The following is a 518,032-nucleotide window of genomic DNA, read 5'->3' on the forward strand; positions in this document are numbered from 1 at the left end:
CTTTCCCATGGGGCTAAAAAGGAATGGAGGTGGGTTCTTGAATATTCCCACTATGAAAAGGTTGATAACCAGTGTTCTAGGAACCAATGTTTATTCACATACATTTACAGATCATTCTAATAGATCCATTCTTGTGTGTATTGGTTTCACATTTGCAGCAGGGTTTTCAAAACCAGTAAGTCATGACTTAACTCTGCTCCCAATGAAATCAACGGGAGTTTTACCACGAACTTCACAAGAACAGTTAGGCCAATGCTGAGTGCTTTTAAAAAGCCCACCCTTTATTTCTGCCAGATACACAGAATAGTGCTCAGCACTTATTGAAATCTGCAGATAAAAAAAACATTCTAAGTGCTGTGCAAAAGGTGGGTACATATGATTTTCTCCATTTAACACATGGAGAAACTGAGGCAAAGAAAAATTAAGTGATTTGCCCAAAGTCAGGCACTAGGTCAGGAAGAACTGGGAACAGAGCCCAAGTTTCCTAATTTCAAGTCTACTCTAGCCTCTGGACTACACTGCCTCGTATTGGAAAAAAACAAATTTGTAGATGTGATGCTTTATGTATCTTTTTAAAAATCTGGATTGCAGTTAGATGCTAAAGTGGGCTTGATGCATTTAGGAGCTGGAGTGTATGCATGTACCTTTTGTTAGGTGTTTGGATTTTAAAACAAAGGGTTTTTTTAGCCTACTAAGACTGAAGTCAGTTAATCAATTATGAATCAGATATTAACAAATGGAACTGGGCAGAGACATATTTCATTCCAGCCCCTCTCTCCATATTGTGTCAGAGGCAAGCATAGAGATGGCAGAAAAGAAAGAAGGTTTGAAGAAGAGCCATATTGATTATTCCTTCTACAGGCAACCTGATCCAGAAGATGTCACCCGAACACAAGGTACTCTAGTACTCATAGAATAAAGAACATTAATGGAAAGATTTATAATTAGATAAAAACTGCAAACAGATCATAAAGTAGGTCTGAGAAACTGTTAAATAAAAGCTATTGTTCTTGAGAGCAGATAATAAGCTCTTACAACAGCAAGAATTTTGGTACACTATTAAACCGTTAAAACTGTCAACTGACAGTAAGTTGTCTAAAAAGCTCATGGTGATAAAACGTTTAGAAGAATATTGTTTAAAAAAGTAGGGAACAGACTATTTTTACAGGTTTACTGGGTTCTTGTCTTTCAGTAAGTAATAAAAACACAGGTACAGTAACCAAAGAACTGGTTTATTTATTTTTGTCACCATCGTTAACTTCTCTCACTACTTCAGGCTTCTCTGTTTCCTTCTTGCCATCTGAAATGGAAACTATAATATTCTGGGACCAACATGGCTACAACAATACTGAATAGAAAGTCTGTTTCAGTCATTTCTGCTACTTCGTCCATACCCCACATGACAATAAATTTTTAAGTGAATGAGTGAGACTGGAAAGAGAAACATACAGAATGTTTTGAACTGAAACAGGCACTGGAGATCAGGTGATGGTTGAAGTTATAGGAAGGCTGTACCTGGTAGTTGAGGAAAAAATTCTGCCTGTGGTTACACATACATGTGATTGCAGGTATGTAAACTGAGGCACAAGTTAGCTCTAATTAAGTACCTTTCTACATTTCAAGTTGGGAGGTCAGACTGAATGATAGGTCACTTGCCTTGCCATAGGTCACTTGCACATCCAGGATTTCAGCCACACACAAACTCTTGTCTTGCAAATCGACCAGTCAATGAAGCACAGAGAACGTACACATATATCTATGCCAGAGCTGCTATCCTCTTTTACTCACAAAATCATTTCTCTTTCCCCTTTTCACAGGCTAGGAGACAGCACTAAAACACATTTCTATTTACTCTTAATTACTTTTCAAAAATAAAATGTTGCCCAAACTGCAGTGTCGCTCCTCTTCATCAGCAGTATCAGGCAACACTAAACAAGACAAGGCACTAGAAAATAAACTATAGATAGAGGACAAACCAGCAGGGTGATCAACTAGATCACCTAGAAGATCTTTTCCATTTTCCCATCTTTATTAATTGTTGGTACACATGGACCTCTACAAGCAGAGCATCTGCTGTATACACTGATATCAAAGTTCTATAGTAAGGCTCAACCTCTGCTCTTATCTTTCATTAGATTTCCAATCCCATTCTCAATAGGTGTTACTGCTCCATTTGCTGTTGGACACTGAATATACCATCCTGTTCCATGAATTGCAGATAAGCACAGAACTCTTGAATGATGCATCTCTGAGTAAGGAGTTCTACTGTTTACCTTTTGCTTCGCACAGAGAACATTTCGCTCCTCAATATTTTTGACCAGCTAACCGCCATCCCTGGGTGGTTAAAACACTGTCCTGCTAACAGCACACTCTGTCCAATCCCTGGCCAGCCTGTCAGCTCTCGCTGACACTCTCTGGGAAGGCTCCAGCCACCTGATCAACTCTACCCTTTTCTAAACCCTGGGGTTTCTCAGCTTTGGCACAATAGCTATGTCTCTGGGGTTGGGAAGAAGAGACACCCCTTCATTGCTATAAACCTGACTCCTGCATTTGAAGGATTGCTGGGATGCTCCTTATCTGAGCCATTGCTTTACCTTTCCTGCTTGGTTCTTCTAACAACCCCTTTTGTTTTAATTGCATGACAACCCATCATAAACTGACACAGAGGCATACACCATATTCATACAAAATAATACAGCTATTTCCCAGTTTGTCACAGGTTGAGAGTTTTGTGATGTGGAATCTTCTCCACTAAGAAATAGACTGCACCAGCACCAATTCATCTCACATACATAGTAATGAAGAGGCTTGAGATTTTAATCATGTGCTGTTACATAAATCTTGTCTGGATTTGAATGGGTGACAGACGAATAGTAGTGCATTATAGAGCCTATATCCTGAGTAACCTCAGCTGAGGCATTTTAATTTTCTACAGATAAACTGGATTTCCAGCTATCATGCAGATACTATGGAAGAAAAGAAGCAAATATGCACAATAATTCTGTTGAAGTAGTAAATGCTAGCAGCATTATTTATATTTCTCTCCCCCAATAATTCACTTCATTGATCAACTCTCTCACACAATGCCTTTCTGAATGTTAGTTTAATTTAGGGAAGGTTTTAAAAAGCACAACTGCACTGACATTTAAGCAGTACTATAAAAACATTCAAGCTGTGATGGCAAATCTATATTTTTCCACGTTAGCATTATCTTCACTATAAATACATCTACAAAACATCATGGGACTTTGCTCAATGTTATCTGAAAACATTTTTTTCAGGAATTCATTTAGGGTTGATGTAAAGAAGAATATAGAATAGTCCTAGACCAGTGTGCATTCTCTCATCTTTCCTCTGCTTTTATTATTTAGCTATGTTTTGATTAAGAGAACAGCCACTGACTCCTATATATCCAGTTTATTCCAGAGCCCTCCCATTACTCAGTCTAAATGGAATTAGAGTTTGACCTGCCTCCTGAACAGCTACAATTACTTCTGTGCCATACTCTCCCTCATCCAATATGATTGGAGCGTTCACTGCTTTATCTGCAGACATGATTCCCCCATGTCCATCTGGAAAGATTTCACCAGCTTCCTCTCTCTCTTATTGGGGAAGATGAATTAAATATTAAACAGTACTAAAACACATCAAACTCTCAAGCACCCAGTTTCAGTTTCACCCTTCCCCTGTGCAATGAAATTATGTGAAATAACAGACCATGTGTTTGAAAATCACTGAATTATGATTATGGTAAGCAGACACTGGAGGTTATACTCATTATATTGCTCTAGTTCTGACTACTATATCAGCGCTGGGTAATGTCTACATTTTCTTACATAAATAATTAAATACCAGTATTAAACTTGGAAGGGTTTGTTACAAGCCTCCTTTGTCAAAAGCCTAAATCAAATAACTACTTTTTTTTTTTTAAAAGACACTGATTTTTTAATGAAGAGTTTAAGGTTTGGGTTTTGCTCTTCATTTTCACTACCAGCCCCCAATGAGAGTGAACATAAAGTTACTCATCTGCACTGATAGCCCTTTTCCATTTAGCAAAAAACTATTTTTCCCTTGCATTTTGACCAGAACTAAAATGAACATGGCAGGTTTTAAAACAACAAAAATATAATACCTTATTGTACCAGAATTTTTTTTAAATGAAGTATAGTTTTGGGAACAGAGTTTGTTACTTACTTCTCAAATGACAGAGCAAGGATCACAAAAAATTGCTCCAATGTGCCACGTTTTCTGATGACTGAGTAGAAAATTTAAAATATAACAAATGTTTGAATCCACAGGACTCTGTATGTCAATCCAAACTGAGTCCTGAACTACAGTACATTTTTAAAATGGGATAAAGTAACTAAGGACATACTGCAGCTGTTCAGGTTCTCTGTTTTCCATTAGAATCCATGCAATCCCATTTAAAATATATTAGCAGGTGAAGGCAGTCAATGATGTTTTGAACATTCAGAAAACTACCTTCAATAAAGATAAAGAGTCAGAATAAACCCACAGCTGACATCATTTATAGTAGTCTTGCTATTGGGCTTTGGCTGCCTGCCAGAACTGTTTCAGTGATTAGCAAAACCCACATTGCTGAAATCAGAAATCTGTATAGCCCACCAATTAAGTCTTCAAAGACTTGGGAGTCAGATCTTGTGAGTGCCCAGCTCAGGGACAGACAAGGCATACTATGCATGTGATCTCAAACATTTTTATTATTTTTTACTATGTGGCTTTAACCTTGCAGTATGCTGAGTCTAGAAGAGTCTTTTGTATTAAGCTTGCGATCTGTTCACCTAATCTTACTAGATGTTATGCAAGATCAAGCTGTCTCTTGACAAAATTTGCACTACGAGGAATTCTTACTTTATTTTCTATTCCAAAGGGAGGGGAGGTCTGACCACAAAAATGGGCCTTTGGAATTCCTCAGTTCTAATCTTGCCTCTGACATAGCTCCCTCTGTGACTTTAGGAAAGCAAATAAGGTAATTATGTACTTCAAGGGTATGAGAGAATTAATCAGTTTGATCTCAGCTGTAAGTGACAAACAGAGCCCAGTGTTACACCTCCTCACTGAGAAACAAAATGCCTCCTGCAGCTTCCTGGTGCACAAAAGAGGTGTGCCCGCCTGCTACACCTCTTAAAGCTGGCCAGTGTGGGTAGGTCAGAGCAGTGCCTTTCCCGCCTCCATTGGTGTGGCCTGCACCAAAGAAGGGTACCAGCAGGGAGCCATTCCTGTGCTGGAGGTGTGAGGGGCTCGGGTGAGCATCAAGGCAGCTGAATTGGACTGCCTTTTTCCATGCCTTGGCGCATCTGCATAGAGACCATTCGCAATCTGGCTTCTACTGTTCATCATGAGCCTGGAAAATGAAAAGCACTAGATATGATTTTCATACCCAAAGATTTAAAAAAATAAAAAAAACCCACACAACTGTTTGGCTTGTTAGAGTTAATGAACTGATTGATAGACCTGCAGAGCTCTCTTTTGAAAGAGAGGTTCTGATGTTAACAGTGTAGTGTTGTTTCCCATCATCCATGCTTCAGTCAACAGCCATACCATTCATTGTACCACCCAGTGCTTGACAGATTTGGTCCACTTGGCCTAAGCCAAGACCATCAAACTTCTTTGACTCAGAAGCAGAGTTTAAAACTGCAGATGCAGAACACTGAACTTAAAAATACTCAACTCTGAAGAGATCATTAAACGCAAGATTAAAGTTTTAAAATAAATGCAAAAGCCATCTCTTGCATTATGTGTTTCTCAGTTATGCCATTTTAAATTCTCACATAGTGATAACAAAACAGGCCAAATCTGCATGTCTGCCAGTCTGCATGTTGATATACTAACCTATGCTGAAGCTCAGCAAGTAATTAAAAAAATCTTCTAGACTGGACAATCAGATACCAACATCTAATACTGAGTTGGGAATCAATATTTCCTCCCAAGAAGCTACTACAATAGAACCTTACTAATTTGTAATAATTACTAGTCTCAATCCAGTTTAGCATTTTGGCTCACCCTCCCCCAAAAATATAACCTAGTCTTGTTCTTTATTAATATACGACTATGTACTGGGGGAAGTAAGTGAAGGAAGTGCCCGGGGGACAGCCATTTTAAACTTGATTCGAATGGAGGAATTAGTTGTGAATCGATCGTTGGAGGCAATTCAGGTGGAAGTGATCATGAAATGATTTCACAATTCTAAGGAAAGGAAGAAATGAGAGCAGCAGAATAAGGACAATGGACTTAAAAAAAGCAGACTTTAACAAACTCAGGGCACTGCTACAGCATGTCTGATGAAGAGGCTTTATGCCAACAGGACAGAGCTCTCCCATCGGCATAATAAAATCAGCTCCTCGAGCAGCAGTAGCTATGTCAGTGGGAGAACCTCTTCCACTGACAGTGCAGTGAATTAACAGCAAAACAAGATATTTGCCACCAATGCACAACTGTTGTGAAATATACAGAATGAGAGACAAGTTACTTGACAGTGTCTCCTTTTGTGTCTGAACATCTTTAAACTATAGTTCTCCAGTAGCCCACTGCCTAGTATATCTTATTTTAATTAAAGTTTTAGTGCGGGCACCAGATCACTGATCAAACAGCTGTTATGCTAGGGAGCAGGATTTGTTCACTCACCACCTGGGTAGCAGGGGCTGAAGAAGGCTGCAGAGCCATCTAGCTCAGCTCCCAGGAAAGGGAGAGCTTGATGTCACTATGTTACTCTAGCAATTTTCCCTTTCATGGATTTGTGGAGTAGCAGTGAAAAACTGCAGAGGAAGCTGCATCTTTTTCAACAAGTGGGGTGATAGGCCAAAAAGCCTTTGCTGTTGGGTGTGGTCAACAGTTTAAGACTCCTTTTTTCACCCTCAACCAAAATTTTAAAACAAGACTAGAATCAAAATCTACCCCTCAGAGTATTACCCTTTGTCTTTTAAATCTTCTCTAGTTATGCTCCAAAATCAATGCCAGTGAAGAGTCACACATGAAGAAGCTGTGTTGTACTGTGTGGATCTCTAAATACACAAATAGCAGATATCAAACTGTTCGGTCTGACAGGCCTAAATCATCCCCTCCTGGGTTACAGAGTTAGCTCTCCATACTATACGACACCATAAAGATTCTACAAAATAAAGTGACAACTTAACAGAATGTCACTATAGCTGTGACATTAATGACACAAACTGGGACCGTATAGATCATTGTTGCACCCAAGGTCCTGTAATGGCACCAAATCAGCTATACAATTGATCCATTGAGAGAAGACAGATACACCTTGTGACTCAGCAAGGCACGCAGGGACCTGCCTATGGACAGAACGCTAAGGTTTTTCCATGCCATGTGCTGGGTGGCTTGTGTTTGTGTAAGGGGACTGTTGCCCCCTTACTAACATTCAGTGGGGGTGTTTTGGTTGGCTAGCGCCCAGCACTAAAAGATTGAGAAGAGGCCAATGCTCCAGGTCAGCCTCAGCCTCTGAGCCTGATTGACAGGACGGGCAGGCTAATCAGGACGCCGGGGGGGTCCCATCCTCCGTGTGAGCTGGAATTGCCTGGGTCAGACAGAGTGGGGCCAAGCTAAGGAGAAAGCAGGGGCCCAAGCTGAGCTGGGGAGCAGAGCCGTGCCAGATCCAGAGGAGCCAGAAAAGCAGCTCAGGAAGCAGGTCAGAGTTGGAAGCAGAGCTAGAGACAGCCCAGGGAGAGAGCAGATCCTGTGCTGGGAGCAGAGCTGCAGCCACAGAGCCAGGTGTGGTGAGCAACTGGGGCCAGGCAAGGGGGGGGGACCTTGGGCAAAGGGCCCAGCGCAGAAAGACACCCCCAGCCAAGGGTCCTTGCAGGCCAGACTGGGAGGGGGATCTTAACCCGACGGGGGGCTGACGCTGGGAAGAAGGGTCCCACCACCCAAAGCCCGGAGGTGTGTGGCCACCACCATTGCAAGTGTCCAACCCGCAGCATCCCTGCAGCACAGCCAGGGCCTAAGGAGGAGACCTGGGACCTACAAGGAACTGTGAAGTGCCCTGATGTCCAGAGACACTGTTTGTAATGTTCCCTGCCACACAGCAGGGTGATGTGTTTTCCTTTAACCGTTCCCATTTTTCCTTATTCTTTTTTTAAATTAATTGTTAAACAATTTGTATTTGCTTTAAATTGTATGAAATGATCAGTGGGTCAGGGAGGTGCCCAGTGCAGAGAAAGCACCAAGAGTGGGGACAATTTGCCCGGGCCCAGGGGCCCCCAAGAGAACAGCGGAGGCTCCCGCCTCTCCTGGAGCCTCAGTGCATCAAACGCTGAGTCTCCGCAGCTGCGTGGTGAGGGGCGGGGCTGGGAGCTCCAGGCTGAGCTCAGCGGAGCTCAGACCCCGCCGGCCACACGCTGCGAGGCGCTGAGACTGAGGCTGGGTAATTCACTTCAGTGCGGGAGTCCCCCTGGTGCAGAGAAAGCACCCTGGAGTGGGGACACCCTAGCCTCTGTCCCAGGTGACCACAGCAGGGTTGGGGGTTGAGCCCCCCCAGGAATCCTGGGCCCAGCTTTGTTGGGGTTACGAGGACTCTGCCAAACAGGAGAGTGGAAGGGGAGTCCTTGAGGGCAGGGAGGCCTCTGGGTAAAGGAAGTGGGAGCGAGGACTCAGATCCTTTCGCTAGCCCACTTCACTGGGGTAGTGCAGAAGCCAGGAAAGTTCCCCACAATAGCAGGACCATTCTCCCGCTTACATTTGGAACAAAGGAAGCACAAGCCACATGGCAAAAGGACTATAAAAGGCAGCTGCATCATCTCCATTTTGTCTTCAATCCTGCTCCTTACCTCTGGAGCAACTTTGCTACAAACTGACACTCTGAACAAAGGACTGAATGACCCATCCCAGCTGTGGATGTACTCCAGAGATTTGATTTGAACCTGCAGTTTATTCCATCACTGCTACAAGCCTGAACCAAGAACTTTGCCATTACTGTATGTAATTGATTCCATTTAACCAATTTTAACTCTCATCTATATTTCTTTCTATGAATAAACCTTTAGAATTTAGATTCTAAAGGATTGGTAACAGCGTAATTTGTGGGTAAGATCTGACTTGTATATTGACCTGGGTCTGGGGCTTGGTCCTTTGGGACTGGGAGAACCCTTTTTTCTTTTACTTTGGTATTGGTTTTCATAACCATTCGTCCCCATAAGGAGCAGTACTGGTGGTGTTACAAGGGAACTAGAATATCTGAGGGAATTGCTTGTCTGACTTCTGGTTAGCCAGTGGGGTAAAACCAAAGGCGTCTCTGTTTGGCTGGTTTGGCATGCCTTAATAGTAAAGGAACTCCAGGTTTGGGCTGTAACTGCCCTACTCTAAGCAATTTGTCCTGAATTGATACTCTGTTGTGTCCCACCAAAGGTCGCATCATTACACTGTCATGTCAGAATACAAACAATTTAAAGTCCTAGAGGGCTACATTCCACTTACCATCAGACTACCTACCCAGATTTGTCATTTTAATAAGTGCTTTTTTTCCTTTCTGGTCCAACCACACTATGGGTAGAGCCCATAAAGAAAATCCCTTCTTTAGCAAATCCACAGGTATCTGCTTTATATTCGTGGACCATTTTTGCGGATCGCAGCTCAGATGCAGATACAAATTTTGTATGTGTGCAGGGCTCTGCAGCACACACTGACCTGAATGGAGCAGCTGTCACCCAGCCTGCAGGCTCCAGCTTGGCTCTCTGAATCATGCAGCAAGAGAGATAGCCCGCTGGGCATTCTGGGAGTTGTAGTCCCCGCTTGCTTGGATGGAAGAGGTAAACTACAACTCTCAGAAGGGAGTGAACCAAGCGCTATTTTGAAAGAGGTGTGGTTGTAATTTAAACTAGCAGGCGGCAAAGGCATGTGCTTTGAAGAGAATAGTTATTGACGCTCTCTGCCCGAGCTGGGTCTGCATGCATTACAGCCCCCACAGCTGCTCAGGGGAGTCTGAGTCCACCCCCCACCACTGCCACTGGGAGGGCAATGCTGAACCCGAGGGCTCAGGATTATAGCCTTCCTACCCGGAATGGGGAAGGAGGTACTGTGGGGGCAGAGTACATGGTTGGGAAGGAGGTCTCTAGGGAGAAGTGGGGAGGTGGTTGGGGGTCAGGAGCTTGACACAGCCCTGTGTTACTGCTTCGCAATGACCTGTGAAGCTGTTTAGAGCCCTGCAAATCCACGGATATCTGCAGCCACAGATATCCACAGACAATTTTTACGGATCAGATGTGGATATTTTGATGAACTTCACTGAGAGTTGGGGAGCTCAGCTACTCACAGGACTGTTCAGCAACCATCTCTGGAGCCCTACAGGTCTATTTGTCATCCTTAGAACATGAGGTGCCGTACATTCGTATGGAGAAATTTACACCAGCTCCGGAGGGCATGGGTGAAGAAATCAGCTTTGCTTACGGCTGAACACTCTGCCATTGCTGACTGCTCATGTGTGCATAATTTAAATTGAAGGGATTTTCTTTTTTTAATCTCAAACTCAACACATCTCCTGTCCCTAACATAACTGGCTGTCAACGCAGCAGTTTTCAGCATCTCAAACTTCACAAGGCAAAAATACCAAGGCAGCCAGTGGTATCCAGACTCAAAGCTAACAGCAGTAGCACAACAGTCATAAAAACAAATGAAGCATTCTGCTTATCCGCTGTTTAGATGCTTCTTTCTGTCTGTAATATATTGGATTTTGTTTTACCAAGGTTCTTGACCCCTTTGGCCAATCTTCCATTCAAGTAATGGTCTGTAACACGGAAAAAACAAAACAAAACAAAACAAAACAAAAAAAACAACCCTGATCACAGCCTGTACTTCCCTACCAAGAAACTTTCCATTTGGTGAACGTTATCCACTAAAGACAGATTATCTGCAGATGGCTGGTGCATGTATGAAAGATTCACCAAAAGGTAGGGAAATAGCCACAGCAGTCTGAATTTGCAGTTCTGACAATGCAGTCAGGCCATCTCCTCATGGCCTTATTATTAAAGAGACTGACTTCTGAATGCTAAACTGATACATTGTGCAGCTTCAATATTTTTTTCATTTCACAGCAGAGAGTAATTTTCTGCTAGTACCTTACAATGCATCCAGGAAGTGAGGGGAGGGATTCCTCCCTCCAGTTCTCTGTGAGTTATTCCATCATCATTCCACTCACCAAGGCATACCACCAAGGCATTGTACTTTGCTCCGCTTTCTATTCCCTCCCCAAAATTCTAGCAATTGCCAAATCCTGTTCATTGTTCTTCCTCAACATTGCCAAAATCTGCCTTTCCTTGCCTACACCCAAAAAACGTACCTGTGTCTCGGTCATTTCCCACCTCAGCTACTGAAATCTGCATCCTTCTTGCCTTTAGCTTCTTAATTCACTCCACGCCAGCCCATCCAAAATCCTGCTGGCAAAGCAATCTTCACCACCACTCTGACCACATAGTTCTCCTCATCAAATACCTTCACCCCTTTGCATAAGCTTCTGTATCAAGTTCAAGCATTGTTGGTCTTTTGGGTTGTCCGATCATTCTCTGTGTACCTGTGTTCAAAAACAGACTCCAACGAGAAACTGCTGAACTTGAATTAATATGCAGACTAGATACCATCAATTTAGGCTTGAATAGAGACTGGGAATGGCTGAGCCATTACACACATTGAATCTATTTCCCCATATTAAGTATCCTCATGCCTTCTTGTCAAACTGTCTGAAATGGGCCATCTTGATTATCACTACTAAAGTTTTTTTTCCTCCTGCTGATAATTGCTCATCTTAATTAATTAGCCTCTTACAGTTGTTAGGGCAACTCCCACCTTTTCATGTTCTCTGTGTGCGTGTGTGTCTGTGTGTGTATATCCTTACTATATGTTTCATTCTATGCATCTGATGAAGTGGGCTGTAGCCCAAGAAAGCTTATGCCCAAATAAATTTGTTAGTCTCTAAGGTGCCACAAGTACTCCTGTTCTTTTTGCAGATACAGACTAACATGGCTGCTACTTTGAAACTTGCTAGGAGAACTTGAGAGCAGCAAACAGAGGCAGCTAACAGGAGAGTTTTAGATGGAGTTTGGAAAGGGAGCATGAGAAGCTTTCCTTCCAGGTCCAGCTCTACATTCAACTCCATAATGGCCAGCAATGGAACAATGGTTGAGATCTGCAATGCATGTGCCATGTTTTCTTTCCTGCCTGAGGGCAGAAGGGACTTTCCTGTATATGAAATGCAAGTTAGCGGGTGTGCTGCAAAAAATAAGATTTGTGGATTGGAAAGGCGGGTTAAGATGCTGTAGAGAATCAGAGAAGCTGAGGAGTTCCTAGACAATCAGGGTTTGAGAAACATCAGTACCCCTGGTTCAAGGAAGAATAAAACTGGCCACCAAGGCCTGGTCTACACTAAGAAGGGGGGTCGAACTAGGGTACGCAAATTCAGCTACGTGAATAGCGTAGCTGAATTCGAAGTACCCTAGTTCGACCTACTCACCCGTCCAGACGTGGCGGGGTTGAACTCCGCGGCTCCCCCGTTGACTCCGCCACCGCCGTTTGCAGTGGTGGAGTACCGGAGTCGACCGCAGCGCTTCCGGAGTTCGAACTATCGCGTCTAGATCAGACGCGATAGTTCGAACTCCGAGAAGTCGAACTCACCGCGTCGACCCAGAAGGTAAGTGTAAACCTACCCAAAGAAGTAGGAGAGAGCGGAACTCAGAGAGGAGGCTGGGCAGTTTGTAACCACCAGGTGCAAGAGGTCAAGGAAGAACTCTACATGTCTGGAGACAGATGAAGATAGGCAGGCTGGGGCCTGGAGCTGAGACATGATGCAGCACTCTAAGATTGGATAGGGGATTATTCATATAGGCAATAATGACACTGTGTCATGGAATCTCTCACAGATAATAGACAACTTCTGGGTACTCAGAAGGGTGCTGAAGAAGAACATCCAAGTGAGCTTCTTGGAGATCTTTATGTCCCACAAGCAAAGGAAAACAGAAGGCAGAAGATTCTGGAAGTGAACCCCTGGCTACGTACGTGGTACAAGTTGGTTGATTTGGGTTTTGAGGAATGTTGGTCCACCTTCTATGGGGACAGAGGCTGTATAGTTTGGATGGCCTCCATCTCAGTAAAAGGGAAACAAAACTTCTAGGCGACAGACCAGCTAGCATAGTGAGAAGGGTGTTAAACTAATAACAAAAAAGGAGAGAGTAAAAGAGGGAAGAAATGAGCACTCAGCACAAAAATGTAGGTGTTGAGAATAAAATTAATCAAGAAACCAAATGACACACAGAGAATAAATTCTTTAGGTGCCTAAACACTACTGGTAGAAGCCTGGATAATAAACAAGTGGAATTGGATTTACTCACTTATGAGCATAAATTCAATCTTTTTTATATTACTGAAGGGATAATTCATATGATTGGAATGTTTAAAATTAAAGGTTACAACCTATTTAGCAAGGATCAAGCGGGCAAAAGGGGAAGCGGGGCACTTTATGTAAAAAAAAATGGCCCGTTCCCAAGTCACTGCTAACTTCGAAGAAAATTATCTTGAAAGCTTTATGGATCGTTGTCCTAACTGATAAAGTACCAAGCATTAGCTGGTGTCTGCTACAGGTCACCAAAGAACACAAAGGAACAGGTCTCATGCTGACAGTACTAAAACATCCTTGGATTTTCTAAATATTACAGATAATATAGTCTCAAAAAGCATTACATCCAACAGGGAGGAATCCTATATCCAACCTAATCTTGACAGATAAAGAGGAGCTGATCACAAAAAATTAGTGCTAATTTAGGTGCAAGTGATCATGACTTGATCACATCTGTTATGGGCAAACAGAAGAAAGTTCAAACCAGTCATTATATATACATACACATACACCCCCACACACACTTGGGGCTTTAAAAGGACCAATTTCACAAAGCTGAAAACAATTATAAGCTAAATCAACTGGGAGGAAGCATTTAAATCAGAAAAGTGTGTATTATAATTGAAAATTGTTTAAGAACACTTTACTTGTTGCCCAAAAAGCCACAATTGAGGAAGACGACCATACAGGTTACAAAAAGTGACCTGCTTAGAGGAAAATTAATTGGTATTTGTCCATTACTACATAGAAATGGTGGAATTATCAATAATGATGCAGAAAAGGCAGACGTGTTCAATAAATATTTCAGTTCTGTATTTGGGAGAACAGCCAGATGATGTAGTCATATCATATGAGGAGGATGACACTCTTTCCATTCCACTAGTATCTCAGTAACATGATAAACAACAGCTTCTGAAGTTAGACATTTTTAAATCAGCAAGTGCAGATGACTTGAATCGAAGAGTTTTTAAAGAGCTGTCTGATGAGATCGCTGGACTGTTAGTGTTGATTTTCAATAAGTCTTGGAACACTGAAGAAGTTCCAGAAGACTGGAAGAAAGTTAATGTTATGCCAATATTTTAAAAGGGTAAATGGGATGATGCAGGTAATTACAGGCTCAACTGTCCGACACTGAGCCTGAGCAAGATAATGAAGCGGCTGATACAGGACTCAATAATTATATTACTTTCCTTAAATTCTTTAATGCCAATAAACATGGGTTTATGGAAAATAGATCATATCATACTAACTTGTTATCTTTCCCGCTTTCCCCCCCAGAGATTCCCAAACCAGAAGGGACCACTGTGATCATCTAATGTATCTTGCATAACACAGGCCACAGAACTTCCCCAAAATAATTCCTTTTGAACTAGAGCATCTCTTTTAGAAAATCTTGATTTAAAAATTGTCAGTGATGGAGAAGCCACTACCACCCTTGGTTAATTGTTCCAATGGTTAATTACTCTCACTGTTAAAAATTTACACGTTATTTCCAGTCTGAATTTGTCTAGCTGCAACTTCCAGCTATTGGATTGTTTTATACCTTTCTCTGCTAGATTGAAGAGCCCATTATTAAATATTTATTCCCCGTGCAGGTACTTAGAGACTCTAATCAAGTTATCCTTTAACCTTCTCTTTGTTAAGATAAATAGATTGAGCTCCTTGAGTCTATTACTATAAGTCATGTTTTCTAATCCTTAATCATTCTCATGGCTTGTCTCAGAAACCTCTCCAATTTATCAACAGCCTTCTTGAATTTTTGTGGACACTAGAACTAGGCAGAATTTTCCGGCTGCAGTTACACCACTGCCAAATACAGAGGTAAAATGACCTCTCTGCTCCTACTCCAGATTCCAGTTTATGCACCCAAGGATTATATTAGCCCTTTTGAGCACCACACTGGGAGCTCATATTCAGATGATTATCTACCATGACCCTGAATCTTTTTCAGAATCACTCTTCCAGGATAGAGTCCCCCATGTAAGTATGGCCTACATTGTTTGTTTCTAGATGTATGTTTACAGTTAGCCAGATTAAAATGCATGTTGGTAAGATGGATGCAAGCAATGTGATCCAGATTGCTCTGCATCAATGACCTGTCTTTGTCATTATTTACCACTCTCCAAATTTGAGAGTCATCTGCAAACTTTATGAGTGATTATGTTATGTCTTTTTCCAGGTCTTTGATAAAATGTTAAATAACATAAGGCTCAGAGCAGATCGCTGCAAGACCCATTAGATACACACCCGCTCGATAATGGTTCCCCATTTTACAATTACGTTGAAAGCTGTCAGTTAGCAAGCTTTTAGTCCATTTAATCAGGATTGGATGTTGTTCTGAAAGATCTATTGTAAACAAAAAGGAATTATTTTGGGGAAGTCCTATGACCAGTGTTATGCAGGAGGTCAGACTAGATGATTTCAATGGGCTCTACTGGACTTGGAAACTATGACTCTTGAAAAGCTTTGCACATTTCTGCTCCTGCTTACAGCTCTTCTCTTGTCTTTTTTGCTCCCTTTGCTTTCCCCAAGATCCCTGTCTAACCATTCCCTTTGTATTGTTCTCACACTGTAATCATCCTTCCATACCATCCCCTTTCTCTTCAATCCAGCCCCTATTTACAACTTGTTTCTTCCATGAATTCCTTGGAGAGCACCCTTTGAAGAAGACTTATGATAGATCATAATATTAAAGTGAAAGTTGTTCCATGTTATCTGTGTTCTATGGTAATACTCTACAAACAAAATGGACTAAGTTATCAGTCTAATTTAGATTGTAAATTCCTTAGGGCATATTAATAAATAAAATAATAAGTAACAAAATATGAGAACACTCATATTACTGGGTGCCATAATTTTTATGGCTTATTTATACCAATAGTTAAATTTAAGTAAATTGCTAAACATGGAGAAAATGATTATCAGTAACCAGATATCTATTCAGAAGCACTACTTTTAAGAGATGCTATCCTAGGCTTTAGGGAGACCAGGTGGATGAGGTAATATCTTTTATTGGACCAATTTCTGTTGGTGAATGAGGCATGTTTCCAAACTACACAGAGCTCTTCTTCAGGTCTGGAAAAATCCTAGTCTTTGTCCATTTCACAGTGGACAAGTGTCAACATCACCAAACCACTTCCGTACTACAAATGGCAGACTTGTTGGCAGTGTCAGCAGAAAGGTCAAAGGCCAAATGGTTACAGAGGTTAAACGACCATCTCACCCCTAGCAATGGTACTTCCAGGTCAAGAGTGGCACATGTTGGTGTGACAGGGCTAGGAGAATTGTAAAATGGAACCCTATCCCACCCTGTTACTTCGATGGGACAAGAAGCAACCCATCTCTCCACCCCTGGTTTTACACAGAGGAATAGTTCTCTGCCTGTGGGAAGGGGTGATACGCTAGTAACTCCAGGGGATTTCCTTCCAACAATTTACCTAGGGAGGCTACACCAGCTGCGCCTTGCCTACTGGGTACTCAAAACACACTGGGCTTTGGTGTGAGGCTACAACCCAATTATTCTCCCTCTTGAGGGACCTCACAGATGCTCATGAGACCCTGGGACGGAGACTGAACAGTGGAGACAATGGGGAAGGAGCTTCCAAATCACCTCACCTTCCGCCCCAGTTGCTCCTCTTATCCGCATCAGATCTATCTGTGAGATGGCGTGTTCCCACTCTGTTACTAGCTAGGGGTATGTTATTTATTGAAAATCTAACTATCTTGTTAAACTGTTAAAATGGGCACACACACAAAACACCAGATCAAAGCAAACATTTATCTTTCTGAGGAAGAGCCTGAAAATGGGAGAAAAACTGTTAGCAATTTTGAAAATATACTAAGCAGTTCAAAGGTTTTAAAATATACTAAAACAATCCTTACACTACTTCCTACACCCAGACAAAAAGACACACCAGACTATGTACTCTATTGTACACATACACTCCCCACCACACACACTTTAAACAGTAACAGTCTCTTTTTGGGGGTTGGGGCACTTAGATCTTCAGTTTGGTAGACCCAGAAGAGGTGTGTGATGAGGACAACGCCCCACCCACCAGGTTATGGCGTCACTCAGAGTTCCACACAAGTTACCCCAGCAGTGTCCAGGACACCCCCCACACACACATTTTTCCTCTTTTTGTGAAAGCCCCAAATCTTCTTATACAATAGAGGCAACTGATTTGAAAGGTCCCCAGGTGCTGTTCCCCAGCAGGTTTTAGTGAATGAAGAAGACCCAACTCTCAAGCAGGTGACTGCTCTGGCCGAGTACACCCCATCATTCCACCCCATCCCCCATAGTCAAAGGTTGACTGAAAAGGATTAAAAAAAATCCTCCTCCTCTGAGCTCTCAACTCCCTTGACTGCTGCAAGGTGGAGGCCACTGTTGTCCGGGCTGTGCTCAGCTCATGCAGGTCTTTGCCTCAGGACTGGACTGGAAAAGCCCCCCATAGAACCAGCTGAAGTTACCACACAGGACTTGCTGCTTTCTCCCTGGATTGTGGCTGCCAGGAACTCCGCTGGCTGGTGCTAGTCACGGCTCCCTGCACTGCTGATTTCAGACCAGTATGATAATAGTGGTGGGGGTTACTAGGCTCCTGCAGCTCAGTCCCCACCCAGCTGCACTACTCACTCTCTTTCAGTGGGGTCCCTGTGACTGTTTCTCCCTTCCTTTATCGTGTGTCTGATTCCCCAAGCTGCTCCCTACAGGTTCCCCCCCATCTCTAGTGCTGCTGTTCACACCCCTCCATGGGGCCCTGCCTGGCTGGTTCTGTCACCTTGTTTGCAGAGGGTTCCCGTTCCTCGCACTGATCCTAACCCCACGCACCAACTCTCTGCACGTGTCACTAGGTAGCTCCCTTCTAGCCTCTCACACTGGTCTGCTCTTGCTGGCTTCCAGCCCTGCTCTTTCTGTGTTTCCTTCCCCAGCAAACATGGAGACCAGGACTTGAGCTGAGGCTCCCTGATTAACCTCGCTCTCTGGTCAATCAGATTGACTTGGGTTGCTGTCTACATTTCACTGGCCCTCTGCTTATCCAGACGGCCTGTCAGTCCCAGGATCCTGACTCCTCTTCAGCCCTTCCGCTCGCTCCTGGCATGGGGGCGGGAGAGAAGGGGGGGGCCTCCAACCAACCAACCCCACAAAGTTTTAGTAATGGGACAACCGTCCCTTCACATTGGCAAGGCAGTTTTTACTACCTCTGAGTGCACTGAAGCTTTCACTGCCATTGCTGATTGTGTAATTGTTTTGTGGAGCGAGCATGTCTGTTTTCAGAGCTGCCATTCTGGCAGTTTTCATGTGCACAAAAACAACACCCACATAATTAACTAACATTATATAAAGAAGCCCAGACTGTCCATGTACCTGATGAGCAAGAACAGATAATAAAAGGCTATGCACTTACTTTCTGCCAGCAAAGTCCCTGATAGCAACAGCCACAAACAATGTAAAGCGGCAAAGGGAAATAAACTTCTCCCCCTCTCCCCTGTGAAATGGAGACTCAAACTAGCAGGTAACAGAGCAGGGCAACAGTCCTTCTGCCCTCCAAAGGTGAATTTTACCTACTGTCTGCAACAGCCTGCTTCACTCTGCCACTGCCCAAATTGTATAAAACATGCCCCGATGTACTTGAAAATATGTTTCTAGTAACTTAAAAGTGGAAAACAAACATTGGCCTATTGCACGGTCATAAATCCTTTTCCTCCAAGAAACCACTAAGCGTTCTACCAATGACCCACAGCACCACCGCAAAGTGGTGGAACTACACCCACTGCGCAGAGCGCCAACCAGTCAAACCAGCACACACTAGCTAAAAAGTGGGAGGAGGGGGAAAAGAATTTTTTTAATAAAGCTCTGAAGCAAACCCCTATTGTTACAAAATGGGATTTTAGGTCTTGATTTAGCAGCTCATCCCTATTCAGTAAAAACACTTAGGCACATGCTTGAGCATGTGCTTAAGTGACAAAGACTTTAATGACTTAAGCACATGCTTAAACTTAAGCATGTGCTTAAGTACTTTACTCAACAGGGATGAAATTAAACAATTGCTTAAGTGTTTTGCTGAACTAGGGCATTACTGTCCACACAGTGCAGACAGGACCTCATTTAGAAAAATCTATTCTCAATAATGTAAACACAGTAAACAGGATATACAATTCCATTTATCTACTTTGGAAGGATTAAAGACTGAGTCAACCTTGCTGGAGTTCAAATCTGTGATTCTAGGAAACATTGGTAGGCACTGCAAAGTTATAGCTCAGATCGCTAAGCTACTCCTCCCCATGAGTTGGTTTGTACTTTGGAGGATCATCTTTAAAAGAACAAGGTACTGGACTGTGATGGGATATATAAAACTCACACTGGAACTGAAGGGGTTAAGAAGCAATCCAGGGATCAGGCAGCCCTGTCCATCCCCACCTTCAGACTTTGGGCTAACAGTGAGAAGTAGGAAGTGGCCTAGGGAGGTAGCATTAAGGCACTCCTAGGTGCTTCACATAATTGTTTCTCACAGTGCTTCAGGCTGGAGCCTCACTGAGTGGAAAGGCCTGGCCTCCCCTACCAACCACCTTGATATGGAGGGCACAGAAACCCCCTCTTTTCCAGACTCTCCCTTGGGGAATCCAGAGAGGGTAGAGTCCTTGCAGACTCCACAACTGGAACTAAACACCCACAGGAGTCACTAAACAGATTGAAGGTCCTCCCGCCCTCCACCCCGCCCCCCTTGGGAGGGTGTGGGACTTGATAGCTTCCTTGGGACAGGCAAAAAAAAAAAGGCATTCCAAAGACACCCTCAAAGCCAGCAGGAAGAAGTGCAATATTGACATAAACGCATGGGAAACACAAGCCCTCAACAGACCAAAATGGAAGAGTACATTGTGGTACAGATCCGAGATCCAGCTAAGACAACAGAAAATGGAGAAGTGGGGAAAGGAGGAAAGAACATGCCACAGCCTGACTCAATCCAGATCCACTCCTTCCACCAGGAAATGTCTGCCCCAACTGTGACAAGATCTGTGGGTCCTGGATCGGCCTCATTAGCCACCTGCAGAGCCACCAGCAGTAACTGGCTATCATTTTATGGAAGACAGTCATACTCGAACTCTGAAGGATTGCCGATGGTCTTCCTTGGGACTTCCTTCAGCCTGCACAGACACATAGTGCACTGGTGGTTGTTGTTTTTAAAAGCTGCATGCAGAAGGGGGTCTCGACAAACAGTGTAAAAGGTTTTTAAATCATGTTATGAAAAACTACAAAGATGCTTTACACGTATTTCTTATTGTCAATTTTTCAGCAGCTGAGCAATGGCTCTTCAGAGGACTTGTAGGTTCTGGAAACCGACAGTGCCAAAGGGCAAGCGGATTGGGCCCAATCTGTTTTTGCCCAGATGCAAAACCAGATGCTCAACAGAATGCCAAACCGGAGGGGGATGCTTATTCTATAGGCCTGTACTATCTAAAGTTGAGAGAGAAATTCGGTATTAAGCCTTTGCGAGTTCATAACCATAAAACCATGATGCGTACAATTGTGCAAGCGGCTGTGCACGGAATTATCAAGGACTGCCTGAGAGAGAAATAAAGTGAGGATTGCCCTGGGTGCACCATAGATGCCCCCAGTCAGAGCATCACAACTGCATGTACTGGTCTTTAGAGGAGGTGAACTGTAAAATTAAATAAATTAGCAGTAGTTTGCATATGGAGAGTGTGTTAAATATCATCATCATGCTGGGATACGTGCTGCAGTGCCTCTGTTTAACCCAGGAACATTTAGCTCTAGAGGCAGAATTGGTAGACAAAGTGACAGAGGCCGAGGCCCCAAATAGTGTTTTAGATTAAACCATCAAACCAAAAGTTAAGTGTTAAATGCGAAATGTTGAACATCTTCTTTGTTCAGCAAATTACAAAATCTTGCTAAGAAAAAAAAAAAAGTTAGAGCGTGTTTTGGGAACAAAATAGGGCATGTTGTAAAATAAAATAAAGATGCATGTTTTAAATAAAATGTCAGGTGAAAATAACAGTGTGAAGCGTGTTTTTATGGCGTTGAAGGGGTGTGGGCGTTTGTCAAAAGGGAAGTAGGTTGCCCTTGCAGTATATGTGCAGTTAAGTTACAATTTGTCAACTACAACAAGAGGTATATGAGCGGCCTGTTCCTCTAACAAAAACCCACCCACCCCACCCAACCCTGGCACTTGTGTATGAAGGATATAGGCTGTTGGGGCATCTGGACCATTGCAAAGCAGCACCAGAACCCCTCTTAAATCATAACGTCTTCCGCTTTGGCTGTACCTTTTCATTGTCCTTCTCCCCTCCCCCCACCCGGCCCTCTGCATTAGGACTTAATCATGACACTTCTGATTTCAACAATGTCTCGGGTCTCTCGTCTACTGGTTCTTATTATTTGATGATGTACAGCATCTAGGGTTACAGTTTGCATAAAAGTGTTTTATGAAAACAAAACAAAAAACATTCTCTAGGGGCTTAGATAAGATACTGATAAACAAAACTGTAATTATTGCTTTACAGGCACTGCTACAAAGTTTCTTTAAGTTTGTTTTTGTTAATACAGTAACTCCTCACTTAACATTGTAGTTATGTTCCTGAAAAATGTGACTTTAAGTGAAACGATGTTAAGCAAATCCAATTTCCCCATAAGAATGAATGTAAATGGGGGAAGAGAGGGAGTTAGGTTCCAGGGAATTTTTTTTTCTTGCCATACAGTACAGTACTATAGTTGGAAGATGCCCCCACACAGGCACAGCCCACTGGCAGTGGAGACAATGAGGCAGGCAAGGAGGCTGAAGGTGCTGTAGGCTAGGAGAAGCACATTGCACAGCAGCAGCTTCCCCTACTCTGAGAGCACCTGGGGCAGGGGGCTCAACCCTCGGCCCACCCACACCACCCCTTCCCCCAAACCCCCACCCTTAACCCGCCTCTTCTCCTCGCCCCTCCTCCCCCTTTACTCAGGAATCAGGGGAGGAAGGGGGAGCCTGCATGCTGAGTCCTCACTCCTCCCCCATCCCTCCTGAACGCCACAAGCCCGCTGATTGCTGCGGGCAGGAGGTGGGGGGAGGAGGAGGAAGGTGGTGATCTGTGGGGTCTGCCGGCGGGCTGAAGGCACTGTGGGGGAGGGGTTGTAGGGGAGCTGATGGAGGCTGGCAGCTGTGGACAAAGCAGGCAGCCAAACCACGTTATAGTGAAGCATTGCACAACTTTAAATGGAGCATGTGCTGTAATTGAGCAGGGATGTAAGACTGAAACAACTTTAAGTGCCAGGACGTTAAGTGGGGAGTTACTGTATGTCTGATAGGCCATAGGATGGGGTAGATAATACCTCAAAGTGGGAAAGTGTTTCCAAGTGACAAACGCTTGCCCGTGCTAAAGCATAACAAACTAACACAGAATGGCTGCCTACAACACCGTTTCACTAAAAGTTATCAACATTCCCCCTAAAACTCAGGATAGCTTTCCTACTCCCATGGCCTGATCTCAGTGGCTTTTAAAAAAAAAAGTTTTAAATTCGTTGTAAATTTGTTAGATTTTAAAAAATATTAGAAAAGAAGAGAGTGCGGTGGTGGGGGCAGATTCCTTATCTCTAGTAGAAAAAACCAGCTAACTTTTTTACATAAGCTAATTTTTTCTTGTGCTTTTTGTATAAATCCAAACTTTAAAAAGCAATCTTGTGTATTTTTTTGTTAATTTTGTTTTTTTATTAAAACATATGTAAACTCCCCTCAGTTGCCAGTTTTCATATTCTTATCATTGCTGTTTTGGTACTTTAAAAAACACTATTTTTAAAAGGATAGGCTAGTATCTTAAGCCTTTTTAGTTCACTAAACTTCTACAAAATATCCCTAAGAGTGGCCTTGTTTTGTTACAGCTCAGTCAATACTGTTTTTTCATGTTAAACTTAAAAAAAAACAAAAAACCCCACCACGTAATGCTTCAAATAGGCCTCACTGCATACAGAATATCCTTAAGAAAAGTCATGTTATGTTACATCTCAGTCAATGCTGTATTTTCATGGGTTTTTTTTAATATAATGAAACACTGCATGTTTTGCAAGTGTTAAAAGTATGAGGGAAAAGTCGAGCGGTGGGGGGTGTTCTTCAGATAGGCTATCTCTGAACATCATGCAGTCACAAAGCGATGGTTTTTCATCTTTTACAAATCAGTAAATGGAATAAAATACTTGTTATAACTTTCACAAAGTGTCTTTCAATGTAATCTCACCATTTGTTAAAACTTTAACAGTGTTTAAAAAGTTAGGAAAGAAGTCTGTGTTAAAAAAAAAACCCACAGAAAACTGAAAGGGTGACCCCCTAGAGCAGGAGTTCTCAAACTAGGGGTTGTGACCCTGGGGGGGGGGTCGCAAGGTTATTATGGGGGGGAGGTCACAAGGCCAGCCTCCACCCACAAACCCCATTTCTCCTCCAACATTTATAATAGAGTTAAATATAAAAATGTGTTTTTAAGGTAAGGGGGTGGGGGTCGTCACACTCAGAGGCTTGCTGTCTGAAAAGGGTCATCAATGCAAAAGTTTGAGAACCACTGCCCTAGAGCATTGCTAAGGTAGACTATAGTGCATGGATCACTGGCTAGCCCAGGAATCAGCAACCTTTGGCCTGCAGCCCGCCAGGGTAATCACCCCGAGGGGTTGTGAGCCTTGGGAGCTCTCTCTTTCCCCAGGAATAGTCACAAGGGTAAGATCTCTCTCTCTTTCTGACTCAGCCACATGCTGCCTATCTTTGCGAAGGGCTTTCTAGTCCCTTTTTCTGCCATGCTCTCTTTCTTTATATTGTTCTCTTTTATTTAACTTTTTAAATGCTCTTTTCTTAACCTACCCTTATATTTAATAAACTTTTTAAATTTAATTTTTTTATTGTTTCATAACATGCCAAACTAGGCCTTTAAAACCAACTCTCCTTTCTAAAGTTTCTAAACCTAACCAAAAATCTCTTTGCTTTAATAACTCGCCTTTATTCTTTCAAACTAAGCCTTTAAACACAAAAATCTATATTTTTTCTTTGTTATCTCTTTCTATTCTTTAATAACATAACATTCCAAACTAGTCCTTTAAAATCATCTCTCCTTACTAAACCTAACCACTCTTTCTTGTGTATAATAACCTTTTCTTTTTTCCTCTAAACCTAACCAAATCTTTAAGCTCCTTTCCTTTAAGTACTCTCATTCTATTCTTTCAACCTTTTTCTCTAAACAAATCAACCAAACGTATCAAAGCACAAGCACGCAACATTCCCCTGACAAACCAAAAAATAAAAAATGGCCCACAGTGCCAAACCTCAACACCAACAGAAACAGGAATAGAGGGCGGCATATAAGCCCAAAACAGGGTGTCAAAACCTCTCAAAAATACATGGTGATGAATGCTATCAAGCTATATACTACTAATGTTCAGTAGATACAAAGCTGGGACAAGAAGTGAATGTCTGGAGATGGACGAGTACACCCATGTCCTTGGCTTGACTATTCATAACATCAAGGCTTCCTAAAAAGGAATTTCTGATAGAGAGTCAGATGTGCATTTCACACACACAAATGTAGATGTTCATGAGGCAAAACAAAATAATGATCAGGATTTATTTGTACTACCTGTTGCTAACAACAGGATACAATGCCTCTCACCTCTAGATCCCTACCCAGACTGGTAATGGCAGAAAGTCTTTACCTGTTGATCTTATTCCTAGAAGTGGGCTAAGATTTGAGCCCAGGCTGACACTTATCTAGTCTTATCTCTTATCACATAACTCTCCCATCAACCCCTTTGTTAATGATGGATGTTGCCTGGAAACAACAACTCTTTCTTAGCTTCTCCCACAACAGTCTCTGCATTTTTTTCATTGTTATGCACCTTCCAAATGGAATGTGTTCCCTGAGCTAGTCCACAAAGCCCGGAGTCTCTTCAAGATCCACTGCCTACAAGAAAATACCACAACTAAGGGAATTAAGGATCATCTACTTACATGGGTGGCAAGTTTGTAGAAATTCTGGTGGTGCCCAGAACCCGCCCCCCCAACTCCACCCCCTCAAACTCCGCCCCCACCTGCCTAAGGCTCTGGGAGGTGAGGTCTGGGGTGCAGGTCCTGGGCTGGGGATTAGGGTGCAGGCTTTGGGAGGGAGGCTGGGTGCAGGCTCCGGGCTGGGGCAGGGGGTGGGTGTGCAGGAGGGGGAGAGGGGTGCAGGCTCTGGGATAGAGTTTGGATGCAGGCTCTGGGCTGGGGGCGTAGGAGGGGGTGAGAGGTGCAGGCTCTGAGAGGGAGTTTGGGGGTGGGAAGGGGTGTGTGGGAAGAGGAGGGGGTGCACGCTCTGGGAGGGGGTTTGGGGATAGGAGGGAGTCCACCGGTGAGGGCTGTGGGGCTGAGGCTGAGGGGTTCATGATGCATGGGGGGCTCAGGGCTGGGGCAGAGGATTAGGGTGCGGGGGGATGAGGGCTCTGGCTGGGGATGAGGGGTTTGGGGCATTGGAGAGGCTCAAGGCTAGGGCGGAAGGGCAGGGTAAGGGCAGCCTGCCATGCCATTAGTGAATGGCAGGCACTAGGACAGCAGTTCTGCCAGGAGCCACTCCATGTAGGAATGTGCTACACCGGCAGCACAAGCAGGCAGGGGAGAGGCACCCGCCGCTTTCTTTCAGGCAGGGACGCAGCGGGGAGGGCGGGGGGGACAACGACACGCAGGGGGAGGGGTGGCAGGCAGAGGCCGGGACCCACTCCAGGCAGGGACGTGGCGGGGGGGAATATTCCATGCGGGGGGGGGGGGGGGATATTCCTGGTGCCCGAGCACCACAAACGTATATAACCTGCCACCTATGTCTACTTATCTTTCAAAAAATAAAATAAAAACCCCCAAAAGAGTGGGGGGGGGAGAATCTTGTATTGTGCTGTATCTATGCTGCACCTGTGGCCTCTTGAGAGCACCAATGCTATGATGAAAATGTTTGTTCCAGATTTCCAAAAGCTTTTTAAGGTTTGTTTATATTTTCAAATTCTTTACAAGTTTAAGTAAAGCCATAGCTCTTCTCAGCACCTCAATATACTAAGCCACTTTAAAATGAGCAGAAAAACATATCACAGAAAATCCTACTAGGTATTTAACACTTAGAACTTTAAAACTACTAAACTAATTTCCTTGAACCTTGGGTTGTTCTTTACATCTCTGTGATGTGTACAACAACGCAGGCTTGAACAAAATCCATTCAAGCCATCGCTGAGTTATACAGGGACAAATTCTCTTCTTCGAACAGATCGACCAAGTGTTTGGTTTTGCCTTTGTTTTTACAACCTAGCTTAACTGATTTTGCTGAAACTTTCCAAAACTATCTGGCTCAGACAGGAAACCAAGCATGTGACTGAAAAAGGGGGATGATGGGAGCTGTATTTCAATCATAATGATAGCAATCATCACCATTATAGTACACACAGATGGGTAAACTATCCCCCAACTGGGGACTGGAGATTTTTTTTGTTTTATAGTCTTCTTAGAAATGTCCCAATGCTCTTACAAACCTTGAAAAATCTGTAACAATAGCCAGGGTTAAATGATACCACATGACACTCCACTTTTGCTCCACAATGAGCTGCTTATTGAGGAGGGTCATAAAACTAGCCCCCAAATTACAACTCTTTAACAAATTCAAAATTGAATTTCTAAAGACAATATATTATGTGCTGCGATATGAGCACCAAGGCTGTATTCAAATGAGATACTCATACTAATGAGAAAACTAACAAAATGAACTATTTACACAGGGGCAGATTCTGCCCCCTCCCCTTACTCACACTGAGGAGGCCCTTACTCCACAAGTAGTTCCATCAATCTAGCCGTAAAATATTAAGATTTCTAGTCTCAGTGCATGGAATATGTTGAATCAGTCAGTGGGCCCACTGAAGGCAGATTTTCTGAAGAATTTTGTACATTTTAAGGTCCTAGAGCATTAGTTGAATTGGAGACAAATTTTCTCTTTTGTGCTGTACTAAACATAGGTTACATACCAATCAGGTAGTTAGAAATTATGCCATTAACTGTAACAGGGACAAAACTGGGCCCTAGTATAACAATTTTATCATCCAGGAGTGGCTGTATACATTAAAATGTCATTCCCTAGAACGTGAAAGTGAGATTTACGCTTTGCCTGGGTTTTACAAACTTGGACTCTTCCTGCACTTTTTGTTGTTATAGTTCATTATTGGCAAAGTAATGTGGAACTGCTGACATGGAAGCATAAATATTTTATTAACACATGAAATATGTTGTACATCATGCACACAAGCTAAGACTTACAGCTCACTGCTGACTCCTAATGAGTTTTTGCACATATGCCAGGCGAGGTTTCACAAACAAGGGGGTTCTAATCCGATATGTTAATCATTCACTAATAAATAAAATGACTATAGGAGAGAGCTTCTTAAAGTTCTAATTTTGTAATATGTTTTTACAGATGCAGTCTTGAGATGAACAATAAAAAGTGAACATTAACATAACTCAGTATAATTAACAGCTATAATTTCCATTTTGTATTAATAAAAAGACTATTCCAAACCTAAAATTGCAAACAAGTATCTATGAACCTTTTTGCAAGTCAGTCTTGAAGTAAGACTTAGTAGTAACTGTACCTCACCATTTTTGGATATATTCTATCTTGTGACCTGATCCAACTCCTAGTGAAGTGCAGGAAGAGACTCATCAATTTAATTGTAAATGGAATTGGGCCATTATTGTTGGTGGAGAAAAAAAGTCTTCTAATCCTTTCACATCTTAAGCAAGATCAAAATGTATACTGTAGGCCCATCTACTCTCATTAACATCAGTGGGAGCAGGACTGGGACCTATAAAAGATATATTATGTGACAAAGTTCCTCCTCTATCTTGGTGGGTCCTGCGCTTATTGGCGGATTTGTTCACCTCAGAGATTTAACATGTGGGTCAGGGAACAGCCTAAAGACCATCCCCTCTGGTAGAACCCACAGTCCAGGTCTATTCCTCCTGTGTCTGATCAGGAGTTGGGAGGTTTGGTGGGAACCCAGGCCCACCCTCTACTCCGGGTTCCAGCCCAGGGCCCTGTGGACTGCAGCTGTCTAGAGTGCCTCCTGGAACAGCTACACGACAGTTACAACTCCCTGGGCTACTTCCCCATGGCCTCCTCCCAACATCTTTGTTATCTTCACCACAAGACCTTTCTCCTGGTGTCTGATAATGCTTGTACTCTTCAATCCTCCAGCAATACACCCTCCCACTCAACTCCTAACTCCTCACATGCACGCTACAAACTGAAGTGAGGTCCTTTTTAAACTCAGGTGCCCTGATTAGCCAGCCTATCCTAATTGATTCTAGCAGTTTCTTCTTAATTGGCTCCAGGTGTCCTAATTAGCCTGCCTGCCTTAATTGGTTCCAGAAAGTTCCTGCTTGTTCTGGAACTGCCCCTGTTACCTTACCCAGGGAAAAGGGATCTACTTAATCTGGGTCTAATATATCTGCTTTTTAACACTCTCTTGTAGCCACCTGGCCTGACCCCTTCACAATTAATATAGCTACTTTTTATTACACGAACAGTGCTAAATAGAAATCAAAGACATTAGAGATCAGAAATAACTGATAGATCATCAAAACCATCCATCTAATCAAAGAGTTCATACGGTATTGTTCTTTATGTATATTCTTAAGTACTTTTCCTTGTGTAGGTTTAAACATCTCAAGCAACATGGTTTCTCACACTGCCCGTGAAAAACTATTTTTACAGTTTGATAGATCTCACTCTGAGCAACTTAATATGTAATCTAAAATTTCTTTTCCTCAATTTCATCCCACTACTTCTAATTATATCCCCAACCACTCCTTGGAACTTAAAACTTTCAGATTCTCAGGGAGTTATAATATCCCTCCACAGTTGTAATTTACCCTATCTAAAATTTTAAAATCCTCTCTCATCACAAATCATTTTCCAGTCCCTTACTAACGTTTCCCCTTCCTCTCTGCATTTCCTTCAATTCGTCAACATCTTTCTGGTAGTTAGGGTTGGATTCTACTCTTGATGCAGTTGTACAGAAGCAGAATTTGACCCAGACGGTTTAACTTTATAAAGCATTAAATGCAGACTCTGAGATGACTGAAAGACTTAAAACATGTTGTTGAACCAACACATTTTGTCAGAGTAATGCCTCCCACAAAGAAAAGGGATTTTCATTATTTCTGATGTAATGACATTAAACATATACATTTCACAACCACGTGTGAAGTTATCTGTAATAGAAGTTAAGTGAGTCTGAAGACTGTGTGTGCATGTGTGTAGAATAGCAGTATCAACAGTGTACAGCGAGTTTTCAGACATGATGACCAATATACCTGGTTACATACATAATCAGATATCATAGATAGCAGCACAGGCGTTGGGTCAGAACAGACTGTAAAGGTAGCAGCAAAGAATGATTTGTCAAGTGTTTCAAATGAGAAGGAAGAAACCACAACAGTAATACTAATAGCTACTGATAAATTGTTGGCTTAGGGGATAGAATATATTGCAGAAACTCTAAATCGAGACCAAAGCCTTTGGTAGCCTTTAAGAGACTATGTAAACTATGCATATGGGATAAATTAAGCTTTATTTAATAAACCTGCATTATGGTCATAGGGATATATTAAATAATGTTTATTTGACTGGTATGGGGCATTTACTGAGGTATTTGGCAAGCCACTAGCATTTTGCCAAATAATTCAGAAAGCAAAGTATTCAGAATGGTCTGTGCAGCAATCAGTTTGCACAATTCACAGTATCAAGCACAGCGTACTGGCTTCTGCAGTGGTTCCCAAACTTAGTGATGGAGTCCTCTGTGTGACACACTGGTGGATAAGCAGGCCCCTACTGCTTGCCTTCTATCATCCTGTTACACCACAGTTCTGCTTTTTTCTGTCTACTCTTCCTCTTCTCCATTTCTAGCTCCATCTTTTTTTTTTTTGCTTTGTATTTGCATTCATTTTTATCCTCATCCTTAAGTACTCCCCCACAGAGGCAGATTAAGGTTTTCTGGGGCCCTGGGCCAGAGCAAGTTGGGGGCCTCTCCCCACCCCTTCTGTCTGCGGCCCCACTCCCATTCCACCCCCTCTGCCTGCGTCCCACCCATAGACCCACCCCTTTCTGCCCCCTCCCCAGGTCCCCCAATTCCACCCCCACTGCAGACCCACAACCCCTTTTTGCTCCTTTCTGCCCCCCCCCCCACAGCCCCAAGACCGGAGAAGCTCTGTCCCAGCCATGGGCACAGCCAGGAGTGAGAGCTCCTCCAGTTCCAGGGCTGCAGAGGGGCCTTCCCCTGCCACCCCCTGTGCTTCTCCAAGTGACGAGGGTCAGGCGTGGGGGCTTCCTCTGCCACCCCACGGCTTCTGCCAGGAATGGGGGGTGCTGGGGCTTCCCCCACCCAGGGGCTTCTGCTGGGGATGAGGTCGGAGGCCACTGGGGGGAGGGCTTCTGCCAGGGATAGGGTTGGGCACTGCTGTGGGGGCTTCCCTCACCCAGTCTGCTGCTGCAGAGTGGGGTCAGGGGGGCCTCTGAGGGAAAGGCTTCCCCCCGCCTGGCACTGCTGCCACAGAGCAGGGCCAGGGATAGCTCAGTGGTTTGAGCATTGGCCTACTAAACCTAGGGTTAAGTGTTCAACCCTTGAGAGGGCCATTATACAGATCTGGGGCAAAAATCTATCTGGGGATTGGTCCTGCTTTGAGCAGCGGGTTGGATTAGATGACCTCCTGAGATTCTTTCCTTTCCCTGCCCTGCCCACCCAGCTGCCAGGGCTCTGGGCTTCCACTGGTGGTGGATTTTTTCCAGGGTACCCCACTTGGCTGGGGCCCCTGGGCATGGGCCCTGTTGACCTACTGGCTAATCAGCCCCTGCTCCCCCCGCTCCATTCCCTCACTCAGCAGGCTACATGCTGTTTGAGGTGTGTGGCCATGTTCACATGAGCTGTTCCTGTTGTCAGCTGTATAAGGGACTGCTACGGGGTGGGGGGAAGGAAAGATGTCCTCCGTGAAAAACTAGGCTGAATATGGGCCTGTGCAACTTTCCCCAAGCTGTGCTCTTCTTCCTTGTTTTGCATTTCACTTTTAGTCCACATCACCTCTGGATTAGTCTAATCATGTGCCCCGTCGGCCTGGGAAACGTTAGGCTAATGTGACTGTGTACCATCCACCCCCTATTGGAGGGAATTCTAGGTCTGCCAAAGGGTTATCATTTTGACTCTAGTAACCAGCTTGAAGACGAAGTAAGTTTCACTACTAGTTTTAGTTTGATGAATCGCTGAGTTTTTAAAAAAAAATTCTATGATAGATGCGTAAAGTATACAAGATGGGCATCTTTGTGGTATAACTCAATTTTTTCTTTAGTATGAATGTTTCCATTTAACTGTAAAAGTGTAATAACATAGACTCAAAATTTGGGTTGTATGTTACTAAAATAAAATAGAAAGAATTTTGTTAACCTTTTAAGAGATGCCTGAAAGGAGAGAGCGAATCCAGTGCAGGTTCCTATTTAACTGGTATATTTATTTACATCTGCGGCATAAACACTAGAAACCCCATGTTTCTAACTCTATAACAAGAAAGGTTTAACTACATTTTCAAGAACTGTTGTAAAAGTCTGAAGTGTTCTTACATATTTGAATGTATGAGCTTTTAAAGTCAGCCAGGAAAATTAAAAGGGAAGATCTGTGTTGATCCTCCATCATATCTGCACAGTGATTTGTCAGAGTAGCTCTGGCCATTCATTCCCTGAAGAAAAGATTTGACACGTACATATTTAAGCCTTCCAGTGTATTTCCATTAAAAGCAGTTGTATCTACTGGACACCCAGGCACCCTATTCATAAGCTACTTTAGAATTTAATCCTCTGTTTGAATAATCACAAATGAAAAAAGTTAATCCTGAAATTCAATCACATTCTAAATTTTCACTGCAGTCCACTTTGTTTTAATGGACTGAATATGGGGGGCGGGGACCTACACAGCAAGAAAAGCCCCACAGATGGAGAGAAATTCAGATACAGCAAACAGTTTCGCTCAAACAATTAAATATATAGTTTTGTATGAGTTCTTTAATCTTAAATTCTAACCCTGCACAGATGTTAGATACTTTGGCAAAATGAACTGTATTTTCAAAATGTATTAATCCCCAGACAAAGAATCACCCTGTGAAAACACAAATTACAAACAAACAAAAATCATGGAAAACTATTGTTTGATTCCCATCGTAAGCAAAGCCTCGTCATACCTAATGTGTGGCCCTTAGTAAGAAGTTAGCTTACAGTATGTATCATATTTTATCCTTTGTGACCATCTCTTAATCCATTTGCAACCTCGGATCTTTGCAGATTTTGAACTGTTTATATCTAGTAGTTTACACAGCTCTGACCACAAAGCTGTGATCCTCTGGAGATCCACCTTCCTGATTTTAAAATGAGGACGGTGGGATAGCCAGAGATATGCCGTTCCCAGAAAGTATTTCCTAGGTTTAGCACCTAAGTTCAGTGCATGCTGGAGCAGAACTTAGTCAGTCCTGTGTGAATACTTAATTCATATACATCTCAGCTATCCCTCATGTCAAGGGGCATCCCATGTTTTATTCCATAAGGTAACTATGTGCTACACAATATAAGCGTCCCTTCACTTTTATATTTTAAAAGAATCATGAAACGGAGGTTACAGAAAGTTATTTACACTAAAAAATTACTCTCCCAGCATTTTAATTTTCCTGCATGAACAGTTTTTTGGTGTTCTTCATTTTTGGCCTTTGTCACACATTGTGTCCCTCATTTAGGCCTTAGCAAATTGGGAAGCATGCTCAGAGAGGGAAGACAAAAAAAAAAAAAAGATCAGTTAAAGTCTACACAGGTACTTTATGTAACTCATTATCAAATCTGAGTGCCTTGATTTCAAGGGTTCTCAAACTGGGGGTCGGCACCCCTCAGGGGGTCGCAAGGTTATTACATGGGGGGGGTCACGAGCTGTCAGCCTCCACCTCAAACCCCGCTTTGCCTCCAGCATTTATAATGGTGTTAAATATATAAAAATGTGTTTTTAATTGATATGGGGGGGGGGTCGCACCCAGAGGCTTGCTATGTGAAAGGGGTCACCAGTAAAAAAGTTTGAGAAACACTGATTTAAGGTTTAGGCAAGTAACTTTCTGCTTAAAAAAGGCAAGATGACAAAATTAGTCAATCAAAATTAAGGAATTTTATATCATTTTATAATTAGGGTACAGATGTATATTCCATTTGCAATGGAAGACAAAGTGGCCTGGCTATTTTTCCAGTGCTAATGAAAGCCTTAAAAACATCCTCCCAGGACTACTTCATACCACTCAAATACAGAACACTTTAGTGGCTAGCAGCAGGAAATCTTAGCTGTTGGGGCCAGGTGGGCTAATTAAATATTTTCCAACCAGCAATGAGAGACAAGACTGGAATTGGTCTCTCAAGTGCTATACACCATCATGTCCAAGAACAAGCCTTTTAAGGAGGAGCCATTATGGACTAGGGTGAGCAGCAGCATTTGTTCAGGCCAGTAACACTTCAGTGGATGTGCAGAATATGCTCCATGTCAGAGAGCACCTGAGTATAATGTCCACAGTGAAATTACAAAATTTTACAACTGCAAAGTTTTGGATTCAAAAAACTTTAGGAAGCAAATTACACAGTTTTCAGATACTGGTTTTCCTAACTTCTTTTCCTAACTTTGTTTCTGAAGTGAAATAGTCCTTTGTCAAGAAAATTAGTTATTTGAGCAAGTAGCTCATTTTGAACATATTGGGGAAACAAAAAGAACTCAAACAAAGGCCACCAAGCAGAACGTCCTAGAAACTGGGGAGAAAGCAGCAGAATCCCACTGTGACATCTTCTATAGACAATTGCCAAGCAGGTCTAATTTACCTTGTTCTTCTCTTAAAACACTATAGAGATGGGTGCTATAGAAATATCTAAAATGATTGATTAGATACTTTCTGATTCATGTATTTTATACACCTTGTAAAATACAGATAGAAGTTACCAGCCTTGATGTTTTTCCATCAACATATTCTTTATTCATTCCTTAAATTTTATTTATCATCTCAAAACTGGATAAGAGGAAAGGGATCATCAACCCAATCAGTGTTTGCATATTAGAGTTCCAGAAAAGGTCAAAAACTGCAGCTGTCTGCTGTAAGATAACATTTTATACAGATTGCTCCATATGTACAGGTGCCTAAAGGCATCCTTAAGGGTGAGGGCAGCACAGGAATTATTAAAATCCAAACTGAGACAGACCAGTTAAAGGGAAACATCCAGCTGACAGCTCAAAAGTGCAATGCATCATTTCAAGAATCCTCCTTGTGTATGTATTCTCAGTGGTTACCCTTTCTCTCTAAATGCAAAATCCATTAGGCTGCTCTTATTTTTAAAAATAGGAGCAACAGATATAAACGTGCAAAAGATTCAAGTATCTCTGGTAAAAGCAATTCAATGCTTGCATTTGTTTTACGTAAAAGAATATAAGAATGCCCATACTGGGTCAAACCAGTGGGCCATCTAGCCCAGTGTCCTTTTTTCTGACCGTGGCCAGCCCCAGATGCTGCAAAAGGAATGAACACAACAGGGCAATCAGCAAGTGATCCATCCCGTCATCCAGTCCCAGATTCTGGCAGTTGGAGGTTTAGGGACACTCAGACCACGGGGCTGCATCCCTGACCACCTTAGCTAATAGCTCTTGATGGACCTATCCTCCATGAACCTAACTAACTCCTTTGTGAACCTAATTATACTTTTCGCATTCACAGCATCCCCCAACACTGAGCTCCACAGGATGATTGTGCATTATGTGAAGAAGAAACTCCTTATGTTTGTTTTAAACCTGCTGCTTTTTTATTTCATTGGGTGACCCCCCTGGTTCTTGTATTATGTGAAGGGGTAAATAACACTTCCTTAATTTACTTTCTCCACACCAGTCATGATTTTATAGACCGCTGTGATATCCCTAGCCCCAGTCAACTCTTTTCTAAACTGAGCATTCCTAGTCTTATAAATCTCTCCTCATATAGAAGCTGGTCCATACTTATCACTTTTGTTGCCCTTCTCTGTACCTTCTCCGATTCTCATATTTTTTTTTTAGATGGGGTGACCAGAACTGCACACAGTATTCAGTAGTGTGTTTAAAAATTAATAGCTAGACTATACAAAATGGGGCAAAGGAACCATGTATCTCAAATATTTTCTCACCATTATTTTAAATTCCATTTCTTTAATGGCTTTTAAATGTTGAGTAGTATCAAATATATAAAAATCTTCCACATTATTTATTTATTTATTTTTAGTTGGATATAACATGGGTTAATAGCAATGGAAGATTGTTACCACAGTGGGATGGCTATCCCATAATCACCCCTCTTTCCCCAGAAGTAGCATTGTTGACACTAATTAGCTGTCTCAGAAGACAGCAAGGACTGAGTCGGTCTGGTGTAGGTGTCATCCACAAAATGCAGTGAGCTAACAGCAGGCCTGGGGTAGTTATAAGAAATAAATGTTTTTATATCACTGGGACTAAGCCTATAAATTTAGAAGAGTTGTATAGAATCCAAATTATTTGGTGTGGAGCCCTTCTCTGTTCAAATGCTTGCGATATCAAGTCAATTTTTCAAAACTGACTTAAGCATTTTGTACCCTAAATCCTACTGAGTTTCAGTTAGACCATCAACTATACATTTTGGCAGATTGAAACTCCTTTCTATCCATATTTAATATACCATTATTTGTCAGTATATATCTTGAAAATCAACTTTACACACACAAAGCCTGAGTAGCTATCTTTGACAGAGAACTAAGCTGGGGGGAGGGAGAAGGACTAGGAATTAAACTCTCTACCACGACCCTTGAACAGGCCCAGAGTTGCACACAATTGTAAATTCATTGGGAACTTTGAACAGATGATGCTAAGAAGTGAAAATATTACTATTGCTTCCTTTCAACCAAGAGAAACTACAAAAATGTGCATTTTGTCAGCTGGATGCTAGGGTTTTAAAAGTAGAAACTGCCAAGGAAGACCACCTTGGTGCTCAAAATGGATGGAAATGGTGATACTTCAGCATAGAAATCTCTCTCCATTATACTATTATACTTTTTGTAGTATATGTGGTTATTGTCTGGGTCTTTTTTCTGTACACTACACCTTTACATTTATAAAAATCAGAATACTCAAGCTTTTATTTCTGTTGTTCACAGATAAACACTGTGCAGAGTATGGATGCAAATAGAAACTTTCAATGTTAATAGTCACGATCCTTCCTTTAGTGTACATTCGTATATATTGCAATGTGTGCTTTACTTCCACTTAACCCGATACAGCAAAGGGGAAACAACTTAATCAATGCCGTGTGAATCACATGGATACAGAGATGGAGCTTTTCTAGGGTTGAGAAGCCCGACAACTCCTCAAAAAAAACCAACCCTGCTACTTTGAAGACTTACCTTCCTCACCCTCTTTCCCTTGGCCTATTGCCAGCCAAATAAAAATCAAGTCAGAAAGAGAACATTAAACATGGAGACTGGGAATTACCTCTTCCACAAAATATTGACTGACCAGGTGCAGTTTCATACCTTTTTGAAGATTTTAAAACATTTTCAAACAAAAAAAATGTAAATAACAAAAGTAAGCCTGCCTGTACTATCTGGAACTCTAAACTAGAATAAAATGCCACTTGCAAATCCCCATACAACCCAATCATAGGATCCCAAACTCTCTCACTAATTTCCCATCAAATGATTTTAAAAAGAAAAGTCAATATGCTAGCATCAATATCATGAAACAAACACTAACTCAAAGCAGGTTATTCCTTTCCCTCTAAGCAGGAACACCTCTCTCATGCACAGCGAACATCATCTCTTCAGGGCTGCCCTACAGAATATATTCCCTGACGTCTCCTGTCTAAAAATCAAAGGTTTATATTTGGTGGGCAAGGAATTCAGCATTGGGCTCCAAATGGGGAGTGTTTGGAGCGGGGGATACATTTATTTGTATTATTATTTATTTATTAATCCCCTTTTGGGGCTGAAAACTCTTGCTTTTAATATATATTTATGTAAGCACCCAAAGAGACAGCTTCTGGGGAAAAAAATCATTCACATACTTCTTGCAGTTCATTTTGAATTCCTCTCTGATTTCAGAGATGTAGAACTGAGTACAAATACTGAAAGTTGCATAAACAATTAGGGCTCTGATCCTGCAATCTTATCCAGATGGCCAGATCCTTATACCTCCACCAAGTCCCATTCAGATCAACTGGGAACCTCTTGAGCATAAGGTTCCACTTGCATGGATCACATTGCAGGACTGAGGACTAAGTTAGGTAAGAAAGCATTATATACAGTCAAAGAGTACTGTGTGAAGGACTGAAGTTACAGTGAGAGAGGTCCAGTTCAGGAGAAGTCTGAAGCAATTATAGGACAATGTGTCAAAGATTCGGTATATTAGCTCAGTAGGAGCTAGAGGCAACAACATTATGATGTGAAAGGGCAGGTAACATTACAATGTCATTAGAAGCTGATGGGAATTCTGTTACAATATGAATAAAAGTCTCCACTTTATGAGGTTAATAGAAGTAAATGGAAATTACATTATGATATGAAGGAGACCTGTTACCTTACAATGTCAGGAGTGGAATCAAAGAAAATTGCAATGAAGAAGAACATCCCCCTTACAACAACTATAGAAGTTAAGGCAAAATGTATTTTCTTTCATTTGAGATTAATCCTGTTGAGGGCAATCAGCACCTTGTGTCCATGAACTTCAGAACCTTGTAGGCTATAACTTTGCCTGAAAAGTTTGGGGGCGGGTGCTGGGGACAACTCCCTTCTCCACACAGTATTATAAGGTCCCAATTCCATGAGATGCTGGGTTCCCACTAGCCTATCTCTCTCCTATCTCTGAAACAACCCACATCCTCCCTTCCCTATACTATAAACACCCCTCAATACTTCTCTTCCTCTCCTCCCTGACATCATTCTGTCATTTCCTCTTTTTCTCCCAGAATCCCCTAATTCTCTCATCTTCTTCTCCCAAGCCCATACTCTCCTCCTTCATTCCCTGAAAGGTCCCACATCACCCATTTCTCCCCCAGTGCCCTGTCCCTGTACTTCTCTGCCTCTTCTAATGTCCCTCTACCAGCAAGGTGTCACAGAAACCTAGACCCATGATGTCCCCCCCACTCTGCCCCCAAGATACCACTTATCACTCCAATTACCCCTCTCTTCTTCCCAAGGTCCCCAATTTTCCCTCTCCTAGATTTCCCAGCTCTCCCCTTCAAGTCTCTGGCTCCCTCTCCCTACTCCCTAGCTCCCCCCTCTTCTGTCCCCAAGGTCCCACTCTTGTTGCTCCCTTCACAAGACAGCTGCATGTCCCCAGCTCTCCTTTGCATATGTCCACAAGGTTCCCCTTGTCCTCTCACAGGTGCCTCCTCCCCAAGAATTCCCCTAGAATGGCCTCAGTTTCCAAGAGGCCATCCAGCTCTCTCCTTCCCCCACCTCAAGTTCCCCTTCTCCCCCTACCCCCATACCTGCTCCTCCACCCACAAGGTTCCTAACCCCAGCCCAAGTGCCTCCTCCAGGTGTCCCCTCCCAAGGATCAATCCCCCAAGGCACCCTACCTGTCTGCTAAAAGGTGGGAGGAGAAGCTGCTGCTGGGTGGGCAGCCAGTGGCTTTAACTCCTGCCTGCCCTGCTCTCAAGCCCTGTGAGCCAGGAGGAGAGAGGCCTGGCAAAACAGAGAGAGGCACAGGGCAGCTGTGGAGAGAATCTCTCTGCAGCTTCCTGCAAGCCCAGGGAGGCTTCTGCTCAGCTGGCCTGGTGCATTGCTTCCTGAGCACTCCCTTCCCAAAGCAGCAGCCCCAGCTCGATATCTGTTCTTTCTGGCCCAGCCCTACTCTCCTTATTTGGCCAAAACCAGTGGGAAGAGGGAAAGATATTGTTGTCCCCCCGAAGCTGAAAGCTGGGGAGTGAGAAATGCCCCCTTTCTACATCCCTTATAATTGGGCCTGTGTAGCCTCCCCCTCCCCCCACCATCTACTGGCCCAGTATGAGGTTTTTCAAGATAGAGTAAGGCTGCCTTGTGGGCAAAGGAGACTTTGTATCAAACGACCCCCTAACTCCCACAATAACTAACCCCCAAATAAACAAGCTAGTGTGCTCCTGTGGGGTCATTTAAACCCCTCTCAGGGGGCTCTTGTAACCCTTTTTGGTCCTACCTGCAAAGAAACACAAACAGGATTACAGTCCAGCAGCCTCCTCTCTGCTTGCCTGCCTCATGCTCCCGCTTCAGCCAGTGCTGAACTTCCTGCTGGAAGGGCAGAGAGGAGGACTTCCTTCCTGGCAGGAACCTGGGAGTTCTCCCAGCATGCCGCCATTTGTAGTCCACAACTTGTAGTTCCCATGGCAGCTGTTGAAGCACACTGGACCTTGGGCTAGACACCTGTATTAGTGTCTCAAACTCCCTTTTACATCCTGCCCTGCAGCAGCCCACAGTGCTCCACATAAATTCTGATTGCCCCAATTCTGAAGCTGGAATCAGTTGCAAATCCCCCATTTGTGGCCTATGTGCCTGGTACACAAGCAGAGTACTGTGATTCCTGATCCCGGCATGTCAGGACTGGGGGCCCATTTTTCTGGGTGCTGTACAAACATACCCAAGACTGAAAACCATTTGCATGAGAAGTTTCAAGTAAGTTGCTCAGGCGGCCCACATTAGTAAAGTGGAGGCAGCAGAAAATAAAGTGCTATCAGTGGAAAAGTCAGGAAAAGCAGCATTGTCAAGGGCCTTGAAGTGAGAGCAAGAAGTTTGAACTTGAGGAGGTGAAGCAAAGGGAGCCAGTTTAGGGATTCAAAAGAGGCAGGGGGTGGGGTGATGTGGTCAGTGACACGGACAAAGAAGCAGGTTTTAGCCAGTGTCATTGACTGAGTAGAGGAAGGTACTGTGGGTGTTGGGAAAGAAAACCAGGCAAATCTAAAAAAGCAGCTACCTGATAGCCAAAGAAGTGAAGTGCCAGAAATCCAGTTGTTAGAGGGCTGGATCATAGACCACTATTTTCTTCCGGTTTATAGAAAGCCATATTTCCTTTTGTTACGTGCTGCATGCAACCTAAACCTCAGGAATAAAGCTAGAGAGAGAAAAGTTGTTCATTGAAAGATTTTTTGTGTGTGCCTTTGTTGGCTGGGGTGGCCGGTCCAGTTGCATGCCTGTTGTCCCATCACCAGTGTGAGCCCCAATTGGAACATATGTCTGCCAACATCTCTAGGTCGCTATGTGAAAGCAAGGAGCTTTGCTCTTTCAAGGCACCTCATCAGCTTGACCATTAATTGAATCCTAAATGCAGAGTGAAGTATGGTAAATCTGAATTTTAACATAGGCTTAACTGACTAAAGTTGTCATCCTGTTTTGTGAGGCTTCTGTTAATTTTAATTTTTAATTAAAAAGAAAAGAGAAGTTGTCTTGGGGACATGCAAGAGTTACGAAATCCATCCAACCAGTTGCATGTGCATATATGTGTGACAGATCTATTTAGCGTCTAAAAATCTATTTAATGCCAAAAACTAAGCTAGAGAATTCACACAAAAGCTCATGGGGAGCCATGTAATAAGATTGCTTTGATTATTCTTGTGATTAGTCCATTCTCCCTCAGGACTTTCATTTAGAAAAGTAGTCATTTTAAGAATATGCAAATTTGGATTGCTAGTTTGCTGTGAAACTGGCACGAGGCCAGCCTTCTATGAAACTATCCGAGGAAACAACTAGCTGAGTTAAATATGTGCAGTTCAGCATGATTTTGATCCAGTGCCATAGATTTCCAGTCATTCTACATGTATAATATCCAATCCCATCTACTACCAGGTTAGTTATTCTGGATGTGAAGTGTTTCTAATATAATGTAATGATCCCATAGATTAGTGGTTCTCAAACTGTGGCTCGGGATCCCAAAGTGGGTCATGACCCTGTTTTAATGGGGTCACCAGAGCTGGTGTTAAGACTTCCTGGGGCCGAAGCTGAAGCCTGAGACCCACCGCCCAGGGCTGTAGCCGAAGCCCAAGGGCTTTAGCCCTGGGTGGCGGGGCTCAGGTTATAGGCCCCTGCCTGGGGCTGAAGCCCTTGGGTTTCAGCTTTGTGCCCCCCCCCAACCCTCCCTTGTGGGGCAATTGGGATCAGGCTCAGGCTTTGGCGCATCAGGGCTCAGGTGGGCTCAGACTTCGGTCTCCCCCTCCTGGGGTCATGTAGTAATTTTTGTTGTCAGAAGGGGGTTTCTGTGCAATGACAACTCCTGCCATAGATCTTGAAGCTGGGTCCACAGGGTTCCCACTCAGCTGTTAGCCTCCACATTCACACCCAGCAGCTTGCTACTAATCACCCAAGCAGGAGAGATCTTGTAACCTGAAGTAACATCAGGAAGAGCTTCCCTGGGCCTGATTGGAGGAACACCCTGAAGTCTGATTGGTCAGGGCTTCCTATTTAAACCCCACGAGAATCTGCCCAACTGAGTTTCACTGGGTTGCTACATTGAACCCTGCTTTCCTTTCTGATGCCTGAACCCTGCCATGCTCCTCATCCTTGCCCCTGGTCTCTGAATCTGGCTCTGACCCTTGCACTGACTCCTCACTATGACTCTGGCTCCAACCACTACACCTGTTCACCTATGTCCCAATCCTGACAGATTGTAATTAAATTACTTACCACTTTAGTGCTCAGTGATCTTGTAGACTCAAGTAGATTTCCATTACCCTTCACCCACTCTATTTTGGCAAGGGCTTGAGTAGAAGTCAATGTGTTATCCATGGAAAAGCCAGTATTTTGTCCCTGACAAGTGTACACATCCTTCAAATGAAGAATGGAAAATGGCCTTGTACTGACAGCAGCATGACATTTATATTAAAATTGCACGAGCCTACTCTGACCAAGAATGTGGGAAATAAAAAGCAATATTTTGTATAAATGTATTTGACAGTAAAGTATTAATTGATGTTGGTAGCAATAGCCAGTTGCCTGAGGGACACTGCACATAATCAGTTGCCACTAAAATGTTGACTATATCTCAAGGTTGTGGGGTGAAATCATAAAATACACTATTCTGAAAAAATGACATGAACATTTTTTGAATCTAAAAAAATGTTAGCCTATACACAAAGGGCCAGATTCTGAGCTCATTTATGCTAGGGGAAACCCAGAGTAATGCCATACTATTTTTTTTTTCATTTAGAAACTAACTCTAAGGGAATACTGATACTGTTAAGATGAGAAAAAAGTAAATAAAGTATTGGAAAGAAAATGATAGCACTACCTTAGAGTATTAAAACTAAATGCAGTTTAAAAATTAGATTAAAAAAGAGAATGCATTTTAAAAATGGGCCTGATTCTTTCAGTCTTTCCGTTTCACCCAGATTTTGGCTCCTGTTCTGACTACTTGACACCACGGAGGATTCCCCATTACGTGAGGGGAAGCTCCAGGTGGCATAGAGCAGCCATAGAATCTATGCTACTCCGCTCCTAACCTCTGGCCGAGGGGATGTTTCCAGGGGAAGAGGGCATGGCTAGAATGCCTCTATACGCTAGCCATCCCACACTGCTGGCATGAACCCCTTGGGGCCATGGGCAGCCAGACATAGATTAAAAAATGCTTTTAGGCTGTTTTATCTTATGCCAGCAATTGTACTCTTCCCCAGCCAGCTCCAGGAGCCACAAAAGCATCATAAAGTTTTCTCTGCCTGCCTTCAGCTCCCCAATCTGATCTTGTGCCAAGCACAGGTTGGCTGGACCAAAGAATTTGGACCTTGCACAGTCACTTTATAATTGTGTAAACTGCATTGAAAGTGGGTGTAAAACATGACCATTCTGCTTTGTTAGCATTTTATACCCATTTTGCACTCACTATCCACAGTTATAAATAGCTACATTACACAGAGGAGAATCAAGCCTTTTGGTTACTTTTTTTGCATTTCTTTAAGCTTAAACAGTGAAACTAGGATGGTCTACTTAGTTGCCCTTTCTATTTGCCTTTAATATCACTTCCTGATTCTCATGCATTGGCACCTTTCTATTAAGCAGTTGGCTTTGGATTTCTGCCATTGTAGGGTGGTGTTGAAATAAAAACAATACAAACAAACCTGTTTTCCCTGAGAAAAGTGATACTAATGAAAATGTTTCTTGCCATTAGATGTTGACTAAATTTTTAAATAAAACATTATCTAATGTTACTTAACAGCGTTCCTTTCATACTGAAGCATGTGTGATATCATTCATGTGAAAATATTTCCAAGTAAACAGTTATTTATAGAGTAATTCCAAGCAATCACTATTATTAGGATTCATACAGGCAGAGGTCAAGTTCCAGCCAGAAGATAACAAGAGATTTTTTAATGTGGTGGAGGCAGGGATGTGCAGGATTGGAGGAAAATATACAGCAATTATTAGCACAATCAAACCACACACACTTACTCATTACTTAAAGACACGATAACATGCACAAATTTACACTTGCTAATCTGGCACTGAATAAAAGCATGCATTAGCTCAGAATCTCTGTCTGTGGAACTCCATCCAGCTGCAATTGGGCTGATGTGAGAAGAGGGTATGAAATGGCATCAGGTCACCAGTTGCCAGCCATTTGCATTCCCCGCACTGGGGCAGGAGATGGGGGAAATCTGGTGGTGGATTTTCTTACAGGAATGTCATGCAAATAAAACTGGGCAGACACACATCTTGACAAGTATCCTTGAATGTCAATACCTACACTCCACTGAATGCATTGACTGCACACTCTAGGGTTTCTTCTCTTCCATCTTCTCAGTCTGCTCTGAAGTAGGGTGACCAGACAGCAAGTGTGAAAAATTGGGATGGGGGTGGGGGGTAATAGGAGCCTATATAAGAAAAAAAACCCAAAATCAGGACTGTCCCTATAAAATCAGGACATCTGGTCACCTTACTCTGAAGTATCTCCAGTCTTATCTCTCCCCCTCTGCCTTCTGGTCCCCTCACCCCCACCCCAGTCCCTTTTCCCCTCTGATGTCTAATTTCCTTCACCTTTTTTCCTTTCTCCCATCTCAGGAGCCTTCCTGAAAGAGGGCTGCAGTGTCTAAGGCTATGGGGTCGGTGAATGTAGAAACTGGAAGCAGAGCACCAAAGAAGGAAGCCAGGAGAGATGGTTGCAGCTGCCTAGCAACAGAAGCCACAGGAGCCCCTGACGCAGGAATACTACTGCTCCTAATGAAGTCTGGCTAGTTGTAAGTGATTTCATGAAGATGGCTAAAGTCAGGCTTGTGTAAACGTGGCTGTGTAGCAAAGAATGCTGCCTACACTTGAAAATCATCCAGTGATTTTAATTTTACAGTGCCCCCTGCTAAATATTCATATGTCAAGAAAGTCATGTCAGGTTATTCCACAGGAAAGGAACCAGGCAAAGAAACTAATAACCCTGCTTTCAGAAAGCATTTATTTTTTATTTGAAAACATTATACAGGCATTACATTGTCAAAGCCAGTCCATATAGGAGCATGCAAATATCAAAACAGAGAAAAGTTTGTTCAGCTTGGTGCAGGAGTTTGGGGTTGGAGTGTTTTTGTTTGGTTGGTTTTGGTTCATATTTCCATTTGCAGTGCCAAGATTAGTGTGCTTAATTATGACATTTAACAATAAAATCCTACCCATGGGGTAAAATTTATATTTGTAGCTAGCTTGGGAATACTAATTTTTTTTAAAAGGGAAAGAAAACAATACAACACGCTTGTCAAAATGTTAATAGCACACGTTAGCAATATCTAAACTATACATTGAAACTTTTCCATATGACACATTGGTGCAAAATTTTCAATTGCTTTGTCTATTGTTGTTGTGTATTTAAAAAGTTTATAGCTGGGAAAAAAAGACAAGTTCTGACTCCCAGTGCAGGTCTCCATCCAGTAGCAGAAAATCACATCAGCCTTGCTAAGGGCCACTCACCGCCAATGGGTAGTAGAGGTTCAGTTTTTTCCAAGGAAAAGATACACACAAAGCGGGTGAAGTCCTAATTCAACCAGTAGAGTCGCTGCCCGTTGGATAGCTGAACCTTGCCGGTGTCCACTGAGTTCTGGAATTGCAGGAAATGAAACATCTAGAAATAATAAGTTTTCCCTGCTGGACCTCAGCTTTCATTCAGAGTATTTGTAAAGCTATACGACTATTCTCCTTTGAGATCCATCCATTACTGGCAAATTGGAACTATTCAACACATCCTCTTTAGCTGGAGCCCATTAAACAAAATAAAACTAAAATAAAAAATAATAATAAAACAACCCCATACGAAGTTATCCCAGTGACATGAACCTCTTCATGTGCAAGAACACATGGGATGGTTGTTGAGTGCACAGTGCATATGTGAACAGTTGCAATTTATTTCCATACAATTAAGTCATTTAAGATATCCGATAACAGTTGTCTCAGATGGCACCTCTTAGCCATCAGTTGATTTCAAACCCTTATATGTATAAACTCCTGGGTCAGTGAGCTGACCTGGATATGCCTTCGATCCAGTTGTTCCTAGTAAGACTTTATTAAACATCTACAAATTATTGTAATAAAAATGAGAGAAGGGAGAGAAAAAGACTACAGACATTTGGCTTAGAAAATAAATACTAAGAATGAAGTAAACCAAAACAATTATGCAAAATGAAGGAATGTAAACATGAAACAAACATGCACACATACACTCCCAGTCTTCAAAGGTCTCAAGACTAACATGGGAATAATGCTCAGAGAAAGGTATTTAATTGGTATAAAAGGTAGCAAAAAGACTGGGAGATGACAGGTGCCCACCAATGCTCTTCAGGGTACCTGAGAGAACAATGACAGTTGTGACGAGAACATACTGCAGGGGCTTGAACTGTACAGTGACTACACAAAGCCTATGCACCAGTTAAGCCCTGATTTGAGGATTTGTGCTTGTGCTGGCCCTCTGCACAAGAGTGAATTGACTGGTCACCTAAGTCCCACTTAAAACCTATTTTGAGGTCTTAACTGGGAATGGAGAGGTCCAACAAATAGGGATGAATGTGAAAAATCTCAGTGTTGCCAACTCTTGTAATTTTAGAGTGTGAATCTCACAATATTTGCAGTTTTTCTTAAATCCCTAGATCCTGGAGTCACGTTATATGAAAACCTCAGCTTTTGTTTGTTTGTTTGTTTGTTTAAGTTTTCAGCTCTAATGGTTGCAGGGGAAAGCTTGAAAACATGACCACTAAAAGTTCCCAACCAGAAGTAAAAAAATAAAAAGAACCCAGCATTTGTGTGTGTGTGTGTGAGGGGGGTTGAAAATATTACACTCCCCTCTTTTTCAACGGACTGTGTCTCTCTTCCTCATCAACAGGAAGAATGAGATTAAACAAATAGTCAATAATTTATTAGCATATTGGCACATCACCATTTTTATACTTGTATGCAAGCTTTCCTCCGGCTGCTTCAGAGAAGTCCTTTTTATAGCTTTGCAGAACAGGACTATAAGACAATACTTCAGCAGAAATCCGTCCTGCATGGTTGATTTGCATGGCCTTTTCCAATCTCAAGAGTGTGCAGTTTCTTTTTCTCATAGAAATAGGTGAGTTGTATTTTTTTTTACATAAACCCCTACATTTTCATTTAAAACTGACTTCTTCAGAATAATGTAATTCAACTAAAATACATTTCATATGCCCACCAGCAGAAAATGCAGCAATTTACCACAACCTGGCTGCATACCCTGTTTTCCAATAAAATGAATATATAAAAGCTATTATAATAATATGTCCTGCTTCCTCGGCTCCTTTTTTCTGAAGATCTTAAAGCACTTTAAAAAAATTTAGTCCCACAATCCTCCTGTGAGGGAGGTAAAGAATTACTATCCCTGTATATACAGATTAGGAAACTAAGCCACACAGAGGTTAAGATCACACAAGAGGTCTGTGGCAGATCTGTGAATTAAACCGAGTTCTCTTAAATCTATATCCTATTCTTTAAACACAAGACTATCCTTCCTTTCCTTAATTTTAAGAGGCAACTGGACTGAGGATGTATGAAGCAATGTCTTTTGTCTTTCACTGTGCTCTTAAAAGGGAAAAAAAATCAAGACAGGCTACAGATGTGCAGGGTTCTGCTTCAGATTCAATAGAAGTGTTTTAAATACTCCACATTTCTGATGAGTTTCCTGCAGCAGAAGTACAGCTTAGAGCACATCCTTATTTCAGAGGGACTGTCACATTCCCTGGTGAATATCAGAAAACTGCTAAATTCTTTTACTTTTGTAGATAAATGAAAAATAATTGGCTACACCTCTCTGGCATGAATACCATCATGCTGCTGCAGTACCACCAGCAGATGGGTCAGTCTTATTCTTAATATTCATGAGGTCATTGCATTATCATACTAATATTTATGATTATGGAACAAGAAGGTTCTAATGAAAAATGTACATATTTCCAGATTAGCATGGTTAGGAAAAGGAACGCAAAGCCTCCTGTACCACAGGACTGACAGAACTGGAATAGTAGAAGGCTCCTGAATATGCACTGAGCATTGAAAATAAGTGCCTTGGTCTGACTGATATATCATTACCAATGAGAGCTACAATATGTAGGAAAATAGAAAATGAAAATTAGTTACAGATTTAATTTTAAAAGTAAGAAATTTGTTCTGTTTCTGCAGGTTAGACACAGCCACAGAAATGTAATTCCCCTGTCACCTGGTGCAGAACCTCAGCCACCAGGAAATCCTCCATGAAACATAAAAAGGTCAATGCTTCAATAATTCACTTCTGTAAATATAGAAAGGCTAAAATGCTCATTTTACACCTATTCCTAGAATAGAGACTGATATTGTAAGTTGTCCCTCCCCTGCACTCATAGCAGAGATTACATATAAAGTGGGCTACCAGATAGATAGTACAGCTGAACTCACTAATCCTTTCTCCCAAAAGATACAGGTGCTACCAAAAATGCATCAGGGTGTAGCCACCAGAAATATCCCACCTATTTGTGCAAAACAAACACATTTTAAAAAGAGAGAAAATAACAGTGACTGTACAAGTGGACTTGCTGTAAAAATGTGGCTTTTCCACAACTCTGTGTGGCCTTGGCAAAGTATCACACAGTAGGTGCAAAAATACCCTTTTGATTTCTATGTAATTTCAGCTTGTATTTTGAATATCTTCACAGATCGTTTGATAGTGAGCGATTCACACAGAGCATTCTGTTGAGACCAGCATACTGCTAACACCCTAAATAAGGGACTGGCACCTCTTTGCAATGTACACCCAGTGACAATTAGTTTGTAACTTTTACAAGCTTTCCCTATTGCTACCTTGAAGCTCACCTGTGTAACTGTACCCAGTAAATACCTTTCTCTATGTACAATACAGGGACCATGGATATACAAACTCCACTGAAATCATCAGTGGGAGACAAGTGCCTGGGTTTAGGCAACTCTGACGTGAGGCTCCTCTTCGGTCTCCTGGCCTAGACTGGTATACGTTACTGAAGGTTCCAGCTGTCCGGTTGCTGGCAAGTCTACAACGGGTCCTGAAGGGTTTCGAAACTGCTTATACACCCGTGGATCCTGGGCTACGTATGTGGAGGTGGAGGAGTACAGCACCAGCCCAACAAGGATTGTGAAGAATGACAGCAGATAAAGTCCTGAAAACTAAACATAAATAAGAGTTAAGTCATTAGAAAGTTGCACTGGTTATTCTGTGCTCACAAGTGGAAAATTGCAGGCACAGATCCTTGTTTTTATATGCAGAGCATAGAGCACTGTTAGTCGTTCCTTGTTTGACTGTAGATTTTGAGGAGATACTGGAAGTTTGTTTCCATTACTCGTGCCATCTATTTTATCAAAAATATGAGTACAATTCTCCTACAGCTCTAGCAATAGGTAAATATGAGTTTGTTAACTGGGACTCAGGAGATCTGGGTTTTGTTCTCAGCTCTGACACTTATCTGTTATATGACTTTGCCCAAGTCACTTCCTCTTTCTGGAGTTCAGTTTCTCCCTCCGCAAAATTGCGATAATGCTATTTCCCAATAGTTGTAAAATGTTTTGAGGTCTATGGATGAAAGGTGCAGTATAAGTATGAGGTTTCATTGATTTAAAACCACGTGTCCTTAAAGTATAACACACACAGTCAGTGCTATATAAATAGCAATGATACCATGAATTTTAAAAAGGCATTTAAAAAGTACCCTTAGAAAATATATTTTTAGTAAAGGCTCTTTTGACATTTACCTAACCATATATTGGTGCCGGTGGGTACATCAGTATTTATTCACCTACATGAAAGCCCAAGGTAGTTCACTTGCAGCAATAAATATTTTGTGTGTAAGCTGAATTCAGAAAGCAGCTAATAGGGCTGCACATGCTTTAATGTGATTTCAGAAGAGTCAGAGACTTTAGCTTTAAGAAGCCCTGGGCTGACTTCAAAAGGTTGAAATGTACACACAGAAGATCAGATATTTATCCAAAGCTTGAGTCTGCATAATCTGATAGGCAATTTCACAAGACCAGAACTTCTCTTGAGTTTTCTGATATCACCTTTTTCAGATTGGGCTGGAAATATCACACAAATAGCCTTTCTGGCAATATTTTAGCACTTTAGAGGCAGGAACCCAGAAGCCCATAGGAATTAGAAATAAAGTATTTGATCCTTAGTCTCCTGTAAGGTCACTGTATCCTGCTGGAACAGCACAAAGTGACTGTAAAGCTGCCCTAAAGGGGCAGCTGAGGCTTTCCTCAGCAATGGATGAAAGTTTGGATGGTGGAAAGACGGCATCAACCGTTTTATGTTGTCTGCTTCTCCCACATCAGCAGAAGGAATGTGAATTATACTGGTGCTGAAACACAATGTACTCCACTAATTTCTAGCCAGTGGAATGGTCCCTAATGGGCCATTCTAGTTGGCATAAGTCAGAGCAGCCATATGGCCACTCCAGCTTGTCGAGGATCAAAAGAGAAGTAAGTGGGGCTTAAAGTCACCTTTACGCTCACTACAAGCTGTACCAACCCTGAACCCAAAAAAGGAAGAAAAATTAACTTTCAGAATCTTTAAACAGTACGTTGTAGAAATGGGCAAAGATGTGATGTGAAGGTACATGTGCACCCCTAATCAACTCCCCCAAAGCAATCAAAAGTGATCTGAATTCAAGACTCACCAGAGGACAAACTGCATGGAGCAACTTGGTAGGTCAAAGGACACAGAACTGATTTTGTATTTAGCAAGAATTCTAAAAGTGCAAGTGTTCAGCTGTGATCAGGAATACAAGAATGAATGAAAATGCCAACAGCTAACTGCAATCGTAACCAATTACAGGCTACCTCATGAGGTGGATATATTATTCTGAACAAAAGGTTGATGCAAATCTGTTTTCTAATCCTAGCTGACTATGGGACTACGACAGGTGCCAAATGTGTTTCTCATGGTTCATTTAGATGCAGTGCTAGAAGGCCAGACTAAGTTAAATTATTCAAGCAAGAGTTTCAGCAGTTCTGCCCCACTTCTTTAGGCTTGTAAGGAAATAATTTTGTCAAATGCAAATTCTCTTTAAAGGTGCAAACTTTTTCCTGTTATTAATTTGCTATCACAGCACTGAGCTACAGAGTTTGTGTCCAACATTCCTACTCGTGGTTAATCCTGCTGCATTTGGCATTTTTCAGAAATAACCCCTCTGAAGAGCTTTTGAAAATGCTAGAAGCATAACCCCTGATAAGTCTGTATCTGCCATCATTTTCCACAGCGAGAGTGTAATAAATACACTTCAGAAGGGAATGCACCATAATGGGGAAAGTTTAAAGCATGTCAGGTCTGTAGCTGGAAAGAAGGCAGGGCTCTGCTTTTCGTCAGTCATTAAATGCCTTTTTCCAAGCATGTCACCAGGTCTTCACGTGTCATCTGGCAGTGTGATCTGATGTAATCACCCAGCCAAAAACACAATGCAGAATGCGAGAGCTAGTCTGCTGAAAGATTCCTTCCATGTGTCACAAGCCTGAAAGGAGTGGTTGGGCAGAGATCTCCCCCCTGTGGTAATCAAACCTCAAGTCAATCGATCCATTGTCTTTTTCCTCTCTGTTTCATTTTAATTTTCACTCCCTGTGGATGTCTCAATTCTCTCCTTTTCTCCTCATACATAAATTTTGGCACCTCTTGGCTGTAGCAGAGGGTCTGCTTTTCAGTGGACCCTTCTGTCTACAAATAAGCCCAAACTAAAATCCCAGGCACAAACTTTCCCAAAAGGTTTTAGAGTGGGAGGAAGAGTTTCAAGAATCTGAGCCCTGATCCAACAATCCGAATGTCATGGCTAGTCTCTATTGTGGTATTAGGCTGAACGAAAACCCAAGGTCCAATTACCATCCAGACTTCAGGAGTTTTACACTGGGTTGGCAGTTGAATTTCATTTGTATTGCTGCCTGCTAGGTCAAGACACCCCTGAGCACCAGAAACTGAAGAAGGGAAGCAGTGGGGAGGACAGACATGTATGCCCCCAATCTCATATTCGGCAAAGGTCTATAAGTCCCCTACCCACTGCCAGATGCCTGGCTCCTTCACTGAGTTGCCAGTGCAATTGCCAGTCACAGGGATAGTGGGGAAAAGCAGCTCAAGGAGCAACAGCATCATACAGATTGCAGTAGCCTTAAAAAAATGGAGCTGAGCACAAAACTGTCTTGGGGTGAGGATCCTACACTATGGAAGCTGTGGGGTACAGATATCCAGGAGTAAGGAGGGAGAAACAAAGAGGATGAGGGGAGAGGTGAGAGAGAGAGAAGACAGCCAGGGGTGGAGGTAGGAAAGGAAAGGTAACAAGGGAAAGGGGAGAGAACATAAATATTTACAAAAATAAAGCCTATTTTGACTGCACTCCTCCCCCCACTTTCACATTGTTGGCTGGGGACAGGATGAGGGAAACAAACTAACAAGATATGCCTCTCCTCACAGGCCTGGTCTACACTACGTGTTTAAACCGATTTTAAGAGCGTTAAACCGATTTAATGCCGCACCCGTCCACACTAAGAGGCCCTTTATATCGATATAAAGGGCTCTTTAAACCGGTTTCTGTACTCCTCCCCAACGAGAGGAGTAGCGCTAATATCGATATTACCATATCGGATTAGGGTTAGTGTGGCCGCAAATCGACGGTATTGGCCTCCGGGCGGTATCCCACAGTGCACCACTGTGACCGCTCTGGACAGCAATCTGAACTCGGATGCAGTGGCCAGGTAGACAGGAAAAGCCCCGCGAACTTTTGAATATCATTTCCTGCTTGCCCAGCGTGAAGCTCCGATCAGCACGTGTGGCGATGCAGTCCCAAATCCAAAAAGAGCTCCAGCATGGACCGTACGGATGTGATCGCTGTATGGGCAGACAAATCTGTTCTATCAGAGCTCTGTTACAGAAGATGAAATTCCAAAGCATTTAAAAAAAATCTCCAGACAGAGGCCACAGCAGGGACTCAGCACACTGCTGCGTGACAAGCGTAACGGAAAGCCAAAGAATCAAATGGACGCTCATGGAGGGAGGGAGGGGGGACTGAGGACTCAAGCTATCCCACAGTTCCTGCAGTCTCCGAAAAGTATTTGCATTCTTGGCTGAGCTCCCAATGCCTGTAGGGTCAAACACATTGTCCGGGGTGGTTCAGGGCATAGCTCGTCAATTTACCCCCCCACTCCCAGAAGGAAAAGGGAAAAAAATAGTCTTGTGACTCTTTTAAATGTCACCCTATGTCTACTGAATGCTGCTGGTAGACGCGATGCTGCGGCAGTGAACTGCAGCATCCTTGCCCCCCGCTCCTTGGTGGCTGATGGTACAATATGACTGCTATCCATCGTCATCATCAGCCTGGTGGCAGATGGTACAGTACAGAAGGACTGGTATCCGTCCTCATCATCAGCCCATGAGTGCTCCTGGCTGGCCTCCCAGTCATTCCCAGTAGATGGTACAGAACGGCTGGTAACCGTCTTCATCATAGCAACAGGGGGCTGAGCTCCATCAGCCCCCGCCCTTCATGTGTAAAGAAAAGATTCTGTACTGCCTGGACTATCATAGCAGTGGGATGCTGGGCTCCTCTCCCCCACACTGCTTAATGTCCTGTGTGGACTATCATAGCAGCTGGAGGCTGCCTTCCCCTCATTTTATCTCACTAACAAGTCACTGTTTCTTATTCCTGCATTCTTTATTACTTCATCACACAAATGGGGGGGACACTGCAACGGACACTGGTAGCCCAGGAAGGCTGGGGGAGGAGGGAAGCAACAGGTGGGGTTGTTGCAGGGGCACCCCCTGTGAATGGCATGCAGCTCATCATTTCTGTGGGATCTGACATGGAGTGGCTGTGCTCTCTGGTTCTCTGATACAGTGGTTCTCTAGTACACTTGCCCCATATTCTAGGCAGGACTGATTCTATTTTTAGATACCATAAAGGAGGAATTGACTCGGGGAGTCATTCCCATTTTTGTCTTTTGCGCCCCCGGCCGACCTCAGCCAGGGGCACCCATGACAGCAGCAGACAGTACAGTACAGAAGGACTGGTAACCGTCATCTCATTGCCTATTTACAATGGCAGCAGATGGTACAGAACAGCTGATAACCATCTCTGCTATCATGCAAAAGCAAATGAATGCTGCTGTGTAGCTCTGCTGAATCGCCTCTGTCAGCGGCATCTAGTACACATACAGTGACAGTGACAAAAGGCAAAACAGGCTCCATGGTTGCCATGCTATGGCGTCTGCCAGGGCAATCCAGGGAAAAAGGGCGCGAAATGATTGTTTGCCGTTGCTTTCTCAGAGGAAGGAATGACTGACGACATTTACCCAGAACCACCCGCGACAATGATTTTTGCCCCATCAGGCACTGGAATCTCAACCCAGAATTCCAAGGGGCGGGGGAGGCTGCGGGAACTATGGGATAGCTACGGAATAGCTACCCACAGTGCAACGCTCCAGAAATCGATGCTAGCCTCGGACCGTGGACGCACACCACTGAATTAATGTGCTTAGTGTGGCCACGTGCACTCGACTTTATACAATCTGTTTTACTAAACCGGTTTATGTAAAATCGGAATAATCCCGTAGTGTAGACGTACCCTCAGGATACTTATATGCTGTTATCCTCTCCCCCCGCCCTTTGTCTGCTTTTGTCATTTGAAAATGGCAAGCTCTCCGGGGCCAGGTTATTGCTGGGGCTATGTTTGCACTGTGCCACAGCATGGACTATAGGGGTATGAATTGCGGAGCGCATCAAGTGTTGCGCACTAACTTCTCCATGAGGACACTGCTGGTTCAAACGAAAAGGTGCCTCATTCACGTTAACACAGTCCTGATGAAAGAGGGTTATGTTAACATGAACCAAGTACCTTGTAGGTCACACCAGCAGCGCTGACACGGGACAGTTAGCACTCAACACTTTGGTGTGCGCTGCAATTCAGAGCCCTGTAGCCAGGGCTGCCCGGGGTGTGTGTGTGTGTGTAGGAGGGGGGCAAGTGGGACAATTTGCCCCAGGCCCTGCAGGGGCCCCTACAAGAACACAGTATTCTATAGTATTGCAACTTTTTTTACGCAAGGAGCCCCCTAAATTGCTTTGCCCCAGGCCCCCTGAATCCTCTGGGCGGCCCTACCTATAGCCCACACTGTGGCAGAGCGTACAAAGCTCTGAATGTCTAGATTATTTAGCGCCATGAGGCCCTACAACAACAAAATATAATAAGAATTGTTAATACTTTCCTGGTTAGAAACAAGAAGTTACAGGTTGGAGCTGCATTTGTTTATTTTCTCTCTTTTCTATCATAATCACTCTCTTAGAAGTTTAGTCACTGGCTCTCTGCAGTGCTAAGGTGATAAAAGTTGTTAATAGCATTGTTGGGGTTTCAGCCTATTTCATTCAACGGAGGTAAAGCAACTACGGTATATATTGCAGGCTAGTGAGGGAGAGCAATCATTGATTATTGGATAATTTTTCCAGCAGCTTTTGGGTCTCATCCAAAGCCCACTAAAATCAATGGGAATCTTTCAATTGATTTCATGGGCTTTGAAATCAGCATTCTGAAGAGATGAAGACAGACTATGTTAATCAAATGGAAATTGACTACAAATGCTATTCACCGTGCAGAGTTTGTTAGATTCCCCAAATGAAATCTTTGTTTTACTGAAACTTGTATTCACTGAACTGCTCTACTGCTGGGTCTGTGTAAGGAATTTTTATCTTGACCTGCAAACCTCATTTCCTTTAGATTCAGTGTTAATAGATGGTAAAAGAAACAACTTCTAAAATAGCTGTTCCATAAACTATTCTAAGAAATGGAGTTTGAGTACATCATTTTGTATTGCTACCCTGCATATAACTGAACTACTGAACTAGAGCTCTCAGAGGTTGTGTAATTCCTCTTTTTGGGTGACCATTGCTTGGAAAAGATATTGCTCTTCATTTTTCTAACTTATCTCTCATTTTCTCTCATATATGTCTCATAAGCCTAGCAAAAAATATAAAAATTAGGGCTGTTGATTAATCAGAGTTAACTCACATGATTAACTAAAAAAAAATTAATCACAGTTAATCACACTGTTAAACAATAGAATACCCATTGAAATTTATTAAATATTTGTAGATGTTTTTCTGCATTTTCAAATATATTGATTTCTATTACAACACAGAATACAAACTGTACAGTGATCACTTTATATTATTTTTATTACAAATATTTGCACTGTAAAAATGATAAAACAAAAGAAATAGTATTTTTCAATTCACCTCCTACAAGTACTGTAGTGCAATCCCTTTATTGTGGAGGTGTAACTTAAAAATGTAGATTTTTTTGGTACATAACTGCACTCAAAAACAAAGTCCACTCAGTCTTGCTTCTTGTTCAGCCAATTGCTAAGACAAACAAGTTTATTTGCATTTACAGGAGATACTGTTGTCTGCTTCTTATTTACAATGTCACCTGAAAGTGAAAACAGGCATTTGCATGGCACTTTTGTAGCCGGCCTTGCAAGGTATTTATGTGCCAGATATGCTAAACATTCATATGCCCATTCACACTTTGGCCAGAGGACATGCTTCTATGCTGATGATGCTCATTAAAAAAAAAGTGTTAATTAAATTTGTGACTGAACTCCTTGGGGGAGAACTCTATGTCTCCTGTTCTGTTTTACCCACATTTCATGTTATAGCAGTCTTGGATGATGACCCAGCACATGTTCGTTTTAAGAACACTTTCACAGCAGATTTGACAAAACACAAAGAAGGTACCAATGTGAGATTTCTAAAAGTAGCAACAGCACTCGACCCAAGGTTTAAGAATCTGAAGTGCCATCCAAAAGTTGAGAGGGATGAGGTATGGGTCATGCTTTCAGAAATCTTAAAAGAGGAATACTCCCATGCGGAAACTACAGAACGTGAACCACCAGAAAAGAAAATCAACCTACTGCTGGTGGCATCTAACTCAGATGATGAAAATGAACATGCGTCGATCCGCTCTGCTTTGGATCATTATCGAGCAGAACCCGTCATCAGCATGAATGCATGTCCTCTGGAATGGTGGTTGAAGAATGAAGGGACATATGAATCTTTAGCATATCTGGCACAGAAATATCTTGCGACACCGGCTACAACCGTGCCATGTGAATGCCTGTTCTCACTTTCGGGTGACATTGCAAACAAGAAGTGGGCAGCATTATCTCCTGCAAATTGTAACCAAACTTATTTGTCTGAGTCATTGGCTGAACAAGAAGTAGGACTGAGTGGACTTGTAGGCTCTGAAGTTCTACATTGTTTTATTTTTGAATGCAGTTATTTTTTTGGACATAATTCTACATTTGTAAGTTCAACTTTCATGATAAAGAGATTGCACTATAGTATTTGCATTAGGTGGATTTAAAAATACTATTTCTTTTGTTTTTTACAGTGCAAATACTTGTAATAAAAATAAATATAAAGTGAGCACTTTACACTTTGTATTCTGTGTTGTAATTGAAATCAATATATCTGAAAATGTAGAATAGACCCAAAAATATTTAAATAAATGGTATTCTATTAGTTTAACAGCATGATTAATCATGCAATTAATCACAATTATTTTTAATCATGTGATTAAGCATGATTCATTTTTTTAATTGCTTGACAGCCCTAATAAAAATACTCCAGACTTATAGCTCTCACTGAGACCCACTTCCATCCATGCTAAACAGGATAAAAATAGAACTTAAAAATGGAATATGGCAAGAAATTCTGTAGTTCTAGTTAGTTAAATATTTATAAGTGGCACCCCCAGAACCTTGGAAACTGGACGCCAGACAGCAATGAACACAAAATTCACACAAATTAATATAACCAGTGGCAACATCATCTCATGGAGAGAAAGGATAATCTGCCATAGCTCTTGGATGACCAAATCACTTAATATTTCTGTGCCTGAGTTCCTGATCAGTAAAAGAGGAACAATAATACGTACCTTCTCCCACCATCTGTCCGCCGTCTGTGTTTGGATTGCAAGGTCTATGGAGCAGGGACTGCATCTTAATGTGTTTGTATAGGATTTAGCACAGCGTGGCCCTGTTCTAAGTAGGGGCCTTTTAGGAGCAAAATAAACATGAACAACAATTAAGTCAAGGAAGCAACTAAGCCTTGTCCTGCCTTCTAGAGCTTCCTAAATCTGGGTTTTAAGGGACAAGAGGGAGTAAGTTAGAAAGGAGGAAGCTCTCTACCAAGAACACCCTGCCACTGATCCTGCAATGTTCAAGCAGAAGAACAGCACGTGACCCAGTCATTCATAACTGCGGTGATGGGCCAGCGAGAGGGAGACAATCCCCCAGTTAGCTCTTCAATCACATTATTTCTTTTAAGCAGGTACGTCACAACTGGCATTCTGCCCTTCCACAGGGAAGCATTAGCAATCTCTGTCAATAATGAGCTCAAAACTTCTCTGCTGTCCTTGACCACTGCAAAGGTCTATCTCACTGGTGGTGGACCACAATTGCCCTTCAACAGTGGTTCTCAGCCCTTTTCATACTGCCCCCCCTTCCATTTAGCAAATGTGAGAAGAGCCGGGATAACCCCTAGGTTGAGAACACTTGCCTTAGTTGACCTAAGACCACACTTAACAAAAAACAGAATGAAACTCAGCAAAAGAAGGTCGTATATTTATAATCTTCCTCCCTGATACTGAATCCACAGCACTGGCCAAATCAGTCAGGAGAAGCCAGCTGTTTTTCAGTGCAGTAGATGGAAATTTCCTTACAGTGAGAAAAGGAACTCTGAAATAGAGCTAAAGGCAGTTGGAATCACCACGCTGCCTATTTTTGCTAGGGGGACCTTGCTGATACTATGGCAGTTAAATAATGGAGGATTAAAATGAACTTCTCTGTGTATTTGTGTAGATAGGTCAGAACCCTCCGTGGGGTTAATGATAATTACATGGATGAGGGTAGCACCCAGAGATCTCAACCAAGCCAGGCTCCATCCATTATGCTGGGAGCTACATATACACACACATGAAAAAGAGACAGTTCCTGTCCTGAAGAGTTTGATTTCCAGGCTGAACTGGAGCGGTAAATGCTGTAATGTAGTCTGGTTGAATGGATGCATCATGTTGCTCAGTATCGACCACTTCTACCAATTAATGAGCAGTGCTGGTGGGTTTCTAAGGACTTGCATCCAGACTTCTTTAATCAGAAAAAGGATGATGGGCACAGCATGGGCCTTGATGACATAAAGAAATGGAAACAGAGACATCCTCCTGGATCTAATAATGATGCAGAGATCTCTTCTATAGAGAAAGAAAATAAATACCTCTGTTATAGTTAACTTCGTGCTCTTATCATAATGGACATTTATGACATTCCCCAAAACATGTGAACTAGTCAACACTAAGTCAGTCTACACATCACAGCCTGCCTGCTGTGCTTGAACGAAGTTATGAGAGGATCTATCTAAAGGCAAAGGTGGTGGATTAGCATTGTATATCAATGATGAGGTAGACTGTAAAGAAATAAGAAGTGATAGAATGGATAAGACAGAGTCTCTTTGGGCAAAAATCACATTGGGGAAGAAAAGTACTAGAGTTTCCCCTGGGATAGTGCTTGGGGTGTGCTATAGCCCGCTGGAGGACAAGTGCTAATAATAATAATAGGGCTCAGATTTTCCTGGATGTGATAGTTGATGGATTCCTTCACCAAGTAGTTGCTGTACCAACAAGAGGGGATGCCATTTTAGATTTGGTTTTCATGAATAGTGAAGACCTCATGGAAGAAATGGTTGGAGGGGACAACCTTGGTTTGAGCGATCATGAGCTAATTCAGTTCAAACTAAATGGAAGGATAAACAAAAATAGATCTGTGACTAGGGTTTTTTATTTCAAAAGGGCTAACTTTAAAAAAATAAGGAAATTAGTTAGGGAAGTGGATTGGACTGAAGAACTTGTGGATCTAAAGGTAGGAGGAGGCCTGGAATTACTTCAAGTTAAAGTTGCAGAAACTATTAGAAGCCTGCATCCCAAGAAAGGGGAAAAAATTCATAGGCAGGAATTGTAGACCAAGCTGGATGAGCAAGCATCTCAGAGAGGTGATTAAGAAAAAGCAGAAAGCCTACAAGGAGTGGAAGATGGGAGGGATCAGCAAGGAAAGCTACCTTATTGAGGTCAGAAAATGTAGGGATAAATTGAGAAAGGCCAAAAGCCATGTAGAGTTGGACCTTGCAAAGGGAATTAAAACCAATAGTAAAAGGTTCTATGGCCATATGAATAAGAAGAAAACAAAGAAAGAAGAAGTGGGACCGCTAAATACTGAGCCTGGAGTGGAGGTTAAGGATAATCTAGGCATGGCCCAAGATTTAAATAAATACTTTGCCTTAGTCTTTAATGAGGCTAAAGAGGAGCTTAGGGATAATGACAGGATGACAAATGGGAATGAGGATATGGAGGTAGATATTACCACATCCAAGGTAGAAGCCAAACTCGAACAGCTTAATGGGACTAAATCAGGGGGCCCAGATAATCTTCATCCAAGAATATTAAAGGAACTGGCACATGAAATTGCAAGCCCATTAGCAAGAATTTGTAATGAATCTGTAAACTCAGGGGTTGTACTGTATGACTGGAGGATTGCTAACATAGTTCCCATTTTTAAGAAAGGGAAAAAAGTGATTCGGGTAACTACAGGACTGTTAGTTTGACATCTGTAGTATGCAAGGTCTTGGAAAAAATTTTGAAGGAGAAAGTAGCTAAGGACATTGAGGTCAATGGTAATTGGGACAAAATACAGCATGGTTTTACAAAAGGTAGATCATGCCAAACCAACCTGATTTCCTTCTTTGAGAAGGTAACAGATTTTTTAGACAAAGGAAATGCAGTGGATCTAATTTAACTCAATTTCAATAAGGCTTTTGACATGGTTCCACATGGAGAATTATTAGTTAAATTGGAAAAGATAGGGATCAATATGAAAATTGAAAGGTGGATAAGGAACTGGTTAAAAGCGAGACTACAACGGGTCGTACTGAAAGGTGAATTGTCAGGCTGGAGGGAGGTTACTAGTGGAGTTCCTCAGGGATCGATTTTGGAACCAATCTTATTTAATCTTTTTATTACTGTCCGTGGCACAAAAAGTGGGAATATGCTAATAAAGTTTGTGGATGACACAAAGCTGGGAGGTATTGCCAATACAGAGAAGGACTGGGATATCATACAGGAAGATCTGGATGACCTTGTAAACTGGAGTAATAGTAATAGGATGAAATTTAATAGTGAAAAGTGCAAGGTCATGCATTTAGGGATTAATAACAAGAATTTTTGTTATAAACTGGGGACGCATCACTTGGAAGTAACAGAGGAGGAGAAGGACCTAGGAGTATTGGTTGATCACAGGATGACTATGAGCTGCTGTAACGGGGCGAGACTCACCCCTGCCGCGCCTCCTGTCATTCGTCCTGGGATTTAGCTCTTTTGACCCAGAGCGCCCACTTGCCCTCGTGTCCCTCCCAGACCCGGTGCCCCTTGTCCTTGGGTGCTGCCCCCGGCAGTACACTCGCTCTCAGGGTCTCCCCACCCACTATCCCCACCTCACCTCAGTCTTGGGCTACTGCCAGTCACCATCTAGTCCCCGCTCACTGGGGCAGACTGCAGTGTAAAAGTCACTCATCATAGACAAGGGTGGTTTGGACCGGCTGCCTCTGCCTACCCTGGGCTGCACCCTAGCACGCTAGTACCTTTCTGGCCTTTGACAAGGCCGTAGCCTGGGGCTTTTCCGGGTGGGAGCTCCCCAGCTCCCTTGCCCTGTTCCCCAGCCCTGCCCCACTCAGGTACCCTGTTCAGCTTCCCAGCAGCCAGGCCCTTCTCCCTCTAGAGATAGAGAGAAACTGACTCTGAACCTGGCCCACTGCCCTCTTATAAGGGCCAGCTGAGCCCTGATTGGGGCGTGGCCACAGCTGAGCCTGCTTCCCCAATCAGCCTGTGAACTGCTTGCTCCCAGCCACAGCGCTCTGCTGGGCTGTTTTAAGCCCTTTAAGGCCGGAGTGGGTGACCACCCCGCTGCAGCCGCCAATATGATATCGCCATGAAAAAAGCTAGTGCAGTCTTGGGATGCATCAGGTGAGGTACTTCCAGTAGAGATAAGGAGGTGTTAGTACTGTTACACAAGGCACTGGTGAGACCTCATCTGGAATACTGTGTGCAGTTCTGGTCTCCCAGGTTAAAGAAAGATTAATTCAAACTGGAACCGGTACCGAGAAGGGCTACTAAGATGATCCGAGGAATGGAAAACCTATCTTATGAAAGGAGACTCAAAGAGCTTGGCTTGTTTAGCCTAACCAAAAGAAGGCTGAGGGGAGATATGATTGCTCTCTATAAATATATTATAGGGATAAATACCAGGGAGGGGGAGGAATTATTTAAGCTCAGTACCAATGTGGACACAAGAACAAATGACAGATTTCAGAGTAGCAGCCGTGTTAGTCTGTATCCGCAAAAAGAACAGGAGTACTTGTGGCACCTTAGAGATTAACAAATTTATTTCAGCATAAGCTTTCGTGGGCTACAGCTCACTTCTTCAGATGCATAGAACTGGATATAAACTGGCCATCAGGAAGTTTAGACTTGAAATTAGATGAAGGTTTCTAAGCATCAGAGGAGTGAAGTTCTGGAACAGCCTTCCAAGGGGAGAAGTGGGGGCAAAAGATATATCTGGCTTCAAGATTAATCTTGATAAGTTTATGGAGGGGATGGTATGATTGGAAAGCCTAATTTTGGCAATTAATTGATCTTTGACTATTAGCAGTAAATATGCCCAATGGCCTGTGATGGGATGTTAGATGGGTTACTACAGAGAATCCTTTCCTGGGTGTCTGGCTGGTGAGTCTTGCCCACATGCTCAGGGTTTAGCTGATCACCATATTTGGGGTTGGGAAGGAATTTTTCCTCCAGGGCAGATTGGCAGAGGCCCTGGGTTTTTTTTTTGCCTTCCTCTGCAGCGTGGGGCATGGGTCACTTGCTGGAGGATTCTCTGCACTTGAAATCTTTAAACCATGATTTGAGGACTTCAACAGCTCAGACATAGGTTAGGGGTTTATTATAGGAGTGGGTGGGTGAGATTCTGTAGTCTGCGTTGTGCAGGTCAGACTAGACAATCATAATGGTCCCTTCTGACCTTAAAGTCTATGAGTCTAAATCTCAGCCTAATCCAAGCCCTCAGTATAGATTACTGATGCTACTGAAATTTGCAAAATATTAGGAAGCCATAAAGATTACTTCTCCTCACCTTATTTAAATACCTGCAGTGAAAATAAAAACTATATAACTAACACTTTTAAATTTTTGATTTATAAAAAGTGTATTTTATGTGCTTGTCAAATTGAAGATAATCATACAAAACAAGGCCTAGATAACATGTATGACATGACATGCTCGGTATATGCAGCAAACCTACCGATTTTGAGTGGTTGGATGGGGAATTGATGCCAGAATACATCCACCCAGTCAGGGTTAGTGGAAAAGATAACATAATCTGATTTAGCTTCATGACTTGGGGTTCAAGGCAATAGTTCTGATGTGTGGTTACTATAGGCTCCTGCCAGGAAACTGGTGAAGCACTATGATCTAGTGATCAAAGAAGACAAGTGGTCGAGCCCATTCAAGTTTCTGCTATAGGTGGGTGAACCAGTTCACATAAATTAAGAAAAGACCAGAACCATTTTGCAGATTGACCAAAAAGGTTTGGTTATTTTTAAAAACAGCATTACACATCTCTAGTTATGGCTGGAAATGAAAGTTCCGAAAAACTGTGAAAGTCTGTTCTTGCAATATATCTTTCCCATCTGGATCCACGAAACTAGACATTTTGTGGAAAAGCCTGATAGTGCAAGGTTTTCAAACTAAATGAGGTTTGGATGAATGCATCTGAAGTTCTGGGTGCTTATCCAGAATGAACCTTTAAACCTTTCAAAGTTTGTTCTTATCCGTATTTGAGATCCTTGTGCCTCAAAATGGTGTTTCTCAACCCTTTTGATACAAGGGGTCAGCTTGCGACCTTCCTAAACTGTGTCAGGAAGATCTCAGGGACTGGCACTGGTTCACACAGACCAGTCATTGAGAAACACTGCCTCAAAATAATCTAGTTGAGAAACTGGGTGCAAAGGTGGGTCCTTGCTGAGGAGCAAATAGTGCTTTGGATTTCATCTTTCCTGAATAACTACAAAGAAATTAGATGAAAATAAAAGGAAAAAACTATAAAAAGGGAGGAAAATACATTTCTGGGTCTGACAAGAGCAAGTCATTCTTCGTATATCATGAACTTAAATGGGAAATCAGAACAAAAGGAAATAAAAGTGTGTTTTCAGCTAAGGGGTATTTCTGCTGCAAGAGGGAATTTGCAGACAAGTGCTTCTGCCCGTCACTGCTGAACAGAGCCACATTATTGCTGGCACTGGGGCAAAACACTAGTGTGAATGACAAAGACAGCCAGATGTGCTTCTGCAGAACAGCCCACACAAACAAAGACACTCAGTGATTTGCTAATTTTGGTTTTGCACTAAACCATCATGATAATGATCATGACCATTATTTTTATGGTTATGAAAATGCAAATTTTCTTTTATCCGGCCCATTGAACTGGAAATAGCCTGCAAGAGCAGTGCAGATTCTTCCGCTGGGGTTCTCCAATTACAATTTTATTTCATAAGAAGAGCAGCAGCCTCTTGGGGGCTGATATGAAACATCAGACTACCTGCTGATGGCAACCTAACTGCGTTTCTTAAGTCTTGAGATGAGAAAATGTCTATTAGATGACTAGTTGAAGTCAGAAAACTTGGAGACATTATCTGCCTCATACTACATGATAAGCATCTGAAATGTAAGAACCACTTGGGAAACGGTGGAGAAGCAAATCATCGACAAGAATTAACGAACAAACCAGGCTAATTAATCCATGAAATGTTAACCCTTTTAGAGAAGTAACTTTCCTGAGAACATGCTCACAAAGAGCGACAAAATCTACACAAAACCTTTCACTGGAGCACAGTTCATTTCATTCCATATTCCTCTTTACATTCTTGATGCTGTGAGGAGTGGCAGTCCCCAGCAGTGCGTTATTCTAATCAGCAATCCTGTGTAGTTTGGTGAGCCCTCTGTTTTCAAAACTAATTCATTTTGCAGCATAATCTGCACAGCCGATCAAATCAGAGGCCAATGAGGGTTCCTTTACAGACTCGTATCCTCCCCCCTTGGGTAATTTCACACATGAGTACATGAACTGACTGAGCTAACAGAACTAAAAATGAATTTCTCTCATTATCTTTTATATGGCAGACAGACATTTCCACTTGGGTTGATGAATTGATCGAGAGTCTGAGCTTGTTTGCACACTGCTTTCTATTTTCACCTACAATATACAGCAAATGAACTGCACTATAACAAAATCCAGAAGTTGCATGGAATGAGTGAGTTTTCTCTGTGGGATGCAAGTCTAATCAGCCAGAATACTTGTTACAGCCGAAGGTTCAGATATCTGGAGATTTTTCATAAATGACCTAATGCCCTAATTTGCATATCTGAGTATTATGCATTACCTTATTTACATGAATGACAGCAAATGTCCTAATTAACAGCATTTAAGTGTGACAAGGCTGCAGCTTGGAATGAGCTCTAGGAACATAGCAGTGCTCAGTTCCTGGCTTTCTCTGGCATCTCCCTGGGTTCCTGTTCAGCTCCTTGAGGCTCTGCCCTGGCTGTCCCTTGCCCTGGACTGGGTGGAGGGCTGTGGTTGCATGGCTATCCCCCAGTGCTGGCTGCTGCCGCTCTGGCCTGGGAGGAGGATCTGGCTGCTTCTAGTCATTGGCTGAGGTTGCTCTGGATGGGCTTCTGGTCCCTAGCCGCCCCTTGCCAGGGGAAAAATTTTTTTGTCCCTGCCTGCTGTTCCCTGATTTGGGAGGTGGGAAGCTATGGCTGTGGCCCCGAGCTGTGGCAGGCTCTGGTTCCTAATGTCTGGTAACTGGTCACAGACTAGAGAGTTGTTATAACCCGAGCACTCCCCAGTGTCACTCTAGCCATACCTCCAAGTCTATGACTGAGAGTTGGGTAGGGGAACATAAGAACGGCCATACTGGGTCAGACCAAAGGTCCATCTAGCCCAATATCCTGTCTTCTGACAGTGGCCGATGCCAGGTGCCCCAGATGGAATGAACAGAACAGGTAATCTCAAGTGATCCATCCCCTGTGGCCCATTCCCAGTTTCTGGCAAACACACGCTAGGGACACTATCCCTGTCCATCCTGGCTAATAGCCATTGATGGACCTGTCCTCCATGAACTTATCTAGTTCTTTTTTGAACGCTGTTATAGTCTTGGCCTTCACAACATCCTCTGGCAAGGAGATATACAGGTTGACTGTACATTGTGTGACAAAATACTTCCTTTTGTGTGTTTTAAACCTGCTCCTATTAATTTCATTTGGTGACCTCTAGTTCTTGTATTATGAGAAGGAGTAAATAACACTTTCTTATTTACTTTCTCCAAACCAGTCGTGATTTTATAGACCTCCATCATATCCTCACTTAGTCGTCTCTTTTCCAAGCTGAAAAGTCCCAGTCTTATTAATTTCTCCTCATATGGCAGCTGTTCCATACCCCTAATCATTAGTGTTGTCCTTTTCTGAAGCTTTTCCAGTATATCTTTTTTGAGATGGGGCGACCACATCTGCACACAGTATTCAAGATGTGAGGATCCCATGTATTTATTAGAGGCAATATGTGGGCATACCATGGATTTATATAAAGGCAGTATGTATTTTCTATCTTATCTATCCCTTTCTTAATGATTCCCAACATTCAGTTTGCTTTTTTGACTGCCGCTGCACATTGAGTGGATGTTTTCAGAGAACTATCCAGAATGACTCCAAGATCTTTTTCTTGAGTGGTAACAGCTAATTTAGACCCCACCATTTTATATGTATTTAAAATGGACTAAGTTCTAGGCTGTGTCACAATCGAGAATCATCCCACTTGAGGCTTTATGTGTCCTCCTATGTCCTCTATGACTTTAATCATTGATATCCTGCCCAAACCAGAGAGATGCAGCCGGGAGTGTCCCCTCAACTCTGCAAGTCAGATCTCAGATTTCACAGATGATGTAATTACGAAGAGCCTACTGTGCACTTTCCTTCCCAAATACTTACCTGCTAGGACTGTGTGTTTATGTGAGAAAGCTCCACTCTCATCCTATCTTCTCTTCTTTCCTTCTTCCTTTCCTGGCAGCTGAGTAGGGGATACGGTTAAGAAGACAACTTTCTCTATTCTGCCCCTTCTTCCACCACATCACAGGAATGGAGAGAAATGAGTCTGTGGTCAATACATCTGAGGTGGCCACCACACTGTCTAATTCAAATACATCAGGCAGAAGGCTCCTGAAAACAGTGTTTTTACTCATACTGTCTATAGGGTTGTCTGCACAGGAGAGATTTTTTCTGTAAAACCTAAGATATGGTATAGCTAAGCCAGTATAATTCCCTGAGCGGACACTCTTACTTCAGTATATGAGGGCCCTTTTCTGGTATAGCTTATGTTACTTGGGAAGGGTTTTAAGATTAATTTGAAAAAGCCACTCTTATACCAGAACTAGTGTTCACAGAGGGAAGATGTATATCTATACACACACCCACCCACCCACACCTGTATAACAAAAATTGGCAAAACTTTTCCAATGTAGACAAGGCCTAAGACCAGGCAGAGTGCTCTGAATGGTTCACAGCCATTAGACACAACAGGGAAAGCTCTTGTAAAGTTTTCTTCATTTCTTAGCAAGTGGAGTGCTGATCCATGGGACCATGTGGTAGGGAAGCAGAACTCTCAGAATCAGAAGAAAAGCAGGAGGATCACCTGAATGAGCTCTAGAGATCTTAGTGTGAAAACAACTTACCGTGTAGCTAGAATACAATTTTACTGTAATATATCAAGATACCTGTAGGTGTGCAAACTCTTTTACACTGATAAGAATGGGAAAGGTACTTGCATATGTAACCCATGCTTGTCACTGTTTCTTTTAATCAGTAGTAGTCAGAGCATATTTATTTTTGCCAGAAGAGTGGATCAACTGTCGATGGACTTCAGCTAATCTGGCCCTTGCAGCATGCTCAGTAGGGTATCTCCAAGGGTGGGGGCCATTTCCACTCCCAAGTGTAAAGAAAAAAAAGGCACCCAACTCTTCAGTTGTTTCAACCAGACCCAGAGTGAGACAGCCATATCACAGGGGAGGTGAAGATCTCTGTCCTGAGGGCTGATGCTTATAGGGCTGCTTTCACTAACTGCAGCAGGAAGACAACCACAAGGAGAAGGATACCAGCCAAGTCAAAGAAATGGATTTTTGCTGCCTGTTCGGCTCAGGATGGTGTAGGGACATTAATACCAAATCAGGGGTGCGTGTTTTAAATGCATAGGGTTTGTGTATGTTTTGGTACTGAAGAAATCTATAGGTTTGATACTAATTTTTTTATTTGCACATATTTGCTGTATTGATGTAATAAAATTGCATTTAGATTCACGAGGAGTCATAGTTAACCCTCAGAATTGACCTCTTATAAACTTGAAGATTTTTTTTAAAGTCTGAGTAGCTCTACTACATGCATTGTGGTGTTTTTGTTCCAAACTGGAGCAACTCAGGGTATGGGCATCCACGACTGTTCAAATTTGCATATTTATCTTATGGGTTATTACCCACAGGTAGAAGTTCTACTGTCAAAACAGACTGAACCAGCTCATTATTCCTACAGTAAAATGGACTTATAGTGACTACTTGTGTAATCAAAGGCTAGTTGGTTACATATAAGCTCCAGGTACCTACAGTACTGACCTTCTGAGACAAAGCCCACTGAATTAAATTAGCACACACTGAAAATAAAATAGATATTTAAATGCTCATAATACTATAGGAATAAGCACCATAGAAATGCTTATGAATAACATATACTTCCCTCTCCCTACCTGTTATTTTGTAATATTCTCTAGTGATTCATTTTATCAGCTGTCAGTTGTCATGAGTGCTTTTTGTTTGTGTGCCTAAGAATTTAATAAAGCACCAGCTGCCTGCAGTAATCAATTCTATATTGCTGTATTTGAGGATAATGGTGTTCAAAAGCAAGGTTACTGCAATTGATTCTTCTTGGGGCCTTTGTTTATACGTTTTCTGCTGAGTGTTACAATACGTGCATACAGCATAGCTTCATTAGAATGGCATTCTTTATCTCACCAGTACAACTGGAGAACATTCCCACACTGACACAAAGAATCTGCAGCTGCAATTCATTACCTTCAATGTAAGTTACTGTAAATCACCTGGGGGGTGGGAGGGGAGAATACAATGCCATGCTTTCTCATTAGGATTCTAAGAGTTTGGTGTGTTTGCTCCTGAGAACATGACTGGAAATGTCAAACCCTCCCATAGCCTTGAACTCAAACATATTCGGCCACTCTTGCTTGTTCCCTCTTCTTTTCTTGCCCTGAATCCTTTCCGCACCATCAAATCTCTCTTAGGGCACAAATGAGGATCTGCCACCCCTATCATAGACTACTCTTTGCATGTCCTTATGTTGTTAAGTCCCATAAATTCCCCCTCTCTGAATACTGTTTGACAGAGGAATTCTTTCAGTTAGCCCTGTTTGTGTGTTCCTCAAGCTGCCCGATGAAATGCCTGCCAGGGCAAATGCTTTGGCTTCATTCTTAATGCACATCCCAGATATTTCCATCTTCTATTCTGGATAACTTTACTGATCCAAGGGTATTGAATTCTCTGATGAATCTCAGCATTTTTGACAAATTCCATAAAAAAATACTGAATATTTTCCTAAGGTGTTTGCTTTCAAACGCATTTAGACATCAGTCTATACCCTTTGTGTATTTGCAGCTTTCACATCCATATAATAAGGCTGAAAGAACATTGAGTTGAAGAGTCATAGTTTGGTCTTTAACTGATAGATTTTTTGATGACCAAATCTTGTTTAAGCTGGTGAATGCAGCTGCCTCTTGGCCAATTTGTGACATTATTTCCTTCTGGATATTCCCACTGGCTTGCATGTTAATACCAAGGGGTGAGAAGTGACCCACCTTTCGTATCCCTTTGCCTTCTAATGTACTGTTAAGTCATGCAATGTTTTTGTTGTATCCGTCTACACTTTCTCTCATGAAGTCAATGGCAATGCCAAACAGGAGAGGTGAGAGACTGCATCTTTGGTTACATAGACACTGGTGACAAACATTCTCATGCATTGCTGTTTGAAATTTAGTTGACCTGCTTTCCAGAAATTGATGCAAATCTTTTTCTTTGTTTCTATTTGCATGTATTTGCATTAGCCCAACCCCTAAAATTTCCCAAATAAATCTGAAAACAAACTGAAATTGAGCAAAAAAAGTCTACTAAGCTTTGCCTGGTTGTGAGTGGAAATTGCTGAATTTCAAATGGCTTCTATCCAAAAACTGGCCCATGTATACTGGAAATTCAGCTCATGTTTACTGACACTTTTACAAACCCCACCCAGTTCCATCTGCAAGAATTAATTACTCTGAATAGGTCAAGATCCATATAAGTGAGATGGATCTAGAAAATGCAGACAAATAGCAATGGACTTAAATTACACCAAGGGAGGTTTAGGTTGTAACTTAGGGGGAAAAAAAGTTTAGGAAAAAAACTTCCTAACTGTCATGGTGGTTAAGCACTGGAATAAATTGCCTAGGAAGGTTGTGGAATCTCTATCATTGGAGATTTTTAAGAGCAGGTTTGACAAACACCTGCCAGGAATGGTCTAGATAATACTTAGTTCTGCCATGAGTGCAGGGGACTGGATTAGATAACCTCTTGAGGTCCCTTCCAGTCCTATGATTCTATGATGCCAGCTAATAGCTGCATTTTCACATTCAGTAGAAACCATGAGCTGCTCTTCTCCACTTTCTACTTGACTCTTCACTTCAGTTTTCAAAATGCAGCTCATCCATTGCAATATTTCCTGGAGAATGGAAAAAGGACTGACCTTGCCTACTTCATAGTTTGTCCTTGTAATGGGGTCGGCACTCGCCTCTCCTGGACACCCCCTTTCTCTGACCGATATGCCTGTAATCACAGTCTTTTTTCAGAATGGCACCCACTTTTCATGGACAGCCCCCTTTTGGTTGGTTGGGTATGAGCCTGTTTTTGATTTTAGTTCTTTCAATGGGGTGGCACCTGTCTCTTGTGGGCACCCACCAGTCGATGGTTTTCTCAGCGGGTCTTCAGCCAAGCTGCATATGCTGTTCCCCTCTTCTGAGGTATACAGTCCCGAGTTCTCTTCCTGGTATGGGGCTATAGCCCTAAGGCTTCTTCACAGAAGCACTACCTTCTTCAACAACCCAACTGGAGCCCATCTTGGTACCCTAGGCTGGTGTCTTTTCAGCAGCCCTCCCTAGGCTCAGTCTTTAACCAGACCAGCAGGGCCCATCTCGGTACCCTCGCCTGGTCTGGCTGGGTCCTGGTTTCAGTCCCCTGGGCTCAGCCTGCCCACACTGACCTTTTCATGGTCCTGCTACTCTTCTATCCAGCCAGCCAGACACGAGGTCTTTGGTAGCCTTCCCTGGACTCAGTTCTGCCTCCAGTGAGCTTTCTGCAGTGAGCTATCCACGATCCTGCTGCTCAGTCAGCCAGCCAGGCACCTGGTCCTCCCTCTTTGCACTCCAGACAGGAAATGAAGTCTCTGCTCTGCTACTTGCCTTTTATCTGCCCCTTCTGGCCACTTATTGGTTGCTCTCGCAGCCCCTCTGATTGGCCGCTCCTCTGCAGCTACTTGAGGCTCTATTCTGGGGGAGGGTGACGCAGAGCCACAAGGCCTCCAGCAGGGGGCTTCCAGACCTAGTGCACCCTGCCACAGCCCTACAGCAATTTTAATGGAGCATTGACCAACTCAGTGGATGAATTTTCTTATATCCAAGCACAAAACTGTCCAACAAAACAGAGAACTAGAAGGCTGTCATACAGATGGACTCCAAGCCACTATGGCCAATTTTACATTTTTAATGTTAATGTTAAAAATGTAAAAATGTTAATAATATTTTTAAAAAGTGAGATGTCTTTCCAAATAACTGACTGATGGTTGCACAATTGCCAACCCTAAGTTACACAGCATGGATTTTTTTTCATTAGTTCACTAAACATACTTCTCCATTTCTTGCCCCTTCTTATTGTATGCAGAGGTCCTAGTGATGATGGTCTGAATATTCTGCAGGTTGTCCAACCTTGAAGTTCCATGATCCTGATGTAATGTGTTGAGTCACCTTCCCAAGATAATTCAGATATACCTCTTCTTTTATTCATCCATATCTAAATTCATCCTCCAAAGAACTAATTTGCATGAACTAGGAACAATTTTACATGCATAATCCAAATCCTCTTGAAGTCAAAGGAAAGATTCTCATTGACTTCAATGGGTTTTGGACAAGGTTGTAGAACTGTAAAAACAATTAGTGCTTCAAACTTCAGTCTGTGAGGGCAGCAGACCCTCCTGTAAATACCAGCCTATACATCTGATTTTTGGAAAGTCTATACAAAGTCTATATTTTGCAAATATCAAAAATCTAAATATTCATTAAAAAGTGACTGATATCGGATAGTACACTAGTTTCCATACATTAGAACAGAATTGGGTTTTATTTATATAGTGTCTTTCACCTCAAGGTAATTTACAAAGCAGTGAGTTGAATTCTGGTGGTACAGTGCCAGATCATCTTCATTGATATACATGGGAAGCAGACTCTCATCGGATAGAACTCCACACCTCTTTGGAAGGATGGGGTGTGCCACTTCTGCAAAGAACTCCAGTGTATGGTCCTATATGGGTGCTCTACATAGTCTGGGGAAGATGCTGGAGCAGGAGGATTTGCTGCAGGGATTGGTTGTCCCTGAAGAATGTCTAGATTTCCCATGGAAATCTGTCTGGATGTTAATACAGCTTGGATTCTTGGGTTTCTGGGTCTTCTATGAAGCTGAAAGGGACATAGCCACATGGTGCTAGGGGAGGAATGGGCAGTGGATCTGTATGGAGGTTCATTCAGCCTTGCTGATAGCTTCTATTTCAGTGGAATTGAGGAGTCCTTTCTTGGTGGATCCTCAGGTCTGCAGAGTGAGGGGCTTTACTCTTTCCCACCTCCACACCACACCAAATCCCTTCTGCTTTAGGTGATAGTTTACAGCTAAATCTGTAAGATCAACCTCATGGAGTTTTGCTTCAGTTCTGTCTCATTTCTCCAGGCTTCTTCCTAGGATTAGGTAATTGAATGCACAGTCAAATAGAAGTAAGGTAAGTATGTAAGGTAAGAAGTAAGGTAACCTAAACTGTGAAAACCTGTTTTATGTAGAGAAAAAAATATTGGCTATGATCTGGGGTTCATCTTTGTATCTTTTAAATAAATTCCATAAGACCAATAGGTTCTATTAGGACACTCGCAACCTTGGTTCAAAATTTCACCGGAAATCAGCACCTCTTGGACTACAAAGCACATGATTTTGGCAATGTACCTTCTTTCCCAGAAGATAATTGTTTTGAGAATGTAAATCTTTCAGTTCAAGTAAATCTGTGCAAACATTTGGACAATGGACAACATAGCTTATTTAGATTTTTTCCTCTTCCCAAACAGACTGATTTTTACATTTGTTTGCTACTTGTACCTCTTCAATTCACGTTCACTGCAAGTATTCTTTTGAAGCAGTCAATATCTGCAACGTGATATTTGAGCTGTCTGACTGTTCAGATAAGTCACATGCTATTGCTTCTTTATCCTGACTGGATAGATTCACCTTCAAACTATTTCTGCTTCAATCTAAAATTAATGTTGTTTCACTACAAATTTCATTTATGATTAAATGAATTTAGGTTAATCAAAATTCCCTTTCTGTAAATATCTGTATGAACAAAACCGCACTTGAACAAATGATCATGAAAAGTGTTTATTTTAAAAGGAGTGCAAATGTATTTAGGTTGAACTATTTACTATTCTCCCATCTTTCAGATAATCCACAGTCTTGCTTAAAAATTAAAATGACTAAATTACACAAGTTGGACTCACCAAATAGCACTTCAGCATCTCTGGCGCCATTATATTCTCTACAGTACCCTTTTGGGATAAACGCAGTTAAAGAATTCCTTCTGGTGATGGGGATATGCAGTTCAACACACACACACACACTCTACTTCAACAAGGCAGTACTACCTCGGCAGTGTGTAGGACCAGGGCATAATAAGGTTTTGTGTCCATTTTTTACATGTTGGAGAAGCAGCATCTTTCTCTCTTTCAGAGGACAGCAGGTTACAAAAAGTTACTCTGGCCAATGATCTACTGATTCTCAAATGTAAGGCCCATAGTAGAGACATCACTACAATTTGATATACAACTTTGGAGTACTGAAGTCCAGAACACTGCTGTCATCCTTAGTCTTTATCAATCATACGCTCAACCTAGAATAATAAAAGGTCTAAATCATGGAGTCAACATACCATTAATCTTGTATCAGAAAAAAGGCAGCTATAGTATTCTGACAAGGAAGTAGATGCAATCACAGGCTTGGTGTTGTGTTACACTAATTGTGAACAGTGTTTTTAAAACTAAAATCCCAAAATCCAAATTGAAACAATTCATTAAAACATTATTTTATCCTATGGCAATTGATGTTTGTGAAGTAACAGCATCTGAAAAAGTGATTTATTGGAATGGAAACCTCCATATTACCTCTGTGTTACAGTTGCAGCCTGTTATGCAGTACATTTTGATGGCCAGAAAATGGCAGTTATAAATTATTTCACAATTCATTGGTTTATGATTTATGAATAATAAATTTAAATACAAGATAGCATGCAAAAGAAGGAGCAGTCCCTTGATAATGCAAGTTTCTCAGAGAACTAGCATCTCAGTGTGAAGTTGCGAACAATCTACTGTCAGACTATGAAATGTCTCGTTAGGGAGCATGTTATTTTCCGTTTTGCGCCCTCCTCTGAAGTTCACTTTAGAATTTTATACTATGAGTTAGTGCTCTACAGAGTCATACCAGAGGATAACCTGGGTATGGTCCTACCAAAACTAGCTCCTGTTTCTTCCAATGAAGAGAGAGCAAAGAATGACAAGGGGCTCTCATTGCAACTAAAAACATCTCTAACTCTCTTGAATTGCAAGCCAGTTTTTCAAGATTGGAAGTCTGATTTTTCTCTAGAATTGGTCTCTAATTGATTAAAAAAACCTCAGGCATTGATTTGGAACTCTGTCTGCTCAGATGGAAGGCACATAACCAGCACAATTTCACCGTGTTGCTTAATAATAACTGCATTATTGAGGGTGAGTTACAGTAAGAGGGATTTCATAGGTTGGAAGAGAAAGTAAAAGTAAAATAAACTATCAGGTTGCTATATATCATCAATAGCTTGAATCACTAATAATGGTATTTGTCATTAGCATAATTATTATGAAATATTTGTAGTGGTAGTGTCCAGAGGCCCTTATTAGGATAGGGGCCCAATTGTTTTAGATTCTGTTCAAGCTCGTAGACAGACATTGTCTCTAGCTCAAAGAGCTTGCAGTATAAAGTTATCTTTAGAGAAAATATCCTGAAATACAGGTTCTTGACATTTGAAAAATTGGTGGATAACTGTAAACAAATGTTTTGAGTTATAATAATTCAGCCGGGCTAGAAAAGGAATTGTGAACGCTTGCCTGTTCTCAAGCAAAAGCAGCCAGCAGTAGTAACATCTGACCCGCACACCTGTATTCATTTATAATCCCATTTCTTGTCACTGCTGGCCCTTATCCCTTGCACTATCTGCTTAGCCTTCCCTGACTCCCACTCAACCTACAATAATGGAGCAGCGGCAGAGCACCTGTCAGATCCATTGGCAATTGAAGGGAATGGAAAGACTCCCATTGACTTAAATCAGCCTTGGTCCAGGCCCTTAGTGCAGCAGAAGAAAAAGCAACATGTATATTGGTTCAAACCTTTTCTCCTACTCTGGTTTACAAAGAAAACCCCCCAGAAGCAACACCTTTTTCTGAAATTGTTCGATAACTCTCAGATGTTTAGGACATTCTTTCAAATGATCAATTTGACTGACTATTGCTAGGGGAAAAAATAGACAAAATAACCATCTTTTGTGAACAGAAGAAAAAGGGCTGTTTGAACTCTTTGTTGTAAAGTACTTTGAGGTTTCTTAGTAAAAAGTGAAGGCTGAAGAATTCATGTTTTTAACCATGCAGGTGCCTAACTGCTTCATTTATATTCTTCCTATGTTAAAATGGAACATATGGGGGGGGGGTGTCATAAGGCAGCCTTCTATAGTCCTTAAGCTATCAAGTACTTTTAGATTTCTTTCTCAAGTATCAGATTTTGCCAATTTAGGATGTGACTCGAAGTCCACTGAAGTCAGCTGAAAGACTCTTACTGACTTCATGGGCCTTGGCTCAGATATTTAGAGACTTTCTTTTTAACCAAAGCTCCTAATTCTTCTGCTGCAATTCTATGGGGTTTTTTTCTTTTGTTTTGTTTTTTTAAATAGCTTCTTACTCAGGGCCAGATTGCTCAGTTAAGCCTATGTATATCCAAAGCTCATTGGGGTTACTTTGGATTGACACTGGCATAAATGAGATCAGAATCTAGCACTCTGTACTTTTTTATCATGTTAGAAAAACAGCTTTTCATTGTGTTAGGTTTCTTGAACTCTCTATGAAATACCTGTCCACAGTCTTCAAAGGAGAAACTCTGATATTAGAGCTAATATGAAATATGTCCTCTTCTGAACCTATAACATTTACAAGACTCTAATACTAAAAGGGTTTTGAATTGTACATTGTATTTGTACATTCTTGATTCCTTTGTAATCCCTATTTTATTAGCTTTTACAGCAGGATTTGTGATTTTTTTGGTTATCCATGTAATAGCCAAATTGTCCTGATTAATAAATTGTTGCTATGTCCAGAATATCTGAATTTTCATGGCTAAATCTTGGATAAAACAGAATATAATTTGTTGTGTTTGGTTTGCTAGGTAATGATATAATATAGTGTGACTGGGCCTGCTGATGCAGAACATAATCAGCATGCATGGTCTAGCTAGTGGAAAATGTAAAATAAACTGCTTAGATTACTTAGTGAGAATACAATTTACTTAAAATAACTAAAGTACAACATATGCTTGAAAATGAAGAGCATGAAATTTTAAAAGCTGACATTAACATTAAGTTAAGGCTGAGACAAAAAAAAATCCCAAACAATAAAAAGCCAAACAAAAAACCAAGAGAAATAATAAACCCAGGGATATCATACATTAATTTCCTGGCATTGATGGTCCTGGTGCATCAGTAACAGCCAGAGAATACTGTATTCTACAATCGGGAAATTAATGGTTTGATGGAAATAGCCCTTGTCTAATAAAACTGATTTAATCCTTTGAGGAGATTACTAATTTTGTTGATAAAGGTAACTGTGTAGATCAGGGGTGGGCAAACTATGGCCCGTGGGCTGGATCCAGCCTGTGAGCTCTTTTAAGATGGCCCAGGAGCTCCCGCTGGGGAGCAGGCTCTGGGGCTTGCTGGCACTCCAGCTGGGGCACAGGGTTGGGGGGCCGCATCACATGGCTCCTGGAAGCAGCCGCATGTCCCCACTCCAGTGCTCCAGCTGGGGCGCAGGGTCGGGGGCTGCACCATGTGGCTCCTGGAAGCTGCTGCATGGCCTTGCTCCATCAATCCAGCCTGTGTGCAGAGTCGGGAGCTGCACCATGTGGTTCCCGAAAGCCGCAGCCTAGCAGCGCTCCAGCTCCTACACATTCCAATGGCCCCCTGTGGTGCTCCAGTGGGTGGTGCCTGCGGATGGGGCAATGTGCAGAACCAGCTGGCCACGCTGCTGTGTAGGAGCCGGAGAAGGGACATGCCGCTGCTACCGGGAGCCACTTGAGATAAGCGCCACTCGGAGTCTGCACCCCTGAGCCTCTCCCTGCACCCCAACGCCCTACCCCAGAACCAACATGTAATTTCTAGTGGAGTTCCACAGGAACCTGGTGCTGTTCAACATTTTCATCAGTGAGCTGGAAGTAAATATAAAATCACTGATGATAAAATTTGCAGATGACACAAAGACTAGTGGAATGGTAAAAAATGATAAGAACAGAGCAGTCACATAGAGCAATCCAGATTGCTTGGTAGTCTGGGCCTATTCAAACAAAACACATTTTAATAGAGCCAAACGCAGTCATACATCTATGAACATGAAATGCAGGCCATACCTACCAAATGGGGGACTGTATCCTGGAAAGCAATAACTCTGAAAAGGATTTAGGAGTTATAGTGTACAAACAACTCTCAACGTGAGCTCCCAGTGCGATACTGTAGAAAAAGGGCTAATGCAACTCTTGGATGAAGGGCCGGCTCCAGCGTTTTTGCTGCCCCAAGCGGCCGGGAGAAAAAAAGAAAAGAAAAGAAAACCCATGATCGGCGGCACTTCGGCAGCAGCTCTACCGCTGCTGCTTCATTTTTTGGTGGCACTTCGGTGGCTGGTCTTTCCCTCCGAGAGGGACCGAGGGACCCGTCGCCGAATTGCTGCCAAAAGACCCTGTTTTGATATGGTGTGGTTGAAGGGGAGGTGCAGCCTAGCCTGCCCTCTACTGGAAGTTCCAGCTTGGGACCTGAAGAGGAAGCAGGCACCCACTCCAAGCATCAAGCCTTCTCTGCTTCCTGACTCAGGCCACTTAGTTCCACTGCTTCCCTCTCTTCCTTGGGGTGTATGTATGTTACCCAGTCTTCACGACTCTCTATATCTGGCTCTCCAGTCAAATGAAGCCACCCCTACTTGGGGGACCATCCCACAGTACAACTGTCCACTTAGGCCAGATTGAGCTGTTCACTCACTGAAAGAGGTCAAGTAAGCCAGGGTCATGTAACAAAAAAATCAAAAGAAACAAAGTCCAAACAAACTGCCTCCTCAGTCTCTCACCCAGGGGACTCCTCAGACTAGAGGAGAGAGGCAGGCTGTTTCCCCGCACACTCCCAAGTTGCTACCTCTTCCTGCTTAAGTATGTATTCTGATGTGCAAGCTGAGTAAAATCCACAGGTTATAATAGGACCTCTGCCTGGCTCTGTTTGGTGGGAATTAACCCTTTCCCTGGCTGGGCTAGCGTGGAATTTGCCCACCACATCACATCCCGTATAGAACTCATTTTCCCTGCCACCACAAATGTATTTCACAGAAGCTAAAAAACAAGAGAGAGACCTAGACAGAGATTGGGAGAGTGTGTGGCCTGATTCAATATGATAGAAATAAGAAAACCAAACAACTCTTTTAACTCCTTATCTTATTTCAGTTTTAGGATCCTGATGGTCCTTATTTTTCAAGTAGGGAGATAGCTAGATCACTCTTGAGAGACAGGTCAAAGGGTTGTACCTGGGCCAGAAGGTTCAGAAGGCAGGGGGATAAATGAAAATGTGTAATGTGGTGCTTACGCTGTTAATTCAGTAATGAGAATTATGCAGCTACTGGACAGGGCGTTGATAAACATCTTTCTCTTACAAGCAGAACATTTGGACTCAGTTACTGATTTTAAAAAAATGACTGCATTAGTTGGCAGAATTCAAATAATTTGATTAGTTTTTAAAAAAAGAACTGCAATTTGCATACTCAGTTAGAAAACTATCTCAATATATAAAATTCACTTATTACATTATTAATCCTCCATTAAAGTTGACTCTGAGATACATGCTATATTTTTGGTTTACTATATAATATAATATAATATAATATAGTATAGTACAGTATTGTGGACTGGCCAATATAATACAGAGACACTAGCATATGGGGTGCATATAATACATATAGATTTTGGTTTATTTATAAGCATACTGTCCTGTATATCAAGATAGCATGAGTCCTTGTTGTAAGAAGCTGAAATATTAACAAATCAAAACACTTCAAATATAATCTCTTCTTCAGTTTGGTTTCTGAGGCTGTCAGCCCAGTAAAACTCATTTCCTGTATTTTCCATAGATTTTCATAGATTTACTGCTGTAGGTGCAATAAAGCTGTCAGGTGATAAAAGTAGTGGCACAGGGAAAAATCATAACTGTTTCTTGAAAGCCTCATAAAATTATATTCTGTAAGGGGCACTAAACCACTCAGATGATTCTAATTTAGCATAAAGCCATTTGCTGTGAAGTGGGGCTTCACCCATTGGTCAGCACAGCAATAAATAGAAAGAACAGTGCATCAGAAGAAGAGGTATAGCTGGGCTGGGAACAGAACAGCTTTTCTGAAACTAGAAAACATGCCATCCTAGAAGGGGAATTAATTTAGGTCATTTAATGCATATGTATTAGACTTCATTATTTCATCCAAGGAGCCCACTTTATAGCTCTTCTTCATATAAAAATCATAACTGATAGTAAACCAGAGAAAAAGATTAGATTAAGGATCAGAACAAGAGAAATTAATTTGATATATAAAAATGTTCAGACAGCTAGAGCCGGAATTTTAATCCAGCTCTTTTACCAACACCTTTTCCTCTTTTTAAATTTTTCTCCCCAGCGACCATGAAGATTGTGAAAGGAGACAGATTGACAGCACTGAGATTGGTACTGCATTGGTGTAGAGACAGGGCAAGCTTCTTCACACTTCCCAACTGGGCTTCCAACTGGAGGGATCATGATACTATTGTTATTAATTATATCTCTCATGGTAGCAATCACCATCTCTGAGTGGAGACCAAGGCCCCATTGTGCTAGGCACTGCACACATGCATATAACAGAAAATTCATGCCCACAAGAGCTTATGAATGTGGGTCAATCTTCATGATAATTCAGTCCTCATGGGCTGGGACTCCTGGCAATGGTATCAACTGATTATTTTTTTAAAATATATTTTATAGAAATGAAACAAAACTGGAACCATTTATCCATCCCCTGTACTTTAGGGTTCAGGTAAAACTGGACTAAGATCCAGCACCAGGGTTTGTTTTGCAAAACCAAAATCTCACATCTTGTTGTCCATCTCTATCTGGAGCATACATGGACCAAAACTAAAATCACGTATCCAATTCTTGCTACCCTCCAGAATTATGATGATTTGGAGAAAATGGGACCTGGATCTGACTCTCCTGTTGTGGAATATGGACGGCTTTGTTAAGGCAAAATGACCAATGACATTGCGAAACCAAATCCACCCTGGGTTTGCCCATTTCTGTTTTTTGTGATGTGGCCACTTGTCTACAAGAAACTGGACTGACACCACTAAGCACATTTCACTATAAGACTCCAAGCAGCCATCAGAAAGTAACACATTTCCGTCACTAGTGATTTGAACTGGTGATCTAGAAGTCAGGGATTCCATATCCCTTAATCAGTCCCATGGTCCAGCAAGTGCCCTCTCCAGTGTGTTTTTATATCAGTTTTGGATTCCATATGCATCTTTATTTGGTATCTGCAATGCCCCTGAAGAGTCATTAGCATGAAATAATAGGCAAATAAGAATTTTTGTTCTTGGGTTGGGCCCTGAAGTTTTGCATGTGGACATTTCCTCACCATTCAGATACATTAAACCCTGACTCTGGATTGTTTGCCAGGTCGGCATCATCATTTTTCATTTTCCTCCACTAGTTTCCAGGCCACCATTTCCCCCATTAAGTCACCTTCCTTTTCTGAATAAATCATGTCTACATAGCAATCACCTCCAAGAGCATCATGCCGTTTTTAAGATGGCCATCCAGGGAGGGTTGTGAATAGTGTGACATAATCCTTTGCAACTGGAGGCCTGGAGTGTGGCCTATGCCATGTTCTAAATATCAGATGGCTTGAGAGCTAGAGGTTTGACTTTAACATAAGTTTCCTTCACATTCTGATACACTAACAGGACATTTTTGCAGCTATATTTTGGACAGCCAAGAGGCATTATGCAAAAATAATTCAACGTTAAAACTATTTCAGATACAGTGTGAAACACAAAACAAGCTCATCACCTTGCAAAAATATGGTAAGGGATTTATTAATGGTTTATAAATTGACTTTCCTCTCATACACCAGTTTGGATCTGGTCAAGGACGGGGGTGAGGGATCAAGTAGGCATGGAGACTGAATTAGGTTCTCCCTCAGAGGTGGTAATTTCAGAGCAAGGGAGAAGCACACAAAACGTGGTTTACATTGGGGGAAAGGAGAGTATGGGGAAGACTGCACTTTTAATAAGTAATAACAGATACATCAAAAGTTCGCCACTTCACTGCATAGAGCCATCAAAAAAACAGCAGTTCTCGTTCTGGTCCTTAGACTGATTCATTTCTCTGCATTGACACTACTTCAGAAAGAGTCATCATTCAAATACATAATCTATTCAATTTACCTTGTAGTTAAAGAGGAATAATCCACAGAATAGGCTGTACAGGTCTGCTGTGAGCAGGGAGAGGTTGACTGCAGTAGCACTGGTTTTCTTAATGACCACTGGCATGAAGCTGTAGAGGCCAAACATACAGGCACTAAAGCCAACATACAGCAACCCTGGGGGAAGAGGAACAAGATAAAATGATCTACCACAGATAATCCATAGGTCCCATATTGCCTGAATTTGTGTTGTGAGAAAGAAGAAAAAGCCACACTGTTTAAAAAATAATTAAGAATATTTTTTTCATAGAGCATTTATTTAAATTATTAACCTGTGTATATATTTATAGACATACTTGGAGAATTAATAGAAATATGTACTATACAGTGGAAATGTAAAATCCTCTAATAAATCACATAATCACTACGAATGTCTAAATCACACAGGACCAGATCCCCAGCTGATGTAAGCTGTTACGGCTCCATTGAAGTCAGTGAGCTACATCAATTTAAATCAACTGCGAATATGGCTGATTAAATATAAGAAATGTGTACCGAAACCTGTGTACTAATAACCATTTTGCAGATATCTTGCCTGGTGTGGTATAAATAGTGTAAGTGATGGGACCCGGCAGACTACAGGTTTGTCATTCATTAATCACACAATCAATGGAATCACACAATCAATAGAACTTGGTGTCTAATTCATAATGAATTATCTATCGAACAAATTACACCTGTTCTGTTTTTGAATTGTCTGTGAGCTCATCACAATTTATTCAAATGTGCTGGATATTCAAAATTATTCAAATAATAAATTCTGTGAATAATTTTTGGCCTGTAGCTTGTTTGACAGGGGTTTGCTGTGAATATTCTAAATTAGACATTCATGCTGTTTTGACTGGGCACATAGTTTGTATGCTGCCCGCTGGGTGCCCGTGTTTTTGTGCCCTGACTGGATGAATGCAATTCTTCAATGCTGCTTCACCTTGACATCAGATGCTATGGTTGGATAGTCCATCTGGATTGTTGTCAGGCAGTCTGCATTGAGACACTGAAGTTTCTCCATGACATTTAGAGTATCAGTCACTCAGGCAGGTTTTCATCAAAACTCTCTTTACTCATTCAGAAGATCACCAGGTGACTGTGTGTGGCTGGCTTCATTTTTACATGATAGAATATTTTCATCCCCTCTTAGACATATTAAGCAGCTATGCTGTGAGTCTTGCAGATGCTCCTGCCGTCGAGCAGGAAGCAAGCTAACTACCCATGCCTGTGCAAATATTGCCTTTTCAACAGTTTTGGACTAGTCCAATAACACAAAGTGTTCTGTACTTCCCATGAGAATAGCTTTACTATTAAAACCGTATCTTCTATTAATTGTGAATTCCTCTTAATGGGAAATGAAACAGTGTTCTGGGGCATCCTCCAAACTGGACCTAATCCTCTAAGTATCAGAGGGGTAGCCGTGTTAGTCTGGTTCTGTAGAAGCAGCAAAGAATCCTGTGGCACCTTATAGACTAACAGATGCATCCGACGAAGTGGGTATTCACCCACGAAAGCTCATGCTGCAAAACATCTGTTAGTCTATAAGGTGCCACAGGATTCTTTGCTGCTTCTAATCCTCTAAGGTTCTGAACATGCTCAGTTCCCACTGAATTCAACAGGGGTTGAGGGCACTCAGCACATTGCAGGATTAGGCCCATAAAATGGACTATACTGCACTTGCAGATGAAGTACTGTCCATGGACAGGGCACTGGACTGGGAACAAAGAGATCCCAAGTCTGTTCCTGGCTCTGCCACTGATCTTTCATGTGACCTTGGGGAAATCACTGTACGTCTCTGTGCCTCTATTTACTCTCCCATCCTTCGTCTGACTTGTCTATTTAAATTGCATGCTTTTCAGGACAAGGACTGTCTTTTACTATGTGTCTGTACAGTTCCTAACACAGTGGGACATCTAGGCACTGATGTAATATAAATAATACATTCTATTAAAAAAGTAATTTCACTTAAAAAAAAACTATCTGAAGCTCTACCAGGGAAGAATTCACAGCAGTAATTATTTCGTGGTAAATCCCAAAGCAAGTTTAAAAAACAAAACAAAAAAAAAACACTCAACTTCTCCACTCATCTGCACTCAAGCAAATGATAATTCCCCTGCTACTGGATGTTGCGATGTGTGCATGAACTAAATTTAGACTCATGCTAGCCCTTCAGAGGCATTAACTTAAAACTGCAGAGAATCTGATACCCAGAGACTTGAAAGTACAAAATAGGGAATTAACTGATAATAACAATGAATAAAGTCCTGCTGATTTTGTATCTTTTTTTTTTTAAAAAGGCTACCCAGCAGACAAATACTGCCATTATACTCCTGGTTTGGATCTCATAGAAGCAGTTCAACAGAAGTATAGCTTTGTATAAAACATATATAGTGGTCATCCTGAGAGATCAGCAAATGCCCATAGTTACCACACACTGATATCACAGTTTCAATCTAGACTTAGAATATGAAATCACTGTTGTGAATGTTGTATCTGTTAGCAAATAGTGACATTTTAATGGTTAGCACTATACATGGGTATTCATGGGATTCTCCCACATACGGTACTAAAAGGAGTGCTTTATGCCAGCTCTGCCATTCTGTGTTGGGACATTGATTCCACAAAAGGGAGTATAATTTGGTCTAATGACAAATTTTCAGCATATTGCACTACTTCAGCTTCTTTCTTCCTGGCTTCAGACCAGTTCAGGTAAAGAAGTTATTCCAGCCTTTAGGTGAGCAGTTCTCAAACAGCAGTCATCACATCAATGGTGCTTCATGAAACACTCTGCAAACCACCAGAGAGCTGGTAGGGCACAGGTGCAAATACTCATTGCAAAGAGCAGTCTGAATGCCTGTAACAGCAACTGGAAATGAAGAATTTATCACCGAGCTGTCTTCAATGGGATTTAAGTACATGCTTAAAGTTAAGTGCTTTGATGAATTGGGGTCTCTATGAACAATAGCATTTTACATTATTTTCTTCATATTAAGATACTCTGTCAGGGAATTAACTGTATTTTCACAGAGTCACTTTTTCAAACTATGCTCTGGTTCCAGCAGAAGAATGCTTACACTGTGGTTGTACTCTGAAGGTTGAGTGTAAAAAATGGCATCTTATTTGCCCCTTAACTATACCTATAATCCACCTCAGTTGGGTGACAGTTCTTGGTGACTGTGTGTGAGCCATTTGACTTTCACAGCCCAAGTTACAAGGCTAGCAGCTCCAGAAAAAAATATGCTTATTTTACTTGTAAACTGATCAAATTTGATCTGGAAGTGACTGAGAGACCATAAAGTTGGAACCCCCAATGTGATTCTTACAAAGAGTCAGTTTTCAGAGTAGAAATGCCTCAGCATGTTAGATGGCTCTTATCAGCTTGTTTTAGCCTTGACCATTGTACTAGGAAATCCAGAGTTCCACTGGTATTTGACAGTCAGAGACCATTTCACACAAAGATTTCTTAAACTTGCTTCTTAGAACAAACAACAAAGGATGCTAGAGAAAAAAATCATACCTCTCATTGCGAGGGATGTGCCTCTTTGAGACCCAAATTTACTTCTGTCTCACATCAAATTACTGTTTTCATGTTTGTTACTGTTTCATTATTCACCTCACAAATGAATTATAGTGCTCCACTTGATTCGTACAGTCAAATCCTTTCCTTTTGGGGAAGATCTTCAGCTGATAGAAGTTGGCATAGCTCCACTGATTAAAATGGAGCTACACTGGTTTAAAGCAGTTGAGGATTTGGTCCTGTGTGCGAAGGAACCTTGCAGGAGAAGAACTAAATAGCTAAGAGGGCTACATCTATGTTAAATGTGTTATATGCTAGGATGGATTTGGACCTTCCTAACACAAAAGCATTTCCATTTTACATCAGCTGAATGTTAGTTCCTACATTCTTAATGACATAATTATGGTAGATGGCAAGAGGCCATCTTTAGTTATTTATTAGGTTGCCTGCTATGACTTTATCACTACCATTCAAAGGGCTGAAGATTTAACCGTGCTAGGCCACAGGTTTAAATCTGCTGCACAGGATAACTATTTAGGACAAGCAAGGTTGTGGCCTCCTTGATGTAGACTTGTCAATCACTACTTGACAAACTTACAATGCTGCCAACGCAATGGGAAATGCACCAAGTACAGTGGAAGCCAGGGAAGAATTCAAAACTATACAACATTATCATCATTTTATCCATATTCTTTGGCAACTCAACCACATTTCAAATTATTGCACTCACAAAACAAGTACAGCTGTACACCATTCTTGGCAGGTTGATTTCCTCCTCCTACTCTTATAAATTGTGACTAACTTGGGAAGACATTTTCATGGCAGTGGAGACCACCGAGTGTGACTTTATTTTAAGGGCACATTTAACGAATCCTGAATTACAACAGAATTCTTGTGGAACTACAAATGACATCCAAATAACTAGGAGATGAATTCACTATGATGACTTCTAGTACCATCAGTACCAAATTGATTCATGATCATAGGCTTCTTAACATGAAATGTTACCAAGCTCTGTTAGAGCTTTGTTAAGGATCTCAGATGAATGAAGGCAAATGAATCTACAATCTGCAGCAGGGTTTGTTCCTCAGCTGATACTTTAACTGATTTGTCATTTAGTTTTCAATCTCGTGTAAAATTTCCAAGACTTGTAGTGACGATGCTTCATGACAGATGCATTGCTCTATTACGGTTTAGGATAATTAGAGGAAATAGTGAATAAAGTGGTAAACAAAGCAACAAACTACTGTGTTACTTATCACTTCACGTCACAGAGATTCCCTGTAAAGCCAGCTGATTTCCATATTTCTAAGGTGATACCTTGATGCTCATTTTGAAACTAGGATAACAAGAGGCTGTCGCCAGGGGGAGGGATAGCTCAGTGGTTTGAGCATTAGCCTGCTAAACTCAGGGTTGTGAGTTCAATCCTTTAGGGGATCATTTAGAAATCTGGGGTAAAAATCTGCCAGGGGATTGGTCCTGCTTTGAGCAAGGGGTTAGACCAGATGACCTCCTGAGATCCCTTCCAAACTCATGATTCTATGGGAAAAGAAAATCCATAATCAAAGCCCAACCTCCTGCTCAGTATTTCAAATTCTTGCATAGAATACAGTATTGTGTGTTATCAGCATTTGATTAAATGCTTCTATTGTCACAGATGCCAACCATGATGTTTTAGGAACTATCTGTCCCTAAATGTTGATTTTTTTAAAGAGGGGAAATAATTTGCTTGAGTTATCAGAACAGAATCTTAGACTCAAAATCATTTTCCAGCTTGAAAAGGGAATAAGCCACTCAGTGTGTAAAGTGAATCACTGTACAAATTTTACCATCCAGCTATGCTGGAAGGACAGGAGGCACTGGATGTGATTTAATTAGGTCACAACTTTATTCTTAACTGTCTGGGAGTAGTTGGCAGATAAATGTATACGGTGTAGGTTGTCATATATACCTGGGGGGGCTTCCAACAGCCCTCCCCCTTACCCATCTTGGACCTCAGCCAACCTGCTGTTGGGACCTTGCCATCCCTCCTCCTCGAATGAGGGTTGGATGGGTCTACAAAGGAGGGGGAGTTGGCTCCCTGCTGTGCAGTCATAAGAGCCCTGAACCCCCCATTTTTCTGCTCCTTTAACAAATACCTCCTTTAAATCCTTTACAAATCCATTTTATCTGGTCCAAATAAAAGAGGGTTTTTTCTGACTGGCATGGACCTCTATAGTACCCCTTCTCTTCTGGTCACCTGTGGGGAGGGATGGGTCAGTGTTCCCACACTGACCTGCTCCGCAGCATCTGTAAAAGTCGCCCCATGACTCTCTAGCCCTTTAATGAGGTATATGCCTTCCTCCAACAAGCCAGACAATGGTGTCCCCACCCCCCGCTTAATATGCAGTATAGTCATTGTGCATGATGCTACCAAAAACTTACTTGAAGTACATATCTGCTATAACCCACCAAGTTCACTTGGAGAGCAATTAACTATTTGCATGCAGAAATGCTCCCCTCAGAAAAGGTTTTATGGACCTGCAAAATCCAGTGCAGGCAATTTTCTTTTATAGTTTTTTGTTAAGTTCTGTTTTCTTTCCTTTGCACTGAGTGTAAAATGCTGGTTTTTAACAACCACTCTGGTTATTTGTCTCAGTGCTGCACTGAATCTTGCAACGAGAAGCCTGTTATTGGTTAAGTCACTCTGCTGCCAGAATGATCTACTCATGACATTCACATTCTTCTTCTCTGCCTAACCTAATCGTGCAGGGAATATATAAAATGGCAGTAGGAGGAGTGGAGGCATAGATCATTTCAAAAGGTTCTGAGGCATGCAGTTCCAACCTTTGACAGTAGCATGCATGAACATAGCAAACCTTGCCTCCTATAACCCTCCCACACTCCTCCCTAAGCATTATTCCTCTTGTTGCTTTCTTTAGCAACAGACTTCAATGAAGTGAATTATCTTCTTACCTATTTGCCAATCCCAGGGAACTTTTAATAACTCCTTGTGTTCCATTATTGCACTGGAAAAGAAAAGAAGGCAAAGTTTGATGGGAAGGAACAGAACTTAAATTACTTCCACTCATGCAATTCATATGGTGGACAACACAAAGTGAATAGCCTTATAACAACAGACTCTGGAAACAGCTATACAGACCAAATGCAGTCAGACCTAGTTAACCCACTTTGGTTTTATCCCTATATCTGTGTGTTGGAAAGATCTTTGGTGCAGTAATCAGATTTGATAGCATGTGATTTGCCCCGGTTTATCTTCAGATCTCTGGCTGTTAATCCAGAGCTGCCCACCCCCCTCACTTTCATACTGGCCTGCCCTTTGGGACTTAATATTCCTAAAGCTCTTGAACTTTAAGGATTGATAATGTATCTGCATGAGTTATACACCCTTCAAAGCTCCTCTGCACTGTAGAATAAATACAATGATGAGTAAATCACAGATTTGAGGTGGCAGATTTCATAGCATAGTCTTGGGGAAAACATCCAGCGCTACGATTTGTCAAACATTAAGAGAGAAACCAAGTAATCATAGCAATAAAACTCAAGAAACAAAACTAAGGGTGGGCCAAACTGAAAGAGTCCAGTTCAGGATTTAGTTTCAAGGTTAACTGAATGTTAAAAGCCCATTAACACTAAGACCCTTATTGTTTGTGTTATTGTAGTGCATAGGAGTCCCTGCTATGGACCAAGACCCCATTGTGCTTGGCGCAAACACGGAACAAAAAAGCAGTCCCTGCCCCAAACAACTTATAAAGTCAAAAGACAAGAGATGGATACGGACAGATGGGGGAGTATAAGGAAACAGTGAGGTGCCAATAAGGCCCCCCAGGCTCTAAGGATGGGATCCTACAGGTCAGGATTCCTCCTAGCTAGTTCTCCATTCAACTAGCCTTCTCTGGTCTGTGATTTGGGGATAAAACACTGCTGTGCAGGGCTCTTATGAGTTTGTGCCTCTTAAAGTGAAGATCCCCCTTTCCTGTCATTTACAGAGAGACTTAAAATAATTCTGAAACAATTTTCAAAAAGCATAATATGCTGCTACCACTTTTCTTTATTATTATTATTAGTTTCCAGCTGCACCCACCAGGCACAAGACAAAAGGACGCACAGTTCCTGTCCCAAAGAACTTGCACTCCAAAAAATACAAAACAAATAGAGAGATGCATGGGAAAGGAAAGGGGACCCACAGACAAATGACAGGACACACTATGTATGCTTCAGAGTTTTCATGACAATACTTTTGCTTAGCTTTTTAATATATAAATATTTAAGAATATAAGAATGCCCATACTGGGTCAGACCAATTGTGCATCTAGCCCAGTGTCCTATCTTCTGATAGTGGCCAATGCCAGATTCTTCAAGAAGGCATGAACAGAATCGGGCAATTTTGGGTGATCCATTCCCTGTCATCCAGTCCCAGTTTCTGGCAGTTGGAGGTTGCGTCTCTGACCATCTTGGCTAATCGGCATTGTTGGACCTATCCTCCATGAACTTATTTATTTTTTTAACCCAACTATACTTTTGGCCTTCAGAACATCCCCTGGAAATGAGGTCTACAGGACGACTGTGCGTTGTGTGAAGACGTATTTCTCTTTGTTTGTTTTAAAACTGCTGACTATTAATTTCATTGGGTGACCCCTAGTTCTTGTGTTACATGAAGGGGTAAATAACATTCTTTCTATACCATTCATGATTTTATACACCTCATCAGACCTCCCTTAGTTGTCTCTTTGTTAAGCTGAACAGTTCCACTCTTTTTAACCTCTCCTTGTATGGAAGGTGTGGGGGTACCATGGATTTATATAGTGGAATTAAGTTATTTTCTGACTTATTATCTAGGCTTTCCCTAATGGTTCCTAACATTCTGTTTTTTGTTGGTTTTGTTTTGTTTTTTACTGCTGCTGCACACTGAACAGATGTTTTCAGAGAACTATTCACATTAACTCCAAAATCTTTCTTGAGTGGTAACAGTAAATTTAGACCCCGTCATTTTGTAGGTATAGTTGGGATTTATGTTTTCCAACGTGCATAACTTTACACTTATCAACAGTGAATTTCATCTGCCACTTTGTTGCCCAGTTTAGTGAGATCCCTTTGTAACTCTTCACAGTCACCTTCAAACTTAACTACTGTATCTTGAGTAATTTTGTATTGCCTGCAAATTTTGCCACCTCATTGTTAACCCACTTTCCCAGATCATTTATGAATATGGTGAACAGTTCAGATCCTTGGGATCTATTTATTTACCTCCATCTGAAAACTGACCATTTATTTTTATCCTTTGTTTCCCATCTTTTAACCAGTTACTAATCCATGACAGGACCTTACCTCTTATCCCATGACTGCTTAGTTTTCTTAAGAGCCTTTGGTGAGGTACCTTGTCAAAGGCTTTCTGAAAGTCCAAGTTCACTATATCTACTGGATCACCCTGGTCCACATATTTGTTGATACCCACAAAGAATTCTAATAGATTGGTGAAGCATGATTTCTCTTTTTAAAAGCTGTGTTGGCTCCACCCCAACATATGTTTATCTATGTGTTTGATAATTTTGTTCTTTACTATTATATCAGCCACTTTCCCTAGTACTGAAGTTAGGCTTACTGGCCAGAATCACCTCTGGAAGCTTTTTAAAAAATGGGTGTTACATTAGCTACCCTCCAATCATTCACAAAGGCTGATTTAAGTTAGTAGTTCTGCAATTTCGTATTTGAGTTTCTTCAGAACTCTTGGGTGAATACCAGCTGGTCCTGGTGACACACTACTGTTTAATTTATCAGTTTGTGCCAAAACCTCCTCTACTGACACCTCAATGTGGGACAGTCCCTCACATTTGTCACCTGCCCCCCCCCAAAATAAAAAAAAACAGCTAAAGTGCAGGAATTTCTCTCATCCTCTGCAGTGAAGACTGATGCAAAGAATTTGCTTAGTTTCTCCTCAATGGCCTTGTCTTCCTTGAGTGCTCCATTAGCAGCATCTCGATAGTCCAATGGGCCCACAGACTGTTTGGCAGCTTCCTGCTTCTTATGTACTTAAAAAAATTGCTGTTAGTTTTTGTGTCTTTTGGTATTTGCTCTTTCAAATTCTTTCTTGGTCTGGTTTATTACACTTTTATACCTGACATGCCAGAGTTATTATGGTGTTTTTACAGAGTTTCCGTGCAGTTTGCAGGCATTTCACTCTTGTGACTGTTGCTTTTACTTTCTGTTTAGCTAGCTTCCTCATTTTTGCACAATTCTCCTTTTTAAAGTTAAATGCTACAGTGGTGTGTGTCTTTTGCATTCCCCCCCCCGCAAGGATATTCAATTTAATTACACCATGGTCGCTATTATTGAACCATTCAGCTATATTCACCTCTTGGATCAAATCGTGTGCTCCGCTCAGGACTAAATCAAAAATTGCCTCTCCCATTGTGGGTTCCAGGACAAGCTGCTCCAAGAAGCAGTCATTAATTTTGTCCAAAAGTTTTATCTCTACATCCCTTCCTGAGGTGACATATACCCAGCCAATATGAGGATAGTTGAAATCCATCATTATTATTGTGTTTTCTGTCTGTAATCTCCTTGAGCATTTCACAATTACTGTCACCAACCTGGTCAGGTGGTCAGTAGTATATTCCTACTGCAATAGCCTTATTGTTTAAGTATGGAATTTCTATCCACAGAGATTCTATAGTACGGTTTGAGTCATTTATGATTTTTACTTTATTTGACTCCATGCTTTCTTTCACATACAGTGCCACTCCCTCACCAGTGCAACCTACTCTATCACTCCTATATATTTTGATCCCTGATATTACCATATCCTGTTGATTATCATCATTCTAACAAGTTTCTGCGGTGCCTTATTATATTAATATCCTCATTTAATGCCAGGCACTACTGTTCATCCATCTTCGTATTTAGACTTCTAGCATTTGTATATAAACACTTGCATGTTTTGCCAGTAATCAGTTGCTTGCCTTTGTGTGTTATATTTAAATGGAACTCCTATGTTTGACTGTTCCTCACTAGTTCCTACCAGTATTTTATCCAAGGGCGGCTTTATCAACTTCTTTCTTATCCTCTTTAATAGGATATAGAGTTTCCCCTTTAATAAACTCTTCCCTAAGGGATGTCTCCACCTGAATTGTGTGCTCCATCATACCTGTGAGCTTTTTACCAGCCCTTAATTTTTAAAAGCCTTCTACAATCATTTTATTTTACATGCCAACAGGCTAGTTCTATTTTGGTTTAGGTGGAGCCCATCTTTCCTGTATAGGCTCCCACTTTCCCAAAAGGTTCCCCAGTTCCTAATAAACCTAAACCCTCCTCTCAACACAATTATATCATCCACACTTTGAGACTCCGCAGTTCCACCTGTCTTTTTGGCCCTGTGCATGGAACTGGAGTATTCCAGAGAACACTACCATGGAGGTCTTAGATTTTAATCTCTAACCTAGCAGCCTAAATTTGGCCTCCAGGAGCTCTCTTTTACTTTTCCGTATGTCACTGGTACTTACATGTACCATGACCATCAGCTACTCCCCAGCACTGCACATAAATATGCCTAGATGCCTCATGAGATCTGCAACCTTTGCATTCAGAAGGCAATTCACCATGCGGTTCTCCTGATCATCATAAACCCAACTATCTATATTTCTAATAAGCAAATCTCCCATCATTATTACCAGGCTCTTCCTAATAACTGGGGTTCCCTCCCCAGAAGGAAATCATGATGTCCTCTAGAAGGACATTCCAACTATAGAATCATTTCCCTATGCTCCAGTTTGATGTTCTCCCTTTCCTGAGATTTTCATCCTCCTCAACAGCACAGACGCTATCAAACTGGGGATGGGATGCTCTACTGTGTTTCCTGAAAGTCCCTTCTATGTACCCCTCTGTCTCCCTTAGCTCCTTCAGTTCCGCCACTCTAGCCTCAAGAGCTCATACTGTCTCTCTTTGGCCATGAATTTCTTGCATCAAATGCACATACACACCACCTGCAATAAACTGGAGAACCCCCACCCTGCATTCTTTTTACTTTTGCAGGAGTGATTTGGGGTTTTTATTTTTGGTTTTTTTAGGGTGGAGTTATTGGCCTAAGTTTAGAGTATGTTTGCTAGGTGCCATCCCACCCCCCTTCTCTCATACTCATTCCCCTTTCCCCCTTACCTCCCGTGTGTTTTTTTTTCCTAGAGGGCTTTTCTGGCGCTCTTTAGTAGTTATGTTATAGCCACCTCTCCCTGCTGCTGAACTCTGTCTTATGCTCTCTCACTCTGTCATGGAACTCTCTCTGCTTGAGAGCTGGACCTGGAAGGAATGTCTTTCAAACTCCCTCACAAAACTTCCCTGTTCGCTAGCTTCTCTGGTTGCTGTGGAGGTGGCTTTTTAAACCCTTGTTCTATGTAAATTAGCCCTGTCCCCTAGTCAAGGCATCCTAAAGAGGTTAGGCATCAAGAGATCACAGGCTAGAGCCTCATTAGTAAGCTCTCAGCCTAGCCTAGCAAGCCACTTGGCTCAGCACAGAGCCCCCCAAAACAGACCATATTATAATCTTCAAGCAAGCAAGCAATATGTAAAGAAAGAGAGACAAATTATTCTACTTTTAGCCACTGCAGTAGAGGTGTGTCTCCAGGAGAGGTTTCAATAAGGAGAAGACTGTGGTTTTGTGGACTAGCTCAGGAAGGGCATCCCATGTACAGAGGGCAGCATACATAGAATAAGGCAAGCTAATGATTGTTGAAGAAGCAAACGGTGCCTCAAAGCCGCAGAGCAAACAAGGAGGTGAGGGTAGGGAGACAAGAGGCTAAGTTGTCCAGTACTCTGGAAGTTGAAGTGTAGAGGATGAGGGTGGGAGACAATGAAGAGAGGAAGAGGGAGAGCTAGGTGTCAAAATCAGAAGAGGAAGTTAGCTGGTGAGGAGAGGACTGTTCATGATCTATAACAACTACATGGTAAATGAGGGGGACATACAACATAATGGAGTGCTGTTCCACAGAACATAATTTACTGTCATATACTTCTTCTGTATTGCCTTTTCCTGACCTGGGGCCTTGCAGCAAAGTTCTTATATTTAACTTCATTTAACATTTTGCTCAGCAGGGTAACCTCATGAACTGCAACATTTTGTTTTCAAGACAATCCTGGGGGACAGCCCATAAACAGAGACATAAGTCTCATGCATATAAAGGCACATATAATTCCATTATTTTACAGACAAAATGATCTCATTATTTTATGCACAGCATTAGATTTATAATATATCAACAGCAAACAAATACAATTTCTTCCTCCTTCCCCTGCCCCCCTCCTCAGGATGCAACTCTCCAGACAAGAGTAAGCTAAAAGATAATGAAATATTGCAGTTTTACTATCAAACTCATTCTTCCTCACACTAGGTTTTGTAGTAGATGCTTCATTTTTCAATCTATGTTTTATGGTTCCTGACTATAATGCCCAGATTAGCACCCATTAATTTCTATCCCAGCACCCATGAATGCCACCAAAATAGGTGCTGCTGCTGACATGCTGGGCAACTGTCTGATTTCCAAGACAGATTCCTTCTCCAGACTGTTCCCATCTATTTTAGATCCTCATTGCACTGAAATAGCTAATAATCACCCACAGCTTTTCAAGCTATGCTTCTATAAATTCAGTGCAGAAAACTCAAATGGTAAATTGTATTATTATTTTAATATAATATATAGTGTTTTTCATCCATAGGTTTTAAAGCAATTTATAAAGGCCACAGTATCAGTACCCCCATTTTACAAATGGGAAAACTGAGGTACAGGTGTAAAGTGAGCTCCCAAAGGCCAGCAGCAGAGCTGGGAATAGAACCCTACTCTCCTGAGTCACAGCCCTGTACTGTCTCCTTCAGGCAACACCGCCTCCTAGATGTGTCTAAGCTGACATACATTTAGTAAGACTCCACAATGACTGTCTTCTGTATCATTACCTATTGTTGACCACGTATACCTATACCAAGGCAATAAAAATGATTCTCCCCAAGCAAATCAGACAGTTTTACCAGTTCTTATTTCCTTTAAGCAGTTTACTTGTGCAGCGAGCAGTTAATTTAAAACACTTAAGTCATGTGCCCAGACGTCACAACAATGGGTATACAAAAATAATAAACTAGTCTACTAAATAAATGTAGTGGGTTCAGTGGGACTCAATAGAGATTTATTGCTGATCATTCTCCATTCTTGGAGGCTGAGCAGATCAGCTGTGCAGATAAACCACCAGTTTTGATTACTAATTACAAGTTATTTTGGGCACCACAATAATCAGATCTGCATAAAATTTAGCACTATTACCTAATGATGGTTTGGAATGGTATTTTCCTTTACCAGCCACATTTTCAAAGGCTGGAGCCTATTCTCCCGCTACAAAGCCTGCCTCTGGAGTGCAAAATGGACACTTGCGCACCTCACTACCCATTTGTGTGGCTTTATGGGTGCAATGGGTGTGCCTGCAATTCATGAGCCAAGCTTTTGAACCTTTAGCCCTTTCCGTGTTATCACTGCAAAGTAACTGTTTCCATGTTTTCTTTCATATCTTTCTAAATATCATAAACTATTTACATGGAGTAAAACTATTAATGAAAAACCTTCTGGCAGAGTCAGTGTTTCCATCTGCTTATAAATTCTAGGTGACTTTTTATAAACATGAATCACGATTAGAGATAGGTCTGGCCTGTATCATTCCTAATACAGCTCAAGATGTTAAACTGCCATTTGTCCTGAAAGAGCAAATAGGTGGACACAATTTTACATCTATCAGTCTACGTTTGGTACTTATAGAACACAATCCACTGTTGTGTCTCAGTGCAAATTTAGGTAATTATTTAGATCATTGCTGAAATGTTACTGACCTGATAGGAAATATTAAAACTGACCAAGTAAAGACTTAAAACACAAGAATTTAAACAGTCTACTCTCCACAGAAAATGTCTGGCTAAGAAGAAAGGAGAACGAAACCAAGAAAAAGCTAACTGGTGAATTAGTTACAATGGGCTCAAACCGCAAACCCTCTCACTTACAGCTGAATTCCACTGAAGAAGGAGCCAAACAGCCCAATCATGCCCAAGAACTCCACCCGACTCATGTTTCGGACAATGTACTCCTCACAAACATTGGAGATGCCGTAGAGTGTTGCTCCACCTAGTACTAAGAGATCCCCTATCAGCTTATTTTCACCTAGGAATAAATGGAGAAAAAACACAGGAGGCTTCAAAATAGTGATCATTTGCCTAGAACTATTGCAAGCCCTTCCCCACAGACTCGAGACCTAGCAAAATAGCCCATGTTTTTGTAAATAACCTGCATGCAAATATACTGTTGCTTGCCTATTTCCATTCAAAATGTAAAGCAAACTTAGCAGAGACAGAGGGAGAGATTTAATTGTTTTGTGAAGGAGATAAACTGGAGAAGATGACTTTGTAAAGCCCAGAAAAAAATAGCAAATTCCAGAGACTAACCTTTTTTGTATTTTGGTGTGAAGTATAGAGCAGTGATGATTGAGATTTTTACACTGTATTTAATGACTGTAGTGCTGTCTAATGTACCAGACACAGGGAAAAACATACCTGCCTGATGTGCATTGCCACTGAAGTACCGGCAGTCTCAAAGAGCGTTCAAAACCTCCTTAAATCTTGGAAGCTTTTATTGTTATTTTAGCAGAGAGCTTTCAGGTAGGTTTATTCAAGTTCCAACTATTCCAGAAAACTTAGGCACTGATCCTGCAAAGACTTATGAGTGCGATTAACTTTAAGCATGTGACTAATCCCAGTTATTTCATTAGGACTATTGACTAGACCAAGTTGAAGAGATTTCAAAAGAACCGTGTTCCATGAAAATATCCAGTTCTGTCAACAATTAAATGCTTTGCAAAATAGGGTAGATTTTGCCAGAATTTCATTTTGGAAGAAAATGGAGAGGCAAACAGTTCCAACAATGTCAAAACATCCCATTTCCAAACTTTTTGGAACACCACATTTTGATTTTTCATTTGGAATGACTTTTCATTTTGAAATATTTTTAATTAGTATTATATTATGAAAGAGCACTATGCTATAGTGCACTAAGGAACTTCTAGTACATGCCAGCAGAGTCTATATGGACCAACTGACATGCAACACTTAGAACGCTTTAGAAATCACACATCTGTAGAGTGCATTACCCCACCATGAAGACAAGCCCTTAGGCACCTGGGTAACTTTACTCACGTGAGTTCAATGACCCAGAAGTGCCTAAGTCTTTTTAGGATCAAGCCCTATGTTGTTATATACACAATTTCTCATTCAGCTGATGCCTAGCACATTTTGGGGGACTGTTAACATAATAAATAATATCTTTATGAGAGACTATGCTACAGTGATATCAGGTATGTCCTGTAAATGTATAAGTTCACTGCCCTTGAACATAAACAGTTTGTGCACAGGAGGAGAAGGGATTTATTGAGAAATAATAAAAGTGTACTTGTTTCTGATTCAGACCCTTCTTATGTTAGCCTAGCCAGGGAAAATATCGTATAAACAGTGCAGCACTTTTTAATGAAGAGCCTCCTGAAGCCTTTTATTTCACCGCCAGCATTTATTTATTTATTTATTTAGAGTCCGTCTTGACCGCATTACATAAATAGAACCAGCTCAGACATTTTACTTCATTAAAGGGGACATGTAACATAAACGTCATTCCCTGAATTTTAATAAAGTCATTTTACAATTTTAAAAGAGCTGTGATACTTGGCATGAAAGGCAGATGCTTGTGGTTGACTCTCTTCTCCTTGCATACCAATAAACACAGATACAGACAGTCCTTCAGGTCCAGGTCTACATTAAAAGCAGTGGTGGCTCCAGGCACCAGCGCTCCAAGCGCGTGCCTGGGGTGGCAAGCTGCGGGGGGCGCCCTGTCAGTCCCTGCGAGGGCAGCAGTCAGGCAGCCTTCCACGGCTTGCCTGTGGGAGGTCCCCGGTCCCACGGATTCGGCCGCAATTCGGTGGTGGGTACGCTGAAGCTGCGGCACCGGGGACCTCCCGCAGGCAAGCTGCCGAATCTGCAGGACCAGGGACCTCCCGCAGGCGCACCGCTGAATGCTGCCTGACTGCTGTGCTTGGGGCAGCAAAAAGGCAAGAGCCAACCCTGATTAGAAGCGGTAATGTGGGTACAGAATGTTCTGGGATCAAAATACCTAGTAGCCTTATCTGTATAGTACCAATGAATATGACAAATACTACTTGCTTCTTGCCAGTAAACTGCCAAGTGATTACCTCAATCTAATGACTTACTCTAGTTAGTATGAGATTGTCTCTTAACTTTTTCTTTCCCTAAATAGAACAAGTGAAGTCAAGTGAACTAATTAAAGTTGCTAGGGAGGAAGGGCACATGATGGATTCCACACAAATCTAGTTTCAATTTCCAAGTTTCCTCACATTCCTCCAGGCTTCTGTCTCCAAGTTTCCTGAAGAGCAATCTCTATAGCTGTACACTTGCTAAGGAGCAAAGGATAGAACCTCCTGGTCCCTGGCTCCTTTACCTAAGAGGCAGATCTTTTAGTACATTCCTAAGTGGCTTAGAACTTCACTGGACAGACTCCTTTTGTGTATGGTTCTCCCTCCTCCCCACCATTTCTCACAGCTGCTTCACTGGCTCCTGAATCTCTGCATGCCCTCCGCACCCTGATCCACAGCCCTGCAAGTTCCTAGTGAGCCACAGTGCATCCACCCAGTGAGGAGCAGGTGAATTGGTAGCCAGGATGTTTCCTTTGGTGCCTGAGGGTGAAATCCTGACCTTGCTGATGTCAGCGGGTGTCTTGCCATAGACTTCAATGGGTCCGGGATTGCATCCCAAAGTGTACAGCAGCTGAGGACTAACTCTTGAGAAATTTTTAAGGAGCACAGAGGGGAGCCCTGCTCTGGTGCATCTGAGCCAAAATATTTAAATCATTAATGAAAACTGCTTAAGTAAAAGGAATGGAAAAAATTGCAAGACACTATAGGTGTTTCTGTAAGGCTGTAGAAGCACTGTATGATATTGTATTGTATTAACTGAGAAACAGGCTATGATCTTGTAACTAAAATTACAATGCATTACACACATGCCCATGCAACCTTAACTTTGGCCTTTCCTGACTTTTGAGTGTAGGCAATGCTGCTGTTTTCTGAATGTAGCTTTATTTTTTGTGTAGACTTTTTCTTAATGCAGCTCTGATTTGCTGATTCATGGGACAGAGCAGATCTTCTCCTTTGTAACTGGAACAGAGTTGCTTCTTGGGTAGGGAGATGAAGTGAAAGTCTTCAGGACAGGAAAAGAGAAAGTGATGGGACAACACAGGCAGATCTGCTCTCTATAAACCCGCTCAGTTTTTGTTCTGTAGCATCTTGGCAAGTGCAGTTTTCTCTGCACTTACATTTGTATTCAGAACACTGACTTTAAAATCCCAGTGCATTATGCTCAACTCAAAATTCAATACTTATAATTTAGAATGAAAACGGCATCCAACTGCCAATTTTTGAAAAGAACTTGTTCTCTTCCCACATCAGTTGGGCTGGCACTAGAAAAATCAATGTGACAGAAGGTATTGATTGATGAAATGTAGCCCCTTCCATACTGCCCATCAGTGTGCTGTAATTGTGGCTAAACACACATTATTCATATAAGCCAAAAAAAGCATGTTTTACATATAAACAAGTTATTTCAGGTGTGATGCAGGCATCTCCACAATTAACCTTTATTTCAGATTTGGTGCAGCACACGATGGAGATTGTTAATTTGTGGGTTGGATGTGTCTGAGTATGCGACCAGTGAAGTAGACTGTGTGCAGAAAGTGAGCAAAAGGGAACAGAAGTGAGAAAACAGACTGGAGGGGCTGAGAGAGAATAGGGGGCTCAAAGATGCAGCCAAAAGCGGAGCAAGATTGCTGCTGAGGCTTGAAGTAAAAGGGTTTCAAGTCATCTCCCTAAGTGGCACTGACCCTCATTACTTGGGGTCATTTTATTCTATGGCTCCTTCCCTCAATGAATGGATGTTGAGGCATGGAGATGGTTGAAAACTCAGGAACACATTTAAACCCACAAATGATCTCCTGGGGCCTTTCCCTTCTTTGCCCCCTTCCTACCCTCTTGGATCACCTCAGAGTTACATAGCTTTCCCCAAATGAAATCACACAAATGTATCCAAAGACTCACCTGCTCCTTGTTGTCTCCCGACAAGGACATCTGCTCCTGCCATACAGCCCATGCCCAGAATGCAGACCACAATTCCAATGAAATGAACTGCCTTGTATCGGACCAGCAGGAAGAACCAGGACAGTAATATCACCACTGGGATAACAAAACAATCTAGGAGCTGTCAAGGAGGAGGAGAACAACAACAAAAAAGCATTGCTGCACAGGTTACTCTAAAAACACTGACCTAGTAACAATTAAAGGAGCAGAACAGAGGACTATTTACTGATAGTTTTCCTTACCAGAAACAGTGTGACCTAGTGGTTAAAACACAAGACAGGGAGCCAGGAATTCTGCATTTGATTCCTGGCTGTGCCACTGACTCACCATGTGACCTTGGTTAGATCATCCAAGGCCAGATTGTCGGTAGTGTTCATCATCCACAATTTGGGCCACATTTTGAAAATCTGGGCACAAGTGTCACAATGAGAGCTGAGCACTTTTGAAAATCTGACCCTTATTATGGATGATGAGCACTTGAAAAATCAAGCTCTGAGCTCATCTAAAGAAAAAAAAATCAGACCATTAATGCATTTCAATTTTCTCATCCATAAAATCTGGATAGTACCTCTTTCAAAGGGGTCTTGTAAGAATTAATCACGAATTGGCCTGATTTTCAGAGAGACCCACCAGCTAAGAAAATCAGATCAAATATTTGTAAAAGAGCTACCAGCATGCCACTGAAAGCCAAAGACTTTGAGCAAAATATTTGAAAGTGCCTAAGTAACTTAGAAGCCTAAGTCCCATTTCAAGGGCCAGATCCTCAAAGGGACTCAGGTGCTTAACTCCCATTGAAAATAATGGGAGTTATGTATCCAAATCCCTTTGAGAATCTGGGCCTTAGTCATTTAGAAGCTTAAATGCCATTAATTTACTCCTTTATGCTCAAGTAACTTTTGAAATTGGGACTTAAGCTCCTAAGTCACTTAGCTGCTTTTGAATATTTTTAGGAGAAAGTATAATGGACTTTACATGAAACTGGTTGTCTGACTTACATGATGGGTTTTCTGCTTCCATAAAACCAGTGGTTCACAGTACAGTTAATCAGTAAAACGAAAAGGTAAAAGGTATGTCTACACTATGGAGACCATACCAGCATAGCTATGCCAGCACAGTTCCATAGTGTAGACTTAGTCTACACTAACAGAAGTTACCCGGCCCCCATCAGAGGAACACCATCCCTGAACAATGTTCGCTATGTTGATGGAAGCATTCTTTCAGTGACCTGGCTGTGTCTGCACTTTGGGTTGAGGTGGGATCTGTTGGCATTGCAACGTTGATGCAGGGTATGGTTTTAACCCATACCTCACCAACATAGCAATGCAGATCCAACTTTCAAGTGTCAGCAAAACCAAACATTTTGAAAGACATGAAGTGAAGTTTGGCACCCATGTGCCATTAAACTTCAGTGGGAGCTGGTGCTGAATCCCACTTTGTGCCTTTCAGAATCTCTCCCTGAGTGTTTAATTGCAAGTTATATGGCTAGTAAGGCAAGGTATTTCACTATCTTGCTTATCCTTAAAGAAATTTATTACTTAGGGCTCCAGTGTATGCAGACTGTCTGTAAAACACTGGGAAGTTTTATTCTGTGTATTTCTCTGGATGTTATTCCCTTAATTTTTGAAATTTTGGGGGATGCAGGGTGGCTTTTTTTTCCATTGGAGCAATGGCCTAGCATCTGTATGTGTCTGCACTCTATTCTCTCAGTGTTGGTAACCATTATACTTAGAAAATATTACTGAATAATGACTATATCTCATTAAACTTGTGCTTACACACGTCTATTACAAATGTATATTAGGTGTAATACACAGCTACAACTGGATCAATTAAGGTCAGAATTTCAGCCTAAAAACATTGACTAAAAAGCAAAATAAAATGCCAAGATGTGTTTCCATTGCTCGGCCGCACTTGCTATTTGTATTATGCTTCTGAATTCAAGTAATAGGATGAATAGTAGCACAAGCACAAGCTTAACAATTCAAAATGGTATGTGAATATGACACTGGTGGATTTTATTGATCTCCTTACTTACAGTTTCAAAATGGAAAGTAAGCTTAAGAGAACATGCGGCTGTTTCTCTAAGTACCATGTGCCATCAGGATTCAGATTTACACAAGAGAACAGGCATTTCCTCATCTGTCACATTAGAAAGGACCAAAGGGGAACTGCCAATTAGAAGAGGAGAGGTGGGGGCAGAGAAATCCCTCTCCACATTCTACAGTACCTCAGGGCCAGTCACTGACAGGTGGCAGCTGTGAGGGGAAGCTCTCACCACACGATTTGCTTGAGGGCAGTGCTAATGAGGAGCCCTAACACAAGGAAGGGGAGTGTGTAATTGGAAGAAAATTCAATGAATGTTTGGAAAGGAAGAATCAGCTCAGCTGTTTCTTGCTGTTCTCCACTGGGAGTTTGCTGACCAGCACTTTTTCCTTTTGATATTGATACAGATCAGCAATTACTCCTGCACATTAGTGACCTTATTTCTAAAGCTCTCTCTCTCCCCTTTTCCAGAGACTTACGATACATTCCAGTTACATCCTTGCATGCACACTCTGTTTGCACAGATCGGAGAACAGATGTCACTGTCAGCAAGAGGGTACATGTTTGCAAATCACAAATATGATAAAACATAGTAATTGTTAAAAATGTTAACACCAGTGGGGGAAAAAAAATCTCTCAGATGTCTGTTATCAACCCTGGCTCAGAGGCAGTGCAATGTCTTTTAATTATCAACCACCTAGAGAAGTTTTGTCTGGCATATTAACATAAGAATATAAGAATTGCCACACCAGGACAGATCAGTGGATTGGTTAGTCTCATACCCTGTCTCCCAAAATGATTTAAATCAGAATTGTCACTAGAGGAATCCACAGAAGGGGATAGCAGGATATAGGTAAATTGAACCCACCCTCTACCTCAGCATCACGTGCAAGAAATGTTTAAATTGTGTATGACGACAAGTTTACCATCTTCCCATGACAAAAAGAGAGAATTTATCTGATGACGTCTGACCTGATTCTACCCTGGGTTTGGGTAGAATCAGGTCACTTTAACTTGGAAATATGGTATGTACAGGAACTTCTTTATAACATTTTAAATTAATTTTCCCATTGTATGCGCATTTAAAAATAATAAAAAATCAATTGCATCCTGGAAATGGAAAAATTAGCATGACAAGATACATGCTTGTCAAATATCAACTCAGGACCAACTTCACATATTTCACGATAATCGTTTGTTTAAAAAAAGCATACGGTGATTAGAACTTCCTGAAGATAATGACAATAATGTGTCCCTTTGGATTAATTTTGATCATGTAGAGACATTTCACTGGCAACAAAGAGACAAAATGTAGAAATTATACCAAATGGGATATACTGTAGTCAGTCAAATTGCTGTCTCATGACTGACTCTTCTTTACTAAATAATAAGTTAAATACCAGAACTGAAACATGAGTGAGGCATAAGTCATCTTATCACAATAAATACTTCACATTCAGGAAAGCAACAATTCTGCTTTTATAGATACACAATTTTCTTAATGATTGGAGTAAACAACTATTCTGCTCTGTAAATCAATCATAATGATTTATTTTATAGTGACAAATCTTGATATTGAAAGAAAGGGAGATTTTAGGGAAGTATGATGACTGGGTGAGAACTATTCAGTATAATCAACATAATTTGTGCGTTCTCTTTTGCATGACAGTTAATTGAACAACAAAAAGAGCCAGGCAGCAAGCAATGCACAGCTTCACAGTGTATTTTATCTGCAGGAATCGGGAATTATGTTCATTTTTCTCTTCTACCAAATAGGGAAAAAGGACAGAGAAAGTGCCATTAGCACTCCCTTCCCTATGTAAAAATAAACCTGAACAACATGCACTAATCGCATGCTAAATTAATTAATCGCGATCTGTTCTGCCCTCTAATGACAGATGTAAAATCAGCATAATTCATGGAAAAAATATGCAATGTAAGGAATATTACATGCATTGACTATGTGCTGACTGATGCTGCTGTACTGTAATTAAGACTGCTGGGTTGCACTGTTCTAGTTAATAATTTATGGGTCCGATCCTGAACTACTGATGTCAGAGTTTTGCTATTGATTTCAGTGGCATCAGTATCAGACTTTATGGGTGAGATCCATCAACAGACTTAGGCACTGCAAGACAGAGCCTTGGTCTACACTGGGGGGGATCGATAAGATATGCAACTTCAGCTATGCTATTCGCGCAGCTGAAGTCAAAGTATCTTAGTTCGACTTACCTGGCCATCTTCACAGCGGCAAGTCGACCGCTGCAGCTCCCCCGTCGACTCTGCTTACTCCTCCTGCTGAGGTGGAGTACGGGCATTGATTCGGGGATCGATTTATCGCGTCTAGACGAGACGTGATAAATCGATCCCCGATAGATTGATTACTACCCAACGATCCGGCAGGTAGTGTAGACGTGGCCACAGAGCTTAACTTTTTGGTGCCTGGAAGAATTGCAGAAACAAAACTGCGATCCACAAAGCCGAGTTAGGCATTTAGATTCCTTATACAATGAATGTGGAGAGAGAGGTGTCTAAGAGTGTGATCTACAAAAGCCAGCATGCTAGGCAGGGAGCCACCTAACCTAGCCTATGGGAGATGCTGAGGAGAGCAGCGTCCTAAACCCTGCCCCTCTTTTGGAGATAGATGCCTAAGTCAGGGCTGCAGGGAGGCACCTATCTCTGCTTAGTGAGTCACAAATGGGAACTACAGAGTAATTCCTTCTCTCTCGCCCTATGACTGTTCCACTGTGGATAAATACTTACATAGTCATTGGGCCAGAGAAAGAGAAAAAGAATGATTCTGTAGTCCAGTGGTTAGGGCACCCACCTGGGAGGTGGGAGACCCCAGGTATTATACCCCTGCTCCAATGACTCTTTATTTATACACAGTGGAACAGCTTCACCAGGAGAGACTGAGGGAGCCCACAACAGAATATCTCAAAGCTCAGTAATTGGAGGACTCTCATGAGACCTCCTATTCAAATCCTTTCTTCCCCTCTGCTAGAGATAGGGGGATTGAACCTGGGAACCCACATCCCAGGTGAGTGCTCTCACCAATGGGCTAAAAGTTATAAGGTGTGCACCACCTGCTCCTCTGGCCACATTTTTTGAATGGGAACCAATCTAGTAGGTGTGCGCAGAGGCTATGGGATTGGACTCTGCACACGAGATAAGCGGACAAATGCCCATAATCTCCTGGTTCATGATTCATTCTGGGGCTTGGGAAGCAGTTAGGCATCCAGAAGCATGATCAGGGGCAGAAACATAGACACAGAGGGAGCTTAGGCACCGAGTAGGATGACCAGATAGCAAGTGTGAAAAATCGGGACGGGGGTGGAGGGTAATAGGTGCCTATATAAGAAAAAGCCCCAAATATCGGGACTGTCCCTATAAAATTGGGACATCTGGTCACCCTAACACCGAGTAAGTTTAGGCCCTACAGGGTTAGGCAGAAATTTTGTGGGTTACAGAGGAGCCAAAACAGGGACATAGGTGTGTATACCCAAGACGTAGACCCCTAAGGTTTAGGCATCTAAACACCTTTGTGGATCCTACCCTATGTGCCGACTGTAATGTAACAAGAGTCTATCCTGTTTCTACTGTTTTAACACTGAAAGGAGGCATATGTTGTACACAACAGCACAGACATGCTTAAATATATACAGAATTTCAGCCTAAAAAGTGGCTTGTTATGCTTTTCATTACCATCTCCACTTCAGTTTGCACATCTCTCCTCATAAGAACACATATACTCAATTTAACTATATATCACACACACACAAATGGATAATGAAAGCATCTCTTAAGAAATTACGACTGTGTCCCGTCCTCCTCTTCCTCCCACCCCCGCCTCAAGCAGAACCATCAGCACTTCACATTGGATTGAATTGGGAAGAGATCTGCATCCATGTAGTCCAAGGTAAGACAAATCTTTTGAAGTACCTCATTGTTCAGCTCCCACTTGTGTTCCTGGTTAGAAGTGTCTTCTCAGAGAATCTGCTACTTTGTGCTGCAATTCTGGTAGGTAATCCACTGAGATCTCTATGTGTGAGATATGCACCAATTCCATAGTTGTATGGATTCTGCACATAAGGTCATAGAATCATAGGGTTAGAAGGGACCGCAAGGGTCATCTAGTATAACCCCCTACCAAGATGCAGGATTTATTCTGTCTAAACCATCCAGGACAGGTGGCTATCCAGCCTCCTTTTGAAAACTTCCAGTGAAGGAGCTTCCACAACCTCCCCAGGCAGTCTGTTGCATTGTCCTGCTGTTCTTACAGTTAGGATGTTTTTCCTGAGATTTAATCTAAAATCTGCTGCGATGTAGTTTGAACCTATTGCCTCTCGCCCTGCCTCTGAGGCAAGAGAGAACAACTTTTCTCCATCTTATTCCTCCTTGATGATTTATATAATACATTGCTGCAGCTGTTGTTCAGCATTGCTCTGATCAAGTGGCCCCGATGTGGGGTAAGAAATGATGGCAGGCATAATGGATTGCCCTGATATGGAGGGTGGTCTCATGTTGGGTCCATTTGCCTTGAGCTCTGAAGTCCTGAAAATGTGCACCCCAGCCTAGCAGGAAGGCATTTTTCACAGAAGAGTGGAGATGCAGGAATGGAAGTCCCACATAGACCTTTTGGGGATTCTTCTACCAATTGAAACAGTTGAGGACCCTTTGAGGTATTGACACCTGCTTGGATAGACTTTGTTTGTTGGATGCCTAGACTGTTCTCAGCCAAGTTTGAAGATAGCAGGACTGTAGTCTTGCCAAAAATAAATTACAAACATATAGGCTGCCATGTGGTCCAGGAGTTGAAGGCGAGCTGTCACTGTGGCTTGTTGTCTCTACTGTATTGTGGAAATCAAGGCTGGACATTATAGCAAACCTGTGTGTGGGTAAGTATGCTCTGGTGGTGGTGAAGGCCACAGTAGGCCCAGTTAAGGTAATTCGTTGTGTAAGTGTGAGAGCTGACATTTCCAAGCTGAAGCTGAGGCCCAAGTAGAAGAATAGGGGTAGGATCTTGTTGTTTGCTGAGAACTGAGTGACCCTTTACAAGCCAGTCATCCGGATAGGGAAATATAATTATTTCCATCTGGCAGAGATGGGCTGCTGTGGCTGAGAGGATCTTGGTAAAGATCCTGGGGTAGTGGAGAGACCTAAAAGTAGGACACCGTATTGGTAGTGGTCTCTGATGATGACGAAGCATAGAAAATGTCTGTGGGACAGGTGTATGGCTATAAAAAACAAACCAGGCATCCTGAACATAAAGGGAGACAAACCAATCTCCAATGAGGAAAGTATCTCTGGTAGGGTTACCATTCTGAACTGTTGAGAGAGGATGAAAGTGTTCAAACTCCTGGGGTCCAGAATTGGTCTCCAACTCCAGGACACAGCCCCAAGATCAGAGCTGCCAGACCTCCACACCCTGCCAATGACACTGTGCAGAAGATGGAGTCCCCCACATGACCTGATCCTGACTATCCATCAAGAAAAGTTCATCTGCCTTATTGGCAGTGGTGAGCATTGTATGCTTAGCGTGTGCATTCTGTTTTGGTGATTGTTAATAAATAGAGGTTAAGTAGGATATTACTGTGTAAGGCTCTCTCATTGGTAAAAGATCCGTAAACCTGCAAAAGATTAAGCCTTCAGTCCACAGGGAATGGGTGTTTGCTCTGAGCCCATGGAGGAGCAGTGCCCAGAGCCCACAGAGGGGTAAAATTAGGTGCCTTTTGCCTGGAGCCCTACAAACTGGGAAAGGGTGGAGGGTGCCTAAATCAGCTGGGTTATGCCTTGAGCCCTAGGAACTGGGTAGAGGTGGGATGTCCTAAGCCTGGTCTACACTAGGCGTTTAAACCGGTTTTAGGAGCGTAAAACCGATTTAACGCCACACCCGTCCACACAAGGAGGCACCTTATATCGATTTTAATGGCTCTTTAAATCGGTTTCTGTACTCCTCCCCGATGAGAGGAGTAGCGCTAATATCAGGATTAACATATTGGAATAGGTTTAGTGTGGCCACAAATCGACGGTATTGGCCTCCGGGCGGTATCCCACAGTGCACCACTGACCGCTCTGGACAGCATTCTGAACTCGGATGCACTGGCCAGGTAGACAGGAAAAGCCCCGTGAACTTTTGAAATTCATTTCCTGCTTCCCCAGCGTGGAGAGCTCATCAGCACAGGTGACCACGCACAGCTCATCTGCACAGGTAACAATGCAGTCTCCTGAGAATCGAAAAAGAGCTCCAGCATGGACTGCACGGGAGGTACTGGATCTGATCGCTATATGGGGAGAGGATTCAGTGCTAACAGAACTGCGTTCCAAAAGACGAAATGAAAAAGTATTTGAAAGAATTTCTAAGGCTATGACGGATAAAGGCCACAGCAGGGACTCAGTGCAGTGCAGAGTGAAAGTTAAGGAGCTCAGACAAGCCTACCAGAAAACCAAAGAAGCAAACGGAAGGTCTGGGGCAGGTCGAAAAACATGCCGCTTCTATGCTGAGCTGCATGCAATTTTAGGGGGCTGCGCCACAACTACCCCACCCCTGACCGTGGATTCCGAGGTGGGGGTTGTAATCTCTGCCATGTCTGAGGATTATGCAGACGGGGAAGATGAAGATGAAGAAGAGGAGGACGACCTAGCAGAGAGCACACAGCACTCCGTGAGCCCCAGCAGCCAGGAGCTTTTTCTGACCCTGACGGAATTACCCTCCTCCCAAGCAACTATCCCAGACAATGACGCCATGGAAGGGACCTCTGGTGAGTGTACCTTTGCAAATAGCAAACATTGTTTTTTAAGCAAGCGTTTTTTAATGATTGATTTGCCCTGAGGACTTGGGATGCATTCGCAGACAGTATAGTTACTTAGAAAAGTTTGTTAACATGTCCGGGGATTGAGAGGAAATTCTCCAGGGACATCTCGATGAAGCGCTCCTGTAGGTACTCCAGAAGTGTTTGCAGAAGGTTTCTGGGCAAGGCAGCCTTGTTCCACCCACCATGGTAGGACACTTTACCACGCCATGCATGTAGCAAGTAATCAAGTATCATAGCATGGCAAAGCATAACAGCGTATGGTCCCGGTGATTGCTGGCATTCAAGAAGCATCCATTCTTTATCTCGCTGTGTGATCCTCAGCAAAGTGATATCGTTCAGGATAACCTGGTTAAAAATCAGGAATTTAAGTAAGGGGGATGGCCATTTTCCTACTGGGTTCGTGGACTGCAGCAGCTTAAAAAAAAACCTTTCCTGCATGTAGCCAAGCGGGGGGAGGGGAGGAGTGAAATGCCGACGATCTTTTTTGTGTTTGGTCACTGGCGATCTTCCCCAAGCTACCAGCCATGCAGTGGGTGGGAGGGTGGGTGGGAAGGGTGTTGATTAGCAGGGAGCTAGCGTGGTATTAGCCATGCATTGGGGGGAGGGGTAAATCACTGCAGAAGCTGAAAGACAGTGGCTTACCATGGCCGCATGCAAGTTGAATTCTGATGCCTGGACCTGTGTCTGTGAGATCTGTAACTCCAGAGCTGCAGGCACTCACTATTAAGATGAAAAATGCGACCTTGTGGGGAAATCACATGTGCTATGTAAGGTGAATAGTGCTGTTCACTGTGAAAGAGTATAACCATTGTTCTGTAAAATGTATCTTTTTAAATATTTCTCTCCCTCATGCAGCTGCAAATATTTCAAGCGTCCCTCCTCCATCCCAAAGGCTAGCACAGATAAGGCGGAGGAAAAAGAAGACGAGAGATGAAATGTTCTCGGATATTATGGAAGTTACATGCAATGAAAGAGCTCATCTGAATGAGTGGAAGGACGTGGTATCAAATTACAGGAAAGATGCCAGTGAACGTGAGGACAGGAGAGACACCCGAGATGAGAGGTGGCGGCAGGAAGACCGTCAGGAAAATCAGAGGTGGCGGCAGGAAGATCAGCGGTGGCGGGATGCAACTCTGGGGCTGCTGCGTGATCAAACTGACATGCTCCGGCGTCTGGTGGAGCTTCAGGAACGGCAGCAGGATCACAGAGTGCCGCTGCAGCCCCTGTATAACCACCCTCAACCCTCACCATGTTCCATATCCTCCTCACCCAGACGTGTAAGAACGCGTGGGGGGAGGCTCCGTGCACCCGCCCACTCCACCCCCGTGGACAGCCCAACCAGAAGGCTGTCGTTAATGTGAAATTTTTTTAACGGCCTTCTCCATCCTTCCTATCCTCCTCCCAAACCACACCCTTCATTCTCTCCCTCTTTTTTATAATGAATTAATAAAGAATTCATGCTTTCTAAACGAGAGTGACTTTATTTGCATAAGTAAGCTGTACTCGAAGGGGGAGGGTGAGTTGCTTACAGGGAATGAGTCAATCAAGGGGGTTGGGTGTTCATCAACAAACACAGCAGTCACACTGTACCCTGGCCATTGATGAAGCTCGTTTTCAAAGCTTCTCTGATGCTCACCGCTTCCTGGTGTGCTCTTCTAATCTCCCTGGTGTCTGGCTGCGCGTAATCAGCGGCCAGGTGATTTGCCTCAGCCTCCCACCCCGCCATAAAGGTCTCCCCCTTACTCTCACAGAGATTGTGGAGAATACAGCAAGCAGCAATAACATAGGGGACATTGGTTTGGCTGAGGTCTGAGCGAGTCAGTAATGTCCACCAGCGCGCCTTTAAACGGCCAAATGCACATTCCACCACCATTCTGCACTTGCTCAGCCTGTAATTGAACAGATCCTGACCACTGTCCAGGCTGCCTGTGTATGGCTTCATGAGCCATGGCATCAAGGGGTAGGCTGGGTCCCCCAGGATAACGACAGGCATTTCAACATCCCCAACTGTTATTTTCTGGTCTGGAAAGTAATTCCCTTGCTGCAGCCGTTTAAACAGAGTAGTGCTTCTGAATACGCGAGCGTCATGAACCCTCCCTGGCCATCCCACGTGGATGTTGGTGAAACGTCCCTTGTGATCCACCAGTGCTTGCAGCACCATTGAAAAGTACCCCTTCCGGTTTACGTACTGGGTGCCCTGGCGCTGCGGTGCCAAGATAGGGATATGGGTTCCATCTATCGCCCCCCCCCACAGTTAGGGAATCCCAGTGCAGCAAAGCCATCCACTATGGCCTGCACGTTTCCCAGAGTCACAATCTTTCGTAGCAGCAGCTTAGTGATTGCTTTGGCTACTTGCATCACAGCAGCCCCCACAGTAGATTTTCCAACTCCAAATTGATTCCTGACTGACCGGCAGCTGTCTGGCGTTGCAAGCTTCCACAGGGCTATCGCCACTCGCTTCTCTACTGTGAGGGCTGCTCTCATCTTGGTATTATGGCGTTTCAGGGCAGGGGCAAGCAAGTCACAAAGTTCCATGAAAGTGCCCTTACGCATGCGAAAGTTTCGCAGCCACTGGGAATCATCCCACACCTGCAACACAATGCGGTCCCACCAGTCAGTGCTTGTTTCCCGGGCCCAAAATCAGCGTTCAATGGATAGAATCTGCCCCATTACCATCAGGATCTGCAACGCTCCGGGGCCCGCGGTTTGAGAGAATTCTGTGTCTACATCCTCATCACTGTCATCGCCGCGCTGCCGTATCCGCCTCCTCCTCGCCTCGGTTTGAAGGTCCTGGTTCACCATATACTGCACGAGAGTGCGCGAGGTGTTTAAAACATCCACGATTGCGGTATTGAGCTGAGCAGGGTCCATGCTTGCTGTGCTATGGCGTCTGCACAGTTCACCAAGCAAAAAAGGCGCGAAACGGTTGTGTGCTGCTTTCAGGGAGGGAGGGGTAAGGCTGTACCCAGAACCACCCGCGACAATGATTTTTGCCCCATCAGGCACTGGGATCTCAACCCGGAAATGCCAAGGGGCGGGGGAGGCTGCGGGAACTATGGGATAGCTACGGGATAGCTACCCACAGTGCAACGCTCCAGAAATCGACGCTAGCCTCGGACCATGGACGCACACCACCGATTTAATGTGTTTAGTGTGGCCGCGCGCACTCGATTTTATACAATCTGTTTTGCAAAACCGGTTTATGTAAATTCGGAATAATCCCGTAGTGTAGATGTACCCCTCGAGTGTGTGGGCAACAAATTTAGGTTAAAACTGAGTGCCTTAGAGTGTGTGTAACAGAGAATTTTGTGTGGGTAACACTTCAGAGGCACTGAGCCTGGTACTGACATTAATACTACTTGAGGTTGCTTACTAGAAGGCTTCTCAGTATGTGGCATGGTCTTTTTAGTCAGTGCCGGATCTCGGTAGTAGAGGAGATAGAAGCATCAGTGGTACACATGCCAGGTTGTTTAGTTTCCTTGGTTCCAGTTTGAGAGGTGACTTAGCTCTTCTCTTGGTTTCTTCCTCTGGAGAACTGGGTCTCTTTTTCAAAATGTCTGGACAACTCTGAAGGATCCCCAGGGTCTTTGCTTACCAGAGCAAAAATATTCACAAATATTCACTGCACTAGGCAGTGAAGCCAAAATGTGGGGGTGGAGAGATTTGGACCCTGTGGGTCTCAGAAAATGCTCTATAAGATGGAATTTTAGTCGGTCCTCCCTCCATTTTCTGCATCTGCTTTTGAATCTAGAGCAGACCTTACATTTGGAAGGGATGTGAGTCTCTCTGAGGCAGTGGAGGCAGATAGAATGCCTGTTGCTGCAGGGCAAATACCTGAGGCAGGTGTGACAGGGTTTGAAGCCCAGACTTTTGGGCATAACATTTTAGGAAGGCTAGAGGAGGATGAATCAGAATACTGGTCCCAACAAGGCAAAAAAAGGAGGAAAGGGGGATCCGCCCCCAACCCCCCCCCCCACATTTTTGCTAAATAACCAAAAATAAAGAAAAGTTAAAGAAAAAAGAAAGAGAACAATTAAGAGAAGAAAACAGCAAGCTGCATTGATAGCTAAAATGGACATCGTGACATTCCATATCAAGCCACAAGAAATTGAGAAGGAATGGGAGCCACAGTGCGCCTGCCCTTCCTGTATTTGTATCCTCGCTCTGGAGCACAAGAATGTGCAGGGCACAGTGGCAGACTAATAGACACTGCTGACAAAATCTCTGACCAACAATGCATGGAGGCACGCACATCCTGAAGTGGAAGCGACTACAGGGAAAATAACTCAAAGAACATACTTTTATTGTTGGTCTCCAGATGTCTATAAATCCGAGGTTTTACTATCTTCGTTTTTATCATGCCAGTCAAAGGCTTGAGTGCCCAAGGAATAAATTACCAGATAAATCACCATTTAGAAAAATGGCTCTCCCTTCTGCAATGGTCTTTTTTGGTGGCTCCGTATGCATACACTATAGTACTGTGGCAGAGAGCTTTGAAGAAGCAGCCTAAAGAGTTGTTTGATGTAGAATAAGGAAAACAATTAATACCAGATAATACAACAGAACAGCATATACTGCACTGCATGTAGCTAAGACTCAGGGATTAATTAGGGCTGGCCTAAGTGATGAGATGGTGTTTGGCTGCTGTGCTGAAGACCTGGATTTTGGAAATGAATGTGAGATTCTCAGTCTTTAGACATTTGGGACCAGATTTTCAAAAGAGCTCAAAGCCAGACTTTCAAATGTTCAGCACCCATGTATTCAAAGTTTGTTTCCTGCCAGCATCATGAAGCACATAAATATTTAAAGAGATTGAATGATCTACCATCTTGGAGAAAGATAGGGTGTTATTATGAGGCCAATCAGATTGGAAAGGGTATTTCATCTAATGAAACAGAGCCAGATCCCTTACTCATGATGAACTACACCAAACTCTGAAAGCAATCTCATTGAAATGAATGGGACTGCTTGCTGGGGAAAAAAGCACTACTGAATGTGAGTAAACGGGGCGAGGGAGCAGAATCTGTCTCATAATGCTGTATGATAAAATGGGGAAGAAGTGAGCTGGAAGGCAAGTTAGATATGTTTGTATCACACACAATATGTTTAACAGAAAACTTTATAACACTGGTAAGATGAGCATGATGTAATATCTTGTAAATACAGTACCAGGAAACTGAAGTTCAAAAAATATACTTTATGTGAATACTGAGTCTAGACCTAAACAACAAAGAAATTCAGAACTTCTTATTACCTTGGGGAAAGGAGTTTTATCTGAGGTGGAAAGTGGTATCTTAAAACATCTCTTGAATAGTTACTAAACCTTCCATAGAACTACACCAGGGACATGTAAAAACAGCAAAGATAAATAGGGAAAGCAATACTTCATACAGTCCTAGAAGTTAACTGTATAATCTTAAAGTCAGCCCTAAGGGAGCTGGTTTGAATGTACACAGGACTATTAGATATGCTCTATACACCCGATACAGCTGAAATGCGAGAGGACTGCATCACTCAATGCAGGTTAGGTTAATTTATCACAAAATAGATAGGCAAAATAGAAAATATTTTACAAGTTCATAGCCATTTGGGGATCAGGACTCAGCTGTCTGAGACAATTAAATGTGATCTGCCTATAGACTATAGTGCATTGGTGCATCCTGAAATGGCCAGTTTCTGGTGTGTTCAAATTTATCTACTGGGTGAATTACTCTGCTCCAAACCATACTGCCCTTTCTCTTGGTTCGCTGCAGGAATTTTTAAATGAAAGAACATGTTATGAGACATATCAGCTGGGAAGGAACGGCTTTTCTATAAGGTAGCATCTGCTGCCCTCAGGCCATTCCTCAGTGGCCATGATGTAGATGCACAAAGGACAGACTGAAACCATAAGAGGGCCAGACTGATTTTATGACCATTATGCCACAGTGCCAAGATGCCAGATGCACAATGGAAATACTGCATTATACTACAGTAACTGCCATATTGGGTGAGTCCAATGGTCATTCTAGTCCCGTATCCTTTGCTCTAATCTTGGCCAATACCAGATGTTTAAAGGAAGATAGAAATGGAAAATTACATAATAATCTGCCCTGGTGGAAATTTCTTCCTAACTCCAGGCAGTTAGTGATTGGCTTATACCCTGACATGTAAAATATGAAATTCAGAGTGGCTTTAAACCAAACTGTTATACACAACCTACTCTACAGTATGAGTCTCCTGACTTTTATATTATTAAAAAAGAGAGAATATTGTGGTACTAGACATAACACTGCTTTGTTTTCATCTCACAATGGTGAATCCAGGAGCCAATTGAACTGAACAACTCACTGTCAGACAGTGACTGTGGAAGAACTTTGAAATATTTAATCAGAAACACATCCAGAAGTTAATGATATGGCCCAAATTCTGCTCTCATTTATGCCAGTGTAACCCCATTAGCTTGAACAACTGGCAGTTTTGAACAGATATTATGAAACGTATATGAAAAACTCACTAGAAACCCCTTTCTATTCTAGCCCAAAGGACCAAAGTCTATAAGGGGATGTTTTAGGGGATGTGTGGGCGTTGGGCAGCGGGAAAAGAGGGGTGGCATTTTATGTCTTTCTCACAGACTGTGGGATAACATGCATAGAAACAAGATTGAGTTCCTGTTTACACTGGAAAATCTGACAATCCTAAAAAGCATAATGCTGTTTGGCAAACACTACCACAGCGGGTTTGGAGTTGTAAACTGAAACTAAAACAGCAAATCGGTTTTATTAAAAGTTTAATTTTCTAATTAAACTTTGGATTTTTGCTGGGAGCTGCGTAATGTTTCTTTCCTAAAAGCACCCCAAGCTCAGTACATTTACACGTTAGTTTTGCATGATGTAGCAGAGACTCCATGTGATAAAGGGTGTATGTTGTAAAGCTGATTTTCTACTGAAATGGTCCATATACCACTGCTATAAAAATAGTGAAAGATTTCTCATTCATTGAAGTGTCATTGTTAAGCTGTTAAAGAAGTGCAACAATATACTTATTCTCCGCATGTCAGAGAAGACTGAGTGTAAAATCTGTCCAGAATAAGATTCTTATTAAACACAGTCAAAGGGCTAGATTCTCTGCTGCTGCACATCAGCATAGTTCTCATGAAGCTGTAACGATTTACACTGAAAGTCTGACCCAAGGTTTCTTAGGGCCATTTCTGAAAAGGATTGAATGCCTCCCACTCTGTGTTGATGGCATGCAGCATCTTATAGGAGATGCTCTGAAGAGAATAGTCCTGTTCCCTTTCTAATAAATGAGTTCCTTGGAACAGCTTGATTTCATCAATCTTTTTACCAACTTCCCTTCTTCCATCTTCTTTCCCTGTCAGCAACCCGGGAACTTTTGTTCAAGCTTAATGATGCACTATTTTTATGATATTTCCTGGGTATAGTAAAACTTGGGTCACAATTCATGAAATGTGTTATTTGGTTCATTCCTCATCTCAACCCATTGATTTATGCTCATCTCAGTCTGCCTGCTTTTAGGGCTCAGCTACACTTGAAAGTTAATTTGGATTAAGTTAGGGTGTGAATTTAAAGCACAAATCAATATTTCTGAATAACTCCATGTTTGGACAAGCCCTAAGACAATCCAGGACAGCTATGGGAATGGGAGACACTACAGTCTCATTTTCTTGGCAAAAGGCCTCATGGCATTTGAACTTCCAGCTCTTCTCTCCTCCAAGCCGTGTGGGAAGGAGAATAGAACCCCTTTACCACCTCTGTGTGCAAGAGGACTAAAGGGCCAGCAGTATCTCTCCTATGGCATTTCTCCTATTTCCACCTTCACCACCTGCCTCAGGATGGACAGAGTGAGGATCCTAGCTCTACCCTCTTTCTCTGTTCTCCATAGGGGTAAGATCCATCATGGCAGAAATTAAGTGTTAATGAAACTACAGTAGCTTAATGAAATGCATAGATGAGACCTTCTTGTGAGGAACTGTGAACACCAGTGAGGATAAATGATGCAAAGGGGCATAGAGAAACTAGAAATATGGGCAATAAACAACAAAAGAAGATTCAGTTTAGGAAAATGCAAGCTCAAAAATATTCAGTGAGACGTACAAATGTGGAAATGTTGGGATCTCAGTAGGCAGCAAATTGGATGGGAGATCACAATGCAATGTGGCAGCAAAAAATAAGCTTTTACAAAAATTGATTGTATCACTAAATCTATCACAGAGCTGGTCAAATAATTCCATCAAGTATTTAATTTGACAACGTTCACGATATTTCAATTAATTATTTTAGTTACTTACCCAGTTTTTAGAACTGGCCAAATAATTCACAAACCAGGCTGCTGAAGCACATTTATATGGGTGAATGAGAAAGGCAGATACATAGACAGATACAAAGACCTATAAAGACCAAGTACAGGGGGTTGTGTGCCCGTATAAGTAGTGTAGAACCTTGCTCAGGGAGATCTATACAAAAATAGTAGTATTGATTTTGGTTTTATGATGATAGATTTTTCCATTCCACTAGGTATAAAATAACAGAGTTATTTGTGTGTTGTGGGGGGGGTAGGATTGTTATTAAGTTCTCAATAATTTCCTTTGAAAAGGTGCTACAGGTAATTTTAAATATGTATTTGTGTTTCAAAGAAGTCTGAAAGCCAAATTCTGGAAGCAGAAGCACTTATAGTTGCTCACATTGATTTGAAATGTTTCATATAATCCTTACAACTGCAAAGTTTCCCCTCATTCTTGCATCTTATTCAGGCACAATTCGTTTTTTAGTACCAACACTGCTCACTCAAGCATGGAAGAGATATGTTCTTAATTATCTCTGCTTTTTCAGGACATTAACTGCTGCTTATTTATTTTACTGGCTTTATAGCAAGTTTCAAGCAAGTAAGGTATAAATACGATCAGACTATCTAAGGGTGCCATGCTATTTAGACATTATATAGAGTGGAAATGTTTTATTTCAGAATGATCAACATCAATTTGTGTAGCTATGTCCAGAGATATACATTTTCCATTATGAATTTCTATTACTTTTTCTCCGTTACAATGGAAAAAACCTAAGTCTTTAAAATTTACAGGCTATACCTTTAAATAGACTGTTCCTATTGTGTTTGTGTGTTGGGGGAGGAGGGTTATGGGGTTCTGTTTTGGGAGTTTTTGTTGATTTTTGGAGAGGGCAAACTGTGCCTGAAATAAATGCATGTGATTACTTGATTTAGGACAGTGAAAAATGTGGTTGTAATTTTCCAATTACAAACTGAGTCTACACAAATGGGTGTTTACTCTTTAAAATATATTATTAAAGGACCAAGCCAAGTAGCTTAGCCCCAAACATCTGAGAGTGAGTAATTTACACAACATTTTCTTTTTCTACAGATTGCAGAATGGTCAGCATTAAAATTAGCAAAAGATGAAAACAAACAAAAAAAAAGACATAATTTTATGAGTGTGAGACATCATAAAGAGGAAGACAAAGAAGGAATTGGGTTTCTGATCCTGCCCTGTTGAAGTGAATGGGGACTTTACCATTGACTTGGTGCAGAATCAAACCCTGAGAGAGGAAATCATCTGAGTACTTACCTGTACACTAGTAAGAGTGGTGTATTGGTAAGCTTTGACTACCAGGTAATTGGCTTCTATATCTATTATCCCCAGGATCATGTACTTCCACCATCTCCGTTTCAAAATTGCCAACAAGTTTTCTTCTCCTGTGTTGGTAGATAAAAACAAACATACAATTACATATAAAGAGTCAGAAACACACCCACAAACTATGTCTCATGAGAGATTATACTATAGAATCTTATGCAATCCAATTAGTGGATAGATTCAATTGAACATAAATCCAGATTGTGACTTAAATATAGTTAAAACTGAAATATTTACAAGGTATTTTAGGTAGGTAAAAACTAACACCTTATTTGTCTTTCAATTCAACACCACAAAGCAAGCTGGTTGTCTGGGTTTTCAGTTCACTTGGGTTTTAAAAACTTGCCATGAAAAATGATTTGAACTTAAACAATTTTTGGTAATATTTCCTAAGAATATTTTGTTGTTCAGTTTATGTATGTCCTGACTACAGAATAATAAATATGATGTAAAACATGATGCAAAAGGTTCTCATTTAAAGTAGGACAGCAACAGTATGTAAGGGTATCAGAGTAACCAAGCAGAACAGTAACAGAATAATCAGGCTTATTATAAAGTTTAAAGGAAAGTTATTGTGATCTTAGGTGCAGATTCAAAACTGTAGGACTAGTTTAGAGAAAGGTTGCACAGAGACAAACAGATCTTGCATGACTGGTAGCTCTGCTTCCAGAGTCAATTGTTGAGCAACTAGATTTGTTCTTCAATGCCCTGGCAATGGAATCCTGCCAGTCACACAATACTTAATTTCTACTACATGAAGACTGTCAGCACAACATGGCTTGCAGATCAAATCCATAACTTCGGAAAGGTCAGACAGTTCTAATTCTGGGCCAAGATTATTACTGTTCTCAGTTCAAAGGAAACCAAACACGCATTCACCAGGGACAGATAACCCTATTATTTATGTGCATTGTGGTAGCACCTGCAGGGCCCCAATCCTTGTGTGAGGAGTTGTACAAACCCATCGTAAGTGACAGCCACTGCCCTAAAGAGCTTATAGTCTAAATATGGACATTAGAGCTGACCTGAACCACTGTAATAAAGCTTGAACTGAATGGAAACCATTTGGGAAGTTAGAAAAAGTTCCATCAATTTAATATTTTTGTGTGTCTCCACAAATCCTTTTAGTGTCAGCTGTAACCACAATTACCAATGGGCAAAATAGGATAAAAAAATAAACTGAACATTATTCCAAATAGACACCAAAACCTTTAAAAGGTTTGAAAAAATTTCATCGGCTTTCCCAACTGCACCCCTATTATTCTTCATTGTCATGTGAGCCCATGTATTTCTAGGTTCCAGCTGAAATGGGTAACAGATGTGCTACCATCTCCTAGGAAAAGGTGGCCTCTTGGCATTTCTGGAACAACCTGGAGGAGGACTGTCTGAAATCTCATGAGAATTCTAACCTACTGGTGCAGATGAAAGCAGCAAATACTTCAGATACTTGTCCAAGAGCTTGGACGTGAAAAACTGGCTTAAGTGGAATATATAGGAGTGGTGCCATTGACTTCAATGGGGCCAGGATTTAATCCTGAGCATTTTCCCCAACCAAAACTGTGATTCATAGGACATTTGTTCATTAAGAAATACACTCACATGCACTTTTTGCAATGGGGGTATCATGAGGCAGCATCCTAATTATTTGCTGTACTGGCAGTGACATTGAGAATATAACTTTTGGTAGGTTAAGACCAGACTTTGTTTACTTGCAGAAAGAAGCACAGAAACAGCAGGAGTCAGGAATGTGATTACTTTGCTCAGATGACATCCAATAAGTAATTTAAGAATCTGGATTCGAATGAGTTGGTCCCTTCTACCACATCAGACATTTCCATTAACCTTTATGCTTTAAGTGATTTTGGCTGCAAAAACACTCTGGTTTATGATGTTGCACAGCACAATATATTTGAAACATGCTATAACTTTATGCCTCTGTGTTGATTTGAGGATGCAAAACAGAGAAACTTTTTCCTTTGAGTCTGCTTATTTTTTGAACATGAAAGTGATGAATTTTCAAAGCAGCACTTGGGGATTTAGCCACGTGATTAACATCAGTGCAAGTCACACAGGTAAATCCTTTCCCGGGATTTTGAAAATGTATCCCAAAAAGTTACAGTGCCAAAATGATTTGACATACCCTTAAAACACCGCATTGAAAAGTGCCAGTGTAATGAAAAGGCATATTAAAGCTTTGAAGTGATATTTTTCCTTACTTTTAAAGAGAGATTAAAAATAATGAAATCAAGTTCTGGAACATTGCAGGGTTCATTGAGTCATATAGTGTGCTACAGTATTAGTGGGGGAATTAATGCTGATACTTGTCAATATTAAAGTTCTGTTTCAGCAAAGCACTTAAGCACCTGCAAGGCCAACCCCAGATTTGGTACTCCTGGAAGTTGGCACCCAGGACAACCATCCTCCTTTGCCTGCTCTTAAGGGTGTCCCTGAACACCTGCTTAAATCCATGCCTATTCAAGGGAGCACATAAGCATGAAGTTAACTTTGAGAAGCTGTTGAAATCTCATTGCACATGCTTCAACTGTTTTCTGAATTGGGGCTTAATTCCTGTGCTCCAGAGATATGGGGTGCTTGGAATAGAATGAAAGAAAAGACCAAGGTGGAAAAAAAGTGGTGTTGATTGAAAGATCAAGACTCTCTTAAAATATGAAGTGCTTAAGTAACTTTAGATTGCTAAATTCAGAGCAAAGTTATTTACAATTACATTAGGGCCCTCTTTCTGTTTTATAAATAGTACTATTGGGAAGTGAGTTGAGCATCAGTGGAGTTGAAGGGGTCTATTGCCTTATAAATGCAGTGGGGAGGAAAATTTACACAGCTGAGTACTATCAATGCTACTGGGAGTTCAGTCATAGATCTCCCCGCACCAACTGGGAGAACTTGTGAAATTAATGGAAAATTACAATAAAGGCTGAAATAAAGAATCTTAAGAAATAAAAAAAGCATTAGCTTGCACTGGTAAGTCATGAAGAGCAAATCATTTGCTCTGAAACAAACCAAAGTGGGGCAGGTATGGTGAAATAGATTACCATGGCTTTAAATAATTACATTTACATATCAGATAAAATGGATGCACATAATCTGACCAGGATGGCTTAAATTACAGTACAACACAATATAGAGTGTCTTTACCAAATTGACCCCCAATGGACCAATGGTAACATGTTTTCTCCTTTCTCCTTTCTTCTTTTTTTTTTTTTTTGGATGTAATGTGTATTGTCTTGATTTAGTATCACAAACTGAGAAGAGGAAGTTAAACAGAGGATAATCTATAATACAAGATTTTGTATCTATAATCCTGCATGTAACATATACAATCATTTTGAAAAAAAGGAAACACATTAAGGAAACAATGAAAGAATAGCAAAGGTCACCACAGAACCCAAGTTCAAGAAAAGCAGAAATAAGACAGACGATTAAATGAGTAAATAGACTAGAAATAGCTACACCATTGCTGGGTAACAAAAGGTATAGTTCAACAATACTGTAAACTATATTTCATATTACTTGTGTAACCCTTCTGCCCCTCTGAGTTGGCAGCAACAAGGGCTGGGTTCAGTATCCAGGGGTTCCATTTCAATAACGCAATGCAAAACCGGCTTGAGCCCCCACCCAGAAGACCGAAACATTTTGCAAAGGACTTCAGTAACACAGATAGACTTCATAACCAATTATGAGATGGGCAGATTGATTAAATAATGGAGTGGTAGATCCATAGCCCAAGATGAATAGATATATCCATCCTCTGTTTGTAACCAAACACATAATTTTTGATCAAGTTGGCATTGACTGAAGAAATGCTTGTCATGCCCAGAATCAGCTGCATCAATTGCTAAAGACATGTGTTTGCAATTATAAGAATGTCCAAGACCAATTACTAGGTTTTCTTCATGGAATATTGATCATTGAGAATCAGCAGCACAGAATCTTTCATCATGTCTAAAGACTTTATAAATGGACTAGAGACATCGCTTAAGGAATCCCCTTGCCAGCGAGGCTTTGGTGATGTGTTTGTTACCAGCTTCAGCTTCCAACCATAAATCACTCTGTCTGTGGTGCTCAATCAAACCTAGCCAGAGTACGTTCCCTTTAAAAACAGATCTACTGACATGACATCTGACTGAACAGCATACAGACAAAGCAATGTTTGGATGGAAATGAAACCAGCTACACTTCAGCTGATATTCTCAGTTGTTGTGTATTCTCTCTGTTTCTTTTGCTTTTACATCCTTTCTGGACTAATGACAAAACTTAACACAAAAGAAAACAAAAGAAAAATGCGTATTTTGAGAGTGGTGTTTAACGTCAAATACAAGCTCTGTCTTTTCCTGAGATATTCCAAACTGCAAAACACCAGGTTCAAAAGGGAAGGCTCTGAGCAGTGAACAGCAGTAACGAAAGGAATTTATGAAGCAAGTGTACAGCAGGGCTGGAGCTTGGTTTGGATTCACTGTGGGTGTCAGTCTCACCCCTGGCAACCTGGGCAGTGTACACAGATTCAGCAGGACTGAAATACTGAATTTATTCCTGACAAAAATCTCCTGATTAAACCGCATTTTCCTTCTTGCAACACTTTTTTGCTTTCATTCACATGCTGCATTTCCTGCTATTTGGTTTGCCAGATTGGACTGTGTTCAGATCATGGAAACCACTTGGCATGCAATAATTATTTATTATACACAATATACATACTAAGGCAGTCAAATTTAGCATTTGTCTTAATTTCATGATTTTTGTTTAATTTCCCCTGCACTCCAGTATGATCATCTATTTTACTAACATTTCCTTGATGCGCTAGTTCTTTACACGTTTACCTATCTAAATTGATCACCAAGAAAGAAATCTTCTCTCAGTATATGTGAGAGAACTATTTTCTACAAGTATTTTCATGAGATAGCACCTGAGCTGGCCAAGCACATGGGGTGGTGAGCTGCATCCCCTGATGGAGTGTAGCAGCATGCCTGCTTCCCCCTCTGCTGCCCCTTCCATGCATGCCAAGGAGTGCCAGGAGGAATGGGGGGTGAATTCAATTCTACATGCACCCTAGTGAGGGCCCGTGTATCAGTGGTACTGTGACAGGCACTAATAGTAGCACCCTGGTCACTGATGTGGCTGCAGCCTGCGGAAGGCTGCAGGCTCAGCTATAACCAATTAAACACTTTCTGTTGGGAGATTATGAGAACCTGGGTGGTAATCACTGGTCTAATGATGTAATTGGGAGGATATAAGTGGAAAGAACTGGAAGCTAGGGGGAGTTTAGAAGGTGAAACTGGCTGAGGAGTGAAGGCTGTGGGGAAAGCACCTCTTGCTGTAATCTGGCAGTACACTATTATACTTTGCAAGGAAGAAATAAATACACACACACACACACACACAATGAGCAGGGTAACAACTGGATGTGTGTTTGTGACCATGAGACCACATGAACTGGCTAGACAGTGAAATAGTGACCAAGGGGCCCTGTGACACATTGGGGCTTATCCGGGATCATTAACTATCTCAGCTGAGAGAAGGAGACTTGAGGGGTGACCTGCACGAAGGCAGGGGTTCCGGGCACAATGGGCGAGATGCTGCGCTGGCTAGTGGAACAACAAAAGGAGATGCAGCTGGCGGAGAGGCAAACACTTCTAGGTTGGCAGGCAGAGCAGCAATGAACATTACAAGAATTCATCAAGGAGCAGGCCCAGGTACAGCAACAGCCCCTGCAGAGGCTGATGAGTTCCAGTTAGGGGACTGGAAATCTAACAGTGGGCCTGGGGTCGGTGGCCATTAGCACTGGATGGGACAAGGGTGCATGGGCACTTTGACTAGCCTCTTATCTGGCCGGTGAAGCTCAGGTGCTTTCTATGCTGTGAGTGAGCACCAGGCCAAGGGTTATTATACACTGAGGGCCACTATCTTACATAGGGTGGACCTGTCAGCAAAGAAATACCACCAAAAGTTCAGAGCAGCCAGATGGAACTGCAGGATACATCCCAGGGTCTTTGCACAGAAGTTGTCTGACTGGGCCACTCGATGGTTACAGCCAGATAGATAGGACATTGAGTCCCTAATGGACTCTGTTATTCTGTAACAGTTTACACATAGCCTCCCCAAGATTACAAGGGTCTAGGTTCGGAGGCATCAGCCAGAATCATTAGAGGCAGAGGTAATGTTAACAGGAGTATGCAGAGGCAGACTTTCCATGGAAAGAGCTCCATAGCCCTACAACCTAGGACAGGGGAAAGAAGGTTGAAGAACTTCATGCAGTGAAGTAAGGAAGCAGATGCAAGGGGCAAACAAGGGTGCGCCAGCTGCCCACACACCAGCTTGCTATCAGTGCAGGGGAAAAGGGCACATGAAGAGAGACTGCCCCTACATGGACTGCGGGTTTTCAGAGTTCTGTGGGTGGACAGGCATAAAACGGCAGTGGGAAAGGCTGGGATAAGGACGATCCCTGTCAAAGTCGAACAAAGAATGACAGTGGCATTGTAGATTCAGCAGCAGCATGTTCCCTCATGCAGAGCAACCTGGTTAGGCTGCAGAGGTGACAAGAGGGGGCAAAAGAAACTATGCATACTGTGACAAAGTTCCTCCTCTACTTTGGTGGGTCCCTGCACTTACTGGCAGATTTGCTCACCTCAGTGATCTTCCCCTCTGGTGGAACCCACAGTCTGAGTCAACTCCTCCTGTGTCTGATCAGGAGTTGGGAGGTTTGGGGGGAACCCGGGCCCGCCCTCTACTCCGGGTTCCAGCGCAGGGCCCTGCGGATTGCAGCTGTCTATAGTGCCTCTTGTAACAGCTGCATGACAGCTACAACTCCCTGGGCTACTTCCCCATGGCCTCCTCCAAACACCTTCTTTATCCTCACCACAGGACCTTCCTCCTGGTGTCTGATAATGCTTGTACTCCTTAGTCCTCCAGCAGCACTCCCTCTCAGCTCCTTGCGCCTCTTGCTCCCAGCTCCTCACATGCACACCACAAACTGAAGTGAGCTCCTTTTTAAACCCAGGTGCCCTGATTAGCCTGCCTTGATTGGCTGCAGGTATTCTAATCAGCCTGTCTGCCTTAATTGGTTCTAGCAGGTTCCTGATTACTCTAGTGCAGCCCCTGCTCTGGTCACTCAGGGAACAGAAAACTCTTTCTCCAGTGGCCAGAAGACCTCCTTTCTGCTCCTCTGCTGTAGAGGGTTGGAGGGAGAGGGCTGCTGCTGCTGTTCCTGCTGGGCCCTCACTGCTGCTACTGCTCTGGCTCCGGCTGCTCCCCTGGCTGGGCTAGACACCACCACCCACCCCCTTTCTCTGCTATCTGCTTGCTGGCTGGCTAGTAGATTTCCCCCCCACCACCCAGTTGCTGCTGTTGCTCCACCCACAGCCCCTTTGGGGGGGGGGCTGCTGGCCCGCTCCCCAGAGGAGGGGAGTGAGGGACCCCAGCTCCAGGCCTTGTTGCTGAGGAAGCCACCACCACCATCTTCTGGGCGGGGTTCCTCCTGCCTAGCCACCAGACCGCCACCTGGAGCTGCTGGAGCTGCTGCGTTAGCTGCTGGGGAGCTGCTGGAGCCCCGAGGAGAAGGAGAGTGCTGCCTGCTGCTGCTGGAGGACCTCGTAGAGACTCTGAAGGCCACCGTGGAGGGGGCACCTAAGGACTGAGTATTTTTCGGACTGTGCTCTTGTGGTGGGGGCTTGGACTGTGTCTGTTGGGACACTGGGGGTGTGGCGTGGAGCCTGCCCCCGGTCCATCTGTGTCCCCCTTCGCCCCCACCACCGTCGTTGCCCCCTCCACCACCCCCGCTGGCGTTTTTCCATCTGCCTCCTTCTCCTGCCTCTGGGACTGAGCTGCTCACCTGGCTTGCCGCGCCCACCTCCACCATTTGGGCCTGCAGCAGCAGCCAGCTGCATTGACTTTTTGCACAAGTGCCCCCCACCCCCACCCCCTTGGCCTGGCCCCCTCTCCTTTGCCACATTTGTCTGCCCCGCCCATTTCCTCTGTGGCCCTGACTGTCCTGCCCCAGCCCTGCAGCTAGCCCCGTGGTCCCACTGCCCTGTTCCTAGTTTGATTTCCCCCCCCCAGCCCTGTGATCCCCCAGCCCTGATTGGCCCCTCCCCTCGTGCGCCCATGCCCCCTCCCATGCGCTTGTGCCCTTCCCCCATTTGAGTTTGCCCTTGTTCACTGCACCCCCCCCTATGCTGTTAGCCCCCCTGATCCCCTAGTGCAACTAGAGGAGCCGAATTCCCTCTGGGTCGGTGGCCTGCCACCCTCCCGCCCCTGGGTCCTTGCTTGCTCCCACGCCCCTTTAGCCTTCCCTTTCTGGCACCCTCCTCCCTGCCTGCAGCCTAGCGGGAGGGGTGGTCGCCTCCTTTCCCTCCTCCCTCGCTGTTTGTCCCCTTCCCGCCTCGTTATGGCGGGGACGCGCGGGGAGACCTCGCGATGCTCCCACCGCCTCCTCCCGAAACCCCATGTCCAATCCCCAAGCCTCTACCTCGACCGCTGCCGGTTTACCTGCCACTGCCCCGCTGGCACCGCAACGGCGAGTATCGGGGAGACGTCCGCTGCTGCCACGTCCTTCGCCCCTTCCGATTCGGAGGGAGCCCCCAGCCGGTCGGAAAGGTCGGGGTGGGAAGAAGGGTAAGGGCCCAGCTATAAAGACCAGGCCCTCCATGGCGGGGACTACCCCCGCTGCCGTGGTCCCGGTACCGGCCGCGGCATCCCTCCCCGCTGTTCCCTCTACCAGCTCCGCAGGTGTCCCTCCCCCGGCCCCCAGGGCATATGCCCAGGTGGCGGCGGCCCCCCCGCCTGCCGCTACTCCTCCGCCTGCCGCTTCCACTACCATCTCTAGCGGCCGGGGCCCCTTTCCCACCTTGACTAGGAAGCACGGCGTCCGTTGCCTCCTGGTGCCCGCCGCCCCACGCCGAAACCTATGTGAGGGCGTTGGCGAGGGTAGTGGGGCCCACGGCCATTGTGGCGGCCTCCAAAATGTACGGGAAGGTGGTCTTCTTCCTGGCGTCGGAGGCCGCCGCCCAGGAAGCGGTAGAGACGGGTCTGGCGGTGGGGGGCGTGTTTGTGCCCCTGGAGCCCTTGGAAGACCTGGGAGTCCGCTTGGTCCTGACCTCCGTCCCTCCCTTCCTGCCCAATGCCGCCCTGCTGCCCGCCCTTTCTGCCCTGGGGCACCCTCTTTCTGTCATCAGCCCTCTCCCATTGGGCTGCAAGGACCCCGCCCTCCGTCACGTCCTCTCGTTCCGCCGGCAAGTGCAGCTTCAACTGCCGCCGGCGGCACGTGACGGAGAGGCGCTCGAGGGGTCCTTTGTGGTCCCCTACCAGGGAGCCCGCTACCGGGTGCATTATTCAACGGGGGAGGCCCGGTGCTACCTCTGCCGGGCGATGGGGCACGTCCGGAGGGACTGCCCCTTGGCCCGGCACGGAGGAGCGTCCGGGACCCCCGAGCCCCGGTATGGCGCCGGCCCCGTCACCGCCTGTGCCCCTAGCTGCCCAGCACCTGAAGCTGCCCCTCCTCCTTCTCAGTCCACTGCTGTGGAGGAGGGTGCGGCGGCGATAACGCCGAGCGTGGGAGAGGGCCCGCCCCAGGGAGACTCCTCCCTCGTTCCTGTTGCCCCTCCGTTGCCTCCCCGAGTCCCTAAGCCGCTGCCCTTGCCCCCAGACCTGACCCCTGTTAGCCAGCCCCTGGATGATGCCATGGAGGGCTGGTCTTTAGTGCAGGGGAAGCGGGGCAAGCGGAAGGCTCCGGTCCCATTACCTCTTTCAGATTCAGAGGCCCCCCGGAAGAGCAGGAAGGGGGTCTCTGATGACGAGCCTTCTGCCTTGCCCCCCGACGACGCCCGTTTTGTGGTGCCGGCTGGGCGCGACGTGGCAGCACCGGACGGTGATGCTGCCCCTCCTCCAGGGTCCCTTCCTGAGGAAGCCCTCGAGGGAGCCCCCCTTGCTCGCTTGCCATCCGCAGCCTCCGCGAGGACTGAGGTGGGCGTCGTTTCGGGTGTTGGCGGGGAGGGCCCCGGGGTGGCGGCCGGCAATCTCCCCTCCATCTACGAGGAGATCGAGGCCCTGGGTCTGACCCCGGTTACGCAGGGGGAGGATGACCCTTTACTAGCGGGCCTCGATCTGAGTGACCTCACCTCGGTCCCCCTGTCCCCGGTTTCCCCTCCCCTGACTGCCGCTTCTGCTCCTGCCTCTGAGGGTCCCCTGGGATCCTCCATCATCCCGGCTGCGGGTGGCACCCCGCTGACGGCCGCCGAGCCCGTCGAGGCGACGGCCGATGCCCCGCTGCCCGGACCCGATTCCCAGGGGGTGTCCCTCTTGGGTGTGGGCCAACCGACCCCTTGCCCTACTCTTGTCCCCTCCACTTCCCGTGATGCCATTGCCGCCCCTCGGGATACTCCCCAGGGTGCGGCCTTAGTTGTTTTTCCCTGCTCTGACCAATCGGGGGCTGCTGCTCTCCTTCCGCCGCCCCCTGTTGAACTGGGGAGCGGGGCGGGCCGCGTGGCGTCGGCCCATCGGACGCCACGTCGAGGGTCTGCCCCCTGCCTGCCTGCCTTGGTGGGCCACGGGGCTGTGACGGGGGCCCCGCTGGGGGACGGTCATCGGTCCGTTACCCCGCCCCCCCATGCGCTGCGGGAGGAGCTGCGGGCGTTCCTTGAGGACGTCCGTGGCTCCCGTAACAAAGTCCAACTCGCGCTCCAGCGGTGGGGGGATTTCCATCTAATCCTCCGGGCCGCAAAGGCCCTCATAGGGGAGGGTAAGGGGACCGGGAAGCAGGCCGCCGCGACCTACCGGCGGGTCTGCCTCTTCCGTGACTCTCTCCTCACCCACGGGTTTGGTCACGGATTGCTGCGCGGCCCGACGGAGGCCGTGGGCGTGTCTGCCAGCGAGGATCCCCCCCAGCACTCCTCATGGCGACGATCATCTTTGCCACTTTGAACGCCCGGGGCTGTAGGATGGGTCTCCGCAGGAGCCAGGTGCTCTCCTTCCTTCGGGTCGGGGGGTACTCTGTGGTTTTCCTGCAGGAGACCCATACGGATCCGGCCGCTGAAGCTAGCTGGCGGCTGGAGTGGGGGGACAGGGTCTACTTTAGCCACCTCTCGGTTCGCTCAGCGGGAGTGGCGACCCTGTTCTCCCCCGACCTACGGCCCGAGGTGCTGGGGGTCGCCGAGGCTGTGCCGGGCCGCCTGCTGCACCTCCGGTCCGCATGGCGGGCTTGTGGTTAATCTCGTCCAACGTCTATGCCCGACATCGGGCCCGGAGAGGTTGCGTTTTATCGGCAGGCGTCCGCCTTCGGCTCCCTGGATCCTCGTGAGTGCCTGGTCCTGGGCGGGACTTTAACACCACCTCGAGGAACGGGACCGCTGGGACCGAGCAGTGCCCGCCGCAGCGGACGCCCTCCGGGAGATCGCCGAACGCCACTCCCTGGTGGACGTCTGGCGCGACCACCACCCGGACGACGTCTCGACTTTCACCTTCGTCCGGTGGAGGCCCATCGGTCGCGCCACCCGGCTGGACCGCATTTATCTGTCACGTTTCCACCTTTCACGAGCCCACTCCTCCAGCGTTCGGCCGGCCCTTTCTGATCACCACCTTGCCACCGTGACGGCCTCTCTCTGCGCGGAGAGGCCGGGGCCGGCCTACTGGCATTTTAATAATAGTTTGCTGGAGGACGTGGGCTTCGTGGCGTCCTTCCGGGAGTTCTGGCTGGCCTGGCGAGGGCAGAGACGCGCCTTTCCTCGGCGCGCGCGATGGTGGGACCTGGGAAGGTGCGCGCCGGCTCTTCTGCCGCGACTACACCCGGGCGCCAGCCGACGGAGGGATGCGGCGATAGAGCAGTTGGAACGGAGGTTTTGAAGCTGGAGAGGCGTCTGGCCGCCAGCCCGAGGATCCATCCTCTGCGGAGCGTGCCGGGAGAAGCGGAGGAGCTCCGGGCCCTCGAGGATCATCGAGCCCGGGTGCCTTTGTTCGATCCGCATCCGCCTCCTTCGGGAGATGGATCGGCTCCCGCTTCTTCTATGCCCTGGAGAAAGGAGGGGGGCCAAAAAAGCACGTCACCTGCCTCCTGGCGGAGGACGGCACCCCCCTCACGGATCCGGCGGAGATCTGCGGGAGGGCCAGGGCCTTCTACGCGGCTCTTTTCTCCCCGGATCCGACCGATCCTAACGCTTGCAAAGTGCTCTGGGACGGACTCCCGACGGTCAGCGCGGGCGACCGGGACCGGCTAGAGCTGCCTCTCACTCTGGCCGAGTTCTCGGAAGCCCTCCGTCGCATGCCCACCAATAAATCTCCGGGCATGGACGGGCTGACCGTGGAGTTCTACCGCGTGTTCTGGGACGTCCTCGGCCCAGACCTAGTCACCGTCTGGGCCGAGTCTTTGCGAGCGGGTCCTCCTCTTTCGTGCAGGCGAGCCGTGTATTGCCGAAGAGGGGGGACCTCCGCGATTTACGGAATTGGCGTCCCATCTCGCTCCTCAGCACGGACTATAAAATCGTTGCGAAGGCCATTTCGATTCGGCTAGGGTCCGTGCTGGCGGACGTGGTCCACCCGGACCAGACCTACACCGTCCCGGGCCGCACGATCTTTGATAACTTGTATCTGGTCCGGGACCTTCTGGAATTAGGGTGTAGGGATGGTCTGTCGCTCGCCCTCCTGTCCCTGGATCAGGAGAAGGCGTTCGACAGGGTGGATCACGGTATCTCCTGGGCACTCTGCAAGCGTTAGGCTTCGGACCCCAGTTTGTGGGTTTTCTCCAGGTGCTGTACGCTCGCGGAGTGTCTGGTCAGGCTCAACTGGACCCTGACCGAGCCGGTCAGCTTCGGGCGAGGAGTACGGCAGGGGTGTCCCCTCTCGGGTCAGCTGTACGCTCTGGCGATCGAGCCCTTCCTCTGTCTCCTCCGTCGGAGGTTGACGGGGTTGGTGCTCCGGGAGCCGGAGCTGCGGCTGGTCCTGTCGGCGTACGCCGACGATGTGCTCCTCGTGGTCCAGGACCCGGGTGACTTGGCGCGGGTGGAGGCTTGCCAGGCCATTTATTCGGCGGCCTCCTCCGCCCGGGTCAACTGGGTCAAGAGCTCTGGCCTGGTGGTAGGGGACGGGTGGCAGGCGAGCTCCCTCCCACCCGCGCTTCAGGCCATCCGGTGGAGCGCGGGTCCGCTGCTCTATCTCGGCGTTTACCTTTCTGCCACGCATCCGTCTCCGCCGGAGAACTGGCATGGTTTAGAGGGCGGGGTGAGGCGCGGCTCGGAAATGGACAGGACTACCCGGTGCCTCTCTCTTCGGGAGGGCGCTGGTGCTGAATCAATTAGTCCTGTCCATGCTCTGGTACCGCTCAACACCCTGGTCCCGCCCCGGATTTCCTGGCCAACCTCCGGACGGCGGTTCTGGAGTTCTTCTGGCCAGGAACGCACTGGGTCTCTGCAGGGGTCCTCCACCTGCCCCTGGAGGAGGGGGGGCAGGGCCTGAAGTGCCTGCGCACTCAGGTCCACGTCTTCCGCCTCCAGGCCCTGCAGAGGCTCCTGTACGGTGTGGGTAGTCCGGCGTGGAGCGTATTGGCACACACCTTCCTCCGCCGCTTCCGAGGGCTCCGATACGACCGGCAGCTCTTTTCTCTCCATCCGAGAGGTCTTCCGCGAGACCTCTCTGGGCTGCCGGTCTTCTACCAAGACCTCCTCCGGACCTGGAAGCTCTTTTCAACGACCAGGTCCGTGGCGGCCACCGTGGGGGTCGATCTCCTCGCGGAGCCCCTGCTACACAACCCCCAGCTCCGTGTGCAGGTGGCGGAGTCCCCCGCGGTGCGCCAGAGGCTGGTCTTGGCAGGAGTCACCAGGGTCGGAGACCTCCTGGACTACGACCGGGGAGACTGGCTGGATCCCTGACGCCGCTCAGCGCATGGGGCTCTCCAGCCTACCCCCGGCGCGTACTTCAGGAGGTGAAGGCCGCTTACTGCCCGCTGCTCGGGTTTACCTCGACCGGGTCCTGCGAGAGGCACGCCCGCCCACCTTCCACCCGGGCCCTGTGGATCTTTTATCGGGCCCCTGCCCGTGGCCCCACTCACCCCCCTCGCCCTTTCACTGCAAGCCGGCTGCCCGATCTGCAGCCGGTTTTGTTCCAGACCGCGCCAAGGAAACATCTGTACACGCTCGTGCTCCACACGCTTCACTACCTCACCCTCGCGTCCCGCCCCGATACGAAATGGCGGGACCTCCTGCCACCTCTCGAGGGTGAGGAGCCCCGGTGGGCCAGCCTGTATTCTGCCCTGGTCCCGAGGCCCGCCGGGGATGTCAGCTGGCGGCTCCTTCATGGGGCCGTGAGCACGGGCGTGTACTTGGCGCGGTTTACCCCTGTCCCCAACACCTGCCCCTTTTGCGGCATGAAGGAGACCCTGGCGCATGTTTATTTAGAGTGCGCCAGGTTGCAGCCCCTGTTCCGGCTCCTCTTGGATCTCCTATTGCGTTTTTGGTTGCACTTTTCCCCTCACCTGTTTGTCTATGCACTTTATCCGTGGCCCCACGAAGTCGCGGGATCTCCTTGTCAACCTCCTCTTAGTCCTGGCCAAACTGGCCATCTATAAAACCAGGGAGAGGAGGTTGGCCAATGGGATTTCCTGCGACTGTGGGGCCTATTTCCGCTCCTCCGTCCGTTCACGCATCCGGGCGGAGTTCCTCTGGGCGGCGTCCACTGGCTCCATTGACGCCTTCGAGGAGCAGTGGGCGTTGTCCGGGGTTCTCTGCTCGGTGTCCCCATCTGGTTCCCTTCGTTTAGCCCTGTGACCTCACTCCCGCTCCTGTTTTTTTTTCATTAGTTGTCCCACGTACTTAGTTGGTGTCCCGGACCTGTGGATCCTCTCCTTAGGCTGGGGGGAGGTCCTTTAGTAGTGGGCGGGCTTCGCCCGCCCACTTCCTGGATACTAATAGGACCAGACTCCTGTACCCCACTGGTCTGGGTCTGTCACAATACATGGGGAAAAGTGCATTTATCCAGTGGCATTTATCCCCTTGGCAGTTGAAGAAAAGTTTAGATGGCCTGGAGTAGGGATAATAAAGTCATTGCCTTACTTGGTAATGTTAGGAACAGACTGGCCCTCATTCCCCTTATGTAAAAAGGGCAGACAACGGGGGAAAAGTATCCTAACTGGTGGGTCCACCTAAAAGCTTCACAAGTGTAGAACCTACAGGGTGTCCTCCAGGCCCAGTGTGTGATGCCCCTAGACATATGGCAACAAGCTCAGAAAAATGCAACACACTGGAGGACTTTTGGGGGTGTGGGGGAGGAAACCCGAGAAGAGCGCGGTGACACAGGAAGTATTAGCTCAGGGACATCTAGAGGAGAAGGCGGGCAGAGACTGGGCTGACTCCCAGAAGGAGCAAGCCTGGGGCAAGGCACAGGATGAAGAACAAGCCAAAGAGAGATGGGGGGAGGGTCCTGACAAGGAAGCCTTGGTGGGTGAACTTACACCACTAGTTTTGAACCAGGGCAAGGTAAATCGGGGAAGAGAGATCCCAAGACGGTGGCTCAAGAGAGACAATTCATGTGGGTAGATATAGGCCTGGAGCCAAGTAAACTGGAGGAAAGGTCTGTGGGATGTGATTGGTGCGATGACCAGTGGACTGAGAAGGAGCTCTCAGGGAAATCTCCACCCTTTCAGTGTACCTTTTGTGGGTGGAAGGCAGGAGACCCTCACTGGTGGTCTGAGGGCCATCCCCACAGGAACCCACAGTAGAATCCCAATTCTGTAAAGAGGGTGTGGCATGGACAGCAAAGACTACCTCTTTGGGAGGCAAGAAAAGGCTTTGGGTGCAATAAGGTGGGGGGAGGTGTGTCACAGGGCACAAATAGTAGCACCCTGATAGCTGATATAGCTACAGCATGAGGAAGGCTGCAGGCTCAGCTATGACTAATTAAACACTTTCTGTTGGGGGATTATGAGCACCTGGGTGGTAATCACTGGGCTAATGATGTAATTGGGAGGCTATAAGTGGATGGAACAGGAAGCAAGGAGGAGCTCAGAAGGAAAGCTCAGAGGGTGAGACTGGGCTGATGAGTGAAGGCCGGTGGGAAACCCCCTCTTGGCATGAGCCTGCATTATGCTGTTATACTTTGCAAAGAAGGAATAAATACACACATGGTGAATAGGATAACAACCACATATGCATTTGTGACTGAGAGACCACATGAACTGGCCAGGCAGTGAAGAACACTGGATAGCAACCGAGGTGCCCTTTGACAGGTACCGCTAAGTCCTAATTAAGAAATGAAGTGATTTTTGACAAAGTGTGCTTAAAATGTTGTGTTGGGTTTTGTTAGCAGCTATTTAATGCAAATGTTTTGTAAACAGATGTAAGAAAATGTATTCTTATTAATGATTCAACAACACCACTCCTAAGGATGCAGACAGCTCCCAATCCACTTTTCTGGACCTACAACAGAAACAGGGAAGGTAAGACATTGTGATGTTTCCAGGTAAAACAAAGAAGAAAAAAATTGGTTGCTTCTTTGCGGGGTGGGGATGTTTCATGCTCTCTATTCAATATAAACAAAAAAAAGAGGCACAAATCTACTTTGTTCCTATGCCTGTTGCCTTTAGAATGAAAATCTAGAATTTCATTATATAAATATATTTAGATTGTATGATCTTGGGTGGGGGCCCATCTGTTTTTTGTTCTGTGTCCGTACAGCACCTACGACTACTGGGTCCTGGTCCATGACTAGGGGTCCTAGGTACAAATAATAATAATTTGAAAACCAGAAGATGCAAAGTCTAGTTTGATAAGAGCAACATTTTCAAAGACTCCATGGGACACGCAGTGGTTCTTGTGAGGATGTACTTGTGTGAGAGCACAGAATAATGCCTACTTTTGCACGCTCTTGGGGGGACCACCTATTCCCCCCTCCTCTTTTCATAAGTGATTTACCTACAGTTTTTCAGTGTTCCCCAGACACATACTCTGAGGCCTGTATGCAGAAGATCTCCTAGAGTATGAAAGCTGCACTCTTGCCACTGCTGGCTTCAATTCAACAAGTAGGCTGCTTTGTAAGAGAAATGATTTTTACATCACAAAGAAGGATTCACCCCCAGGAGATTACAAAATTAAGAACGAGAAAAAGAAAATTAAGAGGCCTTATCTGTGCAATGCCTACCAAAAGCACATGTAGAAACCTTCTCACATTCATTTCCACAGCTGCAGAGGAGCCTTTGACAAAAAACAGATTTAATTCTTTGTGCATGGATTTGGTATCTGGGTAGAATAATGGATCTGATAGGCTTCAGAGTTTAAACATATTGCCCTTCCTCTTCTCATCTGCCATAGCCATCCAATTTATTTCACTGCAATCTGGATAACAGCTTGCTATTTAAGTGAAGGTCACCAGAAGCCCTATGCTGCCCTTTTGCTATACAGCATGGAATACAGCAGAAGGGACCTCAATGCACAGAAGAGGATTGATTGGAGGAGTATGGCTACATAATGAGTCTCCCCTGTCCCCACCTGCTGCGTGGGAGCTGAGCATCATGTGGATGAGAGAGTGGCCACAGGAGATGGTGGTTGGAACCAGGATCATCCAGTCAAAATGGCAGGTTTCTTTATAAGGCAATCTCAGTCACAGGGTACTATCACTCAGAGTAGTGACTTTCTTTCAATTGCTTTCACATATTTCAGAGAGTTTGGACACATACCTGTCTGGGGATTTAGCCAACCATAGAATAACAACTTTGTTAGCTAAGCTGCAATTCCAGCTGGTGGGGAGATGAGGGAGGGACAGTGTAGCAGCTATGTGGAACTTCACCCCCATATTATAACCTGAACTCTAAAAGGTCTGGGTCATTTCTGTGTATTCCTGTGGCTATCGTACATGAAAAAAATGCTGGCGTGGTTCCTGCCAGCCCACTGGACCCAACGGGATGATGCAGCAGGCTTGTAGCTCTTCAAAAGCTGCACAGCTATGGAGGTCTGCGGTCTTATTCTGAGAGGTTTTTTAATATGGTCCCATGATGCTTGTTTACTCCTTCATACTTATATGTATTATTGATGGGTCAACAACAACTTTTTTTTTATTGGACTAAAGATAACACACTGTCACCAAATTATTCATGCTCATAGAGGACAAATTCATCTCCTTACAGGGCTGTTCTGTTCTTGCTTGTGTATTCAGTTTAATGTATTCATGAGGTTTTTTTGTGTGTGGGTTTTTTTTTTTTAATTCTGTTCTGCTTTCATTATGTACCACACTTTCTTTAAGCCTTTTGGGAGAGCAGAGAACTTCTCAACTTGTTTTCACATTTCACTTGCTGCCTCCACTGCAGAAACAAGGTAGACTTAGGTTGAACTTTTGTGTGTGTGGCTTTTCTCAGTTATTGTGACACACACACACACACACACACACACACACACACACACACACACACACACACGTTATGTATTGCACAATGAAATTTGTTTTTCTGCAATATCATGCTCCTGAAGCCAAGGTTTTTACAGTATACAAACCTAGCTCTGGGAAAGGGCTACATACTGGGGATGTATTCTGAAATCCTTGTTTATCGGTTATCAAAGCAGGTTTTTTTCAGTGTTTGGGGGATTTTGGTGTCTTTCTAGTATCAGAGGGGTAGCCGTGTTAGTCTGGATCTGTAAAAGCAACAAAGAATCCTGTGGCACCTTATAGACTAACAGACGTTTTGCAGCATGAGCTTTCGTGAGTGAATACCCACTTCTTCGGATGCAAGTGGTGGAAATTTTCAGGGGCAGGTTTATATATGCAAGCAAGAAGCAAGCTAGAGATAACGAGGTTAGTTCAATCAGGGAGGATGAGGCCCTGTTCTAGCAGTTGAGGTGTGAAAACCAAGGGAGGAGAAACTGGTTCTGTAATTGGCAAGCCATTCACAGTCTTTGTTTAATCCTGAGCTGATGGTGTCAAATTCGCAGATGAACTGGAGCTCAGCAGTTTCTCTTTGAAGTCTGGTCCTGAAGTTTTTTTGCTGCAGGATGGCCACCTTAAGATCTGCTATTGTGTGGCCAGGGAGGTTGAAGTGTATTTCTAATAATTGATACTGTTTATGATTCTTGCATCCAGAATTCTTATCCTATTTAGTGTCTAGCCAGGTAACAATGCCTGCTTCAACTCTTCGGAATTTCAATAACTAAATGTACCTAACTATTCCCACTAACTCTTAAGTATTCATTTAGCTAGCAGTTTAGGAAATGCTAGTTCATATAGCCCTTGATCTACTGACATCAGGAGGAGTTATTCACAAAACAAAAATGGTATGTACCCTTTGCATCCGTTACCTCTAACTTAGTCTCATTCTTCTCTACAACGTTCATAGTCCAGTATGTGTGAAATCCTTTGTTACTAAACTGAAAGTCATCTCAAATATTCAGATCAGCTATTCCCTCCTAAAATGTGATGAGGAGTTGTTCTCATGATGTTTTGCTGCCTCAGAAACAGACCTAGAAAACTGATCCTTTGTTAGGGCTTTGAACCAGAAATACAAGAGATGACATCAGATCTGGGAATTTAAATCTGACTCTTCCCAAAATATAAAGGGTTCAATCTCTGAGGCTTTGGTTTTGGTCCATCACAAAGTCTGTTGCTGGAACCAGCAACCGTTTTCAGATTGTAAACTCTTCAGAACAGGGACCATCTACTAATCTAGTTGTGTACAGTGCCTAGCACAATGGGGCCCAATTCTTGGTTGGCCCTTAAGCAATACCATAAAAGACATGATTAACAACCTTTAGACACCATCTTGTTTCTAGAGACTGCTGATCATGTCTTTTTTTAAAGTACAAATATGACTACTACCATAAAATGGTCAAGGATTTGCTGATGACAAGTTCTCATCAGGACTTTCTATCTAGTGACATCCATCTTTTTTCCTTGGTGGCAGACAGTGCTATGTGTTATTGCTATGTGCTATCTCAGGGAACAGCCAGTGACAAGAACTGTATGAAATTTGCTTGATATTAACCCTTTCGAATTATTAGAATTTGGTTTTTTTAAAAAATCTCCAAACTCACCTTTAAAGTTCTAGTGTAAATAACTTTCTGAAGTTCTTCTAGTCCAACAGGTTTTCCATGTAAACGGTTTGTCTTAGAAAGTCAATGTGAATAATGATAGTTACCTACCATTTGTACAGTGCTTTGAGATCTTCAGACAAAAGGCACAGTACAAATGCACAGTATCATTATTTATTAATCAGAAGCAGCTCAAGCAGATCCAACAAATTATTCATTGTTATTGGAAAGTGTTGGCATGAAATATCAGGCAAGGAGTGTATATGACATGCATTCAGAACCAACAGATAAACTATGAAACAGAAAAGATACTTCTGGTAGAAAACAAGTCTGGTTGGTAACAGGTACAAGGTAGAGAGTGCTATTTTTTTTCTACAGCAGCAGCAGCTCCTGGGGCTATGTCCACATAAGTACTTAGATGCCTACCAGCACCAGGTTAGGGCCTGAATCCACCAATGACATTCTCAAACCTACTGCTCAGCTGCTGCCTACAGTCCTCAAGGCATCTAGGTTTCTACTGGTGGGCACATGTAAAACTGCTTAAGGACTGACACTGCCCCACAGCTAATGAGCTGCTCATAGCCTTAAGCCCTGGTGACCATACTGGTCATACTAGGTGACCGCCTGCCTATCTCCCTAGCAGGCCCCAATCACATTGGCAAGCATTGAGCATCCCTATTGGATTGGACCTGGCACAAAAGACAGCCAGTGATGAGCAGGCTGGGAATTTTGCAGGCTTGGATGGGCATGAGTGGGGATGTTCCCAGAATACACAGTAGCCTAGCAGTTAATACATTCACCTGGCATGTGGGAGACCTAGATTCAAACCTCTTCTCTGCCTAATTTGGAGCAGGGATTGTACCCAGGTTTCTTACATTGCAGGTGATATTTTGGGGTGGTTCTCTCAGTGTCTTCAGCGGAGGCTGCTCCATTTAGTATAAATAAATATTTCCTGGAACAGAGACTGTGATCTGACTCTCTCACATCCCAGTGGGTACCCTGGCCACTAGGCTATACAGTCTTTTTCTCTCTGGCCTGATTAGTACTTATAAAGTGGAACAGCTCCAGTGGGAGAGAGCCCCATCCCAGGTTACCATATAGCCTGGTGGGTAGATTCAACCCCCTTCTCTGTCAGAGATTTGAACCCAGGTCTCCCACAACCTAGCTGAGTGCCCCAACCAGTCTACAGGCTATAATTGGGGACACACAGACACAGACACACCTTACCTACCTACCTCTCTCCCACCCGGCTTAGGCATCTAATTTCGGACGGAAGTTCAAGGCTGAGAATCCTGAACGGAAATGGGTGTGTCCCTCTAGCTTGTCAGGTGCCTAAGGCTCAGATCAGTGTGGGTTAGGAACGTATGGCCCCACCCCTGCCCCTTTCCTATGCATTTTTACTCCTGGCTACCTTAGGCAGCTCCCTATTCCACTTGCTGGCTTCTGAGGAGTCTTTCCTTAGGCATCTAACTCTTCCCATTCATTAGGTGTCCAGGCTGTCCATATAACTTGGGGCTGAAGATTCCACAGATGGCAGGGCATCCAGGAATTAGGCATTGCAATGCCCAAGCCCCTTTATGGATCTAGCCCCTGGTGCCTAAATAAAAATAGGCTGTTTGGAGTCTGAAGAATAAGCAGAAGGGATATATATATATATATATATATATATATATACACCGGTATTGTGATTGTTCTTGCTAGTTTGACAATAGTGTCAGAGCAGAATGTTTCAGAGGAGAAAGAAAAGCAGCAGGTTTATGTCAGAGAGAAAGTGGCAGAAATAAAGATGTTTCTGGAGTCTACCAAAAGTGTAGGGAAAATAAGCTGAAAATGCACAGGATGCTAATAGCTGCACTATGTCCTGTTATGGTCCCAGGCAACCTGGGTGGTAAACCAATGTAGAATACCTAAGTACCGGATTGCTTCAGGATGCCTACATCTGCACAGAAGCTGTAACTATATGTAGACTTGTTCAGTTATCCATCTATGTTAAAAGGTTGCACTCAGCTCTGCTGGAAATGCCTGCTTGAAGGATCATTGGGAGCAGGGACAGCAGAAGAATGCTTGATCCAGGGGCGTTCTATGAAAAGCTAGTTCTCCTTCATGCTAGTGACATTGCCAGTGAAAATTAGGGAAGACACTGAAATGGGCTCTACTAAAGCCACATAAAATATTAGGCTCTGCTGCATTGCAGAGGGTACGCAGATCCCCAGGAAACATGCTTGTGTCATTATTATGGGCTAAAGCAGGGATTGGTAACCTTTGGCATGCAGCCCGCCAGGGTAAGTACCCTAGTGGGCCGGGCCAGTTTGTTTACCTGCTGCATCCGCAGGTTCAGCCGATCACGGCTCCCATTGGCCGCGGTTCGCCGCTCCAGGCCAATGGGGGCTGCAGGAAGCAACGTGGGCCGAGGGATGTACTGGCTGCTGCTTCCTGCCACCTCCATTGGCCTGGAGTAGCGAACCGTGGCCAGTGGGAGCCGCGATCGGCTGAACCTGCAGATGCGGCAGATAAACAAACCGGCCCAGCCCGCCAGTGGGCTTACTCTGGCGGGCCGCAGGCCAAAGGTTGCCGATCCCTGGGCTAAAGGTTCACCAAGGGCAGTATCAGGTACACATTAGGATCAGCCCAAGTTACTTTAGATGTAAAAAAAAACAAGTGCTCAGTGGTAAGGTTGTCAAAAGAAGGAAAGTCCTGTGTATGAATTTAGCTCTGCACATCCACTGTCGCAAATGTTCCTTTAGATACTTGTGGACCACAAGATGTCATTAACCTTGATGGTAGTTTATGCATGAGCATAAAAAGCCTGATAAAGTCATAGTACAGGCATACCCACATACAAGCTGCTGGAAGAGTAGCACTCAACGACATCCATTTAAAGATGGCCAAAGGGACTCCAAAAATCATGCTTTCTATGTGAAGAGTGAACACAGTCAGACAGACGTGAGGTGCCAAAAGCATACCGTCTCACTCAGCTATGAAGAAAACAGCTATAAAGCTTATCAAAATATCATAGCGCAGCACACAGCTACCTGGCCCACTAGGGGTGCATATGTAATGCAAAAGTACTTATCTAACGTGGATTATTACAACTACCTCATAGACTTTAAGGCCCAAAGGACCATTGTGATAATCTAGTCTGACCTCCTGCACATTGTAGGTCACAGAACCTCACCCACCCACTCCTGAAATAAACTCTATACTCCGGCTGAGTTACTGAAGTCCTCAAATTATGATTTAAAGATTTCAAGTTACAGAGAATTCACCATTTACTTTAGTTTAAACCTGCAAGTGACCCAGGACCCATGCTGCAGAGCAAGGATTGGCAACCTTTGGCACGCGGCTTGCCCGGGTAAGCCCCCTGGTGGGCCGGGCTGGTTTGTTTACCTGCCATGTCCACAGGTTCGGCCGATTGCGGCTCCCACTGGCCGCGGTTCGCTGCTCCAGGCCAATGGGGGTGGCGGGAAGTGACGGCCAGCACATCCCTCGGCCCGCGCCGCTTCCCACAGCCCCCATTGGCTTGGGACGGTGAACCGTGGCCAGTGGGAGCTGCGATTGGCTGAACCTGCGGACGTGGCAGGTAAACAAACTGACCCGGCCCTCCAGGGTGCTTACCCTGGTGGGCTGCGTGCCAAAGGTTACCGATCCCTGCTCTGCAGAGGAAGGCAAAAAAAAAAATACAAAACCCCCCCAAACAAACCCCCCAATTCTGCCAATCTGACCAGGGGAAAATTCCTTCCTGACCCTAAATATGGTGATCAGTTGGACCCTTAGCATGTGGGCAAGACCACCCAGCCAAACACTGGGAAATAATTCTCTGTAGTAACTCAGCTCTCCCCATCCAGTGTCTTGTCTTCAGCCGTTGGGGATATTTGCTACTAGCACTTGCAGAGCAGCTACATGCCATTGTAGGCAGTCTCATCACACCATCCTCTCCATAAACTTACTAAGATCAGTCTTGAAGCCAGTTAGGTTTTTTTTGCCTCCACTGCTCCCTTTAGATGGTTAGAAACCATCATCTAATTTCAAATCTAAACTTGTTGAGGGTCAGTTTATACCTGAGTGCCAAATGCCCACTTTTGCTGCCTAGGCACATATATTGTCTCCTAGCTCTGTCTTAGTGCTTCCTCCAGATCACCCTTCTCTGACTGCATTGCAATGTTGTTGGGTGTTTTTTGTTTTTTTTTTGGTTATGTAGCATGCAGGCACATGTATGCACATCCTCTATGCCTTCCCCAGGAACATTAATACAGTGCCGCCTTAATTATGCAGGTACTAAAAGTGCATTTTTAAGGTGCTACAAGTACACTTTATGGTTCTTCCTGCGGGCATTATTGTACGCCACTTCTGTGGAAGAATCTGGCCACCTACGTGGCATGAGAAGGTATTGAAGAAATGAATTATCCGGAATGGACTATAAGAAAGACTGTAGGCCAGATGCTTTTTAGACTTTAATGACAGAAATGTACTTGTAGTGCACTTAAAAAATAGAGCCCATATCTTGATTGGGACCTCTGGAAGTTACAGTAATATTAGTATTAAATAACCAGATAGCAGCAGCAGCCTCCCCCCTGCATATGTTCATCATGGGGAAGCACAACTTGGGCAACAGGGGACTGGCCTTCCACTACCTTCTATCCTAGGTAGTCATGTACACCTGTGCAGCGTGGTTGTAAAATGCTCCTGTCATAAACGGATAGTTAAGGGTTAATGCCTCTTTTACCTGTAAAGGGTTAAGAAATTCCCCTAGCCTAGCTGACACCTGACCAGAGGAACCAATGGGGGAACAAGATGTTTCAAAAGGAAGGAGGGAAGTTTCCTTTGTTTAGTCAGTTTTCAGTTTCAGCGGGAGTGAAAAAGATCAAGGAACCAGCCTCTTAGCAGAGTAGTAAGTTTTAGAAAGGAATAAATAGGTTTATGTTTATTTTCTTTTGTAACTTGTCTTGGTGCAATTAGGGGAATTATCAAATTGGGTATTCTTGTGTGTATTAAGGGTTTTGACCAGGGGAACATCCTGTGTTTTCTATCTATTGTCTGTGAAATTAGCTGGTATGCTGTCTCCCAGGGTTTTTTTTTCTTTTACCTTTCTTTTCTTTAATTACTTTTTTAATTTACTTTTTCTTTTCTTTTTAAGAACCTGATTGATTTTTTCCTTGTTTTGGAGATCCAAGGGAATTGGATCTGGACTCACCAGGGAATTGGTGGAGGAGTCTTTCAAGGCTACCCAGGCAGGGGAAGGTTTTTGGGGGAAAGAGAGGTTAAAAAAAAATGGTACAGGGCAGGCTGGGGCTGGCTCTGACCCCCCCATCCCCGCCCCTTACGCCTGAGGCCCTGCCCCTTCCAGGGGCCAGAGCCAGCCCCAACCCAGCTGCCTACCAGTAAGTCCCTATTTCTACTTTCACCCCTGGCTCCTTGTACAATGTGGGAAATCGAATTAAATACTCAGTGTGGATTAGCTTAATTTTATTACATTGGTAAAACCAGCTTGGTACTAGGGACTGACACATGCCTTGCCTACCTCTAGCAACCTACAGCAAGAATTCCTGTAACTGGTATAGTGACACATGTCTTCTCTTGCCTGTAGAAGGTTTTGCTATCTTCCTAGATCTTGTCTGCAGGCTGGGTGCAAGCAGATCACAAAGAACTATTAAGATTCATCTTCCAATCCTGAAATAGTCAATACACTAAGTATCTGTCATCTCCAAAAACCTAAAATGTCTTCTGTAAATTCTCACAATGAATGTGATACTGCAGCTGTACCATGTCACCTTGCATAGGGGGGGCACAAGGATATAAAGTATTTCCCATCCCCACTACAAGAATCAAGAAAGCACGAGTCTTAACATACATAACATCTAGGGACACCTAGAAGTAGAATCTTTTCAAAGGTAAAGCACATTTATACCTTCCCCTTTTCCACCTAGTCTCCATGAGACCTAAAAATAAGGGGCCACAAATAAGCAGTGATACTAGCAGTGAGCAACCTCATTAAAAAAAAAAACGTAGTTAAAAGAAACTTGCAGGATGCCTCCTTGTTGTTTATCATATCATGTTTTCTGTTTCTCAACAGGAATTAACCACAGTATCCTTTCCACGATGCTGATGATTTCTCACTTACTTAGAAATATACACCAACCCTTATAAGAACAGAAAATACAGCGCCATTACAAAATCTATTTGACTGACAACTGCAGTAGAAAGCCCTATGATTTGGAACTGTAGAGTTAGAGTAGTAGGAGTTCACATCATGTAACGAAGATGAAAGAAAGCGCAGGTCCGCTACTTAGCAGGGAAGGCGAGCTAATAACAGATGACACCAAGAAGGCTGAGGTGTTTAACGTATATTTTGCTCCAGTCTTTACTAAAAAGGTTAATTGTGACCACATGGTTAACACAATATTAACAAGGGGGAAATAATATGTTAACAAATATTTAAATAAGTTAGATGTATTCAAGTTGTCAGGACCTGATTAAATTCACCATAGGGTACTTAAGGAACTAGCTTTGTAAACACCTAGAGGACAGCAGTGATAAGCAATAACCAACATGGATTTCTCAAGAATAAATCGTCAAATCAACCTAATTTCCTTCTTTGCCTCGTGGGTAGTAGTTATCAATGTTTCACTGTCAAATTAGGAGGAGGTATCTTGTGGAGTTCTGCAGGAGTCTGTCCTGAATCAGGTACTATTCAATATTTTCATTAATGACTTGGATAATTGAGAGTATGCTTATAAAATTTGCAGATGACACCAAGTTGGGAGAGGATGAAAGTACTTTGAAGGACAGAATTAGAATTCAAAATGACCTTGACAAATTGGATCAACAAGGTAAAATTCAATAAAGGCAAGTGCAAAGTATTACACTTAAGAAGGAAAAAAATTAAAGGCACAGCTACAAAATAGGGACTAATTGGCTACATGGTAATACTACTGAAAAGGATCTGGGGATCTTAATGGATCGCAAATTGAATATGAGTTCACAATGAGATGCAGCTGCTAAAAAAGGGTAATATTCTGGAGTGTATTAACAAGAGTGTCATATGTAAGACACAGGCAGTAATTGTCCTGCTCTGCTCGACCCTGGTGAGGCATCACCTGGAATACTGTGTCCAGATCTGGGCGTCACACTCAGGAATGATGTGGAAAATTGGAGAGAGTCCAGAAGAGAACAATAATTATCAAAGGTTTAGAAAACCTGACCTATGAGGAAAGGTTAAAAAAACTAGGCATGTTTACTCTTGAGACAAGAAGACTAAATGGAGACCTGTAAACAGTCTCCAAATATGTTAAGGGTTGTTATAAAGAGTACAGTGATCAATTGTTCTCTATGTCCACTGAAGGTGGCATAGCTGGGACAGAGGGATGCTCAGGCATAATCTGTATAACTACTACACCCCCCTGCTTCCTGCACCTCAGCTTAACTCTTTGCTGAAGCACAGGTCAGAATTCTGTCTTTTCAGAAAACAATACACAGTGTTAAACCTTGGCTATGGTATGTAAATACCTGATGTTAATAGTTCCCAGTCAGTTTCAGCGACAGAGTTCCATAGACTTTCACAGTAAAAACCAACAAACAATGCACACAGAACATATTGTAAAAAGTATAAAACATTGTAAGCAGTACTGGGAATACAATGAATAAACTTTAGACGGTAAATCTTCTGGTGTTCCTTATACAGACTTTCCCTCCTTTTGTTTCTGTTTTAAGTATTCAAATATGAGGTTTCAATATAACATTTTCTGTACTTTAGCACATGCATCAAAACACATTCCCCTCTGATACTCTGAGATGACTTTCAGTCTTTACAGTCTGACCGTAGAATGCAGTGGGTGTCACCTGGACTCTTCAGAGCTTGTGGAATGGCAGCATCTTAAGGTATGTTTACATTGTAGCTGGGAGTGAGCCTCGCAGCCCAGGTAGACAGACTCCTGCTAGCTTGGCTCGAGCTAGCACTAAAAATAGAATTGTGGACAGTATGACTCTGGTGGAGGTTTGGGCTACCCACCCAAGCTCAGACCCAGGGGTTGGGTGCCCAAGCTGCAGCAACGTCTATACTGCTATTTTTAGTGTATTAGCTCAAGCCAAGCTATCAGGAGTCTGTCTACCTGGGCTGCGAGGCTCACTCCCAGCTGCAGTTCAGCAAACAGTCTGGGACTCTCCACAACTAGCAGCTTTCCAGTCCTTGGGTTAATGATTGACTGGTCCTCCCTGTAGCTGGTGAAATAGAAACTTGTAGCCTGTGTCCAGAGTGGTACAGGGAATGGGACCCAGCCCTTACAGCAGTAACTAATCTTGGTTCTGCGTCTATCAGTTGCTGACTGGGTCCACAGGGTTCTTCTGAACTCTACTTAAAACCTTTCCCACCCCTTGCTCTCTGATTTGTTCAGCACTTAAAAGGTGATGAGCAAATGATCTACCAGGTGGGTTGCCCAGAATTAGGGTGACCAGACAGCAAATATGAAAAATTGGGACAGAGGGTGAGAGGTAATAGTCTATATAAGAAAAAGACCCAAAAATCGGTACTGTCCCTATAAAATCGGGACATCTGGTCACCCTACCCAGAATGGAAACATCCTATGTAGTTTTAGAACAGCTACTTAAAATATCTAGCAATTACCGTACTCTGTTCTGTAAGTTTCTGGGTCTTTTTGAGTTGCCCTGTTCTGCTCTTTGCACATGTGTGAAGACAGTATCCAGCTAAGATCTATGTCTCCTCCCCTGAAGAAATAAAGTCAAATAATGCAGTATAAGGTATGTGGGTTTATATTAGGACAAGAAGTCATAGGCCTAATCTGCAGCAATGGAGGTTTAGGTTATAGTTAGAAAGTTGTTTTCTAACATCTAAGGACACTTAAGCTCTGGAATAGACTTCCAAGGGAGGTTGTGGAATCCCCATCAGGGGAGATTTTTAAGAACAGTTTATACGAAAGCCTGTCATCAGGGATGATCTATGTTTATTTGATCCTGCCTAAGCGAGGGGGATGAACTAGATGATATGTCGAGGTCCCTTCCAACCCTACATTTCTATCATTCTGTGGGCACTTCAATATTAAAAGAGTAGAGATCAATCATCTGATGAGGTAGTCAAGCATTATTTAGTGAATTATAAGCATACACAATCATTACAGGCTCCCCTTTTAAGCATCCAGATTGCCCTGGTTACTCTAGCATCACCAACAAAGACTTTACTGTTTAACCATCCATCAGTTTGCTCAGTAGAACATTTTGTTATGGTCACTAACATATGTCCAGTTCAGTCACTGCAAAGATTTCATAATTGTTTCATTATTTCACTCAATAGTCACACCTGCAAATTTATCCTCATCTGCTTACCCATCTATATCATGGTCAAAGCCTTGAATTAGATCAGTCATGCACCCATTTCTCAGCAAATAAAAAACACAGTGCACTTTCCTTTAACATGCAGCTGCTAAAAGGGACGGATATTAAGTAGACTAAAAAAAAAGGACAGAGCATTTTCATTATCTTATAAAGCAGGTAGTTATATTGGTATGTCTCGCTCTGAGCACCACTTCAATACAATGCCTAAGGCAACTGAAAGCCATTCTAGATGATCCAATAGAATCCACCCTGCCCATTTCAGTAAAGCAGGGTACACCTTGCTTACACAAGCCAACTCATCAACAGAGCAGAGTCTCAGGCAGAGTGAAGCTACATCATGCAGGATCAGGCAGTAAAAAAAATAAGGATGCTGTTGACCTCTCACAGAGGAGGCATCATCTCAATTTGAGTGCTGAGGAATCAATCGTCATAGTAGACACAGTGCTGGAGAATTGTGAAATCCTGTTTGCCAAGGACAATAAAGCAGCCCCACAGGCTGTGAGCTGAACTATTAGGAATGCAGTAGAGACCATTTCCATAGATCACTGCATGACATTTAACATCACTGCAGGAAAAAAAGCTTCCTGATGTGAAGGAAAACTAGGTGGCAATTATATGGCTGCGAAAGCCCAGATGATGAACCTCCACGTGAATTGATGCTCCCTTGATGGGAGGAGATGGCAACAGATGTTGACCATAGTACTATCCAGGGGAAAGCCCAAGGAACTGAAATCCCATCTAATAAGTATTGAGGTACAGTTGTATATTCAGTGTTTGTTCATGTTCTTGTATCTGCTATAGAAAACCTCACTTATACTTTTAAAACATCTCATCATGTTTCTCTGCTGCCTTGCACCCTGTGAATGCAAACTGGGTGTAAAACTATCAGGTCTGAATGGCAGAGATTGATATCTGCTTTGCACATGTGTGAACAATTACACAAGGTGCAAGTCAGAGGAGACTCAAGCCTTCTGTGGTCATTTAGTGACATGGCCAATACTAGACCAGGCCTCCCCACATCACTTTGCATCTTTAAGAGTAGATTTTTAACATGAAGTATCCACCTGCTGCAAAGGCTCAGCACCTTCAGCCAACTTTTATTACCACTGACAGTAAGACAAGTACTGCAGTGTGCATACAAACCACAGTTGGACCCAGGTCTGCTTGGAAGTCCATTCAAACAATACCAGCAGCACAATCCTGACCTGTATCAGCGGCTGAATAAATGATTGTGGTTAGCACTTTTATAATCTTCACTCTCACCCTTCAAACTATTTAAAGTACCTGGGTATTTATCTCAATAGCAGTATGAGTAGTGGGTGGGTTTTCAATTCCAAGCATCTGCTTAGGCTTTTGTGTCTCTCAACTTGGGTTCAGTGTGAAAGTCACTGTGCTGAAATGGAATCTGATCATTGCACTGCTCATCTGTGGTGTGGTCAGAAGCCATCTGGATAAGTAATTATTACTGGAGCCATATTCCATCCAGCACCATCACTATTCTGCTCACGCCTTCTCATCTCCCCCGCACCTAGGGAACAGCATACATTCACCAGTTTAAGCCCCAAAGCAATGATAGATATATTATTTCAATGGTGGGACTGTGTTTCTCTCCACCTGCTAAGAGTGGCACTTAGTTTAGGCAAAAGCTAAAAGCCAGAGTATGCTGTTCTGTGAACTTATGAGATTAACAGAACTCCCAGCATGATCTAAACTACCTAGAGCAGTGGTTCTCAAAGCCGGTCTGCCGCTTGTTCAGGGAAAGCCCCTGGCAGGCCGGGCCAGTTTGTTTACCTGCTGCGTCTGCAGGTTCGGCCGATCACAGCTCCCACTGGCTGCGGTTTGCTGCTCCAGGCCAATGGGAGCTGCGGGAAGTGGCGCGGGCTGAGGGATGTGCTGGCCACCTCTTCTTGCCTCCCACATTGGCCTGGAGCGGTGAATCCACGGCCAATGGGAGCCGCGATCAGACGAACTTGCAGACACAGCAGGTAAACAAACTGGCCCGGACTGCCAGGGGTTTTCCCTGAACAAGTGTCGGACCGGCTTTGAGAACCACTGAATTAGAGATCAACAGGGGAGGTGACTGTAAACGAATTACAGCCACAGACAGACGTGTGGGAGAGTCAATAAACTCTTTCCCTGCAATCATTACATGATTCTATTTTTCTTTCCCTGTCCCACAGCCTTTTTGTGGAATGGCCTAGTGGTCCTTCCGTGGCCTTGACACATCCCCTCAAATTGCATAACCACAGCCCCCTTTCTACATGAAGCAGTAGCTGTCCTGTATCACGTACACTTCTTCTGCACGTACACTTCTTCTTACCTTGGAAACATGCAGCATTAGTACTTCTTTATACTTTGCTCCTGAGGGCTTGTCTACACTGCAAAGTTGTCAACAAAACTTTTGTCTTTCACGGGTACTTAAAAAAGCCCCCCCATGAAAGACAAAAGTTTTGCTGATGCAAGTTACAGTGTGAACGTGGCTTTATCAGCAGGAGCGCTCTCCTGCCAACAAAGCTAACGCCGCTCAGGGGGCTGGAAGTACCAACAAAAGTGCTGACAAAGTACCGAAAAAGAGCATTTACACACACTGACTTTTAGTGACAAGGTTGTGTCGACACAGCCTTGTCACTAAAAGCTGTGTGGTGTAGACAAGCCCTGAGTGAATTCTGAGTCCCCTCACTTTCTACACTATGTTTTACTTGGAATGATCTGGTCCTTAATTATGAGTTTAATAATTAATTTATTCCATTTTGAGGTAAATAAGGGTTTCTTTGAAGGCAGGAATAAGTAACAAATTGTTCTTAGTTCAAGAAAAGGGACCCACCAGTTCTGAACCTCATGTTGTGACAGCACATGAATGCAGTGCTATCATGATAACCTCCTCTTCTATTTTTCTGTCCTTGTTACACCTTGGTCTGTTTTATGTAACTGATGTGGAATTTGTAATATTTATGCATAAAAACATACAAAACCTCCCAGAGGATATGAAATATTACCTCAGATGGACTGTCATAATGTGGTTACTTACCTCTAAGGCCTTGATCTCAAACAAAGATACATGTATGATATTTACCTTGCTCCCCTCCCCCATTATGGAGTTTATGCCAGCGAAACAGGAAAAAGAATGTGTTGGACTAGAGAGGGAATCCATGATGGTAAGTAGGCTCTCAACAAATCAATGTTAGAAGTGGAGTAGCCCCTGCCACACTGAGCAGCCAGCTTATGCACTGGAAGTGATATACAAATGGTCTGCTAACATGTTATTTTATTTACTATTACTAGTACAGTTTCAATTTATATGCATGGTGATACATGTATTGCAAGTGGAGGTAACTTGCATGGAGGGGCTTCAGAACATCAGCAGGTAGAGTCCATCATAGGCAGACAGTTTAGTTCACCCATGAGGTGAGCAGTCATTCTCCTTACGCAGTTACAAACTCAGGGCATGTAACATTCCTGACTTCAAACTGAAGGAGATAATAGTCAAACCATTAGGTATAAACTTCACTACCTCAGTTGCCAACCCAGTGCAATACAAGATGCAAACAGTGTCCATTCACAAGTACTGAGTGAGAAAACAACTGGGATAGGTCCATGGTTGCCATTGTGGCCATAAAATCTTTGGAAAACACTGAGAAACTATCATCCGCAAGGATGCTGAATTGACCTAAAATAAGAAGCCCAGGTAAGGATTAGGGCAGGTCTACACTAAGGGCGGGGGTCGAACTAGGATACGCAAGTTCAGCTACGTGAATAGCGTAGCTGAATTCGAAGTACCCTAGTTCGAACTACTCACCCATCGAGACGCCGCGGAATCAAAGTCCGCGGCTCCAAGGTCGACTCTGCCACCGCCTTTTGCAGTGGTGGAGTACCGGAGTCGACCGCGGCGCTTCCGGAGTTCGAACTATCGCGTCCAGATTAGACGCGATAGTTCGAACTCCGAGAAGTCGAACTCACCGCGTCGACCCGGCTGACATCTAAGTGTAGACTAGCCCTTAGATTAGGGAAAAATGTGGTGGCACTATTTCAAGCTCCACCCACAAATAAGAGCTTGTCTACATAAGGAGTTATTCTGGAATAGCTGTTCCTGATAATCTACACATGAAAATTAATCTTGAATAAGGTAGAGTATGCATTTAAAGCGGATTAACTATTCTTAATTCTATGTGTAGACACGTTTCTGTGTTCGTTTAATCCACTTCCAAAATGGACTACAATAATTCAGAATAAGGCACTCATTCTCGAATAAGAGCATCTGCACAGAGACTTAATCAGGAATAGTTAATTTGCTTTAAAATTCACACCCTACTTTATTTCAGATTACATTTTCATGTGGGATGGAGATTAAAGATAATCTAGGCATGGCTCAACACCTAAAGAAATACTTTGCCTCAGTTTTTAATAGGGATAATGAGGATCATAGGGGTAGTGGCAGGGTGGCTAATGGAAATGCAGATATAGAAATAGAAATGACCACATCAGAGGAAATCAAACACACACAGTTCAATGGGACTAAATCAGGGGACCTGGATAATCTCCATCCAAGAATATTAAAGGAACTAATATATGAAATTGCAAGCCCAATAGCAAGGATTTTTAATGAATCTGTAAACTCAGGGGTCATACCCTATGAATGGAGAATTGCTAAAATAGCTCCTATTTTAAAGAAAGGGGGGAAAAGTGACCTGGGAAACTACAGGCCTGTTAGTTTGACCTCAATTGTATGCAAAGTCTTGGAAAGAGAAAGTTAAAGACTTAGAGGTAAATGGTAATTGGGATAAAATACAATATGGTTTTACAAACGGTAGATCATGCCAGACCAACCTGATCTCCTTCTTTGAGAAGATAAATAATTTTGTAGACTAAGGAAATGCAGTAGATCTAATCTATCTGGATTTCAGTAAGGCATTTGATACAGTTCCACATGGGAAATGATTAGTTAAATTGAAGAAGATAGGGCTTAATATGAGAATTGAAAAATGGATAAGGAACTGGTTAAAGGGGAGACTACAATGGATCATAATGAAAGGTGAACTGTCAGGCTGGAGGGAGGTTACCAATGGAGTTCCTCAAGGATCGGTCTTCGGACCAATCTTATTTAACATTTTTATTAAAGACCATGGCACATAAAGTGGAAGTGTGCTAATAAAATTTCTGGATGACACAAAGTTGGGAGATATTACCAATATGGAGGAGGACCGGAATATCATACAAGATGACATTGTAAACTGGAGTAATAGAAATGGGATGAAATTTAATAGTGCAAAGTGCAAGATCATGCACTTAAAGACTGACAAGAATTTTTGCTATAAATTGGGGATGTATCAGTTGGAAGTGACAGAGGAGGAGAAAGACCTGGGTATATTGGTGATCGCAGGATGACTATGAGCTGCCAATGTGATGTGGCTGTGAAAAAGGCTAATACATCCTAGAATGCATCAGGTAACGTATTTCCAATGGAGATAGAGAAGTGTTAGTACTATTATACAAGGAACTGGTGAAACCTCATCTGGAATACTGTGTGCAATTCTGGTGTCCCATGTTTAAGAAAGATGAATTCAAAGTGGAAGAGGTGCAGAGAAGGGCTGCTAGGATAATCAGAGGAAAGGAAAAAAGTACCTTCCAAGCGAAGACTCCAAGAGCTTGGCTTGTTTAGCCTAACAAAAGAAGGCTGAGGGGAGATATGATTGCGCTCTATAAATACATCTGAGGGATAAATACCAGGGAAGAAGAGGTGTTATTTAAGCTAAGTAACAATGTGGACACAAGAACAATGGATATAAACTGACCATCAACAAGTTTAGGCTTGAAATTAGATGAAGGTTTCTAACCATCAGAGGAGTGAACTTCTGAAACAGCCTTCCAACAGGATCAGTGGGGGCACAAAACATAACTGGCTTCAAAACAGATTCTGATAAGTTTATGGAGGGGATGGTATGATGAGACTGCCTACACTGGCCGGTGATGGGACACTAGATGGGGAGGGCTTTGAGTTACTACAGAGAATTCTTTCCCACGTGTTTCACTGGTATGTCTTGCCCACATGCTCAGGGTCTAACTGGGGGCAGGAAGGAATTTTCCCCTAGGTCAGATTGGCAGCATGGGGCACAGGTCACTTGCAAGTTTAAACTAATGTAAATGGTGGATTCTCTGTAACTTGAAGTCTTTAAATCATGATTTGAGGACTTCAGTAACTCACCCAGAGGTTATAGGTCTATTACAGGAGTGGGAGGGTGAGGTTCTGTGGCCTGCAATGTGCAGGTCAGGCTAGATGATCATGATGGTACCTTCTGACCATACAATCTATGAGTGAGAGACTGATCTGGTGGCAATTCCTATGGCACTGGGTTTTAAAATGCATGAGATCTTTAATGCTCATGCAGATTAGGCATAATGTGAGATTTGAAAGTCTTCTCTGAAAGATATGTACACACAGTAAACTGCACAGAAACAGTTTATCTACCTTGAAAATAGGAAGGATTGAAACAATCCTAGTAGAACTCAAGCCTCTGGTTATAGGGAGTAGGTGGATTAAACGAAACCTGATGCCTACACCACCATGGTGTTCCTTAGTATGTGCTATAGTTTTTTTTTACAGTGTTATTTTCTGATACTTATTTTGTGCTGTTGCACAAGCTGTTATGATAGGTAAAATTTGAGCCAAGATATCAGAAAAGATTCTGTTGTCCTTCATCCCAGGTTTGGTGCAGACAGGGAACTGATCCCAATAGATGCTCAACCGCTCTTTGGATTAGGACATGAATAGATTAGCCCCTTGGAACTTGAAAATATACATGCACATCTTCCCAAGTGTCAATTTGGCTGGCAGTACGGAAAATGCCAGTATTTAAATAGTTAAACACAGTTGCTGTAGTACATAGAAGGGGGGAAAAATCAACAGCTATAAACAAAACACTCTGTTCCATTTGCATTTCCTTTCTATGGTACAGTGCAGCTCAGCCTTGTCTGACTAACCTGTTGTGCTGGGTGTGACTTACGGGTAGGTACTAAGATGGATGCCCTGTGTCAGGCCTTGGGGTCAGCCTGCAGCAATTCAGGATGGGACCTTTTGTCATACCTTTGACTGTGCTCATCAAGTGGTAAGAGTCCTGAGGCAATCCTTAACTAATGACACAAAATATATCGCCCAGCTCTGTGCTCAAACTCACAACATTGACATATTCATCTGCTGCAGTCAGGAAACATCAGGTCCAATTACTGGCAACTTCTGAGCGACAAGCACAGTCACTCCTCACTTATATGGGAGGGAAAAGAGGCAATTGTTCTATGTCATTAAAAAGAACAAATACAATTTTCTCCAGGCTAGTTTACCCTATACAGAGAGAAAGTTTAATACAGTACAAATATATTTTTCTTTCTACTCCCCTTTAAACCATTTTGAATCAGACTGTTTTGCCCTTAACTTAGCAAATTATAGCTGTAAATAGCAATTATGCTGTAAATAGCTGTAAATAGCAATTATGCTGTAAATAGGTTGATATTAATGATATCACCAAATTTGATTAGTTTTTTTTGTCCATTTCACCCTACACAGACACATTCAAAGTAATACACCCACACATACATACAAACAAAATAATCATATCCTGCTCCTTTTCACCACTCTGCTGTGATCCTAGTTGGATTTAGATGGTACAATCCATACCTTTTCTCATTCTATCTATTCTATCAAGGTATTTGTAATACTGCAGTCTCCTCCCAGGCAGGCCTGGTATTCCTCCTCTTAGGGCTTGTTTAAATGAACAAATGCATAGTGCGCTTTTGAACTACCTTGCTTTGAAACGGGAGTAGATTAAAGGGCACAAGGCTTCAGCAGATTTACTCTGGATGTATACCTGTGTATACGGGATTGGGCCATTATTCTTTCCCCACTGAGTGTGTGTTTCTCTTTCCCTACAGGAAGAAAATCTAAGATAACAAAGAAATCACAGGATTTTCAGTTCATAGCTGGGACTGGTGTGTCCAACAGTCAAGAGAATAAAGGATTCCTGTACTAAACCAAAAGAGAATTCAAACTCTAATCCACTGAGCTGCCGTTAACATTTTTCTCCTTCACATTTTTACTTTAGGGAAAGAAAAAGACCTTTTTTTTCACTTGACTACTCTGTTTCAAAGACTGGCTTGTAATCCTGGAAAATAGTTTGGTTTCAGGTCTGAATTTTATTGAGATGGCAGTGACTGGGGGTGAAGGATAACACCAGAAATCTGAAAGGTGCTTGGAGTGAGGCTTACTCATTATGCTGATGGTAGAGACAGGTATCTCCCACTACACAGAGAAACAACATTTCAAACTGCTTTGCATATTAACACTTTGCTTTGAGAGCCTCAGCTGAAAGGCCCTAAGCACGTGACAAACTTTATCTATGAAAGGATGAATTCATTAATTATCCCCATTTCACAGATGGGGAAACTAAGACAACAGGGTCTTGCCCAAGGTCATCCATCAGACACTTGGAAAGCCAGAAATTGTGACTTCCAGGTTTGTGTCCTAACCCCTAAGACCCTTCTCTTTTGGTAAACTTTTGGATATCAACATGTGAATGGCCAGTCCCCACTAAAAGGAAATGCACATTGTCAAGTCTCCCTTAACAGTGAGTTACACTGTGGTCACCTGAGAGTGTTATATATGAATAAACTCATTATAGTTGTTTCCGAGCCCTGGACTGACTGTGTGTTCATTTCCATTCTGACACAACAGCTGCCCTTGTGGAAATCTATCCCTACCACGCATAAAGGAAAAGTGGTTGGTGCAAAAACATCAACCTAGAGTCTCAATCATGTAAGGTTTGCTAGTTAATGTGATAGGCAGAATTCTGACACAAGATTGCCAACAGGTTCTTAACATGAGAAGAATGTATTCAGAAAGTCTCTCACTATTCCTCTTTCATGGCCCACTACTGCCTGTATGTCTTTGTTGCCTAGCAATATGCCTCATCTTTGCTGTGCAAGTAAATAACCTTTCATGTGTATTCTCTCTGGTGTTTTTATTATTACAAATTCAAAAAATGCCCGTTTCTCATATGCATGTTTAATTTCTCCCTCTTTGAGACATTCCAGACAGCCCAGTAACATTCAGATTGCTGTATTCTGAGCTTTCATACCTCATCTACCTCAATGATAGGCAGTCCAGCAAAATATAGATAGCCTAGAAAGGGAACAAGTGCTTTGCCAAATAATGCATTGCCTCCTTTAATTTTATTTTAACTTTAATTGACCACTTCTGACCATCAACCTGTGCCTCAAAGCACAGTTTTGATACATTGTTGGCACTTACATACTACTTCCCAGTATCACTTAGCTACTTGTGAAAGAAAGAACGACGAACGAACAAAACAGCCAGCTGTAACCATAGGATCAAAGTCATACTTACAAGAGGAAGAAGGGAAAGATTATGATGAATGTTAGCTGGCAAAGGGGTCTTTTCTAAATAACTGTAAACATTGTGAATATTGATCTTACAGAAACAGTGTTTTGGACTTCTAAATTCTCACCAAGGATATTACTGAACAGGTGTGTTTGCAAAGTTCAGTAGTTCATAGTATGTCTAATTCTCTTTCAAAGTGGAAGGAAAAAGTATTTAATAAGGGATCATCCACTGCTACTTTGCTTTTGACTCAGTACTTTTACGAGGGGCCTACATCTTCATAACAGTATAGAATTTTTTTCTCAATTGCCTTTTTTCCTTCAGTGCACAGCAGCAATGATATGTGCAACTATTGTAGCTGTAAAAACATTGATCTTCTTTAAGATATTAGACTATCTGCTCCAGCTGTCTTGACCAATCATCTACCCATCCACAGACAGCATGAAAGCTGCTGCAAATGTGCATAACATACTGGATCCCAGTCATCAACAGCATTTTAATATTTGGTCCATTATATCCTCATGTGAAAGTGTGCGCTTCTGCAGACATCTGGCAGCTGGGCTGGAATACAACTCTTGGTGATGTTTTCCCACTGGGATTGACACCCATGTTTGGTTTATCAGCACAGACCTCAGAGTTATACATAAAAAGAACAGGAGTACTTGTGGCACCTTATTTGAGCATAAGCTTTCATGGGCTAAAACCCACTTCATCAGATCCACGCAGTGGAAAATACAGTAGGAAGGTATATATACCCAGAGGACATGAAAAAATGGGTCTTGCCATACTAACTATAACAAGACTAATCAGTTAAGGTGGGCTATTAACAGCTGAAATCTTGGAAACATTCATGATCTGCTTGCTGCCTACCAGCAGCCAGGACAATGCAGGGGGCTCAAGCTTCCCGCAGTAGTGTTCATTGGTACTGAGGACAGTTGTTTAAGCAGTGCAAATTAAATCAGTAGGAGAGGACCACTTTGTAGACAGATGCTTGATGTTTGCCTCCCCACCCAAGAGAAATAATCGGATACTACGCTGAAGATAATTAACAGCTTCACTTTGAGTTTTATGGAAAACAAATTAATCTTGTGAAATTATTACAAAAGCACACACTTTAATATTTGTAATGAAGATCGAGTGAAGAACATGGGACATTTATCTAGTTAATTTGAGAGAATTAGCTGCCAGATTGTAATAAATATGTACACAAACACTGAGCTCAAGTTTCCCTGGGTAGTGTGAATTTATTATTACTACTACTAGTCTACAATGGCATGTGTGTGATTGGCAGGGATTTCCAACCTTTTTGGGCAGTTTATATGACTAGCTTGGCAATGCTAGCTACAGGGGCGGCTCTAGAGATTTCGCCGCCCCAAGCACGGCGTCATGCCTCCAGGGGTGCTCTGCCGGTCGCCGGTCTTGCGGCTCCGGTGGACCTCCTGCAGGTGTGCCTGCGGAGGGTCTGCTGGTCCCGTGGCTTCAGTGGAGCCGCGGGACCAGCGGACCCTCCGCAGCCACGCCTGTGGGAGGTCCACCGAAGCCGCGGGACCAGCAGACCCTCCGCAGGCATGTCGCCTGCCTGCCACCCCCCCAGCGGCCAGCAGAGCGCCCCCGCGACATGCCGCCCCAAGCACGCGCTTGGTGTGCTGGGGCCTGGAGCCGCCCCTGGCTAGCTAGTGCCCACCCTCATTTCTTTCAGCAGTGAGAGCTCTAATCTCCATTGGTGTTTGGAGCAAGCCACACTGCTCTGTAGATTAAGGCACATGCATCTGATAGGAAGGCCAGTAGTTGCAGTGCAATATGATTTAACAGAGGCTCATCATGAAGAAAAGCGTGGGGGCGATCAAGTGACAACCAGTCACATATTCTCAAATATCAGTATAGCTACACATATAAATGGCTGGAAGCCACATACTAGAGAATATACTAAATTAACTATAATAGTGTCATCTCAGGACCCTACAAACTGAAGAGTGGTGCCTGTCTTCCACATTACAGCACCTTTTACAAACTAGCTTTCCCAATACTCTTAGCAATTATCACAAAGCATTGAATTAGTGGTACTTATGCCATTATAAAAATACTTCTAAAAATGTATTTAGGCAGAAATGGTACCTTTCTTAAAGAGCTATTTACACTGATGTCATACAAGAGAATTTGGCTCTCAACAAAGTAGACACAAACCCTTTAAAGCACAGTAGGGTGCTTGAATGTGCAGCACTATGGCAATGTGTATTACACAACAGTGTGTGATAACCTTGATTAACTTCTAATTACCACCCTGAATTTACTATAGCATTTGTAAAAATCCTGCCTTTATCTGGCTGTACTGCTTTGGGGCTGGGAATGGTGCCATTGAGTGCTGGGTCCCAGAACAATATGCTAGTGTAGCACAAGATAACTCAGGGCTTCCTGGAGAACAGGGGTGGAACATGCAGTAGGATGCACTTTACTACTGCTCTGGTAAGGATAATCATGTACCCTGGACTAACACACAGTAACATACATGTTGGGGGTCTGATCATACCCCCTGACCAATGAACGCCACCTTATGGATGTTGTGTGGTTCCAAGGAAGCCCCCGCCCCTTCGTACATTCAACTGCTAGATTAAAATCCTGCCTTGTGCTGCATAAGACTCCAGGCACACCCTTCATTCCACCCCTTCTAAGCACTCACATGCACAAATCAGGAACTGACCCTATGCTGGACCCATACTAGGAATTAAGTAAACTGAAACATGAAAAATGTATCTGATGATTTGTCTGTGAATTTCATTACTACTGTCAGGAGTTTTTAAATCTTTTCTATTTTTTCACATTTAAAAAGGGAGGCAAATATGTCAAACTTTTTACATCTATCAGGGCAAACTCTCCTTTCCACAAAACTAACAACCTGGCTGCCAGGTTTCTCACAGAAGGCAAAACATATGTTAAACTCCCACCCAGCAGTCACTCACTTCTGCGGCATCTGAATGGCTAAATCCCTAGAACTGCCTTTTTGCCAGATTTTGGTACTGTCCTGCTGCTTCTCTCCTTTAGGAAAATGCAGAGGTTGTCTAGCTGCTAGTGCAACTATGGCCCCTCTTTAGACCTTATCTGGCCAAATCTCAACATGAAAAGTTTTATAGCTGATTTATTTCCAAAGGACAAGTAAGAAAAAGATCAAATAAAACAAAAAGAAAGACAGAGGTACAGAATATGGGTTATTTCAAGGAAACAAAAACGCAACTGGCTCCTTGTTTATTTTTGATTTGCTTCTTCACAGTTTGCATTTCCAGGTCTGCAGGATGCTCAACAAACTGCAGCGCACTAAAGCATCATGAACTTCTCCCACGTATAATTAATTACTCCGGCTAATAAAAACTGAAGTTCTGAGGAACGCCCAACAGATTGGTAATGGATACAGTGTTTTTCATCTACGCCACAAGTTCATAGCTAGCCCAGGTGAATAGTGATAAAAATATAATTACCATCTGTCAGGTTTTCAGTAGCCCTGTATGGAATGAGTTTCAGTTCAGTTCTTAGCAGGACTGGGGTCCACCTCAGAAAAAAAACTATCACCACCACCACAGGCAGCAAGTAAAGCTGGTCTCATATTTAAGACACTGAAGAGGGACTCAAGAGATGAGAGTTCATTTCCTGGCTTTACCACAAACTCCATGTGGGACTTTGGACAAGTCTTAATCTCGCCGTACCTCAGTTCCCCATCTATAAAAACAGGGATAATTCTTCCTTGCTTTCATCTTTTGCATGTCTTGTCTCTTCGGACTGAGACAGATAGTGTCCCTTATACTGTGTATGTATAGCTTCTAGGCAGTTGGGGTCTCCAGATGCCACTATAATACAAATAATTATTAATAATAAATAGTTTCAGGATGCCCAAGAATGAATGGAATGGGAATTAAACTGTCCACCAACCCCTCCAGATGGTCTCTCCAAATCAGGATTGAGGCATATTTGTTAGGTGGGGAGATGTCAGTGTAAGGAATCTGTGTCAACCTGGCACCTTTCACTTGCACTGAAGTCACTTAAGAAAGAAAATGTATTTATCCTCACAGCACTTCTGTGAGGTAGGGAAGTGTTATACTTGATTTTCAGATAGGGAACTGTGTCACAAAGAGACTAAAAGACTTTCCCAAAGTCACACAAAAAATATGTGGTGGATCAGGGACTTAAACCTGGGTCTCTCAAGTCCTAACCATTGAACCATCTTTCCTCAATGATTAGGAGCTAAGCAGTGGTTATTGGAGTGTAATGTAAATTTTTACATAGTGTGCACTCAAACGCCTAGTGCATATGAACTTCTGGATCCAGTCCTGGTCCATCAAAATCACTGCGTCTCATTGACTCTAATAGTGCAGGATCAGGACCCTTATGAAATATATTTTAAATAAACTAAAAATAAAATAATCGTATGCTTCTGCGAGTCCTGGCTTTGGCTGGGGTACACAGTGAAAATGTCATGAAGCAGAGTGCTTTAGTAATTTTGGTGGTGACCTGATTGAATGCAGACAATCCTAGAAGTCTTGAAAGAAAATCTGTTATCTCAGAGAGCCACTTCCATCCCCAAGAGAGTTATTTCAGATCTGAACTCAACCACCATAGATGTGCAACTCTTGGTCATGCTGCTTTTTATACTACTGCATTGTCAGGCTTATAGCTGGGAATTCCAATACTTATAGAAAATATTCCTTTCCAGCCTTGAATAGGTACTTAAGGATTGGATCCTCAGAGCTGGTGAAGTCTCTCTCTTTCTTTCACACAGTATCATACACAAAATCTATTTCAAGTAGATATGACTGAGCTGATCATAAAATTTTCAAATGAAAAAAGTTTGCTTGGGATGGTCAGGGAGAAAGTCTTTTCAGCCTAATTATTTGCAAATAAAAAGGAGGAAAACCTGAACCAGATCTCACTGTAAATTGGCAATGGATTCTTGCTGTATCCCTGTTACCGTGATTTTTTATCAACTACAAGCCTGGATTCTGTAACACCAGGCAGTGTTTAGAGCGAAACCTTTCTGCAATGTTTCACACATCTTGGTTTAACTTACTTTCCAGTCTAGTTGTCTTGTCATTACCAGATACTGCAGCCTGTCAATATAAGGCCTTACAATCCAAGATTTATGCCAACAATGTTATTGGTATAATGATTCAAATTGCCTCAGGAGCTGTCTTGTTGGTGATCAATATGAAAAGATGTGTCATCTTTTGTGAGTGAACTCATCTGGGAAAGGCACATCAGAAAAAGGCCAGTTGTGTGTTGCTATAAAGACCTATAGCTATTTATTCTCATCCAATCCTACCAGTCCCATATCTTCGTGCATTGGTTTGGTGCACATTTTGGGTGTTGAACAAAGTGTTGGCAGCTACAGCATGTCACTTCTTGCAGATAAGGTAATACATGCAAATTATGCATAGGAAAACAGCTTAAACATTGTGAGGTGCTCAGATACTATGGTAATGGGGAACACAAAAACCTTGGTTAGACTTGTGATGAAAGAAGTGCCTTAGAATTTGAACTTGCTGCACAGCTAAGCCAATGGCTCTCAAGCCTGATTTGTATACCCCAACTACTCAACTCTCAGCCTGTTTCTGGACCAAGTCCTGTAGACCTTACTCAGGTAAAGCTCCCAACCAGCAGTGTAGAATTTGGTCCTGTAGTAGTTTTATGTTGTGTCCCCATTTTGCCAATGAGCAGATATGGGCACAGAGAGGTTACACAACTTGCCAAACAAAACAGACATTTAGATATTGTGGTAGTGATGGAGGGGGCATGTAAACACCTCAATAGAGACAAGGGGGCCATGTAAACACCTCGACAGAGACAATGGCAAATCTTCAGGATTTCACCCAATAAGTTTGTGTTTCCCTTTTTATGGGTCTTGTGCTTTAACCATAAGTCTGTCCCTTCTTCCACTGTTGAAGTAATAAGTTAGAGAAGAAACAAAATAATCCAGAAGTGAAAAATGATAAAACTCTACAATTGTTTATCTTACATAAATCTCAGGAAGGATGATCTCAGATCATGTAAAATTTGCTGAGTAAGGGACTCGTCCTTCAAATAGTTTCTCCAAGCCTATTATTCAGTGGAAATATACACAGTATTAGGTGTGTGCATCAGAGTAACTCTCACCAAGACTGGGCCATTAGCTAATGAAACTGAACAGTTATTAAATGAATGCCTGTACAATCCCTATAATTATAATTATGACTGCATCACCTGGCCTTGTCTGTTCTAGGCCCTGAACATTAATACAGGGATTCTAATTAAGAGTTAAGTGAACAAAATGGCTCAGAACTGATAAGCAATACAATTCCGGGAAAAGGACTGGTGCACCCCATATGAACATCTGAACAAAAAGAACTCTTCACTCTATCTGTTTAACTTAATCAAATTATCTCTCTTTTTTAAGATCCTTGTCAGAGGAGCCAATTTGAAATAATTAATTCTGGACTGACTTCAAGACAATAGATAATGTAAGTATATAGTCATCTGCACATGAACAGAAAGAAGAGAGGCTCAAAATAGTGAAGAAGAGGAAAATGGGCTATTGGGTAAAAGTTAATAAGGACAATAGGAAAGGGTTACACAAACTGAGGACAATAGAAATAGAAGTAAAAAAAGGAAAACCAGGAAATGCTTAATAAAAAAGGCTATATGGTCCAATTCAGGATTGGGATCTTAGTTTTCAAACTTGTAGTGTGTAGGTGGACTGTTCCACATGCCACACAACATAGGATCGGAGACCCTGGTTGTAGTTTGTTTGGGGCACGGACTTTGTTTTCTTGTGTGTACATAGCCTATTGCCTAGTAGGTAAATAATCATAATAAATCTAAGATATAATAAGAATCTGCAAGATACCAAAGATGGAGCAGTTCCTTTTTACAATTGATGGAAGGTCTCCCATGCATTTTCAAACAGCAAAGTGAAGCATTCAGCAAGACATTTTTATTATAATCCTGACTTTGTCTCTGTTTTAAATACACCTCTGACCTGATATAACATGAATTCGGATATAACACGGTAAAGCAGCGCTCCGGGGGGGTCGGGGCTGCGCACTCCGGTGGATCAAAGCAAGTTCGATATAACGCAGTTTCACCTATAACGCAGTAAGATTTTTTGGCTCCCGAGGACAGCACTATATCGAGGTAGAGGTGTACTTAGAAATAAACAAAACCAGACGATACTCTAAGGAAAAAGCATTGAGCAGATATGAGCTAATAGTACATCTTTTCCAGCTCTAAATGATCTTATTCTATTATTAGATGAAAAATAAGCTTTTCTTTACTCCACTGGCCATCACATACAGTCCCCAGCTAAAGCCCCTCCAACACATCGTCAGGGATCTACAACCCATCCTGGACAATGATCCCACACTTTCACAGGCCTTGGGTGGCAGGCCAGTCCTCGCCCACAGACAACCTGCCAACCTGAAGCATATTCTCACCAGTAACTGCACACCGCACCATAGTAACTCTAGCTCAGGAACCAATCTATGCAACAAACCTCGATGCCAACTCTGCCCACATATCTACACCAGCAACACTATCACAGGACCTAATCAGATCAGCCATACCATCATCGGTTCATTCACCTGCACATCCACCAATGTAATATATGCCATCATATGCCAGCAATGCCCCTCTGCTATGTACATCGGCCAAACTGGGCAGTCTCTAAGGAAAAGGATAAATGGACACAAATCAGATATCAGGAATGGCAATATACAAAAACTTGTAGGAGAACACTTCAACCTTCCTGGCCACACAATAGCAGATCTTAAGGTGGCCATCTTACAGCAAAAAAACGTCAGGACCAGACTTCTAAGAGAAACTGCTGAGCTTCAGTTCATTTGCAAATTTAACACCATCAGTTTAGGATTAAACAAAGACTGTGAATGGCTTGCCAATTACAGAACCAGTTTCTCCTCCCTTGGTTTTCACACCTCAACTGCTAGAACAGGGCCTCTTCCTCCCTGATTGATCTAACCTCGTTATCTCTAGCTTGCTTCTTGCTTGCTTATATTTACCTGCCCCTGGACATTTCCACTCTTGCATCCGACGAAGTGGGCATTCACCCACGAAAGCTCATGCTGCAAAACGTCTGTTAGTCTATAAGGTGCCACAGGATTCTTTGCTGCTTTTACAGAACCAGACTAACACGGCTACCTCTCTGAAGCTTTTCTTTACATTTGCTAACAGATAAACCATTCTGAGTTTATTTGCAGTTTCCTATTCAATATTTACTCCCTTTTTAAGATTGCTTTAGTTCTGCTGGCAGGTTCTGTGTATTTGTTACACTGTATGCTATCGGGCTGGTAGTTGAATAACTCCCTCCCGGGGATGGTGATTGACACAAATCAAGAGGCAGAGGGGAAGGTCAGCCTGCAGTAGAAACCATAGACACAAAAAACCTCCATGGTGGGAAGCGACAGAGCTGCCCAGGAGGAGGAGAACTCACACAAATGGACTTCCTGTTGCACAATAACAATGGCTGTTCGGGAGATATTTATAGGTCTCTGGGAGAAAGAGAGATCGTGTGCTTTCTAAGATTTTGTGAGCTCATGGTGCATTCTAAGGCATAAATTATACGGGGAAGACCTGTACTAGGAAGGAATGGGAACAGTGGGCTCTGCTGATAGGTTGTCAAGTCTTTCTTTGGCCTAGGCAACCCAGTTGACCCCTCAAATGGAGACTTAATACTGAATAGGCATAAATGAACTGCCCTCTGCAGATACAATAAGGACCAACTTTGCATCCCTTCTGGACTTCATAAATCCACACATAGGAGTCTAAAGTAATGAAGAATTACATCATCTTCTTTAACATGAGCAGTTCAATGGCTAATTATTTTCTAATGTCTGTTATCATAACCGTCACATTCCACAATAATTACAACACTCTGCAGTTCTTCAGCGGATCTCAAAAACTTAACACACAATTTAAGCCTCACAACAATTATGATTTCAATTTTCTCCTCTGAGGAGCAGAGAGGTTAAAGGCAAAATTCTCAGAAGTGGCCACAGATTTCAGGTGTCTCTATTTTTCAGTGCCTGGGAGTAAGCATGAATATGTTCAGGTAAATAGGAGGAATTTTTTGACATAACTATGAGGGGTTGAAACTGAGGCTTAGAATGGGACCTTGATGTAAACATTAACTATGGAACCACTACTAAGTAACTCAATAAGATACAGGGTCAGATTGTGCCTGCTGCTCAGGGGGCTAGGCCAGGCAGTCACTGCAAGTGCCTCATGCCTGAGGAGGAAACTGTTTTCTCTTGAGTAGTACTGGGTGGTATGTAGGAAGGACACCCTTCTCCTAAGCTGCAGCTCTTTGGAGAGCAACTAGGAAGAGGAGTTAGCTGTGACATACTCAGGGTACGAACCAGACTAACATGTAGCTGTGCCACCCCGCCCTCTTACCTGGGGTTTTCTTTACAGTGCTTTGTTGCTGTAACCTCCAGCCTGGACTGCTCATAAACAGCCTCCAGCATGCAAGTCACTCCCAGCTCTGTGTGTGTTTGTGTCTGTGCGTGTACGCTAAAGCCAGTCAGCCACACCTTGGCTCTTACCAGCCTTGGTTATACTGCATAGTGACCCCCAAAACACTCCCAGTCTTAGATTTTACTCCAGAAATGTATATCCTGTCCTGCCCAGCTCTATCCTGGTCAAGAGCAGTTCATATAAAGCCTGTATTTCTTTAACCTGGGAATGGGCGACAGGGGCTGGATCACTTCATGATGTTATTTTCATTCCCTCTCAAGCAGCTGGCATTGGCCAGTGTTGGAAGACAGGATACTGGGCAGATGGACCATTGGTCTGACCCAATATGGCGGTTCGTATGTAATAAAAATAATATGAACACATCTTGTTACCCCAAATGGAGTTTCACAGACTTTTCAATTTAAACACACTGGATTAGATAAAACAAGTAACAACTACAAAAGGGATAGATTCTAAGTGAGTACAAGTCATGAGGTATAGAAATCAGAAATGGTTACAAAGACAAATAAAGATGAAATGTAACTGGTGCCTAATTTAACAAGCTATATTAAATTCAAACCAAAGTTTTTCTTATCACATCCTCTCAGAAGTGTTACTGACCAAATTTCTTCAGCCAAGATCCCTTCTCCAGTTCAATAGCTGCTTCCTTTGTCCCTTTTAGTGCACTGAATCGATGGACAGAGAGAGAGGGAGGAGGGGGTGCCTTGGAGTGTTTGTCCCTCTTTTTTATAGCGTCAGTCCCCCTCTTGGAAAACATTTCCAGCTAAGATTCTGGAGACAAAAAGTCTATGGAGAAGGATGTTCCCTTCTGCTTTTCATCACCCGTTTGATGTTTCTTTGCCTACCCTTCCTGCTTGATGACCCTGTTTACTGCTTAAATGCAAATAAAGCAGAGCACACATTCCTTTGTTTGAGACAGACCTATTAATATAACCATACAGTGGAGTCATATAACTTCACATACAACATTGCCACACATATTTTATCAGGACAATATTGACCAGCAAATTATGAGTTTACAAATGATACCTTACAAGGCATACTTTGTACAAAGATTATTACAACAGTTTTTAGGCTGTGGACCTGGGTACATTCTGTCACTAGTATATTCTGTCATTAGTATAAATAGCCCTGTTTCAGAGCTCCAGTAAGCGTCCATGCTGATTCTACTACATCTATCAGTGGCTGGAAGGTAGTGCTGGGGAAGAGTAAACAGGGAGCAACTCCTCTAAAGTTAATGGAGTTAGATCAGTGAGATCAGAATTGGTCCGATATTTCTACAATTGACAATGCTCCTATCCACAGCTCAGGTTGCTTATTAGATGCATTTACGCATACTGATCTAGTCTTTCAGCTATCACTGTAGGTCCTACAAGGTTACGTCAATTAAATAAAATTCTCTTTATGATGAATGACAGGCTTCTCTCTGCTCACATTATGATAATGAAAACATGAGGCAATATAATCAAACTGCAGGAGGATTTCTCCACAAAGAGTGACCTGCTCTACCCAATCTGTTATTCCAGACAAACAAACAGACCCAGAAACTGTTTTCATGACTAATGCAATTACTCTGTGGGATCTGTTGTTTGTGTAGTGTAACGGTTCTTTCATCTGTATTAAAAATAAATTACCAGTACTCTTGGTCCGCATTCTGCCAAGTCAGTAATGACAATGTATCATCAATTCTCTTATCATGCAATGAGACAAAACTGTTTGGAATTAGAGACCACATTAGAAACATAGTTCATTAAAAAACAAGCATGAGACGATTCTCTTTCAGTATTTCCTTTCATCTTCTCCTTACCATCCCAATCGCCTTCTGTTTATGGACAAAATGCAAACTGGAACACTATGAATGGCAATAATAGAGTTGAAGTCTCATGTGTGGCCATCAAAATTTAATTTGGAATGCTGCTGATTTCTTTGAGTTTGTTTTGTCAGGGTACAAAGTCCCAGTTGAACACATGCCTCCTCTGAGTGAGCCAGAAAGAAAGTTTTGCCAGGCCAAGTACAATAGCCTTAATCAGCCAGATGCATACTATTCAAAGGGATATTTTCCCTGCACAGCCAGGTGGGAATCTGACTGGCATTCAGACTTTGCAGCACCTCACAGTGGGAGAGAGGTCTTCTGCAGTCATTACTCTGCTATGGTGTCTGTTACTGACAGCACTTTCTACTGGCTCTGGTATTGAATCAAAATGTCTCTCTCGGTAGCATCATTCACTTCCCCCTTTGCTGCACATGGTTTCTGTTCTTCATCCAATGCACATGTGCCATCAACACAAAGCAATCATGCAGAGGATTGCTAAAAGTTAGTGGCCTCTTCTAGGGTTACCAGACAGCAAGTGTGAAAAATCAGGATAGGAGGTGGGGGGTAATAGGAGTCTATATAACAAAAAGACCCCAAAATCGGGACTGTCCCTATAAAATCGGGACATCTGGTTACCCTTGCCTCTTCTGAATATGCAATAGATGTTCAGAGTGTTGGTTTTACTTTGTTGCCATGGAATAGGGGAGGGAAGTGGCTCAGTGAAACACTGGCTTGATCAGCATTTTGCTCATGAAAGGCTTGTGATCTGTTAGTCCACAGATGGTCAACTTCTGACTGGCATATAGAACTGATATTTAGTCACATGAGTGATTTTGATAGCAGAGAATTAAAACTAATGAGACACTGCTGCTCAAATAATGTGCACCTGCGCTTAGCTTGAGATAATGACTGAGTATCTTCCAATCCAAGGTGCACTATAGTATTTAGCTCACGTGTAATGGAGTTAAATGTTATCCATCACATTTTTAGAGTTTAACCCTTTCAGGTATGTCAGTTGTGATTTCTCATGGCTGAGGTGCTCCAAACACCAGCTGAGGGCATCCTGGAGATCCAGATTTCTGGCATTAGGAGGCAAATATTTTGGATGTTTTGTTTTTGAGTACAGTTATGTAAGAAAATAATAATTCTACATTTGTAAGTTGCACTTCCATGATAAAGAGATTGCAGTACAGTACTTGTATGAGGGGAATTTAAAAATACTATTTCTTTTGTTTCTTTTTTACAGTGCAAATATTTGTAATAAAAAATAATATAAAGTGAGCACAGTACACTTTATATTCTGTGCTACAATTGAAATCTATTTGAAAATGTAGAAAATATCCAAAATTTATAATAAATTCAAATTGATATTCTATTATTGTTTAACAGTGCAATTAAAACTCTGAATAATCATGACTTTTTTTTAAGTCGTTAATTTATTTTGCATTAATCACATGCATTAACGGCAATTCATTGACAGCCTTAGAAAATACCACATATCACAAGACTCGTGATAACAGTCTGAGAGTTGGCAACACTGCAGGATATGGATGGAGAACACAGATCGGTTATGGCCCCTTGTGTGCTCTTGTGCATGGTGGTGCATGGGTTTGGGATGAAGAATGGGTGATGCCAATGGATCTGCTTTTACATACATCTCCCAACCATTATCCTCTGCGTAGGTGCCACTGGAGCTACTGTAGGGAGGATTCTTTTCTCCACTAGCCCTACAAAGACCTGAATAAACAATGCAATAACCTGGGCTATGTGTTTGGGGAAGGATTTGCTTCTAGGGTGTAAGATCACAGATAAAAACTCAATGAGTAGCAGACCATATTTTATAAGGAAGCCAACATGCCAGTTAAATATTTGAGAAGATGATATTTTCATATTCAAGAATCATGCTGTCTTCCTTCTTGTGGGGGTCTAGTGGCTTCTGACCTCATTTTTATACTTTCATTTATCCCTACATATTTTTAGGGGCATTCACATGTTTTATTAGGTAGCTCTCATTTATATACACATTTTGCTTAACAAATACACATTCTTTGTTGACCACCAGTCTTTTAGCTGTTCTGTCTCCAGGAGTATTTTCAGAACACTACAATCGTCATCATCATCATGTGCCTCGGATAAGCAGCACTATGAAGACTTCACTCAACCTTTTGGAATTGTGCTGCTGATGACATGAAACATGAAGCTTTAAACACTAAGGTCCAGGTTCTCAACTGGTGTAAATCAATCAATGTAGCTCTAATGAAGTTCCCGGGGCTATGCTGATTTATGCTAACTAACTATCTGGTCCTAAAATCATAAATATGAATTCTTCTATAATCTTCCAGAATAACAGAAAACTACCACATTGTGCAAGCCTTCAGAAGCCTTCAAAAATTATCCATGTTTCCATTACAACTTGCAGGTAGTTATTGCTGAATCAGGACCTCAGAGCTTTTGTAAAGACGGTGCATTAAAACTGAATAAGACTGGCAAAGCAAATCATAGCACAAAGGGGTAAAGCTAGAGAGTATGATGCTGGGGCAGCACTTAGCAGAGGCTTGCAGGGGCTCGGTGGGAGAGGCTCTGTTGAGGAAAGGAAAGAGAAAGAGGAAAGGATAGTGGTGCCTGGGACAGATATAGTGTATGAATGGTTTATGTATCACTGCGGGCTAGGGATTGTATGTAACTTCAGGGGGCAGGGAGTGGTGCCATACCTCTGGCAGGAACTAAGAACAGTGGGAGGTGGTACAGGTGAATCACTCAGGTTGTAAACGCCTCCAACAGGTACCCCTCCTGGGGAGGCTTGTACATAGAGGTTCAAACTGGATTTTTCCAGAGACCAACAGACAAAAAGTGTATTTAGCATAAAAAGGCTATGTTTAAACTGACTCACAGTCACCCTTTTGATTCAGCAAATGGACAGGAACTCTAGAGCATAGGTCACTTGCAGGTTTAAACTAGTGTAAATGGTGGATTCTCTGTAACTTGGAGTATTTAAATCAGGATTTGAGGACTTCAGTAACTCAGCCAGAGGTTAGGGGTCTATTACAGGAGTCAGTGGTGAGGTTCTGTGGCTGCAATATGCAGGAGGTCAGACTAGATTATCATGATGGCCCCTTCTGATCTTAAGATCTATGAATCTATGACCTCTGTCCAAGGCGCCCCAACCCTTGCAGAAGGGTAGGAAAATATTTGGCCTTCTAGGGCCCCGTAAGACTGGTGGGTGACATCTGATAAGCTTTCAACATGTATACAGAAACTTTAATTGGATTTTTTACATGTTTTCTCTATAACGTGTTATCTTTAAGAATAAAGGTGCTTGCTTAGAAAGAACTGTGTGGTGACTTGTAACTTCTGGCCAGACACTGGTCATAACCTTCTGAGAGAAAGCAAAATACTGGTGCTGGCTGTTAGGCAAACTGGCTTGCTATGATATCACAGCATAAGACAGAGAGCAGTGCAGCCTTAATACCCCAGTCAGGAGAGAGATGCAAGTCTCTGCCCAAGCAGAGCCGTCCTTAGGATTTATGGGGTTGTTGAGTCTGAACTCTTTATGAACTGAAACTTAACTCAGACTACATGTCTCTGTCTGAAACTTTTAATCAAAAGCTCTCCCAAGTAAAGTCAAGTAGTCTCTTATGTCTTCTTCTCAATTTACATTTTAACCTTTTTATCTGTAGAATCTTTGATTGATTATGCATGACCATTATGATCTATTAATCACTTTGTTTACTTCTGTGTATAAATATTGATATTGTATAAAGTTATGAATGAAGGAAAAACCCAGTACAGACAGGAATGTCTAGGAGGAAGTTGTACACACTGTGACCAGTTATGTGTTACTGGTTTTGTTGGGACACAGCAGCACAGCAGAGCTGTGAAAATTTTAAAATGGCCAGTCAGTCATTTTTTCTTCCGAGGAGGAACCCTCCATTTTATTGAAGATGAAGGGGTAAACCACGGCGTTTTTAACTTGTCAGTTGGTCCCCACTGCCACCCCAGCCCGCCCAGCCTGCCTGCCTCACCTCTCTCAAGGGCAACAGCAGCAGCTGCAGCAGCCACTCAGCCTCTTCAATGACGGGGGGCAAAACAATGTGATGGGTGATGGTCTTATTTGGTCTTAATCTCTCTTCGCTCTTTCTCTCACTTTCTCCCCTCAGCAGAGCCTCATCTAAACCTTCAGTCCAGGGACTGCCTGTCTGTTTCCTCTCATTGATACTGCTACTTTTCTCTCTTTTAAATCATGCCCCCCCTCCTCCCTCCCCTGAGGTTGAAAAACTGCACTGGGGTGGGAAGGCAATCACAGTCTCTGGGGACTACTTTGCCTCTAAATGTTATTTATGCTGATAAATGTTTTTTCGTCAGCAGAGGCCGAAAACTAAGACACTAATCTAATTTTTAAAGGTGTGGGCCCCTTAATCCAGCTACCTTGCTTCCTGCCTGCCAGTCCTCCAGGATCAGCACAACTGTGTAAAGTAGTTTTAGGTAGCATCTTACAAGAACAAAAAAACTGTTTGACGTGCCACTGGACAACCCTGATTGCCCTCTCGGATGGAAGGGAAGCTCTATATTGATGGCAAGCAAGCACCACGGGTTATGCAGTCACCTCTGAATGGATTCAAGAAGAGCGCCTCACTGCCAGGCAACTGGTGAACGTCGTGAGAGAGCCACTCCCACTCTGGTCAAGGGCCTGGCTTGCCCGGATGGCATGCGAGCCTGCCTCCTCGCCACATACCCGTGGCAGTTCTCTGGCACCATACACCTCTTTCGCGGTATGCCCATGCTCCAGGCATTCAACCTGTCTGTAGAATCAGCATGCAGCATGCAGCACATGAATGGACCTACCCGCCTCTTAACAAAATTAAGGGTGGAAGAAAGCACGCGCTGCTGCCCCATTTCAACATCTTCAAATTGACTTTGCAGATATGCCAAAGCTTTGGAAACAGCACCTCCTTGTTTTGGTTTGCCCTCTGACTTCATGGGTCTGCTGCCACATTCCTTAGAGAGATTGTTGTATTTTTTGGCATCATCCCTCATACTGATTCAGATCCGCGACCCCACACTTACTGGTATGTCCTTGGCCATTTAGACAAGGACACGGCATTTCACACCATACACCCTACCACTACCCCCCCAGTAGAAAGGGAGAAAGTTGGGAATGAATGAGGAGCTTGCTTACACATTAATACTGTCAGGAAGAAGGTTAAGTTGGCTCAGGTACTTCCCTTGGTCCTGTTTCACCTTGGATCCACCACCACCCCCCGTCCAGCAGCGTAGTGGACCAGACGAGTGACGGACCAGCAGCTCACACCACCACTAAGACACCTGCCTCCAGGACCAGGACTTACCTCTTTCAGACATCAGACTTAAAAAAAATCGGAAAAAAAAAGAGGACCTTTTATTCTGACAACTGTATGTTTTTTTTATGCCTTTTTTTTTTTTTTTTTCTGCTTGAGATAATGCTTTTTATTAGATATTTCCACGAGGTTAAAACTCATGTGGGTCAGTTTATTCTTTTTCTTCAGCCATGTAGCTTAGTGTTCCCAAACAAATGGAGGAATGAATGAGTCTTTGTGAACTTGAACTGAAACTTAAACTTAACTACATGTCTCTGTCTCTCTCTCAAAAAACTTTTAATCAAGCTCTCCTCCTGACGAACTACTCCTCCTCCTCCCAAAGTAGCCAGTAGTAGTCATCTCTCTCTTCTCTCTTCTCCAATTTACATTTTAACCTGTTTTTTTATCTGTAGAATCTTGATTGATATGCATGACCATTATTGATCTGTTAATCACTTTTTACTTCTGTGTATAAATATTGATGCCTCTCCCCTAATAAACTTGCCACACTACTCCAAGCTTTTCTGTAAGCTAAGGATGGTGCTCTCTCTCTGACATCTCTGAGCCCTATACCAACTCCGCACAAACTCGGGTGCTGGAGAGGTGAGTAGGACTTGCTTTTTACCTAACAGGGTCCTATGAAGTATTAATAAACTGGTGCCCCGGGCATATTTATATTAATAAATATGCCCGACGGCAGTCCAAGCTCGCATGTGTATTTTAGATAGGGGTGGTCTTTTGAAGGATTTATTTAAAAAACTATATGTCTGAAGCATTTAAGACTAAAGACTCAGATTGCGTATCTAAAAATCTATGCAAGGATTTTTTAGAGAGGTGATTTTATACTCTTCAGCAACATACTAATGAAATATTTTTAAAGCAAATTTTAAACTAAAGTCCAGTAGACATGTTCTGAGTAAATATTACAGTAATGCACAACTGTTTTTGTCAGTAAATTCAGAAACTGACAGTATATACCTGGTATCAGAGGGGTAGCCGTGTTAGTCTGGTTCTGTAGAAGCAGCAAAGAATCCTGTTAGTCTATAAGGTGCCACAGGATTCTTTGCTGCTAGTATATACCTGGGGGTTGGCAAATGCCTGTTAAATGGCTTCATTATCACTTGGATGGCTCTTTAACAGTTTCAGTGTTGTGCTAATAGGTCTGGAAGGCTTTTTCAGTTTTAAGTACTGGATCCCCTCTGGAGGAAGCCTCACCAGGCTGCAGCAGCCAGCTGTGGTGGGAGCCTGCAGGAAGGGTTAAAACAGGGTTAGGAAGAGGTAGAAAGGTGGACACTAAGACCCAGGGCTGCCCCAAATTTTTGGGTGCCCTACGCAGCTGTGTATGCCTAAGGACAGCCCTGTGCCCAGGAGAGGTGATGTTGGCTAGGAGCCAGAAACCTTAAGTGTGTGGTCCCTTGAGGGCACTTAGGAGGAACACAGGTGCAGTTACCTTGTGAGAGTGCCCACATTCTCTCCTGCTCACTTTTGTGCAAGCCTCCTCCTGCAAGGCCACCTGGGCAGTGATGTCTGAGTGTGTCAGGGAATGAGAGCAGAGGCAGCGAGAAGCAGTGAGATTTTAGAGGGTCAGACAGCTATAAGCCATCTGGCCATCAACCCACCAACAGTTTCTTCCTGCCTCTCCTGATTAATTGTACCCAACCTATGAAGAGGGCAGTAGGGGGTGAAGGGGAAGGACACTCAGCCACAGATCCCATGCTCTTGGCCCCCTTGGAAGAAAAAAGGACTTGCCCCTCTAATTCTGTACCTCCACACCCAGATAAGAGAAAGTGTTTCACTACTGATGACTCTGATCCAGGCCGTGGGAGAAGGCAGAAAGTGATTTGCTTCTATACCACCCCTGCTTTGGGCCTCGGGAGAAGAAAAATTCCCTGCTGCAAACCCTTCCTTCCCCACATTGCTGTGTGAAGGAGAGAGAATCATTGTTTAGAATACCTGGGACAGCCTAGTTTGTGAGAGGACTAGGTTTAGGAGGTGGGGCCGTAGAGAAGCCTGCAAGGCAGAAATTGGGAGTTGCTGGGGAGGACAGTGTTTTGAAGGGCAAGTCCCTCCATTGCAAAATGTCAGGTCAGCGACAGTCTACTAATACAGTCAATCACCAACAACTATAGGTCAAATTTTGAAACATGGCCTCTAATACTCCCCCTACAAAATGAAATGGCTACTTGAAATGGCTAAAACTGCATTTGTCAGGACAGCAGATGCAGATAAGCTCAGTATTAGAAGCTATTGTTGAAAGACACTGGAGTTTTGGGGTGAGGGAACCAAAACAAATAAATACAGACTTTGTAGACTGTTCATAGAACTCCTGTAAGTTCATCCAAATAGGAATATTGAGAAAAATCTTAAACTTTTAATAGAGTTCTGAGTACATTTTAAGCATTACAAATTATACTGGCTTAGAAACTGTTGTGACATTATAGTCATGTTCCATTTTTTATTTTGCTTTGTATTGGCACTTGTTTGTTAGTTCTGAATTCTGTAAGCAATCACTGAGACATGAGAAAGAATGAAATAATGCATGCCTCAGTGCATTATTAGACATGAGATTGAAAAGTAAGTGATGTCACAATATGCATGATTATAGAGCACACAGTATGAAGATGTAGGCTTGCAATTTATGATTAGTTAAAATAAACATATTACAATGAAATAAAAACTTTTAAAACAATTATTTCCCTCTGACACACTTTACTGCACTTAGGGTTGCCACCTCTGGAGGTATAAAAAACGCAGGATATCCAGGATGATTCTGAGCCCATAAATTTGTACTGAGCATCCTCACTGACTTTCCAGGATAGCTATCTAAAAAGAATGATCCTAGGAAAACCTGGCCAGGTGGCAACCCTAATTGCAGTGCTGCCAACTCTTGCGATTTTGTCATAAGTCTTGTGATACAAATATTCCTCTTAAAGCCCCAGTTCATGGAGTCAAGTGATTACATGAAAATCTCAGCTTTCATTTAAAAAACAAGTCCTCAAGGTTGTGGAGAAAAGCTAAAAACTAAAACGCAAAACCAGAGGCAACCAAAATAACTATTTACTTTGGAAAATGGAGGACTTGTTGTTTCTAAACTACAACAGAGGTTTGGAACAGATGCTAAGGCCTGGTCTACACTGGGGGCAGGGGGAATCGATCTAAGTTACACAACTTCAGCTATGTGAATAATGTAGCTGAAATCGACGTACTTAGATCTACTTACCGTGGTGTCTTCACTGCGGTAAGTTGATGGCTGACACTCTCCCGTCGATTCCGCCTGTGCCTCTCTCGCGCCAGTGGAGTACTGGAGTCAATGGGAGAGTGCTTGGTGGTCAATTTATCATGTCTAGACTAGTTAAGACTAGATAAGTTGACCCTCGCTGGATCAATCGCTGCCCATTGATCCAGTGTGTAATGTAGACAAGCCCTCAGTTAGGCTTGTTGGTCTATGAACAACATGGCCAAAACTCAGCTTAAGTACGTTCACTTTTTATATCTTATAAATACTATCTATAGCTGGTGATGGTATGGCAGTTCTGACCTCCTTGTTGTTCTTGTACACTTCAAGCAGCTCTATTGAAAATAGTAAATAACCAAAAACATACTAGCAAAGGAACCACTTGACCAGATAAAACTTGATAGCTACTGAAGCAGCCGGATAACACAAAAGGATAGTCATTTAAATAATCAGTTTACACAGGCATTATTAAAGCTAATGTGGTTCCCTTCCCCAGTTTACAGCTCCAATATGTTATTTCAAGCCAGATCAATCCTAATTCCATCTTTATTGTTTTAAATAAAAGGTGCTGGTTGACTGTGATCTGGAAATGGATAAATTGCTGCTTTGAGGGCACCAGGGAAGACTCTTGTGTATAGTTCCTTTGATCCAGTAGCAAATATTGATGAAATTAACAAGGCCTCAGTTTCCACTTCTTATTGTCATCTAGGAGATAAGTAAAATACTCATAATAACCCCTTATATGGTATTTTTCCACCTGTAAACCTCAGAGTACTTTACACAGGTAGATAAACATTATTAACCCTATTTTACTGTTGCAGAAATTGAAGCAAAGAGAAGGTATGTGAATTGTCCAAGGTCGAACAGCAGCCTAATAGCAGCCCTGGGGATAGAACCTAGACTTGATTCTCAGTCAGTGCCCTGTCTGCTGAACCGTGCTGGCTTCCACAAGGAAAGACACATAGTCTCTTTTATTCATGGCCCTAATGGCCCTGTTTTTTGGTAACAAGCAAGTGGAGAAAATTCTTCCCCAAGCCGTAGGGGAGGTTTGAAAAAATTTCATTCCCAATTGGTGTTTATGTTGTCATCGCTGGCTCTCTTTAGTTTTAAACATCCAATAATATTGATGTAATTTTCTGGTTTTTGTTTAGTTAAGTGACCATCACTTTCTTTCATCTGGCGTGTTCCTTGCCATTGGGAGTTCACATACATTGCTCTCCTAGCATATGTTTTATGAGAGCATGTTTCATAGCAACTGCCTTTGGGATGCCTCCTCCATAAATTCCTTCTTTTCAAAGAAATATTTGTGGGGATCATCAAAAATTTGAGACAGAACTAGAAAAGATTAAGTGCTTTAAGCCAGAACCACAATCTACAGTGCCTTCTTCATCAGCAAAGAAAAGTCCTGTCAATACAGGACAATAGCAGTATTTCTTTACATTTCTGTAATTCATCACAAAGCTTCCAATCTCAAGAATCTAAGGCAATCAAGAATGCAGTCTATCTAATTAACTGACCAATTCAAAGACTGGTTAGCTTGGAAGAAAAAAAAAACGTATCCTAGGAAGCTTATTATACCTAGCTGGGAAAAAGAAGCCAAATGAGCCACTGGACTGAGGAACAGAAAACATGGTTTCATGGTACCAGTCTAATAGGACCTTCCCCTATTTAGGCCTGCCAAGCATTAGTAGTTGCATTAACTAGTTATTTTGGACTCCAAAAAGAATGGGCAGAGTGTAAACTCAAGAGTTTGGCAGCAGAAGTTCTCAGATTTTTTCCACAGTGTGGGCCACATCTTTATGGAGATTGTCTTATGGAACATTGCCCTTCACATTTGCAATTGGGAGCATCTCTCTTTCCAGTCATGATTGCATCACATCCCTGTGTCAACTGCAGTAATTGCTTCCACAGGAAAGTAATTGTGTATTGTTAGTTGCCTGTAATGAGATGGGCATTTTGTAATTTTTGACTAAAAAGAAGTTAATCATATTGTCCAGTTTTGCTCTTCATTTCACCTCCTCTGCTTGATCTGTTCAATTCCTCTCAGCCGCATAGAGGAGTGCTTATACCATGTGACCAGCCAACTCTCCACAGACTGCAGTTTGTTGACCTCTGTACTAGAGGACATGAAGAATCTCTGCCAGAACTGGCTGAAAACACTGAACAATTAGGACGTCAGCTAAGTCAAGAGGCCCCTGAGGAACTACATGGTAGCTTAATGTAAGACCAATTTATAAATGCTTAACTTTGTAATGAACCATAAATTGAAGATAAAACAAATCTAGTATATTTCCTAAAGAACAAAGTAGTTAATATTGAAAAAACTTGTTTCACCAAGAACTCTATAAATTGTTATAGAATTAATTGTTGCCATTGTGAGCAAGAAAGTCACTAATCAGGACGAGAACAAAGCACTTCATCTCCATTCAAGAACAACCAGCATTTCACTAAGGCAGAAGACTCTAATCAACTAAGTTTGAGGAGCATAGTTTAGTGGTTTTGGTGGCTCCAACTGCATAACAAAAATTTGTAAAATCTACAACATTGAAGGAACCTCAACTGGAGATTGTAAAACAGAAGCTATACAATGCACTTCTATAGGTGGAGACAGGAACGAACATCAAGCAAATATGTTTAAACCAAAAGATTTCTGTTTCACTCATACGAGCTATTAAAAAAATTAAATACTGAAGAAACTACTTTACTGTTATGATAGAAACTGATTGTGATGTTTGGGTGGCCAATATCATATGGATCAATGTATTTTGGAATTTTACTTTCTATTTGTGTGATACAAGTAGCAACTCATGATCTGAAGAGATGTACTTCCAACAAATACTAGTTTTAGTTCTGCATATCCAAGCGATGGATGTTGTTGGCGGTTCACATCTATAGGAGTCAAAAAGAGAAGCAATACTATCAGTAGAATTTGTTACACAAACTACATTACAGGAGAATCAGGGAACCCTGGAACCTCTTCAAGAACCAAATATTAGTAGATGGAATCTGTTTGTAAAGAGCATTAGTAAAATTAAAATAATAACTGTTACCCAGCGCATCATGAATCTAACAGAAAGATGAACACCTATTGAGTTCCCTGATCTTAAAATGTATCACCATCATATGCAAAGCCCTGTAACAAATGGTCGTTAAAATGTAATAGAAGTTGAGCTTCAGCATAGATCTCTCTATGCACTGGATCTAATATTTTTAGAGAAGATTTAAAAGTAACCCAAAGGGCCTATGGCAGAGACTGTTAAATGAGTGGCTCTATATAAAAGACTGCTTGCTTGTTTCTTCAGAGATCTACACTTGTCTAAACTTCCTTTAAATAAGACTTTCTTAATAGTTTTTGCCTTTGCAGTTTCCAGTTGAGCTAATAAGAACAGTTGAGAAGTTCAGTGACAATATTCAAATGCACTTTTAGCTTTAAATAGATTAAACAGAGAAAATAATTAGAGACCATTCACATTTTCAAGACAGTATGCTCAAACAGAGATAAAATTAGGTCTTCAAGGTAACCTGATTTGTTGAATAAATTTGAGTTCTGTATGAAATATTGTCTTACCCCAAGTTTTTAGTTAAAAACAGTAAAATAACCTGGTTGTTTAGAGAGTTCTGAATGAGATTGTGATCTCTCTCCGGGATATTTTTTACATTTTCAACCAGAGGAAAGCCCAGAATGGACTACGCTGTGCCTTGTAAACACAGCTCTGAGTTGGGGGCAATTCAAAGGCAGTGAGCTCCCTTATGCACAGTAAAGAATGCAAACTGATACCGCCTTTTAAAGCATGCAACATATGCCACGATGGCCACTAGCTGCACTCTTCAGTGCATAGGGTGGCAATGGAGCTATCACTCCACCTACTCTTTTCCCTTTGATGTCCCCTTTAGGATGATGGCTTCCTTGGAGAATTAATGAGAGCAGTCCCTTGAGCACAGGGACTGCTATTCTGCCCAGCCCTTAACTAAACTATGCAAGGGAAAGCTCCTTACTTCCTAACCCTCACTGCTCCCCATCAGTGTGTATCTGCAGAACGGCATGGCAGAATCCAGCCTCCATAAGACCTTTATATAAAATGGGCCTTTTAATTTTCCTCTTAAATGGAAACTGTCAGCTTAAAAAACACATTTAAAAAAATTCCTTACCTGTTCTACAAATCGTACTTTAAATTATTAACACAGAAAGAATGTTTAAAATTGATTTACAGTTCTACTCTGTGCTATTTGTTTAATTATCACATTTTACATTCTGGTTGGTCAATGAAAATACATTAGTCAGTATCACCATTTATAATTAGCTTCTAGTCTATTACACCGCTCTCAAGTTTTCATGCACTAGTACAGTGCTGCAGCTTTAGGTTACTCCAAGAATATATATTTTAAAAACAAACCCAAGCCACCAATTGGTAAACCTGTGTTCCAAGGTTAATTGGACTGTACTTTCTCAAACCTAAGTGCATGGCACTTCTCTACAGTCACAAGATACTATACATGAAAAAACAAAACAACACACACCCCAAAACAAAAAGACCCCCCCCAAGACCCATAAGAAAAACAAAACAAAAAAACCAACCAAATTGAAACTTCTCTCCCTCAATACTTAAAGACTAATAATAATTCCATCAACAGCATGAAAATACAAGGCAAGATTATAATCTGAATAACCTCCCATACAGAATACCATAAAACTTGTACGGACACACACACACCCCCCTTTGAATTTCAGAAACAGATGACAGAATAACATTTCTAAAAACATACTGGGCTTAGTTCTCCTCTTGCAAATTCTGGTATAAACCAGAAATAACAGCACTGAAATAAATGGATTTGCACAGATGTAAGACTGATGTAAGCAAAAGAAGAATCAGACCTGATCTTTTTTTCTGTTAGGAAAAAATCAGTAAGGAAAGCAACTAAGTAAGTGTCACCCACAGGAGCGTGTGTGTGTGGGAGGGGGGCTCCAAGGCCCCCTGCTTTTCTCCACAGGGAGTCTGCTTAAGCTCTAGCTCAACTGACTGAAATACCTTGGCTTACAGGGTGCCCTTAAGCATTATTACTGATGTCATTTGTGTGATTACAAGCTGTGTTCACAGCAATAAAATAAAGCTAAGCTTGGGTAGTATTAACGGCCCTACTAATTACACTGCTATAAAAGGTTTATGGGTGATATAAATTTCAATATTATTACTATCACACTATGGTACTGGCTTTAACTATAGGAAAACTGCTACAAAGCTGATCTCCATTTGCTCTCTCCATTTGCACTAATCCACAGGACTGAATGAAGACTAAGTGGAGGGAGTGGATGGCAGTTGTAACTCTGCAGCAGTAGATCATGTACCATAGTGATGTCTCAATAGTAGGGGATAATCTTGGCTAGCTGGGAGGGCAAGACAGCCCACCTCACTTCTCAGTGGACCAGTAGGCAAACTATGATGCCTGAGTTAGTCACCACTGAGATGGGCTTAGTCAGCAGCATTAGTCAAACTGCTATTTCCCGGAGTCTGCCACCACTTTCTCCTGTTCCACTAGGGCCAGGTAAAGCACATTTCCCCTTCTTTGGAGCAGCAACAAGGCAAGCTGCTGGGCACATTGATCCTCTATGCCATCCTATTCTCAATATAGCTGCTGAGCAGATTGATCTTCTATGTCCTCCTACTCACTATTGCCACCCATAAACATTGAAAAATCAGGAATCAGACCTCAAAATTCACGAGAAATTCACGAGATTAGTTTAAAAATCATGAGTGCTAAAAATACTAACATTTCAGATTCTTTTTATTTGCCTTTGGCATTTGAGCCTTTAGGTTTCATGTTTACAAGCTTTTCTCTACAACCATGCCAGAAATATACTTCTTTTTAAAATAAATGAAAGCTGAGATCCTCACATGACTTCAAGATCTGGGACTTTAAAAAAAAACACCAAATATAATAAGATGCATGATAAAACTGTAGATTTGGAAATGCTGTGCTCTACACCAGTAGATAATTCCTTGGCCCTAGTCTTCACCATGCCTGCTCTGTTCTCCCAGTTGCCCAGGATAGAAGATACAGATGAAAAATTTGTGCTAAATGACTTGTCCAGTGTTACAAGTGAGTTGGCAACAGAGAATAGTAGCCTTGGGATCTGAAATGTGCTACTTTATAAATTAGAACATACAAAGTCTAAACAGGATGCCAGATAAAGGACTATAAACAGGATCCTAAGGACTCCCTTGCCTTCAGATGAAAAGGCCTGGAAATGCACTCAGCTACCATGAGGGGGATGCATACTTGTGACGTAACTTGCTGTCAGTATGGAACTCTCATTCTACAACACTGAAACCAAAATCTGTGAGAAAGTCTTTACCAGAACTTCCTATCCACAAGAGGTTATTCTTTCAAAGAAAAAAGTATCGGCTTTGTTTCCATGGCACCAGCCAGGAAAATGTTATCCCACCTGGAGAAACTATACCAGTGTTCAAGGTGAAATATTTAATGCATCAAAGCTATATATATTATTATTTCCTTACTTATATTTTAATTCCAAAGGATGAGCTATAACTTCCATTTGCTTTGGTAGAGCACAAGGACTCAAAAGCGAATCATAATTTTCCACATTAATGAATTTCCTGACTGAAAAAGGGTATTTTCCCCTCAAACTTTACCTATATGAAATTCTTATTATAGCTTATGCATAAATCAAAGCTTGTGCTGCTGGAATAATTTCATTTGTGATACAGAGATCACTTCTTGCTGATGCAGTGAAAAGGCAATTTCATAACAGAAATAATGCACTCGTCTAAAATACAGCACAGCATTCTTTCTCTCTCTCGCTCCCTTCTCACCCTCCTGCTCAAGACAAATATTTGACCCCAGTCCTGATGTTCTTAGTCAGGCAAAACTCCAACTAATTCATTCAGTCAAAGGATGAAGTGACAACATCAGGATTGGGCATTATGGCACTATTGCTGTTAGTTTACAAAAGTTCTCTGGTGTGGTGCTGTCCTTCACCATGTCATTCCTTCCAGAGGATTTTAACTGTTCCTCCTAGAAATAAAAAGCAAACTGGGGGGTGGGGTGGGGTTGAGGGGGTTATTACAATGCACATTTTTGCTGACATGGCAGAGGTGGAACAAATAGGGAAGGAACTATGGTCTAACTCAAAAGCAGAAGCAGCACTTGAGGAAGGATTCAAAAGGACCATCGCTCTGGTCAGGTAGGAAGGGTTTCCATAGGGGACTGCATGGAAGAAAGTGCACAGATAGTTATGGATAAAACAGTCAAACATGAGGTTGAAGCTGACATTACTGGAGGGTCAGAGGGAAAGGGGTCTGAGTAAGAAACAAAACCAGAGAAGTAGGAACGGGCAGAGTTGTGAAGGGTCTTGGCAGTGAGGACAAGAAGCATAAACTTGAAGTGATGGAAACAAGTAGAGTCAGTGGAGGGATTCATTGATCCTAGATTTAAATTAACACCTTAAAATTAAGCAGGCGGGGAAAGGAGAGCTGTGATATGATCATGCTGCTAGCTTGTTCAGTATTTTACCTATTTGATGGTCCAGTTTCCACATCACACTGAGAACCGTAGCTTTGCTCCAGCTGACGTTGAGGTCTTAGTCTCACTTGCTATTGCTCCTAGTCTCAATTTATTATTCTTTACTTTATTTGTTCTGTTTGTCTGTCTGTCCATGCAAACCAGCTCAATGGGTTTAGGGAGGAAAAGCCTTAATTAGTGTGCCTGCAAAGTTATGCAGTGGGGACAGCGCAAATCACATTCTAATATGTACCACTGATTGACACGAGTACAAAAAATGAAATAATTTTCAGTTCCACTTCACTTTTTGGAAGATATACTCAATTTAAAGCACAATTCTAAATTCCTTCAACATACCAGGCCACTTTTGTGTGCCCCTTAATTAGAATGGAAAGACACTTGTGCCTACATTTCCACCATGTCCTCAGATAAGAGTAGATACTGCCAGTGCAGGAGGAAGCTCAGTTTCTCTGCTGAGTAGAAAGATGTCTTAGTGGCGAGGGAGGTAATACTACAGTAGTTCTCTGAAGGAGAAGACATAAGCCTTGTCTTTAAGATGTGTTACAGAGGTAGTACATCACATATTTGTGATATTGCTAGGGACAATCTGCCTTTATAATAATGGTGAAGCCACACTACATACCCAGCAACCATGCAAGTATCTAGATTCTATGTCTTCTACAAGCCCAGACCTCTTGAGAACGAAGGAGTCAAGATATATCCCTAGCTGGTTTGCCAATGCGTCTGTGATTAGGTGATTTTGCATCATGGACAACCTGCAGATTGATGGAATGGAACCCCTTCTTGTTCCTGTAGGCCACTGTGATGGTATACATCTCTGTATTCACACCCTGCGCACCACTGTAATAATCTGTGTACAAAGTATGCCATGTAAGGTATCATTTCAAAACTCTTAATTTGCTGGTCAGTATTGTCCTGGTAAAATATGTGTGGTTACACTGTATATGAAGTTGTAAGATTCCCCTGTCTGAGGTTATTAACACATGTTTAAAACCTCACAGCCCTGCCCAGGCAGAAGTCAGGTCTGTCCTAAACAAAGGTAGGAATGTGTGCTTGCCTTAACTTGCATTTAAGCAGTAAGCAGAGTCATAAAGCAGGAAGACAAAACAAAGGAAGTTCAAACAGGTGAAGGAAAAAGCAGCAGGGAATATCCTTCCACATAAACTGTCTCCTGGGTCTCAGCTGGAAATATTTTTCAGGAGGGGGACTAAAATTACATAAAGAAGGGACAAACACCCCAAGGCACCCTCCTTTCTCTCTCTGTCTGTCTCTGGCATTGCACCTAAAAAGACAAAGGAAAACTGCTATTTGACTTTTAGGGTGGGGAGGGTTTCCTTACCTGAGAGTTTGGTTAGTAATCTGCAGAAACATGTGGTAAGAAAAATTTTGCTCGATTCTTATATAGTTTGTTAAATTAGGCACTAGTAAGCATTTTATCTTTATTTTTCTTGTAACCATTTCTAACTTTTATGCCTCATTAGTTGTACTCATTTAAAATCTCTCTTTGCAGTTAATAAACTTGTTTTACTGTTTTATCTAATTCAGCTTGTTTAAATTGGAGTATCTGGGTACTCTATTTAACATAAACTGGCATATTATTCCTTTAAAGGAATAGCAGACTTAATATATTTGTACTGTCCAGGAAAAGGCTGAGTAGTACAGGACATACAGTGGGGGGCGGGGGGAAATCTGGTACTGAAGGTGTGTTGGGGTCACTCTGCGGCATAACCAAAGCTGCCAAGAGCCAAGGTGTTGCTGGCAGTTACGCACAGACACTCTGGGTGTGATTTGCATGCTGGAAGGCTGTTTGTAAGCAGCCCAGGTGGGAGCTAGTACAGCAAGGCATTGTCAAGCATTCAGTGTTGCAGGGCTTGGGTAACAGCTCCCCACTAGTCTGGACTGTGCCCCAGTATGTCACAGCCACCTCATTGCCTGGGGAGACTGGCCTGAAGGGAACAAATGCACTTCGTAGCACTCAGAACTGGACATGAGAATTATATGGAGTCATGAAACTCTCTCATGACCTTGATGCTGTCCAGACTCAGAGGAAGTTATTAAAATAAACCCTCCTGAGAATGGCACTCAGAAAGAACAGAAGTAGCCGACTGGCTTTCTGAGTTTTCCCCAATGATTACCTACTTATGTGAGCTACTTTGAGAATTTATTTGCAGGATCATTTTCTGGCCATGCCCTCCAGAAGTTTCCCTTCCCAGACTTAACATTTTGGGCCCACATTCTAATTATACTTAGGGCTTTCTTGGACATAACCTCTTTTCAGTCCTCTGATCTCCATCTGGGTGGATTTTTAAAATATGAACAAATGTCCATGATTTTTCCTTGCTCATCCTTTTTCCCTCTCCTCCCCCCCAACATCGATTCTTGTAGAACTTCAATTCCCAGTGTTCCCTAATAGCAGTGTGCATGTTTATTGGATTTGCCATCTTACTTCTGCGCTGCTGCTGGTGGCGCTGCCTTCAGAGCTGGGTGGCTGGAGAGTGGCAGCTGCTGGCTGGGTGCCCAGCTCTGAAAGCAGCACCACCGCTGCCAGCAGCAGCACAGAAATAAGGGTGGCATGGCATGGTATTGCCATGGAAACTGTAATCCCCTCCCCCTCCCTCTGGCAGTGTCCTCTATTTGGGAACTTGAAATATGGTAGCCCTAAATATACCCAACTGGCACCTTCCTTTGAAAAAGTGATATGGGTACAAACACCACTTGTTCCTGGTTACTGCTATTGCAATGGTTCAATTTGGTAGCACAATGTTTGAAAGTTGAGCTCAAAAGGTCTTCTTAATTTCTATGATAGTACAATTGTCCCAATCATAAGCAATTCAGGAAGAGGAAATCCTTTCTCAGTTCTCAGTCATTTGAGGCACTGAAGTGTACACTATTAAGAAATGTATAATCTCTACTTTTAAAAGGACAATATTAATACATAACAGAAATAATTCTTACTGAAGGAATTAATTTAGCATGTTCCTTACATGGAAATAGTATATTCAAAAATACAAATTTTCTGTTTTCCTGCTCATACTGGATGAGTTTTCATTTCAAAATTTACAATCAATATCCAGCTTAAAAGCCTGCAATAAAGACGCTCGGTTTAGTTTCCATAGCTAGACAATTCTACCCTAACAAATGTGAAGACCACTAAGCAAAACGCACTGCAGATATCTAGAACCTGCTACTTCAGATATGGTTTCCTCACAAGTAGTCAATACAGTTTGATGCTGGTTTGTTCTTCCTATGGAGTGATGACTGCAGAGAAGTAGTATTGTAACTTAGTGCACCACATAACAACATTGCTTTTTCATCTTATTGATCTGGTAGAGACAATATGCAGGTAATTATTTCTGTTGTTTTGCAATTCCACACCTTTCTAGTGGTACCAATCACTCCTCTCCTTGTTCCCAATTTTTGATTGAAAACAACTTTCTTTGTGGCTTCTCAAACTGCTGTTTTCTTGTGTATCCATGATTCTAACAATCCCACTAAACAATGCTCAGTCCACCACAGGCTAATCCCTGAAAAACTAGCATGCAGCATTCAGAGAAGCCAAGAACAAAAACAAAAGTAATACATTGCTGCAGAGTCTGTCAGAGAAGCTTCACTCTAGGAGACTACCTTTCAACAGTGAAATTCACAGGACACAAGCAGTCCCTCAAACACACAACTTGTGATCACAAAGTGGAAATAGAAACAGAGAGACACAGGGAAACACAAGGCACATTGAAAATCCAGAGAGAAATTACTCTAATGAATGTGACAGAAGAGACTGAAAATGAATAATTATTTCTACTTCACTGTTCAAAATATTAAGAAATATGGAAAAGACACTTCCTCAGATTACTGATAAAATGAAATCTATTAAAAAGTATGAAAGAAAAGCTGAGCATTTTGAGAGAAGTGAGAGACAGCCGATAGAGTATTACTGAGCCAGAACCATTAATGTAAGCCTTTCTGTGTTCACTATAATTTTAAAAACAGCACCATTTACTTCTTAGAGTTCTATGCCTATTTCCACCTTGAGGATTACCCCGACTTCCCTTACAGAAATAAGACACAGTTATCCTGATAATTGGTGGTGATTCATTGTTTTTTAATCTAGAGAATACTGATTCTCAAATAATTCCATCACAAAAAGACAACACTTTCTATACAGACTTGCACACGGGCACAATCCCCATAAAACAAAACTGAAAGATACATAGGCATTAAAGTACAACATATGTTATCTAAGTCAGTCTACCTGGCATGTATTTCTGTGGTCAAAGCTAAGTGATTCTTCTATAGGGTCTATGGGAGCCATTTTCTCCTTTACAATTACAGACTATTTCTATTGATGTTAATGGGAACAGTGGTGCACACCATGGAAAAGTTGTGGATAAGCACTCTAACTTTTGGAGATTCAACTAAGCCTAACTGTTAGCATCATGATGCTGTAATGTGGAAAGCACCCGATAAGTGAGATCTCTTTTTTGAAAGAAAAATAATCATTCATTGGCAAAAATACTATAGTTCATGCCATGGTTATCTGTGTATCTTTGAGAATGCTGAAGGCGATATTGTTCTGAGAGCCTGACTTGAATTCTTATCTTGAAACAATCATACATTATTTTTCTTTGGTGTGTCATTTTCCTTTAAAGAATCATGTATGTGCTAGTTTCTTTTTCTCTGTCAGTTTTGTCTTACTCCACTGTCATACAGTAGAGAAATCTCCTGATAAGTACAGATCACTGTTTTCTAGAAATAAAAATAAAACTCCAAACCCATAGCTATACAAAATCCCCACTAAATCAACCATGACTAGATTCCAATTTTTTTTTTATTTGCAATTAAAAAATGTCAAATACAAGGGGGGAAAAGTAGGCATTTCTCAGAGTGCTGATGATCTCAGCCCATCACATGCTGCCTGTCAATATCCATGCACAAGTATTGCCAGTCACATAAAGGAAGCACACAGTAACCATTGACATTTTAGCAAGTCTGATGCTGCAGCTGTAATGTCGGGCAGGAAGTTTTCTAATGCTGCTTTTGTTTAGTTACTTTCAGTCAGACATATAGCTGGCCTCACTGCAGATAATGGCAAAACTCCCATAGGTTTCAGTGAGGTCAGGATTTTACTCAGACTGAACAATTATCACTTTGGGATAGGTAAAGAGTACCACTCTCAAAAACTGTACATAAGTACTTGGTTTTCTATAATTATCAAAAGCAACGCAATTACATTAGTAATGGTAAAAACCATTACTGCTCGTAGTATAGTTTTTTTTTCCTTGCCACTAAAAAATATTTATCAAAATACAACAAACTGATGCAAGGAGAAAAGGTGTGACTCACATCCCAGTGGGACAAGGCGGCTATTGTGATTGCAAGCCACCTTTCTGCCCTTCAGCTCACGGGCTGCTCCAGGGATCGGAGAGGCCCTTGGCATAACTTAAACCGGCTCCCAGGACTTTTAGGGCAGCCTGGGGAGGCAGCTCTAACTTAAAGCTGCAGCACTGCCTGGAGTCTCAGTAGGGCTGCATGCTACAGCCCTGTCCTTGGCGTGCTCTGCCCACGCCCCACTCCACCCCCAGCTAGCCCTTTACCAGGACTTGCGAAGGGCTCCTCAGAGGGCAGCTTTATGGCTGTCTCCTACTGAGCCTCCTTGCTTGGTGAATCCTCCCCTAGCCAAAAATGGGGGCCCGTTATGTCACTCCTGTCCTTTTACCTGGTGTAAAGGGGTGGGAGTGGATGGGAGGATCTCACCCAAAAGGTCTTTGGGGCAAAAACCTGTCTCCTAGTATGTGCTTATACAGGGCCTAGCACAATAGACTATTATGTCTATTGGGGTTTCTAGGTGCTACAGTAACACATATTAATAATAAATACTACTAATACTTATTTACTGAAGTTACCTATGCATCAAGGGAAAGCATCCTAGGGCCAGATCCTCCGCTGTGGTAAACCACTGTAGCTCCACTGAAATAAACAGAGTTACACCAATTTACACCAGCTAAGTATCTGGCCTCTATGTTAAGGAAGGAAATATTCAGAACATCCCATTCTTTATATTTGCTCATTTTCTCTCTAGCTAGCCACGAAGAATGACAGCGTTGCACATTCTGTCATTTCAAGCCATGGAGAATGAGCAGTCTAACCCATACTGTGACACTCAAGCAAAAAAGAACCAAACACCAATGAAAAACAAATAAACAAAAGAAACACACACTGTCCTACACACACAGATACACCAGCGGAGGCTGAATAAGTCACTAGAGCTATGCCAATATACATCTACTGGGGGTCTGGCTCTGATTTTAAAATCTCCCTTAAAAACAGATCATCAGTTTGTTAGATGAAGAATCATCAACACATGCACCACTTTTATTTTGTAAAAATTCTATTACCTCACCTAGATCATTAGGTTGAACAATATTTCCTATTTAACTTTAAAATAGTACCACTGTAGTTTGATTTCAACCTCTATTTGCTGTATTACTGGAATCAGTACCAAAAATGCATCTCGGACAAGTGATGGTCACCTGCATTAGGTGTGGAAAAGCTAAGGACCCAGTTGTTTCCCCTAGATTTGCACAAATTCTCCCTCTCCTGCATTGCCATGGGGTGCTAAGGCCCTCACCTGGGTTCTTCTCTTCCCCATGGAGGGCTCTCCACTGGTCTGTGGATCCCTGCACAGGGACAAATAGGCTGGGGAGAGAGGGGGATTTGCATGGTACTTCTGCTGGCCCTGTCATGCTAAGGCTGGAAAGATAATACACTGCTAGAGTCTGTATTACTTTTCTTTGGTCTCTTCTCCGTTGCTGGGAACCCACCTCCCCCACAGTAGGGATCTTGGGGGTAGTTGCTAGAAGCAGAAGCCTTGACAATTATGGATTCACACTACAGAGACCCGGGCTGGCACAGAGCATCCACACTGAGGGTCCTACCTCCTCCCCTGTCAATATATACTAGGATCTGCATGGATCCCAAGGGATCTATGAAGTTTGTGAAAACAGCCCGCGTGCTGTTTGACAGGGCAATCCCATCACCCAACAGAACAAGTTGGGAGAAATCTTTGAGAGAACACTCTTTTTCCTCTTCAGCTTCCTACCACAGGTCTTCCTACAGACTATCACTTCAGAATTATGAGATAAAATCAGTTGTCTTGCATAACCCTACTGGATAAAACCACACCACCTTTTTCTTTATGAGTCTGATCCAGCTCTCATTGAAGTCAATGGAAGGACTCCACTTGACTGCAGTGATCAGGCCCTACAAGAAAAGCTAGATGTGAGCAAAGAGCTAGGCCCTAATCGCCTAATTGCCAAAATTGGGATAATAGTTATTTATTTCACTCACAGGTATTTTGTAAGTATGAGGCTTAAATGTTTATAAACATTTTAAAGATGAAAAGCTTAATTATTATCATAGCACTGGCATCCAGAAATGTGACAGGAATATAAAGGAATCACGCTTTAATGGCTCACAGAAAAGCAAAAAAAGAAAGGAAGAAAAATAAATGTCTTCTCTATAAAAAGACTGAAAAACTCTTAACCCACCAATTGACAGAATATTTGTAAGTTTCTGCCCTGAAGATGCATTTACTGTATAATTGTTGTTACAAGATCACGCTGATAATAATGCAGTTAAAGGAGGAGGAAATTGCCATTGTGTTATTGCTTGGCAGAAAATGTGTCATTACAATAAATGGGAAATTATGAAATAAATCTAAGCCCTTATCAGCTGCCACAGCTTTCTCTTCCCTTGTTTCATATAATGTTTTATGGTCCTTTTTCTAGATGAGAGGGTAAAGTACTTTGGTTTGCATTGAGCAAAGTTGCTACCAGTAGCACCACAAGTAGTCTTTATACCACTAGAATCTTGTCAACAGAAGCCAATGAAATAATAAGAAGAAAAGAGGCAAGTAGGCTGTTTCCCATGTAAGATAAACATATTGCACTTCCAAGCCTGCACAAAAAAATATGATCTGCATAGGGGCTCTACTGTGGGTCTTGTGTACTGCCTGCAACTGGGTTCTGCAAAACTGGATGCTGCTGAGTCTTTGATTTAATGAAAACGTAGGGAGGCAATTCAATTCACTGCGGGGACCGCTTTGTTCTTTCATTATGATTCTTTTTTAATGAGAAAGACGATTGTAAAGATAAACTCTATTCCTCTGAATTTTTACACTAATTATATACAAAGCACCATTCTGGCAGAGCGGGACTTATCTCCTTCAGGCAATACAGTTATCATCTTGTAACCACACTTCAAATCTCCCGTATGAACACTAAAGCTACGTGCAGGGAATGTGCATTGCACTATACTTGCTAGCAGCTTGAATTGATGAATATTTAAATATTTCCATAAATCGCAGGCAAAGACTGATGCTGGATAAAATGGGAGGCAACCATGGCCTTGCATTTAGCTTGCAGCAATAGAATCAGAGGTGCATTATTTTAGCAAAACCATTAAGTATCCTCAATAGGGTGGGAAAGGATGGTCTGTGCTGTAAACAACAGCACTTGAAATGTTTATGTAGCAGAAGAAAAAGAGATGGAGTCATATACTAACTCTATAAAGGACAGTTATCCTTTAATTGCCAAGGAGACATACTGTGTGGAGTTGTACTATATTTGTGATTGAGCCTCCACCTCTAATAAACAAACAGTTTATTGTAGGATACAGTAGGGCAGTCTTGCAAAGCTAGTGAACCACTTTATCCTCAAATGGAATCAGAGAGAGCCACAAAATCATCTCAGCACAATTTTCTATTCTGTTCATGTCCTTATACTGTACCCATCAACGGGGTACCCAGGTTTTTTCCACACATGCCTTAGGTGACAAGCATCTGGCTTGTAGCATTTTCAAAAGTGTGGCCTCTTTGACCTGCAAAATCTGTGACTACCTGCCTGAGACCATAAATCCTGTAGTTAGTGGCACAAGCGTTCAGACTGCACCCACAATGTGAACTGCAGGCTCAGTCTAACCACTGAGGATGTGTGTCCTCAACCAGGTTCTCACTGAGGATTTGTGACCTCAATCAGGCAGTCACGGATGCAAGTATTGAGATTTTCCCCACAATTCAAAGGCTGGCACATTTTACAGGTTGGCTGAAAACCTGGGCCTATCTGATCATGTTTGCATCATGATGTAGCACCGTCATCACAAGTTGAGCTAGCATCAGGACAAAAACATGACAGCACAGTGTTATGCTGGGATTATATTTTGGTTCTCTGCAACTCCATCAGACACATTAGAATCTCCCCCTTCCTCCTAACTTACATCAATAGATGGCAGAGGCAAGTGGGAGGGTGTGTTAGTCCTTCCCCCCCCCACTCCTCTTCTTTTCCTGACTGCTGAGATGGAAGGATGGACCTTGGTAGTGCCTCTCCACTTGTTCAGCTCTTTCCTACAGCCTCCCTTGCATCAGACAGTGCTCCTTTCAGCTGCATTCCACTCACCCTGACAGAGATCAAGTGAAACAAGAGCTCTGTTCTCCATGTGACCTATATGCAGGACCTCACAGAAAAAGCGTCACTGACGCAGGGAAAACACCAGCATGGTCAGATCTCGGCTCTATTTCTTGGGGATCAACATGGGTATTTGAGCATTTGTACCATTATTGCATGGCACACAGCATTCAGACATACTTAACTGTTCATACTTAACTGCTGCCACCAGAATCAAAGAGGAGGAGTCCTTTCAATATTTACTACTATCTGTGTCACATGATGTTTGTTACACCAATGATTTACTCGAATAATATGATGCAACAGGATGGAAATGCTATGGTGTTCCACCATCTCTAGGATCAAAAGGAAAAAACACGTTTTTTAAAAAAAAGATAGGATGCAGGCCATGGATTTAGACAGTAGGTGTGTGTAAGCTAAGACTCAGGGGCAGGGCCGGCTTACTGTTTTTGCCGCCGCGGATGGCGGGGACAGTCCGTGTGCTATTAGGGCAGCACGCGCGTTTCTGCGGCGGTGGCAATTCAGCGGCAGCTTCTGTCTTCAGCTGGAAAACAGAAGCTGCTCTGCCGCAGACAGCTGAACATAGAAGCTGCCACTGAATTGCCGCCGCTGCAGAAATGCGCGTGCCGCCCTAATGGCGCACGGACTGCCCCCTCTGTCTGCGGCGGCAATTTGGTATGCTGCTTGGGGGCAAAAACACACGGACTGCAGCCCCTTGCAGATTGCTGCCCCAAGCACCTGCTTGGGAAGCTGGTGCCTGGAGCCGGCCCTGCTCGGGGGACACCACCTTCAAATCAAAGTGATAAAAAGAAGGTAGGTAAAGCAGCTCAAAATCATCAACACCTAGGTCTAATGTCTAGGGCCAGTATTCATCTCTGTAAGTGCATATTTATAATCTACTAAATCTGCTAGCAAAGCAAAAGGCACCTGATGAAAACTGACTCGAGCCCTAAGATGTTTGGTCCCTCGTGTGGGTGGAAAGGATGCAGAGGCCTATGTAGTCCTAGTTTGTGTATCGTGGTGGAATAAAGGCAGCTGACAAATGACAAGCCCTCAGGGTAAAAGAAAACTCCCAACTGAGAGGAGGCAAAAATAAAAGACACTCAAAAAACCAACCAGTCAAAATAAAACAGGAGAAAGGTCAGGGCTAATGTTTTTACCCGCTCCTCTCACATATGGTGTGGAATAAATCTTGTTCCATTGAAATCACATCAGCTTCAGTCTATGGCTGAAGAAAATAAATAAAAGATATCTTTCCATTTATGGGAAGGGAAATTTTCTACGGTAATTAGAAAAGTATCTCAAATGAATAGAATCTGCAAGTCCTTTACAAATTATACATACAGGAATCATTTCATCTACCACTGAACTGCAGCCACTGCTTGAGGGGAACAGAATTTTTTTATACAACACACAGCAACATTATCCAACAACTTAAGGTGGGAAATGAAAGAAAAAGTACCTTATTCAATTGAAACTACAGGGAAAATTTAAGCAGGCACAATGCAATTATCCAAATTGGATTGGATAGGAAACTGGATCTATTATTACTATTGTTTAGATTGCAGAAGTGCTTACAGCATTCCAAACAGACAAAGACAGTTCTTGTCCCCCCAAAAGTGTATAAACTAAAATGACAACTCTGACTCCTGGCAAAATGATCCATGGAACTTTAAACTACAAGTTGTCAGGAATCAGAATTGCAGTTTTATTTCTCATCCACTAACTGAATTTTATCTGAATAAGATCAGGGATCTTCAACTTACAGCCAAAGAGACTGCCAACTGGAAGACTGGATAAATGTATCCCATACAATTTGGCATTCATGGTTGAAAGACTAGTGAAGTTAAAGGAAGTGCACTATCCACTGACAGCTACAAAGTAACACACAGTAGGGGGAACATGAAATATTATTATGAGAATTCCAAATGCTAAAATGTCATTTTGGTGCTGACCACAAGTGGTAATGCATGCATAGGCTGTTTATTTTTCAAAATAAAGGGCTAGACTGTGATTTTAAGCACATAGCCCTGCATTGGGGTAGGTGGAAGGGACTCTCTGCAGTGGGAGCTCCAGAAAGAATCCTGGGCCTCGAGGACAGTGCTTGGTGCCATGGGAGCTCTGCCGACCTTTAAAAAGTCTGCAACATGTTCTGCTGGCCTGTGTGAGATCTGGGTCATGGCTCCACCCTCCCCTCCCCCTCAGGGAGGTCAATACTGTTACTCTCACAGGTAGAGTTGTTTGGAGAACCAAAACTCCATTTTGTAACAACTTTTGAGGTTTCATAATTCATTTGCCTTCTGCGCTGGAATCAAATCAATACCTTTAGAATATTTTGTGCAAAATCGACGTGCATTGAAACCAGGGCTGGCTCTAGGTTTTTTGCCGCCCCAAGCAAAAAAGCAAAAACAAAAACCAAACAAACAAACAAACAAAACCTTCACTGGAATGCCGCCCCTGGAACTGTGCCGCCTCAAGCATGTGCTTGGTTTGCTGGGGCCTAAAGCCAGTCCTGACTGAAACATTCGTTTCCCAACTGAAAACCAGACTTCTTCAATTTGGATCTCTCCCTCTCTCCCTTCAGAAGTGACTAGAATGTCCTGGACTGAAGAAACTTTCCCATTGAAAACTTTAGCCAAATCAACATGCCTCCGCAAAATGTTTTGGCTTTGACAAAAACAGCCTATTTAAACAAAACCACATTTTATTGAAAATGTTCCTGCATGTCCCAGCCACATTATTATGTGTGACCCAAACACAGAGGTGCCAATTGTGGGGAAAGCTCCTTGGGTATCTAGTGGGGTAGCCTGTGCGATCTGAGCTATAGGATCTGGCCCTTCATTAATGAAAAGATCAATGCAGTATTACTACTAGAATGAAATCGACCAACAGAAGACATAAGTTGTTTTGACTGCTCACCAAAGGGCAGATGTGCAGTGCAGTGAAATAGAGCAAATCCTGCAGAGGTTGTCTTTTCATTCAAACACACTGTTTGTTCAAGTGGAAGAACCCATTTGAGTAGCAGGTAAATTAGGAATGCACATATTAAGATACTGAGGTAATAGGTCTAATCCAAGAAGGAAATTGATGCTAAATAAATCTTCCAACAACATGTGGCACGACTTCAGCTGCTAATAGTCTCACAGGAGGTTATAACTCATCTTTCATGGCACAGGTCAAATCTGGTTATATGCCAAATCTAAGACATTACAGTGACTCTAGGAAGAATTATATTTCCATTGACGTTTGGCATGACCTCATCACTTAGCGCTGTAGAAGGAGGATTCATCCAGCTTTATGTACATTCATACAACCCTTCTGAATCAGCAAGTTATTGCCCTGATTCTGCCACCACTATGTATGCTAGGGAGGACATACTGAGCAAGTTGTCTTATTTAAAGCATCGCAGAGTAAGGCGCTACACAATATGAGTAAAGGCAGAATCTGGCCCCCTGGGATTATGATTTTTTTCCCTTCTGTTCAAAATAGATACCTACTATTCTCTCATCCCTTAATTATTTTACAGTGTTAGTATATGTGCTTTATTCACTTATAACATACTTGGTGGCTTTTAGAAAGGATTAATTTTTGCCTATAAGCTGCTGATGCTTCCACCACAATGTTGACTGCTGACAATTAACACCTCTGGGGCCACTATGGACAGTTTCCCATTTATTGCTTTTTCATGTGCTAAAACGGATCTCCCCAGGTTTCTTTTCCATAACTCCACTTCACTGACAGAAGGATGATTAAATCTCTCTTGTCCTCATTATGTAATCACCTCTAACACAAATGAGTAGCCACAAGTGTCATGACAGGATCCCTCTAAGAAGAATCTTTTGCAGATTAGGGGGCAGAGTTGTGATAAAATGAGGTACAATCTTTTTCCTAAACACAGGACAAAAAATAGGTTTTGGCACAACAGTGAACAAAATAAAAATGGGCATGATAGCAAGTTACCTTGGAAGGAAGTGCTACATGCTGTAGATTTCATTAATATTTATCACAGTTTGGGAAAAATCAGTTAGATTATACATAATGATATTCAGTCATTTTATGATATTGCATTAACAACATTTACTGTTAAAACATTGATTTAGCTACATGCACACAGAAATTGAAAGGAAAATTTAGAACTTAATACTTCAATATTGGTACTTCAGTAAGTGTGTGCTAATGTTAGCTGTAGTGTGTGTGCATTCTAAGTAACTAATAAGCTTAAAGTTGGCCTCTTGTGGAAAATGGAAGGCTAACTTGTATGACTTTGTGGAAAAAAGATACCTAAGTGAACAAAAAATCCCCCAAACAAAATAATTGAGCTAGTCCGGAATTTTCCCATCAGAATGATATTCTGATGGAAAATGCAGTTTCTGCAGAATTGAAATTTTCCATAGAAAGCTCTTGATTTTACTGAAAATATTTGATTTTCCTTATAGAAAAATCAAAATGAAATATTTCATTTTGGGACACTGATCCAAATCAGAATATTTCATTTTGTCAAACTGACCCAAATTATTTTGTTTCAAAGCATTTCAACAAAAAATTAAACTGCCTTTCCGTATCAGGGTATTGCCTTATAGGAGTTGTAGCCATGAGTCTACTCACATAGTCAAAGTTAAACAGATGCTTAAAGTGCTTTGCTGGACTGGGGCCTGAGTATTCAGCATCTTGTAGGATTAGGCCCATAAGAAGTTTGAAGGAGGATCTCTAAGCCTGAGCAGCCCATACCCAGTGATGGAAAGAACAGTCTCAGATAAATTATACTTTAAGCAAATTTGAAATACTGCATTTGGTACCCAGATATGAAGGCGCTAGACATCCTATAAAGACCTAAGACAGACAGACAGACAGCTAGAACATGTCCAGAAGGAGAGTGGAGGAGCCCAGGCCTTTTCCTTCTACAGGAAACGAGTATTTTCCCTTTTTCTAGATCGATGCAGATATCTAGCATTTCTAGAAAATACAATTCTAACTGTTCATGCTAACTGCTGTTGTGAAAATGTAGGGTCATGGGAGCATGAGGACACATTTATGGTGTTGTTTTGCTGTGTAGAATACAGTAGTAGTGACAGATTTTCAGCTGGCATAAGTTGGTGTAGCTCCATTGTCTTCAATATAGCTATGCTGATTTACACAAGGTGAGGATCTAGCTCTGAGTATTTTGCACAAAGGTAAAATAGGCAACACAGTGGAGCTATTTATTGTGGCTAAACTAGCAGCGCCACTCTAACAGGTAAGAGGGAACAGGAGGACTGACCTGTAAAGATGTGGGGAGGGAAGGAAGTGAACACAGGGGCTAGCAAGACTGGAGATAGAAGTGGATTATTCAATATGGCAGGGGGAATTTTTCCCTTTACTGGAAAGATGGTGGACAGTCAGAGAAGGCCAGTCCACAGGGGATTCAGGATAAATCTAGATTTGGAAGAGCTCAGTAAAGAAAGGGGAGTCCCACGCAGGGAAGTTAAGGATGCCCCCAAAGAAGTTATTGGAAGCAAGTGTTGCAGTTGCACAGTTAAATTCTGTTTAGCGTCTCAAGTGAATGCCTCCATATTCAAAATATATGCCTATATAGTCCTCCCAATCCATTTATCCATTCAGAAAGCAAACAAAAGAAAAAATGAGGATGATGTTATTTTTAACTTCTACAGTCGTTTTCATGGTTTGATTTCTGAAATAGAAAGATGGGGTCATTTAAGAAATCTTAAATTTTGTATATGAAATAGAAGAAGCTAAGCTAGAAAGAAGTTTTCTGATGTGCCCAGCATTCAGAACTGAATCAGTCTGTACAAAATTAATGTAATTACTATGTGGTTTTCATCTGTTAATGATACCATACAATCAGAGCTGCTAGAAAAACTGTTCTAGTCTAACACCCAAAAATAAAGAATTTAAATAAATACACAAGCAAAAAACCCAATGTGGGGCTTGTTGAGAGCAAAGCCATATTTTCGCCTGCCAGAAGCCTGCTGTGGATTTTAAGAGTCTGTTCTGATCATGTTTAACAGCATAAGTATAAGCAGAACTGTGTATGTGTAAGAAATTCCTGAGTATGTGAGAAGAAAAGAAACTAACTAAAAAAAACTAGAAAAGACTGGATTGAACTAACACTATACCTGTATTGGTAGGGGAGGAGAGATAACATGGAATGAGAGACTAATACATATGTCTAAAATAAGATGACAAAAAAATTATTTATAAGCTTGTGTAACAAAGGGAGGTTGAAGCTGTACTGTCCAGTGCAGGAGGTGACTGTGATGAGTTTGTCCTAATGAGCTTCCCACTTGTAAGTAATTGATCACTACTTGCTGAGTGTTTTGCCTTAATAGATATTTGTTAGACCCATCTGCTGAGTAAGTGAATCCCAATAAAACAGGGTTTGTCACATGGCAATATTAGATGGACAATAAATGAAATGGCCCTGTGCTGTTGTAGTGCTCTGTAGAAATTTTATGGAATATGCTTGGATTACCACTCTCCCTGCCTCTGTGTCCATTTCTTGTCCAGGATTTTTCTGGGCATCCTGCCAATTCCAGACATTCCTTCCTGGTAGCCCCTGCTCCAGGCTATTCAGTGGGTGCTCTCCAACTCTTGCTGTCATTCTTCTCTGGCCCAACTTTAAACAGCAGTCCGATTTAAACACCTTCCATGACTACTGTCCCTATGGGTCATCCTCTCTCAACACCTATGCCCTTCCTTCTAGAATAATTGTGCACATGGCACCAAGTCCTACCCACTCCCAACTTACTTCATGAAGGCTCTTCCCACTGGCACCAAACACAGCTAAGTGAAGGAAATGAGGATGCATTCAAATCCCACTACATCAGGACTTGAAAGGTTTGGCTTAACTCCCCAGCTCTGCTACAGATTTCCAATGTTACCTTGGGCAAGTAACTTAACCTTTCTGTGCCTCAGTTGCTCATCAGGAAATATTATCATCCCCATTTTACATTCTCCCAGCCTTTGTCTATCTTGTTTATTCAGCCTGTTAGCCCTTCAGGGCAGGGACAGTCTCCTACTGGATGATCATTCCTGGCCGTGGTGCATTAAATGTTGGTTTGTGTCCCAGCAGTTTAATCCACAAAGTTAAACCTTCTTTCTTTCATTTTAAACTTGATACCTGTCCATCTGAGGATGAGCCAATTACCAAACTGTCATACCTCAGGCAAAACCAAACGTTTTTGGCACATAATTTTCAGACTGTGTTAGGATCTTCTGGGGAATTATTAAGTATTAAGTATTAAGTATTGCTCTTGATAGAAAGTTTTAAACAGTTTCAAAACTCAGTGTATGATAGATACGATAATAATGTTCTAAATCTAAATGTGGAATGGCATCACAGGATATGTCCCAACATAAGGTAACATTTAAAATAAAAAAGATATCACCTCACCCATCTTGTCTCCCCAGTATTTGGTAACATTTTCAAAAACACTTATGTGACTTGAGAGCCCAAATCTCATTGAAAGTCCTTACTCACTTAGCACCTGAGTCCCAAGTTACTTTTGAAAATGAGACTTTTGGGCTATAACAATTCTGTAAACTGTTCGGTAACAGTTATGCAAGATCTACACTCGCGCTTTCCAGCAAGAGCTATGTTTAACCACAGTTTTCCAAAGAGCCTTTGATGATGTTCCCACAACCTAAACTGAACTGGGAAGGCAAAGAAAGGCTGAGCAGCAACTTCCTAGAGAGACTTCCTAAGGATTGACATGCCCAGAGATCAACATTCAGCAGTTCTGAACATTTTTAATAGATACCAGGTTTTAGAACACTCCAAAACTTTCCAACTCGCAATCTAGACCTAAATGGGTGTATATGAAACAGGAAGAAAGGAGCAAGGAGAATGTTCACATGGGAATATTCAGGCAGAAAGGATACAGATTTTTCTTTCACACAACACTACTGTATTGGTTATTTATTAAAATAGTCCTTTCTAATGAAAGTTGCTTTTTCCTTTCATCCAGAAAGTATATAATTTTTAATGTGTTGTGGAAAAAAGGATCAGTTAATACACACAGAAATGTCATTAGATGCTTTTGGAAATGTTACACTTTAGCCATTCAAGAGCCTAAGTTCCATTTTTAGGAGCCCAAATGCTCATTTAAAAAAAGGATTTAGGCTGAAAATAGCTTTGGGCTCCTAAATCATTTAGATGTTGCAATACTAAACACAGCAGTGCCTAATACCTTTAAAAAAATCTGGGCCTAAGTTGAATTGAATGAAAGGCAATGGAACTTAGGCTCTTGAGTGACTTAGATGCTTTTAATAAACAAGATTTGAGTGCTTTGGAAAATTTTGTCCATAGTGACTAGATCAGAGGTCCCCAACCTGTAGGGTGCGCCCCCCGAGAGGGGCATGGAGGAATGTTTGGTAGGGCACGGCTGGGGCCCAGGCCAGCCCCATGGGGGGGTAGGGAGGGAGTGCCACCCAGCTCTGCTCCTGGCCCTGGCCCCCCGGGGCACCAGCAGCCAGCTCCAGCCCCCAGGGGAGGCTCCGCTTCTGCCCCCACCTCCAGCTATGGCCCTAACCTTGGCCACCTTACCTCTGTCTGTGTCCCTATCTCCCAGAGCTGTGGCCCCGCTTCTGGCTCCAGGGAGCAGGGCTGAGGGGGGGAGGTAAAAAGTTTGGGGACCACTGGACTATATTCTACAAAATAGCTTACAGAAGCTGCCTCCCTTGCAAAGAATGGTACTTACCTTGTCTGACAGCTAGTGTAGTGGTGTAGACCAAAAACAGGAGGATGTAATTGAGGAAGCTCTGAAAAACAGGAGTGTTGGCATGGAAATCCTCTGACAAATACTTGCTGGTCAGGCCAATACCACAGATAAGAAGGGACAAAACCTGGCCAAGAGCCACAGACAGCAAGAGCTCCCTAAAAGAAACAAGAAAAAACACAGAACATAAAACACTCAACCTCTCAGCCAACAAGGAAATTCTTATCCTCCTCTGAGGAGCATAAATCCAAATGAAAGTGTTAAAACATGGGAAGAAACATGATGGCCTTGATCTCTAATGTACCTGGTAGGAGTTGTCCAATAAGTATTACCATCTCTTTCCTCAGCATTTACTGAAATACTTCCCAAACACTTCCCTGCCCCACAGGGTGACTGGGCTGAAAAACACCCTGTGGGAGAAGTCAACACTCCGGTGTTGAAAAACAAAACGAAAGCCAAACCTCCGGGTTCGCAGCAAACTGCCCTCCATTGCATTGAGAATTGCGGGGTTCTTTTGAACTACCACCTACACCAACCATGTCACTCCAGGATTGGAGGCGGCAGTCGCTTTTCGAATGTAAAGATCTGGAACCGGGAGACTCCAGACCTTGAAAAGATCAGCCTTAGACACTGTTGCTTAAGAAAGTTCTGATGAACACCGTTCCATAAGATTCTTTCCCTCGTGCGATGTCTTTCTTTATTTTCCTACTATTCTTTTCCACTCTATCTACCCTCCCTTATTCACGGGATTCTTGTAATGATTATATTACTCATGCTCGACGTCACCTGAGTTAACAGATCCAGACTAACACGGCTACCTCTCTGATACTTCCCAAACACACTGGCTTTTGTTCATGTATTATAAAAACCTCTGATTATGAAAAGAACAACAGTGACATGTCACACACACCACACAAGGGAAAGATTTGGTGGATATGGGCCCATTTAGCCTTAAGACTTCTTCACCCCTTCCCCCAGTTTGCTTGTGTGTGTCTCAAAGGAGAGACCCAGGAGTATAAATTCACATTTTCAATACAATGAAAGTGTATAGCTGTCCCAGTATTTCGTATGTGTCTCTCTGTATACACGACCAAATAGAGGGAAAAAAATCATGCGATTTTGTCATGTTTCTAGATCTACATTTTTATAAAATAAAATGTATGAATGTACTGTCTCCCTTCATTTGTTCTCTCATCTCATTTCCATTTTGCTTTCATTTCTTTCCTTCTACTGTGTATCTTTTCTTTAATCTTTTTGACCATCTTGTTTCTCTCCTCCACTCTTTAGTGCAGAGGTGGGCAAACTACGGCCCATGGGCCACTTCCGGCCCATGGGACTGTCCTGCCGGTCCCCCGAGCTCCTGGCCCGGGAGGCTGGCTCCCGGCCCCTCCCCTGTTGTCCCCCCTCCCCCTCAGCCTCAGCTCGCTCGCTCTGTCGCTGGCGCAATGCTCTGGATGGCGGGGCTGTGAGCTCCTGGGGCAGCAGAGCTGCAGAATCCGGCCTGACCCAGTCTCTGTGCTGCATGGTGGTGGCAGAGGTGGCATGGCCCATCTCCAGCTGGGAGGCGCAGCTGTACCACCGCCAGCCACCGGTGCTCCAGACAGTACAGAAAGGCAGCAGGGAGTGGGGGTCAGGGGGGTTGGATAGAGGGCAGGGGAGTTCGGGATGGTGGTCAGGGGGCAGGGGTGTGTATAGAGGTCAGGGCAGTCGGGGGAGGAACAGGGTGTTGAATGGGGGCAGAGGAAGGAGGGGGTTTGGATGGAGTGGCAGGGGGCAGTCAGGGGCAGGGGTTCTGGGGGCAGTCAGGGGACAGGGAGAAGGGATGGTTGGATGGGGCAGGGGTTCCAGAGGGGCCATCAGGAATGAAAGGAGGGGTTGGATGGGGGTGGTGGGGGTCTGGGGACTGTCAGGGGACAGGGAGCGGGTGTGTGTGTGTGTAGATGGGGCAGGGGTTCTGGGGGGGCCATCAGGGAACAGAGGGGGTTGGATGGGGCAGGAGTCCCGGGGAGGTGGGGGTTGGGCCACGACACCTTCCCCTAACCAGCCCTCTATACAATTTACGAAACCCAATGTGGCTCTCAGGCCAAAAAGTTTGCCCGCCCCTACTTTAGTGGATTTTTTCTCTTTGAAAACTTTCTTTTCATCACTCCTTTTACTCCAAGAAACTTCCTTATCTGAACTGGCCTCTTGCTTCAGTTTATCTTTCCGTTCCTCATCCCTACCCCCCACCATTTGACTTTTTCTTCCTCCATGTTCCTTCTTTCTTCTGCCTCTCCAATACTCTTGCTCTCTTTCCCTGCCCCCACCCCCCATATTCTCCCTCAGCATCCTCATCATTTTCTCCTTCCTGCCCATCCAGTCCTGGTTCGTTGTTATCTCTTTGCATCACAGTTCACTTCAACCCAGATAAAGAACATTCAAGTGTTACTTGCTCATGCTTCCAGCTTTGTTACAAGATAATCTACACGTGCAACATAGACATCATTTTTTGAAAAATTTACCCTCGAGATGACTTTACTGAAAACATACCCAGACACTATTTTGTCTCTACGGTTGTGCTGATGCCAAGTCTATTCCATGTCTGTGTCCTGCTTCAGGGGAGCGGAGGACACAGGGAAGGCAGCATGTCAGTGTGGAACACTGTTCAGCTAGGATGAAAATCTTTTTTATACACAACCATCTCCAAATATTAAAAATCTTTCAATGTTGCTTCCCTCTTCCTGCCATATCTCCCTCAAAGTGGCTGAATATTTGGCAGCTGTGAAGATCTAGGCTACAAATACCCCTTTCTTAGTAACCTCGGGTGTCAGATTTGTTTCCCCCTTTCTCAAGCAATCCTCCTCCTACTGTGTCCTGGTGCCAGCCATGGTATGAAACAACCAAACAGGTCCAGGGAAGCATAAGCTGTTGTATAACACCTTCTCCCCCTTTCCCCTGCTCACCTCCCCCTCCCAACCCCCCCCCCAACAACAAAAAAACCCAAACCAAAACAAGCAGTCTGACAGAGAGAGAACAACCTTCACTGTGCTAGATCCTGCATGCTTACAGGAGGTTTTTGGATTAGTGGAATCTAAGATCTTGTTGTGCCGTTGCACTCCATATGCTTTATGAAAATATGCTTATGAATGTGAATACGATGCAACTGGAATATGCTTTATGTAAGGTATCATTACAAAGCTTATAATCTACTAGGTGTGTTCATCCTATTTGTTTGCATATATTATTTCTATGTCCGGAGTTAGGAGAATAAGATATAAACTTGTATCACTGATGTAAACATATTAAGTGGAGGCCATTAAGGGTGCTCCAGAAACAATCAGTCGTAAATGGCCTTAGTTACTTGAAAGTCTTCCTGTGTATATGTGGGCCTGCCCATGGGGAATGGAGACTAGGGGGTCTTACAGTGACATGTGACCATGTCACCTGATAATGAAATCCATCTTAAATCTAGTACTTTTCCATTTAGAAGGACGAGTGGGGACTCAGAGAGACAAAGGATTTTCGCCTTGTGCCAAAGCTATAAAAGGGGGTGAAGCAGGACAAAGGGGGCTGCCAGTCATGAGAAAACCCCTTCTTACCACCTGAGAGATCTGCTGGAACTAACAAGGACTGTAGCAGGGAAAGGATTGGGCACAGACTAGGAAGGCATCTAGTCTGTAAAAGAAGCTTATTGGAACATCTCTGAGGATGAGATATTTCCCGTAATCAGTTTCTTAATGTATTAGGCTTAGACTTGCATGTTTTGTTTTATTTTGCTTTGTGACTTACTTTGTTCTGTCTGTTATTACTTGAAACCACTTTTTATACTTAATAAAATCACTTCTGTTTATTAATAAACCCAGAGTAAGTGATTAATACCTGGGGGGAGCAAACAGCTGTGCATATCTCTATCAGTGTTATAGAGGGTGGACAATTTATGAATTTACCCTGTATAAGCCTTACACAGAGTAAAACGGATTTATTTGGGGTTTGGATCCCATTGGGAACTGGGGTGTCTGGGTGCTGGAGCGGTAACCTGCTGAGCTGTTTTTGGTTAAAGTCTGTAGCTTTGGGGACATGGCCCAGACCCTGAGTCTGTGTTGCAGCAGGCTAGCATGTCTGGCTCAACAAGGCAGGGTTCTGGAGTCCCAAGCTGGCGAGGAAAACGGGCTCAGAGGTAATTTCAGCACGTCAGGTGACAGGCCCAAGGGGGTGTCTGTGACCAAACCTGTCACACATGTAACCACTCCTTCCACCCTTAAATCTTTCACTGAGATACAAAACATGCCTCTGTGAAATAAAGATATCCAACTGGGATGGTTTCACAGGATGGCTGGGCCCTGTGATTAGAAACAGATCCAGCTCCCCTGTTCTAGAGCAGGTGCTCACAGTTGAGCCAGTTAAGGGGACAGGGCTGCATCTGGACTATAGCAGTCAGAGAGGGCTCATTGAAGACAGAGCTACAAGGAACTGTGCAGTAAAGATGCAGGGAGAGAGAGTCTCTGAAGACGGGACTGGGGCTGGTTAAGAAGACCCAGATGGAAGGTGTGTTTATCCTTTGGAGAAGGCAGGCCGGGCTTTGCATCTTCTCCAGCTGCTTACACAGCAGAAAGAGACAGTTTCTTGGGGGCTTTTCCCAGTTTAAGACTGGGTTGAAGATTTTTTTGTTAAGGTTTTTTTATTAATACAAAACTCCAGACCCAAGAATGGTTGCAAGTGGATGAGCAAAACTGCAGGCAGTTCCATTTAAGGAGCCCTGAAGAAGGGGAAACTGAGGCAGACACTGTAGAGGCACTCCTGGCCATGAGAGAGTGCTTGGGTGGTGGCCACCATGTTAAAGATGGCAACAGAAGAGACTAACATTAGTGCTAAAGGAACCACATATCTATAATTCTTGCCACGGCTGCCCATTGATGAGATACTGTAAAAATTGAAGTCTCACCGAAATTTAGGAAGATCCATCTCCTAGACACTTGTAGTCCTTTTTTATCCATTTAGATGCGGCTTCAATTACTGTCTTTTCTCTAAAATGGAGGTTCATGCAGTAGCATCCTCTCGCTACTCTATGCTAGTGGCCTTTATAGGTGGTGCTTGAATTCAGGTCTGCATGCATATGTACTTGGTTGATTTCACACAGGCTATGGAATGGTTACTTGCCTTCTCTAACCTTGAAATATTCCATATATGACCATCAGCAAACATCACATAGATACATAACACATCTACAATAGAACTATTGTGGAGGCAAGTGCCTCAGTTTTTATTCTCATACTCAGAAAAGTGGACACACTAATTTTATCACTCATGGAAGGAGGTTAGCAACAGTGGTTTTTGCTCCACATGGTGGGCCACTGCTGGACACCACTAATTTTGGCAGATCCTTCTTTTAGTGTGAGGCATGATGATGTGGCCCTCATGAGCAGCGTGTGCATAAACTCAGACCTTCGTTTTCTACCTCTCCAATCTATGTCACCTTGGATTGACAGGCTATCCCAAATCTCACATAGAAAGTAACTGGTTAATTTGGCAGGGCTTTATGTCAGCATCATTGCCATCCACAGGATAAGCTTCAGTTCTGCCAACAGTCATTTCTGTCTATGTAGAAGTGAAATATTTTCCAACAGCTGGTTCATTAACATTTCATCCTGCATGATACCAAATTCACAAGTGAGAATTCTTCTCTTAAGACACCTCTACAACTGCCTACAGTCCTATTTATAGGATGTCCTCTACTTCTGAATATAACGTTCGGTAACAATATTAATGGCTACTTTGCAGTTCTGCTGATGTTTTCAGTGCAACTGCACATTCTGTGTTGGTCTTTGTAGCTACAGATGGGTCAGTGTTCAGTTAATTCTTTGTCCTCAGCCCCTAGGTGATGCAGTAGAATAGCTTTTCATCTCTGCTAAGTAGTCAACTCTTGCATTTGCTATTAATAGGGTTGCCAACCCTCCAGGATTGGCCGGGAGTCTCCAGGAATTACAGATTAATCTTTAATTAAAGATTGTCATGTGATGAAATCTCCAGAAATACATCTAACCAAAATTGGCAACCCTTGCTATTAAACATCCTTAAATCAACTCTTACTATTGCCTCCACCGCATAGCTGGAATTCCCATTGGAGACAGAAAAGCAGTTACAAGTGCAATGGAAGGGGCAAGAATCAAGACTCCTCCTCTGAAAGTACACAAACTTTGGGAACAGTTTGGATGTGGATCAGAATATTATCTCTAAACAGAATTTACCTTTTGAATATAACCAATGTAAATAAAACCCGTGTACCTAGAGTCACTGAATCCCTTAAAGCACTTTAACAAAAAAGTCTGTTATAATTAGGGCTATAGAGCAACAGGAAGTTCTTCTCTAACCTAGGAAATGAAGACTAAAATCATATAGCCATACCCTGCTGCAATATATCATGCACTCAGAAACAACATGGTCAAGCCCTACTGTTTTTGCTTCCCTCTCCCCTGGCATATTCCACCTCCAAAGTAAGAGTACTACTAAGTAGGGTGGTTCAAGGGAGAAAGGCTGAAGTCTGTTAGCCTCCTACTTGCCATTGATCCTCTTTATAGTCCAGCTTCCTTTTTTGCTTCCCACCTTTCTTTTGTATGAGTCTTGCTTCTGAGCCTGACCACACAGCTTTCTGACTATACAGTACTGCACTGGTTGGAAGGTGGGGGAAGGTGTCCTACAAGGTCTTTTCCATCTCTCATTTCTATTATTTTCTATTTAGAGTGTCAGCTTTTCTGTGCAGGGACTCTCTTCTACAGTAATGAACATAGTGTTAACATTTAACAAAGTATTATTAATCATTAAATGGTCATGCCTTTATTGAACATAGAAGAAAAATCATGTAGCCCTTAAATTGCATCAGCACTCAAAATACTGGATTGTACAAACAAGATTGAAGGGTTACGGATAGCTAGTCTCTCCATGACTTCCATATCCACTTTGTCTTCTTAATTGCTAGTGCTGCAAACTCAAGCTGGGATTAGAAAGTTATATTGTGTTCTTCCTCCAATCAGAACTTGGTTTATCATTTTGTGGATGGCATGTGAGGCAGAATAGAACTCAGCCTGCTCTTTGATAGCTGCTCTGGCTCTGCAGCATAAACATTAATCAATACTTGTATTTAATAATGTGCAGAAATGGCTCAAATGAACACGGAATGCAGATCTCCTGAGTAGGGAGGGCCATTCTAGTAACTGTAGTTTCTTCTAAGACTGTTCACCACTCTTCAAAATCTCTTACCTCAAATACAGAAATGTCTGCTTGAATCATAAGTGGAAGGCTTTACCAGTTCCACTCCTCACCAGTGAATCACCAATGAACCCTGACAGAGGGCTGGTTGCAGGGAGCGAACTGAATAAGAGAAATTAAAAGTGTGAACAACATAACAGGCTGCTGGCATGGTGAACGCCTTCAAATGAAGATGTGTTATTCTGTTTGTTTGGCTGGGCAAGCATATGGAAACTTTTCCTGACCCTTTAACACAGGGACTACACAAATCTCTTTTTTTTTTTAATTGGTGGAAATGTCAGCCACTATCCAGAAGCAACACAACACACAATGATATGGAATGATGCACAGATTGGTTGGCCCCAGTAGCAAAGTTAAACACCTTCATTGTGCAGAAAATGCTTTATGGGACAACTTTTCCAATTCATTTTTATTCTTCCTACCAACAGCGATTTAATACAAAGTACTTAGCTCCAGGATTTTGACAGACTCAGTAACCTCTCTTTCAGTTTTAGGGTAATACTTAAACTGTGGAAAACTGGGAAATATTTTTATAAATGTCATATGCCCCTCAGTGTGTGTGTGATATTATCTTGCCTGAAAGCATAATTAGATCAATAATTAGATTTGCCAGAAGCTGGGAATGGGCGACAGGAGATGGATCACTTGATGATTACCTGTTCTGTTCACTCCCTCTGGGGCACCTGGCATTGGCCACTGTCAGAAGACAGGATACTGGGCTGGATGGACCTTTGGTCTGACCCAGTATGGCCGTTCCTATATTCTAAAAAGGTTAAAGAAACCAGGCAGAAAAGGTAAAAGCACAGTGACCTAGATAAGGCGTGTCCCCTCAAACACAATAGCCAGGTTTACACCTGTGAGGAGTCCTCAGCCCCAACCCTGGCAACAGGGCTGTTTGCCAAGGCTGAGAATCTGAAGAGATCAAAAGACACTGGTCACTGAAAGGACCCACCCCACAGAAAAGGAGGAAGTTGTCTCTGGCTGCAGACTGACACAGAAACACTGACTGTGAATTAGAGGTTTGCAGTGGGGAAGCTGTAACTGGCCACCAAGAGAAAGGCGTAAACAAAGGCTAAGTCAGCCTGACCCAGGGGCCTGAAGGGGGCACCAAGTGTAGGAAACCATTTGTATTTATTTTACATCCATTTACTGAGGGCTGTGTACTTTCTGCATATAAATCATCAGGGCCGGCTCCAGGCCCCAGCGCGTCAAGTGCGTGCTTGGGGCGGCATGCCGCGGGGGGAGCTCTGCCTGTTGCCGGGAGGGCGGCAGGTGGCTCCGGTGGACCTCCCGCAGGCATCCCTGTGGAGGGTCCGCTGGTCCCGCGGCTTCGTTGGAGCATCCGCAGGCACGTCTGCGGGAGGTCCACCGGAGCCGCGGGACCGGCGACCGCCAGAGCGCCCCCCGCGGCGTGCCGCCCTGCTTGGGGCAGCGAAATTCCTAGAGCCGCCCCTGTAAATCATACTCTGTTTTGAAGAATCTGCTTCTGTGCTCCTTCATACTGTTACTGTCCACGGGTTCCTGAAGGGAACTCATGCAGGTGCCAAGTCCATTGGGCCTGCTGGATCACATGGTTGGCAACTAGTGTGGCGTAACCAAATGTCCAGCTGGATCACAGGGTCAAAGAGAAGTAGAAGCATGGGCCTGCCACTTGGAAGGGACTGAAAAGTGTCTCTGAAGGGGCAGCCTACCCAAAGACTGTGGCACAACCATTGAAAAGAAATTAGTTCTTTGTCAGTGGAAAACCTACTGCTTTCTTTAGAAAAAGCACCACCAAACAAATCCAACAATTACTTAGTACGTTCTCTGGGTACTGTGATATGCAATATTTCAGAACCCCTGTGTTTTAACTGCAATATTTTTCGAAGTTCATTTTGATGCTTCCAGCCATACATACAGAGTATGTCACAAAGAGAACAGCTTCTTCTGTTAGCCGTCAGTAGTATACATCCATTAAGCAAGTGCTACTCATTCATAAGATGAAGAAAAGTAGTAGGTTTTGATTGGGGGGTGGGCTCAGTATGCAGCATCAGAGACTCACTACAAAAACATTAAAGAAGGAAAGGGAGCTTTAGGTGTGTTTCCCCAGTTTTGGAGCCTACTCTTACTATTCGTGTATTCTAGTTCTCTACCCATTATCCCATTTAAAAGTCGTAATAGAGCAAATCACCATAAGCTCTTTCCCTCTTCCCACTCAGGCAAAGGGGGGCACCTCATTCTCCACTGGTCCACATTAAGACTTTAGAATTTAAAATAATTTGAAGATTTTCTACTCTCCCGCTGAATAGCTCACACTGATGATTCTCCTCCAATGATGCTTGGAAGAGGCAAGTTAGGACCTACTTCTTTGATATCTTGCTGCCAATTGAATTCAGTGCTGTATTATAATCATAACTCCCTCTAGAAACAGCATAAATCCATTTCAATCTAACCAACACTGGCAATTTATTGGTACCAGTTTTACTCATGAGATGGCAGCAATATCTTGAATAGTGGGATAGAAAGCCAGAATCACACCCAAGCCATCTAGTGGAGGCAGCTACCCATAAATATGCTGAGTTTGATTTATGGTGTTTTGAAGGAGATACAAGCAAAAAAATTCTTTATAAACTCTATCCTCTTCCCAGGATAATCTCAATATCCTGCCATTCTGCAATTTTAGTACAATCACAGCTCAGCATCGTCTCATCCTCTAAACTCTAAGCACTGCACTACCATTTGGAAAGCTTAAAAAGCCACACACTGTGTTAGAACTCCCAGAAGAAGATGAAAGCTGTGAGACAATATCAGAATGGCTTATAAATTAGAATAATTCACAAGGGGCCTGATTCTGATCTCATTTACACCAGTGTAAAGGAGTTAATGCTACTAAAGTTAAGGGAGTTACATCAGTGTAAAACCAGTGAGAGAGGCGAAGGCAGCCCAAGCCTGGCACAGGAAGCCATTTTATTCTGCTTAAAACTTCTGTGCTTGCAGTTGGTATGCACTGTTTTTTTTTTCTTTGCTACTTTGACATACTGGTGTTTCTATAATTGTTCCTCCTCCTCCTACCCCCCAGTTATCAGTCATGTGGACATTGGAAACCCTAAAGGCAGAAATTCCAATATCAAACCTCTCTAAGGTTAGCTTCTCAGCCCCTGGCACGTACATCCATACATGACATATAGCTGTTAGATTTCCTCAGGTTCTCATGCAATTCAAATTTTCATAGTCTTACAGTTTCCCAGTTTATTCTGCTTTGTGTGGCTTGTTTGGCAGAAGAATTCTGCAGCAGTGCATTTGGGGTGCCAGCCCTTGTGCCCTGTAGCTGCGGTACCCCACAGGCAAGACAATAGATGGACAACCCACATCAGTGACTGGATTCCCAGAGACCACAAGCAACTGCTCGGCAGAACAAAAACACGTTGGGCTGATCCCATGACAAAACTTTGGCCAGAAATGGAAAGAACATGCTCGCAACAAAACGGAATGGTGTTGTGTTGACTTGCGTTCGTGGAGGGACAGATGAGGACAAGCCAGACAAAGGTGACAAAGGTGATATCGTTACAGCATTCAGTTTGAACAGCAGACCAGTACAACTCTTCTCCATAACAGTCAAATGCCTTTTATGACCCAACATCAAAGTGGGATTACATTCTGAACTGCTTATAGGGGCAGCATACTGTGCTAGTGATATCTGACCCTTTTTTGCTGAACCAATGTCCTACAAAAGTGGCTGAAGGGTTTGAATACTCAACCCTGATTATTTGTTTTGTGAAATGTTTACTTCCATTGAGTTATTGACAATTCTATTTTGAGAACCATCCAGGTCAATTTCCTTCTTAACAGATTCCCCCCTTCTCTTTTTCACTTGGTCCCATTTGATTGCTAGGTCCCCAGTGCATCCCTTAGAGCATACCTTAGAAGGTGAAAACTCCTGGTACTTTTAATCTCCAGAGATTTGAAAAGTACCAGTCCCTCAACATAACTCAATATCTGCTAGCCAGGGTCTGAGCCTGGCAGATTCTCTCCTGACCTGAGTCTTTACCAGGTTAGCAGCAGTCTATATAATAGTTTCATAGTATGGTGGAAGAACAGGCATTGAGGTAGTAATATACTTCAGAGACTGAGTTATTTATCAAAATATTATAAGGATGTATTTTGAAAGGAAAGAAGGATCTCATTTGGAGACTGGTTACTGTTAACACAGATTAAAATTGATGAGGGCATGTATTTCATTTGAGTGCAAGGTTTTATCAAACTGCTTTACTTGAGGGCACTTTAATGTATTAATATAAACAGCAGAAGAAAAGAGACCACTATCTTAAAAATTCTAGTCTGAGTTCATTAGGAATTTCATGTTCTCCTGTGACTATCAGACCAGCTTTATTTGAAGTGTTTGAATATGGACGTAGCACCCTAACTTTAGGCACCCATCTTTAATTTTGACTTTTCTGTCACTCTGTCACAGAAAGAAAGGGAAAGTAGTATGGTTTGAAAACCCAAATGTCAACATGAAAATAGGATGCTGCTGCTGCAGTATGGAAGAGCTCTTAGGTCCCAGTGTTACACCAGACCTAAATAGGGACAGATCAGGAAAATAGACATTTCTACAACATATTGCCACATTCACCTTATATGCATATGCGGCACCTGAGAAGTTTAATTAATAGGATGCTTCTAAAACCTTCTTTATGCCAACTAAAGCAACTGGCCAGTTATCTTTGAAAGCTGGGGCTACAGATTTCTAATAATTTTCAGTCTGGCACACATGAAAGCCTCTCAGCTGTTCTGTTTGATTTGATACTGGCTATACCTAAAGGGAGAAAGAGAGAGAGAGATTTTGCATCTATTTAGTAAGTGTTTTCCCCTATACATTCTTACTTTTACCCCATTCTTATGTGTGCACTACACAGGGGAGAAATCCTGCAAGATGGCACATACAAGCCTCTCAACCTCCACATCTCTCCCAGCAACACAAATTTTATAGCAGAAATCTTCTGTTAATACATTAAAGCATCTGTATCAGCTTATGATAATTTACATAAGTGATCACGACTTCCAAGAATAAAACATTGAAAGCAATGAAGAGCAAGCAGATTTATGTGTGTAAGTGCTGTTAACAGTTAATGGAGTTGGCACCTATAATATATTTATTATATTAATCAACTATTCTCATCATGTTAATTCTCAATGATTACATTAGGCAATACCCTGTGTAACTGTAACTGTTATAAGGTTAATATTTAAAGGCCTCTTTTACTTCTGACAGTGGCACAAATAAACCTTTCAGAGCTGCAGAATCATAGGTAATAGCCATCACTGGACAGTGAAATAGCAAAGCTTGGATCCTACCTAACACCGTAAGAATTTTACTCAAATATTTACATAAAACTCAATGAGTGAAGTTCACCTCTGAGGAGAAGGTCAATACAAGCCTCTCTATCACTTAAGTCCTAACTGAATCCTTATTTTGAGGTCTACAATGTTATACTTATAAGAAGCACATGGGATCTTTATAGGGGAGAAGGCAAAAAAGCCGAACTTATTGAGAATACAACAGTTAGAATATGCTTTTCAATCACACACCATGCACACAGTCCTGCCAGCTGATGCTTATAGTTACCAGTCCAGAGTCTGGATCAATCTAGTGGCCAGCCAGATTGGTTGCAGAGGGAAGCCAGGCTCTGTCGGTCACGATCCGATGCGCCTGGAGTAGTGGCAAGACAAACCCGAAGTACCATGGCAAAGCACCCTGTTCTTATAATCTTTTTTCTCTGTTGAAGTCTATGGATTTTGCTATGTCAGTTTCTGACTGGTTACTTGTGTAATCTTTTGATGTAAACATTCCAATACACCTCCGAGAGGGTCATCCTGTCCTGGAATGGAGAATCTTGTAGGAGAACCCTTCAATCTCCCTGGACACACAATAGCAGATTTAAAGGTAGCCATCCTGCAACAAAAAAACTTCAGGACCAGACTCCAAAGAGAAACTGCTGAGCTACAGTTCATCTGCAAATTTGACACCATCAGCTCAGGATTAAACAAAGACTGTGAATGGCTAGCCAACTACAAAAGCAGTTTCTCCTCCCTTGGTGTTCACACCTCAACTGCTAGAAGAGGGCCTCATCCTCCCTGATTGAGCTAATCTTGTTATCTCCAGCCTGATTCTTGCTTGCATATATATACCTGCCTCTGGAAATTTCCACTACAGGCATCCGACGAAGTGGGTTTTCACCCACAAAAGCTCATGCTCCAATACATCTGTTAGTCTATAAGGTGCCACAGGACTCTTTGCTGTTCTGGCACTTTGATCACCAAGATGACCTGAAAAACTTTAGGCCTTGAATCACAGACTAAAGTTTAAGGAAAAGCAACAAAGTCACAGTGGGAAATTGCTATTAGAATAAAGCATTAGCCAAGAGGTTTTAGTCTTCTGTTTTCTACTGTTATCTAAATTAGGAAGGACTTTTTCCAAATGGTTTGAGCTCTTCTGTGAAGGTCAGAGGTGGGTCAGCAATTTCCTTTTCATTGCACTGGTTGTTCTGTCCCCTCCTGCCACTACTTTCTCCAAGTCATCCTCTTCTCCTTCCTGTCACCTTAGCTTTGGACAATGAGAACTGAGTCTTAGAAACACTTCATTCCTTCATCAGTGCACTGAAACCTATCTTTAATGGCCACCGAAGGGGCTGACAAAAAAAAATTAACTGCTTAACAGAGGTGACCTTGTAATGGAGATGGAACAGAAATGTGTACTTCAATATGCTTGGGGAATCTTTAGGACAATCTCTGAAGACAGGAGATTTCCTAAATGTTTCCTTTCTCTTGTATGTTTCACTGTGCTGTAATTCTTATAAATGGACTTCCACTAGTGAGCTTGTATCTAAACAAGTTTGTGTTTTTTCTCTCTTTCACACACACAAGTAAATGGTGTAAGGCTGTTCCCTGAAAACATAGATCTTTCTCCTCCCCTTACATACAGTTGCAGTGCATTTCCATGGCACTGGAGAATCTGCTGCTATGACTGCAAACACAAACAGCACTTTTCATCATTATGTTTTTTTAAACAAGAAGCATGTTGAAAAACAGTAAAAGAAAGTGCAAGGAGAAGCCCGTAGGGCTCTTATTTAGAGTGCCCCTGAATTCAGTCTATTCTAGGCAGAATCAGACATTTTTTGAAGTAACTTGTCAACAGACATCCTACCAAGGAGCTCTTCACGGGAAAAGGTAGGTTATTCCTAAAATCCATAATACTTTCAGTTTTAAAATTGACAGTTGTCTGTCAACTCGAGACTTTCTGTAGATTAGGCTATCTAGAGACCAGAGCAGGACTATTTCCAAAGCCTGTGATTTAGTGGAGGTTATTTACATATGGTTCTTATAGGGTGACCAGATCAGGGCAGTCCTGATTTTGGGGTCTTTTTCTTATCTAGGCTCCAATTACCCTCAACCCCCTGTCCCGATTTTTTACATTTGCTGTCTGGTCACCCTAGGTTCTTGGTAGTTTATCTGGTAGTGCATGATGCAAAGTCGTAGACCCTTTGTCCAGCACAATGATAATTTTCTTTTTTGGAGGTCAATTAGTCTCCTAGATCTAAATGTAACTCAAAAATCTATGGTTCAGCCTTCAACTGTCCTTGTAGTATTGATGTAGAAGTCTGTCCCATTGAAACTATAGATTCCACATCAAAATCTCCATCTTAATGGGAATAACTAACATTATCATTTGCTTTTCCAGTCATGGATCTTGAAATGCTTTCTAATCAGTAAAGAACACATATTTGAAATAGGTAACATTCATTTTACAGATGGGTCAGCAGAGGGATGGAAAGGTTACATGACTTCCCTAATTTGTAGTTTCTCCATTCTGAAGATGAGAGCAGCTGAAATTTTATCAAAAATAGGTACACCCTTGGGCTTCAGACAATACACTACCAGCCCCCTTAGATGGGCAAAGTTTAAGCACCCCGGTATTACAATTAAAAAAAGAAAGCACACAGACTTATGTGAGGTTGTTAACATCAGCTTTTACTCTATTGTAAATGAACTAGTTTGAGCTGTTAGCTCTGAAAGGAAAATAGCGTGTAAAGTAACTGATGGCTATCTGCCTCTTAGAGGAAATAAAGCTCTGTCATTTTCCATTGGTTCATCTCACTGCCAGCAACTTTTATGCCTGAAGCTCAGGACATTATAAATACAGCAAAGTGGTAAAACTGGATTCCACTAAGTGATGAATGTCTTTGGATAAAATGAGCAATAGTTTAAAAAGTTTCCAATCAGCTAAGATCAACAGCTACCATTTTTCTAGAAGGTATACAGCATGTAGTAACAAGTGTGGGTAATTCCCAGAGGTGGGGTGGGGGGAAGCTCACCAGTGCCCTTACAAATACATCTCTTGCGAGTTCCCCTTTGCCACAACTGCATAATGGGCTAGTGCAGTTTAAAATTGTGGAGGAGCAGGTCCACAGATTTATTCCTACAAATATTAAGGGACAGCAAATAGTGAAGAAGGCAAGCAGCATCACAGCTACTGAGACACTCATCACCTATAAAAACATTTCCAATTTAGGACTCAGATGGGAAGCAAGCTGAAATGTGACTGATTCATCAGGCAGAGAAGGTACATGTGACCTAATTTATTGTGGTCCCAGCTACCAGCTGTGGTCCTGGAAAATTACATAGAAAAAGAATACTCCTGCTGGAATTCTGCGCCATTGTGCAATGCAGAATTTGTGCAGAATTAATGTATCCTGCAAAATTTTATTTTTTCAGACAGAATTTGTGATTTCCACCAAAATGCTCACTTTTCCGGTTTTGCATGTTTCAAATGTAATAGTTATGTATACACGCAATGTCTTTGCCCACACATGAGCCTGAACCCACCCTCTGCCCTTCGCTCCCACCCCAGCACTCCCATCCACACCTGGCAAGGGGCATGCATGCCACCTCTGGAGATGGAGGGGTGTTGACTGGCGAACCATGTACATGACCCAACCTCCCCTCCCCCCTCACATACTTACCCAAACACATAGTACGCTGGATCTCCCTTCCTCATGCTAAGCACCCTCTATCCTACAACTAAACTACCACTAACCCTCACCAACCCTCCTCCCTCTACAATGGCGTGACCTAAAAATCTTACAATACACACAGAAGTTTGAACAAGACATGACAGATAGACACAAAAGTAACCTTAAGAATGCTACTGCCCTTTTAGGCTAGGTTGTTACAATACTTTTATATAACATGACTTTGTTTAAATGAAATATTTAATGTCACTGAAACAGAAGATAACTGTAAACAAAGATACATCAAGTTCTGTGTTAATATGCCTAGAAAGGAATCTCGTGTCAAAAAACATTTCCTGAATCTTTATTGTCTGTATTGTTAGACATACATATTTTGAAATATATTACAAAATCATTGAAACTGGTGTGATTATATTGTGTTATTTTGACAAATAAAATACACAGAATTTTAAAATATTATGCACAAAATTTTAATTTTTTTTGGCACAGAATTCTACCCCCCCCCACACACACACAGTAAAAGAAACATCACAGTGATTATGTGTAATTTCAGATCTCAATAAAAAAGTTTTGTAGTGACTCTTCCCAGCTCTAAGAACTATCTTTCACATCTCCCCAAATACTTCCCCAAATATGAGTGAGTCAGAATATTTTGACCTTACACATACCATTCTCTCATAAATTAAAAGAAATAGGAGATGTCACCCTCTCAGAAAGGGAAAAGATCAAAAGCACTGCAAGGAGGTGTGTGTATATGCCAAGGAGAAAGAAATTACATTAAGTAGCTAGTCATGGAACCGAGAGAAAATTTCACTTAATTACATAAGCTGCATACCAACATAGTGAAGGAAATTTTCAGATGTGCTGAGCCCTGGTCACAATCTTTGCTGGTGCAACTTGCAGTTGCAAATGTTGTGCTTGAATTTTCTTAAAATGTAAAATTTATTGCATGCATAACTCTAAGTACAAGCACTTCAAATGACCTGACGCTTACCCACAACCAAGTAGCTGAAGGGGCATGTAAAGGACTGGGGTCTATTTTACAGCACCCTCTTCCATTCCTGTTGGACCCAGGTTTGCTCTTGCTGAGCCAGCTCCCTCACTGGGGAAATTCTGTCTGGAGCCCTCTCACAGAATCCAGGGATCCATTAATTCCTCCTCCCTTTTATTTCAAGCCTTCTTAGGAAAACAAGATCAAAGCTTCACAGACTTTTCCCTCATTGTCTGTACAGGGTAAGCAATCCCTTCCCCAAATCTGTCCTCCACCCCTCTAAGACATCAACCCAAAATTTCCTGGCTCTTGCCTCAGAGCCTTAGTAATAACAAGACTTCCCCCAGCCTCCCTTCTGCCCATTTGTTTCTTGGAGCAGTTCCTTGTTATGATTGCTCTAGCCACAGCCCTTTGGGCCCACAGCTTTCTAGCAGGTATTCCAACTCCCCCCTCTGTTTCCCGCTGCCTTCTTTTATGAGGATCAGCCAATTAAGTTGCAGGTCTTTTTCCCAGGTGCAGTTGCAGGGCTCATCAGCCAGCCAGCTGCTGGCCTCTGACCCCAGAGGAATGGTATCCTTTATACCTTCCCAGGGCTACTGCTCAGATTATTGTGTGGGACAAAGCCACAGGTTCAAAAAGTGACAGATACAAATTGTATAGATGCAAGTTTTCACTTAATAAAGAAGTGGCTGATTTTTAGAAAATTAGAGCTAATAAGTACATTAAAAAAGAGGGATTTTTATATGAACAAATACACTGTGTTTGGTGTTTTTGTTATTAATTATTATTTTATTATTAGTTTGCAGTAAAATAGCACCAAAGGACCACTGAGCTGGAAGGTATAATTTCCTGCTTAAGGATAGGGCTGGCTCCAGGCACCAGCGAAGAAAGTAGGTGCTTGGGGCGGCCAATGGAAAGGGGCGGCATGTCCAGGTCTTCGGCGGCTATTCGGTGGCGGGTACCTCAGTCCCTCTCTTCCTCTTTGAGCTGCCGCTGAAGAGGAAGAGAGGGAGCAAAGGACCCGCCACCGAATTGCCGAAAAAGAATGAAGTGGCGTGACTGAGCTGCCGCCGAAGGGCCGCTGATCGGCTTTATCTTTTTTTTTTCCCGCTTCACCGCTTAGGGTGGCAAAAAAGCTGGAGCCGGCCCTGCTTAAGGAAACATGCCTGTGGTAGCTCTGATGAGCTGTAGCACCAAAAATAGAAGTGTAGCTGTGGTGGGAGGGGCCAGCGGCCTCAAATCTGATCCCATCCAAGACACTAGGTATGTACTTTGGGTGGCTATCCTCTCCTGCTGGTCCTTCCGCCCTGTAGCTATACTATTTTTAGCATGGTAGCTCAATCAGAGCTAGCATGAGTATGTCTATTCACGCTAGAATTTATACCTTCCAGCTCCAGTACAGACATACCCTAAGAGATTATTCTTGCCCCAAAGAGTTCACAATCTAAATAGACAAAAGAACATAAGGAATAGGGGGAAGGATATAATGTATAAGTAGAGTGACCAGTATGATGGTTTGCAAATATCCATCTAATTTAATGATCTGATTGTTGTTACATCTAAGTCTTTTGCCTGACTAGTGGAAAGTATTTTTAGTGTTTATGATAATTATTACACTCTTTTGGGAAGTTACTGATAGTGTTTTTATTTATATTTATTTGAAATCAGTACCCAATGGAGTCAAAATCCAAGATAGGCATATGCAATTTACACTGGCTTCAAACTTCTTTCCAGCAGATTTCTGCCACCAGCCATATGCAAAAAATAGGTAAAAACCTGGGGGGCGGAAATCCTTAAATTGCACCCTGAAAGTTTGTCCTTTAGCTATACCACTGCACACTGAAAAACCTAAGAGGTTTACCATTTCACTGAAGTCTGGTCTACAGAGGGTCCCAGTTTGGTAATAAGCAGCTTTTGCTACTATATCTTTCCCCAGTCAGTAATCACTTCAAAGGAGATATTTGTATGCCTGTGGCTAATTCTGACCTAGCCTCTTCAGGGCCCTGCTTCCATGTCTCCCTTCACGATTTTCTACTTTTGGCTGCTATTCCAGAAGGTTCATTTCTCTGCAGCCTCTCAGAAGGGAATAATCCTCAAAGTTGTTGCCTCATGAAGCTTGTGGGGAACACAAGATATCAAGTGTAGATTGATTACAACTTTCAGATGTTTGGATGCCTAAAGTGTATCCAAATGATCTGAATCTTTAAGGCCTGTTACTGCTCAGGTTTGTTCCCTGGGGGAAATTTTTGTTTCTCAGGGTCTTCTTGGATCTCCTGCTGTTCTGAACACTCAGATGACAGAAGTGGCCAACAGTCTATCTGCACTGGGCAAGAAAGACATATCTTTCCCTTTCAGATGGGAACCTCACCAGTTACTCCTACCCTTTTCACATCAAGACTGGATTACTACAACCTGAAAACACCTGAAGACAAATTAAAAACCTCAGCTAGTACCGAACATGGCTTCTTGCTTTGCCTAGTGGTGTTTCTCTCAGGGAGCACATTACGCTTAAGCTTTTAAATCTGTACTGGCTTTGAGTTTGTTTTCATGTGCAATTCAATGATTTTCATGATTTTGATAATGGAACCCCTAAATGGTTTGGGTCTCTGTTACCTTAGAGACCTCAGCCAACGTTTAAAAATAATGACTAGTGATTTTGGGTTTCCAAATTGAGGCACCGTAAAGGAGCCTTATTTTCACAGAATGGGTGCCCAGCCCCTTCAAAGTGGTCTCAAGTTGGGCACACAAAATCACTAGCTGCTGTGGAAAATCGTGGTCGTCCTTTCTGCTTCTCTGACACTGTGCATAGTGAGCCTTCAAGTGCAGCATATAAACGGATCCTATGTTTCTAAAAAAAGGACTGCTAGACTACATGTTTTTACTGTTTGCACCACAGGATCAGCATGTCCTTTCCTCACAACACATACTAAAGATAGTCATTTTATTGCAGAAACCATTAACGAGAGTATAATAACGGGAAGTCCACAGTCAGGATTTTGTGTTTAAATTCCTATTTTATGCAAAAATTGAAAAAAGTATCGTGAGCAGGAACCAAAATTATAGATAATTTGTCTATTACTAAAAATAAGTTCTGCTCTCTTAGTAAGGAGAGACCTTCAATTTTAGGTACAAGTTAAGAATGAAACAGGTCTGGGTTTATTGCTTTCCCCTTCAGCGCCAAGATAAATCTCTCCCTTCCTCCCTGCCTTTCAATAAAGTGAGACAGCATGACACCTTCTGACAGCTTTGAAAATGTATTACAGACTTGACACACGTTGATGGAACACACATTAAAAAAAATTAGGGCACTGATCTCATTTTGCTGCTTTTAATAGAGTTTAAAATTGCAATGTGTCTAAAAGGGTTTATTCTTAGTATACACACAAAGTTTAAGGGTGACAGAGGAAGGTGTCAGCTGCAGATTTCTGGAGAGTCAACTCAGGGTAACTCCTGGCCTGTGGGACAGTGCTGTGGTGATAATCACACCAAAGAACTTGATGACCCAAGAGATGATCATGATGACTCACTTAAAGTAAAATGAAACCGCTGAAGAAATAAGATGTATATGGTCTTCATGTAGGAGATAAATCAAGTCTGACCTTCTGATAGAGTATTTATTTATCTACATTCACTACTTTCCAGCTGGTTTTACTGCAATTCCTCCACAATCTCAGGATCTACATTTTGGTTGCAACAACTTGAGTTGTTGTCAATCATGTAATGACGACTTATTGAGAACAGAAGTCCTCCCTCCTGGGACACTGGAGTGACACAAAATGTGCTTTAAAGTGGCAGCCAAGGATTCCCCCAGGTGGATGAATCTTTGAGTTGTGTAAAAATGCTTTACATTTCTCACTTCCTCTGTGGTGTAGATGGCATGATGAGGATGGGTGGTGGGCCAGAGGCCAATATCCTCTTAGGATCCTGGAACAGTAGAATGGATCATAAAGAAGATGCTTCTATTGGTGTAAATTTGAACAGCCCTTAGGCTGCACTAATTTATCATGGGAGCTGAATCAGGCTCATGGTGATCCTGGGATTATGGTGGACAGAGAGGTGCCATTACACCATCTTTGCTTCCTTACACTTCAGATGTGCCAACCTCCACTATAGAAAACCTGAGGATTGAGTGTATATATTGTCCAGGCCCCACTGTGACAGTATATAGGCACTTCACAAACCCAGAGGTAGACATGGCCCTGCCCAAAGAGTTTACAAAGCCTTCGTCTGTGGTGTCTGAGCGTGGGCCAGTGGTATAAATCAGAGTAATATAAAGAATTATCTTAAATTCCACTACAAGACACCTATTTTAAATTGCTCAAAATTGTTTGTGGTACATCTCCAAAACCTAATAAAAGCTCACTGAAAAACAGAGATGTGTCCTGGTCACTAAACACATTTCTCTCAAGCAAAGCTTCTTTTGCCTCTGTCACACACACAGACACATACAGATGCTTTCATTAGCATCAGCATCATCTGAGTAGTTTGCTTTTTCCCTCCTAGCTTCTCATACTGAGCCCGAATCCATGTTCTGTGGTGGAGAGAGCAGAAGGAAGGCACGTTAGTCCAGCAACAGCAGAGCAGGTTGTCAGCTGGAAAGAGGAGAAAATGGGAGGAAAGAAATGGAGGTGAAATTGGGGAGTGCAAGCAAGGGGAAAAGGGAGAAAATGCCCCTAACATCACCATTTTCCTTGTATGTTGCTTGTCTATGGGTGGTTGTATGTCTTGCCTATTTAGACTGTAAGCTCTTCCGGGTAGGGACTGTGTCATCAGCTGTGTTTGTACAGTGCCTAGCACACTTTAGTCACCAGCATAACAAAATAATAATAATTATTATCACTGTTATTATTATTATAGCATCAACACTCTGTAATACCTATGGGTAGTATCTTTTTAAAAAGAAACAGGAACTCAATATTATTCAATAGTGTTTACCCTGCATTCAAGGACATTTGCAAGAGGGACTTGAAAACTTTTAACACTGACACTGCAGCAAGCAACAGGACACACCGGAGGGCTGCATTGCAGGAGTCGAAGAGGCTGAAGGGAGGTGGTTGAGAGAGAGGAAATGAAGAGAGCAAAGAGGAAAGTGCAGCAGGCCTCAAGTACTAGTAGTGTGCTGGCTTCATCCTCTGGCCCTTCACCTTACGCCTGTGGCAAAGGCTGTCACTCAGGAATTTGAGAGAGAACATGGGTGAGATAATATCTTTTATTGGATCAACTTCTGTTGTTGTTCTTTTGAGCCACACAGAGCTCTTCTTCAGGTCTGCAAGATGAACTGGACTTTTTTAGCTACTCATGAATGACACACAGTAACTGAACCGCTTTGGCCCTTACACCATCATCTTTCAAGACGAACGTCTGCCATTATTATCCTGCAGGACAGGAATTTAAAGGCTCTACTTATAACCAAAGGATGGAACTTCTGCCTTAACTCTGAATTTCCTTGCCTGAGTTTGTCAGACCACTAAATGTGATTTGAATATTATATGTTTAGTTTCCTATTGATTTAATCTTTCATAGTTTAAGAGAGACAAGAAAATAAAGAAGGGAAGAAACACTCCTCTGAGAGGTGAGAGAATTAAATGATATCACTTATCATGTGCAGCACACACATGCTTAAGAGATTATGTTCAATAGGTTATATTTGCTATGTGTTGGTATGCACCCTACATTTTGTTCTTTACTCCAATAGATTGGTTAGTTAATGCTTGAAATAGATTATCTTGGAATGAGCATACAGGGCTGTAGAACAACTTAATTGCTTTTTATAAAATCGGTGAAGCACATTAGCTTTGCATATTGTGCCATGGTTTACTTGTGAATTATGCTGATATTTAATTGAACTGTAATTAAATTACTCTACCACAAATAGTTTTGTTCAAGTTTTGAGACAAACTTTTGTTCAATCAGTTTTGTCTGGCTCAGTCTTCTTGTACAGATTTTTTTGGGGGAAGGCAGGGGAGCAGAGGGAGAAGGAGGGTTAAGCAAGAGGGTTTGCAGATGCAACTCAGATATGAAAACCATCTGACATGGCAAAAGTGAGATCCAAATAAATCAAATGTTTAGTTTTTTCAAGACACAAGTGCAACATAACCTTTTTCCAGTTTTGTCAGTAGTGACAGGTTTTCCCCCTATAGACCTCTCTCCTTTGGGTCAAATTCTCTTCTTTTCACCTGTGCAACCCCGTTAATGCCAGTAGGGTTGCATAGGGGTAAGGATCTGATCCAAAGCTGCCTGAAGTTGGTGGGCATCTTTTGTTATCTTTGAACATCAGATCAGACCCTAATTGAGAAGTGAATTTCCACTGTGTCTCCTTTTTGGAACACAAAAGATTATACAGTATATAAAGTGTGTGTATATTTCTATATATACACATCATGCACAGGACTGAGCATGTGAAAATGGAAGTCAAGTTGACGCCTGGATAAAAATTGGACCCTAAATATTATAAGACAGGTTAGTTGATTTCTATTACATATTCAAGGGAAATATCAGACTTCACCAAAGTGGGCAATAGAATCATCTGATGTGCAGAATATGATCAGTGCTGTGTTATGGTACTTAAAAATGTTTACTTCTTTTGCTAATACTTGTTATGTACATTCAAGGATGTTTGAGAGATATCAACAGAGGAGATGAGAGACATTAATCTTATAACTAACTGTGTGCTTGTGTTTAATTTATAAGATTTTATTATTTAATATCTATGTCAATCACTTAATTTGCCTGCAAATCATTTTCTCATACAATTTTAATGAAAGATGCTATAGAGAAATTCATCAAATTATTGAAATTAGAGCTGGGAAAGACCCATTTTATCATCTATTCCATACTCTAGTAGTTTAAAATAGATTCCACCACTTCCCTAAAGAGATTGTCCCAGCATGCTCGTCTAGAGAGAATAGGGCACTACACTGGGAAGCAGGAGACCTCTGGATAGATCCTCAGCTGATGTACATTGTCATAGCCGAGGATCTGCCCCTGCATTCTATTTCCACCTCCGCCACTAACCTTATGTGTGACCTCAGACTACCTCAGCTCTCTGTGCCCCTCTTTACTCTCCAGTCTCTGGCTGTTTTGTCTATTTAGCCTGTAAACTATTTGAGGCAGGAACCATCTTATTATGTGTCTGTGTAATACTTTGTATGTTGGGGCTTCTAGGCATGAATCTGATACATATAATGCTAAAACTCACTGTCCAGAAACCTCTCCTGATATTTAGTCTACATTTTCTTTTGTAATTTAACTTTATGTACTCTCTCAGTTATCACTTAGCTTCATTTTGTGTTTAGGATTATTTTTCTTCACATATAATTGCTGATGTTTTCGCCAAGAGAAATCTAACTTTCTTATTTCCCATCTGTATTCCTAATCTTTCATGGTCCTTTTGCAATATTTCGGTGTCCTGCCAACACGTGCCACCACAAATATTATTAATTTATATGTAAATTACACAACTAGAGCTGGGTAAAGCCCTTACTTAAGGCATGTGATTTGGGATGCCATGCTAAAAGAACATACAGGCTACATTCTATTTTAACCCTCTTATGTTCCTAATAAAGGATCATCTTGTTCCCTCTACCTCTGCAGATGTAGTGACAGGAAAAGCAATTTGATCCAGGGCCTGGGGGAACAGACAGGGGAAGCACTTTTATTACAAAAAGACAAAAATCTCAGAACAACCAAAAGGTTAATTGAAAGTGGAAGGAGTAGAAGGGAAAGTTAAAAGAAATGGCTTTAATAAATTAAGGAAAATCATCACAATGCAAAGTATATGTCCTTACACAGAAGGAGGAGGGGAGAGGAGAGAGAGAGAGAGAGAGAAACTATAACTATTCTTTCATAAGAGGGTAAGAGGGGGTTTCCCCTTTCACTCATAGTGGTAGCGGGGACTCAGCCACCAAAAGCAGTGAATGCCAGAGTTGTTCATGCAGAGACCTTCTACATCTACCTTGCCTGCCAGTCACCACACTGCCTTGGGAGCTGTGTAGTTTGGGGTCCGCCGTTGCCAACCAGTGCCCATGGAATTCTCTCTCAGGAGGCATTTCACAGTAATTGCTGGGCAGCCAATTACAATGAGAGTTCTCCTATCCCACTAGGGTTGCCAACTCTGACTGAAGATATTCTGGGAGATTTTTTCCTCAACATGATGTAATGTCATTTTCTTAAAATATCCTATTAAAATCTCCTGGATTGCTTTCAATGCTGATTCTGGGAGACTCCAGGCCAATCCTGGAGGGTTGGCAACCCTATATCCCACTGCTGTGCCTCCAGCCCTACCCTCTTTCTACCCCCAAAATCTGATCCCCACGGAGGGGCTTCTGCCACTTCCATTGCCCGGATTTTCAGTTTGATACAACTTTGTGCTTTCTCTCTTTTAAGGCTTCACAGGCACAGCTTATGCCAAGCCTCACACTCCATTCTCTCTGCTGCTGACTGAGAAAACAACTGTAATGGGATACGATCTCATCAGGCATTTGAAAATTATGTCCATTTATCATAGATCTCTTCCTTTTGGTCCATTCTTTTCAGCTTTCCAACCCTCCTTCTGGCCTTTCAGGCAAATTCCTGAATATCCTTCAGAAAATGTGTGTTAAAAAAAAACATTCACTTTAATAAACTTGTCCTGCAGATACAGTTATGTGGCTATAGTTGTGATCTATCTGCATGGGGCTTTCCCAGTATTATTAATATACACATGAACCCCTAGGTCCTCAGATCAAAATATACCACACAGGACAAATTTACATTACAAGAAATCAATGGAGTTGTGCCTAATTATGGCACCAGTGAAACTGACCCTATGTCTCCATTTCCAAACACTGTCACCAGCCAACTGAAAGGGCTCTGACTGAATAATAACATAGGACAAAAATGGACCAGGATTTTTTTTTAAAATGAATTCTATGCTAAGGACTTCATGTGATGGAGAACCCATACATTCCTAGGTAAGTTATTCCAATGGTTAATTAATTTTCTTGTTAAAAGTTTGCACCTTATTTCTAGTCTGAACATGTGTAATGTCAACTTCTAGTCATTGGACCTTTTTCTGCCTTTGTCAACTAGATTAAAAGGCCCTCTATTATTTAGAAGAAAAAAAAGAAAAAGAAAGAAAAATCCCTTTATTAACTTGCAGAATAACCGGAAAAATGAAAAAAAGCAGTTCACAGTTACCATGCAAGGAAATCGGCTTTTCACTAAAACTCATAATCCACTGAGGATATGTAGCCTGATGACACCATAACAAATTGTGCTCAGTGATATCTGGAGACAGCTTAACAAGAATGCCAATCAGGAAAGCACTCAGAAAACCTCTTTGCTGAAAGAGGTTTTTCCTGTGAAGCTGTATGTTAACACTATAGCTAACATATAGTAAAAGAAAATGGAAGTGAAAAGAATCACTCTAAGTACTTATTCTAATTTTTTTTTCTTTGAACTAGTTTGTGCTCCTTGGCATTTCAATTAAGAAAGCATAGATCCATAGATTATATAAAACCAGAATGGACCACTGCAATCATTTTGTCTGATGTCCTGTACAACACGTCATAGGATGTCCCTGAATTAATTCCTGTTTGAAATGGAGCATATCTTTTAGAAAAGCATCTAATCTTGCTTTACAAATTTCCTGGTATGGAGAATTTACCACAACCTTTGGTAAGTTGTTGCAATGCATAATTACCCTCACTGTTATATAATTTTACCTTATTTCTACTTTGAATTTGTTTAGCTTTAACCTCAAGCCATTAGATCTTGTTATACCTTTGTCTGCTAATTGAAGAGCCTTTGATTATCAGATTTCTATTCCCCATGTAGGTACTTACAGATTGTGATCAAGTCAGCACTTAATGTTTTCTTTGTTAAACTAAACAGATATAAGCTCCTCCTGGGTTTCACTGCAAGGTATGTTTTCCAATCCTTAATCATTCTTGTGGCTCTTCTCTGTGCCCTCTCCAATTTATCAACATCCTTATTCAATTGTGGACACCAGAACTGGACACAGTATTCCAGTGGCCAGATACAGTGTCTTAATATAACCTTTCTATTCCTACTCAATAGTCACCAGTTTATGCATCCAAGGATTGCATTAGCCCTTCTGACCACGATGTCGCACTGGGAGCTCATGTTCAGCTGATTGTCCACCATGATCCCCAGGTTCTTTTTAGAGGCCTGCAATCTTTGTTCCTAGATGTATAACTTAACATTTGGCCATATTAAAAGGCATATTATTTGTTTGTGCCCAGCTCACCAAATGCTCAGTATCAGTGACCTGTCCTCTTCATTATTTACCACTCCCCCAATCTTTGTGTCCTCTGCAAACTTTATCAGTAATGTTTTCTACCAGGTCATTGATAAAAATACTAAACAGTGTAGGGCCAAGGAGTAATCCCTGTGGGACCACAGCAGAAACACACTAGCTCAGTGATAATGCCCTGTTTACATTTACATTTTGAGACCTATCAGAGTTAGCCAGCTTTTAGTCCATTAAATGTGAACCATGTTGATTTTGATTAAAAATCTAGAAAGATACAAAATATCATGTGGCACCAAGTCAAATGTCTTACAAAAATCTAAGTATATCCCATCAACTCTATAAACTTTGTCAACCAAACTTGCAATCTCATTAAAAAAGATATCAAATTAGTATGACAGGATCTGTTTTAAAAAAATATGTGAGTGGCATCATTTATATTATTCTTCTTTAACTCTTTATTAATTAAGTCCCTAATCAGTTGTTTCATTATTTTGGCTGGGATCGATGTCAAGCTGACAGGCCTATAATTATCCAGGTTTACCCTTTTTAAATATTGACACAACGTTAGCTTTCTTCCAGTCCTCTGGAATTTCCACAGTGTTCCATGACTTACAGAAAATCGTCATTAATGGTTGAGAGAGCTCCTCAACCAGCTCTTTTAAAACTCTTGGATGCAAGTTATCTGGACCTGCTGATTTTAAAATGTCTATCTACAGTAGTTGTTGTTTATCATCATCCTTAGTTACCGTTAGCATGGAAAGTATTCCATCATCATAATATAACTATATATGGCTTTCCCCCAACAAAACAGAAATTTGTATTGAACTCGTCAGCGTTTTCTGCATTATTATTGACAGTTTTACCATATCCATCTAGTAATATGCCAATACCGTTGTTAGTGTTACTTTTGTTCCTAATATACTTGAAAAAAATCCTTCTTATTACCCATAACTCTTCTGGCCACTGATTTCTTCTTGTGTCTTTTTGTTTCCCTTATCAATTTTCTACAATTCTTAGTCTCTGCTTTATATTCATCACTATCAACTTCTCCTTTTGTTTCCATTTGTTACAAATGGTCAAACTTTGAGGCTCTTTTCTAATACACAAGTCTTGAAAACATGGCTGACTGCAAGGTAGAAAATTTTAGGTGTTCTTCTGGAAATGTTAAGAAACCTCTTTTTAAGAAATCATATTGTTAAATACCAAAAAGAGAAACTCACCAGTGTGCCAGAGAAATGTGCAAATAACATTTAAGCTTAATGCAGTGAACTCCACTGAAGATGAAAAAATGTTGGGATCTACATTATTTCTTCAAATGTCAGTAAACTTCCATTCCTAAGGAGATATGGCTTTCCGACAGAATAATGGAACTTTGGTTTTACTGTTATCTGCCTGTAGTGATCTTTCAGCTATGTGGAGCAAATATTGCTTTCCAAAAGTCAATTCTCATGTGTGGTGATGCTTTGCTTATATTGATCGGTAGGGATTTTGCTTCTCAGATTGGAAATTTATATTTTCATTGTTTTCCAAGATAGGAAAGAATATCACATCACATTTTTAATGCTTCTTGATTGCAGGTTAAGAATGTTACCAATGTATGAAAGTTTATTAGAGATACAGATAATCTGATAATCCTGCCTTTGAAATTAAATACCTGAATGCTCGAGATGCTCATTCTCTTATTAATCTGTTACATATGATGAAATTCACCACTAATCAGAGGGCCAGCATAATACACCACTTAAAATCCTATTTAAAACACCAGAATAGGGTTTAATTGGAAATTAATTACTGTGCAGGGCCTTCGCATCACAGGTTAAATAAAGCATGGCTCCACTGAAATGACCTGGAGTTTTGTCACTAACTTCAATGGGGCCAGGATTACACTCATTACTATGATTCTCTGACCACAACATCTCTTTACTATGGCCCACATTCCAATTCGAATTTCCCTTGTGGTAACCACGGAATCTCCAGCCTTTAGATCTTGGTATAAAAACTGACCTGAAGTTACAATTAAATTGTTCTTTAGTGACTTTATGGAATAAACCCCTTCCCCATTTCTTAAAAGGACATCATTAATCAATTAGAATCAAAACATGTTTTTTTTCCACATATCATGGCTATTAGCCTTTATCCTTGAGAAAGAAAATGTCAAAGAAAAGAAAAGGATCCATTATACATCCTTACAGGGCAAGTTCTACAGCTACCTTTCATGCTGTCTGCCTCTCATTTCCACTCAGCCCATGGTTAGACAGAGAGATGTGAAGAGAACTATAGCAGTACTCTCACTTGTATTCTAACGCAATGATCCCGTGAGGCACTGCTTGGCATCTCCTCTAATACACTAAGTTCCCTCAACTTCCATTGAAGTCAATGTGAGTTAAAAGCACTCAACAACTGGCAGGAGATGCTCAGCGCCTTTCAGAATTGGTTCCTACATGCCTTCTCCTGAATCAGCAGTATGTGTTTAGCATGAATAATGTCACTGAATCCATGTTTCTTTCTTACTACAGTATATATTGACTAGTCCCATTGCCCCATCCCTCAGGATGATCTGTCAGAGTTTGACCCAAGTCAAGATTATTTTGAGGATAAGACACAAAACTGGGATCAAAATTTTTGTTTCAAATGGTCTCAAAGAGTTGTTGAAGCATCAGTATATTATACTATTTCATTAGACACCAGGGCAGAAGGTTATAGGTATTTCACCTTTTGCAATGTAGGTGTGAATAGTTCAGAGTACGTAAGCACGTGGGTCAGTCACATCCTACTTGCTTTAATCATGCAAGTAAACTCCTTGATTTAGGTGAGTAAAATTAGGAGTATTTAGACCTTATACTATATATATATAGAGAGAGAGAGAGAGAGAGAGTAGCTTTTGTTTAAGGTTATCTTGGTGCCTAGTGCTAAGGAAAACAAATGGTATGCACAGTCTAAAGAAAATGCACAGTCTAAAGAAAGAAGACATCAGTAGAATTCTATCTGACTATCCCAATGAAAAGAAGGAGAATGACTCTTCTCAATTTCCACTTCTGCTTCCTTTATGAACTAAATCTGCTGCAAGGCTGTAAGAGACCAGCAGTCAGGAGGGAGAAAAACAATCTAGTCACTGACCCAGAGTGCCCCTGTTCACATCTTGTTGTGTTATATTTTAAGATGTAATTAGAATTATTTCAATTCCCGATTTCACAGCCCCAGGAGAAGCATTTCCCTTCTTGACACTGTCAGCATTTTGAGAGGACAGACACGTATACAGCAAATCCAGTCTTCTCAGTCCAGGTCTCTGTCACGTCTACCTTGTTGCCTTGACTAACCACCTGCTGCTAAATTTCTCTCATTTTCAAATAAACATGTTTCTTCTGATACTCCACAAAATCTAGCACCAAAGCCAGAGATAGCAAAGCAACCAAGTGAAGTGTGAAAATCTTAATATACTTTACAAATGGGTGTTGAAAGGCAATGTAACAAGTGTTATAAAAGAACACAAAAAAGAATGTGAAAAGAGGTCATATTATATAATCTCTGCTCCATAACTCACTAGAGCTATATAACTAGGAAGGGGTGAAGTGAGTTGGAGGAATACAATAAAGTCTAATTCCAGTTTTCCACTATCCCTATAGACTGAACTGTTCCAAAACATTTTTCGTTTCGATACATCCCTTTGATTTACTCATCCAACTATGAAAGTGAACATAGTCCCTTTTTCTAAACAACCATCCAAACTGTCCCTGTTTTCCCTTACTATCCTGAGATTATACATGTCTGTAAAAGTAGATACTGAGTGATTTATCAGAGATGTTGGAAAGAGGAGCTGATTAATTAAGGTCTATATTAGTTCATCAGTATCAATGGATAAAATCCATGCCTGTGACCCATTTAAAATCATCAGTATAGATGCTTCACAGAAAGGTGGAAGAAACCCACCTGAGGCAGCTGGGATGTAATTCCCAGCAAGGTCTCATCCTTAATCCTCAATTCCTAATAGTTATAGACTGGTTTAAATCCTGAAGTATAAGGTTTACCTTATCCCTTCCATATTCTTTGTTTCCCTTAACTGTTACAACTCTGGATATTCTTATTCTTTATATAAATGTCCAATCCTTTTGTGAATCTCACTAAATTCTTGGCCTTGGTGACATCATATAGGTTATAAAACCAGAAGGGACTATTATGATCATCTAGTCTGACCTCCTGTAGAACATAGGCCATAGGATTTCCCTGAATTATTTCCTATTTGAACTAGAACATATGTTAGAAAAACATTGAATCTTAACTTTAAAATTGCCAGTGAAGGTAAATCCACCACAGCCCATGGTAAATTGTGCCAATGATTAATTACCCTCACTGTTAACAATTTGTGTCTTTTTTCTAATCTGAATTAGTTAACTTCAACTTCCAACAATTGGACCTTATTATACCTTTGTCTGCTAACTTGAAGAGCCCTCTAGAGCCCTCAAATTTCTGTTTCCCATCCCTATGTAAATACTTACAGACTGTGTCAATTCAAAACAGATTGAGCTCGAGTCCATCACTATAAGGCATGTTTTCTAATTCTTTAATCATTCTTGTGGCTCTTCTCTGAACCCTCTGTAATTAATCAACATCCTTCTTGAATTCTGGAACTAGAATCGGACAAACTATTCCAGCAGTAATCTGTGGAAATGTGGCAAAGAGTAACCCAGTCTAATTATGCATTGAGTTAAAAAATATTCCTTTTATCAGTTTTGAATTTGCTACCTTTCAATTTCGTTATGTTGTGCAATGGAGAACAGAAGCTCCTGATCTTACTTCTCAATAGCATTCATTATTTTATATATTATCATGCCCAGTCTTATCCATTTCCTTTCTAAACTGTCATAGCACCATAACTTTTACAGTAATGTCACTGCAACTTTAAAACTCCAAATTTTTGGCTTTCAAGAATAGCACTTTTATCCCAAATGATCACAGAAATGCTTTACAAACAATATCTGATGGACAAATAAATAGGTATTAATCACATCATCAATTATAATGCAGCTCCCTCTAGGGCAAAATATGGCAGCTATTTAACAGCACCTGAGAGCACTACAAAACAATTTAGGACTGGAAATGATAAAAGCACATTCCACTAAAACTACATGAGAATTTAGCAAGGTAGAATGAAGTTAATAACTCTCGTTTCTTAGTTTAATCTCTGTGCGATATTTAGGGATAGTGGAGCTTGTGCAATGCTTCAAACTGGGACACATAAAATGTCTGCCTGTATGTTGCAGATGTTCTTTCATGACCATCTTTACATTATATTGAATCTTTTTATACCACTATGTATAGCACAATCAGCTACTGGGAATGAAGCTGTCTTGTTGTTTTAATATTCACCACAGCTGAGTTATACCGGTACCAGCTAACAATAACAGTTTACATTCTAATAGTGTCATACTTCAATTTTCTGTATATGAAAGTAAAAATAAATGAGGAAACTGGTGGAAAATTGCACTTACCAAATAAATTTAACATACTACATTATTTTTTATAATACACTGTTGCAGAATAATTTCCTCTCAAATGTAACACCAAATAAAATATCACTGTGTGGCATTCTATAAGGAAAAGTAGGAGTTCATTTTATCGGCTTCATATTTCCTTAGGGTATTTCCACTGTGAAAAGCCTACTTTGAAATGGAATCTTTCTCTTCCTCACAAGTTCTGATGGAAACAGTACATCAGTTTTACAGAAGTGTAAGTTGAATTCCCAAAGGCCTTGGAGTCAGCTCAGGATATGCTACAGGGTACAATAGCATATTTTAAAAAAGTTCTTAAAATACTGATTGTGGCAGGCATCCAACAGTAAATACCACACACACTCTCTCCAAAACTGCCATCACAATATGAGCACATTAAATAACAGGAAGGAAAACAACGAAATGCAAAAGTGGAATGAGCATTGCCAACAGAGCAAAGATTTAGACCCAATGTCCACACTGAATGGAGACTTTTGATATTTCACATAACTGTGGAACTATTATTTCAAAATATTTACGCTTAAATTAGTCAGGGCCAGATTCTGATTGCTTACTTATTGTGATAGCACCATTAGTCCCATTGATGTCAGTTTTGATACCCTTATTCTTTCTTGACTACTTTTGGACTAGGGCACTACTTGACATGAATAACGCTATCCAAATTTGACCATCAATTAATTTGAAGGAATAAGGTTTCTTCTCAGTGGTTTGTGGGTTTTATTTGATAGGCTGGTTTTCATAAATGTATTTTCATCACAACTATGGAAAATTATTAATAAACAAGGTCATTTAGACCACATTTGTTAAGTACCATTAGTCTGTGGGCTAAGTATATGTCTTCTGCCAGGATCTGTACTGATGATTTTAAATGACCTGTCTTTGGTTTCTGACTATGGAAACATAGGCATACTTTGACTTCTATATTTCAGGAGGCAGCTCCAGTCAGGCCAAAGGGGCCACGTGTGTGTTTGGGGGGAACAAATTCCATGCCTAATAATTTCTCATGTGGAACTGTATCAAATGCCTTACTGACATCCAGATAGATTAGATCTACTGCATTTCCTTTGTCTAAAAAATCAGTTATCTTCTCAAAGAAAGATATTAGTAATTTTGTTACCACCTCCTAAATACAACAACAGAAACAATTGTAGAAAAATCTACAATAACTTTTCTATCATTTAGGCTACTTACTTTTTGCAGTTCACCAAGCTTGGAACAGATCATTTAACTTTAGGCAACATTCTAACAGCCCTTTCTCATCCTAACCACCTGTTAATCACTGTGTTGATAAACAAAATTCTGAATACCCTGCTTCAGGTGAGCAAACTCCTGTCTACTCTGCAGAACGCATTGCACTGCACACTCAGGCCGCCTTCCCCTGAGGCTTGCAGTTTGGGGTGCTATGCCCTCCCTTGTCCTCCTCAAACTCTGCCTATGTATGGAAACTAGGATACTGGGTATGTGTTATATCCTCCTTACTGTTTAATAACATGTTACCTTCTCTATGGTCCACTCAGGACATTTTGGAAATGGATTTCACTGGACAGTAAAGATGCATTCATATCAGTGGTTAGCAGTCTTCCTAAATACCAGGCTTTTCTTTCACAATTCAAGAGGTAAAACATGGGAGGCCAGATTGTTAAATTTCAGATTATTCAGTGTGTGTAAGTGAACCACTCCATTAGTTGGATTATCTCAACTTCAACCAACTTGAAAATTACACTTTCCTACTTTAGTTGACACAATAATTGGCCTTGAGAGATATTACTTATACTATGGGTTCAGAAAAGATAAATATAATTATATATTTGCCTTTCATATAAAACAGGATGCATGTGTGTGTGTTCTGAAGAACTGGTAGGTTGTACTAGACTTCTAGCCTCTTTGTCACCAGGGTATATTTCTTTTGCCCACTGTTGGCATCTTACTTAAAGGTCAGAGACCCCAAATCAAATTTCCACTTGATAACAATGATAAGCATTCACCTTATGTGCCTTTGGTGTAAAGAGTTCATGATTTAAAATGGAAAGACTCTAAGAAATTAATGTTATGCCTCTTTTTCTCTTATAATAGCATGGCAAGGTTTTCCTGATGGCCCACCCTCTTAGCAGGTGGTTGGAACCTTGCATTAAACTACAGAAGTTCTGCAGACTCATTGTGGCATAACTGCACCCTTGACATAAGAAAGGTAGCATGGGTGCTGCGTATAATAGGACAGGGGACGCTCTGCCTCCCCTGGTGCTGCTGAGGCTGTAAGATCCCTGGTTTTGGGGGAAGTTTTTTATTTACTATGATGCATGCAGGTTCCGGGGTGGTTGAGGAGGCGGTATGTGCTATTCAGTTTCCTGGACTCCAGCAAAGTAGCAAATACTGAGTAGCAAATACTGCCTCCTCAGCTTCCCCGGAACCTGCATGGGGTATAGCAAAAGCTTCTTCCGGACCAGAGACGCTTTTCCCTGGGTGGCTTGGGGTCTTCGGAGGGGAGGTGCGGTGTGGCTGCAGCTGGTCCGGGACTTCTCTGGCCGATGGGGGGTGCTTGGGACTCTGGCCATAGGCAGGGTGAGGGCAGAAGGGGCAGAGCTGGGACTAGCCTCCCCAAAGGGGGGCTCTTCCCACTGCCCATGGAAGGTAGGGGTGACACCCTTAGGAGAGGCAGCTAGGAGGTCTTGAATAAAACTTCTATGGACTGCCAAGTTCCAGGAGAACCACACAACAAGAGCTTAAGAACTTCGTGGTCTGATAAGAATAGTATTTGTTCACAATCTCTTTGCCTCGTGCCACTTACATTTACCTGTGTCTGGGTACTGAAGGTGAGATGAGAGAAGCATCAGAGGCTTCTGGAAGTTTCTTCTACTTATCTACATTTCAATATATGGCAAAAGACACACACCCAATCTTTTTTACTAAGAAGTTTTACTGGGCTTCTTGTGAAACACTTTACTTCCTTGGAAACATGCCTTGACCCACTTGTCATAACAATGGCATGCATATAATATCCCTATCACCAGGTTGCTGAAACTCAACCTCTCCACAGAGGTGCAGCACAACCTCAAGACATAGTAGCACCCTGTCAGCTCACTCTGCTTCTGGGACTACAATAAGACTCTGTTTTCCCTCCCTCTTCCTGAATATATATCTCAATCTGACTCACCTTCCAGCAACTGGAGCACACTCTGTCCCCTGACTCTCCAGCTTGCCTCCCACTTCCAATGGCAACAACTGTGTTTCCTTTTCACTTCTCAGCTTTCCACCCCACTTCCAATGAAGCTCAGAGTTGAAGTGCTGGTATATGGGAAGAACTTGCTAAATACCCTGAGCAGCAGGGGAACTTGAATTTCGGCCAGTGTAGCTGGTACATTATGCAGCACTGAAGCAATTAATCAGATTTGGAGACCCAGGGTAAAATAATTAGCTCTGTGAATGACATGTACAGCCAGTCTGGAATATAAAAGTAGGAGAGGCGAGAAGGAAGATTTCATCTAATTAATCCAGCACTTTGACACTTCTATACAGTAGACTTGTTTAGTTAACTTTTTAATTGACAATTTTTTCTAATCTATGCTCCTTTGTTTGTTTGTTTGTTTGTTTGTTTGTGTATTTTCTGAGAATGTCTAGTTTGGCTAAGTTGAAGCTGAGCACCAAAAGTTCATTTTATATCTAACCTTATATTGATTTAAATCAAAGACTAATTCTGCTTCCATTATGTTACTTCTTCTGGAAGGTCTTCCACAGATATATAATTAAGCATTGAGACATAGCAGGGAGTATACATATCACACCACAGATTATATTACAAAATATTAAATTTTAACCACCCAAAGAGTGCACTAATTGCCCAGAGATGCTGTCTATGATGTCTTTTGCTATTACTGTGAAATGGAAATTACAATATACTGAAAAAAATTAGGAAGACTATTAGACGTGTATTTATTGGTAACTGTAGACTGGACCTGTATTTTCCAAATAACTACTAGTGATTTTTGGTGGCCCCATTTTTGGGTACCCAAATTAAGATACCCACCCTCTGAAAATCAGGTTCCTGAAAGTTATGTCAAGTCAGGTACCAAAAAATTGAAGCACTTAAAATCACCAGTCACAATATTTGAAAATTTAGGCCATGAACTGTGGATACAGTATTAATGATGGCCAATAAGAAAACTTCAGTTTTGTCCAGAATTCTGCTTTGCTTTGGCCATACAGTACACCTCTACCCCGATATAACGCTGTCCTCGGGAGCCAAAAAATCTTACCGCGTTATAGGTGAAACCGCGTTATATCGAACTTGCTTTGATCCACCGGAGTGTGCAACCCCGCCGCCCTGGAGCACTGCTTTACCGCGTTATATCCAAATTCGTGTTATATTAGGTCACGTTATATCGGGGTAGAGGTGTACTTGGTTTATACCTCTTGCGTATTCTGTTATGTTAGCATTCCAGCTTCAGGTTTGGAGAATGCTGCTGATTTAGCAGCAATGCAGAATTAATAGTGCTCTGAATTATGGTAAGATAGCTGACTAGTGAAAGCAGAGAGTTCACAAGAAGCTGAAAATTAGGTCCAATTAAGGGAACCAGAGAAGAGCTCCTGACTGGGCTGAAATCTCTTAACAATAGAAACTATTTAGCAAAAACTAAACAAGGAAGAAAAACTGCACCTTGACCAGTGCACAGAGGCCACAGCTGACTGCTGACAGTCAGCCCAAGGTTTTTTTTATTTGTTTTTTTAAAAGACAATCCTTTTTACAAAGCCCTTTATATGGCGGCAATAATGATATTATAAAGGCCAGTGTGTGCCACATTCTGTTCTATTTGTACAGGAGAGTTTCCATTTCCACTTTTGAAATTGTTCATATTCTCACACCCACAGTGTGGCAACACAATTAATGAGCAATCCTAAGACATGCTGTCTCACGAGAGGCCTGTGAGAGCAGACAAGCAGTGTGTAGGCACTCAATTGTCACAGGTGCTAGACTAACAGATTTTTTTTACAAGGCAAAGAAAGGATTTTAATTTAATAACTTCACCTAATGTGGAAACAGAGTCACTAAGTCATCGCAGACCAAATTCTAGCATGTTTCTTCTCTCACAAGACTCCTGAGCAATACAACACACCCTTGGCCCAGGCGCGTTCTTTTACTGGTACATTTGCTCTTGTTCCTTGATAGAGATTCGTTTCCAGTTATAGTTTTGGATTTCATCTGCGCTTTACTGACGTTTTAATGTACTAAATGTTTAATATCCTGAATCAAAAATTTTCCAGATCTTCCAAGTTCTTCCATACCATACATGTTGAGACCCATACACATTCCTGCTATGTAGAACAGGCTTTAAAAATGGTCTATTATTGTATATCTACTTCAACAGTTGTGTAGCTGAGCAACTGCAGGCTGATTCATTCCCTTCCACCACCTGGTGGGCTATGGTTGCAACTGCAGCAGCATTCAAACTTGTACCTCAATATGACAACCTGATCTATTTATTGTGACATGCTGAATTCCCTCTCAGCATCCCCAAAAGAAAATCTTGCAACAGCATAGAAGATTGCACTTGTCAACACTAAGATAAAGTATCCTGATGATCAGCCGGTATGGCACTCGGGCATTTAGAAATTCGCTGTAGAGAAACCAAGCGCTATTCCTTTCCAGCTTCTCCCAGTAGAAGCTGCAGCAGTCAACATTGCAGAAATGCCTACTTAGGAGAGCTGGGTCAAATGGAAACCCTGATTCTAAACAAAATGAAGTAAATAAACAATGAATACAATTTAACACTATCAGAAGCTTAATTTTCACAGGGTGAGACAAAATAACATTCTGTTATAACGTAAAACACAAAAATCCTTCTTCCAACTACAGTAGGGGTTTGCTAAGAATACACAGAATAATACTGGAACGTAAAACTAAACTGGCAACTTTCAGCCTGTGGATTAAAAAGCATAGTGTAAGCAAGCAGCTAAAGATAAAAAGCAACACTGATAATTGCAGTCAAACTATTGACTGCTTTAGCAGAGTCCTTCAAAAGCCACTTTCCAGCCTTCCATAATATACCTGAGATGTCATAATACATATGCCAAAACATGTGAAATGAATGAATAATTTCTCACCTGTAATTTTGGCTTCTCCTAGCTGTTCTATGACAGCATACATAATGGGTATAAGTGCTCCCATCAGCAAATGGATATGGGGAAAAAAGCAAAGTTGTGGTCCCCCTAATAAAAGGGATGGCTAGCTTGGTCAGACTCACAAAGCAATAACTTTCCATTCATTCTAAATTATATGTAAAGAACAATTTTTCAGAGACAACAGCTGCAAATCCATTACTACCATGAAAAACAAGGTAAAAGGACTAGGCTTGTATAGAGGAACTCAGACAACCAATACAAGAGATGGACAGGTATGAGATTAGCATTCTCCACTGTCCCTCTGCAGCAGCCTAGGAAGTTGCAACTTTAACAGCAGTACCCACCTTGAGAGCAGAAGAGAGTAGGTGATTTAGAAAATATCTGAGAGTTTAATGGTTAAAGCAGGCAGGACTCCTGCCAATGGTAGCATCTACATATATTGTCATGTCATGTTTGTAATGCTGTGACAAGTAAGGTATGAAAAGATGCCAAGTTGCTGCCTTAAACAGTATGGCTGAGGTTCAGGAAAGGCAGCATGAGCATAGACCGCTGCTATAGCCCCTGTGTAACCAACCGCCCTCCTCCCCAAGTTCCATAACCTCCTCACCCAGATGCCCAGGAACACGGTGGGAGGGCCTCCAGGCACCCAACCACTCCACCTCAGAGGACTGCCCAAGCAACAGAAAGCTGGCATTCAATAAGTTTTAAAGTGCAGTGTGGTTTTGTCCTTCCCTCCTCCCCCAACCCACCTGGTGCTTCCATCCTCTCCCACCCCTCCAGGGCTACCTAGGCAGTTATCCCCCTATTTGTGTGATGAATTAATAAAGAATGCATGAATGTGAAACAATAATGGTGGGCTATGGTTGCAAGGAGAACACCGTAGCTTAGCAGTTGTGATCTCTCTACTGAACCTAGCCTTCAGGAGTGCAGGGCACATGACACAGTACTGCCGACATAACAAATACGAGAGGTACTCCAACAGCGGTGTCTTTACTCTGTCCTAGTGCACTATCAAAACTGAATAAAGTAAAGCTGCCCTGGGCTGCTGCACTCTTTGCTCTCCTAGCATCTTTTCACAATTTTCTTTTCCTGGAGGAGCCTGTGGGGCAGCTGAGTTTCTTCTGGCCATGCTTCCTCCTTAATTAAATCATGTTCATATAAAGCCTTTCCACACGTGTTACCAGATTCTCTACTCACTTTATGGCACTTTTACATTGCTCAGGTGGTGTAAAGCAGTGGTTCCCAATGTGGTGCCTCTTGACGTTGCCGCTTCTCAGAGGAATTTCGGCGGATGCTTGTCCACTAGCCACGGTCCTCGGTGGCTCGTTGTCCAGCGCCTGCCACCCAGAAAAGGTTGGGGACCACTGGTGTAAAGGATCTAATCTGGCTGTAAAATTCCCCTCATCAAATTCCCTTGGCATAAAGGAACTCTCTGTTCAGCATGTGTGTGCCAGTTCTGAGGCTGTGCTTTTGCCTCTATCTCCCTTCAGTGTAACACAGTCCTTTAAGAGCCATTTACCCTGATTCTCCACTTCCTTACATTGGTTTCACACTGATATAATTCTATCGACTTCAATAGAGTTACTTCAGATCTGCAAAAAGGTAAGTCAGAGGGGAATCATAGATTATTAGGGTTGGAAGGGACCTCAGGAGATCATCTAATCCAACCCCCTGCTCAAAGCAGGACCAATCCCCAAATCCCTAAATGGCCCCCTCAAGGATTGAACTCACAACCCTGGGTTTAGCAGGCCAATGCTCAAACACTTTTAATAAAAACCCATTACTTACTCCTGCAGGAATTCTGCACCAAAAAATTAAAAATTCTGCACACAATATTTTAATATTCTGCAAAATTCTGAATATTTTATTTGTGAAAATAATACACTATAATCATGCCAATTTCAATTATTTTGGTAATTTATTTCAAAATACCTGCCAGCAACTATGTCTGTAAGAATACAGACACACACAAAAATTCCCTCAGGAGTAGAGAGTTAAAGAAACAACTATGACAACCCAGTTCCTGTTGCTCTGCCCTTTCCCCTCAGAGGTCAGCTGCAGGCCCCCTCCCTGGCCCAGACACCTGCACCTCCTCCCCAACCAGAGCCCAGCTGCAGGGCCTTCCAAGCCCAGAAACCCGTACCCCTACCCCCAGAGTCCAGAGATCCAGAGTGAGAAACAGCCTGATGCTGGGTCCAGGGCTGGTATGGAGTTTCCTGCATGCTGCCTTCTTCCTTCAGGGTGTACCAGGAACTGCAGCTGCTGGGAACCCTCCAGCTCCATCCCCCTCCCCACGGCAGTGTTTTCTATTTGTGAGCTGGGCTCTGCTGAGTCCAACAGCCCCTAGTGGCAGCCAGAAGCTCTGCAGCCCATTTCTGCAAAGTTAAAAGGAAATTCTGCACAAATTCTGCATAGCACAGTGGTGCAGAATTTCCCCAGGAGTAATTACTGACCAAATTATCTGCTGACGTAAACTCCACCAATGTCAACGGCGCTACACCCAATTACACTAGCAGTGAATCTGGCCCTATATAGCTGAAAATTTTAATTAAACATTTAGTCTGACTTTAATAGGCTTTGGATCAGGTTCTTTCAGCACTGAACAACACTGATCCAGTCTGCAATCTTCTTACCACTTCAAATATAGTGAACTTCTAATTTTCTAGCTGCCAGAAAAGCCCACAGACACTGGAGATAAATTTCTCAAGAATCAGAGAAATGTTCCTTCTGAACGATCCTGTCTCATACTTTTTCTTGTATTCAGACAGCCATTTAATTTGCCTTAATATCCCCCTTGCTTTTGTGCTTTAAAAATTTGGGGGGTGGGGTGAAGAAGGTGGTTAAAATAGCAGCGTAAGTGGGCATTACAAAACAAATGTGGAAGTCATTAAATAGTGTACATTCAACAGCATGGTACAATTCCTGCAGTCTTACTGAGAAAGAAAACCAAAATACATAAATAAAAACAATACCTTGTCTTCCCCCTCAGAATCCCCTGTCAATAATGGCTGACAACTTGCCTTCCTTGTTAGGAGTGGTTGGTATTTTCACAGATCAGTGGGCACATTCTAGAGTTTAGTTCTGCCTGGGATTTTTTTCTTCTCATGATGCTTGTACTACAAGGAAATCTAACATCTGTCATTCTTGGATTCTCTTGTGGCTTAAGATGGATGGAATCAGAATGACCACAATCAGACTCAGTGCTGTACTTCTGACTTACTGAAATGATGAGAAGATAGCAGCTCCCTCATGCGTGATTGTGTGTGTTTTTAGCAAGTAATAGATTCCATCTTTAATGAAGAAAACAGGGCTAAACCTCGCTTTGCAAGAAATAAATATTTCTACATTTGTCACAAGAACCAGAAAAGTGGCAGAATGCTTGAATGCTGCAGCCTATGTAGCGTTTGCAGTTGCTTGCAAAAACAGGAAGAAAAACCTGCTTGCACATATTGAGAAGGGGACTCAGAACTTAGTGTTTTTTCTTTCTCGTCTTAATTAACTGAAGTCAACAATACAGAGCAAACCAGGTAGAATCACCCTTCTGCCTAGTTCACTCTGCCTCTGTGTTAACATTTCAGGTGCAGGCATTTGTAGGTGCAATGGTAAGAGAGATAACCATGAGGTGAAATTGTGCAGAAAGTGAAAAGAATTCAGCAAGAAAGTGATGATGATGAGATCTTGCAGTACAGCTGTGGCCATTATTCTGTATGTGAGGCTGGATCTGATTCAGGACTTTTTAAAAAAATATCATGCTTCACTGCACAAATATCTATCTTTTGAAATCTGTGTATTTCTGCCAGCGTGTGTTACACTCCCAACCAGGAACAATTTTCTAACTGGAGTTTAATTAAACTTAGCATAAAACCAAACAAACACAGCTTGCACAAGAAGCCTCCTTGCTGCTCAGTCCAATCAGAGCACACAGAACTCTGCAGCTGCAACTAGAATTTCCCCTTTAACTCCCTTAGAAGAGCTAGTATCAGAGGGGTAGCCGTGTTAGTCTGGATCTGTAAAAGCAGCAAAGAATCCTGTGGCACCTTATAGACTAACAGACATTTTGCAGCATGAGCTTTCGTGGGTGAATACTCACTTCGTCGGATGCAAGTCTTGCATCCGACGAAGTGAGTATTCACCCACGAAAGCTCATGCTGCAAAACGTCTGTTAGTCTATAAGGTGCCACAGGATTCTTTGCTGCTTTTAGAAGACCTACTATCCTTAAGGGGACAGGGCACAAGTAAATGCAACCTGACATTCCCTTATGAGTAAAACACTCTGTCCTCATATATGTAATATCATCCTGACATTTCTATTAACAAATTATAACATTCAGTCCATTCATTTGACTTATTAGCAGTAGCCCATGAGTTCCACAAACTCATAACTCATTCTCAACTGAGTCTTTAGATTTCTCTTATTTCTCAAGTTCTGGTACTGATGGTGGAAAATTCTGTCTCTCTCTTCAGTTTATTTCACATTAAACTGGAGGAAGTTCTGTGACAATTTTAGTTCTTCTATCCAACAGAATAGCCATTTCTGAGCAGCTTAAATTTCCAAAGATATTCCTGTCTTATGAAATAACAATTCCTATATGATCAGTGGTATAACCATGTAACTCCAAATCACTGAGCACATGGCAAGCTATTTAGGAAAGCATCTATTAAATTAACATAATAATAGAACTATTAAACACGTTATTCGAACAATATCCATACCATAAGTCAATATCACATCATTACGAATATTACTTCAGTCTTGGATAGAATGCAGGATAAAGTATAGGAATAGGTACTTGGTATTACATGTTACAACATGGGGACAACCCCATAGTGCATTCACCAGTCCAACAGTTGGATTTAGACACTGATAAGCATGCCTAACTATTCATAGATCACTATCTGTGGGGCTCTTTTCTCTCTAGTCGGGCAACCTCATGTGTTAGTGGATTGTTCTAGTGATCTGTCCTCTTGTGCGCTACTGATTTCAAGTTCCATGGCTTTCATGTCTTTCAACAGCTGGTGTGAATGTCACATCAATCTCATCAGCAGTTTCCAAGTTTTACAGGATCTGGAACATGCTCGTTTTCCAGATACGGACAGAATGTTTCTGCCTTTGGATTCAGAGTCTTTGTGCCATGGACAGCATCCAGTAACATCCCATCATGTAATTCATCTTTACTCTCACCATCAGATCACTGGGGTCCAAATTCTTATCTTCGTTCTGATCTCTTATTGTGCTAGTTTGCCTTGTTTTCTATGTCTTCCACTGTGACGGTTTAGAGGGGGGTTTTATATCTAGTAGTAACAAGTCACAAGGAAGTAAAAGATTGTCTGCCAAATGATTCAGTGAGATATAGCTAAATAATCCTGGCAAGTGGTCCACATCCATACACCGCAGAGAATGGTGAAAAACCCCAAGGTCACTGCCAGTCTGACCTGAGGGAAAAGTCCTTCCCATGGGGTGATCAGTTGGATGCTGATCTAAGCAGCCAGACAAGCACCTGAGATAGAATGCATGGTACCACCTCACAGACCTTGCCCACCCTACCCAATGTCCCATTCTCCAGCCGTGGCCATTCCTGGTGCTTCAGAGAATGGAGATTAAAAACAACTCTCCCAGAATACATTGGGGAGAACATCTTCCTGACTCCAGGATGTGGGTGGCTGAAATGCTGAAGCATGAGCATTTAGGAATGTAAGACATACACTGGAAGTGAGCCCCAGGGCTGTTGAGTCCCGCCCCCCTACCATCACAAGTAATCTCATCATACAAGCACAGTCATAAATTTGTCCAGCTCTCTTCAAACTAATTAAGTTATTTGCCCCACAATTTCTCTCCTCTCAGGCCACACTCACATAGAAACTCTGCTGCTATCTGTTAGCTGTTCATTCTGCTCCTAAATGTCCCATCTCTTCATGTAGTTCTTGATATGCCTGCCTTTCGTAATTTTCACGTAGTAACAGTTGATTTCATAACTTGGTTTTCAATAAAGTATTCCATCTGTACCCAAATGCAACCGATACCATTCATACATAAGGGTGGTGATCTTACACATCCTTCTAAGTTCTCTTGGTTATTCGGTTTGTGCCCCAAGAACTTATAATGAAAAATTATATAAAATCGCTGGATCTTCCTTCTTAGCTGCCAAAATGTTTCCCCATGTAATAGGCTTTATGGTGTATTTAATGTTCATAGAGAAGTCTTCTACAGCCAAAGAATTTGCAATTATAGCTGCTAACCAAGACACCTTGACATTTCTTCATACACCCAGTGACTGTAAGGCAGCATTAACAACATCTTTGGTTGTCTCTTCTGTGCACTCTGTCATATATTTTTCAATATCAATGGGGCATTCCAGATAGAGCACCTGCCTCCATATTAGATTTCCCTGGATGATCTCTAATTTTGCAGTAAGAGTCATCTAATTCTGGTGTACACGAGTGGGCAGTGGTGTTCAGCATGGCAGAGGTGAATACCCGTCAGCGGGTTATCACTGTAAACCATAAAGGATTGTGCATAGCAGAGGGAGTCACAATTTTTGTCAGTTACAGCCCATATCAAAGCTAGAAACTTCAGCTTTCTTAAGTTAAGATCATTCTTCTGAGATCCAGTTAGTGCCCTTGACCCATAATCAATAACTCTTTGTTTACCTTCCTAACATTGCTACAAGACCTAGTCCCTTATTGAAAGCATTTACATGAAGGATAAAAGGTAAGGCAAAATCAGAATAGACTATTATTGATGACTTTGATGTTGCTCAAGCCAGGTAACTGGCCATTTGGAAAACATCTGTCCAGATCCCTTTTCTTGCCCTTTGTCATCTTCTTTTTCCAAGTCCACTTTTGATGGTGTTGTGGGTCAGATTCTATTGTCAACAAATCATAGAAGAGCTTTGCTATCTGCAAAATGTTTTGAATATACCTTTGATAGTAGGTGAGGAACCCAGCAGCTTGTGAAGTTACCCCTGTGGTGGTTGCTGGTTTCTCTGTAAGAGCACAAATTGCCAAGATGACAGTAGGATCCATCTTGTAACATTCAGCAAGGTAATGATCCTCTCTCTTAAAGAGGTCATGTTTAGAAGCGTTCAGCTTCATTCCATGCTTTGGTAACTGTTGCATTATTCTCTTTACATTTGCCATGAGTTCTTTATAAATGCCACTGTAAACAAGAACATCATCCAGGTATGAAGTATACTCCTCATTCCTAAATTCCACAAAGAAATCTTCCAAACCCTGCTGGAAGGCAGCAGGTGCATTTGTTAAACCAAATGGAATTGTAACTCATTTTATATAGGCCCAAGGAGTAATGTGAGGTGACAGCTTTGTCTAGCTATGGAACCCTGAGGGTAGGCCTCCCTTGATCTAAGATAGAAAACCAACCTTTAAGTCATTCAGAACATCTTGGAGTCCAGGGATGGACTGTCTGTCTCGTTTTGTTTTACTATTCAATTCCTGATAATCTACACAGAGTCTTACATGACAATGCCTTTTCTGGACATGTACCACTGGTGATGAATAGGATGACTTTGATTTTGTGATCCACACCCTGATTAGGAAATCTTTCAGTTATTCCTTTACTTTTTTATACAGTCGATAAAGTACTTAGATGAAAGTCTTCTGTACATGTTTGCTGGTTGTTGATATGCATCTGCAGACCAGGGATCTGTCCCATATCACCATCATGTCAGGAGAAAGCTTTAAAATCCTCCTTCAGTATTTGCTGGACCATTTTCCTTTTCATCTCTTTATGGCTCAGGTTCACTGCCACTTCATACAGATCTCAATCAGCCCCTCTATCTAGAGGCAGTTCTCACTTTGTTGGTTAGTCCTTGATCCTTGGTATTACCATTTCTCTCTTTCCATACACTTGCCACCTGTAAGGCTTTTATCTGTTGAGCATCCACTGGAATTTCAGATTTAATCTGCTGTTAATTTCCAAGCACAATTAATCCTTTCACAATGATGTCATATTTTGACGGGTTACTCACAGAGATATTTATCTGGTAAAATAATTCTCTTAGGTATTTTGACTAGTGTTTCTTTTCTATCCAAATCCTCAGGCCACTGAGCAGCAACATCTGGCTCAAACATTGCTGTTAAACTTTCAATATCCAGGCCTGGGTGAATCCAGCATATTACAGTAGTGGTTTATCCTTTGGGGATAATTACATCCCTCCTACCCACTTTTAAGCATGCACAGATTTTCTGAATTTTGCTTCTGATGGAGTTCTCAAGAGCTTCCACTTTTTCCAGGCCATCATGAGGAAATACTGGGGCCTCATCAGGTGAATTGTAGTAGTGGTGTTGGACTATCTCCTCAATAATATTGTAGGCAATGATCAAAGCCTCTAATTTGTGTGGACTCACCAGCACAACAACAGTCAAGTTGTCATCATCTTTGCTTAATCAGAACTAGATTACAATCTATCCTTTATAAGGGACTTTTGCTCCATTGGCAGCTTTAAAATCAAGCCCATCCTCTATCTCCAGTAATTCTTCAAGGTCCTTATGGTGTGTCCCTGAGAGATTATTTTCCACCCACTGAATTGAGACAATGCACACCTGTGCCCCAGTATCCCATAGCACTTGAGTTTGTACTTTATTGAGAAAACACCATGCCACACATCTCTTTCCAACTCAATTAGCTACTCTGATTTGCTGCTTGGGTGTTAGATGGCAAAAGTAGACTGCTCCTGGTGAACCAGATTCAATGTAAGTGTTGTCCTGGCTCTCTGATGATTTACTGGCACCAGGGCCGGCTCCAGGGGTTTTGCCGCTCCAAGCAGCCAAAAAAAAAAAGCTGCTATCACGATCTGCAGCAATTCAGCGGGAGGTCCTTCGCTCCGAGCATGAGCGAGGGACCCTCCGCCAAATTGCCGCCGAATACTTGAAAGTGCCGCCCCGCTCCGGAGTGGCCGCCCCAAGCACCTGCTTGATAAGCTGGTGCCTGGAGCCGGCCCTGACTGGCACAGCATCCTGAATGGTAGTGTTCTTTACTGGCCTCTGCCAGATTGCTTGCAGCTACCACATCCTCTTCCCTCGGGTTGCCTGTCTGCATGTTTGCGCCTACCATTGTAGGCACTTTTGATACACTCCTAAACGGCTTCTTTAATGTTAATTTCAGCATTCACATCTTTGAATTCATCAATAGTGGCAGTAGTTCCCTTGTCTCATTCATCAATGAGTCACCTTTGGAGTCTTCTTTTCCCTTCAGAGAAGGTGCTGCTTTACTCTTTGACCTGTGTTCTTTGTAAGGTGACTGCACAGAATTACACGCTACTGCCTTAGCATGTAGTCCCTCCCCAGCTTCTGATGTGTCTGTACCTCATCACTTACAACAGCATGCAGCTTCTCAAACAAGTTCTCATCTGCAACTCCGGTTATCTTTTTAATAAGGTCGTATCACAGACAGAATATTGTTATTCTGCAGTCCTGTTGGGACTGAATGGAAGAACGTGGTTTGTACGAGGACAAGGTCATATCTCAGGTCAGAGTCAGCTTGTTGTGAGGCAAACAATACTTTTGTCTCAAATCAAGTGCTTGGTCTAGAAAATCCTCAGGTGTCTCTTCTGGCTCTTGTGCTGCTCTTGAGAGCTGCAGGTAACATTCAGTTGTACCTTTTTCCTGCTAGGACCTTAAGATGACCTTAGTTTTAGAAGGCTCAGATTAGTACCCCTCCACCCCCACCCAAGAAAGTCCGGAGGCAAACTTCCCTAATCACAACTTCCATTATCTCTTCCTCGGTATACCTCTTTCAAATCTCACTTTCAATGTAATAAACCAAACTCTTTAGGCTTAATTTAAAGAGACAGGGTGGGTGAGATAATATTTTTTATTGGACCAACTTTTATGGGTGAAAGAAACAAGCTTTTGAGCTACACAAAACTATTCTTCAGGTTGAGGAAAGGTCCTCAACACGTCACAGCTAATAAGGTGGAACAAATTGTTTAGAATAATTTGTTACATATTTCAGGAGGAGGGATAGCTCAGTGGTTTGAGCATTGGCCTGCTAAACCCAGAGTTGTGAGTTCAATCCTTGAGGGGGTCACTTAGGAATCTGGGGCAAAAATTGGTTCCCCCTAGTGAAGGCAGGGGGCTGGACTCAATGACCTTTCAAGGTCCCTTCCAGCTCTAAGAGATTAGTATATCTCCAATTATTACCTTAAGGGACCATTGAAGGTGAAGTGGCCCATTAACACTCCTGTAGTCATAGGACAAAAGAACATGGGGTGAGTGGGTTACAAATTATTGTAATAGGCCATAAATGCAGTGTCTTTATTAAAACCATGATTTTTAGTCTATAGCAAATTCATGAATTTAAGATCACAGGTTCATCTTTTGAAGGTGTTGCACAAGATTCCTTTGGAGACTTAACTTGTCCTTTTGGTAGGACTCCCAATTTGTCCTGTTATTTTAAAGCCTTTCTTTAAAATTGGTTCTGCTTTCTGGGGTAGGGGTGACAGATTTTCCATAGTGGCATAGCTTTTAATTTCTTTCAAGATTTTCTGAAATTGTATTCCAAGTCATTTTAATTTTTCAGAATACTGTTTCTGAATGGTCTCTACTTCAGTTGTTTCAGTTTGCTCCTCTTTTGATGTAGCAGTGAGGTGTAAAATCTTATCTTTTAATGCCAGCAATGTAGACAGTCCCTGATCTTCCAAATCTTCCTTCGCATTTATGTGGCTTCTTATGTGTTTGAATAAAACAAAACAGCTTTTTGTTGCACTTTCACTGCAACTTGCCCCAGAAATGCTCAGAGAGACACAAACTTCTCTTAAATGCTCATCCTTTAGCTGATATAAAAATTCTTCTATCTCCTTGTGAAGGTCCTCTGATTCTCTCCCAGCCATAGTGCTTGCAAACAATTAAATCTTCCCAGGCAATTCTTCTGGAACAATCTATAGCAGCTTCCAGGTAGGTTCATCTCTCAGAGAGGTCAGATCATTACAATTCAGTCTCTCCTGCCTGGCTTGCCAAACATTACACTCCCAGACCAGGGAGAGTTTTAAAACTGAAGTTAGATTAAAACTAGTATTAAACAAACAAACAAACAAACAAACACAGCTCGCACAAACCTCATTGCTATTCAATCCTTTCAAATCATACCTACAATTCTGCTGCTGTCAAAGCTGTCCTCTGCGAACCCTTCTGTAGATTTTCAGCCCTTAAAGGGACACTGGCATCCAGATGCTTCTTCATTTGTGCATCAAGTATCATCAAAAATATTTTCCTATGTTTCACATGTAAAGACTTTTAGGAGCTGTTATTGTAATCAGGATTCTGATAACAGCTGAAGGGCCTGTAAAGACCTCAAAGGGATCAATCAGTCACCATAAAAATCCCATCAACCATACTCCATATAAAAACAGAAGAAACAACATACCAGTGTCAACCATCCCTTTTGCTTCAGCAGCAAGAGATGCTATTCAAGTAGATCTCACATAGGCTGTGTGGAAGGGGGAAGTACTTCCTGCACAGCATTGTGTCCTCTTTTACAACCCAGCAGACGCCCCACTATGAGGGCTCCAGAAGGATCTGATTTGTAGAGAGGGGACATGGAGGGATGACAACAATCCTCTTCATGGTCGTCTCGCACCTACTTCGGTATCAGTGCCTAAGCTAATATTTATTTGAAGGAACATTCAGCCTAGGCTCCTCTCCTGTACTCATTTCAGAGACAGAAGGTTTCTGCAGGCTTGAGGTCACTGACTGAGGGAAGAGAGGCTGGAGGAACAGTGTGGAGAGACCAGCTCTCTGCAGATGAGGACTCACAGGCTTCCAATGCCAGGATCCACAGGATTTGGAGCTTCACCCACTACTTCATTTGAAGCTAACAGTATTCCCTCCCCACTGTGTACGAGTGCTAACACAGAGGAAATGGAGAGGAGCATGGGTGAGAGCAATCATGTACACTGTCTATTTAGGAGGACCACTGCTTCCTTTAGCTTAAGAACAAGATCTGTAAAACAACTCCACAGGGTCAAGCGCCTGGAGTTTCCTGGCCCAATTATGCCTTTTCTGTCTGTATTTCCAGAGGACATGTTTGGCCAATAAACAATGAAGAGAAATCATTCAGACTGAAACATTCTGGGTCAAATCCTGCTCAGACTGAAGTTAATGTCAGAACTGCCACTGACTTCAGTAAGAGCAATGTCAGGCCTTCTGTGAATGTAAACACATGTTGCCAAGGTAAGTTGTTTCCCTGTGATTTCTGTGCTCATCTTGGACATGCTGAGTAAATATTTTAATATTTGAGCAAACCTTCAAACAACAGAAACAATCAGAATTTGATAATAATGTGATGCAACATGCTCTTAGTACAATATGCAAATATTGGTTCATAGTGTTCCTATTTGCACAGCAGCTTCCCTATTAAAAATGATTATGTGAGCTCCCTCCATGGGTAAGCACACCACGATACCCATCAGGATTACTTTATCATGCGAGCCTTACCTCTTTCAATGCGTGGCAATTCACAATGTATTTGAATTTGACTAAGCACTGAAATAACAAATGGAGCAAGAGACTTTCATTTGCACCTTAGGTGGATTCCTCAAATTTCCTGTTACCGTTCCCACCATTTTTTAGCTGACCCCATGTCTGAGAATGCTAATCTAAGGTCCTGTAGTTAGGCAGCTCTCTCTCCCCTTCATCAGTTCAAATACTATTTGCACTCCTTACATGTAGGAAAGAAGGATGGAGAGTAGCAATGCAGAGGATTGGAGTCAGGAAGTTGAGGTCAGATTCTGAGCTGCATCAGAGTGGTACTCAGTGCAGTTCAGCATGAGGAAGGGCAAGCTCAGCTTTTTCACACCTCAGAGGCCTTAGGATTCTGGGGGTAGTATGGCCTGGCCCACCATAAATTAAAGCAGTCCTGTCTTACACTTTGCTCCACATGCCAAGGGGCTGTTCTGGCAGGCAGGAATACTTGGAATACAGAGTCACTCCAGCTACACTCCCTCTTCCCAGCTGTGCTAGACCACAGGAAGGGGGTGACTGAGAGCTCCTATGTTGGGAATTCCCAGGTGGCAGTTCTGGGCACAGTTGGAGACAATGGGTCACAAAATATCCTTCTTATCCTGACTGTCAGCAAGGTTGAAACTCTTTGTCCATCTGGAATGGAGCTGCAAGCTACAAATTGTTCAAAATGGTTGAGTTACACTGAATGTTCGAGGTATGATTCGTGGTTTTAATCCAATGCAACAACACTGCCCAAAAACGTTATGATTTTTCTGCTCTCCTAATAGAATTCATCCCTCTCTCGAATGTCTTCTCTGCCAACAGCTATGAATGTGCCTCAGAACCAGGGACTATGGCCATTACCAGTAAAAACATCTTCCCCGTACCCACTGTGAACATGACCATTTCAAACCTACACTGTTTTGTATTCACTCCACTGCGTGAACTCATTTCCACATCCTGTCATTGCAGCAGATTTTACTGACTCCCAGTAATTGAACAAATAAAATAAAATACTTAAACAGCAGCAGATTTTATCCCTATCTAGACCTCTTCTCACAGGCGCCAGCTCCTAATTTTCCCCGGGGGATAGGGGTTCAACTCCCACTCAGCCCCATGTTCTGCCCCTACTCCACCTCTTCCCCCCAAGCCCCTACCCCGCCCCACCTCTTCCCACCCCCCTACTCCACCCCACCCCTACCCCCAAACCCCCACCACGCCTCTTCCCGCTCCCACTCCACCCCCACCCCGCCTCTTCCCACCCAGTTCCACCCCCTCCCCCAAGTGCGCCCTGTCCCTGCTCCTCCCCTCCCCTCAGTGCCTCCTGCATGACATGGAACAGCTGATCACATCGGGCAGGAAGCACTGGGAGGGAGGGGGAGGAGTTGATCAGTGGGGCTGCCGCTGGGCGGGAGGGCTGTGGGGGTGCTAAGCACCGACTAATTTTTTTCTGTGGGTGCGCCAGCCCTGGAGCTCTCAATTAATCAGAAAGTCTACCAGAACTACACCTAAGGCCATATCTACACTACAGATTTCTGCCAGCATACCGATGCCAATCAGAGGTGTGATTTCTGTGCTGGCAGAAGCCCCTCATGTGGATGCAGCTATATCAGCAAAACTGCACTTTACAGGTATAGCTTGTTTCCCTCCGAGGGATAGGGAAGAAGGAGGTGGAGGAATAACCTATACCCGTAAAAGCACAGTTTTGCTAGTGTAAGCTGAGTCCACACTAGGAGTACTTTGCCAGTACAGAGTGCTAGTTCCTATACTGGTAAAGTGCTCCTAGTGTAGACATGGCCTCAGTTATGAAGGCTTCAGCAGTGATCGATGTCTATATCTGAGCTCCTTCTCACGCGGTGAGTTGGGAGTTCAAGAGAATTCTAACAAATTGGTAATTTCAAGTCCTATTTTTCATTGCCACTTGCCAATTTAAAACCCTAGAGCAGGGGTAGGCAACCTATGGCATGCGTGCCGAAGGCGGCACGTGAGCTGATTTTCAGTGGCACTCACAAAGTCCGGGTCCTGGCCACCAGTCCGGGGGGCTCTGCATTTTAATTTAATTTTAAACGAAGTTTCTTAAACATTTTAAAAACCTTATTTACTTTACATATAACAATGGTTATTATATATTCTAGACGTATAGAAAGAGACCTTCTAAAAACGTTAAAATGTATTACTGGCACGCAAAACCTTGAATTAGAGTGAATAAATGAAGACTTGGCACACCACTTCTGAAAGGTTGCTGACCCCTGCCCTAGATGTTTCTTGAGTGAATTTTAAAATGAACTTTACCCTGGCTACTAGGAGTCTCTACTACTTTGGGCCTGTCATTGCTATACACCTAGCAAAATGCCTCCTCCTCCATTGGATAACATGTATCTCCTTCCCTAGTACATTTTTCTTGGTGTCAGAGTTTTCCCCTTGAAGCTTGTACACAGTTTGCATTAATTGCATGGAACAAAGGTAGAATGTGACCCATAGAGAATGAGGTTTTATACAACAGCAGTTTTTAAGAACTACTTTTGAAAAAGTTACCGCAACTGGAAAAGGAGAAGTTTTATTTTGGCTGACTTGGGTCTGGCCTCAGATAAGAATTAGCAATGCCTAGACATCAGAAACCAGCTTGGATTAGCTGTGTTTCAATGTGCACTCTGGAATAATTACTGTGTAGTTGGTAATTGTTTTGGATTGTTATTAAAGCTTTCAGCTGAATGTTACTTGTTTGTTTTATGGATTAGTTTGTTTTGTTTAATTGGTGTAAAGAATTATTGTTGTGGCGTTATCAGCTACTGCTGCTGCTAGCTGAAAAATTCTCCTAACGATATTTGTGATTTGAACATCTCTCCCACACAAGTAAATCTATGTACAAAAAAGTCACTATTAAAGCCAGCCCAAGATAGGTAGGTAGTCTACACATGCATGTTATGTTTGATATTCAGGCCATCAATGGTTCTTGCCTCCAAACGGAAGTTTGCAAGAGAGCTGAGGCACAGCAGTGGAGAATGTGTGTCCCGTTTCTTTAAATCAATAGTAGAACACAGGGTAGGAGGAGGGCTGGGGAAGTTTCGAGGCAGAAGGAGAGAACAAGTAACTTTAGGAACAATACTGTTTTCCTTATTGTGATCTTTTCTGTGATTCTTTCCCATTATCACATGAGAAAGCTGTCATGCACCAGGTACCTTCTAAAAGGGTGGCAGGGAGTGAAACAAAATAGTTGGAAAGTAAGTTTTGCTTCCTTGATACCGTCACTTAAAAGGACATGATCAATTAGAAACCTAATCAAGTACAAACAATGAGTTCAATGTGATTTCAGGCCCCGCTGCCACCTGCTAATGTTTGGTTACAATCACATTTCCAATTTAAAAAATAAAAACCTCTTCCCTGCTGTTGTGTGAAATACCGACACAAACAAAAGGGGTTACTAACTATACGGTATAGTGAAAGCAACTACACGCAAGTGGGTGAAATTCACCCTGTGATGTTACACCCCATATATTTCATAGAAATAGTGTTGTGATATGAATATGGCATAACTAAGATATGTTTTATGCAAGATGGGTCATGTGAGATATCACTGGAAAGGTTATAATTTGCTCAATGTGATTATCCAATTTGTATGCATGTATCATTTCTGTATATGAGGTTAGGACTATTGTCTATGTAACAATTACAACTTTGTGTGTACTTGGGAAATGCCCACCAGACAGTAAGCAATCAGCCTTCATGGGCCATTATGAAAAAACAATGAATCTTTGAAGATGTGGATCTCCCCTCTTCCCTGGAGTTCCTTCCTGTGGACACTGCAAATAAACCTGGTTTCATGGTTGCTTTGAGACTGCAAGGTCAGGTGATAAAGTGACCTGGTACAAAATACCACCTTGGACCCTGCTGGTACTTGTCCACTGGAAACAAAGGCTTCCAGCCTTATGTACATTCTATTTAAGGCCGGGAAGGAAGGCTTTCAGGGCTCTCCATTTGCCTCCCCACCTGAGAAGGGAGACTGCGGAAAGCTCCTGAAGAACCTAAGGAACTAAGCTAAGGGAAGGCAAGGGCTGAGTCCAGGCTGAGAACAGGGGTCTAGCTTGTCAATAGACATAACTGGAACTCTGAGCTGCAGAAACTCTACAACCTGCCTAAGCAACATTTAGGGCAGGGGTCCCCAACGCGGTGCCCACGGGCGCCATGGCACCCGCGGGGGCATCTAAATGCGCCCATGTCCTGGCCGGCGGTGGAGCATCCGCTGAAATGCCGCCAAATTTCTGCGGCATTTCGTCGGCGATGCCTCTCGATGACACTGCTTGCCGCCGACAAGTGACGTAATTGAGAGGCGTCGCCGCCGAAATGCCGCAGAAATTCAGTGGCATTTCGGCGGGTGCTCCACCGCCGCCACGGTCCTTCGTCTGGTGCCTGCCAGACGAAAAGGTTGGGGACCACTGATTTCGGGTGAGAAATTACTACGTGTAACCTGCTTTTTAGGTGTATTAAGCTTAGTTTGTGTGTTTTGTTTTATTTGCTCAGTAATCTGTTTTGTTCTGTTTGCTATCCCTTATAATCACTTAAAATTTATCTTTTGTAGTTAATAAATTTATTTCTTGTTTATAATATAACCCATTTTGTGCAATTCATATCATGCAGTGGGGGAGCAAGAAGCTGTGCATATCTCTCTCCACATTGAGGGAGAGGGCGAATTTTTATGATCTTACACTGTGCAGATCTTTTTATACAGCAAAAGAAAATATTATTTTGGGTTTACTCCCCAAAGGGAGTACTGTGTGACTCCCTGAGCTGATTCCTCCCGCACAGAGATGATCTCAGTGTCTCTGTGCCCATTTGCAGCTGATTGTGTCCCTACCTGTGTGTGTGTGTGTGCTGGAGAAGGCTTGAGGGCCTGGCACAGCTAGGACAGGGTGAGGAAACCCAGGCTGGTGGAATGGGTGGAACCAACAGGACCCCAGCACATCAGGAGGCATCCTAGACAGGGAGTCCAATCCATCACACCCTCCTCAAAACAAGAGGTTACAGTAAGTACTCCTACCAGAACATGCAGAACTGCATATTGCCCAACATGTCCCACTTATAGATACAGGTGCTGAGTGATGGCTTTGTCATTTGTCATTTCTAAATGTTTATTTTTATATTTCTAATCAAATTGAAAAGCTGTCTGCTAGAACAATTCTGCTAAAATAAGGAACTAAACTGACATGAACAGAGCAGAAGAGGAAAGCAGTAGCATGCTTTAGGAGGCTCAAAGAATGTGCAACTAACAAAGCTGCTGTTGATATCAATAAATCCTGGTAGACTTTGGGGAGAAATGTAAAAGACATGGTGCTGTCTATCATTGGCAGATCTATCACTAAAACATGACAGTCAATTTTCAGTAGACATAACCTTTTCATAAAATGCCTTCTTCAGAGAATCAGGGCTAACCCCACATTTCCCGTACAATCTGTTCCCAATGATATCTGCTGTCAGAAGCTTCCCTTTGCCCTTCCATGCACATTGGTTTTGATTTTTTTTTAAATAAATGACATACTACAAAGAAATAGCAATAACAACACAGAATTCTTGAATTAATAACACCACAGAAGTACTGCTGTAGGCACCAATTCATCAAAGCATTTGAGCACGCACTGAATTCATCTCTTTACCACATATTTAACTTTAAGCATGTACTCAAGTCCCACTGAATAAGAGCATGCCTAAAGCTAAGCACATGCTTAAGTGCTCTGCTGAATGCGTGCCTTTTAATATGTGCAAATCACAACCCAAAAGTTGCACATAAAAATGAATTGTACAGTTACCGCTGAGCAATATGATAAACAAATAGTGAGTGGATCCTGTACTGCTCCTAATGAGTGGAGAACTCTACTAACATCTCATCACTTACAGACATCTGTCTGCTTTCATATTTAGCTTTGTGAGGAACGTAGTACAATCACACGAAATATATCTATTCATTCATGCACACATTACCAGAAATGAAAGAGAGGGTGTGTGTGTGTGTGTGTGTGTGTTTGTGTATGTGTGTGTTTAAAAGGACCCATTATTGGCCACACCGCCCAATCTTTTGGACATCCAAGCATCATTCCCATTTCAACAGCACACTAGCACCATTCTCTGTGTGGGTAAAGGATAGAGCTATGTGATTTACAGCATAGGGATAGTACAGTGCCAGTATATGCAAATCTAATGTTTCAGAGCCAACCTATGGCTGTCTCTGGAGAGATGAACACAGGAGAAGAAGGTACAAGAAGTCCTATTTTGTAGCACCCTATTTCATAGAACAATCTCAGCCCTCATGCTTCCTATGTGCAAGGATTAAAAGAGCTCAGAGTTTGCGGTGGCAGTGTATGGATAGGACTCTTACCATATGGCCTGTAAAAGTGACTAACTTTTACATAAGGCTACCATCATGTTTTCCTGCATTGTACCCTTTTCTTTCAACGTATCTTCCCCCTAAGTGCCCATGGCAGCAGTTTTTTCCCCACATTTGGTATGCAAGGGTGGGGTGGCGCAGCTGCTGCACATAAGTCTTTCATTTATTCCAGGCTACAGTGCATTTCAGACATGCAGCCACCAGGAGTCAAAGCAAATCAGAGCAGTCTCTACCATCTTCTCAATCACCATTTCAATCAACTCCAGCAAGCACCAGCATATGTTGCAAGCATTTTCATCCCATTTCAAACCTGGCTCAGCCTCTAATAGCTCAATTAAGGACCAGAAAAGCCATTAAAAGTCAATAATCACATAAAATACCACCATGGACTTCAACAGCACCCTCCAGCAGGCAGCCAATTTACTGTACTTTGGATCGCTCACATTTTGTAACACAGTTAGAGCATGGAGGCTAGAGGGGGAAAGCCATACATAATACAAGCTTGCAATGCAAATAGAAAAATCATATTGCCTTCAGAATCATGTCCATATCTCTGCATTTGCTTTCAGAGCATGAGTACCAGAATGGCTATGAGAGAGATGCAAAAAAGTAAGTGTGATCCTCTTATGTGACACATCTGTGGTGGCTATGTGACAGGACTACCATAATTCACTGCAGCCATCACTGTACAGTTTCTTTCTTTCTTTCTTTCTTTCTTTCTTTCTTTCTTTCTTTCTTTCGCTACTTTGTTGTTGCTTCTGTATAGATGCTCATTTTCAAATCTGCAGTCAATTACAAAGGTTCAAATATGGTTTTCAAAATGCAACCAACAACTCTGATAATTCCTTGCTCTTCGTTGTAATTTCATTCATCGATCAATCCATTTACAGAGTCTAGACTTATCTTTCTGAAGGCTGTTTGTAGCATGGTTTCTGAGGGCAGATTTTAGTATGATTTCTGACCTCTCATTGAGTATACTGTAGTTCTCTCCTTTTGTGGTTGTTTAAATGAACATACCTAAAGAATAAGACTTTAGTTGCTGGCCTTAGAGGGGTTTTGATGCATAACCATTTTATTTATATAAAAACTGACAACTTTTAAGATATCAGTGAAGCCTAACTAAGCATTTTAGAATAATTGTTTTTGCCTGAGAGTCTTCTGTAGGGCTTCATTTAAACAAGGAACCCTTTTTTTCACTGCCCATCACATTGCACTGGCCAAATTTAAACTCACTATCAACCATAACTTTAGGTATGCTGCCAAGAGAAATTTAATAAGCTAGAAAATTAAAATGTAGTCAAACTTCATGATAAATGGTTTGAAGTAATATATTTATTGACTGAGAACAAAGTTATTATGAGTTTGACTTCTGTCAAATGTAATGTGAATATGTTTTCCATAAGTAACTCTTGCAAAGATTTGTATATAAGCATTCAGCTCCCAACTCAGCAAAATAGTTAAACGTGCCTACCTTAAAATATGTGAATGGCTCCATTGAAATGAAAGGGATCACACCAAACTTAACTGGGGCTTCAATGTACACACAAGGCCTTTCAGTTTTTTTCTGAGCTATTATAACAATCAGTGCAGACAACACCTCCACCAACAGATGGTGCTGTATCTTTATTTTAGTGTTAAATTGTGATCTTGTATGTTATGATATTGCTGATCTGACATGGAGGGTTAGCAGGAAGTTCAGTTCGTCTGTGTGTGCTAGAATTGGTACTTGCAGTGTTCCAATAAACATGCATCCGACGAAGTGGGTATTCACCCACGAAAGCTCATGCTCCAAAATGTCTGTTAGTCTATAAGGTGCCACAAGACTCTTTGCTGCTTTTACAGATCCAGACTAACACGGCTACCCCTCTGATACAATAAATCCTTGCGATTCTATAAGCACATATTACAACTGGTGGCAGTGGCTGCCAGATGAAGAAAATTGGCAGTGGCTGCCTGAGAAGAAAATTACTGGTCATGTAGATGACACTAGAATCTGTGAGTACTTGACAGACTTTGAGCTGTTGCTCTGTGAGGAGTGGACTGATGAGAAAACAGCACAGTACTTAGCAATGTTCTTGGATGGCAATGACAAAGCATTTTATCAGTAACATCCCAGTGCAGATCATGGTTCTTATAGACTGTTACATAAACACTTATGCAAGTGCTATGAGATGGGGCTGCCCTTTTTGTAACACCAGCAGAAATGGAAGCCAGGAGGCAGAAGGGATCTTAGTTATTTGTGTGCACTGCAGTGACTGACTGATGGAGGTTTCCCTGCACCACCCTGGCTGGGAGATGTCCTTACAAAGTAGAACTTACTGTGCTGAATCTGGAACTGATCATTAGGGCCCTACCAAACGCTGGTCCATTTTGGTCCATTTCAGGTCATAGGATTTTAAAAATTGTAAATTTCATGATTTCAGATATTTAAATCTGAAATTTCACAGTGTTGTAATTGTAGGGGTCCTGATCCAAAAAGGAGTTGTGGGAAGAGGTGGCAAGGTTAATGTGTTGCGGTGCTGTTACCCTTACTTCTGCACTGCTGCTGGCACTGGTGCTGCCATCAGAGCTGGGCGGCCAGAGAGTGGCAGCTGCTGGCCGGGAGCCCAGCTCTGCAGGCAGAGCCGCCGCCAGTAGCAGTGCAGAAGTAAGGATGGCATAGTATGGTATTGCCTTTTGCCTCCAGTTCTTGAGCTACAGATAACCCATCAACAGCAAATGAATCCCACAAGCCCTGACAGAGTACGCTTACAGAGTTTCGGGATCACTATAAGTCCATGGTTCAAAGTACAACAGCTTAGCCAATGCTAGTGCATAGTGAATAGCTATGGACTGCAGACCACTCAACACTGTAAATGACAGAGGGCTAAGAGATGCTATTCAAATTTCATCTTCCAATCAGTCATACATTGTCCTCTCCTGAGGAACCATTGCATCACAAATACATGACCTATATCACCAAGTGGAGCTTCTAAAAAATGCACTAGCTGTTGCTTTTACTGGTGACCACTGGTCATGCTTGAGCAATCACAGGACTTGAGAACTGCATTCCAGAAGGTGGAGGTACAGATGAACTGGAAGTGAGCATGTTAGTCACAAGATACCAGGAAAATGGAAAATTATGGCCCATCCAGGAAGGAGAGAAGGTTTGGGGTACAACCGGAAAATTCAGCCTGGAAAAAATCCCCGACTTACTCATTTTTTGATGGGACCTTACACTGTAGTTAAAAAAATAACTAAACAACTTATACTTGTTGATACACAAAGCAAGAGCTTAATTTTTTTTGTAGTGCACTGAGAACTGCTTGGATTCATTGAAAGAAAAGAGATGGCAAACATTGAGGATGCTCAACAACCATCCCAGAGAAATGCAGAGGAGGATTTAGAGGTACCCTGGTAGGTGACTTGTAATGGAAGACTGACTGTTGGAGGAGGAATCACCAGTGTGTCCTTGGGACCTCAACACACTTCAGTCTTCAGGAGATAGTCTGTCCATAATGAACCTTTCTAACCTAGAGGACATGAATGCTGTACTTAATGATAATCTAGATCAGGGGTCAGCAACCCCTGGCACACATGCCAAAGGCGGAACGTGAGCTCATTTTCAGTGGCATTCTGCTGCCAGCCTGGGGTTCCATCCGCCAGCCCCGCTCAGCCCGCTGCCGACCTGGGGTACCGGCCGCCGGCCCAGGGCTCTGCTCCTGGTCTCAGCCTGGCGCTCTGCAGCCGTCCCCAGCTGTGGCCCACTGTCCCCAGCCTGGGGCAGTGAGGGGAGCAGACAGGGGCAAGAGGGGGCACAGCTCAGCACCCCCACCTTAAAAATTCCCACCTTATTGTCCTGATCTGCTGTTTATACCACGCCACGTGGAACAGCACACTGCATTTGATGTTGTGCGTGTTGTCTGTCACGATTTTTTTTCTGCTGAGTTGAGGGGTACATTTGACAAAATGTCAGCTCCTAGGAAAGGAAAGTTAGATGTCCATTCATTTCAGCCTTTTTGGACAGACACATTTGGATTTATTCAAAAGAAGGACCATACTGTTTGTGTTTCTGTTGTGAAAGTGTTGTTTGTCGCACATCAAGTGTTCGACGACATTTTGAAATTAAGCACGAAAAAACCTTTCTTGACAAAGCAGACAAGACTGAATTGATCAAAAAGGCAGTAGTAGGATATGAAAAGCAAAGCAGTGTTTTTAAATGCTTAAGTGTAAGTAAAAATCAAGCTACAGAAGGAAGTTACAAGATTGCACAGTGCACTGCAAAAAACAGAAAGCTGTTTACAGATGGGGAATAAATAAAAGAAGTTTTTCTTAGCAGTTTGAAGATTTTGTTCAATGATTTGCCAAATAAAGATATGATCATACCTAGAATAAAAGAACTGCCTGTCTCTGCCAGAACAGTTGAGAGACGCATAAGCAAAATGGCAGAAAACATTAACAAAAAGCAGACGACTGCATTAAAAGACACAGCAGTGTTTAGTGCTGCAGTTGATGAGAGTGTGGATATAAACGATATTCCACATTTGGCAGTTATTGCAAGATATTGTGCAGGGTTTCTCAAACAGGGGTTGCCGCTTCTGTAGGGAAAGCCCCTGGCAGGCCGGGCCGGTGTGTTTACCTGCCCCGTCCGCAGGTCCGGCAGATCGCGGCTCCCACTGGCCACAGATCGCTGCTCAGGGCCAATGGGAGTTGCTGGAAGCGGCAGCCAGTAAGTCCCTCAACCCGCGCTGCTTTCAAAATGCAGCTAATTCAGTTAAAAAGCTCAGAATTGTGGGCATCAAAGTTTGGAGATCCAGGGCACAGGCCAGGGGCAGGGGCCCAAGGGGGGCCCCAGGCCCCCAGGCCCCCAGGGGCTCCGCCTCCAGCTCCTCCCCCGAGCCCCCGCTGCAGCGCCCGCTCAGCGAGCTGAGGCCCGCCAGCCCCTGAGCCGCCCCGGAGAGCGTGGGGGGTGGGCGCTGGCTCGGCTGGCCTCACCTCGGCCTGCCCCTCACCACGGAGCTGAGCGCGGGCGGGCTCGCGGGGCCGCGGCTCGACGATGCTGCTGAGGCTGCTGGAGCTGGCTGGCTGGGGGCTGGGGGGGAGGGGGGGGGGGCGCGGCGCGCGCGGGACCCGCCGCCGCCGGCCCGCGGGCGGGGGCCCGGGCGGCCTTTCCTTTTCCACCCAAGCCCCGCGCGGCCCCCGAAGGCCCCCCCGCCCGGCCGCCCGAAAGCCCGCCGGCTGCGGCCTGCGCCGGGGGGCTGCCGTGGCTGGGTGGGCTGGGCCTTTGGCGCCGGCCGAACGGAAGGGGCCCCCGCGCCCCGACCCCGGGCCCCTGGAATCCTCTGGGCGGCCCTGTGGAGATCTGCAGACTGCACTTGAAGCTACTGAGAGAGATCATGGAGTCTCTATTCTGACCTGCTGGACATCCCTGCCAGTGAAATTTAACTGTTTGAAGAAAATTGTGTTTGTAATGCTTTCAGCATTTGGATCCACATACCTGTGTGAACAGGTATTTTCACATATGAAATCTGTCCTCTGTCCCTCTCAGAGCCGGTTAACAACTGATCACTCAGAAGCCTGTGTGCAGCTTAAAGTATCCAAATATGTGCCAGACATTGGAAAACTCATCAAGGAAAAGCAAGGGCAAGGATCACACTGAACTGATGAGATCTGCATTTTAATTTAATTTTAAATGAAGCTTCTTAAACATTTTACAAACCTTATTTACTTTATATGCAACAATAGTTTAGTTATAGAACAGACCGTCTAAAAACATTAAAATGTACTACTGGCACGCGAAACCTTAAATTACAGTGAATAAATGAAGACTTGGCACAGCACTTCTGAAAGGTTGCCGACCCCTGATCTAGATCCAACTACAAGTGATGTCTTATGACTCAGGCAGGCAGACCCATAGAGAAACCAGCATGCATGAAACACTATCTGGATCCCTAGGAGTCATTGTTATATGTTCTTATTTAACAAGAGGGGGAAGTTGTAATGATCAGTGCAGGCAGCATCTCCACCAGTAAGTGCTGTATCTTTATTTTAATGTTAAGTTGGGTCTTGCATGGTATTATGTTGTTGTGTCTGATCTGGAGGGTTTAGCAGGAAGTTAGGTCTTCCCTGTGTGTGCTGGAGTTAGTACTTGTGGTTTTACAATAAAATTCTATAATTTTAAAAGTGACTATAAAACTCTCCATAGCTGAATCACTTGATTGGGCAAATCCTATTCCAGAACAAAACATGACTTATGACCACACGAGGTAAAGGAATTTTAAAGCAAGGTGGGATTCTTTGTGTGGTCAATTGCATATTAAATACCCAGCGTGCTCTGTGGTGTCCAAGGTAATTGTGTAGCAATTTAAATCAAACTGTTAAGACTTAATAGTGAGGTACATAAACTATGGGTTTTTGTTGATCACGTCTTCAATGTATGAGTATTCACACAGGATCCTGGGTGCAAAATAATGTTATTTTCAACAATATCCTGGGGGAACAATGGGGGGGGGCCCTGGGAGGAACAGGGGCAATCCCCGGGGAAGGGGAAGAAAGAGGTAGGGCCATGGGTAGGGCCACAGGCAGAAGGGGTGGAACGGGGCAGGACCTCAGGTGGAAGGGGTGGGGAGAAGTCCCCCACTTACTCTGGCCTAGGGCCCCAGAAAACCTTAATCTATCTCTGATGGCGTCATAAGAGTAATACAGATCTACCCCGGTGCTTCCAATCACACAAAAAGTCAAAACTACAGAGTGCTGCAGTGAATTCCAAGGCTGGCTTTGCTATGGTGATGGCTCCTTCTAAAGGAGCAATCTATTCTCACAGCAATAACAAAAAAGCCAGAAGAATCGTATTAGGAAAATAATGCTTTCAATTCTTCAGAAATACATCAGGCAAACGTGTTTTGTATTTCTTCCGTAGTTCCTATTATCATCTGGTGGATCTAAGAAACATTTTATGACAGTGCAACCTTGTCTATGCTATCCAAAGTTTAGTTTCTTGCATAATCCAGGAAAGGCCATGACTGTTTCGTAAACTGAGGATGCTTTTTATTGTTTTTTCCCTTAAGGGATGTCTACAGAGTGCAGCTGGGAGCATGTTTCTCCATGTGAGTAGATGGGCATATGCTAGCTCTGCTCAACCTAGCATGCTAAACCTATCAGTGCAGCTTGGTGCAGCGTGGTCTGCACTCCAGGCTAGCCACCTGAGTACAATCCCACCCAAAGTCCCTGGGTACATACTGGCTGGCCAGCCTGAGATACTGCCCATGCTACCCCCAACCACACTGCTATTTTTGCTCTAGCAGAGGTAATGCACATCTGTCTACCCATGCTGGGAAGCAGCCCTGACTTGGAGGGATTCCTCTCCTCCCCCTTGGCATTCTGCTTGGCCTCTGCAACCCCTGACTCTTCCATCTCAATCACTCTACACATCCCAGCCTGTGTCCAATTTTTGCCACTTTTTTCTACATAACACCTCTAAAATCCATCCTGTTCTCTCTGTCCATATATCTTCTGCTCCCATCCAGGCTGCCTTCTTCTCCCACCTTGATTACTGTAACTGCCACTTCCCTGGCCACGTCAATTTATTAAAAATTTTTATATATATAAAAATGTATGCACTCAGATCACCTTCCTTGCCCATTGCTCTGATCTCACTTTGAATCCTTCCACTAACTCCCTTCTCCACCACATCAAGCTCAAACTTTTTGTCCTTGTATTAAAAGTAGGCTTGGCAGAATTCAATTTTTTAAAATAATTTCATGTTTATTTTTAAGCATTTCTTCAATATTTTAGATTTAAAATGTTAACAATTGAGGAAAATTATGGGGCAAGGTCAGACAATTATTTAATGGCAGCAGATGTTGAGATTCAAAAGGTTAAAAGCTTTATAACCATTAACACACAATTTGTCAACATCACATGTCAATATATACAAAGTAAAGAGCCTTAACATAAACTCTAATAAGTTCTCAAGCAGCACTTTTCTTACTTTGCCTATCTGTGAACTTCAATTATTATTGATGGAAATATTTTTAGTCGTGTATGTGTATGGTGAAATTGATGTTTAACATTTACTGGTAAAAATCTAATCCTTCCAAGCCTACTTAAAAGGCCTTGCATAACATAAATAGAATATACCCCTTTAAATGTCCTTTTTTGCTAGATCCTTTAGCTTCCTGTCAGAGAGCAATGACTGCTTTAGCAGTCTTTGTTCTCTCCTCATCCTGCACTTCAGCCAATTTTTGTGTTCTGCACAAGTCGCTTTAAGACAATATCTGTTTTCTCTTAGGAATGCACAACCTCCATCTCTTCCAATGTATGCAAAATCTACAAGACAGGCAAATCAATCGTATTGCTCTAGCTTCTCCCACACACCCTCCAATAATAAAAAGTTTCCTTTCATTAAGTACAATAATTGGTTGTGTCACAGACACTGTTATCTGTGCTTCTGTCTTCATTTCCTCATCCCCCACTCCAGGGTTTAGCTCATTAAGATATCCTCAGACACTAAGATTCTGTGCCTAAAAGACCTATTTCATGGCCAGTAATATTGCTTTGTAACTACAACTGCTGTTGTGCAGTATTTGATTAAAATAATTGTAGACACAAGCCTTCACCACAAATTCAAATTGAACCAGTTTGGGGGATTAAAGAAGTTTATTTAACCTCTCCCTCCACACTAAGCACAACTGAACCAAAACTATGTACCCTTGAAGTTCACCCATCACTAAATTCAGTTCATTTTCTCGTTCCAGCTATTAGGATGGATAACATTTATTTTGGTATCACCCTCTCTCAGGTGTATATCTGACTTCCTTATTTTATTTACTGTTAACGTCAGTTGATGCAGCTGGAGAAGAATTCCAAAGAGGTGTTAGAAGATTAAAATGAATATAGAAAAAATTATTCCTACAAGCAACTTTGCAGAGGTTTTACTTATTTCAGCACCATTTCTAAGTATCCATCCAAGAAATAGCACATGATTTCTCACCCATTCCATACTTACATTGTCCTAATAGCTTTTCATACAGTTATTATGTGACTTCTTCCAACCTTGCACACTGTATGTGATGACTTGCAGGTGTATTTGATGGATTAGAGTGATTTTTTAAACTTTTGCTTTTATACATATAATTCATGTTGGTACTGTATTTACAATCTGGGCACCTTTGAGTTACTAATCACATCAATTTATTACAATTTTATGGCCCAATCCAACACCTATTGGGACCCAATCGTGTAAAAATATAAAAATGACTTTACTGAAACGACTAATTTAATTAAATTATAAATAAAATAAAATAAATAAAATTACCCACTCATGTAAGTGTTTACATGATAGGGCCCTTAGGAGATACAACAGTAATGCTCTGAAATTTATGATAAAATATCAAGGTTTCTCCAAACAAAAGAAGGATCTGAAATTTACAGAAAAAAAACAAAAAAGAAAATATCCTGAAAATAAAGATTGATAAGAATAATTTCTATACCCCTCCGCCCCTGCCTTGAGATTGTGGGTATTTTTCTTGATTTAACCTAGGGGGTTGGTTGGTTTGTTTTTTGTGCCCTAAAATTCTTCCTCATTAAAGGGTCCTCAGTGCATTTCAATAGTTTGCAACTCTTATCCCTGTCCTAGAAGAGAAGGCCCTACTTGGGACACATACTCCAGATGATCAGATAATATTCTGAAGGTCTCAACTTTGTTTTAAATCCTTCAAAACTCTGTCCTTCTTCAGTGTGCTACAATTCTTCCTTGTTGTACAAGACCAATGTCAATGTCATTCTGAAACTGGCATGAAAGAGATGCTTGAGTATCGACCAAATGTACTTCCTTAAAGCTAGCCTAAGACACAAGAGTTACCGTCAGATTCTAATTGGAATTTTTCCTCTGATTTTAATCCAGTGAGTTTTGGATTACTCTCTTAATTCACCAATGGGCAAGAGCGGGGGAAGGAAGGGAGAAGGCCTTTGTCATTCCTGATAGGTACAATCAAATATCTGCTCAAGAAAAAAGACATTGAAGTTAAACTAAATGTGTAGCCAACCTGATTCAACAGATATATTGTCTTGCTTCATATTTTCTTCATTGAGAAATTAACATTTTTATATCTGAATGGAAGAGAATCCCTCAGGCACTAGAGAAATTAACTATTGTTCATTTTTATTAAGTTATAAAAAGAAATTTAAAGGTTCTTTGCAGCTAATTCAAGATACTACAGACATGCTGTAAAGCAAAAGGTCCCTTGAGCTATTTCTTTGTCGAAGAGATCATTGGCTCGATGTACTACTTTTCTTCACAGTGTGGCATGTGTGTGACAAATGTGGAAATGTTGGTAAAATTTTTATGATTCCTGTGCTCAAGTTAGTTTCCCTCTGTGCTTTGTATTGCTATACACTGAGCATGAAGGGAAAGGACAAGATGTTTGATTCACAAAGCAGCTTGATGGGAAACCAAAGTCATTAACAAACTGAATAAAGCATATACATGTGAGTGGAGGGTTTGGAAGAGAAAATGGAATTCCCAATGGCCAGCACGTTCACACCTACTGACCAACAGCCAAGTGGAGATTTCCCCCCACCTGTCTGCAGGGAAGCAGAGTTCAGGCCCCGAGCCAGGGAAATAAAGAGAAAGATGTCAGGTGGCTCTAGTAAGAGCCAAGCTCAAAGGGCTCTCAAGTAGGTGTAAGAGTTTGTCTACACTTACAGTGCTGCAGTGGAGCAACTGCACCATAGCACTTAGTGAAGACACTACCTAGGCCGACAGGAAATTTTCTCCCATCAGCATAGGTACTCCACCTCCCCAAGAGGCGGTAGCTATGTCGGCGGGAGAAGCTCTCCTATCGACATACCACTGTCTACCCCAAGGGTTAGGTCTTTATAACGATGTTGCTCAGGAGTGTGGAAAATCCTGAGTGATGTAGTTATACTGACATACGTCGGTAGCATAGACCAAGCTTAAGACAAAGGACCAGAGTCAGTGGAAGGAAGCAGAGATGGTTCCTACAGCAGCATGACTCAAGGGAGCCCTGGCTTTATCCAGAACAGACTATCTCCTAGTCATTGCGTCTCTATGATAACTTAACAGCTTTCTGGTGCTGTATTCCTGGTGACTAATAAACTTACTTTTTTTAAAAGGCTGCCTCCTGTCACTGCAGATACTTTCTCAGAACGCTGTGCCCTGAAGCCTCCCACAGGAATCTGGCTTGGATGGACTTGGTGCAGGAAGCCAGCACAGTTGCCACCAGTCCAGGTTTTCCCAGGATTTTCCCTTTTTTGAGGTAGCTGTCCCGGGAAATCTATAAGAGTGCTTGGTACACACGGCCAGTCGTCCAGTTTTGTGGATTCAGGATATCTCAGATGTCCTGTTTTTTGTACCGAAGAGGTGGAAACCCTAGTAGCCACAGAGAGACTAAGATTCTGCTGGCACTCAAAACCCCAGTTTTGGAGTCATGAAGACCACAGCCCTGGCCCTGTGCAACTGTGTGGATCCTTAGAGTCTGGCACACTAAAGTGATCCTCCCAAAGGACTGGTTACAGGCTGGGGCATAGACCAGACCCTGTGAATCCATGACAACATGGACCTCAGATCCCTATTAATACTTCTTATCTAAACAATAATGCTGTCTCTCCCTCCCAACAGAGCCACTGGAAGGATAAAATCACTGCAGAAAGTAAGTGATAATTATCTACCAGTTTAGTTATATTTTTTATGCTGACTCAAATTCTACTCCCCAAACACCCCTCTCCCACCTGCCACACACACGTTTCTGCTATAACATCAGACAGTTGTAATGTCCCTTAGAGATCCTGCAAAAATTGCAAGCAATGGGAGAGTGTTTGCAAACTTTATAGGTACAATGAGAGTAAGCCCTGTTCTACACTATGGGGTTAGGTCGAATTTAGCCGTGTTAGGTTGATTTCAAAATGAATGCGTCTACACAACTAACCCAGTTCTGTCAACCTAAAGGGCTCTTAAAATCGACTTCTGTACTCCTCCCTGGTGAGGGCAGTAGTGCTAAAATTGACCTTGCTGGGTCGAATTTGGAGTAGTGCAGACGCAATTCGACATTATTGACCTCCGGGAACTATCCCAGCGTGCTCCAATGTGACCGCTCTGGACAGCACTTTCAATTCTGATGCACTAGCCAGGTACACAGGAAAAGCCCCGGGAAATTTTGAATTTCATTTCCTGTTTGGTCAGTGTGGTGAGCTCAGCAGCACAGGTGACCGTGCAGTCCCCCCTGAATCGCAAACAAGCTCCAGCACGGGGCAAAGGGAGACACTGGATCTGATTGCTGTATGGGGAGAAGAATCTGTGCAGGCAGAACTCTGATCAAAAAGAAAATATGCTAATAAATATGCCAAAATCACACAGGGTATGATGGACAGAGGCTACAACAGGGACACACAGCAGTGCCGTGTGAAAGTTAAGGGAGCTCAGGCGAGCCTACCAAAAGAAAAAGGAGGCAAATGGTCGCTCTGGGTCAGAGCCCCATACTTGTTGCTTCTACGATCAGCTGCATGGCATTCTAGGGGGGGGACCCTACCATTACCCCACCACTGTCCATGGACACTTGCCAGGGGGGAGTCTCACGCAACAGGGAGGAGGATTTTGTGGATGAGGAAGAAGAGGAGGAGGAGAATGCGCAGCAGACAAGCAGTGAATCTGTTCTCCCCAGCAGCCAGGACCTTTTCATCACCCTGGAACCAATACCATCCGAAGGCGGCCAGTACAGCTACTGGAAAAGTCTGTTAACGTGTCTGGGGATGGAGCAGGAATCCTCCAGGGACATCTCCATGAAGCTCTCCTGGAGGTAATCTGAAAGCCACTGCAGAAGGTTTCTGGGGAGGGCTGCCTTATTTTGTCCTCCATGGTAGGACACTTTACCACGCCAAGCCAGGAGCAAGTATTCTGGAATCATTGCAGAACAAAGCATGGCAGTGAGTGGTCCTGGATTTTGGTCACATTCAAGCAACATTCGGTCTATATCGTTCTGTGTTAGCCTCAGGAGAGTGATATTATTCATGGTCACCTGGTTGAAATAGGGGAATTTTTGTAAGGGAACAGTAAAAGGACCCCAGTCATGCTGGGCTGTTTGCACTTGGCTGAGAATAGCCATGCGGTGGGGTGGGGGGAGGTGTGTGCTGCACATCCACCCGAAAACCGCAGCCCATCCTTTTAAATGGCAAACCTCCAGCGCTTCCATTAGGCGACCCTAGGCGGTCACCTAGGGCGCCAGGATTTGGGGGACGGCATTTTGTGCGCTCCCCACTGGGCGCATGGGAGCTTCTGGTTCCGCTCCCATCGCGCCGCTGAAGAAGGACCATCTGCTGACATGCCACGGAAAACAGCAGCAGGCAATTGGGCAGCTCAATGACTGCCGCTGTCACCTGTGGCATTTTGGCGGAGGGTCCTTCTTGGGCAGCGCAACGGGAGTGGAACCGGAAGCTCCTGTGTGCCCCGTGGGGAGCGCACAAAATGCCGCCCCCCGAATTCTGCCTAGGGTGCCAGAAACTCTGGCGCTGCTCCTGGAGGGCATTGCAGTTTGAAACCATTCCCAATTGTTATGAAGGCCTTAGAAGCCAACCCCACATACCCTTTGGCTTACCATGGCTGCTTGGAAACCATATGATGTGTTGCCATACTGGCAGGCGCTCAATATAAAAGGCAAAATGTGAACTTGTACCTAAAGCACATGTGCTGTCTGCTGTGAATTGCTTCATTCACTGTGAAAGAGTCTCCCTTTTGTTCTTAGAAATGTATCATCTTAAATTTTACTCTCCATTTTTATCCCCCCGCAGGTGCAAATGATTCTATGCTCCCCCTATCATCTCCGTCCCTGAGGTTATCGCAGATTAGGTGAAAAAAACCGCACTTGTGATGACATGTTTTCCAAGCTCATGCAGTCCTCCCGCACTGATAGAGCACAACTGAATGCATGGAGGTATTCAGTGGCAGAGTCCAGGAAAGCATTAAGTGAGAGCGATGAGAAGAAGCAGGATAAGATGCTGAGGCTAATCGGGGAGCAAATGGACATAGGCATCTGGTGGAGCTGCAGGAAAGCCAACAAGAACACAGACCCCCGCTGCATCCACTGTATAACCACCTCCCCTCCTCCCCAAGTTCCATACCCTCCTCACCCAAGAACGCGGGGTGGGGAGGCTCCGGGCACCCAGCCACTCCACTCCAGAGGATGGCCCAAGCCACAGAAGGCTGTCATTCAAACAGTTTTGATTTGTAATGTGGCTACAACAAGCAATGTGGCCTTGTCCTTCCCTCCTCCCCTACCCCACCCAGGCTACCTGATCAGTTATCTCACTTTTTTTAAATTAATAAAGAAAGAACGCATGGTTTCAAAACAATAGTTACTTTATTTCGAAGGGGGGAGGGTGGTTGGCTTACAGGGAATTAAAATGAACAAAGGGAGCGGGTTTGCATCAAGGACTTCTAGTACAACAAACAATTTCAAATCTCAATTCGCATGAAACCATGGACTTCAGATTCCACAGCAAACATGTCAACCATCATGGGACGTAATGACAATGCATAATTAGCATGAACATGAAAGGTATTGCTATTCTTACAATATTTACAACAACAACAACAATAATATAATCCTAAATTAACTAACAACATTACAAACAATAACAATCCCATAGGAATAATATAATGGGGCTGTTGTACAATTGCGAACACAAAGCACAAAACATCATACCTAGTACATAAAATAAACACTCTATAAGCTGTATGATAGGCATTCCTTCCATCTTGATATATATTCTAAAGCATGGGCACAACTCTCAGACGGTAGCCTGGCCAGTCATGAGACTGGTTTTCAAAGCCTCCCTGATGCACAGTGCGCCTAGCTGTGCTCTTCTAAATTGCCCTGGTGTCTGGCTGCTCAAAATCAGCCGCTAGGCGATTTGCCTCAACCTCCCACCCCTCCATAAATGTCTCCCGCTTACTCTCACAGATATTATAGAACACACAGCAAGCAGCAATAACAATGGGAATATTGCTTGTGCTGAGGTCTAACTGTGGTCACCTCAGGGGTGGCTCCAGGCACTAGCGCAGTAAGCGCGTGCCTGGGGTGACAAGCCACGGGGGGAGAGCCACTGGTCGCTGTGAGAGCGGCAGTCAGTCAGCCTTTGGCGGCGTTTCTGTGGGAGGTCTGCCGGTCCCACGGTTTCGGCGGTAATTTGGCAGCGGGTATGCCAAAGGCGCGGGACCGGCAGACCTCCCGCAGAACCGCCGCCGAATCCACATGATTGGAGCGGACCTCCTGCAGAAATGCCGCCGAAGGCTGCCTGACTGCTGTGCTTGGGGTGGCAAAAAACATAGAGCCGCCCCTGGGTCACCTGCTCCGGCCCTGGAAGGGTCAAAGCCAGCCCTGGGATAGGGCTGAGACTGCGAAGCAAAGCCTGGGCTGATTGGGGAAGGCAGTAACAGCTGGGGCCATGCCCAGTCAGGCCCAGCTGGCCCCTATAAGAGGCTGTGAGCCAGGATCCCAGACACTCTCTCTGGATGCTGAGAGAGGAGGGCTTGGTTGCTGGGAGCTGAGCAGGGTACCTGAGTGGAGCAGGGCTGGGGAAAGTCCAAGGGTAGGCAGAGGCAGCAGGTCCAAACCCTCCTTGCTGAGGATGAGTGGCACTTATACTGCAGTCCTCCCCAGTGAGCAGGGACTAGATGGTGACTGGCAGTAGCCAAGACTGAGGCGAGGTGCGGATAGGGGGTTGGGGGGAAGGGAGACCCTGCGAGACTGCGGGGTACTGCAGGGGGCAGAACCCTGAAAGAAGGGGCACCGGGATCCAGGAGGGACACAGGGGCCAGTGGCAAGGCAGGACACTGGCCTGCAGAGGGCACTCCGGAGGCTAGTGAGCTAATTCCCTGGACGACCAGCAGGAGGCGCCGCACTGGTGAGTCGTCACCTCGCCACACTAACCTAGTCAGCAAACAGCACCAGCAAGTTTTTAAATGTCCAAAGGCACATTCTACCACCATTCTGCACTTGCTCAGCCTATAGTTGAACTGCTCCTTACTACTGTCCAGGCTGCCTGTGTATGGCTTCATGAGCCATGGAAGCAAGGGGTAGGCTGGGTCTTCAAGGATAACTATTGGCATTTCAACATCCCCCACAGTAATTTTGTGGTCTGGGAAGTAAGTTCCTTCTTGCAGCTGTTCAAACAGCCTAGAGTTCTTAAAGATGCAAATGTCATGCACCTTTCCCGGCCATCCCATGTTGATGTCGATGAATCATCCATTGTGATCCACCAGTGCTTGTAGCACCATTGAGAAGTACCCCTTGCCGTTTACGTACTGGTTGGCAAGGTGCTCCGGTGCCAAGATAGGGATATGCGTACCGTCTATCGCCCCACCAATTAGGGAACCCCATTGCAGCAAAGCCATTCACTATGTCCTGCACATTTCCCAGAGTCACTGCCCTTGATAGCAGAACGTCAGTGATTGCACTGGCTACTTGAATCACAGCAGTCCCCACAGTAGATTTGCCCACTCCAAATTGATTCCCAACTGACCAGTAGCAGTTAGACGTTGTAAGCTTCCACAGGGCTATTGCCACTCGCTTCTCAACTGTCAGGGCAGCTCTCATCTTGGTATTCCTGCGCTTCAGGGCGGGGGAAAGCAACCCATACCTACAACACTATGCGGTCCCACCAGTCTCTGCTTGTTTGCCGAGCCCAGAATCGGTGTTCCACTGTATCAACCAGCCCCACTGCTGCCATGATGTCCTGATTGCCACATCTCATGCTTTCAGGAACATCTGTGTCCATGTCCTCCTCACAATCGCCCTCGTGCTGCCATCTCTTAGCCAGGTTCTGCCCATACTGCAGGATAATGCGTGAGGTGTTTACACTGCTCATAACAGCAGCGGTGAGCTGAGCGGGCTCCATGCTTGCTGTGCTATGGCGTCTGCATGGGTAACCCAGGAAAAAAGGCATGAAATGATTGTCTGCAGTTGCTTTCATGGAGGGAGGGAGAGACAGAGGGAGGGAGACTGATGATATGTACCCCAAATCACCCGCGATAATGTTTTTGCCCCATCAGGCATTGGGAGCTTAACCCAGAATTCCAATGGGCAGTGGAGACTGCGGGAACTATGGGATAGCTGCCCACAGTGCACCGCTTCATGAGTCGATGCTAGCCATGGTACTGAGGATGCACTCCACCGACCTAATGCGCTTAGTGGGGACATACACAATCGACTGTATAAAATCGATTTCTAAAGATCAACTTCTATAAAATCAACATAATTTCATAGTGTAGACATATCCTAAGAGGTAGTATAAAATGAGAGTAAGACTATAGCAACATAGAAATGTAGGACTGGAAAGGACCTTTAGATGTCATCTAGTCCAGCCCCCCTGTGCTGAGGCCAGAACAAGTAAATCTAAACCCGACAGGTGTTTGTCTAACCTGTTCTTAAAACCCCCAGTGACTGGGATTCCACAACCTCCCTTGGAAGCCTATTCCAGTGCTTTACTATCCTTATAGTTGGAAACTGTTTCCTGATATCTAACCTAAATCTCCCTTGCTGCAGATTAAGCCCATTACTTCTTATCCCACCTTCACTAGATACTAGTAGTATGGTACCACACTCTAAAATTACTATTTCAGCAGTAGGTCGAAGCACACTACAGAACTCTTTGTGTCCGATAGCAGGATCCACACAGCCAGTTAATGTGTGGCAGGCTAGTGCACTGTAGACTTACACTCCAGCTTGCTGCACACTAAGCCGCCATGTGGACAAGCTCTAAGGTGTTTCAAGTTGGACACCCCATATCAGTGGCCACTTTTGAAAATTTGTCTTATGAGATTTGACCATGGTGGCAGAGTGAGTCACTGACCATTAGGAATGCAACCCTGGTCTCATGATGTCCCATTCTCTGCTCAATCCACCAGACTAGACTATGTCTGTCTCAGCAGACATTGGTGTGGAAGTCACTTCAGTACAGCTTGCTCCAATTTTATCTTATTTGAAATTCCAAAGGAAGATGCCACTTGTGACTAAAAGAAAAACTGGCTACTGGCTAAAATATTTTATTTCTGCTATTTGTGCTATTGTAAATGTTCACGCATATGCAAATTCCCTACATGATTCTTGGTTTTATAATCTACTAATGGTACTTAAAAACTAAAAGGCTTGAACAGAAGACCCTTTACCAGCTTTGAACTAGAAAATGAATTCAGACAAACCTGCTGAGAGTTCACATGAGTGTGTGGTAGATTGGAGACTATCCAAAAGGTTTTCTTTTACCCATTGTAGATATTTCTCATTCAACCTTCACAATCATGCAAAAAACACCATCATACCTACATAATGTAACAGCCAACAATCATGAAATACATTATACCAATCAGCCATCAACAACCTCATAAGACTGTTTTTTCCCCGTGTTACATGATCCAATATCTGAGCATAATAATACAGGCAGCAGCAACAAACATTACTTTCCACACATCTTACCCTGTCTCAGTCTACAATGATTATCTGATCAGAAAGGGTTCATTTATTAGTCAAAACAAAAATAGATCTGAGTAGCTGGGGTGGGAGAGGAGGGTGAGGAAAGAACAATGTCCTAACTGTGAAACACTGCGCCAACTTTTACACAAGACTTCATTTGTGAAACAAAGATGTCTTTTGTCACCAGACATTTAAGCTTAAAAAGCAAAGCCTTTGTAACTAATGTCATTTCCTATTGGGGGACAATATACTTCTGAGTTTTGGGAGCAACTAGGGACTGGTCTACACATAGTTTTTTAACTGGTATAACTATTTTGGTTGGAGGGGTGATTTTTTTTTTTACACCCAAATGGTTATACTGGAACAATTGCTTGTATGCACACAGTTATATTGGTATAAAGGTGCCTTAGACAAGTGTAGCTTATCTCATCTGGTAATAGCTATGCCAGTATAAAATATCTTTATACCGATACGGATACAACTGCACAAGGAGGATTGTATTATTTTAGCTGTACCAATAGAATATAGATTTACTGTTATGATTTTAGTGTCATAACTTCAATAATCAGGAATGAAACTATATCAGTAAAGTTAAAGCAATACAACTGTTTACTCCTGGGGGAATTCTGTGCCAAAAAAAATAAAAAATTCTGCACACAATACTTTAAAATTTTGCATATTTTATTTGTCAAAATAACACAATACAATCATGCCAGTTTCAATTATTCTGGTAATTTATTTAAAAATACCTGTCAGCAAGATTCAGGAAATGTTTTTTGACAAATAGTTTCTTTACTGAGCATATTCATAGAGAATGTTGAGTAATAATTCATTTAAAGAACAGCACAGAAACATATTTCCTGCACCCTTCAGAAGCAGTGGAAAGGCTTGGTGGAGTCAGGGGTAATGGAGGAGCAAAGGGACAAGCCTTGAAGGAGCCAGGAGTAACAGAGGAGCTGAGTGGCAGGGAAGTAATTGCTGGGAAGGAGCCTGGGAAGGAGCCTGGAGGGTTGTTGTGTGTGTGTGGGGGGAGATGTATGGAACAGATTTGGGGGTGGGGAGAGGGATTGTTAGGGATTTGGGGAGCCTCCCCCATGAAAATCCTGGCTGACCCCTAGCCTCCCTCATTCAATCAGGCACATCTGCTCCTCTCCCCAGGTGTCCCAGCACCCCCACTTAGCCACTCCTCCTCCCCGTGTGATCCTGTGCCCTGACTCAGCCACTCCTTCTTTCAATGCACTCGCCTCTCTCCTGTCCCCAGGTGTCCTTGCACCACTCTCCTTCCTGTCCCAAAGTGGCCCTGCACACCCTCCCATTCAGCCCCTGACTTAATGCTGTCACCCCACTAGCTCTTATGCCCCCACCCCAGTCTGTCCCCCCACTAGTGCTTTTGAATCCCAGTCTATGTGACCCCCCCAGCAGCCCCATGTGCCCCACTCTGTCTATCCCCCCCCATAACTTTTGCCTCTTCCCCTGGCCTCTGCCCCCTCCATCTCCAGGGCTGGCTGCTCCAGCCTGTGAGCCACTGCCCTCTCTTCTGACACCACAGCAGCCTCAGTTGGACAAAAGATGCAATTGCAGCACCTCTCTGGAAAAAATCTGCAGGAGATATGGATTCCGTGCATGCACAGTAAGGCAGAATTCCCCAGGAGTAACAACTCAGTGCGTAGACAAGGCCTGGGTGTCTGCACTGAAGATCTGACAAATACAATTAGAGCACTATCCTGAAGGAGCCACTTTCTGACAAAATTATTATCTGTAATAACTTGGCTCCCTATGTACATGTTTTTAGAAGGATGTGAGTGGGAGGCGATGTATTACCATGGCTTCCAAAATTGGTTAACCTTATATATTTCAGAGCCAAGTGAAAACCAATTAGCTGGACAGAACAATTCCGAAGTAAATGAAACAACAAACACCCCTGCTTATTTCCCTTTGTAATTCAGAGGAGATTTAACCCCATTGACCCACACAACTGTTTTGGGATGGTATAAAGAGTAGATATCCATATAAGGAACTGCATTCAATGTCCATATGGGACAGGACTTTAAACAGAAAGTCCTACTCTTTTCTCTCAAGTTTTCTGTACATCAAAAAGTTTTCTGTGGTAACAAAATATCTGGCACTATGAATACACTCTGTAATATGGTAACACCTGTTCGAGAGATTTGATGATTTTATTATATACAGTGTTTATCTAAACAAAAAAAAATAAACTCACTGCTGTAACGATTATCATTTTATTTCTGATATTTACATGGCAGCGCTTTGTAAACCCACTAAAACTTCCTAAATAAATAAATAGTTATTTTTAAAAAAATAAAAGAAAGATAACTCATTCAAGAGAGGAAACTTCTAAGATCGCTGTGTTACCTTAAATTCCAGCTTTCAGCAAAATTTTAGATTTATTATGATTTTAGCTTCCCAACTGCAATAATCAGGAATGAAATGAGCCAATATTCGACAAAAAAGCTATTGGCTCCAGTTTGCTCTGCTTGCCTCCATTTACTGAACCAACAAGCAAGCGTTTCCTTCAGAAAACTAAAACCAATAAGAAAAAAACAGTTTATTTAAAAAACAAACAGGTTGTGAATCTATTCCCTTAAAAATAATAAACAGAAGGTCTGTCAAAATGTCTGAGCTAGCAGCTTCCCTTCATTACACCTAATTGCTATGCAGTGGCACTTTCAATTGATGCATGCAAAGAAAAGTAATTTCATGTTGATGATGTGAGCCTCCAGCCAGTCTAGAGTAGAAGGCTGATTCTCCTTCATCTATTTACACTCTGCTTTGGAATGTAAAAACTGTTAGTTGATAACATCAGCTTCCTAGTATAACTTAGACTGAATTCCATACTAGTGGCAAATGAATATAACTTCCCTATGTGCTTTGAATTATAAAAGGTAAGCATTCTTTGCTGATACTTGGCCAAGTCCAGCATTTTGGGTACATCTAGACTACCCGCTGATCTAGATGCGATATTTCGATCCCTGAACGCGTTCCCATCAACTCCGGAACTCCACCAGAGCAAGCAGAGGTAGCGGAGTCGACGGGGGAGCCGCGGCTGTCAATCCCACACCGTGAGGACGTGAGTTAAGTCAAAATAAGATACGTCAACTTCAGCTATGGTATTCCCGGAGCTGAAGTTGCGTATCTTACATTGACCACTCCTCCCCCCCTGTGTAGACCAGGCCTTTGAGATCTTCTACCAGCTGCTGGTTGACGGTTCACACACTGATCAGGTAGATTAGACAGAACTTCTTTTATTTAAATATAGATCTTTGAAAGCATCAGCGTGCTTTACAGAATACATGTACTGCATATTCCCAGAGAAAAGTTAACTGTTAGCATAGAAATATGCTGTTCTTTAAAACAATGCTAATATAATTACATATTACATATACATATTATATATTACATATATATAAGGGAGCCTTAAAGTTGCACTAATGAGCACTAAAAAGTCAGGAAATGCTGAAGTTGTAATTTTAATTCTGCATACTTCATCATACAAATTATGACATAGCCCCTATTTCAGGAAAGTACCTCAGCATGTGCTTACATCCTATTGAAGGTAATGGGAAGTAAGCACATGCTTATACTTATAAGTGCCACAGTATAATCTTAACTGTGTGGTTATATATTACGCCTCAGTTATCATCATAAATGGTTATTACAAGCTGATACACATCTTTTAGTAGTGTGCATTGTTCCGTGTAAGCAAGATAAACATAATTCACAAAAGGAACCTCTATGAAAAGTACACAGTAAACTGAACTTCCACAACATACTGCAGATGAATGAAAACAAAAAGTATTACTGAAATTTGGCTGCTATATATAGCCCGCTAACGTTAACTTCATCTCATAAATTTCACTTAAGGAGGCTGTGGTGATTCTATCTAAATCTATACGTGGCCATCACTGTAGTATTTGAGTGACTCAGAATCTTTAATGAATTTTATCCTCAGAACACCCCCATGAGGTAAAGAATTATACCAATTTTACAGATGGGGATCGGGGGTGCTGGTAGATTAAGGGTTTGTCTACACTAGAAAGTTTTACCACCTAATCTGTCAGCATTCACTGTGAGCCCTGAGCAGCAGAGTTCAAACATTTGACCAGAGCGGTTGCTGCCATGGGGACAGGCATTGGGGGCGTGGTGTTGGTGGACTGCTTATGCCAGTACGGGTATTTCAGCATCCACACAGGTCTTGTGTCAGTAGAACAGCCCCAGTTAGGGGCTTATGTTGCCTGGGGAACTGGTTTAATTTCACTGGTAAAAGTTCAAGGTTTTTATGGCAAGCCTAAAGATTAAGAGTTGATAAATGGAAGGTTGGCCAACAGCAAGCAAGTTTCGCTGGCAAAACATTGTGTTGTAGATCAGGCTTAACTGCCTTGTGCAAAAGCACAAAGACAGATGCCATATGAGTCAAGAATTGAGCCCAGCTCCCAGCTCTCTTGAGTCTCGGTTGGGGAGGTGGGGCGGAGAGAGAGGAGGGTCATCCTTCCTACCCTTCTGAAAAGAAACTAGACAGCATACAGATTACGTAATAATTATTGTTAACATTATAAAAGGAAAAAAGTTATCACACTAGAAGTCTAAATATTCAAGATGATCAGGACAATTCATGGAAGTATAAAAAATAAGAAATATTAGGGCACTATGCATTAGCATTTCCATAAGATTGTACAAAATATTGTTAGATTGTCTGAGAAATAATATCTTGTCATACCACTAAATAATGTATCATTACGCACAAAGGGGAGAGTTCACATTTTTTGTATATTTCTTGATTTACGAATGCTTAACTGTGCAACCTTAGGCCCTGACCCAGCAATTTGCTACAGGTGGAAACACACTTGCATGAGTCTGGAATGAGCTGCAAGAGCAAAGCCATTCTCTGCAGATTTTTTTACAATGTAATTTCCTTTGGGGTTATTTGGGGTGAGGATTGAGGGATGGGGTGGTTAAGAAAACAGAACACCCCCACCCTAACCCACATCACATGCATTTTATAGGTAGAACTGACAGAAATATGGTAGGTGGGAAAGGAGAGGGGGTTGCAAAATTTTGGAAAACTTTGAAAGCAGTTTTAGTTCAAAGGAATCTTCTGTGGAAATGTTTGTTTTAAATTATACATTTTCCAAAACAATCCTACCATGTGACTAAATTGAATGATCAAAATTGGCAGTACAAACTTATGAAATAATAAAACAAAAACAAATCTTGATTTTGCACAAACTTGTTTATTTAAAATTTCATGACAATTTTGGAAAAAAGGGAACATTTTGAAAATTAAATTATTTTTGAAAAATTCTGTTTTCAGATAAATAAAAAATTGGACTGGCTTTACTTATCTTTATCTTTCAAATGGAGACCCTTAAGTCTGGACTCCCAATTATATGAATGACAATAATATAGTTTTTCATAGTATAATGAAATGATCTACACTTTTCCTACTAACAGGTGAGTTTCTATTATGTATGAGCAGGTACCTGGCAAATCCTTTCATTGTTGTGAACTGGGTTCCATGCTGGGAAGAGTCCTCAAATTTGTCTGCAGGTTAATGCACAACTGATTAGTGCTGGACCACTGTTACTGTCATTCCAACAAATCGGACTCAGGCTATGTCTACACTGCCTCTCAGCTCAGACTACAGGAGTGTGAATAGCAGTGCACACCAAAGTGCTACGCTGTAACTCCCCCACGTGGACACTGTGGGCATGAACTAAAAGGTTCCTAGCTCACATTAATACAGTTCTGTTTGAAGAGAACTAAGTTAACGCAAATTAGGAACCTTTCGGTTCATGCCCGCAGTGTCCATATAGGGAAGGTACAATGCAGCACTTTAGTGCACACTGGTAGTCACACCCCTGTAGTCTGAGCTCAGGGAGCAGTGTAGACAACCCTGCAGACTGAGTGGGCAGAGGAGCCACCTAAAATTGTACTGTGTGTCAAAGTGCCACTGCCTTGGGAAGAGATGTCACCACCTGTTCCTCATCAGAAGGAGCAGAGCAGCATATGAAAAATTTGTCATTGGCTGCTCTGTGCAAAGAGAAATGGTGAAGATTCCAACTGTATTTTCCATGGAGGGGCTAAAGTTTCTACCCATCTCATGCCCTCGTATGTATATGTGTGTTGACTCCATGAGGAGAAACACGGATGCATTCACTCATTGCTGTTTTTCCAGGGAAAATGTCAATATAAGGCTGCTTCTGAGACAAATGGTAACGTGGAGATTGGATTTCTCACACCCAGGGGCTTGGAGGTGAAGGGAGGTACTTTCCCATCCTCTTGTCAAGGGAGAATGGCACATCTCCCTCATGCCCCATTGGTCTTGGTGAACACAGTGCTTCCAGGACACGTGCTATAAGCAGGTGATCATCAATTGTTTTCTTTTTTTTATTCCTATCACAAGAAGCCAGTAACTCAGCTGTACATCTCTTCTGAAGGACAGCACCTCCGGAAGCACAATGTATCAAAACTTCAGTTTGGTGAAGCAGTTTGACACTGACAGGAAGAGTGCTACTTAATCATCATCCCTACTTCCTGAAGCAACCTAGCCAATAAAAGTTGGGCCAGTAAAAGACATTACCTCACCCACTTTACCTCTCTAATGTCCTGGAACTGAGATGGCTACAGCTATACTCCATTCACCTCAGTCAGGTGTTAACTATTAAGCCTAACAATAGGAATTAAAATGTCAACATTAGCTACACTTCTGAACCTTTTAGAAGCTTTAAGCACTGATTAATGCTGGATTCTCTATAACTTGAAGTCTTTAAATCATGATTTGAGGACTTCAGTAACTCAGCCAGAGGTTAGGGGGTTTATTACAGAAGTGAGGTTCTGTGGCCTGCAATGTGCAGGAGGTCAGAATAGGTGATCATGATGGTCCCTTCTGACCTTAAAGTCTATGAGTCTATGAGCTACTCTTGGAGTGCAGGAAGAGCTTGGAATTATGTGTAGACAGCTTCTCCCCTCCCTCCCAATCAGACTATGGAACAGTGCCAAGAACAGTTCTAATCTGCGGCTGTTCTTTCTTATTCTGCATTCATGTGTGAATGAGAACTGAACACAAAGAATGCATTTATTGGCTTTATTTCAGGATGCCGTAGTCTCTCTTTTGCCCCCTTATAAATTATTCTTCCCAAACAACCACCTCACCACAGTTAACACAGTAATGCAACATATTACAAAATGAATATTTAAAAAGCTCCAAAAATAAATTCTGTGGGAACTGAAACTGTCTGTTTGAGTCCAAGGCTCAATAATAGACAAGCTAAAATTGGACAGAGAACATAATAAATCAGTGACACTAATAATGACAATCCCCCAAACCGCAATATCATGGCAATGGAAATCAACAGAAGCTCTAGGTAAGGCTCCAGTTTTTGGCAGATACCCTGAAAATCAGAAAGTGGAAATTTGTTTCCTGAACTGAGCTCACAAAAAGAAGGGAACTGGACTTGATGATTAGATATCTCTAAACAGCACTTATGGCCTGATCCAAAATTCACTGAAATCAATGGGAGTCTTTACGAGATTTGGATTAAGATCACCGCGATTTCAACAGCTTCCACCCCACCATCAACCTCAGCCTGGACCAATCTACATGGGAGGTCCACTTCCTAGACACCACGGTGCAAATGAGTGATGGTCACATTAATACCACCCTATACCGAAAACCTACCGACCGCTATGCCTACCTTCATGCCTCCAGCTTCCATTCCAGGCACACCACAAGATCCATTGTCTACAGCCAAGCACTGAGGTACAACCGCATCTGCTCTAACCCCGCAGACAGAGACCAACACCTACAAAATCTCCACCAAGCATTCTCAAAACTACAGTACCCGCACGAGGAAATAAGGAAACAGATCAACAGAGCCAGACGTGTACCCAGAAGCCTCCTACTGCAAGACAAACCCAAGAAAGAAACCAACAGGACTCCACTGGCCATCACATACAGTCCCCAGCTCAAACCCCTCCAACGCATCATCAGGGATCTACAACCCATCCTGGACAATGATCCCACACTTTCACAGGCCTTGGGTGGCAGGCCAGTCCTCGCCCACAGACAACCTGCCAACCTGAAGCATATTCTCACCAGTAACTGCACACCGCACCACAGTAACTCTAGCTCAGGAACCAATGCATGCAACAAACCTCGATGCCAACTCTGCCCACATATCTACACCAGCGACACCATCACAGGACCTAACCAGATCAGCCACACCATCACTGGTTCATTCACCTGCATGTCCACCAATGTAATATACGCCATCATATGCCAGCAATGCCCCTCTGCTATGTACATCGGCCAAACTGGACAGTCTCTAAGGAAAAGGATAAATGGACACAAATCAGATATCAGGAATGGCAATATACAAAAACCTGTAGGAGAACACTTCAACCTCCCTGGCCACACAATAGCAGATCTTAAGGTGGCCATTCTGCAGCAAAAAAACTTCAGGACCAGACTTCAAAGAGAAACTGCTGAGCTTCAGTTCATCTGCAAATTTGACACCATCAGCTCAGGATTAAACAAAGACTGTGAATGGCTTGCCAACTACAGAACCAGTTTCTCCTCCCTTGGTTTTCACACCTCAACTGCTAGAAAAGGGCCTCATCCTCCCTGATTGAACTAACCTCATTATCTCTAGCTTGCTTCTTGCTTGCATATATATATACCTGCCCCTGGAAATTTCCACTACTTGCATCCGATGAAGTGGGTATTCACCCACGAAAGCTCATGCTGCAAAACATCTGTTAGTCTATAAGGTGCCACAGGATTCTTTGCTGCTTTTACAGATCCAGACTAACACGGCTACCCCTCTGATACTGATAGAATGGTTATAAGAAGTGAAAGGTATTGATATCACTTAAAGTCAATGGGACCTGTAAGTGCTCAGTACATCTGAAAATCAGATATTATGTCTAAAGTTGGACATCCAAAAATGGAAGCACTCAAAAATCAGAGAGATCGCATTTTAAAAACTGGGCCACTACATATCATTCCCAAGAACTGTACTATGTTATATGGCATAAATAAATACACCACTTAACTTTTACACTTGCAGACCAATTGGTCTATATTGTTATTTCAAAAGGCTGAATATGACTTCTATATGTTGACAATGAATTTCCATGAATTGCATAATCTGCAGTTCAGACTTTCATTATCTTTTCATTGCACTGAAATTATATTAAAACTGATCAAATGATAGCTAAGGATTACATTCTATTTTAAGAGGCTGCTCTGTCACTTAGAGCTACAATGCAACATTGCCAGAGACTGGCAGAAAAATAGCTAAGCAAGAACATGATTAAAAGGAAAGCATGATTGCAAACACAAATGGCACATTTTGTAAGTCAGTCATTAAAGGTATGTATAGTCTTTACAAAGTAAAACACTGATGTATTGAAAAGGTGTTTTCCAGCCAGCCTAGTGGGTTGACAAAATATACTAATGCTGTTAAAGTGGCAGAACCTCTCTTCTGTAGGTATGGAATTTACAGAGGGGCTTTGTACTGTACATGGCTGTCAATCAATCGAGACAGGGATACAATCATAAAATGGTAGCCCCAGTTGAGAAGTCAGATGCCACTCATCTTCCCACTTAACTCCCCATCTTAATTCCACTTGGGTTGGCCTAAATCTTGAGTCCTCACTTCTGTGATGTGATCTACTGTGCATGTACTGTCATCACTCTGCTGAGTATTTGCATATTTTAAGGGTCATCATTGCAGCTAAACGTTTTAGGTAACTAAATATTTTTTGTATCAATATTTCTTATAGTAAGTACAGGGAAAGCAATGGAATATTGCAGATAATGAAGTAATTTTATCTAAGTATCTTAAGTAGAACTGGCACCGAATATGTTTTATTTCTATAACTGTGCAAAACATTTTTTGTAACACACAAAACCCTGGGAAGCTCAGCTAGTTCTAGATTTCATGTCCAGTGCAAAACTCAGCCCAGGTTCATCAGAAGATTAGCTAAGGGTCACTGACTTTTTGAGCAAACCTGGGCTGATTTATAGTTTTGTGGCAAAACATAAGAACTCAGCGATTTATGTGGCTAGAATGCAAAGTCCAGTCATAATTACGGTTTTGACTCAGTTTTACTTTGAACTATGGTTCCATTTAAACCTGAAGCTCAAAATGACTGTCAAGTTCCTTTCTCCCACCCTTTTCTTTATCTGTGTGGGCCCTAATTCCACAAGTTACTTGAACATATCCTTAAACTTAAGCACATGAGTAATCTATTTTAAGTGAATGGGTGAAATCCTGGCCCTAGTGAAGTCAATAGGAATTTTGCCATTGACTTCAATGAGGCTAGGATTTCTCCCACTGAGACCTCTACAATGGAACTACACACATGCTCACCATTAGGGCCATGCTTAAATACCTGGCTGAACTGGAGCCTCAGACAGTAAGTTCTTTAGGGTAGGGATTGTCTCTTACTATGTGCTTGGGCCTGATCACATTTGGAGCTTGTAGGTATTACTATAATACTACCACTTCTGTGAAGGTGTAAACCTATATTTGCTGAAACTAACGTGAAAATAGATTTTTACACAACTCCACACATCACATTTATTTTTTAGTTCAGTGGACTCTACTTCCCAGTATCTTTCCTAAATCCTTTGAACATATCTTTGCTGATTAAGCACATGGTCCTTCTTCCATGCCCTCCTGGCATCTGTTTCTCAAACTTCCTTTCCATTTTTTAAATAATCAAAATATAGGTACAGTTATATTATTTGTTTGCTCAAGGGCTGTTTGACCAACAGGAATGTACTTCATACAATGAAATAATAAGAGATAATTTTACACTACCTTTCCTGGATGATCTTAATAGGTTTTACATAGAGTAATAAGATAAGCCTCAAAACAACATTTAAAGGTGGCACTGTAAATATTTTTAATTTCTCCTTTCAAAAAATGAGGAAACTGAGGCATAGAGTATTGCCCAAGTTCACACTGAATCAGAACCAGGTACAGAACCAGGAATAGAACCCAGTTCATCTGGCTCCCACTGCTGCAATTTAGCCACAACAATATCAGTTATTACAATAAAGAAAAGCTATTTAACTGACTTTAGCTCTGTGTGCCATTACATAGAATCATAGAAACAGAGGGCTGGAATAGACTTCGACAAGTCATCAAGTCCAGCCTCCTGAGCTATGGCAGGACCAAGTAAACCTAGACCGTCCCTGACAGGCATTTCTCCAACATGTTTCTAAAAACCTTCAATGATGGGGATTCCACAACCTCCCTTGGAAGCCTATTTCAGAGCTTAACTACCATTCTTATAGTTAGAAAGTTTTCCTAATTGCTAATGTGAACTTTTTTTCTAATTTAAATTGAATTTAGTTATTTTGTATCAGCCTACTATGAGTTCAGCTCTTGTTGCTACAGTTTCAAGCTGAACACAGTGAAAAACACCTCTGGTGCTTTTTTCAAAATTAGAGACTCTAGGAACATACAAAGACCTAAGATAATGACCACAGACACAATCACAAGTACAAAGTCTTATCTGTAGTTTTAGTAAAGCAATAACTGAGGTTACAATTATCCATGCGTATATAAATCCTACAACAACCCATGCAGTGACTAAGACTGTAGTCATACATCCTCAAAGATATTCTAGGGTTTGATGGATCTCTCAGCAGATGATCATTGATAGAGGGATGGTTCCTGTTGAGATTTCTCATGGGGTTTTCCCACTTTTACCCAAACAGGCAACTGCTTTTATATTGTTGTTCTGACTATGCCTAACATAAGCATGAGGGTTTCAACTGTCTTTTCTTTATCTGTACTTCCATACTCCAGGAATTTTGGGGTGGGGTTCAGTTTTTCATACGTTGTTTCTTAGTTCTCCTTATTCTCATTAGCATATATACATAATAAAATGTCCATGCTAACCTGCAGTGAAATCAGAACATTCCATGATATTACCATCGGGTGTTTCATCGACTTGGACAATACATTGCGGTCTACTGCAGTCAATTCTTCCATATCACCTACTGGCACATCTTTTATAGTAATCTTATAAATTTACTGTCATAGGGTTATTCCTAGGTCACTCACTCATGTCAAGCATTTTTAAGCCTAGGCCCTAATATAACTAAGCTAAAATCTTACAGGGCTAAGATTGTAGGCCTTGTATTCCAGCCATGGTTTACTTATATATCCGATACACACTCATCACTCCTAAATACTTGTCAATCTAATATTTCTGTAATCCTACAATTTAAATCTATTTAGCATGCATTGATTATATATGAAATAGCATATGAGTTGACTATAACACCAAATAACAAGTAACAATGGATGATAAAATGAACTAATTGGCTACTCTAACCTAAATCTTCCTTGCTGCAGATTTTTGTCATATCTTCAGTTGACATGGAGCACAATTGATCACCATCGTCTTTATAACAGCCCTTCCCATATTTGAAGACTGTTCTCAGGTCCCCCCTCAATCTTCTTTTCTCAAGACTAAACATGCCCAGTTTTTTTAACCTCTCCTCAGAAGTCAGGTTTTCTAAGCCTTTTATAATTTTTGTTGCTCTCCTCTGGACTTTCTCTAATTTGTCCACATTTTTTCTAAAGTGTGGCACCCAAAACAGGACACAATCCTCCAGCTGAGGCCTCATCAGTTCTGAGTAGAGCAGGACAATTATCTCCAGTGCCTCCTTAATACACCCCAGAATGCTATTATCCTTTTTTGCAGCTGCATTGTTAACTCATATTCAATTTGTGATCCACTATAATCCCCAGATTCTTTTCAGCAGTATTATAGCATAGCCTGTTATTCCACTTTTTGTAGTTGTGCATTTGATTTTTCTTTCCTAAGTGAAGTACTCTGCACTTCTCTTTATTGAATTTCATCTTGTTGAATTCAGACCACTTCTCCAATACGTCAAGGTCATTTTGAATTCTAATCCTGTCCTCCAAAATGCTTCCAAGCCCTCCCAGCTTGATGTCATCTGCAAATTTTATAAGTATACTCTCCACCCCATTATCCAAGTCATTAATGAAAATATTGAATAGTAATGGACCCAGGACTGACCCCACTAGATAGCCCTTCAAGTTTGACAGCAAACCATTGATAACTACTCTTTGAGTACAGTCTTTCAACCAGTTGTGCAACCACCTTATAGGAATTTCATCTAGATCATATTTCCCTAGCTTGTTTATGAGAATGTCATGTAGAACTGTGCCAAAAGCCCTACTAAAATCAAAATATATCACATCTATTGTTTCTCCCCATCCAGTAGACTAGTAACCCCATCAAAGAAGGAAATTAGGTTGGTTTAGCATGATTTGTTCTTGACAAATCCATATTGACTATTCCTTATAATCCTATTGTCCTCCTGGTGCTTATAAATGAATTGTTTAATAATTTGTTCCAGTATTCTTACAGATATCGAAGTTAGGCTGACTGGTCTATAACTCCCTGGGTCCTCTTTTTAAAGATAAGTACTAGGTTTGTCCTTCTACAGTCTTTTGGGACCTCATCTATTCTCCAGGAGTTCTCAAAGATAATTGCTAATGGTTCTGAGATTGCTTTGGCTAATTCTTTAAATAACCTAGGATTAATTTAATCAGGGCCCTACTAACTTGAATACATTTATATTATCTAAATATGCTTTAACCTGTTCTGTCCTTATTTTCACTTGCATTTCTTTCCTCTTGATGATAATATTAATCATGTTGAGTATCTGGTCACCATTAACTGTTTAGCAAAATAGGCATTAAGCATGGCAGCATTCCTGATGTCCTCAGTTATTAGCTCTCCTTTGCTGCTAAAAAGAGGACCTGCACTTTCCTTCATCTTTTCCTAAGAACCTCTTGTTATTGCCTTTTATGTCCCTTGCTGGGTTTAACTCGTTTTGGGCCTCAGCCTTTCTAATTTTGTTCCTACATGCTTGTGCTATTCTTTTGTACTCCTTCTTAGCAATTTGTCCATGTTTCCACCTTTTGTAGGATTTGTTTTTCGGGTAATTAAAGAGCTCCTGATGGAGCCATATTGCCCTCTTATTATTCTTCCCATCTTTCCTTCACATCAAGATAATTTGCAGTTGTGCCTTTAATACTGTCGTCTTGAGAAACTGCCAGCTGTCTTGAACTCCTTTCCCCCTAAATTTTCTTCCCATTAGAACCTTACCTAACAGTTCTCTGAGATTGTTAGTCTGCTTTTTTGAATTCCATTGTCTTTATTCTGTTGCTCTCACTCCTTCCTTTCCTTAGGATCATGAAATCTATCATTTCATGACCACTTTCATCCAAACGGCCTTCCACCTTCAGATTCACTACCAATTCCTCCATTTTGGTCAGAATCATATCTAAAATGCCTGTCCTCCTTGTTAATTCTTCCACTTTCTGGAACAAAAAGTTGTCCCAATTACATTCCAAGAACTTAGTGGAAATTTTGTGTTTTGCCATATTACTTTTCCAGCAGATGTCTGGGTAGTCAAAATCCTCCATTATTACCAGGTTAGTATTTTAGATATTTTTCATTCTAGAAATGCTTCATCCACCTCCCCATCTTGATTTGGTGGCCTCTAGTAGATCCCCTACCATGACATCACCCCTATTTTTTACCCCTTTTATCTTTACCCATGGCCTCTCAGCTGGTTTGCCTGCCACCTCCTTTCTGGACCTCAGAACAAGTGTATATATTTGTTATGTATTACACCTTACTCTGCCTTTGCATACACTCACACAACTCATGTCTGTGTATATATGCAAAACTACCCACATACACTCTACGCCATGCAACCTCCCCAGTAGTTTTATTACACGATCAGGCCCAGGTGTAGGAAAATGATTACATCAACTGCTTATTTATCCCAATTGTAAATTTCCTTTATTGCATGCCCAACTGGCACTCTTCACCTAATGTCACCAGGGCTGTTTGTTTGTTTGTTTGCTTGGTAAGTGAATTAAGTGCTTTTGAAAGATGCCAGGTTTACAGTCCTGGAAAACAAAGTCATCTGTTTATCCAGAGACCAGGCACCAAGGCCAGCAGCAATGCAAGCTTTCCCACACCACATCACCAGTGTGCCTTAGCCTTGAGCTGAAGCGGCTCAAGGAGGGATGAAACAGGCCTCTCTAAACAATCCCCCAACAAGAGTGCTAATGAGTACCAATTGTGATGGTGGTTTTTGTCATTTGGACAACTGTTCACTAGGAATTGGACTGAAACCCACTCACTTAACACAGACCACCAAACAGCAGCCCAATAATAATGACTTGTGCTTACCACTAGACTAGGTTGGATTTGAACTAGTAACCTAAAGATTAAAAGATCCATATTAAATTACTAGTCCTCTGAGGCAGTCTGCTTTCACATAATATTGTCAAAAACTTATGAGGAATAATAGAGAGCAGAATTGTAAACCTCTCTATAGGTTTCTGTTTAGGTAGCTTTGAATGCTAATGATAACTAATTTAATTACTTAACTTCATTTGTCTCTGCCAATGGGCCATGTGATAGGATCACTTTGGAAGACAGTGCTCTTGGATATTGTGGATCTTATATATTACAAGAATGCAATGTTAATCACTAAAAAATGCAATTACAACACTATTGCTAAATCCATACATATGAAAGGAATTGAACTCCAGCACTGGGAAGATGTGAAATATTTGACTCCTTGAATAATGTTAGGAACTTATATTTAATCCCCTTAAAACCATTCCTAATTAATTTTTAGTATGTCCTGTGAGCTTTACAAGAGGATTATTTTTCTGATGCAAAACAATTTTTAATGTTGTGCTGAAAATATTTTACCATTAATTTTGCTTCTGACATCCTGTCTCTACTGAGGTCAATGGGAGTTTTGCCATTAATGTCAATGAAGTCAATACTTCCTCCTTGGTTTTTAAAGGAATGTGTAAATCTGCTATATGTGAAAACTCTTCCTGTGACTGGTCAACAGAGTGTAGTATAAGAACTGAAAGTGACCCCAACACACCCCCAATCCCAGATTTCCCCCCAGAAATGTGCATCTTGTCCTGCCCAGCCCTCTCTTGGACAATACAAGCTTATGTAAAGTCTGTCATTTATTTAACAGAAATGATATGCACACATCCTGTTACCCCAAATGGAGTTTCCTGGACACTTCAATTCAAATACACTGAATTAGATAAAATAATAAAACAAGTTTATTAACTACAAAGATAGATTTTAAGTGAGTACAAGTAATGAGGCATAAAGGTCAGAAATGGTTACCAAAAAAAAAAAGATAAAATGCAACTAATGCCTAACTTAACAAACTACATTACATTCAAAGTAAAGTTTTTCTCGCTGCATGCGCTCAACAGTCTTACTGGCCAGACTTCTTAGGCCAGGATACATTCTTCTGCTTAGCGGCTGCTTCCTTTGTTCTTTCTGGTGCAGTGAATTGAAGGACAGAGAGAGAGAGGAAGGAGAAGGTGGTGTCCTTGGGGATCTCCCCTTTCTTTTTATAGTCCTCCTTTGACAAGCATCTCCAGCTGGGAGCATGGCGACAGGCAGATTGTGTGGAGGGGAATTCCATGCTGTTTCTTTGCTCAGATGTACATTTATTGCCCATGCCCCTCTTCTCTGCCAATGAATAGCCATTTAACAGGTAATGGCCTACTGACTTTGTTTACACCTGACTGAGGCATCAGCTTTCCCTTTGTCTTTGAGGAACTGGTTTGGCCACTCCCCAGACTTGGGACATAATTTAGAAACACCATACAGTGGAATCTTATAACTTTACATACATTGTTGCCACACATATTTTACCATGACAATAATGACCAGCAAATTATGAGATTTGAAATGATACCTCGCACGGCATACTTTGTACAATGGTGTGCAAGGCGTGAATACAGGGGTACACTCTGTCACAATAATACATTTATTTTGAGTGGGAATGTGATTCCAAAGCTAATGCACATAATTAAGGAGTTAGAACACAGACCCTGATCCAAATCCCTTTGAACTCCATGAGATTCTTCTCATTGACTCCAATGGGCTGTGGTTCAGGCCCATTGGATTGTATTTGTAGAGGTGTAGAGCATTCAAAAATTCAAATAAAATGAATCTTAGCTATAGGTGCTCAGAACCTCTGAAAATCAAACCCATAAAGATTTGCATGTGGTTGCATGTGTCTCTTCATTTACTTCTGAAAATAAAGACGTTTTTGCATGTTTTCATATGTAAAGGTGCATGTTACTATTACAGTTCTGATTTCATTGTACTTAAACTTTACTGTTCCAAGGAGCATCCCTGCCTCTCAGTTCTGAGTTCCTCCATTTTGGCTGTCAGTTTCAATTAATGAAGTCTGCTGTTACAGAGAACATCATGACCAGTGTGCCCTCTCATGGAAGCTTAACATTTGTTCTTGCTTGTTTTATGATGTCCCTCAGTCTAAGATTATGTTAATTCAGAATGAAAGTATATGATTTATTCTCATGTGTTTGGAAAACATAACTTCCTAGCATGCCTAACTTCCTATGTCTGCACTCTTTGGATCTCATCTTCATATTCATTTTCATGTAACAGATGTTAACAATAATAGTAATGCTTCACCCCCATAGTGCAATACTTGTCCACTGCTCTACAAACATTAACTAATTATCAAAACAACCCCGTGAGGAAGTGAAGTAAATCTTCATATCTTCATTTTACAGATGGAGAAATTGAGGCAGAGAAGTGAAGTGACTTACCCAAGGCCACCGAGGGAACGGATATCAGAACCAGGATTATAGCTCAGCACGTCTTGAGCCCCAGCCCTGCACTTATTCTTCTGCATGATGCTGCCTTCTTTTTGCTTGTCAAAGCATCATATTCAAAGTGTCAAACTGCCCAGGGTCAAAGCACTAAATCAATGGTTAATTGCATGCTTCTGTTGCTGAGGGCTCATCTACACTGGATGTGCTGCTTTAACAATACCAGGAGAGTTAAAGTGGCAAATTTCTCCTATTGTAGACACAGTTATACCTATACAAAAGTGACTATACTGGTAAATTCTAGTTCAGGAAGTGGAATAAGCTATACAGGTAAAACTGCATCCACAGCAGGGCTTATATTGCTATAGCTATATTAGTAAATATATACATCTTACACTGACATCGTTATACTGATAACTTTCCCAGTTCATATCAGTACTTAGTTGGAATCACTTATTATTCAAGAGCCAAAAAATAGGACATGCATTTAGACTAATCCATGAGACAAAAAGAGAAGCAACCTAGCTGCTTCATTAAATAAAGATTGTGACTCGAAAACAAAATTGACTGTTCTCCATCATGCAGCCAATTGCCATTCGCCTAGCACCCAAAAGGCTAACTTAGCAGACATCAGGAACTCGAGCAGTCTTCATCCTTTACTAATCGGGGTACTGCTTCAGAGGCTCGGTGGGAGTCAGAGGTAATCTAAATGTAATAGACTGCTGGAGATGTAGGACAATATTCAAATTTAGTGCTCATAAATGTGATGGAAATAAATCTATAGCTTTTTCTTTTCTCAGTTTCATAAGGACACATAGTCTGGAGAACACATCCACTGCACAAAGAGACAAGCAGATAAAATACTGCAAGGATGTTACTTTGTGATATCTGGCTAGCTAAGAAGATTCTGAAAAAGAGTTTTCTGCCAATATGTCACCAGCAACCACTTTAATCAAGAGCAAACCGACTGCAACATTTAGCCTGGATTAAAAACTGCTCGTCTTCCTTAAATATGCAATCAATCAAGGTGACACGTTAACCTGGCCATATTAAAACACTCAGTGATTTGCAGTTCAAACACAGACAACTCAGGAAACACGATTACCTTTTTAATATTCAGAAACAAAGCAAAATGCTTCTGCATGCTTAATAAATCTTCAGGCCCTGAAAAGTTAACATCCACTAATAACCACTGTCTTACTGGTTTTGCTTCCAGTTTTCAGATGTACCAATTTGTCTCTTCAAAGAGAAAAAACTGACAGAATCCAAGGGAGTACGCTGCTTTGCCAACTCTGTAGCACTTATTACTGCATATAGTGGATGCTGCAATTGGTTCAGGTGGAAACACTTGGGTCAAATAGTGTCATAATGTGCAACACTTACTGTACAAACTACAGGATAAATCCTTAAGCCCTACTCAGATCTTACATGGGCAAAACTCCCATATGACTTCAGTGTAGGCTTTGCTCAGGTAAGGACTGGGCAAAGACTTCAGGATTTGTCCCGACTCAATTCACACCCAGCAATATGGCATATTAACTGGATTATTTTCCAGGGATATTGTCATGTGTGGTGGCAGAAATGAGATAAATTTTATGAGTCAAAATATTAAGATGAAACAACAGTCATCACACATGTGTCTCATACACTTGAGAGATTATTCAACAGTTATATTATTGAAATATATGATTCCTAAAAGACAGTTCTCCTTTCTGGAGCAGAGTCATGGAAATCTACAACAGAACTTGGTAAGATCAACTCATTCCAAACAAATGCCTACAGAAGATTTTCAGAGTCCATTGGAATGAGTTTCTCGCAATGTCAGAAATTCTAAATAGAGCACACCAACCTAAAGCATCAACTATGGTAAGAAAACATGATGGACATATTCGGAACACAACTTCCATATCAAGTGATAATATGAACATCACCTGGAAAGAGAAAAAGAGGGCGACCTAAAAAAACATCATGCACAGCAGAGAAAAGCCAAATCCTTCAACATGACACTCAGAAGCCTGAACTGACCAGCACAAGACCAAAACAAATGGCAGAAACTGGTGCCTGCCTTATGCACCTGAGGGTTCAGGAGAATAAGGAAACAGAAAAGACAGTCACTAAGGTTGCTACATTATCTGATTGTTCAAAATACAGTATACATGTATATTGATCACTTCTACCCACAAAGATTTTGTGAACTGAAATCAAGAGCAAACAAAAACTCCAACACAGACATTCTGAAATTCTCAACATTGGTCATAACTGTAAATAGCTGTGAGTGGGGGAAAAGTGGTATCTGCTCCGCCTCTGCATAGTAATTAATAAAATGTTCTCTATCAACCAGAACTGAAAACACAATCTTGCAGGCTTCTAATACGCGCCAATGATGAGTGTGACAGATATGGCAATTTCCTGCAATATCCTTAAGAGACCTTATGGTATTAACTTTCTATATTATTTGGGGCTGGGATTGTATGTAAACTCTGGAGGAGGAAGGAGGAAGTTCAAAACACTATACTGAAATTGCGTCAGACAAGTATGGACTTTTGGGACAATAATGTTAAGTGAATTTCCTGGGGAATCCCTATGGAGAGGTTAATGCATATTCCTCAACTCTGGTTATGCAAAACATCAGGGAACTGATGGGCGGGATCACCTGGGAGAATAACATGAGGGGCAAAGATGTCCAGGAGAGCTGGCTGTATTTTAAAGAATCCTTATTGAGGTTGCAGGAACAAACCATCCCGATGTATAGAAAGAATAATAAATATGACAGGCAACCAGCTTGGCTTAACAGTGAAATACTTGCTGATCTTAAACACAAAAAAGAAGCTTACAAGAAGTGGAAGATTGGACAAATAACCAGGGAGGAGTATAAAAATATTGTTCAGGCATGCAGGAATGGAATCAGGAAGGCCAAATCACACTTGGAGTTGTAGCTAGCAAGAGATGTTAAGAGCAACAAGAAGGGTTTCTTCAGGTATGTTAGCAACAAGAAGAAAGTCAAGGAAAGTGTGGGCCCCTTACTGAATGAAGGAGGCAACCTAGTGACAGAGGATGTGGAAAAAGCTAATGTACTCAATACTTTTTTTGCCTTTGTCTTCATGAACAAAGTCAGCAATCAGACTACTACATGAGGCAGCACAGCATGGAGAGGAGGTGACCAACCCTCTGTGGAGAAAGAAGTGGTTCGGGAATATTTAGAAAAGCTGGATGAGCACAAATCCATGGGGCTGGATGCACTGCATCCGAGGGAGCTAAAGGAGTTGGTGGATGTGATTGCAGAGTCATTGGCCATTATCTTTGAAAAATCATGGCAATCGGGGGAGGTCCTGGGTGACTTGAAAAAGTCTAATATAGTGTCCATCTTTAAAAAAGGGAAAGAGGAGGATACGGGGAATTACAGGCCAGTCAGACTCACCTCAGTCCCTGGAAAAATCATGGAGCAGGTCCTCAAGGAATCAATTCTGAAGCACTTAGAGAAGAGGAAAGTGATCAGGAACAGTCAGCATGGATTTACCAAGGGCAAGTCATGCCTGACTAACCTAATTGCCTTCTATGAGGAGATAACTGGCTCTGTGGATGAGGGGAAAGCAGTGGATGTGTTATTCCTTGACTTTAGCAAAGCTTTTGATACGGTCTCCCACGGTATTCTTGCCAGCAAGTTAAAGAAGTATGGGCTGGATGAATGGACTATAAGGTGGATAGAAAGCTGGCTAGATCATCGAGCTCAATCGGTAGTGATCGATGGCTCCATGTCTAGTTGGCAGCCGGTATCAAGTGGAGTGCCCCAAGGGTCGGTCCTGGGGCTGGTTTTGTTCAATATCTTCATTAATGATCTGGAGGATGGTGTGGACTCCACTCTCAGCAAGTTTGCAGATGACACTAAACTGGGAGGACTGGTAGACACACTGGAGAGTAGGGATAGGATACAGAGAGACATAGACAAATTAGAGGATTGGACCAAAAAAAACCTGATGAGGTTCAAAAAGGACAAGTGCAGAGTCCTTGCTCCTTCTCCCTCCCTCCCCTGCCTCCTGCCCACGGCAATCAGCGGCGTTCAGGAGGCAGGGGAGGGAGGGGGAGCCCTAGCACCGAGTCCTCACTCCTCCCCCTCCCTCCTGAACACTGCAAGCCAGCTGATTGCCATGGGCAGGAGACGGGGGGAGATGGGGAAGTCGCTGATCCGTGGAGTCTGCCAGCGGGTGGGAGGCACTGTGGGGAGGGCATAGGGGAGCTGTTAGAGGGGCTGCCAGCTGTGACAAGGCAGGCAGCCAAATGATGTTATAGCGAAGCATTGCACAACTTTAAATGGAGCATGTTCTGCAATTGAGCAGGGACGTAAGATTGAAACAATGTTAAGTGAGAGGACATTAAGTGGGGAATTACTGTAATTAGTTGCTGCTTAGTGCTGCAGAAGAAAGGACTGTGTGCCTGGCTGGAAGAGCAGCAGGACCACGGACAGCTCATTGTCGGCAGGGTCTGGGGGAGCAAGAGCGCTCCTGGTTGGCTGCTGGGACTGAGTAAGGACTGAGCCCAGGGAAAGCTGCAAGAAGATAATGCCTCCAGGGAGGAAGCCCTGGGGATACGTCCCCATACCAGGACCAAAATTACTTAAAGACTGAGCCCAGGCAAGGCTAGAGAGACACCACCAGAGGGGTACTAAGATAATCCCTAGTGGACTGTATACCCCAGAAGGGGTCTGCTCTGATTCACATGCAGCCAGTGTGTGAGACTTGGCCAGAGGGCTGAGTCACTGAAAAAACCGCTTGAGAACCACTGAGAGGGGTCACCAGAGCTGAAATAATGCAGACACACCCAACCAGAGGTGGGTGCTGACATGGGTCCATTTCTGTAGTACTTTTCCTTTAAGAATAAATGTGCTTGCTTAGAAGGAGCTGCGTGGTAACTTATCTATAGGCAATATGCTGGTCATAGTCCCTGGAGAGAAAGTAAACTGCAGGTGCTGGCCTGTTTAGGCAGTCTGGCTTGCTGGGGACATCACGGTGCAGGCAGGAAGCTGTGCAGCCTTAAAATCCATGGTCAGGAGGGAGTGAGACACAGGCCTCTACCCAAGAAAGTTGATGGGTGGAGTTGGAAGCCAAAAGTAGGTGAATTTAGTGGACCACAAAGGGGGAATACAGGTGCAGTTGCCCTGAAACTGTGACAGTGAGATCCAACTGTAGTGAGATCACTAAACACAATATAAATGTTAACTTCACTTGAGCTTCACAAACCATATATCACTGTCACAGAAAGACAACTAGTTTACAAGCTGCAGTGTAGAGAATAATGAAGCAAAAGTTATTAGTATCTGATATGGGTCTCAGCTGGGAAATAGAGGTCCTACATCAGAAGTAAGGTTTTAACTGACAGCCTTTTGATAAAACACATTTTCAATGTTGTAGAAATTTCCACTTTACTGAAACAAAGTAATAGAAGAGTTGGGATGAGCTGAATATGTGTCTGTGTCTGTAATGGAAGACTGTGTTTCTACAGTAACAACAGTCCTAGAGGATGAGGTATCACAGAGTGTCAGTGGCATTTCCTGAGGACACAGTTTACAGTACATTCTTTCTTGGAGGAGAGACTATTTCTCATATGAATTTTGTCCATTATGAAGTCTCCCTTCATTATAGTCAGTGGTGAGCTGCAGCCGGTTCGCACTGGATCGCGCAAATCAGTTGTTAAATTTAGAAGCCCCCTTTAGAACCGGTTGTTCCTGGAGGGACAACTAGTTCCAAAAGAGCTTTTAAATTTAACTAAAACTCTAGCAGCTCCCTGCCCTTCCCCCAGCCCCAGCTCACCTCACTCCCCTCCTCTTCTGAAGCTCCTCTGGCTTCTCCTCCCCCTCCCCAGCTTCCCGCGAATCAGCTGTTTGCGTGGGAAGCCTGGGAGGGCTGAGAAGAAGCAGCGCTTCCACCAGGTGAGCTGGGGTGGCGGTGCCAGCAGGAGGAGGGCTCCAGGCGGCGGTTCCGGCGAGACTCTGGGGTCAGGTGGTGCGGCTCCTGCCCCCAGGGTCCAGCTGCGACCTCGGCCGGGCGGCGGGGTTCCTGCCCAGCCGCCGCCGGGTCCAGGCGGGCGGGCAGCGCGGCTCCTGCCGCCGGGTCCGGGCGGGCGGGCGGGCGGCGCAGCTCCTGCTGTCGGGGCCGGGCAGGCGGGCGGCGCAGCTCCTGCTGCCGGCTCCTGCCGCCGGTCCGGGCGGGCGGGCGCGGCTGCTGCCGCCGGGTCCGGGCGGGCGGGCCGGGCTGCAGCTCCGGCAGCATGGGTCCAGGCGCGGTGACAGGCCGGGCTGCAGCTCCGGCAGCACGGGTCGGGGCGCGGCAGCAGGTTTTTACACACCTGACTGTAAAGTCAGGTGTGTGTGTTTAAAAAAAAAAAGGGGGGGGCCGTCAAGGAACATGGGGGGTGGGCCATGATCCCTCCTGGGGTGAGGAGGGAACCGGTTGTTATGATTTTGGTAGCTCATCACTGATTATAGTGTTATCTTTAAAGTGCCAGATGTCAAGGTAAGCACCGGGTCTGCAAGCAATACCAAGCAATCAACTCAATAGGAAGACTGGTGAACTACGTGGGTGTTTTGGTTATCTGCACCACACAATTCTTTAGTAAAAATGCAAAACTACTAATAATACAGAATTCATCTTCAGCTGGTGCCAGCTTTAGCAGATGTGAAAGGAGGAAGGGAATCTTGGCTGTAGATGAAAGTGAATCAATTATATCCCTCCATCCTGCTGAGCTAAGATGATATCTGTTTTACGTCAAAAGGTTCCGCTTAGTCACTAGGCTGACTATACACAGCAGCAATGCTATGACATTGCTTCCATCATGGTGCTACAGCTGAAGCAGTAGGATGAGAAAGGCTTAGTGTTGGGATGTAGATTAAACCAACAAATTGTGAAGTTATTTATCAAACACAAAACATCAGCAAATGTCTGAATGAGTGTAGGGGTGAGGGGGGAATCTAAAAAACACAGGGATCTATTTATCTCTTCTCTACTCTGTGCGCACATACGTTAACTTTCATTAACAACAAGGGAAATTTCATATTTTTACATGAAAAATAAATCCACAAGGTTGCATTGTCAAAGCCATATTTTATTACTTCTCCCCTCCTTTATGAGCATCCTTCTAAACTTTCATTCTAAAACATATTTTTTATTTTTCATTTTATTGAATAAAATTTATTGTATTGAACAACATATTGAACTACTTCATACTGAATTTAATGCAAGGCAGCAAACAATACAAGCTCTCATATATTCACAAAAGCACTGGAAATAATTTTAATCAGGAAAGGAAAACAGAAGAAATTGCCTAAAAACAAAACTTTGGGTTTGATTGTATCTCTAAAACATGGACCTGTCTCAATGGTAGCTCTGCTGGCTGATGTGGAAAAAGAAATAGGGATATAAGTCGTCTTTCTGTTCCCTTTATGGTAGTCCTCCACTCTCATTTAAACCCAAATGGGTGGCTGTGGTCTTGTGACTAGGGCACTACCCAGGGAGTCAGGAGTTTTGGGTTTTAGTCCAGCTTCTGCCATGGACATGCTATGGACATTAGGCAAGTCACTTCTGTATGCCTCTGTTTTCTCTTCCACCTTTTGTTTTGACTATTTAAATTGTAAGCTTCTTAGGGTGAGGACTATGTCTCACTATGCATTTGCACAACGTCAAGCATGTTGGGGCTTCTAGCCACAACTGTAATACAAATAATAGATAATAATGAAAGTGAAGCCACTTAAATTCTACAAAAGATACATATCCAGTATGTGCAGAGAGCCTGTACAAAACACAATGCACTACTTAAATCTTGTGGCGCCTAAATGGCAGCAGAAGAGGTATACAGGTTTTCGGCCTATTTTCTATATGAAAAGATAGGCTCATCCAACAAAAAGGATTAGTTATCTACTGAGCCCTTACATAGACACACTCTATAGCAAGATTACTTTATACCCGCTGTTCCAACCACACACATACTATAAAGCACAATAATCCTGTCCTTTCCCAATCTCATCAAAGGCTCTAACCATTTAATTGTAACATTTTAATTAATGGTTTGAGAGATACTTTATTGGTTAACAAATATAGTGACAGTTATAGTATACTCCTCTACCCTGCTATAACGCGACCCGATATAACACGGGTTCGCGTATAGCGTGGTAGCAGCGGGGCTCCGGTGGTGCTTTAAAGGGTCCGGGGCTCCAGCTCCTGCGGGGAGCCCTGGGCCCTTTAAATCACCACCGGAGCCCTGCTGCCCCTACCCCAATATAACAGGGTTTCAGCTATGACATGGTAGGGATTTTTGGCTCCCCACGACCGCGTTATAGCAGGGTAGAGATGTATATCCCAAATCATAAAGCATCCAATGAACATTAAACAAGACTTAAGAAGAGAAGTTACAATATCATTATGAGACTAAATATCTGGGACCTGACTCAGTTTTTGTATTAACTCTTTTATACCAGAACCAAAACAAAGCAAGTAAGCATTCCACATCCCCAGCATACTCACTTCATATGTCAGTATATCTATAAAGAACTATCTCCCTACACTTATTAGCCCTTTCAGTTCCCATCACTATCCTTCAGCATATAATCCAATCCCAAAAGATCTCAAAAAACAGTATTTCAGAGTCAATTATAGGAGCACTTCCACAACCATTTGTCCACAACTTTCTCCTGTTCTACTTGGAAGTGAATTCCCTCATATACACACAAAAATCTTTTACGTCATTTTATCCACTACCTCCCACAAGAGCAGAGTGTTAGCCAGATACAAGAGATTTAGCAACCTAGATTTCCAGTGAGAAGATGGAAGAGAGATTTTTCTATGTCCAGCAGCCTCCCGCACAGAGCTGGCCATGCATTGCTGTCCTGCACTTCTTCCTTCATAGAATAGTTTGACCAGGCACTCAGATACTACAATGATAGGTGCTAGTACAAACCCCCAAAATAGATACTAGAGCTGGTCAAAAGTGAAAAGTCATTTTTATGAAAATGTCATCCTTTTATTACCAAATTTGAAATCTCAATGTGGAATTTTACTAAAAATGTCTAATTCCAAAAATTTTCAGCTAACTCTATAGCTGGCTGAAAAACAGGATGAAATGTTCATGGATTTGCCTCGTTTTTTACTGAGATTCAAAATGTTCATGAAAAGCTTGGCAGGAAATGGAATTTTAGAAAATTTCAACCAGCTGTAATTGACACATAATAAATAAAATTTCTGTTCACAAAGAGACCCAAATTCATGTCCTCTCTTTCTGCAGGTGAACAATTTCATTAACTGAATCACTCAGCAACACTAAGAATGGGAAATTATTGCACAGTTATTTTAGAGGTGACTAAAGCAATTATTCAATTCTAAAATAACTTAGACCCAAAACCTGTTGACAGTACAATCATCCCTTCTTCCCCCCCTTCTTGTATTTTTATTTTTACAGCAAACAGCCCAGCAACCAACCTACTAAGGATGAGTAAGATATATATATTATATAGCTATTTTGTTTATGAGTCTTTGTTGGGATTTGGGGATTTGTTTTTTTTCTTCCTGTTTTTACACAGATACATCAGAGATTAGATCAGAAAACCCAACAAAAAACAAAACAAAAAAAAAAAAAAGAAACCAAAAAAAACCAACTCTCTCTCTCTCTGCACTCTATGGATGCTCCTCTCTGCTCCTCTGTGGCTCTCGGTAGTGGGGGACCAGAGCAGGAAAGGTGGTGTCTCCTGCTGTGGTGAGGATTTATACTGATCAGCTATGCTTTGACTATAAACCAAAAGTGTTTATTGCATAACTTCTGAGATGTTTATCAGAGTTTATGACTCTCAGACTTAATGATCAGCAGTTAGAAAGAATGAAGAGAAAGGAAAGTGGAAACAATAGGAAAAAAATTGATTTTCCATCCTTTCACACAGACTTCCTTCAATATAACAATTCCTTTTGTCCAGACTAAGCCACGTTCTTTACTCCATAGGATAGTCTCCTCTGACCTTTCCTCCTGATGAGTGATAGTTAAAATACCTAATTGCTCTCTTCTTGCTATTAAGCGTCTTTTCTATCAAGTGTAGTTTCAATAACTTTAGGTGACCTGAATAAGCACACAAAATAATAGGATTTCTACTGCTTTTCAGAGATCACCATTAAAGCCACCTGACCACCATGGTAATAGCAAAGACACGTAATTTTGACTGGTTGTTCTCTGCTGATTATTTCGGGGAAATAAGCACTGCAATCAATGTTAGTTATTAGCTGAACTATCAACATAGGGAATTTAATCTAAAACCTTTTATCCAAAATTAAGCAATGGTTTTGAAAGATTTTTAGGCTGAAAGAATAAAGACTATATAATACTGGAATATTAACCAAACAATAAGGCTTAAAAAGGAGAAGGCCTCTTAAAGGGTAATATGATCAAGAATTGTCACCAACCACTTTCCAAGATTCCTTGATACTGTGTCCTTTTAGCACTTGCCACTGTGATACAGCCCAAAGTCCTATGTGCCAAACATTTTGCTAAGTTGAGGACCTATGGAAAAAACAGCCTGCCTGCCTGTTATCATTCATATAAAGAAAATCTGCAAGACATCACATCTGAAAAGCGGTTCTATATTGGATGTGATGGGAAATGCAGTGAAATGTCTCAATGAACAAGAAAAACAAGATATAAGAAATTTGTAAAGCTGCATGTAAAACTCGAAACATAACAGTCATCTCAAAGTCATATGATATGAGGCTCTTTTTTTTCCCCTGGAAAATGTTTAGAATTACAGTAGATTTTATCTAGACCAGGGGTCGGCAACCTTTCAGAAGTGCTGTGCCGAGTCTTCATTCATTCACTGTAATTTAAGGTTTCGCGTGCCAGTAATACATTTTAACGTTCTTAGAAGGTCTCTTTCTACAAGTCTATAATATATAACTAAACTATTGTTGTATGTAAAGTAAATAAGGTTTTTAAAATGTTTAAGAAGCTTCATTTAAAATTAAATAAAATGCAGAGCCCTCCAGCCCAGTGGCCAGGATCCAGACAGCATGAGTGCCACTGAAAATCAGTACTCATTACAGTTTCCATCCAAGTTTTCCTTTGGGTTTCCTTCCTCTCAATAAAGTCTCAATATTGATTTTCCTGTATTTACGTTACTTTTCATTTTAGACTGTTTGCATCTATATCCTAGATCTTAAATTTAACTCTCTTTCTGGAACATTTACTGAAACCTGTTTATGTGTCCTGGTAAAATATTCCCAAGACATTCCAACAAGAGAATAAAGCATGTACTCCACCATGTCAGAGTTTCTTATTCACAGACCAAATTCTCCACCAAGATATATATGTTCAGCCATCCTTTACTATAAAGTGAGCCTAGTGCATGTATCCAAAGGAGAAACAATGGCTGTTCCTTCTCCTTCTCCTTTGTCTTAGCACATCTTGTATTTTGGTGGACAGTCTGCCTTATTAACTTGATCCACTATTTCTGGAATATTATTCCATGGTGGCCATAGAAAAAAGCCCTTTAACATAAGAGATTATTTTAATGGTTTGTTTATATCCAACATTGTTCAATATGAAAAATACATATTTTAAACTGTGTCCTATGAACCTATTAATTCATGGATGTTAAAAAAACATGGATTTTTACCCTTTCATTTTTGTTCTATAGTGAGAGTACCACTTAGAGCGGTTTTAAGATATATGTTATTGATCTGTGAGAACAAATAGCCTCTGCAGAAAGTTCTTTAGTTTATTAGGTAAAGTAGATCTGAAAAACTATATTAAAAGAACTTTAGGATGGCAAATTCAAGTACTCAAACATCAGGAAATACCAGAATTAAATGTTGCCCATTAAACCTTAATTTGTCCCCCTTGTGTGTATGCACTATGATATGGTCTTTAATTCCATGAGTGCACACTTTTTTCCCATGGGATCCATATCTCATTCCGTGCATAGATGGAAGCACTCCAATAATGAGCAGTTATTCCATGTTTTGTTTTCTTCTCAATGTTCAGTGTTTGGTATTAGGCCATATTTACTTCACTCTAGTCAAACCCTGCTCTGAAGACAGAACTATTAATTCTTTCCTGAGTTTTCCTATGGGACTCATCACTGCAACATTTGAGTGCTTCACAAATATTAACAAATTTATGGGGTGGTATTATCGCCATTTTACAGATGGAAAACTGCACAGAGACAATGTCAAAAGTGTCCGCTAATTTTGAGTACCTAATCTGTGATGCCTATGGCCTTATTTTTCAAAGACCATTTCATTTGTTTACAGAACAGCTCCCACTGACTTCAGCTGCCATTGTGAGCGCTCAACTCTACTGCAAATCCGACCACAGATGTCTCAGGTTGGGCCTCCTGAGAATGAGGAACACACAATTAGTGACCATTTGTCAAAAGTTTAGTTTAAGTAACTTGCTCAGCATCACACAGGAACTCTGTGGCAAAGGCAGGAATAAAATGCAGTTCTCCAGAATCGTATTCTACTGCTTTAACCATGAGATCCTCCTTTCTCTTCCTACAATCTCAGGCCTCATTCACTTTCCAACTTCTGCAAGAAATGAGGCCAAGGGTCCTTCCGATTTCTTCACTACACAATTAGGATAAGAAAAATATTGAATAGCTCCCCATTCAGTGAGCACTGTCTATCTCATGCACTGAATAAGGTAAGAGTTATGCAGAAAAAATGGTTTATGATCATGTTCTTAAAGACTACCATAATGCATACACACAAGGGGGCTAAATTAAGGTTGCACTAACAACCTTGAATTCTGACATTTTCTAACTCCTGAGTGGTTGAATTTGCAACCTTAACATTCTTTTAATGCATTTGTGGTTGCAATTTCCTAAGTTTAACAACCCCTTCCCCCGAAATTCCATTTGTAGAATCATATTGATTCCCACAGGGCTCATCAGCTGGGGTGGAACCTTTAGATCAGTGGTGGGCAACCTGTGGGCCGTGGGCCCCATGCGGCCCATCAGGGTAATCTGCTGGCGGGCCGCGAGACAGTGTTTACATTGACCGTCTGCAGGCACGGCCACCCGTAGGTCCCAGTGGCTGCGGTTCGCCATTCCCGGCCAATGGGAGCTGCGGGAAGCGGCATGGGATGCAGTGATATGCTGGCCGCCATTTCCCGCAGTTCCCATTGGCCAGAAATGGGACCTACGGCAGCCACTGGGAACTGCGGGCAGCTGTGAACACATATTTTCAGCGGAGACACATATTTTACCAGATGGTTTCACAGATATTTGCTGACAGAGGACTGTTGAGACTTGGGAATCCTGGGTTCTCTTCCAGGCTCTGGAGTGGAGTGTGCTCTAGTGCAGTGGTTCTCAACATTTCCAGACTACTGTACCCCTTTCAAGAGTGTGATTTGACTTGTGTACCACCAATTTTACCTCACTTAAAAACTTACAAAATCAGACATAAAAATACAAAAGTGTCACAGCGCACTATTACTGAAAAATTGCTTCCTTTCTCATTTTACCATATAATTATAAAATAAATCAATTGAAATATAAATATTATATTACATCTCAGTGTATAGTATATAGAGCAGTATAAACAAATAATTGTCTGTATGAAATTTTAGTTTGTACTGACTTTGCTAGTGCTTTTTATGTAGCCTGTTGCAAAACTGGGCAAATATCTAGATGAGTTGATGTACCCCCTGGAAGACCTCTGTGTGAGGGGTATGTGTACCACTGGGCTAGTGAGCACAAACTCTTCTGCCCCTTTCCCCACATGTCTGAACCCTTTTGCCCTGGCCTCTCTAGCCTGTCCTTGTCTTAGTCCTGGTCCCCCAACCCCCATACTCCCTCATCTCCTTGTTCCAGTCCCAGGCTTCCCCCTGTGCCCTCTTGGCTCCATCTCCCAGTCTCACCCGTCCCCTTGGGCTCCTGAATCCAATCCCAGTCCCTCCTGGATTTTCATCTCAGTCTTCCCCCCCCCCCCACACACACACTCCACTCCTGGAGGCCCAGCTTTTCTCTGCATTCAACTCAAGCTCATACTTGCTTACTGCCTGGGCACCAGGAGAGGGAACACTGACAGCACTGGAGAGGCAGTCTCTGCTCTCAATTCCTGTGTCCAGCACCACAGAAGCCTCGGTAGCCAGGAGGAGTAATTGTAGAGAAAACTTTGCTCACGCTCTGCAGCCCCAGGCTCAAGCTCAGTGCAGCAGAACCTTTGGAGAATTTAGCTGTCACACTCTACAGAGAACAAGCAAACTAAGATTTTCAGAGGCTCAGAACTTGTCTGATTTTTTGCAGATTTTCTCAAGGATGGCTAAAGGTAAACCCCTACCAAATTTCAAGATTCTAGTGCAAAGCATGCAGGCACTAGAGTTTCTCAACATAAAGGTTGTAAGAATTTTTTTAACATAGGCAAAACAATGTATTTTCCCCTAACCTCAAATGGCTGCCCTATTTTTGTTGAAATACGGCAAAAAAATCTCAGCCTGAGTCAGATACCCAGTATGGGAAATTTTAGCCCAAATGGTAACAGTTGAGAAAGTCATAAGCAACTGAAAACAGGGGTCTTATAATGAAAAGTGTTGAGCAACCTTAACTGTAGGTGTTGCTACTTGTGCTGCCTATAAAACATAGGACACCAGATCCTCAGCTGAGGTAAGGTAGCATAAATGCCAGTAACTTCAGTGGAGCTACTTTGATTTATGTGAGCTGATGATCTGACTGTATTTAGCAAAAATGTAAAGTATTATTTATCCAATATTCCATGCATTTTTGTAGCCATTATAGACTGTCATATTAGGCAATTATCACAAGGTATATTGGAGTGCATAATAAAAATCCTTATGAAAATGTGATAATTGCACATGAGCTACCATTTTGCAAAGTTAAGCAACTTGTCCATTTGCATTTCCCTCATTCCCCCATAATAACAAAATGTCTAAATTATTATAGGTTTATTCTTCCCTCAGTGCAAGCACATAAACAGAAATTACACACAAGTGTCAAAGAGAGACTAAATCAATTAATGTGGTGAAACCACCTTTCCCATTGGACTCACTTAATTCAAAGAGTCAACATCTAAGACAACAAGAAATTAGGTAAAAAAAAAAAGTCTGAGGCCTCAAATTACTTGGGATTTTGTCCATGACTCCTAACCACACCTCAAAAAGGCAGTATTTTAGTCACTGTTTCTTCATGTTCCTGTTTATCTTCCAGATTACTATCTGTGCAGCAAATTCAAGAGGCAGATGGGAATTGTTTATTCCCATAATTTGGGGGGGTTTACCAGTGTTTTCTGCTTAACACTAACACAGGGAGTGGTTGGAGGGTTTTTTTGTTTTGGTTTGGTGTTTTTTTTTCCTTCTGGAGCTGTATGCTAGGAATCCTCTGCAGGGCAGTAACATTTTCAGGTGACATGGACCGTATCGGAAAGATGATCAAAGTCTTAAAACACCAGACTGTGTTTAAGTATTTTGTTTTAAAGCATGGGTGTGCTCCATGCTCTCTCTTTTGTATAGTAGGAAGTATTAGTGCTCATTAAAAACACAATAGGCATCAGTTCTAGAGAAGAGAACCTGACATTTAATCCGTCCAATAAAATCCTGCTAGTTCGCAGCATTTAGGGCAACGAGGTGAACCAATAAAGAGTCCTTTTTTTGTCCTTCATGGTCTGTAATTACTGCATACCTGTCAAGACCATGAAGCACAAATCTTGCTCTGCACACACAATGGAGCAAATGGAGAAGGACTCAGTAAAGAAGACCTGGTTTAAAAGCAATCATTGAGATGGCGGCTGAAGGGAAAACAATTTATTGTAAGAGATCAGCAAAAGAGTAATGCATTTGTTATTACACTGAACTACTTTGGTGCAGATCTTCATGGGCACTGATTCAAAGCTTTACTAAAACTAGTTGCTAGATAGCACCTTCTACTAGAGAGAGAGACAGACAGACATACAGACCCTGCAGTAGCACATTATTATATTTTTACAGGTGTGATACATCATGTACTAAATGGTTGCCAGTTCTGCTTCTTTAAGCATGGAATTTTTTAGAGAGGTACAGTACAGTTTCTTCAGATTTTTTCACTGTACAATGCTGACTACAGAGCTGAGCTTCCTATGGGAATCACAATCAGTACTAGACAGGCAAGATTTAAAATAAGAATGCTGACAGTGACTGAGCATAGAAAATAAACTAAAACCACTGAATGGCATCATTTAAAAACCCTAGCAATATCCTCAATCTGCTACTGTACAGGGAAACAAAATATGCAATACTACAAACTGTGGGGAGGGGTGCTTGGGAGGGGGATGTCACCTTTGAATATAGGCAAGGGCTATTACTTGTTTTGATAATACACATTTAAAAGATGGTGTCAACTTCTGACACTGCCATCAGTTTTGTTAAAGTGCAGCTTATTCTCTTTGTGCCTGAACACAAAAATGCTAATATAATCTATTGCAACCTAGAGAAAGAAAGTGGGTTAGTGTCATCTCTTTGTAAATCCCAGTGATTAATAGAAATTAAATTTATAGCTGTGTGAACAAGGGTTTTCAATGTCCTAATGAGGGAATAACACTCATCCTGTTCAATATCATTGCGCTTTGCTCACATAGACACAACAGGTATCCAGAAATCTGAATCTGACATATACAGGTCTATGATTCACCCTTGCAACTCAAAGGCCCTCAAGGTCTAGACCTATCACAAGGTATTCTGAACTGGATTAATTAACAGGCAGGATATTGACTCAGATACAAAACGTTACAACAATCTTTACAACTGTTTTCATTATCTGAAAGTATTTAAAACCCTTACTCCCTGATTCTAAGAAGTTAGAAGCCAGTGATAGGCTTTGCAGTTAGATGAGCCATCCGGTCATTTGGTAATAACTAAGGTTGAGATTTTAATGTGGAAGCTACTTGAAACTAAACAGAAGTCAATGTTACTGAAAAACTCCCACTAAATAAAAATAAATGTGCAGTACATAGGTGCCTGAAAAAGACACCACATAAGTAAGTGTTTGAAGAAGCCTCAAGTCTCAGCCAGTGTTACTGTAGCCAAAATTTCAGTAAAAAAATCTATACAGGTGGAATTACACCAGCAAATATTCAAATACCAGCTGACAGTCCTTCAATGACCATCCTATCGCTAGTAATGTAACAAAAGTCCAGTTCATATTACTATGGCAGGAGTCACCAGGTGGCACTATTACACATAGTCTTCCAAGTCCTTTTTCTTAGGCCTGGTCTACACTGGGGGGGGGTGTCGAACTAAGGTACGCAAGTTCAGCTACGCGAATAGCGTAGCTGAACTCGAACTACCTTAGTTCGAACTACTCACCCGTCCAGATGTCGCGGGATCGAAGTCCTCAGCTCCCCCGTCGACTCCGCCACCGCCGTTCGCGGTGGTGGAGTTCCGGAGTCGACGGGAGCGCGTTCGGAGTTCAAACTATCGCGTCTAGACGCGATAGTTCAAACTCCGAGAAGTCGAACTCTACGCGTCGACCCGGCAGGTAAGTATAGACCTACCCTTAGTGTTAAAGCAAGTTTTGAGTCTAGGGAAGATGTATGGTGTTGTTAGTAGGGCTGGCCAGAAAACAAGTATTCCATTTTAGGAAATATTTTAAGGTTTTGAAATTAGTTTCATTCCACACTGGAATGAAACCAAGATCTTTTGAAATTCTTTGCGAAAAAACTAGAGAGGAGGACCCCAGACCTCAGAACAGCCAGCAACCTGGCGGGAAGTGTGCTGTCTGGAGATATGAGAGACCCAGGTTCTGCTCCCTGCTATACCTGATTGGGAGCAGTAACCAAACTATAGAGTCATTCTCTCTCTCTCTCTCCCCAGTCCAATGAATGTTTAATTATTCATATAAATAAGAACAAGCTCCAACAGGAGAGACTGGCTCTATAGCCCAGTGGACCAGACAGAACAGGGATTTGAAGTTCTGGGTCTCCCACATTCCACACGAGTCCCCTAACCAATGAGCTTTGATAATTCTGGGATGAGTATTTCTCTCTCTCTCTCTCTCTCTCTCTCCTCCCTGCTTCCCAAACCTAGAAATTCCATCCTCAACCTGACATAAAAAAGGCCTCATCTAAAAATTCCCAACCAGCTTTAGTTGTTAGGCTTTGCATTGCACACAGTGTGTAGAAACAGGTTCAGTACAGAGGAGCTGGGTGATCAGCAGGAGTATTATTTTTAAAGAGTGCCATTCACAGTCCTGGCAAGATACAGTATTATCTAGACCCATGCTTATATCTTTATTTAACATTTAGTGCACCAAGATTATTATATAGAGAAATCAAGTTCCAAATTAGTTTCATGCAAAAGCTTGTAAATATAGAATCATATAAAGTTTTATTTTCCCCTCAACTTAAATTTATTAATTAGCAGATTACTGATGGGAGCCTAGAACTTCTCCCAACCTTAGATGTGATTGGCACACTAAGCACCCCTATATTCACACCCTACACCCTATTATAAAAAGGGGTGGAGCCAAACCTCATATTAAGACAGCAGGGAGCCAGCATGGCATCTACAGTCAGCAGGAAAGAGAAGTTTGGTCTGGGTTTTACTTTTCGAAGATGCATTGCAAATGTTTCTCGGTCTAGGGGGTGAGAAGTCTGAGCAACTGAATCAACTGACTGTATACAACAGTACTGTATTATTGAAGTGTATAAAGTGAAGTCTTTTCTGAAAGTTAAAGATACAGGGGTGATTAATATCATTGTGATTTATATGTATCAACACTATATAAGGAATTATGCATACTCATTGATATTAGGCTGTACAGTCTGCCCAGTCAGGAGAGAATGTTACAGCTATCTGTCTCCTATGTAATTAAGCATGGTGAAATGAAACAATGGATGTCCCATTTACATAGAAATCATATGGAGGATGAGAAGTCCACAGGAAGATAAGAATGCATGGGGTCATCCTGCCTCTTGAAATAAAGTCGTTGAACTTTGGAAGATCAAAGCAAAGATAGATGCCATCTTTGGCATCCATCACTAGACAGACGCAAGGGAACAGAGCTCTTGTGAGCTGAGAAAGATGGGTCCTTCAGCCAAGAAGGGGGCTGAAATCTCTGGAACTGAATACAGATGAGAAACTTGCTTAGGCAAAGATCTTTCACCTAGAAGACAAGGGAAACCAGACCCATGTGCTTTTGTGGAAGGTCCTGACTGAGAAAAAGTCTGCCATGGCTGAGAAGAAGGAAGGTTAGTAAGAGAAACCATCTTGAACAAAGTCTGTCTCTTTCTAGATTAAGTTTTAGATTTTTAGATGCGTGTTTTCACTTTTATTTGTTTGTAACCCTTTCTAACTATGTTTTATACCTGAATTCACTTAAAGTACTGTCTTCTTTTGTTAATAAACTTGTTTTACTATTAATTGAAACCAGCAGTGTTGTGTTTGAATTAAAGTGAATGTTAACTCTAGTTAATGTGGCAAGATGGTGGGTTGTATGTCTTTAGAGGAACAAATGACCTTTACTATTTCTCTGACCTGTCCAGGAGAGAGCTGGACATTGCAGAGTGCACAATTTTGGGAAAATTCAGGACTGAGGGTCACACTGCAAGTAGTAACCATGGCTGATAGAAGCCAGAGTGGGGCTGTAGACAAGCTGCTGGGGTCAGAGCTGCTGAACCAGGGTTGTCTAGCACAGAGACACTTCAGGGTGTGACCTGCATGCTTGTACGATGGTTGTTAGCATCCCAGGTTGGGAGCTGCAGCAGCAAAGCATTGTGAGGCACCCAGAGTTACAGTGCAAGTGGTGACACAACCCCCGACTGGTTTGGACTGCAACAGCAAAGACCCTCACAGTGAGGAACAACTTTTTTGCTCATTACTGATTCTTCTACATTTCATGACTAGCCCCTCAAAATAATGAAAACAACAACTACTTAGGTCCTATTTCTAAAAACATCCTACCACTCTGAAGTTGCCGTGTCTGCCTACCCACCAGCCTCCACTCATCACCCTAAATGTGAGAGGCAGCAGCAATCGATCACGCTGCAAATTTTGGAGCCTCTCTTTCTGTTCTGTCCCACTTCTCTAACAGCTCTCATAGGAGCAATGAACCAGGGCATTACAAATAAAAGAACATACTCAAGTCAAAGAAATTCCCTGGCCCAAAGTACAAACTACAAAGTGGTTCCAGATTGGTGTTCCTGAGTGATGCAGAAGAAACATCATTCACAGATAACACACTCTTTATATGGGTCAGGCTACACCATTGTGCTTGCAGCAGGAGGAATGGTCGAATCTTGGTCATTCCTTAATGCTGAAACGTGGGAAACTTTGCTGATGATGTAAAATCACGGTGGCTGTGCTCACTTCTAAGCAAAGAATTTGGGCAAGAACTTAAACACAGTTTTAGTGTTGTTCAAACTATTAGAGCAGGGACCACTGAGCCTTCAGGAACACCTCCAACAACAGCCCTGGGAAGAAGAGCATATAACATCAGGTTAAACAAATAAGTCCTGGCACCAGAGCCATGTGACTCAAGGTCTGCTGGTAGACAAGCCTTCCAAAGGCTATGAGCAGCAAGGATTTTCACTTGAAGTACTGCTTGTCTTTCTCCTCTGTGGTCTTTTCATCACCGATAGATTAGACAACAACATACACTGAAATTCAGAGCAGGAGCATTTACAGCTGTCTTCCTGCAGGAGCACAGTAAGTACTTGGGACTGACAGCAGGAACTTAGAGGAGTCCTCAAGATGTCAAGGAATCTGGACGTTAAATGCCTACTTTTACTCTCCGTCTTAATAAACATAGTACAACCCATCAATGGCTCTTAAGGTTATGGGAAACTAACCTAAATGTCACCTGAATCTTCTCTTACAAGTGAAGGGGCTCCATTTATTGAGATTTTGGGGGGCCAAATTAGCCTCTCGAGTCTTCAAACAATTTTAGATTCTGATTGCATGCAGAAATAAAGATGTGAATGTGTCATCCAGAATTCCACGGAAGTGAGAATTAATAGCTTCAGGAACTTTTCCATCCACAATTTTAAGTGAAAGAAAGATTGCAAGGTGGGGAGGGAAGGGAGAGAGGGGAACAAAGATGACCTGAGACTGTCTCTTTGAGTTTTCTCAGATCAAATCAAAATTCTTGTTTTATGCTCATGCATTATTCGTGAGAAAATTTGTTTGAACTTTTAACTACCTCCTGGGTAACAACTCAGACTGAACTCCCTGTGCAGGTTTTCCATCAGGTTTCTGAGCATTTCTCTTTGAATTTTTTTCCCTCTAGTTAGCAACATGGGTGGCAAGAACTGCAATAAGGCTCTTAATGCATCTATAATTTGATTTCTGCTTAGTCATCCATCAACTACCTGTTTTGCAAAAAACCCTAAAAAACCAGCTGCATTAATCCATTTCTGTGGCTCCTCATGCTGAACAGCTCAGTGTGGGCCCCGAGACAGCTCCCAGTTCTCTTCGCTGAATTCTATCAAACACAGAATTTTAAGGATGCCTCCCTGAAATTTACCAGTCCAAAAATGTGATAAATTGAGAGTCAGTCCCAATACAGTAATGAGGATAAAATAATTTCAGGTAAGTTTTACTCAGGACCTTCAGGACGATGCTGATTTTGAAAAATTATTTTAAAACATCCATAAGATGGGCAGTGGATTTATAATATGTTAAGAGTTAATCAGGGCATATAGTAACTGTCATCAGAAAGTACACACTTTTACTCCAAGGAGAAGGTAAATTTCTTTAAAATACAGCATATGAAGAAAAAAGTAACATATGGGTAGGCACCAGGAGACAGAAAGAGAAAAAGATGGAGACAGAGATCTAGCATGAGTGTTGTAGTGCTGCCCATGGAGTATAACACGAACTGGAATTAATTTGCAGTTTTCCTGTTTAATTAAAGAAGGGTGAAAAGCTGACAGTTCAAGATGAGTAGCAACACATTCACATATATCACTGTATCTTTATTATTCAGTAAAATAACTCTGCACTGATTACAATTACAGACAGAGTACACTGTAAAGGTTGTAACCTAACACATATATTATGAGAGGCAGATTAGGGGTTTGTTGGGCCCTGGGCCAGAGCAGAGTGGGGGCTCTCCCCCACCCTGCAGTCCCCGCTGGCACTCCTGCCATGGAAAAGGGGTTGGGACGTGGGGGCCATGCAATTGGCCAGGACCCCGGACACGGGCCTCATTGGCCCAGTGGCTAATCTGCCACTGTATATTATCGCTTTTATCTGATTCCACACAGAAAGCTATGTTAAAAGAGTAAGGTTCCAAAGAGAAGCAATCAAAAATCAGAAAATGTCAAAAGTTAATTTCAAATTTAGAAGCTTTATATATGTGCAATTTTAACACTTGGCATTTCCTGGCTTTTGATTGCTTCAGTGGAGAAGCACATCATTCTCTTAATGTAGGGGTTTTTTAATTGAAATTTCTTAGGGCTTTTCTTTCTTTAAAGATGGCCATGAGTATTCAGAGTGTATAAAGTCTTTGCAGGATCAGGCCCTTACTTTCTATTCAACTCTGAAATCATTGTTCTATTAACAACTCTCTTGAGCTGAAAGAATAAATATGTAAGTGGTCAGGCACACAGTCCCTTCTTCTAGCTATAAATGGACCCTTCTTGGATTAAGATCCAACAATTTGGGCAGATAAATTCTATTTCCATCATTACTCTGCCCTCTGTTTCAGCCGCTAGGATGGTTTTATCTGGTAGATCAGAGAAAATTGAATTTATATTCCTTTTTATATAAAGAAATGACTGGCAAGCTTCCTGAATATTTGTCAATTTATTTTATTTTAACAAAGGGAAAGAAGGAAACCTGAGAAACAACAATCTCTGTCAGTACAGAAAAAGCTTGTGAGTTGAAAATTGCTATTTCATGTGTTGTGCCATCTGAGTGGAGCAGTCTTCCATTAAACATGCTTTGCTTTATTTTTATTCTTTGACTTATTGAATTTCAGGACAGCTCACCACAAATAGATTGTAATGAATGCAATAGTGAATGTTGTTATTTTAGGAGGCATGAAGTTTACAAAATAATTTCCATTATAACCTCCCATTTTCATATATTAACTTTAAAAAAAAATCAAGTTTCAGGTTGAAATTTCCTGTGCTTGTTCTCTGAAAAGATTTTGCCCAAACTTTCAAAAATCAACTTTGGGCAAAATCTCTTCAATCACTTTTGAGTTCTGAAGATGAGGATAAAACAAACATACATAAGGCCCCCATTACCACCACCTCCACGTTTCACTTATTTTAAAAAATTGCCACATTTTCACACAGCAACTCAAAATGGTCTGAATTTTGAAACTTGGCATTTGAAGCTGAGGGCTAAATCAGGATCCTTGCTGCATGCTTACAGCTGAGCCATCACAGAGGGAGAGGTAAGACGCATCAAGAAAAAGTTCATGTATCATGGAAAATTTTAAGGCAGGGAACTTGTACTTAGCGCTATAAAGTTCATACTTAGTGCTGCTCTGAATTCAGAGTGGCTGCAACAGCCTTCAAGGGTCGTTTGGCAGACCCTTCTTCTTACCCACACTAACACTTCCTGTACCAGGATTATGCTGCCTCTACACCACCTGGTGGTTTCTCTATGGCAAAGGAATCCTCAACCTCTTGGTTACGTTGGCTTTATGCATACTTTACACTGATGAGGAAGTGCAAGGCACATGCAACAGGAAGCTGGTATCAGGTCTAAGCTTACACAAACGAATAAAGTGCCTCAATTCTAAATTCACCCAACAGTTCAAATGTTTATGCCCCTTGGCTTATGCTACCCCATATTTTTAACATTATTTTAAAGCTACATCATCTGAAGGCCACGAGGTGACTTGCATTTTAAGGATTTACTGTGCCTCTATATGCAACGTCACAGTAAGGATTTCAGGCAATTTTAGCTCTTGTACCTCCATATGAACTTATGCCCGGTCAAAATATTCATATTGTTAAAGAGATTCCCCACCCGCCACTTAACATTTTAGTCATTTTAACAAAGAATTTTTAAAATTTGGAAATTAAATAGAAAAAGTTAAATTAATGCAACATCAAGTTTGCATAGTTAAAATCAGCAAATGTCAGTGAATTCAAGTTAATTTTCCACAAGCACTGTTAACTCAGCCTCATTACACATATATTTAGTATTTTCTAATCCTGGTTTTCTGGTTGATTATGTAGCTTAATGTGTTACTATTTTATGCCATCAAACATATACTGTAATATATGCATGATGTTCAATGTGAGAGTGTTAAGATTCTTGCTGGAAACTTTATGTTCTGATTTGTGGTGACTTTGCCTATACAGCCTCTTTGTTGCATTAACACTTTTTTATATTGCTACTGTTCTGGGACTTCTCCGCTCCAGCAGCTGTCTTTGGTAGGCTTAAAAAAGAACCCTCTTTTTGCTGGTCCATAGAAGCAAAAATCTGTGTTAAATTTAGCAGCTTGAAAAAAAGTGGAAAATGAACACTCAAGAAAGAACCCTCATTGTCAGCTGCAAAATTACAAGTTCTTTCTTCAGATGCACATGTGCAGCTCCCTTTTTGACCATTAGGAGCCAACCTTATGAAGCGCTGAGTACTTCATGAAAGATGACTTCCATGGGAGTTAAGAGTGCTTGGCATCTGGTACGATGGAGCCTTTCTAAAGCCAGATCTTGATGTTGCAAATTTAACTTTTAGTCCTGACCTACAATGGGATTACTCAAAAACGTAAGCACATATTTGCAAGACCAAGGCCCAAAAGGTAGTCTCAACTTTAAAAAATATGTGAATTTTTAAATGAATTTTTAAGTGCAGTTTGTGTTTTCATTGGGGGAAAAAAAACAAAAACAAAAAAACCCCACCAGAATATGTTGTCCAAAATCAAACCATCATTCAAGAATTTCCAAAAGATTCTTCACAGATTGTTTTTGTTTCCAATGTGCCTATAAAAGTGATTTTTTTTAAAAAAGTGTTTACGTTCAAAAGTAATCACTATAAAACAATACCAGGGATGATTTTGGAAGTCTAATAAAGCAACAAAAATAAAATCAGAGCTATCTGAGCATCGGAGATGGAGGGGTTACATTTAAAAATATCATTAGTAAATGCGAATGTGCTATTATTGGAATAACATGAAATGTAAAATGTTCACATATCTGAAATATGGAGTACTACACTATTTTCCAAGGATAACAAAAGAAGCATAAACATAAAGCAAATGCATGTGTTGCTGATACATAATAATATGGGGCAAATCGAAAAAACAATCTGTTAAGAAAAAATGGCCAGATAAAGTATTTCCTATATCTGTCATCTTCAAAAATGGAAATGAAACATTACAGTCTATTAATAAACATTCCAGTTTATCATTCAATGTGTGTATCCAGCCTTCAGGATTAATTAAAATTATTATAAAAAACTTTCTTAACAGTGTATTTCAGAAATTGGGTTCAGTTCTAACTCTCCTATAGTGTTATCCAGTTTGATAAACATATATCTGCCTTTTATTTTAAAAGCATCTGCTAAGACATGGAAAAGGGAACTTACACAGTCTATTCCTAACCCATTAAACTTTATGGTGGCTGTGTTGCAAAGTCATTTCTTAAAGTTTTAGAAGCTTAAACTCTTCTCCAATATTTAATCCACTAACCGCAACAAGATGGCTGATCCTGGAACTGATCCAAAGCCCACTGAAGTCAATGGGAGTCTTCACTGGGCTTTGATTCCAGCCTGTTGTTGATATTGTGGCAGTGTCAAAAAGTAAAGATAGAACAAACAAAAAAACCTTTCTACAGCCAGGTAGATATACAGTCGCTCAGTACAGGGATGCAGTTCTGAGAGCAATAAACGGAGCACAAGATATTTCAGGTCCTGACAGAGCGCGATCATCTTGAGAGTACTACATTATCTTTATTAAGAAAAAAAAAACCTAAACAAAAGGAAAAGACATGTCAAAAAGTCAACAACTTTGGAGAAAAACTTAAAACAAATAATGGTGTCCACTAATTAACTGTGAAAATGAACCCTCTGTAGTCCCAAACAACATTGTAATGAAAATGGCTAACAGGAAAAGGGACTGCAAAAGCATGAAACACATTTATAGCTATACAAATATTAGAGTCCTCGGCAGTCCTAAAATCACTGATCAATTTCTTACATTAAAAACTTTATATAGCCAGCCCTGAAAATTAATTTAAAAGAAAATTTTTAAATCTACAGGCATTCAGTGTGAAATATAGATAAGAACTCTAGCAGAAAAGCAACTGTGATGGTTAATGTTTCAAATCTGAGGGGCATGGATTAAATCCTGTAGGCAGCATGAGCCAAATAAAAAAATCAAGTGCGAATGGAAGCAAAATACACTTGTTTTCTTCACCAGTACTCAGATTACTCTGGCTGGTTTGTACCCAAGACAAGCGGCAGAGTCTGTTTGGGAAAAAGGGGCCCTCACGATCCAGTTATCTCCACATTCCAGCTTTCCTTTTGAAGGGAGGCAACATCTGCCTGGAAGGTGAGAGGCTAGGACCCAGAGCAATTCCCTCAAGAGCTCAAGGACAGGAAGCAGGACAGCTGTACCTTATTTTCAAAAAGCACATATAGAAAAGCTCCTGAAAAGGGTGCTGCTTCTGCTGCTGCTGCTAAGAAAATAAGCTACTCTCTATTCTGTTAGAGGTTGCTACAAACACATTGATTTCTATTTGCTCATTTTGCATTGTGAATCTTGTTTGAATATACATTTGGAGGAACTAAGCAACTTTATGAAGGGACTTCACTTTGTGTTTGTGCTAAAATATATAGCACACTATTTCTGTTACAAGAAGGGATTTGGGGGAAACTTTGGAAATGGGCTCAGACAGAAAACTTCCTAGGTGAGTTTACTGAGTCAATCACTCCTATCCCCACTCATGCTTCAGGTAACTTGCCAAGAGAAAATCTGTTTTCTAATACTACACTTAAGAATATCAGTTATTAGAAACCTACAGAGCTGCCCAGTAACGTGAGGATTTTGATGAAGAGGAAGATTCTAATTTTTTGATCCAAATACAGCTATTTTACTTGTCAACTACTGAGAAATACAAAAGAGCTATCATCGATGGCTGGATTTATAAATCCCTTTTGTCCACCAGTATTCCCATTGGCCTCAGACCAACAAACTCATCCCCAAGAACTGAGATCAGACTAAAGTTACAGTGTAAAACAACTCTTGCCTTCCATTTTATTAAAAGCACTCCAGTCCCACAGTGCTTCAACCAGCAGCACTACAGGGCTTCTTGCTAATCCACCACCTTGCAGCTAGTCATATGGTAGAACTGCTTTCATGGGCATTCTGTGCTAGCTGCAGGGGGCATGTAATGGAACTCTTGTGATTATAGTCACTACCTCTTTTTAAAATTACAATTTGCAGATCCATATGTTGGGACCCATTGAAAATTTGCTAAGATATTATTGATGTTAATGAAACTAGAAAAGCTGCACAGTAATAATTTTAAATGTTACATTTGAGACCTAATTATCCTCTCAACGTTAGGGCAGATGAACACCTGCCTAAAAATGGAAAGCCAATAAAAACAACTTTTAATAAAGCCTCTATAGCTTATGGGGAGTCTCATCATTGGTATCAATCTTATCTGAAGGAATAGCTAAATTTGCAGTGTCTGTGTAACCCACACACCTTCGGGGGTGTGGTGTTCTGTCCCATCTAGTGGCACCGAGAACACTTAGCGAAAGAGATAAAATGAGTCAGCTCTACAGCCTTAGCTAACAGCGAGTTGGCTTTTAGCTCATGTGGTAGAGGTCCCTGGTTCTATCCTGTCTGCCAATGACCTGGGTCTGTCGGCGTTACATCTGCGCTGTAACTGAGGAGTAACAGCTCTCTCTGACCTCTTTTCTCTATCTAGTTTTTCTGAGGTGCCTGTCATGGTAAGATCCAAGTGTATCTGAGAAAGTACATGGTCACATCAATAGAAATGCATATTGTTGAGTATAGTTTATACATAAGTGACACTAATTTGAACAGTTTGACCAACAGAAGGCACAGCAGAGTCTTTAAAGATCACCTGGAAAATATCTTTTAAAAATAGAGAAGAAAGAAGGAAAAGAAAGAAGCTACGATATATACAGACTACCCAAAAAGAAACTTTTGTTATAAAGGGGTTTATTTATTCTTGTTTTTTATTTCTCCTTAGGATCATTCAATCTGGTCTTCTCTGATTTTACATGGCAGACATGTTAGGGGGAATTTTGGAGAATATATTGTTTACGCTCACCCACTATTTGCAGGAGAGGGGTTAGTTGCTCATCTTTTACAATTTGGAGAAACAATATTTAGATGTGAGAGCTCAACAAGCTCTCCAGAAAACCTATGGAATATTAGAGTTGACATTCCTTAGATTTTTTTTAAAAATGGGAAAAGGGTTTGGGAAATGTTCACCACTTCTTTATACACTATAAAACAATATAAAAAAGATATAATCCTATTATTTTCCCCTTGAAAGTCATCTTTAAGGCCAAATCCTCATACCATTCGAGACAATGGAAGCATTACCATGGACTTCAAAGACATCAGCATTTGGACATTAATGAAGTTCTCTGATATAGTTGGAAAATTAAAGCAGTTTCTCAATATAAACTGAGAAAAGAAGTTTAGTGAATCCTGGAGCCAAATGTTTTATTTGGCAGAAGTATGCTCTTCCCTTTTAGCCAACACAAATTATACTGCATGTGGGAATCTAAATAAACTGTGCACATCTTTCTAATGAATGGGTGGGGGAAAGCCTTAATGGTTTGAAATAGAGCATAAATTAACTTTAAAGTAGTTTACGTTGTAAAATTAAAAAGCTGGATCCTTAACATCATGCCTCCTAAAAGCAATATTCAGCTCATGACATCATCTTAATTTGCTTGCTTCATGTCTGTTTTAAAAGTCTCTCAGTCTCCAAATTTCCCATTACCACTGCTTTACAAGCATCCTGTATAAATACGTAACAAAACAAAATGCTTTAATAGCTATATTTACTAAACTCATCAGATCACAAGCACATCAGCAGAAATACTGGGCCAAATTATGGCTTTAAGCCACTGGTCATGATGGGAGTGGGAAGAGGATTGAGAAAGTGCTGCATAGAAGCTAGAGTCTTCAAAAGCATTCTGGTAGATTTAGCCAGAATTTCTCTGGGGTAGTACACAGAGTGGGAACTCTATGACCTCGTACACAGTGCAGGGTCACTTCCCTGGCCCTAACACCAGCTGTTGTGGGGGATGGAACAAAAGCTCTTCTCTAACCCTCCCTGTCTCTTTCTCCCTCATCACCATGATTGTGGTTGGCCCCCACATTGGGGGGAAGAAACTGGAAATAGTGTATGTGTGTTGAGTGTGTGTTTGTCCATTTGTGCACCTGTGTAGGGCTGATCACAATCTGAATTAAAATATGTTTATTAGAGTTGGCCACAACTCGGGATTTTTGCTTTGTGAGAAAATGTTAAGATCTCAAGAATTTTGTTTCATTATGAATTTGGTGAAAGCCAAATTTTAAAAAATTTCTCGTGAGCCAGAAATCCCCTCAAAAAGATTTGATTCAGAACCAGATGCATGGTATTTCCAAAATGAAATACGTTCCCCAGGACCAGCAGCCACTGACTAAAATTGACATTCTACTCAGTGTCACCACTGTACTGCATGGCGAGCAGCTCTGGAGCTGTGGACCTTGGAAGCCCTGTAGTTCCTGGGCCCAGGGCAGTCCCCATGGTGAGGCTGGCCTGGAGCCATGGAACCTGGAAACCTAGGCTCCACAGTGGCCCACCAGGTGATCTGGCAGGGTACTAGGCAAGTTTCCAGGGTTCCATCAAACCCCTGCTTCTGATCTGATAAACATTTGAACCCAGCTCACTGTCACACGACATTTTGGGTTCACTGAATCAGCATTTTCCAACCTAACACTTTCATTGGAAAATGCCTGACCACCTCTAATGTTTATAATGTTTATATAGTGGACCAATGTGCAGAAAGGCAAATCTGCTGAACTCTCACATTTGTTGGTTTATCCCCTACAGTAAATATTCAAAGAATCTGATGCTGGGCAGCAGGTTCAAGTATTTCCATGCACCTGCAAGAATGTTCCTCTGCCTTGACATGTGTTAGAGTGTGTTTGTGCTGACTGCTGTAGTTGTACTGCATTCAGAGCAAGAAATACAGCTGCCGGGGGAACCAGAGTTCTCAAGTGAACAGTATTCGGCATTTTGAAGTGTGATCCCCTGCAGCACACTAGGGTTGCCAATCCCCCAGGATTGTCCTGGAGTCTCCAGGAATTAAAGATTAATCTTTGATTAAAGAGTAAGCTATTTAATAGGGAACTTCAGGAAGCTTTAGTATTATGTTAGAGGGACAATGATGAAAAGAAATCAGGTACGTCAAGTGCCACCAGATACACCATTCATTCCGTAGTAGGACAAAATAAAGGAAGATATCAGCTGTTCAACTCATGGGTAAGCTTAAGCCTTGGTAACAGCTGTGTATTCAGGACCCGCATGCCTTTATAATGGCTGCAATGAAATAAGCCTTATTACCATGACTATCTGGGTTTGCCGAAGTTATTCTTCTCCAGATGGTATAATGCAATTTTTAGCTACTGAAGGACAATTAGAAGTTGAACTACATTATTATGTCATGCAGCACCTATTTGGAGACACTGTCACATTTAATTTAAGGAAAATTATCCTACAAAAATCATACACGCTCAAAGCTACTTCAGAGTTAATTAAAATTCTACAACTGCTCCTTTTACCTAACTCTAGTGTGTTTTACTCCATTATTCATGGGCATCAATGTTCACTTTAAATGTTCTATTAATTGAATGTCCAAGTATTCATTAAGGAAACTGTAATTTTGATTTATGTGTTGTGGGAAGTCACCAGATTTAATTCCAACAATGGTTCCAGCAGCAGAATAGACATGCTCCTTCATAAAGGTTTCTTGCTGTAAAAAAACCTGGAGTTTTGTTTTTGCAAAAAGAATAAGCTGATTTTAAAGACAGAGGAAGTTGCAAAGGCAAAGCTGCAAAAACAGCCTCTCTATGAAAGAAAAGCAGCATTTGAGAAAAGTGCTTCTAGATTTGCACCATAAGATTAACAATCTGCAGTGAACTTTACTGCCATAACGATCATATAACTGAATCTGTGATGTATGACTTCAGGCAAAGGAAGACCAGCACTTCTACTTAAGCATGCACAGCTGAATGCCCAAGGCCATTGTTTAAACAATGCATAGTGCGCCTTTTTTACCCAGAGTGTTTACTAGGGATGCTTAGACATATTATTCCATTTCCCCTCTCCACTCCTCCAGTCTTTTGGAAAAGGAGAAACAATATCCGTGGTAACTGGATTCTACATAGACATTAAAGCAGGGTTTCTCAAACAGGGGTTGCCACTTGTGTAGGGAAAGCCCCTGGCGGGCCGGGCCGGTTTGTTTACCTGTCTCATCCACAGGTCAGGCCAATCGTGGCTCCCACTGACCGTGGTTCGCTGCTCCGGGCCATGGGAGCTGCTGGAAGCGGTGGCCAGTAAGTCCCTCGGCCTGCGCCACTTCCTGCAGCTCCCATTGTCCAGGAGCAACGATCCGCGGCCAGTGTGATACCTGCGGACGGGGCAGGTAAACAAACCGGCCCGGCCCGCCATAGGCTTTCCCTACACAAGCGGCGACCCCTTTTTGAGAAACCCTGCATTAAAGCTTGTAACCATGAATCAGTCTGTATAATGACTAATTACATTAAAGCTTCTATCAAAGAAAAGCAAACATTATAACCTAATCTTAAGGCTGCCTTAAGCAGACACTGCCTTCCTTGAGTGCCATATCAAATATATAACCAGAATCGTATCTGGATCAATGTGGTCACTAATCAGTAGTGCATTCCTAAATTTCTCTTCTCTAGCAATGGAGTGTCTCTGAGCCTCATTCCTGCTGCAAAAAGGGCCTCCTTGCTTCTGCTCTGTCAAGTGCAATAGGTGCATTGGGATCTCAGATATGCTCAAGAACCCGGTGTGCTAGTTCCTTTGAAGCATTACTGCAAACAATGTAAAGGATTCTGGGCCATCTTTAGGAACTAAAAGTGCCCACTATACAGAGAGAAACACGCCAAAGAGAAACAAGCCGGCTGTTTGAAGGAAGAGCAGAACATGGCAACAGCAGAAATTCACCACGGTCTCAACTTTAATGTCATGGATTTCCATGCATACATGGGCCAAAAGAGAAAAAGAATCAAGTGATGCAGTTTAGCAAAGCTGGTTGAAAATTCAGATGGACAAATTCTGCTCTCAGTTACATTGATGTGAATCCAGAATAATTTCATTCAACTCAGTGATGTTAATCCGGATTTACACCAGTATTGCAGGGTAGATTGAGTTAAAGCTTTCAAAAATTCTTTACTTTTAATTTTTTTTTCTTCTGTCTTAAAATCCTTTCTAGGCGGGGTTAATGAAATGCTGCCTGGCACTTCTGACAATTTAGACAGCTGCCACTAGGGGTCTTCAGACATGCACAGGAGTCATGGCAGTGAAAACAGGGGAGCAGCAGCTCTTGTTCTAATGTATGAGAGGCAACCCAATTCTCCCCCCACATCAGTAACCCAGCTCAGAACTGAGAGGGAAAGAGATGCAGGATAGAGATAAAGAAAAAAGGGGCCCCCATTTGACGATATGGAGCACACTGTTCAGGAACATTGTAAGAATTTGCAGGCCTGGAACCTGGGAGATTCTGGACTGCTGATACCTCTGCAGGGCCTTGTGAGGCTGCTGGGCTTGGCAGGAAATATGCCCAGCAGGCAGGGGCAGCTCTAGGAATTCTGCCGCCCCAAGCACGGCAGGCAGGCTGCCTTCCGCAACTTGCCTGCGGACGGTCCGCTGGTCCCGCGGCTTCGGCGGACAGGGGCGGCTCTAGAAATTCCGCCGCCCCAAGCAGGGCAGCGCGGCCGCTCGCGCCGCCCTTCCCCGGTCCCGCGGCTGGGGCAGAAGTGCCTGTGGACGGTCCCGTGGTCGCGGGACCAGCGCACCCGCCGCAGTCATGCCTGCGGGAGCTCAAGAGGAGCCATGGGAAGAGGGGACCCTCCGCAGTCATGCCTGCAGCAGGTCCGCTCGTCCCGGGGCTCCGGTGGACCTCCCGCAGGCATAACTGTGGAAGGTCCGCTGGAGCCAAATGCCGCCCTGACAGGACAATGCCGCCCCACGCACCTGCTTGGCGTACTGGGGTCTGGAGCCGGCCCTGTCGGCGGACCTCCCGCAGGCATGGAGGTCTGCCAAAGCCGCGGGACCAGCGGACCCTCCGGAGGCAAGCCACCGAGGGCAGCCTGCTTGCCGCCCTCGCGGCACCGGCAGAGCGCCCCCTGCAGCTTGCCGCCCCAAGTACGCGCTTGGCGTGCTGGGGCCTGGAGCCGCCCCTGCCAGCAGGCCTGAGTGCCAGCTCCTCACGACCCATTTGTACCAGTACTTACACAAGGAAGCCACGAAATGGAGCTGTCAGAGCAACAGTGCAGACTGTCTGTCTCTGCTCCAGACTCCGGATTGCGATTAACCCTAGACTCTGTCTTCTGACCCTGGTTTGTCCTTGACTTTGCTCTTTGATTGCTGTCTGTAACCTGGCACCTGACCCTGATAACCTGATCCTGATCCTGCCTCCAGACACCTGAACCCCGGTCTGCCCACTGGCCTATCTCAGACTTTGACCTCCCAGTGCTCAACTCCTGCTCTAACCACCTTTGTCCTGGTTGTGACGCACACTTCGGTAACAATGGATAGGCATGCACTGGTGGCCTGTTGCAAGGATTGGGTGGGTTTTTTAGGATGCTGAACTTTTAAGTCACCTATTTAATTTTTACAGAGCTGGTCAGAAAATGGGGTGAGGAAGCCATAAACTTTGTTTTAAAAACATTCAATTCTGCTTTTTGAAGAAATTTCATTTTTAGTGAATGTTTTCAGCTCTACCTTTTTTTAAAAAAACTGTCTCATAAAACTGAGTTTGGGTTTCCCTTGATGAACACAGCCAATTATCAACCACAAAAAGAAAAGTATTCGTCCTTTCTATTTTCATAGGGTTTTTTATGTGATAAATCTTTGCTTGGCAGTCCCTCAGATGGTATTAAATGGGGGAAAAGAGAGTCAGAATTAGAAGGTAGTTCTTAAGCTTTGTTAAAGTCTGATCCTGTTAAGACAAACTCAGGCAAAGGAGTGACTAAAGGGAAAAACCAGCAAAACATGAAAATGCAGTTTCTGCTTCTGATGCTTGTTGTTCAGCTGCTAGAAAATCACAGCCATTGTACAAGATCCAGTTTCCCACTCTAGGATGCCAGCTTTGCTTCCCTAGCTTGGGAAAACATTTGGCTAGATTTTTCTTATTTTCCTTTGGCCATTTTTTTTAAATAAACAGAGATTGGTCTGTTCATATCCAATTTTAGCTTGCCAGACTGGTACTACAAAGCATTCGTTGCAAGGCTAAATTTGTCCTGCTTGGCTGAGTTGCACTCTTATAAGACAGAAGGCAAAATGAGAAAGGTAGGAGGAATAAGGTGAGAGTGTAAATTGTCACACAGAGACATTAGCAGGGATATTCGGTTCACATGGCAAGATTAGCTCAGAACGGACACACAGAGACGGAAATTTATCCAGTTGCTTCTCCTTTGATCTATTCAGAACATCTTTCAAGATTATGAGAAAGAAGGGCCAACGACCCTGAGTGGTGTAATTTTCTAAGTGTTCCCCAGAAAAGAAATGTCTATGAAGAGTGGCAAATTTGCATAATCAAATGTGACCAAAAATTTCCAATAGCCTTCTGATTTTAAGGATATTTTGGCCTGTTATATAAAACAATGTTGTAATCTCACCAGAAGCATGAAAAACTAACCAACAGATCTTTTAGTTCAAACAAACCCAGTTCACACCATTTCTTTGACAGGTCAGTGCTTTCTTTCAGCAATGGTACAAACCAGGATTGCAGGTTAAAATCACTTTCCAGCTACTTTTCACATACTTTGGGCAATTTATACCAGAGTATTGTTCAGCATGTGTAACACACACTTAAAGGCAATGGGAGGACCATAGTAAATTGGAAACATCTAGGGGGGAAATATTAGGGGGAAAGGGAAGAAGGGTGCTGTAGGCTGAGTGGGTGGAAGATGCAATTAATTAGGGGTGATATCGATAGGCAGGAGGTGGACAATGAACACACACACAAAGGGTAGAAGTCTGAAGGTGCCCCTACCCTTATCTAAACAGGCTCCCATGGGAGAAACCCTACATCAGGGTTTCTCAACCTGTGGTTCGGGACCCAGAATTGGGATACCAGAATGTTTCAAAGGGTCCCATGGCAGTTCCTGTGGTTCCTGTTCCATGGGGCTGGCTGGGCTCGCCTCCCTGCTCCAGGCACTGCAAACTCTGGGGTCCCAGCACCACTCAGGTTTAGCCCAGCTGTCATGATGATGGGAGTCTGGGTAGGACAAATTTGAGTGAGTGGCTCTGCAACCCCATGAGCCAGGTCACAACTCCACTCACACAAATTCGGTCCAGTCATGGGGGTGGGGCCAAATCTGAGTGGTGCTGCAACCCCAGAGGTTGCAATGCCTGGCGTGGAGAGCCAAACCCAGCCAGCTGCATAGCACAGGAGCTGCAGGAGTGAGTGCCAGGCAAGATCCAACCCCCTGGGGAGCATGATCTGATCAAAAATGCCCCAGGGCCTCTATCCCCAGACTATTTACTGGGTCGAGACATTCCAGGCTGGATCTGGCCCATAAGGGTTTTCAATCCGGCCCATCGGATTGCCAGCCCTGTGGCACAGTCGAGGTAAGGCAGGATCCCTTCCTGCCCTGGCCCTGCGCCGCTCCCAGAAGCGGCCGGCACCACATCCCTGCAGCCCCTGGGAGAAGGAGGGGCAGAGGATTCCGTGTGCTGCCTTCGCCTGCAGGCACCGTCCCTTGCAGCTCCCATTGGCCGGGAACAGGGAACTGCGGCCAATGGGAGCTCCAGGAGTGGTACCCGCAGGTGAGGGCAGCATGCAATGGAGCTGCCTGCCCCACCCCGCCCCCAGGAGCAACTGCTGGACATTCTGGACACTTCCGGGAGCGGTACGGGGCCAGGGCAGGCAGGGAGCCTGCCTTAGCCCTGCTACGCGCTGCTGCCACCCTGGAGTCCCTCGAGGTAAGCAGCGTTAAGCTGAAGCTCACACCCCGAACTCCTCCTGCACCCGCACCCCAACTCCCTGCCCTGAGTCCCTTAATCCCCTGCCTTGTGCCCCAACACACCCCTCTTGCACCCCAACCCCCTTCCCTGAGTCCCTTAACCCCCTGCCTTGTGCCCCGACACACCCCTCTTGCACCCCAACCCCCTGCCCTGAACCCTCCTGCATGCCACACCCCCTCCTGCACCCCTGCCTTGAGCCCCCTGCTGCACCCCATACCCCTCCTGCACCCCAACCCCTCGCCAAGCCCCTTCCCACACACCGCATTCCTTCCCAGACCCCAACCCCCTGTCCCAGCCCTAAATTCATGGCCCTGAATACAATTTCCCCACCCAGATGTGGCCCTGAAGCCAAAAGTTTGCCTACCTCTGTTTTAGAAACAGAATATCACAGAGCCTCTTGGGACATATTTTGCTCCATAGATTCAGAGGAGTGTACAAATTCCTGATGTTTATCCAAACCCCAAAGCTTCCGAGTCCTGGGATATGGATATTAAAACAACCTAGAATTCACCACACCTTGCCCTTTTGTGGCAGGGGACTCTTGGGTCCCAGATTATCTTGAGACCTGTACCTAGAAAAAGTATTCAGCTGTCAGCAATCATGGTCTTCTACACACTGAGGTCTTTCTCTGCTGCTTTGCAATTTGATTCCTTTCCCTCCCTCCCTCTCTCCCAAAACACATGATCAGAGAGGGGAGCCAAGCACCCACCCCATCCTTGCTCTGACCATGTTTCAGACAGTATGTGGTGCACACATAAACAGACCAGCAGCATTCATAGAATCATACAATATCAGGCTTGGAAGGGACCTCAGAAGATCATTTAGTCCAAACCTGCTGCTCAAAGCAGGACAAATTCCTCAACAATCTTTTTTCCCCCCAGTTCTCTAAATGGCCCCCTCAAGAACTGAACTCACAACCCTGCGTTTAGCAGATCAATACTCAAACCACTGAGCTATCCCTGCCCCTAGATACAGCATGGAGGGAGGGAGGTGAGGCATAAGGGAGCTAGGGAGAGCTAACAAAGGAAAAAAAGCATGGAAAGGGAGGGAGAAAGTACAGTAGGAGAAACAAATTTCAGGTTTCCTCTGTTCCTGAGCAAGCACCAGCTAGCACTGTATACATTTCCCTTTTCTTCTGGTAGCTGGGCAATTACTTCAGAATTGTACACATCTCATCAAAATCTATATATCTGAATAACCATGTAAGTGCACCACTAACTCCAGCAGATATGGCATGAACCCTCTTTTTTTAAATATTCTCTCCACCCTCCAATAAAAATAATTTCTGCCCCCGCCTATCCCAAACCTCAGCATCTACTTCTCAACCTCAGTAACCATGAAATATATGCAATACTGTGGAAGTAAATGGTCATACCAAACATTGTTATATTCTGCACTCTCTGAAATTGCTCAGACTCTTAAAGAAACATTTATATCTTTCAGACCATGTTGAATCATCTCAGGATTACACACAGAAAAGCAGGCCAGAAATGCCAAAGGCATTTACAAAGTATTTTCTATGAGTCATAAAACAACACACTTTGCATGCATGCTAATGTAGCCTACTACTGTGCAGGTACTTTATCTGAGCAGCCGTGCCATTTTGTTTCTATTTTCACTACTCATGGGCCAAATATTGAGGTCCTTATTGTGATGGGGTCGCTGCCCGACTCAGGGAAGAAGGGTTAAAGCAGGCCAGAGGGAGCCTGCACAGAACCTTCCAATCAGAGGAGGGCTAAGTAAGCCAATTGGGAGGTGGCTTGTTGCAGCGGCCAATCAGGGCCAGCAGGGGCCATATATAAAGGGCTGCTCAAGGGACTAGAGGGAGTCTTTCTCTGGCCTGTTAGGGAGAAGGACTGTTGGTCTAGGACAGGGGTCACAAACATGCGGCCCGCGGAGCTCTTCCCTGCGGCCCGCGGAGCTCCCCAGGGCCGCCCAGAGGGGGGGGCAAAAGGGGCAATTTGCCCCGGGCCCCGGGCTCCGCAGGGGCCCCCAAGAGAAAAGCGGAGGCTCCCGCCTCCGCCCCTCTCCTGGAGCCTCAGCGCATCAAGCGCCGAGTCTCCGCCGGGGCCTCTGAGCCCCGCTCCGCTCAGAGCCGCGTGGGGAGGGGGCGGGGCTGGGAGCTCCAACGGGGCCTGAGCCCCGCCCCGCTCAGAGTCGCGTGGTGAGGGGGCGGGGCTGGGAGCTCCAACGGGGCCTGAGCCCCGCCCCGCTCAGAGTCGCGTGGGGAGGGGGCGGGGCTGGGAGCTCAGGGGCCTGAGCCCGCTCCGCTCAGAGTCGCGTGGTGAGGGGGCAGGGCTGGGAGCTCCAATGGGGCCTGAGCCCCGCCCCGCTCAGAGTCGCATGGTGAGGGGCCGGGGCAGCTGCCTCCGCTCGGCGTGGAGCTCACAGCCCCGCCCCCTCACCACGCGGCTCTGAGCGGGACGAAGCTCAGGCCTCGCCGGAGACGCGCTCGGGTAAGGGGGGGGGGAAGCGGGAGCCGCCGGGGCCGGGCCGGGGCCTGGGTGGGAAGCGGGACCCGCCGGGGCCGGGGCCGGGGCCGGGCCGTGGGGGGGGGGACGGGAAGCGAGACCCCCCGGGCCGGGCCGGGGGTGGGGAGGAAGCGGGACCCGCCGGGCCGGGCCGGGGAAGGAGCGAGACCCGCCGGGCCGGGCCGGGCCGGGCCCGGGGGTGGGGGCGGGACGCGAGACCCGCCGGGCCGGGTGGGAAGCGGGACCGGCCGGGGTGGGGAAAAGAGGGACCCGCCGCCCGAGCGCAGCCCGGTTCGGGCGGCGGGGCCCCTTCCGTTCGGGACCCGCCGCCTAAGTGCCCCAAAAACCCGCGGCGGGACCCCGCCGCAGGTCTTCGGGCACTTTGGTGGCGGGTCCCGAACGGAAGGGGCCCCTGCCGCCAAGACCCCGGGCCCCGCAATCCTCTGGGCGGCCCTGGAGCTCCCCCAGTTACTTCCTGTCACCGCCAAACTCCCCTCACCCCCGCCCCCCTCCCCGAGTTATTTTCTGTTACTAAGCTCCCCGCGCGCTGCTCCCCAATGTTTGGGGCCGGGTCTCTCCCCTGGCCCCACCTGCCACCCCCACGCACCTCCCCCCAGCGTCTCCCGGCCCCCACTTGCTGCCCCCTCACTGCCCGGGAGCCTGCCCGGGAGCTCACGCTGACTCCACTCCTCTGCTATGCCAGCTTCCGGCATCACCTGCTGCCGCAGGGTTCTAGAGCCCCCCTTCACTAGGGCCAGGGCAGGCTGCCCTTCCCCTGCCCTTCTGCCCTAGTCCTGAGACAGAGACAGGGCAGGGGCGGGGCCTCATGGAAGGGGTGGATTGGGGGTGGGGCCAGGGGCAGCAAGGGGGCGTGTCAGTGATGCGGCCCTCGGGCCAATGCACTAGTCCTCATGCGGCCCTCGGGGTCATTTGAGTTTGAGACCCCTGGTCTAGGAGCACCATAGCTCAAGCAGTGCTGGGCAGGGTAGCAGAGCAGAAGGAGCTTCTGGCTGGCCACTGCCAGACTGAGGCCCTGGAGGAAGGGCAGATAAGGTGCTAGGGCTCTGTGTTGTGTTTCCCTTCCCCCACCCCACACACACACTTGCCCGGAGGGAAGTGGCCAACACAGACTGCAGTTTGCCCCCCAGAGCGAGGGACTAGACTGGTGATTGCAGCAGGCTACTGAAGCCTGGTCTACACTACGCGTTTAAACCGGTTTTAGGAGTGTAAAACCGATTTAACGCCACACCCGTCCACACTAAGAGGCCCTTTATATCGGTATAAAGGGCTCTTTAAACCGGTTTCTGTACTCCTCCCTAACGAGAGGAGTAGCGCTAATATCGGTATTAACATATCGGATTGGGGTTAGTGTGGCCGCAGATCGACGGTATTGGCCTCCGGGCGGTATCCCACAGTGCACCACTGACCGCTCTGGACAGCAATCTGAACTCGGATGCAGTGGCCAGGTAGACAGGAAAAGCCCCACGAACTTTTGAATATTTCCTGTTTGCCCAGCGTGGAGCTCCGATCAGCACGGGTGGTGATGCAGTTAAAAATCAAAATAAAGAAAGAGCTCCAGCATGGACGATGCAGACGTGATCGCTGTAAGGGCAGGCAAATCTGTTCTATCAGCGCTCCCTTACAGAAGACAAAATTCAAAATCATTTTTTAAATATCTCCAGACAGATGCCACAGCAGGGACTCAGCGCACTGCTGCGTGGCAAGCGTAACGGAAAGCCAAATAATCAAATGGACGCTCATGGACTGGAGGACTCAAGCTATCCCACAGTTCCTGCAGTCTCTGAAAAGCATTTGCATTCTTGGCTGAGCTCCAAATGCTTCTAGGGTCAAAAACAGTGTCCGCGGTGGGTCAGGGCATAGCTAGGCAATTTACGCACCCCCCCACCCACCCCCAGAAGTGAAAGGGAAAACAATCCTGTCTTGACTCTTTTACATGTCACCCTATTTACTGAATGCTGCAGATAGACGCGATGGTGCCGCACTCAACACCAACATCCTTGCTCCCCCCCCGCCATGGGTGGCTGATGGTACAATAAGACTGATACCCATCGTCATCATCAGCCTATTGGCACATGGGGCAGTGCAAAAGGACTGGTAACCATGCGTGCTAGCATCCGTCAGGTCGATCAAGGGCGCCTGGCCCTAATTTTTCCTGGTAGATGGTACAATATGGCTGATAACCATCATCATCATAGCAACAGGGGGCTGAGCTTCATCAGCCCCCACCCTTCATGTGTAAAGAAAAGATTAAATTGCCCCTGGACTAGCAGCAGGATGCTGGGCTCCTCTCCTCCACACTCCTTAATGTCCTATGTGGACTATCATAGCAACTGGAGGCTGCCTTCCACTCATTTCTCACTAACAAGTATTCCTGCATTCTTTATTACTTCATCACACAAGTGGGGGGACAATGCTATGGTAGCCCAGGAAGGCTGGGGAAGAATGGAATGAACAGGTGGGGTTGTTGCAGGAGCACCCCCTGTGAATAGCATACAGCTCATAATCTATGCAGGATCTGACACAGAGCAGCTGTGCTCTCTGGTTCTCTGATACAGTGGTTCTCTAGTACACTTGCCCATATTCTAGGCAGGACTGATTCTATTTTTAGATACCAAAAAGGAAGGATTGACTCAGGGAGTCATTCCCAATTTTGGCTTTTGCGCCCCTGGCTAAGAGCAGCCAGGGGCACTTATGACAGCAGCAAATGGTGCAGTGCAAAAGGACTGGTAGCCATGCCCATCTTATTACCAATTTATGGTATGGTAGATGGTACAATATGGCTGATAACCATCTCTGCTAAAATGCAAAAGCAAAAGCATGCAGCTGTGTAGCACTGCTGAATCGCCTCTGTGAGCGGCATCTAGTACACATACGGTGACAGGCACAAAAGGCGAAACAGGCTCCATGATTGCCATGCTATGGCATCTTCCAGGGCAATGCAGGGAAAAAAAGGCATGAAATGCTTGTCTGCCGTTGCTTTCCCAGCGGAAGGAGTGACTGACGACATTTACCCAGAACCACCCGCGACAATGATTTTTGCCGCATCAGGCACTGGGATCTCAACCCGGAAATTCAAAGGGGGGGGGAGGCTGCGGGAACTATGGGATAGCTACGGAATAGCTACCCACAGTGCAATGCTCCAGAAATCGATGCTAGCCTCGGACCATGGACGCACACCACTGATTTAATGTGTTTAGTGTGGCCGCGCACACTCGATTTTATACAATCTGTTTTGTTAAACCGGTTTATGTAAATTCGGAATAATCCCGTAGTGTAGACGTACCCTGAGGCGAGTGGCTGGACTATAGACTGCCGGTTCCCCCAAAACGGGGGAGACAGTAGAGCGGGGCACAGCCAGAGGTCTGCGCAGCGATGCGGGTCCCACAGTGGTGGAGACAGCAAAGCAGGAGTAACGGCGAGTGAGACACCACCGGAGGAGGGCGCCCTGTGGAAGGACTTGAGCTAATTCCAGAATGGCCAGCAGGAGGAACCATGGTAGAGAATCTCGCACTGCTACACTGCCTCATTCTGAATTTAGGCAAAGGTCCCATTGACTTATGAGTTAGGACTAAATAGTTTGGCCCTATGTCAGCATTTTTTTTTGCCATGGTTATTGCTGACTTTACAGTCAGAAATGAAGTGCATTATAAACAACCCCTCCACCCTGAAAAATCAACCAAACAAATCTTGTCAAACTGAGTGAGCGGATCAATGATCCAAGCATGAATGTTTCTGCTGGAATTACCTCTTCAGTGCTACTTGCTCCAATTCAAACAAGTCTAATTTTACTCAAGTGCTGGTGCCAAGGGGCACCAGAACTTAGTCAAGCAATGAAGTATAGAAAATTAGCTGTATTAACATGTACTGTATCCACAAATTTAAAGTGATCCTTTACAAACTAAGGATAAAAGGGCACTAGAGCTTTAATGGCATGGTGTGACCTGACATATACAATTAAAAAATGAGAAGCTGTTTTAAGAATTAAAATATTCCACAGCTGATTATTGCACTAAAACAGCAAAAGGGAGAGGTGCAAATAGCATGAGTTTTCTGTGAGGTAAGAACAAAAGATTATTTTCATATGCCCTCAATTTGTGCAAGGCCTGGAAAATGTCTATTAAGGTCAAACAATCGATATGAGTATTGACTGCACTGTCCTGTAAATTCAATGATAGCACTGTACAAACAGTAAAACAGTGGCACACAACCATCTAAACTTTTCAATCTTAGCAATTTACTACTGCTGGTGGAAAATAATGTTTATTAAAAAAATACTACCATTTTCTATAATACTGGCCCAAATTACCACAATGTATAGAAGAATGCTGCTGTAGCATTCTGCATCATTACTGTGGGATACTATAATTTTGCTATGAAGGGGCCACATACAGTAATAGCAGGTACAATGGATCAAGTTCGGAGATGATGTAACTCACATGTTGTTCAGTGGCTGTTAAGATTTCTAATGGTTTAGAGCCCCATGCACTATGCTATTGTGAATTCATGGAATTGTCCAAGGAATCTGGCATTCTGCCAAACTGCCAGGGAATTCCATTTTGGGGGCTCTGGAATCTGACATTTTACCATAGCCAGGGGCCAACATTTGGACCTGGCTGCAACTTCCACTCTTTGCTGCCTTCACCACAAGGAGAATTGCAGGACAGAAAGCAAGACTTTGCCCCTGCCCATAAAAGAAGGAGCTAGAAAAGAGGACAACAACTCTTCTGGCTCATCAGAGGGACTGAACTGAGGAGCCATGGACAAGAGACAGAGCTCTGTGGGGCTGTTCGTAAATTACATAACACCTTTTTTGTTGTGATTTTTTTTCAAGACACTCCCACCCTCTTATAACACTGAAACTAACTGACACTTAAGGAATGTCCCCCCTCACACACCCTAATGTTATGTAATTTATAGACAGCCCTTATGCCTCTTGGGATGCAATGTGTGCAGGGCTAGGTTAAGGCAATCTAGGGCCTGAAGCGCACCAGGATCTGACACTTCAACTTTCAGGAAGTCTAAACTGGCACAATTTACATATGGAGGCACTGGGAGAGGGGGTGCAGCAATTGAAATAACTAACACAAATGTATAAGTTAAAGTAGCTCTCTCCCTGCAATTTTAAACGACACCTTCTACATACTCCTGCAGCCTTGTGGTGTGTATATCACACCAGGTCAGATACATAGGGTTCAATTCTGGCATCACTTACAGTTGTGTACTTAGGGGCAGCCCTAAACCCTTTACAGCATAACTTTCATGCTCCCTCAGAGAGGGATGCTCCCAGAATTTTTTTCCATGGTGCACACTGTCATTCCCCATGGAGCTATCCCCTCTGCAGCTGCTGGCCCCAGCTGAATTCGCATCATGCTCAGCCCATGTTCCAGCTTGGACCTGCCCAGGTGCAGTGTCACTCCCCATTCCTGGGCCCTGGTCTGCACTACAGAATTACTTCAGTATAATGATGTCATTCGGGTGTGAATAACCTGCACCCCTAGGTGAGGTAGTTATACATACCTAAGCACTGCTGCAGACAGCACTATGTCAGTGGGACAGCTTCTTCTGCCGACATAGCTACTTCCTCTCACGAAAGTGGATTAACTAAGATGACGAGAGCTCTCTCCCATCCAGCTTAGAGTGTCTTCACTGAAGTGCTACAGTGGCACAGTTGTGCCAATGCAGCATATTAACTGTAGACCTGTCCTGGGAGGGAACACAGGCTGCTGAAAGCCGGGCAAGGCGCGGGGTGGCAGCCCTGGTGCAGGAACCTGCCCCATGGCTGTGGCAAGGAGGAGCAGTCAGGGGCGGCTCCAGGCCCCAGCATGCCAAGTGCATGCTTGGGGCAGCATGCCGCGGGGGGCGCTCTGCCGGTCGCCGGGAGGGCGGCAGGCCGCTCCGGTGGACCTCGCGCAGGCGTCCCTGCGGAGGGTCCGCTGGTCCCACGGCTTCGGTGGAGCATCCGCAGGCACGTCTGCGGGAGGTCCACTGGAGCCGCAGGACCGGCGACCGGCAGAGTGCCCCCCGCGGCGTGCCGCCGTGCTTGGGGCGGCGAAATGGCTAGAGCCACCCCTGGGAGCAGTGCTGGCCAGTCCAATGCCTGGTGTGCCCACTCAGGTTTGGCCCTGCAGCCCCTCAGCCTCAGTTAGCCTACTTATGCTCACTTACTGACCTGTAATTTACATCACTTTAACTATAAACCTCTGAATCTGTCCCACTACCTTATCTATTTCTGTATTTAATTGAGCTTGGCCTTGAACCTCACAATGCAACTAGCCACTTGTTTCTTGCCGTGGCTCATATCCCTCTCATTTCTTCCCAGACTACAATGGCTTTAGCAAAACAACATAAAAAGGGCTTGATTTCAAGCACTTTAGTCAATGAGTACATTTACAGAAGTGCACTGAAATAATACCCAAAGGCTATTTCACATTAAGAGTAATACAAAAGCCTATTGTGGATGAATGATAGAAACATAATTAGCAAGAGTTCCCATCGTTCCCAAGTTGCTATTATTTAGAAGAGCCCTCTCTACTTGGAGTTAGGCTTTTGACCTACTCTGAATTTCAGAGTCAGTAGTAACTGAGGAATGAGTGCATGAGAAGAGCAAACAGGCATAGTATGAAATCACAGCGATTTCATTAGTTGATAACATAGGCAGGCCCTACTGCTGCTAAGAGATTTGGCAGCCAGCAAGCTATGTTTATGACCTGAAGCACTGTAATGAAGGGGAGGAGGAGAGTTTCACAGAAAGATCACTCTGATTTTTGCTCACGTTTAAAAGTACTGCTAAAGAAATCGCTCTGCACCTTGAAAAACACAGGCTATTATTACTCCAGGGGATTCTGTGTCAAATGTCCACCATCACCTGCTGAGACTAAGCATAGCAGCACATCTCCAGAACCAATATGGAGATTACCAATACTACACAATTTCATGGTTTACTGGCCACCATGGCAAATGAGTAACCCCTTCAATAATATACACTGAGGGTGACAATGATAAAAATCTTCCCAAGAAGTAGTGGGGTTGAGAAGCAGGGTTAGACTAGAACTGCAGAGATACTGTTCGTATGGGTGGCGATAGCATGGGACCTTGGAAAACACTGGCTTGCAGGTTTACTCCAATTGACTTCCAACACAGGCAAAAAAGTTCATTACAGACATTGCAAGCAGCTCATGATGCTGTTTCACTAACCACATATCTTTGCTAATTAAACACAAATCATAACTCAAACACAGCATTACTAATGATTAGCCACCCAACTTCAAAATGAAGGGAAACAAACAATACATTCCTTAGTCATGATTTCTCTGCTTCAGTAATTTACATGGCCATACTGAATGTTCCCTACCTTTCCAATATTAACTCTCAAGGCCCAATCCTGCAGTGAGCGCCATGTGAGCTCTAGGCTTCATCCATACGCAGATCAGCGCAGAATCCAGACCTAATATCACTTCTCACCACTCAACAAGTTTACCAAAGAATCTTCTTTACAATCTGGGGGATGGAGTCAGAGACCTCTTCAAATGGGACCTGACCCAGAGTCAATTGAAATCAATGAAAAAAACTCTCAATTTGACTTCAATGGGTTTTGGATCAGACCTAAGATGAAGAATATTTTGGTTTAGCACAATTCAATTTATATATATATATATATATATATATATATATATATATATATATATATATAAATTGAATTGTGCTAAACCAAAATATTCTATATATATATATATATATATATATATATATATATATATATATATATATATATATATATAAAATTGTAATGGATAATATCAGTTCATTTTAAGCATTTTTTCTCTTTAAATTTTCATCATTGTGGGACACTACAGGGGGGTGTCATACATTATTTAATGACAGTAGATAGTGTGGTTCAAAAAGTTAAAGCTTTATAATCATTAACACAAATTGTCAAGATCATCCTTAAATCATAGTCTAAGTTCCCAAACAGCATTTTTTCATTGTCTATCTGCAAATTTCAGTTATTAATGAATGGAAATATTTTTGTCAGTTTGTGTGGACAGTGAAATTGATGTTTACTGATATTTACCAATAAAAATCTAATCCAAACCTAAGCATATATTGTAAAGCATGCATTCCCAGGAGACTCTAAATCTCTTCCAAAATAAATTTAGTTTCCATCAGCTTGGGGAGACAGCCACACACCCACACAAAGTTGTTTTTCAGACCAGGGCCTTCATTTTCAAACTGGTATGGTAAGCTGGATGCCTAAATCATGCATTTAACCTCACAGAGAAATATTTAGGTGCTTAAATACCACTTTTAGGAATTTATATGCCAATATGAGCACCAAGATATGTGATTCCCAAGTTAGGTGTCCCATGTTTTCTGTCTGGCTGTAGAAAGTGGTGCCAATAAGCTTAGGAATTAGAAAACCAGACTAAGTACTATGAGAAAACACTCAGTTGTTCCACTGGGCTAAAAAATTAGGCCTATCTTTAGAATGATTTTCTTCCTATACCACGGTACGCCAGATGACATCTGTGGCATCCTTCCAGGTGAGAACAAAGACATCTTTATTTCCTGGTTGGCTTACCTGGGGTGATGGCAGGAATGGGGTTGGGAATTTGTTCTTATGGCAGTTCTACAATCTGTCTGATTCTCGGAATATATTGCAGTTTTGAAATTCTGGGTTTTATCTATACTTTTGTTAAAATGTCCAGGGGTCTTCAGGTATGAATGCCTTATCAATTACATTTTTATCAGAAGTTTTCTTTTGATGGTTTCCCTCCTGCTCACCCTCTCTGAAAAATTGCTCTAGGGTACTGGGTCAGTCTCTCATGAACTGGGCCTGCTTTCTTTCTCCTAAAAAAAAGAGAGTTGTATTTTAAATCTGTAGCTGTTCCATGTAGGCTGGAATTTTATAGTGTTTTGCACTTTGAATAAAGTTAAGGTAACATATATTTTATTTGGCGTATCTGAATAAAGGCTAATTCTTCTTTCCCTAACACTTGTGTAAATCAGAAGTGGTCTTATTAAAGTAAATGTATTTATACTGAGGTTAACCCCTGCAAGTGAGATCAGAATCAAGTCCAATACATTTTAATGCTTTTTTACAAGCATTATACAGAATAAAAAAGTTCAATGCTTTAAAAGTCTGTCCCTGGCAACTCCTGCTCTGTTGTGTTTTCTCCCTTTTCTAAGGCTTAAAAAGTATTCTGAACATTTTCTCTTTGTTCTTCAGGAGTTCATTTTCTATTCTCTGCAGTGTCTTTTATTTCATAACATAAAAGATCTTATGAATAACCTCCTGAGGGGATAAACAAAAACCAGGTGTCCCATGCTGTTTCTTTTAGATCTGTCAGCAGCCTTTGATACTGTTGCCTATGAAATTTCCACATACCTGTGGACGCTGGTAGTGACAGACAGGACTGCACTGGAGTGATTCTGTTATTTTTCTCTCCACAAGGACCTTTAATATTGGGGAACTGCTCAACTGAGAGGACTCTCTTATGAAGGATACAAGAAGGATCTAGCTTTTCAACCCTCTTATTTGATGAGTACACAAGGCCACTAGAGAGCTGGTTTGGGTGAAGTATCATTAGTACACCGGCGGTAATGAAAACTGGGAGGGAACTGAGCCCTTTCAATGTTTTAGACAAAAAAACAGAGTAACCAATACCTCAGGGGTCAGGGCACTCACATGGAAGGTGTAAGACCCAAGTCCCTGCTCTGAATCCTGCAGAGCAAGGAGTTGGGTCTCCCGTCTTGCATGTAAGTGCCCTGACCACCTAGCTACTGGCTATTCTCGGCTCTCTCTCTCTTTCTTTCTCTCTCAAAACCATCCTGGACCCGAGAAAGCTTTGTCGAAATTAGTACAATCCCATGAAAAGTTTCCATTTTGACAAATCAATGTCTTCCAACAAAAAACAGTTTAATCAAAAAATTCCCAACCAGCTCTCAGGATAACACTTATTAGCATTATGTTTATTTCATCAGATCTTGCTAACTGACTTTCCCAGTATCTGGTTAAGGAACAGGCTCAGGTAAAAGTAGCTGTCTGAAGTATCTGTCATTCCAGATAAGACAGAGATAATGCTGGTAGACTGGAAAAGGCAACTTGAAGTAGTTGCAGTAATGTCAAACTGCACAATTGAGCAGGCATGTCTGCCTTGCACTATCAAGTTTTGAATTCTGGGAGTCCTGCTGAATCCCAGGATACTTCTAAGATCTCTACACTACAGAGGCAGCCATTAATTATTTTTTTCCATCTTCATTTGGCTAGGATTTTTGTCTTCAAATAGATTGCTGCAACACATTTTACTTGATACCTGAAGACAACTTACAGCTAAACTACTGCAGAATTTAGCTACTTTTGGTGTTTTGCAAAGAGTACGCATTACCCAGTTCTTCAAGATGGTATTAGGTTCCAATTTCTAACTGGGTGCAATTCAAGATATTTTGGTTCTCTGGTTAAATTTTGTGGTTTGGGTTATGGGTGTCTGTGAGACCTTGCCTCAGTGCTTTTCCCCAACAGTGAAATAACCCCGAGGTTCCAGATCTGGGCATTAAGGAGTCCTCAATTCTGGAATTTGCTCCCCCTAGTGGCTGGTAGAGACCAAGCCCACTGACTTTTGGGGAATATTACAGGGCTCAACTATAGTTCAAAGGTGTATGCAGAAAACATTCTTACCTTTGAACCACTAGGTAAACAAACCTGCTGTAGCCAGTGCTTTACCTGTACATATAATGGTTGATATTGCAAGAACTGGTAATATCTTAACTTAACACAAGAACTAGGGGCCACCAAATGAAATTAATAGGCAGCAGGTTTAAAACAAAGAAAATATTTTTTCACACAATGTACAGTCAACCTGTGGAACTCTTTGCCAGAGGATGTTGTGAAGGCCAAGACTATAACAGGGTTCAAAAAAGAACTAGATAAGTTCATGGAGGATAGGTTCATCAATGGCTATTACTCAGGATGGACAGGGATGGTGCTCCTAGCCTCTGTTTGCCAGAAGCTGGGAATGGACAACAGGGGATATATGACTTGATGATTACCTGTTTGTTCATTCTCTCTGGGGCACCTGGCAGTGGCCACTGTCAGAGACAGGATACTGAGCTAGATGGACCTTTGTCTGACCCAGTATAGCCATTCTTATGTTATGATCTTTTAACACAACAGCTAGATCTCACGCTTTTGTTTGTAGGATACTAGTGAAGTGGGTTGTACCTAATCTTTTAATTTGTAGCTGTGTTAAAGGCATTTATTGTCCTGCTTTTGATAAATTATATATTTTATTAAAAAATATTGCTGAGTTCACAGTACGAGCAGCCCAAAACAGCCAGTGAGTGCCGCTCCTTCACCCTACTGCTCTGTTACATGAGTGGTCATATGTGTACGGGAATGACACAACTTCACAGCATTTCATGCCAGGACCTTCCTGAGAAGAAAACAAAATCCCAGAGTAGGAACAAGGAGGATGTGTGCTGTGGAAAAGTTGGCAGAAACCTTTAATCTGAAATACACTGATTCTTGGTATATGTTTATGCCAGTAAAAACTGAAGCAATTTTGCAATTAAAAACCCTTGATTTTTTTTGGTTTTACTATATTGTGATAGGCTTCTTTTTTCTAAATTAGAATGTGATTGTCTTAGCTTTGTTAAAGATTACATTATTGGGATGGGGTGGGGGTTGCAGAGGGAAATAGTATGCAAAATGTCATAATTACCATCTCACCCCATATGACCTTGGGATTCAAATGCCATGAATCAATATTTAATGCCCTGTTCAACATTTTATAAAGTTTTCCCTGGTATGTGACATATGCAAAAGCTGGCACCTGGACCAGCATCAAAGTCTCCCAAATTGGGGCTAGGGTGAGCTCATCACATCATGGTAAAAACTAGTCTTTGTTCTCACTGTGACATCTTGCATTAATAGGAGATCATTTTCTCACAATCACCACCATTCATCCTGAGTGCAATGGGGTCTGCACCGAACAACTCCTCATTGAGCTGCAGAAAACAGGGAAATAACTGCCGAGTTTTCCCGGTTACGCTATTGATATTTAAGTGCTGTTCTCTGTGGGGACATAACAGCTTAACTCCAAAAGGGCTGTGACCTATTTTCATGATTACTGCTGCATTAATGAACAAGTTGTTTCAAAAAAAGGCATGCTACCAAAGTCTCAAGAAAGATAGAGGCTACTGCAAGAGCAGGCTGGAATAGATAAAATATCTAGCTCATATACAGCTAGCTGCTGCAATCATGGGCTGAGCAACAACATAGGCATGTGTGTACAAATCCACAAGCATATACAGGTTCACACACTGCCTCTGTATTCTAGTTCGGAATTCTTTTATCCTCATGCCCAACTGTATTGTGGGAGCAGAGAATGATACAAGTCAGCAGCACTAAAATACACATTTTATTTGAGTTAGTTTGTTTTTTTTATTTTTTCTTCAGGCAAGCACAGATCAAGACAATATCTGGTTGTCATTAGGGTTCTCCATTTTTTACCTGTTATTTGGCAACAAGTTTGGCTGAGATACCAATTTATTTAGTACTTGGGTATCCACTGGCTCTTCAGGCCCCAACCTCACTGTATCTCCCTCCTTAGAGACACTCTGTCCCTCCCGGAGTGTGCTAACGCTGCCAAACAGCTGTTTAGCGGTGGCTGGGGGGAAAGCACTGGGAGGTAGGCAGAGGAGTGGGGATGTGGTGTGCTAAGGGGAGGAGGAGGTGGGGCAGGGGGTGAAGGGAGCTTGGTTGCCAGTGGGTGCAGAGCACCCACTAATTTTTCCCTGGAAAACATTTTTTCCTCCAGCCCTGGAGCACCCACGGATTCAGTGCCTATGGGACTGGTCCAGGTTTAAGGGGAAAACCTGTATATTAAGGACTGCAATATCCAGCGGGGTGAGAAAAACTGCTTAATCGAGATGTTGCCCAATCTAATAGGGTTGAGAGTTTAGAATCTGTGCTTATATTTTATTCTATTTTGGTAACTATTCTGACTTTTTGCTTACCACTTATAGTCACTTAAAATCTATCTTTTTAAGTCAATAAATTTGTTTAACTGTTTAACTTTACCAGTGAGTTTGCCTGAAATGTGTGCTAAATCTATTCAGGCTTGCAAAGGCTGGTGTATGTCCACTTTCCATTGATGAAGTGGTGAACCAATTAATAATTTGCACTGCTCGTCTTTTGCAGTGAAAGAAGGTATATTCCTGAGGTACAGTGCGGGGAGCTGGGGGGATTTGGCTGGTTCCTTTCTCTGGGTGATTCATGGATGGCTCTGGGAGCATTCATGCAATCTAGCTGGGTGCGGGGCTTCACATGTGCTTATGCTGAGTGATAACAGCGCCTGGAGGGGTTTGCTGCTTGGCACTAGCAAAACATTGTAGGAGACAGCTCAGGCGGGAGAGTTTAAGGGGGCACAGTGGTCCCACAGTCCCAGGCTGTACCCTGGGGAGCCTGTCACAGTCTATTGCCACAGTGTTCCAGGGACATGCCAGTCAGAGCTGGGTAGGAAGCTTGCCTGCCCCACCAACCCTTGCCCCCCCGGGACCCCAGCAGGGGTCCAGGGCTGCACGCTGCCTCCTGACCTCACCACTTCCCGTGCAGTCCAGGACTGCACGACGACGCCTGCCCCTGCACCCAGCACCCACAGTCCCTCAGCCCAAGTTTTACTTAGGAGTATATAGTAAAAGTCATGGACAGGTCACGGGCTGTGAAATTTGTTTACTGCCCGTGACCTGTCCATGACTTTTACTAAAAATACCTGTGACTAAAACATAGCTTTAGTTATTGGGCATCTTGTCTGATAATTAAACATAATTTGCCATGTGCCCTACCTCCTTATGACAATTTTCTGACCTCGTTTATAGTATTTTTCAGTTCAAGAGGGTGACTGATCAAAAAGCTCTTAAAGCCAGAAGAAATGCAGAGGGGTTTATAGTGTTTTCACATCTAATCTTGCTTAAAACAGTATGCTTCCCATTGTTACTCACGCTTACCCATGTAGCCTGGATTTGCAACACACACACACACACACTCTCTCTCTCTTGACATAATAAATTGCTGGACAATAGTGATGCCTCACGATGTATCAGAATCTCATGCAACTGTAATCTCTTTAATCTGTATCTGACCCCATTTTCCTGTTTGCTGTGAATTATCATGCTGGAAGTGACATTTGGGCTCAGAACTAACGGAGATAATGGCCTCAGTTTTCAAGAATGAGCAGTGATTTTGGGAGCCCAATTTGAGATACTGTAAAAGGGCCTGATTTTTAGAGGTGTGAGGACCTGACCTCTGAAAATCTGTTTAAAGGTGTCTTAAAACTGAGACGCACAAAATCACTAGTCACTTTTGAAAACTAAGGCCATTAAGTACCTTAGCCTCTGAAAGCTGGCATATGACATAAAGAAGTCTGTTCCTTGTTCTCTTCAGGCCCAATCCCAGTAGGTGCTGACTTTGGTGAGATGTAAGGATGCTCAGCACCTCAGAGGAACAGGATTTCATTGCCCATTTGTTAAGAAATGATGGAGAAATGCAATTTTAAATCTATTAATTTTGCTGCCAACATAATGAAAGAATCATCATGTTGATTCAGTACAACCAGGGAAGTTGTACTCAAAATATAAGCATGTTGTGCTCTCCCTCATCCTCATAAAACCTACCTGCCTCTCCAACTTCCTTCTTCTGTTCACCTCTTAACTGAATTTGCCATTAACCAACATTGCCCTGCGTTGCCAATTTCATCTGCTATTCCCTGCAATCTGGCACCATTCTCACCAAGCTCTAACAATTTCTTCATAGTCAAATCTCAGATCTCTATTCAATATACACCCTCCTTGGCACCTCTATTGCTATTGACAGTTGATCACACCTCCTTTTCAAAATATTGTACTACATGGGCTTACAAATCTTTGTCCTCTACCACAGTGGTTCTCAAAGCCAGTCCACCGCTTGTTCAGCGAAAGCCCCTGGCGGGCCGGGCCGGTTTGTTTACCTGCCGCATCCACAGGTTCGACCAATCGCGGCTCCCACTGGCCACGGTTTTCTGCTTCAGGCCAATGGGGGCTGCGGGAAGCGGCGCAGGCTGAGGGATGTGCTGGCTGCCCAGGGCCGGCTCTGGTTTTTTTGCCGCCCCAAGCAAAAAAAAAAAAAGGGGGAGGAGGGTGGCCGGAGTGGCAAAGCAGGGCGGGGGGAATGGCGGAGCCAGAGCAGCAAAGCAGGGAGAAAAAACAAAACAAAACAAAATAACCTGCGGCCTGGCCAGAGCCAGGGTTCAGGGGGACTCCTTGCGCTGCAGATGTGCCCCGGCTAGCAGAAGGGAGAGGGAGGCAGTAGGGGGGAGAGAGAGAGAAGAGGAGCGGCCAGGGCTTCAGTGGGGCACTTGCCATGTGGCCCCGACTGCCGCGCTGTCTGCTGGGAGGGCTCTGCGCTGCTCCAGTCGGCCGAGAGGGAAGGACGCGGGCTGCCCTGCCGAGTTTGCTGCAGGGCACTCCCCTCCTCCGCGCCTCTGCCCCCTACAGGGCGACCGGATCGGCGAACCAAAAAAAAAAAAAAAAAAACGGCCGTGCGGCCCTAGGATTGGGCGGAATGCCGCCTCGTAGAATCTGCCACCCCGTAGAATCTGCCGCCCCAAGCACGAGCTTGCTCAGCTGGTGCTGTGGCCGGTCCTGTGGCCACGCTTCCCACAGCCCCATTGGCCTGGAGCAGCGAACTGTGGCCAGTGGGAGCTGCGATCGGCCAAACCTGTAGACACGGCAGGTAAACAAACTGGCCCGGCCTGCCAGAGGCTTTCCCTGAACAAGCGGCAGACAGGCTTTGAGAACCACTGCTCTACTGCTTTTTCTCCTACCTCACTTCCAGAATCTCTTCCCCTCTCTATCAATGTTCAGAGTCCCTGTGGTCCCCTCCACTCGATTTCTTCCTTTACACCCAATCTCTGAGTGACCTCATCGGCTCACATAGCTTCACCTATCATCTTTACACCTGTGAATCACAAGTCTGCCTTTCTGCACCTGATATTCCTTCCTTGAGCCAATCCCATGTCTGAGCCTGTCTCTGCCAATATTTCCTGGGTGTCTCATCATTAATTTATTCTTTGCATGGCCAAAACTAAATTCTTTTCTCTTTCCCACCAAGCCCACCATTCTCTGGCACCACTGACCTCCACTTTAAAATCCTTCCACAAGACCCACTTCTTCCATTACACTTCAAATAACCTAGCTGACTAATAATGGCTAGGTAGAGGGGTAGATAGAGATGGCTGATTATATATAATATTATAGATATCATAATATGGTTTATCCATCTCCCACCACACTTTGTATATTACTTTTTGGGGCAGAAGTTGTGTCTTCCATTATGTATGGACAGCATCTAGCACATTGTAGGCACTACTGAAATACAAAAGAATAACAGCAATTAATAATAGTTGTCGTGTAGAATCTACTGCTTTTTCAGGGTACCATGGCTCACTTCTTCTTACCTCCAAATCAGGCTAGGCATTCACAAGCACAGTGAGAGTGACATTTTGCACTTTGGCTCATCAGATTAATGCATAGGTGCTGAAGTAGGAGTAGTACTTCTGGCTTGAAGTGGTTTCCATCATATACAGAGTTTACAGTTTGGCTCAAAGGCTCTCAGCACCCTTTCATTAATGAGGTGTGGGCTGTTGCCTCTTGTAGCAGCAAAACTTCTGAAGCTGTCTGAGGAAAGAGAGTAATTCTTGCAGACCCAGTGTGATAAACAAGGAACTTCGCTTTCTTTGCATGAGTGGATTCATTATGTGCAGATGTTTGGTGCAGTTCTACAAATTTTTATGGATGAACAAGTCACATCATTATTGTGTTATTTGACCAGAAATGAAGCATGGCCTAATGCCATCTGCAAAAATTCATGTCTTTTTTTATTTAGAACCTCAGGCAAAGCACAGAGACAAAATGAATTAGAATATACCTGGAGATGCCAGATGACTCCTGCAATGAGTAACAATTAATCTGAAAATGAAAAAATGAATTCTTCATTACATTGGCTCTTTTGAATCCTTTAATCTGTTCTGGCAGTTTTTCAACAGCATCCAAAAAAGCCCTTGAACGGTACCTCCAATAGATGCTTTCAAAGAACAAGAAAAATAAGCCAAGCACAAAATATTTCACTGTACCGTGAAAAAAAAAAAGTACAAAAGCCACGGTAACTTGTGAATTCTGTTTATGCCTTGGATTAAAAAATGACACAACACATACTTATATGGGAAACTAGAGAAAAGGGCTACAGTGCAATTATTAACTGACACCCATTTTTTCCCAATTATGTCACAAAAAGTTCCTTAATTTTCAAATCTTATGTAGCTAGAATACAAAATCCTCTTTCAATGCTACTAGAACCTGGATAAGTTAGACAAAATATTGACTCTGAATCATCCCCATGCACTATAGGGAGTGCAAACCAACACTGGGACATAAGCCCCAGGCTGGCTAATTTCAACAAGATACAGTCTAAACTGGAAAAATCTTATTCAAGCCCAGAGAAATCTCCAGTGCGGAAGAAGCAATTCTAGAGTGAAGTACTTGGGGAAGCACAGTCAGGCCTGAATAGCTGGTTAGTCAATATACTTTTGTTAGTAAAGAGATGCATCATCATCAGGAAAAGAAAGCAGCACTTCCTCTTTCCCTTGCCCTTACTGAGACTGACTGATAGACCCAAATAACATGGTTCCTCGAAACAGAAAACCTCACATACATGTGAGATGAATTGGGCCAAATGCATCCTTGGTGTAACTCAGCTGACTTCATCTGGAGTTAAAGCAGGGACAAATTTTGCTCCCACTATCTTCTATAATGGGTATTAATCAAAATATTTGCTAGAGCCAGTGGAATTTTTTAACACTTTATGCTCTAACAGCATTTGTTTCCAACAAAGAAACTCTGTAATAAACCATATCATGCTTCAAAATCTCAGACCTGTATACCTTCCCAATTTTGATATCTCTGCCTTTATTTTGAATACACACTTTGTTCAACAAAGATGGACTGCTCACCTGAGGACAGCTAAGATTTTGCTATTAATGAGACAGCCATCCTTGAACACTTTGTTGAACCATGTTCTGGGTAAAGAATCCATGGATATTATCCTCAAGGTCATTTCCATCCTTCATAATATTAAATTCCTTTCACTTACATTTGTGAGTCAATTTTTTTTCTGTAAACTGGCCAACCCGATTTTGCAAAGGGAGAGTTTTGAACAAGGCAACCATAAATCATGTGATAATAAAAGTTACAGGGTCTCTTTGTTTAAGCTGCATAATTCACTTATGCCCCAATCTGGGAAAGTGTTAAGCATGTACATAATTTTATGCACTTGAGTAACTCCATTGAAGGCAACTGATCTGATCAGACCACTTTTGTGCTTAAAGTTAAGAACATGTTTTAATGCTTTCCTGAACTGGGCTCTTAGATATTAAAGTCATAAGTAAGAAGAGATAGATAGATAGAGCATAACAGAAACCGCATATATTTTAGCACAGAATATTTCTATAAAACACCAGTGCTCTCTAAACAAGGTACAAGTAATAGCAATGACACCATCTCTATGAAGCAATATTTCCATCATGTAACTAGCTTGAAACTAAAGTGTTTATTCAAACACCAGCACTTCAGTACTTGATACACATCTCTTCCACAAGCAGAGAGGTTTTATTTATATTTCATGTATTACTACCCCGTGAACTTTTAAGATTGTGCCAGTCTAATACCAGCTATAAAATACATTATTCTACAGTTGCTGAAAAAATTACATTAAGCTCCTCTTGATGGTATGTTAGGATATAAACACAGACTTTCTGAATATGAGGAGGTTGGGAGCAGGTTTAAACTCTTACTCAGTTTTTATTCAGTCCTCATTCATGTAAAAAATTCCCACTGAAATCAAAGAGAATTTGGCTGAGTAAGGACTGAGTGAAAAAAAAAACCCTCCAAAAATCAGAACCTCAGGATTTAGTTCTTTCTGTGCAGTGAGCTATGATCAGCTATGATCCAATACAGGTAAATGGAGCATTATCAGAGACTCATTTCTCAGTTTATGTTACTGCCATCAAAGCCATTTGGCTCAAGGATCTGTTTGGGGTTTTTTGGTCAATAATATACCTCTACCTTGATATAACGCTGTCCTCAGGAGCCAAAAAATCTTACCATGTTATAGGTGAAACTGTGTTATATTGAACTTGCTTTGATCCGCCGGAGTGCACAGCCCTGCCCCCCCTCCAGAGCACTGCTTTACTGCATTATATCCGAATTCGTGTTATATTGGGTCGCGTTATATTGAGGTAGAGGTGTATTTGGAGAATTAAAGGCTTATCAACCTGCACATGAATTGTGCGGGGTGGGGGGAAGTAACAGGAGAAGTTTACTAAGGAGGAAAAAGGGAGAGAAAAATGGAGGAACAGGGGCAGGATGAACATGGCTTATTTACCTCCAATATCATCAATATCATCATCCCACTGAGGAGGGAAGAGAAGGGTTGAGAGATGAGGAAGAAAGGAGGGATGATAATAGGCTGAGCTTCTTATGACATGAAAATCCGATCAGGAAGAATACCACATCCCATCATCCAACACTGAATTGTTTATGAAGGAGAATGGATGGAAATGAGGGGGGGGGGAAAGTTGAGTGAAGAGAAGAGGAGATGGGAGAATGTGTGGCAAAGCAGCAATGAAGTACTGACCATGCTTATCTTGAGTTGGGCTGCTAGTATGGTGTCTTTTCCACAGGACTTTAACCCCTAGTTACTAAGAAGCCAGGACTTTCCTATTGCAACTTACAGTCTTCATTATGGACTTGATGTAGGAACCACCTGGTGAAATTCAATGGTCTGTGTTATGTAGCTCAGACTACATGATCATAATGGTCTCTTCTGACTTTTAATGTCTATGAACTTCTATAAAATCAATAATGCTATAATATACTGACTGTCTTTTCCTTTACAACTTGTGTTGAATGTAGGTGCATATTCTTACACGTATAATTAACTAGAATACGATGGCCACTGAAGCAGCAAGATGGAAATATGAGAAATTAATTTTAATGATGTGTAGGCATAACACAATCTAACCAGATTTTTACAGGTAGCGATAACTAATTAAATAAATGTGACTGTCTACAAGAACATTTTGTTAACAGAAAACTGTGTGTGTGAGAGAGACACACACACACACACACACACACAAACTCAATTAACAGGCCTCAGTTAAACATGTTTACACTGTGCTGCAAGCTCTGTAAAAATACAGTTCCAAACCCTGTTTGGAATGTGGTGGTGGAAAGGGCTGAAGTTGGGGAGAATGGACTGACTGTACAGGAAAATGATTTACCGTAATCTCTTTGGTAAATGAGTTCTTCTGGACAGAAAGACACACTAATAAATAATTACTGTTACTGATGTTACTTCAGATAAACTGTGTTTAACAATATGATACTATGAAGCTGGATGATTAACTTCTATTGAGGCGCACATATTGACCTGAGAGGAAACATAGACTGAGATGAAGTAGAGGTCAATATTAACCTTGACACACACTAAGGTACCTTTGGCCTGTTCCTCCAAGCCTCACATGCATAGAACTCATCCTGTGGGAGTTCCAGACATGGAGAGCTTAAAAGATCAGACCATTGGTGTTTGCCAAAACATTTTCAAAGGAGCATAAGGAAGTTAGGAGCCCACTGAATTTAAAAGAGAGTTGGGCACCTAACTCCCTTATGTGCCTTTGCAAATCCCAGCCAAAAACTTTATATATCTCATTACACACACATTCTGAATGTCTTCATTGGAAATATGTGGAAATCTTACCAGTGTGGGTATGAATATCTTAAATGTTCAATGAAACCCCTGACATTCTAGAGATAATATGATATCAGAGGGCTGGATACCTGTTATTGACGGCACTCAAGACAATGAAGAAGTTGATGTGTATAATCTCACTGGCTATCACATCAGTTTAGGATAAACTATCATGATCTACTGAATAGTCTTCAGAATGTAACTTTTATGTATGCTGTCTGATTGTTTAACACTTGCTGATCTCAGAATTATTGACCCCCTGAGGAGGAAAACACAAACTTCCTGACATGACATATAAAAAAGCAAATGAGCTAGTTGTATGTAACAATAATATATTTTATCAGAATGTCACACTTGTAACAGTTAGTGATATAGGAGAGGGAAATGGGGTCATTGTGACACAGAGAACCATTGATAGTTCACTGCTCTGTGTCAGCAATTTTTGTCAGGCCTGACATACTCATTACACCTAACATACTGTTGCCATTATATGTACCCATAAAGTAGCATACAATATATTGTTGGAAAACTAATAACTCATTCATCATTAATATTTTTGTGTGATGTATGTGTTGTGTACAAAGAGTTATGTCTGTGTGCTAGAATTATGTTCTTAATATGAGTTTTGCAAGCAATGCAAAAGCACAGTCTGTCTTAGACAAAGGAAAGTGTATTTGCTTGCCTGACAAGTCTGGAGGTCCAGTAGAGACAATGAAGGTATGTTTACATGAAGGATAAACAAACTAGTGAGTGGGGGAGATAGCTTTTTTACTATAAAGACCGGAGGTCTGAATCTCAAATGATAAGCAATTGAATTGACTGACTGTATACAATATTACAATATTAAAGAAGTGTATTGAGTAAGCTCTTTTATGAAAGCCTGTGTCACACTGGTAATTAATATCATTGTGAGAACATATGCATTAAACACTGATGAGGTTAAAACACGTGTTATGCTCTTGGTCTTGTCAAGAGAGTGTACTCATTGGAGAGCAAGAGACCAATCCAATTGAGGAAGATTTTAAGGACATCTTCCAGAGCTACTGCTTAGGATGAGACCCTGAAGAGAGTCATGCATGTACATGCATCCGACGAAGTGGGTATTCACCCACGAAAGCTCATGCTCCAATACGTCTATTAGTCTATAAGGTGCCACAGGACTCTTTGCTGCTTTTAATTAACCTATAGTAACCCTCCCTAGTCTACAGGGAACCACGCCTTAATTAGCCTAGGGTTTATATATTTCCCCTCTACCACTGCTCCCTGGCCCTCCTGTATCACAAATCATAGAATATTAGGGTTGGAAGAGACCTCAGGAGGTCATCTAGTCCAATCCCCTGCTCAAAGCAGGACCAACACCAACTAAATCATCCCAGCCAAGGCTTTGTCAAGCCGGGCCTTAAAAACCTCTGAGGATGGACATTCCGCCACCTCCCTAGGTAACCCATTCCAGTGCTTCACCACCTTCTTAGTGAAGTAGTGTTTCCTAATATCCAACCTGGACCACCCTCACTGCAACTTGAGACCATTGCTTCTTGTTCTGTCATCTGCCACCTCTGAGAACAACTTAGCTCCATCCTCTTTTGAACCCCCCTTCAGGTAGTTGAAAGCTGCTATCAAATACCCCCTCACTCTTCTCTTCTACAGACTAAATAACCCCAGTTCCCTCAGCCTCTCCTCGCAAGCCATGTGCCCAAGCCCCCTAATCATTTTCCCTGCCCTCTGTTGGACTCTCTCCAATTTGTCCACATCCTTCTGCAGTGGGGGGACAAACTGGATGAAATACTCCAGGTGTGGCCTCACCAGTGTCGAATAGAGGGGAATAATCACTTTCCTCGATCTGCTGGTAATTCTCCTACTAATACAGCCCAATATGCCATTTGCCTTCTTGGCAACAAGGGCACACTGCTGACTCATAACCAGCTTCTTGTCCACTATAATCCCCGGGTCCTTTTCTGTAGAACGGCTGCTTAGCCAGTCAGTCCCCAGCCTGTAGCAGTGCATGGGATTCTTCCTTCCTAAATGCAGGACTCTGCACTTGTCCTTGTTGAACCTCATCAGATTTCTTTTGGCCCAATCCTCCAATTTGCCTAGGTCACTCTGAACGCTATCCCTACCCTCCATCGTATCTACCTCTCCCCTCAGCTTAGTGTCATCTGCGAACTTGCTGAGGGTGCAATTAATCCCCATCTTCCAGATCATTAATAAAGATGTTGAACAAAACCATCCCCAGGATGGACCCCTGGGGCACTCCACTTGATACCGGCTGCCAACTAGACGTTGAGCCATTGATCATTACCCATTGAGCCCAACAATCTAGCCAGCTTTCTATCCATCTTATAGTCCATTCATCCAATGCATACTTCTTTAACTTGCTGGCAAGAATACTGTGGGACACTTAATCCTATGTCCTTTTTATTAAATTTGTTTTACTTTTATTATAAACCAATTCAGTGCTGTGATTGAAATAAGACTGTCAAACCCCAGTTAAATTAATGAGCAGCTCATACCGTCTCTTTAAAGGAGCAGCAAACTTATTAACATCTATGAGTGTTCCAGGAGAGAGGGATACCACATGGAGAAGTCTCTGGGGAAGTGAGGAGTTGAGGTTTATTGTTCTTTACCTACAAGGGAACCCCAACAGATTGTCACACTGGGAGATGATTCTAGGGAAATTTGGTGCTGCAAGGGCACTGGGGTCACTTTGCAAAAAAGAAAGTGGGTGGTGAAAGCCAGGGTGTCATCTGCTGGCTGTTGAGCTGCAGCAGCATAGCATTGAAAGCACCCAGAGTTGTGGGGCAGCCAGTGAAACCACCCCTTACTGGTCTGGGTTAAACCCCAAAACATCACAGTCATAAGAGCAAAATATCAATGCAGCATAGAAAATAATAAGAAGAGGCTAGTCAGGTAGGGATCTCATTTCAATCTTATCCCTTTTAAGCCAATAAAGGGGGCCAAATGTTAGCTGCCATTTTGGCTTAGCTTAGGACATTCTTTGTGCCTAAATCTAAGTGCTTCCACTGTCATACCTTGAAATATGAATCAGAGCTGAATTCTGAAGGGAAGAAACAGCTTAGGACAGCAGGGCCTATACAAAATGGGATAACGATAGTTCCTTTTCAGTCACAATATCACTTAGAAACCCAAGGCTCCATGAGTTAAAAGGATATAATGCGTTCACTCTGCACAGCTGGCCAGGTGAATTATTTCATAACAAAGCAAAATAAAATAATGCATTAAATGTTATTATTACCACCACCAATTATTAATCAATTCAACATCCTGGACTGATTTCAGTCTGGGTTTGGTCTGGTTGTAGCCATAAAGCTGTTAAAAGCCACCTCCTCTCTGTCGCTAGCAATCTACCTCTCAGTGTTAAAAGTATAAATTATTAATGATCATTACTGCTAAGTCAGACTGGGATCTAGCACAGACCCCTTGGGGTTTTCATAAGCAGTGCAAGAGAATCTTTAACTATCACAAGCAGGCCTAACCTCAGTTTTACGTCTCATCTGAAAGATGGATAATATAAGATGCCCTCTTATAACAAGTATGCTATCACTCTGTTATGGAAAGCCCACAACAGAATCACCGACAGGACCAGCGAAGGTGTGTTTCTCTGTGTCACAAAGAAACAAACCCTTGTAAAGCAAGTGAAAACTACAAACTTACAAAATGTAAAACTTACAATTGTTAAAATCTGAACTTTTCAAAAAGATTTTGTTTGTTATTAATAAATATTTAGGACCCAATTCTAACAACCTTACATTGAGTGGACCTGACTTTGTAAAGACTTTGTAAAGAGCCATGTCAGGTATTTTGAAGTACGAATAAGTGTGGCTGAACTGGGCCCCTTATAACAGTAGCACTATAAATGTGCATTGTATTTTACCAAATATAGATAAGGTACGGTATGCTCCTTGGACTGCAGAGGTTAAAATCCAAAGGCCAGTTTCTGAACCCCTTATTCAGATTGGTGAACAGCTTCACAGGATAGTCCTACTGACATCAGTGGAACTACTCATGAGAGTAACTGCTCACCAGTGTGAGAAATGGGTTCAAAAGATGGCACTAAAAGGACAAGAAAAATAAACACAAAAGAAAGCACAAAGACTACTGTGTTCAGGAAAGAGACAATGGGAGGATCACTGATGAGGAGGGATTGTTTGAAGAGGAGGGATTTGAAAGAGAGAGATGGTGGTTGGCAGGTAAGAGTCCACTCAGTGTTATGAAATTAGTACTTTAATTCTTTTTTTTTTTTAAATCTATTTCTAACCAATTGAAATTCTTCAATAGAATAACACTAATCACCAGGTCTCTCTGTCAACTACATATCCCCTGCACTATCGGCAGGCAGGTATCTAGTTTTTGCCTCTTTGTGTCACCAATGTTTTCTTTACCAACAGCACAGAAATAAATAGAGAAGATGAAAAAGAACTGTGTATTTGCAAATACCCTCTCAGCCACTAACAAAGATGTGGAAAATTCTGCACTCTGCTTTTATCAACCATCTGCCATTCTCTGAACCACCCAACAGTTACTGTATGCAATTCTAGGTCACAACAATGGAAGTTTGTATGGCTCTGAATATTGTGGTCACCAGTGAGACTCAGAATTTTTTTAATTTCAGGCAGTTTAGAGAATAGAAAGATAAAGAGAGTCAGCAAAGAAAAAGTAACAAACAATCTCCTATCATGGTCAATGCATAGAGTTTTCTTACATATAGAGATATTACATTAAGGCAGAGAACTAACAAGAGATGGTTTTTAAAATGCTCCTCCCCCCCCTCATTTAAACAAAAAAGGGATAATGAGCAAAACCCAGCAACACTCTCCCTTTATATTCAGTATCAAGAAGGCCCACAGTTCATTAAGGAAAACATCCAGGGGACTGGAGACTAGGCACTCATACAATGGAGATAAATGAATAGGAGATAGAGGCTAATAATTAGAAAGGATAAGGAATAATTTTACCTTTCTCTGTGCACATCATATGCAAATTTTCTAATGTTTGTTTGTGGCAATGTATTGGTTACTGCTAAAAGGAAAGAGGAAGTTAAAGGGTTTTAATTATTGCTTATTTTAAAGGCCAAGTCATACACATAACATTCAAAGCATTTATTTTCACTCTGCTTATTATTCTGCTGTGACTGAATTCACACTAGGATGTTTGCACAGTGCTTAATATAGAAAGATCAACTCAGTAAATACTGCACTGCATTTTAAGTGATATTTAGAGATCACTTTATTTGTCACAGTGGTAGCTGGCATAGGGCTCATCTACATGTGAAAAACTACCAAAACAGCTATACGAGAATAATTATTCTAGAATACTTCCCCATAAGGACATGCTTAGTCTGGAATAAAAGTGCCTTATTTTAATTTAGCTTAATTACTAACATGGGAAATTATTCCAGATAATTCTGGAATAATTATTTAGGTAAATTTCCATGTGTAGACAATCGCATTTAGGCCCCATAATAAGTGGCTAGATATTCAAAAGAACTCAGAGTCTCTAATGTATTGAACAGTTTTGCAAATCTGTCTCTGAAGGCCACAGTGGGTGGGTTGGGATTTGAGAACTTGAAATGTCCCTTATTTTGACACCTAAATAAGAGCTGAGCTCTTTTGAAAATCTGGCCTCAACCATGGATCCTAAGCGCTTGAATTCTGGCCATAGATAAATGGATATAAACAAAAGTCCTACTATATACAGACAGACAGGATATGTCTACATGGCAATAAAATACCCACAGCACAGCCATGGTTGGCCTCGGGCTCATAGAGCTTGGGCTGCAGGACTATAAAATAGCAATGTAGACATTTGGGCTTGGGCTTGAGCCTGGGTTCCAGCCCAAGGTTGAAAGTCCACACTGCTATTTTATAACCCTGCAGGCTGAGCCCCGTAAGCCCAAATGTTAATTGCAGTGTAGATGTACCCAGAGAGTCATTATTAGTGAGGAAATCAGCATAAAGTGGCTTTGTGAAAAAAATTAGTTTGGAAGAGATATTTGAATGAGGAGGAAAAAAGTATTTGGCTCAGAGGAACTTGGAGGTTGCTTAGAGAAGGTATCTCAAACAAACAAACAAATAAACAAACAAAAAAGAATGTTTTTCTAGATGGCAAAATACCACTGAAAACTTTAGGATGAGACTGGTTTCCTTGAAATATGTTCTTAAACATGGTGTGGATATTGCTGAAATCAGCTCAAATGAAACATTAAAATAAAATAATGAGGAATCTATGGAGGACACAAAATCTACAAAAGATGCAAAGGCACATGACGTGAAATTTTGTGTTCCATTACTTGCCCCACGGAACAGCTGAAGCCCCATCACCCACCAGTGCACCCCCTCCTCTATTCCCCCACCAGTGGTCCCAGGGGAGACCCAGTGTGCCCGCTGCCCCATGGGGGACTGCACCTCACCCCCCCCAGGGACAGCCCTGTACACAAGAGAAATGAACCCTACAGCATTTTAAGTTTTCTGTGTGAATTACTTTGTGTGCCCTACATTTTGGCTTTTTGTCACAAATCATCATCATCTTCGTATTCCCATTATGCCTCTGGCATTTAGGGCAGTGACGAAGCTCCTCCACTCCTGTTTGTTTCTGGCAAGTCTTTCAATGGTTCCACAGCTGTGCCCAGGTTTTTCAGGTCAGCTTTCACAACTCTTTGCCATCTTGTTTTCGGGCAGCCTCGTTTTCGCTTGCCTTCAGACGTCCATCTTATTGCTACTCTGGTGATGGAATCAGTTTCCATCCGAAGCACATGACCAATTCATGTCCAACGCCTCCTGGCAATGATGGTGCTCAGATCCTCTTGGCTGCACTGTGTCGATCTTGGTTTGAGATTGTTCTGGGCCAAAAGATACGGAGGATTTTTCTGAGGCAGGTTGTATGGAATGAAGACAGTTTGGACATGTCAGACTTTCTCATTCTGCACTATAAAGTAATGTTGAAAGTGCGCAGCTCTGATAAATCTTGAGTTTGATTTTAGTGTTGTATTTTGATGATTTCCAGACTGTATTTAGCTCCTGAAGGTGTTCCTGGCTTTACTGATTTTGTTCTGGATGTCCAAAGTGCAAATGTGCAAATGTGAGATGCAGAGGAATGGCTTCAGATAGCTGGATCCAAAGCCACTCCTCCTGCTGCAAAGTGAAAAAGCAGCCCAGAAGGATTTACAAAAAATCAAACCTGCCTCCACTTTTGCCCCTCTAGACAGGGCCCAAAACTTTGGTGGTTCAGATCAAATGGACCTGGGATATGAACAGCCCTGGTTTTGGACTTGCAAAGTAAAAACTCAGTTGTGAAAGTTTTACCAAATATAAGCAATCACCAATTTTGGTTTTACTAATAACAAGTAGATACTGATATTTTATTATTCTCTTTTCTGAAAAATTGAAGTAAGAATTCAAAAGAATGATTTCTTTACTAGCATCTGTTCTTTAGATACATGAGAGATTTTCAAAGGCATGATACCTCATTTCCAGTGAAAGTATCTAAATTGTTATTTATGCTAATTTCTAATGAAAACGGAGGGCCTGATCATGTCAAGTTAGAGCACCTCATATTCCTAACTGACTTCAGTGGGAGCTAGGGAATGCAGCACTTGCAGGATCAGGCCTTTAAACTCTATCAGTGCAAAAAGAGCAAACCAAGAAATTGTCATACCATGAAGAGGAAAATGTTCTGTCACATAGGAGTCAATTCCTTACATGGAAATTTAGTTATTGTGACTCAAAGTAGTAACACTCCCTCTCTGGTCAGAGAAATTCTCCTACTCTCCCAGAATCAAGCACACTAACTGCAAGATACTATTTACTGACTGTAAAGTATGTCACCTGCCACTCAATAGAAATTGCATTATACATGGGCGTTCCTAGCAGTTAACAATGAGGCTCATAGTGATTCATCCTGTGATGGTTCCAAAACTATATTAAAAGGAAAAAGGAATGTATTTCTGAACTCTGTTTTCAACCCTTGCTCTCTCTCTCATTGCATGCAAACAAAAATAGCCAGCATTAGACCTTTGTCACTTCTTTTCTTTTTCTGACATCCTAAGACACAATCTCATTGATTATGCTCTTGCACTAACATGCAGCCAAAAGGGCCAGCTCTGAACCACATTCAATAGGCAGGCAGGCAACTCTAAAGTCCATGCACCAACCAATTTGGGATGCATGAACTCCTGGCAGCAAAATAATTATTTCCTCAGAGGTTCTTGTTGTCTTCAGCATGCCATGAATTCTGTGCAAGTTAAATGTCAATTTATCATTCTCCAGTACTTGCAGCAGCTGACAGCCTGGGTGCAATTGTTAAAGGTGATGTAAATTATTTCTGCCCTTGTACTTTCAGATTTTTTTCCTCCTAAACAAGTGTAATGTAGGAGAGATGGGAGAGAGCTTTGAACTTTCTGAAATCACAAAGAGCATCTTTGGTGAAAAAGTGATATAATTCTTCAACAAACCTCTCAACTTGTCAAGGCCATGATGTAGGGCAAAGACCAAAAGTGAAGGACACAGAAAAATTATTAATAAAGGAAACTTAATAGACTTAAAATACTATTTGATTCACTCCTTTATGGTAAATAACTATCTGTGGGCTCAGTTCTGCAAAGTGCTGAGCTTCCTAGTCATGATCCTGCAAAACACAACAGGACATCACATGTGTTTAAAGTTAAACACATGCTTAAGTGCTTTGCTGGATAAGGACCAGAGTTTTCGGCATCTGGCAAGATTCAGCCCACTAATCTCAGTTTCATGATTCTTTTTTATTTCCGATTAAATAATTTTCAACAATAGATGCAACTTTGGGCCTAAAATAAGGGACTTCCCTCCAAATGAGGGACAGTTTATAAAGCATGTTCCCTAGTGTCACTACAAATTATTTCAATATATTTCACGACCACATCTGTTAACTTTTTTAGATAAAAATCAACTGAAAGCCACCACGTCAATAAAAGGAACAAACACTTTGTGAAGAGTGGTCAAAATGACTAAACAAGTCCAACTAAACTGAAAATCCAGTTCAGTGAGTGGAAATCTATTGAAACTGGTGCCAGGGCACAAGCACATTCTCACAGCAATGAAGGGATTAAAATAAGGAGTAGAGCTGTGCAGAGAAAGGCAATTCCATTTCACAGAGATTTCTAAATTTGGGTTTGTTCTGATTTAGGAACAAAAACCAAAAATTTAAAAATTCTCCATGAAAGGAAATGGAGTGCAGGCTCCAGGGCAGTCTGCTTGGTGGGGCTGCCCAAGAGCCACAGACCCTGGAAATCCTGGGGTCCCCTGCTCCAAGGAAGTCTGCCTGTCGGGTTGTCCCAGAGCTGCAGATACTGGAAACCTGGGCTGGTGAGGAGCCAAGTGGGCGAGCTGTCAGGAAATCTGGGTTCCATGAGAACTTCAGTGAAAAGTTAATATTTCACCTACTCTAAAAATGTTTCATCAGAATTTTTCCAGCCTTCTATGGTAAGGAGACTAAAAACAATCACTGAACTTAAATTACCATTTGCATTGACTCCCACCATCTGCCAATATAACTTCTACATGCCCTAGCCCAAATGTTTATGGGACAGTACAGTGCCCAATGCATTAGGGCCTCAGTCCTGACTGAAGGCTTCCAAGGGGTACATTAGTGAAAATCAATTTTATTGGATTATTATAATATTTTTATTTATTTTGTAACAGCAACTAACAACCTCTGTCAATGGTGTTAAATTAACCTATTGAATTCTGTCGCAGAGATGTAATTCACTATTAAATTATATTGGTTGATATAAAACTTTGAATAGAAAGACTTTCACTCCGTGAAAGTCTATATATTTACAGAGCACTTGCTATAGAAACGTATTTAGTTTCTACAGAGCGCTAATGATTTTAACCTCTGAACACTGACTAGCACTTTGGCATAAAGCAGTGATTCCTAAACTAGGGGTCAGGCCACGACATCAGAAGGTTGGGTTGTGATCCCGACTGACAGGTCCAACTCGCGACCTTCAGTCTAATCCAGCCAAAGAGATGATTCCATCTGGTCTCCAAACGCATCCAGACCTTCTCTACAAAATGGTGTCCTACAAACAGTGTGACCCCACACATACAACGAGCACCATCCAATGGCTGTGCAAGCATCCAGTTGAGACCTGAACCAACATCCTTATCTTCTGTGTGCAGCAGTCTTATCAAGAGAGCATCCTCTCTGCTAGAGATGGTTGAAGCCTGTGTTAGGCTTTTCTGAGATGGGAATATGCAATGACTTGTAAGCTCCTTAAAGTCAGGGACTAGGTTTTAGTGTTTCATGTGTATGGCATCATGAGCACCCTGTTGGGCTGACACTCAAAGAATTATTGCAAGTCACTGACTCTTTGCATTGGGAAGCATATGGCTATTCAGAAAGGTTTTGATGAATTCAGTCTTTAAGACTGCATAATTTGATGGTGAGTTCTTTCTTCTGGCCTCTGGTCCTCAAGTAACCAAGAGTGTTTTTCTTGGTGTCCAGTTAGCAATGGGCAAGAACCAATCTGGAAAGAATAAAAGCCCTCATGTCATGTGTCTCATGATCAAGAAGAGACAGGACTGGGATGTAGTGAATATGAATGGGATTCTTTATTGAGGCTGCAGGATACAGACAGACCTTGTTGTTCTCTCTGGCTCCCAGACTGATTAACATAGCCGGTGTAGCCTAGTGTTACCACACAGAGCCTTCCTAAGTTCTGGCTTCATTTGCTTATCAGTGAGTGTGCTAATTTTTACCGAGTTATTATCATAAATTCTTCATTCTGATTTGTAATAAGAGGCACAATGGACTCATTTTTACACAAAGCATCTGGTTCAACCTCCGGTAGTGAGTTTAGTGATATACTATGAATGAAAAACAAGAGTGCAAAAAACATGCTTGCAAATATAATGAGGTTTCCCTTGAGCATGACTTCACCAGTGTTTTTGTCAATAATAAAAAAAAAGGTCAAAATGCCTGCTGTATCATACAGAGATATCTTGTGAAAGCATGAAGCCTAATAAACAAACAATACTTGAAAACCCTTCACAAGGAACACACAGGGAAAACAAGATCATTTTTCCATTTCTGGAAAGAAGAACTTTTGTGTCAATTGATCTTTGATTATCAGCAGGTAAGTATGCCCAGTGGTCTGTGATGGGATGTTAGATGGGATGGGATCTGAGTTACTGCAGATAATTCTTTCCTGGGTGCTGGCGGATGAGTCTTGCCCACATGCTCAGGGTTTAACTGATCGCCATATTTGGGGCCGGGAAGGAATTTTCCTCTGGAGCAGATTGGCAGAGACCCTGGAGGTTTTTCACTTTTCTCTGCAGCATGGGGCATGGATCACTTGCTGGAGGATTCTCTGCAGCTTGAGGTCTTCAAACCACAATTTGAAGACTTCAGTAACTCAGACATAGGTTAGGGGTTTGTTATAGAAGTGGATGGGTAAGATTCTGTGGCCTGCTTTGTGCAGGAGGTCAGACTAGATGATCATAATGGTCCCTTCTGACCTTAAAGTCTATGAGTCTATAACAGGTGCAATGCAAGAGTGCCATGTCCATCTCTGTGTAGGGGCAGGATTTTATAATTGTACTATGAGAATAAATGTATGATTTGATTTAATCTTGCCAGCCATTCTTTTTTTGAATAGCAGAAAGGAATGACCCTCTGGGACACTGGTAGAAATGCATCTGACAGACTGCCAGTGTATGTACTGACCCTAGGCAGGGACAGACCGGAACAGTCCTTATCGCTGATTATGGTTACCTTTTTGTTTTAGGATAAGATTTCGTTACAGTATTAGCTATAAGGTCTTGCTTCTTGTATGCATTGCAAACTAAGTTTGGGTAAGATTCTTTTGTAATCTCTTTAGTAACCATATAATCCTTTTCAAAATGTTATCCTATCTGAGGCCTCTGTAAAAGACTGTGTGAATGAGGAATGTATGCATCAGGAAAAGATACAGTGTGATGGCCATTGTTATAGCCAGATGGTCAAGGAAGAAGGAGTGAGAGAACCATCAACGCACATCCATAATGAAGGAAGCGCAGATTGACGACCCCGAGGTGAAGGCTATCACCCCTAAGGACAGGACAATTGATCGGGGAGAAGATAACACAAGTAACCAGTCAGAAACTGACACAACAAAATCCATAGACTTCTACAGAGAAAAAAGACTATAAGAACTGGGTGCGTGGCCATGAGACTTGGGGTTCGTCTTGCCACACTCCAGGAGCATCGGATCACGATCGACAGAGCCCAGCTCCCCTCTGCAACCAATCTGGCTGGCCATTAGATGGATCCAGACTCTGGACTGGTAACTATAAACATCAAGTGGCAGGACTGGGTACATGGTGTGTATGTGTATGTGTGTGTGTTTGAAAAGCATATGCTAACTGCTGTATTCTCAATAAATGCGGCATTTTTGTCTTCTCCCCTATAAAGATCCCGTGTGCTTCTTATAAGTATAACAGCTGACCAAGCTCAGAAGGCATCATTTGAGGTGAGTTATTACATTGCACAGGCCAAGAAGCCTCACACAATTGAAAAGACTTTGATTATGCCCACTGCAATCAATATGGTGAAGATAATGTGTGGGGAAACTGAGAAAACAAATTCAAAACCATACCACTCTCCAACAATACAGTGAAGTAAACGGATTGAGGCAATAGCAGCATATCAGGAAAACATGCTGTTGGAGTGTCTGAAAAACATGGATGATTTTGCTTTTTAAGTTGACGTGAGCCCTGAAGGTCATGATGTACATTTCTCCCCTTTTGCACAACACATATGGGATGGTGCAATTCCCAAAAACATTCTGTTCTGTCTCTCTCTTCCCAGACAGAAGACAGCACAAAGAATATTTGACGTGCTACATGGCTCCATGCATGAAAAAAATATCCTGTGGGATTCCAGATGGAACTCTGTCTGTGGCAGGCCACAAAGCAGGTCTGCATGCCTTTGTCAAGAAAGGTGCTCTGTCTACTGAGTAGAATCACTGCATAATGCATGGAGATCAACTGGCATCTAAAGATCTGAGTCCAGAGCTATGTGAAGTCTTGCAGCAGGTCTCATCCACTGAAAACTATATTAAGCCTCAGCCTGTTCACACAATTGTTTGCAAAACTGTGTGAAGACACATGGTCCGCTCATGACATGTGGTTGTTCCACATTGAAGCTTGTTGGCTCTCAAGAGGAAAAGTACTAGGATGATTCTTTGAACTGAGAGACAAGCTGCGTGCCTAAGCAATGGACAGTAAAAATAATGAATTTGTTGATTTTCAATGTGACCAAAAGAAGCTGTGCTTTCTTGTCTCTGTCACAGACATCTTTGGGAAACTGAATAAATTGAATGCAAGTCTGCAAGGAAAGAACACCCACATTTTTCAGCTGAGTGATTGAATCACAGGATTCATGAAGAAAATTGTTTTCTGGCAGAATAATCTGTTCCAGACAAACTACGGATCCTTTTCCTGCAGCTTTGCAGGTTCATGGCTGACAATGAAATTATTCAGATGAGGGCTGAACATCTCAGCCAGCTGGAGGAACAGTTTGCATCCTTTTTCCCTGACTGGGACGTGATAACGTAAGATTTGGTGCAATACTCCTTGCAGTGCAAGCCTGATGCCATGGATTTGCCAGTAGCTGAAATCAAATAGCTCATTGAAATTTCCCGGAGTTCTGGTTCAGTGTCAATGTAGGGTTATTAAAGAAGGTACTAACAATGATTCCCCCAAGTGACAGTGACCCCCCAGTTTCACCAAGTACAAAAATCTTTTAGTTCTTCTGTTAAAACTTGTAAGCGCCTGTCTGCAGAAAACATTGATTGTATCTGTCCTGTGAAAGATACTCTATTACTATGTAAAACTTACAAACAAGTTAATTGAATTTGTTCTTGAAGTGGACACTATGTTACCACCCCTGCTGTGAGCCTTAAGCCGTTAATTGACTCTGCCTAAGATATGGAATGTATGTTGACGAATGCTTAATGTACATGAATGGTTAGGGAGGTGCCAGCCTAGAAAGGATCCATCGGCCGAAGAATGTGTCAAGTGGACCACCAGACAACCCCCGGAGGGTAAACTGGGATCCACCCCAAACACCTGGAAGGAACGTGCCACTTTAGACAGTGTGGAGCTACCAGGAATGTGCCATCTGCTGATTGAGCTGATGAAACGGTTCTCATAGACTAACAGGAATTAATTCCTATAAGAATGAACTCCAAAAACTGAGGACTTTGAGTCTCTGGTTCTGCTGCCAACCTCCAGGCACATCAGGTGCATCTGACACAGACTCGGCTCCATCCTCATGATCAAGATACCTGGCCAGTAACTTGGCATGAGCAATTTCTAGGCTGGTAACTATAACACCTATACAGAACTTGAATGAATGATTGTGTGAATGATTGTGTGTGTGTGTGTGTGTGTGTGTGTGTGTGTGTGTGTGTGTGTGTGTGTGTGTGGAATAAGTAGTAATAGGAATTAGTCAAACAACGCTGTTTACTTTTGTCTTTTGCTTTATTATTATATTTACAATAAATGTGGCATCTTTGCCTTATCCCTCTTAATAAGATCCTGCTGGTTTTTATTATATTAGTATAACATCAAGAACAAATTTCCTGCCCTCTCAACACCTATCTTGAATTGATGGTGCCATTCGAGAACATGTCCATCAAGTCTCGGTATTGATCTAACATTGATGTCACATCAGAGATTAGATGTGCAATTTCTATCACAAAGCTGGACTTCAAGAAGCTGTGTTGCAACATGCAAACCCATGTCTCACATTAGAGATGGTGAGTTAACTAAACAATGTACTTAATGTGTAATTCTTTGAATTCGTTGGTCACTATGTTGCGGTCTGGGGTCATGGGAATCAATAAGTCTCAAAAAGAGGTCATGTAGGCAAAAAAATGTGGGAACCTCTGCCCCAAAGGATGTCATAATAGAGTGAGGTAACTACCAAAGAAGTACCGGTACATCATTAATCCTTTTGATCTGAGCGGTTAGTCAACGTTCAGGGCTTTGGGGATGTTCCAGTTTGGAGTAGAAACTGACAATGGGGTCTGGTATTTTTGTTGATGCAGCCTTATTTACAAATAATGTAAAAATCCAGTTTCTCTGAACATACAAGGAACCAAACAGGACAGTGTCCTTTGCTCACACCACCCAAAACACACTTTTCAGCCAACCCCCCAAAAGCTCTCTCTCTCTAGACTTTTTCCAGGGTAGTTCCCAGCTACTTGTTCAATGTCTCTCTTTCTTGTCTTTGACTAAAGGTGTATGTATAGGAGAGACAAGATGAAGCAAACAATGCCCAGTAGAACCCTCCACCCACATGGTGCAAATTTTGGGCAGACTCACATACCCCTTTGTCTGAGGTGGAAGCTCGTGATTAACTTATTTTAAATTCAGGGTGGCAGGTATGCTTGTAATAATATGAAAAGTATAGATTTTTTTTAAAAAAACCACATTTAAAAAATAATATTGCTACACTGTGGCAAACTTGAATCCTGTTTTTAATCATCAAATTCTCATTTGTTTTTTATTTTCTTCCTTATCATGGCTTACAGCTGCCTCACACTTTTTGTTAACAGAAACCACCCCCTTTTCAGTCTGTGACTCTTATCAGATACTGTCGGTAATAATGATTATGTGTTTGTGACGTTAGTCTCATTCACTGAGATAACTGGACACTGGAATGATGATTACAGGGAATGAATCAGGCTAAAGGAGCAGTCATCTTGTAAGGGAAGAAAGTGGCTATATGCTCTGGTGATATTTGTCCAGATAGTCTGGAGAGACCACATGAAGAATAACAGATTCAGATTTGAACACCCACATACAAGAAAGAGGTAGATAATGGTGGGTATTCAGAGAACAGAGTATGCAAGGATTAGAGGCTTTTGACCCAAAGCACCCTTGTATTCACACCTTACACACTATTATAATAATCTTTGTACAAAATATACCTTGAGAGGTTTTATTTGAAAACTAATAATTTGCTGGTCAATGATATCATGGTGACATGTATGTAGCAACATTATATGTGAAGTTATGAATTCCCCCATATGATGTTGTTAGCACATGATCATGCCCCACTCAGCACTGACTAGGCAAAAGTTGTTAAACAGATTGAATTTAAACAAAGGAATGTATGTTTACCTCAATTTACATATACGTAGGAAAGAGAGTCCTTGAGACAGACAGAGGGAAAAATGTTAGGAGACAAGGCAAATTGACATTTCAGCATACACAGGGCAGAAGAAAGAGCAAGAAGCCACATTCACCGCCAGCCTCCATGTCACTTTCTTTACTGTTTGAATAAACTTTGATGTAAGGGATAATCCTCAGAAGAATCCACTTCAAAGGGTGACTGGACTATAAAAGTGAGGTGCAAAAACCCTGCAGTGGATCTCTCCCTATTTCTGTCTTTCACCTAAAAAACCCCAAAGTTTTACTCCTGGGGGAATTCTGAACCACTGCTCAAAGCAGAATTTGCACAGAATTCGGTTTCCCCCACAGAATTGGAGCTGCAGATTTGCTGGCCACCACTAGAGGCTGCTGGACTCTTCAGAGCCCAGCTCACAGTGAGTGGAGTAGCCAGCCCAGCGAGGATAGAGGCTGCATGCTGTTGGCTTGATCCTCATTCTCCCAGGGATGGGAGAGGGCAGGAGACCCAGCTCTGGCAAACAGTGAGGAAGGGCAGGGCCACACCACTCTGCATCCCCCAGCAGGACAGTAAAGAAGTTGTGGGGAATACAAGTGTCTTGATGGAGGGTGCCCCATAGCTGGCCTCTGAGGGAAGGGGAGTGCTGGTGTATGGGTCAGGGGGTGCTCAGGAGAGAGCTGGACAGTGCAGAACACACATGTTCTGGGGAAAATTCAGCACTGGGAGTGTGTTGGGTTATCCTGCAAGCAGTAACCAAGGCTGGTAGAAGTTAGCATGGGGTGGAGTGTTGCTGACAAAGTGCTGGGTTCAGAGCTGCTGGACCAGGGCTGTAGCTATACACAGACACTCCGAATGTGACATGCATACTGGTAGGTTGTTTATGAGAGGCCCATGTTGAGAGCTACAACAGCAAAGCATTGTGAGGCACCCAGGGTTATGGGGCAGGTGTGACACAATCTTTCATTGGTTTGCATTGCACCTCAGAATGTGACAGGGCTGGAAAGATTAGCTGTAAGGAAAGGTTGAAATTGTTCAATAGGCACTCCTTAGATAAGATATGACTCTGGGCCCAGTTCTCTCACCCTTCCGTCTCAATGACTCAAGTAGCACCTTACTAGTCAAGAAGTCCCCTTGGTAATTTTTTTCAATTATACTAGGGTTAATTGAGGACTAATTTGCATATTTTATTTAAGAAGAGCTACTTGGAATGTTTTTTCCTACCTATGTACTACTAAAAGGCTATGCTTCTGTACTACTGTATATTACATGCACAAAAACTACATTAAAATAACATTGTTAAGGCTGCAACGTCAACCCCTCAACTGTTATGAAATGCCAGAATTAATGTTGCATTCTGAGTGCTGGATGAGGTAAGGGTCCTGTAGAAAAACTAGTATGTTATCATGTAATTAAAGACTGTCATAGAGGCAAACTTAATTCTAATATTTCCTAACTTTTGATGCTTCACTGTGCAACCTCTGTAATATTCTTTTGAGTTAATTTTTTGTGTATAATTTCCTAGATTTTTAAAAAAGCAAACTGAAAATTTCAGTACATGGTGTCACATTGACACCACATGCATGATCAGCTGAGTTGGAACTTTTAGATCCACTGCACAGCTAACAGAATACTGATAACAGCACTAAGTTGCTACCCTATGGACCAGCACTTGAGGAGGACAGGACACTTTGCCAGTGGGTTTGCCAGAGATATTTGCTGACAGCAGAAATATGGTGAGGCTCAGGAATCTTGGGTTCCATCCCAAATTCTGGAGAGGAGCATGCTCTAGTGGACAGCGACACTTCTGCCCATTCCCTCTGTGTGTGACCCCTTCTGCCCCATTCCTCCAATCTGTCTCTGTCCCAGTCTGCCTTGTCTGTGCCTGGCTCCTCATACCAGTCTCAGTCCCTTCACATAGCTAGTCCCAGTTTCGATGCCTCAAGGCTTCTTGTCCCAGTCTCAGTCTCCTTTCCAGCCAGTCCCAGTTTCCCCCTTCTGACTCCTCATCTGATCTGTCTCTCTCCTTTACCTATTTCCTTATTATGGTCAGGGCTCCATGTATTCCACAATTCCTGAGCTGCAGTATTTGCCTTGCCACAGAATTGTGCTCAAGAATTTAGGCTTTCATTTTTTAAAATAAATGACAGTTATGCATTAATACTATGGCCTACTGAAAATGAGGGGACAAAATAAAAAAATATTGATTTAAATTCAAAATAAACACTGTAGTAATTGTATTATTCATTTTCATGTTAAACTAAACCCCTTTCATTTTTCAGTTTAAATTAAAGTTCTGCAGATTTTCCTTTCTACCTCACAATCCAGGGACCTTGCCTCAGCATTTAGGTCCAGCTTGCCACAAAATTATGGTCAGGATCTGGATCTGTAGGAAATGACCACAACAAACTAAATTTACTTTTAGAGGGGTTGACTTGGAGATACATATTTTGAAAGGATTTTGCATTCCAAACAAAACTGAAATTAAAAATAGATCAGTACTCTTTTGGGCTTGATCTAATCTAGGACTTTAAAAAGTAAATAAAGGCAGTGTAATGCAAAAAGAGAGAAAAGACAAAAACTGTACAAATCTGTTCTTCACCGAAGATTGATTTTTATATCTTTCCCCATATATACTGCACTTCTCAAGCCTTTTTCTTCCACACAAGGCTATAAAATACATGAAGAAAAATAAAATACAATGCATGCAATAAATCCATAAAACAATATATAAAATATATACTCTTGCAAAATCTATTGCTTCTCTTCTACAACAGCTGTTGTCAGAAAGTTTGAAATGCTTCTGGTGCCTTTTTGAAGTATTTTATTAGTAACTTGCTCAGTCTGAAAAATTGCACACTAAATGAAAACACACTGAGATCATTTATCTAATATTATTTTTTATTTTAACCTAAAAGGTGTGTGTGTGTGTGTGTCCGTGTCCAGAACCAGCATTAACAATGCAAACTGGCTCCTCTTGATGGATCTGTTCATGCCTTAGTCCATTACTTCAATGAATATAGCAAGCTCTGGTCAGTATGGGAAAAACAAAGTAATTATGTTTACAGCACAACTTAAAAGAGTTCTCAGATTAAAGAAGTTGGGTCTTTTTGATGTTTTGTTTTCCAAAATATATATATCATAAAATGGGGGGAAATAATAGCACAGAACATACTGAATACAAAGAAAATTTCAGCCTGCATGGGTGTCTCAATGGCTAAAAGTACAAGCATTGTTCTAGGCAGGATTGTGTGACAGCTGGCTACACCAATTTCCATCATCCGTGTTGCAGATAAAATGAAAAACCAAAATCCTGATTACTTACAATTAGGGTTGCCAGGTGTCCGGTTTTTGACCAAAACATCCAGTCAAAAAGGGACCCTGGCAGCTCCAGTCAGCACTGCTGACTAGGATGGTAAAAGTCCGGTTGACATGAGTCTGGCAGGCTCCCTACCTGACTCTGCATGGCTCCCAGGAAGTGACCACGTGTTCCCCCGGCTCCTAAGCATAGCAGTGGCCACAGGGGCTCCACGCACTGCACCTGTCCCTAGCGCTGGCTCTGCAACTACCATTGTCCAGGAACCCTGGGCAATGGGAGCTGCGGGAGCAGCACCTGATGGTGGGAGCAGCATGCAGAGCCCCTGTGGCTGCCCCTATGCCTAGGAGCCAGAGGGAGATGTTGCCGCTTCTCCGGAGCTGAGGTCAGTGCTGCCCGGAGCCTGCACCCCTCACCCTCTCCTGCACCCAAACCCACTGCCCCAACTCGGAACCCCCTCCCACACTCAAAATCTCTGCTGGAGCCTGCACTCCAATACCCTGCCCGCCCACAGCCCCCTCCCATGACCCAACACCCTGCACCAGTCCTGAGCCCCCTCCTGTACTTCAAAATCCTCAGCCCCAGACTGGAATCCCCTCCTGCACCCCAACCCCCCCCTCTGAGCCCCCTCCCACACCCAGACTCCCTGAAGGAGCCTACACCCTGTCCCGCACCCTAACCTCTTGCCACAGCTCTGAGCCCCCTCCCACATCCCGCACTGCCTCCTGCACCCCAACCCCTTCCCCCAGCTCGGAACCCCCTCCCACAACCTGAATCCCTCATCCCCAGCCCCACCCCAGAGCCCGCACCCCCCAAAAAACCCCTCCTAATCCCCTCTCCCAGCCAGGTGAAAATGAGTGAGTGAGGGTGGGGGAGAGCGAGCGATGGAGCGGGGGGGGGAGGGCCTCGGAGCCTTAGGGCAGGGGGCAAGGGTGTTCGGTTTTCTGTGATTAAAACGTTGGCAACCCTACTTATGATTGTTAAAGATACCACATAATTTTTTGTTTAAACAGGGGGTTGGCCTGGTCTTCTGGCCAAATTCCAATTTCAGTAATTACTTTGAGGCACATCCTGTTGCCCTTAAGTGGCTTTGGGCAATTCTAACTTGCTTCCACTTTGCTCCTTGCGATCTCAGATAAGCTGGTGTAATTGTTTTATTGTGGTATAGCTCTCAAAAGCTCCAAATCAGAATTGAAGCCCATTGTATGGAAAGACAGTCCCTGCTGCACAAACTGTACAATCTAATCTATAAAGCAATAAAATCTGGAGTAATCCCACCAAATAACTACATTTAAAAAGATAATCAGTCTTACTTAATATGACAGACAATCATGTAGTCGTGACCAACCTCTCAATAGACTATGGAGGTGAAGCCAAATCCATCTGATAGCCCCGGAATAATCTCAAATGGATTTGAATTATTTTTCCTAACCAGGAAAATGAAAAATAAGTAGTTCTCTCACATGCAACAACAGAAGCTCCATGCTTCAAATTTCAAAACACACCATCAGAACAAACACTTTTAAACACATATTGGTGGTATCTGAAATGCATTGCAAGTCTGGGTTCATAATTAGCCAGGATACTTGTCTCATTATTTGTTTTACAGATCCCCAAAATGAGACAGACACTTTACAGAGCATATAGAAGACACAGTCCCTTTCTGAAAGAGGTTAACAAGCTAGATAAAGACATGACATAACAAATGGATGCAGGATGAACAAAGATATCGGGGAGCGGGGGGGGGGGTGTGAAAACCAATGGTTACATTGACACAGGGCTATAAACAAGGCTGGGAGAGTGGGACAGCCATCTAGGATGCAAAGCCATGGGGCAGAAAATGGGGTGCCATGAGGGGCATGCAGGGTCAAGTGCCTCCCCAGATTTCTGCCTTCCATTTATCACAGAGGTTTTTAATCTGTGGGACGCACCCCCCACACCCATGTAGTCCTGGCTCTGCTGTCGCTTTGCAGTGGCAAGGGAGTGCCTTGGGGAGCATCTCATGGCACCTGCAAGCAGGGTCTGGCTCCAGGGAGAGTTGCTGGCAGGTGCTGTGCTCCTTCAGGGGAGATGCAATAGTGCATCAGGGGCACAGCATGGAGCTGTGATGTCCGCCCTGCCTGGGGAGCACCTGGCTGTGCAGAAGTGGGTCAGCTCAGAAAGCAGGGAAAGGAGGGCTGATGGACAGCCAGCCAGCACCCCAGCTCCCACAGCACAAAGAGCCAGGGGCCTGAGCAGGTGGGGCGGGGCAGCTCCCACCAGCTTCCAAAACACCAATTCCTGGCAGGAGGTGATGGTTTTCAAACTGTGGGGTGTGCCTCCAAACCTCTGTGCTAAATGGAAGGCAGAAATCTTGGGGGGGACCCTGAACATATGCTTGCTTGCCCCAAGCACTAAAACACCTCATTAGGGCTCTGCATTGACAGGCTATTTTTTATATCTGTTTAACCACTTAGATTTTCTTTGTTGATGGTCATACTCAGTGAGGTCAAGTGGGGCTAAGGGATGATGGAAAGTACAGTGGTGTGTAAGAGTATGAGGGAAAAGTGAGTTAAAGGGAGAGGGAAACTGAAGGGGAGGAAGGAAGGAAGGGGAGGGGAAGAGGGCAAGAAGCATAGTGGGCAGGGAGAGTGAGAATGGGGAAATCAAGTTACACCGGTAGGAAAAGAACAGGATGAAGATGGCTAACAATCAAGTCCAGGACTTCACAAAGTGAGGGACACAAGGCTACTGTGCCTTGACAATAAAACACAGGCTGAACATGATGGTCCAGACTGAGGCGGGGGAATAGAGGAGAACCTACTGCACTCACTGCATTGTCCACAAATTGCCCCATCAGAAGGTAGGGTTCCCTTCACACTTCAGTATGCAGATTTTAAGGCCCCAAGGGACCATCATGATTATTTAGTCTGACCACCTATATAACATAGGCCAGAGAAATCCACCAAGTGATTGCTATATCAAACTCATAACTACTGGTTGAGCTAGAACATCAGTCATAGGAAGTTCTTTTCTCAAACCGTGAGAATCTTTTGAGGGATTTGCCAGAGACACAAGACCATCAGTACAGAGACGCTGTGCCTCCGTACCGGCTTCTATGCCCCCAGAATTCCTCTGAGCTATTCTCACTATAGCTTTACGGGAGCTGCACTGCCAGGGTAACCCCTCCCCTGCCAAGTTTCCTCTAAATGGGCTCTCCAGCAATGATGAGGCTCCATGGAGAAGCTCTTTCAGAGCTCAGTAGCAAAACATTTGACAGTTTTTCCATTGCAAATAAATAGAATTGTGATATTGATTTTAGGTTTCTAAAATTCTATTTTTCACACAGCTTAAATCCTGCACTGCCAGAGGGAAGGAAAAGCTGGTCCTCTCAGCCTCTAATACCTAGGAGTCTACTCTTCCTATTCTAGAGTATAGAACACTTGAGTATTAATTCATTCAGCATTTGACCCAAAGCCCACTGAAGTTAATAGAAAAACTGCCATAGACTTCAGTAGGCTGTGTATCAGGTCCACAATATGTACTCTCCAGTTACTCTCTTAAAAAAAACAAACAAATCCTGCTTCTCTCACAGAATACATACACCTCCATTCCGATATAACGCTGTCCTCGGGAGCCAAAAAAATCTTACTGCGTTATAGGTGAAACTGTGTTATATCAAACTTGCTTTGATCCACCGGACTGCGCAGCCCTCCCCTTCCTCTCCCCCCCCCCGCCCCGCAGTTCTGCTTTACCACGTTATATCCGAATTCATGTTATATCGGGGTCGAGGTGTACCAGTAATTGGTTAATGAGAACTGGGTTCCTTTTTTTGGTTACTTCATGCATGGAAACTAGTCATACTGCTTTTTTAATCTCTTTGGGTGTTTAAGTTGAAAGATGTTTAGGTATTTTTACCTCAAACAAAAAGGAGATACAAAAGCCCTTTTAAATTCACTCTGCTTTGAAACAGAACCACAGGCACTGTATAATTATCCAGAGAGCAAATGCTGCTGTATACAGAGGCAAACAGATTTTTATGACAAGGGCAACAATTCCAACGAAAAGGGCAATAATAAACCACCCCTTTGTCTTTGCTCAGGCCAGTGTTCAGGATGCCTCAAAGTTTTGAAGTAATGCTAGGGCCTGATCCAGCAAGGAGCTGAGCAAACTCAATTCTCAGTGACACTAACACAAGTTGATGAGGGAACTTAGCACTGCACTGTGTGTAACCCCTTTAGAAAGGGGGCTCCTGAAATACCACACTGAGGGTACGTCTACACTACGGGACTATTCCGAATTTGCATAAACCGGTTTTGTAAAACAGATTTTATAAAATCGAGTGTGCGCGGCCACACTAAACACATTAAATCGGTGGTGTGCGTCCACGGTCCGAGGCTAGCGTCGATTTCTGGAGCATTGCACTGTGGGTAGCTACTCCGTAGCTATCCCATAGTTCCCGCAGCCTCCCCCGCCTCCCCCGCCCCTTTGAATTTCCGGGTTGAGAAATTCATTGTCGCGGGTGGTTCTGGGTAAATGTCGTCAGTCACTCCTTCCGCTGGGAAAGCAACGGCAGACAAGCATTTCATGCCTTTTTTCCCTGGATTGCCCTGGCAGATGCCATAGCATGGCAATCATGGAGCCTGTTTAGCCTTTTGTGACTGTCACCGTATGTGGACTAGATGCCGCTCACAGAGGCGATTCAGCAGCGCTACACAGCAGCATGCTTTTGCTTTTGCATGATAGCAGGGATGGTTATCAGCCATATTGCACCATCTACCATACCATAAATTGGTAATAAGATGATTGTGGTTAAAGAGTCAAGAGAGGATTGTTTTCCCTTTCACTTCTGGGGTGGGTGGGGGGGGTGCGTAAATTGCCGAGCTATGCCCTGACCCACCGCGGACACTGTGTTTGACCCTAGAAGCATTTGGAGCTCAGCCAAGAATGCAAATACTTTTCGGAGACTGCAGGAACTGTGGGATAGCTTGAGTCCTCCAGTCCATGAGCGTCCATTTGATTCTTGGGCTTTCCGTTACGTTTGTCACGCAGCAGTGCGCTGAGCCCCTGCTATGGCGTCTGTCTGGAGATTTTTTAAAAATGATTTTGAATTTCGTCTTCTGTAACGGAGCGCTGATAGAACAGATTTGCCTGCCCTTACAGCGATCACATCCGCATGGTCCATGCGGGAGCTCTTTCTTTATTTTGATTTTTAACTGCATCGCCACCCGTGCTGATCGGAGCTCCATGCTGGGCAAACAGGAAATATTCAAAAGTTCGCGGGGCTTTTCCTGTCTACCTGGCCACTGCATCAGAGCTCAGATTGCTGTCCAGAGCGGTCAGTGGTGCACTGTGGGATAGCTCCCGGAGGCCAATACCGTCGATCAGCGTCCACACTAACCCTAATCCGATATGTTAATACCGATATTAGCGTTACTCCTCTCGTTAGGGAGGAGTACAGAAACCGGTTTAAAGAGCCATTAAAATCGATATATGGTGCCTCCTAGTGTGGACGGTTGTGGCGTTAAATCGGTTTTACGCTCCTAAAACCGGTTTAAACGCCTAGTGTAGACCAGGCTTGAGCCACTATTCACCCCTAGACTACAGCAGCAAGGGCTCAGAAATCTGTTTCCCAGATTGCATCTGGTCCAAGGAAGTGATAGAACTGGTTAGCAGCACTACCAGAACCAATCATAAACCAAAACTCAAGGACAATGGGGTTGGTTTTACTTTCACTTTCAACTGTGTTTTAAAATGTGTGTGGCAGGAAAAGAAGAATCACAGCCATGAAGGCCCCTTCTGTCCTCCATTCCTAGCCACAGGAAGAGTCCTATGGGGATTTCTGGAACAATGAACAGTATCATCTCAGCAGAGACCAGAAACCCAGGAGGCTGAGGAGAGTCAAGGTTTAGGCTACCAAGAGCCAACCTAACTGCTCTTTGGAATCAAGACCAGATAGCACAAGGATAATCTGTCCATCCTCGACATGGACACTTTGTCAGAACAGCCTTGCCTATTGATTTTGCTGTTTTGTTTTAAGCCGGCCACCAACTTCACTGCTGCACCACTCATCCAAGAGTGAGCCTAACTCACTATGTGCCTAGGCAGGTTCTGGGAGGGAGCACAAGGGAGTTGGTAGTGGTGCAGTGTTAAACGTTCAGAGGAGTAGAGTTTGTGTAATGTTTTTGTCTTTTATTATCCTAATCTCCTTTTCCACCATCCCTTACCCTGAGCTCCCCATACATAATAAAGCCCCAGTTATGGTTTTATTACTCTAAGAATTGTGATAGCTATTTTATTGTGTGTGTTCTGGCTGACACTCCTCTGTAACAGATTGTGCATTAAGTATTTTTGCAAGGGACAAGCCCTCTTTGTTCCTGCACTAAGAGGGGTTTCCTTGGGTGGAGGCACTGGGGGCCTTTATAGATGAACCCTTGACCCAGACCCCTGAGGAGAAAAGGGAGAAGGCTCCAGTCACACCTCAAGGCTAGGTTACAACTAGATAAGGCATATAGTTGGGTACAGTGTGGCTTCAGGGAGCATTCAGTATACTGTGGGTCACAGGCACTGACTCAGTGCTCCCAGTCTCAAAAACCCACAGGAAAAAAAGGAGGGTGCTCAGCATCCACCAGCCACAGCTGTTCACAGTGCCACGATCAGCTGTTTGGCAGCTGGGGGAGAGACTTGAGGGAGGGTGAAGAGCAGTGAGTGGCAGGTGAGTGGAGGCCTCAGGGAGGGGGCGGAGCAGGGGCAGGAAGAGGCAGAGTGAGGGCAGGGCCTCAGGGAAGGGGAGGAGCAAGGGTGGGGCCTCAGGGGAGGGAGGCAGAAAGAGGCAGACCCAAGGGCAGGGCCTTGGGGGAAGGGGTGGAGTGGGGGAAGGTCCTCAGGGTTGAGCAGGGTGGAGCACCCCAGGGGGGAAAATTTAAAAAAAGTCACTGCCTATGCTGGGGGCTCCTGATTCATAATACTTTCTTCTGAACTATTATTAGTTCTAGTAGTGCCTAAAATGTGCTAAGCTCTTTCCAAACACAGAAGCCATGGTCCCTCCACTGAGAAGCTCAAATCTGTTCTGCAACAGATATGTCTTCTCCTAATAAGTATATAAAAAACCCAAAAATGTACATAATGTGAATTAAGCTGGGGGAAAAAATGAGTAATGCATTGCAAATTACTACATTCCATTGGCAGTGCTGGGGAGGTGGGTGTTTTATGTATTACGTATTAATTAACAGAGCCAGAGACATGGTGACTCTATGATGTCATCAAAGACTCCACAAACACAGAGTGAACAGTACTTATAGATAGAATGTATGTATAATACAGAATTTACAGCGCATATATACATTCACATTGCATACTATATGTATAGTAGTTCTTTTGGAAGTACTGTATTTGTCTTTCTTTAACATCAATGCATATATTTATTTCATTCTGTTTTCCTCCCCCTCACACGGGAAGAAAGCAGTATTTCCTGTTTCCCACTGGAAAATATTAATTCTTTAAAACAGAAAAGCTCATTTTCCCACTTCATATGATGCTACTGCTGTTCAAACTCTTCTTGAGGAGCACTTCCTGTCTTTGAGCTCTGTATGCTGTCTCTCTCTTCCATGCCAAGAAACCTGCTACAATGCCAGGGGACAGAATTACTTCCTCTTTCTGTCCAATTCACAAAAAATTCAGCTGGAAACTACCGGTACTTCTCTGCTATTTGTGGGTAACCACTTGGAAAGTGATAAAAATGGGTGAAAGCTTCAATGGAAGGATTCTTTCCATTCCTGCCCAGCACTTTGAGGCTAAACAGCTGAAGCAACATTATTTTTATTTCTAAGACTATATCCATTTCAGAGCTTAATAAGCAATGTCACAACTCTTTATTACTAAACTCAGAGGATCTGGATGGACAGTTCTTTGTATGCTCTCAGCTGGGTATGCGGCTCTTAACATCTTTACATGATACTCACACACTGTCTCTTGGCTGCCTCCACTCATGTCAATCTATCTGGATGGCACGATGCCAATTTATACAAGTTGGCCAAACTCCTGCCCTCCACCATAGGTGCCAGACAGTGAGGCATCCTGAACAGCACTGTGGATACCATTTAATTTGCAGGAATTCAATCCCATATGCCAGCACTGAAGCCTGGTAACACATGCCTCCTTATGCATGATCCACCTGTTGTTTCACAAATGCCAAAAAAGAATACATCAACAGAGAGAGAAAAAATCAGAGTTCAAAGGCACATCTGCTTGCCGCTTGGCTGGTCTATAGTACAGAAGGTGTCCTGAAACATGGGAACAGAGATTTATAACTTTTAGAAATTGCCAATGTGATTTCATGTTGTTTTACAGAATAAACCCTCTAGGGGATGTCTACCTCCAAAGTGATATTCTGGATTACTTATGTTTGCTTGTGACATTTAGAGTACAACAATATGTGTATTTATGTGCATAGAGATGTGTCCACACATTTCCCTAGGTTCTCTACATGCCAGGCAGCTGTGATGCATCAGTATTTCATGCAGAGGGAGTATCTTTTCATTTCAACAAACTATAAGGCGGCATACCATATTTTGGGGCTAAGCTAAAAAAAAACAAAAACACTTTTTCCCCCATATCACAGCTCTTCATCTGGAAATCCATTGAGCCCAGTCAATGCAAATGCAGCGTGCAGGCTGTGAAAATTCCTGTTAGGATTTATGAAAGCATCTAGAGAATTTCTGTACAGCAACTGAGAAGCCATTTCTGATTCTTACCTCTGATCAGCCCTGCAGATCAAATATCAAAATGGAGTATTTCTAGAGTGGAATACTCTTCGCTCTGAACATGTCCATATTGCACTTATGTTAAAACAGCCACACCAAGAAACAGCTCCAAAACTATCTGTCTGATAGGCAAAGAAGAGGGTATTACTCAATTGTCCACCATTGCAACAACCCAGAAAAGTCAATGGAAAACCACCAGAGACAAATGATAATCAAAACCATTTGGCAATGAACAGGAACAATAGGACAACAAGGGGATCACCCTGTCTGTGAATAAAGACAAAGGACTGATTCAGTATATCACACAGTGGAGAAAGACACTCTGGATCCATTCACTGAGGAGGTACCTTGACGAGCGTGGGTGCTCTATAAAAGACTGGGTCTTGGCTCCTTGGAGCTAGCAAGCATTGCAAAAGACCGAACTCTGGGGTGAGAATCTACTTTATTATGTGTAGGCTCTATGTGTGTTTTATTATTTTGTTTTATATGTAACCATTTGATTCCATCACTCACACTTGTGTCTATTTGAATCTTTATTTTCTCTCCAATAAGTTTCCTTTTGCATTACTATAATTGAACTCAAGTGCTGCATGTGACAGAAGAGCAGTGGACTCAGGTAAAACTGGGGTACCCTGTTCCTCTGGGAACAGAGGATCTGTGATTTCTGTAGGTATCTAGTGATCAGGGCCTGGAAACCACAGGGGGACACTTGGAAGAGACTTGGGGGCTGGGGTGCATCTATCAACCGGCATAGCCCAGAGGGGAGTGCTTGAGTGGCTGACAGGCTGGCTGTGTTAGGAAGCTAACAACCAGCTGGCATAGGCAAGGCTTCCTCACGCTGGAGTCAGGTGGCAACAAGGTGGCTCACAGCACTGTGGGCACCCAAAAGAATCACAGGCACCTCATTTTTATTTCTTGTAAGAACATTAAACTATTAGAAAAATCTTTTACTGAATTTATTTGATGAGATCACAAAACCTGATTAGAATTAGCTAAATTATAGCTGGCTTAAGAGACAAGGCAGAGGCTCTTTTCCCCAAATTTATAGTTTGATAATTGGGTATGTCAATTAAGATTTAGCCAAGATTTGGCAGGTGGCATCCCAGCATAATTATTGCAACATCATGAGGTAAAGATATGTGCCTTGGTTTCTCCAGAAGCACTTATTCATTTTAACCTTTCTAAACAGTCATTTTGTACATCAGCTATCTGTCTTCTTTGTATGACTTTGCTGTTTAGTTGCAAGGGAAGGTACTTTAAATCAGCTGGGACTACGGCAGCGCTCTCACAGCTTCATCGTGTTATGGGAAATCTGAATTTCCTTCATGATAAAAGCTGTTGTACTGATAGGCAGTTTCCTTGTTTGGTCTTGATGATGCACATGATGAGGACATTGATGGTGATGCTGTATAACTTTCTGGAAATTCACTTCCACATAATACAATGCCCAGCCTGCAATTTATCTAAAATTTACAGACAGCTTCTGAAGTTCTTGGTAGAATATAAACTTCTGAGATTTACAGAGATTGTTCCTATAGCATATTTATCCAGTGCCTTGGCCCATCTAGTTTTAAAATGTCACAAATGATGGCAAAGGAATAGACAATATGGCCCAACTGGTTTCATTCGCACTTTTAGTGCTGCACCAGTCCAAGTTCCCTTTCAAATGACAAACTAAATTTCCAGTTGGAATCAAACAATTATTTTTATCTTAATCAGAAAATATTTTCTTAAAATTAACACTAACACATAAATAAAGGCCCAATCCTGGAAAATGTTGAATGCCCCTTACCTCCCAATGACTTCAGTGGGAGCTGAGTGTGCACAACACCTCTCAGGAAGCACTCAGCGTCTCACAGGATTACCTGCCAAGTGTCTGCAAATATCAGTGATGACAAGGTGGATTACAGATATGAGATTTGTGGGTTATGAAGGGCATAGAATTAGCCACCCTGGTTAGAAAGTGAGTCTAGGACTCAAGATCTCCCAGGCCCCAGCATAGTGTATCTCTAGGAGAGGAAGACCAATTCTGTCTATGCCCTGTCTAGAGGGTCCATGTTGTATATAAAGTACTGAAGTAAGAGGATGGGGTGGAGCATGTGCAATAATAATGGAATGTTGATGGAGTTTGGTGTGGGTGCCAAACACAAGCTGTGTTGTATGAAACACACAGGCAGGAGTGATTTTCAACAGCTTATATAACGCAGCCAAATACAAACAGGTTTTTATAAAGGAAGCAAAAAAGACACCTCCCTGACCCCAAAACTATATTCCTGCCAAATTTCAAACTCCTACTGCAAACCATGGAGCTGTAAAGTGCTAAAAAAAAGTTGCAAGTATTATTTTTAGAATGGAAAGTGTTGGCTAACTCCCTTTAATACACACACACTTAATGAAAAATTATAGCTACTATATGGTGGAGATATTCCCAATGATGATCAGATTCCCACATTTTCTATAATTCTTCACTCACTGATTTTGCTACAGAATTACCCCCCACTCCACTTGCCTCAAAAGTGGAACTTTCCTCTGTTGACCCCAAATAAGAGCCAACCACTGGATTCTTTTTGCAGCTCTTCAGGTCAGCAAGTTTATATCAGCTGCACCACAATCTACCAGTCAGATAACACCACATTAGCATACAGGGTCAAGATATGAAGTATAACTAAGTAGAGTGGAGGGGAAGTTGATGGCTATTTAAAACAGTTTAATTGATATAGCTATAATAGGCAGCATTATCATTTAAAAACCTTTCAAAGAGCTGTCTCCTTTCCTTATAAATTGTCAGTGCTGAGCACATTATTTATCAAAAGGCTTTTAAATGCTGCTGTTAAGAAAAGCAACATATTAAAATCAATTAAAAGTCTTTTATAAAAGCACCAATCTTCTCTCCCTTCTTATGCCTCTGCCACCTCACACCACCCATTGAAAAGCAACACGTTTAGGACCCACTCATGCTGCCACAGAAGAAAATGGGAATTGTGCCACTGACTTCAGTGGGACAAAGGCAAGGGACTATACTCTAGTGCTTAGAGCACAACTCCAGGAATCCTCTCCTGGGTTCTATTTTTGGCATTGTGACAGAGGTGTTGTGTGCCTTCATGTTATCTCACTGTACCCACGTGTAAAATGGGTGTTTACCTATATTACAGGGGGGTTCTGAGTCTTGCTCAATTGAAGTTTGAAAAGCATTTTGAGATCCTCAGAAAAAAATTGAAATGCATTTTAATTATTAACCATATTAATAAGAAATATATTTTTTATCAAATTTAATCAAATGAATGTCCATGAGGCCTGGCATATGCGAGCAACACTTTAAGACAACTCAAGATGAGGAATAATTTTTTCAAAAGCATCTAAGCGACACAGAAGTAGAGCCAGACAAAAATTTTCAACTGAAACTCTGAGGGGGAGGGGCAAAAAAGGCAGATTCATCTCAACTGAAACATTTCACAAATTCATGTTGCTTTTAGGTAACCATTTTGGCTTAAAAAATCTTTAAAAATTCTGAAAAACTCAAAATATTTTGTTTCTATGTTTTCAGATTTTTTTACTTGAAATGAGTTTTGGTTTTGAAATTAAATTTCTTTTCCTTTCTTTCTTTTTTTTAATAAGTTTTAAAACATTTTAAAAGTGCTCAAAAAATAGAAACAAAATGTTTTGTTTGACCTGAAACAAAAAAAACTGACATTCTGATTTGTCAAAAAATTTCATCTTTTTGGACTTCCCAACAAACTGAAAAATCTGTTATTCACACAGATCTACTTAGGAGCCTAAATCCCATTTTCAAAAGAGACTTAGGGGACTACGTGCCATTGAAAGATAATGAGACTTAGGAACCCAGTTGGCTAAATCACTTTTGAAAATATTAGCCTGGAATTCCAGAACTCAAAGAGGTATAGAAAGGAGGCATCTATGATTTCACCATTAGCCAGGTATATTTTTAAAATTCAGGAAATATCCTGGGCTACAGTTTCAAAAATATGCACCTAAGTTGTGAGGGAAATTGTGTGGACAATTTGCAATTTTTCTTAGTGAATAATTCATTTCTTAGCGATTTCCTGTTCTGCATGAGTAACTTAGTCTCATGATTTGAAAATGTTGTCGTTGTAAACAGTTCACAGAATCTATGTTCTGCACTGAAAAATGGCCATAATAAGGATCAGGTCGGTGCATAGGATCGTGGTGCAGTGCTTTAACTAAGAATAATAAAAACTGCTGGCCTTGTTGGTCCCAACCCACAGATCCCGCAGAATGGAAGTAGAAGATTCCCTATGACCTTCCATGGAGGGAGTTGTAGGGAGAGAGCAGCTGAACTGAAAGCAAAGCATCAGAGAAGCAGGGAGGCATTTAGACTTTTTCACCCTCAGCCCCAACCGTGAATCTATTTCTGAGGAGTAGGCAGGGTGGAAGAAGAAAATATTGAGTTAGCAATGGCGCAGCACAGTGGCTGAGACACGTGGATAGACCATTGGAAAGGGGCAGAAATGGTTTTGATTATTATTTTTTTGGTTTTTAGGGTAACTAACAAGATTTATGGATTCACGCCTTTTTGGCTTGCAATACAAAAGCTCAAAGACTTGGAGCTCTCCCCCAGAGATCGATGGTGAGCAAGGTGGAAGGACACTAATGCCCTGTACAAACACCTCATTAAGGATCCAAACAAACAACCCAATGGCTTTTCACTCAGAAAATATGGTCTGTTTTGAACCACATCTGCACATCACATGGCAGATGCGCCTACCTGCTTCATAACTGAGACACAATCCAATCTATGACTACAGAAACAGACTTCACACTCTGGATCACCTCAGCAACAAATGTCTCAAACAATCATATCCTGGTGGTAACTCTGCCATCCACACCACGTGACCTGAAACAATCAATTTGATTGCCAACCTAGACTTGGATATCTAACATTGCTATTTTTAACCTATATGGAAGAAGAAAAAAAGTATTTTGTTTATATGTTATCTGTTGATTACTGTTTATCTTTTTTTCAATTTAGACTGTAAGCTCTTCAGGGCAGGGACCATGTCTTCTTATCTGTTTGTTCTGCACCTAGTGTAAGAGTGTCCTGATTCTGATTGGGGCCTTTGAGCACTACCACAACACAAAAATTAAATCCCCAGAGTAAAACTACAGTAAACTGCATATATATCAATAAATTAAAGATAAAACAATTATGTTGTAATTATCCCCAAAACAAATATTTACTTTAGGAAAGATAGTGGCCCCCTTCATTACTGGAGGCCACCAAGCTCCTGGAGAGTAGCTTAGTTTCATTCCAATTGAAACAGGATGCAATGGCAGTTTAGAAAGAGGCCATCTTTGCAAAGGGCTGTATTATAGCCTGACTCCCACTGAGAACAATATATGGCAGTGTCACGGGGCCACTCACCACACTGGTGCCTCCTGCTGGCCGTTTCAGGAATTAGCTTTGGTCAGCAGGTGTGCCCTCCGGTGGTGGTGGCTCTCCCGTCCTCTGCTTGCAGACCCACTGCAGTTTGAGTCTCACTGCCTCTGCTTCGTGGCACAGCCCTCCGGCCATGTCACAATCTGGGTTCCCCCCTTCCGTGGGACTCCTTCAACAACAGTCTAGCCACTCCTCACAGTGGCTTGGCAGTCCATAGCCTGTCCGCTTCTTCAGCGTCAAGGGCAGGGGGTAGAGACAACCCAGGCCCACCCACTGCTCTGGGTCCCAGCCCAGGAACCCTGCAAACAACAGCTTCCCACTGCCCCTCCTTTCTTTTTCCACCAGTCTGTCTCAATTCCCTGGGCCACTTCCCTAAAGCCCGAGCCCCTTCGGCTCCTGCCTCTGGCTCCTTTACCCTCTTCCCAGGGCCTCGGGCCTGCAAGCACTAGCAGCCCTGTTCATGGTGTTAGGATCTGAAGCCCTCTAGGAAGCCAGTCTGCTCCCTTGGGCTTCCTGAAGCACGCGCCCTTGCTCTGCCCTGCAGATACCTTTTATAGGGGCCGACTGGGCCCTGATTGGCTGGTCCAGCCACCCCCATAATTGGCTGCAGCCACTGCCCTAACTGGCTGTTTCCTTGCAGCCCTCCACGTTGGGTTTTAACCCTATCAGAGCCAGTGCTGGGCAGACGCCCCGTCACAGGCAGCCATTTGAAGGAGGGTAGTTCTTTGTGGAATTCCCAGGACAAATTATTCATCAGCACCTGCTGAAGAAGAAAGAAACTGTCATTTATAAATAATAATAGCAAAATATTATCATGTCTATCATTTCTTCAGATGTAGCCAATGCACAAGATTTCAGTGAGTTTTATATATAAGGAAAGTTTTAAGTCTACATTATTCTGCTACTAAGATCTTTCGTGAGAAAAAAGGGGGGTCAGTGTTAAATTTTGTAAATGACTCGTTTTTAAATTAATTTTAAGTAATAAACTAACTGATTTACTTGTAAATTCTCAGATAATGCAGTCTGTACTGAAAGTGCTGTAAATTTTGGGAAGATATTATGTAACTCTCCATACATAAAAAAGTGATTAAATCCCTGCCTTAAGAAAAATACTCCACTCAGCCTTAATGAAAAAAACTTTGACTAGCTCTTCTTTTATAAATAATAACTATGGAGCAAACACAGAGCTGGTGGAAGCCAGAGGAACTACACTAAATCTATGGAAGTTCACTCATTTACTCTAGGTCTGAATTTGGACCTCAATCAGCAGACAGAGAACAGAGGTATATACCTTGTTTTGCTAAGAGTAGGGAGCTGTTGGATCAGATTCCTATGGAAATTTAAGTTATTTATGCTTTAAGAATAGCATATATAATGCTGCTTCCCTCTCCTCTAAGTAGCACCCCTCCAATGGCATTGATCTCAGCAATGGTTTCAAATGCTAAAGTTCTATGAAAAATTGTATACACACTCTATATTAGTAACACAACATGAGCCAAGGTCATGTGGCTTAAATAATATTTTGTGATCATGAAAATGTTAAATAAAATCTTAGAAACCTCAGTGTAGGCTGTGAAAACTGACTTTCCAATGGCTCAGATTAGGCAATGGCTGAATCAGATGGCAGAGTTTGGCAGTAGCCCATTAAAAAGGCCTGGATGCACTTACACAAAGAAATAATCATGCTTTCAGGCTCGAGTTTTATCAATGAACTGACCAGATTCCAGGCACTGTTCCCCCGTTGCCTAGTAAAGGGGCACTCATTGAGGATTTAATCACAGTTTACGTGCCACAAAGGAGGGAACCGGAATACTTCACCACACAATGCAGCTGAACAGCACATCAAAGAAAATAAAGCCATAGTTCTGCCCAAACTCATATATGTTCTCTTTTCTGTCTAAAGCAGGCAAAAAGAACAGTGCTGCTCTTCTCATGGGAAATACATAGGCACTCTTCGCCACCGTGAGCAGCCATTCTGGAAAGATGCAGCACTCATTCCAGTCACTAGTTTGAAATGAAGGACTTGGGGTGCTCTACACTGTTAACATTGGAGCCCTGCTGTTCAGAATCTAATACCTGCTTGTGAACAGGGATGAAGTGTATTATAAATTATACCTCTATCTTGAATAAAACAATTAGAAAGTGGCATGTCATAATGATGTAACAAGACAGGGATCTGATTTTAAATCCATCATCCCTGTCTTTAATAACCCTGAAATTATAGCTTTGGTGAAGGGCTCAGAACCTTAGAAATTAGAGATGATAAAAACTTCAGAGCATCTTTTCTCTCCCACTGCCACTACCAAGTTGCTCCCTCCATATATATGTTCTGAAGGTTCTTTTTGCAGTCTAGTTTTAGATGATTCCACTTCTTTCTAAGGGAGATTAGTCCGAAGTATCAAATCTCACCATCAGGCTATTTTCCTATATCCAGCTTTAATTTTGTTTATTTATCCCATTGTTCCTAGTTATATCCTTTTGAACTACCCCAAACATTTCCGGCTATAAATGGGGAGGCCAATCTGTGCAGGAACTAAGCCAATACTTTTAGATTAAAAACTAACAGTAGATAGATTCTCTCTCAGATATTTAGAAAGGTAGGGTTCTAGAGAATCACATTTCATAGGCCATTCTGTTTCAGTTATTCAGTCTTATTAAAACCCTTCAAGGGCAATCTACCCTAAATGAAAATAATCCCTCTTTTAAGAACATGTTGCAAAAGAAGATGGTGCTAGGAGTTAAGAGAGATGGATTTTAAGAATGATATTGCAGAAACTCCCAGGCAGGATAGCTAGGAGACAACTTTAGTGAGTGACTATGGAATAAATTCATCTTTGATGTACTGTAAGCAGATGCAATTCCCACTGAAAGCACATTAGTGCTGAATCCGACCCTATATCACCTTTGCAAAATCCTACTCACCCACCCTGCCTAAGTAATTTTTTTGATGAGTAAGTTAAATATGATTACTAGTTTTTGGACTGTTATCATTATGGTAAAAGGTTAGCAAACAGGTTTTTTGTCTGAGCTGGTAAATTTCCGTTTATCAGTTCAGGCAAAATTAAGCGAGGTTCCCCTATATGGATATGAAAACATTTAAAGATAAAATTCTCACTTGATTTTGTCACATCCCTTAGTAATTTCACAGGATGGGCCTTTGATCTCTCCTATTTCTGTAGGTCCAAACTCTAGTCCTTACTTGGGAAAATTTCCTTTTATGATACACATTGCATTGACTTATTTTCTATATACTGAAGATAATCTGTTTCAAATAATTAGTCCCAAATTGGTAAATTAATATGCTTTATTAATGATAAGCTGTCAACAGTTTACATTTTCTAGAAGCTATTATGTCTGCCCCCAGAATTCCATACATCTATCTCTGAATTCTCTGCTATTCTGAATTACTTAGGGTCATGTCCCTTGGTCATTACTATTTGTCTGTTTTATTATGCATGATTCATATACAAGTATATCAAGACATGCCCCTGCTATTGCATTTATAGAATGTTAACATACCAGTGAAATGAGGGGAACTTGTGCTCTGCTTTTAAACAAACTTTAAAAATTATTGATGACCCCAAGCCACAACCCTCTGATACGGATCAGAACTTTCCCAAAGTTTGCAGATAATTGTGTAACCCATATGTTGTATAGTTTACACTGCAGCATTTGATTTTGTTTGGCCCAAAGAAAGTCAGAGAAGCAGTGGGGAGGAGACATGGGTTTTAGTTTAGTATGCTGCAGAATGCCGGGCAGGGTGACTCAGATAGAAAGGTCCAGAAAATCTGGAAATAGGGTGTGGCAGTTATTGGACATGCTCAATAATTGATTCTGAAGCTGTATAGGATGTTTTCATGGTAGGCCAGTGGTCCCCAGCCTTTTTCGTCTGGCAGGTGCCAGACGAAGGACTGTGGCGGCGGTCGAGTATCCACCGAAATGCTGCCGAAATTCAGCGCCGCTGGCCAGGACATGGGAGCATTTAGATGCCTGTGGGCACCGCGTTGGGGACTCCTGTGGTAGGCAATCCATAAATAGGAGTTAAAAGCCCTGTGGGGCCAAGAGATGTGTCTGCTCTGAGATGTGTCTGCTCTGGACCAAGAGAGGTGTCTGCTCTGAGGGCTGGGTCCCAATCCCACTTTGGATACAGGCTCCAGATTTCTGTTTCACCAGCAACACAGAGAACAAATCAGCTATTAACCCAAAGGTTGGAAGCTGTGGAGATCCCCAGATTCTTTAATTGATGACAGGGTTCTGAAGTGTATGAAAGGACTGAAATGATGCAATTCTCCTCAAGCTCTGAGGAGTCCAGGTTACACATACACACTACATACTATAGTCACACTTTAAAGACTGAAAATCATCTCTGAGAGAAGGTTAGAGGGCAGTGTGTTTATGTGTGTGCTAAAGTATAGAGATGTAAACTGTGACTGACATGGCAGCATCCTGCCATATCCCTGGGAGACCTCACTGAATTAAGCTTAAGTATCTTTGGGGGTCCATTGTATTAAATAAAAGATTTATGTGTTATTGTGAGCTGGGATTGTATATAACCTCTCTGGGGGAATGCGGGGAGATATGATGTGAAGCTTGGGAGTTCAAAGGACTATAGTGAAAATGTGCTAGACAAGAATGGAGGACAATAAGCCTGAAGTGGATTTCCTGGGGAATCTCTAGGGAGAGGTTAATGCAAATGCCCCAACTCAATTTATGCAAAACACCTCCTTTTGAAGCTATGCTCTGAGGAGAGGGTCATTGTCTGATGATTTCCTGTTCCAGGAGGCTAGAGATCAATGGCCTAATTGATACAAAGAAACAGCTGTACTGCCAAGCCTGGGTTCTGGTTCTGAATCTGAGAAAGTAATGAACTTGTAACCATGAGGAAAATCCAATTGTGGGTTTTGCAGGACTGATACCTACCTGAGCCCAAGGTTGAAGGGAGGTGGGGGAGATGAGCTCTTTAACATGTGTGTAGGTTCATTTATTGTTTTTAGTGTTTTTTCTGTAATGCTTTTACCTGGAGAATAAATGTGCTTGCTCAGAAAGCGCTGTGTGGTAACTTTTAATGGTGAGCAGTACACTGCTCATAGCCTTGAGAAAGACAGAAAAGTGCAGGTACTGGCCTGTTGAGGCAGTCTGGCTTGCTGGGGATATCACAATGTAATTCAGGGAGCTGTGCAGCCTTAAAACTCTGGTCAGGAGGGAGAGAGACAAGGGTCTTCGCCCAAGAGAGGTGAAACTGACAGAGACATTATGTTGAACTGTTATATGTGAATATGTGTAATGACAACAAGGGAGGCTGATGGGGGAAGAGTCTGCATAAGGAACACCAGTAGATTTATTGTCTAATAGCTTTTGTGGAAAAGTTATTCACAGTATTCTGGATGCTGCTTTACAATGTTGTATGTGTGCATTAAATGTTTATTCAGTAAGAAACTGTTTAGCAATCTCGCTCTGCAGTTGACTATTAACGCCTTATCAGGATTTTACATACAATAGCTCTGAAGTTTAACTCTGTAATGCTTTCTGAAAAGTCCTGAAAAGACAGAACTCTGGCCTGTGCTTCTGCAAAAAGTTATGTTGAAGTACAGGAATAAGAAGAGTGTTCGAGGTATGCATAATATAGCCTTAGCATTTCCTATATAGATACTCTTGGATCTGGGGTTCTGGTTCAGTATGGCAGAGATATACCCTAGCTATGAAGATTGTATCCAGATTTAGAACCAAGCTTCCCCCAAACATCATGGGTACTGGATGCAGACCAAGTTCTTTAAAAAATAAAGAGATTCAAAGAAATTTCAGACTAATAATATACTCTGCTGCCGCTAAACTCTGCCTTTCAATATAGACAGAAAATCTATGTAGGAGCCCATTCTTGTCATAACAGGCTACAATTTATTTACTGTAGAAAAATTGAAGAGGAACAGAGAATGGTGTCATTAATAGGATTGTTTTTCCCAGTTTTTTTGTTAGTAAGTGCGTGTAGTTGGTTAATGCAAGCAACACATTTAATCCCAGGTATGCCTGGAACACCTACGGCACCTTCCTCTCTCTCTCTGCAGCAACAGTCCTGACAGCTAAAGATGACAGAACAGAACTATATTTAGATCCTGTCAAAATTACTCCTTAGTCAGGGTAACTGTTGGGACACATGAGACCATCCCTCTTCACGAGTGCTGAGAGATCCACCTCTACAGCTCCATGAGCGCGAGATGGAACCTCACATCAAACCTCCCTGCATGGCAGCAGAGACTACTGTCAGAAAGGCAACATTTCTGAGCAAGGCCTATTTTCAAACAGCATTATCCTAATCACAAAACCAAGCCTGTTCTAGTTATTTATATTTGTAATTAGACACTCTCCTGAAGAGAGACATGTTAACAAATTGGATCACCACTACAGGGAAACAGAACTTGCTTGTGGCTGTTTCTCAAAGTTCCACCAACTCATGCGTGCAACTTTATATACAGCCAAATGTCTTCTAAACTGCAGCACAAAGTCTGTGGAAAGGGTAGAGGCCAGTGATTCCTCACAGCAGGCACCAAGAAACAGTCGGGTTGTTTCAGACACAAAGAACTGAACTACTTCACCCAACAGGTTTGCCTGTTCTGCCCCGAACTAAGTACACTTTCCTCTTGAGAGAGAGGCCGCAGTCTGCTTGGGAAGAGAGAAAAGAAAGCCATAGGGTAGAGAGGGCAAAAGGAATGGCACTACTTGCATTCATGGGGAACAGAGGAAAAAGGATAACTGACCATTACTTAACAAAACGGAACATACAAAAAAAATTGTTCACAAACTCTGGCCCAACCCCCACCCCACACAAGCAACAGAGAGAGTGTGTGTGTCCATTGGAATGTAGATCACATCTCAGAAGCTATTGTTCTGTCCAAAAAAGAGAGCGAGAGATTCATTCATTAAAGCTGCAGCAGATGGCTGTGCGGCAGACAGGGAGCAGCATGAAGTAGGGCCACCAGCTGGCAGCAACCACACGGGCAACATTCAGTCGCAGCTGCACTTTTACTGTTCCTTTCAATCGTTCTGCATTCCTGAGAGAGATACTTAGCGGGGGATCCCTTGCTTTTAATAGGCACATTTAGGGATGGTCCAGTCGGCAAGTGAGACTGAGTTCCTTCCACTCCCGCTATCATCACCCCCATCAACACGGTTCAGCAAGGAGACATTAGTGTGGGGTTCCCAGTTCACTAACACAAAATCCCAATAGATTTACCCTCTCCCCCACATCTTCTCTAAAAGCTGGATGTGGTGTGGCATTTTTATTCCCCATAACATACAATAACCCCCTTGCAGAGTAGACTGGTTTAAAGAAACAATGTCTCCATCCACAACCATGATTTCAAGTAACCAATGCATTCAAAACTGGCACATCTCTCTTCAGGTCCAAGACCTCTAGGACAGCCTGGGACTTCTCATTTAGGTTTTGTTGTTTTTGCTCTTCCTCCGTTCCACCTACTGTCTCCTGCAACTTCCCATCACTGTGAGATGACATTGACATTTCTGGTAGCTGCATTAGGAAAGCAGCTGGGAATTACCAGGCCAGCTGACAGGACTGGAAAGTACTGTATCTGTAGCTCTCAAACAGCTTTGCAAGAGCAAGTTTCTTTTTGCCTCTGCTGGCAATACAACAAGCCCTACCTACGTTCTGCCGTTGCAGAACAGATGTACAGCAACAAGGAGAACAAAAAATTCTCAGGACTTTGGCAGGAATATGGGATGACTGACGACTAAGATGTGACAAACAATACAGAACACATACAGTCTTACTGGCAAGCTCAAGACAAATACAACTATTGTACCTAGAGTGGTCACAACATCTTTGATTAAATGAAATGTTGATGAAATATGCTGATTCATCATCAAAGCCAAAAACATTTTGCAAAGATGTATCCATTTTAGTGATGTTTTCACTGGGAACGGGGCTGGGGTTTTGGTGGGGGGTGGCTTTGAGAGAGAATTTCTCTCCATAGTCTATAGCCTAGTGATTAGGGCACTGACCTGAGATGTGGGAGAGCAAGATTCAAGTCCCTGCTCTGCCTAATTCAGAGTGATCTAGGATAAAAAACACTCTGCTCTGAATCAGGCAAGGCCTTGAACATACTTCCCTTCTATCCCTCACAGGAATGCTTCCTGACCTTGGATCCCTATTCAGTGTCCTTTAAGGGGAATCCCACTGTGGAGGGGACTTCCTGAGAAAGGTAATACAGGTACAGATTTTCCCAGGTAATAGCCATGGGGCAGTTGGGAGGAAGAGGTGTGCTCCCCAACACACTTCTCCATCTAATTTGGGGCCAAACATTTGCCCCCACCCCAATCTGACTGATCCTAACCTTGTAGAGAGCTTGCTGCAGGGTCTGGGAGACAAAGAAGTGAAAGGGGTAGGGAAAGTGGAAATGATGGTGTCCCAGAGTTGACAGTCCCTTCTTCTGCATGGAAAATCTACTTCTGCAAGGTTCCCTCCTGCACTTGATCGTGGAGGCACATTCTAACTGAATAAGATCTGTCCATCTTGTTCTAAAACAGAGATCTTAGACGCATGTTCAGTTTGAGGCTCTATTCCTCTGCAGTGATTTTGAAATTGAGTGCTCACTTGTAGGAATAGTGGCAAAATGCCATCTTATTACCTTCTTACAACAAAACCTCTGATATGAAAAATGCTGAGCTTTGTAAAAACAAAACAAAACAAAAAAATCACCTGACTTCAGGTCCAAGCACAGTGGCTTGGGCCCATCTTCCATATAGGAAGGATTTGCAATGCACAGGTTGGAATAAGGACTCTAGGTTCATCTTCTTTGGTTATCAAACTTTAGCAGTCAGCAATAATACCTGACATTTCTGAGGAAAGTAAAAACAAACTTAGCAATATAGCTAGCCAATTGTGCAGTATTATATATACGCTGAAGAAAATATTGGCACTACTAGTGATTGGCTTATGACGTGAAGTATGACATTTAGCATGCATTCTTAGTGTGCATTGCTACCATACCAATGCTATTGATAGTCATAAAGTTACCCAGTCCTTTATTAAAATCCAATCATGTATTTGACTCAGTGACCTACCATGTCAATGAATTCCAATTTATGAAAAATTATACATCTCATCTAATGTCTATAATAATAGCAAATGGAGAAAAGATATTAAGAGCAATAGGCAAGAGAGAGGAAGGAGGGGGAGCAGAGGGATGGGAAGAGAGAGAGATTTGGAAGAAACTAGTGATATAACAAAACTACTACCACCAATTCTGAGTTCTAATTCTCAAAAGCAGCTTCTAAAAATAGTGGGCACAGTTTTGTGTGCACAAGTTTTTCCCTATACAAATACTTGGTGTAAATCTATGCCCACAAAATTGCAGGCATGTAGAATTGTGCCTACTCATTTAAAGGGACAGATTGAGGTCTCTGATAATTTGACCCTCCAAGTCTAAAATGTAGGATTTATTTTTTCTTTTTCTGAAGACTATTATTAAAACTAAAAAGATAGTATGTTTTACACTTCTTAATGCTCCAAGAAATGCAGAGTGGACCCTAATGCCCTAAAGAAGCTGTCAAAGTTATGGATAGATTTGCAATCAATTTTAACAAGGCATGGATGAAAACAGAACTGCTTTTAAAATGGATAGATAACAATAGGCCTTAACCCTCCAGTGAATGTGTTAAGATGACTTCCATTCTTATCACAAAATTACTACTGGTCATCACTCTTTAGATTTACGAGTTCATAACTGCATAGTCAGTCTCCCCTACTTCTCTCCCATTGCCCCTATCTGCACGTAACGACACAAACATTGAATGCAGTTTTGCTGTAATTGGTTTCCATTCTATTGTAAAACCTAGACGAAAAAATCTCAGCAAATCATTTTGTGAACCAAGCTTGTTTCATTTCTAAGGTATGCACCATTTCATATTTGCAAGGATAGAGAATAAACACAAGTATGGAACCCACCAAGTCCCAGTATATTTTGTAATTTGTTACTCACAAAAGTCCCCTTTGTCTGTATACAATGCCTAGCTAGTCTCTGCCACACCCCCAAGAGGAGGAAGGACAAAAAAGGGATAAAGCTAGTCAAACACAGTACAAACCAAGTATATTTCATCCCTTTCCTTAAGAAAAAAAACTTCCATCCTCCTATCTTTTTGGATAAAATCAAAAACAAAGGTGCCTAGAGGGCAGCTCTAACTAGTGTTCAGAGTAATTTACATGGATTTGTATTCTATACTATTCCTTAAAAGGGATGATTAATCACTATGGTAACCCCTGTATCACATGTAACACACTTGCTCTGAAATACAGTGAATATAGTTTACCCTCTTACTGAAACACGCATGTCAAAAGGGTAACACGAACTTCTCAAGGGTTCACACTGTTGGTTGGGGAGGGGGGGAGAAATTAATCCTTTATAATAGACCCTCTTCATTTGGGGTAGGGGATTAATTCCATAGCCCACTTCCTAAAAAAAATTCTTGCAATTAAATTGGGGATCAGATGACTGCTGGTTGAAAGGAAATAGAATGCATTGTATGGTTCGGTCCTAGTCTGTGCAATGACTATATTTAGTTTTACTGGCACTTTATGGTTCTTCCATAGAAATGGGTCTGTCATGCTCTACACAGTATGCAGGTGTGCATCACCATCACTTGGATTATAAAATCAGCTAAAATGCTTGCCATGAAACCACACATGCACAGTGGCTAATTTAACAAGATACACAGAAATGGCTGCCAACCTATTACAATTAGAACTGAACCATAATAATTACACACACATTACACAAAAGGCAAGAGAACAGGTTTTCCCTTCCTGACAATCTATTCACATGCCACAGCAGCTTATTTTGGTTTCATTCCATCTATGAGCGCATATTTGAACACAGAGACAAAAATAGATGAAGACTTATTGTATCGCACCTCTCCACTCCCAATATATATAATTCAAACATGTAAGAAAGATCTGCTATGGAAGCTTCTTCCCTTCCCTGCTTTTGACAGTTAATCCAGGATAGATACAGCAGAAACTGTACATTTTCTTATAGAACCTGCACATAGAAGAGACAGTTGCTTCAACCTTCCCAGTTTGAAAATGATACTTCAACATGCCTATGTAATGTGATGCACAGAAAATCTTCTTGCCAATCATATGCCAATCTGGGCGGTACCCATTCGCAAACTGTTAAAGCTTTAGCCTGGGGCAGATGTGCCAAGGAATCGTTGGTTCTAGATCAGGAGAGCCCAAACTTTTCCCAACCACAGTCAACATTATCGAACTGCTAGGAGCCTATGACGTCAACAAGTACTAATGTGCAATGCTTCCTCTTGATCGGAGTGTGTAGATCACATCAAAATCACGTATCATCACTCTCAGAGGCCTACGGGCCAAGACTTTTTTTTAAAAAAGGAGCCCAAAGTTTGCCATTATTTAGGTTCCTAACTTAGTGGCATAATTTTGAAAAGTGCTGGAGTATCCAACAGCTCCAGTTGAAGTCACTGGGGGATGCTGGGTGTGCAGCACTGTATTTGACAGTACTCAGAACATTAGATGACCATCTGTTTTGCAGGCACCAGGCTGGGAAATAACCTGACCAGTCAGTCTCAACACATGTATAATTTCATTGGGGTGACGACAAAGAAAAAAGGAAATTTGTCCATGTTCCTTCTGCCTATATGTGGAAAGCATATCTGATGGTAAAATCAGAGATAACAGGTTATTTGTCTCCCAGACACAGCAGTCACACATGATTAGTTGTAGATCAGCACAAAAATTCCAGCCATATTGAGCTGGAGCCTGGCAACAACTGTGTTTTATTTTTTTAAAAACTGCATTGTCAGAACTTCCCCCTAGTCTGTACAGTATGTGATTGTCATAGATCTCATTGATAATATCCAGGATGATACAGTTTATGGTGGCTATGTTCCATATACAAGCCCATGGGGAAGTCTGAGTTTGTGGCCTACAATAATCCTAGGATTGGAAGGAAAATGAACCAAATGGAGCAAACTGCAACAGCACAATATTTAATACAATGATGCAACCCAAAGATCTATAAGTCCCATTACATAATATTCCACTTGGAATAATAGGGATCCAAATAAAACACTACATATTGAGGCCTGTAGTCCTGATGCACTTGTTAGTCCATATTCAGAGTCCATATTTCTGATCAAGGTAGCTGTAGGCCACCTAGACACACTCAGTAGGTCACACTTTTGGCACTTCATGCTGTAAGTGGCATGTATCTTCAGTTCAATATGTTTGTTGTGTGCAATTACCTCCACTTGCCTCCTATTCAGCCTGCCTATGCTTTCATCAGAAACACCACTGATTTTACTTACTGTTGGGTTTGAGAAGAGTGGTCTTCTGAATAGATATATAGCAATGAGTGATCAGCCCTTTCATTGCTAATAAGTATTGGCAACTGAGATTAAAACAGAATGCTTTGGGAACATAGGATTGATTCAGAAAGCCAGAAGTAACACTTGTACAAGCTCTGTATAATAATATATATATAAATGCAACCTATGAATCTAGGCACCTAGAAGGAGCTCCTATGTGACCAATTCAATGGATGATCAATACTCTTTCCGCAATTCAAGTTATGGCTCTGCTGATCAGAGCACTCCTTCAAAGTGCTGGCTTTGGAAAATGAAAGTACATGAACATTTGCTCTTGGGAAAATCAAAAAGGGAAAAAAAGGCCAAGAAATTACCATGGGACTCAAAAAAAAGCCAAACCATCTGCCCAGTAAAAATAGCCATTCACAAAGCAAGGGAACAGTCTGAAAATAGTGTCTGATGTCATAATTAATGTGATGAATCAATTCAGCAGCCATTGATCAATTTCTTTCCTAATCGGTATAACAGAAATTACTACACAACTCTTTAGAGACACAGGAATGATTCATAATGCACAGAGTGCCACTTGCACAAACGACATACAATAATTCAAACATCCTCAAATAACTCTCATATATAAGTAATTGTAAAAATAAAATCTGTATAGGATAAGGCCCCTGCTCTGTTTCTGAGCAAAGACCAAATGCACAGATTGTTTATACAAGATTTTACTTAACGTCAGTGCCTATTGAAATGAGGGAATTAAATAGTGCTAGCTAAAAATAGGTATAATAGGGTGTTCTGTCCAGGCTTCCCCGGGTAGCTCAGTAATGCACTTCAGATAACACCTACAACATCCTTGTTATGTGCTATGTGCCAGAGTTACAGGGCTAGCTGTGCCCATCGCCTCTCTGAATGTACCCCCTCAGATGTCAGGCCTCATACCTTTCTCTCTCCTGGGGTGTAATCACATGATTTTTCCACTTGGACCAGACCCTGGACTACAGTATTGTGTGTTTCAACCAGGCCTTCCCAGCAGGTCTGACACCTGCAGTTCTTTCATTTGGGAGTCTGTGAGCAGTTTCATACTGTAATCACACAGCCTTCTTAAAACCAAAGTATTGATTAATTTTAACAGTAGGAACAAAGCATTAAGAGAAAAAGGATTTTAAAATAACAGAGTCTATGCATGTCTGTCTTATGGGGTTACCATCCCCTGATGGTAAACTAGGCCGGCCAAACATCTTCAGACACCCCACTGGGTACAGGCTCAGTTTGGTTTCCTAGACCAGCTCCTCAATTACCTGCCCTTTTGAGAGAGAATCTTTGAGGGAGAGAGAATCCAGTCAGAGTTCCATTGTTTTTGTCAGCTCTCAAGCTTTATCCTGGCTTGTATGAACCAATTCTTGTATGCAGTGTCGTCGTAGCCGTGTTGGTCCCAGGATATTAGAGAGACAAGGTGTGTGAGGTAATATCTTTTACTGCAGTGGCTCTCAACATTTTCAGACTACTGTGCCCCTTTCAGGAGTCTGATTTGTCTTGCATACCCCAAGTCTCACCTCACTTAAAAATTACTTGCTTTCAAAATCAGACACAAAAATATAAAAGTGTCATAGCGCACTTTTGCTGAAAAATTGCTTACTATAGCATTTTACCATATAATTATAAAATAAGTCAATTGGAACATAAATATTGTACTTACATTTCAGTTTATAGTATATAGAGCAGTATAAACAACTCATTCTCTGTACGAAATTTTAGTTTGTACTGCGCTATATACTATAAACTGAAATGTAAGTACAATATTTATTAACAGTTAATAGTTCAGGTATTGTCTCTTAAAAACCCTTGAGTGTTTACCCAGGAGTGGCTCATTTTGAGTCATTGTTTCCTTCCTACCTGCTTTTTCTTTCCACCTCCTATTAAACTAAACCAATATATTCATACAGTAAACATCCCAGTAACCAGGTCTCCATACAGTATTCATAAACAACAGGGCAGCTCCAAATCTATAAATTAGACTGTGTTGTTCCTTTGCCCCTGTGACAGAGTGTTCACCCCACACTCATCCCAAAGGGATTAATGGAGGCCAGATGGACCAATTAACCTATTAGGCTCAAGCTGGGAGAACAAAGGCTGAGAGGAAAGTCCTAAATTAGGGGAAGCTCGCCTGTGCAGGAACAGGTAGGGCTTCTATAAAGCCCAGAAGCGGAGAGCAGCTAGGGGCTTCAGGGTAGTAATCTACAGTTACTCCCTGTGAGATGTGTTTGGAGTTACAAAGACAAGTGCCTTACAGTTACTCCCTAGGAGGATGGAGTTGTGAGACCTGCAAACCCAGAGAGATGGGGAGAGTCAGAAGGTAAGAAAATGGCTCAGGGAAAAGCAGTTAGCTCTGGAAGGGAACAGACCTTAGCTGCTGAATAGGGGGGTCCCTAAGATGACCTGGGGGTAGAGGGATGGTCCATGTTCCTCTACCAGCCACTGTGGAAGTGGCACCACAGGGGCAATGAATGGGAAGACAGTTGGTAAAAAGAGACTTAGATACCCTAGAAGGTGGGAAGTATGCATAGTGACCTGGCTGGTCAAGTTGTGAAAAAGGAGCACCTGGAATTGCAGAGGTGGGTGGAAAGACTGTCAGAGGAGGGCACAACACCTGGAAGGAGCTAATCCCCAGAGCAGCCAGGAGGAGGTGTACCTACTAGTGAGCAGTCCCCATAATTGCCCTTATGAGTGAACACTGACAGACCACCACAAAGCATGTGGCAGCTTTCTGATAGGAATGATTAGTATTCTGGCAACTGTAGCCTTAGCAGCAGGTATAGCTTTCTGATAGGAAACCAGAACTGCAACGTTGTGGTTTTAATCTACCACACACATTACCCTGGTAAACTAAGCACAATTTGTCTTCAGTAAGACAGAAGAAAGTTAGAATGTTTCTCCTGTCATGTTAGCTCCTGTCATGCTCTCACCCCCTGAAAGTGGGATTTTCAAAAAAGTGTCCAACATTGGCCTAGCTCAGCTTCCACTGATTTTAATACTAGACCAATACTGAGACATGGATGGCAGCACAGACTAGCCACCCAAGTATGAGCCTGCCTGACTCCCTGGGGACATCCTCGGGTGGCTAAACCATGCTGCAATGTCCACACTGCTATTTCTACCATGCTAGCTAGAGCAGAGCTAGATGCATTTGTCTCCCCAGGCTGGGAGCTGTAGATATACCCAAAGAGGTTAAAGGACTGGCCTAACGCCACAAACCATGACAATGGCTGATCAAGGATTCTAAATACAGAGCTAGACCATAAACCCCTTAGCTATAAGACCTCCCTCCCAAAAACAACCCTGCTGTAATCATTTGCTGAGCTGTGATTTGTCCATAAAAGAGGTGATCCCAACAACATATAAAACCACCCCCATAAACTATTTTAGCCAAGCACAATCAAAATGACACACATACTATATTTTTCATATTAATCTAATATCCCAAAACTTCACCATTAAAGTACTCCCCACTTTGCCTGGTCCTCTTCGATGCTTGTTTCTAAAACACATCTATACAGTTGGATTTCTTTCCCCTTTAATACACATGTCACCTGGTTGCTCTTTCTAGCTTGAAGATGTTTATTCCAATAGAGTAATTAGTATTCTGGCACTTGTAGCCTTAGCAGCAGGTACAGCAACTGTATGCAGTAATATATACCATAAGCACAAAGTACACCCTGATTAGCTTAGCAGTACAGTGTGCTGAATGGCTATGACAACTTTCACTAGGAAAGAACAAAGAAACCTGGTGCGGGAGGGAAATGTTCAAAGCAGCCTCATCTTCCCTTAAAACACACAGGTTGAAATAGTATCTCCTAGCATTCTTTTTCCCCTTGAGATCTCACTTTAGAAAACTTTAGTATGCTCTTTCCTTGGATTGGATTTTAAAGCTAGACAGAGGTCAGTTTGTTTCCATAATTCCCTTCCCTGAGGTTACAGAACACTTCTAGTGCATCCAAATGAAGGGGGGATAATGTATCTAACTGCACTGTTATTGCGATCATTATACAAATAAGGTCAGACCAGTATAAGGATTAACGTGTAATTACAACCTGCCCTATGCACCAGATATTATTATGAACTGGCAAGGAATGGACTAGAAGACCTAAGAGTCTCTATCACCCCTAACTGTTATGTCTCTCTGCCTCTCTCACGTCACTAAATCCCAATGGGTAACAGCTGAGGGTTGTATGTGGAAAAAAAAATCCTACCCATATCATGCAGTTATCTATTTTTGGCAAGTTTTTTTCCACATATACACCTGCTTCTCAAATATTCTCTGCACATATGTACTTAGTAGATTTGGGAAGTAACTTAGTTCTAAGTTAAATCTGTATCTTTGTTCCCCTTCTTGCCCTTGAACTCTGCCACACAAAGCCAGCCAGAATATAGCTCTGACTAGATATGATCCCATAACTCCAACCCTGCAAAACACTTAGCACACTGGTAATCCCAATGTGATCAGTGGAATGATATTGAACTGCCTGAAGTTAAGAATATGCCCAAGTGTGTTGCTAGATTGACACCCACACGTCTGAAAAGAATGCTCTAATGCCAAAAGACAGGCAATGTAAGAAGAACTAGACAGTTTATATATTCTATAATAAATCACTATGGAATAATATCAAATATAAGTATGCTTTGTTGGATACATTAAGATCATTCATAAAGATCATCTTCCACCAACTTTTATTCTTTAATTGGACTGACCTTTAGAGCTCCCCTCTTAAACATTTTTTATTTTTTTCCAGGTGCTAAAAAGAAAGAACAAGTGGTGCAATGCCAGCTAGTTTTTGCCAAGGCTCAATCAGTGATGGACTCAGAATAATAATTATCCTGGGAGAGATTCTTCCCTGCATGTTAGGGATGGGAAGGGAAGGCACATTACTGACAGTCAGTCAGAATTCCAGCTAGGGATTCCTGGGATGTCCACACTAAAGCAGTAGCTCTACCACTCTTAGAGAAGGTGCAGTATGCTCCCTGATCTGAACATCTGCAAGGGCTATACCAAGGAGTATGGACTGCACACCCTAAGAACACTAGTTTCTCCTTGTACAGGGCACAAAGAGGTGGAGAAGTGTAACACACACACCTCCTGGGTGTGGTGTTCTGTCTCATCTAGTGGCATGGAGACCACTTAGAGAGAGAGTAAAATGAGTCTGGACTACAGCCTTAGCTACGAGCCAGCTGTCTTTTAGCTCATGCAGCAGGGGCTCATACACTAAGCTCCAGAGCTCCCCAGTTCGATCCCGCCCACTGAGATCTGTCAGTGTTACAGAAGTTCCAGGGCCGGCGCTTCCATTAGGCAACCCTAGGCAGTCACCTAGGGTGCCAGGATTTGGGGGGGCGGCATTTTGTGCGCTCCCCATGGGGCGCACGGGAGCTTCCGGTTACGCTCCCGTCGCGCCGCCGAAGAAGAACCTTCTGCCGACGTGCTGCGGAAAACAGCGGCAGGCAATTGAGCAGCTCAATGACTGCCACTGTCGCCTGCGGCATTTCGGCGGAGGGTCCTTCTTCAGCAGCACGATGGGACCAGAACCGGAAGCTCCCATGCGCCCCGTGGGGAGCGCACAAAAGGCCGCCCCCCGTATTCTGCCTAGGGCTCCAGAAACCCTGGCACCGCTCCTGAGAAGTTCTCTGCAACCTACCTACAACTTGGACAGTTATATAAAGATCTGTCAGAATTTGGATTTCTGTTGTGAGGATTCAGTAGCCTCACTAGTTGTTAATGCAATGGGAAAGATCCTCAGTTGATATAAGCAGCATAATTCCATTGAGTCTGAGCTATACCAGTTTACACCAGATGAGAATCTGGCCCAATATTTTAAAACTACTCTTAATCTCACCTATCCTGTTTCTCTGTTGCATCTCACCACACAAGTCTGTGCCTGGCTTTCCCCTTAAGACCCTAAAAGATGGTGACACCACTGTGGTTTCATTTTCTACTCTACACTTTCCCTGAAACCTTCACTACACCTTTAACTCATTCAAAAGGAATACTGTAAGACACATCAGGTCCAAGTGCTATGATAGTGCATGGCAAGAGGAGGGCAGAAGTGGTTTAAGACAGTCAGTGCAGGCTCTGGCATTGATTAGAGCAGCATATTAGGGTGTTGCTCTAGCAGCTAACAGCCTCCAAAAGGCTGCCTATGTGTTGTGTGGCAACCCAAAATCTCCATTTTGCTATGTTCTATGGAGATACCTCCTCTCATCCACAGCATGTCTCCTATTCTGAGGCTCATGAGAGGAGCAGTGTAGTGTGCTGGCAGTAGGGCAATTTTCCCCTGATGCTTTGTGGCACCTCTCTGGTCCCTATATGTTGTCAGAAGGGTGTATATGGGCCAGGTGAGGGGAGAGGACTATCTCCCGTTATATTTTATTAAAATGTCCACACTTTTCTTACTTTGCAGTCTCCACTCAGAGCATCTGGCAACTTCTTCCCCCTGAACCCTTTAATAAAACCCAGTTAGGAAACTATGTGCATGTCTCCCTTTTTGCCTTTAGATAAACTAATCACTAACTCTAGTGGTTCTACAATCTAGTGGTTAGAGCAAAGAACTGGAGACCAGGAGGATACTGGATTCTAGTCCAAGCTGAACTACTGATCTGCTATTACAGCTAACAATATAACTTTAAAATGCAGTGTGCCTTTTCGCTGCATGGCTCATTGTTACATAAAAGCCATTATAAAATGTGAACAAAACAATAATTTTCAGAGCCCCTATAAAACTCCTCTATCATTCCAAAATTTATCTGTCTTTCATAAAAGCTACTAGGGGAGGGTGTGAAATTCTGATATCTTTCTTTCCAAAAAGCAAGGTGGAAAAGAGCTGCCATCAAATAGCTCCTTAATCTACTTTCTAGTAAATGAAGAAAAATGTCAAGTCACACAAATATTTTCCAGCTAGGACAAAGTAATGAAAAAGAATCCAACTCATAAAACAGCATCATTTTTTAAAATCAATGTAGCTTAATAAAATATGGTCAAGCAGGCTTTTGGACATACACATGCCATTTTCTTTGACAAATGAACATCAGAGCTCAGCAATCAAATGGCCATAGCTATAAATGTTATGCTTTCTTCCATCACCAACTAAAATTGGCTTACAGGTCACAATTAACTTTGGAGCTGGGGAGGCAATAATTATGGTCTTGTTACTGGACACAAATTAGCACATTTATCAGCATTAGAGCTGCAGCAATCTATTTGCCTCAGAGTAGCATGCTCTGGCAAATGAGCTCCACAAAGCCTGCAATGCTTATTATCTTGTGAGCGTAATGCCATTTGCTCATCAGTTCAATGTTTTATTTTGAGGCTGAATGTGGCCACTAAAGGCTGCTGATGGAAGAGGGAGCCTAAGAAGAAAACTGATCACCAAGCCAGCAGGAAACTGAAATCAAGCATGGGAGTGAATGGATCTGCTACAACAAGAAGCGGAGTTCAGAAGTAATAATTACTGAAGGTTACAATGTAATTTTGAAAGTAGTGGATACACCCTTGTGTTTGGATGCAGGAATATCCTTTCCCAGGAAACGATTTGGATAATACTTACCATAGGGTGCAATGTAGTATGTCCCAAAAGTCAAAAACTTTCTTTAGAAGTATAACGGGGAAGCAATAATACAAGTCATTGCAGCAGGGATGGTTCAGCAGCATCCAGACTGGGTGTGGGAAATTAACTCCCCAGGTGGGGAACACCACTAGTCCTCACCACCCATCACTCAGGTTCAAACAGTTCTGAGGATCTGATTTATACCTGTCAAACTCATGGCAGAATTGGCTGGCATCCAAGATAGAGGAAGATGTTTTCCCCGTATCATCATAATCATATATTGAGCAGTGTGAAGGGGTGTTTACCCCACACACAGGTGGTGAAAGGATTAATGTGGACTGGAGAGGCTAATTAACCTGGTTGCACCTGAAGGGCGGGCCAGGCCCACTTAAAGATGAATCCTAGCTGGGGAGGATCTGGGTGGTTTCAATAAAAGGATGGCCAACTCCTGAGATGAAAAACAACTGTAGGCCAGAGCTGCTATCAGCAGAGACAGGGCTAGATAACAGAAGAGCTGTCATACCTAGCTACAAGGGGGCTCCCTAGGAGTGGTTGTTCTCTTCCCCAAACTTCAAAATGCTGAATGTACTTTCTTCAGTCATGAGAGAGACCGAGAGGGAAAGCAGAAAGCCTGAGCCTCAAAAGGAGCACTTTTTTCAATGAAAAAGGAAATGGGGTAACAGAACTGAGCACATGGAACTTAAATTGTTCACATAACTAATTCTACAGCCACAAATACCTGTATCTTTCATATTTTAGTCATTATGTTTTATGAGCCCCCATATAGCTAAGTTTATCATTTTTTATTTATTTATTTGCCTCCAGTGACTTTAGCTGAGCATGAACTCAACTCACAAGCCTGACAAACCTGAAGAATAGTTTTAAGCTTCTTCACCAGGCACTTTCCCCAAACTCTCATGGTGATTGTCCCTAATCAGCATTCAGGTGTTGATTTGTAAGGCTAGATTTAAAGGAAGGGAACACCTCACTAATAGCCCCAGTGTTTATCCCTGCCTGCAGCAGCAGCAATGAGAAGGACAGAGACTCCAGCCATCTCAGAAGACACAGCATCACAAAGAACTCCTCTCATCCCGGCTGGCATCTGGGCTTCCCCTCATTAGCACATTAAAGCGACTCTGTCCATTTGATCAGAGCCACTCTGTGCAATCCACCAGAGTTCTCTATGGAGCCATTTACACTGCTACTCTTTTGAAACCGTGCCTCTCCTCCCCCAGTTCAAGAGGCACTAACCTCTTCCCAAAGCCTGAGTTACAACCTGTGTCAAAATTTCTTTCTTACCACAGGTACCCAGTAAGTACAGACTTTCTGAATGTCACAGTTCAACTGCAGAAACACACATAATTTGTCTTTCAAATTACTCCATCTAAGAATAGCTTTTTTCCAATCAAGTATGTGATATTTTTGTATTTTAGAATGCAGGGCACTGGGCAGGCTTCTGCCCTAGTACATCACCACCCTTTGAACAATTCCTATTTCAGAATATGACTCCCAAGGCATACTTAATGTATGGTGCAAATTCTCAGGAAAAGAGAAAGACAAGGGCAACAGAGCATTAGGACATTAAGTCTAAAAGGGCTCAGAGCCTAGTGAGGGATGTGTTTTGTTGGCTCCCATGATGGGGAGAGGGGAAAAATGACAGGACAGGCTGTGTCCCACGAGATTTCCAGCTCCCACAGGACTTCCGGAGTAGGCTTGAGGTCCTGCAGGATTTGGTCAATGGTTTGGAGCCACCACCTCTTGCAGGGTTTGACATGAGATTTGGAACCGTGATAAGATACGTGCTCAGAGCCACTTCCTGTTTGCTGGTTTCCAGCAGTCAGCCCACCCTCTGTCCCTTATGTAGGTTGCTGCAAGCTGTCTAGTCACCATTTTGGGGCTGGGAAAGAATTTTTCCCCGTACCACCAGATTGGTTGAGGCTGGGCCATCTCTAGGATAAAAAAAAAATCCTGGGAGCACAACTGCAGAAGCGGGGGTGGGGGGGAAGATGTCTGGAATGCCGCCCCTGAAATTGTGAGACCCCAAGCACATGCTTGGTTTGCTAGTGCCTAGAGCTGGCCCTGGGTTGAAGCTGGTTGGGTTTTTTTGTCTTCCTTCAGCAAAACCTAGGGGTTGGGTTTTGGGCAATCAGAGGGCTGGAAATTCTCCCCCTCCCAGAGGGCACAGTTTGGATCTACGTGACAGTCATTTAGTTATTGCAACTTTTGTTAGGCGCCCAGTGCAGGAACTCCCTGATTTAGGCTCCAGAGCCCAAAAGGTGTAACAGTGGGCATCCCGAGTGCATCTTCTTATGAAATGGGGCATCATGTCTAGCCCCCAGGGGGCAAGTGCTAACCAGGAGCTGGGATGCTACTCGGTGGGACTGCCCTGTCAACGTGCTTAATGGCGGTACTGGCTGGAGGTTGAGGTCCCCTCTCACTTCAACCTCCAAAAGAGGGAGGGATGCTAGTGGGTGAGTGGAGGAACCCAGAATCCCTCCTAATGTGATGATAGGGGGGGCACGCACACACACGCACACACACACACAGAGTTCTGCATGTTGAGAGATATCAGGCTGCATTCCCAATAAACAGACATACTGAACTACCCTGTGGGGAGTGGGTGGGGGGGAAGATACTAATATTATAATACTAACAGCCACATATTTCTCTTCAACACAAATCGCTGGGAACTGTATCTTACCCAAGGGTGTGATTTGCTTTCAGAATGATGACTACATGTAAAATATTGGGAATAGGGTACAGTAGAGAATTTCTGATCAGATATGTTTTGCATTGGTCCGCTTTCTAAGATCTAACTATTTTTTTTCCAGTCACAACATCTGGGTAGTGGAAGACGATAGCACAAGCCCAAGATATAAAACTAACATAGCCAAAGATTGTTTTTAAAAATGGTCAGTCTCAAACACTAAATCAGGAACTGCTGTTTCAATAGCAAGCATTCCCCAAACAACACACCCACGGAGATATACAGAACACACACTCTGTAATGGTCAGATGCAAGTGTCTTCCCTGAAGAGCAAAATAATTTTAAAAAAGGCTACAAAAGAACAAGTGTTTGCTTTATCTATGATCCAAAATGTGCATTTTCTTTGACTGCATGGAAATTTTGAATATTTTTTCTAAAGGTGAGGCAAAAGCTATGTGAAAAGGCCTCAGATCTATTGTTTTTCACCTGCCCTTATTCGAGGAGATCTTTAATAGCTGTTTGAATGTTTTAGAAATAAAAATGCCAAAGAAAGCTCATTCTTTTGTTTTGAACAAAAAAGCTTAGTTCTTTAGGGTATTCCAAAGGGGACTATATTTGATCTTCAAGTTGCTTTCATTAAAGCAGAAATGCCATAAATTATTTGGATTGTTGTTTGTGTCTCAAATCAGTCAACTGAATGATGTTATTGCTTTGGGGCAGTGAAATAAATTGCCTTGGTTTTATTATTTCTAAATACATAAATATATACATACATATCTAATTTATCATAAGAATATGCATTGTTAGAAGATTATTTTTCTGGGATTATAGTTTTTGTGGGTTGCAATGTAGTTGTAGGGGCACATAATATTTCATGCTCTTATTTCAAGAGCCCATAGCCTTGGCATACAGTCCAGGTTCAAAGTTATTGTGCAGTATTGGGCCAAATTCTTCCTTGACTCTAAAACTAGTAATAAATTCAGTCCATTATATACTGAAAGAAGCAGGGATTTGCTCAGACTGTACCCAGACAGCTGTATTCCTTAAGAAGAAGCATCAAAACAGACCTTATGTACAGACTATGTATTTATTTTGGCAATAAAATTAGTTATTTTCTAGCCTACATGAATTATCTTGTTTAATACAATTTCATTTTCTCTTTTTGTAATAAAGGTCACGGTTTCTTCTGTAAGCATGAAATGCACCCAGGTGCAGACAGACAGCACAAGTCCTACCTCACCACTGTAAAGATACAACAAATGACACCGGATTCAGGGGCTGGTGGAAGGCCTAAACTACTCTCAACCCAATTTTTTGTTTCAATTTTATAGTTTCTCTTTAACCTTTAAAAATGATTTTTAGGAACTTTCAAAACCACAAAAGTACCATTCACAAAGAAACAGAGATCCTTGAAACAGAAATATAAACTGTTGCTAGATTCTGCAACAAGTATTCATTTGTGAAAGTACTAGGAGGTGGAGGAGAGTAAAACAAGAAGCATTATGTACAATACAGATCTAGTTTGATGAGAAAGTCTTATATAATATTGAAAATGTATCTGGAGTATCTTGCAGTGTTGTTATATACCAGGACAATTTTTTGTTTACTGAACTTCAACAGAAGATTGTAAAAATAATAAATAACAAGACACTCAAAAGAGAGACAAGGTGGGTGAGGTAATATCTTTTATTGGATCAAAGTCTGTTGGTGGAAGGGACGAGCTTTTGAACTTCACAGAGTTCTTCCTTAGGGACCTCAGAGCTCTGTGAAGCTCAAAAGCATGTTCATTCCATGACTAGAAGTCAGTCCAATAAAAGATATTATCTCACCCATCTTGTCTCACTCTGGAGTATTTTGTTATTTATTATTTTTACTATCTCCTGGTTAAGTTCTATAAAAACATTACTATATGCCTCAATTAAAAATGGAGATGAATAAAAATAAGCTTCACCGGTTAGAACAAACCCGGAAGTAAGAGGAGGAAATATATTAAGCCTTAAAAGTAAATAAGTTTTTAGTAATTTCCTTCTCAGTCGAAAATGTAACATCATCAAACAATACCCACCAGAGTGGCGCTTGGATATCACTCTGGAGTGCAGAGTGTTTTGGTCTTACGATTGTACTTTATGTTGCCCTGAATGACTTTGTTTACTTGAATGAAATACCACTGGTTAAACGTAAGAACATAAGAGCTGCCATACTGGGTCAGGCCACGTTCCATCTTGTTCCCAACAGTGGCCCGTACCAGAGCTTCAGAGGGAGTGTACAGAACAGGGCAACTATGAAGTGGTCCACACATCTTTCACTCCCAGCTTCTGGGAGTCAGGGATTTAGGATCATCCTGAGCATGGGGTTGCATCCCTGACCATTTTGGCTAACAGCCATTGATGGACCTATTCTCCATCAACTTATCCAGTTATTTTTTTGGCCATCTCAACTTCCCACAGCAATGACTTTCAAAGGTTATGAATGCATTGTGTGAAAAATACATCCTCCTGTTTATATTAAACCTACTGCCTTATTAATTTCATCAGGTGACCCCTGGTTTTGTATTGTGTGAAAGTGTAAACAATACTTCTCTGTTCGCTTTTCTCACACCATTCATGATTCTATAGACCTTTATCATAACCCACATATTAATTCTTTTTTCAATATGTCCAACTTTCACCCAATCATTTGGTTCTGCATCAGAATAGCAAGGCCTAGGGTAATTCACTTTATGATCCTCATTTCAGTAAATACTTGGTCTGAATCCTCTAAGGGGACAACCAAACAATAACTGCCCTCCATCTTTCAGCAATGTTTATCCTTTTTTCAGCTCCTTTAAGGCGGTGGTGTTCCCCCTTTTCAGCCTGAGGCTGAAACACATTTCAAAAAGATCAAAGAACACCAATCAATACTTCCAAGGTGATTCTTTGCCCTGCTGTGCTCCCTTTATACCACTCAGATGACAAAGGGAGTGGTGACCCACATGTCCCATGTCAAAGGACTATATACACTTGGTGAAAGTTACAGGACCCCCAGGCTAGGATTACCACATGTCCAGGTTTTTTCAGGAGCATCCATTTGTTGAGGTAGCTGTGCTGGGAAATCTGTACAGGTATCAGTACACACTGCCAGTTGTTTAGTCTTATGGTTTCAACCCTATCCCAGACAGCTCTAAACTGCACCAGGGCCAACCAGAGGATCAGGATACCACTACTGGTTGTTGATTCTCATCTTAGATAGATAGATTCCAAGGCCAGAAAGTATCATTGTGATCATCTAGTGCAGTGGTCCCCAATCTTTTCCAGGTGACGGGTGCCGGACAACGAGCCACCGAGGACTGTGGCTGGCAGACAAGCATCTGCCGAAATGCTGTCGGAGGCATCACCGCCGAAATGCCGCCGCAGTAGTGTCATCAAGAGGCATCACCGCCGAAATGCTGCCGAAAATCAGCGGCATTTTGGCGGTGGCGCCTCTTGGTGATGCCTGCCGATCGCAGCTCCCACTGGCCGTGGTTCGCCGTCCCAGGCCAATGGGGGCTTCAGGAAGCAGCATGGGCCAAGGGATGTGCTGGCTGCCACTTCCCGCCACCCTCATTGGCCTAGAGCTGCGATTGGCCGAACCTGCGGATGCAGCAGGTAAACAAACCGGCCTGTCCTGTCAGGGAGCTTACCCTGGCAAGCCGCGTGCCAAAGGTTGCCGATCCCTGTGTTATACCTTTCTCTGCTAGATTGTAGAGTCCATTATCAAACATTTGTTCCCCATGGAGGTATTTATAGGCTGTAATAAAGTCACCTCTTAACCTTCTCTTTTCCTTCTCTTAACCTGAAATAGACTGAGCTCCTTGAGTCTATCACTATAAGCCATGTTTTCCAATCTTTTAATCATTCCCGTGGCTCTCCTCTGAATCCTCTCCTATTTTTCAACATCCTTCTTGAATGGTGGGTATCAGAAACTTTCCTCCTCCTCTCCTGTGCTGCCCTGTTTGGCTGTAGGAGAGGGGAGCCATTGTTTACTAAGTGGTCCTCTAGGATCAGACATTGCCAGTTGAGTTCCAGTCCTGGATCCCACATCCCAGGGGGAAAGGAAGCAATGGAACGGCTAGAACTACTCTCCTCCCTCAACTGCAAAGCACCACATGGTCAGTAGGGGACTGCTGAGCAGTGGTAGCAGGAAAGGAACAGCAGCTGCTCAGAGCTCTCTCAGCTCACATGAAAACCCCTCTTAGGGCTGCAGGGCAAGCATGGAAGATAGTGGAGGATGGAATACCCCCTCTTCCTCCTCATCATAACAATGGGCCCAGTTCAAACACTTCAGTTTAAAATTTGCAGGACATGAGTCAGGAACGCATTTTCAGTTCAGGATCAAATGCAATTTTCAACTCTTAACACTATTGTCTTGAAAGCCACTCTCTCTGGATACCACGGTTTTAAAAATAACAGGGAGTTTGTTCAAAATATGGTAGATCATTTTCACCAGTAATGTACCAGGTCACCAGGTCAGAATTTATGTTCAAAATAATTTCAGTAAACCCCACCTTCCATTACTTGTTTCAATCCCGCTATCCCTCTTTGATGCTGAGCACCCTCCAATTTTTAATTGTATACTTTGGTTTTCTGCTATTGCCCACCTTACAGTAAGAAAGGCACTCTTAGTGATCACTGAAATAGATTTTTAAAGCCATCCACTCCCATTTTCAATACATCTCTTTCCTCTGTAACCATTTGGAGATTTTCTTCCACAGTGTCCACATTGCCTTCTAATCTTAGAACTTACTGGGGGAATGTTTCAACTTCACCTTTCAACCTTTCCTCCATATGCTTTCACAGCTTGTAAAGCAATTTTAAGAGAAATCTTGGAAGACAATTTCGGATTCACCAGGTGACTGAATTACTCTCTCTCTCTCTCTCTCTTTCTCTCTGTGTGAGAGAGAGTTCACAACTGCTAAGAGTGCCCTTCCCTTGCGGGCAGTTTCCTCCCCAACCAGGCCAATTCCAAACTGCAAATAAGTTTTTGGCAAACTCTGCCTGGTGCCAGCCTGTTATTTTGTTTGTTTTAGGAGACTTCTCTAAGCAGGAAAGAGAAGTCCAGCCCAAGTAAGTTCAAATAAATAACATTTCACAAATGTCCCAAACAAATGGTAGATAAGAGTCACAGATAAAATACAATGGGCACCACTTTTCCATCAGAGGAAAATGTATTGATGCAGAGCAATTAGTACTGGCTTCTGGTTTTGATATTTCTATTCTATCCTTCCCCTTCTATATTTGCATTTTACCTTTCATAGCACATGAAAGCACGAATGCTTTGTTAGGTTTCATGTAGAGATATTTGCAGGAGTGCCATGACATTATACAGGACTGAGCTATTAGATTTTTCCCATTTAAACAGTGTCTAAAACTCAGGTAAAATTTCCATTGATATTTACTGCAGAATGGAGCTACAGGTTATTCTAACCTAAGAAAAGGCTATTTTTGACCTCCACAGAGATAACAACCCTTAATTTTTTTTTGTATGGACTGTGTTTTAAAATAATTTGTCAGAAGTGCTAGAGCTTGGGATACTGTCATTTTATTTAGGTATAAATTAAAATAAATAAAATATCGATTTGGCCCTTGATAAATGCACTAATGGACAAGATTCACATATACAAAGCCCACATGTTAGCAGAAGAACTACATGGTCTGGAAGAACCAATCTAGTACCTCACGGTCACAGGCAGGGTACAGTCCACTTGGAAGACCCCGTTGTAGTCACTATTCCTGTCCATAGGCTGGAGTAGGGGTGCATGTGGCCTGTGTATCTGACTCACTGGTCACTTGGGCTGGTCAGAAAACAACAATTCAATTTTTTGAAAAACATCAAGATTTCAAAATCTGTTCATATTGCTGATTACAATGAAAAAGAAACCTTTTGAAATTTTCCATGAAAAAACAAGAGCTGCCCCTCATATCCAAATAGCATAGTGGTTAGGTAACTCCATGGGGATGTGGGAAACTTAGGTTCAAGACTTGCTCAGAGTTTATGTTCAGAGTAATTCCAGTAAACCCTCTCTTCCAGGTGAGTGCCTGACTACCAAGCTATTGGTTGGCCTGAAGGCTTATTCTCAATCTCTCCTGCTGGAGCTGTCCAATTTTATATAAATAATTAAATATTCATTGGGTCTGAGAGAGAGACTGAATCTATACTGTAGTGGTATAGCACCTAGCCTGGAATATGGAAGACCCAGGTTCAAGTCCCTGTTCCAAATCAGGTGATTACCCTAGCTACTAGATTATTGGCTATTCAGGGGGGGTTCTCTCTCCTTCATACATATCCTGGCCTTGAGTTTGTTTGTTTGTTTTTGAGGAAAAAGGTTTTCCCCTGGCCACACACACACACACCTCCACCGCTTCCCTCCCCTCACAAATTCCCATCTGCAATGGTTTATGCAGAGTTACCAAAGAGCCCATCTCTATGAAGAAGGGGTGCAGAGTTCTGTGTGCCAATGCCCATACAGCAAAACCATCATGGTTCAGTTGGATTGAGGCATCTGGAGAATGTGGCATTGAGTCTCCAAGTCTGTGCAGATAATTCTATTTGTTTCAACTATTCTTCAATCTTCTACATTCTTGAATAACTAAGTACAAATATATTTTCTCCTTAAGAAATGCTTTTAAGATCCTCCTAGAATTATCAGAATTCATTAATCAAAAGTAACGGCAGGGTTCCCTGAGGAATCAGACAAATACCTTCAGAATTGATGGTAACAATCATTGCTTTCAAATTTTTAAAAGCTTGGAAGAGTAAAGGCACTCTGTCTCCAAAAGCGATACATTCAGAAGAGGGTGTTGGGCTTTTTCTTAGCTGTTTACCCATGCTGCCCTTGTGTGAAACTAATGTGAGTGTAATGTGAGATGTGAACATTCATACACACCTTCCCCCCAGGTGTCAGCAGTGCTGCAGTTGCCCAGTAGGGCAAGTAAAGCTATGCATACACAAAAGTGATAGCTTCAGATGGCCTGCTAGAAATGAGATGGTATGCTGCTGAATTATTTATCTCCCATTCTTATGGGGAAATTTAATCACAGCCATTGTTTTGGATTCTTTAAATATTAGATATGTTAGTATCCAAGGTAGAAGAAACAAGTAATTTGCAAAGGGAAAACACAAAAATTAAATACATTGATCTAATGTTTCACTGGATTCATTCTTCTTTTGCTGCATCATCTAACACATTCTTCTTATAGCCATAATATCTTAGCATGCACAATTCTGAACCACATGCATAGGCAAATCTGCCCATTAGAATCTCACCAACACTTCACTTTTGATGCCAGGGCACATATTTTGACAATTCAAACTGGCTTAAGTAACCAGAAATCAGGCAACAACGAATCCAGACCTATTTAAAATCTCCTGAGGCATTAGACTTTGTTTGTTTTGGATATTATATGTACGCACGCACACACAGTAAACCCCCACATAAATAATGACTAGCCAGATCACCTCAGCTATGACAATTTTACAGCTGTGTTTCTACATCCTCCCACTTCAAGCTCTTAGCTCCACTCAGCTAAACTGGCATAATTTCTTAGGGATTTCTCCATTAAAAATCAAAACTGCAGACTGTATACCATGGAGTCTACTGTTAGTTCTTGGTGACTGTGCTCTGTGAATATGAGATTAACTAGAAAAAATTAAGCATTTGGAGGCTTATTCTATGGAGTTCTCCCTCTGATGGAGTCACTAGGCATGTAATAATTAGCGTCTTCCAGCTCTGAAAGGAGGGAGGGAGTGGGAAAAGGGAGCCCACAGTTAGACAGTACATGGTGCAAAGTCCCTTTCCAACAGTCAGCAGAGCGGTCCTGTGTTGAGAGGAGCAGTCGGGTCCTTAACCCCCGTCCTTTCAGCTCGAAGCCCTGGCAGCTAAGGGCACTTCCACCGGCTTCTCTCTCTTCTTAACACTTTCGTGCCTCTTTGGGGCACCCTTTGCCTCGATCCCTCCCTCCTCCCTGGTGTTGCTGCAGGACCACTCGGGCTGGCTGTGAGCCCCAGACATGTGGCATCTGCCCTCCTACGCCGGGGTCAGCAGCACCATCCCCCGCCCGCACCAGGACGGGCCGGGCCGCTCTGCTGTTTAAAAAGCCCGAGGGCACAAAGCGCTCTGCCCACCCCCCAGCAAGGGGCAAAGCTGGGGAGCACATGCTACCCGCTGCTCTGAGGGCCGGTGGGGGGCAGTGAGCTGGGCACCCCTGCCCTCCCCCCGTCCCCCCAAGCGGCTCCTCGCCGGGGCTCCCAGCCCGCCGCTGCCCGGCCCTGCTCTCCCCGCGCCGCCCGGGGCCGGCCCCTCTCCTCACCTGTTCAGCACTTTCCGGAGCCGCTGGCGCACGCCGGGGGAGGAGGAGATGCTGCTCCTGCCGCTGCCGCCGGCGCCGCCCTCCGCCGGCAGGTTCTCGATGGTGGCGACAACATGGTTGGGCTGCGGCGGCTGCTCGGGGGAGATCATCGCGGCGGGGCTGGGCATCAGAAGGCAGCAGCCGGGCGCATGCTGCGCCGCGCGGCCGGCCGGGCGACACTTCCGCGCGGGCGGCGGCTCGCTCGCTTCTTCTCCGCGCAGCGCCAGCTCCAGAGCCGCGGCCACTGTGCCCCGCTCCTGCTCACTGCGCGGCCATGGAGCGAGGGGCGGGCTGCTGCTGCTGCTGCCCCCACCGAGCCGAGCCTCCTTCCCAGCAGCAAGGGCTGGTCACAGCCCACGAAGTGGCCGCAGTTTGGAGCCCCCCCTTCCCTTCCCTTCCCTTCCCAGCGAGTGTCTGGTCCTCTGTGGCTCAGAGGAAGCCGCTGCCGAGCTGGACTGAGCCGCTTTGTGTCCCCCTCGCGCTGCCCCTCCGGCTCCCTCACACACACACACAGAGCGTGCGGCGCTCAGGTGCAGCCCGCGGCTCCGCGCCGGGCTCAGTCCGCGGCCGTGTGTGCGGTGCCTGCCTCCCTCCGTGCGGGGGGCTGGCTGGGAGCGAGAGCGAGTCAGAGGCAGGGAATGAACGCGAGTGTAGCAGTGGGAGTCGAGACGGAGCCAGTGGGCAACAGCCCTCCCGTCCCCGCCCCGGCTATTCACACCCACCAGAGGGAGCACATGCAGCACCGAGAGCCCCCCAGCCGCCTGACCCCTCCCGGACTGGTCTGCCTGCCGGGAGTTGTAGTTTCCACCCTCAGGGGTGTCACACACACCCCCACCACCTTCAGTACCAGCCACCCGCGGACAGCGGCAGGCGGCTGCCAAAAGTCCTAGGAAGTTTAAAGCCGCTGAGGTGAGACATGGGGAGTCATCACAACTAAGGCAGGCCGGAGACCCGCAATCCCAGCTGCCAGCAAATGTTAGGGTGTCCTTCGGCCTCAGAACAAAAACAAGATGAACAGTTTTTCACCAAAAAAGCAGCCACCCCCAAAATGCAGCCAACCACTCAAAGGCCAGGGTGCCCCCCAAAACAACCAACTCCTGATGTACAGGGCACCCCCCCAAAAGCAGCCAACCACTCAATAACCAGGGCACCCTGTGACATACTGGGATGCAATCCAGACCAGTAAGGTCCGTGTCACCCTTGCCCTGCAACCTGGGGTGCCTTGCATTGCCTTACTCTAGCAGTTCCCAACCTGGACCTCTCTCACACAGCCACCAGCATGCAGGTCACTCCCAGATATGTTTGTGTAACTGCAGCCCATCAGTGACATCCTGGATCTCACCAGCCTTGGTTATATTACAAGGTGCTGGTAACACACTCCCAGTCCCAGATTTTCCCCCAGAAATGTATGTCTTGTACTGCCCAGCCCTCTCCTGGACAGCCCAAATATATTAAGTCTGTATGCTTTTAAGGGAATAATATACACACAATTTGCCACCCTATGGAGTTACCAGAGATTTCAAATTGAACACACTGGATTAGATTAAATAAAGCAAGTTGATTAGCTACAAAGAGATAGGTTTTAAGTGAGTATAAGTAATGAGGCATAAAAGTAAGAAATGGTTACAAGAAAATAAACATAAAAATGCTTTCTAGTGCCTAGCTTAACAAATTATATTAGATTCAAATAAAGTTTCTGACCACATGCTTCCAACAGCACTACTGACCAAACTCTTCAGGTCAGGACCTGCCCCCCTTGCTCCCAGAGTCTAATGACTCTTTTCCTTTGTTTTCTCAGCTGCAGAGAATGAGATGGGTAGGGAGAGAGAGAGGAGGTCTTGGGATGCTTTCCCCCCCCCCTTTTTTTATAGTATCAGTCCCTCTTGAAAAGCATTTCCAGCTCAGAGCTAAGAGATAGGGGAGGAAGGACTCCTCATGCTGTTTCTTTGCTAAGATGCAGATCTATCTATGTCCCTGCCCCCCTTTCTTGCCAAAGAATGGCCATTTGATAGGTGATGGCCCATCAACTTTGTTGACACCTGGTTGGGGTATCAGCTTGCCTTTTGAGAAACTGGTTTAGTCACTCCCCAGACTTATCTGGGAAACACACTATAGTCATGATTTCAGCTTATGTTCATAACTTTACATATAATGTTGCTACATACATTTTACCATATTACTCATCAGCAAGTTATGTGTTTTCAAATGATACCTCACAAGGCATGACCTGTACAAAAATTATTACAATAACGTGAAATGTGTGAATACAGGCCTCAAAACTGCCCACTGCCCAGTGGCAAAGGTAACCGCCCCAAAAAATCAGGTACCACTGGTGGCCAGGGCACCTTCTCCAAAACAGCCAACTGCCTGGTGGCCAGAATGCTCCCCAAAACAGCCAATTGCCCAGTGTCCAGGGTACCCCCCACAAAAACAGCCAACCACTGGTTGCTAGAGCACCTCCCCCAAAACCGCCAACCGCCCGATGACTAGGGCATTCATCTGGGATATGGGAGAGTGTGTTGGTCTCTCTTTCTCGCTCTCTCTCTCTCTTCATTCCACCCTTGACCTGAGAAACCTTACAGATGGAAATTTTTGTCAGAACAGATATGTTTCTGCCAAAAGTTTTAGTTTAAAAAAATAAATCAGAATGGTCTGATAGTAACGCCAATCAGTTTTGTCAAAAATTTCCCACTCGCTCTAACAAAAACTACCAACACCAGACCTGACACAAAGGGCAACTCTAGACAAGGACTGATGAAAGGGGGCTCTTGGGAGTGGTAGGAAGTTTCAGACACTGGATCAAATGTGAGATGGAATGAACAAAAAAAAAAGGCTTCACCCACAAAATAATTAATTTTTGCTAATTCTGCTACCATCAGCATCTGCATAACAAATGCTAATAACAATAATACTTTACCTCAATAGAGAACTTTTCCGAGGAAGAGCACAATGTCCTTTAGAAAGAGCACAACACTAATATGCACAATATCCCAGTGTGGTGTCATCCCTATTTTATGGGTAGGCAAATTAAGAAATTCCATATAGTTGTATAAATAGAAGAATTTACATAACAAAGGAAGAAAAACACACAAGAAAACCATCAAAAGAAACAGAGACATTAACCACAAAACTTTACTTTATGTATGATTCTTCCTGCACCAAGCTAAGGAACTCCCCCAAGCAGTTCAGAGGCAGTCACTGTCAGAAGGCTAGAGCCCTGGCAACAAAGAGGAGCTGTCATGGGGTTGCAGGAAGCCAGAGAGATGGGCAGTAGCACAGAGTCCAGTTGCACAAAAGGTGTTTGCCTCTTGACATTTGCTAACAGCTGCACCTTTAAGAAGTGAATCTCCTAACCTTCAGGGAAGGCCAACCCTTTTCACCCAAATCCAGTGCCCTCATCCTTCTCCCTACCCCATGGAAAAATTCAAAGGAAACTGCACATTGAAGCCAAAAAACTCCATTCCCCTATATGGAAATGGTCCTCATAAAAGAGAACAGAGATATTCCGCAGAATGAAACATCCTTGATATTGTTGTCCCTTCTTCCAACATCAGTATCCTATTCTGACACTAGCGCTGCCCTTCTGCCAAGCATTTACTGATGTCTGGGGCCTTAGAGATAGATTTTTCTAGTGGAGGAGAAATCAGTGATGCCAAGGCTGACTATATTCTAAGTGTAAATTGATTTTTTTACATAATATACACAAGTCCTAGAATATAGGTAGGCAAAAAGCATGTGGGCCAATCCCTTCTATCAGGAATCTCATCCCAACACCAATGTTCAATTCCCAGAGACCAACTCTGCCTCAAGAATTAACTGTAAACAGAGACTAATTCAGAGAGAAAACTCTCCTCCAGCTCTCACATAGTGCCCTCTAAGTACTACTAAGAGTACCAACACTACAGCATGTCTTCCCAAGACTGAACACTTGCTTGCGCAGTAAGGAAAAAGAACATGTGTAACAGTGCCATCTGGTGACACGTGCCGTAGCAATATTTTATAATTGTGTTTGTTAGATGTTGCTTTAAATGTGGGGAATACACTAAACTAATTAAACCAAGTTTCTCACTCTTCCCTGTGAGGAAAATATTTATACAACTATCACATACCATTGTGTCATAGAGACCAAGTGGCTGAGTCATCTTGTGAAGAAAATGAGTTATCCAGTCTAAACAGGGTAAAAGAAAATATAATTATTAGATTCTCTCTCACCTTAAGGAAAAACAAATACATAATAAAGATTACTGTAAATAACAGCATAAGGAATTTAGCTCACAATAATATGATGCTTATTAGCCAGCTCAGAATCTGAACTTCCTAGCCTAGTTCAATGTTTCCTGAAGAGTCTCTCTCTCTCTCTTGTTTTAAAATCTCATTTCCTGTGCTTCTGTCTTTTGCCAACCATTGTTGTCTGATGGGTTTGACTAATCTGTCTATCGCAGTCATTCGTAGCTCTGCAACTGCCATTAGCTTTTCCATGGGTGTGTACATTTGCCTATTTGTCCTTTCCTAGATCTGAGAAGAATGAATGAAGGAATGCTGCAGAGATTAATAAAACAAGAAAAAAAAAACCACCACAGGAATGTACTACCTTCCACACGTCATTCATAGCACAGTTGCTCACACACTCATCCCACTCAAAACACAAAAACCTGGGACAGGAAAGAGAACTGAATCTCAAAAGATGGGGTGAGAGACAAGAAAGCTTGCAGCCAATTACAGAGAGAGACATGCCATAGTCTCACACATTGAAATTTAGTGCAAAAATGCCAATGGGAAGGACTACTCTAACCTGCTGAAATAGAAAATACTGAACACTGAATAGTTGTATGGTGGTGTCTTTGCTCAGCACAGTAACAATTTCAATCTTCATGCTCTTTTTAGTAATCCACATTACAATTACTCTTACTTTGTTTTATTGCACATTTCCTCTCCTTCCTCATTACATAATTAAATGTCAGCCTGAAGTACTTTTTAATTTAAAGGTGTCTCTACTTGTCCAGAATTAATAAGTTTAAAAAAAATGTTTTCCATGGAGCAATAATAACCCTTCCCAACCTGCTACTGTTCAGTAATCAGTGAGTGTACAGATAACAAATAAAATACAGTCATCTTGGAATGAAGGAACAAGGCTTGAGAAGTCCTGTAAATTTTTCAGAAAGAATTTTAATTTGTGTCATTTTAATATTGTTCAGAATTTACCTTTACTGTACACACAGAGAGTACTCAGTCTTGCAAACCATTTTCATTCAAGTTACCCTTATTTATACAATTAATCCCATTGACATTAATGGAACTACTTGTGTAAGCCACTGTTCAGCGTGCGGTATGAGCTTAGAAGAGCAGGATGAAGAGGAGCAGCCTTTTAACTAGAAGTTTTTTCTACCATTCCAATTTCATCATACAATTCTGCCCTTAAAAGGCCTTTTTATTCTCTTATTGTCCAGAGCCTCTCTAGATAACGAAGTATATAACATCAAACATTGCAGCATATACAAAGCTAGGGAGGCAGTGAAAAATAGATCTTAAAGTTTGAAGAAACAATGCATTTAGTTTAAATACATATCTTTAAAATACTTTTCAATATTGGGACGTGGATGGGTAACAAATAGCATGAAAGAACAGCAACTTGTTACCATCTTCAAAACCCATCCCAACTGCCAAAACCTTTTCCTATGCTTTGGTGAGTGTGATGGAAGTGGAGGAGAGATGTAAGAATATTATGAATCCTGTTGGAGCTGCTAGATAATCTAAGAATGAGTTGTAACAATATTATGAACACTCTGATCTGGTAAGTGAGAGGCAGTTATTGTATACTGGGCTATAAGATTTTCTTGTATGAATGGGTGTATAGTCTGGTTTATTGTTTTTAAGATGTTTCCTCTTAAATACTTTTGTTCTAATAAATAATAATTTGCTTGAAGAAGGCTGTATTGTCTCCATTGTCATTGCTGTCAGAAGGAAAAGAACTGCAGGGTCTGAGCCTAAATCAGACCTGCTGAGATAATCATGGTTAGTCTGCAGCCCTGAGTCTGGTCAGAGAGTGGGGGAATAGCATGATTCCACCCCAGTGAGAGGCGAAGGCTTGAGGCCTGTAAGTAGGATGCACACAGCGAGACCAGGCGGGGTCAGAGTCACTATGACAGTGATCTCCTGACTGGACTATCAGTTGCCTCCTCTTTGGCTTACCTTCACATCTCCAGCTGCCTAAAATCCTGACATCAAACTCATCTTTCACTCCTGCCACTGTGACCACATCAACCCCTCACTAGTTTTGCCTATAATTCCACATTGAATTCAAATTCCTCATGTCCTTGCTTTCCAGGTTTTACACCCCCCCCCTTCCCTTGCCTGCATCTTGTTTCTTCTCGTACTGCTCCCAGCATCTTTGCATCCTTCTTCCAGAAGTGTTGCTACACATTCGTCCCACACCTGAAATATCACCCCTCATCCTGTACAGCCCACAGCCTCCCTCCTTCAGACACACTGCTTTGCCCTGTCTCTCCAGTCCAGATCCATACTTCCATGACAACGTAGGAAATTTAAATTAGTTTTAAAAGTGGGGGAGGGGAAACTAATACAATTTGTAACCACTGAAACAAAAATCTTCATAAACTTATTTTATGTAAGTCTCCCTCCTTCTTGCTTGATGGAATCTCTCATTTCATCTTTTTATGTCATGTCTGACCTAGATTGTAAGCTGTTGGGTCAGGGATCTGCTCTGGCTAAGCGGCACTCTGTGTAAGACCAAAGGGTGGGACAGTAAAGATGGCTTTACCCTGTCTTTATGACTCCCTAATCCTGGGGTCAACTGGGAGCCCTGCTGTTCTCATCAAATTTACAGTCATTCAGCCCATTGGGATACAGGCTCTAGCCATACCCCTTTTTTCCCAGCTGCAGCCCATCTGCTGGGAGCCTAGGAGAAAATGTGGCATAAAGTTGATATGCCAGCTCTACCATCCAGGGAAATCCTCAGGAGGCTATGTAAAATGGCTTTACAGAACAACACAAAGGGGCTGTACCCTGGCTGAGAGTCTGTAGTGACCTGCACACATGCATCATTATATAGAAGTGCACAATAAAACAGAAGCAAAGAAAGTAACAAAATACTTGTCCAGGATGCATTCTGAATTTCTCTATTCCTGAAATTGGCAGAGATATTGCCCTTTCTATAATCTTGCTAACTTCATGTTCAGTAGCTGCTAGGCTCATTTGCTCAATCAAGACTCAAGTACATCAGATTTCTTTGTCATCAGACAAACTATCAGTTCAAATCATATATATATGTAACAGTAAAAAAAAGGCAAAAAACTCAGGATGTTTAAATTGACTGCAGCACACCAGCTTTATTATTGAGATCCTTAAGTAAATGCCCCGCCAGTCCTTTCACATTCAATACACTTGAAATGTTTTAATCTTTTTTCAACGAGGATTGGTCACCAAAAATTAGCAAGCTCTCTTTGTCAAAGCATCAAGACCCTTTTCATGTTATTTTTAATTGTGATGCTGCTCCGCAGACATCATAGGCAGGAAAAGAAACATAATTGTATACCTGAGTGACTACAGAGAGGAATGCCTGATTCAGGCAGAGCCATGCTGGAAGATTGACTTTCCAAAAAAAAAAAAAGATGAACTAAATTTGTGTGGTAAGAAAAACACATCTGTGAATTCTAGGAATCCACTCTGGAAATAATTTGACCTTTTTTGTGGGGAAAAAGTCAGGTTCAAGGCTTTTATTTCTTAATAGTTCTTAATTATTAAAATCTTAGCAGCAGACATGATTAATAAGGACAATCAGGTTTTGGAACGGATCATCTAGAGAAGTCATTATGTCACCATCATTAGTGGCGTTCAAGATAATGCTAGATAAATAGAGTGTAATTAGTTTAGTATTTTATCCTTCTTGATGCCAGGGGTTACACTTGATGATCTGAGAAGTTATTTCCCAGCATATCATCTACATTACTTTTACAGTCTAAGAATATTCTAATGGTAAAGGGTTCACTGAACAAACACATACATAGGAAATGAGCTGTGCTAGACAGGGTTCTTAGATTTATTCAATGCACCAAATTCACTTCTACTGTAAACTCCATAGATTTCAGTGGAAACAGCAGAGGGTGGAGTGCTGTTTCATCTTACATCCTAATCAGTACAAGTTAAACTACTTCCCCTTTTAAGTAATTGATGGAAGTATCCCAGAGATTTATATGTGTTGCACTGGCTTTTACATCAGGGGCAAATTTGAACTTAGTTCCTTAAATTGCTCTTTTGAAAATGAATTTCCTACTCTTTGCATGCCCAACTGCACCTTACTGCATAGTCTGAGTTCAATATTGCCCTGAGCAAGGATTGGGGGAGGGATGAAGATCAGAACCTTTTCCCCATGCATAAACAGCAGGGCAAGATGCCTCCTTAACACACAAGAGTTGGTGAGCATACCAACATATCATATCCCCAGATAGATAACATGTTGGGAGTATTCCACTCCCAAGATAGCTAGAGTATGAGATGCCATCAGCAATAAGAGCTAGGTGGCAGGCAGACATGGTGCTCCTGCTTAGAGGGGCAACAAAGTGAACCCCACCACGGGGTGCTCCTGCCCACACTATGAATTACCCTGGTAAGTAGGATCCCTGTAATAAGAGGATGCATGAAGCAGCATCTCTGCTTCCCATTGCTGCATCAGCCAAGGCAGGATGTGTCCTTTAAAATGCATTCTTTGGATTTTAGTCCTTTGAGTCATATCAGGGACAGGATTACATGTGCTGTGAATACTTTAGTGTGCAGTGCAGACACAGTCTCAGTAGCTTAGCTCAAAAATGCTGGAGCCAGAATAACAAAAGCATGCTGGACATGCTACACATTTCACAGTACAGAGTATTCACAGACTCTAGAGATGATTCTTGCCAGCTGTGAGGTATTGACTCATTATTAATTATGTATACCACTGCCACCTACAGTCATATGATAAACCTGCTCAGATATTACAGTGCTTTCTACCTGCTGAGCTAGTCAATCCTTTCCTTCGGCTCACCAAACACAGGCCACATTTGCAGATTCAGATTCAGTAATTTCCTTCATTGGCTACCCACGAGGCTGAAGTACTTTGAGCAGAAGGTGCCTGTAAAATCAATGCTATCATATGGCTATATGCCCAGATCCTCAAAAGGTATTTGGACATCTACATTCCAATGAGAGTCCTTTCTGAAGTTCTGAAGTTTACCAAGACGTATGCTGATTTTCACATAAGGGAAGCTGCACAAAAAAATGCAGTATGGTAAAAGGTCTTCTGCCATTCTGCTAATACCAGCAAATTAGATTACTCACAAGAATTATAGTACTTGATTTTTCTATTTCCAAAGACAATCTTCCTTCCAAAAATATTGGGCTCAATCCTCAGCTGGTGTAAATCAGCATTTACTTCAATGAAGTTATGTTGATTTATACCAGCTGAGGATTTGTCCACATCTCCCAGTTTACAGAAAACCCTGGAATTATAGGATTTGTGCCTCATAGTCAGCCATCAGCAGGGGTATTCATGGCAAATAGTGTGCAAAGCTTTGAATGATTTAATATAATTGTAGGTACATGAGATAATATCACAATAGTCACGCCACCTCCACATGTTGATAATATGGACCAATCTTTGTAGCATAGAGTCTTGAATTGTTACAATCTGCCAGTGTCGCTATTGGGATGCTGTGGCCTACATCTCTACTCACATTAATGTTGGGTGAAATACACCACCATACAGAGAACTAGCACAAGGGCTCTGTACCAAAGTTCTACATAAGCTTTCAAAAGATTGCTTAAGGGTAAACATCACATAGGCTTTGCGCAGGCTCTGTCTACGGGGTTAGATTTCACCCACAGTTAGTGGGTAAGATATGACTTACCTGCTTTGTAGGCCACCTTAAAACTCAAGGACGGGGTAGTCAATAGGTGGACCATGGACCAAATCCAGATGACCAGCTGCTTTTGAACAAACTGCAAAATCTTTTAATTTACTTATTATCATCATTATTGTTATTGTGGTATGAAAAATGTTTCTCTGGAGTCTGGACTTTGACTATACTTTGACTAAAAGAAATTTGGACCTTGACAAAAAATAATTGACTACCTCTGCTCTAGGCCTCTCTCCTACATGCTAATGTTCAGCACTTACAGAAAGTGTTAACTCTGAGTTGTTGGAAATGAGCTCTAAGGAGCTAGTAATAGAAAAGTCAGCTGTGCACAGACAGAACAAGGTAGAAATGTTTAGAGGCCCATTACTAGCTGACTCTTCACAGATGTAAGGTTATCTGACACTCCACTGTAAGCAGCTGCAGCAACTCTTTTAAAGGTCTTAAACCATTAAGATACACCTTATTGTGACAAAGCATACCCAGAGAATTTCAAGTGTGACCATTCTTTGCCTATTTTGCTGTTTTCAGGGTGAAGTTTGGAGACTTAGGCTTGGTCTACACTAGGGGGCGGGATCGATGTAAGATACACAACTTCAGCTACGGGAATAGCGTAGCTGAAGTCGAAGAATCTTATTTCGACTTACCTCCTGTCCTCATGGCGCGGGATCGACGGCCGCAGCTCCCCATGTCGACTCTGCTACCACCGCTCGCCCTGGTGGAGTTCCGGAGTCGACGGGAGTGCGTTCGGGGATCGATATATCGCGTCTAGATGAGACGCAATATATCGATCCCCGATAAACCGATCGTTACCCGCCGATCCGACGGGTAGTATAGACATACCCAGAGAATGCAGTCTGGAAGCCCAGTTGTATGCATTACAATTTTTATTATGTGCAAGAGTATCACCATTGCTGATATTTTTGACCCTGGGGACTCCTTGAAGCACTTATATGGTGTTTTGAAACAAAAGGTTCAGTATCCTCTAGCATTGAAGTTGTGTATGGTGGAACTAATCACTGCTCTACAGCCAAAATGCTTCTGAAATAAATGTAGTCGAACTTTACTAATTCTGGGTCACTGAGAACGAAAATGATGCTTAAAATTGTTGATTGGCTCTAGTTTTCAAGATATGCTATTGGGTCAGTATATATGACCCTTGACTTGGGAATGGCGGAGGAAAAGTGAGTTATAAAGGGAAGGGATCTCAATTTAAACCAGAAATGACTAAAATACATCTTTGACTGGATCTATGAATAAATCTATGACTGGGTTTGAATAGTACTTGCTTTTTAGGCAAAACAATGAATGATGCAATCTGAAGCTGGTATTGCATCATACATGATATGAATTGCATCATGTTATTCCTAGAAGTCATGGATGATGCAATCATAACTAAGCTTACATCACTCTGCTGAACAAATTGCCCTATATCAGCTCTAGAAATCATACAGTGTCGTGCTCTCTTATTTGTCAGTGTTTGATTTTGCAAAGGGACACATTTCTGTTTAGCCAAAGTGAGCAGAGATGCCTCGTACTTGTGTGAACAGTGCAGATAACTTCTGCTATGTTTGTGGTGAAGTGACTTTTGCATCACAAAAGCGCAGTTGGTCATGCAGTCCATATGAAGGAAACCTATAACAACATGAAACAACTTTTGAGGTGCATAAACTATGACCAACATCAGTGGCAACTTTGTGGCGATTTGAAGGTTGTTGCTCTCTTGCTTGGTCTGCAGACTGGATACACAAAGTACTGCTGTTTTCTCTGTGAATGGGATAGTCATGCAAGAGATTCCCACTACATCAAGAAAGATTGGCCACTCCGACAGTCATTGGAGCCTGGGAGGAAAAGTGTTCAGCATCCACCACTTGTTGAATCAAGGAAGATTTTGTTACCACCCTTACACATCAAGCTGGGTCTGATGAAGAACTTTGTTAAGGACATTGACAAAACACAAGCAGCTTTCAAGTACCTCCGTGGAAAATTTCCAAGGTTAAATGAAGCTAAGATAAAGGAAGGTGTCTTTGTTGGTCCTCAGATTCGTGAACTTCTTTGAGATGATGCATTTGACCATGCATTGCGTGGCAAGGAAAAGACGGCATGGAAAGCTTTCCAGTTAGTGGCAATAAATTTTCTGGGAAACAACAAGGCAGACAACTACAGGTTGTTGGTGGAAAACCTCCTCAAGGCATACAAAAGCCTTGGTTGCAACATGTCACTAAAGATACATTTTTTGCACTCTCATCTAGATTTTTTTCCACCGAACTGCGGAGCAGTGAGCGCGAGCAGCTGCGAGCGATTTCACCAGGACATTGCAACAATGGAGAAACGCTATCAGGGCAAATGGAGCCCATCAATGCTTGCAGACTATTGCTGGACAGTGACAAGAGATGCTCCATTTAATGAATACAAGAGACAAGCCAAGAAGCGCCGAGTAGACACTGAATAGGACTAAATTATGTACATAATAGTTTTTTGCCTTTTGTTTCATAATACATTTTATTTATATAAGCCTTTTGCTGATTTTTAAAGTGTTACATGAACAGGACAGGTGAAATATTATCATGTAAAGTAACCATAAACACATGAAAAGACCTAGGTTTACAATTTATGATTAAAACTCTACTATCTACACAATATACATAGACATAAAATGTAAAAATTTAAATATCTTAGAAACTGTAGCCAATCATTTGTTTTAATTGTCATATTTGAATTCAGCACATCAAAATACATAATAAATAGCACGTTTTATCTCTGAAGCAGACGACTTCTCAAAAACTGTAGACCAGTGTAATGAGATATGGCAGTTAAATGAACAGAGCTGATGAAATGGGACAAAATAGGCCTCTACCTTGCATCATAGATGTCAAGCTTCCTACTTCAAGTAGAAACATCTTGTTATCAACTTTTCTCCCTCCCTCTTATGTGCCTGTTTGTTAGCTGCTGTTGCCTTTTTGGATGGTTCTGTCCTTTGTTCCACAGTCTACTGTGCTCTTTTCACAGTGGAATTTCAAAATGAAACTTAATCTTAGCAAACTTCATTTTGCCACAGCACAGGGAAAAAGCTAGGCTCAGTTTTCTTCCCCTGTGCTGAGAGCTTAGCCAGTTCCAAGGCAAAGTGAAACTTACTAACAATGTGGCTTTGTCTAAATTAGAAAAATGGACTGGTTTAAAAAAAGTAAGCGGTTTTAATGACAGAAGTGAAACTGATGCAAGCTTAACTGGGAGGAGTATTGAGCAAAGAATATGGGGAATAAACAGAAAGAACTTAAAGTCTTAAAACATAAGCACAATGATGACTTAATTGGCATCACAGTGTGATAAATCTCATGGTTAGAATATTGATACAGAGGAGTATAGTTTGTTCAAGAATTCTGGCAGAATAAAAAGGAAAAGGTATTACATTGTACATCAAGAATATATACACTTGTTCTGAGCTTCAGAAGGAGGTGAGATGCAGCCTAGTTGAAAGCCTCTGGGTGAGGATAAAAGGGGAAAAACAGTGGTGATGTCATGTTAGGTGTCTACTAAAGACCACCAAATCAGGGGGAGGAAGTGCATGAGGCATGTCTAGAACAAATAACAGAAATACCCCAAACACAAGACCTGGTAGTAGTGGGGGACTTTAATTACTTGGACATCTATTGGAAAGGTAATACAGAAAAACACAAAATTTCCAATAAGTTCTTGGAATGTGTTGGGCATAGGCGCTGACTTCCCCTCTTTTCTGCGGGTGCTTGACAACCCCTCTTCCCCCGGGCCCCACCCCGACTCCACCCCTGCCCTGCCCCCTCCCACCTCCATTCCAACCCCTTCCCCAAAGTCCCTGCCCCAACTCCGCCCCCTCCCTGCCCCTTCCCCAAATCCTGGCCCTGGCCCCGCCTCTTCCCCGCCTCCTCCCCTGAGCGTGCCACTTTCCCACTCCTCCCCTTACCCCGAGCTTGCTAATGCCACCAAACAGCTGTTTGGCGGCGGCCAGGTGGGACACACTGGGAGGTAGATGGATGAGTGAGGACGTGGCATGCTCGGGGCGGAGGGGAGCTTGGCTGCCGGTGGGTGCAGAGCATCCACTAATTTTTCCCTATGGGTGCTCCAGATCCAGAGCACCCACAGAGTCGGCACCTATGGTGTTGGGGACAGCTTGTTTCAGAATCTGGAGGAATAAACTGGGGGGCAGCCATTTTAGACTTGATTATGACTAGCACAGGGAGGAATTGGTTGTGACTCTGAAGGTAAAAGGCAATTTGGGTGAGAGTGATCATGAAATGACAGATTTCATGATTCTAAGGAAAGGAAGGAGCGAGAGCAGCAGAATAAGGACAATTGACTTAAAAAAAGCAGATTTTAACAGACTCAGAGAACTGGCAGGTTAAGTTCCATGGGAAGAAAATCTGTGGGGAAAAAGGAATTCATGACAGCTGGCAGTTTCTGAAAGATAAAATATTAAGATGCAACAGCAAACTATCCCAATGAGAAGGAAATATAGGAAGAATAGTAAGGAGCCCATCAGGAGCTCTTTAATGACCTGAAAATAAAAAAGGAATCCTACAAGAAGTAGAAACATGGCAAATTGCCAAGGAGGCGTACAAAAGACTAGCAAAAGCACATAGGGACAAAAATCAGAAAGGCTAAGGCACAAACGGAGTTACACCTAGCAAGGCACAGAAGAAGAGGTTCTATAAATACATTAGGAGCAAGAGAAAGATGAAGAAAAATGTAGGTCCACTACTTAGCGGGAAAGGAGAGCTAATAACAGATGACATCAAGACAGCTGAATTATTTCATGTATATTTTGCTTCTTTGCTAAAAAAAAATTAATTGTAACCAGAAGCTTAACACAATTAATATTAACAACAAAAAAGACTATGGTGGGGATCTGATCATCTTCAAATATTTTAAGGGCTGTTATAAAGAGGATGGTAATCAATTGTTCTCCATGTCCACTGGCACTGGAGGTGGGACAAGACATTATTGGCTTAATCTGCAGCAAGGGAGAGTTAGGTTAGACATTAGGAAAAAACTTTCTAACTATAAGGATAGTTAAGCACTGGAATAGGCTTCCAAGGGAGGTTGTAGAATCCCTGTGACTGGAGATTTTTAAGAACAGATTAGACAAATGTTTGTTAGGGATGGTTTAGGTTTACATGGCCCTGCCTCAGTGCAGGGGTCTGGACTTGATGACCTCTTGAGGTCCCTTTCAGCTCTCAGAGTAGCAGCCATGTTAGTCTGTATCCGCAAAAAGAACAGGAGTACTTGTGGCACCTTAGAGACTAACAAATTTATTAGCTCATGAAAGCTCATGCTGAAATAAATTTGTTAGTCTCTAAGGTGCCACAAGTACTCCTGTTCCTTTCAGCTTTGTATTTTGTGATTCTACAAAATTTATATAATCAAGGGTTAAACCAGCTTCAATGTGTCTACAATAATGATTTACATGGTTTTGAGTCAATTTAATTAAACCAGTTCACTTTTCTAGTGTAGAAAAAGTCTTATATATTGTGCCAAATTTATCCCTGGAGTAACTCCATTGACAGAAGAAAAATAATAAAGAAAAGATTTGTTGCTGACTTTAGGCTGGTATTTTCTTTTATTTAGTTGAGAGTGTAAGTTCAAGATGATGACAAAACTCACCACTATCACTGGGGAAAGAACCCCAGGAAGAGAGTTTTGACTGTAAAGAAGGAAAATTAACTGTGGTGAAAAGATCTTGTTTTTTAGTGGTAAGAGTAACTGGTGTTATTAATCTAAATTGCTGGACTCTGTATATTACCAAAGCCTCCAAGACCTTTGTGTGTGGGAGAGAATGACGTTCCAAACTGCATGCCCAGAGTTACACCGGTCATTTTAACTTGTCTGTTACATTACAAGTTCATGTAATGTGCTGTCTGCTAAGACTTAGTCTTTTTTTAAACTCTTTTTGAGATGTAATTGTCAGGCCATGTTCTCCCACCTTCCCAATGGGACTGGGTAGGGTTGAGGCACAGCACCATAAAAATTAATAAAAGACTAGAGAATCCACAAAATTAATGCCAGTGTTTCCTGCAGAATCCTGTGGAAATATACCTTCCAAGGCCCTCTACACCACCAACAAAATGCAATTGTCTTGTCACATTGACATTGGCTGGCTGGTACCTGTGCTCTGTGACCACTCCTGTGTAGCACATAGTAATTGAGACAGTTGATATTGCTCTGAACAACAGAGCAAATCCCTGATTTTTACATGTAGGAAGGATGGGATAATCCTGGTTTTTGTGTGTAGGCTATATAAGAAGGGGAATATATTTCCCAGATTCTCCCCAACCTCCTCAGCAACTTCCCATTTTCCCTCACTACACAACCCATTGGCCACATGTAATTTATATGGAGAAGATGGAGTAGATTATGCACATAGGACTATTTCTGCTGTTTTTCTTCCTCTGCACCACACATTGGAACTAGGAGCATTGATCATTGGCATTCCCATGGATTGCAGACATGTTGTTTCTTGTTCTGGAAGTGACTAATAATAAACTTTCACTAGAAGTAGCAGGGAAGCGTTTGATCTGTAAGTAGAGGTTTCATTGTTGGTAGCAGTAGCTCCAGAGTTCAGGGAAGCTACACTAGATGTATATAATGGTAATTGATTGCCAGGATTAATTCACTAACGTCCAGAAAGTGTAGAGAAATTCACCAGTGCAAAATAATCTTAAAGTCTGTGCATCATCATACATTTGCACCTTAGTTAACGTGTTTAAAATGTTAGTGAGCCCTGCTATTAAGAGCTATTGTATAGCCGGGGTTTATTTTTCCCCATACACCGCACATTTTGCCTTTGACTGGAGAAAGAGCTCGTGCATCCTGATGTGACTAATTGTCCCATTGGGGATTATATTTACTGCCTCTCTTCCTACTACAGTATGTGCTCTTTCCTCAGTACTCACTGTCTTAGTCTGCACTAGCATGAATGTGTAAACTGCGTAGGGGTGTTGAGACTACTGTATTCCTCTCTCTTACAGCTGAGATACTTCTCTGGATTATTTTATAGCCAACATTTTTGGTGTATTCTGTTAATTCCCTCACTGTTCATAGTGATGTTCAATTTAGGATAATCTGACTTTGTCTATCACTGGCAAAGTCACATGTAATTGCTGGTTGCCTGAATCTTATGCGAGAAGCATTTAGAGTTGTTGCCAAGCTTTTGTCTGGAATGATAGAATACAGAGGTCTCATACTGAGTGTTTTCTGTTATTGAGAAATAATCTTTGAACTTGTGCAAAGCTCTCATAATAATTTGCTTCCCATTTGCACGTAGTCTATCAAAATTGTTAGGCAGTTTAGGGCTGACAGAAATCTAGCTACATAGTGCAGATCCGAGCGTGACCTTTAATAGCTCATGCTGCAATGCAATTCTTGAGTTTTGAATCCATTCCTTCACACTACGGACAGGCGTAGAAAGTAATAAATATTCAGAAGGGTTTAAAAATAAGAGAACAATATATCCTGCATATCCTTGACTACATGACAAATAGGCCCAAATAGGAGGGCCTATTGACAATAGTTAAGATTGGGGGTGAAATTTAGTCCAGTGCAGAAGATCTTCACAGGGCTTAAATGGTGCGAGCTGTCTGCCCTGGGCTGAATTTCACACTAGCACCAAGATTTTCAAAGGTGGGTCCTTCAAGCTAGTGTCCTAGGGAGATTTTCAAATGGCATTGAAGCAGCTGACTCACTTTGAAAGTCAGTGAGAATTAAGCGCCACTATGCTACTCTGCCTTTGAAAGTCTCCCCCTTAAAATAATACATAGGCACCTAAATAAGTGACCTGACACTCAAGAGTACAGCTCCACCTGGCTTCACTCCTGGAATTGGAAACCTAATTTTTGGCATCCATTTCTGAAAGTTTTGGCCTAGATTCTTAAGCTTATGGAGCTTAGCGCAGCTGAAGTGGGATCTGTATAAAAATATCTAAGTGAGGAGAATTCAGGAGGCCAGGGTTCTCCCTGCCTTAGCCTTCCTTCTCTAAATTAATTCTGTTTTCTTAAGCTCACAGGTGGAGGCAGCAATGAATTAATACTACTTCTGTTGCTTAGAATCTAATATTAATTCATTGTACTTTATCCTTCCCTAGTAAGTTGTAAGGCTGGCAGCGTGCTGAGATTTCAGTGACTACAGCAGTTGGCGCAGGGGTTCTAGACGACTGTGCCAGCAAGCTACTGTGTGATGATGTGACATTTAAACTGTCTCAGCTTCCCCATGTATAAGATGACAATCACACTTATCCACCTTTCAAAAGTGCCTTTAAATCTTCAGATGAAAGCTCCTACATACAGTAAGTAATGAATTAATATTATTTTATTAAACTAACACTGACTAGGAGACTTTGGTTGCTTTTTTTCCCGCTGCACCCAGTTCAGATTCTATAAAGGCCTTTGTGTTCTCAAAATATCTGCTAAAAGCACAGCACCGATAGCGTGCTATAAATTCACAGCTCTAGCTGATCTTTTCCCCAGTGTTTTAAAATATATTAATTTAATTATTGACTAACCAGTATGTGAAACAGCTATTGAAGCGTAACCAGCTTACCACAGCACTTTCTCTAACCAGAGGCTGCCCTCAAGATGCTAAGAATTAAATTTAAAAAAAAAGTGATCTCCATGACAGTGATACAGGTTTATTGAGAATTACAGATTGTTTCTTTGTTTTAGAATGACCATTGGGTCAACAAACTAGGATTATAAAAGAGGGGCTGTACAGCCTAGGGAAAAATCGAGACAAGACACACAAATACATCACTTAGTTAAGCCTAAATACAAAAGCCTTATCCTGAGTTTTCTTATGTGGCATTTAAGGCCTGGATTCTTATTGAGAGAGTTCACTATAACAAACTGTCACTGTTAATTTTTATTATTCATTCAATCTCTGTGGCCTAGATTCTAGTTAGCCCTCAATTGGGTGTGCTATAGAGGGATGGAGCGGAAGATCTTCATGCCCCACCACCTATATGAGTGCAGTGTTAGGATTAGGGAGAATAGCAGTCCCAGTGTTCAGGACAAACTCTGAGATTGCCCACCACATAATTCCCTCAGGGGCAGAGAACACACAAAAGGGGATGGTGAGCAGGTGGAGCCATGATCCTGTTTATCCCACATAAAGCCGGGTGCCCCCACTCAGGCAGAGCCACGAGGGCGGATAAAAGCCTGGCCCAGCGCGCCGGATGGCCGGCGGGCCTGGAGAGGCGGCCCGCTGCCAGAGAACCTGCCCTGAGACAGCCTGCCCGAGCTCCCGGCTGCCGGTGAGGGCCGGCCCGCCTGCCTGCAGGCCCGGGACCCCGAGCCTGCCCCACCTGCCTGCCCCCAGGAATGCGCCTAAGTAGCCTGCCCGAGCCCGAGCCCCTGAAGTAGACAGGCGAGGCTGCCCCGAGCCGGTACCCTGCGGTACAGGAGCAGGACGAGCCAGCCGAGCCCGGGACCCCCCCGCCGGCCCACAGCGAGCCCATGGCCTGGCGAGCCCATGGTGAGAGCAGGGGGCGGGGGAGCAGCTGCCGACCCGGGAGGGTATGTCCGCTGAGGGCAGGCCACCAGTGGCCCCTGTGGAGTGTGGCGCGCTGGGATCCCCACTGACTGCAGCGGGGCCCCCCCCTGACTGCAGCGGATCACTGGAGTGAGTGGGCCTGGGTTGGGCCCTGCCACCCCACCACGGCCACCACCCCCTCCCCCTACCCTCCCCTCTCAGCACTACCAGCTCTGCACTTACCTGGGCCTCCTGAGAAGCTCACTACAGCTCAGCTGCTCTACAAGGACCTTGAGCCTTGAACTTTGTTTTGTTGCCCGCCCTGACCTCTGCCGGCCTCCTGACTGGCCTGGCCTTCAGCCTCCCAGCTGCTAGGCTGGGCCTCCCTTTGAACCTTTGATTGTTTCCTCCCCCTACAAGGGCCTGGGCCTGGGCTACCTGCTGGCTGCCCTGAGTTCCTGCAAGGACCTGAGTGAGCCCTGAACTATTACTGCTCAGAAGCTGAGGCGAGAGGAGCCTGTGAACTAAGCTGCTGTGCTGCTGCCGGCCTTGGCTGCCCCCTGGCTTAGCTCATTAACTTTGGGGGCCTCAGCCTCAGGGAAGAGGAGAGCCCCCCCCCCCCTGCTGGCCCCGCCCAGCCCTGAGCTGGGGCTTGGTGCCCAGCCTGAGCTCTGGGCTGACTGCCGCTGACTTGGGGAGCTGAGAGCTGGCTGCGGCCGCCCCGCCTGAGAGCCCGCGGTTTTGACAGGTTTATGTTTCAGCCTCAGCAAAGCCTCTCAGAAAGCCTGGAAGATCTGTGCTGCTGCCCCGCCCTTGCTGCCTGCCGGACCCATTGCAGTGACCCGTGTGTCTTCTGTTTCCAGCCTGCCTGCCTGGGGCGGGGGAGGCCTTCTCAAAGGCCAAGACTGATCCAGGCCCCAGGTAGGTGGGTTGGGCTCCGGCGGCCCCCTGAGAGGGCCCGGCCCCGTACCGGACTATTACAATCCCCAATCCTGCTCCATTAGTTAGTCATGCAGGAAGAGGGTAGGGGGAGATGCTGAACTCCTTAAAAGGGGGTAGCTGTTTGTGTGCTCCCCTACTCAGCAAAGACTTCCAGGAGGCATTTTATGAGAGAGAATGCCTCCTGCTGCTTCTCCGCACATGCTGTAGCACTGACCGCCATGCCCTGTGTAGGACTAGGTCTAACTGGCACTACAGCCTCATATAGAATCATTGCTAACTATCAACAAATGCCTGCTGAAGCCTTCTATTATCACCCTCACAGACTAACAAACTGTAGAGTCGGAACCAACAGACTTTCCTCAAGGTACGTGGGAATGGTATATAAAAGGAAACATTAATTTCCTCTTTTAGAGCCAGATCTGTCTCCTCTGCAGCAGGACCCATAAAGCTATCGTAAGTTGACAGCTAGGGATTCCCCCATTATGGGGGTATGCCTACATAGTGTAGATCCCCAGTGGCAGAATGGCCCCTTGTGTCTTGTGCAGCTAGGCGTAATTTGGAGCAGTGAACCTGTTATGTCAGTCTAGCCTCTGGCAGTCACCTTTGTCCCCCTCAGCTGCACCAAGTGACGCTCTGATCCAGCTGAAGATCTGTGTCTTTGACTTTTGGAAACACTTTATCATTCCACCCCTACAAAAATAAATTCCAGCTGTTAGGAAAGGCCCAAGGAATCCATTTAACATTCCTATTCATAAGGTAAAATGGTGAGAAATTACTGGAAGCTTTTAGTTTTGGGTTTGTTTGGTGTTTTTTAACATTTAAATTATTAATAATTAGAAATGGAAAATTTACTCATTGGGATGAGGGCTAAAGAAAACTAATGTTGACATCATTCCTGAACAAAACACAATATACAAATCCTTCACTTTCGTTCTAAGGCTCACGCTGACAGTAGATTCTTATGTATTTCATCCCCCAACAAACTTTGACAGAGAATTCTACGCAACAATCTCTCTAGAAATGACTTGCTGAGATCAGCAGCTATTTTCCAGGGAAGAATTTCTTTTTTTCTTTTTTGCCAGTTGTGCCTGAAGCCATGTGGCCACTCTGAACAATTACTAAACAGCTTTCATACTTACTTCAGCATCTCAAAACAACAGCAACTACACACAGTTGAAAAGATTTATGGTAACAAACCAACTCATTGCTTTTATCGGTGCAAGCAGTGAGTCTGCATTCATGGTCATTATTTTGAATGATCTGAGAATATTTCATACCATCTGTGTTCTGTGGCTGCCGTGACTACATTTGGTGGGGGGAAAATAAGATGAATGGAGCTAAATTTGATCTTCCTACAAGGTCATTTAAGAGAGTCCTTTAAAAGGCCAATTGTACCATAAGTAATTCTATTTGTGCCACTTACTGTTACATTCCATATGATAATGTTCAGTTTTTATTTCTTACCAAATAAAGACACTTAATAAAATGAACAAATAGTATGGATGAAACAAAGGGCCTGGATTCACAACTGCTCATGCCAAGGTGTTCATGCACATATATACTGCACCCCTTGTGCCAGAAAGGGCCACTGCACCCAGGAATAGATTGATATACTGCAATGGAAAGACGGCTGGTGTTTGCATCACTGCCCTCCCCGGAGGTTCTGCCTTGAAAGGACTGCTTTATACTGCAGCTATGGCTTCATAGGTGGCCTGATAGCAAAGACTAAGCAGAAATGTGCTGAATCAGTGAATCCCGTGGCTACTCTACCTTTGTGCTCCCCACAGCCAGCACTGCAAATGTTTGGGGTTGCACTGACCTCAGTGCAAGCACCTGGCACCACAACAACCCTGCTCCAGACAGACATTCTGCCATCATAGACTGTGTCTACCCTGGGGTGCAAATTCAGTTACTAGACTGTGTAGATGCTCACATGTTCCCTATATCCACCCTGAGTGTCCACATATGCTGTGCTGGACACAGGTATAACTTGGTGTACACGTATATCTCTGCATCCACACTGCCGCTTTTACGTGACAATAGCACTACCAGGGCAGTATCCCAGGGTTCTATGCACCACAGAGAGACACGCTTCAAACCACTGTGCAGTGTGGTGTTGTCGATACTGTCCCATGCCTTCACACATCTGCCAATTGCAGTTCCTGCTCACCTCTTCCTCCTGCTAAACTGAGTAGAAGACACGGAGCAACTGAAGGATGATCTGGTTCTGCTTCTACTCCACCACATAAATAGTGAGACCAGTGAAATGTTGGATGGAGTTTGAGCAGAACTTTCTGACACACTGAAGAGGACTGCACTTGAGGGGGAATGACAGTCTAGTCTGTTCCCAGGTAGGGTTACCATATTTCAGGATCCCAAAAAGAGGACACTGCCAGAGGAAGGGCAGAGAGGAGGAGGGTCAGCTGGACAGGGGATATCTGTGGCAGGGGTGCTCACTGGAGGCGGGTGGCTGTGTTGCATTCTGTCACAGTGTCAGGGTAGCTGACGCAAGCCCAGGATGCAAGAAACGTCAGTCAGCACCTCCTTGCAGGACTCCCTCCCCAGGGCTGAAAGCCAGGGGCTAGGTGGGTGGGATCCAGCAGCTATGGCTGCAGGGGATTAGAACAGTCAGCTGCAGATGCAGGGGAGGGACCAACTGGGAAGTGGACCAATCAGGGCTCTTTCTAAGTTGCAATATCTGCTCTGAAAAAATCCTGGACATTTCCTATTATTTGTAAAATCCTCCTGGACAAAGGACGGAAGCTCAAAAAACCTGGACATATGGTAACCTAACTCCCATAGAGTAACTATGGTGAATGCCAGTGTTGCCATGTTATGCTTCATGGGTGGACCATTGCTTCTGATACAGGACAAACAGCATGAGATGGCGGGATCACATTGTTTTGGAAACCTGGGATGACCAGCAGTGGCTTTAGAACATCAGAATGAGGAAAGAGACCTTCATGGAGTTGTGCAAGGAGCTTGTGTAATGCTGACAGACCCTGGTCATCGCCAGCCGGAATCAAACCTAGGATCTCTGGAGCTTAATCCACAAGTTGCTATTGAATGAGCTAAAAGACATGTCTATTAGCCACGGCTGTAGCAGACTCATCAATCTCTAGCTGATCTAGCTGCCACTAGAGGGGGGGATAGATTATCACACCAAACAAGCACAAGTTGCACTTGTGCGAAACCTCCAGCACCAGAACACTTGATTCAGGGAAACTATACTGGTACAGAACAGGTGGCTATTGCCCTGAAGGAGTTGGCAACACCAGACAGCTATCTGTGAGCTGCAAACTACCTTGGGTTTGGTAAGTCCACTGTTGGGGTCAAGACTGTGCATATTTGTGAAGCAATTAACACTGATCTACCCATGAGTGAGTGTCAGAAGTAAAGTTCCAGAAATAACAGTTGGATTTCAGGGATGGGGTTTCCAAACTGTCCAAGGGACATTGATGGCACCCACATCCCAATACTTTTCCCACCAAAAGAAATATGTGAACCAACAGGGGTTACTTTTCACTTGTTCTGCAAGGTTTAGTGGAACACAGAGGCAGATTCATGAATACAAACATGGGAAACACTGGATAGGTGCATGACATCAGGATGATGATGAGATTGGGATTGTACTTGAAGAGGAAGGGGGAGAATTAACTTTATTTCCCAGAAACAACATGGTTCTGTACAATGTGTCTGTGACTAAAGTTATTTTGGGGAGACTTGGCATACCTGCTGCTAAGTTGTCTGATGAAACCAGAGCCCAACATCAGTGGGGGGAAAAGGAAATTAAATCACAAACTCGGTGGCTGCAGAATGGTCATGGAGTGCATGTTTGGTAGGCTGAAATCTTGTTGGCATTGCCTACACACCCATCTGGATGCCAATGTGGTCAATGCTGTTCACATAATCAGCACCTGCTGTGCACCGCAAAACATTTATGAGCTACAGGGGAGAGCTTCCATGCCAAGTGGGCACAGGCCAAGTCTGATTTACAAACACTACATGCAGTTGGATCCCACCCAAATACACGCTGGTACTGGTTCCCAGCAGGCAAGGGCAATCAGGGACGCCATACGTTTACGCCTCTTGGAACAGCAAGGAGACAAAGGATGACAATTCCTGTGCCATGAGTCACCTTCATATCCTGTACAGCTGCTGGTAAAGGCCATAACAGAACATTGGCACATAGCAGGGACGGGTACATCATTTTGTGAGGGTTTTGTTCCCCGGTAGTCGATGGTCATTTGCTGTTTGATCCTGTGACAATTCACCTTATACGCAGTTCTAACAGGGCAGCTCTACTGGGTTTAGCCCTTCGGGTTGGGTTAGTGATAAGGACAGTGTGGACCAAGTTGTAGCATTGTCGTTGTGCAATGTTTTTGGCATAACTGGTCAGACTTATTTACAAACCTCTTCCTGGGAGTGCTCAATTTCTCACCACCCTTATCAACATTTGGTTTGGCTGTTCTGTCTCAGCACTGGTAAATGCACTTAGTGGCTGTTATGGAGCACTAGCCTCAGGGTTGAAACTGGTCAAGTTATTTTGGGGAAGGGGAGGGGGGAAGAGAGGGGCTGTTTAATCTCTGGGTAGCAGCAAATGCCTGTATTGTTACAGGAAGTGTGTTTTGTTTTTCTGCATATGCACCAAGCCCTAAAGAGGCTTATCTATCCATTTTCTCTGTTGAGAATTCTGCTGCTTTTAGAATGAGCAGTGCTTTCTGTAAGCACAGAACCCTAGCTGCACATTCCCCATCCTTCTGGTGTGTCCTTGGGATTTTGGTTCTCTCCTAGCTGGAGGAGGGTGGAAGAAGGTAATAACTGGAGATATACCAATCTCCTAGAGCTGGAAGGGACCTCGAAAGGTCATTAAGTCCAGCTCCCTGCCTTGACTAACAGGACCAATTTTTGCCTCAGATCCCTAAGTGGCCTCCTCAAGGATTGAACTCATAACCCTGGGTTTAGCAGGCCAATGTTCAAACCACTGGGCTATCCCTCATACATGATGCATAATGGCACTAGACAGTTACATTCTCCCAATTCATGAGCTGTGACTCATGGGGTCCAATCCTGAACCTGAAATCATCTTACCTTTATCATACTTAGGAAGGAGGGGCCACATACAAGTCAAGGAAACTGTATTATTAAAGTAGTATATGGAATGCCTAATTGAAATATTTGTAAAAAGAAATGTAAACCAACAAAACATAATGGAACTGAATCCATGAACAAAGGTTCAGAGACACTAACATTTGGCCAATCTCCTTACCCTTCCATTCCCTCTGACAAGGGGGGAGGGGGGAAAGAAACTGAAAAAAAAATTCTTGGGGACAACCAGGAACCTGTCCTGCACAGGGCTTATGGGCAGACACTTGGTGGGCTTCAGGGATTCCTGCAGGCTCATCATTCCCCTCATGCATGCTCAGAGTGGTGAGGGGGGTGCATCTTGTGAGGGGTTTCAGTGACAGTGGAGGGTGTGGTCCTGGGAGTCTGCAGGCTCCCCCATGTCACAGAGTCAGGGGTGGTTGGGTCCTCTGCAGCAGTCAGAGGAGGAGCTGGCTGTTCACAGAAAGGTGCAGTAGCTATGGCAGCAGGCAGACCCCAAACTCGTTCAACCCCCAGTTCTATCAGCCTCTCCATTAGGAAATGCTTCTGTTCCCAAAGGTGTACCTCCTGCTCCATGACCCGGTTCATCAGTCTCTCTTCCTGCTGAGGTGCCTGATCCTCCCATGCCCTGAAAAAAACTCAAACTGCTCCTGGTTCCTCCTGTCCATGCAGGGGCGCCTCCAGGCCCCAGCACGCCAAGCGCGTGATTGGGGCGGCAAGCCACTGGGGGTGCTCTGCCGGTCGCTGCAAGGGCGGCAGGCAGGCTGCCTTCAGTGGCTTGGCTGCGGAGGGACCCCTGGTCCCCCGGCTTCGGCGGACCTCCCGCAGGCAAGCCGCCGAAGGCAGCCTACCTGCCGTGCTTGGGGCGGCAAAATGCCTAGAGCCACCCCTGTGTCCATGCCAATGAACAAGTCTTCCAGGGTCCTCCTCTATCTGCCTTTGCTGCCTGTGGGGTGCTGCTCCTGCCCTCCAGGTGGAATGGTTTCCTTCTTGGGAGCCAGAGGTCCTGCCAGTTCGGAGACCCGGGTAGCATTATACCCACTCCAGGTGAAGTCGTGGGTCCTGATCTCCATTTGGGCCTCTCAGTGCCACTGTAATATTATTGATTTTCCCAAAAAGAAGGCAGGCCAAGATGTAAAATTGCAAACACATTGGCCTTCTCATTGAAACCTTATATTGATCAGCACCTGGATGTGGTAGGGGGGCAAATCAGCTGTTGTCAGAGCTGGATCCATTCTCACCTGTGTTGATCTGTGAAGAGTGCAGTGGAAAGCTATGCTGATGTGGTGAGTGCAACTTGCTAATGCTGGTAAAAACAAGGGGACAGAGGACATTTATAGAGTGAGTAAGGGTCAGGTAGGAAAGGGTTCATTGAATTGTGGGAATGAGGCTGGAGGACTACTGAAACTCAAGCCTGGTACATGCTCCTTACCCCCATTCACTCTGCAGACTCACACAGGTATGGGGCCATGCCACAGCCTAAGGTGTGTATTTACGCTTAACCCTCAGGCATGCTAGTTTACTCACCCTCTACTCGCCTTCAGACAGGTGTTTAGTAGTGAACGGGGGAGTGTGGCAAAGCCATGTGCATGGACATGTGTGAATTCACTAGTGTGGGTATAGCCATAGATCACTCCAACAAGAGCCGATGGAACCCAACGCTGAATCAACCTTACAGCTTGTCTTATATCAAAAAGAGCTTTTACGGGGAAGAGTTCCAGTGCCTGTTCTGGTGTTGTGTAAGTTTCTATAACATTCAGTTATAGCAGGTAAAACTCCAAATGGCAAAGGACATGAGAAGGCCAATGTGTTTGCAATTTTACATCTTGGCCTGCCTTCTTTTTGGGAAAATCAATAATATTACAGTGGCACTGAGAGGCCCAAATGGAGATCAGGACCCTATCGTGCTAGGCACCAAACACACATTGTAAGAAAACAACCCTTGTCCTGAAGAGCTTACGATGCAAATAGACAAGAGGCTGGGAGGTCAAAAAGAGAGAGAGATGAAGTGACTTGCTCAAGGTTTCAAAACAGGTCAGTGGCAGATCCAAGAATAAAACCCACATCTACTAAGTCCCAGGGTAAGTGCCCTATCCACTATCCCTATTTTGAAAAGATGAGCTTCACATTTTTCCATGCAGTAGCACGAACAGAATCTATATGCTTGGTTTCCAGAAAATCCCAAAATCCTAAAAAGGCAGAGGCACAGAACACTAAGTTGCTGCCCTACCTTCCTAGTTATCTGTAATGGGGGTGAGCAAGGAGGCTGCTGTCAGTTATAACCAAACGCTTGTTTTCTGCAGTGGTATTCTGTGAAGGGTTTATTGTACTACCACATCTTTATCAGCTAGCTACATGCCCTGGTGTATATTGTGTGTGCTTCAGAAGGCTCGGGATTTGACAGTTCACTCATTTATAATAGTTATCACAATCTGATCCCACCTGGGACAAATGGAATCTTAATGCTAATCAGCAATCACAAGTATCTCCTTAAACATCATTTCATAGAATATTAAGGGGATGATCGATCTTATTTCATGAAAGAGAATACTGGCAAGTCTCAAGAAACCTAGGGAAGATGTAGAGAGGGTTGTTTTTGTTAAAATACAAAACAAAACAAAACAAAAACCAAAACGGGAAACTCACCTGTCTGACTTTGAGAATCCAGAACTTCAAAGAGGAATGCTAGGAATGACAAATTACAACTGTCCTTTCTTACAAAAGGAAGGGATCTATCTCTAATATTTCATACAAAATTAAAATCAAACTGTGGATGCCTTCAAAAATTAATTAGTAGTACTCAACTCTCTGAAAGTTAAGCTTAATGACACTGAAGCCCCACAAGTAAATATTTTTGTCACAAGTAGGGATGACCCAGATTTCTTTAACAAACCAACTGCCTGGGTGTTAGCTTTTGGTATAACCCCTGTTATCCTTAGAACAATCTTTAACCTTGTTAATAAACCTAACTGATAGATACTAGCAAAACCCATTCTGCATGCTTCCTAGATAGTGCTGCCCTGAAAGAACTTTTATCTAGTTTATGCCCACACATAAATCATGAAGCTGGCAACTAGAGAATTAGTGAACTGTAGAGGAGGAGTATTCTAGTGTCATACGTTCTCCCTCTGCTCCCTCCCGCCCCCGCCCTGCCTTTCTTGCTTCCCCAATCTCACCTATTTGTATAGAGAGGACAACAGCATCCACTACCGGAACAATAGAAATCTGACCAGGAGCCAGCCACCCTGCACATATTACATAAAGAAATGGTGACCAGCTATAACATTCAAGGACAAATTGAATCTCCAAAATCAGAACCCACATTTTCAGCCTTTCTTATTATTACAAGAAGTCAAAAAAACTTTATAGGCTTGGAAGGATTAAATTTTTATTGGTAAGTGTCAGTCAAACACCAGTTTCACTGTACACACACACACACACACACACAAACCAATGAAAATATATTTCCATCAATAATATAAATCTACAGCTATGCCAAGAAAGAAAAATGCTGCTTAGAGAACTATGGTTTGATTTAAGCATATTTACTTAGCATATATTAACATATGATAGACAGTTTATTTCTTTACAGTTATAAAGCTTTAATTTTTCTGAATTGTAACGTCTGTCATTAAATAATTGTCAAAACCCCACATAAATTGTTCACAGTTGCAGGACATTAAGTTGATACAAATAGAGAAAAGTGTTAACATAATATTATCAATCAAAAATTCTGCCAAGCCTACTTATTTAGAAACAAATGCCCAAACAACTTCATTCACAGCTATATTTACGAAGAGACATGAAGGCTTACCTCTGAGGAGGTATATCATATTCATTCAGGAGAGGGGAAGGATATCAGGACAAGTTACGTAGAATTGTCAAAGACTAAAACAATTGAATTAGAACTATGCTCAATCTCAGAAAGATATGTTGGAGCTTTTTAACAATAGGCAAGATGTGAATAAAATGTACAGACCAATTTTGCCCAGTTCAGACTTGGCAAATTCCTTTCCCTTCTTTAGTCATACTTTAAAAAAATTAAACCTCATATTTTAAAAAAAATTCTTGGCCCTTGAACATCCATGGCAAAGTTATATCTCAAGGGGGAAGATTCCATGTTCCCATAATCAGAATATATTACAATGATTTCTTTATATAGGCTTCCTATTCGTACCCCCACATAATATTGTGGTGTGGAACCATATAAAGCCATAACTCCTTTTACTGTCTAGGCTACATATGACTGTACGTGTGTGGGGGGGACGGGGAGGTGTAATCTAACAGTAAAAGTAAATTTCACATGCAAAATAAAACTAGAGTTTTCAGCAACACTAATGTTGTACAGGGCAATTCACATTTTCAAAACCACATTTTCTAGGCAAATATATTTGAAGTCCAATGATGCCAAGACTTGGATAAAAACCACTTCCTAGTTGAAGCATGGACTGACATCTACATTTCTGTGTTTTATATAAACCTTCATGGAGCAAACAGGTCTATATCATGTCCCTCTTCAGAACATTGATTATTTGTAGAAAGACTCACCCATAAGCTAATAAATGGGTAAACACAAGCCATTCTTGTTTATCCCAACAAAGAACCAAAAGGTTTCCATTAACAGTGACATGGATTTGAGATCAAAGAGTTGTTCAGGTAGCTGTGAAAGAATAGTGGACAATTTCCTAATTTAATATCTCTGCCATGTTTGTAACCAACAAATCCACAACATGAATGGAACAAATAGTATCTTTCTGGAGTTACAGCATTTTGTTACATGATTCTATACCTAAATTATTTTGATTCAGATTATCCCTTCTCCCTCAATGGGTAGAGAGAGCAGACCAAACTGGGGTAGAGACCCCAGAACCAAACCCCATAGATCATCATCAGTGGGGATAGAATGGGAAGTGTTACCCCTATTGTATTGTTCTTTCCTTCTCCTGATCCTGTGTATGTCCTCTCTGGGGCTGGGAATCTGCACACTGGGAAAGGGTGTGCTTTGGGGTGTGGAAATGATCCTGTCCATGGAGTTACCCTTCCCAATCTAATTCCATTCAGGATTAACTTTGGGAGGCACTCCTTCCATGATGTGTAGCCCTCAATCCCTCCTTAAAGTTGATTAAGGCCAAGAAATTGACTGCGCGCGCGAGCGGGGGCAGCTCAGTATAGAGTTTGGAGACATAAGCCTCTTCAGAGCTGGCCTTTCGAGTTTACACACACACACACACACACTCTCTCTCTCTCTCTCTCTCATTGGTTTCACCTACAAAAGCCACCAATACATAAGAACAGGCATACTGGGTCAGATCAAGGGTCCATCTAGCCCAGTATCTTATCTTCCAACAGTGGCCAATGCCAGGTGCTTCAGAGGGAATGAACAGAACAGGTATCATCAAGTGATCCATCCCCAGCTTCTGGCCAACAGAGCCTAGGGACACCATCCCTGCCCATCCTAGCTAATAATCCTCCGTGAACTTATCTAGTTTTTTTATTTTAAAACTCAGTCATAGTCTTGGCCTTCACAACATCCTCTGTCAAAGAGTTCCACAGGTTGACTGTGCATTGTGTGAGGAAATACTTCCTTCATTTATTTTAAACCTGCTGCCTATTAATTTCATTTGGTGACCCCTAGTTCGCGTGTTAGGAGGAGTAAATAACACTTCCTTATTTACTTTCTCCAAACCAGTCATGATTTTATAGACCTCTATCATATCGCTTAATCATCTATTTTCCAAGCTGAAAAGTCCCAGTCTTATTAATCTCTCCTCATATGGAAGCTGTCCCATACCCCTAATAATTTTTGCTGCCCTTTTCTGTACCTTTTCCTATTCCAATGTATCTTTTTTGAGATGGGGAGAGGCACCACATCTTCATGCAGTATTCAAGATGTAGGTATAGGATGGATTTATAGTAGAGGCAATATGATATTTTCTGCCTTATTACCGATCCCTTTCTTAATGCTTCCCAACATTCTATTAGCTGTCACCCTGTTTTGTGAAATCCCATTGTAGCTCTTCACAGTCTGCTTTGGACTTAACTATCTTGAGTAGTTTTGTATCATCTGCAAATTTTGCCACTTCAACATATTCATAAGTTATCTGGAAAAAGTGGAAAACAGTGAATAGGACTGGTCCCAGTACAGACTCCTGGGGGACTATGTACTTCTCTCTATTCTGAAAACTGGCCATTTATTCCTACCCTTTGTTTCCTGTCTTTTAACCAGTTACTGATCCATAAGAGGATCCTCCCTCTTATCTCATGACAGTTTACTTGGCTTAAGAGCCTTTGGTGAGGGACCTTCTGGAGTGTAGGGGGACATTCCAACAACAATCTAAAGAAAACTCTACAGGAGTAGAAATACACCGAGAGAAACAACTAGCAATTTGAAAATGAGTTGAGATAGTTGAAAGGTAAGAACATTTAAAGGACAAGATTGACAGAATGATGGAGAAGCTGATAATACACAGATAATGATTGCTGACAGAATATCACTTGTGACATTATTCGCCATACTAGAGCCTCTAATCTAGTGGTTCTGAAACTGTGAGTAAGGACCCCAAAACAGGGTCCCCAGGGCTGGCGTTAGACTTGCTGGGGCCCACAACCGAAGCTAAAGCCTGAGTCCCACCACCTGGGGCCAAAAGCCAAGGGCTTCAGCCCTGGGCAGGCTGGGCTCAGGCTTTGGCTTCAGCTTTGGCTACAGGCCCCCCACCTAGGGCTGAAGTCCTTGGGCTTCAGCTTTGCCTCCCCTACTGCCCATGGTGGCAGGGCGTAGGCGGGCTCAGACTTCAGTCCCCCATCCTGGGGTTGTGTAATATTTTTTTTTTGTCAGAAGGGGATTGTGGTGCAATGAAGTTTGAGAACCCCTGCTCTAAGCAACAAGTTTCAAGTACAGACCAACTGGGTCATAGAAAAACATGGCTGTTGAGTACAGCTGGCTAAAATTTTGTTGTGGAGGAGGGAAGGATGTAAAAAAATTTTTTTTTACTTGTCTATTCAGGTTTTGCTAAGAAGGTTGAACACTTGTCACACAAGTTTCAGTTCCTAAAACTTGAAAAATTATGAAAAACCTAAAATTTTCCACAGAAAATGCTGAAGAAAAAAAAGTGTGGATTTCATCAAAAAATTAATGAGAAAAAATACTCTTTAAAGCAGATCTGCTGCTGAATCGGAATCTCAGATTCAAGTTCAGCTCCAATGTGTGCTGTACTGCATGTTACAGTACACTTGAGAGAGGGATCTTTGTTTGATACTGGGCAAATACTACATTCAAAAAATGACACCTGTGTTCAAATAAATTTGACGTTGTTTAAAAAGAATAAACTGGCCCTGAGGAAGTTTAGGCTGAAAATTAGAAGGTTTCTAACCACCAGATAAGTCAGTTTTTGGAATAGCCTTCCAACAAGAGTTGTGAGGGCAAACACTTAACTAATGTTAAGATGCAGCTTGATAAATTTATGAACAGGGATTATATGACAGGATTGCTTGTGATAGCAGAGGACTGGACTCAGTGACCCAGGTACTCCTTTCTAGTCATATGTTCCAATTTAAACACTTCTATTTTTTAGTCAAACGCTATTTGTAGAATGACAGTAATGTATAATTTAAAATATTAAAATGAATAATTGTACCGAGGATTCAAGTAGCTCCATTGCAAACACACATCTGCGTACAGCCGAGGTTACACTTTACATTAGTGGGGTAGGTGTGGCAAAAAAATTAAATCAACTTGAATCTGTCATTGAGGGAGAAAGCTTGTATGAGTGTCAGTCCAAAAACATCATTACGTGCTGTTAAGGTTGACTTGCAGTGCCTCGTCCCTATCCAGAATCAGAGTTAAATTACACAATACAAGTAATCAATTATTTATATTGTGGTAGCACCAAGAAGCCTGAAACAAAGTTAGGGTCCCATTGCACTAAGCCCTGTATAAACAAATAGCAAGTGACAGATCCTGACCTAAATTGCTTTCAAATGTATTGTGCTATGCTACTCTTGAGCAGTACCCAGAAACTACAATACTGAAGCATGGGGCCAGCTGTGTGGCGCTACCCTCAAAAGGCTCCACTACTTTTTATTCATTTCTGGGTTGAATTCAAGGTTGATATTCATCTATTGATCCCTCAGCCAAGATTTTGCAGAAGTGACTAGTGATTTTAGGTGCTCAACTTGACAAACCATAAAGGGGACAATTTTCAGAAAGTGTAGAGCAGCCACCCTTGGAAAAATCTGACCCTTTAAAAAAATGTCTCAGGTTGGGCATCTAAAGTCATTAGTCACTTCTGAAAATCTTGGCCCTGCTGTGTATGGTTAATGTCTTCACTACATAAGCTCTCCTCTCTCATCAAGATAGTCAATATTACCTGGGGTTCTATTTCCCTAAAAATCCCTAAATATGAATTACTGGGGATTAGAGGCAGGGTATTCACAGTGAAAGACTCGCAGCTCTGCAGTTTGCCTCCCTCTGCTAGTTCAGAGCTCCCAGTTGTTGACATCCAGGCATGGTGAAAGGGTAGTTTGTCTACTCAAGCTTTTTGCTGAGGGAGGCAACAGCAGGGAATGGAGCACATTTTATCCTGGGACAGGAGACTTTAGGTTGACCTTTATTAAAAAAGGTGTATGAATATTGCTTCAATGCACATATGGTCCAATGGATTAAAAAACTTTTTCACATTAAAATAGTGGCTTTGCCCAAAGCATCATGGCTGTTCAGGACACAAGGTGATAATGCCCTTGGACCCACCTTCTTGCTTCAGCTGGTTAAGAATGAAGCCTAGGATAAGGAGAGAAATTTCATGATTTATTCTTATAGCTTAGATATTGAATCATAGATGATTAGGGTTGGAATGGACCTCAGGAGGTCATCTAGTCCAACCCCCTGCTCAAAGCAGGACCAATCCCCAGACAGATTTTTACCCCAGTTCCCTAAATGGCCCCCTCAAGGATTGAACTGACAACCCTGGGTTTAGCAGGCCAATGCTCAAACCTCTGAGCTATCCCTCCCCCTTGTCACTTGTGCAACCTTAATTCTTCATCCATGTATTATGTAGAAGTTCTCAGCCTTTTTCTTTCTGAGCCCTCCCGCCCCGCACCCCCCAAAACATGCTATAAAAACTCCATAACCCACCTGTGCCACAATAACTGATTTTCTGCATATAAAAGCCAGAGCCAGTGGAAGGAGGTAGCAAGCAGGGCAATTGCCTGGGGCCCCCACAAAGCTACATTACTCAGGCTTCAGCTTCAGCCCTGGGTGGCAGGGCTCAGGGACCTGGGCTTTGGCCCCAAGTGGTGGGGCTTTGGCTTTCTGCCCTGGGCCCCAGTGAGTCTAATGCTGGCCTTGCTTGAAACCATGGCTCTAGAGCCTTCAACTTCATGAGAGGTGAGCGTGTCCAAAATAACTGTATTTACAGTGTGGTAATGTTTTGATTACAATTGGCTAATGAACCCTGCTTATACCTTATACTAGATACTAATGAGATTCCTCTTACCGTAACTTGTTAATCAACATAGCATAACTGTCAGTCATAAAATGTATTTAAAAATAACCCTACAAGTGTGTGTTTGTTTATTATTTCTGTTACAAAAGCACTTTCAGGACCCTTTATTCTATGCAGTAGTTTTTTTCCCCCCAGGATTTTTCTAAATTGCTCAGTTAATAAAGCTCGACATTAAAAAACTCTTCCAACTCAAGGGTAGCTTTTTTTGTATAATATGATTTCATTGTCACTCTCTCCCCCTCCCAAAAAAAAGAAGTTTAATTAAGATTTTCAAATGACTAATTGATGTTTTTTGTACTTCTTTGCATAATTCACAATACTTTCAGGATTTACTTTGCATAAATCAAATTCATTAACTTCTTGTTCACCTCATCACTTCTAAGCGAGTTTTTCTGCCTTTACTGGAGTTGAATTAATCCTCTGGAGATACCAGTATCAATGCCATGGCTAACGCTGGAAAACAGCATAATACCTTCACTGTTTCCATTTAAATGAGAACTCTAGAAGACTACTACTCATTAGCAGATTTTAGATCTTTCATTTCACTCTAAAAAAGAGTGAATCTTTTTATTACGTAAATTCTCTGAATAAAGATATAGGATTTAGGCAGCAGAATTGGCACCATCAGGAGAATAGGAATTAATTGCCATACTGAATGCCAGTGGCTCATCTAGTCTGGTCTCTGTCTATTGTCAGAGGCTGGTTTCAGAAGAAGGTAAAGCAATGTACCATTATGGAATCACCTGTGCCGAAGGGGAAGTTTCTTCTTTACTCTGGGCATTCAATGGTTGGTTTGTGCCCTGAAGTCTGAAAGCATTTTTCTTATCATTTATTTATCCTATCTAACATTCTCCTTATCCTTAGAAAAGGCCATTTAAAAAATTTGCTATGCTTTTGGGCTCAATGTTTTCTTGGGACAGTAAGTTCCAGAGGGTAAAATTACATTATAAAAAGAATGATGTTGGTGGCCAGTGCTTTACAGGAGGTCAAACTAGATGATCTGGTGTTACCTTCTGGCCTTAAAATTCAATCTATTCCTAGTATTTTAAATTGTTCCCTCGCAGTTTCACTGATGTCACTATGTTCTTGTATGGTAAAATAAAAAAAAAAAAAGTGCTCATTTACTTCCACTATACCATTTATTATTTCATACACTGCTAATGCACCCTCTTATTCAACTCCTTCTGTAAACTAACCAGTCCTATTATTTTTCTATCGTTCCCAGCATAGAAGCCTCTCCACACTCCTGACCATCTCTGAACCCTCTCTATGTCCATTATATTTTTTGAATTGGTGTCCAGAACTGCACCCAATATTCCACATTACTGGAATTGATATGAGAGCATTCAGTGTTTTCTAGCCTGTTCTTTATATAGCCTAACATTTTGTTTTGATTGCTGCACGATGGGCAGATGTTTCCATTTGGCTATCCACAATGATGTACAGTTCCTTTTTCCTGAGTGCTTCTAGTTCTCTTAGGCTGGGGAACGATGAAGGAAAAATCGATAATAAGATACGCAACTACGTGAACGCTGAATGACGAAGTATATATCTATATATATATCTTACCCCTCCGCGCGGATCGATGTCGGGGCTCTCTCTCTCCTCCACGCACGCCGCGCCGCGCGTGGAGTTAGGGGAATACGGATCGATAGAAGCGATCGGATCGGATATATATCGAGATAGATGAGACGATATATATCGATCGAAAAAAATCGCGCGGCCCGCCGATACGGCGGGTAGTGTAGACGTAGCCTTAGAACCAAATGTACACAAGTAGCTCAAATGATTCCTTCTGACAGGCACAACCTAGCTTTGGTCAACAATAAGTTTCATGTTCTACCATCATGATACTCAGTTTTCTAACTTGGTAAGGTCCCCCTTGAATTCCTCACTGTCTTTTTTAGCTTTGATTACCATCAGTGAATCATGTGTAATTTTTGCAACCTTGGCTTAATATTGAGCATTTATATTATAGTAGCTCCAACAGGCCCCAGTCAGGTTGGGCCCCCAGTATACAAATATAGTTAACAGTACCTCTAAATGTGACCAGACATAATAAGTCAATAAAACAAATGAGTTGTTCATCTACTTCCCTACCTCCATTAATAAAGACAGAAAACATCACCTCTTCTAGTACAGAACCAGAGGGAACACATCTCTGAATATTTGCTATATTGAAAGTTGACCATATCCTAGTCTGTTTTCTGACTCTCAGCCAGTTTCTGATTTGTGGCAGTATTCACTGAAGTGTTGCAGGTGAGAAGTATTCCTAATAACCTCTTAGGAAGTACTTTATCCTGGGATTTTTGAAAATCCCAGTAGATAGTGTCACACCCAACCCCCTTTATCCACTCCTTTTGTGGACATGCTTGAAGAATTGTAGTGGACTGGAGAAACATGATTTTTTGTTACAGAAGCTATGCTGATTTGGCCTTATCAGAATACGTTCACTGAAGAGTTTTTTATAATACTATTTTAAATGATTGTTTCAACCAATTGGCCTGGACTGAAGTAAGGCTCACTATCCACGGTTCTCAGGATCAGCCCCAATGAGACTTTTGGTTATTTTCCCTCTCCCTCCACCAAGATTGGGACATTTACTACCCTCCAGCCCTCCTGTACAGTAACTGAGTTTAATGACAGATTTCAGAGCAGTAGTCTGTATTAGCAAAAACAATGAGGAGTCCTTGTGGCACCTTAGGGTAGGTCCATACTTACCCACCGGGTCAATGCGGCGAGTTCGACTTCTCGGAGTTCGAACTATCGCGTCTAATCTAGACGCGATAGTTTGAACTCCGGACGCGCTCCCGTCGACTCCGGAACTCCACCACCGCGAATGGCGGTGGTGGAGTCAACGGGGGAGCCGCGGAGTTCGATCCCGCACCGTGAGGATGGGTAAGTCGGTCGAACTAAGGTAGTTCAACTTCAGCTACGCTATTCACATAGCTGAAGTCGCGTACCTTAGTTCAACCCCCCCCCCCAGTGTAGACCAGGCCTGAGAGACTAACACATTTATTTGGGCATAAGCTTTCGTGGGCTAAAACCCACTTCATCAGTTTGATATGTTATTGCAGATCAGATGAAGCATTGCATGCTGGGACCTGCAGTCACCACAGGTCACATCTCTATTGAAAACAGTAAACATGATCTTTTTAGTTTCATGCAAATGAGATGTGGCTTGTATACTCTTGGCTAGTTTCCAATGTGGCTCTTCTTTGAGCAGAACTGGAACACTATGACCTAAAGGCTCTTATGTACCTTTTGTACATGAATCAGCTGCGTTTTTTCAGCCAGATCTACTGATGTGATAATTCTTCTAGATAAAAAATTGGTGTCACTTAACTTGACAGGAAAGAATGGAAAGGACAGTTTCTCCCATACGATACAGTTCAATAACTGTGCTTTCATTCTGATTGTCAATAGGGTGACCAGACAGCAAGTGTGAAAAATCAGGACGGGGGTGGGGGGGTAATAGGAGCCTATATAAGAAAAAGACTCAAAAATTGGGATTGTCTCTATACAAGCGGGACATCTGGTCACCCGAGTTGTCAAAGATATTCTATTTTACTTTCTTCATAAAGTCAAACTTCCTCTTGACTTTGTCATTTGCAACTCCCAGTCACTTCATTCTAAAAAACTGGTAACTAATGATACTTACCCACCCTTTGTAAAATGTTTTGTGATCTATGGATTAAGAGCCCTATTTATGTGCCAAGTATTATTATAAGTTTAAAGAGCTCTTAAAAGCTTGTAAGAATATGTTAGTGCATCCACATTTTCTGCATGCATGTGACTTTTTCAACCATTGCTTATTTCTGGCTTTGACACTACACTGTTGCAGGAGGAACAAAACAGAATAAATTGAACAGATGAAGCCTCTGGTAACAAAGGCTATACTTCAGAAACAGCATTGAAAGTTGTATTTAATTTGATAACATTTGTAGAAGACTTTTTTTTTAAATTACTTACCTAGTTAGTATGTATTATTCCAAAACACAAGCTTTTGATTTTAGAAATTGTCAGAGGAAGTGAATATATTTCATTGCAATTCTTAAATGTCTTGCTTGGCAGTGCAGATATATAAAGCAAAGAACAAGAAAACAAATAATTTTTGCATAAAACAAGATTAAGTCTTAACAAGGTTTTCATGCCAACAGAGTGGAAGACAGTAATTTTTATACTGCAAGCATGAATATTAAAACAATGTTCATTCTTGACACATTGTAGAGTTCAAAGAATTATTTTTTTTATTTCATTCCTCCCCCAGTCACTCCAAAAAGCTTTGGTCTGTTAGAGACTAGAGACATAAAGCACACACACACAAAGTATTATGAGCTTTTGGCCCAGATCTCCATTATTTTTCTGGTTTATTTACCAAATATTTTTCAGATGAAACACCTTCCTTAGTCACAAGTACACAGCTAGGATTAACTAATTCAATTCTTTTAACTGCCCAAGCGACTTTTCTGAGGCATGCCCATGTGTTCCATGTGGTAGGCTTGAGACATACATATTCATCGTCCTTTAACCTGAACACTCTCACAGATAAACCAAGATTTTACATTTTTGTGACTGAGGGATTTTTTTTTAATTATTTCTTACAGATAAAAGCAGGGAACAATTAGCAATGGATCTCTGGGATCCATAGTCATCACCTGGTCCCCTTTCCATCATAATACCTGGATAGACAACAGCCAATAGCAAGCCAGGACATAGCTAGAGAGCAGCAATGGGGAATTTAAAAAGCCATACACCCCAATTTTAGCACAATGCTCCCAGATTTTCATATGACATCCTGGTGTCCCAAGAACTTTTGGCCCACAGATCAACATTTTACAAAAGCAAATTTTATAAATAAGGTAAAGGAGGCAAAGCGATTTGCCTAAGACCACATAATGAGTCACTATGCTCTGATTCCAAGTCTGTGCAGGTTTTCTCTAGATATTTATATCACATCTCAGTGCTCTCTAGGCACAAAATTCATTATAGCACAACAGTCCTCTTAAGGATCTCTGCAAGGCTTATGAGCTCCATAAGAATCCATGCTGGAATTGGAGGCACATAGGGAATGTCTTAGTGCAGAGTTAACTCGGGGTTTTAACTGGGGTTGCCCCTAACCCAGCTCCTGTCCACACACACAAACTTTGGGGATGCTTTCAGCCCAGGCTAGCTGCCACAGATGGGGCTATAGACCAAAGCCAGAGTGATGGTTTCACTTGGGCTGGAACCTGCCCACTCTGCAGTCACACAGATTAAACTGCTCCAGTGCTAACGGTCTCCAGTGCCTTCCACCATTCTTCCTGTGTATCCAGAAGAAGATACCTTCTCCCACAATTCACTAGGAAAGAATCAGAGCAGCTCAGCTGACTGCAGTACAAAGAACCACAAGATATGCCTGGTACTGCCAACTCTCACAATTGTATTGCGACTCCAGGGATTTTGGGTGTGTGGGGGGGGTTAACCTGGCTCATGAAAACATGAAAGGTGCCAACTCACAAATTTCCTGTATTCAAATTGGCCACCATCTCCTCTTACTGTCAGTGGGGCTGAAGCCAGCAAGACGTCTGCCATTTCTCTACAGTCTATCCGTATGTGGAAGGGAGGCTGCCCGCCACCTCCCACTGTTTTCAGTGAGAGTGAGATTGAAGCCAAGCCCACAAGCAAAATGGCTGCCCCTCTGTGGTTCAGGGAGCTAGACAGGACACAGGGATTGAGAGAAACAGCATGGTCCCTTTGAAAGGTAGAGGGGGAGAATGAGGTGCATGATGAAGATTTTGAGATTGCAGGGGACTTGGGGGCACTGGGGAGGCTGAGAGCTGGTGCAGAGGACAGTGATCAAGGTGGATGGGATAGAATGTCAATTCTCCCAGCCTGGGGGAATGCAGAGCAAAGGGCATCCCCTTTAAGCAACCAGTGGACAACAGTGTTGCCAACTCTTGCAAACTGAGTTGCAGAATTTTGACACCTGTAGGAGGAGCTGTTGCAATGATGTGAGAAACTCCATTCTGATCCTACCGTTTCTAGGCCTGGGCATAACTCTGTGCAAGAGCTTTGAGACTGAGGGCAAACACCTGCCCTGTCTCTGAGCCCTGCCTTTAATATGAAATTGTCCTGAGACAACAGACTGCGGAGTCTGAGAAAAGTACTGCTGGGATCAGGGCCCCAGACCCAGCAGCAAAACTTCCCTCCTCCCATTGCCTTGGGATTTCTCCTCTCCTTGGGATCTAGGCAGAAGCAGCCCTGGGGGAAAGAGCGCAGCAGCAAGGAGTCAGGGAGGTAGTGCTGCCACCATGGGGCTGTCACAGGAGACCAGGGAGCAAGGAGCCAAGGCAGTTGTAATTTGGGGGGGATCTAATTCATGATTTTTGATCTCTTGGCAATATACTGTGTCCCTAGAAGTCCTAGTGACACACAGAGGGAAGCACTGCACAAGAGAAGACACAATAATTCAAGTGTGACTGCAGTGTCCACTCAGACCTGGGTGTTGCCAATCACTTGAGTTAACCAGATTAATACATTTATTCCTTCACTGCAGAGTTATCTTCTTGACATGGGCAGAAAATGCAGGTGGGGGTGGCAGCACTACCAGCAAACACAGGTAAAAACTAAGTGTGAAGATGCTGGGCCTCAGGCTAAGAAACATCATAGTAAAAAACCACACAACATAAGAATTGTTCCAGTTCTTTAGTGTTTCCCACCTGAAGAAAAGGGCTTGGCCAATTTAACTCATTGCAGAGACAAACTCCATGGGGGTGGCCTATGGATAGAGGCTTTTTCAGTTGGGGATAGCAGAACCTTGGACCCCAACGATGTGGGGGGAAAGGCTACAAAGGCTCTTGTTGTGTTGAGGCCAGAAGAGTGGCTGTGGAGAAGCTTTGTTACTGTTCTGCAATTTCTCCTCTCCTGTAGATCCCTAGTGTCCAGCCCATGTAGCTAATCCTGCAAATAGGATTTACCTCCACAGAGGAAGCAGCTGCAGCAAACTCATTTTTCCTTAATTTAAGTTCTTCCTTGCTCCCAGACAGTCGGGGCAGATCTACATATTTTGCCGCCCCAAGCACGGCAGGCAGGCTGCCTCGGCAGCTTGCCTGCGGGAGGTCCCTGGTCCCGCGGATTCGGCGGCAGCCTGCAGGAGGTCCACCAAAGCTGCAGGACCAGCGGACCCTCCACAGGCATGCCACCGAAGGCAACCTGCCTGCCTCCCTCACGACAAACGGCAGCCCGCCCCCCGTGGCTTGCTGCCCCAAGCACACGCTCGGTGTGCTGGTGCCTGGAGCCGCCCCGGCAGACAGTACTTCCCTGCCAGCTCCTGGCCAGAATGGCATGGCTGTAATGGAGGATGAGAAGAAAACAGATCAAGAGAGAGAGGAGTTTCTAAATAGAAGGGAAGGGAGTCAGTTAGGACCTGCTGTTCCTCCCTACATTAGTTGCATGGCTCTGCCTCCTATGCAAATATTCCTACTCACTCCCTCATGAGGGGACCATCCACCAGGAATTAAACTAGTAGGAATTAGCCAGGTTCCTAAGAGTTAATGGGTTTGTGAAGCTCTTAACAGAGATGAAAAGCATTATACCTTCTTTAGGGTGTTTAATTTTTAACCACCACACTGGAAAGATAATCCTTAATTACATTATCAACTATTTTATTTGAAAGCATTGTGGTATCATGTTTTTACAGATCACAGGCCTTCTTTTCCTGTGTGTTTACAATATTTTGATTGGATTGATTGATAATTGGAAATGGAGGATTTTAATTAACTTAAGTACCTATTTTGTACACAGTTTTTGACTATTAGGGTCATGTATTGTGATAATCTTTTAAACTTAGCCAACTGAATACATAACACACACACAAACAGGAAATAAAACCTCTCAGGAAGCTCCATACCACACGTGCCATTGAACAAATGATTTGTACAGACCAACAACATTTGATTTTATCAGTGCCATTTGGCAGAGCAGCAACAAAGAAAAATCATTACAAGGATCAAAGACACTGAGCTCCTGACTGGCACTGAAGTCACGAGCCTTAAGTCTGAGATGTGACACCTGACCAGAAGGTGACTTTCTCCTTGCTGCTCTGTGGCCACATCCTAAACAGCAACAGGAGGCAGCTTCGAACGCTGGGTTTAGTGATTACCAACAGGAGCAGGAAAAGTCTTTGCTTCTGCAGCAAGGAGATAAGCTGCTAAATTCCACAGTTTAAAGTTGCATTTTGTATTAAGAGATTGCTACCAGTACCTACCTGTGGATTCTAAATTTCAGACCTTGGGGAGCCAATGAAGCAACTTCACACCAGCCTTGAATTCAGCCTCTCTTCCTTTTTCAGGAGACAGAAGAAACTGAACTCCCCCACCATCCCATCTCCTGGCTCTTCCCCTCCTCCCATCCTCCAATGAAGAATGGATTGGAACTAAGAGCAGAAACAGAGGAAGATATTTTATTAGGTGACACTGGAGACCAGAGAACATGAGCTAGCAAAATGGAATGGAAATCTTTCCCAGAATACCAAACACTTCAGCAGTTGGGAGTGCAGTGCACTGAATGTTACATGAGCATTTGACTGCGTATATTTTAAGGCTTGCTTGCACACAGATAAGTGCATTCATCTGATGTTTCGATTAAGTTCGTGTCTATACACTGTAAGTGCAGATTTAGTGGCTTTGTGCTAAGAAAACAAAGTGTGCTCAGCTAACTAGAAGCTTTAAAATGTTCTTTTTTCAGGGACCAAATCCCAAAATCTTTAATCATTACCCAGGCAAAACTCCCTTTGTAGGAGTAAGGACAGCAGGATTTAGTCCATCAGCTCATAGCAACAGCGAGCATATTTCTTGGTCTGGCTTTCAGACCACATGGCCTACCTCTGAAATAGTTATGCTCTGCCTGTAACACTGACTTTCTACTCAGAAGGCAAGATCTGTCAAACAAACAAGCTCCTCAGGGCACCTTAACACATCCATTTCTCAATTTAAAATTTTGTTTGCAAGAGCAGAGTTTACAAACAGGAACCATATCTTTCTGTAGGTCTAACCAGGCAATGTGGACAACAGGGCACATATCCTGATTGGAGGCTTTGGGAACTAATGTAATAGAAATATTAGATTACACATACAAAAATTAAGGTTGAAAAAGCAAGCACTCGAAAATCAAGCCACAATTAAGGTACAGCCACTGTAGGCCTGTGATTACACTGTGATGTTGCACTCTATGTGTTTATGGAAATATGCTTATAAGTGTAACTATAACATAAGGGAATATGCTTTATGCTAGATATGCCATGTGATATATCTTTGCAAAGGTTATGATCTACTGAATATATTCATCTTATTTGTATGCATGTATCATTTTTTTATCTGAAGTTATGAGCATTGGCTCTATGCTTGTATTTGACGTGTTTGCTGTAGGAAACACACAAAGGAGGTTTGACCAACATATTGTGAAGGGGCTATTCAAGTAATTGGGAGTGCTTAACTAACAATGGACTTTGGGAGATGCCAATCCATATCTGAGCTTTCCTGGGAACGTTCAAACTAACATAAACAATGGCACTGGCCTGCAAAAAGCTGAATCATTCATGGACATGTGACTTGCCCAAGGGGCTACAAACTCCATCTTGTTGCTGTGATTTTGCACAGAAGAACAAAGGGGTTTCCACCCACAAGAAAGAATATAAAAGGCCCTAGAAGCCTCTCCATTTTGTCTTCAGCTGGCTCAGGAGATGGCCTCTCCACCCCAAAGAGATGCCTGAAAGAAACTGGAACAAAGGACTGCAACTATGGGGCTGAGAGTGATTGCTGGACCCAGGCCATAAACTACAACGTTGGTCTGAAAAGGATGATACCTGAGATAACATCTAGGGTGAGGAGTTAGTATTTGTAACTAAATCCTTAGTGTATTAAGTTTGCCTTGCATATTGTGATTTATTTTACTTCGTAACTTACTTTGTTTTGTCTGTTATTACATGAAACCACTTAAATCCTACTTTTTATACTTAATAAAATCACTTGTTTATTAATTAACTCAAAGTAAGTAATTAATGTCTGGGGGAGCAAACAGCAGTGCATACCTCTCTATCAGTGTTATAGAGGATGGATAATTTATGAGTTTACCCTGTGTAAGATTTATACAGAATAAATCAGATTCTTCTGGTGTTTGGATCCCATTGGGAGCTGGGTGTCTGGGTGCTGGAGACAGGAGCACTTCTTAAGCTGTTTTTAGTTAAGTCTGCAGCTTTGGGGGCATGGTTCAGACCCTGGGTCTGTGCTGCAGAAGGCTAGCATGTCTGGCTCAACAAGGCAGGGTTCTGGAGGCCCAAACTGGCAGTGAAAATGGGATCAGAGGTAGTCTCAGCACATCAGGTGACAGTCCCAAGGGGGTATCTGACCAAACCCATCACAGTCACATCATAGTATCAGACAATTTTTTTGAAAAGGTCTTTACACCTCATGCTTGTGGAGAAAGCCTTTTGCAACTGTCTACTTCTGTGCTCCAGACCTGTCTCCTTCTGTTCCAACTAAATTCTCAGCTTCTCTCTGACATCTCATCAGGGATATCTAGCCATCAGCACAAGCTCAACCTGGCTAGAACAAGCTCCTAATTTCCACTCCCTTCCTAAGTCCTCCTCACTATCTCCTTTTTTGATCAGTCACTCAAGTCTGTAACCTGGATGTTATCTTGGACTCTGACCTCTTGCTGGGTCCTCACATCCAGGTGATGTCTAAATCTTGTCAATGCTTTCTGCAGAACATCTCTAACCTATGGCTTTTCTGATCCATCCACACAGCTAAAACTCATCTTGCGTCTCGATTACTGAAACATCCTTCTCTCTGGTTTTGATAAATGCAGTCATGTCCCACTCATATCCATTTAGAACACTGCTGCAAAGACCATTTTCCTAGCCCATCATTCTGACCATGTCTCTCCTTGCTTTCAATCTCTCCATTGACTCCCACTTCTCTGTTGCATCAAATATAAGCTACTGGTCTTCACTTTTGAGGCCCTTTGTGGTCAGTCCCTACCCTACCTATTATCTCTCATTCATTATTGAGCGATTGATGCTCAGCTCCTATGGACCCATGATGCCAGTCTCTATTGCCCACTTCATTTTTCAAACAAGCACCTTCATGCTTTCTCCCATGTTACCCCTTACACCTGGGAAGCACTCCCTGTAAACATCTGCAAAGCTACCATCATTATCCACCCTCAGAACCCTCCTCCTAACTCTCCTTTGCTATGATAGCTACAGAAAAAATTGACAACTGTTAGGCTGTGGTCACAGCACACCAGCAGCCTATAACCAATACTGAGTCATTGTTTCCTTCTACTGCCCAGGCTGTATCCATTGGTTGTCTTTTGACTTATACTTAGATTGTAAGATCCTTGGGGCAGGGGCCAATGTTTTGTGTTTGTACAGCACCTAGCACAGTGGGGTCCTGACCCATAACTAGGGCTTCTAAGTGCTATGGCAATACAAATAACAACATTACTCAAGTGTAACCAATGTAACAACATCAGCCTGAGTCTACAGCCAGCCAAAAACAATAGCTCCAACAGGTGCAAGCTGCTCTGTTTGTCTCTACTGGTTGCTTCTCTAGAGGAAGGCAGGCTTTCCTCACCACCCCATTGGGAGTTTGTGGGTGTGTGGAAACTTTGCTGCTGCCAGTCCACTGAACATCTGCTAGGGTGATGTCAGCAGCAGCCCTCACACACAGTAGGTAGAGACAGAGACCTCCTTCCTCCAGGACAGAGCCCAACCTGTGTGAAGACAGTGGATGATGGTGTGGAGAGCTCCAGCCTGCCCAAATAGAAGTGATGGCAAGTCCCCATCAGACAGCCCATGAATGGGTAGCCTCACTATCCAAGGGATGTGGTCATGTGAAATGTGCCTTGGACCCCAGATCACCTTTATTCTCCCCTAGTGTAAGAGGTTGTGAGGAGGACCCACCTCTTCATAAAAAGGGAACGCTCTGGGAGCTAGGCAAGTTCATTGCCTCTATCCCCCAAAACGTACAAACTTTCCTCCTAGGACTATATGATCTTGAATTACTGTACAAATATAATTATCTGCAGAAGGGGAAGGGCATGCCAAAAACGTATTTATCACCCAAGCATTATAACATGGTTGATGATCAAACAACCTGTGAAGCTGAGATAATTTTCTTCATTTTCAAGTAGCCACTGGAAAGCCTCATTACATGCCTGAAGTTGCATTGCTTAGCAACAACATTTCAGAAATTCAAGTTATCAGCATGATCACTAATAAGACAGTACGCCGCAAAAGAATTCTGCATAAACTTGATGCATTTGCATTTCAAAATAAATGAGAGTAAATGTCAGAATGATTTTTGGAGCATATCAGCCCTTCTTGCCATAGATACGTTGCATTCTCACTAATATTTTCAGATTAGAATCAAATCTGAAATGTTTCTAAAAAAAGTGTACAATATTTCTCTCACAGATATAGAATATACCCACATGATTCTTCTAGGTTAATTTTAGCAGACTTCTTTAGCTATCTGAAATACATGCTTTGAAAATATGGAAAATACAAGCAGATTTATAATAAAGTGATATTTTCCACAGAACTATCCTTTAACCAGATCTTTGCTATAACTAGTTACAATTAGCAGGCTGCAAAGCACTGAGCAATTTGAGGGACTCATTTTACTTAAATATGCCTTTAAATATTTTTCAAAACCTAACAAAATATGCAGGCAAAAAAGGTTATTAAGGTAAAGTTAAGGGTAGTAGTAAATAATCAAAGACCTGCATGTATAAAGCATACAAGAGCATTGTAGTTGCCAGAACAAAACAAAAGCCACAAGCTTAGAAAGTCCAGAATCTGAGAATTTTGGTTAAACTAGAAGGAAATGCAAACATGGAAATGCACAGTTACAGTAAACCAAACAACCTTAACTCTGCTGCAGTAGTGACACACAGAGATTCTCCTCTGGCCAGAATGTATTAATGTCATAAATGACAGAAGTAGAATACCTTACTTTCAATCAGTTCATGGTTAATCTGAGTGCACCCTTTATGACTATAGGGAGTCTACACACAGGAAAGACAGACTTACTTTGCCCCTTTCTTATAAGGCATAGCATACTGAAGGCAACCATCCCCTATTCTTCATTAAGGTTCCATGGGCTACAAATATTATAGCTATTTATGCATATAAATCCCATTTGGCCACAACATGAAGTAATAATTCATACGGGCAAGGGGCACAATTAAGGTTGCACAGACAATCTAAATTCTGCCATTTCCTTACTTCAGAATCCTTGATTTTGCAACCTTAATGTTTCTTTAACTTACTGTGTGTGTACGTATATAATTTTCCTAGGTTTTTAAAATACACAAACTTAAAACAGAAATTCCATCATGTTGCATCACTGACACCCACATGATTCATTAGCAGGAGCAGAACCATGAGATCCACTGCACAGACCTCTGCCATTTGAGCTGACAGAGTAATTGATAGCAGTAGTAGGCTGCCATCCTCTGTGTGAACCAGCACTACATGGGATGAGCCACACACTTTGCCAGTCAGTTTCACAGATATATGATGACAGCAGAGGAACAGAGAGACTTGGTAAGCTTGGGGTCCATTTACAGTGACCAGACAGCAAGTGTGAAAAATCAGGACAGGGGTAGGGGTTAATAGGCACCTATATAAGACAAAGCCCCAAATATCAGGACTGTCCCTATAAAATTGGGACATCTGGTCACCCTAGGTCCATTCCAGGCTCTGGAAGGCTGTGTGCTATAGTGAGCATAGACTCTTTTACCCATTTTCCCAATCCTGACTGCTTCTGCCACATCCCCTTTAATCTATCATTGTTCTAGTACTGTCTCTTCCCCACCCCTGGCTTTTCATTCCAACCCCAGGCTCCTTGCTTAGCCAGTGCTAGTCTCACCATCTGAGCTCCAGTCATCCCTTACTCCCAATTCCAGTTCCTTATCTAATCCTTCTCTCTTGTTCATCCCTCCACTGCCTTCTAGTCCCAGTCTCCCACCCAAAGCTCCATATCCAGTCTCCATTCCTTGTCTTAGTCTCTTTGTCCAGCTAATCCTAGTTCTACCCACACAACCCAGCTCCTCAGCATATCTCTCTTCCCCTCTCATTCCTTCCTCCCAACTGGGTCCTAATCCCAGTCTCAACTCCCCTCATCTTCTCCCCACCACTGGCTCCCAGTCTCCCTCTGTTTCTCTCCACAGTTCCTACTTCCAGTCTTCCCCTCGCCACCCCCACTGGCTCCAGCTCTTGTTCCTTCTAATTGGAGTCAGATGGCTTTCTTCTCCATGCTGCCAGGGCCCAGCAGGCAGCATTGAGAGCATGTATCCCTGCTCTCCCTTTCAATGCCTGGCTCCACCTTGGCCCTCAACCACTAGGAGCACTAATTACTGGCAAAGTCCTGCTTAGTCCCCGCAGCCCTAGGCTGGAGAATGATCATTGTGGATAGAACCTTCATAGAATTTAGCTGCTCACACTGAGCATGTACAAACAGATTTTTCAAAAATTTATAACTTGGTCAAATTTGAGAATTTTCAATGCAAAGGTAAAAGGCACATGCCTGATAGAGGCCACCCCCTGCCAAGTTTAGGCACAAATCAGAGCACTAGAGATTCTCAAAGAAAAGGTTGGCAGATTTTTATATATATATTTTTAAAACATGGTACATAATTGCATTTTCTCTACTCTCAAATTTGGCAAGAGCTGATTTGTTAAATTAAATGCAACTGAAAACAGGTTCTTATAATGGGAAGCATCAGACAACCTTAACAGCTGGTACCACCAGCCCTATCTGTAATACAAACTCCATTTGGGCCACGTAAGAAGTCACTACAGTTTCAGAGACAGCAAAAGTTAATTGAGTGACAAAGCATCATACATGGTATAAAAGCCATGTCCAAAATCAGTTCTTTTACAGTTCACCCCAAAAATGTGTGAGTAGATGGCTTTACTACTCTCCTTCCCCCCAAAAATCCATACATACTGTATAGAGTCAAAACTTACCCCTAACCCCTTCCTGGGCTTAGGCTTTATTTGCAAACAGTAAAACAAATTCAATGCCAAACTTTCTTCCCAAGTTTGGTAAACTACTAGCCAGCCCCAGGATGCCTCCCTAAAGGCCATTCAACCTAGAGAGTCACTCCCCTATAGCCAGGATGAAGTTAACAAGCACCACATGCTGCAATGAATCAATAAGAATCCATCAACATTTCCCTAAAGAGTTTCAACTCCTGCTAATAAGTGGGGACAGAAGAACCATCAGATCCTAATTTAAAGCATCTCCTCCATATTTCAGATGCCCAGCCAGCTCTACAGCACAGGAACCACTGCTGTGGGGTGCATACCGGGCAGGACCCAACCCCCCTGGGGGACAGCATCTGACCAAAACCACCCCGGGCCTCCATCCCCAGACTATTTACTGGGTCATGACAGGCCATGAATTTTTACAAATCGGTCCTGAGCCCAAAAATGTTTAGAACCAATGGTTGAGAGCCCTCACCTGGGATGTGGGAGATCCAGATTCACTCAATTCCCACCTCTGCCAGAAGGGGAAAAGGGATTTGCACAGAAGTCTTTTCAGGTGAGCACTCTAACCAGTGGGCTACGGGATCTTTTGGTGTGGGGGTCTCCGAGTCTCTCTTGTTGAAGCTGTTCCACTATGGATAAATACTGAAAGAGTGATTGGAGCATGGAGACTACACCCTGGATCTCCCACCTCCTAGCCCTAATGACAAGGCTTCAGAGTCATTCTCACTCTCTTTCTCTCTCACTGGCCCATGGCATCTGAGAGATGGGAGTTGAAATCCCTTCTCCCTTTCTGGCAAAAGGGGGAACTGAAACTTGTGTCTCCCATGTCCTGGGTGAGTGCTCTAACCACAGAGCTAAAAGTTATAAGCTGGCTACCTTCTCCTCCAGCTGGATTTTTAATGGGACATGACCCACTAGGTGACCTCTGAGTTTGCCTACTGGATCAGGGCTACACAAGCGACTTAAGTAGATGAATGTTTGCATTTCCCCTGGTTTATGAATCACCCTGGGGCTTAGGTGGGAGATAGGCACCTGAGTACCTAGATGGAGGCAGCACTGTGAATGCCCCAGGGTCTAAAACTTAGGTGGCTAGGAAATTTCACAGTGGAAAGTTAGATGCCTATAGCATTAGGTGGCAGACAAGGGAATGTTGTGGATCACAGTGGTGCCATGCACAGGGACTTAGGTGTCTAACTCTGGAGTTTAGGCACCTAAATTGCTTCATAGCTCACACCCTAAAGCCTTTAATCCCAAATAACTTCTCTTATAAAACATATGTGAAGGGAAGATAGGTGGGCATTGCTAAGGGGACTGAGTTAAGGTTATTTGGCTGTCATAGGTGTGTGTTTCCATACTCTCAAAAGTTGGTTTCTTTTAAGTTGTAAAATGCTTTTTTCTTCTTGAAATACAAAATTCTTGCCAAATTTTAATATTCAGATTTCTTTCAACCTGTATCTCCAGCATAAAGGTTCTTTTTTGCCTGGATGTGTTTAACTGTGTTAATATAATTTTTTTGGAAGAAGGTAACTACAACAATGTAATGTTAAAGATAGTTTTGTATAGTGCTGTAATCATAAAGATGGTCAAGCCCCTCAGATTTCCACACACAGCTCTGCTGGTTCTGAAAGCTGGGTATTAATTTAAAAAAGGCACGCTATAAATTTGTCATCTTTAATACAGGAAATAAAATAAGCAAACAACCTTATTCTTTTAAATAATGGTTCTAGAATCCTAGCAATATCACTAGAAAACAATTGACAGTAAAAAAAATTAAGGGCTAGCATTTTAAAATCAGCAGGATAGCTAGCTTCCCTCTAACACATTCACTGATAGGAACTTCAGACTGGGTTTGAATTGAGAAGAAGGTACTCTATTTTTCCTCTGACCATAACTTCAATTTTTAGAGGTGGAATATGTCTCACAGGTGGAGGAAGATGTGTGACACTCAGACTTCTGGGTTTTGTCTTTGTGTGGGTGTGTGTTTTGGAAAAAAAAAAATTACAAAGGACCTAATTGGACTTCCTTAGCCAACATGCTTAAGTTTTAGGAGCAAGAGGTCAGCACAGCAGTGTAACCAGACTCCATTAGTTGCTCACAGCACGCTGTTAACTGTGCAAACTCATACAGGTGCAAGCTATAACAGTTCTGGCAATAAATAATTTCCCAGGTGCTTCTAGTCAAACATAGCAGGCCCTAATGGTCTAATTAACCAATTTACAGAAAGATAATTAACACTTTAGTTGCTAGATTACAATAGGGTGCAAAGCACATAATCAGACATCCTCTTATGTAAATCTCATATTGTACCCAATAAAGATATCTACCTTCCTTTGAAAGGAAATCTCAGGCAGTCCTTGGGATAACTATCTTATTAACAGCATATTTCTTCTGTCCTGTGTAAAGCTGTATGAAAATGGCACATGGTACTGAACCTGTGCTTTACTAAATGATTGAAACAAACCCTCTAAAAATAGTGGAAAGGCAAAACTTTCTTCATTTAATAGTATTTTCAAACTGTCAGTCTCTGATACTTGTAGGCTTGATGCATTTTGTCCTTTACAGTAACTGATTTATAGGTCTTGTACACTTTAGCATAGAGTCACAAGAAGCTAAAGGACCAAGTACCATTTTTATTACACGAGCTCTAACAACTGGTTTTCAGGAGCGAATACTTGCTCGCAGTTTATTCTCATTCTAGCAGTTTTGATTTCTGGCTAGTTTTCTGGAAACTGTGTTACTTATTGGAGGTCTCAAGAAAGAAAAAACAGGTTCAGAGGGCTGGTCTATACACAGACTTGCATTATTTTAACTTGAAGGGTTACCTACAACTGATTTCGCTATTTTGGTGCAAGTCTGTGTATGGACGCTCATTTTGGAATAAAAAGACGAAAGGCAATTTAGCTAAAGTCTGTTTGCTACTGACACTGAATTGACTTTATTTAATTTAGATTTAAATAATAAAATAGAAACCTATACAGAGGCTTTAGGTGCCCTGATAGCATTGCTAGGGGGCATTAACCATCTTGTAAATTTAACAAGTACATTTTTAGACAGGAACAATTATTCAACTTGACTAGCCAGCCAAGCACAACATTTCTTATTCTGTAACAACAGAGTCCACAAACAGACTTTGCACTGAAATAACTAACGTGTTGTAATTCACACCATTTGTTATTTCTGTGCAAACATGTTGGCCAGCTCTTAGGTACTGTTCCAAAGCCAACTCAGTAGGAATTTTCAGCAAGGTTTTCCTGACGGGTGACGTAGTCAAGAACAACATTTTGCTATACAATGGCTCAGTGGTGTGCCTGAGTGATTATCATTTTGTACATCTCTTGATCACTGAAAAAAGCCACCTGATTTGATGGAGGAGAGTAAGCAGCTGATTTCATATGTTTAATACCATTCCTCTTAGAGAATGCCTGAAATGAGTGGAAGATCATTGACCAATGGATTATTTTCTGGAAGTCCATATGCAGCAAAGTTTGTCAGAACTTTAGTGACTTTGATAGAGTTGGACCAGGTTTGGGGGGAATGGAGGAACGTCATGGAGTTTGAGTTCTGTGAGCCTGATGAGCTGTTTTGGTCTTGAACCTTTTGTGAAACCTAAAGCTTTTACAAATGAGGAAACTGTACTCCAGTTGTCCCCACCGGCTGCAAGAAGGAAGGCAATGAAGTTCCCTGCCCTTTGGAGCCAGGAGCAGATAAGTTGCCTGAGGAAGGGAAAGTCAAACTTCATTTCAAGGTTGAAGTGGAAGAAAGGTTCCAATCCCCCACACCCCTAGCATTTTATGGTTGAGATGTAATAAACCCCCCAGAGTGAGGATTCCACTGACATCACCTTACTTAGCACAATGGCACGAAAGGCATTGTGGCAATAAAGCAGCAGTGGTTTAGAATTCAGCTGCCAGGACTAGTGGGGCCCATTTTCATTTAGCTTGGCTGTAAGGTCCCTGAACTATAGGCCATGAAATAGGGCACAAAATTAATAACAGAAAAATTAATCAAATGATAAAACAGACACAACAAGTCCTGAAGGCAAATACAGCTAATATGTGAACTCTGCTATACTAAATATTTTTGCATAAGCAAAGTCCCCAACTGATTGTTAAGGTGGCTTCCTGTTTATCTAGTTCAATAAAGTCCTGTGCATCATGGATCACCTTGGCTTTTAACTCTAGCTACCTACCTTTGAAGTGTGGTAAGGGTGTAAATCCTGTAGCCTCCAGACATCTTCTGGGGATGGCTAGCTAGTTCTCCATTGCCCTGTCATATTAATTCTTCATGAGGCTGGCAAATTGAAATTACAGGGAGGTCTATCTACAAATGCTAGACTCTTCAGAAGCCACCTCTCCTCTGTCCCCAAAATCTTGACTGAACTGATTCACAATGAGTTGTATGGGTGGGTGTACAGAGCTTTTATAGTGAGGAAACCCTGCCCATTTGAGTTCACCATATAGAATTTAACAGGGATGAAGCCAAGAGAGTAATATAATGGACTGGATAAGCTTGTATAGAAATCACTCTAAGTACCTACAGAGTTGCATGGAAAATGATCTCATTTTTACATTGTTAAAATTATCCTTGAGAATTATATCCCTGCTAGAGAATTCTACTAGCTCAAACATTCTACAGAAAGGCTGTCACATTCTAGCAAATTCACTTTCCAATAAAGGAAGAATGGCAGGTACCATGTGGGCCTATTGGTATTCACCAGACAGCGCATTCACCAGGTCTACATGTGGATCCAAATCTGACCACCAAAAATAGCTGGCTGCTGACAGTTTTCATTTTAACTCTCTCATTGTGGGTTCATGCAGCTCTATTAATAGAGCCTGCACAGATTTTGGTGTCACTGCAAGGAAATTCTCCACAATACAGAGTACTGGACTTCTTAGTTTTTTCAACCTGCATATGGCTCTAGTTAAAAATGAAACACATTCCCACTAGACTCTAATATATGCAGCATTAAGGTTTTAAAGACTGGTCCTGTCTGCCTCCATTTGCCATTTCAGTTGTGGTAATTGGAAGTTCTTTTTACAAAGTGCTGAAAATAGAACTTTGTTGGTGGATTTAATGGCAACTGGGCTAACTCCACCTCATTTCCCAGTTTTTCAGTTGGCTTATGCTGAATGTCAGTGTTTTGGCCATTGGGAAAAAGAAAAAGGAATAAGTCTTTGGTGTGTGCTCATGTAAAAACTACAACCCAACAAAACATAAAATAAAACCACTAACACTTCTGTGGCTGTTGCTATTCTCTTATTCTGCTCAAATGCCTTTTTGCATTTCTCTCTCTAAAACAAATCACATTTCTTTTAATTGCCATTGGATTTGTTACTGAAGAGAAGTTAGATAGAAACTTTCTGTAACACTTAAGAGCAAAAGGGATAATTTCTGTGCTGTTCATAGAAACATTTACTTTGGACTATACTTTTTTCCTCTCTAGGACAGGCTTTAACTTTTTCATATCAACTGTATGACTCAGATATGTCACCAGTGACTGGAGTAAGGCACATTTACTCCTTATTCACCATAATCTAAAATATTTTAATCATTTTAACAGACTCTGGATTTCTCAGATGAGCATCTATATTTTACAGATGTGAGGATCTGAGCCAGATAATGAGTCACACCACAGTAAACCCTAAAATATTTTTCCTTCTATATGCTGAAATATAGCTGGCCTGCCAGCCACTCAATAGAGAAAGAGGCCTATTGCTCCAGGACAATACCTTACATGTGTTAATGATGGCATCTGAGACTCTTGAGCGCCATCTGCTGGTACACTTGATACAAACCTACATTTTCCCAAAACTGTGCAAACATCCTAGATTTTTAGGACTGGGTAGCAGTCCACATACAGTAGGGAATCATTCACCTCAAAACCTCAGCTGGCATAAATCAGCACATTGCTGCTGAAGTCAATACTGCTATGTCAATTTACACCAGCTAAGTATTTGTCCTACTCTCTGGAAAAACAAGAAATCCTCCCCTTGTTGAAGAATATACACAATGGAAACCATCCTTATCCTTAGAAAATGTCACAGATCACTTTGGTAACAAGTTCCTGTAATTACTTTCCTATTAACAATTGTATAGCACATGATACAACTGTGGCCTTGCAAAGGTACTGCTTAGAGTGTGCAACTAATCATTAGCATGCACACCTTTTACCAAACCCAGTGCAAGCTCCATGGATAGTTTTCAAGTAAGCTTTCCAGTCCACTGAATACTTTTATTTACTTGGATTAATTCAGGTGTAAGTGATTACACCAGGGACAGCCAACTTTGAAAGACTGATGCCCTTTGCCTGAAGAGTCTGAGATAAAGTTTCAGATTGTACTTTTACCTTTATTTTCCTCTTAAAACAACTGACCTTTTGTACACACCATTTACTGTAAGTGCTACTTACTAAGTTTTTCTATATAGAGTCTCTGAGATCAGAAATATTGCAGCCCCAGTGCCAGCTGTGCTGGTGAAGTGGCAACCACCTGTGAGTACCCAAACACAAGACATCCTGGTGCTGTCTTTTCCAAGTTCTGCAGTGAGAGCATAGTGGTTCAAGCTGCCTACAACCCCCCTGGTCCATCTGTACCTTGGAATCAGTGAGTGCACCCCAGAAGGGGGCTAACCAGGGCATCCCAGAAATGCTCAGATGCTGTGTTGAGTCAATCTGCTTGGATCACGTGAGGTCCTAGAAGAACTTTCAAGCTACGTCCCTTCATAGCATAACTCCCTGTGGAAGGGCAGTAGCACTACCTCTGCCTGCCCTCCTGTACAGGCAAGTGCCTTTTCTGTCATAGCTCCCCGGTGCAGATGCAGGGCTATGGTATTTGTGCACCCCTTCTTCCCATGGGGTGAGTCAAGATCAATATGCACAAAGCCTGGCAAACATTCAGAAACAGGAATAACAACATTTATAAGATGCAAATCTCCAAAAATGGAACCTTTGGGATTGTCAGGAGTTTTGTTCCCCTGCATCCTCCATGCTATTAATTTGTGGGAACTTTATGGTTCTAACTAGGATCAGAACTGAAGTACCAAAATACCATGAGACCCACTTCGGGTACTCCTGAGATCGAGGAAACAAGGAGCATCAAGAGCCTTGTGAAAAAGATGTACGAGACCCATTAGGTCATTGACTCCATCCCTCTGCAAAGGCAGAACCATGCCGCGGTAAAGGTCTACCAGTTGAAGAGTTTTTCGTACATCCATATGCAATATTAACCTTTTTCAGTACATTCTAACTATTACTGTGGTGCCTAGGGGCTCCAATCATGGGCCGAGGCCCCAGTATGCTAGGCAGTGAACAAACATAGAAAAAAAAGTCACAGCTCCTACCCAGAAGCGCTTACAATCTATGCTCAAGACAAGAGGAAATAATTGAATTCAACACATAGATGTGTGTGTGGAGGGGAAGGATGGTGTATGAGACAATACTGCTTACCTTCATATAAGTAGGCTGCACATTCCTGAGTGTTTAAGAATATTCAACTTGTTTAGTGGCAGGGTGGGAGCAGGAGTGAATTTGACTGTAATAAAAGAAAAATGGAGACAATAATGTATTTACTTTCAGTCAATGCTCTTCATTCAGAAATAACAGGGAGTGCCACCAGAGAAGAGCTTTATTTGTACTGTCAACATAAGATGTTTTGATTCCTTGTTCTAGTTCTAAAAAACAACGCTTTAGCTGCCTTCATGCTAACAATAAAAAATTGATCTTACTTTCACTTGCAAATTAATTCCATGCTTTCTCTTTCAGTGACACCATTTTATAGGCATATTTTCAAAACATCCTCCGCCTCCTCCTCCTTCCTCAACTCACATACACAACAACAGAAGGAGGACTAAAGCACTCTCTGAACTGAGCATTGAGACCCTGATCTAGGTCTGACAGGAAGAACCTGCATTCAGAACCTGAGCACGTTAAAATTTTAGCCAGAAGGCAAAGAGGATACAAAGGAGGATCCCAGTGAGAATGCATTTCATTTAGAATAGATGTCTGTTGAATTTCTGTGGGGAATGTTATTCTGATTTCCTGTGATTAAATTGTCTCACGTTAGAGATCTGCAGAAATAGGTGACAATATCTGGAGTTTTCCCTGAAGGACTGGCTAAGAGGGGATTATTTTGTAAGCAATTCATTTGGCACACATGCAGACACACACGCACAAAATCCAGTATTAAACAAAGCTGAGCTTTTATGTATATGGACAACTAATCCTTCGACTGTGAAGACGGCACTATTTTCTTCTGAGGGAAAATGGAAAAAGGAAATAATCTGTACTAGAGCCACACAACTATAAAAAGATGGTTGTCAAGTCTTATATCCCATCGACAGTGTCAGGGGTCCCATTGAAAAAACAGGAGTTCCTCTCCTCCCTCTGGTATTTACTGAAAAAGGCAACCACATTAGCCTTCCCCTCCCCATCTGACCTTCCTCACAAGATCAGCTCCAGTCTGCACTTTGCCAACTAAGCCACCCTCCATCTCCCCATTCTCTGCTTCTCTGAAAAGCCCTTTCCTTCTTTTATCCATGTTGTCCCTTAGAAGTGGGGAAAGCTCCCATGCAAAACCCAGGGAGTCATTACTTGTCCTCTTTCAAGCTCCTCACCTCTGCTGAAGCGCATACAATGAACCTGATAGTGGCTAGACAGGTAGAGAGCTGTAGTCACTGCTACTGACTGACCAAGGATTGGGGACCTCCTATTAAATCTGTTACCCTATTTACTCCAGCTCACCTTGACCTGCTTCTTTGTCTCATTCGCTTGTTCCATCTTGTCTTTTAGGCTACCAGGTCTTTGGCACAGGGACAGTCATTTATGCTTGTACAGTGCCTAGCACAATGGAGTGCAGCCTGGTTGCAGCCTTTAGTGCTACCACGCCATAAACATTGTTAATAACAACACTTTCTCTTATTCCCAGCTCTTACAGAATGGCAGGATGATATTTTCTCATTCATCCCTGAATAGTGATACCAAGCCCTTTTCTGAGTTCAGTCCTAACTTCATCAGCTAGTCTTGCTCAAATCTGGTTAATGAATTCCTGAACTTCTCGCTCAGAAAGGTACTTTTCCTGCCTATCACTGCAGTGATCCTCACTTTCTTACCAAACAGTACTGAAAAGGGATCCCAAATTCCAGAAATTTCTTATGTAAGTTGAACTGACGTCATTCCTGGAAAGGCAAGTTTCTACTGAGCACCAACTTACATTATTACGTTTCTAATTCTGAACTCCTCCAAAGCATCTGTTTCTATCCTAGCAATAATACTGAAGTCTTACAGTAGAACCTCAGCATTACAAACACTTCGGGAATGGAGGTTGTTTGTAACTCTGAACAAAATGTTATGGTTCTTTCAAAAGTATACAACTGAACATTGACTTAATACAGCTTTGAAACTTTACTATGCAGAAGAAAAATGCTGCTTTCCTTTTTTTTAGTAGTTTATGTTTAACAGTACCGTACTGTATTTTCCTTTTATTTATTTTTTTTGGGGGGGGGGGGGTTGTCTCTTGGTTCCAAATGAGATGTGTGGTTGAATGGTCAGTTCATAACTCTGGGGTTCGTAACTCTGAGGTTTGACTGTATAATAAAAATTGCAATTTTCACTCTCAGCTCTGTAAAATGATGAGGCTCCCATCTTTCCCCCATTGCACAGAATCTGAGGGGCAGATTGGAAGAATAGTGCTTAAGGGAAAGTGCAGTATTGCAGCTATTTTCCTTCACACAACATCTCTTCTGCGTGCAGTCTCCAGTGCTGTAGGCTGAAGTACTGTGTCCCGATTTCTCATCCCCGGCCTCATCAAAGGAAAAGTACTCTGTGCTGTGCTAGGGTAGAAAGTGGAAAAAAAAATGTCTTCTGAGCCTATGAGTTTCTTTTCCTACACAGTCCCAGAGTCTTACATTTACCTGGCAAGCCTCCCTGTAGCAAAGATCATATTACTTACAGTACTGACAATGAGTTTTGTGCTCCAATGCCCTTGTGGCCTAGTATACTTTAAACACATCAAGAATGGTAGCAAGGCTTTGGTGAAGCACACACTACCTACTCCCTGCGGAATGAGCCTGCCACTGGCTGACCTTTTAAAAGCAAATATGCCCACTACAGGAGCGAGTCTAAAGTTTATTGGTAGTGAAAGGGGTAGAAGTGGAAGTGATGAAGGCAAACAGAGGCAACTTGTTAGTTAAAAAGCAGGCTCCCTGGATTTTTAAATGTAATTCATGGATCTATTCCTTGGGCAGGATAATTAGCATCCATATATTTTGATCAGTGGACTTAAGGAAAAATTCTGAGCCAGCTCCTCAGCTGGTGTAAATCAATGTCACTCTAGTGGTTTCAATGGAGCTGTGCTGTCTGACACCAGCTGAGGGGCCAGCCCTCTGCACTGACAGAGACTGTGCAGCACAAAACACTCCTGTTTATTTAACAATAAAAGCCAAGAGGTTTTAAAACAACAACAGTCTAGGCTGGAAAGAGCTATTTTGTGTGTTGGAGGTAGGGGAGGATTCCCCACCTCCTGCTGCCCTCACCCTTGCTTTCTCTCTGTCACAGGGCGTGCTCCCTCACCCTGTATTTCTCTTTGCAAACAATTTGCACACACTCCCCTGTAGGTCCAACTCTGTGTGCTTGTCTAAGGCCTGGTCTGCGCTACAAAGTTAGGTCAATGTAACCTGCCTTACACCGACCTAGCTGTGCATCTGTCTACACTTACATTTGTCTCCCACCAATGTAAGCTCTCCATTGTGCTGACATGGTAACACCACCCCTACAAGCGGCTTTGAACCAAGGTCAATGAACTGCAAGTAACAGTCAAGGAAGTGCAAATATAGACACTGCATTACCTATGTCGACACCGACAGCCCTCCGGCAGCTGTCCCACAATGCTCTGGTCATAATTGTGAACCGCACTGCCCAGGGGTCACAGAGACAGAAGCCCCTCCTTCCCCTTTACAGCCCTGTGAATTTCTGAAATGCTTTTTTCCTGATTGTCCATTTTGGCGAGCATACCTCCAACCGCTCTCCATTGTCGTGTGCAGCTGACCATGCCAGCTACACATTCCAGACCCACATTGGCCTGGAATAGACAGGAGATATTGGATCTCCTGGGCCGGATGGAGAAGAGGCTGTACAGGCACAACTACAGACCAGCCATAGAAATGTGGACATCTATGAGCAGATTGCAGAGGGGATGCAGAAGGGTATGACAGGGACCAACAGCAGTGCTCCGTGAAAGTGAAGGAACCTGCATCAGGCATATCAGAAGACCAGGGAGGCCAACAATTGATCTGGTGCTGAGCTGCAGACCTGCCACTTTTACAAAGAGATGCATGCCATACTTGGCAGAGACCCCTCTAACACACACACCACTGTGGATACCTCTGAGGAGTCCAACACACAGGTCCTTGCCATGAACAGCAAGGGATAAGAAGGAGGTGTAGGAGGAAGAGGAGGAGTATGGAGGACATGCAACAGGCCCTGCTTAAGACCCACTTTAGTCCAGTCAGTCTCAGCAGTTGAGCACAGGTAAGCCTGATGCAGGGGAATGAACTTCAGGTAAGTGTGTACATTTATTTCCCATTAGTGATGTACTGGTAGTACTCCGAACTTAGCAAGGCACAGCTATCGATTTCTCACTAATTTACTCGTACTAGAAGAGAGAGCAGTATAACAAAGAGGAGCAGAGTTATCTGCTTTTCATTGCACTGTGGAGTTAGGCGGCGGGGGGCATGAGGAGCAGTTTACTTATGTACACAGGGAAGTCCCTTGAAACCTTCTGAGAGATGTGGAGGTCCTCTGGAGTCCTCCCTCAAAAGTTTCTAGGGGCAGAAGCCTTATTTCTGCCTCCACAGTAGACCACTTTCCCACTCCAGTCAGTGATAACTTCAGCAGGCACCATTGCAGTAAACAGGCTAACAGTATATTGTCTGGGCAGCTTCGGGACACCAGCAGCAGCTGCACATTCTGTGCCTTTGTTACACTCAGGAGTGAGATAGCAGCTAAAATCACCACCAGCTGTGGAAAATAGTGCCGGTATTCGGTGCCATTGTCCTAGACTCATAGTTTCATGCAAGTGAGCAATTCCCTCCTCCTTTCCCTCACCCGTGGTGGGCCATACTCCATACTGCTCTGAATGGGGCCGTGCACACGCATTCCAAAGCAGAAGGGTCAATAAGCATATCTTGTTTAAAACTTTAAGGAACAAGGGAAGGGAGTTCTGAGTCTTAACTTTGTGACTATATTGACAGTAGTACCTACGTGTGTTTTATCTCTTCCTGCTGCCATTGCTGCCTTAGGGTTTCCCCCTCCACGCGTGGGGAATGCCTGAGCCAGATAAAGAGGAGAAAGAAGAGGACTTGGGATGACATGTGCATCAGTGCTGCCTCTGACTGTGAGCACAGGGCCTGGAGAGTGAATGTTGCAGACAGCCTGGAGAAGGAGAGAGTGGAGAGGAGAAAGGCCCAGAAGTCCGAGAAGGAAAAGGAGAGCGAGATGCACCAGAGCATAATGAAGCTTCTCCAGCAGCAAACACAGGTGCTGCAGACTCTTGTAGATCAATAGATTAAACAATCTCAGGCTCGCCTCCCTTTGCAGCCAATGGAGAACTCCCTACCCCTCCTCCAACGTTCCACGGGGCATTAGGAGCCACATCTGTACTCCTACCACTCCACACCAAGAGACACCAGGAGCAACACAGCTCACATACATTGACCTCTGAGAACCACAGTTGCTGTATAGGTAGCCAAAATGGACTTGAATGTTCTTTCCCCTTCCTTAAACTCTGGTTCTATACATTTGTTAAGGTTTTTGGTGTGTTTGTTTTTAACTTGTATAGAATTTTTAAAGAGTTTTCTTTACTCAATAGAACTCTATTGTTTGGAAAATAATTCATTTGTATTAATTCCCAACATATGCTGCAGAATGCCTGGCGTCAGTGAAAGCATCCACTGACTTGTTGTTGTACACTGTGACACAATTCAGAGGGTCGGTGACAAACATAGCTTAGTCAGCATAAATGTACAGCAAGCATCACAAAATTAATAGGTGTGTTGTCAGTTTTTTCTTCATAGATGCGCACCAAGCACCACACAATTCCTAACAAGCCCCCAAACTGCAGGGCCAGGCAGAGCACAGTACACCACAACCTATTACTCTGGCTCATTGTTAGGGTGCTCTTTCTACGTCTCCTTTAGCTGTATTGCTCCCCATTGAGCTCTTCTGATAGCTCTTGTGTCTGGCTGTTCAAACTCAGTGGGCAGCCGCTCCACATCCACCCTCCATCTCAGCAGCAACTTTCCTTTCTTTGCTTCACAGATATGACTCAGAACACAGCAGGCAGCTTTAACCATTGGGATATTTTTCTCACAGAGATGCAATCCTGTGAGTAAACAATGCCAGTGCCCCTTTGCTCTGATAAAAACACAGTCAACTATCATTCTGCACCTGCTGAGCCCATAACTGAATGTTTCCTTGGTGCTGTTGAAGTGGCCAGTGTATGGCTTCATAAGCCAGGGGAGCAAAGGATAGGCCGGATCCCCCAGGAACCCTATTGGCATTTCAACATCACCAATGGTGATCCACCAGTCAGGAAAGAAAGTCCCTGTTGGTGGCTTTCTGACAGTCCTGTGTTCTTAAACATACAAGCATCATGCACCTTCCCTGACCAGCCACCGTTGATGTTGGTGAAGCATACCTGGTGATCCACCAACGCATGCATAGAAAAGTAGTCCTTTCTGTTGACGTACTCTGTGGCAAGGAGGTCTGATGCCGAGAGTCACAGTCCTGCACAGCAGGAGGCAATTAATGGCTCCACACAGTTGCATGACAATGGCCCCCACAGTGGATTTTCCAACTCCAAAATGATTTCCTACTGACCAGTACCACTCTGGCATTTGAAGTTTCCACAGTGCATTTCATGCTGTCTGGAGTGGCTCATGATTGTGTTTCAGGACAGCCTGTCAAGAAGCAGGGAAGAGACACCCTCCTCCCCCCAAACTGGTTGTATGTTCTATCATTAGATTTCATCAACCCAGTAACGGGTGTGAACTCCTAAAGCACTATACCAGTCTTACCTCAGAGTCACAGACAGTCCCTTTGGGCGTTCCAGTCTATCTTGCCACCTAGGCAAGTTGGACGTAGTGATAGATGGTTACTATACACAAAAGATCCCAAAACATTCAGGCTGCTCCCGGACCCAAAAGACCAGTCACTTACCCCAGATTAGTTTATACCTTAGATCTCACACCAAAGACAATACTTTTAGCCAATCCTATAGGATTCTATCTAGGGATTTATAAAACTTAAGAAAAGAAATGAGTGCCTTATTACGAGGTTAAAGCAGGCAAACATATATACACAAATGAGTTGCTGGCTATGGTTTCACAAGGTGACAGCGCTGTAGGAATCTGTCAGCTCTGAATGTCTTTCAGGGCTAACCCAGGTTCACCCAGGGGATCTCTGCTTCTGTGTCATAGCTCTGGCCCTGTGAGAGGCAAAAAAGATGACAAAATTTCTTGTTAGCTATTTTTATTTCCTTCTTCCAGAATTCAGACTGATGGGATAAACCCTTTTGCACAGAGCCTCTTCATGGGTGCAAGTGGACAATTACATCTCTCTCTCCCCCTGCACACAGGCTGGGCTACAACTTTTATAATATGTTACGCTGATGCCAATATGCCTCGTGCATATTCATTAGGGGTTTTCTCCCCTCTTCCTTATTTCTATTTCCTCACCCTACTGAAGTTGGAGTGCCCTTCTCCTGTAGGTTAATATATTAATGATCTCAAATTATTATCATCTACATCAATTCGTTGCCATAGCACTCTTGTGAGCAGACATCTGCAAATGTTCCTATCCTAAAATATCCAAAAAGCTGGTGTTTGCTCATATTCCTGCGGTTGCCTGGGGTCGTTATATATATAAACTTTCCCCTTAAACACTCTATTCCCAGTTCCCCAAAATGTAGGGATGACCTGTGGGCCATTTATCTATGCCAAAGTTCATAGACCTCAAGCCAATGTCTTACAGAATACAGGCCTGTTGGCTCCTTGCGTTACTGCTAAATGAAATAAATGCTAAAGCTAGCTCTATAGGCTACGGTGTCCCCATAACATAAAGGTTTTCCCACACTTCTACCTATTTCCTAGGTACAAGGCAAGATGGAGGAAAGAGATCTCATTTCTCTCTCAGATTCTGGGCTTCTTTGCCCTTCCTTCCAGCCTCTCCTTCTCCCTTCCTGTCTCCCTTTTAACCTTCCCAGCTGACAATATGAATCCCTTAATAATTGATTAACAACCAGTCCTTAATCAACTCTCTCCCCAATGTGGCCACTGTGGAGAAGCTTACAGAATACCTAGCGTGGTGTTTCAGCCTTAGGCTACTCTCATCTGTCACACACACACACATGCCCCGCAATGTTAATCTCAAGCAAAGTGTGAGAATGACAATATTAAAGCAAACCTCTTCTTATCTCATTCACAGCTTGTCCAAGATGAAAGTACTTTGCTCAGGTTTGCAATAATAGAGGCTGGTGGTGGTGTCTCTTAATACAAATATACTAATGGGTATGTGGATCTTGCCCTTTTTTAATTCAGAAATGTATCGCTGGCAAAACTGTTATTGGATTGTTTTTGTTTTTACAGCCCTTTGCATTCGACTTCTCCAAGACAGTGTCTTGCTGTCTCTTCTTAATCACTTTGTTTTCTATTCCTAATTTTTGTTTATTTTATATATCTAATTTTCCTCTTTTCTGCCATACTAGCTTGTGCAATACATTAAAGCCAAGAATGGAGCATACTTTCTTGCTATGATAGAAATCATTTTAACTACAGAAAATTAGAATAAATGTGCGTATACTAAGCAAGCATTAAAAGTAGTGTGTCTGGCGTTAAATCTCATTTCTCAGAATTGCAACGTGAGCAGTTTCGCTGGGTTCCTTTTAAACCTTTTTGTCTGGAGTTAAGACAAATTCATTTCCCAGTGGCATATGTTTGCATGAAAATAGAAAATATTAAATATGCTCATGCATGATCTGAGAAAAATTCCATACAACCAAATGAAACAGGTTTTTTTGGAGATTACCTTGACTACAAAAATTTATCATTCCAGAGTATGTCAGAGCCCTACCATTCTGGTAACATGCACTATTTTTTCACTTGTCAGTGTGGGATAAAAACCTAAGATATGCATAACTCAGCTACTTAAAAAGTCACAGTAATCTAGTCAATTTAAAAAAATTAATTCAAAATGATTTCAAAATAATTTTAAATGTTACACCTGCCAGTTTCCCCACCAATTTCAGCAGTTTTACAATCACATTTTCCTAAGTTTTTAAAGCTTCTCCCTTCTGTTGCTGTAAGAGAGGTCCAACCTTAATGGAAAGCTGATTAGTTGAAAACAAAAATGTAATTTAAATGAGTCCTGGTTGGAACTGTATTTCAGTGGAGTCCAGTTAACATACAAGAAACAATATTAGTTGCTTTACAAAAAAAGTCCTCCCTTTTTCAAAACCCGCAAAGGTAAGTGTGTCAGGAAACCAGGATCCAGCCTATCCTCACTCCTATATAATCCTTCCCCTCAAACTACCACTCCAGCTGATTTACAGCACCCACCCAGAGAGGTCAAATGAATTGTCCACATTTGTATAAAGCGACAGAGAGTCCTGTGGCACCTTATAGACTAACAGACGTATTGGAGCATGAGCCTTCTTCGGTGAATACTCACTTCTTCAGAGGCATATATTCACCCACGAAAGCTTATGCTCCAATATGTCTGTTAGTCTATAAGATCCAGACTAACACAGCTACCCCTCTGATACTTGACACATTTGTATAGTGAATCAGCAGCACAGCTAGATTAGAATCTAGGGGTCCAACCCCTCCCTCTCCTTTAAACACCATATAGACAACATTCCCGTAAGCTTCTTTTGAAAACTCAATTCAGGGAGTATGTGTATATGTTATGAAGGTGATATCTCTGCTGTCTCCTTTTCCTAAAACAATTTACCTTATCTCCAAATTTGTGAAGTGGGGGCTTCTCCAGTGTGGAGAAGAAACACATAGCTAGTATTAATAGATACCTTTCTTTGAGAAAAAGATATTCTCCAGAAGAGCTCTAGCTGCAAATTTGGTAATAGGGGCATGACAAAACAACCTGTTCTCTCTCCATCAATTTCCCCCTCCACACACACCACTACCACATCCGGCTTTTCAAATTCAGCATAATGCAAGCTTATAACAATAAGGTGTGTAAGGTTAAAAAATAGATTAATCATATGACTTACCAAGATGGGTTCTTCTTCAACCCAAACTATTTTCCATAGTCTTGGTATTACAGAAGAGTGAACCAGCTACAATTATAAGGTCTTATTGTTTCCTATCCTAAAGTTTGGACCCTTGTAGGATCCGTCGTTAGGGGAGGGGCTCTTCGTCCTCTGGGGCGGCTGGGTACCAGGCCACCTCACTACACAGGGGTGACGCCACCGGCTCAGGACTCGGGCCCTCCAACAAGGGCTGAGCAAGCAGTTCAGTCTATACAGCCCAGGCCCTGGATCAGGGCGGGGCAACAAACACTGGTGCAGGGCTCAGGCCCTCAGGTAGGGGCTGAGCAAGCAGTTCAGTCTATAAAGCCCTGGGTCAGGGCGTCGAGGCGAGGGGGAGACTGCCACCCATGAGTGGGGTGGAAGGGGGGATGCAGGCCCGCCCACTCCTCTGCGTCCCAGCCCGGGGCCCTAACAGCGGTAAGCAGGCTGCTGCTGTGTCAGTGGGGATCCTGGCTGCAACACACTGACATTGGCTCTGGGTCTGCTGCAGCCAGACTAGGGTCGGCTACCCCCGGGCCACTTCCAAACTCCCCCTCGGGGCCTACCTGGATCCTGGGGTCGTCCTCCACCGGGTCCAGGTACATGGGTTCGTCACGGCCGGGGCTGGGTGGCAGGTCCGGCAACTCCTCCGGAATGGTGGTCCAGGGTGGCTCCGGCAGCTCCTCGGGGTAGCGAGCCCGGGGGAGCTCCGGCAGCTCCTCTCGGTAGCGAGCACGGGGGAGCTCCGGCACCTCCTCGGGGTAGCGAGCACGGGGAAGGGTAGGAGCCTCCCGGCGCCAAGCTCCTGGAGGGACATCCACTCGCTCCGGTCGCTGGCCTCTCACTGAGCTCAGAAGGCCCGCCTTTATACTTCCGGGTCGGTGCTTGACCCTTTGCAGGGTGGGCTCAGAGCTCTTTAGCTCCGCCCAGTCCGGCCTCTGGCTGGGATCTTCCTCCTCCGGGGTGGCTGGGTACCAGGCCGCCTCACTACACACACCACCGCTCAAGTCTGGCTCCTGTGCGGCGGGGCCAGACCCCTCCATGCCTCCCACGCAGGAAAGAAAGTCCGCATTAGCGTGGTCCTTCCCGGCCCTGTGGTGAATCATAAAGGCATAGGGCTGTAACGCCAGGTACCACCTCTGTAGCCTCATATTATGGTCTTTCATTCGGGCTAGCCATTGGAGTGCGGCATGATCAGTAACGAGCGTGAACGGGGCTCCAAGGAGATAATACCGTAATGCATCACAAGCCCATTTTACAGCGAGGGCCTCCTTTTCCACTAGTTCTTCTCTTGGGGGAACAGTTTCCTGCTGATATAGATGACTGGATGTTCTTCCCTGTCGACCTCTTGGGAGAGGACAGTGCCGAGTCCCACTTCCGAGGCGTCTGTCTGAAGGACGAAAGCCTGGTTGAAATCAGGGCTATAGAGGACCAGTTTGTGGCAGAGGCTTGCCTTGAGCATCCGGAAGGCATCGTCACATTCTCGGGTCCATCTTACTTGTCGCAGGCTGTCCTTGGTCAACAACCCAGTCAAAGGGGCTGCGATAGCCGCAAATTGGGGGATGAAGCACCGGTAGTAGCAGGCCAATCCCAGGAACTGGCATACCTGGCACTTTGTGGCCGGTGGAGGGCAGGTTGCAATGGCCTGAACCTTTCCCATGAGGGGTTTTACTTGTCCATTTCCGATGGTATACCCCAGGTAGGTCGTTTCTTGCCAACCAATATGGCATTTCTTTGCGTTGGCAGTCAACCCGGCTGCTCGCAGGGACCTCAGGACTGCGGCTACCCGCTCGAGGTGGTTCTCCCATTGGCGACTATAAATAACCATGTCATCAAGATAGGAGGCCACGTAGTCCTGATGGGGCTGGAGGAGGCGGTCCATCAGCCGCTGAAACGTGGCAGGGGCCCCATGGAGGCTGAAGGGCATCCAGGTGAACTGATACAGACCCGTAGGGGTGGCAAAAGTGGTCTTCTCCCGGGAGGCCAGCTCAAGGAGGATCTGCCAATACCTCTTGCTCAGATCAAGGGTGGTGATGTAACGGGCCTCTCCCCCCCAGCCCCTTTTTCACAGGGGTCGAGGGCCCGTGCCCACATTTCTGGGCAGAGTGTCCCTGGTCAGGTGCCACGTGTAGGATCCGTCGTTAGGGGAGGGGCTCTTCGTCCTCCGGGGCGGCTGGGTACCAGGCCGCCTCACTACACAGGGGTGACGCCACCGGCTCAGGACTCGGGCCCTCCAACAAGGGCCAAGCAAGCAGTTCAGTCTATAAAGCCCAGGCCCTGAATCAGGGCGGGGCAACAAACACTGGTACAGGGCTCAGGCCCTCAGGTAGGGGCTGAGCAAGCAGTTCAGTCTATAAAGCCCTGGGTCAGGGCATCGGGGCGAGGGGGAGACTGCCACCCGTGAGTGGGATGGCAGGGGGGACGCAGGCCCGCCCACTCCTCTGCGTCCCAGCCCGGGGCCCTAACAGCGGCAGGCAGGCTGCTGCTGTATCAGTGGGGATCCTGGCCGCAACACACTGACATTGGCTCTGGGTCTGCTGCAGCCAGACTAGGGTCGGCTGCTCCCAGGCCACTTCCAAACTCCCCCTCGGGGCCTACCTGGATCCTGGGGTCATCCTCCACCAGGTCCAGGTGCATGGGTTTGTCACAGCCGGGGCTGGGTGGCAGGTCCGGCAACTCCTCCGGAATGGTGGTCCAGGGTGGCTCCGGCGAGTCTTCTGGGTAGTAGGTGCGGGGGAGCTCCGGCAGCTCCTCGGGGTAGCGAGCCCGGGGGAGCTCCAGCAGCTCCTCTCGGTAGTGAGCACGGAGAAGGGTAGGAGCCTCCTGGCACCGAGCTCCTGGAGGGACGTCCGTTCGCTCCGGTCACTGGCCTCTCACTGAGCTCGGAAGGCCCGCCTTTATACTTCCGGGTCGGTGCTTGACCCTTTGCAGGGCAGGCTCAGAGCTCTTTAGCTCTGCCCAGTCCGGCCTCCAGCTGGGCTCTTCCTCCTCCGGGGCGGCTGGGTACCAGGCCGCCTCACTACAACCCTCCAAAGAGCTAAACTGATCTATGGCCAAGATGGGTAAAAGTGATTAGTGATTTTGAGCGTCCAACTTGAAACACCAGAAAGGTCCTGATTTTCAAAAGGCAGGCATTCAACACTTTCTGGAAACCAAGCTTGTTTAAGAAGTCTCAAGCTGGAAGCCCAAAAGTCAGTTGGTAAATTCTGGCCTTACGTTTTTGCAAGTATTTTTTAAATGCAAACTCAGCATTATGTTGACCATAAAGAGAACATATCATGCACTGATCATGGCTAATCCTTGCTTGTCAGTTTTTTCTGCGTATTGGTTGTCTGTGTTGTAGCTTCAGTGTGACCAGCAAGCTTGTATTTTCTTTTGTTATTTTGAATTACCTACACTTCTGACTTTCCTTCAAATGTAAAACTCTGCCTCAAACCACAAAAAATAAAATAAAATAAGAAATCCTGATAATTTTTTGTTAAGGAGAAATAGAGTCACTAGCAATTTGCTGTGTAGCCGTTACTTCTTTTTTTAATGCTCTGAACATTTTTTTTTGTATGCTTGAAGATTTTGCAGCGTAGGATGTCATCCTGTTGCCCTTGTCTCTGCTGTGAAAAGCCTACTCCCATTCCTTTGCAGCTTGCAAAGAGCAAAAAAGGCTTTAAGGAAAAAAAGGAAGAGGAAGCTGGATTCATTGTTTAATAATCAAGGGACTGGACAGCACCCCCCAGAATGCAGTACTTTGACTAAAAGACCTGAGGGTGACTGAACACACTTAACACATTCACAAAGCTTTCTTGTTCCCACAGGAACAACATAAAGTGGAATTTTAGGCCATGTCTATACTTACCGTGGATTGACGCTAGACCCACTAAATCGATCACAGATCGCTCTCCCATACTCCACCGGAATGAGAAGCATAAGATAAGTCAACAGGAGCCACCACAATAAGTCGACCTAAGCTACATCGACTCCAGCTACGTTATTCACTTAGCTGGAGTTGCATAACTTAGGTTGACTTAACCCTGTAGTGTAGATTTGCCCTTAGGCACTAGTCAAAGACTTAGGAAAACACTATTCTAGTGTCAATAAGATAGTCTTGCCTTCTATTTCCTCCCTGATTGCCACTTCCTTATGACAGATTTCTAACTTGTAATTTAACACACTTTACCTAAGACCCACCAATTCCCCCTTGATCAGTGCTGGAGTTAATATAGTATACAAACCATTTGCATCTTCTTTAAGCTAAGTTAACCCAAGACATGGTCATGTTCAAATGTTTGGTCTTTTGGTATATGTCTTTGCAAGTTAAAGATTAAAGCTACAGACACCAATCCCTAAGTAAATGGTATTACAGATTGGAAATTCTAATGGTATGTTTTCTTTCAGTACACTATGACTCAGTTTGTTATAGACAGACTTTCTAGTGGTTACTCTTTGCAAAGGGATTCTGCATTTTTGTATTTACTTCAGCTTGTGAAATTACTTTTCCATCATTTTCCCCCATAAATGTGCATTCTTAGAAAGAATGATACTTTCCTATGACAAGCTGTGCCACAAAATATCAAAACAAATATTCAAAGCAATTTAAAAAAAAAAACACTTTTCTCTTTGGCACTACATGCACATGCATAATCTCCTTAAATCAATAATCTAATTTATTAAAGAAGAGAATGTTTCTACTGTGTTAAGCACAGTAGAAATTCCACTTTAATGAAATTTAAGCCTTTTCTTCAGTTTAAGAAATCAGCACAAATGTCTTGTTTTGAAAGCGTCTACTTGTGCTGAACCTATCAAGGAAGACTTACTTATTTACTATGTAAGGTAGTAAAAGTTAAAGAAGACACAAGATGATACAGGCATTTTGCCATTTTAATTTTCTGTATAAAAAACAAGCTTTGAGCTCTAGGGTAATTAGGAGAGATACTGATAAGCTAACTTCAAGCACCTAATAGAGGACATATACTTCTGATTCAAGAGGTATCATAATTATCCCAGCCTGACTTGCTGCTGTAAGAGAGGGTAGGAACTGTCTTACAATATGTTTGCACAAGTCATAGCACAATGCAGCTCTGACCTGGTTGGGGCCTCTAAGCACTACTGTAAAATACATTAATAAAGTTATTGGTATATAACTTTATTATATACCAATTATAAATTAGAATTTTAACTAATTCACTTATTCAAATGTGGCTCAGACTGGTACTAAACAAAAGTTGATTTCATCTGCTGGCTGGTATCCTATATATAAGAGTAGATGACTCATTTTCTGGTTGATAGGTGTTTGCATCACCTATTAATTAATCATTGAAAATAGGCATTACATGGTAGTCCACAATGGAGGAGACAAAGACTGAAAGGGGAGGTGGTCTTTCCAGGTTAGCTTTTGAAGCAAATGGGTGGTCCAGTAGGGGAAAGCTTCTGTCACTGTACATCCTGTGTGGATAACTAGGATTTCAGTTACAAAAGCTTGTGTTGTCAATTATTTGTATATTTCACCGGTGCTGATTTTACTAAAAGCAATTAGATTTAAGAAGTTTGTGTTCCCAAGCTAAGGAAATATACAAACAATTGACAAGACAAGTTTTTGTCAAAAGCAGTGCCTAGTGGGATTTTCAAAAGTGCCTAGGTACCTCTCTGCATCTTTAGGCACCTAAATATCTTTAAAAATTGGGCCCTCATTCTCTTTATCAATGTATAAGAACTAGAACATTTTGAACCTGTTTTTTTCCTGACCTTTATTTAAAGACTGCCTCCAAGTAACTGATCATTTTACTGGCTCCCTAAGTGCAGGGCTGGCTCCAGGCACCAGCTTAGCAAGCAGGTGCTTGGGGCAGCCACTCCGGAGAGGGGCGGCAGGTCCAGCTATTCGGCGGCAATTTGGCGGAAGGTCCCTCGCTCCCGGTCAGGGCGAAGGACCTCCCGCTGAAATGCCACAGATCGCGATCGCGGCTTTTGCGGGGAGGGGGGCTGCTTGGGGCGGCAAAACCCCTGAAGCCGGACCTGCCTAAGTGGTCACCTAAGACAGGTCTCATTGTTCATGCAGTCTGGTACTTGCTGCTCTTGCTTATTTTTGGATGAGGACATCATTGGTAAAGCATACTGGTTCTTTTTGAAACCTGTTTTTCCCCCACCTCCTTTGCTTCCTTTGTGTGCTAAAATGAGGCATTATCCTTCTGAATAAAATGTAAGAGATTCTGAGACTTGGAGCGTGTCTCCTTCCTGGTGATTAGCAGTAAGCAGTTTACTGTGAACGTTATTGTAATGTGTAAATGGTGGCTTGCATAGATCTGGGAGCCTCATTTTAAAGAGGGATTTAAAAAATCTTCTTCTTACCTTGGAGTGTGGATGTTTAACATAAAATATATGTCTCGCATATAACCTCCTGCCCTCTTAGCTCTGTAAAGTTCTTAGATTACAACACAGCCCCATAGATAGCTGCTGGGGGAGGTGTGCAAAACCTTCAGGTACAGATATGACACACTGTGCTGCAAGGAGACACTCTGTACCCCATATTCACCCTGGTGATACGATGATATGTTTTGTACAAAGTATGCCTTGTGAGGGATGCTAAAAGTCTTGATCTGTTGAACATTAATATCCTGTTAAGTTGTATGTGCTATCATTGTATGTGAAGTTATAAAGTATTGCCATGTATGTGCTACTGAAACATGCTGTGAGATTGGGAACACCCACAAGTAACCTTTCAGGTACAACAATAAAAAGGCCAAACAATGTTGATGGCCTATTGAGTTAATACCCACACTCACAAGGATTACCCCAGGAACTGTGAACTATGGAAACCTCTCAGAGATAGCACTACACAATGGGGACTGTTTCTAGGCCACAGCAAAAGATCTTTGCAGCAAGTTGGAAAAAGATATAAAAGAGGGAGTGACATCATGACAGGGCCTCACTCTCCACACAAGACATCACCTGGAAACACCCGAGGAACAAAGACTGAACTGGGAGAAGTGCTGGTCCCAAGCAGGAAAGAAGGAAGCCTGTCTGTGTAGAAAACTTTGGTGGACTGTTTATACTAACATACTGTTTAATTCAAATCATATCTAACATATTAGGCTTAGGGCTCATCTACACTGAAAAAGTTACAGCGCCAGCAGTTACAGCACCGCTCAGAGAGTGCAAAAGGAAGACTGCTGTTGTGTGTTCACTTGCAGCACTATTCGGAGCGGTGCACTCTGGGCACCTATCCCACAGAGCACCTCTTTCTGTTTTGCCATTAAGAGTTGTAGGAAGGTGGAGGGGGTTGCAGGGCATCCTGGGTCCTGTCCCAGTGCCCCGTGATGCATTGCTTCACATCCCAGCAATCCCTGTGCTTCCGTCCACATTTGGCACCATCTTTCAATGGGTGCCCTGCTTCTTTCAGGCTGCAGGAATGGATCCCAAACTGCTGACCAGTATGCTGCTCGCTCTGACCAACTCGTCATGAGTGGCAGTGGAGTTATTCCTTAAACTACAAAGGCAAGAGGAGTGTGACATTGATCTCGCCACGCATAGTAGCTATGACACGAGATTGCTTGTGGCATTCACAGAGGTGCTGACCGCAGTGGAACGCTGCTTTTGGGCTCGGGAAACAAGCACTGAGTGGTGGGATCACATCGTGATGCATGTTTGGGATGATGAGAAGTGGCTGCAGAATTTTTGCATGAGGAAGGCCACATTCATGGGAGCTCACCCCAGCACTGCGACTCAAGGACATGAGAATGAAAGCTGCCCTTGCGCTGGAGAAGCACATGGAGATTGCACTGTGGAAGCTGGCTACTCCAGACCACTACTGATTGGTTGCTAACCAGTTTGGAGTGGGAAAGTTGACCACTGGAGTCATGTTGATGGAAGTGTGCAGGGCCATTAATCTCATCCTGCTCTGAAAGACCATGACTCTGGGCAATATGCGTGACATTGTGGATGGCTTTGCACAATTGGGCTTTTCTAACTGCGAAGGGGAGATAGATGGCACACACATTCCAATTCTGGCACCAGCCCACCTAGCCACTGAGTACATTAATCACAAGGAGTATTTCTCAATGATTCTCCAGGGGCCTGTGGATCACCATGGGCATTCCATAGACATTAACGCGGGCTGGTCCAGAAAGGTGCATCTTTCAGAACACTGGCCTGTTCAAGAAGCTGCAAGCAGGGACTTTCTTCCCAGACCAGAAGATCACTGTAGGGGAAGTCGAAATGCCCATAGTGGTCATGGGAGAACCTGCCTACCCCTTAATGCCATGGCTTATGAAGCCATACACGGAGCAACTTGACAGCAGCAAGGAGCAGTTCAACAACAGGCTCAGCAAGTGCAGAATGACTGTTGAGTGTGCTTTTGGCCGTTTAAAGGCCCTCTGGTGATGCCTGTATGAGAAGCTGGACCTGGCCAATGACAATATTCTTGTACTTATAGCTGTACACTCCATAATATTTGTGAAGGGAAGGGTGAAAGCTTCACTCAAGGCTGGACCGCAGACGCTCAGCACCTGGAGGCTGAGTTTGAACAGCCAGAGACCAGGGCTATTAGAGGGGCACAGTGCAGAGCCATAAGGATCAGGGATGCCTAGAGGCAGCAATTTGAAGCTGAAAGTCACTAATATTTGCTGCTATGCTGGAGACTGAAGTGCTTGTAATGCTAGGAGGTGATTGGTGCACATGATGCAAGAAGGGGGTTTAACATAATTGTATGTTGCTTTGCAGTGCTCTTTTTGCTTTCACTTAATAGAATAAAGATTGCTTTCAGACCAACACAATTATTTTATTAAAAGACAAGAACCGGAGGAAAGAGTCAAACGAAAAAATTCATCAGCAGGGAGGGGGAGACGGGAGGGAGGAGGGGGGAAGGGAAGGTCTCAAAAGGAGGGGGGGTCCTAATAAATATGTTTTATATTTTACCTAAAATCGTGTGGTTTAAGTGAAGTGTTTGGAAAAAAATCTCAGCTCAGTTAACAAAGGTTTTGTGCATATTCCTCTCCATAACGAAAGAAGGGTGAACTGGATAATTGTAATAACCTTTACTGGTTGGGCTTTTTACCAGGGCAGGATGGTATAGCACTGAGGTCCTAGGCTGGGGAGCTGGCGGCATTTTGGCTGTAGCCTCTCTATTGTTGGTCCATGCAGTGGCTGGCAGAGCATTCATGAACCCAGCTGGGTGTGGTCCCTGCCTGTGAATGATGGTGTGAGTGCAAGCTGGGAGGGCTTTGCAGCTTGTCACAGTGACATAGTGTAAGAAGAAGGCCAAACTGGTAAGGTAGAGAGCTCAGCTGTACCCCAGGTCCAGGATGCACGCTGGGAGGATCCCATCACAACAGGCATTGCAGTTATCTAGCCTATGGTTGAAATGCTGCTGTGAACACCCTAGTTCACTTGTGTTTGGTTTCCCTGACCAGTCTAGACAGCTATTTTACTTCTATGAACCATGTTATGGAACCATCTGTAGGCTACCTGAAGGGGAGTGAGAGAGGGGGAGAGAATGGCCAGCATGGCTCCATGGGGCAAAAACCCTTCTCACACTGGCAAAGAGAATGGTGTTTAACAGCAAATGTGTTTAAGCTTTGTGGTTACTACCAATTTCAGCAGTGGTGTGGGCACGACCCGAATGCACATATGCAAATCCACATCTTTCTAGTGACTCATAGACTTTAAAGTGAGAAGAGACCAGCATGATCATCTAGTTTGACCTCCTGCACATTGCAGGCCACAGAACCTCACCCAACTACTCCAGTAATAGACCCCTAACCTCTGGCTGAGTTACTGAAGTCCTCAAATCATGATTTAAAGACTTCAAATTACAGAGAATCCACCATTTACATTAGTGGCTTTCTTCTTTTTTGTAATTCCCCACTAGAGGTTCACATATGTAAGGAATGTGAAGAATAGTTGCACAGAGCGGGAGGGATAGCTCAGTACTTGGTCCTGCTAGCGAAGGCAGGTGGTTGGAATCAATGACCTTTCAAGGTCTCTTCCAGTTCTAAGAGATAGGTATATCTCCAATCATCATTATTTATTATTATATTTTATTTATATTTACCCGCTTCTGAAGATCTAGTCCTCTGTGGTTGAGGGAGAATGATGATTTCATCCATTTAAAAAACAGTAGCATAATTAGGGCTTGTTTCAGATAGGGCATAGGATGGATGGATAAAGTTGATCAGTTCACTATATCAAATAAATGCAACATAAGCTCTATAAATGCAATACCCAGGTTGTGTATGAATGTATATACCAGAGGTCGGCAACCTTTCAGAAGTGGTGTGACGAGTCTTCATTTATTCACTCTAATTTAAGGTTTCGCATGCCAGTAATACATTTTAACATTTGTAGAAGGTCTCTTTCTATAAGTCTATAATATATAACTAAACTATTGTTGCATGTAAAGTAAATAAGGTTTTTTAAATGTTTAAGAAGCTTCATTTAAAATTAAATTAATATGCAGATCTTGTCAGTTTAGTGTGATCCTTGCCCTTGCTTTTTCCTTGCTGAGTTTTCCACTGTCTGGCACATATTTGGATACTTTAAGCTGCACGCAGGCTTCTGAGTGATCAGTTGTTAATTGACTCCAAGAGGGACAGAGGACAGTTTCCATGTGTGAAAATAACTGTTCACACAGGTATGTGGATCCAAATGCTGAAAGCATTTGCAAACGCAATTGTCTTCAAAAAGTTAAATTTCATGGCAGGGACATCCAGCAGGTCAAAATAGAGACCCCAGGATCTCTCTCGGTAGCTTCAAGTGCACTCTGCAGATCTCCAAGCTTTGATGCCCACAATTCTGAGCTTTTTAACTGAATGAGCTGCATTTCAAAATCTTCAACACCCATCCACTGAAATACGGACAAATCCAAAAAGTTTTTGTTCAACTTTTCAGGTTTAATTAGAAAAGAAAGCATTGGGCCAAATTGCTGGAAATCTTGAAAGCTTGAAATCTGTCAGAAAATTCTGATTCCAGGTCTTGCATGTACATTCTAATCTCAACATCAAACGCAATGTGCTGTTCCACGTGGCATGATAGTGATGTAAGCAGAAAATCAGGACTTAAAAAATCTCAGTTCAGTGGAGCTGGAACAATTTTTAACGGGGGAGGTGCTGAGCTGCGCTCCCTGTTGCCCCTGTCTGCACCCCTCACCAGGGGGCCTGGGATCTTTGGCGGTGGGGGGCCTCCGCTTTGGCGGTAATTCAGCAGTGGGGGGTCCTTCCGCTCCGGGACCCGCCGCCAAAGTGCTCCGAAGACCCGCGGCGGGGCCCCCTCGCCGCCGAATTACTGCCGAAGACTTGGCACTTTGGCAGCAGGTCCCGCTTCAGTGGTAATTCGGTGGCGGGAGGTCCTTCCGCCCCGGACCCCGTGAGAGTTTTCTGGGGCCCCCAGAGTGAGTGAAGGACCCCGCTCCAGGGACCCCAAAAAACTCTCGTGGGGGGCCCCTGCGGGGCCCGGGGCAAATTGCCCCACTTGCCCCCCCTCTGGGCGGTCCCGCCCCTCACTGCTGCAGGGTGGGGCCAGTGAGCCACAGCTGGGGGAGGCTGAAGAGCCCCAGGCCAGCAGCCGGGACCTCAGGCGGCAGCAGAGCCCCCCGGACTGGTGGCCGGAACCCGGGGCCAGCAGAGGGCTGAGCAGGGCCTGCAGATGAACCCCGGCTGGCAGGGAGCCGGTGGCCGGTACCCCAGGCGAGCAGCAAAGCCCCTGGGACCAGTAACTAGGACCCAGGCAGTGTAAGTGCCACTGAAAATCAGCTCGTGTGCCGCCTTTGGCACATGTGCCATAGGTTGCCTACCCCTGGTATATACCATCAGGAACTGGAAAAAGTTACAGCTCTCAGAGTGACATTTCATTGACTAGTCTGCACAAGTAATTGGATTACTTGTCGAACCATTAAATGTTTATTTTATGTGCAATGTGGATGAGCTAATGCAACTATAAGAATTTGTACTTCATCTGAAATGCATTCCAGTTCATACCAGTGATACTGCATTAATGTACATTCCATATTTCCTTTCCTTTTTCTTTTTTAAAACTGCTTCTCTCTGAAGTATTGCTCTCACCACCCACCCAAACTCAACATATTTTAAAGCCCTACTATAAATAAAACCATCTGGTTCTGTTTTTCAAATAAACCAGCCTATTAATTCACAATGACATCAAGTTTGCTCTTTAGGAACCCTGCTCTCACTTCTTGATTTTGAGTGCTGTGTGTTGAAGGTGCTTAGTGAGACAAGCAGCTGCTGCATCCAGAAAAAATAGTTGCTGCCAGGCTCCCAGCTCCCAGGCTGGAAGACTGCTATAGATAGAAAAGAAATTTCACACCTCTTGACTTGGAGAATCACAGCAGGAAGAGTGGGTGGGCTGTGTAAAGAAAGCTGGTCAGCACATGCTTATGACAAATGAGTTCAAGAGGTGAGAAGAGACAGGTGTTTCCACAGCTGGGGCTGCTCCACTAACTAAAGGAGTTGATGCTAAGACCCTCTTTAGCAAAGAGGGTCACATATTAGGATCCTTGGTTTGCTGCTCCGGACATTGGCAGAGACTAACACTGCATTGTTATAGCACCTTCTATTGCAGAGGTCTGCAGACAAGGTCATCCAGATCTTCCTGTATGATATTCCAGTCCTTCTCTGTATTGGCAATACCTCCCAGCTTTGTGTCATCCACAAACTTTATTAGCACATTCCCATTTTTTATGCCAAAGTCAGTAATAAAAAGATTAAATAAGATTGGTCCCAAAACTGATCCCTGAGGAACTCCACTAGTAACCTCCCTCCAGCCTGACAATTCACCTTTCAGTATGACCTGTTGTAGTCTCCCCTTTAACCAGTTCCTTATCCACCTTTCAATTTTCATATTGATCCCCATCTTTTCCAATTTAACTAATAATTCCCCACGTGGAACCGTATCAAATGTCTTACTGAAATTGAGGTAAATTAGATCCACTGCGTTTCCTTTGTCTAAAATATCTGTTACCTTCTCAAAGAAGGAGATCAGGTTGGTTTGGCACGATCTACCTTTTGTAAAACCATGTTGTATTTTGTCCCAATCACCATTGACCTCAATGTCCTTAATTACTTTCTCCTTCAAGTTTTTTTCCAAGACCTTGCATACTACAGATGTCAAACTAACAGGCCTGTAGTTACCCGGATCACATTTTTTCCCTTTCTTAAAAATAGGAACGATGTTAGCATTCTCCAGTCAAATGGTACAGCCCCTGAGTTCACAGATTCATTAAAAATTATTGCTAATGGGCTTGCAATTTCATGTGCCAGTTCCTTTAATATTCTTGGATGAAGATTATCTGGGGTCCCCAATTTAGTCCCATTAAGCTGTTCGAGTTTGGCTTCTACCTCGTATGTGGTAACATCTACCTCCATATCCTCATTCCCATTTGTCAGCCTAGCATTATCCCTAAACTCCTCATTAGCCTCATTAAAGACTGAGGCAAAGTATTTGTTTAGATATTGGGTCATGCCTAGATTATCCTTAACCTCAACTCCATCCTCAGTGTTTAGCGGTCCCACTTCTTCTTTCTTTGTTTTCTTCTTATTTATATGGCTATAGAACCTTTTACTATTGGTTTTAATTCCCTTTGCAAGGTCCAACTCTACATGGCTTTTGGCCTTTCTCACTTTATCCCTACATGTTCTGACCTCAAAAAGGTAGCTTTCCTTGCTGATCCCTCCCGTCTTCCACTCCTTGTAGGCTTTCTGCTTTTTCTTAATCACCTCTCTGAGATGCTTGCTCATACAGCTTGGTCTACAATTCCTGCCTATGAATTTTTCCCCCTTTCCTAGGATGCAGGCTTCTGACAGTTTCTGCAACTTTGACTTGAAGTAATTCCAGGCCTCCTCCGCCTTTAGAGCCACAAGTTCTTCAGTCCAATCCACTTCCCTAACTAATTTCCTTAATTTTTTTAAGTTAACCCTTTTGAAATCAAAACTCCCAGATCACAGTATGTCCCTCGGCCAGCACCGCTTCCAGCAGCTCCCTGGAGCAGCGAACCACGGCCAGTGGGAGCCGCGATCAGCCGGACCTGCGGACGGGGCAGGTAAACAAACCAGCTCGGCCCTCCAGGGGCTTTCCCTATACAAGTGGCGTCCCAAGTTTGGGAAACACTGGCTTACAGAATACTGCCATTTTAGGAAGGAAATCTTCTAGTGTTGAGAGGTGTGACACAGACACCCCTTGGCAAAGGCTCGTGTGTTCTTTGCAAACATTTTTCACTTCAAACCTGACAAACTCTCTGTGACATTGCACCCCATAAGGCTTTATGGAAATATGCTTATGAATGTATATATGACATAACTGGAATATGGTTTATGCTACGTATGCCATGTAACATATCTATGTAAAGGTTATGATCTACTGAATCTATTCATCCTATTTGAATGCATGTGTCATTATTGTATTCAAAATTATGAATATTGGCTGTATACTTGTTTGATTTTAAATAGCCTTAGTAAGGCATTTGGTCAGCTTCTTTAGAAAGGGATTTGCAAGTTAAGTGCCCAATCAAGAAGCACTTAACGGACAATGGATCTTGGAAGACTCCAATCCACATAAGAAGTCTACATGAGGATGTTCAAAGTAGCATGTGAACCATAGCTGCTACCTGTAAGTTCTGAATCATGCATGGACATGTGACTTTCCCATGTGACTCCAAACTCAATCTGGAATTCTACACAAGAGGAGGGAGGGGTATCCACCCACAAGAGAAAGTCTATTTAAATCCCTGGGAGACCCCTCCATTTTGTCTTCAGCTGGCTCAAGAGATAGCCTCTCCACCCCCCAAAGGATACCTGAAAGAAACTGGAACAAAGGACAGTAACTACAGAGGGTGTGAGTGAGGTTTTATCTGTATTCAGTTTTCTTACTGTATTAAGCATAGACTTGCGTGTTTTATTTTATTTTGCTTAGTAATTCACTTTGTTCTGTCTGTTACTACTTGGAACCACTTAAATCCTACTTTCTGTATTTAATAAAATCACTTTTTACTTATTAATTAACCCAGAGTATGTATTCATACCTGGGGAGGAAAACAGCTGTGCATCTCTCTCTCTCTATCAGTGCTATAGAGGGTGAACAACTTATGAGTTTACCCTGTATAAGCTTTATACAGGGCAAAACAGATTTATTTGGGGTTTGGACCCCACTGGGAGTTGGGCATCTGAGTGTTAAAGACAGGAACACTTCTTAAGCTGCTTTCAGTTAAGCCTGCAGTTTGTGGGACGTGGTTCAGACCTGGGTCTGTGTTTGTGGCCGGCAAGCGTGTATGGCACATCCAGGCAGGGCTCTGGAGTCCCAAGCTGGCAGGGAAAGCTGGGGCAGAAGTAGTCTTGGCACATCAGTTGGCAGCCCCAAGGGGGTTTCTGTGATCCAACCCGTCACACTCTCTACACCGAACACAAGTCTTACAGGATATTTATCCATAAAGAGTAACATGTAAGGTATCTACAGATAGCTCATAACTTTTCAAGCCTCATCATCACTGTAAAATGTATGTATGGACAATATTTAGGGAATAATGTATTAATATTGAAAGTACGCTTTGTGGACTTGGAGACAGCTCTGCGTCGGGGCAAAACCATTTGTCACAGAGTAAAATATTAATCCTTCGCTAGAAAGCATAAGGAAGGCTATATGCTGTGATGAACCTAGTGGGGAAAGCAAGGGTAAATTCTTTCTGCAGGAGGGCAGGATATACAGGGAAGTCCGGCTGGGTAACAACAGGTGCTCTGGGAAACCGTACAGACAGTTTATAGTGCCCAAAAGGTCATTCAACAGAGTGGGTGGTCGAAATGAAATCCTATCTCAGTGTCAAATTTTACGTCCCTGATATTTAGTGAAGAGACATGGGGTAAAAGAGTCCAAGTCTGCGCTTTACCACCCAGAGACAAAAGGTCTACTGGAAAGGGTCAATGGGACTCTTAAATCCATACAAAGAATGTATGTGGACAGAAAAAGCTGGCGATTCAGATGTGTTATTGCCCTATTATTTGCTTACAGGGAAGTGCAGTAGAAAGAAGGCACCTGAGCCATGAGGCCTGGTATAAAGGCCTGATGTAAGCCCTAAGGCCCAAACTAAAGTCAGGCTCTGCTCTGTTACAAAACATACCTACTTGCAAGTTCGCAGACCTTGGCAAGAACAGGGCTAGTATTGCAAAAATGCATACACTCCTAAGAAGTGCTAGGCACAGGACACTCATGTAAACGCATTCCAGAAGGGTAGTACTAGAACACCCCAATACAAAGTTATGGTGTAAACATACTCCCCAAAGATGATGCAGAGACACACTGGCCCCTCTTAAAGATAAGGTCAGGATGACAGGGTGATGGATAGAAATGTTTTGCCCAAACCAACAACTAACCATGTCAGAGGCACAATATGTAACTTGTTTGTATCAGTGTATAAAAGAGGCATCGCAGAGAGTGTCTTTGTCCGGCCGGGGGGGAATGGCAAGTCCTGCAATTCACTGAGCCAAGTCCATTGTAACGAGCATACATGTGTTACTATATCTTTAATCACTGAGCTAGGGCATTAGGACCATGCTCCATTGACAAAAAACCTGGCCAAGTGCGTCTGCTGTGGAACCAAGTCTGGGGTCTTCTTGGGCAGTTCAATCAGAGCCTGCTGTACAAGCTAGCTGGCCAGAGCCAGTGCAGCATGCGGAGAGAACACACACACACATGCAACAACTGATGACAGGAAGTACCTGAAAAGTCCATGGGATTCACCCCCATTTGACCTTTTTTTATGGAAGAAAGGTCCGTGACCTCCTAGATCTTATTAGGGACTCCTGGGAGGAGGGTTCTGAACCAAAAGGGAAGTCCCTAACTGAATATGTAACCAGGTTTAGAGAGCATTAAAAATCCACAATGGATTTGGTGCAGCAAAGTCTCTTAAAGAGTCAGGCTGCATAGGAAGAATGGTAAACAGGAATACCAGTGAAAGGACATTTGATGGATGAGGGTCAGTTTGCCTTGGTCCCTTAAAGGTGGAATTTATTGTCAACTGGCCTATACCCCAAACTAAAAAGCAAGTGCAATCGTTTATAGGGTTGGTGGGTTATTACTGCAGATTTGTAAAGGGTTTCAGCAATATTGTATCAGCTAGCACCGACTTCTGTAAAAAGAATAAACCAGACAAAGTGGTTTGATCTGAAGCTGGTCAAAAGGGCTTTGATAGAGTAAAAAAGATCCTTTTGGAACAGCCAGTTCTGGCAAGCCCTGATTTTAGTAAGGCGTTTGAGCTGTGCGCAGATGCATCCACCATTACCAGACTTCCAGTTTTAATGCAAGCAGGGGAGAGCAAGAAGAAACTCCCCCATTGCATTCTTAAGTAAAAAAAATGAACTCTACTGAACAAAAGTACTCGGTCATAGAGTGGGAATGCTTTGCAATTGCATGGGCAGACAAACAGATACAACACTATCTGTTCAACAGAAAATATTGGGTGTTAAGAGAGCACTCTCCATTAGAGTGGCTGCACAGGACCAAAGGTACCACCTCTAGGTTTTTGGCTGAAGCATAGCACTCCAGCAATATGAAATGGAGATTATACACAGCAAAGGGAAGAAAACATGGTAGCAGGAGCCCTGTCCAGAAAAGAGAGCCCAGCATTATGCCTGCAGAATAATCATTAGCTATCCGTACTGTGTCAATGTCAGACAGAGGTATGACAGAGAGCCCTTGGAAAAGGGTCCCCTGTTCTTTGCAAATAGCTCTCACCTCAGACTGAACAAACTCACTACACCTAACATGTCTTACAGGATATTTATCCATAAAGAGTAACATATCAGGTATCCATAGAAAACTCATTGCTTGGGGGGACACAGCTGTTCAACAGACCAGATTGTACTCCGGGTAATGTCACAAGGGGTAAGGGAGAAAAAAAGTCACAAGAGCCCTGTACCATAGTCATTCATGCCTTTGTCACCTCAAGACTGGATTAAAGCAATATAATCTTAAAGGGGCTAAAAATCATCTGGAAGTTGCAGCTGTAGCAAGCAGTGTATTTAACAGTATTGCCCCTAGGGAGCACTTTAGCCCTGTGTGCTATGATTAGCAGTCTGCACCAACTAATATCTGAGTGAAATTAGAAGTGTTTATGATCTTAAAATTACTGAACTGGTATAGGCTAGCAAGCTACATCTATTGTGATCAAAGGCACGCATGCTAGCCCTTCAAATGAGAGAAGCCTCTGGCAGGGGATTCTTTGTGAGAGGCCCTTGATTCCAGAATTCATTCCTCCCTATCCATTGCTAGTGTGCAATATCATTGATTTAATAGCCTTCAGAGTCCAGTGCAAAGCCTACGTGCCGAGGCTTGTCCTGGGCGGGGATGGTAGTGGGATGTTGAGTAAGGCAGTAGGATAGATAACTTGAGTCAGTCATTTGGGCATTGTTATATGAAGTGTTGTTGTAGCTGTGTCGGCGCCAAGATATTAGCGAGACCAGGTGGATTAAGTAATATCTTTTATTGAATCAACTTCACTTGCTGAGAGAGACAAGCTTTCAAGCCACACAGAGCTCTTCTTCGGGTCTGGGAAAGGTCCTTCCAGCATCACAGCTGAATACAAGATCAAACAGATACTTTAGCACTGGGCAGATTTGTAAGTTTTACTTTAATTAGTACATTTTAGAAGTCTAATAAGTACTCTGTCCCCAAATCCATAGTATGATCATTTTTTGCTTTTATACCTTTAAAAGTGAACTTAGAATCATAGAATATCAGGGTTGGAAGGGAGCTCAGGAGCTCATCTAGTCCAACCCCCTGCTCAAAGCAGGACCAATCCCCAGACAGGACCAAGCCCCAGATCCCTAAATGGTCCCCTCAAGGATTGGACTCACAACCCTGGGTTTAGCACAGACGTGGGCAAACTAGGGCCTGCGGGCCACATCCGGCCCGTGGGACCATCCTGCCCAGCCCCTGAGCTCCTAGTCAGGGAGCCTAGTCCCCGGCCCTTCCCCCACCGTCCCTCCTCCCCCCCCAGCCACGCCACCATGTGGGCTGCACTCTGGCCCGCCGCTTCTGCTGGGCTAGGCTGACCAGACAGCAAGTGTGAAAAATCAGGACGGAGGTGGAGGGTAATAGGAGCCTATATAAGAAAAAGCCCCAAATATCGGGACTGTCCCTATAAAATCAGGACATCTGGTCACCCTAAGCTGGGCAGCATGGGGAGCGCAGCTGGCTCTGGCTGGGTGCTGCAGCTGTGAGCTCCTGCTGCTGGTGAGGGGGCGGGGAGCAGGGGGGCTGGGTAAGGGAACAGGGGCCTGGGGGGGGCAGTCAGGGAGGAGGGGATGGTTGGATGTGGTGGAGGTTTGGGGGCGGTCAGGGGATGGGGAACAGGAGGGTTGGGAGTGGGAGTCCCAGGGGGCCTGTCAGGGGGTGGGGATGTGGATGGGGTCGGGAGGGAAGTCAGGGGACAGAGAGCAGGGGTTGCATAAGGAGGTTGGATCCCAGGGGAAGTTAGGGGCAGTAGGTCCCAGAAGAGGGTGGTCAGGGGACAAGGAGCAGAGGGTGGGTGGCTAGCAGGTCGGAGTACCAGGGGGGCTGTCAGGGGGTGGGGGGTGGATAGGGGTTGGGGCAGTCAGGGGACAGGGAACAGGATGGGGTGGGGGTTCTGAGGGGGCAGTCTGGGGGCGGGAAGTGGGAGGGAGCGGATAGGGGGCAGGGGCCAGGCTGTTTGGGAGCACAGCCTTCCCTACCCAGCCCTCCATGCAGTTGCACAACCCCGATGTGGCCTTCGAGCCAAAAAGTTTGCCCACCCCTGGTTTAGCAGGCCAATGCTGAAACCACTGAGCTATCCCCCCTCCCCCCGCCACAACTTAGGTCATTACTATTAATTAGTACATTTTACTTGACCATTGTGGGTATTAGGCGTTTGTTGAGAAAGTGTCACTTAGCACAGTTACTTAAAGGCTTAGGGTGGGGTTTTCCAAAGTACTCGTTATTGGCCTACCTCTGTTCCCATGGACGTCAGCGTTGAAACTCCCAGTGACTTCAAAGGGGACATAGGCCAACAAGTGCTCTTCAAAATCCTACCCTTAAGTTTTTCTTTTGGTATCTAAGTTGTCTACATCCCTCATGGCATTCTGACTTTTATTCAGCTATGATACCTACTCAACCATTATAGTAGCATGAGATTTTGTTTATAAATACTTAATGACATATTTCAACCAGATGAATGATTCATGAAAGAAATCAAGTAAAAGGGCACTGCACAGCCAATTATAGACATTGGGCACTAGTTAAAATATTTTAAAAAAATAAAGTTTCCTGAAGTGAGCTTTGCCTTTTTATTCTCCAAATAAAGCACGAACAAGCATCCTTGTGGTAATGCCTTGATGCAGAGTTATAGACAAAGTGAGAGAAGCAGATTTTGACTTTGGTAACTGATTCAAAGCTTTCTATGAAAGTGATTACAATAAACACCTCCACGTGAACAAAGAAGAAGAGCTCTGTGGGGCTCAAAAGCTTGTCTTTCTCACCAACAGAAGTAGATCCAATAAAAGATATTACCTCACCCACCTTGTCTCTCTATTTACAAACCTGTCATTTTATGCACTTAAACTTTCCATCTAAACTTGTTGTCTAGTCATCAATCCATTAGGTTTTGGGGTTTGTTTTGTTTTGTTTTAATGACTTAGACAAAAAATAATAGTACTAAAAAAACCTGTTTGTAGACATGACAACATTAACCTTTGCGCAATAGAGAATATACATTCTTTTAATGCAGCAAAAGCTTGTCTGGGAAATGAAACAACCCGCGATCATGTTGGTATTCAGCCAGTTAGCTTGGACAGAGAAAAACCTCAAGGCAAACAGTTTCATTAAATATTAATTTATGAAGTGCTTCAGCATTGAGGCATGTTTACATATAAAGATATGTAACGTTATTCAGCCTCTAAGACAGTGGTTTCAGGTGCAATTTAAGAACAATCCAAAGGCTCTCAGTAGATTGAATCAATAGAATTCAATAAGGTCTTGCATCATTTAACAAAGCCATGTGTAGCAAGGGAAGTGCTTGCAAACATATCTTTTAAACTTAGCAGAGTTGAGGGAACGGTTAGTGTATATTTAAAGTACAGTGTGATCCTTGTTTAATGCATTTAAACTAACATTTAAATATTTTCAGAGCGGCTCAGCTCTTGGCAGACAGAGCCAGAAGTTGTTGGCATTCACTAATAATACTCCTGTGATACAGGTAAGGTATATAGCCACATGCTTAGAAACTTTGGTTGTCTGTAACCCTCACATAGCATGAGGTAGAACTCCTTGTGCTCCAGTTGAGATGAAGGAGATTCTGCATTAGCTCTCAGGACCGGAGTGGGGAGCCTCTGTTCAGGAAAGCTACATGACAGCAAAGCCTTTACACCCAGCACCCACCCTACGTGCTGAGAGTTCCCATCCAGTCGGGGGCAGTAGCACACAAGTCACCATCCTGTAAAGCAGGGGTCGGCAACCTTTCAGAAGTGGTGTGCCGAGTTTTCATTTACTCACTGTAATTTAAGGTTTTGCATGCCAGTAATACATTTTAACATTTTTAGAAGGTCTCTCTCTCTAAGTCTATGTTATATAACTAAACTATTGTTGTATGTAAAGTAAATAAGGTTTTTAAAATGTTTAAGAAGCTTCATTTAAAATTAAATTAAAATGCAGATCTTATCAGTTTAGCGTGATCCTTGCCCTTGCTTTTCATTCGTGAGTTTTCCACTGTCTGGCACATATTTGGATACTTTAAGCTGCACACAGGCTTCATATGTGAAAATACCTGTTCACACAGGTATGTGGATCCAAATGCTGAAAGCACTGCAAACGCAATTTTCTTCAAACAGTTAAATTCCACTGGCAGGGACATCCAGCAGGTCAGAATAGAGGCCCCAGGATCTCTCTCAGTAGCTTCAAGTGCACTCTGCAGATCTCCAAACTTTGATGCCCACAATTCTGAGCTTTTTAACTGAATGAGCTGCATTTCAAAATCTTCAACACCCATCCACTGGAATACAGACAAATCCAAGTCGCTTTCGTTGAACTTTTCAGGTTTAATTAGAAAAGAAAGCATTGGGCCATATCGCTGGAAATCTTGACATCTGTCAGAAAATTCTGATTCCAGCTCTTGCATGTACATTCCAATCTCATCGACACTGACAGTGCAATGTGTCGATAGCTCTTTTATGTGTTGGAAGTCGTGGAAAGTTGAAGTTAGACTATCCCGAGAAAAAAATGCTAGTTTTACAACAAATGTCTTCCAGGCTTCATAAAAATCCAGAACCATTTGTCCTGCACCCTAGAGACAGAGGTTTTGTTCGTTTAGGTGAGCGGTGATGTCAGTTAGAAACATGAGCTTACACAGCCATTTGTCATCATCCAGTTTGGGGTAGTTTTGTGCTTGAAACTGTCTGTGAGTCAAAGCAGATTGAGCAAGAAGGAGATTCACAATTCGCACCACTGTACTCATCACATTATTAAGCTCTGAATTAGAAATTTTAGCACACAAGTTTTCTTGATGGATGATACAGTGAAATTTGACTGTCAGGCGGCCAATTTGACCTTCAGGTAACTTTATAAATCCCTTCTGTTTTCCGACCATGGCAGGAGCACCATCTGTTGTCACACAAAATATTTTTTCTGATATCAACTCCTCATTCTTCAAAATGGTTTACAAAACTTTCCACTATATCTTCCCCCTTTGTTGTGCCATGCAGGGGTTTTAGGCAACAAGTTCCTCTTGGATTTCATCGGAAGCACAATATCTTGCAACAACTGCCAAACGTGGAACGTCGTTTATATCCACTGCAACGCTAAACACTGCTGTGTCTTTTAATGTAGTTGTCTGCTTTTCGTTAATGTTTTATGTCATTTCGCTTACGCGTCTCTCAGCTGTTCTGGCAGAGACAGGCAGCTCTTTTATTCTAGATATGATCGTATCTTTATTTGGCAAATCATTGAATAAAACCTTTGAACTGCTGAGAAAAACTTCTTTTATATATTCCCCATCTGTGAACAGCTTTCCATTTTTTGCAGTGCACTGTGCGATCTTGTAAGTAAAAATCAAGCTACAGAAGGAAGTTACACTTAAGCATTTAAAAACATTGCTTTGCTTTTCATAACTTGCTACTGCCTTTTGGATCGATTCACTCATCTGCTTTGTCAAGAAAGGTTTTCTCATACTTTGTTTGAAAATGTCATCGAACACTTGATGTGCGACAAACAACACTTTCACAACAGAAAGCACAAACAGCACGGTCCTTCTTTTGAATAAATCCACGTGTCTGTCCAAGAAAGCTGAAATGAACGGACATCTAACTTTGCTTTCTTAGGAGCTAACATTTTGTCAAATGTACCCCTCAACATACAGTGGAAAAAAGATCACGACAGATGGCAGTGTGCTGTTCCACGTGGCGTGGTAGAAGCAGCAAATCTGGATTTAAAAATATCCCAGTGGCACTGGAACAATTTTTAAAATGTTGCCCCTGTCTGCACCCCTCACTGCCTCAGGCTGGGACCATTGGGTCACAGCCGGGGGCAGCTGCAGAGCGCCAGGCCGAGGCCAGGAGCAGAGCCCTGGGCCAGCGGCCGGTACCCCAGGTCAGCAGAGGCTGAGCGGGGCTGGTGGACGGAACCCCAGGCTGGCAGCAGAGTGCCACTGAAAATCAGCTTGCATGCCGCCTTTGGCATGCGTGCCGTAGGTTGCTGACCTCTGCTGTAAAATGTTAGCAGTGAGGAAAGAGATTTCTCCCCTAATACTCTTCTAGTTGTAAATGAATGTCTCTGTGAAATGCTGACTTGTCAGTATGTGACAAGCCTGTGGTGCAGTTCCTGCTAGCAAGATAAATTAAGAGTCGTATCTCAAACATTATTATGAAGCTTGTAAACTAAAGCAACACAGATGGCACATCTGGTTTAAGCAGATGAAGACTGGAACCATCTGTATGCACATTTGAGTTACATAAACCAATCTATTTTAATTACAGCAAATCCTTGATTAATAGGATAGAGATATTCATAGAACTATGAAGACATACATTTAAATTTATTTTTAAAGGAAAATCTTCCATATCTAGCAAATCACTCTGGATCATTCAATGCAGTCTTGATTTCATATAGAAACTGAAATTATGAAACATGAGGGAATCCCAGCAGGTAGATTTAAAAATTAACATGTTTCATATATGTTAGAGGACATTTAAAATAAGTTAAGAGAAAGTAAATAAGGAAGTGTTATTTACTCCTTCTCATAATACAAGAACAAGGGGCCACCAAATGAAATTAATAGGTAGCAGGTTTAAAACAAACACAAGAAAGTATTTTTTCACTCAACACACTGTTAACCTCTGGAACTCCTTGCCAGAGGGTGTTGTGAAGGCCACTACTGTAACGGGGTTCAAAAGGGAACTAGATAGATTAATGGAAGATACGTCCATCAATGGCTGTTAGGCAGGATAGGTGCCTCTAGCCTCTGTTTGCCAGATACTGGGATTGGGTGACAGGGAATGGATCACTTGATAACCTGTCTGTTCATTCCTTTTGGGGCACCTGCCATTGGCCACAGTCAGAGGACAGGATACTGGGCTTAATGGACCTTTGGTCTGACCCAGTATGGCCGTTCTTATGTTCTTAAGTTACATATTTCTCTTATGCTTACTGAGTGTTTCCTCTAAAGAACAGAGGTGGCTATGTTAATTGACATATTATAACCTTGTGCTTGCATCAAGTGGAGAAAAGAATTAATTCTCGTATTACTTTGCACTTACAGTTCCTTGGAAGCAGAACCAGACTTGTCAGTGAAGGCAGGCGGGGAACAGCTACAACACTGAAGACCCAAGCAGTTCAAAATACTTCCAAAGCTGCTTTGTAGAGTGAATTCCTTTAATGAACAGGTTATAGAAAATAAAATTTAAAAAAATTATATAAAACACTTCACAACCAGCTACTGGCAGACAAATATTGTGTACAAACAAGGAAATGGAGGAGAGCTGTGGTAGCGTAAACCTTCCCTTGGAACTGTAACACTTGTGCTGGGTGGGATGGATCTGTGGACTTGACATTTTGGGGTAAGTTAAGAGAAGTTTGAATGTTTGTCAACTTAGTGAAGATGTAGAAAGATAACCAGATGGCCCCCTACATGATCTCTGTATGTTACATATGATCCTTTGAACCAGGAGGCTGTCATGGCTGAGTGAATAACAGCCATTCAGAGGAGATTTAGCCATGTTAACCCATTTTTTGAGGAGGAATGATGATGATACATGGTACAGAACAAGAACTAGATTTTCAACGGCTTGGTTTATTTATTTAAGGCAGGGTGCAAAGTCATTAGCATGGGTCTAGTCAGAGCAACAGTAAAACTGGTGACCTTTTCCAACGTGCTAGAAGCAGCACGTGAAAACAAGACACCATTTCATCTGGACATTAGCGTTTTCAGAGTTGTTTCACACATCAGGCTTAGGCTAATATGAAAATGCAGCCAGGGGACTAAAATCTAATATTAACTATTCTTTTTTGATTCCTTATTAGTAGTGATTTTATAGTCTTTCTAAAGGTTGTCTTCCTGGTGACAATCACTTTTGGTAAGAAGACTTTTGGAGTTTGGTGCTTCATCAATAGATGTACTGGACACCTGAAGAAGGCAAAGGTGTGCAAAGAGTTAACACAACCTTCACCCCTACAATATGCTCTATATTCTGTAGGTCATAAGAATTCATTGCATCTTTTTGCCTATATACAAACCACGTTCTGAGAACCTCTGGTATATGCTGGACGTGAAGAGAGCTCTAAAATTTTATAGTGAACATAGTAGGTGATTCAGAATAATGCCCTATTCATGGAGTACTTTCTGGAACCTAAGAAAAGTGATTATGAATATGTCTGAATAATCTGTTTTAATTGGTGCCTCTCAAATACCAAGCTGGTAATTTCATTTTCTTTGGTCCTGGCTGCTGAACTGATCCTTGTGAGAGCAGGTCTTTCCTATGGGAGAATACCACCAGAGTGATAGGTGCCATTTGAACTGCATCTGAGAGCCATCAGCCTCACTTCTGCTGTCTTTTTCTGGTGAATAGTACTGGAGAGCACTATGAATGGTAATAAGACATACAATCATGCTTTTGACAATGGGGGAAGAGCAAAACTGCAGCAATCTTTTCTTCATTGCTATATCTGGAAGGAAAATTTCAGTATCTTTGTCTGGTCCCAAATGTAAACAGGTCAATTGATGGGTATACAGGACCCCAAGTCTCCCCTAAAAGAGCTTGGGCTCCACTCTCCCACATGTATTCTTTACCAACTTGATCTATCTTTCATGTTTAGCTCCCCTTTTGTGTAGATTCCTGTCTGCCCAAAACCAGTGGAGACTGGGCTCCTGTAGAAGGAGCAAGGATTTGGTACCTCTTTTGCTTGTTGATATAAGTCCCTGCTGAAAGCATTGTAAGACATCACAAAGATGCCTTTTGATCAGGATTGGAGTTGGGGTTGTTAGGGCATAATTGATTGCTTTGAGCTCAAGCCACTTGGTATAGTGTTGGAGCTGTGTTTGTTCATGTTCCCTGACTGAGCTTCTGAAGTGGCCATTGATTGTCACCACCAACCCTGACATGGTGTGGCCATCTGAGTACCTACCTTCTTCTAGCCACAGAGAGAGCGAGCATGTTCTCTTTATGCTCCTTTGAGCACTAGGACTAGGGAGGACACAGACTGTAGGCTAAGGAAGATGAGAAACTTCTTGAGAGAAAGTACATAGAACTTCACTCACAGCAGTACATCAGTCCAGGAAGCCATCAGAGTCCTCAAAGATGTAACTGGAGAATTGATAAAATTGGTGGTATCTTGGGCACCAGCTCCCGCTAGAGAAAACAAAAAACAAAAGCCACTTTGAAAGTTGGCATCTAGGACTTCCCCATATGTAATAAACTGTGTGGAGGCATATGACTCTCAGTAGTATTGACAAATCCGTGTTGTTCCAGAACAGGTGTAATAGTTGCTTTGTGAGTCTTCTCCAGGAAAGGTGCTCCGATGAACACATCATTTTATAATGGGAAGCTGGAAAGAGTTCATGTATAGAGGAAAACCAAGAAGATAAGTAGCACTTTGGTAAAATACTCTTAGAGAAGTAGGTATACCAAAGGGTAAAAAGCAGCATACCGAGGAGGTTGTCTTTTGCACATGAAGTGGACAGACCTCTCTTGAGAAAGTTATAAAATAGTATGTAGATAAAAATTCTCTGACTGGGAAATGGGTGGTTTCCATACTGAAACTTTAGCTTTTGGAGGGAGAACTTCAGATTGAGTACTGCTCTGTTGTTGTTGGAATGCTTGAATTAGAGTCCTAAACCTTAGAGTCCCTGGGAACTCATTTGCTTTAAGCTGAAACCAGTGATATATTGCTATTTACATATGGTGGTGTTTCAATTGGTTGGAGGAAGTAGGTGGTGTCAGTAACATTGGATTTGAAGTTGCATTCATTTCTAAGAAGTTACCCAAGTTGGATGTGTCTAAGACCCATGTGCCTGGCATAATATGGATCCAAAACATGAACATTTCCTGCAGCATGCCCTGTTTGTGGGGGAATCACATAGGACTGGGTAAGCCTATGGTCATGCTTGCTTGAAAGTGCAAGAAAATGCTTTGCATCCATCTCCTTTTTTTAAAAAAAATGTATTTTCAAGGGCCATGTGATTTTCTTGGTGGTTTGATAACCCTCAAGTCTTAGCTGATTGAAAGGTATGCCAGGACCCACAACAGGATCTATTTTCTTTTTAATTATGAAGGTGAACAAGGTTTTTAGATCCCCCCCCCCAAAGGACATTTCCATGGGAGTTTTATCCAAAGGGTCACAGAGCATTCACCCCAGTGTACTTCACAGTGACCACCACCTGCTTTCCACAGCTTTAGCCAGAGCTGGTGTTACGACACTGAATTATAACTCATTGCTCTTGCTGTCAAACCCAGGTCAGCCAGAGAAGCACATATCATGAAAGGATTTTTAAACTAGAAGGGGACATGACCATGCCAGCATAGCTATAGTGGAAGGCGTGGAGGCAGCAGATGCCTGAAAGGCTATAGAGCTGGCTGGCTGGCGGCTTTATCTGTTATTGCCACATCTTTGGGGAGAAGGTGGCATCTGTGTTTGGGATTGTAACCAGATCAGATGCACTTGTGGGTGGTATCATATTTCTCCTTTACCACATTTTCCAAGCTTACCAGCCATTCCTATTTACCTTCCCTCATGATACAAAAGCAATGGGACATTCATAGATAAATATTGCGTAAGTAAAATATGAGCAGTCCCCTTAGGAGCTTGTTCTAGCTGTTCTCTCCCTCACTGTTCATAAAAGTCAACCATCTGACTGAAAAGGCAGAATGGAGTCTGTGGGTATCGCGGAGTTGAGATTTGCATGATTAATGAGGATCCTCCCCCAACAGAATTCAGGAAGGATTCTATATTGTGCCAACCTCTACAAACGTATGTCTGGCTATTAGCCAAGATGGGCAGGAATGGTGTCTCTAGCCTCTGTTTGCCAGAAGCTGGGAATGAGCAAAGGGATGGCTCACTTGATGATTACCTGTTCTGTTCATTCCCTCTGGGGCACCTGGCACTGGCCACTGTCGGAAGACAAGATACTGGGCTAGTTGGACCTTTGGTCTGACCCAATAGGGCCATTCTTATGAGTAGCCACCTC

General features: G+C 42.9%; 1 protein-coding gene and 2 long non-coding RNA genes across 5 annotated transcripts; 1 reads left to right on the forward strand and 2 right to left on the reverse strand.

The window, feature by feature from the left end:
* Window positions 1-44,863: 44,863 nt before the first annotated feature.
* On the reverse strand, window positions 44,864-411,112 carry SLC35F1 (solute carrier family 35 member F1). The gene is made up of 8 exons (XM_039530814.1): window positions 411,009-411,112; window positions 203,789-203,964; window positions 119,412-119,539; window positions 100,935-101,094; window positions 96,790-96,946; window positions 88,722-88,774; window positions 82,224-82,378; window positions 44,864-49,042 (listed from the first exon to the last, which is right to left on the reverse strand). The coding sequence occupies exons 1-8, from the start codon at window positions 411,110-411,112 to the stop codon at window positions 48,818-48,820; spliced, it is 1,158 nt and encodes a 385-aa protein (XP_039386748.1). The 3' UTR covers window positions 44,864-48,817.
* On the forward strand, window positions 135,432-157,730 carry LOC120402341. Its single transcript, XR_005597153.1, has 3 exons — window positions 135,432-135,696; window positions 135,805-135,906; window positions 156,743-157,730. It is a non-coding gene; the product is annotated as an uncharacterized LOC120402341 (long non-coding RNA).
* Window positions 411,113-456,116: 45,004 nt separating the features above from the next.
* On the reverse strand, window positions 456,117-472,855 carry LOC120401743. Of its 3 annotated transcripts, XR_005596695.1 has the most exons (4): window positions 472,046-472,178; window positions 465,275-465,442; window positions 460,999-461,088; window positions 456,117-456,302 (listed from the first exon to the last, which is right to left on the reverse strand). It is a non-coding gene; the product is annotated as an uncharacterized LOC120401743 (long non-coding RNA). The 3 variants fall into 3 exon arrangements; XR_005596694.1 differs by lacking the exons at window positions 460,999-461,088; window positions 472,046-472,178 and adding an exon at window positions 472,542-472,855; XR_005596693.1 differs by lacking the exon at window positions 460,999-461,088.
* Between the last annotated feature and the right edge of the window lie 45,177 nt (window positions 472,856-518,032).

The sequence above is a fragment of the Mauremys reevesii genome, linkage group 3 (genome assembly GCF_016161935.1).
Source record: "Mauremys reevesii isolate NIE-2019 linkage group 3, ASM1616193v1, whole genome shotgun sequence".
In the NCBI taxonomy this organism is placed as follows: domain Eukaryota; kingdom Metazoa; phylum Chordata; order Testudines; family Geoemydidae; genus Mauremys; species Mauremys reevesii.

Coding starts and splice junctions, on each gene's coding strand:
- SLC35F1 (XM_039530814.1), bottom strand. CDS start 411,112: ATGCTGCTGAACCATCCCTGCTGCAATGACTTGTATTATTGCTTCCCC. Junction 101,095..119,411: donor CCACTCTTACTAGTGTACAG/GTAAGTACTCAG, acceptor CCTCCTTGACAG/CTCCTAGATTGTTTTGTTAT. Junction 88,775..96,789: donor TTCTTCAGTGGAATTCAGCT/GTAAGTGAGAGG, acceptor TTTCTTTTCCAG/TGCAATAATGGAACACAAGG.